General features: G+C 33.1%; 1 protein-coding gene across 3 annotated transcripts; it reads right to left on the bottom strand.

The window, feature by feature from the left end:
* Positions 1-78,253: 78,253 nt before the first annotated feature.
* Positions 78,254-479,588, bottom strand: LOC118190875 (voltage-dependent T-type calcium channel subunit alpha-1H-like). 3 transcript variants are annotated; one of them, XM_085815548.1, is made up of 33 exons: positions 479,344-479,588; positions 396,756-396,853; positions 389,430-389,601; positions 380,514-380,799; positions 352,268-352,360; positions 328,397-328,593; positions 326,358-326,785; positions 323,703-323,927; positions 261,137-261,423; positions 249,939-250,090; positions 245,823-246,008; positions 235,216-235,333; positions 223,698-223,853; positions 221,100-221,196; positions 215,611-215,822; positions 203,289-203,447; positions 200,897-201,066; positions 200,262-200,676; positions 186,730-186,809; positions 183,829-184,021; positions 180,750-180,934; positions 180,195-180,321; positions 167,139-167,267; positions 166,015-166,104; positions 161,216-161,408; positions 157,565-157,716; positions 134,542-134,651; positions 129,823-129,953; positions 128,674-128,823; positions 127,700-127,821; positions 106,032-106,280; positions 95,286-95,415; positions 78,254-90,561 (listed from the first exon to the last, which is right to left on the bottom strand). In XM_085815548.1, exons 1-33 carry the CDS (start codon positions 479,568-479,570, stop codon positions 89,585-89,587), a joined length of 6,696 nt encoding a protein of 2,231 aa, XP_085671674.1. In that variant the 5' UTR covers positions 479,571-479,588; the 3' UTR covers positions 78,254-89,584. The 3 variants fall into 3 exon arrangements, with proteins under 3 accessions (XP_085671674.1, XP_085671672.1, XP_085671671.1); XM_085815546.1 differs by having other exon boundaries at positions 161,201-161,408; positions 479,344-479,584; XM_085815545.1 differs by lacking the exon at positions 235,216-235,333 and adding an exon at positions 227,639-227,795 and having other exon boundaries at positions 479,344-479,584.
* Between the last annotated feature and the right edge of the window lie 3,260 nt (positions 479,589-482,848).

Raw genomic sequence — 482,848 nt, 5'->3', positions numbered from 1 at the left:
GTGGTATATAAAGAATTTCTTCAAATTTTGTACATGCTAAACAGATCTCCTTTTGTGATCTAGTTTTGGCTAGCCTGTATCAAATAATATAACAAAACAGTTTGCATCACACAGGCAATCAGTCTCTTCAAAATTTGTTGCACTATGCATGAACTATCTTCTCTGTAAATACTTCTGTTTGATAGTTCATAACGTAGAGTAAACTTGGAAAGATTTGTTATGTACTGCTAAGTAACTTTTGCTGTATTTAATATTACTATTACATTAGTGTTTATAGAGTATAAACTCTGAAGGCAAATATGATACCTCGTGTTTTAAAGAAATTATTCTGTACTTTGCTATTAACGCAATTGGTACAGTCTATAAACAAGCTATTCTTTTTTTCTAAAATTACAATTTTCAGTTTGTAGGGTTTATATTTATTTTAACTACCATTTATTTTAAGTTTAAACTATCTTTCCTGTCAAGCCTTACTTTCTCCTGGAACTGCCAATGACAGAGTATGTAAATTTTAGTAGAACGCGCAAAGTATTCAAAATAGTCAGCGGAAGTATTCTGAGTTAAATAGAAGGGAAACGAGTTCGAAAGTGTGCTTTCTTGCTTCACGAGCGTGGAGGTGGCTAGTTAGAATTTGAAAAACCACGCGTTTCGGCCTGTGTGCTTGCCTCGGTAGATAGTTAAATCTTTCAACGTAATATTCAGAAGTTTGCTGAATTGTCAGCGGTATTTTAGAACGCGGTTAGGTTAGTTACGTTTAGAGAGCCGCGTAGCTAGTCAATTGTTATTATTCATATTTAGTTTCTTATTTTTATTTTACCGCCGGGTCGGCGTAGTTTGTGAGCGTCAAGAGCACGCATCTGTAATTTGTAAAGTTTAATAAAAAGGGATTTAAACCCTTCTCAAGACTTTGTATACTTTCCAGTTCATAGCAGTCACCACTATTGTTGCGTGCAGGTTGGAGGGGCGCAACATTACATTGGCGCCCGAACACTTGTCGAACTGAAATGGCCGATAATTGGATTGAAGCTGCTGGACAACAACAAGAAATGGCAAGCCAATTGGAAGGATTTGGATACCTGGTCCAGACGATGAGAGTGTCAATCAAGCCAAACGTCTATTTCGACGGAAAAAATTCGGTGGCGATATTTCTAGAAGGCCTCGAAAATCACTTCCAGCTCCACCCTGTGCCTGAAAGACAAAAAGTTGCCATCGCCACATCTGCACTAAGAGAACAGGCCTCGCTATGGTGGAAGAATATAGGCAAATTTTTATTAGGGGAATTCGGAGGCCAGACATATATATTTGAAAATTTCAAAAAATCGTTATTAAAGGCCTTCCCCATAGTGAAAGACCGAGCAAGGCTAGAAGCCGAACTATATAGTTTTTATCAACGGGATATAGAAGAGTTGACGGACTTTATTCTGCGAAAAATTAAGCTGACGGATATGCTGTATGGGAAGAAACCCAACGCGGAGATTATTGAAATAATATTACCAAGATTGCTACCTGCTGCTCAAGCTTACTTCGAAATTAGAAACCCAAGTACATTGCAGGAGTTCTTCGAATTGGCAGTCAAGTTCCAAAATCGCAGAATAGCGGAAAAAGCTAGAGGGGCATCGTATTCTCAAAGTATCCGAAGGCAATCTTCAAATGAGCAGACCAGAAATGCAAACCGCTCTTATGGGGGAAAGAGCTATCAAGCTAACTCATCGAAGCTCGAAGGTCAAGGCCCACAAAGAAAATTTAAAAACAACCGTCCGCGTACTCAGAAGGCAGAAGTTGAAAGCTTTAAACGAGTAGAGGGGCCTGTGAAAGTGAGGGTCCAGACCCCGGAAGTTTTGAAAAAACCCTCAAGAAGATACTTAAATACGGTCATCGTAAGAAACTCACAATTACCAATTATACAAGTCTTGGTTGGCGATGTACCAGTAGAAGCCCTCATCGATACAGGAGCAGAAGGTAATTTTATGAGTGATATTTTTTTAAGAAGAATTTTAATAGGTTTCGATTATGTAAAAATAAAAACACAGAAATCATAGCAGCGCAAGGTCAAACTTGTCATTGTATTGGAAAACTATCTTTAAAAATACAAGTTCAAAACGAAAGCTTTAAATTATTAATTTTTGTAGTAAAAATTTGCAGTCCACTTATTTTAGGTATGGAGTTTTTAAAAGCCGCGGAGGCCAAACTCAATTTTCAGGAAAGTTCTATTGTGCTGGAGATGGATCGGAGGGTGGTGGAGCCAGTGGAACAACTTCAAGTCGACCTTAGCCATTTGAATGACCATCCAGCAAGCCATCCAGCAAAGCAAGTGGTGAGTACTTTTTCGAATTTCTTTTCAGAAGGCCTGGTAACTGTCAAATTGTTACGCATGATATACAGTTAACTGCCGACAAACCCTGCAGGACTAAACCTTACCGCTATGATAAACAGAAAGAGCAAATCATAGAAGAACATATTCAGGAAATTTTAAAGAACCAAATAATAACGCGCATAAATAGTGAGTACCCGAGCCCAGTCGTACTATGTAGGAAAAAGAAAGAGTTTCCTCCTTCAGATAAAAGGGCTTGGAGGTTTGCTTTCGATTACAGAAAACTTAATAGTGTTACTAAATTCCCAGTTTACCCTTTGCCGGTTATAGAGAAAATTATTAGAAAGATTAATTCTACAAGATACATGACTACGTTGGACTTAACGTGTGGCTACTAACAAATAGCTATGAGACCCGAAGACACATAAAATCGCGTTTATAACAAAATCGGGCACTTATACATTTTTACGCATGCCCTTTGGGTTGTGTGGGGCCCCGTCAACATTCCAGAGAGCTATGGACATTGTTCTAAAGCCTGTCCTAGGAAAATCGACTTTAATCTATCTAGATGATATAATTATAACGAGTAGTACGTTGGAACAACATATTAAAGACCTAGAAGAAGTTTTTAAATTATTAAAAGAGGCCGGTCTTACAATTAACGCCTCAAAATGCAAGTTCGCAACTTAAGAATTTAAATATCTGGGTTATAAAGTTTTGCAAAAGTGTATAGAAACTCAAGATTCAAAAATAAAAGCTATTAAGAATTTCCCACCTCCCAAGACCGCCAAAAAACATTCTTCTTTCCTTGGGTTATGTTCTTATTATCAGTCATTCATAAAAGATTTTGCTAATATTGTTGAACCCTTGTTAGTAATTAAAAGAAAGAAAAGTAAATTCACGTGGACAGCAGAAGCAAATACCGCATTTGAAAGGTTAAAAGAAGCGCTCATCAATGGCCCTGTTTTGAAATTCCCGGAGGGGGACGAAAACCTGAAAATTGCAGCAGAATGCGTAGGACTATGCTGTAGGTGCTGTTCTCATGCAAAATGGCCATCCTTTGGTATATTTTAGTAAAACGTTAAACCCTACACAAAGGAATTATACAGCTACAGAGAGAGAAACATTAGCCGTATTAATGGCTGTACACAAATTTCGAGTTTATTTCGGCAAAGCGGCAGTAACAATCTTTTTGGATCATCCAGCTGTTGGTAGACTTTACTCGGGAAAAAACCTAACGCCCTGGTTAATAAGATGGGCTTTAAAATTTCAAGAATATAATCTCATAATTAAATATAAACCGGGTAAGGATAAAAATGTAGTTGACGCACTCTCGTATAAAACTGGACGATGAAGGTAATGAACTCAAATGCGCTGTGTTGACTTCAAAAATTTTAGATTCTAGAGAAACAATTATTGCTGAATTGAAAGCTGATCCTGAATTTGGAAGTATGCATATTTGAAAGACCCCGAAAGCTTTGAGCACACAGATATCGATGCGATAAGAAATAGAGCAGAAAACTATGAAATAATAGATAATTTATTATTTTATACGAAAACAACAAACTAAAATCTCGAGTACAAACCAGTCATCCCAGCCTCGCTTCGATTAAGCATTTTGAAGGAATTACACAACGCGAAAACAGCGGGTCATTTAGGGGTCAGAAAGACTTTAAAAATGGTACGCGAGGCGGTATATTTCCCGCAATCATACAAAATAGTTACTGCGTATGTCAGGTAAGGCAATCAATGTCAATTAATAAATGATATTAATTACAGCCCGGCCGGGTACTTAAATAGCATTCGCGCTACATTTCCGAATGAAATTTTAGGCATAGATCTTCTTGGTCCTTTCCACTAGAGTGAGTTAAATAAAAATTGTTTTCTTTTAGTAATTGTAGATCATTTTTCAAAATGGACAGAAATTGTTCCACTTAAACGCCCGTCAGCCAAAACAGTCGCAGATGCATTCTTACACAGATACATTTTAAAATACGGTGCACCGATGAAAGTCATTAGCGATAACGGTAAACAATTTGTTAGCCAAATATTTGAAAATATTTGCACTGGACTTGGCATACGCCATATCAAAATGGTTCCGTATAGACCACAGGCAAACATAGCAGAAGGAGTTAATAAAAATATTGTAAAAATAATTCGAAGTTATGTTAGCACACATCACAAGCGCTGGGATGGCTATATAAATAAGTTAGCTTATGCTTTAAGAACGGCAAATCACGATACTACGGGAAAAACTCCAGCAGAATTATTTTTAGCGACGGAAGTTAATTACGCCATTAGATAAATTATTCTTTGTGCAACAAAGAGAGCAAGAATTTAAACAAAAAGATGTGCAAAAACTCATTGACCAGGCGGTTAAAAGCTCGGATACGGCAAGAAATAGACAAAAATTATACTATGATAGAAAACGCCGTGAAGCAGATTTTAAAGTTGGGGATAAAGTGTTGAAGCGGAAATTTTCTTTATCAAGTGCCCCAGACAATTTTACTGCAAAGTTAGCTCCAAAATTTGAAGGCCCCCTATGTAATTCAGGAAATCAAGGGAGTCGTATTGTACCTTAAGAACGAGACAGGGGAAATTTGTAAAGCAAGTCCCGACCAGGTGAAAAAATATTATAATCAAAATGATTTTGAAATCCTTAAAAGTTTCTTGCAGGACTCAAGCGTAAAAGAAGTGGAAGGTCCAGAAGTAACGTCACCCGCTCCACCACCCAAGAAGCAGAGAACTGAAGAGAAACCTAGCCCTGCTACAAGTCATGCGACGGTACCGAAAAGAAGAAATGAAAACGTTCAGACTCCAGCATTTAAGAAATACAAGAAAGCAACGCAGCCGCGTGAAGAAGCTTTGGTAAAGAGGAAAGACCACTTACAACGTATCGCAGTAGAAATTCTGCATCGAGGAGAACGCTTTCAGGGCCAGAGTGTCAGGTGCAAACAAGGCCGCCGTTCCCAAGAACGAAAAGACAGCAGGAGGAACGAAAAGACCAGCACCAACAGAAGAAATTCAAGCATGATTCCATACCGGAGGACGGAGGATTAGGTTAGTTACGTTTAGAGAGCCTCGTAGCTAGTCAATTGTTATTATTCATATTTAGTTTCTTATTTTTATTTTACCGCCGGGTCGGCGTAGTTTGTGAGCGTCAAGAGCACGCATCTGTAATTTCTAAAGTTGAATAAAATGGGATTTAAACCCTTCTCAAGACTTTGTATACTTTGCAGTTCATAGCAGTCACCACTATTGTTGCGTGCAGGTTGGAGGCGCGCAACATTACAAGTTTTTAAATTATTGAATATAGTTTTGTTTGGATCATAATTATAATTACAAATTAACACTGCATTATTTAGATTATAACAAAGGACTGAATAGCTATTTGCCTAAGAGGAAGAATGCCTTTGTGGAATACTTTTGTGGAATACTCGCTTCCATGTTACACATGGAAAAAACCACAAAACTCTCATACAACCAATCCATTTACTGGGATTTTAAGCTGGGTTTAACTAACAACACTCCTCAGTTTTACAAATTGCCTATTGTGAACCATTTTCATTGCAGGAAAATATTGTTAATACACATTAAATATGGGTCCCACCAGTCACTGAGAAGTTATGACCCTTTGAACACTGGTAGTTCAACCCAGGTTTGAACACACTCAAATGATCTAGCTGCATAGTTGTTTTACTCCATGTGTAACATGAATATGAGCTAGTTTCCCTTAGAAAGTTTTCCACAAAGGTATCCCTGTCCTTAGGCATGTAGCCCTTGTGTACTTGTGCCATATTAAAATAACCTAACCTTAAATTTGAATGCAGTTTTCACAGTTATGGTAAATCATACATTTTAAGGTATTTTTTAAAAATTTCCTGAACTATAGAGAAAATTACTCATTATCTATAATATGTGTTATTGATCGTTTCGTATTCCATACCCTGTAAGTTCATTAGGCCTTTAACTGTAATAACTCATTTGCATCATTGGAGAGAAACATTATATCTATTGCAACGATTCATCCACTAGCACTTGTTTTTCTATATTCTCCTTTTCCTATATAACACACATATGCACATATACGTCTAAGTTTTTGTGCTTTTGTTCTCACCATATACATCTATTTTCAGGTAAGGAAACATCTGAGAATATTATAAACTTGCTATTAAAATTCTAAAAACAAAAAGAAGAAAGAGGTGCATGATATCTTTAAAGCAAGTCACATTACAGTCTATGCATGCAGAATGCTAAATATGAGATTTTGCCGAAAACAACCAAAACTGCACTATGCTGTCCACCACTAGGCTAAAACATTAAAATTCCCATTGGAGGGATCATAATCTGCAGTCATACTACTGAAAAACCATCTGGGAGAATGCTATACATATGCCTGGGTTGAACAATAAATATTTTTTGGTGACATCATGAGTTGCCACGTTAATGCGACATGGTGCGTTGCTTCATCAATATATTCTCATGGCTTATGGGTGGACGTGTACGAAAAAAAATCAACTGGCAAAATATTAGGTACTGTTCTATTATCGGGACTGGATTAACAAATGTATGCATGTACACATATATGCGTATGTGTATACACATACATTTGTACTTACATATATGAACACATACATCCATATATACATGCATACATATCTACATTTCTGAATTAGGTTCTGATAAAAGAACAGTGCCAAATATTATACAGAAATAGATAAATTATGTGTTTAATAGACAATACAGTGGCTATTAAAATAACACCCTTATCAACCAGTTAAATATCCATTACATACTTCAACACAGCCTTAGAAACTTCCTGTGAGGAGACATCAGTAAATTTTCAAGTCCAAGTGAGTTTTATGAAATTATCTAAAACATATGTAATACAGAGTAATGACACATTTCTATATTTTAAAAAGAAATTAAAAGACATACATAATTGGAGGACATCAAAATCAAAACATATTGATATGGCAACGAAATGAACTGAACCTTAGTTTTAAAAATGTTACAATACGTCTTTAGTACTGCCGCTTCCATTTTTTTTAAACATCAAGCTGGCATCAGAACTATTGTCAACTTCATGTCTCATGTACACTTTGTTACTGCCCTACTTCCTCAATTGCTTTTAATATGGCATAAGAAGCATTCCAAGGTCTCAAAGATTTTTGCTATATTAACTCTGCAAAGTAAGATTCATGATGATAGTGAAACGTGCCTCTTCAATTTTTATTCCACCACTTAGTGAAGCTCCACAGTCTTTCTATATTTTATATATGAGCAGTTGTTGTTAGATCAAGAAAATGAAATTTATTGTCCGCAGAAAAATATCAGAAATCTTTTATATTCTCACCAGAAGTTTGAATAAATGTCACTCCCTCTTGTAGATGGGGGTTGACAACTTTTGCCATGAATGTGGATGGCTCTCTATTTAGCAACTGAGCGAGAAAGAATTTTTCAGTTTTTTGGCATAACTTGTCATTTATACAGCACTATAGAAGAATCATTGCAGTTTTGGTTTTTTGCTGTATGAACAGATTTTCTGCTATGTTCAAAATTTTTTCAGGGTCACCTATTCACATATTTGGTTGGTGGATCATATGCAGAGAATACATCTCTCTCGTAAAAATGTTTCAGTGAATAGTCACATTTTTCTAGTGTTTCTTTCATTTTATGCTGTTAAAACAGTATTTTGAAACCACTAAACCAGCTGTTAAAACATATACTTTCTATCATAAGCAAATTTTCAAGCTGCACCTCTAAATGCTTTCACTGATGTGAAATTTTATTGAATGTCCATTTTTGCATATTTGAATGTGATGTAAAATATTTGCATTTCTTGAAAGAAAGATATAGCAAGAATCTTCCTCACTTCTCAGTAAATTAAGAATTTTAAGATTAAAATATAAATAAAATTCATTAACATATAGAATAGTGAGAGCTCTTCTTGTGATGAGAGAATTCTGAGTGATTATGAATTATTAACATTTGTATGGGAAGAAATACGATCACATGGTCTTCTCGAAGCTCTTCTCATTATAAGCAAACTGTAAATCATCATTGTTGATGCTGCCAGATGTTTCAGAATAGTTTACATTGGCGATTCATCAAAAATCTTGACAACTTTAAAAAACAGGATCCATAATAATAAGGAAGAAAGAATATCACATCCTTATGAAAGCTTGGTTTAATTTATTTGATTATAGCACATAAGGGCTATCAACCTAAAACGATGGATGTCTTTGTGAAGGACTTTCTGGGGAAAACTGGCTTGTATCTACACTAGAAAAGCCTGGAATCCATCTTTGAAGTCATTTTTAAGCCTTAAATTGATATTAGCTTTCTATGAAAATACATTGACAGCTTCACAAGGGCTTATTCATATTAAAATTTGAGTGTATTTCACAGGATAAAAATTTGATATTTAAATTTAGTGTGGGTGCAATATATTTTTCAAAACTATTCAGAACAAACTTATATACACATTAAAAATTCTAAACATGCAAAAACTAAAAAAAAATCTTCCAGTAGATCTTTTGTTTAAATAAATTACATTATAGTTTTTCCATCCAAAGATTATGTAAATAATTTATATTTAAACCAGATTCCTTTCAGATATACATTAAAATAATACAAGTTGTCACATTTTTTACAAAATGTTCCTAATTTTAAATTAATTAATTATTCATTTGAATAATATATAGAGAAACAAATATTAATTTTTTTAATAGAATGATGAAATTAAAGCACAAAACACTAATTATTAGATGAAATGTGTTGCAAATATTAACAGAATGAATTAAAAACTGAAATCTCATATGTTTCTCAGTGATACAAAATAAACACAAGAGTACATTGGAAAGCTATACACGTTAAAATGTTAATATTTGGCATGTATTTAGTTAACATCTGTATTATTTTCAGAAAAATTTTCTCTGCTTCTGAAATTCATAATGCACAAGCACGTTTCAATTTATGCGCAGAAAATTTTGAGCGCCCCGTATCTTTGATGTGACATCATCTTTCACGTAGTTCGGATGTCACGTGACCTCCCTGCGCGTTTGGGAATTTAGCGCTGACCATTCTCCAACTGCCACTTCATGGCCGCAATCAGCTCGACGTGTTTTGTCTCCCGTCAGTAGTGCAGCAGGGGGCGCATAATATTAGCTTTAAGCGGGTAATCCAAAGTAAAGACGCAATTAAATTGCAAAGACAGATAACGCAATAGTATCACTCGCATGAAAAGTCCCAACTCGTCTTGATACCTTGCACTGCAGAAAAATGTTTTCTGATAAGCGGCGCCATCTATCGTATTTAAAAATCATTACTAATTTATTTCGTACTAGGAAGCAGCAAAAAATTTATATTTTCGTTCCTTCGTACAGCTTCACAATCAAAAGTGCCAGTTTTAGTTCTTATTGAACCCTTCAGGAGCAGGAGCAGCACGCGGAGAACGAACAGCACAGCCACCCCTCAAATCAAACTCCACCACCGGCAGCATACAAGGAGGCAGCATATAAGCATTCTGTACCGCGCCACGCGCATAGGGTAAAATCCGTACTTGTGATTGGACATATTTTCCGATGACATCATTTTCTTTTGGCGTAATGACCTTTAGGCGGGATTTTTACAGTCTTGTTTTCGTTGAATGACGCGCATGAGTGATGCGGAGGTGTGAAATTATCATTTATATTCATTGAATGATAATGTCAGACGAAAAAATTGTCACGCAGCCTTCTGCAAATGGCATCCTCTTTATGGAAAAATAAAATTATAAAATCTAACAAAGATGCCGTTAATATCAAATGCAATCTTAAATGTAGATTATATAAATAACTGAGTTCATAAATTTAGTGTCCACCCCTCCCGAAAAAAAATTAGATTACACGACGATCTCGACTCAACTGTAAAGGCATATATTATTATTGAAATTTTGTTGCATTTTGTTTGCATTTCATATTGCAAAAAATATTTCCTTTGCAACTATATATGTTATTTCCATGTTAATGTCCATGTCTTTCACACTTTATTCTGTTGCCTTAAATGAAAGAAAAATGTGCATTCAGTATATTGGCTGAATACACATGTATAAGGAAAGAAACTTCCTTTTCTGATAAATACGATTTTTATACAAAGGTATAAAAGAATTTACGCATTAAAAAATGGGCAATATTCATAAAGTTCATATTCGTGGGAAATATTCAATTTATGCATACGTACTTTTGTTTCTGTGTTCCAAATCTATATTAGTCTAACTTCAAAAATAAATTTTACTTTTTCAAACTGACTACCAATATCGTGAATTTACTGTTAACTCCCAACGTTTTTGCCGTTTGCGAAAACTGACTTGTCTCATGCTTTTGGAGACTGCATCTACAAAGAATCTATATTTAATGAGCATGAAATAATGAATTAATAATCACAAAACTTTTAATACGAAAGCTTTTGAATTAAGAATATTTTTATTTAAAACCTCTGCATTTAATAGTGTGATAAGGTTACATAAAAGAAGAAGAGACTGAAGATTTATATGGACAAGGATGTCTCGTGAGCATAAGCTGAAAATTATTATTTTTAACTTACAAACACGTTTTCAATAGTTGTTAAAATAGTATTTATTAAAATAATTAAATCGTTGGCAATGTTAAAAACGCAAGCTCGAGAGCCACGAATTGCTCTCGCACGTAAAATGTATAGAATTTGATTTGCAATGTATAGAATTTGCAATATATTAAATGTATAGAAAGAGGTTGCATTGTCCCAAATTGTACGAAAGCAAGTAGTCTTTTCTTCCGTAGAAAAAGTACAAGGGTACCCAAACAGCACGGCGACGTCGTTGTGACATTGCAAACGTGGCACATTGTGATGATCTTAATGTCGCAGTAACGTTGTAGGAATGGCTTAATGTCCGCTTTTTTGCGATACTGATGTGGAGTCACACTGGGACTTTGATGTGAAGTCACATTGTGACACTTTTGTAAAGTCGCACTGTGACATTGATGCATAGTCACGCTGCGACGTTGTTGTGAAGTTACACTGTGATATTCTTGTGAAGTCACACTGCGACATTCATGTATCGACTCACTGCTACTTTATAATAATTTGAAATTTTCTCATCGGACTAAGGTTGTATCTCACCTTATGACTAAGGTTATATAACTGTAATACATTTATTTTTATTACATATCTGTATAAACCATAGTGAACAGAAAATGCAGAACGTATTATATATGAGGCAAAACTGATCATATAGTCATTTTCTAACTGCATTACATTGCAAATACTTTTGAGTATTAGCTGTCCAGAAGCTACATAATTTTGCTTTTGTTTCTTAGAATTTAATATTTAGAGACACTTCAGATTTTTCCAAAATTTCTAAATTGTATTAAAATGAGTTCTTATTATAGCTTATTAAAAACTTAACCATATTTCTTAATTTAACACATTCCCCCCCCTCTTTCAAAATAGAAATATTTCAAAAAAAAAAAAAAAAAAAAAAGAAAACTCTTCGGCTTGAAAATATTTATAATATCTGTATTTCTCAAAATAATAATTATATTTCTTAATTTCATACCTTTCCCCCCTCTTTCTAAGCAGAAATATTTAAAAAAAATTCTATTTAGCTTGGAATATTTTGTTAAATGTTAAGCTTTTACCATTGTTATCTCTTCTTCATTTCTCTCTTCCTTAATTGATTTTCTTGCAGAAAAAGAGCTAAATTATTTTGATAATTGGATGAAAGAAAAACCGTTTTAGTACTACATTTCTAGGACATTTACCTATTTGAATATTTTGTTATATAAAGAAATGTTTCGTTTTGAATTAAAAGCTCTTGTAAATCAACACAATCATACCTTCCAAATTTGTTAACTATATAAGGTATTTCTCCCGCTTTCTTAGCGTGCCTTGTGGTGTAGTGGCTCTGCACGCTGAGCCGGTATTCCAGAGATTCGTGGTTCGATTCCCGACGAAGGCGGTAGCTAATTTTTTATTTCTCCTGCTTCCAAAAAATACCTAATATCTCTACAGTGGCGCCCGAACCAAAAAGGTGTTAGATGAGGATACTCAGAACTCAGGATTTGGCGATTGGTCCCCTAAAAAACACAGTCGCTCTTTAAAAAGGGGAGTATATAAGGTATTTCTCCCGCTTTCCTAGCCTGCCTTCGTGATGTAGTGGTCAGTACACTGAGCCGGTATTTCAGAGGCACCTGGTTCGATTGCCGGCGAAGGCGGTTGCTAATTTTTCATCTCTCTTGCTTTCAAAAAAATATCTAATGTCTCTACAACTACAACCTTAGTTTTCAAATTAGCGATTTGCTGCTTCTCTGTAATGCTGAACGAATAGTTATGAGTACACAAATTAATAGATCCAAAAACATGGTTCTGGAAACTAATTACAGAAAACTATACTTATATTTACTCATATTAGTTATACGAAACGGGCGTTCTCTTTCACAGTTATCTCTTCATTGACAAATTACAATTTAATGAGATTTTTAAGCTATAAATTAAAATAACTCTCTTATACTGCACAGCTTCAATCTATTTAAATAATTGTATTACGGTAAAAATAAAAAATATCGTATAATTTGTTTCATTTGATGATAAATGTGAATCACTTCTTTAAATATTTCTGCATTTCCTAAGCGAATTTTTCTGTTCTCTTAACAATTACAGATTAAATTTAATACAGTACTTATTATGCAAAAGCATAACAAATTTGCATAAATTAATAATTATAGTTCATAAAACAATCCTTGTTGCCATAGGTGAATTACGGAAAATCTGTATTACTCACTTTCTGAGAATATACATCTTCTTTATATAAGCGCCTAAAGTGTGTGTTGCCGATAGTTTATTGTTGCCATTCGGAAAAATGAGCGCGGAATGGTGTAACATGCGAAATGGTGTCGTTTCCGCAGTTTTTAATAATATCTCGGCCGATTAAATTCGTACGAAGATGAGAACGGTATGAATGGATTCGGAGAATTTTTTGGAATCCGTAGATACGCGTCTCGAATTTCAACTCGGCGCCGTTCCGTAGATATTCGAGAAAAAAGAATTTGGTACGTAGCCAAATCCCTCTAATAGGGAAAACCCAGAGTGAGAAAGTGGAAAATGTAGGGAAAACATAGGGGAAAATTAGTTTTTTAATTAATATATCGGCTAATTAAAGTCCCACGAAGATGCGAATGGAAAAAATGGCGTGGCACGGACCTGCGGAATCCAAAGGTGTGGTTCGCTAAGCCCGGGAACCAGCCGTTTCGGAAAAGAAGATGTTACTTCACCCCATATATATATGCGGCTTAAGTGTCTGTTTGTCGCCGATAGTTTATTGGTTGTTTGCGTAACTGTAATAGCCAATGGAGTGAAGTTGCAACGGCGAAGGGTTGCCGTTTTAATTGAGACGTAGACAATTTCCTGTAAAACTTGCCTTTGCTATGACCATCAATAAGTCTCAGGGCCAAACGCTTAAGCGTGTTGGCATTTTTTACCTGAGCCTGCATTTGGACACGGCCAACATTATGTTGCCTTTTCAAGAGTTCGCGAAAGAACAGACGTAAAATTAAAAATAATGGATGGTCCTCTGCAAGGCGAGCTTAAAAATGATGGAAAGATCTACACTAGAAATGTTGTGTACAAAGAGATCTTTGACATGTGAATTAACATTTTATTATTTAAATCACCTTTATTTATTGAGCTAGCGGTGGCTCTTGAGAAATGTACCGCCAGTGGTTTCCTTCATTGCACTCTACGTTAAACAATTAAGCAAGGGGGGAAACCCCGTGGGGCAGTAAGCAAAGGGGTGTCCTCGCCGCCTGCCCTGGGTAATTCAGTTTAAATTAGCAGACAACTTTGCGCAAATCATTTTAATTACAATTTATAATATCTAGAACAGCGGTCATTTCGTATGACCGCCGGGCTTCCTAGTTATACTATAACTGTTATGACATACTGTTTGCCAAAAGAGCATTCTCCTATTATTCGTAAAAAGCTAAAAATAATTAATTTCTATTTTTAAATGAATGAAGTTTTCTGTGATTTTGTTTCAGAGATGTGGCAACAAGCGATTATTAGTCCTAAGGGGCTGAAAATGATCTCTAAAAATTTTTCGAATTCTGGATTGAATTTTTTATTAGTCCAAAGAGGCTTTGTCCCTGAAGGACTATTGTTTTCGTTTTGCGATTTTGTGTTAAAAACTGTAAAAGGCTGTATCACTTTTGAAATCATTGCCACCAAATACTATCGTCCTGTATTATATTTAAAGAAATTAAATAATGAGGAATCTGCATAACTGTATGTATGTTTCTCGCATTATGATAAAACAACGGTACCCAGAGCCATCCAATTTTGAATGACGTAATCCTACTGTGAATATGGGCATCTGAAAGCCCAAATTTGAAATTTGATTTATTATCGATTTGATTTTATATTTTGTAAAAATGTAACGAAATTTTTTATTAGCAAACTCAACGATTTCAAAGCGAGCAATGGCAACACTCTCTATGGGGAAAAAATGTTTTTATCTCCAGCGCACGGAACTGCGTATCGGAAATTCTAAAGTCATGCTTATTTTAAAATTATTTTCGATATTGCTGTTGAACTGAATAGCTCTAGATTGTGGTAAATAGTAATTTCGTTTTTTTTTTTTTCCCTTCCCCTCAAATAACGTTTAGCGTTAAATCTGGTTTATTAGTGGAGTGTACTGAGGAGTTTTTACTTGAAAATTTGAGTTGATAGTCCCTGTGTTAAGGTTGATGTGTGTGTTTGTGCTTATTGTGTTCTAATTGTCAATTCAGCTAGTTATGTTTTTTCAAAAAGTAAGACGAGCCTGAAGTCGCTTAAGTCATTAAAAAAAGACGAGTGTCAACTCGTCTTTTTTTAATGACGTGGCTCGTGGCGGAGGAGTTAGAATTAATAATACCGGGCGGGGCGAAAATAGTTACTTTGAAAACTTTATAGAAAGTTCAGAAGTTTATGCAAATGATGCTGAATTTGTGCAAAATGTTATTGATAATAATCCTAGAGAAAAACAAATGCAAAGTGACAAACAAAAATCGAAAAACGAAATTAGATTAGAGTTAGGAAGTTTCTCAGTTAGAGGAGGAATTAGCTTTAACTAAAACCAGGAAAAACTTGCTACAAAATCCAAACGTTGAGACGTACACCTCAAATCGAAATATGGAAAATTTAATTAAACGTGTAGAAACATTAACAATTTCGGTACCTACTAAAGCAGAATGGGCTGAAATGCGATTTAGCCCACTGCTTGGCGATTGTTTTTCAATGGGCAATAAACACGTCAACATGACTAACCCGATATTTTGAAGCTGTGTTGTTATTCTGTTGCCACTAAATGTTATCGCCCTGTGTTATATTTAAAGAAATTAAATATGGAAAAATCTGCATAAATGTTTCTCGCATTGTGATAAAACAACGGTACCTAGAGCCATCAATCAAATTTTGAATATTGTACGTTCCCAACCTAATATGAGCATCTGGAAGCCCAAACTTGGAATTTTTTTTCATTATCTGATTCATATTTTGTAAAATTTGAACGAATTTTTGATTAACAAGCTTTGATTAACAAAAGATTTCAAAACGAGCAACGGCAACACAATACGGGGGGGGGGTCATGTTTATGTGCAGAGCGCAAAACTGTGTATCGGAAATTTAAAACTATGCTCATTTTAAAATTATTTTGCGATATTGCTGTTGAACTGAAATTTATGGCTTAAGTGTAAAGTACATGATATTTGATAAAGAAAGCTAATACACAAAACGTTAAAAAAAAGTCCTTTTGGGCGTAATGCAAAATCTGAAAGCTTTCAATTTTTTTTTTTTTTTTTTTGAAATTTTTACTTGTTAATTTGAGCAGTTAATTCTGTTGCGGTTTAAATGTTCTTAAGTGGTGGTTCTTTTTTTAATCGAGTGTTTCCCCCCCCCTTGTGGGTTTTTGCCATTTTTCTGGATATATTACGGAAACGGAGTATAAAACGTCAGTAAATTTATTTAAAGATGAGGGGGGATCCCAAAGGGTTTCCCCCTGAGATAAATTCAACACACACACACACACACACATATATATATACATATATAAAACCCCTCAAAAAGACTTTACATTTTTCCTGAAAAGGGTAAGTGAAAACATTTTTCTTGTATGCTTCGTTTTAAAAAGTTGCTTATTTTTAACATTTTGTATTTCTTTTTGGCTTAATCATAGAAGATTTCAAAAGCTGAGTTTGTGCAATTCTCTGATGTTTTTTAAGTGAAAATAGATCGATATGTACATGGGCAAAGCCAATGCAGTGCGCAATGCCGAGGTTGTGCGCGATGTCGAATTTGTGCAATTCTATGATTTTTTTTAAGTGAAAACAGATCGATGAGTACATGGACAAAGGCAACACAGTGCGCAGTGCTGAGGATGTGCGCAATGCCAAGTTTATGCAATTCTCTGATTTTTTTAGTGAAAATAGATGGATCTGTACATCGATACCAAATTTTTGCAATTCTTTGAAGGTTTTCGAGCGAATACAGATCGTTGTGCACATGGACAAAGCGAGGCTGTGTGTTATACCGAGCTGTAATGTAACGTATTTTATATGCAATGTTTAACGTGTCGTTTGTGTATTTTAAATTTGCATTGTTATTTTAATTGCAAGTTATACTTTAGACATCTCTTTTTATTGTATTTTTAATTGTTTAGTTTTGATATGTTGATAATACTTTCCGAAAAATATCGATAATCCGACGATCTACTCAATAGTAGCAAAACTGTTAACTTTGACCTTATAAATATAACTTATCCTTTTTTTAATTTTAATACATAGTATTTGCTATCGCAATTGCACTTGATAATATGAGTTCATTGATAATATGTGTGTGTGAGAGTGAAGCATCGTTTAGTGTTCCAAATTTGTAATGTTTATTTTCTTTCATTGTGAGAAATTAGATTTTTTTTATTTGTAGAATGTGTAGAATTCTAGTATGACTATGGAATATGACGTGATTTAAGAATTTAAGAAACAGTGATTTGAAATCTGTGTATGATGTTGATCTGCAATAAAAATATTTTTTAGTTTTTTATTAATGTAAAGTTTAAAATGTTTAGAAAATAATGAAGATTGTCTACTTACTAGTACTTAAGGGATTGTGTCGTTACTTAGCAACAAGGTAATTTGTAAAAATGATAAATTAAAATGTTCGATAATATGAATTTAAATTTGTTGGCAACTACTCCTGTAAAAGAAAAAGAAAACAATAGTTATTGATTCGAGCATATTGGCAACAGAGAGAAACCAGACGAAAACCGTAGAACTATCATTTTTTTTAGAACTTGAACTCGATTTTTGGTAGTTTTTGAATCGGCTGTAATCGGATATTGTTCTTTAAATGATTATCCTTTTAAACTAAAAATGTAAATAATATTATGTCATTATAAAACAAAACAAACAAAAAAAAAAAAATCAAAATCATGTGTATGATTTATTTTACGTTATGAATCATTCACAAAAGAAGACATTAGTATTTTTCTAGTAGCTATCCGGAATATAATCCAGCATCAAAAAATCATCAAAGGGGTAAGTCTTGAAATTTATTAAGCCCTTATATTAATAGATTTAACACAAATTAGAGTATATACTATTTTATTTAAAAGACACGCAGTAATTTGCAACATTCTGATATAATTGCCGCAATAAATTTAATAATAAAAATCCTTTTTAATTTGTATAAATTCTTAAATTTATAATAATAATTAAAATAATAAATAATCTTTAAAGCTTAAAAATCTTTGAAAATATGGAAGCTGTATGAAATACAAATATGAGAGACTGCGACGTTGTTTACCGTTTTAATAACTAGTACAATTCACTTACTGCATTATTATAACTTAAAATATAAAGAATTTAGTACTATTCCGTTTTTGAGGGCCATAAAAGAATTGCAGCATGTATGCGCGAAAGCGCCAAATCTAGCAAACGCGCCCATTTAAACAGCGCGCCAAATCTAGCGCACGCGATGATTTCAGATTGTGTAAGTTTATACAGTTAGTTCTATATCTCTTAAGACGCCATTGAAATACTAGTTTAATTTTTAAATCCCTTTTTGATACCCTATGGATTTAACAATTTGGGAACTGCCAATGACGAAAAGTCGGCAATAGAATTTTGGGTAAAGTGCAGAATCACTCACTGCTTGACGCGTTTTTAAGAATTGCACATACTCGGTATCCATGTGCACATCGACCTATTATCACTTAAAAAAAAAAAAAAAAATCCTAGAATTGCACAAAAATGGCACTGCGCACACCCTTAACTTTATCTATGTACACATCGACCGATTTTCACTTAAAAAGTAAAAGAAAATTGACAAAAATCCAATTGTTTTTACCCTTGTAAAAAGCGGCAAACAAATAAGTGAGCGATTCTGCACTTTACTGAGAATATTTTCAAAGAAAAGGCATAATTTAATATAGAAAATTACGTTTGAACAACCAACGACATGAAATTATGCTTTAGCAATAAGTCGGTAGCGAAATAACGATGCAGGCATCCATTCAGTTATGTTTAGCAATTTTTATATAAATTATAATAATGATCTGAAATAGTTATTTACTCTTATGCTTCCATTCAGTCATGTTTAGCCTTTTTCATATGCGCATAAGAAAAAACGTTCGCTCGCCTGTACCCAACACCAAAGCTGAATGTAAAAGTAGCTTTGCCCAACACACCCCTCCTGCGAGCGAACGTTTTTTCTTATGCGCATGCGTATGATGGCGCAGCTGTCTCTTCTACCGACACATCCGTCATTCGAGCTTCGAGCGTAGGGAAATACTGACGTGTTATTTGCTGTGTGATGCTTAATATGATTTCCTGTGTGATATTTTTATTCATTATTCATGTAAATAAAGTGTGTTGTCCTACGATGGCTTCTTTACTCTAAATATCGGCCTCTGAACAACAAATGGTAGCAGAGCGTGGTTTTTGATCTAATTCGTTTCCCTTTCTTTCTAATTCTTCAATATCCCAAATTTCTAAGGTTTTATTTTTTTTCCCATATATTTACTACCCTTTAAAGATTCGTTAAATTTAACTGATCGTTCTTCAATTATTTTGTTACTTGCTATATCCTAAATACGATATCCTTTTCTTTCTCTAGTATATCCTAACATTATCCCTCTTTTCCCTGGTATGTCAAATTTGTTTCGCATTACTTTCGGAATGTGAAAGTATGCCACACATCCAAACCTTTTTAGATAGTTTAATTTGGGTTTTTTACCAGTCCAAATTTCTAAAGGAATTTTTTCTTTTCCTTTCCGGGGTGTTAAATTTGATACTTGAGTACTAAAATTAATTGCTTCTGCCCAGAATTTTACCGGAAGCTCACTCTCATGTAGTAATGTCCTAGCTCTTTCTAAAAGAACTCTGTTTGCTCGTTCAGCTTTTCCATTACTTTCACTGTTACATGGAATTGTTTTTTCATGAAAAATACCTGAATTAGCAAGATAATTATCTAATTGTTGATTTACGAATTCTAAACCATTGTCTGTTCTCAAACGTTTAATTCTTTTACCAGTTAAATTTTCATACTCAGCTTTAAATTTATAAAATGCGTCAAACACTTCACTTTTACTTTTAAGAAAATAAGTAAAACACATTCCAGAAAAATCATCCACTAAGATCATAAAGTATTTAGACCCACCAATTGATTCAGTTTGAACAGGGCCACATAGATCCGAATGAATTAATTCTAAAATTTCTGAACTCTGATTAATGTCAATATTTGGATGACTTTTTCTAGTTATTTTACTTATGTCACAAGTTTCACACTTAAAATCACTTACATCATTAATATCAATGTATTCTTTCATTTTAAGCATATATTTTGGATTTAAATGGCACAATCTACTATGCCAAAGTTCATAATTATTACCAGTACAATCATTAGCAATGCAAGATTCAGAATTATAATATGGTTCTAAATTAACTTCAAGCCTACCGTTATTCTTAAATGCTTTAAAAAGTAATTCATTACACCTACTAAAAACTAATACAGAATTATTCCTTGATTCAATTTTACATCCTTTATCCATTAAGGCAGTGAGTGACAATAAGTTATTTCTTAAATCAGGAATATAACTAACATTACTAATAGTTAAATTAATAAAACTAGAATTCTTTGTATTTATAGCTTTTGCTTTAACAGTACCAATACCTTCTGAATATATTTTTGAGTGTTTACCTGCCTGGTAAATTTCCCTCACCTCTGGTGTAATATTCTGAAACTAAAAGAAGTCTTTTGCCATGTGTCCGGTTGCACCACTATCCAGCAACCAAATTTTATCACATTCATCATTTTTTCCACGCGTAAGTTGAAGAGCAAAATCATTTTCTCTTTCATCAGAACGAGATGAAACGTTCACACTTGTAGGTTGTAACTTCATTCTTTCCTTGTTACCTTTGGATAACTCACTTTTTGGATTCTTGTTTGTGTAATAGCAGTCCTTCGCGATGTGACCAGGCCGTCGGCAAATGTAACAAATTCTTGGCTTATAGTTTTTATTCCTCCTTGATATGAACGCCCCTGCGTTGTTTCCATCAGGTCGTTTCCCATTCGTTGAATTGTGAACGGACTCTTCCTCACGGAGTATCTCGAGTACTTCATCAATTGTTTTTTCACTCTGAGTTTTTACAATTTCCCTAATTCGAGAGAATTTCCCACGAAGTCCACGGACTGTGTAAAACACCAGTTCCCGAGGAGATACATCTAGTCCTAGCGATTGACACTTAGTTGCTATTCCTCTCGCTCTAGCGATATAATCATTAGCCGACTCATGCAACTTCATTTCTAAATTTTTTAACTCATTACCAGCATCTATTTTTCGATCTTCGGCTTGTCCCGTAAATGTTGACTTTATTTTTTCCCAAAGAATTTTTGCATTCTCTTCTGTGGAGAACTGAAGTGCCTGTTGATCTGATAATGAAAGTTTTATATATGCTACGGCGTCAGCGTTTTTCTCATTCCTCAATCTTTCATCTTTCTCGTCTAAATTTTCTGGTTTTACTGTTGAGATTACCGAGTCAAGTCTTTTCAGTGATAAGGCAGCTTTAATTTTCAATGCCCATATAAAATATTTCTCTCCAGTTAATTCGGGAACGTTCCACTTCTCCATTTTTGGCTTCCACTAAGACAGTTTCGGTTTCGACTTGGTCTCTTATATCCAATTCTTCTTGACAAACCCACGGAGCTGCTACCATTTGTTGTTCAGAGGCCGATATTTAGAGTAAAGAAGCCATCGTAGGACAACACACTTTATTTACATGAATAATGAATAAAAATATCACACAGGAAATCATATTAAGCATCACACAGCAAATAACACATCAGTATCTCCCTACGCTCGAAGCTCGAATGACAGATGTGTCGGTAGAAGAGACAGCTGCGCCATCATACGCATGCGCATAAGAAAAAACGTTCGCTCGCCTCTACCCAACAAATAGTTTGGCGATTTTTTACGGCCTTCGAAACCGAATATTACCAAGAATTTATTATACTTATTTTTATATCTATAGAGAATACCATGGACCTAATAAGAAATAGACTAACCCAAACGGGTTTTCTTCCTCGTCTGAGGCGTTGCCGGCTGATCACATCCGGAGGAGGTAGGGACGACATGCAGAAATTTAACATTGGTTGCCTATTGCAGCGTGTATAATGGTCAAGAAAAAGCTGTCTGTAGCGCCTCATTTCACAAATTAGAATTTCTACATATTTTTAATTTTGAAATTGAGATTGATTTTTAAAAATTTAGCATATTTATCAAGCATCATTAACGTTCCAAATAATCATAAAGCTATTGCATGCTTTCAGGACTGGATATTTTTTTAGCTTTTCCTACGCTGTAAGGAAATTTATAACTACTTCTTTTAGAAAATAATATTTTAAATCTGAACTAACAGAAAATTTCAAACATGCAATTTTCTCTTGCAATTTTTAAGGTTTTTTTGGTGTAAATAAGTAAAAAATACTAAAATATTTAAAAACGAATTTTGGAAAGGTTTGTTTAAAATTCCCAATTGTGCTACTTTTTTAAAATTATAGTTGAGTATTATAGCACAATTTCTATAAAGAAATTTTATTTCAATTATATTTCATAATACATCATAGTGATAAACACTTTTGACTCCTTAAAAAGTTTTATACATTTAATTCTAATATTAAAATTGGATTTAACAGTAATAATTAATTTTGCTTGCATTTTATAGTGATTATTTTTTTTAAATTTATTTTTAGTTCAGCGTAAGATTTTTTTTTTATTTACTGTTAATTTAATTTATTAGCCCAAAGTGGCGGTAGCCTAGAAAGGCGTTAGTTTCGAAGCGGCATTTTGCGCTATTTTACTATAAATGTCCGTGTCTCTTTGCAAATTGTTGTTACCATATATTATCTCCCTGTATTATATGTAAAGAAATTAAATAATGAAGAATCTGCATGACTACATGTATGTTTCTCGCACTGTGACAAAAACAACGGTATCTAGAGCCATCAAATTTTGAATAATCTCCACCCGAAGATGGGCATCTGGACGGCCGAATTTCGAATTTGTTTTAATCTTTTTCATATTTTGTAAAACTTTAAGGAATTTTTGATTAACAAACTCAACGAGTTCAGAGCGAGCACTGTACGGAAAATAACAGTTTTATCTCCAGTGCGGAAATTCTAAAGATATGCTGCTTTCAAATGTATGTGGTTTACGGGCGAAGAACATGATATTCAATGAATATAGGTAACACACAAAACTTTAAAAAAAAGGTCCTTTTGCGCTTGGTCCTTCTGAGTGCTTCCAGATTTTATTTTATCTTTTTTTTTCTTTCATTACGCTCAGAAAAATTTAATGCTCGGAATTTTATGAATTATTAAAATAACTAATTCACTTTAATGTTAATAATTTAATGGTCATATAACCAAATAAATATGATCGTTTTGTAATGTTATTATAGGTTGGATAATCACTGCCTGAAAATAATCATTAAATTAAAAAAAAATTATCAGATCTTGTTCAATTTTACCTTATTTATTTCAATGCATCGCGTACTATCAATCTTATTTAATTTTAATTTATTTTTACGCAAAATTAAGTTCATAAATTTTGTGCTTAGAGTTTTTACCGTTTTACCAAAGTAAAGACGTTTGTACAAAAACTAAGCGTGAAAAAAATGCGCGAAATGCAGTAAAAAGTGCTTTAATGAGATATATTAAATCCTATTTGGAAAAAACTGTGGATTTCATAATCTCATCACTATATAACGTATCACATTTAATAATTAAAAAGAGTTATGTGATACAAACGCCGTAAAGTAAACCAGGTCGTCCCTACTCTTTCTTGCCCACATGTCGGTGACGCGTGTCCCGCCCACTGGGTTAGTCTACCTCTTATAAGGTCCATGGAGAATACATTGTGACGTCACAATGTCACAATTTCAGTCCCACCAATTTATGGACGTCGCTTAGCTCCGCCTTCGCAACTTTCGTTCCCCCCCAATCCATGGAGGTAGGAAGTAAGATGGAGTCGCCCTAAACAAGTTTCTCCCCTGTACTCTGCTCTGAAGCACCGGCGATCCCTACGTGGTGACCAAAACATTGGGTCATTTACCATTGAGTTCTATGGGATTTGACGCGTTCGGATGTAAATATTTTGTAATTACGTCGTAAATATACATATAAATGTATATATTTTCTTTTTCTACAACACTTCAGAGTCCTAAGTATGTGAAAACTTTTAAATCGAAAAATGTAAGTCAATTTATAATTAATGCTCTATTCGGTTCATTTTAAATTAGAGAATTATTAGGAAGTATTTCGATAATTCCTAATAATTAAGTAAGTGTTAAATAGTACTTGACTTTCTCTGAACATTTCTGAAAGGGAATAAAATAAGTTTTTTTTAAGTATTATTTAAAACTTGTAACTGAGTTATTATAAAATGTAAGGGGAATAATTCTTTTAATTATACTTATCAGATTTTTTTTTACCCTTCATTTCAATAATACATATTCCAAAACTCTTTATTACGTTCTTAAGTGCGCATCTCATAGCATTTGCTTTACAATACCTTTTAACAGATTGCTTTCCAATACGAACAATTCTTGCTTAAATAGTTTTATAATGTATTTATCAACAGGATTTCAATTTATGTTTACAATTCAATGTTAATGTTATTATATATTTAGATAACATTTATAATCATTATAAATTAGATACATTTAATAATTAGATTTCTTAACAGTACTTTCACAGTTGTTTATAAGTGAATAAATTCTTCATTTCAAATGCATTTATAAATAATTTAATGAATATTTAAGTATTTTGTCAAAGGCAGATACATGCTTTTTGCAAGCACATGCATAAATACCCATACATATTTCCTATTTTTCATTTCCGGCATGTGCAAATCTTTAATTTCTGTGCATTCACTATATTTTTCGTGTAAAGTAATTTACACTAATTTAGCATACACCCGAAAGTTTTACATAAAAAATATATATGAATATAATTTGAATGAAAATTATAAGTATTATTTTTAATACCCACTCAAAGGTCAGTTTTCTTCAAAATTCCTCCACGATGGCCTCTCTTCTTTAGGCAGATAGCCCTTGCATGCGTTACTCTATTTAATAAAAACTTAATCTGACCTATGTGCCTAATTACAAATATTTTAACATACATAATTTTATATTTATAAAACGTGTAAGCCCAAAGTGATTATTTTTCAGATATATAAAATTTAAACGATGGGTTTAAAATGAGCAGCAGTAAAGCCTCTCCTTTAGAAAATTTTAAAAGGTACATGTTACAATAATATATGGATGTGAAAAAAATTTGTTTTATTTAAAACATTTTGACTTTTGGAAAATAAAATAAAAGTAGCGAATACTCTATCAAGGGTATCGAAAGACGTATACAATTTTAAATGTACCGTAAGGTATTTTTCATTCTTTAAGCATAACATTTTTCTTAAAATCTATATTTTTGTAATGCAACAGCTTATAATTTTATAAAACAAATTCATAATCAAAATCGCTGTTGTTAGTTATCAAAAAATAACCAAGATGTGATTTTTGCGTAAATGTCACTAAACTATACAAATTGCTATTATCCACCACACTATGAATGTTTCTTTCATGCGAAACTGTCCCTTTTTCGATTTCTATGGAACTGTCGTGTGTCGAAATACTATCAGAATCTTGTCAAGCGAGCTTCTGAATGTAAACAAAGAACACCCCATCTGGTGACCCAAGCTTCAAAGCAGTGCTTCACTTTTAGCGCGGGTTGGCCCCTCCTCCCTTTCCTACCTCCCTGCCCCAATCAGTTGAAAGGACAAAACAAGTCCCTGAAGATTTAAAAGAAGAAATCCTTATTAAATATTTTGGGAGAGAAGGTTACTAATTTAATGGTATATGTGAAGGAAGAAGATATTAATAATTACGATAAACTTAAGTCTATAATATTAAAGGAATTTCACCAAATCATTTTCGTTCTACGCAAAAATTGTCATCTGAGAACTTTGAACAGTTCGTATCAAGGTTAAGTGCAAATTTTGAATATTGTTGTCAGTTGAGAAATTTAATAGATTTTAAATCGTTATGTGATCTTAACGGTTTCGGATAAAATATTCAGTGAACTTGATCGTGAATTAAAGACCCATATAGCAGTATTAAGTTCATAAATTTTTTGCGTAGAGTTTTTACCGTTTTACCAAAGTAAAAATTTTTGACCAAGAATTACGCGTGAAAAAAATGCGCGAAGTGCAGTAAAAAGTGCTTTAATGAGATATATTAAATCCTATTTGAAAAAAAACTGTGACTTTCATAATCTCATCACTATACAACGTATCACATTTAATAATTAAAAGCATTTATGTGATAGAAACCCCATAGGTTTCAGTGTTAAAATAAACCACATCATCCCTACTCTTTCTTCCGGACATGTCGGTGACGGGCGCCCCGCCTACTGGATTAGTCTATCTCTTATAAGGTCCATGTCAGAGAGCTGATTACATCACGCATAGAATTAAAATTATTTAAATAATCATACATAATAAAATCATTTTTAAAAAAATGCAAAATTAAATTGTATTTTAATATATAACAGCCATAAATAATGTTTAAAACATTAGATTAAATTTATAAATATTAAAACCAATTACTTTTAAAGTAAGGTTAATTCATTGATTACATCACCCACAACATAAAATTATATAAAATATAAACAATAAAATTTTTATTTCAAATAAAAATGCAAAATTAAATTGATTTTTAATATTTAGAAGCCATAAATAATAATTAAAACACGGAATTTATGCATAATAAAACGCATTATTTAAAAAATAAGATGACAACAAAGTATCGGTTACCATAAATAACTTGTCCAGCAATGGGTTTACCATTAAGTCATATCGCTCCCAAAAAAAAAAAAAAAAATTCCAAAATCCGTGTAACCGTCTACCAAAGTAATTTTAAACGGCTCTCAGTAAATGAGCGAGTTGAGATAATTAAACAAAATAATCTTTGGTTCAAATGCTTTTCGTCAGGGTGTAATGCAAAAAAGTTTAGAGCCATAAATTGTTTCTGTGGGAAAGCTTATCACGCTATGATTTATTTCCCTAAGCAAAATAGCTCTTTCGAGAACAGAGAATGCTGACGCCGTACAAACTCAATATGCAATTCTACAGTCAAGCCCAATACATAAATCATCTGTGCTGTTAACTCGCTTGCAGTGCATAGCTCGTTAATAAAATAAAATTCAATAAAATGACGCGCATTTTATGCGATAGTGGCTCCGAAAGAAGTTGGTGTACAAAGTCTCTTGCAAATTGCTTAAAATTAAAATTAATTAGAAAAGAAAGGTCGTCAGTTTTTTCCTTTGGTTCAGCAAAGCCTGCCGGGAAATTATATGAAGTAGTAGCATTAAAATTATCTAGTAGATGTAACCCTAATCAGTGTATTCAAATTGAAGTACTAGTGGCTGATACTATTACAGCGGCATCTGCTTCTGTCCTAAATGACGAAATGCAAAATATGTTATGCGGTCCCGCGGATTAGTCTTAGCCGACTGTTGCGACAGTAATATAAAGATTTAGATATTAATTGGTGCAGATGAGTTTTGGCAGGTTATTGAAGCCTCTTCTTTCGAGAAAAATAAACCAAGAAATTACTTGATTTTTGGGTTTGCTTTACAGAGAAGTCAAGATACGAGCCAAATGTTAAGACTGCGGTTTCAACAAATTTTTGTGTAGTCGCTTCAGATGTTCAGGTATTGTGAGAGCTCGATGCTTTAGGAATTAAAGAAAAAGAAGAATTAAATGTAGTTTATAAAGCTTTTATAGATGAATTTGAGAAAAATTTAAAATTCGTGTATGAGATATATGGAACTGATTTATTATGGAAGTTTAGCTACGATGAATTAGGAAATAATTATTTTTTAGCTAAAAAGTGGTTGGATGAGTTAGAAAGGGATTTTTCTAAAAATGATTGGGTTGCTAATGAGTATAGGGAAATAATAAATAACCAAAAACAAAATGGAGTTGTTGGGGAATGTGAAAGGGATGAGCATGAGTATTTTATGTCTCATAGATCAGTTGTTAGGGAAGATGTTATGTTATCTTATATTATGTAGAAGTGAGGGGGCCATCTAATATTTACCCTAAATAAGTAGGTATTAGCCCCACACACTAACTAGAAAACAACATTCTGGCATCATTCCTCGAGTCGTGATGGAAATTGTGATTCCAGTAAGCACTACAAATATTGCAACCGGCAGCAGCATCAACGGTACTCCTACCTTTCAGCGTTAAATTAACTCAAGAAAAAGGGATTAAATTACATGATATACATTGCGATATACATAGTTGTGCAGGTGCATATTTGAAGATGTTATCTATTGTAGTGGGTACAGGCAACATGTTTCAGGACATTGTATGTTGCATTAGAAACAGGCGTAATGTTCCAACGTTACAAATCATTTTTGTAAACATGATCTGTTTACTATCAGAATTAATTAAGAACTATAAAATTGTTTACAAAGCTTACATTTAAGAACTGTTTTAAAGTTGTGCTGAAACTTTAACAGCTCAATTATGACGATTCATTATGTGCTGTAAAGTATGTTTTTGTGTTAATTGATTTTCAAAAATTACATTATTGTCTAGCAGTACATTGTTATTTGAATGTAAAAATTGATCATGACATTATAAATTGTGGTGGCTAGAAGCAACTTATTTCTAGTATCTAGATCGGTGTCCGCCGATAACATCGCGGCAAAAACATCGCGGACGAGAACGTCGCGGAGAAAACAACGCAAGGCGAAAACGTCGTGCTACAAAACATCGTGGGAGAAAACATCGCAGTTCTAAAACATCGTGGTACAAAACATCGTCGTCGAAAATAAAGCGGTCCAAAAACTTCGCAGTTTAAAAACATCGTCGTTGAAAATATCGTGGTAAAAAATAAAGTATCTACAAATCATCGCATGACGATAACATCGCAGACATGCTTTTTTCAGGCTTTAATAACTGTAAATGGATATTCCCATAATGATTTGTGAGCGCAAGATGTAAAGAAGGATAATTTTTACTTTCATATCTTTTATTAAATATTAAATTTTTGCTGAGAAAATAAGAAGAAAACTTAAGCATAGAAAATTAATGCAACTTATAGCACTTAATAGAATTTTAAATCGACATAGTTAAGTAACAAAGACCATTAATAAATCATTTTTTATAAAGATTTTACAGGTAATTTTTCATAAAAAGTATAATCTATTAAGTTGCATTTAATTTTCTATGCTTAAGTTTCCTTCTTATATTTTCAGCAAAAATTTATTAGTTAATAAAAAAAAATGTGAAAGTTAAAATTATCCTTCCTTACATCACTTGCGCTCACAAATCATTATGGGAATATACATTTACAGTTATTAAAGCCTGAAAAAAGCATGTCTGCAATGTTATCGTCATGCGATGATTTGTAGATACTTTATTTTTTACCACGATATTTTCGACGGCGATGTTTTTAAACTGCGAAGTTTTTGAACCGCTTTATTTTCGACGACGATGTTTTGTACCGCGATGTTTTAGAACTGCGATGTTTTCTCTTTGCGATGTTTTCTCCCACGATGTTTTGTAGCACGACGTTTTCGCCTTGCTTTGTTTTCTCCGCGACGTTTGCGTCCGCGATGTTTTTGCCGCGATGTTTTCGGCTGTAACCATCTAGATCATGCCTACAATCATGACTTGTTTACATCATTTGTTTTACAAATAGCTGTTAGAATTAGAAAAGAACATAAAGTAATAAAAAAAGACATAAATAAATAAGTCTGAAAACAAAAGGAAAAATAGCTTCATCTGCATACTTATGCGTACTACGTACTTTTAGATATATTTGCATACATATGCTGATACATTGCCAATATATTTTTGTCAGTTCATTGTATGCAATTACGTGTGTTTTTAAATTAATTAGTGTACATGAATTACATTCTATGATACATTACATTGTTGATACTTTTACCAACTCAATGCTGGCTATTTATTATATGTGTTCACTTATCAGGATTGGATTGGATTATTAAATTATGGCAAAGCACACGAGGGCTATCTGCCTAAAGGGAGGGATGCCTTCGTGGAGGACTTTCTAAGGAAACTGGCTCGTATACACGTTACACATGGGGAAAACCACGAAAATGCCCATGCAGCCAGCCCGTTCGCGGGATTCGAACCTCGGACCGAACTACAAGAGTTCAGCGACTTTACCGCTCGGTCACTGGTGGGCACCTCACTTATCAGGTAATGTGACCTTATGGTACATAGAAATGTAGGGGGTCATCTATTATTTATCCGAAGTAAACAGGTAGAAGCCCCTTACTCTACTTGTGAGTGACCTATTTTGTGCTTCATATGGTTTTCGATGCTTATTTCTTTCCTATAAAGCGTACATTATATCTGCCCGCGTACATTATATCTGCATTTAATTGCTTTATTTTGCTATTGCTGGAGCATTTCTTTGAAGCTTAAATTACACTACATAGCTCTTGACTTCTACCAGCCAAAAAGTTAATAACCTTTGTAATTTTATTCCTCAAGTGCTTGTTCTTAACTGCATATATTAGAAATGGGAATAAATCCTCTTCTGAATTTGGCTTCTTTAGATGAAGGGAATCTGTAAATGGGCAGGAAAATAGATAATGTTCGGTGTGACCCTTTGCACCACATACACAGGAGTCTGATGAAGAGAGATTTCTTGCATAGATGTACGTGGGAAAGGGACCGAGCCCCGTGATAAACCACGTGATATGTCTGGAGAGATGGATTGGAGGAGAGTCAACTTTAGGGAAGAGGTTGTAAACTCTTCTCCCTGTATTTGCAGCGTCCCACCATTGTTGACATAAGTCTTTAGTTGTGATCTGGTGTTTTAGTCTGAGGTGAGAAGCTGGCCAGGGGATACTTATTTTCATGGCATTGATTCCCTGTGCTGCCTCCTTGGCTAATATGTCAGCCTCTTTGTTTCCCTTATGACCAACATGGCCATTGATCCAGATTATAAAGAAATGCTGGCTTTGGGCATTGGAGGACTTTCTAAGAATTTCCTGAGCTAATGGTGATCTATTATTTGTGTTCGCGAGTGCATGCATTGCCGAGAGACAATCTGTATAGATGTAAGTCCTTGGAAAATGATGATGTGTGCTTACGTTGATTGCCTGCAAAATCGCAAACATTTCCGACTGATAAACGCTATTCTCTTTGTCAAGTTGGAACTTAAGTCTTTTGTGTCATGGTCACTGAGATATATTTTTATAGCACATCCTTTTCTGTTGTTTATGCCAGAACCATCAGTGTAGATCTTCGGAAATAATGCTTGGTATCTATTCTGCCTTATGCATAGGGTGATATTATTTCGGCTAGCTGGGTATCTTTCATATGGATAGGTAGCTGGCAGCTACCTATCTATACCATATCATTTACCATATACCATCTCATTTTAATTTTGCAGTCTTTTCTTAGCTGAAGAACTGAAGCCTTTGCATGTTCCTGCTCTGTAACAAAGAACAAGGGCATGATGCTGTTGAGCTGAAACAGTGCAGCATTTGAGGTTGTTCTGTAAGCTCGGGAATAATTTAAAAGAAAGGATGGATTGGAGTTGTTTTTGTCTTCTCACCGTCATTGGTGACGCCCATATCGCTGCACCATACAGTGATATCTTTTCTATATTAGTGTTATGCAATAGCTTTTGTATTTGGGGCTTTAAGTCCTATCCGACACCTTGCATTCTTTTCAGGTTGTTAGCTATACTGAGCGCCGCCTGAGATAATCACTCACCTGCCTTTGTTGTAAAAGTCTTACAGTGTTAATAGTCATCCTAGCAGAAGGGAAAATTTCCTCCGTGTAAAAATATACATATAAATATTACATGGGCATACAAGGCCTGTGTATAAGCATGGATATGTTGATTACAATCATTGTCTTGTACAAGTTACATATGATAGATACATAAAATCATGACAGCTATGTGTACATTTAAACATCATATGAATTCATATTTACAATACTTTTACTGAGATAATCAAATTAAACTTGTAATTCATTTACACATTGACTGGATTTTCAATATCATTTAAACTGCTTTACAATATTATTTTTATCAAGTACATACAAACTGGATGCTTACATTACAATAGTTTTGCTCTTACAGTCCTGTTATTATTCTACGAGGTGAGCTAGTTTCCTAGTGTTGATATTCAGTTGTTGTAGCATTTTGAATTGCTATTAAAATTATGCTGCGAAGATACAAATCTCAAGAGAGGGGGAGAATTTCTTAGTATCTTGCTGAGCAAAGCCTGATTACCTCCTCTATTTTAGTTTTCGTCTGATTGTTGCCGCGGGTATTCTCCGTCCATTGCAGCCAGTAGCTTGGACACCCTGCAGATACTGATTTATCGCATACAATATACATGCAATACACGCCGCCAAATGAGAAGGCATTTGCTATTTATACAGATGGCTCAAAGACGGAGAAAGGCACAGCCTTCTGTGTACTCCAAGAAGGAGAAGTGGTTAAAACTTGGGAAAGACGACTGGCAGACAAAAATACCGTCTTTCAGGCAGAGCTTCTTGCATTAAAAGCAGCCATCAATTTGGCAAAATATCAATTAGGATTAAAGGTCAACATATATAGCGACTCTGCCTCAAGTTTGGAGTCCATCCGAGGGCACAAGACAAGGAGTCCTTTGGTGCAAGATATTCAGAAAATTCTTCTAAGTATCCCACAAGATGACAGACCTATCCTGATCTGCGTTCCAGCTCATTTGGGTATTACTGGCAACGAAGCGGCGGACTTGCTTGCGAAATCTGCTGCCAATGACTCCAGTAGATTGGAAAACGCAGTAAGTGTTCCGCAGTCCTATTTAAAAAATAACGCTCAATAGTCTTTTACAAGAATGGCAGAAAGCACAGGGAGAAGAACCTACAAGTTCTTTCCAAAAGTCACGTTCTCAGTTAATACATACAGCGGAGCACAAACTCAATTCTACACTGGCCATGGTCTCTTCCCACATTATCTTAAGAGATTCGGCATACGAGCATCAGATTTTTGTGAATGTGGTGCTGTAGATGATGCAGATCACTTCCTCTTCAACTGCCCACAAACCGATAAACTGCATTTAAAAATGCCAAGCAGTGTTAGCTATATTGAAGGTTTTCTTCTTAATTTGCTGTAGGTGCTCGATGAAGTTAAGTTTATTATCTATTGTAATTCCAAGATATCTTAAGGATTTGACTATTTTCATTTTGTTGTTGTAAATGTGGAATTTCGGGAATCTAATTATTTTTTGAGAAGGATTATGAAGTATCATGGCTTGAGATTTTTCCTGTGATATGATTAGTTTTTGGTGCTTGCAAAGTTCATTGAATTTTTCCAGAGTGGTATTAATATTGGCCTCCAGTACTTGTCTAGAGCTTCCACTGATTACAAATGCTGCATCATCAGCAAATGCAATGCAGTTTGTGTGGTCTGGCCATTGATGTTGTACTATTTTGTTAAATGCTAAATTAAAGAAATCAGCGCTAAGACAAGAACCTTGCGGACAGCCTCTTTTTTGGTTTCTCTCAATGGTTCTGCTGTTGGTTATTATTATGCTCTTTCTGTTGGATAAAGAGTTCTGGAATACTTTAAATAGGTTGTTCGGGCATTTGATTTCTTTAAGTGTGCCTAATACCTCATCTTATTAACCTGGGCGTTAGGGTTTTTCCCGAGTAAAGTCTACCAACAGCCGCATTATCCGAAAAGACTGTTACTGGCGCTTTGCCGAAATAAACTCGAAATTTGTGTACAGCCATTAATACGGCTAATGTTTCTCTCACTGTAGCTGTATAATTCCTTTGCGTAGGGTTCAAAGTTTTACTAAAAAATGCCAAAGGCTCATTTTGCATGCAAAATGCTCATTTTGCATGAGAACAGCACCTACAGCATAGTCCGACGCATCTGCTTCAATTTCTAAGTTTTCGTCCCCCTCTGGGAATTTCAAAACAGGGGCATTGATTAGCGCTTCTTTGAACCTTTCAAATGCAGTATTTGCTTCTGTTGTCCACGTGAATTTTCTTTTCTTTCTTTTAATTACTAACAAGGTTTCAACAATATTAGCAAAATCTTTTATGAACGACCGATAATAAGAACATAACCCAAGGAAAGAAGAAAGTTTCTTGGCGGTGTAGGGAGGTGGGAAATTCTTGATGGCTTTTATTTTTGAATCCTGAGTTTCTATACCCTTTTGCGAAATTTTATAACCCAGATATTTAAGTTCTTTAGTTGCGAACTTGCATTTTGATGCATTAATTGTAAGACCGGCCTCTTTTAATAATTTAAAAACTTCTTCTAAGTCTTTAATATGTTGTTCCAACGTACTACTCGTTATAATTATATCATCTAGATAGATTAAAGTCGATTTTCCTAGGACAGGCTTTAGAACAATGTCCATAGCTCTCTGGAATGTTGACGGGGCCCCACACAACCCAAAGGGCATGCGTAAAAATGTATAAGTGCCCGATTTTGTTATAAACGCGATTTTATGTGTCTTCGGGTCTCATAGCTATTTGTTAGTAGCCACACGTTAAGTCCAACGTAGTCATGTATCTTGTAGAATTAATCTTTCTAATAATTTTCTCTATAACCGGCAAAGGGTAAACTGGGAATTTAGTAACACTATTAAGTTTTCTGTAATCGAAAGCAAACCTCCAAGCCCTTTTATCTGAAGGAGGAAACTCTTTCTTTTTCCTACATAGTACGACTGGGCTCGGGTACTCACTATTTATGCGCGTTATTATTTGGTTCTTTAAAATTTCCTGAATGTGTTCTTCGATGATTTGCTCTTTCTGTTTATCATAGCGGTAAGGTTTAGTCCTGCAGGGTTTGTCGGCAGTTAACTGTATATCATGCGTAACAATTTGACAGTTACCAGGCCTTCTGAAAAGAAATTCGAAAAAGTACTCACCACTTGCTTTGCTGGATGGCTTGCTGGATGGTCATTCAAATGGCTAAGGTCGACTTGAAGTTGTTCCACTGGCTCCACCACCCTCCGATCCATCTCCAGCACAATAGAACTTTCCTGAAAATTGAGTTTGGCCTCCGCGGCTTTTAAAAACTCCATACCTAAAATAAGTGGACTTTGCAAATTTTTTCCTACAAAAATTAATAATTTAAAGCTTTCGTTTTGAACTTGTATTTTTGAAGATAGTTTTCCAATACAATGACAAGTTTGACCTTGCGCTGCTATGATTTCTGTGTTTTTATTTTAAAATAATCGTAACTTATTAAAATTCTTCTTAAAAAAAGTATCACTCATAAAATTACCTTCTGCTCCTCTATCGATGAGGGCTTCTACTGGTACATCGCCAACCAGGACTTGTATAATTGGTAATTGTGAGTTTTTTACGACGACCGTATTTAAGTATCTTCTTGAGGGCTTTTTTGAAACTTTCGGGGTCTGGACCCTCGCTTTTACAGGCCCCTCTACTCGTTTAAAGCTTTCATTTCAACTTCTGCCTTCTGGGTACGCGGACGGTTGTTTTCAAATTTCCTTTTTGGGCCTTGACCTTCGAGCTTCGATGAGTTAGCTTGATAGTTCTTTCCCCCATAAGAGCGATTTGCGTTTCTGGTCTGCTCATTTGAAGATTGCCTTCGGAGACCTTGAGAATACGATGCCCCTCTAGCTTTTTCCGCTATTCTACGATTTTGGAACTTGACCGCCAACTCGAAGAATTCCTGCAATGTGCTTGGGTTTCGAATTTCGAAGTAATCTTGAACAGCAGGTGGCAATCTTGGTAAGATTATTTCAATAATCTCCGCGTCGGGTTTCTTCCCATACTGCATATCCGTCAGTTTAATTTTTCGCAGATTAAAGTCCGTCAACTCTTCTATATTCCGTTGATAAAAACTATATAGTTCGGCTTCTAGCTTTGCTCGGTCTTTCACTATGGGAAAGGCCTTTAATAATGAATTTTTGAAATTTTCAAAGGTATATGTTTGGCCTCCGAATTCCCCTAATAAAAATTTACCTATATTCTTCCACCACAGTGAGGCCTGTGTTCTTAGTGCAGATGTGGCAATGGCAACTTTTTGTCTTTCAGGCACAGGGTTGAGCTGGAAATGGTTTTCGAGACCTTCTAAGAATATTGCCACCGAATTTTTTCTGTCGAAATTGACGTTTGGCTTGATTGATGCTCTCATCGTCTGGAACAAGTATCCAAATCCTTCCAGTTGGCTTGCCATTTCTTGTTGTTGGACTTGTCCAGAAGCTTCCATCCAGTTTTCACCCATTTCAGTTCGACAAGTGTTCGGGAGCCAATGGGGTGTTGCGCGGCCCCCACCTACACGCAACAATAGTAGTGACTGCTATGAACTGGAAAACACACAAAATTCTTAAGAAGGGTTTAACTCCCTTTTTATTCTACTTTAGAAGTTACAGATGCGTGCACTTGACGCTCACAAACTACGCCGACCCGGCGGTAAAATAAAAATAAGAAACTAAAAATGAATAATAACAAGTTACTACCTACGAGGCTCTCTAAACGTAACTAACCTAACCGCGTTCTAAAATACAGCTGATATTTCAGCAAACTTTCTGAATATTAAGTTGAAAGATTTAACTATATGCCGAGGCAAGCACACAGGCCGAAACGCGCGGTTCTTCAAATTCTACCTAGCCACCTTCACGCTCGTGAAGCATGAAAGCACACCTACGAACTCGTTTCTCTTCTATTTAACTCAAAATACTTCCGCTGACAATTTGAATACTTGCGTGTTCTACTAAAATTTACATACTCTGGCATTAGCAATTCCAGGGTAAAGTAAGGCTTGACAGGAAAGATAGTTTAAACTTAAAATAAATGTTAGTTAAAATAAATATAAACCCTACAAGCGCTTTGTTGTTATACTTACTGTCTGTGCGACAAATGCATATGATATTAATTTGTGGTCTGAAATTACTTCATCTTGCATGACCGGCCAGTTCATGATCCTGTGGGCCAAAGCATTATTTGCAAGCTTCAGGGGGGTTACCCTTTTCCAGAACTAGTTTGGAATGTCGGGTGGGGCAGAATCTTCATTTATTAATGCTAGATTGTAACTATTAATAAAATCTTAAACTTCTATTTCCCTTTGGTCAGTACGAGTGTATTCCCATATTTGGTTATGGGAATTAAAATCTCCTCCAATGATGTGGAGGGAACCGGGGGTCTGTTGATGATGTTACCTACTTGGTTAAAGTTTGTAGATAGTTCCTCTGCTGGAGAACTATAGAAAGAGGTGATGAGCAGTTTTTCCTTTGAAGTGTTTAAGGCTATTGTTACTAAATCTTTAGAGGCAAATATTGTTGATGGGGACCAATTCTTATTGTAGCATAAGAGCTGGTCTTATTGAATTTTCTTTTTCGTCTTGGTGTTGGATTAAATTCTAGCTTGACGGAATAGCGACAACTTTACCTCTTCCGCAGTAAGGCTCTTGAACGAGCACTATATCATAATGGTGTTCTGCCAAGAAAAGTTCGAGTTTTGCAGATGATGCTTGAGCTCTTTGGAAATTAATTTGAAGAACCTTGATTTTAGGTGCATTGTTTCGCTTTACTGAATGTGGTTGAAGGGAGAAGAGTCATTGTTTTGCTTACTCGCTACTTTTTGCTTCCTTAGTTTGATGTACCGTAGTCCGTTCTTTCCTTGATCTTTTTATTTCACGATATCGTCACGATTTCTTTGATCTTTTTATTTCACGTTCCGTTCATCGGGTAGGTCGACGCGAATGCAGCATGATTTATATTAAAAACGCTGTCATTCACATATTGAAAAGTTTGCAGTTAATGCAAGTTGGAAACTCTGCAATTCTTAATATTATGCTGTCGCCCACAGAAGGCACAGTACTGTCTGTGTGGGCAGTCTCGTGCAGTGTGGTTGAAGTCTTGACATGTAAAGCACCTTTTAACGGCAAAATATTCAGTGATTCGGTGCTCTCTCCAACCACTGAAGATTTGTTTTCTTTCCATCATTAACTTGAATGTTAATGGGGAGCATTCAATGATCCATTTTATCGCATTGTTTCGTTTAACGTTTAATTTAAATACTACTTTAAAGTCATTGTTTGTTATGGGAAAATTGTTATAATAATATGCATTTTCTCTGCGGTTGTCCGGTAAGGGATGTTACTAAATGCACACTTTGGTGTTCTTCTCTGGAGAATTTTCGTATTAAATTTTTCGTGGGTGTCTTGAATTTTGTCTAGAGACTCATATTTCTTCTAGTTTCTTCAAGCTATTCCTCGGATTCAAAAGTATTGGCAATTTCTTCGAGTTGTTCTTCGTTTTCGATATTTGCGATTTGTTCGCTATGCAAAAAAGACGATGCTATGTCTCTTTTTGCTTAAACATGGCTTCATAAGGACTTTGGCGTATTCCTTCGTGGTATGGCAAATTGAACAAAGGGTAAACCTTCTGTCCATTTATTTGTATCGTTATCGCTCATCCATGCAGTTGTATAACCTGCTAAAAATGCCCCATAGAAACCATTAAAACTTTTTATGGGTTTCTATTGACTTTTAGTGGTTTCTGTTGGTCTTTGTGGGTTTTTCTTACTGGTTTCAAAATGACCCATAGAAACCAGTAAAACTTTCTACTGGTACCTATAGAATTTTTGATGCTCTCTACTGACTTTTATTGGTTTCTATAGATCTCTGTGGGTTTTTCTAACTGGTATCAATTGACACCCAATCAATGTCAGAACTTTCTACTGGTTTGTATTGATTTATATTGACTTTTACTAGTTTTCTAACTGGTATCAATATAATAATAAATTTTCTGTTGGTTTATGCTATTTTTCTATCTGACGTTAACAGACTTTTGTAAACAATAAAATTAACGGCATGAAAATATTATCTCTTTAAGACCATCAGAGTAACCTGGAAACGCAGGCGGTCGTTTTAAGAGAGGATTTTACTAAATATGCTTATTTATTTGATTAAAATTTTTTTTTCGAAAACAATAACAGTAATCATATACACCACACACAACGAGGTCTCTCTAAGGCTGCTATCACACGTCGGTTTGTTTCGAAAGAACAACTGTTTGGAAAAATTTTTCTGCTTTGTCACAACAGCCAATCACCACAGCTCGCTTTGGGGTTAACACAGGGAAAACTGGATCTTCATTACAAACAAGCTAACAGCATTCGGCGCTGATAGCTGATTGGTTGAAAACGAACAACTTGCAACTTTTTTCGAAAGGAAGGAAAAAGTCGCACGTCTTTCTTTCAATAGTAAAGCAGGCAGGAAAATTGTCCGAAACAGTTGTTCGTGTGAAACAAACGCCGTGTGATGTGGGCCTAAGGCCACCAGCCGCTAATAAAAATTCATCTTTGCAAGGGTCGCCTTAGAGAGGTGATGCTCAATACCAACATATATTCACGTTCTCAGAAATACGTTTAACTTTTAGAGGTGGTCGTCTTAGGGAGATTGCATCTACGAAATGAATCTCTCTAAGACGACCAGCCACACTTGCAGAATTTTCTTTGTGAATGGTTGCCTTACAGAGGGAATATTCAATATCAAAATATACTTATGTTTTCAGAAATACTGGTTTCTTTCAGAGGCGGTCGTCTTAAGGAGGTGGTTTTTGCTACGAGTTAGTTCTCTGAATACACACACATAAGCACTTTCATTTCTGATGTTACAAATAAACACCGGTATCAACCAACATCTCTTTAACGCGACCAAGTTCATTCACAATCGCCAAACTTTTCTCCGTGTTGACGCTGACGTGAGGAAAAATATTCCCCTTCCTCCCCCACTCTCAGAAGTTTCCCAAACAAGCAATATGGCGCCGTTTTAGTTGATGTTGTGCGATGGTGGTGTTATTTTCTTCGTGGATGTAGTAATGCAATATACAATTTACTATGATTTAACTGTATTACAAATTTTACTATGTTTTACTGTTTAGAAATTAGTAATAAATAATAATAAAATACCAGCAGTGACTATGAATATAAAAGCAAATACCACTGAAGCCATGCACGTGTAATCGTGTCTAATGTTTGAGAGAATTTGGCTGATGGCTGACTAGTTGTGAAATCGAGTTTCTGCGCGTGAAATTGATTTTCCATCTTTACCTTCATCCTGAAAAGCAATGTGCTTAAAGACTAAAAAGTGATAATTTCAGATATAATAATTTGGTTCAGTGTGTTTAGATCAGATGCAGAAATATAGTTTTTGCATTCTACTGAAACTGTATTTTGAAAAATTTGGTTTTTTTTTTTTATTTTATTTTTTTTTTTTTAATTTTTTTATTACAGTTTAGAAACACTTTTTAAAGCTTGCTCATGTAGATGCTTTATCATTTGAATATTATGAACTAATAAATTTGAGCATACCTTACTTAAAAATGATCTTGCATGATTCAATTTTCAATTTTTCGACTAATGTGATATGGCCGAGTAAAAAGAATGTTCTTTTATGTCTTAAGAATGTACTATATTTCGCGAGAAAAAAAGGTAAGTTTTATTAATGAAGTAAACATTGAAATATTTAATGTGTTTATTAAGGAATCTTTCCTCCACTACTAAAATTATGTGAAAATTTAGATGATCATAGTAGCTTACATTGTTTTTTCTTTTTGGTCTATTTTTCTTTAAAAGTATGAGACTAGAACCACATTTTTACATTAAATATTTTGTTAAAACACATATAATCATTTTTATGCATACTTTAATTTTCATTATTATTAGTTTGATGAAGAAAATTGTAAATGTGTTTTTCATAAATTGCTTTTGAAATAGAAATAGATTTATGAATAAGATTTATGTAATATTAAATGTACTAGTCTTGGGAATATAGAAAGTGAATTATTTATGTGAAAAAAATTACATTAAGTGAAACCTCATATAGTGGTTATTTTCTTAAATGACCACCTCTGATAATGGCAAATTTGTCAGAAACATAATTAAATAGCAGTACTTAAAAATCACTCATAGTTTTGTTAGGCTACAGGAAACTGGCATTATCTGGAATTGTGGAGTTGATTGTTTTAGGAAATTTTCACTGTATAATCAATGGATATAGGTGTAGTAATTTTTACGTGGGTATGAATTTTGCAAAAGTAATTGAAAGCTTTTACAAGACAATTAAAAACAAAGCTCTTCGGATCATGAGTCTTGTAAGGGCAATGTTTCAGCATTGCTTTCAAATATAGTTAGAGTAATATTTAAACATTATTTTCTTTCGTTAGTTATACTGCGGAAATGGTAGTTACAATTTTCTGCACTAAATTTATTTGTTTGTATAGATATTAACGTAAATAAAACTTTTTGTAAACAAATGTAACTATATGTGCTATATCCGCTTCATTGCAATGACAGTAATTTTAACTGCATTTGTATAAGGCTGTACAGAAGATTTATTTACAAGTATATTGCGAATTACTGCACTATATAAATTTCATTTGGCAATGTAAATACAGAAAATGCTCAGCATGAGGCATTTTTATATTATATAATTTACAGTCAAAAACAATAGTTACCTTTTCAGTACTTTAAATTTTACTATTTAGAATTTTTATGGTTCAAAATAATATTTGTATACACTTTCTAAAGTATTCTTTCTACAATAGAAATCTAAATAACTTATACCTAAAACACTGACTCAGATTTATTCCAATAATGCATTGCTTTAATTAAATTTATGTTCCTTTGAGATGATATATGAAAAACCTTTTGTAGTAATAAATTATTAATATATATAGATAAATGGTATTTTTATATATTTTTTTCGGGTAAAGTGCAGAATCGTCCACTTATTTATTTGGCGCTTTTTACAAGAGTAAAAAGAATTGGAATTTGTCAATTTTCTTTTGACTTTTTAAGTGAAAATAGGCCGATGTGTACATGAATAAAGTCAAAGGAGTGCGCAATGCCATTTTTGTGCAATTCTGGAGTGTTTTTTTAAGTGAAAATAGGTCGATGTGTACATGGATACCGAGTATGTGCAATTCTTAAAAAAGCGCCAAGCAGTGGGTGATTTTACACTTTCCCGATTTTTCTATAGGAATTTTGTTTCATTAAATTAGTTATTTAATAAAAAGATACTTATAATGATGTGTATATGAGTATAGTCATACTTATTCACATAGATGGAATTTTTACAGTACGAAAGTTAATTTTCTTTACATCAAGAACTACATATAGTATAAATACCCAATTATGTTATCAATTTTATTTATAGAAAATCTATGGAAGATTATATAGCACTAAAAGTGAGATACGGAATAAAATATTATACGCTATGAGATATTTTCTTAAATTCCCGAACTGTGCGTCGAATATTGGTATTTGTTGAGATTTGTAAATTTTTTAAAGTTCGTTTTGTAACAATATAATTTATTGTATTTTGGTTATTATTAAGTTTATTATATTTTATCTTCATGTTTCATTTATCTTCTGAGAGATGCAGGTAACATTCAAAGTATTGTAATAAGGTGTCGACACAGTGTTTGTATATTATTATTTCTTCACTACATTATATTCTAGGATTCATCCTTTCTTCCACGCAAAACATCTATGTGTATGTGTGTCATAATAAGCTGCAGGGTGTTACTATCAGTGGTAAGCGAGCTTTAAGGGGATAGAAAGTATGCTAAATTTGAACTCTATATTAAGTTTCTAATTTGCAAGTCCCTTATTCTTTTGCTTGCTTGTTAATAGTGTTTCTCTTCCTGAAAATTAGGCTTTCTTCTAGTTTTGTTTTTAAATTTGGTTTAGTGCATTGTAGGTAACTTAAAATTTAAGCAGATGCTAGAAAGTACCATCCCTTGCCAATACATTTCGCATTAGGTATCAAATTGTTAAACAAACTGATGTGATTAAATACCATTGTTTAATTTCCCAATTAAGGAACTGAAATGCAAATATATGCAGTGAGATACAGTACTATATGTATATATTTATAATCAAATCAATAATATATATCCACAGTCAAAGTAATGATTCGCAACCATCAAATGATATGTATATATATGTAATAGATTCTGTAGTCGAATACAAGCAGCTGAATCCGTAATGAACAGCAAGAATTTTGATGGCTTTGAGATGTTGTTACTCCAATCTACAATGAATAAGAAATTTGGCAGTCGAGGTAGATTTAATTCAACTTTTCTTTCAGCAAATATGTTGCAGCCACAAGCAAGTTGGTACATTATTTATGCCTATTCCAAAAATTTACATTTTTGATAAATGTGTAGTAAGAAACAAGGAGCAGACAGACTGCAATCCAGCTAGGCCAAAGCATAGAAAGCAAATGCGTTATGTTAAAGGGTAAAATCTTAATTCAGACCGAGTTAAATTTGGTTCTCGATGCATTTTTATTTTATAATTAATACTGCTGTAAAATTACTATTGGCTGTTTTAGTTCCTTTTAAAATATCAAATTATTTAAGAGTCATATGACAAGAATTAATCTCGAAATGATGCAGTGCAGAGAGATTACTATTTTTAGAATAGAGAAGGAAAATTAATTTTACGCAGCTAATTCAATATTTTTAATATTCTTTATTTTTCTTATATATATATATATATATATATATATATGTACATATATCATTCGATGGTTGTGAATCATGACTTTGATTAATATCTTTCTATTAATTTTATTTTCAAAATTATATAAAGGGAGTTTAAAATTTTGTAAAGAGAATTTATACAAATATTTTGCAATATGTTTATAGATATTGACGTGCATTGAGAAGGACAGGGGCTTGTAGGTTTCTGGATATTTTTAAAATTTTATTTATTCGCATTGAATTTTATTTAAAATTACTCTACATGTTTTCTCTGCCATTTAGTTCTGTACATTTCATCAGTGCTAATTATGTACTTCTGCTGGTTTATGTTTTTATGGAAATTTGATCTACAGTTCTATTTTTGTGTATTATTTTTATAGGGATTCTGTATATGGATACCCGTTCTATGTACGATTCTATCTATGGTTACTCCACTATGATATAATTCTATTGCTTTTGTTTATGGGTTTTTGTGTATTATTTAGTGCAGCGAATTTCCAAGAGGTACCTTTATTGGTCTGTGGATTTTTGTGTAGTGGTTTTTACAGAATTTGGCCTATGGGTGCCTTGCTTTTGTCTACCGGATTTTTACGAGGCATAGACCTACGGAATATCCATTTTTTAATAGAGATTTGGTGAATGGATATGCATAAAGTTCTGATTTCTGGCTATGGGTTTTTAGTGGGATTTCGTTTATAGTGTCTACAGTTCTACAGAGATTTGGCCTACTCGTATCTGTACAGTCCTACGGGTTTCTGTTTACAGGTTTTTTACGGATATTTGGTCCACGGGTACCCTTACAGCTGTGCAGGTTTCTTTCTATGGGTTTTTATGGGTATTTGGCCTACGGGTACCCGCACAGCTGTACGGGTCTCTTTCTATGGGTTTTTACGGGTATTTGGCCTACGGGTACCCGCACAGCTGTACGGGTTTCTTTCTATGGGTTTTTACGGGGATTCGGCCTACGGGTACCCGTACAGTTGTAGGAGTTCCTGTCAGAGGGTTTTTACGGGGATTTGGCCTACGGGTACCCGAAGAGCTATATGGGTACTCGTAGGCCAATTCCCCCATGAAAACATTTATGGGTTTCTACGGAGTATTTTTAGCAGGGTATTCTGTATATTCTGATTGGCCCTTTCAACTGAGCCTTGTGTTTGATTGTGACGAGGCTTTCCATGAACTATCTTAACATCTTGCCACATAGCGCATATTTCGGATATGACTTGATTACAGAATTTTCTACTGTATATTCGTTCCTGGTTTTAATGGTACAATTAACTTCTCTTCATCATTCATTTTTAAAACTTCAAAACGTTTTAATCGTCTGTAATCCAAAGACCTGTTGTACTTAGTTTTAGAAGAAACCACTTCAGAAAGTATTTTAGAGTACTTCTTTTGAGAAAAATAAAAAATAAAATTGTCTTTTCATTTACCCGCAACAGGGGCGTAGCTAGAGGAGGGCAAGGGGGGCATCTGTCCCCGGGCGCGAAATCCAAGGGGCGCCAAACTGATGTTACGACATTTTAGAATTAAATGTTTTCCATCCTTGGCAACCAGTAGGGGGGCGCGAAATCTTCAGTTGTCCCTGGGAGCTGAAAACCCTAGCTACGACTCTGACCCGCAATGAATGCATTTACTTTTTAAGAAAAAGATCACGCTTCACTGCAGTATCCATTCAGTATAAATTAGGATATCAGAAAAAAAATAAGAAAACCTTGCTTATACCATCAAACCTTGCATAAGACTGACAAAGTTGACTGGCTCCCACCAGAACACAAAGGATTTGGCGGGAAACAGCCAGTCGCCTCTTTGTCTACTCTCTTTTCGACCTACACCAGAGTATATCTGTGATTGTCGACATACACCGATGAGGGTTTGAATGTACAAGAAAGTAATGCAATATTCGATCTTTCACTGACGTATTTGGTGAATGTTGACATTCTCAGGTGAAAGTCGACATTCTACAATTTTGGTCTTTCACGGTAACAGAAACTTTTTCCTTAGTATATTTTTAATAGAAAAAATAGGTTATATGATTTCTTTAAGGCAAAATATAGTTTTTACTTCCTTGTACGAATTAAAAAGGAAGTATTATAATTGCGAAAAGTTTCACGCAACATATTTCAACGAAAAGATCCATTTTGACCGCTATAGAATGCAATTTAACGATGTTTTTGCGTGACATTTGTACGTAAGGACAGAATAAAAGCTTCTTCTCCTCCAAAATAATTATAAAACTGCTTTAAAATAAATTCTGAAGAGAATTTTTCGTGGTGTCTGTACGTACGTATTTCGCATAACTCAAAAACGAGTAGTCTCAGAACGTTGAAATTTTGTATATATTTTTGTATATCTGCTATAACATGCAGATGTGCACCTCATATTTTGGTTGTAATCGGCCGCACCAAACGCATATAAATATATTTATATATATATCCACTTTGTTACCCGGCTCAGTGATCTCAGTTTCTTTACTCTTATATGTTTGTAAATTGTGCATTTTTTGCTTTAAAATGACTGAATTATATTGTTCTTATCTTCCGGTTAAGGTTTTTATGACTTTACAAAATCTGCAAAGCAATATTTGTCGAATTATCAACAATTTAAAAGTTGTTTAAGTGCAGTTAAGCCTAATTTTTAAATGACATGGCGGAAATGTTTGTTTGCATTTGAAAGAGCAGAATAGTAGATTTGTTGCCAATCTAGAGAAACTAAGCTTCGCAACAACAAAGACGCCTTCATTTATTATTGAGAATTAAATCATGCTTAAAATCCTTTCTGAAAATTTTTCAAGGAAATAAGTGTTTAAGATTTATTTCTTAATTTTTAATATAGATATTTTGAGTTTTTATGTATGTTTACCTTGTCGCGAAGTGAGAACTGAATTAATTGAATGAGAAATACTGAATCGTTTGTGAAAAATTGTTTCTTTTTTGTTTTGTTTGCTTAATTTCTTTTATACATCGTTCTAGATTTTTTATATTATTTGAATAGAACATGTGGCAACGATTAGATAATTCTTCAAATGATATAAATTTTGTGCATTCTGTGTTATAATATATATATATATATATATACATATATATATATATATATATTAGCAAAACTTGAAGTTTTCATGAAAGCCTTCAAACTCTTTACTAACCTTGATTATGAATTTAAGTTCAAATCAAAATATTAATACTGTGATTGCAGCCAACGCTGACGCCGGCTTTTTGAAAGTTTGCTATTTCAATGCTAGAGGCATTAAAAATCAACTCCACGAAATCGGAGATTTTTTAGATAAAAATCAGATTAACACAATGCTAATTAACGAGACCCACCTTAAAGGCAATGAAAAAATTAAACTTCCAGGCTTCTCCATTGCCAGAAATGACAGAAAGCATAACAGAAATGGAGAAACCGCGATTTTTATCAATAAAATCATATAAAACACTCTGTTATGCACCTCCCAGCAAATAGCCTCATTGAAAATACTGCCATGCTTGTTTATAGTACTACGAATGAAGTGTATCTGTTTATTGCTGTGTACCTCCCTCCGAATAGAATTCTTCTAAATTCCGATCTTGACATACTTTCTTCTACAAATTATCCCACGATAATTGCGGGAGATTTAAACTCAAAATACCATAGTTGGAATACTAGGACGGACAATGCAAATGGCCGGATTCTGAACAACTATTTGCCGAATAATGCTATTTGCTGAACTGATTGCTAAGTAATGATATTAGGCTTGTTGTCTCTCACACTCCTACCCGCTTGCATCATAACGACACAGGTGAAATTCTGGATATTGTGCTACTGAAAAATATAAGTACTACTCCTCTGCTGGAAGTCCATGAAGATTTGATATCTGACCATTTCCCGATAAGCTTTGATTTTTAAGGAATTTACCCGCCCCTAAAGAAAATTTCTTACAAAGTTAACTGGAGCAAATTCACTGACCAGCTTAAAAGACTATCCCTGTAATTGTAGTTTTAATCACTGTGGTGATATTGAAAATCAAGTCTACTTACTTACGAATAAAATGCAAATTGCTATTAAGAATGCCTCTTCTCCTAGAAATTCTGTAAACCATCTTGCACTTCCGACTAGAATAAAAGAGTTAATTAAAAGAAGAAATCTAGCCAGAAAACAATGGCAGTTATCCCGAAATTCTCAAGACAGAAGACACTTAAATTACCCAAATAGGAACATTAAAAATGATATCCAAGAGTTCGGCTCTGATAAATGGTATTTCTTACTTGAAAATATGAACTCACAACCGAACTCTGTTTGGAGGATTGCCCGGTCTCTAAGAACAAGCAGGACCAATTCTGTCTCTCCTATTAATCACATAGGTGTCACGCACCACTCAGAAGCTGAGGTTGCACACTTAATGGCTGAAGAGCTAGGAAAAGTTTTCAAGTCACACCCTGAAGAAAAAACTGAGCTTGAAGAAGAAATTCAGTACTCGGTTCAATCTCTGAAAGGCAGCACCCCCTTTAATTTTATTGAATTTACCTCTCCCAGAGCATTAAGGCAAATTATTAAACAACTTAAAGTTCGAAAAGCAAAAGGCTTTGATGAAATTAGTAACGATGCTCTCAAAGCTCTTCCTAGAAAATGCATTGTTCTGCTCACAAAAATTTTTAATGCTTGCATAAAATTGAGATATTTTCCGCAACAAAGGAAACACAGTATAATTATCACCATCCCCAAACCGGAAAAAGATCCTAAATTAGTCACCAGCTACCGTCCTATTAGCCTGCTCCCTGCTTTGGGGAAAGATTTTGACAGAATTCTCAAAATAAGACTGACAAATCACCTTGAAAGGCTTGATCTCATCGATAGCTCACAATGCGGCTTTAGAAGTGGACATTCAACCACTCATCAAGTTCTGAACTTTGTTGAATATGTTGCAAATACTTTTCAGAAAACGAAAGCAGTCGCTGCGTGCTTTCTCGAGTTCGAAAAAGCTTTCGATCGAGTGTTGCACGCAGGACTAATCCACAAACGTAGCAACTTTCTGCTTCCAGTCAGTTTCATCCAGCTCCTTATTTCATATCTTAAACGCAGGACCTTTCAAGTCAAGTGTGAAGATGCTATTTCTCGCAAGAACATAATTTATAGTGGAGTCCCACAAGGAGCGGTTCTCGTCTCCTATCTTTTCAACATCTATATTAACGACTTGCTAAGCCCTTTTGACTGTAAAATTTTGAAATATGCAGACGACACGGTCGTCCTCACGGATTCACTCAGCCCATTACTCGCCATGGACAAATTGCAGTTAAAAGTTAACATCGTTAATAAATGGTGTGAGAATTGAATGATAAATTTAAACTCAAGCAAATGCTGTGTTGTTCGTTTTAGACGATACAGAAAAAGTGTAATTATCAATAATGAGATCGAAATTAAGAATGAAGTTGTTCCGCGTGAAAGCTCTTACAAATATTTAGGAGTTACTATTGATAACCGGCTCACCTTCGCCTATCATGTGAAAGCAGTGGCAGATAATACAAATGTGGCTTTTTGTGTACTTTATAACCTAAGAGGTAAGAACTCGAAATTATCACTCAAAATCAAAAGAACTCTCTATATCACCTTAATAAGGCCTACCATGATTTATGCCGTGCCGGCTTGGGCAACGGCCAATAAAACAGAGCGCGCTAAACTTGATATTGTTGGTATGCAAATGGTGATGGACTGTCGCCAATAGCGCGATAAACTGTATGAACTAGAAAAACCCTGCAAAAGTGTGTGTGTGATTATGGCAAAGCCTCGAGGGCTATCTACCTAAGAGGAGGGATGCCTTCGTGGAGGACTTTCTAAGGGAAACTGGCTCGTATACACGTTACACATGGGGAAAACCACGAAAACGCCCATGCAGCAAGCCCGTTCGCGGGATTCGAACCTCGGACCGAACTACCAGTGTTCAGCGACTTTACCGCTCGGCCGCTGGTGGGCACCCTGCAAAAGAGTTATTTGTGTAACACAGTTGTTCTTTACACTTACTTTTCTCACTCCTTCAGGAAAGGACAGTAATATGACACTCTCTATCCTTTTTTCAATGTATATATTGGAATACTAACGAATCTTAATCTATTTTCATGTATTAATAAAGAATGTGTTTTGTGATCTTACAATTTCCGTCTACAACCTGTTATGGATTACAAGTTAATTAGGTATGATTCCGCTTGAAACTGCACTGGATACAAGGTAAGAAGAATAATTTTGCTCTCTATTTTTTTTAGAAATTTCGAGGCTATAAAAATATTTTACAACAAAACATTATGACACTAATGAAAAGATCATAGCTTAATTAAATAGTAATAAATTTTCGGTAATAATTTTCGACGATACAAAAATGTTGAAATGAAGTCAAATGCAGATTGCAAAACTGAATTCCAGCAATTACTCAACATGGAAATTAAAAATGCAAATGCTACTAATAAAGGAGGATCTTTCGATGTAATCGAAGATGTACCTCTAAGCCCCATTACAGAACAATGGAGTAAACGGGATCGGCAATGTCGCGCGATGATATATTTATTTATCGAAGACAGCCAAATAATTCACATTAAACATGAAACTACTGCTAAAGCCACCTGGGAAAAACTCAGGCAGGTACATGAAAGGTCTAATCTTTCAAGTAAACTATTTCTTTTGAGAAAGCTTTACAGTTTGAAACTTGAAGAAGACGGAAATATGCAAACACATATAAATATATTATTGGAGTTAGTCGGCAAACTCAAATCAATAGGTGAGAACGTGAAAGACGAACACGTTTCGGCACTTTTGCTTTGTTAAATGCCTAGTTCTTACAATACGCTCATTACGGCTCTTGAAGTGAGAGCAGAATCGTAACTGAATCCAGAATTCTTAAAAGGGAAATTAGTTAACGAATTTAACAAGAGAGTTGAAAATAATGTATCAAATTCAAAGGCATTTAAAGCTTCATTTCAAAACAAGACAAAGAGAGAAAAGTTTTTCTCATATTGTCATAAAAATAACCATTTTAGATCAGAGTGTTATCATCTAAAATCGAGACAACCGCGCCAAAACTCGAAGGAAATATACGCGGATTCTAAAACATACTAAGCAAAGAGTGCTTGTAACCTCGCAATGAATCAACAAGAAACAAAAATTAAAACACCGGAAATCGAATCCAGATGTGACAGCGTCGCTCTGTCTGCTAACTACACCGTACATCAATCATCCGAGAGTTTTATTTTTGATAGCGGAGCGAGTAATCACCTAGTAAATAAGAAATATTTCATGGACTTTCAACCCATAAATCCATCAGATATTATAACTGCAAATGGGCAATGTATTAAATCAACGGCTATAGGAACTGTCCGTTTTAAAACATTAAATGCTAAATAGAAAATAACTGAAGTTCTTTTATCGGAAGTTTTATACGCTCCTGAATTAGAAACGAATTTAATCTCAATTAAGAAAATAACGGAAAAAGGACTTTCGGTTCTGTTTGAAGAAAATAAATGTATGATCGCGAAAGGAGATCAGATTATTCTAGAATGTCATGCAACTAATAATCTTTACCAAATTAAATCAATCGACAGAAATAATGAACCATCAGCTCATGTAGCATTTTAGTGCATAAATGAGAACTGCGTTCAACTTTGGCATAGACGCCTTGGTCACAGAAACGATGACGCAATCAAGCAAATTGTAAACAAAGAACTCGCTGAAGAAATTAAACTAGATAATTGTAAACATGATGCCAAATGCATTCAGTGCATAAAATGTAAACTAACTGATTTCCCGTATCCCAAAGAATCGAAATTCAGAGCATCTAAACCACTAGAACTTGTTCACACTGATGTTTTAGGACCAGTAAAAACACCGTCTGTCAGTGGATACCTGTACTTTAACTTTTATTGATGATTACAAGCAGGTTCACAATGATTTACCTTATAAAAAAGAAAAATGAAGTAATTTCTAAACTAAAACAATTTATTGCTTTTACAAACAATAAATACGGGAAAAAGGTAAAAATGCTAAGAAGCGATAACGGTGTGAGTACACAAGTAAGGAACTTGAAGAATATGTTATAAAACATCGTATAAATCCGTCAATACAGCTTACTGTACCGTATTGTCCGGCACAAAATGGAGTCAGTGAACGCAAAAATATGTCTTTGATGGAGATGACAAGATGTCTTTTAGCTAACTCAGGCCATTTTCACAGATGGCCGAAGCAGTGCTGACTGCGAATTATTTACAGAATCGTATGCCTACAAAACCAAATGAAAAAACGCCATACGAATTATGGAATAACAAGAAACCCAACCTCTGTCATTTGAGGACTTTCGGGTGCAAGGCTTTTGCCTACTTCCATAAATCTAAAAGAGGTAAACTTGATGATACTGCTATAGAAGGAATATTCGTCGGCTACGACAGCAGAACTTTAGTCTCTGGAGACAAAATCATAATAAGTCGATCTGTACGATTTATTGAAGACACTGGAACTGACGAGTCTGTAAGCATCTCTTTAAACCAGGATGAAGAAAATCCTAAGGAATAAAGCTCAGAATGGGAAGAAATAAAAACTGAAGAACCCGAAGAGGAAGAAATATCAGACCATGAAGAAGAACCTTTGGAAGTCAGGGAGATCGAACAGAGTCACAAAAGGTAAACCTCCTGATCGCTACGGATTCCATGTCAAATATCCAACCTCCTCCGAACCCGAAACTTGGAAGGAAATTCAAAGTTTGGAAGAAAATGAAAAAAGAAAATGGCTAACAGCTGTTCAAGAAGAAATTAATTCATTAGAAGAAAACAACACTTAGGAAATAGTTGATTTACCAGAAGGAAGAAAACCAATAGCATGCAAATGGTCTTTCAAGACAAAGCTCAATGCAGAAGGAAAAATTGAAAGATACAAAGCCAGATTAGTCGCAAAAGGATTTAGCCAGAAGTTTGGATCTGACTATGATGAAACCTTTGCTCATGTAGTAACATACACAACGCTACGAGCCTTCCTATGTGCAGCTTCGTATAAGAACATGTCTGTCAGACATATCGATGTCAAAATAGCTTTTCTTTATGGAGAACTAGTAGAAGAAATTTACATGACTGAACCCAAAGGATACTCAAAAGCTGGAAATGAAAATAAAGTTTGCAAGCTGAAGAAATCTATATATGGTTTAAAACAAGCCGCTAGAGCTTGGAATTTAAATATTGGAAAAATACTTCTGAACATGTCATTTAATGATTAATAATAAGTAAAGCAGACCCATGCTTGTTTTACAAAAACATTAATGGAAAATTTAGGTATATAATATTATATGTAGATGATATGCTTGTAGGAAGTGAAAGAGAAGAAGATGTAATGGAAGCAATCCAACAACTAAATGCTAAATTGGAAATCAAAAACCTAGGAGAAGTCACCTACTATCTCGGCATAAACATCGAAAGATTTAAAGATGGAACCTTTGCCATAAACCAAAAGAATAAAATCGAAGAAATAGTTCAAAAGTTTGGACTTCAGAACGAAAAACCAACATATACGCCAATGGAAACAAATTACTGCAAACTAGAAGCTGAAGATGATCTTCTAGACGATAATACAGAATATAGACAAGAAATAGGTGCATTATTATATATTGCAACAATAAGCAGACCAGATATAGCATGAGCATGTGCTGTCAATCTATTGAATAGGAAAAAAAAAAAAAAAAAAAAAAAAAAAAAAAAAAAAAAAAAAACCTCGGAACATAGATTGGAATGCTGTCAAGAAAGTTATTCGATACTTATATACAACTAAACATTTTAAGTTGGTCTTTAAAAAATTCAAGAACCTATACTAACTGCATATTCAGATGCAGATTGGGCAAATGGCAGAACAACAAGAAAATCCATTAGCGGATACATATTCAAACTAGGAAATAACTGCATTTCATGGAGAGCAAACATCAAAACTGCATTGCACTATCTTCAACTGAAGCAGCTAATACAGCACAAGAAGCACAGTGGCTGATAAATTTGCTTAAAGATCTAGGATTAAAACAAAATCTGCCGATTACTCTCTGTGAAGATAACAAATGATGTATCAAACTATCACAAACGGAGAAAAATAGCTCCAGAAAAAACATATAGACGTCAAATTTCACTACTTGCGTGAACTTCAACAAAACGGGATCCTAAGCCTAGACTACTGTAGAAGCTCCAACATGATTTGCGGATCTACTCACCAAACCACTAGGCAAACCTGTGTCCGAAAAACTTCGAGAATCGCTGCAAATGGCGATCCTGCCCATCAAGTAGGGGTGTTGGTATGTAAATAGTGATGGACTGTCGCCAATAGCGAGATAAACTGTATAAACTGGAAAATCCCTGCAAAAGAGTTAATTGTGTAACACACTTGTCCTTTACACTTACTTTTCTCACTCCTTCAGAAAAAGACATAACTCCTTTTTTTTTTCAATGTATATGTTGGAATACTAATGAATCTTAATCTATTTTCATGTATTAATAAAGAATGTGTTTTGTGATCTTACAATTTCCGTCTACGACCTGTTTTGGATTACAAGTTAAGTTGGTATGATCGCGTTTGAAACTGCGCTGGATACAAGGTAAGAAGAATCATTTTGCTGCCTCCAGAATAAAACTCTACGTTCCATAGTGAAAGCTCCCTGGTATGTGAGAAATGCGGATATTCAGCACGACCTTAACTTAAAAGCCATGCACGAACAGATATTAATCTCGTCTCATAATTTCTTCGAAAATTTAAGTAATTCAGGATACGCCTCCCTCCGAAGTTTGTGTGGCTACGATCCTACAATTGAAAACGTGGTAAAAAGACCCCGCACAATACACAATGACGCATCTTGGTAACTGTAAATATGTAAATAATTCATTTTTCTTCATATTTAATCAACTATTTTGTATTCATGACTGTAAACTTTGTGTAATTCCAAGATCTGAAGTGGAAAATGTGCTACTTTTTTCGTTGACACGCCCACATGGGCGTATCTGCGAATAAAGTTTTAACGTGTCTTCATGTGATATGTGACTTTTGAGTAATTGCAAATTCTACAAAATTTTATGGCCGTTGTGGTTTTGACCAAAAACAACTGTGTGTGAATGCAAATTCTACTAATTTTTATGAACTTTGTGTTTTGGACCAAAGTCTGATTGAACTTTGAGTTTCGGCATGCTAAGGACAATACTGATTAATTGAACGCAGACTTAAACTGCTTTCTTATCCTGTGACAAAGTGCTCTCAATTCAGAATGCTTCTTCTTAAATAACTCTGAATTAATATCTAGCAGAGACTGAATGCGACCTTTTTTAAAGGATTGCTTTACAACTTAAGATCTATGGAAACTTTTGCTTCCCCACGACCAGATTACTCCAAACCTTAGAGTTTTTGAATGCGTTCTACGCCTCTGGAATATCTCTACGATGTACTATTGATATATCTATCGAATCAATCATGATCCGATAGATATATCAATAGTACATCTTCGTTTTGATACAAACGTGAAAGGCCTAAGGTATACTTGATCTGTTGGTGATAACTCACAGTAGTTGGTACCAAATGCGAGTGAAGGTAAAAGTTATAATATATTATTGCTTTTCTTTGGAGTATGCCTTCCGGTATTTCGTCGAAGCTGCTGCTCTGGATTTTTGTAAGATTTTTGCTTTTTGATTTTCTCGTTATTCTTTACCTCGGTGAAATATGAGTGAGTGTCAGCCATTAACAAACTTAGATAATGAAATCTCAGCCGCCGAACAAGCCTTTGGTAGGATTAATATACACAGAGAGCTAATCTCCCATCCAATGTTAACTCTTACACAACCCTAAAAAAGCAAGCTATTGCTGATCTCCTTAAATTCAACTCAGTTGAAAAAAAAACTAGCGATGATCTCAAACGTATAGCGGAATTTGAACGCATCATTCAGGATTACGGCGCAATCTTAAATTTGGCCGTCATGCATAAAAATCAAGCATACAGTTCCATCACGGAAAATAATAACGAAAGCGATGCTATGTTATAGGCAAAAGCATCTAATCAAACACAGAAAAGCGATGCAAATAATATCGAGCGTCTGACTATATCTAAGAATAAAAAAAAGAAAATTACTACTGACAGCGACGGGTTTAACGCCCCCCCCCGTATCACGCATAAACGAACGCATTCAAATTCATCGGAAGCTGAACTACCCGTACAGAAATATAAGTTCAGTGACCTACACGACGATGACAGCATGGAGCAGGAATCGAACTCAGAGTCCGCAGGATTTACTCTCGTCAAAAAACGCACTGGACATATTCTCCCAATTGTTCTCTCAGATTTTACAGCCAACTGGGATACGTTAAAAGAAGAAATCGAAAATTTAGGAGTAATAAAGTCAAAGGCAATCTCACAGGAGATACACTCAACATCAAAGTCTGGGATAAAGATGACTATCGCGCAATCACGGCGTTTCTGGCCAAACGAGGTGTGCATTTCCACACATACAAAATTAATTCCGAAAAAAAACAAATCAAAGTAATAAATAAGAAGCTGCCTAGAAACTCAAACATGGAAATAAGTCACAAAGAATTCACTGAACACGGAATTCCTGTAGAAAAGATACGTCAGCTCGAAAGATTCCGAGTATGAAAAATTGTTAAACTATCTATATTCTTAGTCTAGGTCAAAAGAAACGAAAAGGGTAAACAATTCTACCAAATAAAGCAACTTCGTGGATTAGACGTCATAGTTCGTGCTTACAAATCCAGACCTGGCCCTGTGCAGTGCCACAGGTGCCAGCGATACGGACACACTCGAGATCTATGTCATTACAAAGCTAGGTGTCTTAAATGCGCCGAACCGCACGAAACTTACACTTGTAAGAAGAACAAGGACGAACTACCAGCGCTCTGCGTTCTGTGCGGCGATTGCCACTCGAGCAACTCGAAGGAGTAAATACCATCCGGATAACCTACCCAAAAGAGTCTTCAATAAGAGCAATCAAAACGAGAAAAAGCAGGAACAGGAACAATTTCAATTAAATAAAGAAGATTTTCCTACCCTCCCTGGAGCCACAGAAAACGAAAATACTAAAAATCAACCGAGCTGGACAACCGAAAAGGAAAACAAAAATAAACAAGAAAGCGAAACCAGAGAAGTTTCATTTTTTGAGTGGATAAAAAATCCAACTCCTAAAAGCGAAAGAATTCCTTACAGAATTTTAAAAAGCAAAAAATATCATGGGTAAACTCGAGGTCGGAATATTTTACTTCTTCAGACTATGACTTTTAGACCTCATAGCAATATAAACGTGATTATTCCTTTTTTAAAATTTTCTATTTCAATGCGAACGGTGTCATAAAACAATATCAAGAAATTAAAATTTACCTGGAAGAGTACAACATTGATATCATGATGATAGGTGAGACTCACCTTAAAGCTTGCGATAAATTTAAAATTAACGGCTATAATATTATAAGGAAAGACAGAACCGAAGTAGATCGGGTGGTACTGCAATTATCATTAAAAATCACTTACAGCATACTGAATATGATCTTCCTCACAGTAGTCTGCTCGAATTTACTTCAGCTATCATTTATACTACTTTAAATGAAGCCTACCTATTTATTTATATTTATAATCCTCCTAATAATTTGATGAGTAATAATGACCTGGATATCTTAACCTCCACCAGCTTCCCGACTATCATCGCAGGGTACTTGAACGCAAAGCACAGGGCCTGGAATTCTACACTGTAAAAAATTTGGTTTGAGGTTTCACAAAATTATGGTACCTAAAAAGTTGCAACCAAAAGATGGTAAAATGTTGTTCCATAATTTGGTGCCTTGAGTGAACCATTGTTTCGTCATATGTTGAACCATGAATTGGCATCCATGATTAGAGAATGTTGAACCGTGAAGTAGGAATACGTTGAACCATGATTTAGAAATACCGTAGACCGTTAATTATGTTTACAGTTAATTGTAACTATTTTTAACTATTAATTATAAGGCAAAGGAAATTATTTCAGAGCACAGGCATAAAATTTCACACTAGCCATTTTCTGCTGATTCTTCTGGTACTTTTTTATTCCATTATTGCTATGGAAATGCTTAATAATAATTATTGTTATAAATTATCAATTATTATATATTCTATTATACAATTAATAACTATAGCAATCGACTGTTACTTTTTTCCATATGACAAACAGCATGCAAATTAGACTATCAACAAAAGTTTAGAAAATTTTTTTTTTTAGATTCATGTTTTATTGTTTTTAATTTTGCAAATATAAAGAAGTTTTCAGAAGCAAAATCGCAGGTTGCAATTGAATATCAGTTCCATTTTATTTATCGCATCAACACAATTTTTTAATATTTGGCATAAAATTGTTTAATCCTTAAATCACATAAAAAATGTTCAACTTGTTTTCCATGGTAAATTGATTCGACTAAAGCCTGCTTCCAGTAGGTACGAAGAGAGGAAAGTCAATAATATTTGTTAAATGTAACAATATTTATTTTGGGATGTTTCTCTCGAATGATTTTCAGATTTCAAATTTTGCAGATTATGCTTAAGATCTTTCTTCAATGGAATTAACTCTTACTGCAGAATAATATAAGATATATCGCAAATCAGTGGTGATATCATTGTATATCCCCTATGAAGACATACAGTTCTTTTCAATAACAGACAATAGTATTTGTGTATCGCCCTATTCTGTATAAATCCTTTCTTACTATCTGATATAGCTTTATATCAATAAAAAATTATCAATTTTATTATTACATTTTTTTGTAGTAAGATTTGAATATGCCTATCTATAGAAATAATGTGCAATAGAAATAATTAAACTGCTAGAGATTCTGACAAATATTAATTGGAAAATTCTTTTAGTCCAGACCTTAAGAACTTCATTTATAGTACAGGTCAAAATGTATTTTCATACCTATGACTCAAAGTAAATTTTTCAAGGATTCAAATGATATTTTTTATTTAAAAGCAGGTTTCATTCTCATAGAGATTAAACGTATCTCTCCATAATATAAATATTAAAATATAAGAAAATTAAAAAAATACTAAAAAAAATATTGCAAACCATTAGGGAAGAACATACTGAAATAATGCACAGCTGTTACACAAGAATATTAATAAATCAAGAAATATTTTATATTGATTGCTGCATATATATATATACATATAAAAACATAATTATATATTATATTGCTTAACTTAAATTTAATTTACCTACATAAAGCCGTTCTGCATATCAACTGTTGATACATATTTTAGTAAATAATTTTCCGAATTAACTATCACAACTGTAGCATTTAATATATTTCAGTTTTTGTAATTCAAAATAAATATATTACTCTTATTGCACATGTATTAAAACGGAGATGAAAAATTCATTATGAAATCAAAACTTGATAAAAGTAGGCTTGAAATTAAAAGTTTTTAATTTTGCACAGAAAATCTGTAAAAACATAAAAACAAAATATTCTACTTTAATGCCATCTTATGATGAAGATTCCTAACTTTACAAGGTATTTTACTACTGATGTAAAAAAATAATTTTGTAAAAATGAGTACAAGATATTTCTTTTGGCTAGCTTATATTCATAGTGTAGTAATAACATAACAGTAACGCAACAGCCGAAGTAAAATCTTTTGAGACACAAAGATTCATTTTCTGCAACTATACAGAAGTAAGAGGAAGAAGCAGTATGTCCAACTGAAAAACGTTTAGGTGGAACTGACTGTAACGTTTTTTCAGCATCAGCAGGAACCTTAAAAAACATAATTGGGGGAGAACAAATTCAATAACATGCATAATAATGGGCTTTTTAATAACAAAAATTTTATTGCCAGAATAAGTTATATAACATTCACACAAGATGAAGTGCCTCTGCACATCAAAAATCTTGTCCTGCATCTTCTATAATCGACTCATGAGAATGTCCACGTCCTGAATTGCTGTAATATGCACGAATAGCCAACAAGGTCTCTAAATGTTATACCTTATGACTTTTGACTACGGCTATTTTAAACCGCAGGTATAAAGAGGTGAGCTGATATTACTGACCCTGCTGAAACAATTTTTTCCCATCATGCGACATGGAATTATAGCTGAACTTCCTTCCATGAACTTCCTTCCCTTTACTGGTATGACAACCACCATACTTATCATATGTAATCTTAGTGGCAGTATGAACTGTACTGCGTCACTAGACGAATTAATATAACTGACATGTCAGTCACTGACTACATGCCAGTGACATATGTAACTATTGTGGCAATAAAATCTGGAAGTAAAACAGCAATCAAGCTCTATATGAGCAGTCTATAAAATATTATAATAACCAAGAAGAATTCAAGTTATCCTGGTTCAAAAAACACTAATTCAAATCACACATCAAGGTAAATGAACATTAGGATAAAATCTGGAAGTAAAACAGCAATCAAGCTCTATATGAGCAGTCTATAAAATATTATAATAACCAAGAAGAATTCAAGTTATCCTGGTTCAAAAAACACTAATTCAAATCACACATCAAAGTAAATGAACATTACGAATCAGGTTTCAAAACTGCCATGTTTATTCACGTCTCACACACATTCAACTGGCTCTGCCAGATCCAAGAACAAGAAGTATAACATCATGAAAGATTTACGCCCTCTTTGGTGATTAAAATATATTTCCACATGAAATGTCTTACACACTGGGCCTGGCTGAACTGTAATTCAGAATAATCAAGATTATCAGTGTTAGATGAACATTTTCAAGAATTATTTTCTAGAATCATTATGCATTTCAATATAAATTCAAGTTTTTGCAATCAAGAAATGTCACATAAATATCAAGAACATGTAAAATGTACCATATGTTTCAAGAATATCAAGTAAAGTTTCATTCATCAAGAATTATTCTCATAATATTCCTGTTCAAGCATCAGGATTTAAATCAAGAAGTTATATAACTCAAGATAATATTAAACAAATGACATTTCAAAATCAAGGTTATCATAATTCAACTAAAATACTAGAATTATTACAGGAAACCTGTCTTTTTTTCAGAATTAAATTTAAATTTTAAATACACTTATACATTTCTACAACCTTAAAATTTTCTAATATATACATTTCTTTAAATATTAAATATACAGTATTTTAAATAGCAATTCAATAAAATAGATACAACATTAGTAGCATTACGATTACATTTTCAATAAGAAATATACTATCACACAATATTAATACTCTTAGTACTCTAACTTTAGATAGAGGTAATGGCGCTATGACTTGTCGCATCGATCGGGAGTTATAACGCTGACACGGTACACAGTTTCTTATAACACGTTTCCCATTTTGTCTGGATCTAATCATCCAGTATTTTTCACGGAAGAACATGAGAGCACTAGCTCCACCTGTATGAAGAACTCGTTCATATGCATCACTTACTAGAAGATCTATAAAATGAGTTTTTGAAGGAATAATTATAGGATGCTTTTCATGAAAACTTAAAGTTGATTTTTGTAGTCTTCCCCCTACTAACAAAACTCTTTTCTAACTTAGAAAGGGATTTAGCTCATAAATGTTTGAGTTTTTTGAAATCAACTGTCCAGACTTTAAACTATTAATTTCATCAGAAAAATGTTCATATTGAACTTCTTTTATCAAATATAATTCTGCGGCAAAGAGTTCTTCTGCAATCAAGGGTCCTGTTTTCTTGTCAGTTTTATTTTTCAGCTTGTGAATAAATGTAAATATCCATGCAGTCGCTCTAATTAATTTACTATAATTTTCAAGATTTAACAGATAATTAGATTTTTCTGCAATAGATGGTAGTATTGTGGTATTATTTATACATTTTTTCCGCTCTAATTCAGCATTAGAAAACTCCGTTGTCGCAATAAATTTACTAGGCCAAGCACTCACTGATTCAACTAACCAGTCTGGCCCAGACTGTCATAATCTTGAAGACAACAAATATTCGGCTGAACATCCTCGAGATAAAATGTCCGCTGGATTGGACTTCCCATTACAATGTCTCCAGTTATTTGGGCAAACAGTGCAAGTTTGTAAGTATACATCGATTGTATTTCAGATACTCGATTTTTTACAAACATTTTCCATCGTTTAGGAACACTATGAATCCGCTGAACCACTGTCATACTATCAGACCACAGATAGATGTTTTCTTAATGAAATGAAAACAGCTCTGTTAAGTTTTTAGCAAGTCTTGCCGATGTTAATGCTCCTAGCAACTCTAACCTTGGAAGTGTGAGTTTTTGTTTTATTGGTGCAATTCTAGATTTTGCCATAATGAATGCTACCTGCCCTTCTTCAACTGATCTAAAATATGCAACTGAACCGTACGCTTTAATAGATGCATCACAAAATAAATAAAGTTCGATGTCTTTATTTTGATGCAATTTGCCGGGGAAATATTCTCGAGAAATTTCAAATTTCTTTCACTTTTCGATTTCACCGCTCCACTCGGACCACAACTGCTTACAATCAGTTGGAACTTCGTCGTAAAATTCTAAACCCAACTGCCAAAGGTTTTATATTATCAATTTTGCACGTAATACAAATGGCGCAAAGAAACCTACTGGATCGAAAATAGTAGCAGTCACCTTTAATATATTTCTTTTTGTGGTTTTTCTACAACTACTTAATGTTTCTCACAAGTTGTCTATGTTCAAGGAAATTACATCTTTACTCGTACACCAGTTAAGCCCTAATACTTTTAAAAAACTATTTAGTTCATTTTCTGACTTAATTATTCCACAATCATCCCAAAGGCTTTTGAGTTTCTCTGAATTTGTATTAAATTGACGCAAATTCATTCCGGCATCTTTAAACACGCAATAGGCTCCAGTACTTAACTTAAAAGCCTGTTCCACAGAATCTGCACTATAGAAAACATCATCTACGTAGATCGAAGAGTTCAACATCTCAAAAATATCTGGATTTTCTAACTCTATTTTCTTTATATGCCTTCTTATAGTGCACACCAGAATGAAAGGGCTACATGATACACCGAAAGGAACGCGAGTCATTCTATAATGTTTCAAATTGTAATTATTATCAAAGTATAAAAACCGTAATACATCTCTATCAATTTCAGAGATTCCAATTTGGAGAAAGGCCTTTTCAATGTCTGCTGAGAACGCATGTTTGTATTGTCTGAACCGCAATATCAAGTCCAAAACAGAAGGATTCAATTTTGGGCCAGGCATCAAACAATTGTTTAGAGATACCCCATTACACTTCGAAGATGCGTCAAACACGATACGGACTTTAGTTTTTGATACATTTTTAATTACCACTGGAGAATGTGGCATATAATACATTTTATTAGTGTCACGACTTTCAATTTCGCACTCTTCAACTATTTCATTTTTTAACTGCTCGTTTATTATGCTATCATAATTCGCCCTAAGCCAATGATCATTTTTTAGTTTACTAACCAAAAATACTAGACGTCGCTTGGCATTTTCTAAATTATTACTCAAGTTTTCATGATGTGATTTCCATAACAAACGAGCTACATATCTACCATTAGTGAAATGCAATTCGTTTTCAAATTTCTCAATGACTGATTTATCGTCAGGATTCTCGTTCTCCTCTAAACCCAAATGGTCCAGAGTCCAAATCCTTCGCAAACAGTCATTAACTGAATTATTATCTTCCTTCAAGCAATGAGAAGTACCAGTTGTAAAAATACAGGCACTAGACTGATCACCTTCCAAAGATCCAACCAAGGACCAACGAAATATAGAAGATACCGCAAATAATTTATTACTTACTCTTTTCGCCTGTTTGCACTTCCCAACATGAATCAGATCCTAACAATATCTTTATTTCAGCTGCTTCACCATTATCGGATAATTTTAGATTTTCTGATTTTAATATTTCTAAAATGTTTTTGGAGGGAATTTTTATGATCGCTCGAGAAATTGTATCTGTAACAAGAGCTTCAACAGTGATTGAGTCATTAGGGCAATGTATACTTTTCAGGGTAATTTGAACAACACTATATTTCATTAATCTATCCTGGATGTACCCAAATGAATAAATATATATAACTTTTATTTCCTTAAAGTCCTTAATTTTAGTTCTTCATAAATGACCTTTGTGATCCACCATCAATTAAGATTTTTACTATTTGGCTTCTAGTATTATCTCTATCGGAAGCGTAAACAGTGCAAGTTTGTAAGTATACATCTTTATCAGCAGTTTCAGAAACAGTCCTAGAGTTAAACAACAGGGATTCAACTACATTCTGCTTAGAATCTGATACTGTTATTACTTTCTGTTTAACATCTGAAACTGCTTCCACTTCAGGAACAATATTTTTACAAAATAGCTTATTATGATTTAAACCATTACACAACTCACAAGGCTGAAGTTTCATTTTACATCTGGAAGATACATGACATCTCTTAAAACATCTGTAACAACGTCCATAGTATTTTAATATCGCTCTTTTTTGCTCATTTGTTTTGTTTTCTCACATTTTCCTACATCATGTGTATTTTGATTACAATAGAAACAATTATTATTTTAGAAATAGCTTGTCTCATAATTTTTCTAGTAGCTTTCAATTTAATAATATCGTCTGCCATAATAACAATAAAAGTAATTTTATTCTCTTACCTGGTGCAGGCTTCAAATGGTATAATCCTAATTTAGGAACTCACTTTCCTGGTGAAGCACATTCACAAGTATTCTGAACGTTAATCCTGCCACGTTCAGTGCAAAGGAATAAATTTTCACTAACACGAAAAACACCGCATTCTGAATAATAAAAAAAAAATTCTTCGTGGACAACTGTTGGGCGCCAAAAAATATAAAATATTATAATAACCGTCAAGAATTCAAGTTATCCTGGTTCAGAAAACACTAATTCAAATCACACATAACATCAAGGTAAATGAACATTACGAACCAGGTTTCAAAACTGCCATGTTTATTCACGTCTCACACACATTCAACTGGCTCTGCCAGATCCAAGAACAAGAAGTATAACATCATGAAAGATTTACGCCTTTCTTTGGCGATTAAAATATATTTCCACATAAAATTTCTTACACAGTCTGCTAATGTGTTGGAGACCAAAAAATACTCCTGTTGAATAGCTCCAGTTTTAGCGTTTCATATGTTAAGAAAAATATTTCATCCATCCTCAGCTTACTGTTAGAAAACAATGCATATCGAATTGACTTTAAGATCCACATTCCTGCCGTAACTTTCCTACATACCCGCATAAAACCATTTTGCTTTTTAATTTTAAATTTCATTTTAGAATTACACTTCACGCATGCAAATTCCCTCTTTATTAAACCTGCTTCTTTTGGCATAAATGTAAAAGGAACAGCCTATTCACTACACTAGGCTTTCCTAACATCATCCTTCCATTTGAAAACAAACTTTAAATTCCCCATTAACACTCCTGAAACTTCTCAATAATGCTTAAAACAGACGGCACGATAATCAGAAAATATAATGAACAGGGCTAATTTTCCATAAGCGGGGTAAGTTGGCGCCAAACTATTTTCGTTTTCGATGTCAGACTTCATTTCGCAATTGCCAATTGTAAAAAGAAACGGCGATGTAAAATTTAACATCGCCAAACGAAAATGACGCAAAATGCAACACAAGCATATCCTTACTAACAACTATCTTCACAGAACATTTTGGACTCTTCACCTGAGTTTCAATTGAAGGAAATAAACCAACTGCTGAAATAAATTGTATAACACTTTCCTCGGACTCCAAAATTGTTAACCAAGAAAATATATTCAAATTCAGTAACAATGGATGCATCAACTCACTAAAATATACCACAAGTTAATATCGTCCGTGGAATTCAACACATTGAACTACTTTCGCTCAACAATCGCGCCAAATAACACCTGCCAAGTTTCGCACTCTCCCCTCGCTTATGGAAGATTAACCGAACTCTGAAGAGAATAAAATAAAAAAAACTTTAAAGAGAACAAGTAAACATCCAGTCATGCATACACATAAATTAGTACTGTATTTATAACAATAAAGTAAATAAATTGTACTAATATTATTTGCACAGTATAAGTGATGCTCGAAATCGTTAGTCTAGCTACTAATACATCATCTCATTATTTCAAAAATAATTTTCTTAACCAGCAGAAAACAATTATTAAAAAAAAATTATGTTTGAGTTATAAGGAATGTAGAGTCTGCAGGTCTCTACTGAATTTTTGGTTTAAGTCTGAATAAGAAACGAATATAGGTATTATATGCAAAATATGCTGAAGCGGGAATCTAAATATAGCCTCCGGTTGCATACATTAGGAAAAAAATCCCAAGGTTCTTCTTATAGAAATACAAATATTTACAATTGCAAAACTATACATTATGTTATGAACAATTTACTTGTCATAAGAATATGTGAGAATCTCTTTTCAGTGCTTTACTCGGAGCCATTTCTTACATACTAGCTACGAAAAATAAACTACTATAAATATACGTAGCTATGAATAAACTAAAAATATGTGTACATAAATCAATGCGTAGATGCGAATAAATTTAAAAAATACATACATAAATCAAAACATAGTAGTGAATACTCTAAAAATATACATACCTTGTAATTTTCAATTCCACGTACGTATATTCAACCACCACAAGCGTTTTTAAAGATGGTTGCCAGAAAATGGTGAAAACTTAAACTGTTCTTGCAGTTTCACTATTCATCGGTGCTGTTAAAACACAAGTGAACCATGTTTTGGTTCATCCTCGAATGTTTTAGCATTAAATGGTGCAACATTGTACTGAAATGTTTTACAGTGTAGGAGATCTAACAGCAATGGAAACATTTTACATAACTATTTAATTAACAAAGACCTCAATTTTGCTGCTCCCGCTTCTCCAACAAGATTTGGTGCTAACGGAAACGGCGAAGTTTTGGACATTGTACTTCTTAAAAATATTCCTCATACCGTTAGAAGTAATAACGGACTTAAATTCTGAATCATCTTCCAGTGAACTTCGACTTTTATGGCTTTTAACCTCCGTTAAAAAACATGGAACTAAGATAAATTCCACCCAATTCTCTGACACTATGAAATTGTTGAAATAATTATAATCATTGCGGTGATATCGAAGATGAAATTTATAAATTCACCACTAAAATGAAAGATACAATTAATAATGCGACTTATCCCTGCAAAAGCACTAATTTTCTCTCCCTTCCTAAATATATAAAAGATATTATTGCAGAGAAGAACAGAAAACACAAGGAATGGCAGCGGTCTGAAGACCCTCGTTCCAAAAGGCACATCAACTTTTTAAACAGGAAAATCAAGCATGAAATTATGAAATTCAGAAACAAAAAAGGGGACTTTCTCCTATCAAACCTGGATCTCAAGATCAAGCAGTATGGAAAATTGCTAAATCTCTAAGAAATGGACAAAATCAAACTCATGCAATTCATCACATGCGAATCTCTTATCAATCTGAGGACGAGATTGCTAATATAATGGCTAATGAATTAGAGAAAAATCTTTCAGCTTCACCCACCTGAGAATAACTCCCAAGAAGAAATTAATTTTACCATTGACAGTATTAACAATTATCCTATTACGAATTTCATTCCCTTTACTTCACCAATAGAAGTAAGAGAAATTATTCACAAACTCAAGACAAGGAAAGCCAAAGGCTATGATCAAATTAGCAATGAAGCACTTAAAGCCCTTCCTAGACGTTGTATTACTAATACAGTCAACATTTTAAATGCCTGCATCCAAAATAATTATTTCACTCATCAATGGAAACACTCAGTAATTGTCAATATCTTAAAACCAAAGAAAGATCCTAAACTCGTCACTTCTTACAGACCTATCAGTTCTTTACCTTCATTAGGAAAAATATTTGAGAAAATCCTCTGCTCAAGGTTCACTAACCATCTCGAAAGACTCAATTTAATAGATGAACTGTAATTCGGCTTCCGCAGTGGACACTGCACGACTCATCAATTTCTGAATTAGGTGGAATTTGTTTCGCAAGCCTTTAGTAAGACAAACGGGGTGGCTGCATGCTACCTCGACTTCGAAAAGGCCTTTGATAGAGAGTGGCATGCAGGCCTCCTGCATAAATTGAATAATTTTATGCTTCCAAAGAGTTTCGTAAAACACATTAGCTCCTATCTGAAAAACAGGACTTTTCAAGTTCGTTGTGGTGACGCCTTATCTGTCAGAAAAACAATTCATAGCGGGGTTCCGCAAGGGTCCGTTCTTTCCCCCCGGCTCTGTAATGTTTATATTTCCTGCACCCATTCAACACGAAAATATTCAAATACGCTGACGACACTGTAGTACTAACTGAATCCAGAAATCCCAAGCTCGCTGTAAGTAATTTACTACAAATGCATCACAATATGATCAATCACTGGTGGAAGACTTGGAAAATTAAGCTCAACGCCTCTAAATGTTGTATTGTGCTCTATCGGAGATACGAAACAAGATTAAGAGTCAACACTGATATCTACTTAGATAGAACTCTAATCCCTGTAGCTAATTCCTATAAATATTTAGGTGTTTACATAGATAAGTCTCTCAACTTCAAAGATCATATTTCTTACATCTTAGACAAAGCAAATGCAGCCTACATAGCAATTTATCCTATTATCAGCAAAAAATCAAAGCTCAGTCTAAAAATAAAGAAAATGCTTTACATATCTCTAATTCGACCGATCATGCTATATGCAGTGCCGGCCTGGGCAATCGCCAATAAAACTGAGCACACAAAACTGGATATACTTCAAAATAAAATTCTACGTAGCATTGTGAATGCACCTTGGTACGTGAGAAACTCTATAATTCATAACGACCTGGATATTCCATCTGTGCATAACTTTATACCCATGACAGCTCACAACTTCTTCGAGAAGATGAAAAATAATCAATATAACGCAATTAAACAAATGTTGAATTATGATCCAACCACTGAATACACTGTCAAATGCCTAAGAACAATCCATCACAATTCGTCATGGTGGTAACTTGTAAATTTTAATTATAAAATTTACTTGAATTCTGAAATTGGACTCGTATCCTATTATTTATGTTGCATCTTATGTTAATCAAGAAACTTTTTTTTATTCAAGATTTTTATGTTACTATCTCATTTTTTAATTATTTTGTATGAATTTTTACTTTATCGTATGATTCTACGAACTTTTGAACTTTTTACGGCCTATCTAGCTACTGCATACTTCTGAAGGACTTTGAACTCTTATGCCATTCACAGTTTCAAACTGTCTTCGCGCTATTTTCATGATGTCTCACTAGTGCTTATCCTGCACTATATTGCACTGACCATTTGCATCTGCTATATAACTCACTGCATCTGCCTGCATGCTTCAAGTTAATGCCATTGCTTACCACTGCACAATTTTTATCATGAACGCCTACTTTCGTAAGTATTAAGATATGCCTGCTCACGCAGCTGAATTTTCTCCCCCTGCCGGTGTTAGTACTTCCCTAGTACCATTTATTTGGAAATATCTTTGCCTAGTGCACTTTAATGCGATCTACTGGCGAAAACTCTTTAGTAGTTAATAACCAGAAAAAAGTAAGTCATAAACAGTAAGAGTTACAATATGAATGAAATATAACGCTGTTAAGTGAACCTAGCGCCAGAGTATCGCTATGGTAAACAAATATAGTGAATTTTAAAGAGTGAATTTATTCTGTTGCATCTTATGCGCTATCAACGAAGTAGATTTAATTCAATCGAATAAGTTTAAATGAAATGCAAGAAAAAATGCGTATAATTTAATGTTCCGTACAAGGAAGTCATGTGGTGTACACATCAGATTTTTTTATTTACTTTTGGCACAGTAAGTATGAAAACATGTTTGTGTAAGGTGACCAGACGTCCTGATTTAGGCGGGACAGCCTTAACGTCAATTAACTCGAACTGGGCGCTACGGCGCATTGGTGACGCCTCGCTGATGCTTTCTTCGGATAAAGCTATGCACTCAGAAACGCGGGCGGCGACTACGTTGGTGGCTAAGACAAAGGACCAGCTGCGCATGCGCGAAATATCTGTCGGCAAAGCTCCAAGCCGGCTTCGAAGTTCGAAGAACAGGTTTATCAAGAGTCCATATAACGAACATCTTTTTAAATTTCTTTAAACTTTAAAGGAAAAGAAAATATTTTTTGTCGCGCAAGTAAATTAATTAATGGATTAGTTATTTTGAGGGGAAAAATGTGCAAAAATCCGATTTTAAGTTATCACAATAAGTCAACGAAACGTTTTGTCAAAGAACGTTTCTTCTTAACAATTTCCTGTACACATCGCGAAGTGTATCGAATTTTGTGACAGTGTCTACAGACGCGTCGAACCGTAAGGATATCAAGCTATTTCCTGTGACAGTGAGATATTTTGTGCCACTGTGAGGTGTGAAAGTTAAAATCCTGGACATGCAATCTCTTTCTGGAGAAACAGCACAGACGATTTGCAATTTTCTTGTAAATGCATTACAACGGCATGGTCTGACAGAAAAGGTTGTTGGCTTCTGCGCAGAGAACGTTAACACGAATTTCGGGGGATTAAAAAGAAGAGGTAGAAACAACGTTTTTGCAATATTATAAGATGCCCTTGGGAGGAAACTGCTAGGTATTGGTTGTGTTGCTCATATCGTCCACAACACAATCCAAACAGCAGGAGATTGCTGCAAATTGACGTGGAAGCAGTTATTATGAACATTTATTATTATTTCTATATCTACACTGTTAGTGTTGAGTCATTCTAAGAATTTTGCTACTTTGCCTGTGTAGAGTACCAGCGCATTTTAGGATATGGGAAAACTAGATGGTTATCACTATGCCTGCAGTAGAGAGAGTTTTAAAATTGTTTCCTGCACTGGAATCCTATTTCTTGTTGGAAGGGAGGTGCCCCACCCTAATCCGCAACTTTTTTGAGAATCCCTGTGCTGAATTGTGGCTCTGTTTCGTACATAATATCGCTGCGGTGTTTCAAGCGGCAATTCTGCAGATAGAACAGAATGTAACAGCACTGGAAGTACCTTCTGAGCTGGATGATTTAATACCTAAATACACTGAGAAAAGCGCAAAAAACTTTTTGCCTAATGAAGAACGTGTGCTTATTACCCAATTAGAATAGTAAGGATTGGCGAGACAAAGTGACATTATAAGAACAATTGTAAATTTTAACGACAACTGTACTGGATATCTGAAAGAGAGGGTTGAACAATTCGAAGATCTAAATGCATTTAAAGGATAAAAACGTGCCATGTGCGCAAATCCAGAAAATTGTGAAGTTTTTGTTGTGTCTTCCAGGGATAAACGCTGCCAGTGAGTTTTTTTGTCTTTGAATATCATATGGACAACTGAAAAGACACAGTTAAAGTGGAAACATTACAAGCAATGTTAATGGTGAAGTGACAATTTTGAGTTTGACAGTTCCTGTAGTTCCTATTATTAAGTCTAAGAAAGACTTCTACAAGAGCCAAAACTTCTTAGAAGCATTCATTCGTCAGTGAAATAAGTCTACGAAGCACTACACATGATGATCCTTCTAGGTCAGCGGCTAATCAAGAAGGCCCATCGTCCACGTCGAATTAATACCTTAGCGGCGTCATGTGCTGGATGGACACATTCAAGCAATAAGGTAGGTAGAAAGTTACAAACTTTTATTTTCTGACTGCTTTTTTTAAATTCTTTGTTCGCTCTTACTCTTACTGAAAGCGCATCTGAGTTGTCTCAGTCCGTGATTGTTGATTCAGTCCGAAATAGGGATAAATTCTATTTTTTCTGTCAATGGTACTGTTTAACACACAATGCTAATTCGGAAATGATTGGTAATTCTGTACAGGACAATGCGACTTCACTAAAAATTTTGCACTCCGTATTTTCACCTTCAGAGGGGGCTTCTGCCCTTTCCCACTCTCCTCTCCCACCACCCAAGCTTGAAGCCCTGCGTCCTGATTTGCCCTCCGGAAAATCTGGTCACCTTACGTTTGTGCTTTTCATTTTAGAATCTAGGCAATTAAAACTGAATTTCAGTTATTTGCTTTATTTTAATTGGAAATTGACTGTATTTATGAAAATAAAAGTAATCACACTACTTAATATTGTAGGAATAAATTTACAACTTTTGTTAAAATTAAAAAATAACGAAAATATGTAACTCCTCCTTTTACATTAAAAGAAATATTTGTTTGTCGTACAGTAAAAGACAACGCAATTATACGGAGTTTTCAGATCCTTCGATTGACTCTCCAGCAATTGGCTTTCTGCTATAAACTAATTTCCGAAGAAATCTGTTTCTTTTAATTCGGCAAAAAACTGATGTTTGTCCCAATGAAAAGAATTCCACGAAATTATATTTTATCTTAAAATCAGTTTTCGTTTTCCTCGATGGTGGTAAAGACTTCACTTTAATGAATTAATGTTTTATAATATAATATGCAAATTTCTAAGTTATCACAGTGAGATTTTAAAATATCTTTATGAAAGTTTCCTTTCTTAATTTTTCTAAGCTGTTTAAATACGACTGCAGAAATTAATTTCTTTTCAATGTTTATTTCTGCAAGCGATGCATTAAAGCAAAACTAGATGTGATTAGGATGGATAATTAAATAAGACGTAATTAGAGGGTTAGATGTAATTTTTAAATTTCTAATAACAAAAGAAGGTATCTTGTTTGCAGAAGTGAAAAACATTAAAGTATAATTAAGTATAATGAAGTATAATTAATATAATTGAAAGTATAATTTAAAATAAAATTATACTTTCGAATAAAGTTTATTGGTGTGACTTAAATATTTATTTATATATATAGTAATTTTCATTAAATTGTTGAGTTTTCTGCAGTAGGTTAAATTCTCTTAAAATACAGTCTGAAATTCCGTTTCTTTATAAAATGAAGTAGTTTGTACTTTTGGAAACAAATTAATATTAATTTAAACTCTTTTTCACAAGTGAGATTTTAACTTCTTTCATATATAAGTAACGATGAAATGTAATTTCCTTAATTTTATCCTTATTTTTATTACTGTGTTATCGTTTAAATAACTTATGCATCTATTTGAAAAATTAATACGGTAATTATATTCTCTTAATATCTCAAGTAAGAAATATTTTTACATAATCGGTTTTTATGTTTTTCTTAATATGTTAAGTGAGTATGAGCTAGTTTCCCTTAAAACGTCCTCCACAAAGGCATCCCTTCTCTTAGGTAGGCAGCTCTTGTGTGTTTTGCCATATTCAAATAATGTAACCTTAATTTCAAATAATGTAACCCTTTTATGCGTAGTAAAGTTTTTTTATTTTTAAAATTGCGTACGTGAAATTTTTGAAAAGTTCGTAATTTTCAGAAAATTTTATCTCAAATAATATCAGGCATGTCAATAAAGTGTTTTAAATATCAAGAATAAGAGGAAAAAAAGTCTGTTTCACGACAAAAAGCTGACAAGGTAATTTTTCTTGAACACAAAGTTTCTTAAAATTCTTCAATTTTTCTTCAAATTCAAATGCGGGGCCACTAAAATGCCTTTAGCGGGCCACTCGTGGCCCGCGGTCCACGGGTTGAAGACCCCGTATTTTAGACCATAGTTGATAGTCTTTGTTTTAATGAAAATACTTGAATAGTTGATAGTCTTTGCCAGGGCAAATGACTAATTTCTATCACCGTCTTCATTGTTGCACGAATTCTAGGATGCACGAAGTTACGCGTGAAGAAATATTCCTTCGCAGAAATCTTTAGGAATGTATTGTCGGTTAAAATTAGTGGAGGTATCTCAGTATTTTTTTATTACTCTTCGGTACAGGAATTTGTACTATATTGAACCTGCAATCTGATTTAAGAATTTTGAGATCTTCATCCTCCTGGCAATTTGGAATAATGTATAATCAGGTGGAGCTGGAGTAGCGAAAGTTTGAATTCTCGATAGTGTATCCGTTACAATGTTTTCTTCTCCAAAAATGTACCATATGTCTGCAATGAATTCAGCAATGTAGTTCAGTTGCCGGACTTGTCTTTGAAAGGGTTTATCTAAATTTTGCTGGAAGGCAAATGTATTTTAGGATAACCGATAGGTTTATAATTAGTGGAGATAGTAAATGATCGTCCTTCTAAAATGTGTTTATAGAGATTTACGGCTAGTCACACTGCAAGGCGTTCTCGATCATAAGAAGTGTAGTTTCTCTACGTTGATGATAGAGATCGAGAGAAAGAGTTTAGCGGTTGTTTTTCACCATTATAGAGTTGATGGATCAGGACGCCTGCGGCAGAATCAGATCCATATATTATTATAATGTTTTAAGTCCTCTGATTAGAATGAACTAACACTGCCGAGTTGCACGATACTCTTTTGACATTAGTAAAAGCGTTCTGCGTATCTTCGATCCAAATTGTAAAAGTTTTTTGTTATTTTTCTTTACTCTGTTAAGCAAGATTGCCAATTGTTGTTCCAGTTTGTCACAGTTTGATAGGAAGCGATGGTAAAAGTTCACCATTCTGCAAAATATGCGCAAACTTGTGAAAGCTTAGTATAGTTTGTTATTGTTTGTTTTGTTGGATATAGTTTGTTTCCGTGGAATAGGCTTAATTTTTTCCGATGATATTTCATAACCTAAGAATTCAATTTCGACTAGAACAAATTTTCATTTTGCAACGTTTATGCTGAGCCAATAATTATTGAGTCTTTGAAAAATCAAATTCAAGGTGTTTTTTGTATGTTTCAGTGTCTAGAGAGGCAATAGGAATATCGTCGAGAAGGCAAAATACAAATTCTTAGGTTGCCAAGCACTGTGTTCATAAACTTTTGGAAAGTTTGTGCAGCGTTACGTGGACTAAATGTCATATAAGAAAATTCAAAAAGTCCGAAAGGTGTCGGAATATTAGCTTCGTGAACAGGAATCTGTTGGTAGGTCGTTATTAAATGTATGGTTGAAAAAAATCTTTTACATTAAATGGTGGTAGTGCTATATTAAGTGGGTAACTAATGTTTATATTAAGTGCGCGCAGTCAGCACATGGCCTCCAGTGGCCAGATGTTTTTAAATGAGATGCAGTGGACTTGACCAGCTGGTTTTTGACGGTCTGAAGAGACGTTCTTGAACATATAATTGAATTCATTTTTCCTAGCAATCAACCTTGAGAAAGTCTTCTGACTTTAGAGAATATGGGTTTCTTTTGGTTTCGATGAAATGCAGCACATCATGTTCTTTAATTTTGGCACTTTTAAAGTTGGATTTAAGTAAGTTAGGAGATTTATTTAAACTCGCTCTATATTGGATTTGGAACAATGATTTTTAGGAGTAACACCATTGTTACTAAACGTACCTTTAGTCATCAGTGAGGTGCCACCGTCGATGAATCTCCTATTTTTACTGTCTACTAATAAGTTAAAATGGAAAAGAAAGTCTATTCCAATGATAGGTTTATTGACATTTGCAATAACAAAATGCAAGCTGAAAGATCTGCGCAGCCCCAAATATAGTTCCAACAATTTTTGACCATACATTTTGATTGCTGTAACGTCAGCTGCAAATAGTTCAAGCTCAGACGCAGTTTTTTTTCTGATGGCGATGGTGGGATAACCGATATTTCTGCGCAAGTGTCAATTAAAAAATGGGCTGCTGTTCCGTTCTCACAGATACACTCTTTTGAATAAAAAAAAAAAAAAAAAAAAAATAGAAGTACCAAGAAGGATTTTTGCGATCGTGACGAAATTTGGTATGCAAAAACATCTTAATCGAACATGCAAATGATTGAAGTTTCAAGGCAAATAAACAGAAATTGCGATCATAGCGCGCATTTCTAGTGGAATTCTTTCTTTGGAAGGCCAAGGAGCATTAATGCGAGGCAAGATAGGATGATTGTTAGCCAGGCCCGAACCGCCCCAACGGTATCATTGTCGACTATTCAGCGCACTACAGCCACGTCTATACCTCCCGTGGTACCGTCCACCATCTCACGACGCTTGTCTGAGGCGGGGTTACGTTCACAGAGGCTTTTAAGACGTTTACCTTTGACCCCACAACATCGGCGGAGTCGTCTGGAGTGTTGTCGCAGCCGATCACCATTGTTGCCATCAGACTGGCATTGTATATTGTTCAGCAATGAATTCCGTTTCATTCTTGAAGCAGATGACTACCGTGTTCGTGTCTGGAGAGAACGGGGCTAGCGGTCCCAATCAGCCTTTATTTTACAAAGGCTTACAGCCATAACCCCTGATGTGATGGCATGGAGCGCTATTTCTTGGGACAGCAGGTCATCTTTAGTCATCCTCCGTACATCTTTAACAGCTCAACGACATGGTGATACCATCCTGCGCCCGGTTGCATTACCCTTCATGGCACGTCATCGTGGTGCCATTTTCCAACAAAATAATGCCAGGCCATATACCCCTGGCATATCTCTGGACTGTTTCTGTGCGGTTGATGCTCTTACTTAGCAAGCAAGGTCACTAGACCTTTCACCAATCGAGCATGTCTGGGGCATGGTAGGCCTCCAGATTCGGGCACCACAAAATATCGCAGATCTGGAGCGATAACTGATGAATGCCTAACAGAATGCGTCGCAGGATGACATTAGGAACCTCTACCACTCCTTGCCTCGACGAATTCAAGCATGCGTTGCCGCCAGGGGCGGTTCGACCAATTACTAATTTGAACACTCAATGGGTGATTGTGAGCCGTGAACAGGTACTCTGACCTTGATTTTTTAATCATTTTATTATGTGTGTACGAGCTATACACATATTCAATTTCATCGAAAACAATCATTTCCTTTATGGTGCTTCGATTTTTTTTTCAAAAATGTGTATATAGACGACTCAGCTCGCTCCTTCACTTTCGGTTGTTACTGAAAGTCAAGGATTCAGTTTTCCTATTTCGAACCTGATATTTGCATGGCTGTGTGCACTTGTAAGCTCTTTCGCCAAAGCGTTGCTGAAAATTTGGGTTGTTTGTTTGGGTCGCTGTTATTTTTGGAACGATTTCTTAGAATTCGATCTGTATCTTCGTTTTTGTGGACTATAATCTTTACGTCTGCTCATTTCTGCTATTTGGAGTGTTAAGTTTGATACTTGTAAATGTTGAGCGATATTAGATGATGGAGAAACAATGCGAGCTACCTGAGGTGGATTGGGATTTAATTCCCATATGTCGTTTTTCCGATTGGTTAGTCTTAGCAGTTTCCTGATTAGCGCATTGGGTCAGTTTCATGTCAATAATTTGAATGAGTTTTTGAGATCGTATAGCTAAATTTTCAGGTATGTGAGGATCATTATTCCTAAAAGGATTAATAATATTGAAGAAAAATCCATTTTTAATTTGATGGAGTTCTTCTAAAACAACAGAATCGTATTTAGCTTCAAATAACTCAAGATTTTGTCTAAAAATATCAATCCTAGCTTTCTGATCCAAGATCTTTACCGTATCCATCATCAAAGAAAGCAAAAAGAAGAGAAAACAATATTTACTTTAGCGACACCAAAGCTATGAAGCCTTGCCAGTATCAGAAAACGTAATTCTTTGCATCATCAAAACAGAAAATCTTTAGGATGAACCTCGGAGTTCATGCGAAAAACACACTAAGCCTAATTTGGCCTAGCTACACGCAACACGAAAACGTTATTTTTTCAGTTTCACTCATCAAAAATATAAAGTCGCACCAGATGGAATATCACGTAAATTGCACTTAACATATAATACTTAATTACAATTTAAATAAACTTAGAAACACAAAATAAAAGCATAAATTGAAGAGCTCAGCAACTTCTATACCAAGGTCTATAGTAGGTCGTCTGCGCCGATACACAGTATAGCGCGTTGGAGATAATTTTTTTCCCATACAGTGTTGCCATTGCTCTCTTTGAAATCGATGAATTTCTTAATCAAGAACTCATAAATGCTATACAAAATATGAAATAGATAATAAAACAAACTCCAAATTTGGACTTACAGATGCCCATATTCGGGTGGAGACGAAGGTTATTCAAGATTTGATGGTTCTAGGTACCGTTGTTTTATCACAATGCGAGAAACATACATACATACATTTATGCAGATTCTTCATTATTTCTTAAAATATAATACAGGGCGATAATATTTGGTGGCATCAATTTGAAAAGTGATTCAGACTTTTAAAGTTTTTGACGCAAAATGCCAAAATGAAATTAATAGCCCTTCTGGGCTAACGCCCTTTGTACTAAAAATTAAAAAAAAAATGCCTTGGACAAGAGGAAAAAAATAGAAAGATTATACCTAATAAAACATAATCCAAAATTTCACATTACAGACTTATTGTAACAAAACATTAGATTTTGTTTGCGAATGATGAACCGAAAGTGTTACTTTACTTAACACTCATTGCTATTTAAAACAAGATTTAGAAGAAAGGTTATGTCCTGGTCCCATCAGATTTTTTTAATATTTATAATTAAAAAGAGATGTTGTATACTTGTATACTTGTATTAATGCGATATTTTTTATTGTAATGTATTTTATGTTCCGTTAATGATTATTTTGTCATATCTGTAACATATTATTTAAGGCACTGAGAAATTTATGGTATGGAAATAATCCATAATCGTGATACGATTGAAAGCAGCATGAAAACAAAAAAAAGGTATTTAAAGTGATTTAAGAATAAAAGAAAAATTTGAAAATAATATAATTTTATATGTGTATTTTGATATTTCAATTTATATTTTGTGAATTTTCTGTTTAAACTAGATTTATTTAAATATGAATTTCCTTAGAATGCTTAGTCGTTTTTAAAAATCAAATAAAAACAAATACACTAAACCGAAAGTGGTAATGATAAATTTTATTATAAATTTGAAGCTGTTGGTTTTTTGTAACAACAGCGTGCAGTCTTCATTCTTAGGCGGAAGAAACAGTCATTTTAAATTTTAGAATAATGTACCTAATATACATATGCCACAGAATGTTTGGAATACAGCTGTATAATATTCAAAAGCTGAAACCAACACTTTCCTAATGATGTTTGTGTTCGGTATCTAATCACTAAAACAGGAAGTGATTTCAATCTGGCAAGGTCGGATTCAGCTGATTCTCACAGTAAGAAGCTAATAGAAAACTTCTCATTTAGGTGAACGTAACTCTAAAAATTTTAAGCAAATGCAAATTTAAACTTGTTTTAACAATAGTACGCTCAGAAAAGGAACAGAAGCCATTATGGAGAAAAACGTGCTTTTGATAGCACTGCTACGAAAGAATTTAAACAAATTTCATCAATAATTGTTTTTAATCCCGTCCTCATAAGATAGGGATAAAATTAGTGGCATTAGTAGCTAATAGAAAAATAGCGATTTTACACTACTATTGCCAGAAAAAAAGACAATCTTGGAATGCTTTAAATGTAAAGATTATTTCATTAACGTATAAATAACTAAGCTTATAAAGACAATGCGAAGTGATTGTCAGAACCACAAAATATGGTCATTAGTTCAAGTATATAACGAATCCGACCTTGTTAAATACAGTTACATACAATTTGCTAAGTTCCTGTTTTCAGATTCAAAGATTAGCATGCAGAACTTAGAAACTTTGTGCAAGCCACATAAATAATTTATATATACATGATTGTTATCACAGTGAGTATTACTCTTTTCCTGAGCAACAAGTGAGCAACTTCCTCAAATAATCATTAAGGACGACGACAACAAAAAGTGACTGCTTCATTTTTATTCTTAAAAATGTCAAATTTTAATAAATTCCTTATTTCACGAATTATTTTATAAATTCCTGATGCACATATCTCGCTGGTGAGGTTTAAAATCTGACATACCATGTCACAAAATTCACCAAATCAAATTTCAACACTAATATATTTATCTCAACTTTCATATAAACAAGTACTTTATTACTATCTTGTGGACCCTCATTTTTATGTCAAAAAGTAATTTTAAAGGACAGTAGAGTTTACGAATCTAACTAATTATGATAGAAAAATAAAAGTATCTTAGATACATATACGCAATTTAGCGGCTAGCAAAAATATGAGTAATACACTTCACATATATTAGGTCCACCAGCGGCCGAGCGGTAAAGTCGCTGAATACTGGTAGTTCGGTCCGAGGTTCGAATCCCGCGAACGGGCCGGCTGCATGGGTGTTTTCGTGGTTTTCCCCATGTGTAACGTGTATACGAGCCAGTTTCCCTTAGAAAGTCCTCCACGAAGGCATCCCTTCCCTTAGGCAGATAGCCCTAGTGTGCTTTGCCATAATTAAATACACACACACATACACGCTTCACATATATTAATGAAAGTGAACCGCAATAATCAATTTCGCTCTTTTTTGCGCTGCAAGAAAAATTAGCTAATTCCTTTTATTTACATATTTTCTTAATCACCTAGATTTCAAAGCATAATATTCTTCTTAAATATACAATAATATCTCTGAAATTTACAGTATATAATGTATATTACCTTCTCGAAAGTAATTTCTAGGATAAAATCAGTAACTGTACAAACATAAACAACATATATCACTAGCAGGTTGTTTTTAATCTCCAGGTAAGGCATTACTGGCAATTGTATTTGGTACATTTCTTCAGGATTTTCAAACCTAGAATATAACTAAGATGATTTCCGTGACATGGAACATCAAAGAAAACCCTTTCATAACTAGAAATCTATAATTTCTAAGCTAATTTCTATGGCAGATAATTTGGTGTTCTATTAATCATAGCTTATACTTCCTTATAAAGTTTATATACATGCTATAAAACTAATATTAGATGTTTATCCCGAAAAATACACTTTTAGTATTTTAAGCGTGGTTGTTCGCAGGTTAATCTCATGACTGAATACGTCGATTGGGCTAAAAAAACTATCAAATTCTCGATTCTTCCCGATAGCTAATAAATGCCATTTATTGTTATTACATCAGACGAGAGATATGTGCATCGCTATCTATCAGAACATGCTTTTCCGGATTCGAGTAGGATTTTCAAGTTTCAAAAGGACCTCGCTGCCTCTGCATCGAGAAGAAATTAGTAATAGTTTATACATTGTTTTTCATAAACGAAAAAAAAAAAAAATTGTGGAAAATTTTATCTGGACGTACGACAACTAACCAAAATATTTTAAACGTATACGTAAAATAAGAATACTTAAAATTTTGTATTTGTAAGTAGAAATAACATTTAATTTTTGTATTTAGGATCAAGAACTGGTAAAAAGTGACAGCTTACTGGGCTATTTTATTTCAGATTAAAAAATTTCCTTTAAATGAAACTGCACTAAAAACTGAAAAATGTACAGAAAAAGACGTTTACTATCGGTAGGTTTTGCGTACTAACATAATAACTAATTTATTTTTTTGTATAGTTGCTATAAAAAAGAACATTTCAATTAAAACAACTTGGCAAAGTATTTTGTTGTAAACTTATCCTGAAATGAATTCAAAGCTTTTCTACTGACTTAAGATCATTGCGCATTTTAATATATAGTGATTCTCTTTTCTCGCTACAATTACTACAGAAAATTAGTGTGTCAGAGAAACTTGCTGCAGAAATTCAGGGAATTATTAAAACCTTGCAATATCTTGATATTGACATTAATACTTATGTTCGTGAACTCTAGAAATTTTGGAAACAAGATGGCTAATGCTCTAGCAAAATCAGCATGAAACTTCAGGCTGACTTCAATCTGAGTGCTCCAGTTTCTTACTGGAAGCGCTTTTATAGAAAAGACGCTATCTGTATTAGGAACAAAGGATATCTTGTCTCACCAAAAGCACAATGGGCAAAATAGTTTAGCCCTACAGTTTTTCACAGAATGAAAGCTGATAAATTTTCAACAGATTTTAAATTAACTCAAATTTTGTCAGGATACGGCAAGTTTAAAAGTTATTTCAGCTTGCATCTATTTCGGCTTGCATAAAATCTTTCGTGCAATCGTGAAGATTTTAATCATATTCTTCTAAGGTGTGCGTGTCATTTCTAGCAAAGGAAGATATTTTAGGCCACTTTTAAAGGGCCTGTACCTATCTTGGTCACCAATATTTTCGCATTTTCTAAAATAATTCATTGCTGAGTTATTATACATTTGTTTATTTATTTTGTAAATGCTATAATTTGTCTCTGGTATACTTTGTGAAAAACGAGGAGGTATAATTAAAAACAATGTGTCAGTTATGTGTCAAGTCACTTGTTATTCAAGCTTTACTATATATTTGTCACAGCAAAGCGCTATATATTTGTTATACAACATTTTTGTATTTGAAATTCATCAAAATGATACAGTTACATCGCGTCAACAATACATTTCGTATACATATGCCAGTAAATTTTTCAAATTAACAGCAATTTAAAATTGCATACTATCAGTGAAATACTATAGTTTGTTATGCAGTCACTTTTTGATGTAGGGAGGGCACTAGGAAGGAAATAAAAGTGTTAAAAGAAGCATAAAAATCATCATGATTCAATTTAGAAATTTTCATTTGGCCTGTATATGATAAAATTTTAAATATTTGTTATCATTAAAACATGAATTGAAATGCTAATCCAAGGCTTTTTACTGCAGCAGCAATTTGGCAAATATCATCAGTTACATTTTATATAGCAAAGAACGGTTTTTAAAAAGTGCAATAAAATTTGACACTTACAGACTTTGCCCAATTGCCGGAAACATATTTGCAATGAAACCGAATAGCCACAGGTTTAACTAAAACAAATTTTTAAAAAAAGTTTCAAAGTTGGCCATTATACATACTGCATATTAAACAAAATGCCAGAAACACATGGCATTAACGGGTTGAAGAACAGCTACAGAATGCCAGATGTTTCTGATTGTATAAAGCTTTTACTCAGAGTAGGATAATGTAAAAAGGAAATATAAACAGAAAATATTTTATTTTAGGTCACACTTAATAAAACAACATTTTTTAGAAGTCGTTTAGAAATAATAATCACAAAAATTAATATGATTACTTAACTTCCAACTGTTTGCGGCTGTTGCAAATAAAGTTCTTATAAATCGAGAGATGTGATTACGCAAATTGTCCCTTTCAAGATGAGGTCAGGGAGACCAGAAATGTCCTCAAATATAAAACCCGATCGACGCATTTGGTCAAGAGATTAACCTATGAGTAAATACCACTTCTTAATAAGATTCTTTACAAATAGTCCGATTGTCTTGATGACTATTCTAAATCGATGTGAAGGCAGTGATTTACCTAATAAAAAAATTCCTACTCACTAAATTTCTGTGATCTTCACAAGAGTAAAAGGGACAATTTCCAATCACATTTTATCTATAATTTGAAAAGGCAGAATAGGCAATATTTTACTCTATAAAATTGAGGTGAAAGATAGTTATAATTATAATAATCTTTACAAATGTAAACATTTTTAAAACTATTTTACATATTTATCGTAAACGTTGGAAGGGATATCTCAAAGTATACACATATACTCTATAAATTATATAAAAGATAAAGACCAAACATACGATGCTCTTTACAAGTGTTATAGAGAAAATAAAATGGAGTTTGAATAAAATTACATCACTATCAAATATGCTCAGTTTTAAGAAATTTCATAGAAAATTTGCAATAAATTTATGTAAAGATCAAACACATACTTAGTTAAAAAGAAGTTTTAAAGAATAAAATTACAGGCCTTATATTAGTTAAATTTTCTGAAAATATTACTTTTCTAAGAATTAGACAGGAGAACAGACCCTTTTAATTTAAGGATAGTAAATGTTTAATACTAAAAAATTATGAAATAAGTAATCAATAAGATCATAAGATGATAATATTTTTTAGGTCAACTAACGAGGAATGAAAAAGATAGACGAGAGATTTCAATGTAATCATAGTAGTTTGATTCAGATTTTATTTTAAAACGAACTACTCGGCGACATAAGTTTTGAATAATACATTCGCAGAAAGGTGATTTTCAAGAAGGAAATATATTTTAAGATAAGGTATCAAAATCATCTGCAATTCAGTAATACACTAGCAGAAATATTATTTCTGTGACAAGAAATTACGTACAGAATAATTTCCAGCATAAACAACAGAAAACATACTTTTTTGATAATGCACTTCAATTCACGTTTTCGAAGAGTTTTTTATAAAATACCAGAAAGAGAGGAAAATATGCAGTTTGAAATAAAATAATTCAAAATTTCTTTGTTTTCTTTTTTATCCATTGCAGTCTAATAATTTATTTGAATATGTGCCAAATTTTTCTAGAATAAAAGGGGTGCTGAATTTTCCATTTGAAATTAGATAAATATTAAAATATTGTATTTCGTTGAAAAGTAAGTAACAATTTTAAATTATATTGCTCAATATTTCTGCATTTTGTAGAATTTTCGTCTGTCTTTTTTACTGTTATTAGTTTTGGCCTGATATATATTTTTCTCTATCACGTGTTATCTTTTCCCAATTAACATTTCTATCTTTTTATGCAAAATTAAAAAATAGTTTTTTTATTCATAGTTGACTACAGTGACATTAAAAAGCACTGCTAACAGTAATTCTGCTTAAATTTTGTCCTAGTCAAATTTGAACTCAGCTCCATACTTAGTTAAAGAAAAAAGCTGTATTTCGTGCTAAACTGCACTGGATCAGTGTTGCTGTCGTATAATGGATATTGATTAACCTACAGTTCAAGAGCCATGCTAGAAAAAGTTTGTAGCATTTCGCTACATACTTGAAAACTAATGCAATGAAATCGCAACAAAGGAAAAACAGAAAGCTTGTGACGAAACTTTGAATGCTCCTTTGCATTTAAATTTGGACACGAAGCGAGAAGAAACGAAGACAGCATGAAGTTTATCATACTGAATGATTATTTAGATTAAAGAAAAGGCAAAGTGTTTTTATTTGCCTTACAAGTAGTAAGATATAATCAGTTAAATCATTCTGAAAAGTACTATTTCTTACCAATTTCATGCATTGTATCTTATAAAATAATATAAGGATATAAAAACAGGAAATATTTTTAAAATTATATCTTTATATCTTATATTGATAATTAAAACAATTTATCTTTAATAACAGGAAAGAAATATCTAATCGTAGTGTGACATCTGTATTTAGATCTAGGTACTTACATAGTAACGCAACTACCTTGGCAAAATTTAGCGATTTTTTGAGGACGAAGAGGTAAAAGCTACTTTTCGGATGCAAGTTGGTGGGTTTCACTCATTTAAAAAAAAACAAATACCCTAATTATCGATATTTATAGTAAGTCGGTAAACATTATCAATATATGAAAAGAAAACATACTTCAGCAGTTTATATTACAAATTTGAATTATTAAACAACGATTACATAATATATTAAAAATAAAACACTTACATTCTTCTTCAAATCTTTCTGTAATTTTTTTGCATTATTATTCTTCCGAAGTACACAGCGGTCTTTTTTTGCTTAAGAAAATATTAAGAGAATTGCGGAGACTCGGCTTCGTCCAATTCTCGGCATAAGCGACTATCTAGGAAACACATTTCCTCGTTATTCCCTACAGAAAATTTTCAGTAAAATTGTGTATCCGTGCAGAAAAGTTTTCGCAGTTTCCAACATTGTTGGCAAATTACACAAGCTCATATTTTAAAAATAAGGTAAAAATATGAACATGGTTGACGGAAGAATGGTTATGCGCATGGGGTCAAGAGTTTGGCACATTCTGAAAATCTGGCGACTTCTACTGAAGTGGCTCCGTTAATACGTAAGTATCCAGATCTATTCCATACAAAGCTGTCTTTCTGAGAGAAAGCATGAAGATACAAACCTTGTAGTTCAGCAATGAATTTAGCTAAATTGCTTAATTGCTAAATTGAAATTCTTCTTCGTTTAACATAGCAGTCTTCACTGCACAAAATTTTATCCTTCATTCATTTTAAAAGGAATTAAATAAAAAAGTTCCAAGATTGCACATAAGAGGTGAAATATATGAGATTTAAAAAATCTCAGTTACATATTTTCCGTTATATTAGATATTAAAATGAAAGAACGTATTTGCTCTAGAGATCAGAAAAGTAATTGTCGATGCAAACTACGTGAACACAGTTGGAAGAGGAGATATGAAAAGATTAAGAAATAGCACATAATGTTTTCTTGCTTTCTTGCTGGCAAGAATATATTTACAAAGGCATAGTAGTAAATGTGATACAAATATATGAAATTTCACGTTACCATTTAAGATTGAAAATTTATTCCCTGCATTCTCAGTTTCATGAGATTTGATGATACTAGCACTGCAAGGCATTGAAAACGAAACTAACAGAACTCTGAAATGCTGAAAACGCTACTGATTTTGATTACACTTTAAATTTAACGAGAGGATGAAAAAATGAAAATATTATAAAAACTTGTTTAATAACCCCCAGGAAAATTCATGATATAAATAGACAATGAACTACGATTAAGAGGAAAAATTTCGAACCTTAATGCAAAATCATTTCTTACATATTAACGAATATACTGTAATTAATAATTTAAAGAAATATAACAGATCTGTCTCTTTAAAATAAAGTAACTCTTGTTAGAACCATGCAGATTATTATTCTGTACTAAAAGTGTGTAATTTATGGCAATGGAAGCATCTTTTATTGACTACAATTATGCAAAAATGCTTATAAAAATATTCGATTATGTACATTATAAATTTTATGGATTAGGCATATAGTAGAACGTCGGTTATTTAAACTCCAGTTATCCGAACACTGCAGTTTCAAGGTCAGATTACAAACAGAAACGATTTATACAACATTTGTAATAATGGGATCAAGAATGCAAGGTAAATGGGCCCACCAGCGGCCGAGCGGTAAAGTCGCTGAACACTGGTAGTTCGGTCCGAGGTTCGAATCCCGCGAACGGGCTGGCTGCATGGGCGCTTTCGTGGCTTTCCCCATGTGTAACGTGTATACGAGCCAGTTTCCCTTAGAAAGTCCTCCACGAAGGCATCCCTTTCCTTAGGCAGATAGCCCTCGAGGCTTTGCCATATAATCACACACACACGCAAGGTAAATGATATGAAGATGACAGGAAGAGTTGTAAATTATAAGGAAAATAAAATTAATGAGCGATTAATATCGAGGTTAATGATCTCGGGCATCAAATTTTAAATCCTGATGAGATCATATCTATTTACGATTAATAAATAAAGAAATAATAATAATAACAATAATTATAAAAATAACAATAAGTAAAGCATTAAACTGCAATAAAGCATTTATTATGCTAAATAATTCTGTCCATCATGTTTGAAGTCTTTATATGTTAGAAAGAGTTATGAAATGGTTGGAACGGCAGGAACGTTGTAATTCAATTTTGTATTAATGCGCAAAAGAAATTCGTGATATGGCCACATATAAAAAAGAAGAAAGAAACACAAAAAATAACGTGAAGTATTTTAATTAATCATTGAAAAATATAACTACTTAAGCCTCTACTTTTGTAAAAATACTTACCATATATTTTTAAGAGATGGTAGGTGGCAAATATTGTTGTTACTGATCAGCGTGCCCTTTGAGACTGCGTTATACCGGAACGAAATAAATGTCGCACTGGCAGCAAAAATATGAGAAAAACTGCGTATCCGAAACTGAGACGGTCGTGAGCGTCTCAGAGTGCCGACATCCTATTGCATTATGGATTAATTCAGTTAAAATATTATAAAATATATCATCCACGCACACTTTTAATTCGTTAGTTTGCTAAATAATACATAGTTTTAATTTAAACGAAAATTAAAGAACTTACTGCACATCAAATGGCAGTACTGCTCAGAATTAAAAATTTGTCAAGCTGTGGGGATGACTAATAGAGATTTTAAGCCACAGAGAAGATAAATGTCCTGGAGTCGTAACATAATGGAACGTTAAAACAAAAAGTACAGGCGTTTCTGATCACTTTGTATGCCACATATTATCTAATCAATCTCTCAAACAGTTTACCTACTTTCTTCGTAAAATTGATGAACAAGAAATTAATAGTGAGAACGTGATAGAGAAATAGAACTGAATTTTCAAATTAGTTCCAAAATTGTATAACAGCATAATACAAAATCCATTTAACTATTTTTAAATTTTGCAGGCCATCATATGCGTATGGGCGTATCATATGATTAAAAAGTCAAGAGAATTTTTATCCTACCTCATTTTAACAGAAAACCAGGTTTTCCACAATTTTTTATCAGCTATAAATATTACCATAATTAATATTCATGCAGTGCCAATTTATTTCATATAAAACAGCTACGCAAAGAAATGTACCTAATATGGAATAAGCAAGTCAACAGAATGTTTTCAAGAATCTATTTAAAAGACATATTAGCCATTAGCTGTCTTTATAATTACTAAAAGTTTTCATGTTATTGATTCTCAGACACTTTATTTTCGCATTTTAATTTGGATTTCTGAATATAAATGAAATTCTACTAAATTGCTTAGTGAACAATTCTAATAAAAGGTTTTCCAAGCGAAAAAAATTTTTCATAAGTGAAACATCGGGAAGATTAGGTATTTATCGTCTAGTATTAACACAATTATGTTATTAAGCTGATCAACAAATTAAGGTAAAATTATTAATGTAATCACTGAGGCTAAGAACTGTGTATTTTGAATTAAATTCATCAAAACATAGCTAATAGTACTAATTAATTATTTGATTAAAGTAACTCAAATTAATACAACGCTAAACTTCTTTTCATAGTTCAGAAAATAGAACCTGAATCAAGACTCGTTTAGTACAAATATTAGTGTTTTGAAATATTTTGAAATGCAGAAAAGAGTTTTAGTAATTTAATGAAACAGTATAAATTAAATTTCAAAGTATGCTCGTCCTGTTTCTTTAAAACGAATGATGCATTTAATATAATTCTGTGAATTAGTGACTTATGAGCAGAAAGAAATTTGCCTTATCTACTCATCATTTTTTTTTTTCAGGTAAAATGTAATTATATATGTTCTACCTACCTGAAAGAGAGGGAAATCTTAATTTGTACACCCAGAATATGAAACAGCAACTTGAAAGCTATACATACTATTTTTATTGAACATATTTTCTTTATATGAATACGATTAAGAAACTAGAATTTGAAGATACGGGAAAGCAGATGCGACTGCGTTAAATTGAACATTCTTAATAGGAGAAGAGTGTAAATAATTCTATGATTGCTGTGCCATACTCTGGATAAGAAAATGTTTTATTTCCTTCCCTTTGAGATACATAGATTATATAAAAAACATTTGTCCATTTCAGTCAGATCCTATTTTGAAGATCGTTACGACACAGCTGTCACACAATTGCAACAGTTGAAATGTATTAATGATTTTTCTAGAAAAAAAAGTTCTATTTGGTGCTTTTCTACTTACATTATTTACAGTGAAAAACATGTATAAATACAACATCACATAGAAAAGATGCATCATCTTCAACATCATTTTGTACATTTTTGAAAAACATTTTAATTAATTTTATTTTTGCTAAGACCTGTAGCAGACCCGCAGTTATATTTTTGATTTCAGGAATGCATTATTCATTTTCAAACCTAAATTTTGAAAGGTAAAGAGACATAATTCTATAGGAATGGATAATTCTATTATCAAAAATTTCTAATTACTGTTTTAAAAAATGTAATATATGTATAATTAATTATATGTGCAAAATACATTATATTCAATTTTTATGCAAAATAATTGATATTTGATTTTTATAACTTAATGCAGAAAACACTAAATTAAAAAAAAATATTTCGATATATATTTTGCATCATGAAAATTTGACGTCTAATTTGCCTTGAAATCAGTTTTATTAATAAAACAGGATATTTTTTAAGGTAACCTTCCTCCTCAACTATCTCATCATTTGAATCTAGTTTCTAAGAAACTCTTATAATAATGCATTAAAGAACTAGTTCGTTGATTTAGGCTTTGTTCGTTGAGAAGTTATTTGCTCTAATATAAAGAAGTTAAAAAGAAGAAAAGTGGTAAAAGTGATAAAGTCAATACAAATCTACAGTATCTGATAAAAATACTGTGATGACCTAAATGACATTCTGTTATTCAAAACACAATTAAAAATTATCTGAATTTTCCCCCTAAACTATTAAGATTGCAAAATTATAACTACGGGTCTTTGCTTCACATTCGTTAGCACTGGTCTGGAGGTTTTGTTATACAGTGACCAATATTATCGTCTCCTGTCACAGGCATACCGCTACACCGTCTTGTTCCAATGATAAGAACAGCTTTTTGATCATTGGGATCAACAACAAGAACGTCTTCCATTTCTTCCTCTTCCTCTACCTCATCCAGTCCAAGCATTCTCAAGGAAGAGGACTGAGATACGGATATGCATTGACTGGAAGATGATGGCTGTTGGATATTTGTGGACTCAGGTTCTTGTCCTCCTCCGTCTTCCGGAGCGGCTTCTGCACCGGAAAGCGTTCCGGATATAGTAGTAGATGAAAAATCATCTGAAGCCGTCCAAGAAACAGTATCTAATCCCGGTTGGGATCGCAATTCAGGGTAATTCCTTAGCAGTCCATTTGTAGATGTAGCTGATTCTTCTTCCTCTACATACCATAAAAGGCCGTTATCTTCTTCAACACCTTCTTTCTCTTCATCCTCATCTGATAATAATACATCACAGATAGATAACTCATCCTCTAAAGGACTAGTTACTTCTTGTATGACAATACTAGCACACGCTTGATTTTCATCATCATCATCATCATCCACAGGAATAACAGTTGTAGATGGTGCACTTGCATCATCACTAGATTCGGCACTTATCATTCTGATGGGTGGACCAACATATTTAGATTTAACCACCTGCTGTCCTGTTGTTTTTTTGCCTTTCATAGGTGAGCGATATGAGCCTCCATCAGACAAACCAGAACTACATAAACTGATTACACTGCCAACAAGAGGTGTTGGGCTGAGCTGCGACACAGAAGGTTTGTCTTCCGAATCTCCAGCCTCTAGTGTGTGACGTCTGCCTCTGTTGTCACTTGTTGAAGCAACAGGCCAAGATAACGTGGGAGAAGTTCCGTTGTCCTCATGAATTGATATGGTTGCTAATGGACTATACTGAGCACTGGAAGTTCGATCTAGGAAACTAGTATCTGCAAAAACATAAAAAGCATTAATTTAATAATCAGTGATCAGTTTTTAAATTTTTAATAGCTTCAGATATTTATAATGATATTAAAATTGAATTGCTCAGTAAATGCTGAAAAACTGAAAAGCAATTAAACAATCGTTACTTAAACGGCTATGTAGTTTAATGTTTTTACAACAAACATATGCAATTAGACTTCTTTTTTAAGTTTACCCAGAAGGACTCTACTCAGAACCTAGGGAGGGGGAACGATGTTCATCTTCATGATGTAAAACATGCCTTGTAATTTTGATTGAAGTTGGTATTCTCGTACAAAGCTTCGCAAATTCAGTTCAGCACTTCTATTAGAAATTGGGGCTGAAAATTACGTAAGATATTCAAGTCTTATTGTGAAATCTACTACAGAAGAACTTTATTACTGTTCTTCTAGTGTATGACAGAGATTTACTGCCCAATAATAAAAGATAATAATAATAATAATAATAATACAGTAAGCCGCTCATTTACATAATACATGACTTACGTAAATTCTCAGTTATGTAAGCAAGTAAATGAATATTTTAGTGTCTTTTCAAAGTTCACTTAAGCAATTTGTTTTTGAACTCGATTTACTCAAAATATTTTTTTAAAATTTGCCTATTATTCGCAATTTTTTGAATTTTTAAAAATTTTTGATGCTATAATTTTGCATTTTTGGCGATGCTTGCTTCGGCTTTTAGAAGTTGGAATGATAAAGACACATATTACTTTGATTGATTTTCTCAGACTGTTTTTAAATTTTAAACTTTAATTTGCGTTCTTTGTCGATTAAGAAACAAACTGTTTTATTTATTAATTTCTTTTTTTCCTCAATCCTCTGCTGATGATGCAACGAAAGATATAAGCTTCATTTTCATTTTTGTCTTCTTCATACTCCCCTTCCCAGTTTTTGTGGTTGGCCACTGTGCCTCTCTGTTTTTTATTTTTGCATGTGGTTTATTCCAAATTGAGTATGGGGTGAATTTTAAACATATTTTTTCGTTTTTTCTTTTTCATTGTATGTATATATACACAGATATATATGTGTGTGTGTAAAATAAAAAATAGATAAAAATAAAATATTTGCAATAGTCTTTTAACTCACCCTTTTAATCTGAATAGTTCCTTTCTGTCTTTAAAATAGCAGCAACTTAGAATCAATCGATCTAAATGATGTCATTTCAAACTTAATCTCTCTCAGATTATTCTTGCATAATTGTAAGGACGCATGCTCTTACTTTTCAGCTAATAAAAACCTTAACGTTTTCAATCTAAAGCTTCAACAGCCAATCTTAAGAAAGTGAAACTATAAAAAACCCTTATTTGGAAACTACGCATTTTCTTTCCTATCTCCTGATAGTATACTGTCCTCTACTGTTTAACATCATGTAGTAAATATATAAAAATATATTAAAGAATAAATTGGCCTTTAGAGCCAATTTATTTATGTCTGCATCAACAATATGATTTCAGCAATAAAAGAATTTCTTAACTGGCCTAGATTACAAGTATCTCTGTTTTCAACATCTAATATTACATGAGTCGCTAGATGTCGATGCATAAATATAATAGAAACTGTCAAAGGCCGGTTGAACATATCTTTTATTGCTGACAAATGGAGCCACAGTTTAACTCGCTGTTCTTTAAAAGTTTTCACTTCGTTTCGACTAGTTGTTTGTTTCAGATCGCAAAATTTAAAATCATTATTAGTTATGCAAAAATTAACTGAGAAGGATTAATTTTAATTGACGCAGTATATATCGGTTTAGTATAAGCAGCTACTGATTTTAAGACAGAAAGGAGAAATAACCAAATTAGAAAGGACTGTTAAGGAACTATCTCAAATAGTTAGTATTTTAACTTATCTATTTTTTATAAATGCATATATACATTAAACGAAAGGAAAAAAGTCTTGCTGACGCTTTGCATGGGAAGCTTCATTATGTCGCTTAAAAAACACTACCATATTTATTTGAGCAAGTTTCTGAGTTTGATAATTGTAGCTTACAGAGACTGATGATAACCTTTTTCAGAAGTCGGCGCTAGTGTTAGATGAAATCAAGCCAAGTGTTGCAAATTTGAAACTGATGGATGCAGGAGAGTTGGACAGACTGACTGGAAAGATTGCACTGGCCTTGTCACACCTAACGCGAGGAAGGCATATTATGCGAATGGTGATGACAAATCACACAGCAACACCAATAATTCGAGCACAAGAATTAGGATCTGTTCCACAACAAGCTATGTCAGTCGATGTTCCTTAGACAACAGGGAAATCTTTGCAAGTCGTCCATTCGCTGCGATTACCATTGAATTTACACGGCTTGAGTATACAGCTGTATACGATTTTATCAAGATCGCATTAGATTTCTCAGTATTTAGTTGTCACTGCCGCCCAGCTGGGAGTGTGATTAGTGACTCCGTAACAAAAGGCCCGGGTTGGATTCCCGGAGAAGGCATGGATGTTTCTGTGCGGCATGGGGGCACTCTAAATATACGGCAAGTCGAAAGTCCTCTCCAGAGGTTGTGGTAGAGGAAGAGGGGTGAGAGACCTCTGAACTAGTCCGCCTGGCGTGCTCTCCATCAAAATTGGGGGCGGAACTGAGCAAAGTCGTACTGTCATCTGTATGGTGTTCAAGGCTCTTGCCAACGACAGGCGCAATCTTACATTCCTTGCCACGATGAATTTCACGGGCTTGTTCCGATGTTACTGTCAGACAAGTGAGATACGGCACAACAACAACAGTAGCTACTACCTCACCATCTGCACATACTCTGCTTTTAGTCTGCCAGACATCATGGATCACCGAAGCAGAAATATCCTCATAAGAATGATCCAAAACAACTCATTGGTATGTCTATCAGTCTTAGGCAGAAACTGCAGCGGGTTTCAACTCATACAGTAATCAATGGTAATATCAAGCTCAGAATGACAAATTTTAATATATATCAGGCATTGTAACTAACCAAAAGCACTTTTCTTTCAAAATTGCACTTATTTGTGCTTTGCGTGATGGCTGATTGATTGATATATTGAATACCTTACTATACAAGCTTGCATAATTTGTTAAGCTATTAAAAAAAGACATTAATGACAAAAATACATAGCGGAATACTGATAATTACAGATTTCGAATTTCAGTGTTTCACGTCTTTTCTCAATGTTACGAAATTTATTAAACATTTCATACATGTTGAAGATATGTAGCATACTGATGGCAATGGTAGGCATGTGTGAAGCTCAAAATACGAGTAGTAAAAGTCAGCAAACGAATAGAAGAGCAAACAATTATATTAGATCAACCAGAAAAAAAGGAGATGGAAACAACAACATGGTAATACTGTCAGAAAAAATTTCGATAATTAAAAAGAAAAAAATCAGAAAGTACCGGTTACCGAATGTTTTTCAAATATTTTGCGAGTGCTGGCAAGTTATCAGTTTTCATAAGAATAGAAAATTTAAAACTTTATTGCTTAGCCGAATTATTAGTCAAACAGTATATAAATAAATTGAATGTGTCAATACACAAGCTTCTTACGTATGATAGCGAATCACCGAATCATTACCAATGTATACAAAACAGAAATTCAAAGGTGTTTTAGAGATTAGCCATACGGAATATAAAAACATACGACTGTTTTAATACAGAAAATGAGCTCAAGTGATGCGGTAATTGCAGCTCAAAGAGAGTATTTAGGCAAAATCCCAATCCTTTTCACAAGAAGTTGCCAGGTTCGATATTTTATTATTTTTTAACCGATGGACCCCGTTGACGAGTCACATGATAATCTTTGTTGTGGCGATGAAGAATAACAGTTATTATCACATTAATATCACATCTTGACTTATCAAGGAGTGCCTATTTTTGTTTGATATACTTTTATTATACAATAGATGTTCAAGAAATAAGCATTTTTATTTAAAATATCTTGAAACACATACATGCAATTAAGGAAAATGTTTTTCCATATGCCTTAAAAAGATTTTACCACTGTATATAGCATTTTCGATTTTCACGTACATTGTACAGTAATAAGAGATACTAAAATTATTTAAGATAAAATATTTTTATCATTCTAAATCCTGCATTTTGCCCTGTGTGTTAGCCGTTCTTTCGATATATGGCCCATCAAAAGCACCCGTTTAATGATTGGCAAACAAGTGGTCATTTGCAAGTGGTCACGGCAACACGTGGGAAAAGTGTGGTCTGACACACTCCAAACCCAGATCAAGAACCTCTTTAAATTAATGCTGAAGTATTAACAATTCTTACCATGGCGGCCACAATAAATACTGATTTATATGTGTTCCGCAAGTCAAATGGGGCTGTAATTTTCCTCAAATGATCATCGTACTTTATATTATTTATCTCGTAAATATGGCTTAGATATTCTTGTTTCATTGTGGCGGCAGCGCACATCTCTGAAAAAGTGCAGGGATGCATTTCCGTAGAGTTATAATTACATAAGTTTTAAGAATAATTTTATTTTTATCCCTAACATCGCAGTTTTTTCCTCGGCTCAGTATCTTATGCTTTCTTTATAATTTTGACAAAATTGCAAAAGAAATTAAATTATTATTCAATTTTATATTCATATGCTAGAATATCAGTCAAAATTGGTAAAAATTAACAGTAGTTGCAATAACAGTTTTAAAAACATTTTCGTGCAATTCAATTATGAAAAATAATCAGTCAAAGTAAATATTACTTTTGGCATCTGATTCTTCTGAGAAACGGAAAATGAAGTTTGCAGGAAGTGAAGACATTTTGATTAATTTTCTATGTGCATTTTCTTTTAATTCTTCTTGTTTTCTGGCTTCTCTCCTCCGATCGCGGCCCTGTGGGAAAAGCGAAGGAGTGTTCAACAAAAATTGTATTTATGTCCGAAATTTCGTAGATGTTAAGACTGTAAAAATAAAACATAAGGTAAATAGTCAAGTAATGAAAAACTCTGCATTAAAATAGTTTATTTAAAACAGGAATCTATCCGATTTTATTAAAGTACTCAGTTTATTTTATTAGCCATGAATAAAACCAGTTTGATGAGACATAAAACTATTCATCAGAAAATAAAATTTTAATGATTTATGCTACTTTTTCAAAACTTTTATTAGTATATTTTTTACATTTCATCCATGGAAAGAACATCAAAATAGTGGAGTACAATAAGGAATAATTTATGCTGGTTTAGTAAAATTTGGATGCTATTAAAAAGAGAAAAAAATAATTTTAAATACTGAAGAAACAAGTAGCTAGAATTATAATACACAGTCTTCAGCTCAGCTTTCCATGTTCTAATGAATAAGGAACTTTTATCCATGCATTTGCATTATACATGCATTACATAGTTTTTAACGCATTTATAAAATCCTAGTAGGAAAACGAGTACAAAGAAAAGTTTAAAACAATGAAAAAAATAAATGCTATTAATTGCTTATTTTTGCAATTTCTCATGTTAACTCATAAAATCATGTTAACTCATGTTAATTCATATAACTCATAAAAATGTTTCGAAATTAAGTACGAATTGGTAAAGAATAAGTTATTCTTTTCTGGGTGAATTTTTCCATTACAGAACTCTGGATAAGTTTTTTCTACTTATTAACAAGAAATAAATTAAAAAATTAAAGCGAAAAGCTACTGAAAGCTACGAAAAGATACTGGAACAAACGCTCAGTCAAAAAAAAAAAAAAAAAAAAAAAAAAAAAAAGCGCGATTACCTAAAAAATATTCTTGGTTAAGATTTATAGCAAAAATCATTAATTACATGTGATATTAATAAAGAATGCTACTGAAGATTATTTAATTTATTACAGAAGGAAATTATAAACTATTTATAATTATTGTTACCATTATTTTTAGCACCATTATATTTTAAATATTTCTTATGGCGCAAAAGCCATAAGAAGTAAAATGAGTTTCAAGATAATTAACGGTGGAACACAGAATATTGATTTTTGAGCTCACAAGTAAAGGTATTAATTGATACTGACAAATGTATAGAGTTCTACGAATAATGTTCAAGGTGCAGAAGCGAACAATGGAGAAATTACTCGAAAATGAACTAGAAAATAATGCATAGCGTTCAAAATTCTTGTATCGTTCGGTTTAAATAGCAAAGAAAGTAATGCTGTCAAATATCACATTAGCAATCTTCAAGAAACTATAAGGTTTTTATTTAAATCATTATTATCAGTAAAATCATTTAATTTTCAGTACAAGTTCATTCATAAAAATGAATCTGTAAGATTCCAGTCTATTTAAAATACCAACACTTAAGAATCAGACAGCCTAACTACTTATCTCCCCATCTTCTGAAGATAGTTCTTCTGAAGATACAAACGCAGATAAAAATTTAAAATAAATCTTTTTACTAACCCATCAACTTGACGGTTAGACAAAACTTAGAAATACAACAGATCCTCCACAGCTTGCTGGAAGTTCAGAATAAATATTCAAGTCAAATTAAAGTATTGAATACAAAGAACATGCTTCTACTACGCTTTAACTTGAGCTTTAAGATTTCGCGAAGCAAATTGCGGTTAGCAGAGCTGAAACGCATAAAACATATCAGTATCACCAGAATCTCTTTCTTCTCGAAAAGAAACTCACTCTTCGCTGAAATATATTAACTGAGTTGTATCTTGGTTAGAGTTGACGAAAACAGAAGTGAAAGTATACGCAAAATAATAAGATAACTCTATTAATTAACATAAAAAAACTACAAATTATACTTTTGAATAAGGTGTCATAAATATATTAATAAACATTGCATTCTGGAAATTTTCTGAAGAATTAATTTAGTTTTCTAATAATATGTTTGAATGGAAGGCATGTAGATAATTATCTTAGCTAATTTAATGCTATCCATTTAATAAAGTTATTTTAATAAAAATAAATCATACAAACTGGTATGTGTTTTAAACTAAATTTTTGATAGCACACCTGAATTAAAGACTAGTGAAGCCCTACACTAAAATTTATTTAGGTTGTTTTCACGGCCGGATACGCATATAGATAATGCAAATAAATAAATAAAAAATTTTAAAAAATTCGAAGGGTTCGAAGTTTAATGGTCATGCAAAAGAGCTCTTTTAAAATTTCATATACTTAGTAAGTTATAGATTATCAATAGAAATGGCCCAGGTGGAACAGCGAAACATTTCATAGCATATTAGATGAATATACATTTAGATTTCCGTGGGAACGTTATGCACCTTGTGTATACTTGAAAAATGAAAAAACTATGTAACTTATTCTATAAAAATATTTACTGTTTTTAATTAGTTATATCAATGGATTAAATTCATTTTTATTCAAATGACTAAAATTATAAAGTATAAATTTTATCCTCAATACCCACACTTATTGATTTTAAATAGCTTAGTTTGTTACTCAGTAACAGATAAATAAATTTGAAAGCTAAATACTCTACATTTGGCAGAATGGCAAGAGACGAAGGAAAAGATGAAATCATGTTTCAAAACTAATAGTCCCTTTCGGCTAAAAATAATAATGGTAACGATAATTATAAAATTATTATTAATAATAATGTTAAATGTGCAAATGCATTTCTACCTTGTAACTACTGTAGGAAAATGAACTACGTTAATTCTTTTCAAGTATTTCTCCAAATTTTGTTGCAAAATTTTCATTTTTAGAGTAGTCATATTTAGAAAAACATATTTTGCTGTAAATACTATAATAATAACAATAATATAGCTAAATGTATCATCAGGGTAGTGATATAAAATAAAAGTCGATTACACAATGTTTTGATATAAAATTTAAATTTAGTGCTTCGATAATTTATAAAAGGTGTTATAATATATTTGGGCAGAATTCAGGCTTACTGCTTGTTAAAAAATTTGCGAATGAACTATTTTTACTTTTGCTTTTACAGATAAAATCATATGCGAACTTCCCAGTAAAAATATAAGTAGGAAACTTCTAAACTTATAATTAGCAAAGCATGTAAATATAACAATATTAAAAAAATAACTTTGAACTTGACATTATTTTAAATCAGTGGTTTAATACTTCGAACGCCCTCTTTGTGTTCGTTTCTTTTCAAACCATTAGAAATACTAAAGAATTGTTACTTTGTGACCTTTTCAATCGAAGATAACGTAGAGTTAATGCTATTGAAATATTACTTAAATCGTTTAAAATTTAGGAGTAATATCTTTTAGCGCACATTTGACTCAAAATTCAATCTATAAATATTACTAGCATTTTTCAAGCTATTTTTAGTAGCTTAAACCAGATAATTCCTTTATTTTTTCTAACTGAAAATGTGTGTTAATTATCATTTTAAAATGATATTTTGAATCTCTGAAAATATCACTGTTAATTTTAGCTATTCTATTGTCTGTCATTTCCATGACAGAGGCATAAACGATTTGTAAATATAGTTCAATCAATTAACAGAATCCCTACTTGAAAGAAACTAAGAGAGATCAGGGATTTTTGAATTCTTGGTTCTTAACCATCCCTGAAGGGGAATATTACAGGAAACGAGGATACTTAAAAGAGAATTGATTTTTGGTTATTAGCACGAAAAATCATCGTACAAATGATTTTCGGAATAAATTATTACTGTGGCTAAAGCATTTCGAACATTAGAATGGGTTAAATTGAGGTGTGATGGATAACGGTAGAATTTTAATTAAAAACAGAAGAAGATCACTCTGACATAAATAATTAGAAAAATATCCGTAGTAATATAATATATGAAATACTTAATGGGTGCTGTGTTTATGTATATTTGTGTGGAGCTGTGTAACAGGTGGTAGGAGTTTAACCGTAAAACCGTATATCTTTCAAGGTATATATTTTTGCAAAAATAAGAATATATAGTAATATTTTGTAATAAATGCACATCATGATTTGAGAGGTATTAGCTAAATGCCTGAATGCGGCTACACTGTTCAGATGACAATACTGATTTTAAGCTACCGAAGTGCCCGAGGCTGCCGTAAATGAACTCTCTGTATATCTAATGGCATCAATGGCAATGAATGAGTTAATCGCTTATTCACTTAATTCCATTAAATTTAAAGTGTCTCCTTTCCAGTTTTTTATTGTTAACCAGAATGATGAAAAATACAGTTGTAATGAAGAGGAAAATGTGGCGCAGTTTCTTGACATATTAAGCACTCTCATATATAGTTCACAAATGTACTAGTTCCTTCATTAGTTGGTTAACTAAATTTTAATTCATGTTGAGTATTCGTAATTCTAATCTCAGGACGTAACTGAGTAATTACCGAACAACATGATATTTAGTTTGTCTGAGCATTCTACATGGTTTTCAGGTCACGAAATTTAAAAGAATGAGATGTGCATTATGTAAAGCATGAATAATTAACAAATATTGTTGCGGGCGCACGGATTAGTAATACATTGAATGCACACAGAACCAACCGATTGTAACTTGATAAAATTTATTTTACAAAAAGGAACATTTTACAATTCTGGAACTTTTCTCAAAAATACTATTATAGCTCTTATCGGTATCTCAGAGCACAATCAGTAGTTATACTTTAAACTACTAAGCAAGTTAATTACAATGCAATGCAAAGCCTATCTAAAAAGAAGAGGCTTCTATGGAGATCTCTCAATACTCCGAACAAACGCTGAATTAAACAACTGAGAAACTGATGCTCTTTCCAGTCTTATATAGTTTTTCCCCAGAAATAGAGAAATCTCTTGTACCTTCGACTTCTCGAAGTTACTTGAAGGCACATAATGGCTGGTTACGGTTACAGTTACATATAGGGATTAATTACATTTATTCAAGCACAGTACCAATTATACATTGACCGGACTGAAATGCCACCAAATGATCTACCATTAGAAACACTAAAGAATTGTTACTTTGTGACCTTTTCAATCGAAGATAACGTAGAGTTAATGCTATTGAAATATTACTTAAATCGTTTAAAATTTAGGAGTAATATCTTTTAGCGCACATTTGACTCAAAATTCAATCTATAAATATTACTAGCATTTTTCAAGCTATTTTTAGTAGCTTAAACCAGATAATTCCTTTATTTTTTCTAACTGAAAATGTGTGTTAATTATCATTTTAAAATGATATTTTGAATCTCTGAAAATATCACTGTTAATTTTAGCTATTCTATTGTCTGTCATTTCCATGACAGAGGCATAAACGATTTGTAAATATAGTTCAATCAATTAACAGAATCCCTACTTGAAAGAAACTAAGAGAGATCAGGGATTTTTGAATTCTTAGTTCTTAACCATCCCTGAAGGGGAATATTACAGGAAACGAGGATACTTAAAAGAGAATTGATTTTTGGTTTGGTGACAGCATAAAGTTTGGCGACCTTTGGCGATTTCTCGCAAAATTTGGTGACAAAAATTAGTCGCCAAAGCCCTCACCAATTTAGTCCTTTACTCAGCGTTAAGTAGACTCCCCCCTCTAATTTATTTTTCCGGAATAATATGGCCATCGAAACAGAAGTGTGCAAAATGACCACGTGCCGTGCATACGACGCGCAATATGACCATCAATACAGGATCCAATGTTACCATCGTTCAAAAAGACTTGGCTCAACAACTGGAAGGTCAACTCATCTGGACGCTTCCTTACGTTGCCCTCTGGACTGCGTCCGGTGATAAAATAGACATCGATAGAAATTTGAACATAAACATCCAGTTTGGAAGTGCCGTCTACTATCACACAGCATATGTAGCAAATATTACAGGCCCTTACATACTTGGATCAACGCTTTTTTAAGGAAAGAAAACTTTTTCTAGGACTTTAAGAATAAAGAACCGCATTCTGCCTCTGAGGACATAACCCCGTTCGGAATTAGAGATGAAGCAGCTAAATCCGTTTATCAAATAATAAATAGCTCAAGACAATATCGCAGTACCAGGGAGAAGAGAACTTTTACTACCTGGATCCATAACTGAAAACAAAAGCTTACAGCACGGCATGATGGAATACCCTAAGAATTCTAACACCCCACGAAAAGTACTAGTAGCCTCAGCATTCTTCGACTTATTGAAGACCGCCATTCCAATCAGAGTCGCTAATGAAGTGATGAGGCGAAAGTCATTAGGAAAGGTAAAGCGTTTGCAACATGTACTCTAGTGACCCGCGTTAAACGGCCCAATAGTCCGCCTAACATAGGAGTTACTGTAGAATGCACAATTAAGCGAAAGATGAAGAAGAACACATGAACACATTCACAATGAAGAAAAGAGTGATTCCGAATGCGTCATTCAAGAATTTCAAAATGTTTTCTCCAGCACATCTTCTGACGTAGGTCGAACCTGTTTGGCTCAGCACATACTCGATACGGGATATCAACTACCAATTCGGCAATATCCCAGACGACTACCGATTGCTAAACAGGAGGAGGTACCAAAACTTCTGAAGGACATGCAAGAAAGCAACGTTATCAAGCCATCCGCAAGTCCTCGGGGCCCGTCCTATCGTCCCAGTCCGAAAGAAAAATAGTTCGGTTAGATTTTGCATTGACTATCGCCGGCTGAATGAGGTTACGAAGAAAGACAGCTACCCTCTTCCTAGAATTGATCACATTCTGGACTCTCTTTCTGGAAGCAAGCGGTTTTCAATGCTTCATTTAAAGAGTGGTTATTACCAGGTAGCGATACATTCTGATGACCGAGAAAAGACGGCCGACAAGGAAGTTCAAGGTGATTCTGTTTGGATTACGTAATGCGCCGGTAATCTCCGAGCGCCTTATGGAGACTGCGTTGAGAGGTCTTTCGTATGAAGCGTGTCTGATATACTTGGATGGCATCATCTTCGTTGGAGACACTTTTAAAGAGCATTTAGAAAATGGTTACAGGCGAAAACATTGCGGAGAAAACAACGCAAGGCGAAAACGTCGTGTGCGAAACTTCGTGGGAGAAAATAAAGCAAAGAGAAAACATCGCAGTTCTAAAACATCGTGGGAGAAAATAAAGCAAAGAGAAAACATCGCAGTTCTAAAACATCGTGTACAAAATAACGTGGTCGAAAAAATAGCGGTTAAAAAACTTACAATTAAAAAACATTGTCGTCGAAAATATCGAGGTAAAAAATAAAGTACCTACAAATCATCGCATGACGATAGCATCGCACACATTCGTTTTTCAAATCCCACACTTACATATTATGTAACTGACTTTCGTCATAATTAACAAATCGATATCCAAAAAACTGATTGCACGCTATACATGAAAATGTTAACGACACTTTAAGAATAAACGGAAACAAAACCAAATATAATTTTCACTAATACAATATCAGATAAATAAATGTGAAAGAAAATAATTTGATAATTAACTAAGCGATTTTATACAGGTAACCTCATGCAGTTATTTATCTTCCTTTTTCTAAGCATTTCTAGACTGTATTTTTCATAAAAAAATATCAGTAAAACTTTATAAAAAAGGTTAATTTATTATTGACCTTTGTTAATAAATTATATAAATTTAAAATCCTATTAAGTGCTATAAAGTTGCATTAATTTTCTATTCATTTTCAATTTTTAAATGCTTAAGTTTCCTTATTTTTTCAGCAAAAATTTATTAGTTAATTCAAAAATATGAAATACATAAGTGAAAGAATCCCTCTTTCCTTTTTGCGTTTCCAAATCAGTATGCGAACATGCATTTACAGCTTTTAAAACCTGAGAACATATGTGTGCGATCATGCCATGATTTGCAGTTACTTTTTTTCTTACCACGATATTTTCGAGGCGATATTTTTAAACTGCGGATTTTGAACAGCTTTATTTTCGACCACAATATTTTAGAACTGCAATGTCTTCTCTTTCCTTTATTTTCTCCCATGATGTTTTGTACCTCGACGTTTCCGCCTTCCGTTGTTTTTCCGTGACGTTTTCGTCCGCGATGTTTTATATGTAAAATTAAGTCCTGCCAGATGTAAATTGTTCAGATAGGAAGTGACTCACCTTGTACATGTCATCTCTGCCAAAAGTGCGTGTAGCGAATCAAGAAAAAGTGCCGGCAGTCAGAGACAGCAGACGCCTCCGAAAATGTCCGTGAGGTGAAAAGTTTCCGGTGACTTTGCACCTAATGTGAAGGATTATTCTTCCATTCCTAAAACCATTCACAAACTGACAGAGAGCAAGCAAAAGTTCTTGTGGACAAAAGAATGTGGGAATGTATTTAACAGGACATTTAAATGCAAGAGTTTTTAAAATCTGCGACAATCTTGACGTATCTTCAGCTCCACAAATCATTCATTCTTGATACGGGTGCGAGCAATGAGTGTTTGTACTGTTTTGTTCCAAGAAATACACGGTCAAGAACGTTTCGTAGCATTCTGGAGCAAGTGTCTATCTAAATCGGAGAAGAATTACTGTGTCACTAGAAAAGTGTTGCAGCCACAGTTAAAGCTGTAGAACATTTCCAACATTACCTTTACGGCAGAAAATTCATGCTCCGTATAAGTCATGCATCAATACCTGACTATTAAATTTCAAGAATCCCGAAGGCCATATAGCTAGATGGATACAGAGACTCCAGGACAACGACACAAATATCCGTCATAGGAAATGCCAATGCCCTGCCCAGAAGACCTTGCTCAGAAAGTTGCCGACCTTGCTCCGGAGTCAAAGCAAAATGCGAAGTGGTTAATACGGTCGCACGACCAGGACGACGACCAGGTCAGGAAGATGGTGACATTAGAAATATATCTGACTGATTGAAATCTTCAAATAGAAAACTTATTTGGCAGGACATTTCGATCTATAGTCCTAAGACAAACTCATGCTGGGCTAACTGGGACTCATTCCATATTTCGAAAAGGCATCTTAACCCGAAGTTCGAATCGGATGAAGGCATTCCGATGGCAGTTAGTACTTCAAGATCGCGGATCGCGGCCATTAAAGAATTATATAGCAGTCCAACAGGAGGCCCACTTAGAAAAATGAAGACTTCAACCGAAGAAGCGCATGCCAACGGAAGCTCCAACGTTAAAATGTAGGAGCTCCTTCTGAACGCCGACCTTAGACATCTTGGGAATTCTGCCATGAACTACTGATGGCAACAAATACATCCTTGTTGCCATTAATTACTTCACCAAGTGTTATGAAGCGTATTTTATTCCTGATCAATAGCCTGTCACGGTAGCTGATGTAATCACAGAGAAATGTATTTATAGGTTCATAGTGCCTCTTTAGTTACATTTTGATCAAGGAAGGAATTTTATGTCGTCGGTAATTAAAGAACTGCAAGCAAAAAGGACACCTTTACATCCGCAATCAGACGGTACGATAGAGAGGTTTAATCGAACCATCCTTAAAAACCTCTTGCTGCTGGTTTTCAGAAACCAACAGGACTGAGAGTTACCTCACTGGCTTATCGCAGTGCTGTCCATGAGACTATCGGCTACTTCCCATCCCAGATGCTGTTAAGGTGTCACTTTCGTCCTTTGTGATCTGTTATTTGGTCACCCTCCGGATGTGCCTTCATCGCCTGAGGAATACGCTGAAAGTCTCCAGACACTGCTTGAAGTGGTGCACAAATTTGTTCGAGAGTGAGCTAATTGAGACCAGAAGTTACCTTTGTTTCTTACTGGTCTACCGCAGTACTGTACACGCGACTATCGGCTACTCCCCATCTCAGATGCTCTTCGTGCCTTCTGATCTGTCATTTGGTCGCCTTCGGAATATGTCATCATACGTTCAAGATCTCCAGGCACAGTTTGAAGTGGTGCACAGTTTTGCTTGAGAGCGAATTAACTTGGCGAAGGAGAAGATGAAGACTAGATACAACACTACAGTTTCGAGACATCGATTCAACGGAGGTGACAATATGTGGTTATGGAATCCGATTCGACGGAAAGGACTTTTCCTTAAATAACAATCACATTGGGACGCAGTCCTAAACAGACTGAAAGACTTCACAGTTCGGATTCGTAAGTCATCCAACTCAAAGTCTTTCATTAAACTATGCCGGCCCTTTAAAGTATGATCATAGTACCTAGTCCCCATGGTGAATCTATTGTAACTAAGACAATGGTTCTATTCGAAAACAAATTTGCAAATTTATGCATTTATTTATTTGATTTGTTTTATGTTATTCATTGAAATTATTATTTTAGTACTGCATTTTCTTTAGTCGAAAGTATGGCTTCCTGTCCAGGGACTGTACTGCCCTGAACGTGCAGTCCTTGGGGCAATGATACGAATTTTTGTATATATGTAAATAATTTTAAACACAACTTCACTAAAATTATTTACACATATACAAAAATTCGTAACAATATATTATTTCCACTGAAAACAAAATATTTTAAAAATTCATTTCACTCAAATAAATTGAACTAAAATAATTAATATAAAAATATGAAAAATAAGTAATTTAAATTTTTTAATAATTTTTTCGTTTTGGGGAAATTAACAGATAAGCGGTAAATTATCAAAACTGTTGTTGAATTAACCTTTCTTCGGACGCTGTCGGCAAGCTCAGCAGCCAACTGTCTTTCAATTTCTGCATCTATTTCTATATCGTCGTCCATGTGCTTATGAGACTCCTCGAGGTGCTTCATGAGCACTGCAACGACAACATTAACTAGAACGAACTGGGCCATCAGGACAAACACTACGAAATAAAGGGGAGCTATAATGGGTGAAACGCAGCAGTTGCGGATGCAGTCACTGGAGGGATCACAGTTTTCTCGTAGAGTGTCCTGCAAATAGAAAATAATGTATTAGAAACTTGAAAATAAACTAAATTTATTAACACTTTTTTCACTTATAAAGGAATAGCTATACAGAACAAAGGAAAATCTGGAGAATGCTGTTTCAAGTTTATCACTCATACATAAATTTAAGATATACTGGGTAGGATTACTTAATTTAGGCAGAACACACGAATGCTGTCTGCTTGAATTCCATTCAATTTTGATAGACAGTACGAAATAAAAGGGAGCTGAGAGTCTAGTACCTAGTTGCTAGTTGTTTCAAAAGGACATTCGAATCATCAGGTTTTAACTGCCCCATTTTGAAAAGATAAAATGTTCTTAATATTTAAGTTTGCTAAAAGCCAGATCCACCGGCCTATGCAGTCAACGTCTAACCACATACTGTCCAGGGTGATAAGAAATAAAAAAGAAGAAATGAGCTGCTTCGGTTCTTTTTTTGAAATTTTTCTTTTCCAACTATGATTTGTATTACTAATATAGATAATAAGTTCAGACAAAAAACATATACACGTTACAGAAAGCTGAATACTTTAAAAAGAAATAAAAACAGTGCTCTAAAGCTGTTATTTTTTTATTTGCGTGAAAATAATATAAAATGACCAGAATAGAGCACATAAATGAACTATTTGATGCTTTCGAAAAACCACTGTTTACCAAAGAAAAATTATAATATGCATATTAATATATATTCAAATGCTCTGAAAGTTGAATGTTTTATAAATGTTTATTATATGTTTAATTTTAAAAACTAATTTTTAAAGCTAAAACTTTACTCACAGTTTAAGTACTACATATGTCTATAGCGTATTAAACTGTAGATTTCGATTTAAGTAACAGATTGTGTATAATAATAGGAGCTGTTCGAGGAATAAGCTTGGAAGAATTTCTTCCTTCAATCAAAATAAATTTAAGTGAAAAAAAAAAAACTTTCTGAAAATTTAGTTACCTAATTAGGTACTTTTTCCGCCTACTTAGCATGCCTTCGTGGTGTAATGGTCAGCACTCTTGGCGGGTATTCGAGAGGTTTGAGGTTCGGGTCCCGGCTGAGGCTTACTGCTTCGAAATAACCTAATGTCTCTACAGTGTCCCCCGAAATAAAAGGGGTGGTGGATGATGATGCTGCACCACCAGGATTTGGCGATTGGATCTCCTAATCCCTAATCGCCCTTTAAAAGGGGGAATATATGAGGTACTTATCTCGTCTTCTTATCATGCCTTCGTGGTGTAATGGCCAGCACACTCGGCGCGTATTTTGAGAAGTCCTGGGTGTGAGTCCCGGCGAGTGCAACGCACATTTTTCATGTCTCCTGCATCAAAATAAATCTAATGTCTCTACACTGATCTGAAAGATTAAATTTATGAGTGATTTCATTAGTGATCTTTTCATTTAATTTCGTGTAGTGCTCTATTACTGTATTTATAATTCTGCTTTAATAACTTTAATTAATTAAAGAAAGCCTATAGAATTAATCTAAATGAGCTGCATATCGCACGCTGCATCTGTTCGAATAATGGAAAAAATCTTTTATTTAAAACGCTATCTTTGCTTGCAGTATATATTAAGAAGACAAAGCACCTAAAATAGTTGCTTTGAAAACATTAGGTTCGAAACTGCAAATTTAATTAAGTTCTTAATTCAATATATAAAGCTCCCTAGCTGTGCAACGAGTTTTGCTCCTGCACTAAGCTTATCCTCTTGTTTTAAAATGAAAAACTAATCAAATTAATTTTAATTAACATAGAATGCCCATTTGCTTTTAATGTTTCTGGCGTTATTCAAGCTACTTTTTACGGCAGCCATTTAATCTGTCATTCAAGATTAACGTCTAAAGAAGGGAAAACTGAATTTCAAATGCAAGAACAAAATCAGTGAGTGAATGGGGGAGGGGGAAAGAAGAGAAGAAAAATATTAAAATTTAAAAAATTATTATATACGTATTTATATATATATATAAATCTGAAAGCTTTCGGATTTTACATTACGCCCCAAAGGAAAGTTTTTTTAATGTTTAGTGTGTAACCTTTATTTATTAAATATCATGTTCTTCGTACTTAAGCCATAAAATCGGTTCAACAGCAATACCGCAAAATAATTTTAAAATGAACATATCTTTAGAATTTCCGATATACAGTCTAGCGCGCCGGAAATAAAATTGTTTTTTTTTTTAGTAAGTGTTGCCATTGCTTGCTTTTAAATCGTTGAGTCTGTTAATCAAAAATTCGTTAAAAGTTTTATAAAATATGAAACAGATAATAAAAAAATTCCAAATTTGAGCATCCAGTTGTCCATATTCGGACGGAAACATACATTATTCAAAATTTGATGACTTTCGTTGTTTTATCACAATGCGAGAAACATACATACTGTTACGGTTTTTGTATTTAATTTGCTATTTTTAATAGAATTGCAGATAAATTGTTTCATTTCCCCTGCAATGATGCGTGCGACGTGTTTTAAGAAAAAGCTACATCGATAAAGTAAAAATACAGGAGTACACGCATTTAACATTTAATAAATAGATATCTCGTAATTGTACTCCTTTGCTTTCCGGATAAATCGAGAAAATACCAGAATGTTCTCGCGCATGATTAAGAAGCTTATAAAAGCCGGAATAAAACATCTCATTTCAGTTGTTTATTAGTTGTGTACTTAGTGCTATTATTGATTGTAGTGAATTCGCGGTGAGATCGGACTAGCTTTCTTTTTGTTTTGAATTGAGTTCTATTTATATTTCAGTAGTTCAAAATATAACTAATGTGAAATATTCTGAGATTGTACGAATATCTTTGAGGAAATTTCAGTATTTTGTTTTATTTGTTATCGACTTGTGAATTCAAACCATTATTACGAACCCGTATGCAAGCAACACTTTTTGGTGTCAGGAGTGGGGTACTGCATGCCAGTTACAAGAGCGATGGAACCTTTTGAGCGTATCACCTTTGACATCTTAGGACCTCTGCCGCGAACTGCTGATGACAACAAATACACCCTCGTTGTCCCTGATTAGCTCACCAAGTTGCCTGAAGCATACCTATTCCTGATAAAGAGGCTGTCACAGTAGCAGAGGTAATGATACAGCTTTTCAGTTACTCCGTAACTGAAAAGTCACGGAGTACCTCTTCAGTTACATTCAGGTCAGGGAAGGAATTTTACCTCGGATGTAATCAAAGAACTCTGAATGCTACTCGGCACTGACAAAACCCAAAAGACGCTCTTAATCCCCAGTCGGACGGCATGGTAGTGAAATTGAATCGAACCATCCTTAATCTCATTGGTGGTTTTCAGAAACCAACAGGATTGGGACAAGAAGTTACCAATGTTTTTAATAGCTTACCGCAGTGCTGTCCACGAGACTACCGGCTATTCTCCATCTCAGATGCTCTTCCGTCGTAACCTTCGTCTGTCTTGTGATCTCTTGTTTGGTCGCCCTCTGGATGCATCTTCATCACCTGAGGAAAGCATTCAAGACCTCGAGGCCCAGTTTGAAGTGATGCACAATTTTGCACGGAAGCGAGCCGACTGGGCGACGGAGAAGATGAAGACCCGATACGACATAAGAGCTACTGGGCATCAATTCAACAAAGGAGACAAGGTGTGGTTATGCAATCCGACTGGACGGAAAGGAATCTGTCCTAAACTACAATTACCTTGGGATGGTCCGTACACAGTCCTAAACAGGCTGAACGACGTCGTGTTTCGGATCCGTAAGCCATCGAACTCTAAACCTAAAGTCGTTCCTTATGACAGGTTAGTTGCTTACTATGGCGATAGTACGTAGTGCATATAATTGTAAATAGTATAAGACCATTGTCCTTTTTGTTTCTAAGTTTATATTTGATAGCATTTGATTTGTATTTAGCATCTGATAGTATTTGATTTGTTACTTATTGTAATTATTGTTTATGTTGTTTGTTATAGTAATGTAATTGTTATTGCATTGATGCCTTAGTTGTAAGTTTGGCTTCCTGTCTAGGGATTGAACTGCCCGGGACGCATATAAGCAAAATGTAAACTGCTAGGACAACGGCTTGAGTTTGGCCAATGACAATCCAGATAAGGGTCATCCTTAACTCCGCCCACATGAGTGACGTCACATTTCTGACGTTTGTTTACATTCTGCTGCTCGGCGTTACGAAGTGCGTTCTTTCAATGAAAAACATTTTTAATCTGCAATGTAAATTTGCTCTAGTGATGCTATTTTTTAAATTTTTCTTTAAAGTATTATTTCTTACTGTTTCAGAAGGAATATAAATTTATGTCACAAACTTTATAAAATTTCTTTCTATATGCGTGTGTGTATGTATATACATATATGCGTGCATGTGTATGCACATGCATATGTTTTCAATATATAATCATATATGAATTATATGTATCATTATATGTGTGTGTATGCATATAAATATGAGTATGTGTGTGTATGCATATATTCATTTTTCAGGATGTCAGATTTCTAGCGAATAATCTTTTTCACATCTAGCTAGAAGTTAAAAAAAAAAAGGTTTTTTTTTCTCTTAATGAAAATCTTTTTTTTTTTTTTTTTTTTTTTTTTAAGAGAAAGCTTTTTTCTCTTAATTTTTCACATGTTCACATTTAGTTTTTTTTAAGTAATTAAGATGAATGTATTCATATTTAATATTTCTTCACAACTTGATTTATCACTTAAAAATACATTTATTTAATTTTGGATAACGTGGGATGTGAATTCCAGCACCATTTTTAATAGTAGAATAATTTCTCTAAAGAAGCTTTTGTTTGTTTTTATTTTTTAATTCCTTTAAAAGATAATTATTTCTAATATTATTAAGTAATTTAACTATTACTCTTTACACACATCTTAAATATGTTAATGGAAATTTTCATTCAATAGCTTTATAAATTTATTTTATGCAGTATTTTAATTTAATAAGAACTAGTATTGATAAAGGAATTTCCATTGATTTCCTTATTCATTTAGTTTAAAATTCAGTTTTCAGTTCATGTAATTATTCTCCTTCATGGCCCTCCACGCACAGCCCAAAAGCGGCTGACTGGAACGCTGATAGTTTGATTCCAGGTGGATAGGCTGGCTGCATGAACACTTACCTGGCTTTCTACATGTGTAAACATGGATATGAGTTTTTTTTTTTTTTTTGCTTAGAAAATCCTCCGCAAAGACATCCCTCCCGCATAGACCCTGCATGCTTTCCATAATCAAATAAACCAAATCAAACCAACCCTTCAAGCAAAACAGCTCCTCAATAGAAATTCTTCATATCTGTCAAGCAAATGACATTCACTAATATAATAAATTGTCATCATACCACTAAATCAAACTCGAAAGTTTTATTAATTATGCTTACAGAAACAAAGTACCTAATACCAGATTTTGTTGATTAATTTGCATTTTTAGAAATACTTGAATAAATTTCTTACCTTTAATAAATAGAGCGAACCCTCTCTAAAATGACCACCAGCAGTTCTACAGGGTTTTAATTTTGTGTAGAGCTTGTCATCTTAAAGAGAAGATGTTCAGTACCAGAATTTTTTGTATATTGAGGAGAAGTGTCAGTTTCAGAGGTGATCACAAAGAAGAGGTTTGCATTGTTAAAATGCTAATCTGTTCCTAACTTTTTCACAGGGTTTGGTTTATATGATTATGGTGATGCCTCGAGGGCTACCTGCCTAAGGAGAGGGATGCCTTTGTGGAGGACTTTCTAAGGGAGACTTATTTGTATACACGTTACACATGGGGAAAACCATGAAAACGTCCATGCAGCCAGCCTGTTCGCTGGATTCGAACCTCAGACTGAACTACCAGTGTTCTGCGACTTTACTGCTCGCCGCTGGTGGGCACCTTTTTTGCAGGGAAGAAAGTGTTTTCTAAGTGTAGGACATAACATATCAGTCTAAATGGTCCACATTAAGATTTGATCTAGGAAATGAATAATGTTGAAGCTGAAATTAAAATTATATAAATTTGAATGCCATGCATGTAATGTGAATCTCAAATTTAGTTTCCTGCGATGTGATTTTTCTTTATGTAAAGATCAGGCTCTAGTATATTGATATATATCAATTTTAAATATAGCATGAAGTTTTATATTTGAGTATAATACTGAAAAATGTTAGACATATATATGCGAAAATAAATGTATGTTTTCTTCACATATTATGAAATATTCATTCCTGACTTAAGGGAACATGAAGTTACACGATTTCAAATCCACTAGAAAAATGTATGATAGTCACAAGTTTGACAAAAGATTCTTTGCTCAAATGATAAAAGGCTTTGGGGCTTTGGAGAACATAGATGCTAATTAGAAATGTGTGCTAAATACGAGTCCACTGCCATCGACATAAATGACCTGCATTAATTTTAATACTGTTTAGGTTCTTACGCATTATCCCTTTGACCGGCCAAGTAGCATGATGTAGTGCCAACTATGGATGACTGTGTCCTTTAGTAATTCCATAGAAATGACTGGCGCTTGGGTACCATAGCCCAAATTTCCACAAATGATTGGTGAGATAATACATAAGTATCCTATTTTATATTGACATGAATGAAAACTAAATTTTTTATCATATACCTTTCTACTAAAAAAAATTGTTGGTCCTTAGTTTGGTTTCGTTTATTTAATTACGCAAAGCACTTGCATGCAATCTGCTTAAAAGGAGGTATGCCTTCGTGGAGGACTTTCAAAGAGAAACTGGCTCTTATACATATTACACCTGAGGAAAACCATGAAAGTGCCCATGCAGCCAGCGTATTTTGCAGGATTTGAAACCCGGACTGAATTGCTAGTGTTCAGCGACTTGAATATTGAAACCACTCGGGTGCTGGTGGTCTGGCCATCGGTGCTATTAAACTAAAATTCATCTATATTCATAAATGGCCCATCAGAAAAATGCACGCACTTTAATTAATAAAAGAAAAGTCTTGTGCTTTAGTATTGAACTGAATTATAAGTTAATTAAATCATACATATCAAAGGTTAGCCTAAGTTTCATATAATATTCCTGAATATGTACCTATATAGTTACTTAGATTGCTCAAAGTGTTACAGCGGTAGCCATTAACAGCTAGACACATAGCACAATACTGAGCAGTTATTTGAACAATGTTTAGTCGATGTGTCTGAGGGGACTTCATAATTTTTTGATGAAGGACCTGTAGCCTCACCGATTTACTATACTACACAACATCCCTCCAAATTCATTTTGGTTCACTGTCATGTGTCACATATATGTGAGAGTACCAACATGTTAAGGAAATATCATACTACATATTATAAGGATAATTCAACTTCGAAATCAATATATAGATATCATCTGTTAAAATCTGGCATATCCTGTATGTCAAGTTGTACTTTTCATTAGTCCCACTTTTTAATTAACGTAGAGGTAGTACTGTACAGAATATATATGAAACTGAACTGATAAATTTTCATATCTGTCTCTTTCATTTGTTTGCTTTTCGTATATTTTTTAATAGTTTTATTTTTAATGTTGCTTTACATGATGTCAATTTAAACATAAGAAAGCAGAGAACAAAAGAAATTCACACTGAAACTAAATTTAAAATTAGTCTGAAGATTACTGATGTAAAATAAATAGTGGCTAATTTATCAAAATTACATAAGAAGGCAAATGAATAATTAGCATATTCAGATTTTAATTACAAGTAAAAATTTATATTCCTAACAGTAAAAATGCATATTACAATGTTATTCATTTATTACTCACAACCAACTCAGCAGAACTCGTCAAATTTTTAAAATGTGCCAAACTCTTTAACCATGCTCATTACAATCCTTTAATAGGACAATGTCGCCGTTTTCGTATACATTATTTGGGTTGTATTCCAAGTTTCAACATTTTTTATGAACAAGTTGTGATATATTTTGCCTTAATTTTAAAATATGCGCTTTGGAATTTGCCAACAGTGGAAAAAACTGCGATGAAAATTCTAAGGAATACAAAATTTTGCCAACAAATTTCTAAAAGGAACAAAAAGGAAATATATTTGGTAGATACCCAATGCTGCTGAGCTTTGTGCGATGCCGAGTTTCTGAAATTCTTTAATGTTTTTTCAAGCAAAAATAAATCGCCCATGGAAAAGAATAGGGCAAAAAAATTGCAGAAAGATTTGGAGATGAACGTGTTTTAATTTGAACGTATTATGTAATCCTTATTTAATAATTAAAATTTATATTTCAAATTGCTAAAATTTTCTTTTCATAATTTGATAATGTTAGCCAGCTTACGATAAATATCAATAATTTGGGTATCTGTTGTGAAAACCATCAACTTGCACCCAATGAGTAACTTTTACCTTTTGATGTGTTAAATCCAATTTAAGCCAAGGTGGTTGTGTTAATATGTACCGTTAATTTTACAGGCAGTATATTGTATTCTCTTATATACTGCAATATTTAGTTTGTACTGAAATTATGTAGTGACAATATTTTTACTTAAGATAGAAATTTTTCAATATTATAAGTTTACATTTTGGTTAAATTTTTTTTATGCGATGAAAAGCAGCACGTTAAAACTTTAAAACGAATATTTTGGAGTTCTTAAGTTTTGTAATAGTACTAAGTATTATATTTTAAATTAATCGATGGCTATTCCAGAAATAAATAATTTAATTCTGCATACTGGAAGAACATCATTTCTGACTAACATAAAAATCATTAAAAATACTTAAAACTTTAATGCAATAAAAACAGGTTATCATGAAATGTCTCAGTAAAAGAGAACTTGTGATCATTATGTATTTACAGTCATTCTTATGTAAATAAATGTTACATGATATCTTAGACCTCTGCTTTTCAAACTCTGTCTATTAATCTGCGAATCTGAGTATTTCACTATAATAAATTAATAAGTTTTAATAAATGCATTATAGATGTCAATATGTTTGTTTTCTGTAACATATACTTTGAACATTTTTATTAAATAATTTTTCATCTTCAATTTTTCATCAATAATGTGTGCATATATTTTACTTATGATGAAGAGAAATTAACATTTAAAAAATGAATTATAGGCTGAAAGTATATTGTAAAAGAAGATATCGGAAAAGGAAATTGTTGCAATTCATAGAACTTATAAATGAATAAATGTGATAATTAGTATCATTTTGTTCTTATTTGTTAAGAATGGATATTAAATTAAGGATAATAGAATGGACTTCTAAATGTGAAGCACATGCGAACAATAATATTAATTCACAATATTCTGATATTGATTTTAGTACTTAATGTAAATATAAAGTCTTATTGACAGCTTAGTGGAACTCATATTAAATAGTTACAGTGTGATCTTAAATCCAGTGTATTTATTACAAGATAATGAAATATAGTCTGGATTTTAATTCAAAACTCTTTTCACATACATATCTTTAAAAGCCCAATTTTAACTGGTACTCTTCTGTTATCGGGACAGGATTCAGACATGTAATGTATGTAGCCACGAGTGGTTTTGGTTTCCTTTTAATTTAGTATGGCAAAGCACATTGGTCTATCTGCCTGTGGAAAGGGATGCCTTTGTGGAGGATTTTCTAAAGGAAACTGGCTGGTATACACATTACAAATGGGGAAAAACACGAAAACACCCATGAAGCCTGACAATTTTCCTGGATTCGAACTTAGTGTTCAAAGATTTTAACACTCTGCCTCTGATGGGCCTATGCACATGTGTATAGACACATGTACATGAATACATACATACATTTCTGAATCTGGTCCCCAAAATAGAATAGCACCTTTTAACCTTACAGTGTTTTGATTAATTATTTTATGTACTGTCATCAATAATACATCTTATGAGATACATCAGCAATGCATCTTATTATCATTAATTTCTTACTAACAATTCAATTTCAATTGCTATGAGTTGATTCCTGACTGATACATATCTTATATATATAAATAAGTTGTTTCAATACAAAGATCAAAGTTACATAGCATATTTACAATAATTATTTATTACTCATACATATAATGTATAAAATCAGGCAGTAAATTGTAAAAAATACTTTTAATGAATTTGGAAATAAATGAAGATATAATAATCTGCATCTCATTAGATTTTTTAAATGCAGTCAAAAATACATCCTAATGTAAGAAAATCAATATTAAATACTTATATAATATAATTCTCAAAAAAAAAAAAAAAAATTGTCGGTACAAGACATATTTTATCGAGTCCAATCATCAGTGGAACTCCAGGTAATCAGACTTTAATATGTCAAAATGTAAAACTTTAAATGTTCTTTAAGCTGAATTTTTTTAATCCATTCATTTTTGGCTTATGTAAGTTTTACAGTATTTAACTAGATGTATATTTAACTAGATGAATGTGTATAAACACACATTCAAGCAACTCACTTGAAGGTATGTTTCCTGGAAATAAAAGTATACTTATTGGATTGAATTCAGCGTTACACCTTAGAACAGGTAATGATACCTCATTTTTAGGCATTTTCGATAGTCTTGAAATATCATAACTGGAAACATATCTTACTAAATTCACTTCTTGCTAAATTATATTCAGCATCATTTAGCATTTGCAGTTTTATAGCTAAATTAGATTTCAGTAGGTCTATTACACTAAGCACTTAGTTATTCAGTATTATTTTCTTTACATTTCAGCAAAACAACGAACTTCCTTTTAAGAATGCTTACTGAACAATGAAAATTCCAAATATGATATATGCTTTACCAGAACTATAATGTCTGTTAATAGTGATTTTATTGAATTGAATTTGATAAATAAATAAATCGCCCATGGAAAAGAATAGGGCAAAAAAATTGCAGAAAGATTTGGAGATGAACGTGTTTTAATTTGAACGTATTATGTAATCCTTATTTAATAATTAAAATTTATATTTCAAATTGCTAAAATTTTCTTTTCATAATTTGATAATGTTAGCCAGCTTACGATAAATATCAATAATTTGGGTATCTGTTGTGAAAACCATCAACTTGCACCCAATGAGTAACTTTTACCTTTTGATGTGTTAAATCCAATTTAAGCCAAGGTGGTTGTGTTAATATGTACCGTTAATTTTACAGGCAGTATATTGTATTCTCTTATATACTGCAATATTTAGTTTGTACTGAAATTATGTAGTGACAATATTTTTACTTAAGATAGAAATTTTTCAATATTATAAGTTTACATTTTGGTTAAATTTTTTTTATGCGATGAAAAGCAGCACGTTAAAACTTTAAAACGAATATTTTGGAGTTCTTAAGTTTTGTAATAGTACTAAGTATTATATTTTAAATTAATCGATGGCTATTCCAGAAATAAATAATTTAATTCTGCATACTGGAAGAACATCATTTCTGACTAACATAAAAATCATTAAAAATACTTAAAACTTTAATGCAATAAAAACAGGTTATCATGAAATGTCTCAGTAAAAGAGAACTTGTGATCATTATGTATTTACAGTCATTCTTATGTAAATAAATGTTACATGATATCTTAGACCTCTGCTTTTCAAACTCTGTCTATTAATCTGCGAATCTGAGTATTTCACTATAATAAATTAATAAGTTTTAATAAATGCATTATAGATGTCAATATGTTTGTTTTCTGTAACATATACTTTGAACATTTTTATTAAATAATTTTTCATCTTCAATTTTTCATCAATAATGTGTGCATATATTTTACTTATGATGAAGAGAAATTAACATTTAAAAAATGAATTATAGGCTGAAAGTATATTGTAAAAGAAGATATCGGAAAAGGAAATTGTTGCAATTCATAGAACTTATAAATGAATAAATGTGATAATTAGTATCATTTTGTTCTTATTTGTTAAGAATGGATATTAAATTAAGGATAATAGAATGGACTTCTAAATGTGAAGCACATGCGAACAATAATATTAATTCACAATATTCTGATATTGATTTTAGTACTTAATGTAAATATAAAGTCTTATTGACAGCTTAGTGGAACTCATATTAAATAGTTACAGTGTGATCTTAAATCCAGTGTATTTATTACAAGATAATGAAATATAGTCTGGATTTTAATTCAAAACTCTTTTCACATACATATCTTTAAAAGCCCAATTTTAACTGGTACTCTTCTGTTATCGGGACAGGATTCAGACATGTAATGTATGTAGCCACGAGTGGTTTTGGTTTCCTTTTAATTTAGTATGGCAAAGCACATTGGTCTATCTGCCTGTGGAAAGGGATGCCTTTGTGGAGGATTTTCTAAAGGAAACTGGCTGGTATACACATTACAAATGGGGAAAAACACGAAAACACCCATGAAGCCTGACAATTTTCCTGGATTCGAACTTAGTGTTCAAAGATTTTAACACTCTGCCTCTGATGGGCCTATGCACATGTGTATAGACACATGTACATGAATACATACATACATTTCTGAATCTGGTCCCCAAAATAGAATAGCACCTTTTAACCTTACAGTGTTTTGATTAATTATTTTATGTACTGTCATCAATAATACATCTTATGAGATACATCAGCAATGCATCTTATTATCATTAATTTCTTACTAACAATTCAATTTCAATTGCTATGAGTTGATTCCTGACTGATACATATCTTATATATATAAATAAGTTGTTTCAATACAAAGATCAAAGTTACATAGCATATTTACAATAATTATTTATTACTCATACATATAATGTATAAAATCAGGCAGTAAATTGTAAAAAATACTTTTAATGAATTTGGAAATAAATGAAGATATAATAATCTGCATCTCATTAGATTTTTTAAATGCAGTCAAAAATACATCCTAATGTAAGAAAATCAATATTAAATACTTATATAATATAATTCTCAAAAAAAAAAAAAAAATTGTCGGTACAAGACATATTTTATCGAGTCCAATCATCAGTGGAACTCCAGGTAATCAGACTTTAATATGTCAAAATGTAAAACTTTAAATGTTCTTTAAGCTGAATTTTTTTAATCCATTCATTTTTGGCTTATGTAAGTTTTACAGTATTTAACTAGATGTATATTTAACTAGATGAATGTGTATAAACACACATTCAAGCAACTCACTTGAAGGTATGTTTCCTGGAAATAAAAGTATACTTATTGGATTGAATTCAGCGTTACACCTTAGAACAGGTAATGATACCTCATTTTTAGGCATTTTCGATAGTCTTGAAATATCATAACTGGAAACATATCTTACTAAATTCACTTCTTGCTAAATTATATTCAGCATCATTTAGCATTTGCAGTTTTATAGCTAAATTAGATTTCAGTAGGTCTATTACACTAAGCACTTAGTTATTCAGTATTATTTTCTTTACATTTCAGCAAAACAACGAACTTCCTTTTAAGAATGCTTACTGAACAATGAAAATTCCAAATATGATATATGCTTTACCAGAACTATAATGTCTGTTAATAGTGATTTTATTGAATTGAATTTGATTAATTTGAATTGCTTGAATGTGTGTTTATAGTAAAGAACTATAAGCACACATTCAAGTAATTCACTTGAAGGTGTTTTTCCTGGAAATAAAAGCATACTTATTGGATTCAATTCAGCATTACACCTCATTGTTAAGCATTTTCGATAGTCTTGAAATATCACAACTGGTAACATATCTTACTAAATTCAATTCTTGCTATGTTCAGCATCATTTAGTATTTGCAGTTTAGATTTCAGTAGGTTTATTACACTAAGCACTTACAGTTATTCAGTATTATTTTCTTTGCATTTCAGCAAAACAATTAACTTCCTTTCTAAGAATGCATACTGAGCAATGAAAATTCCAAATATGATATATGCTTTGCCAGAACCATAACCCCGTCAGTTAATAGTGATTTAATCTTCATAGATAAGCATATACAATAGTCTTGAAATATCAGAGCTGGTAGCATATCTTAAATATATTCAGTTCTTATTAAATAACGTGTTCTTCATTTAACTTCAGTAGTTTCACAGCTAAATTACACCTCAATATCTTCATTAGAGTGAACCCACTTTTTCATCTTTATATTCTTTACGTTCTAATAATAAAATGAAGTTTATTTCTAAGAAAGCATATTGAATCCAGTAAAGAAATCAAATCGCAGTTAATAATGCTGTAAATATTCAAATATATATATATATATATATATATATATATATATAAATATATATATATATATATATATATATATATATGAAATGTATTTTAAGGATTTCTTGACACACACTATGTTAATTCATTGCAATGGTAACTGGTGGCATTTTGATTCAAAATATTTACTGCATTAATTACTGACAGAAATTAGCAGAATAATTTGTAAATTACACTTTACATGCATCTTCCAGCCATCAATAACTTCCATCCGACTAGATCTCATTTTCTATTGGAACAGTAGAGTAATCCTTAATATTCCGAAAGTAACATTAAATCGCTATATACGTATATTTACGCATATATATAAACACTTTCATTACGAAAAACTAAATGTACATTCAAAGAACGCACTACGTAACTCCGAAAAGCAGAATGTAAACAAACGTCAGAAATGTGACATCTCTCATGTAGGCGGAGTTAATGGTGACCCTCATCTGGACTGTCATTGGCCAAATTTAAGCCGTTGTCCTAGCTGTGTACATTTTGCTTATATGCGCCCGGAACGTGGAGTCTTTGGGAAGGGGGCAGTGTTACGATTTTTGCATTTAGTCTGCTATTTTTAGTAGAATTGCAGTTAAATTGTTTCATTTCCCCTGCAATGCTACGCGTGACGAGTTTTAAGAGAAAGCTACTCCGAAAAAGTAAAAATACAGGAGCATGCGCATTTAACATTTAATAAATAGATATCTCGTAATTGTATTCTTTTGCTTTCCGGAAAAATCGAGAATGAATGGACCTGAATGTTCTCGTGCATGATTAAAAAGCTTATAAAAGCTGGATTAAAACATTTCAATTCAGTTGTTTACTTAGTGTTGTTATTGATTGTAGCGAATCAGCGGTGAGATCGGATTAGCTTTCTCTGTGTTTGGAATTGAATTCTGTTTATACTTTGGTAGTTCAAAATATAACTTCTGTGAGATATTGCGATATTATACGAATATCTGTGAGGAAATTTCAGCATTTTGTTTTATTTCTTGGGATAAGAATAAATTTTATTAACTTTTTATCGACTTGTGCATTCAGGCCATTAGGAAGTCGTACACATGCAACAATACATTTATGCGGATTCTTCATTATTTAATTTCTCTAAATATAATACAGAGCTCTAATATTTGGTGGCAACAATTTGAAAACTGAATCGACATTTATAGTGAATGAACGCAAAATGCCAAAACGAAATTAATAGTCTTTCTGGGCAAATTGCCCCTTCGAACTTAAAAAAAAAAAAAAAAAAAAAAAAAAAAAATTCCTGGGGGAGGGAAAAGAGATTTGAGCTTTTTTTGCAACCTAAAATTAGCCTGGAATGCATGATTAAAGGAAGCATTATTTATAAAGCATTATTAAGAGAAGACATTAAGATGTTGTATAAGATAGATTTTTTTTTAAAGTTAGATGCATCTATCGGTAGGTCCAAGACCATAAGCAGATCGCCTTTTCAGAGCCTCAGTGCTCACTTTCCTTATTTATATGTGAGTCTATTAGGAAACTAAAGTCGCGAGAAGTTAGGCGAAGATCTGGATGCTCTTGAAATTTGAGTCTCTCAAGCCCTTGATTATGTAGGCCTCAGCTGTTATCCTTGTGTATGGCAAAAAATATCAGAAAAGAATGTAGACCTTGAATACTGCAAAATTGAAACTAAATAGGTATTAAATTTAAGTCGTTCTAAAATTGCGTTTGCCATGATGTGTAAAATAAAAAGATTTCTTATCGTTTACATTGCATTAGCTAAAACCCAATGCAGAAATGTGTTGAGAAATACGAAAACATTAAAGCTCAATTTCAATATAAAATCATTATATAAAGATTTATGTTAATATATAGAAGCTTCGGCTCGCATAATTAAAGTCACTAACATCCAAGTAGGATATCTGTGTTCTGTTATCGTTAAAATTCTGGTACCTTTACGGATTCAGGAATCATATAAAATATTAACAACTGCACATTGTATTCTAATATTTCTCAAGTAATCTTTTGAAATTATACTTTTATATAATTTATAATTCATGCATCACGAAGTGCATCACGAATGCATATTAATAGTCACTGAAAACAAATCAGCTAAATAGATTACTAAAAACAATTGTTAATTCTTTTCGGTTAAGACTCGCTCATTGAATAAGTATCACCTAGAGACACATTAATTTATATTTTCATATTCTATTATAAACATTGACAGCACCTATTAATATTAAGCTCTTGCATGGTGCTTTCCGTATAACTTGTCTAGACACGATCGTAGGCAAACACAACTAAAAAACACAGGGTAAAACCCTACTTCTCTTAAACTCATTAAGTCTGTTTCTTTCTTTCGACTTCACTACTTTTAGGCCCACCAGCGGCCGAGCGGTAAAGTCGTTGAACACTGGTAGTTCGGTCCTAAGTTCTAATCCCGCGAACGGGCCGGCTGCATGGGCGTTTTCGTGGTTTTCCCCATGTGTAACGTGTATACGAGCCAGTTCTCCTTAGAAAGTCCTCAACGAAAGCATCCCTCCCCTTAGACAGATAGCCCTATTGTGCTTTGCCATAATTAAATACACCACCATCACTACTTTTATTTCAGAACATGTAATTCGTGTATGACGTTGAAAACAGAAGTAACATTTTAAAATATACATGCTTAATCACTTGATTAAATACTGCTTTATTGAATACAAATTTGTTCCTTAAACTGTTCTCTCTTTTCATTTCTTCAGCAACATCCAGATTTACATTTCAAGTCCTTGGAAACAAATGTTTTTTAAAATTCTTTAATCTCAAGCAATTAAAAAAACATGTTTTTCAACAAAGCTGCAATTTATCTTTGCTGTACTAGAAATGTTAACTCCAAAGGAATTTAGCACATTATTTAAGTCCCGTATTTTCTGAAATATTATTTTAAAATTATTTAGAAAAAACAAACTTTAATTTGTTAGAAATAACAAATTTTAATTGTATTTATTAATTTTAATCTGTTACTAATAGATATAACTTCCAAATATAAAAGGAAAAATCTGATCTTACTGCATTATTAGGAGATACAAATAACTGACTGTATTTATTTCGAGCGATAATTGTAGGCTTTTCATTTTCCTGCGATTTATTAAAGTTAGTTTTTCTTTTTATTTCTATGAATAAAATTTTGAAATGAATTTTATAGCCTCTTGTATCGGGTCGGTTTTCCTTGAACATTTTCCTACATATGGGATGACTATACAATATTTCTTTAAATCATTTTCTGCGTTAATGCCTCCCTGATTTGCGCTCCCCAGACATTCATGTTGATAAGCAAAACCAACAGTATGAAATATGGTTATCTGTGAAAAGTTCTGAATAAGTGGGGATCATATATGGGATAAAAAAATTTTCCAACAGCAGCATCAGCTCTTAATCATTGGTGAACATGGAGAGGGGCTTTAAAAATACGCAAACGAGGATAAATGCCATATTTTTTGTTTAGCAGAACATCTTTAAGAGGAAGGCAAGTTGAGGAAGACTTAGGAAACGCAGTAATTCTAAAATTACATTTCTTGCCTACGTCAAGAATTGCGTAGAATGTCGAGAAAAAGCATACAGTTAGATGATTCCTGTTCTATACAATGAACTATATGGAAAGACCAACTCATTCTACAGTCTAGAAATCTTTATTTAAACCCTTTTTATCGCCATCAGATCGAGAAAATCTAAATCTATCACTAATATAGTGAATTCAAAAGAGAATTATCCAGTATTTTAAATAATTTGCATTTATAATAACGTATATAGAAATCAGCAATAGAAGGAATGAGATGGCTTCCGAAGGTTAATCGGCCTTCGCAATCAGAAAAGGAGACACTTAAATTTTTTAAATATGTCCTGCGAGTTTTGTATACATTTCGCCAATTTTCATAGGTAGTTTAACCTTTTTCCTATCTAATCTTGTAAGATATCACCGCTTTCCTATCCTCCTCATTTTTATTTTCCTGTCAGAATGTAAAATTCTAGCTAGCGTGATATTCAAATTATATAGAAAAAAGGTAGTATTTAGAGAATAGTTTTGGAGGGTAGAATGTATGTTCTGCCTGCTAAAGGTCACGTTCTCACTATTAGGCTTACTACGCCGATCTTTAGGTCACAGCCAACTTGCGCGTTACTTGTTTAGCCGTTAGGCTAACTTGCGCAGGCTATTCAGAACTTACGTTTTAGAATTTCAAAAAAATGAAAGTAAAAATATTTCATTACTTAAATTTGAAAGACACACTATTCAGCTATTTTGCTACGCAATCTCCTTATAAATTAAGACACTTATCATAATGGTACAGAAGCTTCTTAAAATGTTGCCGCCTGAGACTTCAACCATACACGAATGCATGCATGCAGTTCCTCGTCATTGTCAAAGCGCTGTATTGCAAGCCAGGTGTTCATGCGCGAAAACAAGTGGAAATCGCTAGGAGTAAGGTCTAGACTGTAAGGTGGATAACCAAATAACTCCCATTCGAAACCATCCAAGAGCCGTCGAGTTTGAATGACTGTGTGGGGGCGTGCGTTGTCATGAATGAAAAAAAACCTTGGAACTCAACTTTCCTTGAAGCTTGTTTTGTATCGCTCTACCTACTTTCTTTAATGTTTCATAATATCTCTCCCTATTTATTGTTCCACTATGTTTGAGGTAATCCACCAGAAGCACACCTTCTCTGTCACAGAAAACAGTTACCATGATCTTTCTTGATGACAGTGTTTGCAAACATTTCCTTGGTTTTCTGGGAGAACTTTGTGATCTACTCCGTAGACTGTTGTTTTGTCCCACAAGTGACGAACTTTACCCAAGTCTCGTCTCCTGTTACGACACGATCACGAAGTGATTCATCATGTTTGTGGTGCGCCTCGAGAAATGTCAAAGCTGCTGCCATGCGCTGCTTTTTGTGGTCATCTGACAAGAGTTTCAGTACCCATCTGGCACAAAACTTGTGATAGCCTAGATCTTGCGTCACAACACAAAACAACAAAGTTCATGAAATTTGAGGAAACTCTAGGGAGAGCTCCGAAATTGTGAAGCTGCGATTTTCGCGAATCTTTTTATCGATTTTCTCAACTAGTTCAGCATTAACAATGCTCGGCCGGCCACTTCACGCTTCGATGTGAACATTAGTGCGGCCATTTTTAAACATAATTCACCATTGTTTCACTAAGGCTTCACCCATTACGTCGTTTCCATACACCGTACAAAGTTCCCAATAAATTTCAACTGGCCTAAGTTCTTTTGCGACCAAAAATCTAATCACTGATCGCACCTCACAACTGGCGGGAATTTCTATTGCCGCACAGACTTTAAACGTTCATAGTGAACAAAGCACAGGCAACACTTACCGCCAACGATTACAGCCGATTGCGTAAGGATTCAACTCTGACACCAAGATGGGGATGCTAGCAACATCTCTCGCCACGCAGCAGCGAAACGTTACTGTCTGAATAGCCCTCGTATTATTACGAGGGTCTTGTACTTCGTCAAGTCAAATTCATTATCTGGATTTAAGCCAAAATTGTAGGCTATATTTTGTAAGCACGAGTGTTGCACATTCTGTATCATAAACTGCTTTTATTATTATTGTTTATCCCATAGAACATGGATATACTCAGATATATCGTCAAGAAGGTTTACATTATAAAGCAGTGATATATTTTATTTTTTAAAGAAATTAAATAATGTTCACTAACAATATTGTTGTACTCTTTTCATTCACAAAAAGTCTCATGTAGCCAGCACATGATCTCCCGCCAATTCCATATGAAGGCATGGAACTGGCGGAATAGCAATGAAGTTTTAGTAAACTGTCACTTCCGGTTGGTCATTTGTAAATCAAAATGTAGTTTGTTGACAAATTTTATGGCTCAGTGCTAATTATAAACACGAGTCAGGTTTTATTATTTTGTTCTCCCATACAATAAATAATACATGATCATGTTTACATCCGTTCTCATGCTTTGATTTGAAGATATTGCATCGACCGTAATATATCCTCTGGTTATACATATAGTATCTTGGATTCCCAAATCAATGACAAAATTACAAATTTTTTTTAATGCGGCATAATATTTTAATGCGGCATTCTTGACTCTCTGTCAGTTAAATGTTACCATTCCTTTCTTTAAAATAAAATGAATGCTAAATGTTACCATTAAAGGAGAGTTAAATGAGTTAAATGTTACCATTCATTTCTTTTTCAGTCTTTCCTTAGTTTGTGATATCAATTTTCTTAATAAAATGACCAACTTTTATATTTGTCATTTTAGCTTTTACTAAATATCACTTTTTCCCACTCACGTTAGATAAAATTTAACAAAATCGCAAAGTAAAAGCAGCTCATCTTTAGAATTTCAGAAGTGTGTTAATTGTTGCCATATTTTTTTATTTTAGCAATATTACTTATATTTACTATATTATTGTTTAAAATTACCACAATGCAATAACATTTGGGCACAGCGTCCTTTTATTGAAAAGTAATTCAATACAAAAGGAAACGAATACAAAATTGAGGATTGATGCTAATACATTTAATTGCTTCACAAAGAGAACTCGTCTTCATAATGAGCTTATACTGGTTGCATTTAGCATAATTACAAGAATATGTTTAACGTTTACAAATGTAATATGTTTTTCTCAGTCGCATACCTCTTTTTAACAAATTTGAGAAGTTTTGCATTATTTAATAATGTATATATATTGGCGAAAGTCTGATCAGAGATTTATATGAAGCTCTGGATATTTCTTAAGCTTTTTATTTATTTAAGTATCGCTTCCGGTATATCAATTTTAGCCAAAATTTAATATTTTGTTCCCATTGATAACAAAGTCTTAAAAACTTAAACTAGTACTTTTTGGGTTATATTTTAACACTAGTTTTCATAAAAACTATTATGGGCTTTAAGCAAAGGAACTCATCCGGTGGTCTATTAAAGACTGTTAGGGATTTCATGTAAAATATCAATTCCGGTTGTCCAATTTTATTCAAACTCTAATCAACTCTTTGTAGAAAGCTTAAATATGGAAAACATAAATTTTCGAAGTTTGATATAAAAGTTACTTTCGACGAAACATTCATCACACACATACAGATAGACAAAAAGACGTTATTATAAAAGCAATAAAAACGTGTTGTAAGGACCATAATATATTCACTGTAAGCTCGCTATCAAATTTTTGGACCGAAAACTTTCTCCCTTACCCATGCATAGAAAAAGAAGCCGGAATCAATGAAACAGAATAATATTTAAATATGCTTAGTTTTACGTAAAAATTATATATTAAATCATTACTTTCATAATCCCATTCCAGTTATCTCCAGTGGCGACTCGAAATAATGTGAGGAAAGCCATTCCGAAGTTACGGAAATGAGCATGTTCGCCCAGACCCTGGCATGGATATTCATCAGTACATTCTATAAAGAAAATATCAGAACAAATTTCGTAAGTACATTAGTTTTCCTGATAGATAGAAGTTTCTGGCATAATAAGACTACATTACACGTGAAAAATATTAGTATAAATGAAATTTATATATGTATTATTAAATAGATTTACGAGGAATTTTACAAAAAACCTAGACAGGAGCTTTAAAGCGACTTTTCTATCACCAGACAGAGCGAAAGAAAATCTTTTTACTTTTGATGAAAGAGTTGAATTGAATTTATAAACTCTTTACCTTTTATTCTCTATCCGTTTACTTAAACGTACCGCTTAATTGTATCCAAAGCTGATTATTACCTGCCCATAGATATCACAACATATAAGCAGAGAAAATAACAAATGATTTTGAAAAGTTGTTAAATTTTAATATTAAGAAATCAAATGTTGTCGGTAGATAAGAATCATATATTAGTGTAACTTCTAGAGGATATTCGTCATATTTCTTCTCCGCAAGTTAGCTTTCAGTAAAATAATATTAAGCTAGTATACAGTTAATTTAATTTATAAGGGATTTTTGATTTTTATTTTCTGATTATTATTTTACATCAGATAACATAAATAAAAAATCAGATACTTTCTTATGGTACTTATCAGATGCTTTATGATGGTACATTAAGAATTTAAAATATTAGCATTTAATCTAGTTCATTAATGGAAAGTAATATTACTTATTAGTATCTGTTAGTGTTTTCTAGGGAAAAAGAGTATTTGAAACTTAAGTTTGTATATTAATTTAGATGTTTTCTTTATAAAATGATAATGAAAACCCACTAGTAATTCAGTTAGCATTTAAAGGATACCTCTGGCAAAACATTTCTACTTACCCAGGCGTCCAAACAACTCAACTCCTAAGGCAGCAAATATAAAAAAAAGAAGAAAAAATAACAATCCTAGATTCCCCACTTGTGGCAATGCTTGCATCACAGTATCGAGGAGAGCTCGTATCCCTTTAGCCATTTTGAGCAATTTCAAGACTGAAAGTGAAGAGAAGGAAAGATCATATATTTCATGTTTCTCATGCTGGTTTAAATCAGTTTGTGATACTTTAAAAATGTTTTTTCAAGAACTGAACAGATTGAAAAAATCTATAACAAGTTCAATCTATATTTGAATAACATAGTTCAATCTACACTATCAGAGGGCATTTATTACTTCGTCTTACAGTATTAAAAGACTATAATGAAACTCTCTGCCTTGAACCAGTATGATGCAAATCAGATTTTAGAAATTGTCCTTCAGTTATCACAATTGCATTAAAAATCAAAAGTGAGTAAATTTAAAATGGTTACATTTACGTGTCATTTAGACAAAGATTTACTCCTTCAACTTTATTTCAAATTAAGGTATTCGATTATATAAAACATAATGATAAATACATATTACTTCTAATATATAACTAAGAGTTATAACGATATATAAAACTCAATAACTCTTATTTCGATTTTACACTACAACAGAATATATCACCTTTATTTACACTTTGAAGGACACAGTCTTTTAGGATCAGAAGTCTTCTACCAGAATAATTTTAAAAGAAAACTATAAAAGCGAATCCATTTCATTAGAAATGAAAAAAAAAAAAAAAAAAAAACGTTGAAGTTTGGTAATTTAACTCTCATATCTCTTAAGATTTGTTTTTCTTTTATAGCAGGGGAACTGTAATGGAATTGTTTTCTTTTGTACTTCATTAGAAAATAGATTTATTTTTATTCTTAATGAGCAAAATTACTTTGGAACGCTGCTTATAAGCCTTCATAAAATATTCCTTTTCTGAGTTAGTATCTATTATTTTCTAAATAATTCTGTTATTTCTGATTTGGGAGTTAATATACCATTTCCTGAAGAATAATGCATGGTAAGTTTCTATTGCAGGATTTAGTAAACTTGAAAATGGTTAAAAAAAAAGGAGTAAAATTCTGGTGCTAAAACCAAACGAATATTTGTTACAATTACCCAACTACGAAGCAACTTACCTCTTGCTATTCTTAAAACTCTCATGACACGTATGATTGTCGGATTAATGGGTATCACTTCAGATTCCATTTCTTCCAGAACGATACCAATTACGGAAAGAATAACGATTCCAACATCTAATTGGTTCCATCTTAAAAAATATCCAGTAGATTAGAGGCATGTTAATGATAGAAGGTAAGTAATAAAACAATTTCAAAACTGAAATTTACAAAAATTATATCTTTGTTTTGTGTTTAAGAAAGTTAAATTGCTTAATGCAATATGAGAGATATACAAATAATCTCTCATTGTCAGATGTAAGTATTCTACTAATTTCCTTCTGAAGAATTACTTACTTCTGAAGTGAGGTTGCTTAATCATCTTTTGTCAATTATTAGTATTTAAACTCTGCATTACATCCATTAGAAAAAAACTTAAAAACGAAGTATGATTTCTTTAAATGCTACCTAACTTATTATATTCAATTAGGAAAAACGGCCGAATGTATTTTCAGTGAATAATATTTCTTTCCATAATTAAAAGCCAGGTTTTCATAAATTAATGAGCAGTACTGTTTATCTTAAAAATATATCAGATACACTCTTAAAAATGTAATCAAAGAGTTTGTGGAATTCGGTTCACATAAAAACTTGAAAACACTTTTACTTCTTGAATTAATACTATTATAATCAATGTAAAAGCAATAAATAAATATCGCTAAATTTGACAAGCAAATTACTAATGTCTTGTACTTCTCGCAAGAAAATACTTATTTCTCAATACCCATCAGCTTATAGGCCACAAATGGTAAAAAATTCTAATTTTATTCTATTTAATTAAGAAATTGTTACACGTTTCCTCGGAAATTAAAAAAAATATGCTTATCATTATCAAAATTAATAGAAAATGGTTGTGACACGCTAGTACAAAAGGTTTTTTTTATATAAACCTAGTGTTGAATGTTTCTTATAAATTACTTAAGAATCCAATTTGGTATGGAAGATCTATTTTATAGAATCCATGACTATCGAATTTACACAATAAATAACCAAATAAGAGATCGATTTTTCTGCAGTCATTAATTACTATCTTCTACCTTATTTAAATGTAGCGAAAATAAAACGAAAATTTAAGGAGAAATCAACAAAAAACTGTACGTAGTTTAACATTCTCCTTAATAAATTAAACATTTGCGCGTATTTAACTGTAATGTATATTTAATTATGCTTATTTCACTTCTTTGAAAAGCCTGTTTAAGAGATATTCCGCAGTGAGAGGAAATCCACTGGAATTAGTTTTCTTGTGACATTCGAAGAACCAGCCCAAGAAAATCTGGCATTCCTTAACTTTATGATCAGTTACAGGCTTGTGTTAATTTGCAATACCTGGAATAGCTGCTTTAGAGTCAGAGCAGCCCACAGACTTTGAGGAGGATTATGAAGAATAAGTGTTCTAAACAATATTTACAGCCTTTACTCCGTAGTAAAAATAGTTTTCGGTAATAAGTATTTAAAAATAAGTATTTTATAGAAAATTCTAATTCTAGAGTTTTCATTATTGTTAGCGTAAGATTTGTCAGTGTAATATGTAACCAAGAATCGAGAAGTATTTACTTTTGACATTATCCATTGCCATAGAATAAGGAACACCAGAATATATATTATATTTAGAAACCGACTAAGAAATATTAAAATAGAAAGCAGAATCTTTGATTCTATGATTTAGTGGGAGAGAAAAGTAAGTTGAAATTTTTTCCTTTAAAACTGACTGTACTGCATAAAGTCATCCTTTTTTCCAAAGCCTACACGTCCATTAATATACAAAAATAGACAAAAGGGTGTGTTATAAGTTTAGAATGTAAAAGAGGAAAAGGAGTGTGTAATGTAAAAGAATTGTTCAAGATCTCCTTGAAAAGAAAAAAGTTCCTCGATGGCTTTAAAAAATCACAGAAAAATAGCAAAAGAAGAAGAGTGTTGATTATAATTGACAATGTCGGATGTTTATTATAGTTCACAACATTGCTATTTTTTGAAACAATTCACAATGACGTTATTATTACAGATTACGACAATAATTGACAATATTGATCAACTAAGATAATGCTTTATAATATTGTAACTTAATAGTAAATAGTCCCAAAATTTTTGAAAAATTTCATAAAACACTAAAACTACAAAATAAACCAGAACTCGAAGTGCAGTGACATCAAACTACTTTCTTTCCCACCTCATACTGATATTAGATGGGGACGGAGCCAGTTAAGTGACTGAAAAAAACAAAAAATAGAAAAAGTATTCCTTTAAAGGAATGCACTAGCATTTACTTTCCTATAAAAAGGATTGTATTGGATTATTAGATTATGGCAAAACACTTAATGACCGTTTGCGTACGAGCAAAGATACCTTCCAGAAGAACCTTTTAAGAAAAACTAGCTCGTAATCACATTTCACATGGGAAAAACCACGGAAACTCGCATTCAATCAAACCATTCGTCAGGATTTGAGCCGAGACGGAATTACCAGTATTCAGCGGTTTTACAGTTCCGCTGCTGGTGAGCTGTAAAAGAAAACTTTCACAATTTTTCGCCTGCAAAAATAAGTACTTTTAAGTAACAAGAGCAGTGGTTTAGGGACAGAATTGAATCCTATACCTGTAATAGTAATACTTCTTTCATGTCCCAAATATTCAAAAGCGTCTTTTTATAATATATTTAAAATAAAATAATTCAAAGACCTGCATTTCTTAATAAAGACTAGGCTGTAAACTGTTTTGGGCGCTAGGTAGGAAAACTTGTTGATCATTATTATTACGAAATTAACTGGTTGCTTCAAATAAGTGGCAACAGAGACATGTAGTATGTGACCTTCCGTTTGTAAGATGCAGAATGCTGTAACATTGCCCCTTTCCCCACCCTCCCTGAGTTCAGCTATCGTTTCTGAATGATAAATTGCTGCATATCAATTATAATTTACTGTTCTACGATTCTAGAAAGAAATGTTCCCATGGCTAAATAAATAAATAAATAATAACAATAAAAATATTTGTTAAGCATTTTGGGAAAGAAGAACGGTTATGAGATTTGGTTCATCTGGAAATACCTAAACGAAGTATATTATGGATTTGGGGAATAAATCCATCATCTAATGCAATGTAGAAGACATATTTTACAGCGCCCGTAATTTAGACTTGAGTTTTATTTCATCCACCACTTGACACGAACCTCCCTTTGAGTATGAGTTAAACTGTGTGCCAATTCAATCCATTCTCTAAACTACTTCTAAATTGTTTATTTGTGTTATCACTCAGAGTCTAATTTGTTCGATGAAAATATTTTTGTAGCTTCAAACATTTATCGATAGTCTAATAAATCATAACCCTTTAACCTTTCGACTTGAATCCATCTTTTGTTGCTAAATTATTAACTTCAAAATAACGTCGCATAAAACTTTTAATAAATTTTCTCTTCCATATTTGTGAATATTCATGAGAGTGTTCAAATTTTATATAAGCGTTCGAAAGCTGCCGATTCTGGTATCATAAGATTCTAAAAACTTAAGTACTAGTCCTAATGATCCACAAAGCAAATGGTCAAAAGCACAAGAAAGATAACTAATGAATCAATGTTATCTGATCTTTCTGTCGCACACAAGTGAAAAGAAATCACAATTTACATCAAAAAGACACCAGACGAATTAATGAATAATTTGCTAAGAATCACAGGTAATGCCTTACAATTAAGTAATTACTATATCTCACTCTTTCTTTTAGATTTACTCGCAACAAATTACAGAAGGAAGATTTTGTCGCCAAGAAGAAATCTTTCCCTAATTTCTTCGCAGAGCTTTGGATTTCTGTGATAATTTTACTGAAATTCCCATTGTAAAATCATTTCATTTCTTCTTTATTCTAATTAGGGAATGTAACTTAAATAGTAGCACAGTATAGTAATTGACGAATAAATGTAAAAAATAAAGGAATAAAAAGGTTTGTATTAACCCTTTGATAAATGAAGTAAACTATTACTCAGATGTGATCTGAACACAAAAACACATTACTTGCTATTATACAAAAGAATAAAGAATTCCATGAGTAGAATGAACATCTATACAAGTTTCTTGTATACTGTGTTACTTCATTCTACTAATGAAACCCTTTCTCTTATAACATTTAAAGTATGTTCAATCAGTTTGTCCATTTTAAGCATTTTCATTTGATAATATGTGTTTGACGTTAACAAAACAAAGATATTGTTGCGCGGTTACTGGCTCATAACGCTTTTATAATAACCATGCCAGACGAGCAGGAAGAAACTGAAATTTTATAGAAAATAGCGGGTATTCAAATTAAAGGAACCTCACAAAATAAATATAACTCATACGAGTTTATTTTTAAGAAATATCTTAACGGAAAGAACAAAGATAGGATGAATATCGTCTCCAATAAAATTCGAATATAGAACTGCAAACAGGTGCATTTTGATAGTTTACAAAATATCAGCAGAGTTTCTTCCTATATTTCAGTTCAAAATGAGATATATTTATAATTCAATCGTCCATATATTCAGAATCCTAAGATTTGCAGTGTAATGCAAAACTCTATTACACAAAATGAGCCAAATAAATAAATAACAGAATAAAAACAATGCATAAAATTATAAAAATGCTTAAAAACTAACATTTCACTGGATAAATTTATAAATTTGCAATAGTCTTCCTAAAAGGAACGAAAGCGGGGCTTACCGATCTGAAAGATATCTGCGCAATCCTAAGGCAACAATTTTCATTGCTGCTTCAAGAATGAAGACAGCAGTAAAAAAGTAGTTGAATACCTTCAGCGCATACACAAGCTCCTGCAAAACAAAAAACATGTGATATTCAGTATATTCAAAGGTTCAAAGATTAAATTATCTCTCCTATTAAAATAAAAGTGAAAGATCTTTTTAACATTTATGAAATTTTTTTATTTACTATTTGGATTCGAATTTTTGGTAGACTCGCGTAATATTACAATTATCGTTATTTCATTAAAATTGCACATAAATATAAATTAGTTGAAAAAAGATTTCAAACCTCCAGAATAAAAAAAAAAAGTATTCATGGCTTTTGTTTCCATTATTTGCTTTTCAAGACATCCAAATTTATTGAGTAGTTTATTACGTTCGAGCTACAATAAAGCATTTATCCGAATGCTTTGTGTCATTTGTTCTGAGAGAAAGCTATGGATTAGAAATTAGTTTAGTAAATATGTGAAATACAAAATTTTAAATATTAGATCGTCATATTCCATTACAGGTTTGAGTCTTTGTAATGATGGGCCTGAAATTTACAAATGGATTTATTATTACATATGTAATTTATATTGGTATTTGAGGTTACATTTTACGTTGTGATAAATCCACTCAAACGTTTGCTTCGGAGTGATTAGAAGTTCCTCCACCATGGATTGACACAAGCAGTTTTGAATGATGGAGCAGTCACATTCACTTTAACTATGCTCCGTTGCTAAAGTGAAATGGATACCGTGCTGCAAAAAAATAAAAATACTATATGAAATCTTGATGCTGAAGTGCCAAATGCCTCTTTTTATTCCTTTTAAACAGCCCTGAATTTTTTTTACTTAGATAATCCTTTTGAGAATGTCATGATTCACAACTATATATTTTTCGTATTTGCTTTTAAATACACGAAATGAAAAAATATTATGATGTGCCTTTCAAATGAAAACTCTTTTTTATTTCTTTATTTTAGCTTCAAAGATATTCATTTTGTTTCCAAATGGATTTCATAACCTATATGTAACTATTAACGATATCACTTATTCCTTAAATTATTAATTTCAATATTTCCTTCTTTATTTGGTCTCATATTTGTATTGAATTTTTTTCTTTGTTGCAATTAGCAGCTGAAAAGAGTGAATATTTCATACAAAAAGTGCTTTGTTTCAGATTATTAGAATGTTTAGAAATAAATTTTATTTTGCGAAATTTAGGAAACTTAAAACAATCGAAAGACAATGAATTATGAGCAACAACTTACAATTGATGCTAATTTTAACGAACAGAATAGAAGCTTTTCTAGGAAAAAATTCTCACTTTTGTGAGTACGGGTGGGGCAATCCCGAGGTACCCTAGCCCTTCAGGGGATGGTCTTCTTGGGGAGACGGGGGTCACGATCCTGGAGCCCTAGTGATCTTTCCTCCTTTCTTTTTTTTTATCTCTCCTTATCTGTGCTAATTTCTTTCCTTCTACCCTTGTGGTTTTCCTTTATCGGAGGTTTGAGCTCAAAGTGAAATTCTAATACATCTCTTTGTTTCTAGTTTCTCACAGTGAGAAAACCACTTACGCGTTTGCCGTACGTTGTGACCCGTAAGGCTGGAAAGAAGGGTCCTGGTAGTTGAGGGGCGAGGTACTGAGCGCCGCCTGAGATAACCACTGACCTGACTTTGTTGTAAAAGTCTTACAGTGTTAATAGTCATTCTGCAGAAGGGAATATTTCCTCCGTGTAAAAATATACGTATAAATATTACATGGGCATACAAGGTCTGTGTATAAGCACAGATATGTTGACTACAATCATTGTCTTGTACAAGTTACATATGATAGATACATAAAATCAGGACAGCTATGTGTACATTTAAACATTATATGAATTCATATTTACAATACTTTTACTGAGATAATATAATTAAACTTGTAATTCATTTACACATTGACTGGATCTTCAATATCATTTAAACTGCTTTGCAATATTATTTTTATCAAGTACATACAAATTGGATAATAATATGCTTACATTACAATAGTTTTGCTCTCTTATTATTCTACGGGGTGAGCTATTTTTCTAGTGTTGATTTACAGTTGTTGTTGTATTTTGAATTGCTATTAAAATTATACTGCGAGGATACAATTCTCAAAGAAGGGGGAGAATTTCTTAGTACTTTGCTGAGCACAGCCTGATTACCTCCTCTATTTTAGTTTTCGTCTGCTTGTTGCCGCAGGTATTCTCCGCCTATTGCGGCCAGTATTCACTGCTTGGCATTTTTAAATGCAGTTTATCGGTTTGTGGGCAGTTGAAGAGGAAGCGATCTGCATCACCTACCGCACCACATTCACACAATTCTGATGCTCGTATGCCGAATCTCTTAAGATAATGTGGGAAGGACCATGGCCAGTGTAGAATTGAGTTTGTGCTCCGCTGTATGTATTAACTGAGCACGTGACTTTTGGAAAAAACTTGTAGGTTCTCCTCCCTGTGCTTTCCCTTTCCCATCTTTTCTGCCATTCTTGTAAAAGACAATCGAGCGTTATTTTTTTAAATAGGACTGCGGAACACTTACTGCGTTTTCCAATCTACTGGAGTCATTGGCAGCAGATTTCGCAAGCAAGTCCGCCGCTTCGTTGCCAGTAATACCCACATGAGCTGGAACCCAGATCAGGATAGGTATGTTATCTGGTGGGATACTTAGAAGAATTTTCTGAATATCTTGCACTAAAGGACGCCTTGTCTTGTGCCCTCGGATGGACTCCAAACTTGAGGCAGAGTCGCTATATATGTTGACCTTTAGTCCTAATTGATATTATGCCAAATTGATGGCTGCTTTTAATCCAAGAAGCTCTGCCTGAAAGACGGTATTTTTGTCTGCAGTCGTCTTTCCCAAGTTTTAACCGTTTCTCCTTCTTGGAGTACACAGTAGGCGCAGCCTGTGCCTTTCTCCGTCTTTGTGCCATCTGTATAAATAGCAAATGCCTTCTCATTTGGCGGCGTGTATTGCATGTATATTGTGTGCGATAAATCAGTATCTGCAGGGTGTCCAAGCATGATCGGCTTGCGCTTCTCATAGTCTGTACGGTAGAATGTCGTTTTCCACGTTACGTTATTTTCTAGGCGCAATGTCCATACTAATAGTGATTCTCTCTCCACTAGAAGGTCCAGTGGAGGGATACCCGCTAGTACTTGCAGTGCCGCAGTTGGGGATGTTCTATAACCTTTGCATATGATCAAAAATTGCATTCTTTGTATGGTGAAAAGCTTCCTTCCCCATATGGCAGCCCCATATGATATGATCTTTTCTGAGATTGTTCTGTACCAGCTTTTGAGCATAGTGATTGGAGTGCCCCTATGAGGTCCTGATGTTCTAACCAAGTTGATTTATTTTCTGTTTAAGCTCTTTAATATGTAGTACCCAGGAAAGCCTATTGTTAAATATAATACCTAGATATTTAAGGTCAGTGACCTTTTTATAGAGACTCCATTTAGCTTAATGTTGGGAATCCTATTTCGCTCTCCATGCCTACATATAAACAGTTGTCTAGTTTTATCTGCTGAGCTATTTAATTTGTGCTGATTTGCCCAGCTTGCAAAAGTATTGATTGCGTTTTGTGCCTTTAACCTAATGTCCGTGCTACCAGAAATGACCAATAAAAAGTCGTCTGCGTACGCCTGGATACCCACTCCTTGCTGTTGGTCATAGAGCGCAAAAGCTGTGTTCCTTACAAGATTCCAAAGTGTAGGTCCCAAGCAGGAACCCTGGGGTTCCTTCTTGGGAACTCCAGGGTTCCTCTTTAGGGAACATCTTTCCAACTTGAGTTTGAGTGCATAATTGTCCGTTGTAACCTGTATCCAACGATCCTGCAAGTAGCTGCGTATAAGATTCAGGATTTCCTTTGGGCATTTGATGATGTCTAGGCATTCGACTATGTCTAGCCACCACAACGAGTCGAATGTCCCTTTGATGTCCAACGAAATACCCAGTGTGTCCAAATTGATGTCTTTGTTCTGCTCTATGTTATCTAGCAGTTGTTTTAAGGCATTGTCTGTGGACCTTCCTGCGCAGAAGCCATATTGTTTTTCGTTTATAGTCTTGTTCCTGCACATGTGGAAATTAAGGCGTTGCAGAATTACTTTTTCTAAAATCTTACTGATTGAATGGGGCGAGGTACTGTCCCGAACACAGTGCTTTGGCTTCGGATTGAAACGGGAGGCACTTAGTTGTCCCCGCTAGTGTCAATCGGCTGGTCGCTTGTCCTCAAGGACGTGGCTTGGGGATAAGCTTTCGGGAGAGCTGACTTTGGGGGCTTCATAATGTGTATAGGTTTGGCTAGCCCTAACGCAGGAATCTGTGTTCCCTTATTGGGCTTCGTGGTGGACGGGGCTGTCGGACTCGAATCTTTTCTCTTTCAAATATGGCTCAATCAAATTTAAGCACTTCAGATGAACATAATTATGCATTTAAAAAGAGAAAACTAGTGAAAATGCTAATGTTAGTTTACCTAATAGTCAACCTCGTTTTATAGTCATAAACAACTCTACTGGACAGCTTAAAAATATATCACCATTTCTGAATCAAAAATACATATAGTCATATGCAGGACAACCAAAAAACGTAAAACCACTGCGTTCTGGAGACCTTTTAATTGAAACTGCTTCTTCCAATCTACAGCTCTTCTTTGCTTAAACCAAACTTGGGAGTGTGGAAGTCTGTGCCTCAGCGCATAAGACACTGAATCACTGCCAAGGAGTGATTTCAAAGAGTGATCTTCTTTCCGTCTCGGATAAAGAATTTGTCTCTAAACTCCCGCATCAGAATGTGTGTGCTGCTAAGCGAATCAAGATGCGTAAAAAAGATCAGCTGATTGAAAAAGGACGTCATCCTGACCTTTAAGACTCCTGATTTGCCAAAGAATATAAAGGCCGGTTACTTATGGTGTCCTGTAAGACCTTATATTCCAAACCCAATGCGATGTTACCAGTGCCAGCGTTTTGGCCATTCGGAGTTTTCCTGTCGTGGTCGTCCTACATGTGCTCGATGTTCTGTAGAGGGCGACGACAGTGAAAACTGCATTTCTGAGCCACTGTGTGTTAAGTGCAAGGGAAACCACACCGAAATTTCTAGATCCTGCGAAAAGTGGAAAGCTGAGAAGCAAGTTCAGGTTGTCAAGGTAACGCAAAATATTACTTATCCAGAAGCTAGAAAAATAGTGTCAAGCATGCAGCTGGAACGAAATATGTCATACGCCAAAGCTGTTAAAAGCACTAAATCAATAGGCACCCAACAGATATGACTATGCAGAAACAAGCTCCCCTGGTAGAGACACCAAAATTATGATAATTCTTAAGAACATAAAAGATACTAAAGAAACAATAAATACGAAAACATCACAAAAATCTGAAAATAAACCAAATACAAAACCAACAAACCAGAGCATCATCTCTACTGAAAACTTAAGCTCTGAAGGCATAGATTTCGAGATGCACGTGGAGGGCGGAATGGAAATTCCAAGACATCTTCTCCCACGTCTGACAAAAAAAGCAACACAGACGAAATAAGCAGTCATAATGGCCACCATTATCTCTTGGAACTGTCATGGCTTCAAAAAAATTTTCATATACAAGAACTAATTAGCCCACATCATCCTATCTGCTTTGCAGCTCAGAAAACCTTTGTGAAACCTGAACAACTGCTGAAGCTTCAGAAATATTGTTTTGTCAGAAAAGATCAGCCAGTTAATGAACGTGTTAGCGGAGGCATAGGTCTACTCACCTCGCTTGATTATCCTTCAAGCATTCTCTCTCTTTCAACTTCCCTCCAAGATGTTGCTATGCAGGGTAGTACACGAAGGTTAATTTCAGTGTGTTCGATATACCTGCCTTCCAGAGAACACATTCAGCAGCAGGACTTAAATAATTTAATTGATGAGCGAACTGTTCCTTTCATTCTTATTGAAGATTTCAACGGTCACAATCCTCTTTGGGGAAGTAAAGACAGAAACCCACGTGGTAGGCAAATTGAAAAAATGATCAATGACAATTCTCTTTGTCTCCTTAATAACGGAGAGCATACATACTTCCAACAGCCTACGAGGACCTTTCACAGCATTGACCTCGCTATTTGTTCAACATCTCTGCTTCCATTTTGCAAGTTTAATGTCAGAAATGATCTACACGACAGTGACCATTTTCCAATTTTTATAACCTTTGCAGATAAAGAGGTAAACCCTATATCTAGACCTGCACGCTTCATTCTGGAGAAAGCGAAATGGGATCGTTTTCCTTTTGAGCTCTCAGATGAAATGGTGAGGGACTTACCTATAGATAATGCAATGGAAACTGTTACCGAGGTCATTATTCAGTCAGAAAAAGGCTCTATTCCTGTATCTTCAACGAGATTACAAAAATATGCCAAACCACGGTGAAACCGACAGGGCCAAGAGACACTAAGACTGCAAAGAAGAGCTTGGGGAAAGTTTTGCCGGTATCCTACATTGTCCAATCTAATAGCTTTCAAAAAAGCCAAAGCAAATGCAAGAAGAGTTAAAAGGCAATGCCAGAGGGATTCTTGGATATCCTATGTGTCAACAATCACATCCTATACATCAAATAAACGAGTGTGGGACAGAGTAAGGAAAGCAACCGGAATGTACAATAACCACTCACTTTACATTTTGGAAAAACGATGGCAGAGTGATAAGCAACATAGAAAAAATTGCAAATACAATTGGTGAGAGTTTTCCTGCAGTCTCTGGCAGCAACAGGTATCCACGAGCATTTCTTTCTATCAAGCTACGCTCCGAGAAACTTCCAATTGTGTTCAATTCTCCCAAATCCAAGTCATACTCGTACAATTGGATTTTACTATGTTTGAGCTAAAAAGAGCCCTCATGAAAACACACAGGTCTAGTCCAGGTCCTGATGCAATTACTTATGACATGATAAAGCATCTTTCCTATAATTCATTGAATGTCCATCTTGGTCTGTTCAATAGAGTGTGGAAAGAGAACATCATCCCCAGTACATGGAAGAAGGCTATCATTATACCTATTGCTAAGCCAGGTAAGGATCCAAGAAATCCCTCACACTACCGGCCGATCGCACTTACAAGTTGCATTTGCAAATTATTTGAGAAAATGGTAAATTACCGCCTTGTCTACTATCTGGAGAAAAATAGTATAATCTCCGCCTATCAGCGTGGTTTCCGAAAGGACAGGTCAACAGCATTTGCGAAGCCTTTGTAAAAAAAATCCACTCAGTTTCAATATTTTTTTATATGGAGAAGGCATATTGGCAGGACCTAGAGATATGGAATTCTTCGGGATCTCTATGATTGTGGCTTGCGTGGTAACATGCCAATTTTCATATTTAATTTTTTGAAGGCTGGAACTTTCCAAGTGAGACATGCTTCTGTGTTGCTCAAGGTCTTTTACCTGGAAGAAGGAGCTCCTAAAGGTAGTGTTTTAAGTGGAACATTATTTAGCTTAAAAATAAATTCTGTTTTAAAAGAACTTCCCCTTTTGTTTCTGGTACATTGTATGTCGATGACCTCCAAATAAGTTGTCAAGGAGCGGACATGAGGCATATAGAGAGACAGTTGCAGATTGCAATTAATAGAATCATGAGCTGGTCAAATCAACATGGATTCACTTTCTCAAACCAGAAGAACGTTTGCGTACATTTCTGCAGAAAGCGGAATGTGCATCCTGAGCCTGAACTGTATATTGATGGGTCATTGATTCCTGTTCATTCAGAAGTAAAATTCCTAGGAATGGTATTCAATCGTAAACTGATCTTTATCCCCCATGTACTATATTTGAGGAATAAATGCTTTAAAGCATTAAATCTTCTTAAAGTCTTGGCAAATACCTCTTGAGGTGCAGATCGTTGCGCTATGCTAGATATTTACAGGAGTCTCATCCGTACTAAATTGGACTACGGCTCAGTGGTTTACTGCTCAGCACGACCTTCTGTGTTATTGAAACTAGATCCTATTCATCACCAGGCTTTAAGGACATGATCTCCTTTAGAAAGTCTGTTTGTGGACAATTTTGAACCATGCCTCCGTCTAAGGCGCGATAATTGTCTCTGTCATTATTTCAATATACAATCATATTCAGGACATCCTGCTGAGATCACTTTGCAAAATCACATGTTTGATCGCCTATTTGAAGCACGGTCATCCTGCGAGCCTTATTTTTTCATAAGAGTCCGATCACTCATTGATGAGTATGGGTTATCCGATATAAATGCTCAATCTGTAAAGCACTTTGATATCCCGCCTTGGAAGAATTCACAAATACAACTCCTTAATGTTTTTCACCAATTCAGGAAAGTAAATACTAACGATATCATCTACAATCAGCTTTTCCTTGAGCACAGGCAAAAATACAACAGTTATACCGCGAATGTACACAGACAGTTCAAAAGCAGCCAATCATGTCGGAGCTTCCCTTGTGATAGGAAATTACACGGAGGGTAGATTCTTGCATAAGGCTTGCTCAATGCTAACCTTCAAATTAACATCCTTGTATTATTCTCTATTTTATATATCTACCTGCGGCAGAAAAAGTTAAATGCGTTAAACACAGTTCATTATCTACACTGACTCTTATAGTGCGCTAAAAGCCTTAGAATCATATTCAGACACCCACAACCCAATAACTGTGGACGTTCTTAAGCTAAACTTAAACTTGTGCAGGCGAGGATATCAGATTTTGTACTGTTGGGTACCCGGACACATGGGGATAAAAGGAAACGAGCTGGTCGACATCGCAGCTAAATCCGCTCTTGATATGTGCAGCCAGCTTGTTTCATTTAGTGACATGTGCAAAGTTATCAAGAGGAAAGTGCTAGTGGCAACAGCTATGGAATCTCAGTCCAACAAAGCTATAAAACCTCTGGTTGAATATTGGAATGAAACTAGAAGCCGGAGGGAGGGGGTTCTTTCAACACGTTGTAAGGATTATGTTAATTTTATTAACAGCTAAATTTTGAGTTAAACTTCATTTCCTATCGCTTCTTAATTTCAACTTACCACTTCCGGCCAGAACGAGTTTTAGAATCACGTCTGAATGCTAATGAGGAAGAGCGGTATTTAACCCCGAAGTTCTACTGTCTTAGTGAGGGAGATACCAGATACTGGCTGCACGCGTCCGCCTTTTTAGGCTACTCTCTCGTAAGCTATTATTACGTTCGGCCGTACTTTAGGCCCTTGATAGCTTCGCAGTCAGTGAGCATTAAGGGGCCAACTCTGTTAGAATTTTGATAGCTTCGGCTATATTTTAGTTAAGATTAGTTTAGTTTGATTCTCAGTCTTTTAAGTTCAAGCCCAAGTGTCGGCTTTATTGTACAACTCCAAGACGGAGTTCTGTTACACTTGGTTGGAATAATAACGGGTTATTTCACCCTTCTATCTTGTTGTTTCCTGTCACACAAACTCAAGCGATTATTCGCTTATCAATTCTTAAGATTCTTTCAACGGTAACTTAGAATTACACAGTGGAGAATCCTACAACGTCTTAGAATAGGTCACTGTCGAGTTGCACATCCTTATCTCCTATTTGCTGAAAGTGAACTTACTTGCTCAAAGTGCAAAGCTGTTTTATCAGTTGGTTATATTTTAGTAGACTACCCCTATTTTAAGGAACTTCGTTTTAAATACTTTAATAGCTATGATGTACTTCTTCACCGTTTGATCGGGAAAGAGGTGAATGCTAACATAAAAAGAGATTGGATTTTATCATTTAATTTGATCTACTTTGCACTTTTTATAAATGTTCCAAATATTTTAATGTGTATTTTTACCTTATGCGTTTTACTCTTTATGCTTCCATTTGCATTTGGAGTTTCATTTTGTTGATTAGTCACTTATGTCATCATCACAAATATATTTTAATACTGGTTTTATCTTTCATCTGTATATATTCAATATTTTATCATTCGTCTGGTGCATGATAGATTATGTGCCATGAAACTCATAAACTCACAAACTTCTCATTTCGTTTTTGACGGACAGCTTATCCACAGGCTAAGCAATCATTAGTTTAATCACCAACAAAGTTCAGTTCAGTGACAATGAGGGGGGACAACTGGCCTTTACCATTGATTAACAGGTATTGTCCCACAACCATCTTAACTAGATTTATTTTAATTAAAAATAATAATAACTAAATTATTGAAATTTTCATAGTACAATAGATAAATTATATGTATTAACTTTAAAACATATTTACATGAAAAAATGATTAAACATGTAATTTAAAATAAAATGCAATGGCATTAAAAATGAAGTTGTTGAAATGAAGTCCACAGTTCATTGAGTGCTTAGAGTTCGATCACAAATTCATAAAAAGGATCATACAAAAAATTACGTCTTTAATTAAATGTTTACACCTTACGTTCATAGAATAAAGTTACTGAGTGTAGGCTTAGAAATAAAATAATGAAGTTTTAAAAGAAGAAGTAAATATGTTACTACTGTATTTAGAATTTTAAATGAGATGGCAAATATCTTTCCCCTGTGCACAGAGTAGTTTCATAGTTTTAGAAATTTTAAGAAAAAGATGATTTTGCATAAAAGGAATCTATCTTTATCTATCTATCTAATGAGATTAGCTGCAGAAATTTAATATGGTATTGTTTTGTCAAGAGACATTCCACTATATAATGATGTGAAGATCCTATTATCTATAGAAACAAGGATAAGTATTAATAAATCCATGTTTACAGTAAAATGTTGCAAAGGGACCATGTCCAGTTAAGTATCATGATGACTGCGGAATCAAAATTTTGCGATTTAGATAGATTCGATTAAGATTTTGATAGATAACTAAAAGTGCAGATGTCATGTTCATAAAAATTCTACTCTTATCACTTTTTTAGTGAGACTGTCAAGAGGCATTTTTTAAGATATTATTTTGTAGAGACATTACGTTATTTCGATGCTGGAGACGTGAAAAATGAGCAGTGCCAGCGCCGAGACTCGAACCTGGACCTCTCGAATACGAGCTACCGTTACACCACGAAGACATGCAGAAAGGAGGGAGAAAATACCTTATATACTCCCCTTTTTAAAGGCGACCGGGGCTTAGGAGACCCAGTCGCCAAATCCTGCTGGTGAAGAATCATCATCCACCACCAGTCAAGTGTTACACCACGAAGACATGCAGAAAATACCTTATAATATAGGCCAAGAAATGACAACATATTACGAATTATAATTTTGAGTGGTCTCTCTTGATAACTGATCTACGAACTTATTGCCAAAGCATGAATGTTTACCCAACAAATATTGATGCGAATATTTTTGTTGCTTCGTAACAAATGCTGAATCTTGTGAAATAATGATGATAACTGGGAATAATTTTAAATTGTAAAAAGTACTGACATACTATCAGTATAGGTATTTAAATGAGCAATACTGTTGTTTACACTATATTCAATTGTTTTAACAATTGCTAATGCTTTTCCTTAGAATATGCTGTTTATATTGTTAAGATTTCCTTTCAACTGATATTTAACAAAATCATCCTCCAGTAGAACAAATATATATCCCATATTATCAACAATTCTAGAGCCATCGGTGGAGATTCATGGCATTCTATTGCGGTATAAATGTTTAGGTTGTGTCCCTATATTATTGCTGTTACTGAATATGCTTTCAGATATTCTCTTATGTGCCATGTTTCGGATGAATGTTAACTGAAGTTATGACATTTTCATAATAAAGAGGGTTTAAAATACATCTTCGACAAAGCTTTCTTGCCTTTTGAGTTATAATACAGTTATGAGAATGCCGTCATGCTATATTCAGATATGCAATGGAAGTAGACCTGCAAGTACATTAGCTGCAAGCAGTTGATATAGTACAGTAAGTCTTGGTAAGAATTTCTAATATCCTTTACCTTAATCAGAGAAAACGTTATCACTAGTGAAAATTATAATTTGAGTTCCAAATGATATTGTAGTGATTGTTAGCTATTTGATTAAACGTCTAATTCTTAATTTTTTAAAAACTTTTTAAATTCTATACATAAGATTTACATAATTTTCAAAAGATTTATATAATTTCATTTTTATAAAATTTATATCCTTAAGTTTGTTTTAAAATATTTTAATAATTTAAACGGGATATGCAAAATAATACAAATGCTAAAAAATGAGAATTGTGTTTTTAATATCGAGCAGGAGCTCCTGAGGCAATCTAAAATTGCTTGCAATAATTTTGGAATGAAGGCACCTAAGTTCTGAATGGCGGTAATAGGTATTTTATACCATTCCCTTCTATCACAAATTGCTACAGTTTTGTAAGAGATGGTGTGAAAGTATAACGGGATCAACCTCTGTTTTCCTGCATAGATTGTAGTGGTTCGATAATATTTAAATATGGTGATTGCGTGGGTCAGGGAAGACGTGCAACTTCATGTTCATGTTATCCAAACTAAGATTGAACAATTTAACTTTAGTGAATGGAGGCATCATCAGGTTGAAACACGCAGCTACCCGTAACAACAACAACAGCAAAAAAGGTCTGCGACACTGGATTGACATGGTTGTTTAAAATGTTTATGCAGTCAACGATATATATTTTTTCTTATAAAGGGATAATTGTATCTGCTACTAACTGCTTTATACACTGCGTATGAAAACAAATATCAACTGCATGTCCAGGTCTGTCAAATCTTCAATAACTGAATGCAAATTCACATCTGCTTCAGCAATCCAAAAATGTTAGTAGTATTTAAATATTAGTGTAATAATATGATAACCATTGTGTATAAATAATATGAATATTAATGTAATCCCATGTAAGCATTCAGTGTATATCATGTCCATATGAACAAATTGTATAGATTATTATCTATATAATCCATATTCAGAATCATAAAATATCCAACTGTAGACAACTGTAGGTACGTAACTGTAAACAACAAATGCTTAATCTGAATCATGTAATATGTAAATATTTCAACGATACCGTAGGGTCATACATAAGACCGAACAACCGATGACACCGTCAACGGTGGCAGAGCTTGCGATGTCGATTACACCAGACAACACTTATACCTCAGCACTATGGGTCTCAGGAAAGCATTGCTAATCTGAATAGTTAGCCTAAAGGGCATTTACCCACCTCAAGGTAAAAAATAAGTGGCCTCTGCATTTAGACTTTACCTAACCCAGTCTAACTCCTTTATATCTCTTAAAGCATAAATGAATAACCACCGCATTTTACTGTAGGTGATAGGCAATACTGCCCCTCAGGGAAAAATAATGGGAAGAATGTAAAGACATTTAAAAAAAGTATTTGTTTCCATTAGTCAACATTCGATATTTTACACTCCTGAAATTACTGTAGTCCCTATTTTTATTTGAGAAGCACAATGATTCGAGATTGAACTGTTCTCCAAAATTTATGCGGTTTCCTTCCCATGGCATGTTTCATTTGCACTCTACACATGCATATCAAGCTCAGATTTTTTTTTTTTAACAGTAGTTTTCCTATTCGACGTTACAGTCCTGTACATCGTCCTTCAGGCTCTGTTAATAAGCTTCGTTTCTTCCCACAACTGTGATTCACGAATGATATTTTGCCGAGAATATGTTATGTATTATTTTACAGTGCATAGTGAATGTATTAATTTTAAGTGAATAGTGAATTTATAACGTTGATATTTAAGAATTAATTTTTAATCTGCTATTGTTTGAACTTATTTCTTCGTTGAATACGGTGAAGCTCTTATTAAGCTAGAGGAAAAATTTGATACAGCTAAAAGGCGAATTTTTTCCGTTCCCACTAGGCTACCCATGGTCGGCAGACTGTTACGCTCCCGCCCTCCTTTCTTTTAAACTGAACATGTGGTTTGTCTTTTGGAGGAGAAAAATATTTCGGCTTTTCGGAAGAGGAGGATTTTCTGATATGTTTATTACCTATGGGCGTCGCAACTTTGACTGAATTACGGTTGAAAAGTTTCCTTGGTCTTTACGTAGGTACGGGTATGCCACTTTTAAAAGGGGAAATTAGGTTTTCTTGGAAATTTCGAGGTTAATTATTGCCCATGTTCTTGTTTAGCTTGGTCCAGTGGTTGAAGTTATGCAGTTTGTGGACATTCGTCTAAACTGGACTTCCTAATGTGCCGTCATCGGGAAAGGCCGATTTTGTGATAGGACTGCTACTTCTCAGAATACTGTGCGCAAACTATGAGGGAAGAGAGGACGCCAACATGGCGGATTGTGATGGTGACGTGTTCTATGCAGCTCTGGACAGTGTGCTTCAAAAGGTGGAATCAGCCATCGTATCGAAATGCAATATGAATCCGCAGATTCGTGATGATGCGAAGAAGGCTTTGGGTGAGATTAAAAGTTTGATTACTAGGTATGTTGAGCATGTTAAATCTGTAAATTTTCGTGAAGCTTGTAAAGAAAGCTTATTGAATTCAGTCTTGCAAACGAAATCGTATGCTAATGCTGTGGCGCCATCTGTTGGGACAAATCATACTGATTCAGATTGCTGTGTTTTTGTGAGTGCCCAAAACTGTACATCTGATGAAGTAAAAAAGCTCCTTAAAGCTGAAATCAACCCTCGGAAACATAAATTTGGAATTAGCAATATTCGAACAGTTCATAACAATAAAGTAATGGTGAAATGTGCTTCGGGATATGATAAAGAAAAACTGTTTACTGCTTTGCAGGAAGACTCATCTATTTTGAATCCCTCTATTCCAAGACGAAAATATCCTACAGTTTTACTTAAGAATGTGCCAAACAGCATTAGTAATGATGAACTGTTAAAAATTATTGAAGAACAAAATCCTGAAATTGAGTGAAGAGATTTGGAAAGACGTTAAAGTTCGCTTTTCTTTAAAAAAGTTTCAACGTGAGAGAAGCGTGGTTATTGAGGTGCATCCTTCTGTGCGCAAGCGTATTTTAAATTTTGGGCGTATTAAAGTGATGTGGAATATGTGTAAAGCTGAAGATTTTGTTGTTTTAAATAGATGTTTTAAATGTTTAGGCTACCACAGAAGTCTTGATTGCAGAAATTCCTTGGCTTGTTATTGCTGCTCTGGTGAGAATAGGAGTTCAGAATGTGATAAAAAAGAAGTGCAAGTGTGTATTAATTGCATAAGATTTAATAAAAAGACGAAAAATGCAACTATGAAAGTTGATGTAAATCATAAGCCGTTTTCTGGAACTTGCCCCAGCCATACATTTATGATGAATCTTGCAGCTTCAAAAATTTATTATGGGTAAGTCCGACAATTTGTCTGTTTCTTTTGTACAAATAAATTTGCACAAATCAAAACTTGCTACTCAGCAACTTATTTTATATATGGGGGCAAATGACACTGATGTCGCACTGATTCAGGAGCCGCACTTTTATGAAGGTGTTCTTCCTGGCTTTCCAATAAAATATAAAGTTTACTATGATTCCGAAGCAGAAGTTGTCAAGTCTGCTGTTATTGTTTGCAACCAGAATCTTTCTCCTTTTTTGGACTTAAATCATACAGTTTTTAATACTGTTGTTTTAGATATAAAAATCAATGGATCTGACTTGACTATTTGTTCCGCTTATTTCGAGCCCCAAACTAATATTGACATAGAACTATTAAAAATTTCACAAATTTTAACGATGAAGAAACCATGCAATTTTTTATGTGGTATAGATTCGAATAGCAAATCAGCGATTTGGCATAGTCCTATTACTGATGCTAGAGGAACGAAACTTAGTGATTTTATTAGTGCGAATCATTTGTTTCTACTTAATGAAAATCGCGGACCTACTTTCTGTTCCACGCAAGGCTCGAGTTATATTGACCTTACGCTTTGTAGCTTAGGACTGCTGCCATACGTTCAAGGTTGGGATATCTCTGAGGAAGATTCTCTTTCTGACCATAAAATGATTATCTTTGAACTTTTTTTATGCCGTCCGATTATATCTTCTAATTTGTGTACTTTTAATTTAAAAAGAGCGAACTGGTTTTTATTTACTGAACTTTGCAAGAGAGAATTGTGTAACTTGAATATCCTTCTTAACAGTTGCTCTGATTGTATTGCATTAGAAAATGTTGTAAAGAGACTTTCTACCGTTGTTTTTAATTGTGCTTTACTTTCAATTCCGATGAAGAAAAGTAAGAAGAATGGGGTCCCTTGGTGGTCTAAGGAAATTAATTGTTATAGAAAGCATGTAAATGCTGCTAGGCGTAGATTCCAGAGAGAAAGAAACTGTCTTCTTAAAAATATTTATAAAATTAAATATTTCGAATTGCGGCATAAGTACAAGGCTAAATTGGCTAATGCTAAGCTTGAGTCGTGGAGAAATTTTCTCTCAACTATTACTGTTCACAATGTCTGGAAATCTATATATAAGTATGGGGTTAAGACCAATTTTGCGAAAAGGATTGAGATTTCGGGAATCAAACTCCCGGATGGCAGTGTTACTTCGAGTTTGAGTGATACAATTGTTGCTATAATGACAAAGAATTTCCCAGGAGATAATGCGCGTGATGATAGAAATTCTCATAGAACTATGCGCACTGAGTCTGATGGACCTTATATTTCTTTTATGGACTGTCCGTTCTCTACTTCAGAAGTTAACAGTGTTATTAAAAATCTCAAGAAGACAAATCACCTGGGCTTGACTCTCTTTCTAATGAAATGGTACAGCACTTTCATGCGGTGGATAGCACATTTCTACACAGACTTTTCAACCTTTGTTTACAATTAGCAGTTTTTCCAGCACAATGGAAGAGAGCTCGGGTTGTTTTGATTCCTAAAACGTTAGATACAAGAAACCTTTATCTTGATAATATTAGATGCATTAGTTTTTTGCCTACTTTGGGAAAATGTCTTGAAACTCTCTTCATTAACAGAATAAATTGGTATTTGAGACAAAAATGCTTTTATAATGATTCTCAGTTCGGATTTACTCCTCGGAAGTCCGCTGAAAACGCCATTATTCTCCTTTGTAATATCTTGCAGTGTGCAAAGAAAATGAAGTACACTACACTTCTTATTTTCCTGGATTTCAAAGGAGCTTTTGATAATGCTTGGTGGCCATCTATCTTAAAAATTTTAAAAGATGCTGGTATACCACATAATATCTATAACCTTCTTAAACGCTTCTTGAACGAGAGGACTGCTGAGCTTCAGCTTGAGAACGAAGATAAGGTTTATTCTCTAGAAAAAGGCTGTTCTCAAGGCTCTGTATCCGGACCTACTCTTTGGAACATAATCATAAATGATCTTTTAAGTCATCTCGACGGTTGTTTAAAAATTGCGTTTGCAGACGACTTACTATTAATTTTCCAAGGAAGGATTTTGAATAACATTCTTTTGAGAGCACAAGAAGTTCTAGATTTTGTCTCCAGTTGGGCGATTTCTCATAAACTCACTTTCAATCCTTCAAAAAGTAAAGCTATGCTTGTTCCCAGTACGTTTGATGAACAAAATATTGCTTCTTTGATGCTCGATAATTCTCCGTTGGAATTTGTAGAAAATTTTAAATATCTTGGTCTCATTCTTGACCAAAAATTAACATGGAAAAAGCACATTGAATTCCTTTCTGCTAAATGTGAAAAAATTATTAATGGCTTTCACCGAATTGCCAAAAATACTTTTGGAGTAAGCTACGATGTTAAGAAACTCATGTATAAGCAGTGTATTGTACCTTTCATTTAATACGGCTGTCGTGCTTGGGGACATGTTCTTGCCAAGGAGGTTAACAAAAGAAATTTAAGAAAGATTCGACGGAGAATTCTTCTTCGTATTATTAGTGGTTATAGAACCTTAAGCTATGAGGCTACTTTTGTTGATACTTGCAGGAGTTCCGCCTATTGATTTTGAAATTGCATATAAGAATAATATTTTTGAGTCATTGGCAACTCATGCTTCGGAAGACTGTATTAAAGGAATTGTCCTCTTCACTGATCTTCCTCATCCCGCTTCTTTAGAACCCATAAATTTCTGCGATTATAAAGAGAGGGCTAAAATAAGTTTTCATATGGTTTTCTTTACAGATGGCAGCAAGATGAACAACAAGGTTGGCTTTGCATTTCTTCTTTTTGAAGGCCATTCCGAAGTTTGTTTTCTTAGACACCGTATACGGAATGAATGTACAGTTTTTCAAGCAGAACTTTTGTGCATTTATCTTGCCGTCAAATGGATCCTGGATCATGGGACAACATCCTCAAAGTACCTTATTTGTTCCGATTCTCTTTCTTCTCTTCAACTTTTGAACAGTATTACCAGCTGCGATAAATTAGTTATCGAGACCCTAGTAAGTTCCCTAGTAAGCTGCGATAAATTAGTTAATAATAATAAGACCCTAGTAAGCTGCGATAAATTAGTTATCGAGACCCTGTTAGTTCACTTAGAATTAGAGGTATTGATATCTGCTTTGCTTATGTGCGTGCTCATCATGGTTTCTACGGAAATGAAAGAGCTGATTTCTTAGCTAAAGATGCCTTAAATTTACCTATTGATATCAACATTAGCATTCCAAAGAGTTATTGGAAGTCCTTTCATTATAAAAAGCTTTTAGCTATGTGGAATGAGGAATACATTTCCTCTTGTAATGCTGAAGTCACCAAAAAGTTCCTTCCTTCTATTTACCATAGACTGAATTCCGAGTATTTCCTCTCGTTAAATTTTAAAGTGTCTCAGTTTTTATCTGGTCACGGTAAATTTGAAAGTTATCTGTTTCGTTTTAATCTACGATCAAACAATTTATGTGAATGTTCAAAAAGAGTTCCTCAGGATGTGGAACATTTGATTTTCTCGTGCCCTACATTTGATGGCCCTAGATTATGCTTACAGAACGATTTGAAAATGTTCGGAGTGACTTCGCTAGTGAACTTATCTGTTTTCGTGAAGTCCAGACTGCTGTTCTCTGCTTTTGTTCGCTTTATTTATGCATGTAATTTTTAATGTTTATTTATACATGTAACCTTTAATGTTCTAGTTAACTTACTTCTGTAAGCCCCGTGTTGTACATATGTGGTGCACGGGGAATCTGTATGTTCTCAAAGGGAAAAAAAAAACTATGAGGGAAAAAAATGGGAGAAGATAACATCGTAGAGGCAGTCATCAGAAGTTGGTTTTTTTGACAACGATGAGGATTGCGACCGTTTATAGTATTCGACATATGTAAAGAAATTGTCAGGCAGCTCTCCGGAGCCCCTCAGATTGATGAGCATTCGTCAACCGTGAATGTATTTTTCCGTTTTTGTTACTTAATTAATAACTCAGAAAGTGAATTTTAAAAATGTTTAATTAGTAGGAGTTTGGAAGGTTAATTTCTAAGTCATGAGCGGTTGATTTAATGGTAGATAAAATTTGAAATGTTAATGGTTTTCTTATTAATTAAATTCAGCTGTACTCAAAACGTATTCATATAAAAGCATACACAAAATAGAAATTAAGTGCGTAATACAAACTACACATTTTATTTATAGTGGTCTACCAGTCGCGAGGTCACGGCACCAGTTGTTACGTTAAAATAATTGTTTAGTATAAACTATTTGAAACTCTCTGACTGATTTATTTTCCTTATCTCTCCTCTATCCCGTGGCGGGGAAAAAAAAATAGATTTTAAATTACGTCCAAAGGGGCGATTTTTAACATTTCGTCTGTTACCTTTATTTATTAAATATCACGTTCTTCGCACTTAAACCATAAAATTCAGTTCAAGAGCAATATCGCAAAATAGTTTTAAATTGAACATATCTTTAGAATTTCCGATTCGCAGTCTCACGCGCTGGAGATAAAAATGTTTTTTCTGTACAACGTTGCCATGGCTCGCTTTGAAATCCTTGAGTTTGTTAATCAAAAATTTGCTAAAAATTTATAAAATATAAAATCGATAATAAAAACAAATTCCAAATTTCAAATTTGGCTTCCAGATGCCCATATTCGTAGAAGGATTACGTCATTCTAAATTCGATGGCTCTACGTACCGCTGTTTTATCACAATGCGAGAAATAGACATACATATATGCAGATTTTTCATTATTTAATTTTTTCAAATATAATGCAGGACTCTAGCATTTGGTGGGAACAGTTTGAAAAGTAAAACGGACATTTATAGTGAACCAACGCAAAATCGCAAAAAGAAAACAATAGTTTTTCAAGGACAAAACCCTTTTGGACTAAAAAAAAAAAAAAAAAAAAAAAAAAAAAAAACCCTCTCAAAATATATCTAAATTTCTAGAGACTGATGATTGTAAAACTAAGACTTACATAATAATCAACATAATTACATAAATTATCAACTTTAGTGAAATAAATGATATCATTTCAAATCTCAACCTCTTTAGTTAGTAATGAAAAGAAGTATCCTCCCTGTTGTTTTGGTGTAACAAAAATCAAAATGATTATTTATCCAACACAAATGCAAAATGTCAAAATGCATTTCAGTATCACTTCATCGAAAATGCTATCTCTCACTAAACTAAAGCTAATTCCACTGACTTTCCTGAAAACACATATTAGTACCACAACTATTAAGCACTTCAAACAGCCACTAACGTCTTTTCATTTAAATATAAACGCAGAAAACCCCGAAACACCAGGGAAAGATACATCCCCACAACTAAGAATCAAAGCACTGGTTCAATTAAAATAATAATCCGATCGTTTAAAAAAAATAATAATCCGATCGTTTAAAAAAGTTTAAAAAAAATTAAATTTAGTTTCCAACTATTGCTACACAGGTTCGAATTGAAATAAATAAGCATGTTTTCCGTAAGGATCACATGGATGACTGCATAGACCACCATATAAAACTCATAAAACATATAATATTAAATCATTAAAATATTTATTAAATTTTCTAGAATATTATAATTTTAGACAGTTGGCCAGATTACCTCTACAAAAAACATTATCTAAAAATTACTCATAATTTTACATTTGACATTCTTAACAACGATCAGTATTGTACCCAAATTATTCGTAATGAACTTTACCGTAATTGTATAATTATCACTGAACAAAACTCAATTTGGTTTCAGCAATTTCTCATATTTTAATACTTTTCAAATCCAACCAAAATCACAATGAAACCACCTTACAATTACTACATTCTTTAAAATAGTTACTCATGAATTTAAACTCACATTTAAAGCTAATTTTGAAGAACATACAAATATCCTTCACCAATAAACCAGCAATAATTTCATCTTCTGACACTGACTAATTAATTAAATTTCTTGATATAATATTCTATAGACATTAAATCAGTGACAATTCCTTTTAAGAAACATTAAGATTTTTTATTAAATTAATTTAACTCATCTCAATTAAACATTTAAAAAGAATCACTGTCTCAATTATTAATTAAGTAGCCAGAAACATTTTAAATTTTTAGCTATCATTAAATCGACTGCTCATGACATGGAAATTAACCTTTCAAACTCCTACTAATTAAACACTAAAAATTCACTTTTTCAATTATTAATTAATTAACGAGTAACAGGCAAAAACGGAAAAATACACTCACGGTTGGAGAATGTTCTTCAGTTTGGAGCTCGGGGGAGATGCCTGATAATTTGTTTATATACGTCGAATATTTATAAAGGGCCGAAGTCTTCATCGTTATCAACAACCCAAAGTCTGATGACTACCTCCACCATGTTAGCTTCTCCCTTGTTTTTGTCCTCATAGTTTGCGCACAGTACTCTGTCTAAGAAAAAATCAGCCTTGCCCGATGATGGCACATTAGGAAGTCCAGTTTAGACGAATGTCCGCAAACTTCAACCACTACACCAACGATCTTTTATTCCCAATGAGGATAACAGCAGGCAATAGACAACTGGAGATGACAACCCACCCGTTTATAAAGTTTTCTCTGAAATCTGGAGACGCAGCAGGAACACCCTGAATTATTTTCCAACAACAACAACAAAACAAAACAAAACAAAAAAAAAAAAAAAAAAAAAAACAGCGAAGGAATTAAAAGAAACAAAAATCTCCGAGAAGCTTGTCAGGAAAACTCAAGATCTAGTTCAGGTCTTCCATCACAATCTCCGATAAATGTCACAATGAGAGTCCCCAGCACACTCGGTCCGGTCCCCGCAACTCGCAAACCACGGGGAGGCGGTAAATTACATCCGCTTTGTTCATTTTACATTTCTTTGGTAAAATCAGCTAAGAATTCCTAAAAATCCGGAAAAATCTTCTCCTGCTTCTTGTGCAACAACTTTGAAACTCAGCAACGTTAAAACGCGGACGCTTTTAAAAATCACTATTGGCTCAAAATAGTTAGAAAATTATATGTACTCAATCCAACCCAAAACTTGAACTCTCTCTAACTAACTGGAATAAGGGCTATAATTAACCTCCAAATTTCCAGAAAACCTAACCTCCCCTTTTAAAGTTGCCGCGGAAACATCAAGAAAGTTTTCAGCCGTAATTCTATAAGGTATTTCTCCTGTCTTCTTAGCATGCCTTCGCAGTGTAGTGGTCAGCACACTCGGCGCGTATTTGAGAGGCTCGTGGTTCGAGTACCGGGAAAGACGTTGCTCGTTTTTCATCTTTCCGGCTAAAAATACCTTATGTCTCTACAGTGGCGCCCGAACAAAAAGTATGGTGGATGATGATTATCCCCACCAGGATTTGGCGAGTGGTCCTTCTAATCCCCAGTCGCCCTTTGGAAGGGGGGTATATAAGGTATTTCTTCCGCCTTCGTAGTGTAGTAGTCAGCCCTCTCGGCGCGTATTCGAGAGGCCCATGGTTCGAGTCTCAACGAAAGCGTTGCTCATTTTTCATCTTTCCAGCTTCCAAAAGAATTAATGTCTCTACAATTCAATGAAAGTTGCGATGGTCGTAAGTAATAAACCTATTACAAAATTCTCTTCAGAAAAGCCGACGCATTTTTTTTTGCTTCGAATTAAATAATAGAGCACAATGAATAGAATTACGTAGAAGAATGGAAAAAAGCACAATAATAACAACAACAACAACAACAACAAAAAGTGTTTTAGTAGATCTCCATTACCATTGGCATCATGTAGAATTCCGTCGCCATGGTAACAACGTTGAGTCCAATAACAGCAGCAATTGCCAGATCAAAATATTTACTAGTGATGATGTTATGAGTGAGAAGACGTGGTTTCGAATAATTAATGTAGTATGGAGGTTCTCTCATTTCTGAAGAAAAGAAAATGAAGTCATATTAGCCTTCTACAATGAGGAGTAAAGAAGAAAAGGGAAAACGAAATGATATTAACCGGCTACAATTAAACGCAAACAGAAAAGAATACAGCAAGACAAATATAAATAAAACTATACTACATGTAAGTATACAGAAATTTATGTAACATATCAGTACAGAATTAAAATAGTATTTTCTATGTGAAACTTGCTCTCCGTGCATTATCTACTTATTTAACACGTATTTTATCCTCCCACAATTTTTCTCATCATTGCTAAGATGCAGACTAAGATAGATCTTTTAAAATCATTCATACGATTTCTCTTTTAGGAATCTACTTGTATATAATTAAACGACTTCATTTCTACTAAATTTATGTTGCACTTTTGAAGATTATTTTTTCTTTATATTAATGGAAAGTAAGAATTTTTTTGAGAAAAAACAGGTAACGTGGACCGCATTTTGTTTAAATAATTGGCGAAACATTAATTATTTTTTAGAAATTTAAGAATATGAATTTTTTAAAATTCAGTAGTAATATTTCATAATTAGGAAAAATAGATGCTATTTTTTGAGAGTTGAACTTTGAAATTTCAGCATTATTAACTTTAATGTCTAGTGGTAAACGAAAAACAACATACTATTACAAAAATGAACTTTGAAAATTAGGAAAAAATAGACTTTAAATTAATGGTAATAATATTTTATGCAGTAATCATTTTTAATTACTGAGTAGAAATAATTTTTTGATTCAAAACTGTACAAATGTGTGTAATATTAAATATATCACAAAACTTATTTTTAGCTAAGAATACATAAAGAAATATATCAAAAATGCAATTTGGACCTGAGTAGATTTAAATACTATATGATTTTTAATTGTATATACATAACATATATATCGATTAACATTCACTTAAACATTCACTTTAACCGCATGCTAAATATCTGCAAAATACAAGACAAAATAAGCAAGCATCTTTTATTTATGCTATCATGCTAACTATCACTGTACACAGTAACACAACAAGTCACATGACAGCACATCACTCACTGCTTGACACACACACATACTGAGACTGGCTTTTTACTTAACTGAAAATATCTCTGAAAGAGGGCTAAAGCCTTCCACTCCTAAAGGATGTGAAGACTCTACAGAAGGGTAATTAAATAAAAGAATAAATGGACTACTGACAAGGCTGAAATAGAGAATATGATTATAGTTCATGAAGTACAAAAATGGTTCAAGAGTTAAACAACAGAGGTGTAACATTGTACTAGAAATGCTACAGTTTAAATTTCCCTTCCCAGAAAAGAAAAAGAAATACTTTTTTAAAAAACTCGCACAATTTGTTAAATCTTAATTAATGTCCTCAGACACAATTAATGAAAGACATAAGGAAATCTATTTTCGAAGGTATCGTTCTTTAAATCATAAATGTTTGTGTAATTGTATAAATAACTATTTTAACACTAGGCTTCAAACTGTAATCTGATTTTATGCATAAAAGATCCAAATTTGACCAAAAAAATTCTCTATTTCTTACTATCGCGAACGTTCTCCTACCTCTGTGATTGTCTGTAACTTTAACGGGCTCTTAAGTTTGGGTTTCGAATTGTAGAACTTTTGAATGCGTAGTATATTTTGTGAAACACTATAAAATGAGCTTATAACTTAAATGCTTTATTACATGTTTTCAAAATATTAGATTACTGTTATGAATTCTGATGAATTTTAGGTTTAAGCAAAGAAGATATTCGTCGTTTGCGGACTCATTTATAGAAATGGTAGAAGAAGTTTGTTTTCAATAATAATATAAATAATACAAAATCGGATTTCAAATGACTGAAATCTGGAAATTTTTGCAACACTACATTTGAAACAAATACATAATTAAAATGCATTCTTGGGCCTCATATGTATGCTTTATGGGCTATCATAAAGCATTAGAAAAGTTTCAAATATTAATGTTCACTTCCTCTTAAACGTTAAGTACTTTAATACTTTTATTTAAAGTTTTATAAATATTGCATAACAGTAGTTTGGCAAAGCAGAATTTAATCTGTCACATATCAGATCACATAATTTTCCAGTATTCGGCAAAAACTATCCTATCAACATTTTATACCACATCTTAAGATTGTTACATATTATTACTTTTACTAAGATTAGTTTTACTAAGAGTTCTGCAATAATTATTTACAGACCGTGACAAATAACTAAATTCAACTAAATTCAGTTAAGAAAGTCTTAAACTCGTTTTAATGAACTTAAACATTCTGTTACTTGAATTACTGTAGTATAGCTTTAAGAGAATAATCTAACCTCATTCCTCTTAAAGCCAGTATTGAGTTGACGATTTCGCAGATTTCCGAAGTTGGATTATTTAAAATAATTTTATTGCTTATATTTGTAAAATATTTCTTCCAGAGCTATTACCATAGCTAAGAATAATGACCGTTTATTTTTTTCACGAAATGTGAGTGACATTTCAATTGGAAAAACTTAAAACAATGGATTTTACGAGTTATAAATATTTTAAGCTGGTGTGGTTGCATCTGTTAAAATGAACTGTGTCGAGTTTAGACATGTAGATGATATTTATGATTCGCATTCTTGAAACAGTTCATTAATACAATATTCAAATTAATAATATATACGTCATTATAATATTATGCAGATAAAACAAAAGAAAAGAAAATTTTTATGAGTTTGAAGTATTCTTAAATAATAAAGAAAATGAAGATCTCTCTAACAACTGCCAGTGACTCTAAGAATTGCGTTTGGTATCTAAAATAACGACAATTATAAGACCATTCAAAATCGTTAGTTTAGCATTTTCTCTTGCAGATGCTACCTTTGTAGTAAAATGAGTGCAATATAGGAATCGTGGACTAAGTGCAGTTCTTGCAACATGCATATCCGCCACCACCATATTCGAAACTAATATTATAATCTTTCGTGTGCATAGAAACAGGATTTCAGAAGATTCAGTGCTAAAACAATTGGCAAAGGTATTTGATATTTAACGAAAACATGCTATTTTATGTGTTATTTCAACATTGTTAAACATTTAATTATCTGGTTACACTCCACAGTAATTCGACTAATTAAAAAAGTTTCTGATTTTTTAAAAGCTTGTTAATAAATATATGACACAGGTAATAATCTATTTTGCAAATGGTTGCATTTGATAGCAAACTTATAAATTAGGACTTTTATGGCTTACCTTATAGTCTGTGAAACATACTTTCAGCTCTGGATGAAGCTGGTGCTCAAATACACAGATAAATGTTTTTAATTATTTTTTAAATGATTTTTACATCTAATCTAAGGCTTTTGTAAAACTTAAATAAGCGAATAACCAATTATTTTAATTAGATGTCAAAAGCCTGTTTGGCTCCTTCCATTGTGGAAAAAAACGTACGAATTCATCAGCCTTGCCAAAAGAAAGCCAGACTCAGAAACAAATTACGAACCCGCTTCCTTCATACTTCGTCTTTTCCTTTCCAGTTTCTTGGCTCGTTTGGCCGCGCGGAGAGCTTTTTCCTCTTTTTCCTGCTCTTCGCGACATCGGTGGAAGTTCTCCACCACCACCCCAACGAACATGTTAAGCACGAAAAATGCCACCAGCAAAAGGAAAGAAATGAAGTACAGAAGGCGCCATTCGTTGTAGTTCTCAATTGGCTGCAAGCAAGTTAGAGAAAGGGAAGTAAATTAGTCAGAATTACAATGATAAAATATTACTGGACTAATGAGTTAAAGAACAAGATCGAGAAAAAAGTATGGTAATGTTCAAAAGTTAAGAAATAAAAGCACTCCTGAAAAATAAACTCCTGACGATGAAAATTTAAAAAAAAAAGTACTGAGTTTTTTTAATAACAAATAGAAATAACAAATTTATAAGATATTCATAAAAACATTTATTGTTTTTATGAATATCTTAGAAATGTTAAAATTCATTAGACTTTACATAATAAACCTTACCAACTTATGTTATTGAATTTTGTAAAAAATATAAGGGCAGCGCAAAAATTAAGAGTACTCACGGGTCAATGAGAGCTCTCATGGGTATAATAATCGTCCTGTTTTTCAAATTTCTTATCTTTGTTGGAGGGAAAGACTTCAACATTTGAACACTGCATTGGTGGTAGATAGCAAAAGTGTTAATATCAGTATAAGATGATTGCGCTAACGGCAACGTTGAAACACGAAGTGTGATAACGTTTCTGCATCTAAAGCGAACTTCATCAGCAGAAATGTTTTGTTAACTTGTTGAAATGTATGCTGTTAATATTATACAACAAATTTAGTTTTGCTGCGCTGATTTCGAAAAAGGAGAATATATGTCATAGATGACATGATTTGGTCGGCCGAGCTTGCTCACCTGAAATGACGATGTTTCTTTTTTAGAAAATGATTCAAGAAGATCATTGTATTTGTCTCAGTAATATTGCTAAGGAACTGAACACCTCAAAGGGACATTCAGGATATAATGGATTACCGGAAGACGTGTTCATACTGCGGGTCTAAACAGTTGAAAGAAGATTATAAAGCCGGGAGGATGGGATTTTTCTTAAGTCTTTATATAGTAGTTCAATGAAAATTGCAACGAAATAAGTATTGTCGCCTCCTTCTAAGAAATTTCAAACATTTCCATCCACAAAGAAAGTTTACGCAACGGTCTTTTGAGATCACCATTGCCTACTGCTGGTTCGTTTTCTCATTAGCGAATAGACAGTGAACACTGTCAGGGGTTGTACCACACAAGAGCGGATGCGAGTATAAATTTGCAGAAAACGATAAGCACTTCATTCCAAAGGCGTTTTGTTGCTGCTTGAGAAAGTTTTATGGATGATTAATTTCAGAGCTTCATCTGCGAGGTACTAGATCATACTCTCTGCAGTCCGAATTTCTCACCCAGTCATCTCTTCGAACATTTAACAAAGCACTTGTTTGGTAAGCGATTGAAAATCATTTCGTAAGTTCAGCAAGCTGTTATAACAGGGTTTTAGGCGCTATACAGACAGTTTATCAACTTTACAGGCACTCTTGTGCCCGGACCAAACAAATGAATAGATATATAAGACTTTATTTTGAACTCCTGGCGAGGCATGTGATTAATCTGAATTACATAAAGGCACATGCGAGTTTTAGTGGAAATGAGAGGGCGGGCGCATTGGCCAAAGAGGCTATTATACAAAATGACAGTGAAATCTTTGAGCTGCAGGGTCGATGAGGAGGCCGTGAACCTTATTAAGAGTTATACCTATAAATTAGGATAGAAAATGGGAAATGTCTGACAAAAATCAAAACTATATGAGACTGGTGACAATAAAAAAGAGCAAACATATAGTGAAATAGATTTAAATAAAATTTAAAAAGATAATGGGCATTTTCTTATATACTTTAAAAGATTTAACCTTCAACACTCCGACTTCTGCTGCAGCTTCAATAAATGTAAAGCTTGTCCATTTCAATGAATGCAATAGAGGTGCTTAATACTTCGTGGAGACCTCTCCACTTTTAAAAGCTATTAGGAAAGATTTTATCATCAATGAAACTTTCAACGTGAAATGTAATTTGAATTCTACTTTAGTGTGTGTGTTACGTTTGTACCTATAACTGGGACAGCCTAAATAAGCCATAGGGCCACCTTGTAGTCAGGTGGGCGGATTGCTCTTCCCAATAGGAGTTATATTATTTTTTAAATTTTCGTAGCATATAAAGAAAGAGGAACCCTTATAGCATTACTTGAACACAGCATTTATGAAAAGAAAGTTTGAAAACGTGTCATGGTAAGGAAGAAAATTTGGAAATCCTAAAGTAATACGTTATTTCCAAAATTAATTTTCAGAAAATGTCATATGGAAGTAGGTAGCAAATAGTATAAGGCTGTGATAAAATTAAACAAGAAATAATTGTAAATTGGGTAACCCTGTAATCTGCAATCTACCGCTTATAGATAGTTACTTATATTTTAGATGGTGGCAATAAACTTGGTTGTATTTTAATAATTCAATTTTCCTACCATTTTATTACACTTTCGAATTTCAAGATATCGTTTTAGTGGCGATATCTAAGAAATAAATAACTAACTATAAGTGGTAGATCGCATACAATGTGATTACCATAAATTAGTTTTTCAAGAGATTCCCAAAGGAATGACCAGTAATAATAAAATTTGCCTTGAATAACAAATATTTTCTAAACTTCCATTGCTTGAATGAGGAATTAGTGTTTTTCGGAAGCAGGAAACTTGAAAAATCAATTATGTCCTGGCTGAGATTCGAACTACAGTCTTCTAATTGCAAGTGGATGTGCTAACCACATACCACACGAACACACATAGGCAGGTAATGTGACTAGAGAGAAGCACAAAAGCCAGCCAACAAAATCCAGCTTGTGATGAGTCATCGGTTACCATATTTTTCGTTTGGATCATACCGGTAGAGACTGTTAGGTTTTTTTGGATGCAGAAAATGTTAAAAAATCAACTACGTCCTCGTTAAGTTTCAAACCACGGATATATTAGTTGTTAGATGAGCATGATAAACACTCACGTACACGCGAGAGAGCGCATGAGAGATGCCGTAATTCTTTACAAATTTATTAATTAAAAAAAATAATCCAGCTAATATAGAATAATTAACAGAATGTAGCTTAATTTAATGGAAACAATGAACAATATTTTTGTATGCGTTTCACTTTTTAAATAATCATCATATGTTCTTCTATTCAGTAAAATCAGCTTTGGTATATTCGTCGTCATTAGATATATGATTTCGTTTCATTACTTTGTTATGAAAAGACATTTAAGAATATAAATAGCTGCAACGCTGATATTTAACAAATAATACTGAAAACACCGCATGGAAGCACATTTTCAAACAGTAAATATTTGTTACAGTCTTGTCGCTGGACAGAAACATTACAAGATTATTTCAATACAGGATTATTAAGGAATGATCTCGACTTAGTATATTTCCCTAAAAAAAACAAATGAATGTTAAATTTTGAAAGAAACGTTAAAAATACTGTAGAGTCGATAAACGATTCATTGATTTTTGCAGACGCTATTTTTTTCCTCTCGAAGGAAAAGGTGTCATGAAATTTTAAGCTAAGCATTTCACATGTAAGAAGAAAATATAAATTTACATACAATTAACATATAAATACAGCATATAAACAGTAATAAACAGATAAAATAACAAACGCTTTTAAGGTGCATTTGGATACTTCTGTTCCTTAAAAATAAAGAGTTACGAAAGACAAAAGACTTCTAGGATAAAATTTTTAACATAAATGTGAATGCAGGTCCCAGATGAGGAGTGATTCACTGTTCAATTAAAAATTGTTCAGAGCAACTACTCGAATCTAGAAGCTAATACATCACGAATTATGTCGATAAAACAAATCATAATAACTGCTCCTTTACTTATTTTCAACGTGTGTCTAAATATACATATAGATTACACATAAACAACACACAAATATGCTTGGTATAAGAAGCATGGTACGCAGTATAATTAATTAACACAACACAGCTGTAACTAATCAAACAATAGCTTTACTCAAACCCAGTATACTATTTAGAAAACGTTAAAACTAAACTAGTAGTTAAGTAGATCTTAAATATAAGACAACAAGCAGTGAAATGAAATGTATTCAAGAATTCTTTTCTAAGCTGGAAAAGCAGTGAGTTCAGTTTCCTTAGCGGAAGTCCGCTTGATGGTGCTTAATGATATTAAATAGCCTTCATTACTATGGTAATATAAAAGTGTACAAGCAAAATTTAATGTTTAATTTTTTACCTTACAATAGTATTTAAAATATGCACGATGGTGTCAAAAATGATGAATATTAATTAATTATCAACAATTTTATTATGATGTTTCTAAGAATAAATGCAGTTTAGAAGGTATGCATACATTATAATAAACAATATTATTCACTTGTAAAAATAGCACAAATTTCATGTCGGAAAACAAAATGAAAAGTTTTGCGTAGCAAAAGGTCATTAGAACAAAGAATATTTAATATAATATTAAACAGCTTGAATAACTACTGAAGTATCCATCAACTAGAAGACAACCTATAAGTCTTGTAAATAATCGTTATATTTCACTAAAACACATTTAGAGATAGAAGAACAATTTCAATATAAAATTACAGCTAAATATGTAATTCCTTTAAAATATATTCACACCTGTTATTCTAAAATAAACAAAATTGAAAAATTAATGCGCAGGTGATTATATATGTATTATAATTCTTAATAAAATGCACACACCTGTTGATCAACGCCAACTGCATCTAAACCAGTATACATGATATTCACCCAACCATCTTTCGATGAAAGCACGAACAGTGCCATCAAAGCCTGAAGAAAAAAATAATCTTAATTACATTTTGGTAATTTTCAAGTAGATGAACTAAATCTATAATTTTCCTCTTTCATACGCAGGCACACTCATTGAACTTTGACAAGCTTAGTTAAAAATGATTATTCTTAAAAAAAGTTTTACATTTGGACTAGTAAATGAAACTGTTATTTGATCAATGCCTCAAAACTATATAAGTATTAAAAGTTTTCAATATTAGGGCTTCAATTTATAAAATATTTCTAGGGAATTAACAGAGATGCTTTTTGATTAAAATCTTAACAGCTTGGAAATAAAAACAGAGATGAAAAAACATATTTTGTTACATACAAAAGTTAATACGCATTCAAGGTTATTTTTCATGTTTGTTTTTGTTGATTAAAACATTTACGTAAGTGTGCGATATCAGTTTTTGTATATCTTCGCGACAAAACCTACACCAGGCCATCAGACCAGTCTATCATATTAAATTTAAGTCCATCAATCGCCACAGACTTCTTGATTTAAAGTTCATCAATCGCCGAAGAGTTCTTGATTTCTTTAGTCACGACTTACTCATCAAAGTTTCACCTTTCTTGAGACTCAAGGTTTCATGATAATTTAGTTCTATTAAATTCTAATGAAGCCAAGAATCCACTATCACTTATTCAGTCAAGAATCAATATCACTCATGCAATATTTTAATCAGGAATTGCTCGCTGCGTTTTGACATTCAATTTAAAGAAATCCAATAACAGAGTTAATTAAACATTATGTAAGAGCATGGATTTCATTAGATTTCTTTACATAACGTTATAAGAAATTGTCTGGGTGGATTGAAGAACTACTAGGAGCTACTAATTTATTATGTATCTATTGCATAATTAAAGCTTTCCCTTCAATGCTGTTTTTATTTACAACCTCTTTGGAGAGTAGTTAAAAAAACCGCCCTACCATTTTCTGCATCATTTGAGTATTATCTGTAATTGTCTAGTGTGGTTTACGGATACTGTTAGAAAATTTGAATTTGGGAGGTGAAAATAAAATTCCTTACTTGTCCCAGGTTATCAAAGTTGTAGCGTTGATTTACCCATTGGTTTCGCTCATCCGATTCGCAGTCTGTTCTGTTCTTTACATGTCTTACATCAGGCCCTTCACAATAGTATAAGCTGCCTTTAAACAACTGCAAGGTATAATAAATTTAGTCGGAAAACAGAAACTGAAAATAAACATCCTTAAAAATTATCAGAATATTTTGTAAGCAGAAAAACTAAATTACAATAAATATGTTCCACTTCTTATAAAAGTACTGAGACATTTACGTTTATGTTTTATTAAAGATATGTTATTTAATTTACATCTTTCTTCTCAGCCTCATTTCGCCACAAGGCTCACACATTACAGAATTTGCGCACAATTTGAGCTTTGAAGTAGGTTCCTTATAAAAGTAGAATTGCGCATAGCTGTATGTGACAGCTTTAGTCTGCTTACTGACGCTGCTTTGCCGTGTAAAGTTTCGCTCTCTGCTGGCAGTTCTGACGCTGATCTTGAATTAAATACACTGCTCAAAACAATTATTACGATTTTAGATAAAAGTGTGGGTGAAGAAATGTTTTAGTGATTGATATATGATGCATAGATTTTGTAAGATATGAGAAAAGAAACAGAAACAACGAACAAGGAACAATTAAATTTTATTGATGATATTTGTTAGTCAACAAAAAATGCAAAAGTTGTGCATAATATGCAAACAAAAAATTGTAATATCTCGGATAAAAATGAATTTCAATAACAGATATTGTTTCCCTTGATCGAAAGAGGTATCGTTTGCTGACTTTCTTCCACTCCTATAGAAGAAAGCTTGTTTCTGAGGGTGATGATAAACTATTAGCAACCCTTCTCCTTAGAATGTCTCAAACATGTTCTGTTGGGTTCATATCAGGGAAACATGCTGGCCAATCCATTCGACGGATTCCTTCGTCGAAAAGGAAATCAGTCTCCAGAGCGGATCACGATGTGGCCTGGTGTTATCATTCATGAGAATTAATTAATCTTCGATTGCTGAAATGTAAAGGACCACAACGGCCTGAGAATCGCATCCCTATACCGCTGATCCGTTAGTGCTCCATTTCTGATAATATGAAGGTCGGTGCAGCCATTGATAAAAATAGCAGCCTAGACCAGCACACCGCTTCCGCCAAATCGGACACTTTCATGCACAAATGCAGAAGTACTCCGTATACTAGGTTCTCTCCAGATGAGAATCCGCCTATTGTAGGGTTGTACACTAAAGCGAGACCCGTCTGTGAAGAGCACCTAGCTCCACTTATCTCATTCCTATCTGAGATGCTCATGTGTTCACTGTCTGCGGACAGCACAATGGCACTGTGTCAGTGAAACATTGCCATAAGTCTGCGAGCATACAATGGAGTCGATGTCGAATAGTCTGAGTAGAAACTCTGGTACCAGTGGCCCTCTGAAGGTGCTAGAAAGTAGAGTACATAATGCGGTTTCTTCTAGCCATTAGTGTTAAATACCGATCCTCATTATGTGTTGTTGCAAGAGTACGATCTTGCCTGAAACATTTCCAGTTTCCCAAAACTGATTCCATAGTCTGCAAAAGACAACTTTGAGAAACTTCTAACGCTTTCTTCATAAGGAATTGCGTTTGACCCGATTCTAAGTGACCTATTCAGCTTAGTCTTCTTGCTGGAACATCGTATTCATCGTTACAAAACATTCAACGCATGTGAATTGCTTTTAATCTCTTTCTACAGAAGGAATGCTGCATGTTCCTTTTCCCTCGTTATCTAAAACGCTTAGTTTTCAGAGTCACAGACAAAATTTGAATACTTTGTGAATTTTATAATTTTCTTTTTTAACCTATTCCATCTAATTTTTGTTGAAAAAAATGTCTATTGTATGGCTATTTCATATCGAACTCACAATATTCCCTAATTGTGTTGAGCAGTTTGGTATGGTGCGTGGATGGATATGGGTTGGTAAGTTGTGCATTGGAATTCTGTCGCGATCTAGGCAAAGCGCTAGCCTTTGATAAAATTAAATTAAATTGTTTTAATTTATGAGAAATTCAAGGAAGCTTGTCTTTAATGCCAGGTTCAGGTGACTACTAAATTTGAGTTGTAAAATTTTAGTTTAACCTTCATAAATGGTTAGGTAGAATAAATTTAAAGTTTTCTTATTTTTTCGTCTTTGGTTTTTAGTGTTAATTATAGTAATGATAATTCACCCCACTGAATCTACCCAGCACCTCAACTTGATTGTAAAATAAGCTAACATAGTTGAACACAAGTTAGGTATTAGAACTGGCATCTATGTGAAACATTTTAAAAAAAATCTTCGAAAGGTTTTGCAAAAAAATTTCGTTTTGTGTAAATTTAATTTGGTGGTAGAGAAAGGTACGGAAGTGATAAGTAACGGCACAAAGACCAGGTGAGGCTGCCCTGTTAGATAAAATTATACTTCAGGCAGGGAAAGAACGTCTTAGAAGGATTTGACTGTTAACAGATGCTTTCTGGCCGATAGTCAAACATAATGTTGTATTTGGGGGAACATGGTAGGTATTGCAGTTTTTTGAAGCAAGATGTGAAGGAGTTGTAGAAGGTAGTTGTAGTCCCATCAGTTTTAAAGGATCAAGCTTTGCAGTGGTATAAATCTATTGTAAAAGCGCTTTTAGGCCTAGTTATGCACCGAGTTGCTCGTACAAAGCTTTCAAACAAGTTATTTTAAAAGCATTTGAACCAGTGAAAAAAAAAGTTAAGCTGGAAGCAGTTGTATAGTCGATTTCAAAGAGAGGATGAAGAATAAATGTATACTAAGAAAAAGGGAATTTCTTAAATAATTATAAGGACATGAGCAGGAGAATACGGTTTCGAAAACAGTGGTTCCGTGATTGCTACCAAAAGTGCAGGATTTTGTAGAACTAAGAGCCCCCAAGCATTAAATTACTTAGTTCAATTGGCAACTAAGTGAAGAAGTAAGCGTATAAAGACAGAATACCAGTAGACACGAACTGGGTTTGGTACAAATACAGGATATAGGGCCTGCGAGCAAGGCTAAAGATTTCTGTCTAGGTATAGAAATAGTGAAGTTCTCCAAGAGGGTGAAAGGAAATCGCAAAGGCAAGAATTCGGAGAAAAAGATAATGCTGAGAGGAAGGGCCAGAATGAGAATTTAAATTAGAAAGGAGCGCAAGAAAGGGAGATCAGAGATTCATCTGCATCCCATATTAATAAAAATTCTTCTAAGACAACGCTATTGTAGTTAACAATGTCGAGTTGCCTCAATTACAGTCAGATTTTTGTTTTCAAATAATTCCGTAATAGATTATTTGAAGTGCAAGGAAGTGAAATATTATCTGAACAAGGTGGGCAATGTTTGGTACCAGGTAGCATTACGTTTAGTGTAAAAGTTAAAAATTAAAAGCAAAAAATGGTGTTTATTATATATAGATGTTATTTTAGGGATGGATTCCCTGCAAAAAAAGTAAATCACAAATTAGCTTTAAAAAGAAGAAAAATATTAACAATAGATTAAATAGAAAGAGCGCCTAAAATTAAGTTGAAACATCTTGCAGAGAAAGACAAGAAGGAAATATGGAAGTCATAGTAGAATTTTCGGAATATTTTAGAGATAAACCTGGACTAACTCATGTAGTAAACCACGAAACTGACATAAGACAAACTCTCTTTGCGGATCAAAACCTTAAAAACGTGTTAGAAAATAAAGTAATAAATCTAATAGTGGCCTTGATCATGCTCCTGTTTTAAATCTGCCAGCTTCAGAAAAGACCTTACAAATTTAAATGGATGACACTGACTTTTCAACAGAAGCACTTTTGGTACAAAATGGGCACAGAGCGTATTTTAACAGAACTATGAGCCTGGTGGAAGGAAATTATTCCGAGACTATATTTTCTTCCTGATTTCTGCATGCCTTCGGGGTGTAACAATAGCTCACTCGGCGCGTATTCTGGAGGTCCAGGTTCGAGTCCCGGCGAGGGCATTGCACATTTTTCACATCTCCTGCTTCAAAAAATCCTAATATCTCTACAGTGGCACTCGAACTAAAAGATGGATGATGATTCTTCACCGCCAGAATTTGGCGATTGGGACCACTTATCCCCAGTCGCCCTTTAAAAGGTGAAGTAATATAAGGTATTTTCTCCCTCTTCTGCATGCCTTTGTGGTGCACACTTGGCGCGTATTTGAGAGGTCCAGGTACGATTCTCGGCGAGGGGATTGCTCATTTTTCTCGTCTCCAGCATCAAACTATTTCTACAACTAAACGGGAAGTACTTGCATGGTTTTGTGCAGTGAAGAAAACCCCTAAATTTTGTTTCGGAGAAACAGGTTGAAATATTCAAGGATTATGCGGTGCTAACAGAAGTTGAAAATGCAAAAATGTAACGACATAACGATTAGTTAGATCTTAAAACTTCAGGAATACATTTTAAAATATTCGAACATTTCTCTGAGAGGGAAAATAAAGAAACGGATGCATTATCAAGAATTAAATTTAAGGAAAATGAAGTTAGCAAAACGCAATAAATTAACATATGTCATTTTTAATTCAATAGAAACTCTAGTTAAGAAACTAAGCGGAACTCAGAACTCTCACAAATTTATGCATATCTCACTCTTTAGATAACGCTCATCTTAACTTACTTCATTTTTCATTTAACTGATGTAGAAGTAATTGTAATTTCATTACAATGGTACTCAACAAACAAAACGCTTTGATCCTCATTAACACACTCAGACATCATCACTACCAGGTCTACGTGGTCAAGGCAGTACCGCTACAGTTGCAACAATCCGAGGAGCCCAAGAGCCTCCGCAATGAGGTACGTAGCTACGAAGCGAGAATACAGCCATGTCAAAAACAGGAATCATCGGCAGAACGAATTCAAAGATACCTGAAATTTACAAGCAACAAAGTTCTGAGATTGGTAGGAACAACGAATGACAGATCAGAGCCCCTTTAATTTGGCTTATTTGATTACAGCAAAGCACGCAAGGGCTATCTGCTTAAAGGGAGAGATGTCTTCGTGGAGGACTTTTTAAAGGACACTTTCTAAAATACCCGTTACACAAGGAAAGTACGAAAATGCCTATGCAGCCAACTCGTTTGACGGGATTCGAGCCCCTGACCTAACTACCAGTGTTCAGCGACTTTACTGCTCACGCTGAAAGGCTACAGAGTAGAATGAGAAAAACAAAATAAGTTATTTTTTTTTCTTTTCAGGTTTGAATGCCGTTCCAAGATGAAGGCAGGTAATACACGTGCGTTGTAGAAAATCTTTAAGTAATGCAACTAGCTCAAATTAAATATAAAACTCCGCCTATAATTCTGGCAAGATTTCAAATATATTTCTAAATTGAAATGTACATTGAAATATTAATTTTGAAAAACAATTTCATAAAATTTTTGTAAGCTGTTATGTATGTTGAAATGTTAAATCTCGGTGCAGATTTAAAAATAAAACTCACATTCTTAATTTCAATTTCTGTAAATACGAAATAAGTAATGAAGAAAATAAAGTAAATCTTCGGCCAAGTATACCTAAGTAAAATGTGAAATTTTAGACATTTGTGTAGATTTTGTAGTACTAAGGTGTTGTGGAGAAGATATAGTACTAATATCACATGCAGATTGGTTTTAAGTGAGAGTTTTGGCACTGAAGCTGCTTTGCCATGTAAAGTTTCACTCTCTGCTGGCTAATCCTATGCTAATTTTGAATTAATAGTGTAGTGCAAACATCGATTTGGGTTAGTAAGTTCATACATTTGAATTTTTTTCGCGGTTTAGACGCAGCTTATAACCTCTGGTAAGATTAGAGTAGCAATATTAAGTAAGCGTATATTTAAGTCAGGTCGAGGTGGCTGGTAAATTGGTATTTTACATTTATAGTTTAACCCTCAGAAGTAGTCAGGTGGATTAAATTTAAAGTTACGCTATTTCCGTATCTCTTTTTTTTTAGAGTAAGAAATTCTAGTGGTGATGATTCACCCCACAGAATCTAAGCAGAACCTTAATTTGATTAAAATGAGTTAGCTAACTTAAGTTGAACTCAAGTTAGGTCTTACAGTACTTTTACAAGAAAATAATTACATTATGTTACAAAGTATTAAATCCAAATCTTTAAAATTAGCGTTGGATAATTTAAAATTTAAATTAAACGCGGCAGGAAGTTTTTATTCAAAATTCAAAATCTGGTTGATAAATTTATGGCTTGTGGATTAAATAATATTTTTGCGTCAGGTAAACTTTACTGTGAAGCTTATGTTCTAAAGTGCCTTTGTCATCATATCCAGATTATGCATATTACATCAACAGTGTGCTAATGCAGCTATACTAAAATAAAAATAGCAGCAACACATCGATAATTCTGAAGATACTTTATTAGCTTTGGTACAAATACCTACCATCCACTCAAACTAATTGCCTACCACGTATATAACTTTCTGCCAAATTACTGGAAGGTATCGTACATATTCAATACGCCCACTTGTGATTGCCACCATCGCAGATAATTCTTGACAATGCTCGCAATATGACATCGGGCAATGCGATACTCTACAATCATTCGCTTGCTATAATGCGAGTGCTGTTAATCTACAGCGGATCTACGGCGGTGACTGCGACAATAAGTTACGTTAATGGAACATCCAACCATACTGATATAATTTGGCGTGTCTATGATCTCTTCGCCAAAATGAAAGAATCACTGCAAGGGATCCATTATAACAACAGAGAGGAGGTTATGTGTACTTTAGCAGTTATGTGCTACTTCTGCTAAGGCTCTCTGCGCCCGTTCTGTTGATGCCGTACACGTGATGCTTCTGTTGACGTGGACTTTTTAAGATACACTCATGTCCATAAATTACGGCTAATGCAAAATCAGGCAAAGGAAGAGTTAGAAGCAAAACAAATTTGACTTATTTGTAAAGCTTACTTATTAAACAAAAGGTAATGAGCAAAAAAAGATCCTATATGTTTGATATTATTAAAAAAATTAGCGATTTTTTCTCCCTGGAGCAAATTACACACACACACACACACACACACAAAAAAAAAAAAAAAAAAAAAAAACAACTATTTACAAAAAACCAATATTACATGGTTGGTATGATTATGAATACAATTTATGTCTCCTAGACGATGCAATACAGTCCGTACAACGCCTAGGCATGCTGAGTATCAAATTATCGATCTGATCTTGGGGGATATTACACAACTCAAAAAGCAATGCTCTCCGAAGTTTCGGTAGACATGTAGGAGGAGGTTGACGGACTGCAACCATGGACCTTATAAGAAATAGACTAACCCAATTGCGTTTTCTCCCTTGTCTGGCGCGTTCCCGGCTGTCACCTTGATCACATCCGGAAGAGTAGGGACGACTTCCAGAAATTAGCAATGGTTGGCTATTGCTGCGCGTACAATTGTCACGAAAAAGCTGGTGGTAGTGCCTCATTTCGCAAGTAAGAATTTTTAAATATTTTTATTTTTGACACTTAGATTACTTTTTAAATACTTAGCATGTTTTTCAAGCATAATTAACGTTCTAAATAATTATAAAGCTGTTGCATGCTTTCAGGCTTGTATATATTTTTAGCTTTTCCTATGATGTAAGCGAATTTGTAACTTCTTCTTTTAGAAAATAATATTTTAAATCTGAACTAACAGAAAAATTCAAAGAAGTAATTTTCTCTTACAGTTACTAAAACTATAACTAATACTAAACTATAGCTAAATACTAAAATGCCTAAAAATGAATTTTTGAAAGTTTTTCTTTAAAATTTATAATTTTTTGCTGCTTTTTTAAATTATAGGTAAATTTTAATTCCTAGCATTATAACTAATCAAAAATAAGAATATTTAGGAACGAAAAGTATACATCTTATATAGCTGGTTTTGTTGTTAAAAGCTTAGCTTATAAAGTAAAATGTAATATCTGTTTCTCAGCTTTAGTTTCAACAGAACCATGTGATGGTTTGCTAGGTTTCAAATATTATAAATCTGGATGTAAAGGTTTGACTTCACCTTCCAGTGACGTCCGAATGATCTGCAAAAATACAGAAATAATTTTTAGGCAGACTGAAAAGGAGTTTAAATTGAATAAAAAAATATTATAAATTTCCTGACTCTAAAAGTCTTAAAAAACGTAGGAACACATATATTTCCTTCTCTTCAAGACCATATTTATGATGATGAGCCAGATAAAAAACACCTGATTAAATTAATTAAAGCAGTGATGTTTCAATATTTAAAAATAAGAGTGCATCATGCAGTTGCATGTTACAATGCATCTAAACAAAGAGAAAATATTCGAAGCAGATTTACTAAATTAATTTTATTTAAGCATCAATAAACCATATTATCTGTTTCTCTTCCTCTCTCTCTCTCTAAATATATATATGTAGGTGTGTGTATTTACATTAATAGATAAATAGATATAATCTTGTTTTCACAAATATTTGAAATAAAAAGTGAAGTAAGCGAATTTTTCAATGCATGCAACAAATATCCTAAATTGTTTACTTTCATACATATGTATTTATGGATGTATAGTCATTCTGTTTAAAGTATTTACAGGCATATAAAATTACAACGTTACTTTAGGCGCATTAATAAAAATTTAAGATTGGACATATAATATCTTGTATTTTATAGTAATTATTTTTTAAAAATTTTATTTCTAGTTCCGCATAAGACTTTTTTTTTTAATTTTTCATTACACTCAGAAAAGTTTATGCTCCGAATTTTATGAGTTATTAATATTGTCATAAATGATCATCTTTTAATACCATAATAATTTTGAAAACAGAAAAAATAAATAAAACAATCCTTGGTTTCTATAAACATTTGAAACGATAAATATTTGCTACTACTGCCTGAAAATGTTCATAAAATTTAAAAAAATTACCAAATCTTGTTTAATTTTACCTTATTTGTTTCATAGCATCATGTACTATCAATCTTACTTAATTTTACTTTATTTGTAGGCAAAAGTAAATTCATAAATTTTTTGTTTAGAGTTTTTACCGTTTTATCAAAGTAATGATGTTTAGACAAGAATTACGCTTATGCTCAAAATGCAGTAAAAAAAATACTCAAAATGCACTAAAAAGTGGTTTCATGAGATACATAAAATTTTATTAGCAAAAACTGTGATTTTTAATATCTCATCATTTATACAACGTATCACATTTAATAATTAAAAAGAATTATGTGATACAAACGCCATATGTTTCAATCTTACGATAAACTAAATCGTCCCTACTCTCTCTTCCCGACATGTGTGTGACGCACGCCCCGCCCACTAAGTTAGTCTATTTCTTATAAGGTCCATGACTGCAACTCATCGGTCAAGCATGTCCTACACGTGCTCTACTGGATTCAAGTCCGGTGAGAATGCTGGCCAGTCCATACGGGTGATATCCTCCGATTGAAGGCATTCGCTTATGATGTTTGCACGATGAGGACGGGCGTTGTCATCCATAAACACAGATTGTGCGCCCATGGCGCCCCGAAACAAACGTACATGTTGTTTCAGAATGACGTCCTGATAGATTTGGCTTGTCATGGTTAAAATTTGAAGATGCAGGTCTGTTCTGGAACCCAGAATAATGCCACCCCAAACAAGCACTCCTGTACCACCGTAACGGTGTCGTTCAATGATGTTTTCTTGGTGGTAACGGGTACCTGGAGCTCTCCATATGAAAGTCCGGCGAGAATCAGACTGCAAGCTAAACCTGGACTCGTCAGAAAACATCACACAAGCCCACTGTTGCTGTGTCCACAATGCATGCTCTCTACTCCAGGTTAACCGCAGGCGACAGTGAGTTGCAGTAAGTGGAACGCATCTGAAGGTCTACGAGCATACAGACCAATCTGCCCTAAGCGTCTGTACACGGTCTGCCTTGAAATTCTCGTACCAGTGGCTGAAGAGAGCTGACGAGACAGGTCTGAGGCTGTGCTCCGCCTGTTTCTTTTGGCAGTAGCTGCCAAACACCGGTCCTCATTCGGCGTTGTAACTCTGGGGCGACCTCTGGTGTAACGTCTACTCACATTACCATCATCTTGGAATCGTTGCCAAAGCCTGGAGATGACACTCTGGGCAATTCCAAGTTCGTCTGATACTTCCAGTTGGGTACGCCCACATTCCAGACGGCCGATAATTCTAACAAGTAAAAAATTTTCCAAATGCGTCCTTTGTGTCATAACTATTCGGTTATTGCACTGAAATGCTTATAAAGCGCCTGCGAACAATTTTACTTCTTTGCCTGTATTCTTTATATATCACTCTCTTACACTCTCGTCATTGTGACGTACCATCGGTGACATCTGGTTACTTCCTGAAATTTCCATATAATTCTTGAAGATGTGTATAGTGATTTTACAGGTGATATATTTATTTTAGAGTTCGATTTCCGCGTGACTCCGAATTATCCTTAATTTATGGACATGAGTGTAAATTGGCTCATATACACGTTACACATGGAGAAAACCACGAAAACGCGCCAAGGAGAGGGAGAATCCTTGATTTTATGAAAGTTTTAAGAGCAACCACACGAGAGTTAGGACCTGACCAAAAGTGCAAACGCATTCAATGTTTTTTTTTTTTTTTTTTTTTTTTTTTTTTTTGCTTTGTGACATAGTGAAAAACAACGAATTCTCAAAGCTTTTAATGAAATTAAAAATTACAAAACTCAAAATCTAATTTAACCGGTTTTATAACGCTTTTGCCTGTGATGCGCCGACGTTCTCGTTTGGGCATTGTGGGATCTTCACAAAATGCGTCTTACTCATATCAAGCTTGTTGTTTCGAAGACGTACAATGTTATCATGTCCAAGTCTACACAAAAGCCTTTGCTTCATTACACAGCATTACAAAAACCTTAAATAAAAAAATTAAAAGAATATTTTGCCATTGAGAGTAAAGCAACGAGAGATCTCAGAGGGCAACATGCAGATCCTGAGGAAAATATTCGTCAAAGTTTATCAGCTTTCCCATGGGGAGAAAAAAAAAATCTCATTTTTTCTTAAAAAACAGTATATATACCTGCCGGAAAACGTAAACTTTACATAATTACACTAATTTACAAAACGAACAAGCCAATATCGTATGATAAATTTATTCTAACTTCAATTCAGACATTTTTAATTCTAACTTCAACATCGGATTCAGTTACCCAAGAAAGGACACTTGTGGTAGCTTTAAGGCAGAGACTGATATGCTTGCTATTAGTTTGAAAACTTGCTGAAGGACACGCAAAAGCAAAACTGATTCAAGATCTAAAAGTAAAATGACGGAAAAAAACTTCATTTTAAGAAGAGACAATTACGACAGCGAAAAACATTTGCGTTTCCATCATTAACAGAAGACACTGGGGGAAAAGAATTTGAGAAAAAAATTAACTTTTCCCCTATTTTATGTACTTTTTTTGTTTATAATACAAATTTCCTTAAATGAAGGTTGAAAGTTTATTACAAATTTTTTGTATGATTTTATAAGAATATTTTCTTTATCACAATTGTTACACAAACTAAAATTTCATTTTCTCCAAAATTCCTGTGAATATGCATAAATGGTTTTCCTCTGTGGGTCTTCAATCAAATTTCTTTCTTTAATTGGTTTAGCATGATACTTCTTGGGGGTGCGGTAGGGGAATGTTTTGTTTTTCTTGACAATATTCACATAGATTTAAACATATCATAAAAATTTATATTGAAATTTTTTTATGGTTTGCTTAAGCTCGTTCATCACGTTGATAGCCTTCCGTCTTTGATTGCAATATGGATTCCAAGAATGTTTGCAGTTTGAAATTTCTTAAAAGGAATAATTTTTTTTTCACTTTTAAATGGATTATACCCCGTTATCAGCTGTCATTTTCGTTCGATCTTCCAGCTTCTGTTTTAGATCTTCTTGCACTGAGCGGCCTTATGCAGGGCATTATATGTGCATAACGAGTGTCTTTATGGTCCATTTATTATGTTATATCAACCTATTTCATTTAAATGCGTTCATCAGTTCTGGAGATAATCTATGAAATAGGTAAATATTCCGAATTTTGAACACCATTTTACTTACTGTCATACGTATGCACAACAGAGAGTCTCGAACTGAACATATTACAAATTATTACAGTTATCGTTCGTAGATGCAAATTACTATTAATCCCCGGTTCATGTGATGAATTCTTATAAGGCATTCACTTTAACCTTCTTACTCTTAAAATATCCGATTGATCATTTGAAATGTAAGATTTACTCTCTTTTTAATTTTCTGGATTTGTTTGCTGTGGTCTTATCTTAACATTTTACCGCAGCTTTAGTACAATTGCGCATGTTAACTTAGGACATACAGCTTGCCAGTATTTTTTAGAAAGGAACAGATGAATTGTTGATATTACATACAATTGCATATTTTGTAGGGATTTATATATTTAAAATAACCAATTTTATTTAAGTTGCTATTCTTTCCTATAAGCCTTCATTCTCCTAATGGTCAGTGCCAGAATATTTAAATTTGGTAGCGCACGTGACGGAATGCAAATTCTACTTTGCAGAGAGAGTTTGAAAATCGAGTTGCGATAACAAAGAGGAGAGTTAGGCTACAGCCGCCATCTCTGCTGTTTAAAACGTTTGCTTACCGCTGGTTCACGTAGCTTAATTTCATTTACTTGCTGCCACTAGTTTCGAAAGGGGTTTAAAAAACGGGATCTATCTGAGCCCTGTAATTTAGTTCTATCACTTGTTAATATCTTCAAACTTTTAGTTTCGTTATCTGATTTTCAGCTACCGCCCAAGCAAAGGCATAGTTTGTTAGCGTCGAGTTGACGCATTGTAAATTTTAGGTAATAAAGGGTACTTTTAACCTTTTCTTGTGCCGTTACTACTATCTCAGTTTTCACACAGAAGTGAACCTGCTAAACTCTACAACTTATACCACATTGAGAATATGCATAGTCATACAGTATGTCATATATTGTGTAAATGACATAAAAATTAATAGAGCTAAAATACTCTGAATTTTACTTTCACATGTTGTTACTAGTGTTACTGAAGTTGAAATAAAAATTACCTGAACGCCCAAAATGCCAAAGATGATAAAGAATGTACAGCAAATGAGAACGATGTTTCCGATGGGTCGAAGCGAGGATAACAAAGTCTGGACTACAAGTTTTAGTCCAGGAGCTCTGTTGATGACTCTGGAAATAAAAAAAAGGTTATTCATAGTTAAAAAGCATACATGAATCAGAATTAGAACATATAGATTTTTAAGTATTATATTGATGCATTATATTCTCATCTTACTGGTAATGGTAAGTCTGAGAACTAGATAGTATTTGTTAAGTTTTAAGAAATTCGAAAGATATAGATTTACAATATGATATATAATGATTATTATGCCGTAACATAGAAAACTGAGAAAAGGAAAAAGTTAAAAATATGCTAAGGTTTTACTGCAACAGCTACATTTTACAGTGTAAGATGAAAGGTATGATGCAGTATCCATTTGCATGGATATTGCATAATTTAGGAAAAATATCGAAGCATTCCTTCGTGCAATCTTTTTAAAATTTCGTTGCTAATACATTTTAATTCATCTTTGAAGAAGGGGAAAAAAGAGACTTACCTGAGCGGCCTCAATGAGCGCAGAAGACGGAAAACCCTCAAAATACCAAATATCCGAGGGCTACCGTCAGCGATGAAAGAGAGACAGAAATCAACCAGGGAAATGATCACCAGAGATCCGTCCATTACATTCCATCCACTCTTGAAGTACGCTCGGTCTCCGTACCACAGACCCTTCGCAATCACCTAACAGATCAATTACTGTATCAGTACAGATGTATTAATACGCAAAACTTTAAATTCTTTTTCTTCTTTTAATTACTTATTTTCGTTTTAAACGACGACAAAAAAACTCAAGAATTTTAACTATCAAAAAGCTCTTAATTCATTCAGAATGGCATATACAGTAAACAACTAATATAAAATTATAAAAATAATACACTTAAATATTTTTCTGCCTTTCCTCGATATATTTTCCGAAAAAGAAAGTTAGATACTAAATACAATATGGCTACTCTACACTGGTGTGCAAAAATTAAGGACGAGACGGTTTTTTCAATATAACTTTGTACAAAAGCTTTCCAAATCAACACATTTAATACCGTAAGATCCCCAATACGTAAGGACATGAGTAATGTAAGCAACACTTACTAAAAGAGAAATCAGAGCGATAAAAAGAAGCTTTATTAAAAACGACCCATGGAGCGTAATGCGACTGAAGGCCGAAACATCCCTGTGATGGGTGTCCAGCAAGAAACATCCGGTCTTTAATAGGGGATATGATCTCCCCTGACTGCTAGGCAGATTTCACAGCGTCTGCCCATGCTGAGAATGAGGGTGTCAATGAGTTGTTGAGGCATTGCTGCCCATTCGTCTTGCAGCGCCAATCGAAGCTCCGGAGTCGTTACTGGTGGTAAGGTACGAGCTGCCAAGCGTCTGCCTAGAAAATCCCATACATGCTCGATGGGATTGAGATCCGGAGATCGTGCCGGCCAATCCATACGTTCAATATCCTCACTCTCTAAGAGCTGTTCGGCAGCTACTGTGCGATGACATGGTGCATTGTCGTCCATGAAAAGGAACTGCGGACCCATAGCACCTCTAAAAAGACGCACATATGGAAGAAGAATCTCGTTACAATAACGGGTCCCGTTGACTGAACCTGCCTCGAAGATGTGAAGGTCTGTACGACTACCAAGCATGATGCCTCCTCAAACGAGAACACCGCCACCTCCATACCTGTCCCTTTCAACGATGTTCGAGGAATGATTGCGGCTTTCCCGCTCTCTCCAGATGAGTATGCGATGAGAATCGCTACTCAGACTGAATCTGCTCTCATCTGTAAAGAGTGCTCGTTCCCATTCATTGTCTCTCCAATTCCGGTGTTCCCGGCACCACAGAGAACGCCTTCTCCGATGGGCAGGCGTTAGAGGTACACACCGTACAGGGCGTCGTGCAAACAGACCACCACCGTGCAGTCTTCTGGCCACGGTAAAACGCGATATCGGTCGTCCAGTCGCCTGTGCCGTGTGTCTAGCGATTTCTCCCGCTGTCTGCCGCCTGTTTCTTCTGGCCTGTAAGGCAATATAGCGGTCATCTGCGGGTGTGGTTCCTCGTGGACGACCACTACTAAACCCCCGGATAGCTGTTCCTGTAGTTTGAAATTGTCTCCAAAGTCGTGAAACGATGCTGTGAGCAATTCCGAACTCTGCAGCCACATTTGTCACACTGCGGCCTTCCTCCAACTTCCCAATGATTCGACCTCGGGTAAAAGCATCCAGATGTCGTCTAACAGATTGATTATTCGCCATTTCTCGCTGAGGCAGCAACTCGATTATAATTTGCAATCTCTTTGCCAGAAATACTGATCTTACACCGACAACATGCTTTATACTACTCAGACACTCCCCCATTACGTCTACCTGCATATCTGCGCATGTGCTACCGTACATCACCTTACTTAATCTCCTGATTGGTCTTTCTGTCCGCTCTGCCTCTTCGTTCAGCTGATATGCTAATTTTTCGACTTCGTCCTTAATTTTTGCACACCAGTGTATATTGGAGAAGATGTTTGTGCTTCAGAATTCGGCGAGGTGGAATTCTTCACCAATGTTTCAGTGCAATCTTCAATCACGCTGAGAAAATCACGCATAAAGCAGTAACTATACCTGAGATCGTGCACAAAATTTAAAAGAACGTACTGTTTAAGCAAACCCATAATTTCAGTGTGATCAGCACCATTCTTGGCTATTCTGCTTTTATAATAGTGTGAAACTTCCTAACATTATTTTACGATTTTTCCATCTCTTTTTTAGACGTAGATTGTGTTGAAAACTACATCCATCAGAATATTATAGACTACATAGTTTAGAGATTCTAAACGTTAGCAACAATAATTTAAATAACATACATAAATTTACACGAATAGTGTTTCGAAGGTTAAATAGAATCTCATTGTTCAGCTGCAGAACTGAAAATGACTACAGAGAAATGTATTTACCGGATAATAACGGACAAAAAATTCGAGAAGCTTCCAGCTAGAGGACGGCAAAAACAAAGCTCCTTGTTCCGTCTAACAAGCAAACAAACAAACAAACAAACAAACAAACAAACAAAAAAAAAAAAAAAAAAAAAAAAAAAAAAAACTAAACTAAACGAAAAACAAAAAGAAAATAATTCCTTGAAAAACTAAGGTAAAAAAAGATTAGAACAGGGATTATTAACCAGATTATTAAGATTGATTATTATTATATCAAGGTGAACTATATATTACACCAGATTTTTAGATAGTATCAGACTATTAAAATTCATTGGAATTATTCAACATTTTCACTTCTGAAGATGAAGAATGAAGTTCTATTTAACGTTTGAAACTGTAATTTTGCAAATACATGCACGCTACGCCGAATTTTATTGCTTACTTTTAGTATCCTTATTCTTCGGCCTTTTTTTTAATAGGGGGTAACAATATAGACTACAGTCGTTCTCAGGAGAGAACTAATGCCTGTGTACAAGTGCGGCTTATAAAATTAATCTAATGAAATCCAATTATATTGCTGATTCGAGATATAATTATGAAACTATGTGATTTGAAAATAGTATAGCATTAGAAAGAACATATAATGTAATATTTACAGTACCTTAATAAACATCTCAATGGCAAAGACGACAGTGAACATGTAATTTGCTGCTGTTAAGATATTTCTTTCCAAACTGCCTGGTGGTATCGTTGGTCTCTCCATAGCGAGAGTGATGCAATTTAAGGATATGAAAAATAGAACTCCATAATCGAAACCTTTCTTGGAGGCGAATGTATTACATATCTGACGAAACCTATGGAAGAAAATAGGAAAAATATGAATGGGAAGTAAACTTCCTCTTTATTTTCAGTTTTGGGAGAAATTACTCACAGAAACAGACATTTCTTAACGATAGTCGTTACATTTACCTATAAGAATAAAGAAATTAAGTATTCATAGTTTTATTCATAGTTACTGGCAAAGTATGCCAGTTTATCGTCCTGCGTAGATACGTCAAGATTGATTTTGCCCAGCATTGCATGATTCATCTACTAACAGAATAATAATTACTGTCTTCTGAACTTTTAGTCATATACTCATGAGTCAATAATTAGTCTTTTATTTCCATATATGCTGTAATAGAATGAACTGTATAACTGCTATTAAGAAAACGTTTTGAGCACTGTCCTGTGGAACAACAATAAGTGCAATGCAGTTGTTATTAGGGCTTACAGCTAAGACTGGCCTTAAGAGTTTTGCCATGCTATGCAAAAGCATATTTTGCCGCCTTCTTTCTAATTAACTATGCAATAATAGCACAGTCAAGGTCAATTCTACTTTCTTTCAGATTAGCTACTTTGCACAAATGCCACATGTTTTACCGACAGTTGGTTCTGCTTACTGTAGTTCCAGACAATAAGATTTCAATATTCTACCGTGCTTATATTACATTGAATAATTACAGCCATCCATTTAGTACTTGCATTGAGACCAGTGATCACAGGCATCTGTTAAACCTTCGGAATTATCTCCGCAATCTATACACGTCGTTTGAGATATAGCCATTCTACAGTTTTGGCCATTCAAGTTTCCCCGTCGTAAGCCAACGAACAACAGTCTGAACACTGTCCATTAGAATCTTATTCTGATGTCATAATCATTTTGTTAAAATAGTTGTGAGCATTTTACTACCACATTCTGTTATATTCTACTCCGTGAAAATTTTATTTTATATTGCTAACAGACTATGCTAAAAATGACTTTTAACATACATTTTGAACTAAAGCATTGTTAATTTAAATTTTAATATATTATAATTTAAATTTTAATCTTTCCAAATTTTAATTTAAAACAAATTTTAAAGCATAACATCATAATTTGAGTTTTATGACAAATTTAATTTATGTCAATCTTAATTTCCAGTATTTAATATATATGTCAGAATTTAATCTCCTATCATTTAATGATTCCGCTGAATTTCAAAATATCTAAATCAAGCTATAACGATTAATACAAGTCCAACTTCAAAAACAATAACATCGAATTTCAAAACATTTAGCATTTTTTACTTAAAGGAACTTTATGTTGTGTGGTGGAAGAAGAATTCAAGATCAGACTGAAGAGAAATAGTTAATGAACACAAGTATAACGTGTAACCCACGAACTATTTTCAAGCATTTTCCGGAGATCAAAACAATTGTAAATAATATTATCTGCTATAAATGAATATTTATTTCAATCGTTCGATAAAAATATCAATATTTACTTCAGTAAAAGTTTATGACTTAAGATTTGAAACTTAGTTAAAGTAAGGAATGGATACCTTTATTACTACATCTGCTAAGCGTTTTTGGATTACCGGTAGAAGTAATGTTTAACAAGTCTCCATTTTCTTCATATCTTTCAAGGCCATTTCGATCTCAGCTTTCTAATGGCATGACGATAAACCATTAACATTAATAGTTCCCCCCTACGTTCTATAAGTGAGCAAAAAGAAAGCATAGCTTTTTTACAAGCTTTTCTGTATGTATGCAACATATTCAGGCAGTTTAAGATATCTTACCAAAAATATGGATACTAAGACAGATAGTATTTACATATTCCAGCATAATAAATACACATATATATTTGAATGCACTACATTGCTTAGATTATGAGATGTCTGAATATTGTGCACATAAGCACAAATGCATTTTCAGTGCCGACGATAATAGACAAGTTATTCTACAGGTTTTGATCAAATCAGAACTAAGGTTTTATTCCGAAGTTAAAAAAAATAAGGGAAGGGGAGGCAACGAAGCTCTGAAATTCTATAACCGAATTTTACCTGGCGTTACTTCACGGCGAAGTTAGAGTTTTCAAAATTTAAGGTATTAAGTTTATTCTACTGTTTAGTAGTGAGGTTATTACGTGGAAAAAAATTAAGTGCTCTATTCTAGAAAATAAAAATAAGAGTTATGACATATTGTATCCGTTGCACTTTCACTATAATATGCTATACTAAACATAAAATAATTTGGTTATGTTGCGGAAAAACTTGAAAATGGTAAAGATCTTAATTTCTGTATTCAGATAGGCTGTATAAGATTTTAATATCACTTGTAAGTATCATAAGAGAAGTGAAATATATGAAACACAACTGTACGATGTGCCGCCATCATTTTAACAGAAAATTAAGCATTCTACATCTCCTCATATGTCAAGAGCAACATAGGATGATTAACAACATAGGATGAGTAATTGCATTCAGTTTTATACGACAGGCTGTTCCACCCGAAATATAGAAAACAAATTTCCTTCCAGCACTGAGCACATCCCTGTAAATATATTGTTTCGAATTTTGTACACAGATAGATGACTTAAGTGCAATTATATGTGAAATTTTTGTATTTTTATGTATATGTAACATGAAAATTTAGAGAAGCGAAGCTGGCCGGAATAGTAAGAATGAAATTTGACTCTTTTAAAGAATTGTAGGCTGTACATTCTAGATTAAAGGGAAAAGGGTTTTTAAATACTTACTTATTAGATGGGGGAAATAAGAATATTGAGTAATTTTCTCTCTTCTTAATCCAGCCCGTAGGTTCCACGATCCAGCATAGCTGCGGAAAAAAATAAAATATTTTGAGCAAAAACATATCTAACTACTTTGTTTAATCCTGATAATTTAAGTTCAACTTTGCGCAGCAAATTTAAAAACGTAAAATTGTTTTCCTCATTTAATAATATTCATAATAAAACCTTTAAATAATGAAACTTGTGTAAAACTGGTTTCGTGTTTACCTGTTTGAAATTATTTTCACAATTAACATGGAAAAATTCATCAACAATGAATAGCTACTGAAGATCAGAACAGTCAGCTTATATCACGCCGATGCAATTTACGTAGACCATGGTGGTTCTATGGTTATAAAGAATAAATATGCTTTAACCTTCCAGCACGCGCGCTTCGTATTTTTTACGACATCCGTTATTTTACCGTTTTGAAACGAAAAACGACAGAAATGAGTAAATATTCATAATAAATTTATTAAGAAAAAAATATTAAGCTTATTATTGCAAAATACAAATGATATCACATTCAAATATAAGTAAATTGTTTTTAAGTTCTTATGTTAGTGAGATGGAAATGCAATGATGTATTTTATTATAGAAAATTTTATATTTATTATTTAATAATTATATTTTAAAATCGAAGCTAATTTTAATATTCATCAAAGACAAGTATAGAGAATAAAAAAGGAAAACACTTTGGCAGGAAAAAAAAAGTAAGTTTAGCTTTGCTTACTTCTGCAAGGAAATGTACTTTTTACTGATTACAAAAACACAATTTTAACTAACATTAATGTTTTTCTTAATTTCTAAAAAATAGAAATAAAAGAAAAATAAGAAAAGAAAATCGCTATTTTTCTCCCATCCAAAGGTTTCCTTGTCTTCCTTTTCTTCATAAGATAATTCTTGAAGAATCCGAGCAAAATCAGCTGGTTGCACATTTTTTTTTTTTTTCCTCCATGAAAACTGATATAAAATTTACAGAGGCAAATGTATCCAATTAAAACAATACACTTCAATTAATAACACAAAATTACAAAATATTTGAGCAAAAATGTTTTCCGAATTTTAGAACACGACCACGCGCGTGTCGTAACATTTACCTAAAAGCTGCCACGTAGCACAAAAGCCAAGTTAAAAAGAAAAAAGTCAAATAACTTCCTATTGGCATATTCTACGATGTGGGGAAGGGTAGAAAGGAGGAATAGAAATGACATTCAGACGGCTCAGCTTCGATATGCGAAAAATGTGCATTAAAAACTGAATTTGTCGTAAATTTCGCACATACGCGCGTGCTGGAAGGTTAACCCAGAATTTGGAATTACGGTCTAAGACAGGGGTTCTCAACCTGTGGTAACCTTGCGTATTACTGTTGGTACGCAAGAGAAAAATAGATGGTACGCAAAGAAGCAAAGTATTTTTAACTATTAAATTCAAAAATTAAAACTCCACATCCTGATTGCGTTATTTCTCTAATACTCGTATATTTATGCGATCTGAGCTTTGTTCAAGAGTGGTGGTGGTAGTAGTATATTGTAGTGGTGGTACTAAAGGTTTACAATTTTTGTTTAGATGGTACGCGTTAGTCAAAAGGTTGAAAACCGCTGCTCTAAGGCGTTAAATGTAAAATCAATTCTGGCGAGGTGCTCCGCCGATGTAGCGAAGAAATGGATGAGTTTGTGCAAAAAGAATTGACTCTGAATAAAGAACGAAGAGAACAAGCAACATCCAGTATTACTACGTTTTATTTGGCTTCTGTCCAGTTAGGGCAAAGTTACAGATAAAATGATGAAAAAATAGTTTGTACTTCTTTTTTTCTAAATACGCAATGCAAAACAATATGTTTCAATGGGGGGCTAAGCATAACTAGGAAGTTAGATGACTTATTAATAAATATAAGAAAACAAAGTAGACTGCTATGATTTACTTGATTTCGAAAGTGCTTTGAGCAGTGTATGTTAGCCTATTGCCCTACATGAACTTAAGTGTCAAAGAAATAGTTTTTGTTTATAAACAGTTTTCTTAAAACACGTCAAATAATTCTTACATTCAAAATCATATCGTAAGGGTTACCCTCAAGGTTTACAGTTCAAAGCCGATCTTATGGAACATTGTTGCAACTCAACTCTTGCTGAGATCCGATGGCTGAGTGACGTCATCTCGAAGTATGAACTCTCGCTTAGAGATTGCACGAGAACTCGGAACGGAGAAGTCGCACGCTGCGTCGTGCCAGATATAAACACTTTTCGTTATGTAAATATTCTGTAACCCGTTGCGTCTTCATTAAATATGTTTGTGTAAAGAAAGTATTTATCATTTATGGATTATTCCCTTCAAGATTTTGCAGATAGAGATGCACAGACGAGAATTCAACCAGTGGCCCTGGCAGAACCCATTGGGACAAGGTAAGCAGTTTCGTTTTACCTTGATTAATTAGTTAGAAGTAACGATAACGATAAGGAAAATAAATAACAATATTGTGGCGCCCAATGTGGGGCCACTAGGTAGAATTTGAACTGAAATTTTAATAGATTTTGCTTTAAGCAAAAACATGGATTTAGAAAAATTAAAAAAGAAACGATCTGCTATAAGAGCAGTAGTTACGAGACTGATAAATAAGATAGAAACAGAAATTGCTAATGAGGGGGATAAAAATGTAATTGAAGAAACGGTTGCTCAGTTAATTAAAGAAGAAGAACTAATCTTAGCGGATAATGGTATTGAAACTTTAATTGATGTAACAAATTTAGAAGATGAAATAATGTCTAGAGAAGAGTATAAAAGTAAAATTATTGTTTGGAAATTACGCGCGAAAAGATATTTACACACTAATCAACATAGCGCTAATTCTACTTCATGTGGAACTATCACTGAATCGCAAAACAAAATTAAACTCCCACTGGAAACGTTTTCGGGAAAGGATGTGTGCAGTTGGCCCGGGTTTTGGGCACGATTTGAGACAGCTGTACACGAAAACGAAAGTCTACATGCAGTAGATAAATTTAACTATTTAAAGTCAATTCTTACTTCCGATGCAGAAACTGCAATACAAGGGTTGACATTAACAGCGGAGAATTACTAGAAGGCTGTGAAAATATTAAAAGATCGCTTCGGACGCAAAGAACTAATAATAGATACTCACGTCAACAATTTATTAACTCTTGACTCCGGTTAAAAGGTCTTGCGATGTGACAGGACTTCGAAAATTATATGATCGTTGTGAAGTAAAAATTAGAGGATTAGAATCGTGTAATAATTTACCGGATTCGTACAGTACCTTATTGTATCCGATATTAATAAAGGTGATTCCGAATGATTTAGCACTAGAATTTAATAGGAAATATGAAGATGAAAACCAGACAAAAATCACAAATTTGCTAAATTTTTTAAGAAAAGAAATAGAAAGTCGAGAACGTACAGGATTTTTAGTTAAGCCAACAGATTCTGAAGTCACTGAAAGGAAATCCCATTTTGAAAATAAGCGGCAGTTTCGAGAACGTTTTCGAGACATTCCTTCAGCGGCCGCGTTAAAGACATCACTGTCTAATAGTAGTTGTTTATTCTGTTCTGAAAATCATACGTCAGAATCATGTCAAAAGACTGTGCCAGAAAAAAAGGAAACGTTAAAGCGAAGGGGAATCGGTTTCATGCGTCTCAAAAGCTTTCATTTAGCCAGGAACTGCAAATCGAAACTAACTTGTGGTATTTGCGATCGACGAAATCATACATTCATACATTCTGACGAAAGAACGCATCAGAAAAGAGGCCCGTCCAAAGGGCAGTAGTCTCCTCTGTTTCCGATTGCGAAACAGTAAATAACTCATTTCTTCTGACAGTACGGGCTGAAATTGTAAACACAGGCAATTGGCGCCAGCAAAGTGTTCGCTTGTTGTTTGATTTAGGATCGCAGCGAATATATATTAGGGAGGACATCTGTAAGAAATTAAAATATCCGGTTATTGGAGAAGAAAAAATAAAAATATTCTCTTTCGGTTGCACGACTTCTGAAGCGCAGAATGTTAAAAAAAAAAAAAAAAACAGGCTCATTTTGCGTAATTCGAAGTATCGATATGAAATCAAAAGAGAAGCTTTAATTATTCCTGTCATTAATGGATCACATATTCATTCCCCTAGAAATGAAATAGTTAATCTTATTAAAAAACAGGGCATACAACTTTCCGATGAATGGGGACAAGGGAATAAACCGCCAAAAATTTCTTTACTGATAGGAGCGGATTTTTATTGGAAAATAGTTACGGGTAAGGTTCACAGACTGTCCAATTCCTTAGTAGCGGTTGAAACAAAATTGGGTTGGACCATTAGGGGAACAGAAAGGGCTACGGAATTTCACCAACTAATGTGAATACGATGAAGGTTGTGGTTCATAATAATAAAGATACACAGAACGAATCACTGTCTAGTTTGCTGGGAGCTCGATTCTATGAGGATAAATTATGATTCAGATAAGGAACTCGAATTAGAAGATAATTTAGTTTTCGATAATTTCAAAAGATCTGTGAAATTTGAAAACAATCGTTATATTGTTCGCCTTCCCTGGAATCATTGCTAAAATTAGATTTAAGAGTTTAAGTCGTAGATTTCAGAATAATCAACAGTTCTATTACAGATATCGCGAAGTAATTAAGTACTTAAAAGAAGGAATCGCCGAAGGGACTAACATTGGAATCGGACCAAAAACGTATTTTATGCCACATCAAGCCTTTGTAAGAGAAAAGAAGGAAAGTGCAAAACTCCGTGTGGTTTTTGACGCTTCGTCAGATGCGGAGAATCGTTTGTCATTAAATGACTGTTTACATTCAGATACGAAGATGTGTCCAGACATCCTGGAATTGCTCCTTAAGTTCCGTCAAAATGGAATTGCGTTTACAGCTGACATCGAACAAGCATTTTTGCAGATTTCTCTTGCTGATGAAGACAGAAACGCAGTCAAGTTTCTATGGAACGATGGTGAATTAAATGGAACCAAAACAAAGGCTCTTCGTATGATAAGGGAAATTTTTGGAGCAACATCTAGTCCGTTTCTTCTCAGAGCAACTCTTAATGTACACGCTGACAAATACAGGTCGCAGTATCCGAACGTATTTTCCATGCTAACTGAAAATATGTATGTTGACGACTTAATCGCTAGAGCAGATGAAGAATCAGAAGCATTCGATGAATCGGAACATATTAAACGCATACTGAAAGAAGGTGGATTTAACACGCGGAAGTGGAAAACAAATGAAACGAATTTAAAAGGTATGGAATGAAGAAGACTTTTCACAAGATTCGATTTAAACTAAAGTATTGGGATATATATGGAATAGGTCAAATGATACATATTTGATAGAAATTGAAGATTTGGTAAAAGATGCCAAAAGAATAGATAACATACACACTAAAAGGGAAGAATATATTATAAAAGAGCAAACTTCTTTACACATGTGCTGCACAGTATAAAAATAATGTAAGGATAATGGTTCAAATTCAGAGAATGGGCCGCTTGGGAATAACAAGATGTTTTAATGAAGATGTTTTAGGACAATTTCTAAAGCTGCTCTAATTTGTATTTAGTGGTTGTGAACTAACTTACAAACCTTTGGTGGGACAAAAGGAAAAGTTATTATTTGATTTAAGAAATTGTAATGGTTTAGTAGATGACCTTGAAATACAAGTGAATGGCAATTATGTATAAATTCTTCTTTTAAAGGATGAGCCTTTTTAGAATTTTCTGGAGATCAAACAAGTGTAATCCATCGATACAGACTTACTATAATGCGTTAGCATTCCAAGCTGAAATGTATTACTAATAATGCGTTAGTATTACTAATAAAAGCTCCAATGTATTACTAATAATGCGTTAGCATTCCAAGCTGAGGTTTTAGCTACAAAGAAAACTTTGGAATGACTGGCTTCTAAGTCTACATCTGAAGAAGTAAATGTTTTCTCGGATAGTGAAAATGACCTGCAAGTGGTTATGTCCGAAAACAGTTATACTAATTTAGCTAGTGATACAAATAACTTGTTGTTGAAAATACGTTTGAATGAAATACAAAATTTTATTGGATTCGTGGACATACTGTGATTCATGGTAATAAGCTTTCTGATTTACAAGCTAAACTCGCTATTGAACCAGATAGTGAGGATTTTGATTTATCAGCTCCTTATGAAAGTTTTAAAGGGACTGTTATATGCAGAGGACTGTTATATTTGGAAAGAACTACGAATATGTGAAGAGAAAGTTCTACGTACTTTTCGATTTTCGAAAATGTTGATAAAAAGAGATGTACTGGACATGGTTACTTCAATGAAATTTCTGCAAAACATACACATGTTTCTGCTTATTATAACCGCTTTGAAATTAAAAAATAAGTTGCCAGTTTGTGAATATAAATGCTGATGTTGAACATGGGATTTTATATGAAAGTCAAAGGAATAGATAGATTAAATTTCTTCCAGCTCATGAGAAAAATTGGAATTAACATAAGACATAAATAAACTTCTTCAAAATGAAGTAACAAAATTGGGTTTGGTCCGAATTATAAAGGAAATGTCAAGAGATGAAAGTGCTAAACATTTATTATGTAAATGAATTTATTATTATTATAGAAATAGCTTACTATAAATTAGTAAGATTAATCAATCTGGAGACATATTTATATAAAAAGAACTGTTGTTAATTTTCAATTTTATGGTCTTTTTTAATTGAAATATTTGTTATTTTTGTTGTGCATAGAGATTGTATTATGATATAAGTAGTTCCTTGTAGAATTATTGCTGTTTTGTTTATATAAGTATTATTAAGTGTATTAATATAGGTTGTATTACATACTTTAATTTTTAAGTTCTTATAATCGAAATATTTGTTATTTATATTATTTATGCACCCTGTATTCTAAATTAAGTAGTTCTATGTAGAATTATTGTTGTTTTGCTTAAGTAACTATGATTAATTAACGTAATACAAATTGTATTATACTGTGTGCATCAAATTATACACACTTTGAACTCTCATAGAAAACTTATATTCCAACTTCCAAGGTTAATTTTTTTGGAATGGTAAAGTTGTAAGGTTTATTCTAAGTTGTTAACAGCTATCATTTTGGTTAAGTCTACTTTCCTATCGCTTCTAATTTCAGCTTACAAATTTCCTGCTAGAGTGTGTTTTTAGAATCGCGGTTAAATGCAAATGAAGGAAGAGCAGTACTTAAGTGGAAATTTCACTGACTTCGTGACAGAGCCAGAGATTCTGAGTAGCGCAGGTTCGCCTTTTGGCTACACTCTAAGCAAGCGGTTCTCAACTGGTGGTGCGCGTACCATTGGTGGTACGCAAGAGAAAAATAGGTGGTACGCAAAAGAACAAAGTATTTTTAACTATTCCATTCAAAAATTAAATACTCCAACATTCTGTTAAAGTTTTTTTCTCTAACATTCATAAATTTATGTGATCTGAGCTTTGTTCAAGAACTTTAGCAAAATACTTTCACAAATATACTTTTAGCCATAGATGTAACAAAATTTTCATAAAGGATGTTTTTAAAAGGCGTAATAGAAATGGATGTTGTATTTAATAGGAAATTAAAATAAGTTCCTGTAAAAAGATAATAGTATCCCATTAATTAAGATATAATAACACGCCGAACAAATATTAATTTAGAAGTCAAACAGCAAAAATCAGCATTATTTCAAATTTTCACAGTACTGTGAAAAGTACTAATCGATTTATTAGAATGTTTAAACTTTATTTTGCCGCCATTTTCGCTCTTATATTGCTCTATTTTCAATTAGAAGAATTTTTTCCGTCGATTTGTTGTCTCTAACAGTATGTATTTTGACCTCTTGTTGGTTTGTATGCCTTACTTTTCTACGCGATTCGAGACTATCGTCGTTTGTTTTTGAAGAACTTGTAATATATTGTGCATTAAAATATTTGTGAAAGAATAATAAAACAAACTTAGATTTTAAAAATCGAAAAATGGCTAGGATTGACTAAGTGGAAAAGTGATGATTGACAGGCGATGATTTACATAAAATTGTTTATTTAGTGAATTATGCTTGGTAAGACTTAGCATATTTAGCTGATATTTATGGAAACTTAAATGAGATAAATTTAGGATTACACGAAAAAAGTTTTAATTTGTTTACCGTTAGAAAATAAATGCAATTATGAAAAGTACTCGAGCTAATAATCAAAGATTGGATAATAATATTTTAAGCTTTCCTCCACATTTAGAAAGTTTTCTAACGGAAAATAATTTGAAAATAAAAGAAGAATTAGCGTCTGACATTAAAAACCATTATTTTCATTGGTAAATAATCTTGAATACTTTTTTTCCAGAGGATTACAAAAAGAAAAATTGGATTAGAAATCCATTTTGTTCAAACGTACCTGAAATTTTCTCTCGTGAGGAAAAAGAACAATTGATAGAAATTTCCTCAGATGAAATTCTAACTGAAGATTTCAAAAACACTTGCAAACTTTGGCTGAATCGAAAAAAAGAATTTAAAGGCATTTCATATAAAGCTATTAAATTTTTATTGCCTTTTTGCACAACCTATTTGTGTAAGCAAGGATTTTCTTTCATGTCATATTTAAAAAATAAATACAGAACAAAATTAAAAGTGGATCTTAATTTACGGCTAAAGCTAAGTGAAATAAGACCAGACATAAAGAAATTGATCTCTCTTAAACAGGCCCGAATTTCGCAGTAAATTTTAGAATTAAAGTATTATAACTTAAATTAAAATCTTAAAAATAATTAAAGTGGTAACCAATTTTTAAATCTAATATTTTTTATGAATGCATTTTTAATGCAAATAGCCAATAGGCTGTGAAAATGGCAAAATATATATTTTTTTAAATATTTCTATTGAGAAATTTGAAAATAATCATTGGAAAATATTGGTGGTACTAATGATTTTCAATTTTCGTTTAGATGGTACGCATTAGTTGAAAGGCTGAGAACCGCTGCTCTAAGCTATTACTACATTCGGACGTATTTCAGGCCCTTGATAGCTTCGCCATTTAGTTAACATTTAGGGGCCAACTCCTATAGAATTTCGATAGCTTCGACTATATCTTTTTAGTCAAGTTTTATTTCTTAGTATTCTTGAGTTCAAGCCCAAGTAGAGGCTTTTCTGTACGTCCTGACAAAAGGCCATCTGTAAAACTTTATCTTGAACAATAAAGGGTAATTAACCCTTTCAAAGTTTACGTGTGTCGCCTGAACTAAAGCGATTATTCGTTTACTAGTTCTCAAGGTTCTGCACACGTAGCTGTATATTCTAGGTTGGAACCTTATAAGGTTACACTCCAATTTGAAAAATACGTGTACTTTCTGATCATACTGAATGTTCTAAATGGTGTGTAAAGTAAATGTTCAAACACTAATCTTCACCATCCATACATTTATGAGTACGAGTCACGACTAATTCTGTACTTTGCACCAAAGTGTTCAATAAGATTTCTGTGCACATCGCTTAAATCTCATCCCAACGTGTGTCAAGGTTACGTGGTTTACGACACTAGGCCTCATTTTTTACTGTGCCACATAAAAAAATTGAACGGCGTTCGAGTTCAATTTTATGAATGGGTTTAGGAGATGGTTACATGTGAACGGAATTTATGGATAACATTGTTTCGTCGGATGAAGCGCAATTTAAACTTAAAGGGATTGTCAATAGGCATAATTATGTGTACTGGATTGAAGATAATCCTCACATTATGTTAAAAATGCAGTGCATTTACCTGGTGCAAAAGTATAGTGTGATTTGTCTCCTACGGTAATCAATGGCGAACCTTTCCGTTTTGAAGGTTATGTAATTGAAACGAAGTACCTAACAATGCTTGCTAATTCCATTTTTCCTGATATTCTGTAAAGTACGGTAAAGCCATGTTTTATTACCAACAAAATGGCGTCTCTTCGCACTATCGTAGGAATGTGCGAGAATACCTGGATCAAAATGTACCAGGCCAGTGGATAAGACGCAAGGGACCAATCAAGTTTTCTGCGCGCTCTCCAGACCTTACGCCGCTCGATTATTTTATGCGGCATAGTCAAAGATAAAGTGTACCATACACTGACTACCAATAAGTATTTGGACTCCTATGCAAATGACGATATCTGCGGTCCTAAGGTACGTCACGGACTACGCCGGTGTATATCGTGTAGGAAACAGCATCGGCTTTAGTCGCATGCAAGATGCCTCGCAGTTCGGAGCTCTCTGATTTCGAGAAAGGTATAATTATCGGGTATCACAAATGTGGCCGATCCTTAAAGGAATATCTAGCCATCTGAAGTACCCAAAATCGACAGTGGCCTATGTGATTAAGAAGTGGAAGGTGAGCGGTGATTGTCGGAATGTGCCCCAAGTCGGCAGACCAACGAAACTGTTAGATAGAGACCGACGAGTGCTGTCCAGAGAAATTCGAAAGAACTTCACCCAACCGATGGCCCTCATCCGCGAGGTGTATTAACAGGCATCCGAGAGTATTGCTTCAATGAATACCATCCGAAAGGAAGCACATCTGCTTGGTTTTCATTGTCGTGCTGCTGCCCATAAGCCTTTGATCACAAAGTCCAATCGCGCTGCTCGGTTAATGTGGTGCAAAGGACATCGAAATTGGACTGTAGATCAGTGGAAACGGGTTCTTTGGAGTGACGAATCAAGGTTCACCCTTTACCGTTCGGATGTCAGGGTCTGGGTCTGGCGTCTACCTGGAGAACGTCTCCTGTCAAAATGCATTGTGCCAACAATCAAGTTCGGCGGAGGTGGAATTATGGTCTGGAGGTGTTTCTCCTGGTATGGGCTGGGACCCTTGGTCTCCATTCATGGTAAGCTCAACTCCGATGCCTACTGCACTATTTTGGATGACAATGCGCTTCCTACGTTGTGGCAGTTTTACGGGTTGGACCCCTGTTACTTTCAGGGCGATAATGCCAGTTGTCATGTTTCGACGTTAACCAAGTCTTGGCATGGTGCCAATGGAGTTGATCGAATAGACTGGCCTGCCCAGAGTCCAGACCTGAACCCTATGGAGAACATTCTGGGACGATTTGCATCGCCGAATTCAGGGGTGCACTACCCGTGAAAAATCGGTGAAGGAACTTCTATGTCTTCTCCAAGCCGAGTGGAAGAAAATACCACTAGCTGTCTTACAAAGACTTATGGAAAGTATGCCCCGGAGGGTCCACGCTGTAATTACCTCTCGTGGAGGCTCTACCAACTATTGATTTTGAATAAAGTTAGTTTTTCTTTTCTATCACAGGTGTCCAAATACTTATTCGTAGTCAGTGTAGTAGACCACTTAACCATGACACACTTTGGGATGAGATTCAAGTGACAAAAATTCCATTGGACACTTTGGTGTGAAGTATGGCATCAGTCGTGACTCGTACTCAGAAATGTAATGATGCTGAAGATCACCATTTTGAAAATTTATTTAAACACCATTTGAAACATTCAGTTTGGCCAGAGAGTATATTTACTTTTCATATTGGACTTTAGCTCTACTTTTCCCAGAAATTTAACCTTGTCGGTTGGAAACTAAATTTTCTATGACAGTTCAAACTGTGTATAGATGTTTTGACGCACCTTAGTATATTATTTTATGTATGATGTGTTAATTATTCTAATTTCTACCGTTGAGTTATACAATTTATTAAATAAATATATTTGTTGGTGGCCCCAGAGGATCTTCCAAATTGAGGCCGTGTCTTAGAATGGTGTTTAAGGATTAAAATATGTAAGTATGGTTAGGCAGGATTAATTATCAGCCTTACCAGAAGATATTTTTCAGATAGATTTCGGAATCAAGTTTTCAGGAAACTTCTTCGCACAATTACAGAAAAACTATTGCAGAAATACTATTAGCAAATTTAGTACTGTAAAATTATACTATGGTTATAAATTGATTTCATTCTGTGATCTTGAGGAACGTTATATATTTCACACAATACATCTTATAAGTTTTAATTCTTGGAGGTACACAAAAGGAAATGTGAATGTATAAGGCATTTCTCCCAACTTCTTGGCATGCCTTCGTGGTGTGGTGGTGTGCACGCTGGGCGCGTAATAGAGGTCCGCGGTTCGATTCCCGGCGAGGCTTTGCTAACTTTTCATCTCTCCTGCTTCCAAAATACCCAATGTCTCTACAGTGGCGCCCGAACTAAGAGGCTGGGGGATGATGATTATCCACACCAAGGATTTGGCGACTGGGTCCCCTAAAAACCCCAGTCGCCCTTTAAAAGGGGGATTATATAAGGTGTTTCTCCCACGTACTTGGCATGCCTTCGTGGTGTGGTGGTCTACACGCTGGGCGCGTATTCCAGAGGTCCGTGGTTTGATTCCCGGTGAAGGCGTTGCTAATTTTTCATCTCTCTTGCTTCCAAAATACCTAATGTCTCTAAAAATGAAGAATAAAAACAAACAAAAACTTTATCGCGTAACGTTTAGAAATACCTGCTAACTGCTAATACTTTTAATCTGATTTCCAAAGCTTACATAAGATTCTAGATATTACTTTCGATTAGACGCCAAAGCAAGATACGGGATTTTACATGATTTTTACATTTACTTTGCAGCATTATGCAGTTTATTTAATGCACCTCTAACAGTTGGTTTTCATTATTTTATTATGCTATGAAAAATTTTTCGACTTGTGAAGTGTACTCTCCCATTTAAAAGGCGACTAGAGATTAGGGGACCCAGTGGTCAAATCCTGGTGCTGAATTATTGTCTACCGTCTTTTAGTTCGGACGACACTTGTAGAATCATTTAGAATGTTTTTTTCGATGTCAGGAAACTGAAAATGTCCCCAACTGCCCTTCCAGTTACACAATGAATGCATGCAGAAAGCGAGGAGAAAATACTTTATACGGTAACTGTTAAGAATGGGAGGGCAGCTGCATCAAGAAACCAGCGAAACAGCGATAGCTTACTAAGAAAGAATTGATCAAAGAAGAAAAGTAGATTTACATTACTGTCACAGAATGTTGAAGAAAAACTGAATAGAAATTAATACAGAAGCAAATAATGTTTGAAATCCTAAAAGGATTTCGACAATTCTTCTCTTCTTCTGAAGTATAATTGCAAGACTGGAGGAGAAAGTAAAGGAAAATCATTAAATAATATGAAAAATATATATATAAAGTTTAATGAATGATAGATTTTTCTAGTGATTTTATTTGGAGTCAAGTTACTTTACTCTGCATAAATTGATGAACTTCCACATATGTATAGATTATATCATTGTGATTATGATTATAAATAAATTTCTTTTAGTAAAAAAAAAAAAAAGGAATTTTTTCCTTATAATTTATCTTATTATTTTGACTTTTAAATGTATTTAAATGTGTATGCAGTCCATACGTTCTAAGATATAACCACAAGAAATAAAGCGGAAAATTAACATATGTGCACAAAGTCGCGCTCTGTGGCGGAGCACTGAGCTTAAGCAACATCGCTTGGCACACAAAGCAATGTCAAACAGAATATCTTACCTTTTCAGTGATTTCACACTTGTCATTTTTGCAGTCAGGGGGTGGTACAATGTCTTCCTCCAAAGCTACAAAGCCAGCGTCACCCAGATTATCTTTAGCTGATGTGCCACTCATGGAGTTCTGGCGACTGGGAAATAAGCTCACGCTTGTCAGAGAACTCTGGCGACTTAGGGGCGGATAAAGATGACCACTGTTTAAGGAATTGTGCCTACTACAAGTTGGGCGAGTTTCTGTGGAATCCCTTCGAACGGCTATGCTGCCTTCGATGGGAACAGAGTCTTGACTTCTTAAAGAATACTGCGGACTGATGTCCTTTTCAGTCAAATGGACTTCAGTGTCCTTTAAGATCACAGTGTTCCCCTCTTTCAGAAGTGGCACACCTCCATTGCAATGACGATGATTAAGGACATGTACCCTAAATGGAGAAATGATAGCAATCAGGATAGCTAAAATTCAAGATATATAAACCTTAGAACAAAAAGTTTGTATCACTTTATGTTTTTGTTTATGAGGCTACAACTTTTTACGCTGCAAGAATGTTATTGAACAATTAAAATGTAAATATATTGAAAAACAACAGTTAAAGAAAGACATTTATCTTATCTAAAGTGCACACAATGATCTTTAATACCTACCGAGTGGAATTTTTAGTTTCATTTAAGCTCTTTAAGGCGCCCGGACACTGAAGTTCTTCTTCGAAAATAGTATCTGCTTCTTCACAGTCTTTCAACTTTAATATTGAGTAATCTCCTTCTGTAAATTCTTCTCCATTTTCCTCCTCGCACGGCATCCGAGCGACTGCGTGCTGGAAATATGTTAAACAAGGCAAGATTAGATTTATCTTTGTTGAACAACCTCTTATTAAAATATAAAGTAAAACGTTTTGTTATCATGGTTAATATAACTAGTATTAAATTGTGTTTTCATGCAAAATACGCTATAGAACTGTCATTATGCATCAACTATTACGTTAAATCTCAAAAGGGACAATTCTAAATTATTAATTGTAAATCAAAAATAATTTTTAAAGTTTCATATCGTAAAATGTTAAACCACAGGCTCTGATATTTTCTATTCATTTTGGCACCATCACTCAATAAGCATCTATTCTTGAAAACATTGCATTTGTAACTAGTATTTCGGAACAGTTTATACGGCTGTAGTACATTACGGCAATTGTCAAATATTTGTATGCATACATATGTGACTTTACACGATTAATTACAAGTATCTTTCAGAAATCTGAAATTGGAAGTTGACAGGAATCACGTAATAAAAGTACTTTTAAAACCAATTTTGGTGCCATATCTGATAAAGTTGCCTAATTTCGCCAAAGAGACTGATTACCTACAGATTTAATTTATATTTATGCATGATCTCACAAGCTCTCTCATAAAATTAGGCAATAAATAAGAAGGAATTAGGATATATTAGACTTTTAAATTATTTACAAACGACATTAAGATAAAAGTAATATCTATCAAAGAGATAAACCAATCACATTCTCTCATTTCATCAATCTTTGATCAAGTACCATTCCATACATCTTGAAAACGTATAATAAATCGCTTTTATTTGTAATAAAATACTATAATTAACGAAATTAGTAAAAACTGGTGGTTTTCATTTCGGATATCATATAGCTGTTGTTCAATATTATTTCTACCGTTATTATTTTGAAATTAAAGATGATCAGATTTCGAAATCTCTTGCATCCATCATTTAAGTATGAATCAAACCTAGGAGACTATATCTGAGCGCAAAATCTGTGTATAGTTTTAGTAAAATGAAACCTGACAAACTAATATTATGAAGGACAAACTGTTATTCGATTTACTGTAACAAATATTAACTGTTGCTAACAAAACATTCCCAGTGTATTTATTCAGGAGTTACTATGAAACATCTTCATAATTAAATTTCTTCATCGTGAAACTAATTTACACATTTTCCTGGAGAAGTTGTATAAATAAAAAAAAACTAGTTAGCAGCTTAAAGTAAAACTCAAATAATTATGTATGGAAGATTACTGCAGGTTTACTGTTATTTGTAAAGATCAATAAATCATATTTTTTTTTTAGTCATCGCACAATTTTTCAGACTATAATGGGACTGGAGTAATTTGGAGTTTTTCTATGTATTGAAGAGGCGCTCATAAGACCTAAAAAGCTCATTTTTAATTTGTATGAAAATTAAGTTCTCTTTGGAGACTAGATTTTAGAAAATGTACAATAGCTTTGTGGCAGGTTCTATACATTTACATATACAAGCTACATTTCAAATACAAAAAAAATCAGCTTATTTTTCTACTGTTTGGAATATTGGGAAAGAAATATCAGCAGATGAAATATATACACTTTTCTCCAAACGTTTTGCATGATGCTGAAAAAATAGGATACCAATAGTCAATCAGTTCATGCTATTCTCTCAAATGTAGCCATGTTTTTGTTTTATTATGTGAAAATGTATTGTTAAATTAATTTAGCTGCTAAATAGTTGTTATAGTTCGCACTTTTCCCATGGCGATAAAAGCGTTTATTTGCAGTTTAAGTAATGAATTTCACTTTGCGGCTTGAACATTCCCCTTTTCTCTTAGAGAAAGAAGAAATTCCTGTGTAGTCTTACATACATATTATAGGTATTTACATACATATTGTTACAGATACGCAAACAATAATAAGGCGAAACGCGTGCTATGGAGAAAGAACAAAAGATCATTGAACAAATATATTCAACAAATGTTTTCCATGTGACTGCTGTTATGTCATATCTTTCGCAATTATGAAACACATATGGGACTCACAACATATAAGAAAACCAAACTATAGTCATTAAATATGGTCATTGTATAGCAATGCATAAAGCGTTATGCATATAAATTAGATAATTATGTTACATTACAGGTCGCAGATATTTTAGAAGTAACTTTACGCCATCACGTTTTATGTGCTGTGGCAGAAAACGCTGTGAGGAATATAATGCCTAATATCTCCATGAGCATGTTTTGCATAGGAATGGATACATTACCTTCACGGCTAAATTAATGTCGAAAGCTTCTTCTCTGTTTGGTAAGGGGGATGTAGGAACTGTATAATTTGGCACATACATAAGTAAATCACTTCCAACGCTTGTTCTCTGACTACGGGACAGAGACTGGCTACTTGAGTCTTGGGTAGTCATCGCAGTCTGAAAGTAGAAAATGGAGTTATGTTTTTGCTCACCAAAATACGCAAGAAGAAAGAAGAACACATAAAATGAGTACTCTATTATATTCCAATTTCTAAACTCAGAGTAATTTGTTTTATTTAAAAATTTTTATAAATTCAAAAGCATTAGCAGAACTGAATCAATTAAAATTTCTTTTATTAATCGTCATCATAATAATATTAATTAAATAGTTTTGCGTTAAGTTTCCATAAATGCGCTTATTGTATAAAATGTTCATGGAAAAATATCAATTTTGGTGGTGTACACTGAAGTAAATTACAATGAAATTAATGGGTGTTATGAATCTGCGTCTGAAATGAATAGAAGCGATAGAAAAACAAGTAATCAAACAATTGTATTTTGTTATTTTTCGTGGTGGATATATTCATTTCAGAAAATGCTTTGAACCATAATGAGTCATGAATATTTTATGCAACGCATGAGATATGCAGAGTGTTTCAGAAAATCGGTTAGAAACTTTCAGGAGAGACAGAGTACACCTAAACGATTCAAAATCACATATTAATGCATGGTCAGAAATGCTTTCCTAGAGCGGAAATGACAACACAAAACGCAAAAATAGAAGGACACGAACAGGATAAGAAAACATGTTTATTATGCTTATTACAAGAGAAAGCAAGGAAAACGAACAAAACAGAAAACGATTATCATCAAAGAAAGTGTTCGAAATTACGGTCCCGGACCGTGATGCCGCTCTCACACATCCGGTGCAGGGAAGATTTGGTGTTCTAGAAAATATCGGGCGTGCCTTGGACTTCCCCAGCAGTGCCGCGATGCGTGCAACAAGTTCCTTAGCACTATTAATGGAGGTTTCGTATACCAGTGCTTTAACGTACTTCCCCAGAGGAAGTAGTCAATGTAAGGGAGGTCTGGGGATTTTACTGGCCAATTCACCGGACCACCCTGCAGATCCCACGTTGAAGATGCGTTTCGAAAGTAATTTTCGACACTTTCTTTGATAACGACTGTCTGTTTTTATTCTTATTTCTTGGTTTACGCTGCACTAAGCGTAATAAACATATATTCTCACCCTGTTCGTGTCCTTCCTTCGTTGTGTTTTGTGTCGTGATTTGCATTGCTATATGTTGTTCCATCGTCTAATTGCACTCTATCTCTCATGTAAAATTTTGTAACCGATTTGCTAAAACACCCTGTAGATGAGATATAGATGTAACTATTTCGTTTGCTCTGTAAGGATCCTAAGTTTTACTAAAGTTTATTTTATTTTAAATCTTTACTATCACTTCTTATTTTCTACTTCCGGCCAGGATTAAAAGCTTTAACCTATTTATGCAAATTTGTCTTGCTAACGCCAAGTACTAAGTTGTGGCTTTTTGCCAAGCAAGAGAGAGGAAGGAGTTATTAGAAGCAGGCCGCTTGCCATAGTAGTTTTTACTCGGTTGCTGGTTGCCTGCACTAAGCGTAATAAACATATATTCTCACCCTGTTCGTGTCCTTCCTTCGTTGTGTTTTGTGTCGTGATTTGCATTGCTATATGTTGTTCCATCGTCTAATTGCACTCTATCTCTCATGTAAAATTTTGTAACCGATTTGCTAAAACACCCTGTAGATGAGATATAGATGTAACTATTTCGTTTGCTCTGTAAGGATCCTAAGTTTTACTAAAGTTTATTTTATTTTAAATCTTTACTATCACTTCTTATTTTCTACTTCCGGCCAGGATTAAAAGCTTTAACCTATTTATGCAAATTTGTCTTGCTAACGCCAAGTACTTAAGTTGTGGCTTTTTGCCAAGCAAGAGAGAGGAAGGAGTTATTAGAAGCAGGCCGCTTGCCATAGTAGTTTTTACTCGGTTGCTGGTTGCCTTCAAGGCCAGAGGTTTAGTCCTCTTGATAATTTCAAACGTATCGTAGTTTTAGCAGCTCTCTGTACTACATACGGATTTTGTTAAATAACGGCCAATCTTGAAGTTAGGCACTTGTATATTAATCCAAAGTTAGTTTTAGTTAGAGTTTTAGTTAGTAGTTTTATATTCTTACGTTCAGACCACAAGTGGTTGGTCTCTGTATTCCGAAGTTCCGGAAATCTCTGTAAAGATAGAAAAAATAAAGGGTTTCGTATACTCTTCCTGTGTGTATTGTCTACTTCACAATTTATTGAACATAGCTTGAGTAAGCTCCCTGTTCCGAGTCAGGACAGTTCATGTTTCCAAAGCAAATAAAGAGGAGTAAACGTCCTGATAGCTCTGCTATCTCTTTATAAAGATACGTTTTAAATAAGCAAATTGTTACATGCAGCAAATACTGTTAAATTTCGGTGAACAAATTGCTCCCAGAAGGCAGTTTAGATGCCATTAGCATATTATACGTAGAAAATTCCTTACTCTGAATGAAATAACAGTGGTGAATTATAAGAAATTATTCATTTACAGATACAAACTGAAGTTACATAAATTTCATTATCTCAGTAGAACCAAGATATTATCCAATGAATAATTCTACAAGTAAAAAATGAATTAAATTAAAAATGCACAAACATACCTATACAGATAAATATAACATTGGCACCGGTCATATGTTTAACAATGGAGGTGAAATAAGACCCACATTCCCTTTTAAATTTACAAAAGTCTTTGAAAATATTTTGAAAAAAAAAAAAAAAAAAAAAAAAACTTCCCAGAACCCTGTTTCTGAGGAGTAATAAGTTTTTAGTCAATTAAGTATTTATACTATCGGGTAATGAAACGCAATTGAAATTTTATAAATTAAATTTTTAGTAATAAATGATAGCTGTAGAAAAAGCGTATGCAGTTCATTGTGATAATAAACAGAGATCTAATAGATCTTTTTAACATAAATTGTTGCTAAATAAAGTTTTAACTCTCTCTGGCTATTAAAAAATTTCTGTGAACACTCCTTATTTAATTTTACTCTTGCATTCTCAGCTTAAAAAGTTATACTTGATCTGGATATGTTATTTTAGTCCTAACTGACGTAAAGCAGATTACCGCTCTTCCTGAGAATAATGTCAAAGTATAGAGAAGGTTAAAATAATTTTTTTATTTTAACATAATTTAGAAGATAAGTGCACGATCTTGCACTACCGTGACCACAGTTTGTGGGGATGCAAATAAATGGAGTTGTTCAATTTAAATCAAACATTGATACATCAAGGACTACACAATAAAATACTACTAGAAGCTGGCTAACTCTTTCTGTCAGAGCGTTAGAATTAAGAGTCAGCAGCAAGAACACAAAGCCAGCTGTAAAGCAGTTGTAAACAATAATTACAACTGCTTTACAGCTGGCAGGTACGTAACCAAGCAGCAAGACTCTCTGTCTTGCTGCCAGAAACACTCTTTGTCTCAAATTGAAAACCCCCAGTTTAAACTAATTTGCATCCTGACTAGGAATAAGGAAAGGAGAAGTTATAGTAAAGAATGAAATTATAAATAACCAGCCATCTGGTAGAGAAAATAGTTAAGAAGCAAATATATAACATTTTATACGTTTCAACTTGTCATTTACAATGGCATCACCTTTTTAACTTTTAATTCCTTTCAAACTCAGTTTCTCCCCCCTGCTCCCAATCAGTATAAAGCAAGCAAATGCATGTGAAAAATTTTTCCACAACTAAATTCTAATCAAATTACTACATAATAATAACGTAGATATACTAGACCTCAACAACATTTTATTTCAAGACTTTACCTAACGTTACAAGCTTAATTTTCAAAAAATTTTATAGTTTTGGTTTGAGTGCTTAGCTTAAATTCACTACGCTAGCTTTTATAGCAGCATATATCTTATACTATAGGACACATGACATTTTCATCAATTTGTTGATTTTTAGTCAACATCTTGATGAAAATGCCTATAGTATATGACGTAAGCTTTTACATTACAAATATTTTAGGCCTTATTTAAACACAAAAAAGTTGACACTAAATTTAAGTTCGTTTTAATATAAAAAGCATAAAAAAGGTACAAAAAGTTTAAAATAATTATAAAACAAAAGATTCTTTAATTATTTTTTATACTAAAAAATAAAAAATCAAATGACACTAAAAATATCAAAATATTACATGTTTGTAAAGAATTTGGAACTCTAAAAATAGCGAAATATTATATATTTTGTAGAGAATACATGAAGGTAAATGCCCTTAAAAATTTAAGATATTAGTTAAATTTCATAACACCCTGCTAGGAGGGGCATAAATTAATCACAAGAATCTTAAGTGAAATTCCTAAACTTTTTCAAATCCTACAAATATTCTCCGTTTATCATTGTAGTTGAATATGTAATTTCGTTTATTAATTTTCTTGATTGCATTATCAGAAAGTTTTCCATGATGTTTTTTAAAAAATAATCTCTTTCTCCATCATTTACTTCGATTTTTATAATATATGTACCACTAAATTTAGTTTAAAATTTCTCAGTAAGATCCGATTATATCTCAGGCTCTATATCTTACAATTTTAGAGTTTTAGGATAATATATGTGACTACTGATTCCTTCCATTTATTGGTAAACTTTTTTTTTTGAAGACTTTTTACTCAGTCCATCTATAAAACCAGAATTCGGAGGGAATATTACTATATCTAATAAAATAATCTAAAATGTGATTATTATCCAATAAGTTACGTTCCCATCCTTCATAACCTTTAATATTTTCAAATTTAATTGTAAATAAAAACAAATAATTGCTATTTAAATTATTTATTTTATATTTTACTATACGATTTTTATAATTTACAGATTTTTCTAAATATTCAATATTATATTTTGTAAGTAAATTATCGATTATGATTGTTAGTTCCATTTATTAGTAAACATTTTTTTAAATTCCTACTATTAGCTCACACTCTCCCTAAATCTTGTTCAAATTTTCAGTCGTTAATAAAAAACTTTTTATTCATCCGCTCAAGTTCAGATACATTTTTATAAACTTGCAATGGATGATACTTGATGTTAATACAGTTTTTTCACATATTAAAGTCAATTCCTTTTTTATTCCCGTTTATCGGAACTAAAGATATGACGTTTTAAAAACAAATAAAATACAAATAAAAATTTTCTTCGTTAACCTAAGTAGAATTGAGTTAAATTTTTTTTTATATGACTTGTTTAAGATATGCACATATGTGAGATCATAATACAGTACAAATTCTCTCTCATAATGTATTTTAATGAAAGCTTCCATCACTTGGTTACATAAGTTTGGATTGCATCAATCTACTATACCTTCATGTTTATTTAAAACGTTTTATCAGATCTTGATGTTTAATTATTTCATCCCAACCTACTACGTCTTTCAGTTCTTCAATAGTATCTTGTATAGACATTATTTATTTTTTGAAAGCAGGAGAGATGAAAAATGAGCAACGCCTTCGCCGGGAATCGAACCACGGGCCTCTCAAATACGCGCCGAGCGTGCTGACCACTACACTACGAAGGCATGCTATGGCTGGAGAAAATCCATCAAAAATTAAAATTTAGGCTCAGCAGGGACCGTATGGTGCTGTCTTGTTCGTTCCGTTGGTTGTGGTGGAATTATATATAGTCAGATATTCATGGTTGTCCGGGGCGAAACACAACCGTTGACGGAGTTGGCGAATTCAACGAGCCTTTAAACTGCTTGAGGTTTCTAGTACACCTAGAGCCTCAAAACTGCATATTCATATCCTTCCTTGGTTTTCCTCTGGTGACGCCTAAAGCCGACATCTGTATACCATAACGTAGTGTTAGCAGGCCGGATTGGTTGCCCGGTCTGTCTGAAAGTGCTTAAGTTCTGCTGTCCGGGATTGGTGGTCCCTCTTGATGGCAGATGTTTTTACCATATCTGTGGAATATGGGTGGAAGAACAGAAATGTGGAATATGGGTTGCTGAGTATTTCTGTCGACGCAGATTAGTCTTAGCTCGTCGGCTAAACCGATAGATTAGCGGCCTCTTGGATCGCCTCTAAGGGGTTGGGGCTTTTAACTGTGCTAAGGCAGCCTCAAGCTTGTAGGGTCTGAGCGCCCCTTCCTCCTAGTATACTGTCTTATTTGACAGAAAACTATAACCAGGGCAGGAGTTCGTCTCTGATGTTCTCTTCTGTTTTATTTGAACGTGAAAATACTTGATGCCGATGTAAGGGTAGACGTATTCGACAAATTGCTTAGTCCTTATTTTATGTCTGCTGTTGCAATCGTAGTAATTTGTTGACACATTTATCTTTTTTTGTGATTGCTTGTTATTATTATTTCTCTACATAGAAAAGATGTGCAATTACATATTATGTTAAACTTAAATTAACTTTTTAATTCGGAAAAGCGACGATTTGAACATAATTACTCTAAAATTGTTTACCTCTCATGTTTGAACCATTGTTGTAGTCTTCGCCGCGTAAATTACTAATATCTAAACCATTTTTCTCTAAAGTCTTTATGAATGTTGTTCGTCCTCCCCCGGTCGTATCTGTTGTAATAAAAAATACTAAAACCCTTTCTTCAATACTCATGTCTGTATTTTCTCTATTAAGGTACCTTATGAAAATTGATATCTGCTCTTGATGGCTGGCATCAGGGGTGCAATCAGTTTAAATAGAAAAATACTTTGCCTGTTTGGCCTTATTTAAATTAATCTACTTTATATTATCCCTTAATAAGCTAATTGTTTTATTTTGAATTTTTATCTCCAAGGTAATGAAGCGTATTTTTTTAAGTTTGAATTTTATTAATATGTAGAGACATGATAGGGTTAAATATTGCGATAATTTCTATATACTTTAGAAAATTATTATTTCTTTCGAATAATTTGTTTCTGGAACCTCGGAAGGCTAAGTTTTGTTTAGCTAAACACTGAATGGCATAGGTAAATCTTTCAATAACATCGCGCCACTGCTTAGTCTTTTTTTTTTTAAATAAAATTTGAAATTCCGAATTAACAGGTTTATTCTTTCGTAATCGGTCTAAGAAGTCGGATTAACTTTTTTGTTGTTTGACAAGATTCGACAAAAGTACAACTAAAAAAATTTACGTCTATTTTTGTCTTTTGGGAAACTGAAATTCGAAACCAGGTTTTGATAATATCCAAGACAATTTTCTATTAAGGCTTGAACTTGGGATGGGAATTCATGGGCTTGGGTATAATCCATTAATCTGACATCATCAGGCACAGGCAAATGCGTATCTACTGCAGAAATTGTAGGTTTCAACAGTATTTCTTCTGTTTTTTCCGACCAGCTGCATTGAAGTTAAATGTAATTCCCGGGTGAAAACACTTTCTAAACTCTTTCTGATTATTAGGCTGTTTTGGTAATTTCAGTGGTAGCTGAGATGTTGATTAATAATTAGTGCTAGTAGCGTTCGCTTAAATATTCTTTGGGTTTTGGAAAAACTTGAGTAATTTTAAAGTTCTGGCTTAAGTTTTCCTCTCACCTTCTTTTTCTTCATACATTCTGATACTCAAACAGTTTTCTCCTGATTTTCTTCCGACATCCAGGGAAAAAAGAAAACAGAAAAAGTGGAAGTAAAAATAAAAGTAGAAAATAACTATTATAAGAACTATTGCGTAAAACACTTCTTCCTTAAAAACACTCGGAAAGTCACTGTTTGAAATATTTTACCTTACTTCTGAAAAAATAGTATATCTTAAACCATTGCTTGGAAAATAATATGAATTATTAGAACAATACCAAATAACTCAAAGAGGTGGTAGTACTTTTTTGTTTATTAAAGCAAATGAATTAAATTCAAATTATGTATTAGATATCAGCCCTAGAGCATTTTTTGTGCCCTGTTGTAACCACAGTTTGATCCTTGTCGTAAACTACACTGCGAACAGCAATTTATTCAGTGAAACTTTATTAGATATGTATATTAATTTTTTTTTAATTTTAAGATAATAAATAGTGTTCAACAATATATTTGGTATCCAATACGTTTAGAGTATTATTTCGCTTTGCTTGCAGTGTTACTTTTTTATAACATGTTGTTGTTGACTAATGCTCACTTGTCTGACCCAAGCCCCCGAAATTTCTCGTAGCGAGGGGCGCAAGATACGCCTGTCGTTGGCAACAGCCTTGAGCACCTTACAGGTGACAATGCGAATTAGCTCTGTTTTGCCCCCTATTTTGATTGAGAGCGCCCTGGGGGAAGACGGGTTCGAGCGTTTCTCACCCTTCTTCTCCACCAACCTTTCGAGGACTTTCCCCTCGCATATTTGGAGTGCCCCCATGCTGCACGCACACTATACATTTACAAACATCCATGTCATCTCTGGGATTCAAACCCGAGCCCTTCGGCACGGCAGTATGTCAGTTCGGTGGTAGATAAATGTATGTATAATTCTTCAATAACTATGTTTGAGTGTGGTTTTTAACAAAGCACAAAATGTTTGCACATTTAGGCAAAAGACAAAATGTAATTTTCTTGGTTTTTCATATTAATATGTTAACAATGCTTCATTTTAAATGTAAACCATAAGAGATGTCCCTTTAATATCGTCACTACATAAAGGCGATCGCTAGACATTTGTACGAGGGCGCCGATTAGGCTTAGCTCGGGCCTGCTTGTCACAGTTGTCATGTGTAGTTCAGGCTTATCAGCAACTGCGTTTCTCTCGCTGGCGTCATTAAACTTATCAGTTGAAATATTAGAAGCTGTTGATTTTGTTCTAAAAATAGATGAGAGAAAAGAAGAATATAGATGTAGTGGACTGCCGTAGTCGTGCCGATGGAAATAAGAATTATTGTATTATCCGTAGCTTGAGGTGCATTTCCTTTACACATGTTACTGTAGATCGAGGCATAGATGACATCCTTTTATCGTTTGTTCAACAATAAACTTTATTAAGTAAACAATTCTTGTTTATTATATATTACAGGTACAGTCATGAATAGGTAATTCCGGCATTGTATCCGCCGGATGAAAAAACAATCTCTGCATAAAAAAAAAAAAAAAAAAAAAAAAAAAAAGGCGATGGCCCTTCAGCCACAAAAAATTCGGACCGTCCCGTCTGACATCCAGGGTCCAAAAGTCCCCTTTACCCCACTGGCCTCCTCGTTCCTCTTCTCTAATTTTTTTTTTTTTTTTTTTTTTTTTTTTTTTATTACTTCCATCCAACAAACCACCTGGCGTTAGCCAGTGATCGTCACATCGGACTCATTATTTTTTCCGGCCAGGCTTTTCCTTCTCCTGCGGCTATGGGCATTACAATAGACATCGTTTAAAATTTTATAAAGAACTTAATTCATTTAAAGCCAAAGAAATTTCTGAAGAAGAATTATATAAAAGAGAAAAAAGATTTCATAAAAAATTTAAAATTTAATGCTGTTGCAATTGAATGTTAGAAATACCATCCTTAAGTCATAAAATTTTCATCCTAAATAAGTGGTTTGTAAAAAAAAATATATTTTTAAAGAAATGAATGGATAAAGTTTAATAGTCTTAAAAAAGGCGCAATACTGTAGGATGGTTGCAAGAAAAAATAAATCCTCCGGAAATGGATCCAGGATGTCATCAGTATTGCGGGCCTTTAACAAAACTAGAAAAAAGATTAGATCCTGAAGTAAATAGAGACGATAAAGCTTGTAAACAACATGATATAAAATATAGTAAAATAAAAGATACAAAATTAAGTCATATAGCAGACCAAGAATTGCTAGATGATTTAGATGCGATCGAAAATCCAAGTATAGAAGAAGGAATAGGCAGAATTATTATTAAACCTTTTATAAAAACTAAAAAGAATGTTAGTATACTAATGTTGATTCACTGTCTCTCATGTAATACGAAAACAGAAGCTAAACATTATCATGAAAAAGTTTCAAAAAATGAAAAAATAATGGGAAAAAGAAATTGTGCCGAATGTGGAAGTAAAACGAGTACTTTTTTAAGGGTACAACCAAAGAATCTAGCAGAAAGACTTTCACCTTTAGATAGAGGAGAGTAGCTGGACATTAAGAAATAATCTTAAAAAAGAATACAGATTTTACTTAATTTTATGGGAGAAAAAGAAATACTTTAAATGAAGCAACAGAAGAATTTACTGAAAATTATAATTTAAAAAGTAAACTGTAAAATAATAGTTTCAAAAAATTTAGCAAAAAGCCTTCTTCCGATGGTGGGCTTAACTTTAACTATATATATATACATACCTTTAGAGCTAATTTTTCCCCACCGCCAGGGATTTAATCTTGGGACCCCTAAGTCTTTATTTCCATCGATTCAGATCAATTCTTGGCTTACCTGGAGGAAGACAGAACTGATGATCTCGTCGATATTTGATGTTTACGATGCTTTTAATCACTGTACACTTTGGGAATCTTAGATTCTCAGCTTAGCTTTTAGTGTACGATTCCTTCCAGTCCAAAGCCGACGGCTAGACTTTCGTTTTTCACCAACTTATTCATTTTCAACTGCACAATAGCTCCCTAAAAATATATTTTGTTTTCTCAGACTTTAAAAAATATATCCCCAAAATTATAAGAGCCTCTCGACTTTTCAAAACAAAGAAAACCACCTTCTGGTGCTCATTTTTCACCTGGACATTTAAAGTCACTTTCCCTACGCATTCGCACTGTTTGCCTTGGGCAGCGATAACTCTCGTTACTTCGAACTGTATTTTTTTTCGGCCGCTACATAATAGGGTTACACTTGGTCTATCAATATTATTTTGCTCCAATAAGTCTAACATACGAAGCGAATATTATCGCCATGTCAAATTAAAGCTGTGTCTCAGAAAACTGATCTTGAGAAGGTTAAAATAACCTTTCTATTTAAACAGAATTTCGAACACAAGTGCAACATCTTTTGTTACAATGACCGCAACTCATGGCGACACAAATAAAGCGAATAGTCCAATTTAAATCAAACTTTGAATACTGGTAAAAAATTAAATACTACTAGAAGTTGACTCACGAATTCTACCGGAACGTCAGAACTAAGTGTTGGCAGCGAGATTGCAGAGTCAACTAATTACAAATATGAGATCTGTCAGGAAATTAATCATTTGGAATGCACGCGATGCCACAAAAACTCTCTGAGTCAAATAAAAAAAATCTCATTTTAAACAGTCACTACTGATTTGCATTCTGGTGAAATATATGGGAAGGAGAAGTTATACTAAAGACTGAAATTATAAATAACTGTCTATAAACATAAAATTCCCTGCAAATTTGTAGTCAAGATCTGCCAGATAATCGATTTAAATCTCTAAAGAAAAAAAAAAAAAAAAAAAAAGATTTCACATCAATATTCTTTATTAGCGTGTAATAAAAGCATTAGCAGAAGCCGCTAGCTTAAACAGAATTAGAAAATCAAACAAAACTGCGATTTTAAGACAGCGAAAGTTTAGACCATTCTTGTTGATAGCTGAAAACGATCTTTGCGGCTGATAATTATAACCCACTGCGATCTTTCTTAAAAGATATAGAAGTACTTCTCTAGTAGATTAGATTAAAGTGTGGTTTATATTGACTGCTCTTTAGCAGAACTTGAAAAATGACCCCCAGATAAGGACAATAACTTGAAAAGTATATTGAGGTTACATATATTGAGGTTCTGTTACTGGTATTTTATGTATTATGCTACTGAGCTCTAATTAGTCCATCAATTTGAAATGAACTGAATATGGATTCATATGACAAATCTTCTGACAAACAGTTTGTATCTTTGTTACGTATAATACAACGTAACAAGTAGTGGATAACTGATGTTAAATAAAGTTCAACAACATTCATTCAATATACATTTTGCATAGTTTAAGAATCGTACAAGCATTTATGGATCGATTCTCAAGTAAAATACGATTTTTCGTCCCCTCATATCTTATATGCATAAAATATTCGAGTCTGATAAAAATTTTCATTGCCTAATTTATTATTAATCTAAATTCAAATTTGTTCTAATTTCAATATTTCTTCTAAATTTTCATCGCTGTATTTAAAAAATTAAGTCATCGCTTAAACTTTGCTATCAAAATCATTAGTCAAAAAGTTGCTCAAAATTTGTTTATTTATTTTATCTAAAATTAATTGCTGAGCAAAAATAATGAATAAAAAGGGGAAACTACTGCAATTACTTTCACGTAACTATTCACTAATCCATCTACGAATTACGTAATAAATGAAGCTTAACATTAGCTTTTGGAAAATACATGCAAGAACGAACTTACCGAGGTTTTATCTATAGATTCGAAAGACTGCCCTGGGACGCTGAAAGCCATTAGCGGAGTCAATCTGTCCTTAAGATCCCTCATTAAGGGCTCTAGAGTGTTGTTGGGAGAACCCTGAGGGGTAGCTGCCGTGTGCGTTATGATGGGGGGAGAACGCACAGCTTCTTGACCGTGATTTGGCCCGTTCTCTGGTGAGTATCTCGAATGACGGCCTAAGCAAAGAACAAATTATGTTATTTTTGTAGCAAAAGTAATGGTTTCTGAAAGAGAAGTCATTAATAACTTTTCATTCTCAGGAAAATACCATGCATGATGTAACATACAGAGAAACGCAATATTCGATGGGGAAGATCCAATACTTTGCTGATTTAAAGGTGGATTAATATGCTCTAAAGTGGGTAAAATGTTTTTCTGTTCTCGGGGAAGACATTTTAAGTAGCAGTCTTCTGTTTACATATGGGCTAACAGTGAATCAAATTCTTCAGCAAAAAATGGCAGCACGTAAGATTTCATACCCTTTTGCCATATACTTGGAATAAATGCGCTATAACTTAAAGATTTAAGGCTTTGATTGAAAGAAATGAGACAATTTAAATGCAGAATATTAATATTAATAGTTTTATATTTATATTCTATTTTAATGAAAAAATAATAAAAATGCTTCCATTTCAGAAAGGGATGAATGTTTGTTAACTTTGAATGTTTCTGCTCTCACAACATATCTCATAACTCTTAATTTTACAAACATTTATTTCGATGTCAGAAATTGATCATCATATATAGATGAATAAAATTATAAATTGAATTTTAACTTTTTATTGTTCAATGATTAAAGACTTTTAATGCTCCTGTGATTTGTTTCTCGCATCGGGGTATAGTCCTTAGAGGGGCATGAAATCTACTATCACATAACATGGATTCTCGACCACAGAGACCTTTCAACCATTTGATGAAATTACCAATCGTAGGCTTTGATGTTTTACAAATCAAGTGTCAATATGAACTGAAAAATGTGCTTGCACTCTGCGTCCCAGCGTACTCAATCCACTTCAGCATGGCAAATTTAAAGCAAGTAAGTCTTACATAGCACATACAAATCAGTTGTTGAAACAATCACTCGAACTGCAGAATTGGATGCTCCCCCCCCCCCGAAAAAAAAAATTGGTGCTCTTAACTTATTGGCACACATTTATTGTAACAACAGTCTTACAAATTTGATGAATCTAACTAACTAACTATATATATATATATATATATATATTAAGCAATTTAAAACCACTCCGGGCTCAACTGTCGACGTGTCAGTTCTATAACTCTCAACATTACGGCACAATAAGGTCCACTGCCACCATAAAATACATTGATTGAAATGCGTTCAAAACCATTTAACAAATGATTGTGACAAGGACAAAAGCATACCGGACAAGTCATTCTTTATGGAACGGACCATATGACATCTTATAGCTGATCTCTTATCTTAGGGTCCACGGTACCAACAAGTTTACGAAAAGAACATCAGAGATCATCAAAGACGGAAACCCCACTAAAACACAGATCAGCAATTTCCAGCTCTACACGGCACTCAAACGGCCGACACCACTGGCAAACTCCAGCAGTCAATCAGCAGAGAGCAGGCTTCAACCTTCCTTCTGGAAATCCATTCCTTCATTGACTGCCTCAAAAATATGCGGATCAAAAGTAAATTTTTCGTATATAGATTTAAACATAGTAACTTACTCATGGTAAAAACAAATAAAAATGAATAACAATTGAAGCACTCTTACAACTGACATTCTCGATGCCATCACAGAAAAGAACAGAATCGCTAATTAGCTGTGGGGCAAAACGAAAACTTTACCTCACATTTAAAAGACCAATTCTGAGGTAGTGCTTGAAATTCCTTCGGATTTGTAAAAATTATATTACTTCAAGATACTTGCATTATTTCTGTTTTTGAATCGTGGTCACAAGGTGGTTATCGAAAACGAAAACCGTGGTTATCGAAAACGAAAAGAAACAAATGTACCGACCTGGTTTCGTCTATGCAGAGAAAGTTTCAGCAAGGGGTTTATGATTGTAGCAAGATTTTTCACAATGATAAATTAAAATAAGAAGAGTGGAAAAAATGATAAAATCAACCCAACGTGCTACCAAGAGAAAGTTTTACACCCGATACTTATAGAAGAAATTCTATTTCTTCATCCTAATGACTTTCAGATAGTAAAATTTCAGCAAAACAAAGCAAAAAGTCCTACTCTGAAATGCGCTACTGTTTTCTTCGAAGCTGATACAAGTGCTGCAGATATGCTTTTTCAGCGTCTTCTTACAAAGTCCTCTCATATTTCATATAGGGACTACTGCGCCTCTGGTGTCTAGAAATGAGCTCTTTCCAAGAGCAAACCCACCATGATTGGTGGAGTCTGGAAAGTGGTGAAGAGGATTGGAAATCAATACCCTGGAAATTTTACAGAAAGTCCCTCTATTATGGAAATCATGACGAAGATGTATAGTCCAGAAAAAAGGCTATTAGATCAAACATTAAAAAAATATTCTTTACATTTTCAACATTAACTTAACGGCCCTGAAATTGTTCTAGAATTGCGCAAACTCCCTCTGTATAAATTTAACAAAAAAATAAATATTTGATTCAATTTTATGAGTAGCTGTTAAACATTTTGAAGTTTTAAAATCCTAAATGACACATTAATAAATAGTTTTTATAGGTTGGAGGGCAATAAAAATAACTGAAAGTTTTAAGAAAATTAGATCTTTTGCTATAAATGCTTTTGCTATAGATGAAGCGAGAATTACTTTCCTCTTCTTATATACTTATACTGTAAGGACTTATCATCTTATTCTAACCAATTATTTTTAGTTTATTTTTCCGTTCCCTCCTGATTTCAGTTTCCTGCCGGAATGTAAATTTTGTAATGAAGTAGATGCAAATCTAAACATATTTCAGAAACAGTATTTACGCTGCGTTTTATTAATTCGAAAAGAGTAGTAGCGGACTTAGTTCCGATGGTTATGCTGCGTGTTTGAAATTAGCTCTCTAGTCGGTGTTAGACACCTTTCAGTTTATAATGATATTTCTAGGCTCGGCTTTGCTGTGAGGAGCCGTATTAGCATTTGGTTAAGCTAAGGAGCCAGTAGTTAGATATCTCAATTTATTAGTGATTTGTTACATTCTTATTTTCTGTTAAATTTACGTTAGCCACAGGTGGTGTTGATTTGTGAGCACAAAGTGCGTGCATCTGTTTTAATTTAATTTAAATAAGAACGTTATTTAAAACCTTCTTCTGTAGTATTTATTCTTCAAGACATAGCGAGAATTCGCTACTTCGTCTTCTAGGTAGAGTGTATAGTATATGCTACGAAAGAGAACCCTGAGTCTGTAGATATTTGTTGTAATTCAATGAAAATGAGACCATCCGGAAATCATTCTCCGTATCTAATAAAGGAAGTTATTGTAAGACTGCATATGTCTTTCAATAAAATACTATTGGTTTCCACCACAAATGTTTGTGGCCACATATCTGTTATATTATATAGATACAAATTATTTAAAATACTCATTAGAGTGTAAGTAAAGTATCACAATCGTTCATAAAAATTCTGTGGATAGTTTACTATGAGGGTTTAACGCCATAAAGAATTCTCGATCAAATAAATGATAATTATTAAAGTTCAGATAATGGACCATCTTTAGAAAATTTAATGAATTAATTTTTAACTGGTTTCTGTTTCGATAAAGATATTCTTCTAGAGATGAATATGAAGTTCATATGAGCATCTATCATTCCTACATATTTGCAGAACTTTTTTTTGTTTTATATAAATTAAGTTAAAAATATTTTCTAAACCCGATGCATATGTATATAGCATTCATAATTCTTCATATGAAAATTTTACCGGAATGTAATCAGATATATGCTTTCCTATAAAATAACAACTTTTTCATATAAAATAACCACTTTTTCCTATAAAATAACAGCTTCGCCTATAAAATAACAATTTTGTTTTAAGCAACTTCAGTCCTGTTGAACATTTCAAGTTTTTTTTTTCCAAACGGTGCACTCAAATCCATACAAAAAGTTTAAAATCTTTAGAAAGAAAACAACAATAAAAATGTTACACTATGATTTGAAAAGGATTCAGATAATGTTGATGAAAAATATTTTAGTTAGGAATTAAAAATAGTTCGAAATTCTGAAATATTCTGGGTATTTGAAACTTTTTGTTTTGAAACAATAGTTTACGAAAATATTTCTAATGTGGTTTCTATAAGAAAGTGGTATTTACCACGAAGTCATGATAATGTAAAGGGGTCATCACAACCTTTGCATTGCAATAAGAACCAAACTTCTCACTCCCGAAAATGTTCTACCTTCCGAAAGGAAAAGGGAGGGATAAATGCTGCCTACACATGAAAATAATATTCTCAAAATTGTATTAGAGATACTGTGTATCTAATAATTGAATGTATTATGTTATCCAATAATAAACTTAATGTACCTTACAATTATAATTATGTAAATATGACTTGTATAAATATATTGATATTAATAATACTATATGTATATATTTAATAACAATATAATTTTTTGAACTAAGTCTTTGATCAATATGAATGCAATAGTTTGAGGAAGATAAATTATTCCCTTGGATTTTTAGAAATTTAGGTTTTATTCAGACACAAAGTTATGTAGTAGATGAATTAAATTTTTTCAAGGTAAAATCAGTAGTTTTCAAAATGCTAATAAATGAAGGAAATTTTATTTGATCATATTTTACAATTCGTCAAATATGTATACTGGATATATATATGTAATAAAAACAAAGTCAGAAGTAATGACCAGGAGGAATTTTGGTGGCGTAAAAGTGTTGATCAATAATGAATAGAAAATTAGAGATGAAGGCAGATTAAATTTTAATTTTTTATTTCAGCAAACATGTTGCGGCCACAATCAAGTTGGCACATTAATCGTGTCTATATCGGGAATTTTTACATTTGAGATAAATCTGCAGTAAGAAATAAGGAGCAGACAGTAGCAGTCCAGCCAGGCCAAAGCGTATAAAGCAAGTGCAACAATGTTCAGGATGAAATCTTAAGACAAACTGAGTTAGTTTTGGCTACAAATGCATTTTGATTGGATAGTTAATATTGCTGTAAAATTACTATTGGCTGCCTGAGTTTTAGTTCCATTTCATCACCAGGAATTATGTAAGACTAATATGACATGGATTAATCTAGAAATGACGCAGTGCAGAGAGAGGCTACTATTTTTAGAATTACGAAGGGAAATTTACATTGCTAATTTAATCTTTTACATATTCTTTATTTTTCTTACATATATGTATATGGTAATATGTATATGATATGCATATAAACATGTATACTGGATATGTATACTCATATGAGGAAAAGTAATTCGACAAGTAAGTGTATGTATATTACAAAGCGGGAAAAATCTAAAGTTTTAGCATACCATGCCGAGATGATTCTTTTCTGGGGGATTTCGTCTTTTTGACCTGCTTATGCTCTTCTTCATGATCAATAGATTCGTCACTCCTTTTCCTTTCATCCTGAAAAACAATTTGATAACAACGAAAGTGAAAATCGAAACCAGATTAAACAAATAATGCTTTCATCCATTGATATAAAATCAGGACAAAGAATGAATTCTTAGATTTATAATTTTCCTTTAATATTATTAGTAAATCATTTGTTAAGATTAATGAGGAAGTTTAATCATATTGTAAGTGCATATAACCTATTACTAGATTAAGGAAAAAAATGAAAGCGTTTCAGACTCACAGAAATAAATATTTTAGGAGTACCCGAAACGCATAATCGAAAGTGATTGCATTAAAATGCCATTAATGTTAAATAAAAACATAACTAATATCCCATAATAGATGTGAATAGTAGACGTAATAAATATCCCATCATAGACTTAGATATGCGGTAGACACTTGGAAGATATTTGTTTAATTTTTGTTTAGAACTGATTTGCGCGATGAAACAATACAAAACAGCTGCGCGATGAAACAATACAAAATATACTACTTTTCGGTGTAGATAAAAATAGATAATAAAATAAGATTGGCGTACAAGCATAAGGCGATCACAAACAAAGGAATTTCGAAAATTCTAATAACAAATGTTAGAATATATTAATATTCTAAATTAAATTAATATTTACACTTGTTATGAAGACAATTTTTGAAGAACAGGCGAAAAGACAGTTCAAAGCTTGATACTATATTATCAGAATGTCATTGCTTTACTATAGAAATGGTATTCAATCTTTTATAGTATTCTGTTCCTTCCTCGTTTATCCACGTGCATACAATTATATTTATACAATGCCTCCTTAAATTTTTCTATTCACGAGGTACACTTCAAAGAATTTGTAAATTTTCAAACTGAACGCTTAAGTGACTTAATTAAGCTTTATTATTAAGTTTATTATATGTAATAAATATGTTTTCAATATGTTTAATAAGAATAAATAATGAAAATGTTTTATTTACTTTATATGATGCATATGTTTGACGTTTGCAGTTCTTTCGTGTCACGAGAACTCAGCCACGCCATAATCGGTCTCACCGTAACTTTTTTGATATATTTTGAATCTGCTAATTTGAAGATGAAATACCCATTTCTGAATCTATGGAATTTTGCTCCTGAAACGAATCGCTTAATTACGAGCCTTTGCACTCGAAAAACCTCGGTTCGCAAACTTATGTGTCCGACCAACTTGTTTTTAATGTTCCACTCTCTTGTGATGCAAAAAGATATATAATTATCATCTGAAATGTATTTGTAATGATTTTCGTTATTTTTTTATGCTTCTGCTGAAAAATTCTTCCCTTTCGCCTCTGATTTTCATATCAATGGATTTATCAGATACCTACGTTTAAAAGCTCATATTTGTTTTCTCTCTCTACATTTGATGCAACATAGTGCTTCTGTAATCCTAATGTAATGCTCAATTTAATGATCCAATACGATGGGGTTATAATATAATGAGGTAATAACATACATTATTTTTATTGCTTATTAAATTATTAATTTAAGTTAACATAAAAAATAACACTTTTTCGGACTTACAACTAATATTAACAAATCTGCGAGTTTTTTATTATCTTAATGAACATACACCATTTGGAAGTTTTATAAGTAAAACTTCCAAATTTAAAATTTCCAAATTTCCTTTTTGTTAAAAAATATGAATAATCCTAAGCGTTATATCATTTCAGGAATTGATATGGCGAATTCTAAACGCAATTTGGGGTTTAATTTCTTGTTTATTTAATTTTTGTTTGAAAGAAATTTTTTCTAACTATACTGGCTTCCAAAGTTAAAGTAGAGACAGTAAAATCATCCAAAATGGGAATGTAAAGCTCTGATTAGCATCAAATTGCATATGAAAGTATCAAATGTGTTTATACGTGAGAGAAAAGTATTATTATGCACAAAGATGAAAAAGTAAACTATCTAGTATCTAGTTCTTTGAATATCAGCATTGGTTCATAATCCCTTCTATTCACGGAAATATTTGGCCTGACTTGAATTGCCGATTTGCCTTAGCCTTATTGCTCGGGTGAAGACGAAACACCCTCGTATTTATTTATTAATTATTGTTCATTGAACGGGAGTTGGTTTGTTCCCCTTGAGAAGTCAACTAATTTCCGATCAATGACAATGATTACATGCATTTAATTTAATTCTTGCCTTTAATTTATTTCTTTTACAATTAAAATTTTGTTATTCATGATTTAATTCCAGTTCCCGTTAAAACATTTTTAACATTTTACTTTCCAGTTTCTTCAAAACATCTTTCAAAATATAACTTACTAATATGGATTTACTCTTTTAAGATAATCCTACTAAAATTTAACTTAAGAGATAATATAATCAATTAATCAATATTTTTTTAGTAAATATATTATATATATATATATATAGATAGATAGATAGATATCGATATGAATATAGATAGATAAAGAGACACACAAACTTACTTAAGAAATAAACAGTAAGAACATGAAATATTGTTCTTCTTATAAGATTTACTCACCTCTGCAGAGAAGCCTTCCACTAGGATAGCAACCAGTAGATTGAAAAGAACGTAGTTTCCGAATGTCATGAGCGCTACGAAGTACAAAGCAGCCCAGTGAGACGTCCTTTCCATTCCGTTGAATAAGACAATATTCCAGTCTTCTTGAGTTAAGATCTATACAAAATTATTTGATTTATTCTTAAAATATCGCAATGCAAAATAACGAATTTGTAATAAAAGTTCTGTAACTTAACAGACAACTACTATAAGTTTTCTAAAATGATTTTATCAAAAGAAGACTATTTTGAATGCAGTAAACTATGAAGCATTATTTGGAATAGATTTACACTTTCCTTAGAATTCAAAACATAAAATTTTAGTTTGAAGCTTATGCGACAGAAGCTTCTAACTTAAAGCATAAAAATTTAGATCTCCTTGTGCGATTAAGTCTATATATTTCAATTATATCAATTTCAATCATATTATGCTCCGTTTCAAAAAATGAATACCATTATATATTTTAATTCTGTACGATTTACTTATTGCTCTCAGGATCCGTTTAAAGAAATTCATAAAATGAATTTTCCACAAGTTAAAATTTCAAAATAATAACTAACGTTTTGATAAAAGAAATCATGTCTAGAATCATTATCTATAGCGTCTGCAATTCACCATATAAGGCATATTACGTTACCCTAGTTTTAATTGAAAGCGCTTCAAGGAAAGATTATGCGAATGAATTATTCTCAATCCAGTTACAATTCAAGCCACAGGAGATCCAGATTACATATGTGATGTGATCTGGATATAAAGTAAAGATCCAACTATAATCAAGTTCATCTAACTGCTATCGAGTTAATGAGAAAGCGGCAGTAAATGTATAATGGAACACAGCTAATCCAGTGGCAACCAAGCTTATGAGATTGGGAAGAAGAGGAAACCCAGAGAATTAAACAAATTCTTGAAATTAAGTTTCTAGTAAGATTAATCCGTAGTAAATCAAAATTGTTCCAAAGATTAAAGTATTCAAGGTAAAATAGAATTCAAGTAATTTATCAGAAGATAGGAAAAGTGATTTCAAGGTCCAGTATCTTCAGTACGTTACATTAATGTTACTTAATGGTAATTAGAAAATGGGAAAGGATTTCAAGAAATTTTTCTGGACGCAATCCATTAAATCATTGTAAATAACAGACAAGATGAAAAATCGGTTTATGAACTCAGCTTTGATACTAGAACGATATTTACAAATCTTACAGCTCCAGATTTTATATTCACAGCGTTTCTTCATATTCTACCAAAAGTCGAAATTGAAGCATGTAGCTTAAAGAGCATTAAAATATTTTCTATAAATTTTATGAAGAGGTACTATAAAAATTCAAAATTCTTCTCTTGATTAATGTAATACCTAATTTCAGTTTCTTCACTATTCAGACTAAAGACATATATTTGATTTCACTATTACAATTTTGAGGATCTTCCTTATTTGGAAATTTTCTACACATGAACCTGTTATGAGGATTAACTCACTTTGCAAATTTTCGATCTGTTATAGTTAATTGGTTTGAAAGGAAGTTGATAAACGGAAAGGCGTTTCAATAGTTGACGTTCTTAACTAAAATTAACAATATTTTATTATTCTTGTAGTTTCAGTTTCATATTTCTACCGTCTGGTTTCTCATTCTCACCTATCTAATTTTAAATCTTTATTTACCAATTAAATAACAGTTGCTAATTTTCTTATTCTCTCAGCAAACTGGAGTTCATTTATTTCAAGAGGAAACAGTAACATTTGTCAGATAATTTTGTCAGATAAAAAACATGGATAGATAAATGGAGGAAAAGCAAACTCGTTTATTTCTAGTAGATCAACTCATAGATCAAATTTCTCAGAACTAAGCAAATATTTTTTACAAAAATGTTATAGAAAATATTTGATATATCTGCTTTTAAATTAGCAAAGTTTAGAAAATATAAACCTGAAGACATATGAGTATTAAAGTGTCGAAACGCTGCATTGTAATCAACAGATCTAAACAAACCAAATGGAAGTTCTGGAAATGATAAGGATGAAATGAGGTGAAAGGAAATACAGATTTTAAATTAAAAGAGTATATTAAATAAAATCTTCAATGAATGCAATTATTTAAAATTACACCAGCAATAATTCATATGTATAGAAGGATAAGGATTTTTGAATTACAAATATTTCGTGAGATTCCGTCTGAAATATTATTCTTTGTACGCCTCAAAAAAGAACTTTTGTTAAATAAGAACAGAAACAAAATTACTAAGATCATTTAGGGCTCAAATGGAACATGATGAAAGCTCAGAATCTTTCAGTATACAAGCTAGAGATAAAATAGAGTTATAAAAGATTAAGATAAATACTTTTTATTCAATACATTGACTTATATTTTGAGGAAGACAAAACAATGAAATTAAAGTTCAGATTTAATGATATTTAATAGAACCGAGGAAATTTTAATAAACTATGTGGATAAATTTCCTTATCTTTACACTTGTGGATGAAAAAAAATTGCCATGCTCTTATATAAAGATAAGTGATATAATGTGTTTAAAATATCTCAAATTAAATGTGTAATTTTCCTGCAAGTTGCTTAGTGTTGTCCTGTTTTTGAATATTCAATGATTTTTCTGTGAGTGGTTTACTGCATTCAAATTTATCTTTATTACTTAGTCCCATATTACGTTTTTCGCCTGCGCATCTTTTAAACCCTTTTTAAAAGTTGCGCATTTTACATTTTTAATTAAATCACACGTTTGATATTTTAGTTTAATTTACAAAGTATGAAAGTCCTCCCTGTTGTCCGAAATGTCAGAGTTATCATTTTATCATATGGTAGCCATACTAAAAAATTTGATATATTAAAATATAATTTTAAATAAATATGAAATACATGAGCTTGTAACGAATGAAGAAAATATTTATTTTTAAATCTGGCAAGTGTTGACATTATTTAAATCGTCTCTTGTATCCCCTTTTATAATTTTTGTTGCATATTTAATGCAAATACCTGAATTGAAATGGGGTTGTAAAAACGTAACGCTTTAATCTTTCAATGTTAAAATATTGACAATAAATTATCATTGTATATATTAGAGCGCAATAACTAAGTAAAGAAATATTCGCATTACAGTTGATTTAATTTTAAATTTGATAAAAAAACTTTTCATAATACATTAAAAACGTTTTCACCTTTATAAAAAATAGTCTATAATTTAACAACACATACGAAAATTTCAATATAAATTAATGAGACGTAACTTTTCAATATTATGCATCGTAGTTTTTTATAAATGAACTATGAATATAATTTACATGTCTTAACTTTTTATCAATATTTCAACATTTTTCTAAATTTTATAAAACAAGAAAACTGGGCACAGGAATTTGAAATAGTCAAATAAAAGCAATTATTACAGATGGCTACATTAAGTTCAGATAATACGTTTTTATGGTAAATGATAAAATCGCTACGCGTTACATGATTAAATTTGATAAATGGCTAACTCTGTCATTATCGCAAGCTGATCGTTTCGAAGAGCAGATCCCGAGTGGGGTATGAGCTTTTGATATTTACAGTTTTATGCTGCGATTTCACCACAGCTAGCAGATATAAGAAATCTGAAAGATATTTATGTATCGCCAAATAACAAAATAAATACACATGGTACGTGGACGGGATTGAGAATTTTACAAAAGATGTCCTATATTTATCAAAAAAGAATGATAATTATTTCTTATATTCGTATGTGTGTCTTCAGGAACAGGTTGATATTAAACTCTGTAAAGTAAGTATTTATGCTTAGATGTACGTATAAATATGCGTTTATGATAAAGTCCTTCATGAGCAGTAACAAAGACCATTATATATACATACAAAACATGCCATTTGCATATTAGAAAAAAATCAGCTGCTTCTTCTTAATCTTACCTGAAACACTGTAACCGTCGCCCAGAGAAAATTGTCGAAATTCATTCTGTCGCAATGGCAGTAGGCATCTGGCTTCTGCAATTCCTCACATGTGCACATACCGCGACCATCTCCCCGTCTGCAAAATCTACCTCCGAACAAATGCATGCCCAAGAGGCTACGGTAGAGGTAAAATGCTTGCATCATTAAAATGTCGCCTCTTGCAGCAGCAGTACCATTCACTGAAATGCTGCCATAATTTTCAGTACTAAAACCATTGACAGGGCGTTTGTAAAATCAGGTGGTAACTATTTTTAATATGTTACAGTCATATCGTTAGTAATTCCTTATTACAATGCGAAAAATCGAATTCTCGTACTGGATGATATAATTTAATGTTGCGGCTAGAATATCTCACGATCATACCACCGAATGTATAAACGCCATGTTTATTTATTTGTCTTCTTCGCGGACAGATTATCGATTCATCCAACAGACAGTTGTTGATTTGGGGATTAAGCCATTGAAATACATCACAGTTTAGGGCACAATTTGAGGCTTTCAGAATAGGCGTCCTGCAGTGTGTGATAAAAGGGCGAGATATCAAATTTATTACGTAATAGATAATTGCAGCAGAGCATTTATGCTGAAAGCCTCAATGAACATCAAACTAATCCTCTATCTTTTGTTCTTAAGAAGATGAAACCATCGCATAAAAGCAGAGACATTTAGTTTAGTCTATGTATGTAATTCAATGTAACATAATGCTGGATTTCAGTACAGTAATTTTTGATAACTTTGACTTTTTCTGTTTTGTTTCAAAAGAAACAAATACGTTCTACCGGAAAACAAAGACTATTTTACAGAAGAAATTAAAACAAGTAGTGGTGTGGCATTGTATTTTTAATATGTGCTTTTAGGAAGTAAATGCTTCTGATTTGTCCAAAAATATTTTTGATTTTTGTTTGTTTTTCAGGATATTCTGTTTCCAATTCATATTTTCAAAATTTGTTTTTCCGCCTTATATAGGCATTATTTTTTCCAAATAGTAAACTTGAATTTTACACATATCTAGTAATTTCATAAGTAAATAATTATTGCAAAGTAGCTTATTTTCTAATTAATTGAAAATTTTAGTATACTATAAAAACTTTACCCATTTTTGTCTTTCATCTTTTGCTTTGTTTTCTTTTTTAACAGCAATATGTAATTTTTTTTGGGCTTTTTGTAAATTCTGAACTTTTTTCATGTTGCAGTGTAAATTTTAAACAACTTTCATGTACACAATTTAGGCACAACTAATGAGAGGATAAAATTTATATTCCTTGATGGCAGAATTGGGGAAGTGAGCAAATTATGTCGGCGTTTTCAAGGAATTTAACAATAGATTAAAGTAAGTAAAAATTTCAAATTTTGATGTCAATAGAGATCTTTTTTATTTGAATTAAAAATAATTTTATTCATCTCAAGTCATTAAAAATTAGCGCAATCCTTCGAAGAATTTTACTACATAAATTTCAGAAAAAAGATAAGAACCGCTATAAATGAAGCATTTATATTCCAACCGTGGATGAACTATTTCACAGGGAATGAAACTAATTAGACTAAAGACATTAAAAATACAAAAGTTAAAAAAAAGTTCGCAAAGTATATAATAAAAGTTAAGCTATTTAAGATTGAAGCCAGGGAATAAACATTTAAAATTAAAATGTTGTAGAAAACTTTTATACGATAAAATGTACATCGTTTAAATGTATCTGTTGAACATTATTTGACAAACGTTACAGGAGTCCTTTCTTTCTCGTTGACTAGGTTTTTAATATCTTTAACTTCAAAATACTTATGTCTCGAAGAAATAGGAAGATATGATGTTAAGAATAGATATTTATTATTGTGATGAATTATCTAGTGCTGCTGGGAATAAAAATACATATCTTCTGCTACTGACACTCGAAGGATTTAAATCTACTCAATGGTTATCCTCAAAAATTCTCGGAGAAACCGGTGAGTGAAATTAAAGGTGCTAGATAAACATTAAGGATTTGGTTACATTGATATTTTCTTCCGAACATAAAATGTATTCTTTTCTTGAAAATAGCTTAACATGTAAATAGTTGCGAAAAATTCGAAACTCTTTAGTTACTGTACTAACAATTTAAGAACTAATTCCACTACATAAATGTGGAAAACAACTTATAACTGTTGTTTTACATCTGCCTTGTGTATTCTTTTTCAATATCGTTTTATAAAGTTGCAAGACCCTGGTTCCATTTTATGTCCGTTAGGTAAATGTGAATAATTTTTAAGTGATAAAAACTAGATATAAAGTGATCAAACCTACAGAAAGAGAGAGAGAGAGTGCAAGGGTATGGCTGATTTCAGAAGTTGTAAAAAGAATCCCCCGGAGAGTCTAATAAAGAAAATACTGAGAATTGTTTTTTAAATTTGAAATATAAAATTTTAAACGAAATGGGGCAGGTAGAAGCACAGACATGCTGCTACCTTTTGGCTCTCGACAGTCCTTTACTCCATATACTTGAATAACTTCATTGTTCAATTTTCATGGATTAAAATGCTTATGTATAGAAATAATTGTATAAAAAAGAATGAAGCAGAGATAAAAGTTTTTAAAATATATTCTGATTTAAAAAAATAGTACTTTGGTTGCTTGATACTATGTGATATTCATATTTAATGGCTGACTATTGGAAGAAATGTAGTGCTTTATAATGCTATAATTAGACATGAGAGTTCATACATATCCATCGTTAGCTTAATAATATTCACAAATGACTTTGTCCATTTAGATAAAGTAATATATTTTACATGTTTGTTTTTTCTTCTTTTTTGTATCACAGAAAGTTAGATTGAATTATTTATTATAAGGCATGTTGCTAAGTAAAGATATATCGATTACTGTATTGGTCTTGGTAGGTACGGTATTGCATTTCTCACTGTTTCGGATATATTGACATAGAAACTAAATTCAGTCATACAGTCACATTTGTACATTAAATTAATTTGAAAATAAGCGTTGAGTAGCTTGACATAGAAATTAAGAAAGGATAAAAGGAAGAAAATTCATTTAAGGTTATAAAAAGAATTAAGAAAACTAAAACAATAGAATACATCAGTAAAATCTTCGATCAGCTAAAATTATTTCAAAATGCTTCAAGCAATTATCTCGAATCATTTAAAAATTTAGTGCTTACTTAAAAAGTTGTAAAAATAAAATAATAATGCAAAGCAGGTTTGAGAATTACTATAGAGTACAAAATGCGTACGTTATAAAAGAAACACTATCAAATGAAATCTTAGCAAAATGATTACATTTATCTAGCATCGCTAGAAATATCAGGAAACAAGAAATATTTAATACTAAATGAATAAGAATTCCTATATTTATTGAAACTTTAATATATGATTTATCTAAGAAGGATTTTTGAATGTGTATTTTTATAAAGTGTCAGTGTAAAAGTATATAGTAGTCCTTTTGAAAACTTTTCACATTTTGTTATACAAAGAAATATAAGTAATAAAATATGCACCAGCTATGTGATGACTGAATGGTGATATTCTTTATATGCAATTAACAGATATTCTTTGATTAGCCTGTTTTAAAGTGATTTATAAAGAGGCCCGGTGGCGCGGTGGCTACCGCATCGCGCAGCAGCACCCCAGGTCCGGGGTTCGATCCCCGAACTGGGCAAGGTCGACTCAGTCTTTCTAGGTATCCTGCGACCAAAATGACCACTTGTTCAGCGCATATGCTTACGCACTCCTGGGTCCACGGTCAAGAAAGCAGATTTCGGGGCACTGCTGGCCTTGGCCCACTAGGGCTGATTGCCCACTAGGGATGTTGCGCCACTGAGTTTAGTTTAGATTTATAAAGAATGTTTGAACATTATTTTTGTTCAGCTAAAACTTTTGAGATATTCTGGAAAAGGTCAGGAGACAAAGGAAGGGGTGAATATATTTCATAAGTTATTATATTTATTTTGCACACATGTAAAAATTTTTAAATATTATATCCTGTTTTATACAAGGAACGAAAAGTAATGTCACAACCCCATGCTGCCACCAGAGGTCATAATTATCGGAATTCTTTTTCTTTCCAGTCAAAAATGTTTTAAAAAAGGTATTAAATGTTTTATTCTTATGCTTGGACATAAGTAAAGATATATCGATTACTGTATTGGCCTTAGTAGGTACGGTACTGCATTTCTCAGTGTTTTAGATATATTGACATAGAAACTAAATTAATATTACCTTAATAAAAATTAAGGTACTTCAACTAAATTAATATTATTTATATAATTTACCTTTCAGGAAAAATCTTCGACTTCCAAAGAACTAATGCAAATACCTTTTATCGAAATTATTTTTTAAACCCTGAACGACGTTTGTTACTTTAAAAAGCGGAAGGCGCCAGTTTGTGGACATAATCCTTAACATTTCATATAGACTTAATGTACACTGGTGTGCAAAAATTAAGGACGAGACGGTTTTTTCAATATAACTTTGTACAAAAGCTTTCCAAATCAACACATTTAATACCATAAGATCCCCAATACGTAAGGACATGAGTAATGTAAGCAACACTTACTAAAAGAGAAATCAGAGGGATAAAAAGAAGCTTTATTGAAAAAATAGCATGGAGCGCAATGCGACTGAAGGCCGAAACATCCCTGTGATGGGTGTCCAGCAAGAAACATCCGGTCTTTAATAGGAGATATGATCTCCCCTGACTGCTAGGCAGGTTTCACAGCGTCTGCCCATGCTGAGAATGAGGGTGTCAATGAGTTGTTGAGGCATTGCTGCCCATTCGTCTTGCAGCGCCAATCGAAGCTCCGGAATCGTTACTGGTGGTAAGGTACGAGCTGCCAAGCATCTGCCTAGAAAATCCCATACATGCTCGATGGGAGTGAGATCCGGAGATCGTGTCGGCCAATCCATACGTTCAATATCCTCACTCTCTAAGAGCTGTTCGGCAGCTACCGTGCGATGACATGGTGCATTGTCGTCCATGAAAAGGAAATGCGGACCCAGAGCGCCTCTAAAAAGACGCACATATGGAAGAAGAATCTCGTTACAATAACGGGTCCCGTTGACTGAACCTGCGTCGAAGATGTGAAGGTCTGTACGACTACCAAGCATGATGCCTCCTCAAACGAGAACACAGCCACCTCCATACCTGTCCCTTTCAATGATGTTCGAGGGATGATTGCGGCTTCCTCGCTCTCTCCAGATGAGTATGCAATGAGAATCGCTACTCAGACTGAATCTGCTCTCATCTGTAAAGAGTACTCGTCCCCATTCATTGTCTCTCCAATTCCGGTGTTCCCGGCACCACAGAGAACGCCTTCTGCGATGGGCAGGCGTTAGAGGTACACACCGTACAGGGCGTCTTGCAAACAGACCACCACCGTGCAGTCTTCTGGCCACGGTAAAACGCGATATCGGTCGTCCAGTCGCCTGTGTCGCGTGTCTAGCGTTTTCTCCCGCTGTCTGCCGCCTGTTTCTTCTGGCCTGTAAGGCAATATAGCGGTCATCTGCGGGTGTGGTTCCTCGTGGACGACCACTATTAAACCCCCGGATAGCTGTTCCTGTAGTTTGAAATTGTCTCCAAAGTCGTGAAACAATGCTGTGAGCAATTCCGAACTCTGCAGCCACACTTGTCACATTGCGGCCTTCCTCACTCTTCCCAATGATTCGACCTCAGGTAAAAGCATCCAGATGTCGTCTAACAGATTGATTATTCGCTATTTTTCGCTGAGGCAGCAACTCGGTGTGATTTTAACTGCTATACGGCGAGCAAACTCTTTGCCAGAAATACTGATCTTACACCGACAACATGCTTTATACTACTCAGACACTCCCCCATTACGTCTACCTGCATATCTGGGCATGTGCTACCGTACATCACCTTACTTAATCTCCTGATTGGTCTTTCTGTACGCTCTGCCTCTTCGTTCAGCTGATATGCTAGTTTTTCGACTTCGTCCTTAATTTTTGCACACCAGTGTATTTTGATAATCCTTATTTAAACCTTTATATTAAGAATACATAAGAATTTTTATTTAATGAAATTTCAAATGCAATTTAAGAAATGTTGATCTGATTGGGAAACATGTTTGTAATTTATATCCCGAAAGATAAATTCTGTTAATAAAAAAATTTGCAGTAAAGCTTTTGTTACAATATAAATCTTCCGAAATTACTTTGCACTAAATAAATACACATAAATAATAAAAAGAAATTAATGAAAACAAAATTAAATTTGAAAAGGTAAAAAGTAAACATATCAGAAAATTTCCTTTCCATTAACTCAAATGTAACAGAAATGAAACCAGACTTTTCCTCTTCTCTCCAGATGAGATCCAAGTGGAAGCTTTCTATTCAATATAGAAGAAATAATAAGAAAAAATATTTTGCTTTTTGTTTTCAAGCCATAAAAGGTTTCAAATCTAAGTTCGCTGCCAGTTCATAAAATATTTTACGTTTACCAAATTAGTAGTTTTTAATTCTTTTTTTCAAATAAGACGTTTTTGAAATGGAGGATTTTTGGACAGTATGTATGAATCGATAATTCTTATGAATGTTTTTTGTAAACAACGATGTAGGTATCTGCTGCGCGAAATGCTTCAATGGTAGTAGAGAAAGAGGAAGCATTATATAGATAAAAATGCACTTTTGACTTGTGCAGAATATGAGCGCTGTGAGCGTAGAAAGTACAAGCAGCGAAGGGATAAGCAAGATGGCGAAAAGTTATCGAACACAACTATATGTCTTGTGCTGAGCTTTAATGAGAAATCAAAGAAATAAAGGGTTGCAAAAGGATACAATTTTAACGGGACTACTAAAATTCTAGCTAAAGACAACATCAATGGTTTAATATGTGCAGTTCCAAAAACCGGCTGCTTTATATTTAATTTCATTTAATATTTGAATCGAATTTTGTCTCTGAGTAGTTCGACGAAAAATTTGTTTTTCAAAAAGCAGTACCTAAAGTTTCAAAAATTATACCAAAAACCAAAATCTCAAAAACATCTTTCTTTCCCTCATTTCAACACAAAAAGTAATAAAAAACTTAAAATATAATCAAAACAAACAAAACCAAAAAAAAAAAAAAAAATTGACGAAACAAAGAACACAAAACATAAATATAATTGACTCTCTTAAAAAACTGAAAGTATTTTGGTCATTTATTGCATAGCCTGAAGCAAAATTTAAACTAATCAAATTGATTCCTATGTCTATTAATAGTATTTAATCTATAGGTTTTGATTTGCATTCTATGGATGTTGATGCGCCTTTCAACTGCAGTAAAGTGTCCAGTTTAATGTTTTGCATTAGTGAAAAAGCAAAGCTAGTTTTCTTATACTAATTTACATTAGGAATAAAGGTCTAAGTTACTAAGCTTCTATCCTGCTATGGGGTTCAGATATTTGAATAATATTGCTAATCGGAGGAAAGTTCCAGTCCAAAATTTCATTGGTATTAAAAAAATCATTTTCGAAGAGAATAAGAGCGAGGTTTCATCCATGAGAAGAAAGCTCAAGATAGAGGAGAGAGGCAGAAATTTTTAGGACGAGTACCTGAAACACTGTGACTATGGCCCAAAGCAATGAGTCAAAATTCTTCCGGTCACAGTCACTGTTGCTATCTTCTGACTTTTCGCAGAACTTACATCCGAAAAGGTTCATGCCGAGAATACTGAAAGTAAGCGGAAAAGGCAAACTTCCTGTTAGGTACAATCAGGATTTCAGGCAAGCAGTATAACATTCTGGATGGAATAATAAGGCGATTCTTCACCCACTGAACCATACTCTTATTTGTATGTTTGGCAATGCATTTATGGATCATTAACTGAGAATGATTTGTTCAGAACAGGGACGGGATGGAGTAGATGCTTGAAATTACAGGTCTAATTTATTTTCAGTTTCGCACATTTGTGCAATTTTTATTTTAATTAGCAGATAATTACTGTATTACATAGGATTACTCAATAGGCTGGAATCAAGGAAGTTCCTTGTTATAATGTGTTACATTATGATCTCATTTCACGACAATATACGTTTCGAGTATGACTTGCTTGAAATAGTTTTGAATAATATATAGATATTTTACTTTGACTAAAAGCTTTTTTTTTTCTGAATTTCTGTATATTAAAATTCCCTTGACATGCTAAACTCATTTATATTTAATATCAGGATTTTATTTTATGGTTTAAAGACTGCTTTATTGTCATATTGACAAATCAGAATGCTTTAGATGAATCAAAATTATATACAAGTTATGATTAATTTTACTTAGTAGTAAAAGTCATAAAAATATCTTTATTAGTTTATTAAGTGTCTTATGATAAAAAATATGTTTTAGTTTAAATCTTTCATTTATTAGTATTAATTTTTTTATTTTGTATTTTCTTCATTTATTACTATTATAAAAGTATTTGCATTTTTATTTTTAGTATTTACTTTAATATCTTCAGTTTACCACACAGAAAAGTCTACGGTAGCTTTCTGTTATACCACGTGACGACAATAGTTTAGCAGAAATTGCGCTTACAGACACGTAGTTCGATAAAAATATTTTGGAAGAACATTATTTATTTATCAGAATATTATTTATTTATCAGACTTATATTTATTAAGCATATTTTCCATATTATTTGACAGACCAGAAATGTATTCCGAATTTTTTAAAGAAATGTGCTAGAGCTTTGTCGAGCAAATTTTGAACTTCACGTAGATTTTTTATATATCTGTACCAAGTTATATCATTCTTAAAATTAAATCATTACCGTGAACTCTTATTAATGAACTCTCTTTTATTGCAGCATAAGGAATGTAATTTTCACATGCAGCTGCACTAAGTAATTGGTAGTTCATTGGTAACTGTAAATTTTGGTCTTTTTCTTTGATACCAATAATTTCTGGGAATGATAATATGTCCTTATTATTCCACCATAAATTTAAGACGAACAGAATAAGTATAAGAGTAACACAAACTCTTTTAACCTCAACAACGATTGAAAACGAAAATAAAAAAAGGAAACAGACAGTGTCAAAGAATAGAAACGGAAAATAATGTAGTTACACAAAAAAGAATGCTGCACAAAATACGATGAAAACATATGATAATCATCCAAAAGAGGAAAGGGAAACAAAAAAGTTATCACTTAGTCGGGAAAAAAGTATTTCCAAATTTCAAAAATTTATATTAGGTAATCGTTACTATAATAAAGAGATGTAAATGCGAATTGATTATTTTCGTAGACATGTTTATTACTGAAAAATAGTGCAAAAATAGTGAATTTGATTTGTAAAGAAAAGTGAAACAAAACATGCACATTTCCACATGCGGCTTTAAGTATTGATAGTAGAAACATAGTAACTCGTCATGCCAGAAAAAATGAACCGATATACGGAGAAAGGCGAACTACTAGGTGAGTGAAAAGCTACTAGAGGGAGATTTGGCATTTGTGAATAATAAGCAGATGCAGTGCATAAGCTTCCTCTTCCCGAGCAGAAAATTATGACACACCAGTGAAGATTCATTGATAATAAATTCTACAAATCATAAATATAGACACTAAATATATATAATTAATCTCACAAAATAGTACTATGGATGCATAACTAACTTCCGAATTGTGAATGCATTCCAAAATAAACACTTTCTATAAAAACATCTTTACATAACGGTACAAATATTTGAATGCAGTGAATCTGCTCTAAAGTGTGGTACTATGAATACTGATTTTAGAATGCTGTAAAAAATTTCAAACAAGTCCCTTATATCAATTTATAATATAATTCTAAATAATAGAATGCTTTAGATAACGTATTTAATACAATGCAGCATATTACACATCAGGTTGTAGCACAAGTAACATCAGTTCTTTATACCGGAGTTTAAAAAATCATGATCCGGCACATGGAGGGCGGTTTCATAAGAAGTTTGGAGTTTTTTCCATGAGTAACATAAATACAGGTCAGTTTCCATTAAAAGCTCCTCCCCAAAGATCTCTTTTCTCTTAACCAAATAGTTCTTATGAGCTTCACTAAAATCCAAATAACGTATTCTAAGCCAACTCGAAGAAAGCACTTTTGGAGTCGCTCCCCTTCTTCAAACTGGTGATTTAATTGTAATCAGACTGATGACAGTTCAGTAAAAGAATGATTTATACTGACCAGGTAGTAAAGCAGACTAGGTAGCCTAGAGCCACGTTTTGCATTTCCCAGTCTTATTATTTATCCGATGATGATTACGATTCAGAGTTCTCAGCCACTTGAACGAAAAAGTTGCCCAGAAGAATGTGAAGCAAGAAATCAAGCTCTAAGGCTTTCATAAAGGAATGGTTTGATAATCCTGATACTCCCTACTTTTTTTCCGTAATGATTTTGTTCATTATGATGGATGAATCAGTGCAAAATGATAATAGAGGGTATATGTTGTGTCCAAAATAAATAAATAAAAACTTTCAACAAAGATAACTAAAGACGTTTCTTAAAGAAAAAAAAAAAAACACCTTTGACGCGCACGCCTTAAATCAATACACGAGTTGGCGATATATATGCTACAAATGAATAATTGCGAATTATTATATGCAAGAGGTAAGTTGACGTTATTCACTGCGCCTGAGCTTTAGCAGAAAAATAATGTATTCAAACTTATTACAGATACAAGTTAAGCATTTGTACCAATTTTAATTTAACACTATAGCTTATGCATAAAATCTTGTCTCTTGAACAAATTTCCCTATAATTGCGAAACAGTGTCCATTTTTTAATGTTTATAGTAACAGAGCCTTACATAGTATCACAGAGAAATTAATATTCTTTAAACATTTTCGTTTTACAGATGTAATATTTAAAAGCTGGAAACATGGATTTGAGACCTTTGATTAATATTTTACAAACATTAGATACTTTCGTACTAGCAAAACTATCTTTGCACAATTTGATGATTTATTTTAACTAGAACAAAAGGATGACTTAAAAGTTCAAAATATATTTATTACCAAATATATATACTATTACATGCACGTTTTACTTTTTAATTAGATATTTATCCCGAAAATCGATCAATAAACAATAGTGTTTTTGTTTCTTTTATTCTTGCAGAAATTTCGTGGCGAATTATTACAATTTGGAACAATTCTTCTCCTTAGCAATATTTGTGGCAAAATGCTATATTCTTGTAGAAAGTTTACTATAATTTATTCCACCAAACGAAAATCCTACCAGTGCATTTTTAAAATCGAGTTTAAGACAAAAAAAATGTCAGGATCTGATTTTAAAAATACTTTAAATTTGAATACAACAAAATATAGCGATAGCAGATTTTTTGGCACGCAACTTGCATTCATCCCGCTCTCCCCCCAAAACAAAGCCATAAAAATATGACGTTGCTAAATTGAAAAATTGTGATGCATGTCGTTGCTGGAAGAACTCCTATTATGCTCATGGCTGACAGAATTTGGCGCATTATCAATATTTGATGACTTCTACTTAGGTGGTTGCAATAATATGTTAGTATTCTTTGTTAAACTAGCTGTTTATAGAGACATACTTTTGGATGTTTTTTCTGACTTTCAAAGACATAAGAGAATAAGAACGCTATTTGATAAAGCTTCTAACGGTGGAAGCTACAACAAAATTTCTGTACCTATTGAGACTGAACTAAAGTCAAATAAATTGTTATACCGTATTGTCATTATGTTGGTAAAGAAAAGACAATATGCATGTGCATTGTCTTCTAGAAAAACGAAACGTATAATTTGCATAATTAGGGTCATTTTGTGATATGGAAAATTTAATCGAATTCATGCGATAAAATATCTTCTTAAATTTTATTGATTACCTATTTAGCCTGTGGCCACCACCAAACATTTTGAGAAATAATAAGCTTGCAGTAAGCTATTTGGTAAGTGATCTGTTTCCGTGCAACCTCACTAATTTTTGTCTCAATTCTTGTTCTGTTTTTATATTATTTCATTCTCATCTATCTATGTCGTGTATAAATTCTTGGAATAATTTAAGTCTTACTGAATGTTATCCCCTTTTACCAATTCAGGTGCAGAGCAGAATGCTATTAAAAACAACTCAGTGTAATTACAAACGATTGCTGTTATCGGATTGTATTTAAAAACTGGCACTTACGTATTACTCCGTCCACTTTGAAAGGTAGCTACAATCGAACCATGAAAGTTGGCGCAGATTCTACGAATGATTCGCCAATCGTTCGCGCGGAATCCTGAAAACGCAGTTCTATCTGCAAATCTTAGAATAAATAATAGATTCGTCATTCTCTCTGCACAATCCACTAAATCGCCACTGCTGTCGAAGTGTTCCAGCCGCTTCGCTTTTGCGCTTCGTAAAAAGACTTTCTACTATCGAATTTCTACTATTTTACTAGGCCATCCGATTCTACCGCAAGCTCTATATAGAACGTTATGAGTACGAACTTCCCATAGGTGATTGTTCGAATCTATCGCTATTTTGTTGATCATATACAGCTTTTCTCAACAGATGTTAATTCAACAGATGTTAATTCTCTTGAGATGTAAATGTTAAAAATTCTTCCACAAAGTCCTCCCTCCCATTCGGCAAATATTCCTCGAGCAGTTTGCCTTAATTAAATAAACCAACCAATTCAACCAACTAGCTATAAGTGAAGTTAAATGTATTACAAATGTGATTCTCTAGGCTTCGAGCTCCTTTTTTCCAGAAAGAAGAAAAAATAACATTTCATAAAAACAAAAGATGCCTTATCGAGAATAAATCGGGGTTACATAGAATAGTGAATAGAAAGTGCAAATGTAATAATTTGTGATTATCCATAATTGGCATCTTTTTCGCAATATGCAGATACTGAGGAAGTTTCTTCTAGATTTGATACTTGCAGATAATTTTGTTTTATTAACTGAAATCGACACTGAGAACACGATCTTGGAATTTTTAAGTATCATTTTGCACAAGAATTGAACTAATGAATATCAAGACTTAAAACATACGCAGATTTGATCTTTAAAATAAGCAACCGTTTATTTAAAAGCATACCGCCATTATTTTGATTGACAAAGGTGAATTATAATTAAATATAAAACTATAGCCCCAACTGAACGATCTTAATAAAACGTAAAATGCAGTTTACTTAAAATCCCATAATTCCATTTGGGAAATGAGAAGTTGCCCTAGTATTCATTAATCGACAAGGCAAACTATTGGGAAGACTACTCGAATTTGGTTTTACACAGAAGTGATTAAAAATAGGACATTATATTTCTATTATTGATTGTACGCCTCAGGTAAATTGGCATGCATTTTCTGCAATCCAGATTTATATCAAAATGCCTGTTACATATTTGAACGGATTTTAATTTAATATATAACTTGTGTACGGCATCTTGTTCGTCAAACAAATTTCTCGACTCTTGCAAAATCGTTAAGAAGTAGTTCGATTTCTAACTGAATTTCTTTCAGCTGAATAATCTTTCAAGCCATCTTTGCAGTATTTGTAAGCCGTATTGATTTTCAACAGACAAGTTGTCCAAAATATGAGGAAGATGCAGTTTGAAATTCACTACTTTTAAATCAAATAAAAATTACACATGAAGAATATAAAATTTTAATAAATACTATAGTTTAGTTCTTTCTGTTTGCACTCAGTTTAATGCATCATCTAACTAATTAATATTATCAATTAAAGTAATAAATTTTATGCTCATTTAATATTAAATATGATAAACTACGTTTAGTACCAAAAGTTTTAAAGGGCAAAAATACATACAGTTAGCTTTTTGCTCATTGTTTTCTTTAACGATTCCCTTCGAACAGAACCTGCTCAGACCAGAGGTTTATGCACGTTTTATAGCCAGTGGCGTACACTGGTGTGCAAAAATTAAGGACGAAGTCGAAAAATTAGCATATCAGCTGAACGAAGAGGCAGAGCGGACAGAAAGACCAATCAGGAGATTAAGTAAGGTGATGTACGGTAGCACATGCGCAGATATGCAGGTAGACGTAATGGGGGAGTGTCTGAGTAGTATAAAGCATGTTGTCGGTGTAAGATCAGTATTTCTGGCAAAGAGATTGCAAATTATAATCGAGTTGCTGCCTCAGCGAGAAATGGCGAATTATCAATCTGTTAGACGACATCTGGATGCTTTTACCCGAGGTCGAATCATTGGGAAGTTGGAGGAAGGGCGCACTGTGACAAGTGTGGCTGCAGAGTTCAGAATTGCTCACAGCATCGTTTCACGACTTTGGAGACAATTTCAAACTACAGGAACAGCTATCCGGGGGTTTAGTAGTGGTCGTCCACGAGGAACCACACCCGCTGATGACCGGTATATTGCCTTACAGGCCAGAAGAAACAGGCGGCAGACAGAGGGAGAAATCACTAGACACACGGCACAGGCGACTGGACGACCGATATCGCGTTTTACCGTGGCCAGAAGACTGCACGGTGGTGGTCTGTTTGCACGACGCCCTGTACGGTGTGTACCTCTAACGCCTGCCCATCGGAGAAGGCGTTCTCTGTGGTGCCGGGAACACCGGAATTGGAGAGACAATGAATGGGAACGAGCACTCTTTACAGATGAGAGCAGATTCAGTCTGAGTAGCGATTCTCATCGCATACTCATCTGGAGAGAGCGGGAAAGCCGCAATCATTCCTCGAACATCGTTGAAAGGGACAGGTATGGAGGTGGCGGTGTTCTCGTTTGAGGAGGCATCATGCTTGGTAGTCGTACAGACCTTCACATCTTCGACGCAGGTTCAGTCAACGGGACCCGTTATTGTAACGAGATTCTTCTTCCATATGTGCGTCTTTTTAGAGGCGCTATGGGTCCGCAGCTCCTTTTCATGGACGACAATGCACCATGTCATCGCACAGTAGCTGCCGAACAGCTCTTAGAGAGTGAGGATATTGAACGTATGGATTGGCCGGCACGATCTCCGGATCTCAATCCCATCGAGCATGTATGGGATTTTCTAGGCAGACGCTTGGCAGCTCGTACCTTACCACCAGTAACGACTCCGGAGCTTCGATTGGCGCTGCAAGACGAATGGGCAGCAATGCCTCAACCACCCATTGACACCCTCATTCTCAGCATGGGCAGACGCTGTGAAACCTGCCTAGCAGTCAGGGGAGATCATATGCCCTATTAAAGACCGGATGTTTCTTGCTGGACACCCATCACAGGGATGTTTCGGCCTTCAGTCGCATTGCGCTCCATGCTACTTTTTCATAAAGCTTCTTTTTATCCCTCTGAATTCTCTTTTAGTAAGTGTTGCTTACATTACTCATGTCCTTACGCATTGGGGATCTTACTGTATTAAATGTGTTGATTTGGAAAGCTTTTGTACAAAGTTATATTGAAAAAACCGTCTCGTCCTTAATTTTTGCACACCAGTGTATATTAAAACTAGGATGAAATCTTAGCAGTTATTCAGGGAAAGATTCTCGCCGCTATCCTATTCATTGTGAAATGATTAGCCGCCCATTACAATTTGAACATCGACGTTAGCCGAGTTCCGTTAGCGTAGGTAGCTTTTTGCTATTCGAACCAAATGTGTTGTAACTTCGAGTAAGGTTTTGTGGAAATTTTAATTCAGCCAATCCATTGTAGCTTAGCAATGAGTTGCTGTTGACAAGGTGATGAAATATTTATTTTGTACTATTTTTAGTTCTAAAATCACGAGCAGTGGAAAAGGAAAGTTTTGAGTTAGATTTTAATTTTTAAATTTTATCTTCTGTTCATATTAAGCATTGAGAAAGTTAATAACCCACTAACCATTAATGCTTAATTTAAATTATTAAAGTTAGCCGTTAGGTTTCATAACAAACAGTTTTAGTTAAGTTAGAGGCATTTGAATGCTATGAGTCACTGTTATTTATCAAAGCTTCCACAGTCCGTTAAAAAAAATACTTTTTGCTTAATGATTTTTAAGATATAATTATTTGTGCATTTATTGAAAATTTATTAATCAGCTTTATTAATTTATTACGTTAAATATAAATGGAAAAAAAGGTCAAAAATGTTTTTTGGAAATTTACCTCCCTTTTAACCTTTTATTTAACTAAAATGTTTTACTTCACTTCTTACTGGTGTCAAATAAATATAACACATCTTAAACTACTGATGTTTGCAGGAGATGCCATTAACACTTAAGTAATGTAATAATTGGACAAACTAATTACTGAATTATATAAGCTTACTGTCAACTGATTTAGTTAATCTAATTACCGCATTATTAGTTACAATGCAGAAATCAAGTGCTGACCCTTTTCGGTGGTTATTTGATTTCAAAATTACAATTCGTTTCTTATCTTTTCAAGTTTGTTGATGATATTATATACAACAACTGCTGTAAATCTATTCGACTATCAACCACTGCATACCATAGTTCTTCAAGTATTACGAATGGTTACTGTTTTCATAGTTACGTTATCCATTTCCTAATTTTCCCATTTTATGTCTTGAATCAAAAATAATCCACCGGAATAAGATTAAAGAACTGGATCTTATGAGCAAATTTATATTTTTCTGCCATGTAGATGGATTATACGAAAATATTTGTTACCAAAACCTTTTATAGCTATTACAGTTTATAGAGCAAGGAAACAGATGAAATTGAGCCATGACGTTTCTGATAGCAAATTCGATGCGCTATCATTTACAGCACTAGAGCACGCTGTAAGGAAGACAAAAATTTCTTGTAATTTTTCCCCTGTTGCCCTTTAATAATTATATTTAAAGGGCAACTGGGGAGGGAAAAGACAGAGTCGTCAAATACAGGTTAACAAATTATTGCTGGCCACATTTTCATTCGGGCTCTTCTGCAGATATATCAAGTATTTATTCGGATAAAAATAAAGGCCACAAGATATAAGCTATTTTCACTCCAGAAAAATGAGTATCTTCTGGTTAGCCTTACGTGTTACCAGTTATATCATGGGAGGTAAAAGTGGGGAAAGCGAAGTTCCTTAACTTACTTTTTATACTAATTTTATATTCTTTAGTTATTTTTTACTACATAATTTTCAACCATGATTTATTCATATAATTTGGAAAACCCACAAAATCTCTGCGATGTTACAATGAGGGATCACGTTCATCATTATTAATGTCAAACATAAACTGAATTTTCGATTTTAATACAAAATTCCAATTACGTAAAGTACAACAGCTAGCTTTGATCAGTATTTTCAGAAACCATGTTAACTTGTGGTACAACCTGATGCAAAATATTTATCTAAAAATACAATAATTATACGTGCAAGTTCAATGACTAATGCTACACTGGCATTTTATAGTAATAATAGTAAGGTTATACATAAACAGCATACACACACAAAAAAAGCATGAATAGTAAAATTACATTTCATGATAGAAACTCTTATTTTAACAATAGAAAATTAATTATGTACTAAATTATTGCAGAATATATACAATTCGCTTAAATCATTCATTAGCCTTATCAAAATCAAATCGAAATGAGATTTGTAAGAAGACTGTATCAAAATAAAATAAAAGAAAAATATTTAAATCAGAGTGCTTTTTTATCTTCTTTCAAACACAGGTAAGCAGTGTTTTCATGTCTAAGGCTTGCCGATATTGTAAACTTGGTTTCTTTGTTATGATGATCCAATGGCTCAATTTAGTGCGATGTACATGTCATTAATTTCCGAACTTCTTCCAGTCTCTAATTAACTCGGGAGAAATATTAAACGTACACTGAACAAAACAAAACAAAACGAATATAAACTGGAAATCGATTCAAAACTCGAAGAACTGCTTTTTGTTTTTATTGAACAGAAGAAATAATAGGAGTCAGTAATATCGTCATACCTGATGTTCCCAGGAAGGAGAAAATAAACGTTGTTTCTGTTTGTATTAGTATAGACTAAATAACTCTACAAGTTCAAACTTGGTTTTTCTACTGAACAATACTTTTTGTTTCAAATTCAAATGTCGTTTATTTTTTTAAAAATGTGTTTTCTTCTCTCACAAATTACCTTTTTCGTCTTTACAACTTAAAATCTGAACATACATATTTCATAAATAAGTGTATAAAGCATTTAAAAATATCATACATATAATTCAGGGATAAAGATTTTTGAAAACTATGAACTACAAAAGTTGTGTTCAATCAGTGATGGCTCAGAAGAGCTGAATCATTGTATTTACCTGAAAATGAATATGAAGAGTATAAGCAGGGCGAAAAAAACTGCCACGTTGTCGACGGTCCTCAGCATGATGACTAACTGCCGCCGAAGAGCAGGCAAGAAGCGAACTAGCTTCAATATCCTTAAAAGGCGGAATGTCCGGAGCACAGATAAACCACTCCCGCTGCTCTGACACAGTTCCACTATGCTGTAGATTAGGAAAAAATGACAAATATTTTATGTTATAACTAACAAAATAACACTGGAATTAAACATCGTATCAAATTATTCCACAAAATCCTCTCAGAACGAGCATAATTTCTTGACATAAAATTATAAGTTTTATAAAAAGAGACAATATATAAAGATAGTATGTTACAGTTCTTAATAAAATTAAAGAATAAATTACAGCAAAAAGGATTGTGCCGATTTTCCTTTCCTGTGAGTTTTTCATCGTGATAGTTTCCGTCCAATCGAGAAAATCATGAAAATTTTTAATTATGTGGATATTAGGCTTAAATAGGTGTGATTCTTAATTACCACTTATGATTATTGACGATTGTTCGCTGACTTGCTGTTCTTCTCTATTTGTGAGCTTATAAGGTATTTCTCCCACTTTCCTAGCGTCTTTCGTGGTGTAGTGGTTCTGCACACTGGGCCGGTATTCCAGAGGTCCATGGTTCGATTCCCGGCGAAGACGGTTGTTAATTTTTCATCTTTTCTGCTTCCAATTAACCTAATTTGTCCTACAAGTGGCGCCCGAACTAAAAGGGTTATGGATGATGATTCTTCGCACCCAGGCTTTGGCGACTAGGTCCCCTAAAACCCTAGTTGCCCTTTAAAAAGGGGAGTATATAAGGTATTTCTCCCACCTTCCTAGCGTCCTTCGTGGTGTAGTGGTTCTGCACGCTGAGCCGGTATTCCAGAGGTCCGTGGTTCGATTCCCGGCGAAGGTGGTTGTTATTTTTCATCTTGTCTGTTTTCAAAAAGATACCTAATGACTCTACAAGCTTCTCTCTGCTCTGTCTGTCTGCTTTGTTGCTGACAAGTTTTAAGAATTTCGTAACTAATATTTTAATTTGACTTGCAGTATTTAAAAACAGGTTATTTTCGTATGTTATTTCATCTAATGAAAATTGAAATTTTATAATCGGATACCTTATAGTAATAGAGCTGTATATTCCTCAGACAAGCGGTATCTTTCGTTTTTCGCTCTGATTATTTTAATTTGCTGATAATAATTATCTTAAGTATCCAAAGGGCAAATTTTTTAGGCGTTTTTCAGGCTTTAATAATTGTAAATGGATATTCGCATAATGATTTGTGAGCGCAAGATGGAAAGAAGGGTAATTTTTTTTCAAATTTTTTGCTAACTAATAAATTAAAAAAAAAAAAAAAAAAAAAAAAAAAAAACAAGAAATTTAAACAGAAAAGAAATAATTTTTCTGTATCAGAATATCAGATTAGAAAAATTACCAGTAAAACTTTATAAAAAACTAGTTTATTAATGCCATAGGAGTAGTAGTTAACTACTTTAAAATTCTGTTAAGTGCTAGAAGTTGCATTAATTTTCTATGCTTTAGTTTCCATTTTACATTTCCATCAAATATTTATGAATTAAAAATATGAAAGTAAAAATTATTCCTCTTTCAAACTTGCGCTCACAATACATTATGCGAGTACCCTTTCACAATTATTAAAGCCTGAAAAACGCATGTCTGCGATGTTGTCGTCATGCGATGATACTTTATTTTTTACGACTATATTTTCGACGACGATGTTTTTAATCTGCAAAGTTTTTGAATCTTTTTATTTTCGACGACGATATTTTGTACCACGACGATGTTTTAGAACTGCGATGTTTTCTCTTTCCTTTTATTTTCTTCCACGATGTTTTGTGCCACGTCGTTTTCGCCTTGAGTTGTTTCGTCGGCGATGTTTTCGACGGACACGAAAATGCGGAATAGAAATTTTGAAACTTATCAGGGTTTTCATACACTTGTTTCTTACCTTCCTTACAACAATAACAGAAAAAAGCCAATTTAGCAGTTTCTATTAAAACATCTTAATTTTATATGATGCATTACTATATACAGGGTGTTTCTTTTTTAAATGGAACTACTCAGAGCACATTTTTCTGTCGGTACAGCGGCTGTTGCACCATCCGTTTACAGAAGGAAAAAGGACATCAGGCGCCTTTTTCGACTTGCATGGCCTCCTCGCTTTCTAGATCTAACCTCATGTGATTTTTTCCTATGGGGTTATTAGAAGTTCAAGGTCAATCTTGTTGGGGTCCCGACATAGACGACCTTAAAGGACAACATATCACGGGCTGGGCTGAGCATTCTTGGTGCTATATTATAAAGTATTTTCTCCCTGTTCTGAATGCCTTAGTGGCGTAACGGTTAGCACATTTGGCGCGTATTCGAGAAGTCCAAGTTCGAGTCCTGGCGAGGCCATTGCACATTTTTCACGTTTCCTACTTTGAAATAACCTGATGACTCTAGAATGTTACGTTCATCATCGAGAATGTTTCTTGCAGGATATCATGCATGACCCAATAGAAGGATGTACCTTCGCCGAGGAAGGGCTTTTATTGAATAAAGTGCTAGGTGCACTTAAATATCATCTTTGTAAATCTTCGGGCAGTTCATTTGCTGCATTAAAGTGGTGTTGCACTGAAATTTCTTCCTTGTTATTGATTTGTCTTCTTCTCAACTGTGTAGATTAGAAGAGCATCACATTTTTCCCTATCAGCAACTTACTGTACTATTTTTTTCACATGTTATCATTAGCTCTCTACCAAATAAATCGAGCTATAGATCAATCTGAGTAGCGTCAGTTTAATAAAAAACACCCTATGTATAAATAAAGCACCCTGTTTATGTATATATACAGGGTAGTTCAAAACTATATGTCAAAAATGTAAAGGCAGGTAGACGGGACCTGAATAAGCAGATTTCGTATAGGAATGTGTGTGCGGTAATGCAGCATTAAAGCGCTAGTACGCAAAGAAGTAAGAATCACAGGAAAGTGAAAAGACAAGTAAAGACAAAACAAAAAATATTATTAACAGTTTACAATAGGTGCTTGAAAGAGCGGCCACCAACAGCCATACAAGGTTCACAGTGGCTGTGATTGGCTCAGCGTACATAGAATAGACGTTAGGCATGTCGAGCACATATCCCCAGCAGCAACAGGCAGGCGGGCAACAAGACCTTCTCTGCAGATGTGACGGGACCCATTCCAAAAGAAGAAATCGAAGCAGGTCAAGTCAGGAGAACGCGGGGACCAGGAAACTGGCGCGCCCCGTCTTATCCAATGCTGGCCGTTGACAGCGTTCAGGTGATTCCTAACTTTCCGACTGAAGTGAGCTACAGCTCCTTCGTGCTAGAACCACATTTGTCTGAAAAGAACTGTAGGAATATCGACCAAAAGATCAGGTAAGACATTTCTCAAGATTCTCTCCCTGTACATCCTTTAAGTAGCTAATGCATTTCCTTGTGCAATTCCCATACATGAAATGCATGTCGGCATTCAGCTAGCGCAGCGCTTTTATATACCGTACTCATTAGCGCTCTCTATCGGCTCAACACGGCATTACCGCATACAAAATCTATAAAATCTATGAAAAATCACACCTATACAAAATCTGCTTATTTAGATCCCCTCTACCTGTTTTTACATTTTGACTTATGGTTTTGAACTACCCTGTATATAAAACTTTATTTCGACTTATCACTTAGCTGAATAAGATTTTCTTGATCTAATTAATTCTTATATTATGGAGCTGAAGAGCATTTATTTTGATATGAAACTATATTTCAATTTTACAATTCTTTTAAGCTCTCTTATCCAAATTTTAGTTTTTAATGAGCCTTCTTATCTATACATTAGCTTAATAATAATAGTATAATGCTTTACATTTCCGTGCACAAGTCTGTGTGCATAATTGTTTCCATAATTTACGTGCAATAATTATTTTTCATAATCTACAGTATTCGAATTACTAAGACTTGTAATATTATTCACATATACATTTGATTTAAAAGGAACACTAGAGAGAACGCTAGCTAGAGAAAATGTCCATATTTTACTAAATGTGGTAATGAGTTGTATTATCTTTTCTCAAACATACCTGAGTATCACAATAACACCATCGAATACGTTGTAGCCACTGCTGATGTAACCATACAGCCCTTCAGCAAGTATCTTGAGGCACATTTCAAAACCGAAAATTCCAGTAAACACCAAGTTACTCACTTCTACGATGAAGGTGAGTTCTTCTGGCTGGAAAATGAAAACGGTAAATTACACAAAAGTTATATATACATAATTAAGCACAAAAAGCACAAGCCCATATCATCTTTTATATTTTAATGCAATCTCTATAAGTATAGTTATTTGCGAGTGCATTTATGACTGAATAATATGAAAACTATCTGCAAAGAGCTATTGCTGCCTTAAACGTGTATACTTATTTATTTACATATATAAGTAATCCAATAATAAATATACTTATTATTATATATATATAAATATATACATATACTGTTATTACTATATATATATATATATTTGTATACTCAAGTCGGAGCAGATTATACCTTGAGTTTTGGAAATTTTCATTTATGCAAAAATTATCTTTGAGGTTCCCTATTTGCTTTACTTTTAGTTAAATTTCTTATAGAATAACTTAATTTATAATATTAATAAATATGAAATAATTTAATTTGGAACTTCATTACTTTGCTTTGCAACATTTATTTAGAATTTTGCTATTTCTTAACTTGAATAATTATAATAAAATTTTGGTACTATTGTTTGTGGACCGTAAAAAACTGCAGCGAAAATGTTTGGGCAAAAGTGCCAAATCTAACAAATGCGCACGTTTAACAGCGCACCAAATCTAGCGTACGCGCTGATTTCAAATTGCGTAAGTTTAGATAGTTCTATATTTCTTAAGACGCCATTAAAATACTAGTTTAGATTTTAAATCCTTTTTTGATTTTAAATACTTTTTTGATATCCTATGGATTTAACAACTTTTGAATTGCTTTAAGAACGCGTTTTTAAGAATTGCGCATACTCGGTATCCACCTACACATCAACCTATTTTCACTTACAAAAATATCCCAGAATTGCACAAAAATGGCACTGCGCACACCCTTGACTTCATCTATGTACACATCGACCAATTTTCACTTAAAAAGTAAAAAAAAAATTGACAAAAATCCAATTGTTTTTTCCTTTGTAAAATGCGCCAAACAAATAAGTGGACGATTCTGCACTTTACCGAGAATTTTGTCAAAGAAAAGTCATCATTCATTATAGAAAATTATGTTTGAAAAACCAACGAGATGATATTATGGTTTAGCGATAACTCGGTAGCGAAATAGCGATGCAGGAATCCGTTCAGTCATGCTTAGCCTTTTTTATATAAATTATAATAATAAAAAAGTATTATATGAAATCAACCTTTCATCCAAATTAAAACAATAATCTTTAACTATAGTTATTTACTATTATACTTCCTTTCTTGCGTTAGGGTTGTCGTAATTATTTTTGGCAGCACTGGCATCAACAATAGTTTGGCGAATTTTTATGGTCCTCAAAACCGAAAAATACCAAAATTTTTAATTTATAAAATTAGTTTTATTTTGTCCAATATTTTTTCTGGTTTCTAATTTCGAGTATTTTAATTTTATAATTGTTCAGTTTTTGTACATTGTGATTTGCTTAATGTCACGTCGGAGCAAATTATATCATGAACTCATGCCGAAATGTTTAAAATTTTGATAAAATTCCTTTATAATATTATAAGGTATTTCACAGGTTCGTGGTTCGATTCCCGGCGAAGGCGTTTGCTCTTTTTTCATCTTGCCTGCTTCCAAAAATATCCTAATGTCTCTACAATATTAGATAAATGTTAACGGTCTTGAATTTTTATTTAAAATTACTTTAAATGTAGTTGTTATTTGCACTTTATAATTTATTTCATGATTTTGTTTTGAAAATCATTCAGATATACTTCAGAATCGAGGCTCTGTTGAAAGTTTTTCGGCCGCTCGTTGAAAGAGCCTAATGAAATTTCAACTATTTGTTATATAATTTTATTTTGATTTCGTTTCACTATTGATTTATATTCTACTTGTTAGCTAAAATACTAGCGTTTTTGATTTAATCATTATCTCTTGGTTAGCAGTAATATCTAGTAAGAAGTTGTAGAGACATTAGGTTATTTCGGAGCATGAGACGTGAAAAATGAGTAGTGCCCTCGCCGGGAATCGAACCACAGACCTCTTGAATATGCGTCGAGCTTGCTGACCACTACACCACGAAGGCATGCTGAAAAGGCGGGAGAAATAACTTATATACTCCCCCTTTTCAAAGGGCGACTAGGGTTTTAGGGGATCCAATTGCCAAATCTTGGTGGTGAAGAATCATGATTAATCGCCTTTTAGTTCGGGCGCCACTGTAGAGACATTAAGTTATTTTGAAGCAAGAGGTGTGAAAAATAAGCAATGCCCTGGCTAGGAATCGAACAACGGACCTCTCGAATACGTGTCGAGCGTGCTGACCGCTACACTACGAAGGCATGCTAAGAAGGCGGGAGAAATATCTTATAAAGTAATAATATTTGTACACATATACAACATTACTGATGATTTTAATGCATATGCAATAATATGGGGTGAATTTTAAACGTATTATTTATTTTAACTGATTTTACATTATTACCACCATTTGTTGCTGCTTTCAGCGCGCAGCTGAATTAGGTTTTGAACTGTTTTTTACTTTCATTTATTACTTCCATTCCACATATGCAGTTATATATCATATATGTGAGACATAAATATACAAAGTGCTTAGGAAAGTCCCTTTACCCTGAAAATTCTTGCGAATGGAGAGAGCTACAGATATGAGAGTGAGGTAACGGTATAGTAAAACGACTGCTCCCGACCTAATGCAAACGACAGCAGCGCCCCCTAGTAGCTAAATTTGGAAGATAGGCATGGCAAATCGGAACTGAAAAAATCTGATGTGCACGTTACATGATTTCCTTCTACGGAATATTAAATTATAAACATTTTTCCTGCATTTCATTTAAACTTATTGAATTGAATTAAATCTATTTTGTAGATAGCGCATAAACCATAATATAATAAATGGAGTCTTTAAAATTCACTATATTTATTTACCATATCGACACTCTGGTGCTAGGTTCACTTAAAAGCGTTACATCTCCTTCATTTTACAACTCAGAATGCACAAAAATTACATCATCTGAAGAAATATCTAATCGTTGCCACATGTTTTATTCAAATATTATAATAAATATTATAATAAAAGAAATTAAACAAATAAAAAAAGAAGCAGTTTTTCTCAGACGATTTACCTAATGCGCATGCACTACTCGTCAACATTCTCCTCTGTCCCAGACAGATTGGCGACAACATTTGCTGCTAATACGAAACACTTATTTTCTCGAATTTCATTACAGATATATTTCTCATTCAATTAATTCATTTCTCACTTTGAGGCAAGGCAAAAATACATAATAACTCAAAATATCTTCATTAAAAATTGAAAGATATGGAAAAATATAAGACAACAAATACAGTTAAAACAATTTTTACAATTAAAATTAGAGTTTCTACGCAAAAACAAGCCATTCCGCCAGCAGGCAAAAAGGCAGATTTTTCGGTGCACAAAACTAGAAGTTTCCTTTTGGTTCCACTCGGCAAAAAGACACTGAAGGTGCAACAACATTTAATTCACTGTTTTGCTAAGTTTCAATTGTAAACAAATATGGCTGTTATGGTAAGAAAAACTAGACTTGCCGCACTTAAACTACTTTTAAATGGTTGATAATTCTACAACTATTGCGTATACATTAACTAAAGGCATAAAAACCTTAACCGGAAGATAAGAACAACATTAAATCAATCATTTTTAAAGCAAAATATGCGCAATTTATCAAATAAGAGTTAAAAAAAACTGAGGTGACGGAGCCGAGTAACATATATATATATATTTGGTGCGGCCGATTGCAACCAAAAAGGCAGATGCAAATTTACATGCTATAGCAGTTAAACATACAAAATTTGAACTTTCTAAGGCTACTCGTGTTTGAGTTATGCGAGATACATAGATACATACATACATACGTACGTACAGACGCCACGAAAATATCTCTTCTGAATCAATTTTAAATGAGTTTTATAATTCGTTTAGGGGGAAAAGAGTTCTTTATTATGTCCTTACATACAGATGTCACGCAAAAACATCTCTCCGTTTGCAAGAATTTTCAGGTTAAAGGGACTTTCCTATGAACCCTGTATATGTAAGATGTAAAATGTGAAATAAAGTAAGTGAAGTTTGATAATAATGCTTTTTATTTCTTATTTTAATTTGATAACATCTCCTTTCTGTCCTAAAATTTACTACTGTTTATATTATCTCAAAATTAATCCGCATCATGCCATTTTAAGTAAGCATAGCAATGCGGATATTATTTTTACAATCAGATTAAAGAAATTTTCGACTATTTTCACACTTGCTTTTTGTGCACTTACTTTCACGCTTTCATCTTGATCTGCTAGCGTGTATCATTCATTCTGTTTTCGTCCATAGTGTAAAGATGTGAATAGCTGTGTGAATTTGTGGTATGCATTTTGCACCCATAATGATAATATGATATACCCATAAAGAAGAATATGTGTCCTTATCAAGAAATAAAATTATATGTTGAATCTATGGCGACTCTGAAAGTTTTCCTTCTATGCATCTATGGCGCTACCATCTTGCCAGATTAATACAAGGAGACATCATTCTATCTATGTCGAATAAAGAATCATCAAGCTGTTTACAGAGTTATTATTATATATATAATAATATATTATTATATATATAATAATAATGATAATAATTCTGCATATAAATGTATATATATATTTTAATAAATTAAGACTGTTACAATAAATTTTTTACTTTAATTAAAATCATATTTAAAAATTCTTTTCAAAATTAAAATTAATTCTATTTGATACTTGCACTTGATATACATATGCTCTCAGAATTTAAATGATATTGTAGATTAGTTCGCAGCAATAATTAATCATTAATTTGTAATTCAATTTCATTAAAAATTTAATTAACTTTAAATCGACTTTTTACGAATAGAGAATGTTTGTTAAATTTAAATATATATATATATACACATTATATACATAAGTGTACCTATACATTTACACCACGTATCATATTTCAGAAAGTTTTGCAATATAAAAAAATAAAAAAGACCGTTACAGATGCTTAAAACCAACTAAACATCTGTAACGGTCTTCATAAATATTTCCTGCTAAAAATAATGATTTACAGGATTGCATTTTGTATTTACTAAAATAGCTACTTGCACGGCCAACTGCCTAAAATAATTAATATAAAAAAGAAAACATATGTAACAATTTTAACGAATCCAGCTAGTGAAATTTGAAAAAAGGATTTAATAGCTTTTGTTATAAATCAAAAGGATTGTTTTTTTATTACATTAATTTAATGAGTTCTTCCAATTCAACGACTGTAGACTTTAAATGCAAAAGAAATTATATAATAAGCTTTAACGATTACTACAGTTCACTTCATACCTCTCTTTTTAATAATAAAGAAATAACAAATAATGAAGCATCTGTATGTATGTATGCTCTTCGGATTATGAAAAAACGGCAGACACCAAGGGTTGAGCACACGTGATCTCTTACACGAACACAAAGCTCGAATTTTGAACTCCGAATTTGTTTTTTATTTATTTCATATTCCGCACGAATTTAATGGCTTTATAAACAAACTCGACGATAAAAATAATGTGGATCGACAAAAGGATATTTATGTTTACATTTAATAAAAAAGTGTTGCCACTTGGAATATGCTAAGCTATTTATGTTTCAAATTTAATCAGAAAACTCAGAGATTTAAAAGAAATGCGTTATTACAGCCAAAAATAAAATATTCTAATCTTGCAAAGCCAGTCATTTGTCATTAGGCAAAGCGTAAGATATTTAATTTTTCTTTTAAATTTAACGTCTACTAATAGTCTACTAATAGTACTTTATGAATTTCAAGATTATTTTCCGCCTCCCGTTTTGCCTCGTAACCATTGGAAGAACGACAGCTTCAATATACGGTATGAGTCCCTAAGTTTTTTCCCTCCTCTCCGTTTAGTGTGTTTCACTTCATGAAAAACGTGTGGATGAAAGCTGACATGAAATACAATCTCAGGTGAGGTGGAGAAAATAAATGGTAATGATGACTCGCATTACGATCGCAAATGGAAAGGCTCGCAACGGCCTTGAAGTGCCCATGTTATAGTAACAGACTGTAGCAAACCAAGTGATGTAAAAACAATAGATACATTTCTTATCCCTATTATTATTAATTACTAACTGAAACCATGAAATTAGAGTAACAGAGCTCAACAATATCATCATATGTTTTCGTTTTTTATGATAACTGTTTTAGGCAAGCGCAAACGGATAATTTTTTTAATATAAAAACTATTTTTAATTATGTCCAGAAAAGAATGGAAATGAAGCAAAAGTTTTTATAAGATTTCTTTTTCCTGAGCATGAAATCATCTCATTGTTTAAAAATTAAATACGGAGAATGAAATATGGTTCGGCTTTTTTTTTTTTTTTTTAGATCTTTTCAACTATACTTATATTACTTTCGTTCTGCTATTTTACTTTTTAATCATCTGATTGGTTTTATCCAGTCATGGGATTTTTGTCACTCCGCACATATTAGCTGATAATTTAAGATATTTTATCAAATTGCATAAAATATGAATAAAATTTAAAAAATTCAAAATTTGGGCTTTTCGGACAGAGGAATATGTATGTTCAAAGTGTGATGGCTCTAGGTGCCGCCTTTTTTTTTACAATGCTAGGAACATTGCATACATACATATTCTTCATTACTTAATTATTTATTATATTATTCATTATTTATTACATATTCTTCATTTATTTTTACAGAGATGAAAGTAAAGCATATTAATGCGCTTAAGTAAATAGCATTCTTAAATACTAATATATTAGAAACGTTTCGGCCTCGATTTAAGATGGAACGAAAAGGGATTTGAAACATCGATTGCATTTGTGCAGTCAGAGGTTTCAAAAATCTCTGCAAATGTCAGTAAATTTGAGTAAGCCTGTGGAATCTACGTAATTAGATTCAGAAGATGCTCAGAATTGATTTTCAGCAGTTTAACTTCAAGCAATAGCTGTGAGGTTTGCTAATAAAATCCAAAGCTGTTAAAAGCTTCATTCAGAATTAACTACTATAACTCTGAAATGTCATATTACGACTGATTTTATAAAAACATGCGTATTACCATAAATTAAATCGGTTTCATAGCGTTATTAATTGTGAAGATATTTTCAAATGAAACCGCAGATAAATTATCTTTTGAATCTCTCGAATTCAATTAAAAATGCATTTCAAAACTTTTAATTGAGTTCAAAAGATTGAATTCAATTAAAATTGTTTCTATTTAAAATCTTGAGAATTTTTCTTTCCTGACTAATTCGTAATCCTTAATTGAACGCATGATGGTTATTTCGGCCTCAATGATAAGCCCCTTAAAGATGGCCTGTGGTGGTAAACCTCAGTTGCCCTCCCCCATATGACTGCACAACAGCTTGTAGAGATTTCGGAGTCCACGCATTATTTTTATGAAAGGCCCCCTTCACGCATTTGGCATGGTAGCGAAGCTGCAGCAAAAAGGCAATCAATTTGCAGACATCAGAATACAGTAGCGACTGATTCTCCACTGTTTACTTTAGCATCGAAGTTTCACTAGATCTCGCGTTCACGAAAGTAAAACGATGCTTATATACCAAAGTGAATATGGATGAAGAAGAACGAATTACTTAAGCTTCAGCCGAAATAAAAATACAGTTGCGTGTACGCATGTTGAGAGATCCGCTGAGAAATTTGTTTCATTTCTTATTCAGGTGTTCCTTAATTATGGTAAATGCCAAACAACACCAATAACATACACGTTTTTTTTTAAGCCTGAAATTTTTGAAAATTTGTGGTATAATCTAAACGAATAAAAAATATTAAAAAAATCAAAATAAACAATAACAAAATAATCTATATAAAACACAGCTTCTGTTTCAGTATCTAAAAGAAATTTAATATATGTGGATGTCATAAGAACAGTATTTCCAGACACTACTAAAATATTCATATTCTCTTTCTTTTAAAACCTGTCCATTTATATCGAAAACGAGTATTAGCAATGATTAGATAAAAACTACCTTAATCTACCAAAAGAGAAATTACGAGGTTTCAGTTGCCAAAATAACTGCGATTTTTTTTTGGAATGGGGTTGCTAAGAGTCTAAGCTCATACACGGAGAAATGAAATCAGTGTCCAAATAGCTTGACATGAATTGTCATTCAAAGGTTTCCTAGGCCTTTATGTTGTACTTCAAAGAATCTGCTCTGACGCTTCGGCTTTTCGACAACAGACAAAAGACTTCCAAAGAATGCATCAACTAATCTCATGCTTTTTGAGGAACGAAAAGGACAATGAAAATCGATTATTCAACTAGAAGCTTGAGGAAGATGTTGAATTCAAATTCTTTGTTTCTGAATACCTTTTGTTTCAGACTGAAAAACCCAGAAGGAGTAAATAGATGCTAATTAATGCATTTGTACTTAGAAACAAAAGACCACCTACCTTGCATTGCTTCGCACTGTTTTGTGATAACCATTAACGAATTCAGATTTTAATCTTGTCCACTTTTTCTTTTATTTGTAATAAACAAACGAATTCTAAACGAATTCTTTTTAATAGATAATTTATTGCAATGAATGTCATCCAAGCATAATACTATTATTTAAGCAGAGTTTTTAATTTTATTGAGAATCTATGTCAATTACTGCAAGGAATTGAGGAACCATAAGTAGAATTTGTGCCCTTAATATGTAAATAAGCCTTAAAAAAGTTCAAAAAATTTTAAATCTTCTTTTTTATACAGCTAATTTAAAATTACACGATGCAAAATTAAAAAAATCATAAATTAATTTAATATTAAATATCTATTAAAACATATGTGAACTGCAACTCATATTTTATCGTTTAACATCTTACGAGGTTTCCTTTAGATAGATATTTATCGCGTTCCTTGCTTTAAAAGATTAAGCAACAACGAACAGACGACCGAGGTAAAAAATTTACAAATAAAATCTTATGGCAGATTTTAATGACCAACAATTTTTATGGTTAAGAGGAAATTTTAAAACTTTTAACTGGTACAAAAATGCCTGGCCCTGACCTTATAAAATAGCTTATAAGACATTATTTCCAATAATTTAGCATACAATACTTAAAATATAAAATACAGCATCTGCACTGCAAATAAATTTATTTATATGCAGAAAAAGTTATCAGAATTATATTTTCAAATTCCTCGCGGATACTTGTGCTGCAAATAAATCTCAGACGACAGTTATCGAAAGACATTGAAGCACGAAAAGCTAAAATAACGTTATTTTTTTTTTATTCTTTCCGTTTTTAAGAGATTTAAAATTGGAAATTCCTTTTGAGACACCATAGAATATTTTGATATTTTCCAAAGTAGATGGTTTAGATTTAATGATGGCAAACACGCAACGGCTATCTGCCTAAGGAAAAGATGCCTTCGTAGAGAACTTTCCAAGGAAATATGGTTCGCACACACGTTACACACGAGGAAAGCCATGAAAACACTCATGCAGCCATCCCGTTCGCCTGGAATCGCTCCTAAGCCCGAACTACCAGTGTTCAGTGACTTTATCGCTCGGCTCCTGGTGAACTCCCAAAGTAAATGCTATTGCTGAATCTAGTCATTGCATTCGGAATTCTGTTACGGAAGAAATTTTGCTGCTTAAGGTTTTATGAAGATATTCATTAAGGGAACTAAAAAATTCGCTAAATGATTAAATTCCTGAAAAATAAAGCTAATCGCACAAAAGCGAAGAGACTGTACTGTTGTTCTTGTGTTGAAATAGTACACAATCAATTTTGAAATTTAATTTTCATTTTGCCACACCTTTTGTAATTTTCAGCCTGTTTGGCAGTATTTTTGGACGAAATTTGGTTATTTTTCAGAAAACTGTGTTACAGAATAAAATTGTTATCTAGCTTTCTGCTTTTTATAATTTGTACTTTCTTTTTGATATCAAATGCAGAAACTCCCTTAACAGTCTAAAATGCACTCTTCTAGGCTTAACTCTTTTTTACTTCTCGAATAAGGGGCATTTCAATTTATGCATTCACATACTTGAATACTTGCTATTATTCCTGACGGGTCAAAATAGTTATACATAGTTAAAATAAAATCCCTTTGGATTGAAAATGTTTCTTTCGTTGTTAAATCATTTATCTGTATACCTAATATCATCATTCCGTTAAATATATTTTGATACTTACCAATCTAGTTTTATTCATTATACTGATTTTATACTACCGAATAATTTCGCGAATATAGACACTCGTTAGCTAACCATAGATTAAAATTTTAAAAATTTAGCTGAAAATGCTCAAATGCGAAAGCAACTATTACACGAGAAACATATATATCAGAAATCAAAGTAAAATGAGATTTGCAAAGACAAATGCTTCCTCACGAGGGGAAGTTTAAGAAGTGCTTTCAAACAGCGCAGTGTTTCTAATATGATCAGTATTAAGGAATACACCGTGAAATAATAAACCCGACTGATTTCGAGATATTGGTATTTACTTCAAATTATTTAAAGTAATTAGCTTCAAATTATTAAGTAATTAGCTTTGCAGATAGAATAGTACCAAAAGAAAATAACTTGAAATGTCGTTTTAAATAGATTTACTAGCATCAAGGAATTTATGTTCTTAAAGTGTAAGATAATGATAACTTTTTGGTTGTTTATGCGAAACAATAGTTTGACCAAAATCAGTTTTTATATGTAACATGTATACATGCTAATTCAGAAGTCAAACAACAAAAATCAGCGTTATACCTACAAAATACATGCATTGTGCATCTTGCATCGTACGTCGCCTTACGAAAGCACAAAACATTAAACATATCATGAAGCCTACAGTCAATAATAATAGTTTTGTGGTTACTTTTTAGGACCAGAGAATACGAAATTATTAGCCATATGCAACTCATGATATTAACAGTCAGCTATCAGTTGATTTACAATACAAATTATGCTTTAATTAAATCAAGAAATTAAACAAGGATGGCTTCAATATGTAGTTTCTGTATATGGACGAGAATAGAGAAAAGATTCGTTTTACCTGGTTGTGGTATTCGATGCCCATGCTGAGAGTGTTGACAAGAATGGCTGTCAAAATTCCTCTCTGGAAATAACGATGATCAACGAGTTGTTTTAATTTGGCTTGCTTCGGCCTCCACCATCGGCAGCAAAGGGAAGACCGATACCTTTCGATGAATGAGAAATCATCAAGATCACTGTCCGAGGCATCCTCGTTACTCCAGTCTTCTGGTCCGTCTGACCGCAGTGACGAGAACTCGTGCTCCGGGTAGCAGAAGATGAGAGTCGGTGCTGACATGTGCTTCTCCCCTGAAATTACGCGAAAATAAGATGTTTGTCAAACATCAATAAATCACGTAATAAGGATTTAGACATGATGAATATTAACTGTATAAAATATCTTACTTATGGAGAAGGTTGAAACTTCAGAAGCACAGAAATAAATAAAATTGAAATTTTAATTACGCAAAAAGTGAGCAAGTAATGGGCTTTTTTTCAGCTGGACCTATCGGTTTAGCTTAAAAAGTCTGTTAACGTTTTCTAAACCAGAAACAAGAAAAATTGTGTATGCAGTGGACGAGATTCCGATCTTGGATTTTCCGTCACCGAATAGGAGTATTAATTATTTGTCCCACGAGAGCTTGCATAGGGAATGCGATAATTCCTTATACTATTATCCACTCACTTAAAGGGCAGCTGGAGAGAGGCATGGGACCAGTCTTCCAAATCCAGAAGGAGATTTATTATAATCTGCCATATTCTAGTTCGAGTGCCATTGTCGAGACAAAGTTCTTTCAGAACAAAAATTGTGATAAAGCAAACATGGCCTTACCAGGATTCAAGCTGAGGATTTTCCGACTTTCAAGTGAACATGCTAATCTCATATACCATGACAACACACAGGAAGAGATGTGATAATTTCTCATTGGTTACGAGCACAGTGTATTTACAAATTAACTAAAGTAAATTAAGAAATAATAGTTGCATTTGCTGAAGACTTCTTTATGTGATTGAGGAAATTCCTATGAAATTAAAATTGCTTCGTTTTCACATGGAAGACAGGAGGGTTTTCAGTATATTAAGAACTATATTCGAATCTTAGTTCAGATAAAAATTTTACCAGAGAGCTCACAAATAATAGCTTTAAAATCGAAAACAATCTATTTGGGAATTGGCAGCATAGAAAAGGGAAAAGAATGTCTTGTCTTGAAAGAAATGCTAACTGATTTCTAAATCATATCCCAAATCAGCTAATTGATTCCTAGATGATGTTGAATAACTCATTTCAATGTACATTCAGCAATAACCTACTTCCAAATAACTCATTCGAGAGAGAATTTATCTGCGAAACATGAGAGGCAATTTTGTGACGCAGATAGTTTAATTTCTATATAATTTCCGTTACACAAAAGTCTATTATTTTATTACACAGAAATTAATTTTTAAAACTGCTATTCATTTATACAAGATTGTTTCAGATAAATCAGGTAGAGGTTTTTTGCTTTAAACTGTCATTTAGCAATCTAACTTCAGCGAAGGTTAATAAATAAGTCTGTTTGTTTAAATTTCATGAAAGGGAATGTTAATAATTCTTATTAAGAAACGTAGAGAGAAAAAAAAATAATTGTGAATAAAGCAGCGGTTCTCAACCTTTTTACTAACGCGTAACATATTAACAAAAATTGAAAAACTTTAGTACCACTATTACATTTTACAATGATTATTTTTCAATTTCTCAACAGATATATTAAACAAATATTTTACAATTTGTACAACCTATAATTCTGTCTGTGTTAAATATACAGACGAGAACAATATTAGATTGAAAATTGATTATTATTTTAATTATCAAAATTTAAGTTATAATACTTTAATTCTAAAATTTAGTGCGAAATTCGGGCCTGTTCTTTATGACTGGCCTTATTTCACTTAGTTTTTAACCGTAAATAAAGATCCACTTTTAATTTTGTTCTGTACTTATTTTTCAACTATAACGTGGAAGAAAAATCTTTGTTCACACAAATAGGTTTCGCAGAAAGGCCATAAAAATTTAATAGCTATATTTGAAATGTCTTTAATTTCTTTTTTCGGTTCAGCCGAACGTTAATAAGGGTGTTATTTTTGAAATTTTCAGTTAGTATTCGATCATAGGAAATTTCTGTCAATTGTTTATTTTCTTCACAAGATAAAATTTCAGGTACTTTTGAACAAAATTGATTTCTAATCCAATTTTCGCTTTCATAATCCTCGGGAAAATACATGTTGAATTATTTATCAATGAAAAACAATGATTTTTAATGTCGGATGCTAATTCTCCTTTCATTTTCAAATTACTTTCGGTTAAAAGACCTTTCTAAAAGGGGTAAAGAACTTAAAATGTTATAATGCAATTTATTGATTATTAGCTCAAATTTTTTAACCTCGCATTTATTTTATCTTTAATGGTAAACAAATTATCACTTTGTCCTTGTAATCCCTAATTTAATTCATTCAACGTTTCAAGAATATGAGCTAAATATGCTAAATGCGCCTGTGGACCTTACTTCGGAATGTAACAAAAGCGTTTCATGTTCACTGCCCATCTCTTGACATAAAATCGTAAATGTTCTTGAATTTAAAACACGGCTCTCAATAAAATTAACAATTTTCACAGCTTGATTCAAAAGGATGCTCATGTTTTGGAGATAATTTTGGCTACTAAATCTTTACGATGAATGAAGCAGTGAGTAAATTTAGTTTCAGGTGCGACTTTCTTTTATTTGAGAATTAACACCGGAATCTTCCTGTCAAAGCACGAGCTCCTTCATTGCATACGGAAATGCATTTATTCCAAGGAATATCATTCTCAGACATAAAAGTGACAATTGCTTTGAAAATTTCGCTTTCAATTGCTGTATCATGAAGAGATTCACAATATAAAGAGCCTTTAGCAATTCGTTTTTCTTCTTCAAAACGTATGTAAACTAATAATTGAACTAAGTTCGTTTTATCTAATTGCAATACGAAATACTCACTGTGTTTTATCTTTTGAATAAGTGCCTCTTTTATGGAATTTGCCATTTCAAGAATTCTTTGACTTAAGTGTATCATTTGATAATGGAATATTATTAAGTTCATTAGCCACTTTTTTGTTGAATAATGTTAAAACGACATCTTTAGCTGCTGGTAATATAGGGTTTTCTCCAATAGTGTGAGCCTGCCTAGCCTTGGCAATTCTTAGGCTTATTAAGTAACTAGCTTCCAAAGCTTCTTCACTTGAAATAACAAAAACCATTCGTTATTTGTTTACTATTTTTGAACGCCGATGATTTCCTTTTAAAATATTCTTCAAATTTATCCTTTAAATTAGCATGCTTAGATTCGGGATATCTTTTAAGAAACGATGGTTCCATACTTTGATTGAATAATAGTTCAACCGAAACAACACATTGAAGTTTGAAGGTCCATTTTATCTTCATTCCAAGTAAACCCAAATGATAACTAGCTTTCATTGTATTTTCTATAAACAATTTTTCTTTTCTTTTCAATATTTAGTGCTAGTAGATTGTCCTGGATCCATCACATGTGAATCATCACTTTTCCGCTTAGTCAATCCTAGCCATTTTTCTATTATAGAAATGTAGGTTTGCTTTATTATTTTTTCACAAATATTTAAATGCACAATATATTACGAGTTCTTCAAAAGCAAACGACGATATTCTCGAATCGCGTAGAAAAATAAGGAATACAAAGTAACAAGAAGACAAAATACCTGCTGTTAGACAGCACGTCGACGTAAAAAAATATTCTAATTGAGAATAGAGCAATATGAGCCCGGAAATAAAGCGCCATAAAGTGCAGACATGCTAATAAATCGATCAACTCTAATATAATTAACGAGATACTATTATCTTTTTATAGGAATTTATTTTTATTTTCTATTAATTAAAACATCCATTTCTATCACTCCTTAAAAACATCATTTATGACAAATTTTGTTATGTCTACGACTAAAAGAACATTTGTGAAAATAAAAACGGGTTATTTTCCCAAGGTCTATGAGCGGTTTTTGGCGCTGAACATAGCTCAGATCACATAAGTCTACTAGTGTTAGAGATAACACTTTAACAGCGCTGGGGTATTTAATTTTTGAATTTAATAGTTAAAAAGACTTTGTTTCTTTGCGTACTACCTATTTTTCTCTTGCGTACCATCAGTTGAGAATCGCTGGGATAAAAGATTGTTTTGCCTTCAAGTGTCCATAGCGTAAGAAAGAAGTACTTCCCGTCGCTCTAATGAGCGAAATAGTTTTAGAGCATTGGGATCTCAGTGCAAAGGAAAGTATATTATTTCGAACGAAAATCTTCCTTTGCGCGTGATTGTTAAAATAGATAGAGTAATCTATAATACCTAAGTCTAAAATCAGGGACAGTTAAAATATATAGAAAGGGGAGTCTTAGTTGAAGGTTAGATATGCGGAGGCTTTGAAAAAGTTTCCTTGTTTAAACATCGTGTCACTTTATTTTTTTTAATTGCCGTTGGAATGATAAGAAAATAAAATGCAGACAGATTATCTGAAAAGCCTATTACTTATAAAGGGACGCGTCGACTAATATCTTGAGTCTCCTGCTGCGAAGGAGAGTCTAAAAATATGTTTTTTACTTTTTCTAAGTACAACGATGGAAGGTATGGTGCACAATCGTAATTCTTGTATTCTGGTAACTGGGTTGAAGAAAAGTGACATGGCATACACGCACCAATGTAAGATGATAAAGGCGTGATTGCGTCAGAAGTTAGTTTTAATTAGTAATTAGATGAAGGATTCAATCGGAAAAACATTGATGGAAAACGAGGAAAGATTGTGAAAAGAAAATAAAAGGAAACAGCAGAAGAAATACAATAAAAAGATTAATTGAGCGCAGGACTATTATTCTAAGGAGTCTTGACGCGGCGAAGAAAAGACCATGATGTGATGGGTGATAAAATACCAATTATATTACCATTTGAATGATGATCAGGATAAATTCCAGACTTAAAAGACTTAGAGCGTTTCGACTTTGACAGTTTGAGGAGGCCAGCAACAAGTATGGGCAGCCCAGTTGGAAAAAGGTGAGAACGCTGCACACTGTGTAGTGGATTTCTTGCTGAGCTGGTTCCGGAGGCGGGTGCACTATAATCCCTGATGTATGTTGCGCTAGAATAGTAATGTGACGAAGTAAAACCTGTAAATCCATAAGCGAAGTTCTGGTACTTTGTCCATTTTTTCCCATCTCTGTGACAATTTGCGTGTAATGTTCCAATGTAAAGCATAGATTGTATGTTAAAATCCTGTACCTCTGTTATAGCCCTGCAGAGATTTATGTTCTCATTCAGAGATTGCTTCCAGAGGGCCCTCTGCGTCTTTACAAGCTGCTGTTTCGTGAGATAAGTTTTCCGATCGCTATCGGGATTGATGATCTTGGTGTTCTTGGATTTTTGGAACCCGCCGGTTAGTGTGGTGTCATATGCTACCAGTCAGGAGTACTTCTTGGAAGGGATCGAAAGCTGAAAACCAAAGATTTTAAACGCAGCTCTACTGTGCCTGTGGATGACTGCCCGCGAATGTACTTCTTACCTCCTTTTAGCACGTAGAAATGATTTTGTAATTTTTTAAGATGAAATTACTTTAATTCTAAACTCGGTGAAGTTTTTTTCTATGCCTGTCATGGATTTGAGTAATAAATTACGCATAATTAATGTATCGTATTTCGAATTTAATATCCTTCCAATGATTTTATAATTATATTTATTTCTCTATTTTAAAATAATATAAAAATGTAAGGAAATATTAGAAAGGAAATCGCCTTTTCTTTCAACACTCCAAAATGAGCAAGGCGTTAGGATTAATTTTGAAAGCAAATCAATGAAAGTTTCGGCAAACAAAAAGTAATCCAAGAAAAGAAAGTTAGGATTTGCAAGTCAGGAATATTTGTGAATTTTTGATAGGTAAAGCTGCAACACCCGAAAATTAGTTGAGGAGTCAATTTTTTCTGGTACAGTTATAGTAGTTTGATGTATAATAATAGTAGCTTGCTGTGTTCACAGTAAATGTTTACTCTTTTTGTATGCTTAAAGGTTTGTGGCGCAAAGAATAAGAAAAGAAGTAATTTGTTTGTCTGTTATAAGTAGATTTTACTTTTTGTAAACTGAATCTCTTTTAAGTGGAAACACAACTGTGTTATACAAAATATAGTAGTACGTTTTCATTGATGATGTTTTCATTGCATTAAAGAACCTTGGATCACGAAAAAAAAAAAAAAAAAAAAAAAAAAACGGTTCCCGAACAGATTTTGCAAACGAAAACATGTTTTGGATAACGAATGAGGTTTTGACATACGAACAAATAAGCCGGAAACAAAAAATATTTCATAATGTAGTTAATGCAGTGGAGAAAGAATTTTCAGATAAAGATGAAAAAGAGGATGTTCCTAGTAGTTTGATCCACGAAATTTCTGCAAAATGGAGTAAGGTGTAAATGTTTATTGAATATTATCACCCTGTTAAAGTAGTAGAAAGCTATAGCATAAACATTTGCAACAATCTGACAATGCCATGTAAGAACGTTTTAAAGTGTAGACAGGAAGAAGTCACAGTGGACAAGTGTTTAACGGGACAAAGGCATTCTCAAGTAAAGGCGAGCTGTGTTAAGAGAAAGAAAAATGAAAAAGAGCACAAAATGACATCAGCTTGCCGATATTTTTTACGAAATAGGATTTCCTTTTCAGACAGTAGCATTTATCATCTTTGGCTTCTTCATCGTTTTCTACTTACACTGTCAGCGTTTCGTAGAGATACGGTAAAATTTAATTGAAGTATTCGTTTTTTTTCCTAACTTTATTATGTTAAATATTGTGCATGCACTTCATTTTTAAAATCCATTGGTTTGCATTACGAACACTGATTGCTTAGAAATACCCCTTTAATCATTTGGGATCCGGGAATAGATTAATTCATTTTGCATTAATTCCAATGGGGAAACTGTCTCGGTTCACGAATATTTTAAGTTACGAACTAGCTTCAAGTGCTTTACATTTTGAAAATACTTGTTAAATTTAAATTTTAATCAATTCCTTTGTTCTGGGGTAACAGAGTTAATTTTCTTTTCATATTCACTGTCTACTACTACATTCATCGTTAAGCAACGACATGAAATGAGATAGAAAAATTTGTCACATTTTGCTTTCATACCGCTAGATGGCATTACTATCTAAAAGTCACTGTAATACTTCAAATGGATTTGCTACCACGTTCATCATTTAAACGCTGAGATTTTAAAATTCTTTTTCAGCTGATTGATCTGAGTGTTAAAAATGCCAATCAATTATTATATGTTTTAAGAGACTTTTTATCTTTTTTAACGGGAATACGTTTTAAATATTTGCTCACGTAATTAAAAACAATTGATGATGAAATTCTAAAGATTAAATTTTTAAAGATTTTCTGCTTGCTATTTTTAGAATCAAATCTGAGTTTAAAAATAAAATCTTTGTTGCATTTTATTATTTTAAAAAATATGCTAATTCCCTGATCATTTTTGTTTTCCACACGCTTCACTTATCAATAAAACGAAGAAAAAATCAAGTTATGAATAAAGTATAAAAATCGCTAAGGAAAAATTTGAATGCCAAATTAATGATCTCTAATTAAAATAGAATTTATTGGATTATTGTTTTTAATTAAGGTGGTAAGAAAAGTCTGGGCTCTATTTACTTTAATTTGTTTAATAACTAGTGACGTACTACTGTTTTAGGAAGGCAACCTCAAAAAAGAGTTTTTATTTTTTGACCCTGAAACCATCATGTAAGCAAAAACAATGAGACAAAAACTATAATAAAATATGCATTTTTAAAATAGGAGGTTTTTTTGTTTAATTGTCCAATGCTAGTACATTTAACAACATTATGTTATTACATTAAATACAACAGATTCTTTTATCTAGAAACAAACTTTAGGTGTCAGTCACTATAATTTCAATTCAAAATCATGAACCACGACCACAAGATAAGCAAACGTAATCAGTTAATACTCTTCTTTTGCAGCAATTAACATCAATGTGCCATTCTGCTGTCTTTTACGAAAAAAAAAAAAAAAAAAAAAAAATGCTGTTGACGAAATTCCACTGCTAATTATGACACCTGGTTGTATGCAACGAGTAAGTATACTTCGAAGATATTCAAATTTATACATGTTCTTATATGATTAAATTTGAAACACAAATATCTTAAACTGTATTTGTCTTCTAAACCACTGCGTTTGTTAATCAAAATTTAATTAAGTTAGCACAAAAATAAATAAAAATCAAATTAAAAATATAAAATTAAATCTTCGAGGTTCTCGAGTGGAGGGCTAAGTAAGCTGTCTGAAAAGTTTCCGGCTTAACAGAGAAAAAAAATGTTTTTTCTCCAAAATTACCTTTATTTTTCGACTTAGACTCCTATGCATTTCTTCCAGCGATCCTCAATCCATTTAACCCTCCCAAATAATATGTTGAATCTATCTCTGTAATGTCTCCTCATTTGACAAAAAGCTTTGTCCTCCAAGTGCTTCTTTTAGCATAGGGAACAAAATAAAGTCACTTGGTGCTGGTTCTGGCGAATAGGGCGGGTATTCAAGTAGTTCGAATAATAATTCATCGATTTTCGTTATTGCAACCACTGAGGTGTGAGATGGAGTACTGTCTTGGTGAAACAAAATTTATATCTTTTGCAAATGTGGCCGTTTTTCCGTAATATTTGACTTCAGCCTGTCAATTAACGTTGCATAATATGCTCCGGTAATGGTTTTCCGTTTTCAAGATAATCTATTGAGATAATCTCAGGACTGTCCTAGAAAACCCTTGCCATCACTTCCCCAGCAAGAAACAGTGTTAGCCGTTTCTGGAGCCGATTCTCCCCTTACAGTCCACTATTTTGACTGTATTTTTGTTTATTAAAGAAATTAAAAAAATAAAACAATAAAGAAACAGTTTTTCACAGACGATTCAGTATTTCTCATTCAATTAATTCAGTTCTCACTTCGCGACAAGGCAAAAATACATAAAAACTCAAAATATTTATATTAAAAATTACGAAGTAAATCTTAAAAACTTATTTCCTCGAATGCATTCCAGAATGGATTAAACATGATTTAACTCGCAATAATAAAAGAAGCCGTTATCTTTGTTGTTGCGAAGCTTAGTTTCTTTAGATTGGCAACAAATCCCTTATTCTGAAAAGTTTCAAATGTAAATAAACACGGCCACCATCGCAAAATAATTAGGCTTAGTCGCACTTAAACAACTTTTAAATTGTTGATAACTCTAAAAATATTGCATGCAGATTTACTAAAGGCATAAAAACCTGAACCGAAAGATAAGAACAATATAATTCAATCATTTTTAAAGCAAAAAATGCACAATTTACAAACATATAAGAGTAAAGAAACTGAGATCACTGAGCCGGGTAACAGAGTGGAAATATATATATAAATATATTTATATACGTTTGGTGCGGCCGATTGCAACCAAAATACGAGGGGCACATCTACATGTTATAGCAGTCCTATACACAGAATTTGAACATTTTGAGGCTACTCGTTTTTGAGTTATGTGAGATACGTACGTACGTACAGACGCCGCGAAAAACTTTTTCAGAATTCATTTTAAGGCAGTTTTATATTTTTTTTTTGGAGGAAAAGAGTCTTTTATTCTGTCTTTATGTACAGATATCACGCAAAAACATCGTTAAAATGCATTCGACAGCGGTCAAAATGGATATTTTCGTTGAAATATGCTGCCTGAAACCTCTCGCGATTACAGTACTTCCTTTTTACATCCTACAAGAAAGTAAAAAAACAAAAGCATATAATGATTGTACTGAGTCCAGATCCTATGATTTCCTACACAGTTTAATAATTTTAATAACAAACCAAAAATATTGCTTTTTATTACATTAATTTAACCAATTGTTTCAGTTAAACAATTCTTAAATATACTAATTTATAATATTCTAATAATAACTTTCAATTATTATTAGACTTAAGAGGCAATATAAATTATACAATAAGCTTTAGTAAATACGAGAACTCATAGTATAATTTCTTCAATAAAACAATTACTTTTTTTAATGCTTTGAAAATTTTAAAGGTTTTAAAGCACTTTATTTTTCATCACTTAAAAGCATCTTTTGCTTAACAATTAAATACAAAGAATAAAAAAATAGCAGAGTATATATTGCTTTCAAATCCCCTCATGCCCATGTATATTATATTTGGAATATTAGATTTTTAGTATATATTGGCAATACTGATGTTCTCTTAAATAACGATTGTCATTTTTGGTTAGTTTTTATTGTATCGATGACAGGAGACACAAAAAGTGCTCTGTAACAGTTCACCACATATATTATTTCTATAGCAAAATTCCTTTTTTTTTACCCGCTCTACCCATGCTACAAAATTTGATGAAACTTTCTAAAAAAAATTGGAAAGATCAAGAAAGAAGCTTAACGATAATATCGTAAAAGGCAAGATAGAATGAGGGTAATAAACATAAGACTGAAAAATTTTCTTACAAACCATTAACATGAATTCAACTAGAAAAGAAAGTAGAATCACATAAGTTTTTAAATTGTAACACAACACTTCAAAGAAAGGTGTTCTTTAGAAAATGCACAACTTTGTATCAAAAATGTCTTACATAAATTTTAAAATGTTCATAAAATTATTAATTATATACATTATGAATCAAATGCATTTTTATTTAAATTAATCAAGTTAAAAAGTAAAAAGAATATATTACTAAGGACTGCATTTACTGTTTTTAAATCGCTTAGTTTCTTAATCAGTAACAGACAGGTGAAAAGGTAAATAGCTTTGCCGAATGGGAAACGCACTGGAGCGCAACAAAATGCTTTTAAATAACCGAGTTATTTTGATTAAATCTGAAGAATGACACTTGCCGAATGGCAACACACTGCCACGTGGAACACAAGCATTTTTATTTCGAGCACTGGCAACGCATTTAAATCGCTGAGTTTGAAATGCATTAAATTCGTACAAAAGATGAAATAAGTAAATAAATTACTTAATTTTAAAATTCGAAGTTCAAACGTTGGACTTCTATGTGCAAATTATAGCCTGGAGTATAATGTGCTGTATACAAGCATACAGATTCTGCATTATTCAATAATAGAGATTTAATTGAATATGCTTTTATTTATTAAACCGGAGTTCTTGCTTGAAAAAGGGACAAGGGGTATGTGGCTAGAATTAAACTTGCATGCATAATTGCAGAAAAGAATGCGCATTGATAAACGAATATTTATGTAAGTTTAAAAGTTGAAGAAACGTACACGAGTATTTAATAGCGAACTTAAAACACAATTTTATCCATTTCGGACAATAAATTATGGATGTAAAAACAACAAACAACATTAAATGTACAAAATGCATTTCACTCAGAAAATAAACATGTACCATCTAATAGAGATTTATTGTATATTATTATTTAGATGTGTAAATAAACATACTCACATCATGAACATTTTGTGCATATATTTATTTACGTCGTGACATTAATATAAATAAGTGCAAAATTATAAGTGTAACGTACGTATATAAAATCATTTGTGGTGATTTTCGTCTTTACGTTTCCTTTCTAAATCAAAATTTAAATTTTGAGCGTGGAAAGTTTTCAACTTGCATAAATAAGAATTCTTTTCAAGTTAATGGATCATGTTATACTAAGCATCTAATTTGAGATCGAAATCCTCATACTGAAACATAGAAGAAATTTTAAGTTTTTGTTAGGCGCATTATTCGAGGGCAACGTTGTTTTTAAATTATTTAAATCGATACCTTTGTAATATCCAAAACCGAGTTATATCTAATAACATTTTAACAGGAAAGCACTGCATTAGTAAGTATTATCAATATATAGCAAGCTTTAAATATTGTATATTAATTTATATTAAAAATATTTCTCATAGAATACAGACTAATTATACAGTTATATAAAAGGCGTTTGATTCCAAAATATGCTATTTCCCTGCAGTAACGAACAGATTTAATATTTAAAACTCTGAAATTCATGTTTACATGAACGCCAGGTAATTAAATAACAAGTGATACCGCAAAACATGTGTTACACGTAGGATATACTAAAAAGTAAACTCATAAAGTACAGAACTTCTCCAAACAGCTAATGCAAACAGCAATCACTACATAAAGCTAAAACGATCAGCATTAAAAAGTTTTTGATAGTTTTTCTCAGAATATAAAAGAAGGAGAACAGCTAAAGGTTTTCCTAATTGGATTTTACATCATACTCTTCTTTCGATTCTGCAACATCGAATCAAGAAACTGTGAAAAAGTCAATCAAGAAACTGAGAAAATCTCATGTAAAACTAGGATGTTATGCATCCGAGAAAGCAGGTCAACTAAGTTTCGAAAGGACATAAAACCTGGATCTTTAACAGGATTCTGTTTTCATAAATATCTTTACGTTATCACTCGAAAAAACTGAAGCGGTTGTGAATTTCTGTATTACCTTTGAGTGTTTTAACATAATTATTATTTTTTGGAGAAGGCGGAAGAGGCAAAGCTAGAAATTATACTAAAGTACATTATTTCCAGAAGTGTGAAAAACATTTTAATGATATTTTCAAGACAACGTAAAACTTTAGATTATATAATGCTTGATTTAGTACCTGAGTGAATAATATATAGCATTTAAGGATACGGCCAATTATTTTATGTATTCTAGGTGTGTGATGCAGATTAGTAATATTATTGATATTATTTAGTTGCACATACTCTTGATAGGTTCTATAATTATTTTATGTTTAAATTTAGGAATCCCTTAAAGTCAAACATAAAACAATTATAATCCGCCGAACTGCGTTCGCCTAATCCGGCAGATGTCATTGTAAGAGAGCGCAGTTAGAGGGCGCAAACTGAGACGTCAGAGAGAAAAGACTGTCTAAATACTGTATATGTTAGATTTGGAGTGAATAACGACAACACTTGATGAAGTATCGAAACACACTTTATTTACCAATATTAATCAGATAGCTAAGAAATCACTTTTACAGTCGTCGAACTGTTATAAACACGCTGACACGTTCAGCGACACAGCCTTCACACTGTCAGGCAATAACGGTGTAGACAGCTTCACTGCAAAGCACCCGAGTACAGCTCCCAACTCTGCTTGGTCGTTCTCCGAACTCCACGTACTCTCGAGACTCTCACCGCGATGCACTCGACGATACACAAGAGTATAGCTCTCGACTCAGCACATTCTAAGACAAAACTCGACGATGCACTAAAAGACTCTCTCAATGCACTCGACGACCAGCTCGGCGCTAGACATCGAGACACTCGCTCAATGACTGACTATCAGCTCGCTAGACGAGGCACACATACTAACTGACTGCGGACTAGCAGGGTTTATATAGCTTTCGGCTTGTGTTCGAGAACATTCTGGGCTAAACTGGTAAGAATTCGTCCCAGAAGGTTTTCCATCCGTCCACGGTATTTAGCCAATTTTGTCGCCAAATGTCACCAAATGGGCGATTTTTTGCCAAATGGGGAAACCCTGCCTTATCTTGCCATTTTATAGCAACCCTAAACTGCTTTGCGGGGAAGCCATCTTACCGCGCCTGTACATTTCGTAACACTGCCCCCTCCCAAGGACTGCACGTCCCGGGCAGTGCAATCCTTGGTCAGAAGCATAATTCGATACAAACAAAAGGAAAGAGAACAAACCAATAACATAACTAAAGAAACAAACTTTTACACTACATACAAACTTTACACAGAAACTAGGTAAGAAAACTCATGCACAAGAGTTATGGGTACCCCTAAGAATGAGAAGCACTAAGTACTATGGCCATAGTATGAGGCTAATCTGTCATAATGAAAGACCTTGGGTTTTGAATTGGGGGATTTACGGATCCGTATCACAACGTCGTTCAGTCTGTTGAAGACTGCATAGGGACCCTCCCAATGCGACTGCAGTTTGGGAGAAGCGCCCTTACGACGACTTGGATTCCACAGTCAAACCTTGCCGTTTTCCTGGAATTGATGTTCGGTGGCTCTTGCATCGTATCTCTTCTTCATCCTGTCCGTCGAGATGTTGATCCGCTCTCGAGAAAACCTGTGTACTGTTTCCAACCGGGCCTGGAGGTCTTGCACGTACTCCTCAGGCGAGGAATGTATATCCGGAGGGCGGCCAAAGAGCAGGTCACTTGGCAGACGAAGATCGCGACCGAAGAACATCTGTGATGGTGAATTGCCGATGTTTTCGTGGACGGCACTGCAGTAAGGGGCAGCTCGCGATCCCAGTCTTCTTGATTTTTGGAAACCATGAGCGAGAGGTAGTTCAGGATTGTACGGTTAAATCTGTTCACCATGCCATCAGACTGCGGATGCAACGGGGTCGTCTGCGTTTTCTTGATTTCCAACAAGTCGCCGAGTCCGTTGAACACAGGCGAAGTGAAGTTCCTGCCTTGGTCGAAATGAATCTGGAGGGGTCCCAAATCTGGACACCCAATTATGTAACAGAATTTCAGCTGTCGTGACAACCTCTTGATCTGGAACTGGGTAAGCTTCGGGCCACTTCGCAAAGTAATCCATGACAACGAGGATGTATTTGTTGCCATCCGTGGTCCGAGGAAAAGGTCGAGGGCAATTCGCTCGAAAGGCGCTCCTACATTGCATCGCTGCAGCCTTCCTCGGCTACGTCCCTTCGGTCCTTTCCTGGCTGCGCAAGCATCACAAGATCGGCACCACTTCTCAAAATCGTTTCTCGCCGAACTCCAGAAGAAGTGCTTTCGGACCTTGTTTAGTGTCTTCATACAGCCGAAATGCCCTCCTGTTGAGCTGCTGTGTATTTCCTTCAGAACATCAGGTATTCGGTTTTGAGGAAGCAGCAGCTGCCATCTCTTATTAGTTCCATCGTCGCTTTCCCATAGTCGATATAAGACATCATTTCGTAAGTGGAGTGAATCCCAGAAAGCCCAGTAACTTTTAGTTGCAGAACTGAAAATGGAAATGCCCTGCCATTTGGGTTTTGTACTGGATGATTCCTTCAGTTCTATTATAGGCCTATTGTCAGGATCCGCTGATTGGCCTTCTCTAACTTTTTCATCACTCCACGGATCTAGATCAGTTGATGTTGAAGATGTTACTTGGCGGATACTGGGATTCGCCAACTCGTACTTAGCCTCGGTTCTTGAACAATGGCTGCAGTGTGCAGGACAAGGCTTCCTGGATAAAGCATACGCATTTCCGTGGGAGAAGCTTTTACGATGTTTTATCTTTTACGATGTTTTAGCTATCTTTATTTATAAGTCATATTCCTGCAGTCTTTGAATCTATCTAGTTATTTGTCCTTCGGGATTTTTGAAATTCAGTAGCCAGATTAGAGAAGCATGGTCGGTACGATTTTCTGCCATAGAGATAATGATGTAAATGTTCTATGGCCTTTACGATAGCAAGCAATTCTTTACGGGTGACGCAATAATTCCTTTCCGGTTTGGACAAGCATTTATTCCAATAGGCTATTACTCACTCTTGACCATTAATCATTTGAGAAAGGATAGGTCCCACACTTTCGTTGCTTGTATCTGTCTCTAATATAAATTGTTTGTCGGTCTGGGGATACGCGAGCAAGGGCGTACATGTTAATGCCGCCTTCCAACTGATTAAAGGACTTCTCGCACTCCTCAGTCCACACGAATTTTTGTTTACTTTCTGTAAATTTATGCAGAGGCCTTGCGTTGTTAAAAAACCCCTTCATGAATCTTCTGTAATACGTACAGAGTCTTAGGAAGCTCCGTGGTTTATGAATATCCACAGGACGTTCCCAGTCCTTAACTGCCGACACCTTTTCTGGATCTGTGCGGACACCTTCGGCAGAAATGACGTGCCCGAGATAGGTAACTTCACTGCAGAACAACTTGCATTTCGGAGGACTCAGTTTAGGTTGGCATCTCTCAAAGAATCGCCAAAGGGAGGTTTTGGGTTAGGTCGGAAAAGTTTCAGCTCTCAAAATCTTAAGTTCCCATTTAGTTACGTCATCAGCGTAATGCAAGCTATGTATCATAGATCGATCTAGGAATGGTACAGTCCAGGAAAGTTATTATAATTTTTAGAATACAGAGAGGAACTATTAAAATTAAAAATGAAGAATTAAACGCCTATTGTTGAATTATAAAGCTGATTTACGTACTTTTATCTTACACACATATTAATAAAACAAAAGTAATAATTTCGTGTGCTATTATGATTCGACCAAGAGAGAACATATACTTCTAACAGAACGAAATCCTCTTTAGCGAACATACACGGGTTCGTCACTACGTGAGTGTAACATAAATGGGAGTGTATTGATTTCTTAATCGTGAACACGGAGATTTAGAATCTGTCCATTAAATGGCGAGTGCTCAAGAAAGTGGGGGTAACTTTAAAGGAGCTTGGACTGCATAATAACATTTTGTGTGAAAGAAATGCTTGAATGCACCATCATTGAACTGGATCGTATACACGTTACACACGGTGAGAACCACGAAAACGCCCATGCAGCCAGCCCGTTCGTGAGATTCGAACCTCGGACCGAACTGCTAGTGTTCAGCGATTTTACTGCTCGGCCGATGGTAGGCCGCGATATTCTAGGATATGATTGTCAAGAAGCTTTATTTACTACGGAAGGAAATAATATCGAAAGAAATCAGTACCTTACCTTGGTTTGCTGTGTTTGTTGCTCTTGTGTAGAAGGGCTTATATATTTGTGCATACTGATTTTTGGTGTCTAAAAGTGCTGTATTTGGAATCTACAGGCCTTTCGGTTTGTGAAGATGTCTTGCTTTTGAAGATTCGAGGATTATGGACCGAGTTACAAGCATTTTAGGATTCATGCGTGTTTAGGGGCTCATTTGCATATGACTTTGAAGTTTTGGCCTGTATTCTTTTACATCGACTTGGTGAAGTACTTTTGTTTTGATATTTAGTTTCTATACATCTTTTGCTATCTGTATGGTGAATTTGATTCAATTTCATGGCCAATTTTTAAGGTTATTTGTATTTGAAAATTTGATACTAGGTTTTGTTTACGTTTGAATCTTTGTGATTTTGCACCGCTGGCATGTCAACTTTTAGCCAACTGGAAAATATTGAAAATTCGGATTTTTAAATGTTATGGGCAGGAGAAACTTATATATAAGTTGGTGCATTCATTATATATGTTTTTCAGCCCGTTGGATAATTTTTGGATTTTTCGCATGTAAGATTGATTTTATATTTTACTATGAATGCTTTTGAGATTTGAGGTGTTTTTAAGTATTTTTGATTATTTTAATTTGTAAATCTCAATATTTTCAGCTTTTAAAACGTTTTTAGTTTTATTTACTTCTGATATTTATAAAATTGGATTGTTCGGATGCTAAAGCTGGATGGATTTAATTGTGCTGTAAAAACATTTTTGATGCGTTTTGCAATCATCTTAATTTTGTAGAATGTATATGTTTTTGTGTGTGTTTCTGTTTATGTGATACAAACCACTCTGTATTTTACTGAATTTTATTGTACATATGAGAGTTCTTGTCATTTTATCTAGCTTTAAATTGTAATTATTGTAAATCTTACATTTGTATATATGTTTTTATTCTGAAAATTTTAATACGGCCCCGTCGCAGTTATATTAGTGAATAATAGTGTGAACTTTTCGTGATTTTTGTGATGAGTCAACTGAAGAGTAAAAAGGAGAGTAAACTTGTGGAAGCTGAGGGAGAGACTTTTGAGAGTTCGGATGAAATAAAAGAAATTATGGACTGTGGTAATGATAGACTTAAAGATGAAGGAAAAATTGAGAGTGTACTCGTTGCTGTTAGATCATTATATGATTTTGTAGACAAGTTAAAAGCTAGACGAGTCTCACGGGAAATTACCAATGGTCTAGCTAGATGTATAGATAGAGTTTTGGATTTGCTTGTCTCACAGAATTTAAAGACTATTGAAGAGGACATGGTGCAATCAAGAACCAATATTTTATTTGATATTAAACAGGATATAGATGAAATTAAGGTTATTTTGCAGAAAGATCGAGATACATGTGAAATGAAAGATAGAAAGAATAAAGTATTGGATGTAAATGATTGGAGAGAAAATGAATTAATAGTTAAACCAGCTGCGAATGGCGTTGATGTATACGAGGAGTTAATTGCTAACGTTAGACCAGAGGATGTTGATATAAAAATAATGAGCTCCCATACGAGAAAGAATGGTGATTTGGTGATGAGGTTTAAAGATAGCAGAGAAGTAGACACGGTACAGAATGTTATTGAATCCAGGGAAAATTTAAGGGATAAACTTTATAGAAGGAAGAAAAGGTTTATAGAACCGAAGATTATTGTATATGGCGTATGCAATTTAATAGATGATAAGGAGATTATGGATAAAATGAAGGAGGAGTGCGTTTGTGATGGAAGTTGTGTTCGTCCTCTCTTTAGACAAAAATGTAAAGAGTCCGACGAGATTTCTCATCGAGTTTTCCTTGTAGACCCTCGATGTCAAGGTGTTGTCCTGGAAGACTGCAGAGTTTGTATAGGTTGGAAAGCATATTCGGCTAAGCTCTATCTTAATCCGAAGAGGTGTCTGCGTTGCTTTCGATTCGGACATACTACCAAAAATTGTAAAAATGAAATTGTATGTTTTAGATGTTCTGAACCACATGAAGTTAAAAAATGTAAAATGGATGTAGAGATTTGTGTAAACTGTAAGAACTCTAACTCGAAATATGGTACTCATTTGGATGTTCATCACCATGTTTTATCACGAGATTGTGAACTATACAAACGTGAAGTTAGATTTATTTCAGAACATATGCGTTTAGTGGAATGATTTGTTTTAGGTTTTAAGGGTTAGAACTGCGATTGGGCTGTTTTATTATATTTTATACTGATCATTATCTTATGGTTTATAATTTTTTTGTTTTTTATTATTAGCTATTGTACTGTATCCTTGATTATGATAGTGCTAAATATAAACTTGAATCACTGTGCGGTGGTAGCTTGCCAGTTGGCTGCTGTTGAGGATATTTTGGAACAGAAGTTTGACTTGATAACTGTCCAGGAGCTCTATGATGTAAATACAGAAATCCTATATTTAAAAAAGGGTTGGAGAGCGGTGCATGATGTAAGGGGAAGATCTGCCATAATTGTTACCAAAGAAGAGATTGAATTTATTATAGATTATAAAACAAATGAGATAGTAGCCATCTCCTTGAGAATGGAGAACTTTACGATGGGTATTGTGTCGGTATACTTCTCCCCTGCGGAAAACTTGAATTTACATTTAACAAGACTTAAAGACGTTTTGAACATGTATACATTTTATTTTATTGCTGGAGATTTTAATTCGAAACATTTTAATTGGGGTTCTAGGACTGTGGATGATAGGGGTGTTTTAACCATGGATTTTTTAATACAGAATAATATTATTCTATATAATCAATCAGACTCATTACCAACTTTTGTTTCCGCAGTAGGGGAAGGTTGGACAGACTTGATTCTCAGTTCTGCCTCTCTCTCCCCGTTTCTTATTGAACTCAAGATACATGAAGAGGAGAGTCTTAGCGACCATAGATATGTTGCTGTTGATATTGAAGATGTTCAACCTGTGAGAAATGAGAGTGCTGTTTTTACAAAAAAATCTTGTTAGAATAAATAAATTTTGTAAAAAACTTAAACTGGATATGGAATTAATGACGGATAGACTGAGATCAATAGATGAAAATAATTTGGAGAATTTTGTGGATGACTTTGAAAGGTTGATTGTCCAGAGGGCTAAGAGGTTATACGTGGAAATAAGGTCAAGAAAAACTATTGGTGGAATACGAGTTTGCAAAAAATGAAGCGACAGACGAGAGCATTGAAAAAGAGTTTTCAGTTCAGAGATATCGATGAAGAAACAAGAAATAAGAGAAAAGTTTTATATAAAAGAGAGATGGCACTTTATAGAAAGCAGATTAAGAAGAGTAAATATGAGATTAAAATCAAACATTTTTTGGAAAATAAGGTATATCATGACTGTTACTTTCGTTTTGCCCAGGGAAAGCGTCGGCTACCACAGATAATAAGTAGAGTCCGGGAGGGTGAACATAAGGAATACACTGAGGTAATTGAGGAATATTTTAATAAAAATTTTGACTGTGGTGAGTTTGAGGATGGTTTTATTGAACATTAATTGTTAAAATTTTCAAATGTGCTGATGATCTGCCTTTTACTTCTAATGAGATCGGATATGTAATTAATAAACTAAGAAATAAAAGTGCTCCTGGACTGGACAACATTTCTGCAGTGGTTTTGAAGTGCCTTTATAAGTATTACGAAGAAATTTTTGCTTTATGATATAATACATGTTTCCGCTTGTTGGTTTTCCCGAGGGCGTGGAAAATATCAAGAATTATATTTATACCGAAAAATGAACATGCGGTTAGACCAATTTGCTCGTTAAAATTTTTTAGTAAGGTCCTGAATAGACTTCTCACCAATAGATTGTATCATTTTTTCTACAGAGAAAATTTTATTTCGGATAGACAGTTTGGCTTTGTCGCAGGCAGATCAACCAACGATGCTTTGTATAAATTGATCAATATTATTTCTGAGAAAAAAAAAGAGATTATCATGTAACTGTTGTCTCATTTGATATTTCAAAGGCCTTTGATTCCATTATATGGTCATCGCTGCTCTCCACCCTCGTGAATTTTAAGATTCCTTGCAATATATTAAAAATGTTTTGTAGCTACTTTCACAATAGGAAGGTTGTTTATTCATATGGTGGGGATTCTGAAGTGGTTAAATCAGTTTATAGTTTTTGCCCACAGGGATCCTCGAGTGTTCCGCTGCTCTGGGGTGCAATAATTTACAACTTGCTGAATACGAGTCTTCCCGAGGGTGTTGAAATCATCTGTTATGCAGATGACATACTTTGTGTGGTTTACGATGTGTCTCTTGAAAAATTAGAAAAAAGATTTATATTGCTGTGTGATGTCCTTGAGAGATGGGCTATAACAGAAAGACTCATCTTCAACTTAAAAAAGACATCTTTTTTGTTTTTCCCAAATGGGGAAAAAAGACTAACCTCCCAGATTACGATTCCAGGGAACATTATTAAAAAGAGTCGAACAACTCATATACTTGGGAGTCATTATAGATGATAAACTGAATTTCGAGTCACACTTCAAGGAAATTCAAAGGAGAACAGATTCAATACACTTATTTTATAAGAGAAATTTTCCAGCGGGTGGCATCGACCTTAAGAGAGATATTATTAGAACTATTTATAGAGTAGTTGTTGTTCCTATTGTGTTATACGGAATTGGTTGTTGGAGCTCCAGAGCGGCGGAGTTGTTGAGAATCAGGAATAAGTTATTGACGATTCAGCGGCCCTGGCTGCTGTCACTAGCTAGGTGTTTTAGGACAACTCCAACTGAAACTGCCTGTGTATTGGCCGGCACGCCGTCCCTCTCAATTTTTTATTTCTTTTATGATACATTTTTGTTATCTACATGCAAGATAGATTTTATGTATTATGGTGATTATTTAGCTTATTATACTGCATTTTATAATGTTAATCCTTACTGCATACACCCAGCCAAGAGAATGTGCATTAATTATGAAATGAATTTTGATTGTTTTGGTGAACTTGATATTTTCACTGATGGTGTTCTAGGTTTGGGGAAAGTGTTGGCCTATCTTTTGTTGTTTACTATTATGGTATAGAAATTGATTATTCAAAGATAAAGTTAGAAAAATTTAAATTCTGTGTTTCAGACTTAACTTGCTGCTATTTATTTTGCTATGAAATGGATTAAGAAAACCTATCTAAGAGTTATAGTATTGTAGTTTATAGTGATTGTTTATCTGGATTACAGGCTTTGAAAAGCTACGATTGTAATAACTCTTTAGTTATGAATATTAAGTATTTATATAAAGAAATTGAAGGTTTGCATGATATTAAATTTAGATGGGTTAAGTCACATGTGGGTATTGAAGGTAACGAGAGGGCCGACGTGTTGGCCAAAAAGGCGACTTTGGATGTTTTCGGGGAGTGTTCCGTTGTCCAGCCTTCAAGAAAAATGGTTATTACTAGAATCAAACAGTATTATATTGATTTGTGGTATGATAACTGGAATAATTCGAATAGAAGAAAAAAATATGCCTATTATTTAAAACCTATGTTTAATAAAAGTATTTCCTGTCATTTGGATTTTAATCAAATTGTTACTGGACATGGGCGCTTCCCGGTGTATCTTAAAAGATTTGGCATCCAAGAGAATGAATATTGTCATAATCGTGGAGTTGTCGGATCGGTAAGGCACTATGTGGAAGAATGTACACTTACTTATGACATACGAAAAAAAATATAATTTTATTAATATTTTTACAGGTGCTGAAAAAGAATTTAAATTTGCAAGGGAACTTATGTGTTTTCTAAATAATATTCGCTCTGATGTTGGTATTTTTATTTGATAAAAGTTTGTTTTTAAATTTTGTGTTACAATAATTTTAGATTGAGATATTGGTGTTTACATGGAATTTTAACATAATTTTATTCAGTGCGTTATGTGGTGTATTTTATGCTTTTATATAATTATGTATTTTATATGTGTTTTATGTAATATGTAATTTCATGTATAATTATGTATGTTTATATGTATTTTATGGTTTTTGCTTGACGCAGCCCTTGTTTGTCATAAAATCTTGTCAATTAGGTGGATGGGGCTGCGCCCTATTTGTACCTTATAATCATATCCGCCGTAATTGTTGCACCAATATCTTCAGCACAAATCCAGTAGCATATGTTTGATATCGTTTTCTCTGAGGCTGTATTAGATGGTGCCAAGTGCATCTTCATGCCGAAACAATATATGGTAGGATTCTAACCTTCTGAATGCAAAGTTTTGAATGTTAAGGATGATTTATGGTTGCAGACTGTGTAATATTTTCTGTTTCTATTTTCTGCATGTGGCAACAGGACTAGTGTTTGATAGAATATTGTATTTGTGACAGCCATGTTGAATTGCTGGCTTATTTTGGATCACTTATTTCGCATCACTATTTCATATGTAGGACTTGTGTAGCTAAATAAAAGCGAAGGAAATACAGGTCATGTGTTGTGTGAGTTATTCAATGACCCAGCCGAAGTGAAACATGCAAAGTGGCATCTCACCATTTGTAGAAAAATAATAAAAAAAATAATAAAAAATGAATTTAATTTCATATGTTCTAAACAGTTTACTTAATAAGGTATTTTCTCTCTCCTTTCCGCATTTCCGCATGCCTTCGTGGTGTAATTGAAAGCGTATTCTACGCGTATTATAGAGATCCAGCGTTCGAGTACCGGCGAGGGCATTACACATTTTTCAGGTCTCCAGCATAAAAGAAAAAAAGACAAATGACTCTGGAGTGATCCCGATCTAAAAGGCGGTGGACGATAATTCGTCACCATCAGGATTTGGTGATTCAGTCCCCTCATCCCAGTCGCTTTTTAAAAGATGGAGTATGTAAGGTATTTTATCCCTCCTTTCCACATGCTTTCGTGGCGTAATGGGAAGCATAACGCGTATTCGAGAGTTCGAGTCTGCTTGCATTGAGGATTTCTTCAGCATCAAAATATCTCACCGATTCTACAGTGATGCCCTAACTAAAAGGTGGTAGATGATAATTCGTCACCAACAATATTTGCCGATCGGGTCCTCTAATCCCCAGTTGCCTTTTAAAAGGGGAACTCTATAATGCATTTTCTCTCTTCTTTTCGCATGCCTTCGTAGTGTAACTCAAAGTACGCTCGACGCCTATTCGAGAGGTCCAGGGTTCGAGTCTCGGTGAGGGAATTACTTATTTTTCAAGTCTCCTGCTTCAAAAACCTTAATGACTCTACAGCGTTATCAGTGGCGTTTATTGTGTTGAAGACATGGACTTTTTCAGTCCACTATTTTTTTTTAACTTATAAAGTTAATGTATCTCACAACTAAAATGAATAAAAATAATTTTTAAATTTGGTGCTTTTTCTTCAGAATCCTGCAGTCATCCATTCGTATAAAGCAATCCATAGTTAGATCCCTCTCGTTGTATTATTCTTAACGTGTTATTGGAAAATTTATTTAAGCAGCACATAATCAAATTTTGTTTTCAAGTAGATTCTTAGATCGTATGTTCAGGAGCTCACATCTTTTCCTTTTCATGTGATTGTAATACCTTCAAAAGATGTTTCTTATTTTTTCAAATTTATCTAAATATGTTTTCCTGTTGATAAGAGTCAAACTGCTTTACGTAAAAGTATTTACGTAAAGCAGTTTACGTAAATGTACTACTTTACGTAAATGTAAATAATTTCCATTATTTTGACATACGTACATCTTAATTCTTGTTAATGGTTCATGGAAAGTTTAATGTTGTCTCTGTAAATTTGTAAATACTGTTAAGCAGAACGTAGAACTTGTTCATCTTCGTGTAGCAAGTAATATCTCTTATTAATTTATTTCGATATACAGTAAGAGGATGAAGAATTTTCAGTTAATGTTTGAGCGGAATTAGGGAACGTAAGTTTCGTTTGATTCTCACAGATATTAGAGAACGTTCCTCAAAAACTATTTGAAAAGAAGTGAAGCTAATGAAACAATAAACTGAATATCCCTCAATTAATTTTGAATGATAGTACCTCGAATTCATAACTACTTCTGCATTCGGTGAGATCGTCAGTATTTCTCTGTTGCTTGGATTTTGCTGAATCATTTTCTTTATCTACATTATTGTTGACTTCCATAGATATTTCTTTAAAATCTTCATATTTTTAAAAGTTTTGTGGAATTTGTCGACTTTTATAGTGCAATGCGAAATCCTCATCATTTGAATACCAAAGAAACCCCAAAGAATACATGCCATGCAAAAATTCAAATATTTTGAATAAACTAACAATAAAGAAATTTGTTTTCATTTCAAAAAACGAATAAAGCCATATACAGTATTTCTTTTCTTATTTGTCCAATCATGAAGCTTATTTTCTATAGACGAAACCAATTCTATGAGATGGTCTCAGTAATATTTGACAGTATACACAAATCTTTGATATAAGATACACAGATCTTTAATGTCTCTTTAGTTTTTTATCTTTAATCTTTTTAATTAGTCTTTAATATATTTATCCCAATATTTTAATTCACAAAACTTTCAGTTAATGTTTGAGCGTATCTAATATATCTAATCCGAATATGACATTTTGTTAGTGCCACTCCTGAAAATATTTTTCATGACATTTTTCAAAGCATTCATTTTAACAACGGAGAGAGAGGAAAAGATGGTATTTCAAACAATGCGATTAAAATTATTTGCCTACCTTTTGTATTTGGTACATGCAGACAAAATTAAATTTAGTCTATAACAGAGAAGAAAAGCTTCAATGAGCTGAGCTTTTCGCACTAAAATCTGACGATCAGACACATGTTCAGACATTACAGATGCGACAGTAAATGTTTGCGCAATTTCCGAGCACATTGATTTTTTTCTAACTTTACTCAAGTGCTAAAACAGACCATCTGCACTCATATCAGAGAAATGCAAAATTGTTCTTGATGGTTTCCTTCAGTACTAACTTACTTAATATTATCTATAATTTTACTAACTACTGCATCCATAAGATTATATTGTATTGCAGCTGATGAACCTTTAAAACACGACTCGTTTATAAATGATTAGCTAAAGCTGGATCATAAATAGCTAAAACTAACAACAGCATTAAAATCGAGCCTATGCCGATTTTCAAACTCTTTATGCCCTATCTCTATCAGAATATGTTTAGTTTCTAAGAATGAAACTACATCAATCGATTCTTTAAAAATAATTCCACATTTTAACTGTTTCATTGTGAAAACAATATCTATTATTTCTTCTGCATATTTAAAAAACGATCTGGATTTCAAATATTTGCAAAGCAGAAAAGCTTTTATGCAATCAATAGATTTCTGATGTTTGTCATAAGCAGTAATTAAATAATTAGTTTAGAAGTGTTATTCAAAATTCTTGTTTTAGTTTAAAAAAGCAAGCACGACCACCAGTGTAGTTTACTTATCTCATTCGATTCGATTTACCTTAACTCTTAATCTTAGAAACATATACTAAAAATACATGATACGTAATCGATTATTCTCCTTGAGATTACAATGTGCAAAATCTCAGCTTTATGAAGGTAAGAAAATGAAAGTTTTTTAAAACATTTTTAATAACATCGTTTATTTCAAATAAAATTCAGAAAATTAAAATGTTATGCAAATACCATAAAACTAAAACAAATTTATATACATACGCGGGAGGGCGGAGAGGAAAGCATTTTAAAAATTAAATGAAAGAGTGAAATAGGGATGACTTCTTTTTAAAACACGCCGCCTATAATAAATGGATTAACAGATTTTTCCAACTTTTTCGCCATTTCTGTCTTGCGTTGTAAAAAGCGAAAGCCAGAGAACTTGCCTATAAGAACAAGCTGCCTATACATCAACAGTTTTCTTGCATATTTAATGCATAGTTATTTTGTGATATCAGTTAAATCCTCGTATGTTAAATTACGTGAGTATAAATTTTGTTATCAGTTACTTGTTAAAAGAAATAATTAAATCTTAATAAAATTTTATTATAAATTTTTATTTGAAAATTATGTATCCCTTTGATCAAAGTATCATTATCAGTATTTAATGCAAAACAAATATTGTTTGAACAATAAGAGTGAAAGTATGTAGAAACTGTGCGGTTTACAAAGACCTTAGCACTACTCATTTATCTTATAATGTGAAGTATATGCTGAATAATGTGTCCGAATATAATGCTTAGAAATTCTTAAATTTACCTAATTAGTATATGATAAAGAAATATAGGTTATATACTTTAAACTCTTTGTATCTGATGAATTAACCGTGTTAAAAATGTGCTTGCGATTAAATAAAGCTGCAAAATTAGGAAAGTTCAGTATTTATTGGTTGAGCAAAATGTACCGTTACAAAGCATCAAAGGAGTGGTAACAGAATTTAAAATTTAAGTATCAATTATTCTTGAAGAAAAATAGTCAATCTAAAGTTTTAGACAAACATAAATTCCAATAACCATAACTAAAAATGGCTGAAACCAACATAAAAATCTTTCGGAATCTGTCAAAAAATTTAATATTTCGCACATGGGGATTAATGAATCCATCAACCATTGAGAAAAATTCATTGCATCAAAAAAAAAAACGTTAAAACTTCTAAAATACATTAAAAAGGTGTTTCCGAAATTTTGTCAAAAGCCTGTGAAGAAACTTTCACATAGGTAAAAATTTTCGTTACAGATATCAAGACTATTTATTCCACGTTGTGAATTTCGTTAACAGCAGAGACAACGAACTGTATGCTAAGGGCGTTCAAATTATAACAAAGAATATAGAATTCAAATATAATAAAAAATATGTAAACGAAACTCCAGGAAAGTACAGTGTTCGCAACTACGATTAAGCTTCTTGTTTTATAAAAAGAAGAGAAAATAGATACCGCATATATAGGTAAATATTCACAGAAATTTATTATAGCAAAAACACAAGTACGATGTTATAATCTTTAAACCGAGTATGAAAAACGATCGACTCTTGAAGAAGCACAGAATTCTACTCGTATTATGGCTAAGCAAAATATTTACTCGTTTATCACAAATGATTCGCTTTGGGTATTTACACTATTAACAGTAAACAAAATTATAAACTACACATCACTCAACCCACGCGACTGAGGAAGTAAAGAGCCCATCCGCAGAGGAATTAGGCAATAATTAAAGGAAATGTATTTGCACCTATACAAGTGTAATAAACGAGGTCTCTGAGAAGCCCCCAAAAGATAGAGAATAATATACTGATAATGTTTAATTATGTAAGAATAACTTCAGGATGTTGAATTTTATCCACAGTATACGGTAATTTGTTTGCTAAGTTTTTATGATTTCAAACGTAATATATATTCTCGAATGCATGATTATAATCGAGTAAAAAAAAAAAAAAAAAAAAAAACAGGGAAAACATGTCCCCCCTATAAATACTTTCATTTTAAACCTGCCTTCCATGTTTTAGATTATAGTGACTTGGTTATATAATAATATTTTAATACTTTCCATCAAAGCAAATTTCTTCTTTAAAGATAAAATAAATTGTAACATCAAATAACATTTTATCAGGGTCAATGTTCCTTCTAATCTTCTTCGGGAACATGCAAGGACCTGACTCAGAACAGAGAGCTTACTAAAGCTATGTTCAAAACTGTGAGAAGTAAACAGGATACACAAGAAGAGTATACAAGCCCCTTCATTTTTCTCTATTTACAATGACTTCCATACTTCGGAATACACCGACCCGCTACTTGGGGTCAAAACGTAAAAGTATAAAAATAAAACTAAACTCTAATTTAACTTTAGAATAATAAACGCGGAAGATTGGCCTTATAATAACAGGAAGCCTATGTAGTACAGAGAACTGTGAACACTACAATACGTTTAAATTTATCAAGAGGATTAAAACCTCTGGCCTGGAAGGCAACAAGCAACTGCGTAACTTCTAAGGTAAGCGGCCTGCTTCGACTCACTGCTTCCTCTCTCTCGCTTGGCAAAAAGCCACAACTTAAATACTTGGCGTTTGCCAGACAAACTTTGCATAAAAACCTTAACGCTTATAATTCTGGCCGGAAGTAGAAAATAAGAAGTGATAGTAAAGATTTAAAATAAAATAAACGTTAGTAAAACTTAAGATCCTTACATACTTCCCGCCAGAGTTAATTAGTTTGAAACTGAGGTCTAAAACGACCTTGTTGAAAACTTTTAGCTCTAGAATCTAACGCGAGGCCAATCTTTTACAAATATTTTTCGCTAGAAACTAGAAATTTAAAAGAAAGAAATTTGTTTTTACAATAGCAGCTCCCAGGATACTGTTAAATTCTGCCGTGAGAGGATTTAAAGTTCAAACACACACACAAAAAAAAAAATACTTGAGTGAACATCTTGAAGAGGAGGACTAGTATCTTATCAAGCGTTGATGTCGGCCGGGCTCATCTTGACACTGGTTCTAAAAGGATCGGCGCCCATTCCCACTGGAGAACAGAAACAGGAGCACTGCTGCCCAGGACGGCTATCCGCTTGGTCCTGAAAGTCCTATGTCAACACGCAGGTAACTCGTTCAAATTTCGCCTCTTTACCAGCACGCCGCAAGGAAGAGGGTTTTCAACTTCAGGCCAGAAACGTTTTTTTTCTAGGCAATTACGGCTCGCCTGTTCTTACTCATCCCAAGAGCAAGCTTCACGAGTAACGTCCCAAGTAAGTTCCACCCGCCAGTCAGTAAGTGAGTCCTACTCGAATTTCCTTCAAGCCAGTTTTCAAGAGCAACGTCCACAAGTCCAGCAAGCCCGAAAATCAGCGAGTCCAAGAGTAAGTGAGTCTCGCCTCTTAACCAAACGCGGCCGGGGAGCATATTTGCCGCTCCCCGCCGGAAAACATCTCTCTTCGTAATTACATTTTGTCCAGCAAGCCCGTAAGTCCAGCAAGCCCGAAAATCAGCGAGTCAGTGAGAGAGTCAGCCAAAAAGTGAATCCAACTCGAATTTTCCTTCGTCTCCTTCACAACCCGGGCTCCCACTATGGCTTCACTTATCGCCCCCTTAATTATGGCAAAATCTTCGTTTTCAACTCCAGAATGCGGAAATAAGGGTGATCGCGCATGCGCGCCTTTCTTCACTTAGCCAACAACCGGACCCTCAATCGCCAAACCTGAATGACTTACATTGAAAGACAAGTAGCAACCTTTGACCTTTTTGGTCACGTACTTTCCCCTCTTAAGGTCAACTAACAATGAAAATTCTTTCTCGAACATTCTAAAGGTAAAAGCGCGCGAAATCATGACTTGGCGAAAATTGCCTCCCTTTCCCTGCTTCTTTCACAATGAATAAAAGTTTGTACAAGATTTGCAAATAAAAGAAAATAAATAATATTCATTTAAACTAAATAATATTTCCAGAAGCATCTGTTTTTCCCCAAAATTAAAGCCTTAAAATAAATAATTCATAATCAAATAAAAATTAAGATTTCCATAAATCATAAAATCATTCACGTAATTTTTTATAACGCTATCAGATAATTTCTCTACATAACATTCCTTTCCCCTAAGGAATTAAATTTTGGTTTACCAAAATTTAGCAGACAGACACTTCTTGAAATACCATGACTCATACTGTGCAATAAGGCTAAAGGATAACATAATGTAACAATATTTCACACGACTCCTTGGTACAGTGACGTAACTGACACATTAAATTTAAAGTCCAAAATGTGCAAGTAAAACAACAAAATTAATCAAAGCAATTACTAATTAAAATACTCAAGGAAGATCATTAAAAAACAATTAATCAAAACATCAATTAAATCACTTAATTAATTAAACCTAGAAATACTCAGAACACATACAGAAATAAAAATAAAAATAAGGCGTTAATCACAAACAAAATATGTCTAAGATCAATCAATAATGGCAAAAAGAATTTCTCTTTTTTTTTTCAGTTCATTACATCACACTAGTGTTGCAGTCTCTGTGTGGCCACATTCCTGAACGTTTATTTATCTATTCATTCTTTTTCAGTCCATTAATGTAAACAATTTCACCTGAGGTTGAACACATTCTACTATTGTGACAATTTCTGCTGAGCAGAATCATGGAGTACATTAAATGAGTACGGAGTTGTCAATGCAATCGAGGGAAAACCCTGTAGTTAGAAAATCATTGTGTTAGCAACTCCCCCCTGCAGCCTTCAACGCGAGAAAATGAAAGCAACCAACCCCGGAATGTGAACTCAGCACCACAATACTCCTTAGTAGAGGAACTTGACCTTAAAAGAAACCAGATTTCACCCTCCTACGTCTCACCTTCGACCAAGGAAGAACAATCACTCTTTCAAAGTTGAAGAAGACCTTTATCTTTCAATGTTTCCCTTACGATAGACAAGCCACTGAATGTGTTCGGATACTCACACCCGAAGAAAGAAATAATCTAATCCAATTGTTCACACCAAAAAAAATGAAATAAATAAAAATAAGATAATCAACGCGCCGCAGATACATAAAATACATTCCTGAGAAAATAACACACTAATAATTCAAACAATTCCAGATAAAATATGTCACATGAACGTATTCAAATAAGGAGTAAAGACCCCCTTAAGTACTACGAAATTGAATAACTTCCAGGAATGAATCCCAAACAATCACGTCTAAGAACAGAAGCGGCCTGATCAGGGCCAAGCATTAGAAAAGAAAAGAACGTTACAACACAAGGAACCTCGGAATCAGCCGAAAATACCCCACACAAAAATATCAGAAAGAAGGAAAACGTGATTGTCCAAAAATTCAATTCAACCAAAATCAATTCCGAAAATAGCATCCAGAATACGCTGTGCATATACCAATTAGAATTTTATCCAAAACACACAAACATAATACTAATACAACCCAATGCATGTACAAAATAACGTTTGGCCAAAAATTTACAAATACTACCAAGATACACATATACACCAAAAATGAAAATACAATTAAACTGTAAAAATTTTCGTACATAATTCAAATGAGCAATGAGATCACCGATACTTAAAAAAAAATTTTAAACTGCAATACCTAAACAAATACACAAAGAGTCATTACGTTAAACCATATCAAGTCAAAAATATTTCCCTGTAATTCAAATCAAGCCAAAAAAAAAAAAAAAAAAAAAATCAACCAGCAAGAGTGAAGTGTCGCTAAAAAAAATTTTCTAACCTTAAAGTAAACACTAGTGAGTAACAACACCACATTTAAGTCCCCTTAGAAAGACAACACCAAAAAAAAAAAAAAAAAAAAAAAATTCAGTAATTCTAAAAATCCATTAGGTCCACAAAAAAAAAAAATTCAACTAGTCAAAGAAATCAATCAAAGCTGGACTGAAGCACGTTACTAGAACACTAAATAAAAGATCACAAATAAAAAAAGTGTTCAAAACAAACCCCCCAATTTTAGGCAAAAACTGAGATCTATTCTGCATCAGACTCTTCCAAAACGTTGTATAGTAACCTAAGTAGCAGCCTTCAGCAACACCTCCACCCAAACAAAAGAAACAAAGTAACTCTTTACCGCGTCCATGTAAGCTGAGAAAAGCGCTGTATTATAAATGACAGACCCAGACTTTACGTATCAAGCAAACCCCCAGACACGTTGAAAGAGAACATAATATCTCTTATCTCGGAAAGAAAAGTGCGCTGACTGAAACGTTACAATCCTGAACCAACACAATGAAAAAGATACAACAATAGCTTTCTCAGATAACAAGTTCCTGTTTGCCCCGGTGTAAGAGGTCAAGTGCCACCATGAAGTGCAAGTATTTACAAGAAAACGAGCTTTCAGGACATTACAACTTCACGCAAGACCTAACTGCAAGCAACAAATACAAAGTTCTCAAAAGTGCTACAAAAAAAAAAGTACTCATAACTCAAAAATCTCTAAATATCTCACAAATCAATTCTACAACTCAAATTCTACCATTTTCCTATAACCACAGAAATCTCAATTCTTCCACAGAAACTAAACATCAGAGAACTTACATTTTACGGACCTTGGCAGAAACCACCAAAACAAAACAAAAACCTGATACAACTATCTTGATACTACATTTCAAATACAAAACTTAAGCCAAAACAAGAATTAACCCCAAATTCAGCACCGAGTCCAACCAAGAAAGAAAATTCAATAACTCAAATCAAATCTATTACGATTCACTAGCAAATTCAAGACAAACTACTTGTAATCAACAGAAAATTCCCACTTGTGAGTACAGAGCAAAAGTAACCAATCTTCTCAAACTTATTTCAAACATTTTCACAAAACAAATTCTCGTTGTCACCAAAATTCTCATTAAAATTCACTTTCTACAATTCACAAGACTAACTCAATTTCTACTGTTTAAACAATTCTCACCTGACAACTTTTCACAAACTTAAAACTCAGAAGATAACTAATCTCAATTACTCTGACCCATTAAACTAATTAGAACTTCACTCAAGCTGAAAAATTCAATCCAAAAGAAAAATTAAATATGCAAACATCACTATTGCTGATCTCAGGCAAAAATTCAAATCTAACCCATGTTAATTTTAAAACAGAATTATGCAATTGAAAAATAACCTTCAATTTTTACTCATTCATTTGTATCATTATGCCTTAAGAACTTATAAAATTAATTGCTCAATACTAAATTAAAGATTTCTAACACATTACATAATATACTGGAATCATATCAAAACATTGTAAATCAAAAAGCAATAATATACTACGCTAGATAATCATGAAAACATTACATACATTTCACAAAATATTATTCAATTAAGTCAAAAAATCAAAATTTCTCTAACGTTACCCCTCACAATTACACATTTCACAAGATTCTAGGTTAAATAAGTAGCAAAAACACACACAAAAAAAATTTCTAGCTACGCATAGCTATGGCTTGTCTCATTCAGTAAAATAATTAGAGTCTTTAATCTCTTTCTCTTAGAAGTGCTCAAAAAAATGAGTCCAGTTTTTACCGACAAGCACTCGAAACTTGTTACAAGGATATACAAATAGCATAGGATTATCGTGAAATAATTCATTTTCCATCTTGTATCAGAAATCAGAAATCAAAAATATACATCCAGAAAACACTCAAGGATTTTCAACAGTACAAATGTACAGTACCTATTCTGCTACATTCTATATATATATTTTTCCTAATTTTAAAGTTCAATTCTGTTTGCCTAACGTTAAAGTCCAAAATTCCTGAAATTCACACATATTTTCAAACTTTATCACTCTCGTATTAACAAATAAGCAAACACAAATCAAAAACTCTAATTAATCCTAGCACATAAAATTTAACTCCTTCCTTAAAAAGTAAATTACACAAAATAGGTAAATTCAAAATCCAAATTCAATTCTCGATCCGATCCCCCACTAAGCAGAGGTCACGGCACCAATGTTAAATTCTGCGTGAGAGGATTTAAAGTTCAAAAAAAAAATACTTAACTTGAGTGGACATCTTGAAGAGGAGGACTAGTATCTTATCAAGCGTTGATGTCGGCCGGGCTCATCTTGACACTGGTTCTAAAAGGGTCGGCGCCCATTCCCACTGGAGAACAGAAACAGGAGCACTGCTGCCCAGGACGGCTATCCGCTTGGTCCTGAAAGTCCTATGTCAACACGCAGGTAACTCGTTCAAATTTCGCCTCTTTACCAGCACGCCGCAAGGAAGAGGGTTTTCAACTTCAGGCCAGAAACGTTTTTTTTTCTAGGCAATTACGGCTCGCCTGTTCTTACTCATCCCAAGAGCAAGCTTCACGAGTAACGTCCCAAGTAAGTTCCACCCGCCAGTCAGTAAGTGAGTCCTACTCGAATTTCCTTCAAGCCAGTTTTCAAGAGCAACGTCCACAAGTCCAGCAAGCCCGAAAATCAGCGAGTCCAAGAGTAAGTGAGTCTCGCCTCTTAACCAAACGCGGCCGGGGAGCATATTTGCCGCTCCCCGCCGGAAAACATCTCTCTTCGTAATTACATTTTGTCCAGCAAGCCCGTAAGTCCAGCAAGCCCGAAAATCAGCGAGTCAGTGAGAGAGTCAGCCAAAAAGTGAATCCAACTCGAATTTTCCTTCGTCTCCTTCACAACCCGGGCTCCCACTATGGCTTCACTTATCGCCCCCTTAATTATGGCAAAATCTTCGTTTTCAACTCCAGAATGCGGAAATAAGGGTGATCGCGCATGCGCCCTTTCTTCACTTAGCCAACAACCGGACCCTCAATCGCCAAACCTGAATGACTTACATTGAAAGACAAGTAGCAACCTTTGACCTTTTTGGTCACGTACTTTCCCCTCTTAAGGTCAACTAACAATGAAAATTCTTTCTCGAACATTCTAAGGGTAAAAGCGCGCGAAATCATGACTTGGCGAAAATTGCCTCCCTTTCCCTGCTTCTTTCACAATGAATAAAAGTTTGTACAAGATTTGCAAATAAAAGAAAATAAATAATATTCATTTAAACTAAATAATATTTCCAGAAGCATCTGTTTTTCCCCAAAATTAAAGCCTTAAAATAAATAATTCATAATCAAATATAAATTAAGATTTCCATAAATCATAAAATCATTCACCTAATTTTTTATAACGCTATCAGATAATTTCTCTACATAACATTCCTTTCCCCTAAGGAAATAAATTTTGGTTTACCAAAATTTAGCAGACAGACACTTCTTGAAATACCATGACTCATACTGTGCAATAAGGCTAAAGGATAACATAATGTAACAATATTTCACACGACTCCTTGGTACAGTGACGTAACTGACACATTAAATTTAAAGTCCAAAATGTGCAAGTAAAACAACAAAATTAATCAAAGCAATTACTAATTAAAATACTCAAGGAAGATCATTAAAAAACAATTAATCAAAACATCAATTAAATCACTTAATTAATTAAACCTAGAAATACTCAGAACACATACAGAAATAAAAATAAAAATAAGGCGTTAATCACAAACAAAATATGTCTAAGATCAATCAATAATGGCAAAAAGAATTTCTCTTTTTTTTTTTCAGTTCATTACATCACACTAGTGTTGCAGTCTCTGTGTGGCCACATTCCTGAACGTTTATTTATCTATTCATTCTTTTTCAGTCCATTAATGTAAACAATTTCACCTGAGGTCGAACACATTCTACTATTGTGACAATTTCTGCTGAGCACAATCATGGAGTACATTAAATGAGTACGGAGTTGTCAATGCAATCGAGGGAAAACCCTGTAGTTAGAAAATCATTGTGTTAGCAACTCCCCCCTGCAGCCTTCAACGCGAGAAAATGAAAGCAACCAACCCCGGAATGTGAACTCAGCACCACAATACTCCTTAGTAGAGGAACTTGACCTTAAAAGAAACCAGATTTCACCCTCCTACGTCTCACCTTCGACCAAGGAAGAACAATCACTCTTTCAAAGTTGAAGAAGACCTTTATCTTTCAATGTTTCCCTTACGATAGACAAGCCACTGAATGTGTTCGGATACTCACACCCGAAGAAAGAAATAATCTAATCCAATTGTTCACACCAAAAAAAAAAAAAAATGAAATAAATAAAAATAAGATAATCAACGCGCCGCAGATACATAAAATACATTCCTGAGAAAATAACACACTAATAATTCAAACAATTCCAGATAAAATATGTCACATGAACGTATTCAAATAAGGAGTAAAGACCCCCTTAAGTACTACGAAATTGAATAACTTCCAGGAATGAATCCCAAACAATCACGTCTAAGAACAGAAGCGGCCTGATCAGGGCCAAGCATTAGAAAAGAAAAGAACGTTACAACACAAGGAACCTCGGAATCAGCCGAAAATACCCCACACAAAAATATCAGAAAGAAGGAAAACGTGATTGTCCAAAAATTCAATTCAACCAAAATCAATTCCGAAAATAGCATCCAGAATACGCTGTGCAAATACCAATTAGAATTTTATCCAAAACACACAAACATAATACTAGTACAACCCAATGCATGTACAAAATAACGTTTGGCCAAAAATTTACAAATACTACCAAGATACACATATACACCAAAAATGAAAATACAATTAAACTGTAAAAATTTTCGTACATAATTCAAATGAGCAATGAGATCACCGATACTTAAAAAAAAATTTTAAACTGCAATACCTAAACAAATACACAAAGAGTCATTACGTTAAACCATATCAAGTCAAAAATATTTCCCTGTAATTCAAATCAAGCCAAAAAAAAAAAAATCAACCAGCAAGAGTGAAGTGTCGCTAAAAAAAATTTTCTAACCTTAAAGTAAACACTAGTGAGTAACAACACCACATTTAAGTCCCCTTAGAAAGACAACACCAAAAAAAAAAAAAAAATTCAGTAATTCTAAAAATCCATTAGGTCCACAAAAAAAAAATTCAACTAGTCAAAGAAATCAATCAAAGCTGGACTGAAGCACGTTACTAGAACACTAAATAAAAGATCACAAATCAAAAAAGTGTTCAAAACAAACCCCCCAATTTTAGGCAAAAACTGAGATCTATTCTGCATCAGACTCTTCCAAAACGTTGTATAGTATCCTAAGTAGCAGCCTTCAGCAACACCTCCACCCAAACAAAAGAAACAAAGTAACTCTTTACTGCGTCCATGTAAGCTGAGAAAAGCGCTGTATTATAAATGACAGACCCAGACTTTACGTATCAAGCAAACCCCCAGACACGTTGAAAGAGAACATAAGATCTCTTATCTCGGAAAGAAAAGTGCGCTGACTGAAACGTTACAATCCTGAACCAACACAATGAAAAAGATACAACAATAGCTTTCTCAGATAACAAGTTCCTGTTTGCCCCGGTGTAAGAGGTCAAGTGCCACCATGAAGTGCAAGTATTTACAAGAAAACGAGCTTTCAGGACATTACAACTTCACGCAAGACCTAACTGCAAGCAACAAATGCAAAGTTCTCAAAAGTGCTACAAAAAAAAAAAGTACTCATAACTCAAAAATCTCTAAATATCTCACAAATCAATTCTACAACTCAAATTCTACCATTTTCCTATAACCACAGAAATCTCAATTCTTCCACAGAAACTAAACATCAGAGAACTTACATTTTACGGACCTTGGCAGAAACCACCAAAACAAAACAAAAACCTGATACAACTATCTTGATACTACATTTCAAATACAAAACTTAAGCCAAAACAAGAATTAACCCCAAATTCAGCACCGAGTCCAACCAAGAAAGAAAATTCAATAACTCAAATCAAATCTATTACGATTCACTAGCAAATTCAAGACAAACTACTTGTAATCAACAGAAAATTCCCACTTGTGAGTACAGAGCAAAAGTAACCAATCTTCTCAAACTTATTTCAAACATTTTCACAAAACAAATTCTCGTTGTCACCAAAATTCTCATTAAAATTCACTTTCTACAATTCACAAGACTAACTCAATTTCTACTGTTTAAACAATTCTCACCTGACAACTTTTCACAAACTTAAAACTCAGAAGATAACTAATCTCAATTACTCTGACCCATTAAACTAATTAGAACTTCACTCAAGCTGAAAAATTCAATCCAAAAGAAAAATTAAATATGCAAACATCACTATTGCTGATCTCAGGCAAAAATTCAAATCTAACCCATGTTAATTTTAAAACAGAATTATGCAATTGAAAAATAACCTTCAATTTTTACTCATTCATTTGTATCATTATGCCTTAAGAACTTATAAAATTAATTGCTCAATACTAAATTAAAGATTTCTAACACATTACATAATATACTGGAATCATATCAAAACATTGTAAATCAAAAAGCAATAATATACTACGCTAGATAATCATGAAAACATTACATACATTTCACAAAATATTATTCAATTAAGTCAAAAAATCAAAATTTCTCTAACGTTACCCCTCACAATTACACATTTCACAAGATTCTAGGTTAAATAAGTAGCAAAAACACACACAAAAAAAATTTCTAGCTACGCATAGCTATGGCTTGTCTCATTCAGTAAAATAATTAGAGTCTTTAATCTCTTTCTCTTAGAAGTGCTCAAAAAAATGAGTCCAGTTTTTACCGACAAGCACTCGAAACTTGTTACAAGGATATACAAATAGCATAGGATTATCGTGAAATAATTCATTTTCCATCTTGTATCAGAAATCAGAAATCAAAAATATACATCCAGAAAACACTCAAGGATTTTCAACAGTACAAATGTACAGTACCTATTCTGCTACATTCTATATATATATTTTTCCTAATTTTAAAGTTCAATTCTGTTTGCCTAACGTTAAAGTCCAAAATTCCTGAAATTCACACATATTTTCAAACTTTATCACTCTCGTATTAACAAATAAGCAAACACAAATCAAAAACTCTAATTAATCCTAGCACATAAAATTTAACTCCTTCCTTAAAAAGTAAATTACACAAAATAGGTAAATTCAAAATCCAAATTCAATTCTCGATCCGATCCCCCACTAAGCAGAGGTCACGGCACCAATGTTAAATTCTGCGTGAGAGGATTTAAAGTTCAAAAAAAAAATACTTAACTTGAGTGGACATCTTGAAGAGGAGGACTAGTATCTTATCAAGCGTTGATGTCGGCCGGGCTCATCTTGACACTGGTTCTAAAAGGGTCGGCGCCCATTCCCACTGGAGAACAGAAACAGGAGCACTGCTGGCCAGGACGGCTATCCGCTTGGTCCTGAAAGTCCTATGTCAACACGCAGGTAACTCGTTCAAATTTCGCCTCTTTACCAGCACGCCGCAAGGAAGAGGGTTTTCAACTTCAGGCCAGAAACGTTTTTTTTTCTAGGCAATTACGGCTCGCCTGTTCTTACTCATCCCAAGAGCAAGCTTCACGAGTAACGTCCCAAGTAAGTTCCACCCGCCAGTCAGTAAGTGAGTCCTACTCGAATTTCTTTCAAGCCAGTTTTCAAGAGCAACGTCCACAAGTCCAGCAAGCCCGAAAATCAGCGAGTCCAAGAGTAAGTGAGTCTCGCCTCTTAACCAAACGCGGCCGGGGAGCATATTTGCCGCTCCCCGCCGGAAAACATCTCTCTTCGTAATTACATTTTGTCCAGCAAGCCCGTAAGTCCAGCAAGCCCGAAAATCAGCGAGTCAGTGAGAGAGTCAGCCAAAAAGTGAATCCAACTCGAATTTTCCTTCGTCTCCTTCACAACCCGGGCTCCCACTATGGCTTCACTTATCGCCCCCTTAATTATGGCAAAATCTTCGTTTTCAACTCCAGAATGCGGAAATAAGGGTGATCGCGCATGCGCCCTTTCTTCACTTAGCCAACAACCGGACCCTCAATCGCCAAACCTGAATGACTTACATTGAAAGACAAGTAGCAACCTTTGACCTTTTTGGTCACGTACTTTCCCCTCTTAAGGTCAACTAACAATGAAAATTCTTTCTCGAACATTCTAAAGGTAAAAGCGCGCGAAATCATGACTTGGCGAAAATTGCCTCCCTTTCCCTGCTTCTTTCACAATGAATAAAAGTTTGTACAAGATTTGCAAATAAAAGAAAATAAATAATATTCATTTAAACTAAATAATATTTCCAGAAGCATCTGTTTTTCCCCAAAATTAAAGCCTTAAAATAAATAATTCATAATCAAATAAAAATTAAGATTTCCATAAATCATAAAATCATTCACCTAATTTTTTATAACGCTATCAGATAATTTCTCTACATAACATTCCTTTCCCCTAAGGAATTAAATTTTGGTTTACCAAAATTTAGCAGACAGACACTTCTTGAAATACCATGACTCATACTGTGCAATAAGGCTAAAGGATAACATAATGTAACAATATTTCACACGACTCCTTGGTACAGTGACGTAACTGACACATTAAATTTAAAGTCCAAAATGTGCAAGTAAAATATGTCACATGAACGTATTCAAATAAGGAGTAAAGACCCCCTTAAGTACTACGAAATTGAATAACTTCCAGGAATGAATCCCAAACAATCACGTCTAAGAACAGAAGCGGCCTGATCAGGGCCAAGCATTAGAAAAGAAAAGAACGTTACAACACAAGGAACCTCGGAATCAGCCGAAAATACCCCACACAAAAATATCAGAAAGAAGGAAAACGTGATTGTCCAAAAATTCAATTCAACCAAAATCAATTCCGAAAATAGCATCCAGAATACGCTGTGCAAATACCAAATAGAATTTTATCCAAAACACACAAACATAATACTAGTACAACCCAATGCATGTACAAAATAACGTTTGGCCAAAAATTTACAAATACTACCAAGATACACATATACACCAAAAATGAAAATACAATTAAACTGTAAAAATTTTCGTACATAATTCAAATGAGCAATGAGATCACCGATACTTAAAAAAAATTTTAAACTGCAATACCTAAACAAATACACAAAGAGTCATTACGTTAAACCATATCAAGTCAAAAATATTTCCCTGTAATTCAAATCAAGCCAAAAAAAAAAAAAAATCAACCAGCAAGAGTGAAGTGTCGCTAAAAAAAATTTTCTAACCTTAAAGTAAACACTAGTGAGTAACAACACCACATTTAAGTCCCCTTAGAAAGACAACACCAAAAAAAAAAAAAATTCAGTAATTCTAAAAATCCATTAGGTCCACAAAAAAAAAATTCAACTAGTCAAAGAAATCAATCAAAGCTGGACTGAAGCACGTTACTAGAACACTAAATAAAAGATCACAAATCAAAAAAGTGTTCAAAACAAACCCCCCAATTTTAGGCAAAAACTGAGATCTATTCTGCATCAGACTCTTCCAAAACGTTGTATAGTATCCTAAGTAGCAGCCTTCAGCAACACCTCCACCCAAACAAAAGAAACAAAGTAACTCTTTACTGCGTCCATGTAAGCTGAGAAAAGCGCTGTATTATAAATGACAGACCCAGACTTTACGTATCAAGCAAACCCCCAGACACGTTGAAAGAGAACATAAGATCTCTTATCTCGGAAAGAAAAGTGCGCTGACTGAAACGTTACAATCCTGAACCAACACAATGAAAAAGATACAACAATAGCTTTCTCAGATAACAAGTTCCTGTTTGCCCCGGTGTAAGAGGTCAAGTGCCACCATGAAGTGCAAGTATTTACAAGAAAACGAGCTTTCAGGACATTACAACTTCACGCAAGACCTAACTGCAAGCAACAAATGCAAAGTTCTCAAAAGTGCTACAAAAAAAAAAGTACTCATAACTCAAAAATCTCTAAATATCTCACAAATCAATTCTACAACTCAAATTCTACCATTTTCCTATAACCACAGAAATCTCAATTCTTCCACAGAAACTAAACATCAGAGAACTTACATTTTACGGACCTTGGCAGAAACCACCAAAACAAAACAAAAACCTGATACAACTATCTTGATACTACATTTCAAATACAAAACTTAAGCCAAAACAAGAATTAACCCCAAATTCAGCACCGAGTCCAACCAAGAAAGAAAATTCAATAACTCAAATCAAATCTATTACGATTCACTAGCAAATTCAAGACAAACTACTTGTAATCAACAGAAAATTCCCACTTGTGAGTACAGAGCAAAAGTAACCAATCTTCTCAAACTTATTTCAAACATTTTCACAAAACAAATTCTCGTTGTCACCAAAATTCTCATTAAAATTCACTTTCTACAATTCACAAGACTAACTCAATTTCTACTGTTTAAACAATTCTCACCTGACAACTTTTCACAAACTTAAAACTCAGAAGATAACTAATCTCAATTACTCTGACCCATTAAACTAATTAGAACTTCACTCAAGCTGAAAAATTCAATCCAAAAGAAAAATTAAATATGCAAACATCACTATTGCTGATCTCAGGCAAAAATTCAAATCTAACCCATGTTAATTTTAAAACAGAATTATGCAATTGAAAAATAACCTTCAATTTTTACTCATTCATTTGTATCATTATGCCTTAAGAACTTATAAAATTAATTGCTCAATACTAAATTAAAGATTTCTAACACATTACATAATATACTGGAATCATATCAAAACATTGTAAATCAAAAAGCAATAATATACTACGCTAGATAATCATGAAAACATTACATACATTTCACAAAATATTATTCAATTAAGTCAAAAAATCAAAATTTCTCTAACGTTACCCCTCACAATTACACATTTCACAAGATTCTAGGTTAAATAAGTAGCAAAAACACACACAAAAAAAATTTCTAGCTACGCATAGCTATGGCTTGTCTCATTCAGTAAAATAATTAGAGTCTTTAATCTCTTTCTCTTAGAAGTGCTCAAAAAAATGAGTCCAGTTTTTACCGACAAGCACTCGAAACTTGTTACAAGGATATACAAATAGCATAGGATTATCGTGAAATAATTCATTTTCCATCTTGTATCAGAAATCAGAAATCAAAAATATACATCCAGAAAACACTCAAGGATTTTCAACAGTACAAATGTACAGTACCTATTCTGCTACATTCTATATATATATTTTTCCTAATTTTAAAGTTCAATTCTGTTTGCCTAACGTTAAAGTCCAAAATTCCTGAAATTCACACATATTTTCAAACTTTATCACTCTCGTATTAACAAATAAGCAAACACAAATCAAAAACTCTAATTAATCCTAGCACATAAAATTTAACTCCTTCCTTAAAAAGTAAATTACACAAAATAGGTAAATTCAAAATCCAAATTCAATTCTCGATCCGATCCCCCACTAAGCAGAGGTCACGGCACCAATGTTAAATTCTGCGTGAGAGGATTTAAAGTTCAAAAAAAAAATACTTAACTTGAGTGGACATCTTGAAGAGGAGGACTAGTATCTTATCAAGCGTTGATGTCGGCCGGGCTCATCTTGACACTGGTTCTAAAAGGGTCGGCGCCCATTCCCACTGGAGAACAGAAACAGGAGCACTGCTGGCCAGGACGGCTATCCGCTTGGTCCTGAAAGTCCTATGTCAACACGCAGGTAACTCGTTCAAATTTCGCCTCTTTACCAGCACGCCGCAAGGAAGAGGGTTTTCAACTTCAGGCCAGAAACGTTTTTTTTTCTAGGCAATTACGGCTCGCCTGTTCTTACTCATCCCAAGAGCAAGCTTCACGAGTAACGTCCCAAGTAAGTTCCACCCGCCAGTCAGTAAGTGAGTCCTACTCGAATTTCTTTCAAGCCAGTTTTCAAGAGCAACGTCCACAAGTCCAGCAAGCCCGAAAATCAGCGAGTCCAAGAGTAAGTGAGTCTCGCCTCTTAACCAAACGCGGCCGGGGAGCATATTTGCCGCTCCCCGCCGGAAAACATCTCTCTTCGTAATTACATTTTGTCCAGCAAGCCCGTAAGTCCAGCAAGCCCGAAAATCAGCGAGTCAGTGAGAGAGTCAGCCAAAAAGTGAATCCAACTCGAATTTTCCTTCGTCTCCTTCACAACCCGGGCTCCCACTATGGCTTCACTTATCGCCCCCTTAATTATGGCAAAATCTTCGTTTTCAACTCCAGAATGCGGAAATAAGGGTGATCGCGCATGCGCCCTTTCTTCACTTAGCCAACAACCGGACCCTCAATCGCCAAACCTGAATGACTTACATTGAAAGACAAGTAGCAACCTTTGACCTTTTTGGTCACGTACTTTCCCCTCTTAAGGTCAACTAACAATGAAAATTCTTTCTCGAACATTCTAAAGGTAAAAGCGCGCGAAATCATGACTTGGCGAAAATTGCCTCCCTTTCCCTGCTTCTTTCACAATGAATAAAAGTTTGTACAAGATTTGCAAATAAAAGAAAATAAATAATATTCATTTAAACTAAATAATATTTCCAGAAGCATCTGTTTTTCCCCAAAATTAAAGCCTTAAAATAAATAATTCATAATCAAATAAAAATTAAGATTTCCATAAATCATAAAATCATTCACCTAATTTTTTATAACGCTATCAGATAATTTCTCTACATAACATTCCTTTCCCCTAAGGAATTAAATTTTGGTTTACCAAAATTTAGCAGACAGACACTTCTTGAAATACCATGACTCATACTGTGCAATAAGGCTAAAGGATAACATAATGTAACAATATTTCACACGACTCCTTGGTACAGTGACGTAACTGACACATTAAATTTAAAGTCCAAAATGTGCAAGTAAAATATGTCACATGAACGTATTCAAATAAGGAGTAAAGACCCCCTTAAGTACTACGAAATTGAATAACTTCCAGGAATGAATCCCAAACAATCACGTCTAAGAACAGAAGCGGCCTGATCAGGGCCAAGCATTAGAAAAGAAAAGAACGTTACAACACAAGGAACCTCGGAATCAGCCGAAAATACCCCACACAAAAATATCAGAAAGAAGGAAAACGTGATTGTCCAAAAATTCAATTCAACCAAAATCAATTCCGAAAATAGCATCCAGAATACGCTGTGCAAATACCAAATAGAATTTTATCCAAAACACACAAACATAATACTAGTACAACCCAATGCATGTACAAAATAACGTTTGGCCAAAAATTTACAAATACTACCAAGATACACATATACACCAAAAATGAAAATACAATTAAACTGTAAAAATTTTCGTACATAATTCAAATGAGCAATGAGATCACCGATACTTAAAAAAAATTTTAAACTGCAATACCTAAACAAATACACAAAGAGTCATTACGTTAAACCATATCAAGTCAAAAATATTTCCCTGTAATTCAAATCAAGCCAAAAAAAAAAAAAAATCAACCAGCAAGAGTGAAGTGTCGCTAAAAAAAATTTTCTAACCTTAAAGTAAACACTAGTGAGTAACAACACCACATTTAAGTCCCCTTAGAAAGACAACACCAAAAAAAAAAAAAAAAAAAAAAAAATTCAGTAATTCTAAAAATCCATTAGGTCCACAAAAAAAAAAAATTCAACTAGTCAAAGAAATCAATCAAAGCTGGACTGAAGCACGTTACTGGAACACTAAATAAAAGATCACAAATAAAAAAAGTGTTCAAAACAAACCCCCCAATTTTAGGCAAAAACTGAGATCTATTCTGCATCAGACTCTTCCAAAACGTTGTATAGTAACCTAAGTAGCAGCCTTCAGCAACACCTCCACCCAAACAAAAGAAACAAAGTAACTCTTTACCGCGTCCATGTAAGCTGAGAAAAGCGCTGTATTATAAATGACAGACCCAGACTTTACGTATCAAGCAAACCCCCAGACACGTTGAAAGAGAACATAATATCTCTTATCTCGGAAAGAAAAGTGCGCTGACTGAAACGTTACAATCCTGAACCAACACAATGAAAAAGATACAACAATAGCTTTCTCAGATAACAAGTTCCTGTTTGCCCCGGTGTAAGAGGTCAAGTGCCACCATGAAGTGCAAGTATTTACAAGAAAACGAGCTTTCAGGACATTACAACTTCACGCAAGACCTAACTGCAAGCAACAAATGCAAAGTTCTCAAAAGTGCTACAAAAAAAAAGTACTCATAACTCAAAAATCTCTAAATATCTCACAAATCAATTCTACAACTCAAATTCTACCATTTTCCTATAACCACAGAAATCTCAATTCTTCCACAGAAACTAAACATCAGAGAACTTACATTTTACGGACCTTGGCAGAAACCACCAAAACAAAACAAAAACCTGATACAACTATCTTGATACTACATTTCAAATACAAAACTTAAGCCAAAACAAGAATTAACCCCAAATTCAGCACCGAGTCCAACCAAGAAAGAAAATTCAATAACTCAAATCAAATCTATTACGATTCACTAGCAAATTCAAGACAAACTACTTGTAATCAACAGAAAATTCCCACTTGTGAGTACAGAGCAAAAGTAACCAATCTTCTCAAACTTATTTCAAACATTTTCACAAAACAAATTCTCGTTGTCACCAAAATTCTCATTAAAATTCACTTTCTACAATTCACAAGACTAACTCAATTTCTACTGTTTAAACAATTCTCACCTGACAACTTTTCACAAACTTAAAACTCAGAAGATAACTAATCTCAATTACTCTGACCCATTAAACTAATTAGAACTTCACTCAAGCTGAAAAATTCAATCCAAAAGAAAAATTAAATATGCAAACATCACTATTGCTGATCTCAGGCAAAAATTCAAATCTAACCCATGTTAATTTTAAAACAGAATTATGCAATTGAAAAATAACCTTCAATTTTTACTCATTCATTTGTATCATTATGCCTTAAGAACTTATAAAATTAATTGCTCAATACTAAATTAAAGATTTCTAACACATTACATAATATACTGGAATCATATCAAAACATTGTAAATCAAAAAGCAATAATATACTACGCTAGATAATCATGAAAACATTACATACATTTCACAAAATATTATTCAATTAAGTCAAAAAATCAAAATTTCTCTAACGTTACCCCTCACAATTACACATTTCACAAGATTCTAGGTTAAATAAGTAGCAAAAACACACACAAAAAAAATTTCTAGCTACGCATAGCTATGGCTTGTCTCATTCAGTAAAATAATTAGAGTCTTTAATCTCTTTCTCTTAGAAGTGCTCAAAAAAATGAGTCCAGTTTTTACCGACAAGCACTCGAAACTTGTTACAAGGATATACAAATAGCATAGGATTATCGTGAAATAATTCATTTTCCATCTTGTATCAGAAATCAGAAATCAAAAATATACATCCAGAAAACACTCAAGGATTTTCAACAGTACAAATGTACAGTACCTATTCTGCTACATTCTATATATATATTTTTCCTAATTTTAAAGTTCAATTCTGTTTGCCTAACGTTAAAGTCCAAAATTCCTGAAATTCACACATATTTTCAAACTTTATCACTCTCGTATTAACAAATAAGCAAACACAAATCAAAAACTCTAATTAATCCTAGCACATAAAATTTAACTCCTTCCTTAAAAAGTAAATTACACAAAATAGGTAAATTCAAAATCCAAATTCAATTCTCGATCCGATCCCCCACTAAGCAGAGGTCACGGCACCAATGTTAAATTCTGCGTGAGAGGATTTAAAGTTCAAAAAAAAAATACTTAACTTGAGTGGACATCTTGAAGAGGAGGACTAGTATCTTATCAAGCGTTGATGTCGGCCGGGCTCATCTTGACACTGGTTCTAAAAGGGTCGGCGCCCATTCCCACTGGAGAACAGAAACAGGAGCACTGCTGGCCAGGACGGCTATCCGCTTGGTCCTGAAAGTCCTATGTCAACACGCAGGTAACTCGTTCAAATTTCGCCTCTTTACCAGCACGCCGCAAGGAAGAGGGTTTTCAACTTCAGGCCAGAAACGTTTTTTTTTCTAGGCAATTACGGCTCGCCTGTTCTTACTCATCCCAAGAGCAAGCTTCACGAGTAACGTCCCAAGTAAGTTCCACCCGCCAGTCAGTAAGTGAGTCCTACTCGAATTTCTTTCAAGCCAGTTTTCAAGAGCAACGTCCACAAGTCCAGCAAGCCCGAAAATCAGCGAGTCCAAGAGTAAGTGAGTCTCGCCTCTTAACCAAACGCGGCCGGGGAGCATATTTGCCGCTCCCCGCCGGAAAACATCTCTCTTCGTAATTACATTTTGTCCAGCAAGCCCGTAAGTCCAGCAAGCCCGAAAATCAGCGAGTCAGTGAGAGAGTCAGCCAAAAAGTGAATCCAACTCGAATTTTCCTTCGTCTCCTTCACAACCCGGGCTCCCACTATGGCTTCACTTATCGCCCCCTTAATTATGGCAAAATCTTCGTTTTCAACTCCAGAATGCGGAAATAAGGGTGATCGCGCATGCGCCCTTTCTTCACTTAGCCAACAACCGGACCCTCAATCGCCAAACCTGAATGACTTACATTGAAAGACAAGTAGCAACCTTTGACCTTTTTGGTCACGTACTTTCCCCTCTTAAGGTCAACTAACAATGAAAATTCTTTCTCGAACATTCTAAAGGTAAAAGCGCGCGAAATCATGACTTGGCGAAAATTGCCTCCCTTTCCCTGCTTCTTTCACAATGAATAAAAGTTTGTACAAGATTTGCAAATAAAAGAAAATAAATAATATTCATTTAAACTAAATAATATTTCCAGAAGCATCTGTTTTTCCCCAAAATTAAAGCCTTAAAATAAATAATTCATAATCAAATAAAAATTAAGATTTCCGTAAATCATAAAATCATTCACCTAATTTTTTATAACGCTATCAGATAATTTCTCTACATAACAATACACACTTTTTTTTCATCTGTACTGCATCTAAACAGGAGCTTTTATTCAATTCTGGTTCCTTCCAGAGATCTGGAAGGAAAACTAGTTTAATGAAATGTTACACAATGAAATGGCAAGTAACATGTATAATTATATTTCACTTAACATTCTTATTTCATTCATGACTATTTTAATTATCTCTCCCCGTGCTCTCTGACATGTGTTGTAAAAGAGCACCAAACACGAATGTGTTTCTGTCTACGTGTTCCACACTTCCTCCTACAATCAAAACACTAACGTGTTAAAATTCAACATAACAAGACCTCTTAACACACCCTAATTTCAACTCTAAACCCTGAGGTACTATTCTAAAAGTGGCTAACTCTAAAGTGTAGCGTCAGAGAGCCTAACTACATCATTCAACCTTTAACACATATTCGCCATGCTTTAGTCTTTTTACAATCACACGAATAAAAAAAAATTTAATATTCACTTTTACCATATCACGGTATTTCTTAACATTTAAAATAACAGTTCACATTGTATATAAGAACATATCATCATGCCGTTAATTTTACACATTTGAAAACATACATTAGTAGTACATTGTTAACTTCTATTCTTTTCAAAGCAAGTGCCAATTCTTTCTACATTGAAATACTACATTTCAAAATGTCTTTCAGACTAAAACTTCTTTCTTGCTAGCATGTTTTAAATAAAATTTATACAACAACTTTTTACAATATTTAAGTCTTTACACAACGCTATTATACATCAACTTTAGTTTTACGCGCGAGTAATTGAAAAACATAATACCCAAAATCGGTAACAACTCATTTCTCGCCCTTTTGGCGATAAAGGTAGACCTCGCATGAGGTAAAAACTTCTTGAAATCTGCCACTTGCAGTAAGAATGAAAGATTAACTTAAGTTTGCAAAGTAACATAAAATTTTACTTATCTTTGTGATATTCGGACATCATTTTCTGGGCCCAGTCTTTAAAGGTATTGCAGATAGTAGTTTGATTTATCCTCCTTCTTGTACGGGCTCGCCCTTCAGTGCCTTCCTCTGGAAGCTCCCTTTTTTCACCAGTTCGGTCACCCTTGAATACCTTCTTTTTCTCCTCTGCTTGTGGTCTTGGCCGTTTGATGGCAGCTGGTCTTGGCGGAACCAGGAAACTTCTGTCGTGTTCCTGCTTGGACCTCGTTGCTTGCCGTTCAAATTTTCCTTGTAACTTTCCCTCCGCCGCTGATGGCCCTTCCGCAGTTCGGCTACATTTACTGCGGAGAGTCCTGTCGGATGAGTAGATCTTCCGTTTTAGAGCCGGGTTATAGTTGCCGTCATTTCTCCTGGTTCTCTTCACATACGTCGTCCTTCTCCCTTCTTCATTCTGGGGATGTTCGTGAACTCTCTTTTCTGGACGGTGGAACGGCTACTTTTTCTTGCTCCCTTCAATTTTTCCGCGGGGAAATTTTCTTTTCACTTGCTCCTGCCTCTTACTGGCTTGCCCTTGTACTTGTCGTTTTTCCACCTCTGGAGCTTGTGCCTGCGGTGTCTGCCGTGCCGGATCCTGCAAAAGATCTGAAAATATTTGCATTTTATTACGATCGAAGTAGGGTTTGATTTGATCAATGTTTGCGGAGCAGGTTTCACCATTTCTGGCTTTTAACACTACTACAGCGTGAGTTATTTTTTCTATACCATATGGTCCTTCAAATCGTGGAAAAAATTTGGCAGTCTTATCTTGTGGTGATGAAGAAAGTGAATGCTTAATGTTTAAAACTTCATCCCCTACTTTATAAGTTACTCCCCGTCGTTTCAAATCATAATAGAGCTTCTGTTTTCTTTGTGCTACTTCCGTATTCTTCTTTGCTTCCTTAATTAGTTTTTCTATATCACCCATTTTAAATTCTGGGGCTCTTTGCTGCACATAAAATAACTTATCTAACGGCGTTATAATCTTTCTGCCTAGAAATAACTCAGCAGGAGTTTTGCCCGTTGTATCATGTTTTGCGGTCCTAAGGGCGAAAGCAAATTCATTGACATAGTTATCCCAGCTTTTATGAAAATTTTTAACATAACTACGGATAATTTTCACTATATTTCTATTGACCCGTTCCTCTATATTTGATTGCGGCCGATACGGGACCATTTTTAAATGACGTATGCCCAGTTTTTGGCACATGTCTTCAAATACATTACTTACAAATTGAGGACCATTATCCGATATAACTTTTAGGGGCGCCCCGTATTTTAAAATATACTTATTTAAATTAGAATCAGTAACTAATTTCGCGGAGGCTCGTTTTAAGGGAACAATTTCGGTCCATTTACTAAAATGATCAACCATAACAAGGAGATAGCGACTTTTATTTAACTGACTTTTTGGGAAAGGACCCAATAAATCGATGCCAATTATTTCATTTGGAAATTCGGATTTAATACTATTTAGAAACCCGGCCGGGCGGAAATTAATATAATTAACGGCTTGACATGTTGGGCAGGACTGGACATACGCCCTTGTTAACTTTTGCAGTTCAGGAAAGTAGACTGCCTCGCGTACGCGTTGGATAGTTTTTCGAATACCAGCATGAGAAGCTAAAGGGCTGTCATGGAGCTCCTGCAGGATATTTAATCTAAGACTAGCTGGGATAACAGGTCGAAATTCGTTGTTGGAATTCGTAGTTTTTGTATAAAATAATAGACCATCTGTTAGTTCGTAATGGGACGCCCTATTTCTTATCGCCACAATATCTTGGTGGCTAAAATTTTCAGGATCCTTCAAATACTCATAAATTCTTCCAAACTCAGGATCCTTACCCAGTTCGGTTATTACAGTTTCTCGGGAATTTATTGTACATGCTGTAAGCATTGCCACCTTTACGGTATTACCTTGTTCGTCTATTTTAATTCTTGATAGGGCATCTGCTACGATATTTTCCTTTCCGGGGGTATGCTTGATTACCAGATTATATGCTTGCAGCTTGAGTGCCCATCTTATTAACCTTGGGGATAAATTTTCCCCTGAGTACAATCTAGTTACCGCCGCATGATCAGAGTACACTGTTATCGGCGCCTTTCCAAAATAGACTCGGAACTTTTGCACTGCTAACAGAACTGCAAGTGCCTCTCTCTCGGTCGCGGAATAGTTTCTTTGTGTTTGATTTAAAGTTCGGCTGAAAAATGCCACGGGCTGCTGATTTTGCGAAAGTACCGCTCCTACCGCATAATCCGAAGCATCCGCTGAAATTTCTAAATTCTCATCCTTTTCAGGAAATTTCAACACAGGGGCTTGCGTTAATACTTGTTTTAATTTTTCGAAAGCACTATTGGCTTCGGCCGTCCACGAGAATCTTGCCTTTTTCCTTTTTAATTTTAACAATGGTTCAGCAATAGCTGCAAAATTTTTTATAAAGGACCTATAATATGAACAAAGTCCTAGAAAAGAAGAGAGCTTCTTTGCCGTGTTTGGAGTCGGATACTTTTGTACAGCGATTATTTTTGATTCATCTGTCTCGATCCCTTTTTGCGATATTTTGTAACCTAAATATTTTAATTCAGGGGCTGCAAATTTGCATTTTTCGACATTAACTTTTAGACCGGCCTCATTTAATAAAGAAAACACCTGTCTTAAATCTTGTACATGTTGGTCTAGATTATCACTAGTAATAATGATATCGTCTAAATAGATAAATGTGGACTTTCCGAGAACAGGTCTTAACACAATGTCCATGCATCGCTGAAATGTTGCTGGGGCGCCTGAAAGGCCAAACGGCATTCGCAAAAATGCATAAGTGCCAGACTTGGTTATAAAAGCAGTCTTAGGCACGTCCTCAGGCCTGATCCCTATTTGAAAATAACCATTCGTTAAGTCTAAAGTCGTCATAAATTTGGTTGATTTTATGTTCCTTAAAATTTCTTCTATAATCGGTAACGGATATACCGGATATTTCGTTATGGAATTTAATTTACGGTAATCAATAGCGAATCTCCACCTTTTTGGATGCTCCAAAGGATAATCATTATTTTTCTTACATAAAACCACCGGACTAGCATAACTACTTGAGATAGGCGTTACGATCTTTTTACGTAGCATATCGGTAATATGCCATTCTATAATTTTTTCCTTATTCTTATCATACCAGTATGGTTTTTGACGTACCGGCAATGCATCTCCGGTGTCAATACTATGGTTAGTAACCTGGGTAAATCCTGGAATATCACTAAATAAGGAAGCAAATTCACTTACCACTTGTCGGATTCTATCTTGCTCGTCATTAGGCAGGTGGTCAAGATTTAACCTTGGCGGTTCAACCTTTTCTACACGCACTGGTTTCATCGTCAGCTTAAGGGATGCTTGATTAAAATCCAGTGTTGCTTGTGCGTCTGAAAGAAAATCTATCCCTAAGATTATATGTGCTTGCAGATTCTTTACTATAAAAAACATCACCTTTACTTGTTCGTCCTTGATACGGACATATAGCGGTAGTTTACCTATACACTTACATAGTTCTCCTTGCGCCGCTAACACTGTCGTATTATCCGAATTATATATGCGGTATTTCCGAAAATACTTCCTAAAAAAATCTTCTGCCACACAGGAACACTGCGCGCCTGTATCCAGGAGTGCGGTGGCTGGGAAATTATTCACCAACACTTCAATCTTCGGAAGAGTCAAATTTTTCACCATTACTGTATTTAACTTGAAGGAAGAGGGGTTTTCGTGGCCTTCGGATTTCCGCACCCTCTCGTCAGCAGAAATCCGCTTTAGTTTAAATTATTTTTCATTTCCGTGTTTTCCTTCTTTCTCCACTGGCCTTGAGACTTTTTTCCTGGGTTGCTATTGAACTGTCGACGTTCGCCGGCTGTTTTTGAATGCTCGGATTTCCTTGCCCACTGATTCGCTTTGCTTCCGTAGCCGTGTGCTTGAGTTTGCTGTAGTCTTGGCGTACCAAATTGGTTTCGCTGTTGATATTGGCGTCTTCTTTCGATGTCCGCCGTTCTTCTACTTTCAAACTGGATTGCTAGCTCAAATAACTTTTCCAGTGTAGTCGGATTTCTTAATTCAATAAAGTCTTGCACTTGGGGCAGTAACCTCGGCAAAATCACTTGAATTATTTCAGGATCCGGACGGTTTCCATACAAAAGTTTGAAGACGTGAATTTTTCTTAAAATAAAGCTTGAGAGGTTTTCGATTCTTTGTTGATATATACTAAAAAGTTCCGTTTCTAATTTCGCACGATCCCTTACAACAGGGAAGGCTTTTAGTAGGGCAGTCTTGAAATTTTCGTAAGTATAGGTGGGACTTCCTGCTTGACCCAAGAGACCTCTGCCTATACATTTGAACCAGTTAAGCGCTTGGCCCCTCAAAGCGCTGGTAGCTAAGGTAATTTTTTGAAACTCGTGCACGGGGTAGAGCATGAAGTGGTCATCCAATGTTTCCAAAAAACTGGTTACCGGTGAGTTTTCATAAAATGTTGCTTCTGGTTTCATCGAAGCGCGCATGGTCTGGACGATGTAACCAAATCCTTCCAGGGCGGCAGCTGGCATTTCTGGATTCTGAGCCGTTTCTGCAGGCAGCACAGGTTCTTCTTGAAACTCGGCCATGGTTATTCTTCTTCGTTGGGCGCCACCATCAGGGTCAATGTTCCTTCTAACCTTCTTCGGGAACATGCAAGGACCTGACTCAGAACAGAGAGCTTACTAAAGCTATGTTCAAAACTGTGGGAAGTAAACAGGATACACAAGAAGGGTATACAAGACGCTTTATTTTTCTCTATTTACAATGACTTCCGTACTTCGGAATACACCGACCCGCTACTTGGGGTCAAAACGAAAAAGTATAAAAATAAAACTAAACTCTAATTTAACTTTAGAATAATAAACGTGGAAGATTGGCCTTATAATAACAGGAAGCGTATGTAGTACAGAGAACTGTGAACACTACAATACGTTTAAATTTATCAAGAGGATTAAAACCTCTGGCCTGGAAGGCAACAAGCAACTGCGTAACTTCTAAGGTAAGCGGCCTGCTTCGACTCACTGCTTCCTCTCTCTCGCTTGGCAAAAAGCCACAACTTAAATACTTGGCGTTTGCCAGACAAACTTTGCATAAAAACCTTAACGCTTATAATTCTGGCCGGAAGTAGAAAATAAGAAGTGATAGTAAAGATTTAAAATAAAATAAACGTTAGTAAAACTTAAGATCCTTACAATTTGACCATTTTCATTGGCGCTGTAGGCATATCTTTACCAATGAAATTCCCAAATTTTGACCAAATATGATCAATATATTCATTAGTCGTTGCTGGATTTGCAAATCGAGATTATTCATCCCCTTTTGCTTTAACTTTTGCTTTGACTTTTTTGCTTCATCCCCTGTTGCTTTTGCTTTTTGCAAGTTACTTCGATTTTTAAATCGATGCACCGAACCATTTAAAATGTCGAGCCTAAATGGTTTAGTAAATGTTTCCATTTTAATCCTCAGTATTAGAAATGGTTGTTCAAAATCCAGTACTTCTTTATGTATTGAAATATCGAACTAAAGCTTTATTGATATTTGTAAGCTCATATTTCTAAATTATTCTTGTTTTGGTTATATAGCTTCTCAGTACTGATATTTTATTATTTTGTAACGGCATAAAATGTAAATAATTAGATTGAAAGTAACTCACAAATGTTTTAATAATTATAAGCGTTTACTTTGCATATTATTGTATTATTGTTTTCGCAACAATTTTTTATCTTTGGAATCCATTTTTGTTTTTAAAAATAGATAGATGAGTTCTGACTGCTTCTGTGTTGGTGAATAAAATTATATTTAGTGTTGCTATGTTAATCTTTTTATTTTTTGTAGTTCAGTCAAACATTCTTGGAATAGTAAGATTATGTATGCATCTTATTACGTTGTATCAACTGAGAATTCATAAAGGTGTACTTATTATAATTTCATTGTGATAAACACAGCTGAAAGAGAGAAACTGAAAACGCAATATACACTCCAATGTTTTTAATCTGCTTTCTCTTATAAGATTTATTTCAAAACTTTCGGGAATACAGAAGGTACATACATATATTATAACAGCTATTAAATTGCGATTTAGGATTCTACGAAAAGGACTGTATATAAACTGTTAGGATGCCATGAGAGTGTTTGGGTGATGTAGTTAGTAGAAGACTAAACCATAGGGAAACTGATAAGCAGGCGATGTCCAGAGATAAGTATTTAAATTATTCAGTGGTTCATTATTACGAACGCAGGAGGTCATAAAGTAATAACTTCCTTTCGTAATATTCTTTAAAAATAAGCACATAAACGACAACAGGTGCAAATTAACATCTGTGCAGCGTTTTGTTAAATGCATTACTTACAAACTTGCTACAGAGAAATACGACAACACAAGCTTAAAGTCAGTTTTATATGATTAAAAAAATGTGTTTAAAAATATTATCTATAATTTTTTGAAATTTTAAGCTTTTAAATTTCAAAAGCCTAAAATTTATCTATATGTAAATTAGAATGACCTGCATATGAGTACTATATATAAAAGCCACTCAAAGATGCATGCTGGAGCTGAGTGCAGCACAGTATTTAATTTTGTTTACATATAGGAAAATATTGGAAAATTTCTGGAATAATAAACATAAGTTATTCCAAAAGAGCAATAATTTCAAATTATCCTTACTAGCAGTGCTGATGGCAGAATAAAACGTAAAGCAAAGGGATTTTAGACCTATAAAAACAATATTAAAAATGCCATTTATTATTATTTTTTGAAAAATTTTTAAATAAATGCTAAACATTAAGATTAAAATTGAAATGATTCAAAAATAATTATTCCATACTTAAAATAAACAATACAAAACTTACATTCTAAATCTTAACTGAGTACTGATCAGTCGGAAGACAGATTGTTACATATCTTTTATTCCTGCTGAGCATTTGTCCTATTTATTGATTAGACTGAACAACACTGAAATCGAAAACCAAATCTTATTACTCGATAGCCCAAAATACTTTTGATATGGAAGGATAAATGTTTGCCTTCGGATTTCTAGACGATCAATCAAATCGTTTTTATTTGTTTCAGGAGGGAAAAGTTAAGATTTCTTTTTATTTTATAAAATCCGATGCATTATAAAGTGCACGTATAGTTTGAGGATACTTGTTGTTCTTATTTCTTTCTGAATGTTTATCAGAAATTACTTTTGTCTACTAAGAGTTTTGCTTTCATTTGCAAACGATTATTGCTATTTCTATGGGGTGGTTTTGCTGCGTAAGCCAGATTTGTTCTATCTGTTTACACCATTCAATTCTTTCCAGTTCTCTTTTACCTTTCCCTTAATAAACAAATAAACATTGAAAAGTTTTCAGTTCATTTTCAAGCTAATGTTATAAATAAAAAAAATAATTGTGATCTGAATATAAAAAAGAAAAAATAATAATAAAAAATCTGAAAGCTTTCAGATTTTACATTAATAATTTATATTTATATGCCCAAAGGGGCGTTTTTCTAACGTTTTGTGTGTTACCTTTATTTATTAAATATCATGTTCTTCGCACTTAAGCCATAAAAGCCAATTCAACAGCAATAGCGCAAAAGAATTTTAAATGAGCATATCTTTATACTTTCCGATACACAGTCTGTCACGCTGGAGATCAAAATGTTTCTTTTTTTTTTTTTTTTCAATACTGTGTTGCCATTGCTCGCTTTGAAATCGTTGAGCTTGTTATTCAAATATTCGTTAAAGTATTACAAAATATGAGATAAACAATAAAACAAATTCCAAATTTGAGCTTCCAGGATGGAAACATTCGTTATTAAAACTTTTATGGCTCTAGGTACCGTTTTTTATCACAATGCGAGAAACATACATACATACATTTATGCAGGTTCTTCATTATTTAACCTTTTTAAATGTAATACAGGGCTGTAATACTTGGAGGCAACAGTTTGAAAAGCGAATCAACGCAGAAAGTGAATCAACGCAAAATGCCAAAACGAAATTAATAGCCCCTCTGGACTAACGCCCTTTGGGCTAATTAGTTCGTAACTAATAATTTCATTTTATTCCACTTCAAAACTTTTTGGTAATGCTTTATTATTTATAACAATTATTTACATAAAAATACATTGTTTTCCTGCTCACAGTTCAGTAATACACGTAGTTTCTTTTCTCATTGACTAATATCATTATATTTATATCTCTAGCAAATATTTCTTATTTATATTGAATAAATTAAGTTCAATCAGTGAGAAAAGAAAACTAAAATATGAACATAAAAAAAAGAAAAATGAAAAAAGTAGATATTTTATGTAAGTAAATAATCGATCCAAGTAAGAAAGCATTAAGAAAAATTTTAAACTGATATAAAATAGTTCTTATTTAAGAATAAATATTATTTAGTCTTCATTCATTACCGTGTTTTCTGTTGTGTGCTCATTGTGTTTCGTTCTTTTATTGCTTCATCTTCATTCATGTTCTTCGCCGTTTCGTTTAAAATGACTAAAACGAATGAAGACTAAATGTGTATTCACTATGTTTCGTTCTCTTATTATTTCATCTTCATCAGTTAAAAAACGTTACGTTAATAGAAATAAAAATCTGAATCTGTTTTACAGTTTTTAAATCTAAATGCAGTATATTGTAATAGGGCTCGTTAGAAACCTCTTAATTACTTTTAACAGTTGCTTTTTATATTGCTGTAAGAAAAATAATTGAACGGAAGAAAAGAAAAAAATTAAAGGAATATGAATCGCTATGCCATAACTAAACAAACTGCAAGAACATTTAATGTTGGAAAACCATTTAGTATGAAACAGTATTCTGTAATAAGGCATGACAGCACAAGGAACAATTGTATTCATTACAATAATGCTGAAAATGTCGTTAATACCAATCAGATATATTGTAAATTTAGTGTATTTTGAATGATAGCAATTATATCTCTTATTAAAACCTTAAATAAAATTTTAAATTTTAAGAGCATTGCTTTTAAATTGTCCTATTTGTTAAGCATTTATAGAGTGATTAATTCTAAAAGGGCATTAAAGATCTTATGGTTTACCAAACGTCAACAGTATGGAATATGTATATTTCAAGGTCACTGGTAAGATATTAAAGATTTCAAGTTTCGACAATGGCAACACTTGGCCAATTTGCGTGGATGGCTAATGCATAGTAGCATTAGTCTAATGTAATGGTCTAAATTATTGGAAATATTTCTTTAAAGATGATTCTATTGTCAAAACTATGTTATGTCAGGCTAAAAGAATAAAAGAAAAGAAAGGTCAATAATATAAAGACACAACGTTTTAGACTGTCATTATTTTGGAATGTACAAAACGTTTTAAGGAAAGCAATCTTCTTTCAAACTCTCAGTTAAATTCCCTTGTGAAACTAACGATGTTAATTATGTAATTTAATTATGATGCTTCCCACATCTCTTTAGCTACATAATTTAATATATATGATTTCAGTAAGAACTTGGAACAAACAAATATTTTTTTCAAGCCAGGAAACATAAGTTCATCAGCAGAATTATTATTACATTTGTATTATTTGTAATTTCTTTAATTACAAGCAGATGCATCTCACACATTTTTTATTTTTCTTCCTTGAAATTATTAGATCTTACCGTCAACAATTTCTTCGAAAACTATAGAAGAAATGCATAATACATATTTTAATATCAATTATTCAAGTTTAATTCTATCACAGACATTTTCAGCCATTTGAATATATATATTAGTGAAATCGTCATTTGTATTAAGTATATTTGAAAAATAAAGGGAAGTAATAATTATCCTTAATTTTACTGAAACACTCTAGCTGAGTAAGCCTACATGAAGTTTCTTTTAACTTTTCTTTCGGAATTATTCTTTAATATATAAATTCTGTTCTCTCACACTTGTGTCTAATATCATTCTGAATACCGACAGATACTTAAATTTGTTATTTAATTTGCGAAAGATTTAGTTACTGCCTGCTAATCTTACCTTACAAATATCACATAAAAATTACGAGCAGATCTAGATTTGACCGTTATTTTGTATATATATTTATATATTGGTTTCATTTTCTCAGAACTGATTCTTGGCATAGATCATGTAAATTGTCTTGAAAAAGGTAGAGAATATATTATAAATTTCATTGAAATTTTAATTTTACACTCTTTTTCTCAAGTTTCATATAAGGATATAATAATATAATACATACATTTCATTTAAATCCACGCAATAATTTAATATTTGGGTCGTCATCTTTTGAACTAGAAAATAAATATTTGAGTTTACTACAAAACATAAAGATAATGATTATTTATTTTCCCTATTTTTCTTTCTGGGGAAGAAAAGTTGTTTCTTTCTTACTTTTGTATACACGAAACGTGAAAGATTACGCGTATCAGAAATACTATATCTTGCAAATCCTGAAATTATTAGGAAATGAATTCCTCAGATTATTAGGAAGAGTATAAAATATAATGTTTTTAATAATCTCCAAGGTACTATGATGCATAATATGATTTCTAATTTTATATCAGCCTCGAGAATGAGCTAGATGTAGCGATGTAGAGAAAGATGCTTACCGAAAATTGCAAATTTTTTATGAACCATGAATATATAAACCGCCATGAACATATATACTATTCCATTATCAAATAATGATTCATTTTCTAATAAATATGAGAAATAAGAAGAAAAAAACGAAAACATTTTCATAATAAAAAAGATAAAATGGTTCACCTGAAGACTGAGAAATTTGTCAATTCGCTGCCAAAGTTTGAATTCTACCAAATTATCAGTTCTTTGGTTTTACCGTCTTTATGACTGGGTTGTGCATTCCTTATCAGAGTCATAATCGCATTTAATTTGCAAAGGCTAATCGTAGGATAATTTACTTCGTATTCAGGAAAATTTTTATTATTGAAGTAAGGAAATTAACACGTCTCTTATCCTACTGTAGCATACATGCTGAAAGACAGATGTTTCACAAGCACTTTTTGTACTCTATCGAGAAAATCTTCGAGTCTAGTAAAAATTCACGAAAACCTCGTGAATATCAATATTCAGAGTTTTAGATATTTGGGCATAAATAGGGAGCACCTTTGCAGAAGCAGTAATAACTACTGTAGTACTAACGAACTGTAGTAGTACTTACGAATGTACGTGAACTAATATTTGGATAAAACGAAGATTTGGAGTATATGCAATCAGCCTCAATATCATAAGCCAATTTAAACCCCACGTTATCTCTTAAGACGTCATGTATAATGCCCTCTTTTACTACGAAATAAATTTTTTCACTTAAAATGGAAACTTTTAAAACATGACATCTAAACATTCGCTTTCTCTGTGATATTCTCTTTCTGTCTCTCTCCTTCTCTTTCTCTATACATATATATGTTACTGCGAATGTTACAGAGTTTGACTTCTTTTGGGAGCATAAAATATATCAAACTCTTAACAGACGTAGAACAAATTATTGCGGGGTCGAAAGTCACAACAGACACTTGAAAAATTTTAAAACAATCCTTTTACTTAAACATGAACTTTGAACGTAAGCACGCCTTGTGCTTTATAAAGCAACCACCAACTGTGGTGATGAAACATAAGTAACAGTCAAATTCAAATTATCTAGAAATAATTTGAATAATTATTAAAATTAAAGCGTAGGCTGGTAGTCAAAGACTACATAGTTATATTTAAATCGAAATTGGCTCAAATGCTAACCAGTGTAAATATTTAAATGTCGGCAGCAATTTACGTAAAGCCGAATAATTACAAATTTATCAAGAATAGCAGAACTAATAAAACGTGGCCTGGAGAGTCAAAAACACTTTGTTGCTTACAATCCCAAAACCTCAGTTTAACTAAATCATTTACATACCTCTAGTTCATTTATATTTTACATCGATACGGGAATGGAAAGGAGAAGTTAAAGGGTGAAAGTAAAAGCTGAAATTTTAAACAACTGGTTAATTTAAATAATAACCTTATAAAGTGAATACATTTTGGAATTTCTTCTTTGTCGAATTAACTGTAACAGTCAATTCTGAGTTAAGTGCGAATTAAAATAAAAATTAAAATAAACGCATTATAAAATTTTAGAAAGAATTATAGTTAATGGAAAATATTGATATTTAGGAGAAATGCATACTTAATCTCTCATTCTTAAACAGAGAGTCTTACTCATTAGCTCAGAAAAACATTTTCTTGCATTTCGATACGTTGAAAGCCTGTTATGATATTTACATTCGAAAAAATGGTGTACGCTTTTATCATGTCATTTGAACATAATTTGATGTACTCAATGCATTTCGATGTAAAGGTACAATGATAAGCATATGTTCGATATAGATGTGTGCTGTAAATAGCGTATAAAATCTGCCTATTTCTGAATAGATAAAAATATCTAATGAACTAAATCTTTGTTACTCGTAGGTTTCAATAGAAACATGAATGACAGATCATGAGTCCCATCCACACAGGGAAAATAAATATAACTTTAAATATTGCAAACGTCCAAATAGATTAAAATTATATATATGAGTAACACAGCTGGTGCTTCTGGCTCTAACAAGAACAGAGCAAGGATCCCCATCCATAAGCTCCTTCTTCGTATATCAAATTAATATACTATAATAAATTTTCTTGAACTGTTTTTGGCCAGATCGTCCCAGAATTTCTGAGAACCAACTCTTTTCTACGTTCCAATGCTGTATGAACAATTATCTACTCACCTCTCCTTGTACCGGCGCAGAGCCTGTGTACAGCGAAATTGCTCGCACAGCTGGCAGCGAAGGCTACGCCCTGTGTGCCACTAAGGGCGAGGAGTTGAGTGCATGTCAGTGGGCGCGTACGTCTGGAACTTCCGCTAGATATCCTTCTCCTCCTGGGTTCGATGGAAATGGGCACATGTGGAGACATCGAGGGTTCTTTCGTCATGTCTTGAGGCAACGTCGACACTAAAAAATCAAATTAAAAAAAAAAAAAAAAAAAAAAAAAGACATGAAGCTTGAAGCTAAAATTGCCAGCTGAATTCTACATGTCTGTAATCATATATAAAATCTTTTATGGGTATTAACGTTAGAAGCATGCTTATGTAGATTTAATGCAAAACGCTTTTAACACACCGAACTAAACGTACACACATAATTAGGAAAAAAAAAATGTCAGAGTTTTTTTTATGAAACATCGTATATGTCCACTATGTTCCCGAAAGATGGGTGCAAAACTGTCTATTTGGTATTATAAAGAACTTACGTGAATTATAATTAAGAGGAAATACAACACATGTGTTACAATTACCATTTACAGCATCTACCTAGCATTTACTTTGCCGTGATAAACACAAATAGGAGAACCATAAAATCAAGTGCCGCTCTTTCAAAAAGTAAATAAGATATTACCGAAAATTGAGTAAATAGAGAATTATTCAAATATTAAACTTTCTGCAGATGTTATGAATGGAAGGTATTCTAAATATATTTTTAATGAAGAATTTCGTTATATATATATATGTATGGTGAGATTTTCCTTTTCTTTTATTCGAAAAAATTTCTAAGAGAACATATAAAATATATACTTATTCATATCATGCTAAAAATGGGAAGGCCAGTTTTTTGTAATGGCAACTGAAACTACTTTGAAGCTTAGCTATTATAAATTTCTAGATAATGGCATTTAAGCTTGATATAGTTTCATTTACTATGTTGTTATTTTAACTGTCTTTGGCTTTTATAATATGAGTAGATATTGAATATTGTAGCAGTCCCATATACCAAAATTTTCTCTGAAATATTGAAATTGAAAAACGGGTGATCTTATTATTTTTTTAGAAAACTTTAACTCAGTCCTGTACTTATAATTCTTCTCTGTTGATTATATATATATATATATATATAATAGATTCTGTAATACATTATGTTCTGTAATACATTATGTTGAATCCATAATGAACAGCCAAAATTTTGATGGCTTAGAGATGTTGACCAACTAGGCCAAAACGTAGAAAGCAAGTGCGTTATCTTCAGGGTGCAATCGTAATTCAGACAGAGTTAGTTTTGGTTCTCAATGTATTTTGATTGGATAATGAATACTGCTGTAAAATTACTATTGGCTGTTTGAGTTTTAGCCCATATATCAGAATTATGTAAGAGTCTTATGACATGGATTAATCTCGAAATGACGCAGTGCAGAGAGATTACCATTTTTAGCATAGAGAAGAAAAATTAATTTACGCTGCTAATTTAATCTTTTACATATTTTTTATTTTTCTTTCATATCCCTCTTTCAAAAAGAAAAAGGCGTAGCGACAGAGAAGCCTGTTTAAAGAAAAAGCGTTAAAGGAGTAGCAAATGAAGAAAAGCGTAAATCATAAAATTTTGGTCAACAATAATGAAATAAATAACTCCCATAATAATTTTTGAATATCAATTTTTAAAATAAATATAATTTTTTAGTCTTATTAAATTTTTAGCATTTCAGTCCAAAAGTCTTTTTGTTTTCCATTATTTCAGTCCAAAAGTCTTTTTGTTTTAGAGTCCACATAATTAGATTTTTTCAGAGAAGGCTTTGCACAGCTTTACATACAATATCACAGTTGTAAAAGTTTTCCACACACTACTTAGTTTGATAAATCACAACAAATTTCAAAATATTCAAAACATAATTAATTTTCATTATTATAACTTATATTTTAACATCATAAAATTGTATAATTAGTATTACTAAAATTATGACTTTTACTGTTATAATTAGATTTCTAATTTTTACATTTTACACAAAACTAGAAGACCCCTTTACAGAGTCTATAGGAATCGAACCTTTGCGGGGAAACCCAATGGATTTCAAATATATATGAAAAAAAATAAGGAATATGCAAAGATTAAATTAGTAGCGTAAATTAATTTCCCTTCTCTGTTTTAAAAATAGTAATCTTTTTGCACTGCGTCATTTCGAGATTAATCCATGTTATATATTGAGAACCAAAACTAACTTATTCTGAATTAAGATTTCACCCTGAAGATAACGCACTTACTTTCTACGCTTTGACCTAGCTGGACTGCAGTCTGTCTGCTTCTTTCATATTGCAAATTTATCAAATAAATAATTAAATAAAAGAAAAGAAAATAAATAAATAAATAAACTTTTGGAATAGGCATAAGTAATGTGCCAACTTGTTGGCGGCCGTAACACATTTGCTGAAATAAAAGTTGAATTAAATCTACCTCGACTGCCAAATTTCTTATTCATTGTGGATTGGAGTTTCAACATCTCTAAGCCATCAAAATTTTAGTTGTTCATTATGGATTCAACCGCCTGCGTTCTACGACAAAATTGATTACATATATACATGTATCAGGTTGGACATCTTCGCTAAAAATAAAGCTTACCAGAATCTCCATAGAAAATGTTTTCACTTCCGCTGCATGAGGGTTGGTCCCTGACGCTGGCAGTCGTCGGTACATCGAGGTTCGGCCTTCGAGGCGAACACATGAGATCGATGTCCGAAATCTCCGGACTCGCGCATGGAGCTTGAGGGCTCTCCGCGAACGGAACTTGTAGCACGGCCATTTCAGGCATCGGGTGCACGTGGGTCGGCGTCTTCCGGGATCCATGGTTCCCGTTCAGGGACGGCACGGAAGACCTTCGTTGTTTCGAAGACCGCCTTCCCGACGATGCAAACGAGCCGGAGTGCTGTTGTTGTTGCGATGAGGATCTTCTCGTTCTCCTCAAAGATATACTAGTTCGGCCGTACTCCTCTTTACGACGCTTTTTTCGGAAGTGCTTGTACCAAAGCAGGAGTCTCCTCCTTCCGCACCTGTAAAGATAATTTATATGATGAGATTTCAAGGAATTTCCTTGCGCCAGATTTCTCTTTCAGAGAGGTAGACACAGATATTGTTTTCAACAAATGGATTTGTTTTGACAGTAAATAAAAGAAATATTAAAAGATGAATTTAAGTGAACGGAATGCGATCATCCTTACTTACGTCATTCCTATGCATATATGAAAAAACTAGTTATGAGAGTTAAAAAAATATTTTTCATTTTTAATACATTTAACTAAATCCATGTATTTAAAAAATGTTTATATCTATATCTATATGTGTTACAAATTTTAGTCCATCGAAGGGTCAATAACGCGAAAGAAAATTAATGCCTTTCAGCTTACTGCGTAAGGAACATTCAGTCTAAGTTCTTGCTATCTTGCTTTCAAGGATTTTGGATCTCTCTTATGATATAAAATTGCATTATATATGTTTTTAAAATTTCTCTTCAACAGTTTTGATTCAAAAATTAATCATTTTTGTATTCTTCGATTAATTTTATAGAAAATGTAAAAAATTTATAAATTAAGATTTTAAAGAACTTCATTTAGAACATTATTCGCTCTTTCCGATGATGCAAAAATCATAAATGTTAATAATAAAGCAAAAATGTAGGCAAAAATATCCTCGAAATTTTGAATCCCTTAACAATAAATCAAAAACACTATATGGAATTTTGAAAAATTCTCTGTGAAATGTTATGCACTAATCGCAAATGTATATGTGTGAAAACAAAAACTTGTAAACGGATTTTATAGAACTATGAAAAATTTTTAATTAAATCACCAAAACAGAGCTTATGTGTTACTCTTAAAATGAAACAAGTACAAGGACAAAATTAGAATGTATGGCACGAACAACAAATTAACTAAAAATTAAGTTACGAATACCTGAAATATCGATTCAAGTTCAAGGTAATTTAATCTTGAATATTGAAATGAACGATGAATTAAATGTAATTAATTACATTGAGTAAGAGGCATAAAATTAAATTAGCATAGTTCCCTTGATTATTAATTGCGTTTATTGAAACTACCTAAATAGTCTGTTTTTTAATGAAAACAGTATTTTAATGAAAATCTAATACCTTCAGATTTTTGGCGCTTTAAACTTTTAAGGGTGTTTAAGTGTATGTTAAAACACCACAAACAGTCTAAAAATTTCAGATCTAGAGTTTCTAGATTAATTAACAGCATACGTTTACTAGGTACTAGTCAGGAAATAAAATTAAAAAAAAAAAAAAAAAACTGTAGCCGAACATGGGCAATTAATTCTTTTAATATTTAACAGACAAGAGTTACAACTATTTTCTTAATCCAAAATGAGATCACATCTTACTAATATAACGAATTATTATCGTTACGACTCTAAGTGGAATTTTTACACTCGTTTCTTTTTTTGAACTACCGTTTGAAGCAGAAATTTAAAATTACCGAATAAAATTCTTGTTTTAAATTTCCTTTTTTTTTCTGTGAGCGGATATCAGAGAATAATATAAAGTACTTTAAAGTAAAACTCAAAAGCTAAACGTTAATAAGAAAAAAGAAAACAAATTGCAGTGTGATAAAATATGTGCATGAAAAACTTGAAAATTTTTTCACCTGGTTAAATGGGCAATGTACTTGACAATCTCATTATAACAACCGGTAGGTTCGGAAAAAGAGTTGCTGGCTAAGCTGCTGCTGGAGTTCATTGTCGATCGTTCCAAGCGCATGCGTTCCATCTCGCGTTTCTTTGTCTCCGAAAACTGAGTGGCAATGACAACGAGGCACAGGTTGATCATGAAAAAAGAACCGATCTGGGAAAGACAAATTTTTTAGTTGGACTAACACTTCTTTTACTGAACTAGTATAAAATGTATACTTATAATAGGAGCCTAATTCCGAACAGGGAAAATGATATCTCTTAATATGTAGATCAAATGAGATTGGTACTGATACAAATAAAAAAAATATGATGTGTACACCACATGACTTCCTTGTAAGAAATTTTAAAGTATACGCATTTTTTCCTGCATTTGATTTAAACTTACTTCATCGAAGTTCATTAGAGATAAATTTCTCATTCAATTAATTCAGTTCTTACTTCGCGGCAAGGCAAAAATGCATAACAACCTCAAAATATCTATATTAAAAATTGAAAGATATAGAAAAACATAAAACAGCAAATACATTTAAAACAATTAAAAAAAATTTACAGTTTCAATTACAGTTTCTACGTATAAACAATGCCGCCAGCGGGCAAGAAGGCAGATTTTTCAGTGCACAAAACTGAAAGTTTGCTTTCGATCTCACTCGGGAAGAAGCCACTGAAGGCGTAGAAACTGACTTAATTTGCTGTAGAAGCTATGCTGAGTCAATAAATGGGACAATTTAATAACTTAATGATAATTCATGAATGGCTTAAGCATAATTTAATTTGTAATAATTAAAGAAGACGTTCCTTTGTCGTTGCGAAGCTTAGTTTCTCTAGATTGGCAACAAGTCCAGTATTTTGCTAGATTTAAATGTAAACAAATATGGCGCTAGGGTAAAAAATTAGGCTTAGCCGCACTTAAACAACTTTTAAATTGTTGATAATTCTACTGTAATAACGTGCGGGTGAACTAAAGGGTAAATATAAAATAACATGCGGGTTAACATAAAAACCTTAAACGGAAGATAAGAACAACATAATTCAATCTTTTTAAAGCAAAAATTGCAAAATTTATAAACATAGAAGAATAAAGAAACTGAGCTCACTGAGCCGAGTAATAAAGTGGATATAAGTAAGGTATAACAAAATATGATAGCTGACTTCAAAAAATACGTAGTGTATTCGGAAACTAAGTACCGTTTCATTCTAGCGCCGTCGCAGCGCTGTGGTAGGCGTCTCGCGCATGCGCACTAGTCTTTCTTGTTCACTGACATTCAATTGACGCCATTTTGGTTGCTCTATGTTGTGTTTTCAGTTTGCTGTGCACATTCAAAATGTTTAAGACAATTAGTTCTCCTGCTGACTGTGAGATTCGTGCCGTGATTAAATTTTTGAACGCGAGGAATGTTAAACCAGCCGAAATTTATCGTCAAGTGACAGGAGACAAGAGACCACTGGGTGAGCAGCTGTGCGGCCATGAAGACTTTCAGCTTTATTGCTCACTCAGTGGGACCACGTTTATTTAAAATTTTATTACAATAATATTACAATAATATATTTTATATTACAATAATTCATAAATAGTTCACTGTTCATTATAGTGCACAGTTCATAAGTCTGTTAAAGTTAATTTATCTGTTGAAGTTAATAATTAGTCTGAAGTAAGTTCTGATAAAGCTCTGAGAAATTTTATAGTTAGTGTGAAGTAAGTTTCATATTTGTTGATTGAAGTTGGGCTGTCTTGAAGTGATGCTAATTATGCCGAAAAAATGCTGATGTATCGTCAAGTGACAGAAGTTTACGGTGAATACGCGATAAGTGATGGAATGGTGAGAAAGTGAGTAAGAATGTTTAATGCAGGTCGAACAAATGTCCACGCCTTGGCTCGGAGTGGTCGGCCTTCTGTTGTCACCGATGATTTGGTAAGAAAAGTTGATGAAGCAATTCATGAGAACAGACGCTTCACAATGACAACTCTTTCAGAGGCATTTCCACAAATTTCACGTACTGTTTTGTGTCTGACCGCTTGAATTATCGCAAACTGTGTTCCCGATGGGTTCCAAAAAATGCTCACTGATGTTCACAAAACAAAGCGACTTGGTAGTGCCCTGACATTTCTCACGCGGTACAGCGATGAGGGAGAAAACTTTTTAAACCAAATTGTGACAGGTGATGGAACTTGGGTGTGTCATTTCACACCAGAATCGAAGCAACAATCGATGGAGTGGAGACACACTCATTCTCCGAAAAAACAAAAGTTCAAAGTGACAATGTCATCACAAAAAGTCATGTGCACTGTCTTCTGGGATAGGAAAGGCGTTTTGCTTACTGAATTTCTTCCCAGAGGTGAAACCATTAATACGGCACGATATTGTGAGACTTTAACAAAACTAAGGCGTGCCATTCAAAACAAACGAAGAGGAATGCTCAGTAAAGGAATTGTGTTGCTCCATGACAATGCTCGGCCCCATATTGCTGGTGACACTCAATCGTTAATTCGACAGTTTCATTGGGAGCAGTTCGATCACCCGCCGTACAGCCCGGACTTGGCGCCGTCCGACTATCACTTGTTCCTGCTCATGAAGCGCGAGCTTGGTGGCAAGCGCTTTGGATCTGACGATGACAGGAAAAATGCTGTGGAGTCGTGGTTATCGAAACTGGGGGGGGGGGTTCTTTGACGATGGTATACAAAAACTGGTCACCCGCCATGACAAATGTTTGATCATTGGCGGAAACTATGTTGAAAAATAGTTTAAGACATGTATTTTCATGTAAAAATAACATTGGATTCGAAAAAATTGTCTTACTATTTTTTTTTTTTTTTTTCAAAACGGTACTTAGTTTCCGAATACGCCTCGTAATTGGTGACCTCAAAATTAACGTTTCTAGATTTGGTGCTCTTCCCCTAAATTCATCTGTTCTTCCATATTCTATCATTTGAAATTACATAACCCTGCTTGAAAAGGGTAACTAAAACTGATATTGATCAATCATAGCTTAGAATACTTTCTGCACCTACGTAGTATAAATACGGCTTTGCGAGGAACTACGTCCTTTTTTTCTTCCTGACTTTTGTTATGCAAATAACTCTGTGCTGCTTATGCTCTCCTGCCTGAAATGACGTAGTTTCCATCTATCTGTGCATATAAAGAGTTAATGTATTCAAATAGGATCTTCAAAATTTGAAGGTTATTGATTCTTTTCGTAATCTTTGAAGATTATTTTCAAAATGAAAATGAATAATCTAAATTATGGGAATTGAAGTCACATCAATCAATCAATATATAGGATTTTTCAATTAGATTCAATTTCTCCAACAGTTTACTTGTGAGCCAGGAAATAGAAAGCAAATTAAAAAACGAACTTTAGAAATACTGAGAACAGAAAAGTAGATATGTACGAAAGTGTCCTAGGAATAATTCACCTCAATCCATAATGGAACATTAAGGGATAGTCGCCTGAATAAATAAATCTAACATCTTTAAATGGTGGCTCTGAAGCATTTAAAATTAATGCGATATCGCTTTTGACTTACTGAATGTAATTTGCAGACTTAATTGTCTATTTTATTTCAAGTTGTGCACTGCGCATTGAAAAATATTTCTTTGTAATTCTTATGATTAATCTAATTAAAAAGAAAATTCTACAACCAGTTATAGAGAATTAAGAGTTATTTTACTGCATAATCAAGAGTTTTTTTTTTTTAAGTTTCGACAAGTTATCTTCCTTACTGCGATCCGCTTACACAAGCGCAAATTGAAATACAACAGATTTATTTGTCCGCTTCTGCTGAAGTATAGATAAAGCGAGAAATTGCAAACTAAAATGGCGATTAGGTATTAACAACAAGGCGTAATATTTTATGCGACGTGCCATAAAATTTGCAATCATCAAAATCAAAAGATGTGAAACAAAGCATCTACGTAGTTTTATTCTTAGCAAATTAATGCAAGCACAGACAATCCTTGAGTGGCAATGGGAATCGATCCGGCCTTCCACTAATTTCTTCCAAACATATAGCCGCTAGCTCTTAACAGCATGTGTACTCGTTACTCCATAAGAAGCTAATTTCAATTAATCTTCTTCAATTTGTACACTGCTTCGCACATACTTTAATTTACATGATCTTCTGGTTTGAGCGAATATTTGTGACGTGAATCAGAGGGAAGATAAAACAGTTTCTAAATTAAATTTAACTATTAGTAAAACACAAATAATTGTTACAACTTAAATTTATATTCCTATATTATATTTAATAATATTAGGCCTACTAGCCGCCGAGCAGTAAAAGCCGCTGAACACTGGTATTTCGGCCAGCAGTTTGAGTATCGGCGAAACGGCTGGCTGCATGGGCGTTTTCATTGTTTTCCCTATGTGTAACAGTAGCCCACCAGCGGCTGAGCGGTAAAGTCGCTGAACACTGCTAGTTCGATCCGAGGTTCGAATCCCGCGAACGGGCTGGCTGCATGAACGTTTTTGTGGTTTTCCCCATGTGTAACGTGTATACGAGCCAGTTTCCCTTCGTAAATCCTCGACGAAGGCATCTCTCCCCTTAGGCAGATAGCCCTAGCGTTGCTTTGCCATAATTAAATAAACCAAAACCAAACCCTATATGTAACATAGATACGAGCCAGTTTTCTTTAAAATGTTTTCCTCAAGACATCCTTCCCTTTCCGTGTAGTGCCTTAAGGCGGAACACTTAATAAATAAATAAAGATGAAAGAATATAAATTCCAATATTAAAAAAAATTAAATATAACATTAAAGTTAAGAATATTTAGTGCTAAGAAAAAAATATTTGTTACTAATCATTATCAGCATGATGATATCAATGTTTAAATTACATCCTTAATAATTAAGTTTGATATTAAAATTTATTTCATCACGATCTTTTATTAACTTTACCTTTAATGTATAACTGCAATAACACAAGTCTACAAAAAAATTCATAAAAAGTTGTTTTAGCTTTGTTTAGTTTTTATGCTGATTTCGAGTGACACTGGTTTTTCTTTATCACGTAAGGTTTGTCTTCAACTAAGTAAGACTTTTAAGAAAAATTAACAAAAACATAATTTTTTATGCATGTTTGTTTTATTTTTAGTCAACAACTATTAGTCAACAACGCAAAAATACATGAAAATTTACTAAAACTAGCATTGAAGTTACAAAGATCTAGAAGTCTTTTTTGAAACGTTGCCTCTTTCCGTCAAAATTTTTTTTGGTACTTTTCCTATTGAGAAACTTGAGAACTTTGTTTTCTTAACATCCAACAGTAGTCTGCCAGTATGTTAACGTTCCATCATCCTTGAGATCTTCATCGCATTTTTTTTTTCATGTCTTGATGAAAATGTTCTCGTTGCTCCTTATTCATAGCTCCAAGATTTTCAGAAAACTATTCAAGGTGTGAATGAAGCAAATGAGCTTTTACGTTCATATTGCAACCCAACTGTTTGTAGTTCTCCAATAAATCAGAATCATAGGTCTTGGGTTTTGGATTACGTCAAATTAAAAATACTTCCAGGCTTCAATTTCCGTACTTTCTTTTCTTTTTCTTTTTTTGGACTCAAAGGTTTCATCCCTCAAAAAGTTTCTTTCAGGCCCAACTAATAAACCCTCTTTAAGCTTTGCCTCAGAAAAGCCCGGAAACTATTCACAAAGATACCTAAATAATTCTACTTCATTAAGCATTGCTTTGACAAATTGTTTCATGAGACCCAACTTGATGTGAAGTGTTGGAAGTAAGATCTTTATTAGGAAAAACTAAACTCTTTTTCTAAACTCCAAAAATAAGGGCTTTTCTTATTGGCCGTTTTCTTTAATATAATATTGTTTAAAATCACGATTACTCCATTAACAAAGGAAGTATAGGGACTTCGTGTAGCCACTCTGCTGCCATAGTAACATAAAAATAAATCACCGCAAATCGTCCACTAATGATCAGAGTAATGAAGCTTGAAGACCGACTCAAGGTTTTCATAGCATTGTTCCAAATGATATGAATGTCCAACAAGTACAGAAGCACATTGGTTGCCATTATGAAGAAAAACAGATTTCAGATTCCTTTTAGATGAATATCAATGAAGAATCTTCTAGTTTGTATTCAATATTGAAGTTTCTCATTGCTCCAGGAATATTTTGACAAAAATTTAGGTTACCGTCTAGAGCATGAAAGGTACAAATTCATATTCTCTATACCTATGTACTATGAAATTGATGTACCAGGAGCCAACAGCCCCTTTTTCTTTAATGTTGACCGTAAAAACCTCTGCCGAATCATTTGGAAGGCTTAGGTCTCTTATTAAATCATTTAATTCAGACTGAGTAAAACGTTTAGGCTCATTACTGCTTGGATCATACAGTCCTCTTTGCCATTATTCCCGCTGCCATGTGACAATAGGTCTGTGTCGTCTAAAATATTGTCCAGTGCATCTGGAGTGGTAAATCAAAAATCAAGACCCTAAAGAACAGGGCAAATAACTGAAGGTTTGTTGGGACATAAAATCCCCTTTTTTAACTGAAACCTTGTACACATCAAGATTTCAGTTCTTATCCAAATCATAGGCATTTCAAAACGAAATGATTTCTTCTTAGCTTGAAACCATTGTCTTAATTATTCGATACATGTGGAGCGCACTTTATGAGGAGCCCAAGGAGTCATAATCACCTAATTATATGCGAAAATAAGCAAAGTAAACTCTTTTTACGAAGTTTATGTATTGCTTTTTAACTTTTGAAAGTCCACAAATGTTACAGAAACAATCTGAAGAATTAACACATTCTCTAGAAGCCATTTGTTTTCAAATAAAAACTGAGAAGCGTCACTTAATAAAACAAGTAAGTTTGTAAAGCATATTGGTTGGATTTACAATACAGCATGACAGAAGTCCTTGCCTAGTATGAACCAGATTTTACCAGGTCTTAACTACTGCCTGTTCAACAAAAAAAAAAAAAAAAAAAAAGGCAAAATCATTTTGCCATCCTAAACTTACATTGGTAATTTTGGTACATTAATTTATGAGGTTAAAGATTAATGAATTTTATATTATATATATTATGAATGCTAAAAATATAGTTTATATCTATGTCAGAAAGCTTTAAAAGTGGAAACTCAATGCGTGATTTCTAGATAAAGTAAGAGTGATGAACTGTTTTCATAATTATTTCCGTAATCAATACAGAAATATAATAGTGATCACTGAGAAAATTTGAAACAATTTCTTCAGCGCAAATCTGTGCAATCTGCTTGTCTTAATTCATTTGCGCTCATCTTTGCTAACTTCACGGTGAAGGAAATCTCTCTTTTATATTGTAAGGATCTTAAGTTTTACTAACGTTTATTTTATTTTAAATCTTTACTATCACTTCTTATTTTCTACTTCCGGCCAGAATTATAAGCGTGAAGGAGTTTATGCAAAGTTGTCTGGCGAACGCCAAGTATTTAAGTGTGGCCTTTTTGCCAAGCAGAAGAGAGGAAGCCGTGAGTTCGAAGCAGGCCACTTACCTTAGAAGTTACGCAGTTGCTACTTTGCCTTCCAGGCCAGAGGTTTTAATCCTCTTGATAAATTAAACGTATTGTAGTGTTCACAGTCTCTGTGCTACATACGCTTCCTGTTATTATAAGGCCAATCTTATTCTAAAGTTAAATTAGAGTTTAGTTTTATTTTGATATCTTTTAAGTTAGACCCCGAGTGGAGGGTCATTGTATTCCGAAGTACGGAAGTCATTGTATATAAAGAAAAAATAAAGGGTTTTGTATACCCTTCGTCTGTATCCTGTCTACTTACTACAATTAGTGAACATAGCTTTAGTAAGCTCTCTGTTCTAGTCAGGTCATTGTATGTTTCCGAAGAAGGTTAGAAGAAACATTGAACCTGATAGTGGCGCCCGACGAAGAATAACCATGGCCGAGTTTCAAGAAGAACCTGTGCTGCCTGCAGAAACAGCTCAGAATCCAGAAATGCCAGCTGCCGCCCTGGAAGGATTTGGGTACATTGTCCAGACCATGCGCGCTTCGATGAAACCAGAAGCAACGTTTAATGGAAACTCACAGGTAACCAGTTTTTTGAAAAAATTGGATGACCACTTCATGCTCTACCCCGTGCACGAGTTTCAAAAAGTTACCTTAGCTACCAGCGCTTTGAGGGGCCAAGCGCTTAACTGGTTCAAATGTATCGGCAGAAGTCTCTTGGGTCAAGCAGGAAGTCCCACCTATACCTACGAAAATTTCAAGACTGCCCTACTAAAAGCCTTCCCTTTTGTAAGGGATCGTGCGAAATTAGAAACAGAACTTTTCAGTATATATCAACAAAGAATGGAAAACCTCTCGAGCTTTATTTTAAGAAAAATTCACGTTTTCAAGCTCTTGTATGGAAACCGTCCGGATCCTGAAATAATTCAAGTGATTTTGCCGAGGTTACTACCCCAAGTGCAAGACTTTATTGAATTACGAAATCCGACTACACTGGAAAAGTTATTTGAGCTAGCAATCCAGTTTGAAAGTAGAAGAACGGCGGACGTCGAAAGAAGACGCCAATATCAACAGCGAAACCAATTTGGTACGCCAAGACTACAGCAAACTCAAGCACATGGCTACGGAGAAAAAGCGAATCAGTGGGCAAGGAAACCCGAGCATTCAAAAAGAGCCGGCGAACGTCGACAGTTCAATAGCAACCCAGGAAAAAAGTCTCAAGGCCAGTGGAGAAAGAAGGAAAGCACCGAAAGGAAAAATAATTTAAACTAAAACGGATTTCTGCTGACGAGAGGGTGCGGAAATCCGAAGGCCACGAAAACCCCTCTTCCTACAAGTTAAATACAGTAATGGTGAAAAATTTAACTCTTCCGAAGATTGAAGTCTTGGTAAATAATATCCCGGCCACCGCACTCCTGGATACCGGCGCGCAGTGTTCCTGTGTGGCAGAAGTCTTTTTTAGAAAGTATTTTCGCAAATACCGCATATATAATGCGGATAATACAACAGTATTAGCGGCGCAAGGAGAACAATGTAAGTGCGTAGGTAAAGTACCTTTGTACATCCGTATCAAGGACGAACAAGTAAAGGTGATGTTTTTTATAGTAAAGAATTTGCAAGCACACTTAATACTAGGAATAGACTTTCTTTCAGACGCACAAGCTACACTGGATTTTAATGAAGCGTCTCTTAAGCTGACGATGAAACCAGTGCGTGTAGAAAAGGTTGAACCGCCAAGGTTAAATCTTGACCACCTGCCTAATGACGAGCAAGATAGAATCCGACAAGTGGTAAGTGAATTTGCTTCCTTATTTAGTGATATTCCAGGATTTACCCAGGTTACTAACCATAGTATTGACACCGGAGATGCATTGCCGGTACGTCAAAAACCATACTGGTATGATAAGAATAAGGAAAAAATTATAGAATGGCATATTACCGATATGCTACGTAAAAAGATCGTAACGCCTATCTCAAGTAGTTATGCTAGTCCGGTGGTTTTATGTAAGAAAAATAATGATTATCCTTTGGAGCATCCAAAAAGGTGGAGATTCGCTATTGATTACCGTAAATTAAATTCCATAACGAAATATCCGGTATATCCGTTACCGATTATAGAAGAAATTTTAAGGAACATAAAATCAACCAAATTTATGACGACTTTAGACTTAACGAATGGTTATTTTCAAATAGGGATCAGGCCTGAGGACGTGCCTAAGACTGCTTTTATAACCAAGTCTGGCACTTATGCATTTTTGCGAATGCCGTTTGGCCTTTCAGGCGCCCCAGCAACATTTCAGCGATGCATGGACATTGTGTTAAGACCTGTTCTCGGAAAGTCCACATTTATCTATTTAGACGATATCATTATTACTAGTGATAATCTAGACCAACATGTACAAGATTTAAGACAGGTGTTTTCTTTATTAAATGAGGCCGGTCTAAAATTAATGTCGAAAAATGCAAATTTGCAGCCCCTGAATTAAAATATTTAGGTTACAAAATATCGCAAAAAGGGATCGAGACAGATGAATCAAAAATAATCGCTGTACAAAAGTATCCGACTCCAAACACGGCAAAGAAGCTCTCTTCTTTTCTAGGACTTTGTTCATATTATAGGTCCTTTATAAAAGATTTTGCGGCTATCGCTGAGCCATTGTTAAAATTAAAAAGGAAAAAGGCAAGATTCTCGTGGACGGCCGAAGCCAGTAGTGCTTTCGAAAAATTAAAACAAGCATTAACGCAAGCCCCTGTGTTGAAATTTCCTGAAAAGGATGAAAATTTAGAAATTTCAGCGGATGCTTCGGATTATGCGGTAGGAGCGGTACTTTCGCAAAAGCAGCAGCCAGTGGCATTTTTTAGCCGAACTTTAAATCAAACACAAAGAAACTATTCCGCGACCGAGAGAGAGGCACTTGCAGTTCTGTTAGCAGTGCAAAAGTTCCGAGTCTATTTTGGAAAGGCGCCGATAACAGTATATTCTGATCATGCGGCGGTAACTAGATTGTACTCTGGGAAAAATTTATCCCCAAGGTTAATAAGATGGGCACTCAAGCTGTAAGAATATAATCTGGTAATCAAGCATACCCCCGGAAAGGAAAATATCGTAGCAGATGCCTTATCACGAATTAAATTAGACGAACAGGATAATACCGTAAAAGTTGCAATGCTGACAGCGTGTACAATAAATTCCCGAGAAACTGTAATAACCGAACTGGGTAAGGATCCTGAGTTTGGAAGTATTTATGAGTATTTGAAGGAACCTGAAAATTTTAGCCACCAAGATATTGTGGCGATAAGAAATAGGGCGGCCCATTACGAACTAATAGATGGTCTATTATTTTATACAAAAACTACGAATTCCAACAACGAATTTCGACCTGTTATCCCAGCTAGTCTTAGATTAAATATCCTGCAAGAGCTCCATGACAGCCCTTTAGCTTCTCATGGTGGTATTCGAAAAACTACTCAACGCGTACGCAAGGCAGTCTACTTTCCTGAACTGCAAAAGTTAACAAGGGCGTATGTCCAGTCCTGCCCAACATGTCAAGCCGTTAATTATATTAATTTCCGCCCGGCCGGGTTTCTAAATAGTATTAAATCCGAATTTCCAAATGAAATAATCGGCATCGATTTATTGGGCCCTTTCCCAAAGAGTGAGTTAAACAAAAGTCGCTATCTCCTTGTTATAGTTGATCATTTTAGTAAATGGACCGAAATTGTTCCCTTAAAACGAGCCTCCGCGAAATTAGTTACCGATTCTATTTTAAATAAATATATTTTAAAATACGGGGCGCCCCTAAAAGTTATATCGGATAATGGTCCTCAATTTGTAAGTAATATATTTGAAGACATGTGCCAAAAACTGGGCATACGTCATTTAAAAATGGTCCCGTATCGGCCGCAATCAAATATAGCGGAACGGGTCAACAGAAATATAGTGAAAATTATCCGTAGTTATGTTAAAAATTTTCATAAAAGCTGGGATAACTATGTCAATGAATTTGCTTTCGCCCTTAGGACCGCAAAACATGATACAACGGGCAAAACTCCTGCTGAGTTATTTCTAGGCAGAAAGGTTATAACACCGTTAGATAAACTATTTTATGTGCAACAAAGAGCCCCAGAATTTAAAATGGTTGATATAGAAAAACTAATAAAAGAAGCAAAAAAGAATACGGAAGTAGCTCAAAGAAAACAAAAATTGTATTATGACTTGAAACGACGGGGAGTAACTTATAAAGTAGGGGATGAAGTACTAAAAATTAAGCATTCACTTTCTTCAGCACCAGAAGATAAAACTGCCAAATTTTTTCCACGCTTTGAAGGACCATATGTTATAGAAAAAATAACTCACGCTGTTGTAGTGTTAAAGGCAAGAAATGGTGAAACCTGTTCCGCAAACATTGATCAAATCAAGCCCTACTTCGATCGTAATAAAATGCAAATCTTTTCAGATCTTTTGCAGGATCCGGTACGGCAGACACCGCAGGCACAAGCTCCAGAGGTGGAAAAACGACAAGTACAAGGGCAAGCCAGTAAGAGGCAGGAGCAAGTGAAAAGAAAATTTCCCCGCGGAAAAATTGAAGGGAGCAAGAAAAAGAAGCCGTTCCACCGTCCAAAAAACAGAGTTCACGAACACCCCCAGAATGAAGAAGGGAGAAGGACGACGTATGTGGAAAAGACCGGGAGAAAGGACGGCAACTATAACCCGGCTGTGAAACGGAAGATTGACTCATCCGACAGAACTCTCCGCAGCAAAAGTCGCCGAACTGCGGAAGGGCCATCAGCGGCGGAGGAAAAAGTACAAGAAAAATTTGAACGGCCAACAACGAGGTCCAAGCAGGATCACGACAGAAGTTTCCCGGTTCCACCAAGACCAGCTGCCTTCAAACGGCCAAGACCACAAGCAGAGCACAAAAGGAAGATGTTCAAGGGTGGCCGTAGTGGTGAAAAACGGAAGCTTCCAGAGGAAAGCACTGAAGGGCGAGCCCGTACAAGAAGGAGGATCAACCAAGCTACGGTCTGCAGCACCTTTAAAGACTGGGCCCAGAAAAGGATGTCTGAATATTACAAAGATAAGTAAAATTTTATGTTACTTTACAAACTTAAGTTAATCTTTCATTCTTACTGCAAGTGGCAGATTTCAAGAAGTTTTACCTCATGCGAGGTCTACCTTTATCGCCAAAAGGGCGAGAAATGAGTTGTGACCGATTTTCTTATTATGTTTTTCAATTACTCGCGCGTAAAACTAAAGTTGATTTAAATATTGTAAAAAGTTATTGTATAAATTTTATTTAAAACATTCTAACAAGAAAGAAGTTTTAGTCTGAAAGACTTTTTGAAATGTAGTATTATTTCAATGCAGAAAGAATTGGCACTTGCTTTGAAAAGAATAGAAGTTAACAATGTACTACTAATGTATGTTTTCAAATGTGTAAAATTAACGGCATCTTGATATGTTCTTGTATACATGTGAACTGTTATTTTGAATGTTTAGAAATACCGTGATATGGTAAAAGTGAAAGTAATGTTAAAAATTTGTTATTCGTGTGACTGTAAAGATTAAATCATGGTGAATATGTGTTAAAGGTTGAATGATGTAGTTAGGCTCTCTGACGCTACACTTTAGAGTTAGCCACTATCAGAATAGTACCTCAGGGTCTAGAGTTGAAATTAGGGTGTGTTAAGAGGTCTCGTATGTTGAATTTTAACACGTTAGTGTTTTGATTGTAGGAGGAAGTGTTGAACACATGGACAGAAACACATTCGTGTTTGGTGTTTTTACAACACATGTCAGAGAGCACGGGGAGAGATAATTAAAATAGTCATGAATGAAATAAGAATGTTAAGAAAAGTATATTCTATATGTTATTTGCAATGTCATTCTGTAACATTTCATTAAACTAGTTTTCCTTCCAGATCTCTGGAAGGAACCAGAATTGAATAAAGCTCCTGTTTAGATGCAGTACAGATGAAAAAGAAAAAAGATTGTTGTATATTCCGGGAGCTGCTATTGTAACAAATTTCTTTCTTTTAAAATTTTCTAGTTTCTAGCTAAGTTATGATTGTAAAAGGTTGGCCTCGCGTTAGTTTCTAGAGCTAAAAGTTTTCAACAAGGTCGTTTTAGACCTCAGTTTCAAACTAATTAACTCTGGCGGGAAGTATGTAAGGATCTTAAGTTTTACTAACGTTTATTTTATTTTAAATCTTTACTATCACTTCTTATTTTCTACTTCCGGCCAGAATTATAAGCGTGAAGGAGTTTATGCAAAGTTGTCTGGCGAACGCCAAGTATTTAAGTGTGGCCTTTTTGCCAAGCAGAAGAGAGGAAGCCGTGAGTTCGAAGCAGGCCACTTACCTTAGAAGTTACGCAGTTGCTACTTTGCCTTCCAGGCCAGAGGTTTTAATCCTCTTGATAAATTAAACGTATTGTAGTGTTCACAGTCTCTGTGCTACATACGCTTCCTGTTATTATAAGGCCAATCTTATTCTAAAGTTAAATTAGAGTTTAGTTTTATTTTGATATCTTTTAAGTTAGACCCCGAGTGGAGGGTCATTGTATTCCGAAGTACGGAAGTCATTGTATATAAAGAAAAAATAAAGGGTTTTGTATACCCTTCGTCTGTATCCTGTCTACTTACTACAATTAGTGAACATAGCTTTAGTAAGCTCTCTGTTCTAGTCAGGTCATTGTATGTTTCCGAAGAAAGTTAGAAGAAACATTGAACCTGATAATATCAAGAAATTTATATCAAGAAATACTATTGAACTTTTTTCTAAAAATTGTTGTCATGCATAGCTAAATTTCAGGTGTTTTTAGATTTTAAATTGAGTCAAACTTTTCAAAGGACATTACTTTTGCAATATGCATTCATTAGCTGTATTGCATATTTCAACTTCACTAGATTTCAAATTTAATTCAGGAATGCATTCATTAGCTAGAACTGAAAATTAATTAAAACTTATATATATTTCTTGATCAATATTGACTTCAGAAACATCATGCAAATTTATGCATAAGAAGTTTGGCTGAATGTTAAACAATCGAACAAACTAACAAAAATTATGTTTTCAGCAGTAATTTTTTCCATAATGCTTACTGAAAATTTGGTAGGAAAGTAAACAGTGGCCGAATTATTAACTGATAAATACTGAGAATTTCGACTCGTATTCGATCCCAAGCGAACGTGGTGGGTGCATGGGTGATTGATTATCTCCATGTGTAATGTGAATAAATGCCAATTACCATATAACAACCTCTAAGAAGGCATCCCTGGTCACCGTTGTCATATTTAAACTACCTTACGAAAAACAAATTGTTTCCTTTAAAAAAAAGTAATTACAGTTCTTTTTCGAAAATTATGGTAGAAAAATATGCTATATACATTTTAAATAAAATTCTTAAAACGCTTAAAAGAGAATTTAGAATAAATAATAATGATAATAATAATGATGATGATGATAAAATAATTACTCAGATATCTTCAGTAGTGCAAACAAGTGAAAATGTTTATTGAGAGAGGTTACAATTTTATTTATTTAGAAACACAAATCCTTAGTTATTTTCTGGACAGAAGATATAATAAAACTCACTTTTACTGTTAGAAAAAAGATGCATAGTTGAAGAAAAAATAGAAACAAAATCAGTTAGAAAAAATGTAGTGTATTGCATATAATCTAATACATTGCATATATTCTAAATATTTTACAATAAAAAAATTGACTTGAAACTTAATTTAATTTCTTAAACACTTATTATTAATTACTGAATTTAGGTCATAGAAAAGTATTGGGAAACGTTAAGCATCGATTTTTATCTCTTCGGATAATTAACCCTTTTTTTAGATTACGTAAGTATAATTACTTCGAACTACTCTGCAGATTTGAATGAAAATTTTATATATAAGCGGCTTAAGTGTTTGTCGCCGATAGTTTATTGGTTGCTTGCGTAACTATAAATTGTGTTATTCCCCATGCAGTGCAGCGCGTGACGAATATTATCAGAAAGCTAAGCCGGAAAAATTAAAAATACATGAGCACGTGCATTTAACATTTAATAAATAAATTTGACATCTATATATAATAGATTTCGGAAATATGCAACCGGCAAAAACCGGCAACGATGAAAAACAAAATAAATAAATAAATAAATATCTGTATTATATACGGCTTAAGTGACTGTTTGTCGCCGATAGTTTATTAGTTGCTTTCGTAACTGTACTAGCCAATGGGGTGAAGTTGGCACGGCACAGGGTTGCCGTTTCAATTGAGACGAAGACAATTTCCTGTAAAACTTGCCTTTGCTATGACCATCAATATGTCTCAGGGCCAAACGCTTAAGCGTGTTGGCATTTTTTTACCTGAGCCTGCATTTGGGCACGGTCAACTTTATGTCGCCTTTTTAAGAGTTCGTGAAAGAACGGACGTAAAATTAAAAGTAATTGATGGTCTTCTGCAAGTCGACCTTAAAAATGATGGAAAGATCTACACAAGAAACGTTGTGTACAAAGAGAATCTTTGACATGTGAATTAACATTTTATTATTTAAATCGCCTTTATTTATTGAGGTAACGGTGGCTCTTAAGAAATGTACCGCCAGTGGTTTCCTTCATTGCATTCTACTTTAAGCAATTAAGCAAGTAGAAGGGAGAAACCTCGTGGGGCAGTAAGCAAAGGGGCGTCCTCGCCGCCTGCCCTGGGTAATTCAGTTTGAATTAGCAGACACCTTTGCACAAATCATTACAATTTATAATATCTAGAACAGCAGTCATTTCGTATGACCGCTGGCTTCCTAGTATCATATAACTATCGAACTATCGAAGTAAAAGCATATACGTTTACTTTTAAAACTACTAAAACGTGCAAAAGGATGTAAATAAAATAAATCATTGTTGTACTGAAATTTTGGCAGCGTTCAGAAACACACTTTCAAGTATAGTCTACGTGGAAGTCCAATTACGAGATTCATGTCTCGTAATCGGACTTCCACGTTCAATTTAATTCCTTAAATTTACAAATATTATTCCTTAATAGATGTTTCTCATCTCTTCTGCTGTTGGGATGAATGCATGCAACTAAAAAAAGAAACTTTAAGTTTCGCGTTTTGAGAGTTTGCCACGTGAAAAACAATTAATATGTTGATAAAGATAATCAGTTAATGTTAGACCCAATGATATAAAGGAAACTCGGTACTTTGACCTTTATCGTCCTCCAGACATGCTTATGACATTTCCTGTAGTTAAATTTACGGATGTCCTGACTCGGGAAACCGGGAGAGATAGTCCAGTCATTAATCTGGTCAAGTCTTAATATTTATTATAGCAGACAACTCTCGTTTCCTCGGCTTTGTTATAAAACAAAGCAAGCTGAAGAATTCAGATTATTTTACGTTCTATTAGCCTGTTTGGAATAATTACCCACCGGCTGTTAATTTATTTCTTTTAGATTAATTAATATTATGTTTATAACTGTCTTTTGTTTAATATCACTCAAGATAAAGTTTGTAATTAATATCACTAGTCTGATCTTCAGTTTGATTGTCATTAAATAACGATAATTAATGGGTTTATGATTGATTTGGTGTTTAAAATATATCCCTAATAGTGTGAAAGCAGTTAAGTTAATTTAAATTGCAACACAGCGAGGAATTAATTAAATTTAATCTAGGACATAAAGCTAGATTAGCCACTCAGAGTCATAGCCGACAAAGTAAAATTTATATGCCGAACTGTTTTTTTGAAACTATGCCGCGAAAAGCATGGAAATATTTAGAGAGTCTCACACAAGTGAAAAATTTCAACTTTATAACAAGAAAAATTAAGCTTTTCTTTAGAATAAAAATGAATGCATTAAAGTTTTGAGACCACCATTTAATACATGCTCTTTTCAATAGACGGTAAGTATGTCACAGCAATTTTATTAATTAAGACGTAAACTAAAACCCAAAGATGTTAGCATAAAGTCAGCTACAAATTTCGTTTTTATTATAATAGGATAAAAGTGTTGACAAGCTGGACGTTATTGAAATGCACACAACGTTATCAAAAAACATCTTACAGGAAAACATTATTTAAATTTGCTAATAGGTAATTATTAAAGTTAAGATAGAGATATTCGAAATGTGCTAGCCTTCAAATTTGTCATACATTATGCTTAAAAAATTTAATATTCTGTGCTCTTGGTTTTTGATTCCTAATATCTGTTTTCACTTGGAATGAAGCTGTCAGGTATCTTTTGTTAATTAACAGTCATTATGATTTGAGTCTTTACTGTAATTGCTCTTTTCCGAATTCATCTTGCGTATTTAAGCAGAAGGTTTTGAATCTTTAGATTACAGATTCTGGCAACCTCGCTTGCTGTTAGTATTACCGCCAGCTGTGCTTAACAGTTATATTCCGGTTTTAGCATCTCGTTCTCCGATGTTTTAAAATACACGCTAGTACATATGAACTAGCTTACATTAGCCTATCCCATGTGTAGTCTTACACTGAGTTATCAACGTTTAATTGTTACGATAATTTAAATATCCACAAGTAGTGGAAGTTTCATCTGCAGCACAAATTGTGCCTATTTTATTACTTTAAGACTAAAAGAAAAGGTTATTTTAACATTCTTTAGTATTTTGTGAGTTGTTTAAGACTTAGCGATGACTCACGGTTTGTGTACTAGGGGTCTGCAGGTTTTTAACCTAGCTTCCAGTTGCAGCAAAAACCTTACAAGGTGACTTAATATTTGGGTAAAATAGTACGTATACCGAGTAAAATTATTTTTAATGCAAAGGAACAGCATTGTATAGACACAGAAATATTAATGATAGCTATGTATTTTTGGAAAGTGCCATCTGCATGTAAGGATTCGGCATTTAGCATAACCCATTTTCAGTGTAGAAATCCACGTTAATAGTAATAAATACATCTAGCCATGGTTCGCTAAGTCCATAATTTTTATTCATAAAAACATGCATCCTTTCTTCAATACTCTGTCATCGAGGTAAAGCATTGCATTCATATTCCCGGTATGCTTGCCATAATATGACGCAGGGTGCTTACTGGTAGTCTTCTAAAGAATTACATTCTTAAAGCTTTTAACGTCAGGTAGAGTGTAAGTAAAAAACTGAACTTCAAAATTACGCAATATAAGTCTGCTGCTTTCTCCAGAAGATCTCCCTTTCGGTTTGATGCATATCAGTGGCAACTATTCAGTTCTAACCTATTTAATTTCTTGGACTTTAATGCAAGAGATAATTTTTATGGGATGTTTGAAAGTATAAGTTTTCATAAACACCATACCTGGCACTAACAGACATAAAAATGCAATTCCTCAGAAGACTGCATGTTACGAACAGCAATACCATCGTGTTAGGGCAAGCGTATCTAAGACATAACAGCAATGCTTAATTGTCCTAAACAATAGGCATCTTCAAGACTTTGCTTTTTTTTGTGCATTCAAAATACGCATTGAAATTGTATTTATTGTTATGTACAATAAGTGTGCTCTCTTACTTAATGTGTTACGTTAATTTCCGGACCTACAGATCTCAAGGATATATGATACCTTACAATAACAAGCAGTAATGACAACGGCTAGAAACCAAGTTTTTTAATATAAATATTATCTTGACCAGTTTGTTTAGTAAAATTATGTTGTTTAACAACTAAATATCACAAATACTATTCTGGCTTTCAATCTCTGTTCATAACCGCAGTCTGCTTCACAAAGAATGAAGTTTGAAATCTGAGTATTAAGTTTTCGTTGTTTCTTCGTCTATTCGCAAGAGAAGGACTTTTTCTATGTTTTATTATTTCTCATTCATGCATGAGAAGTGTCCTTTAAGTCCATCATCTCACGGAATGTTAGGAAACTAATTCAAAATAATCTTCTTTCTATCCTGCAAAGATCTAGTCTATGTCACCTCTTCAGTAACATGTATTCGCGACGTTGAAATACGTCTGGCATCATCTGTGACTGATACTTCCAGTTTCTTGTAGGAAATTTGGCATAAATTAAGACTTTCAAGTAACAGTGCAGAAAAAATTAAGAAATACCAGGTCTGGGCTTGCTAAGGGCTAATTAGTTCTTCCACGTTAACTTACTGAGTGTTCTGAAAATTGATAATTAACGTATATGGCAGTCATTTAGTTATATTTTTGAAAAAGTTAATTGTTTGTTATAATTTTGAAAAATCACTTTAATTAAGAATTAGTTATTTAATTAAGATTTAGTTAATTAAGAATTAGTTAGTTTCAAGAATTAGTTATTCATTAAATATTATGAGCTCTTAAACAAAATTCTGTAGTTAGTTTCATGTCTGCGCTGTATGTCTATAATCATCCTAAATTCTTTCTTACAATGAGTTAAATATGTTGTTAAACTAAACAATTAAACATCTGCTTTTCAAATTAACAATAAAATCAAATCAATAAGCTATCATACTTTTATTAATTTTTTTATTATATTAAATCCAACATAGGAAATGTATAGCAGATGAACTATTTTGTAAAACGTCGTATCATACAATATAGAAAAGAATAACCGTTTTCTCGATAACCAAGAATCCAATTTCCTGCGCTCGCTAATCCAGAAAGCAAGATACAAAATAAGAATGAGATAAGTTAACAAAAAGATAAAAATAAAAATGGCAGAAAGGTTAACTGTGTATTTGGTATTGCAAACAAGTTATCAAACATTTTATGTAGCAGAGCTGAATTTATGATTTGAATTTTAGAAAATATCCCTGGTATATAACAAAAGTTGTAAACCTTCTCTCTCTCTCTCTATATATATATAATACGAAAGGTATTAATTAGCCTCTTTCAGATTTAGTAGAAATATTCTTTTATGTATTCGTATTCATAGAAAAAATGGTTCGTATCTTGTTTGTAAGAGTATGATATTTCTCTCGCAAAAGAAAATAAGGTACAGTATAACAGCTGAAGGAAGAAAACGTTTGCAATAGTTACGCAAGTATGGCTGAAAAACTGAACCATTAAAGCCAGAAAACAACTAAGCAAATAAAAAGTAAAGGAGCATTTTTCTTCATAAAAGAGCCATTTTTTTCTTCTTTTTGAAGGGTATGACTTTTTCCTCTTGAGAAATCAGCTGTGTCATATATTTTTCAGAGGAAAGATGAACAATCTTACTTGGCTGTTGAAATATATTTCAGGTTAAACAACCAGCACTGTTAGCACATATAAGACGGTCAAGTTCATATCGCAGTAAGAAACAGGAAAACAAATATCCATAATTTCAATTTTTAACTGTTTAAATTGAACTGTTTAACTCTTTAAGTTTAAATTGAAACTGAAATAATTAAATTGTATAGTTGTCTTCATTTAAAACTTTCTTGTGCATTTCCCAACGAATATCGCACTAACATTCCTCAAATTTCTCCGAAGGTGGATACACCATTTAATCGTGGATATTGATAGTTACAGTAGATAAATAATCATTTTGATTAATTATTTAACTGCGGTACACGAGTTAGTTTTAAAAATAACAGCACATGCAAATAAATGAGGCAAAAGTATTAAATTGGATGCACTTCAGCTTATAGAATTAATTGATTCGAAATGAGTTCAGAGTAATAATATCTAACAACAGATTTTTTTCAAATATTCGGTCTTTTCCACTTTAAAAATGACTTTTTGGAGCTAATCATTTATTTATTTATATTTATAATTTTATAACCATTGCATAATTTACTTTAATAAATACAAATTTATGTTCAGATATTAATTATTATATTTCGAAATGAAAACACATTTCCAGCAAATGAATAGGAAAGGTGAGCGTATGCTTTATATTTTACGAACTGCGATAAAATTTACAAATTCTAATAACTTATCATTTGGATATAAAGGTCGAACTAAACTATCTAAAATCGTTTAATATGATAGTTCAGTAACATTTTGATCTGGTTATCGTTTTTCCATTGGATCTATCTTCCATTTGTTGAAGACATTTAATGTGTTTTCAGAGCATTGTGAGATGTTCCGCTGTATTTCGTGATATATAAACGATTGTAATATACTATTACAGAATAAAATAATAACTTATTCCTTTTTTCCGTTAAAAAGGCTTAATTATAAATTTTTACTTAAATTGCCGTCTTTATAAAAGGTAAAGAATCTGTAATGATATCTGTAAGGTTGTTAGCATTGTTTGAAGACAAATTATTGATTCAACATAAAAGAAAGAAACTTATTACTTTTTATTTTGATAATCGACACAGCGAGGAAGAAATGTAGTTTTAGAACAAACGTGAGGTAACGTAAATTAAATTTTACGACATTGCGAAAAATTAGAGAGAGATTTAGCACATTTGTTGATAAACTCCACCTGAGTAGCGTTGTATTCTAATAGACTAGCCAATAGCTTGTCCAACAGTGTTTATAAATACTATGTGATCTGCGAAATGTAGCCAGGAGCGCTTGTTAACAGTGTTCTTTTATAAGGAACTGGACTTTTAGGTAAGTCGACTGCTATTCGAAAAATGAGAAACTTTCTTAAGGATGCTCCAGCATACGAAGTTATATTACCGCATATACTCGCGTATAAGTCGATACCGCGTATAAGTCGACCCCCCACTTCGACATAAAAAATTCATAGAAAATAAGAAACCCGCGTATAAGTCGACCCCCCACTTTCGAAATCGATCGAGAAACTTCGAAAAAAAAATTTTAAGTACTACATTTATTCAAAATCCTGAGAAAAAAAGTAAATATACGATAAAAAATACCTTGGTAAATAAACAAAATCAAAATCCTTCAACGTCTGATTGATTCATGGTCAGATTCGCCAAACATTTCATAGAACTCTTCTGTCGTCATTGGCTCGTCATTATACATATTTTCAGTCTCGAACTCTGTATTGTTATAATCACTACTACAGCCTTCGTCGTCATTTTCACTTTCAAAAACAGCATCATCTTCCGTGCCGTCTAGTTCATTGCTAATACAACATTTTTTAAATGATTTTATAATCATTCAGAGGGTAGTTCGCAGGCATTCGCATTTTTCAGGGGCAAAAACATAAAAATTTCCAAAAGTGTCCACAGTTTTTGCCACCACTGTAGTTCGTCACATAACTTAAGTCATGAAATTACTTCAAGTAAGTGACTTATTTGATAAGTCGTCCAATTCGAGTGCGGGAATAAAACCACTGCATTATACAAAGAAATTTTTGAACTTCCGATTCTTTTAATTTTTTATGGCCCCGCGTATAAGTCGACCCCCCACTTTGAAGTCTTTTTTTTGTCCAAAATATCTCGACTTATACGCGGGTATATACGGTATTTAAGAAGTCAGTACGCATTTCTTTGGGTTTTGTTAAATTCCACTTATGTTCTTTAATGTGTAGGGAATCTTATGTTAATTAATCAGTTATTTATAACTTCAATTTTTACTCTAAATTCTCACTTTCTTAGTTATCACCAGAGTACAGATGAGTTACGAATATTTAAACTGAGGTTTTGGGTTTTGAGACAGAGCGTGTTTCTGGTACATCGTGCACGCTACATAGTTAGTTTTCTACCAGCATTGATAGTTGAAATTATTCGGCGTTACGTGCTCTCGCTGCTGACGCTATAATTCTGACGTTCTGGTAGAATTAGTAAGACATTTTAAATTGAAAAGTATTCAAATGATAGCGGATATCTGAAATGAGAATTTTACATTTACTTGGGAAAAATACTCCTTATTACGATAGCGATGTAGATGTGTGATCGGAAAGCAAGAATTAAAATTAAAGGTGTGATAAACAAACAAACTGTGAGACTGTTTTTGTGATTATGTAAATTGTAAAATATGTTTCAGATAATGTGTTTAAACACAATTATTCAAAAATCTACTTTAGAATGCACGTGCTTCCGACCCATTTTGAAGACAACAACTGAAAGTTATATATATATTTCTGTACGAATTTTGAATTTTTTTATAATACATTTATTTACTGATATTTTGTCCTTTGAGAGTTATTATAGCATTTCGTGGAAACTGAGTTCATATTGTTAAATTAGATACTGAAATCTGAAAAATTTGCGTTAGCACTGAAAATTTGCGTTTAAAGTTTTAAATAAAAAGTGAGGAAATTACTTGGGCATTTATTTCTTATAAGAGGATTTTTTTATGTACTTTGAACTAAATGTATGATAATTAAGTTCTAAAATTATTGTCTGAAATGCCTTTAAGGATACTATTAAAGCATGTTTTTGTAATATTCATAAATTAGAATCGAATACTGAAATATATGTCGAAATCAAATACGATTTTCCTCCAGTTATTTGAGTGAAAACACAGCTAAGTATTTTGATAAATTTGTGAGAGAAGAATGCAAAGAACTATAGAACAGAGATATCAAAAATACTTACCACTATAAGAAGCACAAAATAAACCCAATCCCAAAACGAATGAGCATCTTGTACGTAGTACATAATATCTGACCAGCCTTCTAAGCTGATCACCTAAATGAAAAAAAGAAAAAAAATGTATTATCATAAAGTACAATAAATATTTCAATTTTAAATTCATAATAATGAAACCATGCTCTAAACGGGATGCAGAAGAGAGAAAAAATGTGGTTGCATGAATAAATTGCATTCTCTGAAATAGCAATAAAACATTATGTACGAAGAATAATCAAAATATTGCAAACACAATAGCTAATGAAATAGAAGTAAGTGGTGATATATTTTTGGTATTATTTCATTTAAATCTCGTTTGCCTAAATTTAAAAATGATTTTATTAAAAAGAGGGTGTAATAAAGTATTCTTCTTGTTTCCTTTAGTATGCTTATTTCAATGAATCGAAATAAAACGACTATTTTTATCAGCAATAAGAATAAGTTAAACTTTCTTGTTCCTTTATACGCAGCAGTTTCCGTGAGAAGTATTTGAAAAATCTAGAGTTCAAGTGTAAAATAGCCCCATTGTTTATTGGAATTAAATATAAGATTTACATTTCATTGAATAATTTTCATTTTTGAAAGAAGAGAAGCGAATTAGCATATTAGTTTGCATACGTTTAATTCATTTAATTTTGCAATCTCGTTCTCATGTTGAGAAAAATATATTAGATTAATCATGCATATGATCTATCGTCGCTCGTAGGCAGCTTTAGAAATGATCAAACTAAAATTTCTTGAAATATTTTGAAGATCAATACAAATTTGATGATGTCTACGACAAATTGTGAAATTTTTAGAATTTTTTGAAAGCTATGTAGCTTTGCGAAAGGGAATCTATGGATTAGCAGGTACAGAACTACGAGGCAGGTCTAGAGATCCATTTTTCTTTGCCCATGAGAAAAAGATATTTATGTACACATTACTGTCACTGATGACGGTCAATCTAAGAGGTTAGGTTATTTGAATATGGCAAAGTGTACGAAGGCTACCTTTCTAAGGGAAGGGATGCTTTCGTCGAGGATTTTCTATGGGAAATTGAATATTATTCACGTTACACGTGGAGAAAACTGGGAAAACCAACTATACACGTGTTCATTCGCCTGGGATGGAACATATGTCGACTTTTAGCATTCAGAGTGAATGAAATCAGAGCTTCTGCTCATTAATTTGACAGCTTGGTACTTTTGTCATCAGTTTCGAAATCAATGTACGAATGTTCTTGCCCTCGGTAATCTTTGCATTTATGACCCCATTCCATTTTTTGGAGCTTTGGATTATATCTTCAGTAACACTGAAGTATTGCTTATTTTGATTTTAAATCAAGCTTATGAAGTAGCTCGATTCATAATAATGATCACATAATTTTCTTGCGATAAGCTGGTTTATTCATGAGAATAACCACTGCTCCTACCAGGTGACAATTCGCAGAATTCAATTATAATTTGGTAAAAATGAATATCTTTACATCACTGTTCCTTTGTTTTAGAGATAAATCATATTTCAGTATGAACATTCGTGGATTTCCTGCTAAGATAAAATCAATAAAATCTCTTACGAGTTTTAAGATAGTGTTAAATTCATATTAATTTCACCGTGAAAAGAGTTTAAAATTAATAATATGAATCATAATGGGATATATAAATTATAAATAGCTTTTTTACGTTTAAAAATTCGTAAAGAATAATGAAAATTTCGCAAGTTGCCTTTCCCTCAAAACCGTATATTTGCGAAACATCGTTTTAGGCAAAGAAAAGAGAATCTAGCGTTTTACTCGTGCTACGTATAATATAGATTCAGGAATCCAGCACGATACAATACTACAAAATACACTATTAAAATACATTCTAATTAAGTAAATTATTAAGGGCAATAAATGCCTAGCTAACTCATTTATTTTTCAGAAAGTTACTGGAAGATAAATGTGAGATCAAACAAAAACGTGAAAAACTGCAGATCACCATATTATTATTTTTTTATTACTGATTTGATTTTTTACATAATTATTAACTCACTAATAATACTAATTATTTTATTCGACTGTTAATTAATTATAAATAATTATAATTAATTAACAGTCGATAACAAGATAAATTAATTAAACAAGATAACGGTTATTCATATAGAGTACTGAATGATTACTTATATATATTGGAAAAATATTATTATGTATTTTCTCCTAAAATTGAAAACGTTATACATATATATTGTCGTAAATTTCTGTAAATAGTTAAATTAATTTGTATGTTTACATCATCTTTCCTTTATTTCATTTTATCTCTAACCAAGCTACCGTATTCTATAATTATAGCTTAGCTGCAGTGTATTTCCTTCATAAATGTTTTTCGGATAACGCTTCTAAATTACTCATTTTTAAACTTCATTTTAAAATAATGTGCGTTTAAAAATGAAATATTTACGACAGATCTAAGCCTTCATATATGAAATGCATTAGGGAAATGTCTAACTGTTAGAAATTTCAACTGAGTTATTGAAAAAAAAAATTTGGGGGGGATCAAAATGTCCGATTAAAATACTGAAAATATACTTTAGTTAATAGAATTTTGGTGAAGCTAGTATTTAAAAAATTACTAAGTGTATGCATTTAATAGAATAAATTTTTTCAAGTTATGACACCAACTATTATTTTGGTAACATTCAATGAGCTATTGGAGTACTAATATTTTTTCTCAAACTCCCCGGAACTCGAAAAATTGCATTCAGTATTGGAAAAGTTCTATTAACATTTAAAAATTTTCAAAATAACCTTACAGTTACACATAATAACATTTAAATAAATAGACTGCATTTTAATTATTGCTGTTATGGAATAACCTTAGTGCGTTTTGCTTCAAGCGGGTTTTCTTCTTTTTCTTGTTTAAGCAGTTAAAAGAAGTTGAGAAATTACGCTTTGGTTAAGCAAATTTCATTTATTTACAATTTCTAAAATAAGTTTATGGTCAATAAATAACAAAATATGTATTTATATGATGTAAGAAGGAAGGAATAATATATATATATAAATATCCTACATTTGTAAAATGCGATTGTATACTGAATAGAGCGATGAGAAATGTTGTCTGAATATTGATTTTTCTTTTATACACTTAAATACCCTTTTCCTCTAAATAAGACTTTTTTATTGCGATTGAATCCATTTTATTACAGGTATTTGGATACCCGATAGATTTGTAAAGCTTATTTCAGATATCTAAAGCAACACAAATACTATTTATCATAATTAGCTTGAAATACAGGATGGGTCAGAAAAATCCATGTATTAAAAATATATACACTTTTCTAATAATATATCTTAAAATATATCTTTTCTTACAATATATCTGTGTATTGGCTTTGAAATTAAATTGTCTTTATTCTAATATGGTGTTTTTCAACATATACCGGTACTCATGATTGTAATGATACTCATGATTGTAATGATTGTATGTTACGTATAACAGATGATAGTGAGCCAAAATGGCTTTACATGACCTTGAAGGACGGTTGTGTAGCGCAGAAAATCGGTTATGCTCAAGAAAATTCAACGAGAAATTACAGCGTCATGTGCAAGAATCCCCGGGGTGACACTGCCAAACGTTGTTCAAGCAACCGCTCGCTATTGTGCTGTGCGTTTTAGCACTGATGACTACCACTCCAATACTTTGAGCACACTAAGTAACTGCACAGGTACGGGTGTAGGAATATTGTGTTAAACCTAACCTAACCTATGATATGTATCAGTATAAACACTTATAATTAGGTTCGGTACTAACACATTACGAAGAAGTTTTTTCCGTTAAATTGTGAATATATCTTTCTGACGGATCCCTTATTCCTCTTGCTGGTCTACTCAATAAAGGGCCCTAATTATCGGTTGCACAATACTTACGAATCATGATTTAATGCGTATAGTTAGAATTTCTTTTTTCTAAACATAGGCGATCCATGCCATTTCAAAGAAAGGCACACCGAAGATCATCTCTGAGATTACCATTCATCACACACTTATATACACTCATGTCCATAAATTAAGGATAATGCAAAATCAAGCAAAGGAAGAGTTAGAAGCAAAACAAATTTGACTTATTTGTAAAGCTTATTTATTAAACAAAAGGTAAAGAGCAAGAAAAGATGCTATATGTTTGATATTATTAAAAAAATTGCGATTTTTTCTCCCTGGAGCAAATTACAAAAAAAAAAAAAAAAAAAAAAACTATTTACAAAAAAACAATATTACATGGTTCGTATGATTATGAATACAATGTATGTCTCCTAGACGATGCAATACAGTCCGTACAACGCCTAGGCATGCTGAGTATCAAATTATCGATCTGATCTTGGGGGATATTACACCACTCAAAAAGCAATGCTCTCCGAAGTTCCGGTAGACATGTAGGAGGAGGTTGACGGGCTGCAACTCGTCAGCCAAGCATGTCCCACACGTGCTCTACTGGATTCAAGTCCGGTGAGAATGCTGGCCAGTCCATACGGGTGATATCCTCCGATTGAAGGCATTCGCTTACGCTGTTTGCACGGTGAGGACGGGCGTTGTCATCCATAAACACAAATTGTGCGCCCATGGCGCCCCGAAACAAACGTACATGTTGTTCCAGAATGACGTCCCGATAGATTTGGCACGTATTCTGCAGGAAGCAGCAATACAATCCGTCAAGGTTTTGAAAAAACCTTTTATCCTATTTGATGAACTTTTCACACCATTGCACTATGAACAACCCTCACAACATTTGGATGTGCATCCAGTCCTTCAAGGAACAGGACTTCGGATTTTCCTTAAGGACGTAACACTGCCACCTATCCCAAGCATTCAATATTACACTGATGGATCTAAAATAGATCAACAGACAGGCTGTGCCCTTGTAGCCTTTCATAATGGTCAGTCAATTTATCAGTGGCTGGGTCATCTCCATGGAAATAATAGTGTATTTCAAGCGGAGGCCCTAGCCATCCTCAAAGCAGTTCAACACTGTAAAACAAGTGGTGCTATGGAGGCAATAATTATCACTGATAGTCTTTCGTCGCTTCAAGCGATTCAAAACCCCAGACATTCTTCTTCGCTTATCTCGGACATCCAATGTGAACTTCGTAATCAAGTGGGATATAACATCACGCTAGCTTGGACTAAGGGCCATGCTGGGGATCACGGTAATACTTTGGCAGATAAGTTAGCCAAATCAGCTGCCGAAAATACCGATGCCGAGGCTGAAGAAGTGATTCTTAAGTGGCCAACATCTCACTTAAAACGAGCTCTTCTTTTAAAAGTTATATCCCAATGGCAACTAGAATGGGATACTGATGAAACTGGTCGACGAACGTACAATCATATTACGTATGTGGATCAATGTCGTCAGATAACAAATCATCAACTAGTAAGATATATCTCGGTGCATGGTCCATTTCCAAGCTACTTTTACAAGCATGGAATTGCAAATAGTGAATATTGTGTCTGCGGAACTCTAGGCATACCTGAACATTATATTACTACATGCCCGTTAACGGAGGAATTTCACATTCCTTTCCCTGTGGATAATCAACTAGCATTTAGTAAATTTTTAATTAAGCAGAAGTACCTTATCAGAAAACTCTAAAAAATTATGGACATTCTCCACAGTTATGGATCTGATCTATGTCAGGTTGTCTAATGTTAATGGTTTTTTTCCTGTTTTCATAATACAACTGTATTCTTGTACACTCCAGTTGCATTCTTGTCTGTTTACATAGTGTTTTCATAATACAATTGTATTTTTGTACACTCCAGTTGCATTCTTGTCTATTTACATATTATAACTATATTCTTTCTTTTTAATAGTCCCAGTATTGTTACAAATATTATTAAAAATTGTATTGTATTTTAAATGCACTATAAGATATTGCACAATAAGTATTATACTCGCAACCTCAAACTATACATATGGTATTACTATCTTACTGAATTACAAGCTACATATTAAGTATTCTAATCTGGTTATATATCAAAAATATTGTATCGGGCATTGTAATAACTATTGTATCAAACTATTAGCATTGTATCATATTTCATTATAATTACAACATACAATATTTGCACTCTAAGTACTGCATTATATTCTAACTAGTCTATTAACTTAATTTACTTATTATTTTAATTCTTGCATTAATTATTGTATTAAGTTGGTAGTTATGTAATATTATGTTGAGTTACAAGCTCTACCCTAAGAATATGTGATGCAACATATTGAAATTATGAACATCGTATCGCTATGTATGCTTTAGTATGGAATTGTAAATTAAATTCTTTGCAATACAGAAACTGGATGATTAGCATAACGTTATAAGTAGTCTTGATTCAACTTGGCGTTAACTATTTTATTGAATTACATGCAGAATTTTAGACTTTAGATTTCAGATTTAGTTTATTGATTATATTGAATTATATGTCGTGTTTTGCATATTGCACAGAATTATTAATATTGAATTGATCATAAGTATTTTTATACATTATATTGGTATAACTATATTGTTGCATTGTATCGCATATTGCACAGAATTAATAATATTGAATTGATCATAGGTATTTTTATACATTGCATTTGTATATATATACTGTTGCAAAATACGTCTTTTTATCCTCAGTATTGTACTGAAGTGTTGCTTTTGTGTATTGTATACAAAGTATTGCATTTAATTCGCTTTAGTTATTAAGAACATTGTCTTATAGGCATCATACTATTAAGAATATATATATTGTACTTCTTTTTATACCCTGAGATACGTATTGAATTAAATATTGTATTAATTATTTTACTGAACTAGCAATTGTGTTAAAATACTGTATGAAAGTTAAAGTAGTATTTTGGTCTCTTTTTGCTTTAAATATTCCATTAAATTATAAATAGTATCATAGACGTAGCTTATCGATTTTATACTGTATCATATGTCTTGTATTGCATATTCCATAGAATTATTACCAATTACTTGACAATATGTATTTTTCTACATTGCATTTGTCTATATACTGTCACATACTCTATTTATTTACTCTTAGTATTGTATTGTACCTATTGTTGTGTCTTGTATGCTAACCCTGTAAGCATGTTAATTTACCTATTGTATCACATATCTTACGTATTTGCAGTACATTATATTATATCGTATAACCGTATTGTATAATATATATATTAAATTGTGAGCTATGTATGGATGTGTATCATCTTATATGAAATTGCAATGTTGTGAGCATCGTATACATAATAAAATTGCACTATAAGTCCCCTGCTATACAGGAAATGTGTAGTTGGTATCGTAATATAAATAATTTTGCATTAACTTTTGTAATTGAATGATATAGCATCCATTATCTTACGTATTAGTTGTAAATCATATTGTACTGTATAATGTATTATATAATATATACATTAAATTGTGACCATAGTATAGATATGTATCATCTTGTATAAAATTGAATTATAAGTTCCCTGCAATACAGTACTGTGTAATATATATTAAATTGTGAGCATCGTATAGATATGCGTCGTATAAAATTGCACTAATATAGGAAATATACAGTTGGTATAGTAATATAAATAGTGTTTTATTAACTTTGCATTAACTATTGTATTGAACAATATGGCTTATTGATCTTATATTGAATTATCTATCTTGTCTTGCATCTCGTACAGAATCATTAGTATCGTTTTACCTTGTATTAGTATATATCTGTATATGTGTATGTATGTATATATGTGTGTATGCGTGTATATATAGTTGTATAATGTATCCTCTTTACCTTGCATTGGTATTTATATAGTTGCATAATGTATTTATGTATTGTATCCTTGCTTTGTACACTAACTATTGTATTGAACTTACCATCAGTATTAAGATCATTACATCATCGATATCATGCTATCAGCATTATTATCAGCCTAGTATGTAGCAGCAGTAGCAGTTTTGTAATATTTAGCATTGTATCAGTTTGTAGTACTGTTTGTAAGTATTCTAGTAGTAGTTTTGTAGTATTGTAGTATGTAGCAGTAGTAGTTTTGTAATGGTGTTTACTCCTTTGGTTTTCTATTGTTATCGCTATCTGTATGTGTTTTGTTCTAATTATGTCTATATGATTCTAGTATTTATTCAAAACTGGCACTTGCACCTTTGTAATCTTATGCTTTGTCAAAACTTCAAATGTACCCTTTATTTATCTATTTATTTATTTTTTTTTTGAGCCTATGTCTGGCCATGTATTTGTTGAACTTTGACTCAATAAATACTAGGCCCGGGCGGTTGGTGTGAACATGCTTCTGGGGGCTTCTTTGGTCTTTTGGACTGCCACCTGGATGGCCTGGTCGCTGGGTTTCGGTGTATGGTGCGAGGCGCCTGTGTGGTCCATCTGGCTCAAGATAGAGGTGGACGTGTTGCATATGCCAATTAACCATTACGGTAAAGGGATGGTGCACACGTCCCCCGTCAACTATCAACTATCAACTACTCCAGGCTAACCGAAGGCGACAGTGAGTTGCAGTAAGTGGAACGCATCTGACAGGTCTACGAGCATATAGACCAATCTGTCCTAAGCGTCTGTACACGGTCTGCCTTGAATTGCCGTACCAGTGGCTGAAGAGAGCTGACGAGACAGGTCTGAGGCTGTGCTCCGCCTGTTTGTTTTGGCAGTAACTGCCAAATACCGGTCCTCATTCGGCGTGGTAACTCTGGGGCGACCTGTGCTGTAACGTCTACTCACATTACCATCATCTTGGAATCGCTGCCAAAGCCTGGAAATGACACTCTGGGCAATTCCAAGTTCGTCTGATACTTCCAGTTGGGTACGTCTACATTCCAGACGGCCGATAATTCTACCACGTAAAAAATCATCCAAATGCGTCCTTTGTGTCATAACTATTCGGTTATTGCACTGAAATGCTTATTTAGCGCTTACACTGTAAAAAAAAACCTCGAAGTTTACAGACAAAAGTCTTGTATAGTTACAGAAATGCGAACAATTACGAAGGAAATACCTGTAACGAACACAGAACCAAAGGAAACTGTAAACTCTACAGTTTTTCAAGAAGTTTTGCTTGGATTTTGTCCGTAGCGTGTGATCACGTGGCTTAAAACGGCTGAGAGAGAAGAACCAATCAGGAAGAAGGTGGAAAAACAGCGTCTTAGCGGGAGAGTTCAACGATAGTCGCCATGTTAGCCATTATTTTTGCTATGGTCGAGGTAAGTTCGAAATAGTGTTTGACGTGTATTTTACTAATTTTATGTAATGTATTTGTTATGTTCTTTACACTATCTATAATTAAATTCTTTTAATGTTTAGCTTATAATTCTAATGCTCCTAAATAAACCTGTGTTGAATTATTGTTAGAGTTCAAATCACAGAGCTTATGTTCCATTTAGTAAAATAACAACTTTTATTCGTTACATCTCCAGGTGTCTGCAGTTAAACTGCTCATATTTATAAACAGAAACAAATTTGTTAATATGTTAGTTTAAAAACAAATAAGGTTAATATTAATGTTCTATCTATAGTCTAATAATTCTCATGTTAAATATTTATGTATCTTTTAAAACATATCGCGTTAGAATATTCATATTTTTCATTTTGTTGACAGTTGTAACATTATTATTCCATACATGTTATCATTAATCCCAGCGTGAACTGCTTTAGAATATTTTTCAGAGCATTATTACACTATGTATGTTATTATTAATCTCAACGAAAAAGAAAAAATAAATGTAATATATTTAAAAAATTCGACAAAATAACTTAACATACATTAAAAATGGAATATCATTTCATTAATACATGCGATAAGTTCGCCTTAAAAGATTATATAGTCGGATAGCAATTACATATTTGTAAAAGTATTCAATGTATATTATTTTTTGTGTTAAAGATAGTTTTAATCCAGGACAGTCTTTACCAACTTATAAAGCATCTATTAAGTTACATTATAACCAACATTTACAAAAGGCAATCGAAATGCCGTGACTTTGACATATTTTTAGCTATGATGTAACATACTAGGAACATTAAAGAAAAAAAATTCTATTTTTTCCTTTATGCTTGTTGAAAAGTAAAATATTAATAAAATGGTACAACATTCATTCTAGTACTTACAATGTAAATTTACATATAAATTTACTATAAATTTTCTATAAATTTTGGTGCAAAGTTCATTATAAAATGCATTTGCTAATATTTAATAGTTATAGCATTCAATATCAAATCATGGAAATATTAGTAATGATACGTCAGTTGCATATATTAATTTCAATACTCAGCTCAATGCCAAATTTCTTCTATATCTGAGATAACATGTATTTTTTGAAAATAATTATTTTGTGTCATCTTTTCATTTAAAAATCTCTTTCAGATATATTTTAATGTGAATTATTTTCAAAATTATCCTCATTAGAATGAATGTTGTTCTCTTTATTATGTTTGAAACTGCCGTTACGCTAAAAAATATATTCAGAAAACTATTTATTGCTGAATGTTTAAAATAAGTTCTACTGCTCCTTTTTGACAAAGAGTATCCATTTGAATTGCAGTTGGTTTTAATTAATCGTTGGTTGTATTTTTAAGAACTACTTGATAAAATTCAACAAATTAGTTCAATCTATGAGTTCATCTGAAAAACCTAAAATTTTTATTCCAATTCTGTCATGTGTATATATTTCAAGAATGAAAAAGAATTACAAATTCACTATCCAACAATACTGAGTAATATGTTGTTGATATAGCCAAACTTAAAATGACCCATTTTAAAACCAGATTAAATAAATCATCGCGTATTTTCGGTCATCGAATTTCTTTGGCGTTAAAAGTGTCATAGATTTAGTAAATCCAAGGGTCAAGGTAAGCTCAAATATTTTTTTTCATAGTTCATATTTGCTAAGTTATAAATTTTGCTGATGCAAAAGTTATGTAACTTATGCAAACATATGCTTAGAGTATTTGAACTAGTGTTGAAAAATCACTGGAATTTAAAATGTAATTGACAGTGTGCCTTAAAGCTTTTTTTGGTAAAAGCATATTTATGGGTGCCCCTTGGCAAAATTTGGCGATTTTTGGCAGTACATGGATACCGAGTTTGTGCAATTCTTTGACCATGTTATTTTGGCTTGTGTAGCGACAATTTGTGTGCCAAAACCGCCGCTACACGAAGACAGATTGCACATACTCGGTATCCATGTACACATCGACCTATTTTCACTTAAAAAAAAAATCTGTGAATTGTACAAACTTGGCATCGCGCACTCCCTTGACTTTATCCATGTACACATCGACCTATTTTCACTTAAGAAAACATCAGAGAATTGCACAAACTTGCGCTCCCTTGATAATACAGGGAGCACCCTTCAATATACTCTAACTGCTGTTTTTCATAAATTAAAACATTTTAGGCATTTAAGATATCTTCCTGTAAGTTACAACTAAATGAATGACTCTTAATCATAAAAATTTCAAATTTTTATGCTTAAGAGTAGAAGGAGTTATACACTTTTTAAATAACAGTGTCAGAAAAATATACTTTTTAAAATATGTAAACCATTGTTTGAAGTATAGAAAAACCTTCCTTAGCAACTATACCTCTTTAAGTGATTATGTCAAGTATTCTGGTGATACAAACATTGATATTAATTATCACTGAGAATCATGCTTTGTGAAGTAACCACCTCCATTAAATATCAAAATTGTACAAAATTATGGAAAAGTTATAGAGTGGTTTTACTGTATACTTAAAGTATATCATATCACTGTTAGATATTGATGATGTAAAAGATATTATCTAATCATAAATATTTCAAGCATTAAATAGCTTAGTGTAAGTCAATAAGTTTTCAGATTCTGACTTTGTACCCTGTCTTTCACTATGTAATATTTTTCTAGCAACTGTGTTAAGTACCAGTAAGTAAGTTTGTCTTAAAACCACTTAATGTAATCAGGTATCATCTGTTCTGTCTGTAAAACTTAATCGTAATAAGTGAACAAATGAATATCTGTAAAACTAAAGATGACACTCTATGTAAAAAATACAAGTATTAAAATGTCTATGAGAGGAACATTTAAAATATTAAATCCACGATCAATTTTTGCGACATCTAAGATAGAAAATACCCAAACTGACTAGTTAATTCAGAGGATGAATGCATGTAACATCATTGTTCATGTGTTTGTTAATTGTGTAAGTATTGAAGTTCATGCATTAATTGTTGATAACTATATTATTGGCCTTATATATATATACTTGCATTTCAAAATTTTGTATATTTTGCCAGTGAGCTAAGTATTAAATGCTGTTACGTATAAGTTCATATTATGTGGAAAAGTAGTTTTTTTTTAGTAGTAACACTTTCTGAGAATTTTTTAATGTTGATCATCAAGCTTAAAGCATATGGCTGAAATTACCAGTATTAACCATAATTTAATTATTCTCCTGTTTCAGCGTTTCTTAAACTTTTTTCGAATAGAGATTATGTGAATTATCATAATTTGTGAATCACCTTGCTGCTGTTCCCTTCGAAAGCAATTTTTAGCATATATTACTATTAGTACACTTATATTTTAATATATAATTAAAATCCGTTATATTTCATAATTAAGTCCATTGAAGAAAAGTTATATTTCTAATATTTCAAAATTATTAATGAGAAGGATGATTTGTAATTCTTGCATGGCTCTTCTATATTTGGATATATGATGGTAAGACCACAGTCTTAGTGGATATATGATAGTATATTTGGATATATGGTGGTAAGTACCACAGTTATAGTGCTTTAAATCCATCTTTTACTGCTAAGACTGAGTGGGAAGTCTGTAAGTAGGGTAACCAATAATAAATTTCATAAAATGTCTATCTTACGAGAAAAGGTGATAGATGATTGTCATATGTAACTTTTTAAACTCTGAGATTTTTCAACTAAATTTTTTTGTCTCCTTTGGAAACTTCGGAGGACCATGAGGGCAAGCTGTATGATCCACAGATTGAGAAGTGCTACCTTAATACATTTCAATTTCTAGAGAAATTAATCTTAAAAAAAATCTGATCATTATTAAAACTACTTTACAGATTTATTTTATATTACAAATAAATATAGTAAATATCTAATAAACCTCAAATTATTTTCTGCAAAATGAATTATTTAAATTTGTACTGTTTTTGCTTCAAAAATGGATGATACATGCAATTTATGATTTCATGAAAGGACCAAAAGGAATCTTGTTTGCAATTTAATTATTTAATTTAAAAAAAGATTTAAATCATTTGGAATATGTGTAAGTGCATGCAATTATTATGAAGAGATTCTAAATTAATGTCACATAACAAATTTAGAATATGTTATGTACTTCTAACGAATGTGATTTTTCTTTATTTAGGAGCCATGCTTTGAATCCTAAGAAGAGGACTGCACCTTCACAACTAGTTAATTAAAAATAACAATAATATAAATTTTACCTATTTTTTATTTTATTTTCCTTTTGGATAGTTTTCAAATAAAAATAAACCTATTTTTGTTTCTATATTCTGTGTGTTGGAATAAAGAGTCGAAATCCATTGCAATATCCAATATTTTCAAAATATGATATTTTTTGAAATAAAATATATGATTATGGAATATTACGTTAAAATGAAATGGTTCCTTATGTAACCCGTATGTTACACTAAAAGGCTTCATCGAATACTTGTAAAGTAATGAGCAAATACTAAGTTAATATCTTGTGTGAATGAATACTATCTTACAGAATTTTTTATTCCATAAAAATCTATCTAAAAATATAATTTTGTTGAATGAAGATTTAAACATTTTTCCTGAAGATTTAAAAAGTCGTTTGAAATAATGATAACAAAAACATTAATCTGAACCATTTAATAAATGAATAGAAAATTTTGAGAACAATTAAATCATCCACAGGAATTTTGAAATAATCATCGTATTTTTGACATCAGTTAAAGAAAGAAAATCTGAGTCATTTTGATTATAGTGATAAATTAGTTCCATTAATAGTAGGATAGAAAATTAAAATTTTAAGGAGCCATTATGCATTATCAATTTTTCATTAAAAACTTTTTAGTTTATTACTACTATCATATCAATTATTAATGCTGAATTCTTTATCTTCAGTTTTTACATTCTTTTCTTAATTTTCTGGGCATAGCAGAGAAAAATATAATTATAGGATCAAGGCATTTCCAAATACATTATATTTTCTTCCTTAAATTTTTAAGATCATTCTATATTCATCATGTATTATAGACACAGTATCAGGGGATTCTGTTCAATTTTTCAGTTAGAATTTGGGACGAAGTTGTGAAGTCATACCTACATTAAATGCTTGAATTGATTATTTGAAATATGACAAAGCAAGAGAGGGCCATCTGTCCAAGGAAAGGAATATTTTAAGGAAAACTTCATGTTACACAAACATTTACACAGGCAGCCCATTCTCTAGGATTTAAATCTAGAGCCAAATGCTAGTGTTCAGCTTACTGTCTGGCTGCCTGTAGGCAATAAATGTTTTAGTAGAAGGAATACTTGAAAAATTAAATTTAGGACTAACTAATTCTTCAATTTTGTATTCAATGAGAAGAATGTAATTTATTAATAAAGTTTTAAATCTGGGAAAATACCTGTACAACTGTCCGATTAATTAATCTATTATTTCAATTAATGGTCAGTAGCAGAAGAGATTAAAAAGCATTTATGCCTAAAAGAATTATATGTTGTAATTAAAATGAATAATGCAATTAAGCATGAAAATAGTTTTGGATAACTTGTGATAACTGAATTTAAGTTCATTGTTGAGTTACATAAGTAATTTTTTTTAGAATTTGAAAAAATATTTAGAATTGTTTATTGAAACAATTTCATTAAAATATTTTTTTACTGTAATCATATCCAATTTCAGTCTCTTTAGATTACACTGTTGGGTATAAGGAGAATGATTTGGTTTAGTTTACTTAAGTATGGCAAAACACACTAGGACTATCTGCCTAAGTGGAGAAATGCCTTTGTGGAGGACTTTCGAAGGGAAACTGACTTATATACATGTTACACATGGAGAAAACCATGAAAATACCCATACAACCAGCCCATTCGCGGGATTTGAACCTCGGACCGAACTACCAGTGTTCAGCGGGGGAATTCTAGAACATTATTAATTTATTGCCAAAAAACCATTAAGTCTAATACACAAGTTTTTTTCCAGCTATTTCGTGATGCATATGTAACTTTGAGATGTCTTAAAATTCAATAAAGGAAAGTAATGCAGATGTAAGAAAAACATAAAATTTGAGCTTCTTTTTAACATTGGAAATATTTTGAAAGAAAATGTTGTATATCTTTTAGAAAATCTAAGGTATTTTTCCTTAAAAAAAAAAACGCAATATTTAAAGTTACATAACTTCCCTTTCCCCACAAATAAATAAATGCAGCATATTTTGTTACAAGCAGTAGCTGTAGACATTTCACATAAAACATATGTTCTACATGTGTAATTATTTATAGTAATATTACAATCAAAATATTTAATATTTAGGAATACATCATTTTTGTATTTTGTATAAGACAAATATGTTCTATATGCATAATTATTTGGAAGAACTTTTAAGTAAATTATCTGCAACTTTTACATATATATCCTTTAAAATTTCACATGAAAATACATGTTCTTACATAATCACTTGCAATAACCTTACAAGCAGAACACTAGTAATCTACAAATATTCCCTTTAGTAATTCACATTCAAAAATTGCGATCTACTTACACTATTATTTCCTGTAATCTTTACAGATGTTTACATTGGTAAATCACATATGAAAAACATGTTATACTTACACGATAATTTCCTGTAACATTACAGACCAAAGATCTGTAACCTTTACAGGCATATGCTTCGGTAATCAACATACAAAAACTTTGTTATGCCTACAGAATAACTTCCTGTAACATGTCAAACATCTGTAACCATTACAGGTATAATCTCTGTAAAGTTACTAAGAAAATTCCTGTTTTGATTACTCAAATAATCCATGGCATCCCAGTTTCCACGACTTTTCTTAGTAACTTTACAGATTTTTTTTTACAGTGTACGAACAATTTTACTTCTTTGCCTGTATTCCTTATATATCACTCACTCTCTTACACTCTCGTCATTGTGACGTACCATCGGTGTCATCTGGTTACTTCCTGAAATTTGCATATGATTCTTGAAGATGTGTGTAGTGATTTTACAGGTGATATATTTATTTTAGAGTTCGGTTTCCGCGTGACTCCGAATTATCCTTAATTTATGGACATGAGTGTAGTAGCAGATATTTGGAAAGAGAAAAGCAATATTACCGAATTCTTTACAATAAAACCTATATGTGGTCTTATGTCTGCTAGGCAGTCAAACTGACCCTATTTCCAATAGTACAATAAAACCTACGAAATGTTTTAGTATATAAAATTAGGCTAAGGAACAAGTTTGTGTTTAGCGTAGATTTTAACAGAGACTCTATGGAGGGCAAATAGGTACAGGTTCTTTTTTTATCAGGAGCAAAGACATTTTGCAACGAAGTTAGTGGTATCGATAACTGGTAACGATATGCCGTGATGCTGCGAATTTCGCAATGTGTCCGCCTCAAAAAAAATGTTTCTCTAAAGGTACTTCATGTAAAAATACATCATGTGAGATTCCCAGAAGAAAAAAAAAATTAACAAATAAGAACATTTAACAAGAGAAGTCACAGCCATATTTATATCAAAAGCAAAGTGAATGAAAAGGTAGCGCCATCTGTTCACAGAAATAGTAATAATATGAAAAGTTAAGTTAATAGGATTTAAAAAATATTAAGGAGGACTGGATTGGAATTAAAGTCATTAATGAAACAAGATAAATTTTTATTAATCTGAAAAGCTTCAAGGAAATTCGATTTACCAAGTGAAGAAACTGAAGAAATTTTTTGGATAGTTTTTGCAGACCCAAAATCACAATTATAATTAAATTTCCAATTATGATTAGCTACTGAAGATTTGTTTATTTCTTATTTTAGGGCATCAGATTCTTGCTTCTTGATATGAAAATTTAACTTTCTTTTAGTATGGTTGATGTATCTCAAACCACATTGATAATATAAGCTATAAATTCCCTAAATCTGGGTGAATATTAAAAAAAAAATCCAAAAATTTTCTTTAAGTTTTTCACATTCACAAAACTTTATCTTGTTTAATTAATGACTTTAAGAAAGTTTTCATACTTCAAGAAAATAATATAAGACTTCAAGTACATTTTTGGATTATTTTTAATATTCCCCCAGATTTAGGGAATTTATATAGCTTACTCATAATTAGAAATTTAATCACAATTTTGACTTTGGGTCTTCAAAAATTGTCCAAAAACCTTCTTAAGTTAGTGAATTGGATTTCCTTGAAGATTTTCAGATTCATACGACTAAAAAATGAAGACACTTGTGATTAACTTAAAGTTGGCAGGAAGAATAAATAATTTATTCAGAAAATCATAAAGATTGCAGAAAATGCAAGATGAAAACCACTGACGACTTTGACTTGCACTTAGTATCATAGGCTTAAACTTGGCAGGAAGAATAAATAATTTCTTCAGAAAATCATAGAGATTGCAGAAAATGCAAGATGAAAACCACTGAGGACTTTTACTTAGTATCATAGGCATAATTGCTGGAAGAGAATTTTGAATTTCTGCTTCCTTTGTAAGATGAATTCTCCATTGGACTTCCACTTCCATCATCTCATTTCCCACTGATCTGACGAGCTTTCATGAGAAGTACTCAAGCAGCATTATTTTACGAAGCCAGATATTTCGTTGTGGCGACTGACGGAAAGATAGCTGGAGAGAAAGATTTAGGCAGATAGCTGAAGAGATAAATTTTAGAATTTCTTTGTTCCTGATGAAGAGAGACCTGTGTTCGCCTTCGAAATCGACAGATTCTTGTTTAAAATTTGCACAAAACACATGGTTGTTGGTTTCCTTAATTGTACGTTTAACTTTGACGTGTTGTTCTTCTTTTGATTTTTAAAATATTTTAAACGGTAAAATATAGAAATAAAAGTAGAAGCAGTTGTAAGCTACTAACACAGCTCATTTTGGAAATTTTATATGTTATGACAATGGTAAGAAATAACGGTACATTTTTAAAAACCTTTTGCCTAAATGTAATCAAATATAGAAATACATAAAAATGAATTAAGTGATTTAGTTAATTTTAGATATTTATTTTGAATCTTTTAAGTAGTTGTGTTTCTTGCACTAATAACTAAGAAATTAGTTAAATGATTATAGCAAGTGAACTAAAGCCTAAGAGGAGGGATTTAGAACAGGAAAGAAAAACTGACTCGTATTTAAGTTAGCTCCGGAAAAACTACGCAACCAGCCCGTTCGAAGAGATCTGTACTGGGCTCAACCATCAGGATTGAGCAGCCTTATACATTTAACTACTACTGGGCCAGTTTTAAAAATGAACTAAGTATAATAGTTTCACGTATACCAGTTTAGTACGTTTTTAAGGGCAAATATCTCAAGCATATCTTTGCTTTTATTGCGAAAGGTTGCACATAAACAAAGTAAAGCATCTAGAAGGGGGTGGAGAGTTTGTATGTGTTTCAACAACATGAGACAAAATTGCGCGTAATCATAATTTCTGATGTTTTCTCTCAACGCAACGTTAATCAGATCCATTAGCAGTTTCTTTGTTTCATAATGTTTAACAAACTTAAAATAGTAATAACAACGACGCTATAACATTTAGCATCCCTGAATAAACAAAGTGCTTTTCATCAAGTGTACTTGCCTTTGACAATTATAATATGCCATCAGAGAAGCTGAATAAAATAATGTTATAGAATGTATATTTGCATTGTTTTACAGTTAATTGGAAAATACCTCAAACTTCACACGTTCTTTTATTAGAATTTCGTCATTTTATTTTCTTTCATTCAGGTTTTCTTTTGTTAGAAATGAAGAGATAAAAACTTCATTGTATTACTCGTTGCAGTTTAAAGCCATCGGTTTTATATCAGAAGTTCTTATTTAAAGAAAATAAGGGAATTTAGAAAGAAATATCCAATTTTAAATTATTACATTTTAAAAATAATAATTCAAATATATAATGATAAGTAATTAATGATTGCAAAGCAAAAATGAGTAAATTTTGTACTAACTTAGTATCATCAAAGAATTCAGATAAGCTTGCTTTAGTTGCACATTTAATGTGAAGGCAATAAGAAAATTCATGCCAAGCATACTTTAAGCGGATTGAATGATAACTGCTTTTGAAGAGAGCATATACGTTTTTAAGTTCATTGAGACGTATGGGCTTAGAGTGTCAGAAATACTTTAAACTTTCGTACACCCGCATAGCAATGAGTCATAGGAGAGATAAGGATAATATCTCCAGATTTAAAAAGTAAACTATAGCAGAATAGCAACGAAATTCAGCTTACTATCAGATTTATGAAATGCTAATAATTCAGTTTACTAACAGTTTTATGAATGAAACACCTCAGGTTTACTAATAGTAAAACTGACGTGTTTCAATTACTTGTTTCTGCTTTATCACTAAGCCTCACAAAAGAACAAAAAGAATATACGTAAATCATTAAGGGTAAAGTCCTTGTGTTATGTTATCTATTCCTATCCGATTAAAATAAAAATAAAAAAAACCTAATCCACTAAGTTTGATTGACAACGTGTAAACGACAAAACACAAAAATCTTTTGCCCAATATCCAGGCAGTATTGAGCCGAAAATATGCATAATTTATTCAGGAAATAAGCGTATAATACATACGTAAATTTATATGTTTGTTTTCCGAGCCGTGTTTCTTACAACACTACATTTTCATTTTTTCTTAAAATGAACAATTAACTAGCTTTCTTTGTTATTATGTATTAAAACTTCGAAAATTTCCCTCACATTCATATAATGCTTTATATAATTAATTTTTAAAGCTATCAAAATTGGAAAAAGTTTGTCTCTTATAAAAATACTCTACATTAATGAAATATTTAGACGAATGATAAAAAATTAAGAAATAAATGTAAGATTATAATTCTAAAATTATAAATATTCTATCATTTAGTCATTATCTGGGCTTCGATATATGAAAACGTAATAATATAATTATATAAAATAAAAACAATTTTCTCTTTAATGCATTACATAAGAACATAATATTAATATTTCATGCTAATACAAAAAACTATCAGAGGTCAGGGTATTAAGTTAGGTAAAGAGCTATTAGGAAAAACTCGCTTAGTTTACGGCATAAAAGCATTTTAAATTCCCAGAATAATAATAATAAGAAGAAAGATAATAAACGGTTTATGAAGTTTGTCTTCTAATTCCAATCATAATGAAAACGATTATGCTTGTAGCTCATGTAAAACATATATATAGATATGTATGCGATTAAAAACAGAAAAAGGAATCGTCGTAATTGAGCTGCTAAAAACAGAACAGAACCTTCTTTTGTTTTGCCTTCGTGCAAATTTAGAACATTTAGAATGGAGGCGATTTGAAAGTATCGATGAAGGTTTGAAGTAAAATGAAAAAGGGTCGATAACTAATATAATGAGGTAGAGTAGCAAAGTTTAGTCATTGCAATTCTATAAAATCCCCTTCTATAAAGTTTTCTCTTTTTAAAAAAGACAATGCAGTTTTCAAGTATCAGTTGTAAAATGGTGCAAATACAAACTAAATATAAAATAGCAAAATGGTATTCGTTTTTATCAGTTGTGCAAACTAATATTGAATGAAAGAAAATAATTTTGAAATTCCAACGGAAACTGTAAGTAGTTTTTCCTTTATGTAGTAACAACATAGCTATGATTTAGAATTTTGAAGCGCATTTATTTCTATTGATTTTTGACCTTTTTCTGGGCTCTATGTGGCTTTCAAGAGGGAACGTATTTCCGGCAAAGAACGTATGTTTCCATGAATATAAATCAAGATTCTTGTTGGTTTTAAGAGCATCGAAAATTTCCATCTTTCATGAAATATTTGAAAGAGGGAATATTATGCAGTAATAGAGAATGCTCCTAAGAGCTAGACATGGATTCTTGTAATGTTACTGTATGCATTTGCGGTGAATATCTGTTGCTATAAAAATCTCTGCGCAGGTATTTTATGGCATCATTTTCTTAATGTTAAACATTTCAAAGGAACTGATTTCACAATAAAAAAAACTTGGAAAGATGGCCTTTATAAAAAATGCAAGAATTTTACCTTGGATTGATGAATCAAAAATTACTATCAACTGAATTTTATATCTAATGTATTATTTTTCATTAGCGTAACCATAATCATTAAGCTCTAAATATACCTTTCACTATTCATTATATTCAGCGTTTAATACTCGTATTTTATAAGCTTCAGACTACAAATAATAAATAGAGTACCATTGATTAAAAATATACATGTAGTTATTTTCTAGCAAAATATTTTAATAATTCTATACAAAATTTTCGTTTGAGAGCTTGTAATGCAAGATGTAATAGAAATTTAAAAAATATAAAATAAAAAATAAAGCGGTACTATTTTTAAATGTAATTCAAATTAAATGATAAAAATTTAGAATTACAAGATTATTTTTCGTCTGTATTCTCTGAAATAAATTCCAGAATTAACACTTGCACCATCGTAACGTTAGCTGCAAATTTAGCTGACATTTTAGAGTTGATAATATCAAGTAAAGCACTTTTTCGTTTGAACAGTGATCATCAAAGAATTCATCACCACAGCTGATAAGTGTTTGTTTCAAATGTGCTCTTGTGAAAAAGTCGAAGATACGTGTAGAATATGATGCCTTGTGTAAAGATTCAATTTTAAGCATAGTCGAACATGGTAATTCTATGGAGATGTGATTTGGCAGTTGCCATGCTGGTCTTTCTCTAACATTTTGTCAACGTAGACAAACTATAGCAAAGCAGCTTAACCTGACTTCGCTCTAATAAACATTGTATTGTCAATGAATAAATCGGCAGTCAAATATTGCATGGTAATGGATACCACGACTTTTATTCGGCACCATGACGAACTGTTTGGCTATTAGTTAGAAAAGTGATAATCTGAGGCGTAAAGTCAGATAATGTTAGAAGAAACTTTTAAAAAATTTTTTATATGTGCCTTAAAAATCTTAACAGGCTCATCTAAAGAGAACTAAAGCTAGATCCACTAAGTTGATTTAAAGTAACTTCAAATATTTAAAAATTTCTAGAATATTCTGAGAACTCCTGGAATATCCATAAAATTTAGCTATATCACATTGCAGTTAATATCAAACTATGACCCGGCGAATGGACTGCCTCCATGGGTGTTTTCGTGGTTTTTCCCATGTGCAACGTGTATACAAACCAGTTTCCCTTAGAATGTCCTCCACGAAGATAACCTTTCCCTTAGGTAGAGATCCTTCGAGTACATTGCCATAATCAAATAAATCAAATCCAACCCAACAGTGACTACAGAAATGTATTTCACTGCTATCATATTCGTTCTTGGATGAAAATCTAATACTTCTTTTTAATCACGTATTAAAAAATCTGTGTGTGTGACTTCCTTGTACGGAATATTAAATTATACGCATTTTTGCTGCATTTCATTTAAACTTAATTCCTCCAATTTCATTACAGCTATATTTCTCATTCAATTAATTCAGTTCTCACTTCGCGACAAAGCAAAAATACATAAAATCTCAAAATATCTTTATTAAAAATTGAAAAATATTTTAAAAAAACTGAAAGTTTTCAGAGTTTATATTACGCCCAAAGGAGTTTTAGTTTAACGTTTTGTGCGTTACCTTTATTTATTAAATATAATGTTCTTCCCGCTTAAACCATAAAATTCAATTCGACGGCAATATTACAAAAAAATAATATTATATCATACTAAACGATAAACGCGAGTCTCGCATAAAGACAATGCCGTCCAAGTTTTTCTTATTTTTATTCACAAGTCATACATAAACATATTAGACACTCGTGTTAGGTGGGCTGAAAGAAACCTCCAATTCTTACCAGACGATCGCCAGAGATCGCATGATCATTTTATTTTCAAACATTTCAGCAGTGAATCGAGGCAAAATGCCAAAACGAAATTAATAGCCCTTCTGGACAAACTACCTCTTTGGGTTAACGCAAAAAACAAGCAATTCGGCCAGAAAGAAATTCGGCGTGAAAGAAGGCAGATTTTTCGGAGCACAAAACTAAAAGTTTATTTTGGTCCCACTCGGTAAAAAGACACTGAAGGTACATCACTATTTTGCTAAGGTACAAATGTAAACAAATAGGGCTGCTATGGTAAAATAATTATGCTTAGCCACACTTAAACAACTTCTAAATTATTGATAATTCTACATTGCACGCAGATTAACTAGAGGCACAAAAACCTTAACTGGAAAATAAGAACAACATTATTCAATCATTTTTAAAGGAAAAATGCACAATTTACCAACATCTAAGAATAAAAATAGTAAGTTTACGGAGCAAAGTAACAGAGTGTGTATATATATGTATATATTTATATAGGTTTGGTGCCGCCGATTGCAACCAGAAATGGAGGTGCACAAGTGCATGTTATAGTAGTCCTATATACAAAATTTCAACTTTCTGAGGCTACTCGTTTTTGAGTTATGCGAGATAAATACACACATACGGACGCTACAAAAAAATCTCTTTTGAATCCCTTTTAAGTCAGTTTTATATTTCGTTTGGGGAAAAAGAGATCTTTATTCTGTCCTTACGTACAGATGGCACGCAAAAACATCGTTAAATTGCATTTAATAACCGTCAAAATGGATTTTTTAGTTGAAATATGATTCCCGGAATATTTCGTGATTACAATACTTCCTTTACTTCGTACAAGGAAGTAAAATCAGTCTTCTAATCAATGAAGTAAACAGAAGGTATATATTTTCAATCAGATGTTAAAAACAATCTCTTAATCAGCGAAATGAATAGAAGGTATACACGTTTATTTAATCCTATGAGTTATATTTTAGAAGTCCTTCTTCTTAAAGCTATGAATATCTATGAATGTTTGGAAATATTATTACTGTAGCAGTAGAGAAAAGTTACCAAAAATATATTTAAAATTACTTTTATTTTTGTATTTCCGTTAAATGATCTCTTAAGGTGGTTAATTATTTCTAGCTTCTAAGCACTGCCAGATTTTAGTGCAATTATTTAGGTTTAAAACTATTATTTAAATCACATACGTACGGATGGTACGGATTCATAAATCATTCATGTTGCGGGACTGCAACTATGCAGATGGTTTTATACGTAAGGCAACAAGAAGTCATTTCAGAGGCACTCCACAATATTTCCATGCCTGATTATCTTAAACCTGAAATCGTTGACAAGAAGCTTCGTACTGCGCCAGCTGATATGGTGGGACATCGCTTTAGAACTACACAGAAAGCAGATGAATTAGCGGTAAGTCAATGAAATTAGGTAATATAGTTCGAAATAGCTCCAAATAACTTCTTCTGATTAAGATTACATAGCAAAACATACGTTTTACACCTTTCGAGTGCTCCAAATCCCGCATCAATTGTTAAGGCACCACCCAGCTGTTACGATGAAACTTTTGTTGCCATGATCGGTTTGTAAGTGCCCAACAGGGCCAGTTGTATCAGTTTAACAGCACTCCGCGGTCAAGTTTTGCATTGTCCATCTATATAGCGTTTAGACAATAAATCACGCTATATATCCAGTATGTTCAGCATGAAGTTATAGCATAAGTATCATCGTTGATAATCTTTTCACAATATGGGTTGTTTCACAAAATAGATTAGCTTGTTATTCTTGGAAAATTTGCCATATACCACCTATTAAAGCAACTCATCATACTGATGTTTGTCATATTGCAGAGTGGGTGGGCTAAAGTATAGGACAAGACGTCCACTGGTAGCACTAGCATATCTGCAAATATCGACCTACCTGAATGGAGACGCCTTGTAACGCTTGCTGGATTCCTAAGTAAGCGAGCGACATTGATGGTAGCAGCTGTAAGATGAAAGCGACCTAGGAAACACCAGAGCTCTTGCTCGAGAACCGCCTTCCCGATACATCATGCAGTACTGATCTCTGGAATAACTAGCGATCCTTAGACTCGAAGATACAATTCACGCATTCGCATATCTTCCCTAACCGTATTGCAAACTTCTCAATGAGGCAACACATAATAATTCTATCTGCTTTCTAGCATCCAAACAATTACACATTCACCACTGATTTTGAAGAAAATTTCCTTTAAAGATTTTACACTTTGCAAAGACATTTAACGTTATAAGGCCTTTACTCTCTTCTTTCTGCCTGCCTTTGTTGTGAATATACTCCACGCGTATTCGAGAAGTTCAGGGTTTGAAATCCCGGTAAGGGCATTGCACATTTTTCACGTCTCCTGCTTAAAAAAAAAAAAAAAAAAAAAAAAAAAAAAAAAAAAAAAAACCTAATGACTCTACAACTGGTGCCCGAACTAAAACGGGGGCGACGCTAATTCGTCACCATCAATATTTGGCGATTGGCTCGTCTAATCCCCAGTTGTCTTTAAAAGGGGGAATATATAAAGTATTTCCTCCTTCTTTTCTACATGCCTTCGTCACGTTATTGGAAGCATACGCGACGTATTCGAGAGGTCCAGGGTTTGCCGGGGCAAGGGCTTTGCACATTTTTCACATCGCCTGCTTCAGAAAAACCTAATTATTCTACAACGTATATTTATTTCGGTGATCGGACACCACAGAATATGAATTTTAAGACTTATCTTGAAGCTATGGTAATGCATCATTTTACACTAAATTTCACATACATTTTACACTCATATGAAACAAGATTCACATGTAACATTCCACAATTATGCTTACATTCAGTATTTCCGATACAGTCCTGCAGTCGGTCTCGTATGATATAGCATAATAGTTTACAGGCAGGCACACATAATTTTCACAATTACAACTTTCTGCGTTCCAGAATTATTTTGGCGTTTAAGGACTTTAGTATACACCCTATATATAAAACAGAAGTTTTATTCTAACTAGGTATTATTGGGTCATTCAGACATGAAAAATTGTTAAAATTTACTTTATAAGCGATTAAAATCAATTTATAAATATTCAGGCGTTGGTCATTGCTCTTAGAAGTTGTTCTGTTGTGATAATCGAATGTATTAATGATATGAGCACTTATTAATACATTTTGTTGTTGTTACATACAATCACTTGTCTGACGTAGTCAGCCCAAGTCCACGAAATTCTCATGGCAAGCAGCGCAAGAATACACCTATCGTTGGCAACAGCCTTGAGCACCTTACAAGTGAGAGTGCGATTTAGCTCAGTTCCGCCCCCAATTTTTGATGGAGAGCATCCTGGGTGGACGGGTTCGAGGGTCTCCCACCCCACTCCCCTTCCACCAAACCACACGAGAGGACTTTAGAGTGCCGCCATGCCGCACCGACACCATACATTTACTAACATTAATGCCTCCTCCGGGCCCTTCGGCATGGCAGTCAGAGACGTTAACCACTATACCGGTTGGGCGGCAATACACTTTATAATTTTTCAATAATATCTCATCATGAAAGTACTTTGCAACGTTTTAACAGTATCCCATTATAAGGTGCACAGTAGAAATGCGCTTGTAGCTCACATTCTGAGTTTCATATTCTAATCTATTTATTCATTTCGCATTTTTTTATCCTAATTTAAAAATATTACAAATACGTTTGTGACAAAAGACTAAGCATTGATTAGGACTAATCATCACAAGTATGCTTAATAATTAACATAAACTAAAATAGTAAGTAAGAGTTTAATAATTAACATAAACTCATATACTAAACTGAACTAAAACAGGGCAAAGCTGATTAGTCACCATCATCACATTTTTATATACTGTAACATGTTTTATAATGTATGCGATTTCATATTTTTTTACACGTTATGCTTCCAAAATTGTGTAACATTTAGACTTTCGTTGCATGAATAAAAAACGAAACAACAATGTTAATTTTTAATGGCAATACATAAATGAACGAGTATGAGAATCGGAATCTGAGAACACGAAGGCTTCAAACTATTTCCTCTAAAATTTCCAGATAGACAAACCGAGTGAGGTGATAATATGGAAAACTTTTAGATTTACAGTTAACGGTGTGGTGTGTAGTGGCGTATTTAATTATGGCAAAGCACACTAGGGCTATCTGCCTAAGGGAGCGATGCCTTCGTGGAAGACTTTCTAAGGGAAACTGGCTCGTATACACGTTACACATGGGGAAAACCACGAAAACACCCATGCAGCCAGCCCGTTCGCGGGATTCGAACCTCGGACCGAACTACCAGTGTTACAGTTAACGAATCATAAAATTAATAGTTATGTAACGATGCTGATTACATAACTGCACACATACATTTCACATTGGAGTCTTAATCATATTTATTCTAGATAAGGGCACGTGAATTACAATAATACTAATCCTGTGAGTTTTATAACTAGTGCCTGAAATACTTTTAGTTATAATGTTTTTTAAAATTTGTACTACACTTTTAGCTTAAAAATATTAGAAAATTCTTTTTTGATATTTTTAAATTATTATATGTATTACTAACATTTAATTCATAGCTAATGTTCTAAGAGATATTTCTGACAGTAGAATTATAAATGAATGATTTGGGGAAAGATTATTTTGATTAATATTAAGGATAGATACTAAAATTACAGGAAGAAGCAGTTAAACTTCCCTTTTCTGCTGTGGTGAAATCTTTGTGTTTTGATGCATATATTATTATGTTGTTTCTTTTAATAGAAAATTGTTACGCTTACGCGAATCATAAAATTAATTTATGTAACGATGCTATTTACATGAACTGCAAGCATACATTTCACATAAACTTCAAAATGCTTCAGAATATGCTATTCAGAATGCTAAAATGCATTGAATTGAAATGAAATAACATAAGTCATAAATTATGTCCTTTTAATTTTCAAATTTGTACTATTTTAATTATCATTTACTACATGTTTTTTCATTGACGCTTAGAAAAGCTTTAGAATTTTTTTTTTTTTTTTTGTATTTTTGCTATTGTAAAGTAGAAATTATTGACATTATATCAGGTTTTTCAAATATAGTATAAGCTGTTTGTTTATTCTTTTTAACCAAGATTACTGAATCAGTTTTTAATGTATACTTACTAAAAATATGGCCACCCAAGCCAATCCGATGTTATCGAACGAGATGGCCCCTTTGAATGGATTTCTGTTCCCTGCGCGGCAGAGAACATAATATTTGTTCCAGTTGACGCACGAGGTCTCGGTGGGGGCGTTGCTACTAAAGGGCACAGCAGAACCGTTGCACGTCTTACCCATATAAGTGTACGGAGGAAGGTCGACGCATTTGTGCATCCCACTGTCTTTGTCCAAGCTGCAGATGTATTCCGACTCGTCATCATCCGGGTCGTGGTAAAAAGGCGAAACGTTCCTGAAAGGAAAGAAGGTAAACGCATAACAGACAAAATAAGGACAGAAACCTTTTTCAGTTGCATCGAAATTATATGTAGGTTTCCCCCACCCGCTAGGGGACTCACGATTCCTCTATACTCTTGTTGACATTTTATACCAGAGATTTCAGACATTTTCTGAATATTTTCTGGGAATATAAATCTGCATTAAATTTACTTTTGGATACCATGAAATTGTAATAATCTATAAAGAAGCAGAATGAGGTAAAAAAATCCTATTTTGTATATTAGAAAGTGAAGGAAAGCTAGCTTTAATGCAAAAAGGAGTGATCTCTTTACAGAGTAGGAATAAATATCCTCATATATCCGTATAAGTATCCATATAACCAGGCTCTTCGAGTGTTTTAATATATGCACGTTAAATACAAGGTTGTTATTGCGATTTTGACTGTCACATTGGCGTGTTTCTCTTCTATTCTTGAGTGAAAGAAGTTCTGATAACAGTATAGTGTCAGAAAAATTGCGCTAAAATAAAATATTATTTATATGTGTTGGCAAGGGAGAAGAAGATTATAGAAGAAATTTGTATTTTATGCCTAGTACAATACTTTTAAGAAACCTTTCTTGTTTCGTGTAGCTCTAAATTAAAAACGTAGTATCTAAAAAAAAAAGGATTCATTTTTTAGACACATCATTCACAGATATGTCAGCATACTGGTTTTGGGGAAGGAATACGAGATATGTAAATAAAGTAATGAGACAATTTTTTTAAATATTTTTGTATTAAATTAAAATTACAGTCTCATATCGCCTTCTTCAAAGTAATCATCTTGGAAAGACACAGCGTTGGAAAGCATTTTTTCATCCTTCATTGTAGTACTGGAATTCGTATACAGGAATTGCCTTTGGCTAATCGGTTACTATCATTTTAATATTTTCAAATGTGCCGAAATGATATGTTTTGGGATGGTTTTCAGTTTTGGTATAAAAGTCTTATATTACGTTCATGTGATTTAAGTCCTTAGTTAAGTCACATGGACTTAAAGCGGGAGGATAAGAGAGACGCTTTTACTTGCCCATAACTCATTAATTGAAAATGCAGTGCACTGTCATGATAAAGCACCCTATTGATCTTGATACTTATTCTCACACGTATGACACTTTTTTGAAATCTTTTAAAAACTTCTTGGCAAAATGTTGGTTCACCATATGGACCTGGAGATACCAATTCTTTGTAGACGAAAAGTCATCGAAAAGAAATCAGCATGCTTTATCTTCAACTTACTCATTCTTCCTTGGGGGGGTCTAGGTGAGTTAAGTGTGCCATTCCCGGCCATAACACTTTGTTTCTGAGTCGTAATCGAACACTCAGGACTCGTCACTAGTAATGACATGTTCCAGGAAATTAGGATAATTTTCAGCTCGTTCCAAAAAATAAAGACACTTGTCCGTCTTCTTGTTGTTTTGTTCCTCCGAAAGGGTTTTTCGAAACAACTTCACGCAATTTCATCATCTCCCATTTATCTGTCAAAATCTGACGAATGGCGGTCTGATTCAACTCTTCTCCAGTCAAACTGACCGTTCAAGAGACGATCAAAAGGCACAAGATCCCAAATTATGTCAATTATGTCACCAGTTCTTGAATTTGCTGGCCTTCTCTCTTTACGTTTCGTCTTTAATAAGATTCCCTTCCTTCTGAAACACCATAAAACCACCTGAAAATTTAGGCCGTTGACAAAACATTATTTTCACAGACTTGCTGGAACAGGCAAAATCGGTGTAAGCAAAATCTGATAGCACAGTATTGTTCGAAATTTATGTCAAGAACGCATTAGAAAAAAATATATATATATAAATTTTTCCAATGCTTTAAGAACGCATTAGAAAAAAAAAAGTTTACGAAAAAAATTTATATGAACAACTATGTGACTCTTCGCAACTCAAACTCGTACTGGCAACATATGTTCATTCACCCTTCCAGCCAAAGGGAAACGCCTACGTGTTGCCAGATCGAAGGTTAAGCTTCCAGTATCAGTACTGCCATTACACTTCTCATATAAGGTAACCTTAGTGATCTGTCTAATGTCTATCCTAACATTTTTTGTGAAGAAAGAATTATCACAAGAAGTTATTTTACGAGCGCAAGAAAAATGGTAAATGAACTATGCATTGTGGGAAGAAAACATTCCCAATCAAGACGGGAAAACGGGCTGGAAAACCAGTAGTTCACTGGAAGTTGCATAATATGAAAATAAGATATGCTTTTGTACCCACAGTAAACACAGTATACTTATGCTTTTGTGATTACATAAGCGGCAATATTTATTTTAAACAATACAGTTGAAATAATTATTAAAAAACTGCTGCCGAATGTCTATGATTCCTGCCAATTTTGAAGAAAATATCTCAAAGTTGCACTAGGTATGTACACAGGAATTTCTCCGGTTTTGTACCCAACACAGCGCAAGAGTATTTGATGCCTATAGGCAAAGAAAACTTAGGCTCTGCCTCTCTAAATTATCTGTAATACATACATCTCTCTAAGACAACCAACTATGAACTTTCGACTTCTGTGAAGGTAGTCACTTACGCTACTTTCGATGATTTTAGTTACCATTAATTTATTGTTTTCAAAACTCCTGGTTACTTCCTATGGCTCACGATTACTACATTCCATGAAATCTCCATGAAATGTTTTAGTATAAATTTAAGCTACTCAAACAATATTTATTAAACATTAAATTACAGAGTATTTAGCTGAACTTTAAGAGTTGAATAGAGGGAACTATCTACATTATTTGTAATAAAAAAAAACGTAACTCCACACTTTGGCAACACTACGCGATCTCTTATATTCACTTTATGTGGAAACTAGCCATAAATTGTATAAGGTAACGCATTATCGGTTCTTTCACTTATCGCGTTTTACATACTTCTTATTTTTCAAGAGGATTATGGGATTTTCTTGGGGAAATAAGTACTATATGCTATCTAACATAGGCCGAATAATATGCAAAATGCCCGCACTTGGGAATGCGCATTGAAAATTTTGAATAAAATGTGAAGGTGTTATATAGGTGCGCAAACTGTATATTTAACTCGCATTATTTTAAGACAACACCCCCATAAAACAGCAAAATCAATAACTACATTGATTTCTTCTAAATATCATTTACTGTATTTTTTATTTTATAAGGGTACTTCTTCAAAACTATTCTATCATGTTTATAGCTTCAATTTTTATTTCAAAAAATGATTGAAAAATTGCTCTCGTATTTTGACAGAACGAATAAAAGAAAGTGCTATATAAAGGACTTTATTTCGTCTGAAAATATGAATATTTTGTGAAAAACAGTAAATTTGCAGGCTCTCTGACGTTTTTGACATTTTCATGCTCTCTGACGTTTTTGACATTAATATTTTGCTGGCAAAGATTGTTAAAAGGTGTACCAAATTATTTCACATAAAATGGAGCAAGTGCTATTTTTTATACGATAGACAGATGAGTCACTTCCTATTGTCAAATTTAAGTAGGAACGTTGGATCATCAAATAGAATGAAACGAATCATTAATTCCGTGGAAGAGAAATCTTTCTTAACGGATGTCTTCGCATCAATTAATAGTTCCAGAAGCACCATGCAATGAAGCATTATTTAATCATTAACCAGCTGGAAAGCATATATTTATTCGAAAAACAATTAACGGTTAGTTTTTCGGAAGAGGGTTTTGATGAAATCATTGAATAATATTAAAGATTAGACTTAAAACTTTATTCGAAAGCGATTAACGATAAAGTATTGCTTCATACTTAAAAATAAAAATCAAATATTTTTTTAGAAAGATGTATTGAAATTTCAAAGATTGTATGAAATATACAGGGTGATGAAAAGATTGCACACATGAATGAATGAATTATTTAATTTAAAAATTGAAACGCTTTAACGCATATATTAATGGAAAATTGTTTCAATGGATAGCGTTGTATAGTGTTAAAAGTAATACCAGGCGGAATGCCTATTTATGACTCAACATTACTTTTCAGTGCATAAATTTGATTATGGTGCAATATTTCTTTATTTAATAATCCTTTATACAACACGAAGAGATGGCACTCCTGACATCTTGATTATTCAAGAATACAATTCTGATTTTTACGTTCTAAGACAGCAATTAAAACGAAAGCATCAAACCTGATAATTTTACAGGTGTTTATTTAATAACTCTCATTATTATATGCTGCATTATCTAAGTGTAAATAAAGTGTACATATTTTATTATTATTATTATTATTTATTTATTACGTGCTCCGCCCTTAGGCACTACACGGAAAGGGAGGGATGCCCCGTGGAGGTCTTTTTAAGGGAAACTGGCTCGTATCCACGTTACACATAGGGAAAACCACGAAAACGCCCATGCAGCCAGCCCGTTCGCCGGGACTCGAACCCCGGAACGAACTACCAGTGTTCAGCGGCTTTTACCGCTCGGCCGCTGGTGGGTCAAGTGTACATATTTGTGTGTGAAATTCGCTTATCTCTGAATAAATTAAAGAAATTTATTTTTATTTTGAAGAAACTTAGAATAGCTTTACCCGCGCGTACATGATAGTGGTGAAAATGATTCATTCTTTCTTAACATCTTAAAAATTGTCACTGTTTGCATGTTTCATAATGAACGTACAATGAGAAAATAGCTCAAATCTTCATAGCACTATTAAATAGCAAGCGACTCTTTTATTGGACTTTCACAATTATTTTGTATTTAGATGACATAATTATGAATAACAGACTCACAAATAAGAAATTTTCGTCTAGGCATAAAGATTAAAATAAACATGGCTAGAAGGAGACATGCCTAGAATAAGAGAATCAGATGCCAAAAGAAATTTCAGAAATCCATCAGCTAAACTATCAAACAATAGTGTAAAATTCTGCTGAAAAAGTTCAGAGAATTTCGTGTACTACTCTTCTATATTATTGTTTATTTAATAGATTGTTCAACTGTTTGGTATTCGAAGAATCATTGTCCCATAGCACATAGAGTAGTATTGCAAAATAATTTTCATTACAGAACTAAATGAATTTTAAATTCATACCCTGATTTATTTAAAAATCAACATGTAACTTTACGCTTTTAAATTTGGTGGAATATATATTGGCACTGTTTAAAACCTATAGTTAGTTTTTTCATTACAAAATACAAATCGTTATTATTATTTGCATTACCATAATAATAAAGACAGGAAAAGAAATGTAAATAAAAAAAGGCTAGATTTTTGTTTTAAACAAATACTATTCCGCACACAACATTTATGTTAAACTGAAGACCAGTTAATATAAATACTGGTCTTCAATTTAACATAAATGTTGTGTGTAGTTTAATATACGTGTATGAATGTATGTAATACTCTTTATTTAATATCCTTTATACAAAACGATGAGATTTTTTATTGAAAGAAAAACTAACGCTTTTATGATAGTGATCAACCGCTTTGAAGCACAAGCATGTTCATGAGGAAAGAAGGCCTTGGAAATACAGTCGCTCTTTTCTGTTATTACAGAATTTTTTTACACTCCAATATAACTTCTTTCTTTTACTCGACGTTAATTTTCATTTATACTCACAGTAAAACGAATTTTAGTTAGCTACCTTTATGATTTTAACTTATTTCCTTCTTTGGAAATTCTTGTTAATTTATACATTGATAGACAGAACAGCATTACAATTTAATGTCTATAGCTAATATATTATGCAGAAATATTAACATACAAATTTTTACATAGAGCTCAAATGATTACATATTACTCAAATACTGAAATATAATTAAAACATATCTAATTTATAATCATTGATAAATTTTAATATAAATCTGTTATTTAAAATACGAGAGTGTTGAAATTGCTTTAACACAGTATTATTTCCTAGATGCATTATTTTTTTATATTAATATTATTTTCTTTCATAGTATATTTATTCAAGGGCATTTAAAGCAGTTTATTAATAAATATATTTTCTTTTAATTAAAATCCTAGATCTAAAATAATTTTAATATCAATATTTGTCTTGACATTAATCTTCAAGAGCGATGTGCAAATAAACTCTCTGTGAGACATTGATTAAAAGCGTTTCAAATGTTTTTAACAGTGAGATTTGTTTAGAAGGAAAAACATAAACTGTTAAAATTTGAATGTAATGGCCTTAAACAAATATTTAAAGTTGGGAAATTTTGAACCTCATTTATTTTTAAGAGTGCTAAATTGTAAACATTTAATACATGTATGAAATATTAAACCACTAAGAATGTCTTATTAAGTCTTGGTTAAAATCATTAACGTAGTTATTCAATCTCAGTAAAAATGTGTTTCAAATATATTAAATATTCAAATGATGTATCATTGTTAAATATTTAATAATCCATGAATTTTTAAGATGAATACATCAAAGAAAAATAGAGGATCTTTAGAATAAACAGTTGCAGATTTTATTGCGAAGAGATTATAACTTTTTGATAAAAGTATGGAGTTCAAATGAAATAAGCCTCACTTTTGTATAATTAAGTTAATAAATTTAACTAAATTTTCGTATACTGAGAAAATTAGTTAATTAATGGATAATGGGTAAACACTGTAGCTTTATTTGTTTAAAAGAAAGGAGACATTCATTAAAAGTTTTTTTAAGATGACCACAAAAAAAGCAAAAGCCTGTTTAGCCTCAGAGAAATGATGTGGAACTAAACTGCCAGTGCTAATCAAGCTTAGTTTCTTACAGATTGTCATGACACAGAGACTGACTTTCACTGCTTTTATATTTAATCAATGTCTAAATATTCATTTCTTCTTTTACGTCAGCATTTCAGAAGACGTATTTAATTTGGGGATGATTTTGTTACAAGAGTAATGTAATTATGTTTAAGTCGTGAGTTTTTAAAGCATTAATTTTAATGTTGCTCTGTAGCGTTGTGACCACGGGTAGCTGGAAAGTTGTTAAACAAAACTGATAAAATTTAAACCAGACAAACTTTAACATTTAACAAAAGGAATTTAATTAAACACAAACGCTACATAAAGAAAGTTACATGACAAAACTAACAAGAAGTAACACAAAGAAATATTACTCGAAAGAAAATAAAAAGTACATATTTATAGTCCTCTGCCGAAACACGAACTAACTAGTTCGGGCGTAGGTGTTTTTGAATAGCGTCCGATAAGGTGGCGCTGCAGTACATGGGGCTGTTTGCTAACGTTCGTGACAACTCTAAATATTATACTTTCCATTTAGGGTTCCTCAGTTGTGCGATTTATTTTTTCCCTATATTTTGCAATTTTCAGACATTCTGAAAAGGTAAAATAATTTCAGAAAATCAAATTTTTGAATTTAAATATACATTTATTTATACATCACTCTAGAAGGTGAAAGCAGGTCCAGACATCCGGGCGGCTTGCATAGACTAATCGGGTATCGGAAATATTTAAAGCTACACTCCGAAATCAAGACAGTACATGGCCATACAAGGGCAAAGTATCACATTTTTCTGCATGCGTAATTAATTTTTAAAACAATGTGTCCTATCAAACAAAACAAAACAAAACAAAAAAAAAAAAAAAAATGGTGGAAAAATATGTGGTTAAATTTAAAATTTCTTTTGCCACATACCAACTTGAACTCATGTTCTTTCATATGAAATTTTAATGCTCTTCAATTAAGGGAGCATTAAAATTTAATATCAAAGAAGGGAATCCCATGTTCATAATAAAGAAATAAACAAATCTTCGATGGCTAATCATAGTTGGTCATTTAACCAGTTTTCATTTTGATTCTGTGAAACGTACTTACAAATTTTATTTCTTCAGTGGTGAATAGGATTTTTCGGTTTTAGATTTCATAACAATTTGTTTAGTTAATAACATTAATTCCAACCCAACGCTTTCAAATTTCTTATAGGTTAGCTTTTTCATGTTTCACTATAATGTTTGTCAACAGATGGCACCACTTTCATTTTCTCTTTGTTAAGCCCAGAACTTTTCCTTTATGTTTAAATTTATAAATATAAAAATATCGATTAATTGGTTTGCGCTCGCATTAGTATACACTTATAATAAAGAAATTTCATTCCATTTTCAGAACGTCTGAATTTATCTTAATTCATATTCTTTCTTCCAAGTTGAATTCATCAGCAGAAAATTTGTATACCGATATCGGAACGACTGGGTTAAGTGAGTCCTAATCATATACTAGTGTAGTTTTATTTCAAGAAATGCATATAATATATATATATATATATATATATATATGTATGTGTGTGTATATATATGTGTGTGTGCGTGTGTGCGTGTGTGTTTGTGTTTATATATATAATTAGCTGTTCTTAAGTATATATAAAACTGGACGGATTAACTCTTCTTAAGTAGCATCATTAAAACTTGTCTAGGAAAATTTAAGCATTGATAATTCGTTTCTGCGTTGGAAAAATATAAACATCCGCCATTTCTTAATGTATTTTGGCAATGTCCTCAATTTAATAATAAATATTGTACTTCAGGCGTTTCTACTGAAGTCAGTTGATTGTTTTCGCATTGTGATAACTGCAAGTGTTGAGTTTTGTTTTACACAATTTAAAGCTAATTAATAGAATACCAAAAAAGCAATACTTACTCCGGGTAGGAAACGTTTTTAGGAAGTTCTATATAGCACCGTTGTCGTAGCAGGCCGGCCCATAGCTGTACCCCCACTATGCCGAAAATGAAGAACACAAAAAAGCACAAGAGTAGAACGTTCCCCAGCATTGGAAGTGTATCGAGAAGCAGCATCACTAAAATTCTCATGCCTATGGAAGAAAAAGAAAGCAGCTAAGCTTGCATGCAAATTTTACTTATCTTAATTTTTTGCTATATATGTGATGACTAATTTATTTGAAATTAAAGGATTTTTTTTTTTTTTTTTTTTGTAATTAAGACAAGGTGTGAAACCTAAAAATATTTTACTTGGAGTGGTTATAAAAACTCTTCACTTGCAAGGAGAATATAATTTATTCAAGGGGTATATATATATATAACTGATGTTTTCTTTAACCTGAATTTTCATTATGCTGTCTTACTATCGAAAGCGCGATCCTCTTTGGTGCTTTGCCAGAGCACTTGTATTCGTCCAACAGACGTGTTAAATTGCATTTTTATGGAATTACCAGGGCAAAACAAATGTTAAAAGCAGTTTTAAGCAGCTTTTGCTTCTATTCTTCAAGTTTTGCATATCTCTTGATCGTATACTTCAAGAGAAATGCAAAATTTAAAGATCGTATGAGCGATCCTTCGAGATTTATATATCTCTTGATTGTGATTTATATCAGTTCTACGAGTTTTGCATATCCCTTGATCGTTATCCGATGTCCAGTTTCCTAATTGTGACAGCTATTTTTTCAATAAATCATGTCCGTTTCGTAAATATTATAGGTCTGAATTGTACTGACGTATTTGCGCTTTTTGCGCTCTGATAGTATTGCGAATCTTTATTTTAACTTAAAAGGTAATAAGAAACTATAATGAAAAATACCTTTTAATTTTCTAAATTATTAATTTTCATTTAAAGATTCAAATAAATAAACTGATGAATTTTTTTAAGTGATAAAATTAATTGTTTCTTAATAATAAGTCGTTCTTAAGGATATTTATGTCAATATCTTCCAAATGTTATAAAAATTTCAATATGTTAATATCTTTCAAACTGTTATTTTGGACTTAATCATTCTGAATGTAACAGACTGTAGATAAAATAAGAGCCGAAGGCTGTTGTAGAAAATCTGTGAGATAGACAACAAAGCCAAATGTCAGAAAAGCTGCTACGAAAGAAGACGTTGCATACGAGGAAAATGCATGCAGAAAGAGGATTTCAGTACCTCAGGATTTCAGCACCAGTCGCTATGGCAGTCAGGGTGACAAACCACTACACCGGCTGGGCGGCATCTTCGAAACATAACGGAGACAGATTTCTAGATGAATATCTAAATTCCTGAATTCTAGAATTTTAGATGTGATCTTATAATTTCGCGAATATCAGTATGCATTCACGTGACATAACGTGATGACTGAAATACTTCAGTATAAATGGTAGTACAGAAAATACAACACTGAAATCAATAGAAGGGTGATATTAATGTCGAACGTGAGTAAGAACGTGAAGCGCGAATCAAATTTTGGTATATAAATTTTGAGATATATATTTTTTATGATCGTGCCAATCAGATTTGATATAGATGTTTTATGATCGTGATATGAATAAAAGTTTAGATTTAACTAAAATCTTCGACTGAATCGATCCCGTCTAACAAGTAAGGCAAGAGAAGTTTAAATAATTATGTTTATTTGGATGATGAAATGATAAATTCAAAGTGAACTTCACTTTGGTTGCATCATTTACGGTATTACGTTTGGTTGCATAATTTATGGTGTCGAAATCCGGAAAAGGCTTTTATGTTAAGTAAACAGATAAGTAAATAGATAGTAAACTGAATAAATTAGATTAGCCAACTAAATAATTTAAAATGTTAAAATGAATATCGACACTTTGAGAAGGATTGGATGCCCTATCAAACGAGCGGTAAGGGAAACTATGAAACTGTTAGAAAGCAAAATAAACAAAAACGAAATATTAGTTAATTTAATTGATAAACCTTTAACGAAACTTTTAGATAAGGAAATGAATTATCTTGACTAAGAGATTCTGAAACTGTACAAAACTAAAGAAACAGGATAGGACATTGAGAAACAAGGAGAGTACAATGGCATTATTATTACAGTCCGCGGGTGCGAATAGAATCCTTAAAACGAAAGAAAGCGAAACTAAAAAAATTGAAAGCACGAATGTTGCACAAACTTAAAGTGAAGAACAAAATACAGTAACCCCTAATCGCGACAGATGCTCCAGTATGATGGAAATATATTAAAGCTGTAATGAATTTAATTCTAAATTTGAAGTAGCTATACCTTAGAAAAATGCGATGTGTTAGTCCTCTCTTTCTAAAGGTACATTTATAAATAGTGTAAGGGAAAAAAAATCTTGTGGAGTTTGCAAACGAGGGAATAGTAAATTGATCTGCAATAAATCCATCGTTCTTCTTTCCTCTGGAGTCTGGTCAGAACGGCTGTTGAAACTAAAAGATGATTTGATTTCGGCAGGGTGTAGGAATGAAAATCATTGCGAAATTCTACTTGAAACAACTTCAGTTATAATGATAGTTCTCAAAGCAAAGAAATCATAATTTTGTTAGATAATGCATCAGAAAGATCTTCTTGGAAAACGAATTAGCTGTAGTTAAGAAAATGCTCATCATTATTTAAGGACATCTAGCAGTTTATACTTCAAATTCAAGAGTACCAGTACAGAAAACGTATGACATAGTGCAATGTACTCTCTCAATTCAAGTGATCCTGAACAGAAAACCACAACTGAGTCTCTTCTAACTGAATTTATATTGACAGAGATTTACATTCACATTTCTGCTTACAGTTTAAAATACCACATAATGAATTGATGCAGGTGTTTTAAAAAAAAGAACATTCAAATTTAAGTAACTCCTTCAGAATTGGATTGTGTTGTCTTATTGGAAAACCCCTATCTTTTGAATATCCATTCGGGGGAACAGGAACAATGGAACAAACGTCAGTTTTTTAAGAGAGACCTGGTTCGGAATGGTTGTTTAGGGTAGAATTTTTTTCCGGGATTTAAATTCTAAACAAAATGTTTCAGCTATGAAAACTGAATGTTGCATAGCATTAAATAAAAATGCAGTTTTGGCAATTACAATCAATGAGAATAAATGGTGCGTATAATGGTAGTAAGAAATTTAATGAGGGGATTTATTTCTCAATTCAAAAGTAATTTCAAATTTAAAAATGAAATGTATACAAATAACTATTCTAGGAATAAAAGCCAGATGAATTTACTGACAATTTCACGGTAAAAAAATGAAGATTTCATAACTTGAGCGTAAAAATGGGGGGGGGAGTTTGAATGCGTAATGAATATAAGAACATTGTTGCGGAGTACTTAAATCTGAGTACTGTTGAAGAGTGCTGTTCCTGCTTTGAAAGAAATTCTTATATTATATGCCTCATTCAACCGTTGTAAGAACAGAGAGAGATACCGCAAAAATTAGACTAGTATTTCAATGCGTCGTCAAAAGTGGGTTTTTTTTTTTTTTTTTTTTTTTTTTTTTTTTTTAAATGGTAGGGCACTTTATTCAATAGTCATTAGCCTTGCGCTACTACAACGGCCGGAAGTGGTGGCCATATCATTATGGAAGCACCTAATAGATGGCCACCATTGCCGCCTATGAATGGATGGAGAGTTACAGCCATGTCTTCTCCGGGATTCGAGCCCGGGCTCGTCGCTATGGCAGTCAGGGTGACAAACCACTATACCGGCTGCGCGGCATCGTCGAAAGGTAACGGGCACAGATTTCTAGATGAATATCTAAATTCCTGGACCAACGTCGAATTCTAGAATTTTAGATGTGATCTTACAATTTCACGAATATCAGTATGCATTCGTCAATGATATTCAAAGAGCATTTTTGACAATGCTGAAGAGACTAGAGTCTTTGTTTCCAGACGAAAAATATTTTAGAGTTTAAAAATTTTTGCGGGTAACTCAAGTGTCCTTTGGAGTGTCTTCAAGCACGTTTATCCTTCTGTGATTATTAAATACCACATTCGAAAAAATAAATATGAGCAACGAGAAACTTTTAAAATGCTTAACTCGGCACTTTATGTGATTGAAATTTTCTACGGTACGAATAAAATAGATAAAACTTTAAAATGTAATCAGAACACTGCAGAAATTCTTGAAGACGCGAACATGAATTTAAGAAAGTTTTGAACGAATTCGAATGAGCTGAAAATTTTGGCGCGAACGAGGTATGTCTTAAATGAAAGACGCTAAAGAATGTTCTTTGAAAGTGTTAGGAATAATATCGAACACCGAAGAAGAGACGTTTACATTAGATATGAAACAGAACACTTTCTTGCTATGACCGATGATTTAAAAAATTCAAAACTTAGCTTACTTCAAGCTTCATGGAAAATATTTGACCCAGCTGGATTTTATTCACCATTTATTGTTCTCATAAAATTATAACTGCAAGAAACATAGAGAAATGGATTAGGATGGGACGACGAATTATCAACTGGATGAAGTAAAAATGGGAAAACTGGAACTCTCAGATCCATCTCTTGAAAGACTTCACGATCGAAAGAAAATATTTTTCCTTTCCTTTTAAACTAGCGAAAGAATTAGAACTGCATACATTTTCCGACACTAGACGTACAGCGTTCGGAGTAGTAGCGTGTTTTCGTTACGTGTTACGAGACGATTGTATTTATGTGAGTTTCATAACTGCGATATATAGAATTGCAGCACTTGAAAGGTTGATAATACCATGACTTGAACTAATGGAAATTGCCATTGCTTCTAGAATTTTATAATATTTGAAACACAAATTCATTTCTTAGTTTCTAAAGCGTATTTATGGAGTGATTTCTTAATCACTCTTCAATGGATTCAATGGAAGACTTCAAAAAAATATAAAAAAATAAAAATAAAAAAAGCTTTTGAATCGAACCGAAGAATATCCAAACTCTAATTCAGAACTCATGCTGCTGAATGGAATCATTATAAAGGGAAGGACGATCCCACAGATTACATACCTCGAGGAGCGACCTCTAAAAAGATTTTCCGATGTGGCTGCAAGGTTTAAATGGCTTCATTTGCTGAAGAAAGAGTGGCAAAAAAAGCCTAATAAAGAAAGATCTTCAAGTATGTCCTACGAAAAAGAACTAAGCTGGATGAAATATTACTTTTGAGTACGAAGTTTTAATATGACATCTTTACTGGATTTGAAAAGGTATACTAGTATTTAAATAAGTATAGTAGTATTTGAATAAGTATAGTATTTACTGGATTTGAATAAGTATGAAGAAATGATATCGTATTACCAATTAGAAAATTTAGAAATAAATTCGATTCCATAGGCAAATTTAAAAATAAAACTAAACGATGTAAACGAATTAAGTGATGAAGAACTTCCTGGTGCCGAAATGGTGCTGTTAAGATTACTATCCTTCCTGATGCTGTTAAGACTACTATCGTCATCTCATAAGGTAGTTCATGTAACTTTACTAAACTAATGGCTTACTTTAGCAGCTACAGTTATTATATTTTATAAATTATTTAAATGATTTTGGACTTAAATGAGTGTCTTATAAGGCATTTGTCCCGCCTTCCTAGCGTGCCTTCGTGCTGTAGTAGTTCTGCAAGCTGGGCCGGTATTCCAGAGGTCCGTGGTTCGATTCCCGGCGAAGGCGATTGCTGACTTTTCATCTTGCCTGCTTTCAAAAAATAAATAATGTCTCTACAGTCTTATATAGTAATTAAAGAAACATTGTTTGTGATTTAGCGCATCAGCACTTTCTTGAGCAGATTTTTGTCAAAATATAGACCGTCAACAAGTAAAAGACCTGAAAAAATGTAAGCTCAAACTATTCAATTTTTCAGTCAAATTCTGTAACAAAAGAACTGTATTATGAATTCTTAAATAAGGTACTTGATAAAATTTAATTCTTTGTTTAAACAAAACAGTTGATTTCTTTTTTTACTATAATGTGATTCTTAGCTAAATTTGGTAATCTGAGCTTGGTAAAACCTTAATTACAATATATGTACATTACATATAATATACGCAAGTCAAGTCATTACAAACAAAATCTAAGGAAAGCAAGCTAAATTTATTTGTACTGAAAATACTTCTTATACTGCCTGGCATGCTGTATTTGGTACACGGTTCCAAATTTGTTATTTCTTTTGTAATGCTGTCTTAAGTTTTGTTACGCAAGTCTGAAATCACTGGTCGCTACAAATTGTTAAATATCGATTAATTATGAGCTGAAACTTCCATGGAAATTTTCAGTGTCAGAATATTTTAGAGTTATTTGACCATGCACGTATGACGCGTTAACAATTTATTAAGTACTATATTTTAAAAATTTGCAAATACTTGAAAAATTCATAAAAAACAGTAGCTATTAGGAATCAGGTTTGCATGAAGATGAATCCTAACGAGGGAAATTTGTATTAGTAACAGTTGAATATTTATAGGACAACATCTCACCAATGGAGAGTGCTCAATGATTCGAAAGCTATAGCGGTTTAAACTATTTATTGTGGTACAAGGTACCTATTATCCTTTCCGTGAGGGCTGATGCATAGATAAAACACATGCTACAACCAAAAATTAATCTCAGTTGTCCTCAGGAAAATCTTTTGTAAATAAAAGTAATCATTCGGTATATTTCCTAAAGAAACTAAATAATAAACATTAATCGCATTTTATTTTCATTCTGTGGGGGATCACTGACGTCAGTGCGGTACAACATCTTCTACCGATAGGAATTGGGATTAAATAAATGAAATACAAATTATGATTCGCAGGCTTTTTTGTAAATCATATTCATTTAGACAATTAGATTTATTTCCATATAATTTAAAATCTTCATTAACTTCTGGTGTGGTGTGGTGTATTTAATTATGGCAAAGCACACTAGGACTATCTGCCTAAGGGGAGGGATGCCTTTCGTGGAGGACTTTCTAAGGGAAACTGGCTCGTATACACGTTACACATGAGGAAAACCACGAAAACGCCCATGCAGCCAGCCCGTTCGCGGGATTCGAACCTCGGACCGAACTACCAGTGTTCAGCGTCTTTACCGCTCGGCCGCCGGTGAGCCATTAACTTCTGGAGTATACCCAAATATCGGTATATATATATACACTCCAGAAGAAGATACAGATAGATACTGATTCCATGAAAGATACTGATTCCTGAAGATACTGATTCCATGAAATAAAACTTACTACATTAATTAGCCTTACTTAAACATTAATGATAGTATGCACAAAATTAATGCGAGGAGATGGAAAGAAATCACTTACTTGGTATTCTATTGATTGCCCTGAGCGGTCTAAGAACTCGGATTGTCCTAATCGCAGAAAGATTAATATTCCCAACATCAAGGCAGTATTCTAAAGCTCTGAAAAGTACCAAAACATTGTGTGTTAAAATAAGAAAAGTATATAAAGGAACATATAAGATAACACATAAATAGTTTGATAAAAACTGCAAAATAATCTTTCGTGTTATTTCAAAACTGGACAACTAATTCAACCGTGAAGTTGAAATTTCGGTTGAATGCAAAAAAGCAAAAATCTACTCACACTCACCTGCAGCTGAATTGGGAAGCACATGTTTATATTTTCCAATTTGCCCTGATGAAAAGTCAACCTTATGTCATTATTTATAATGTCATTATTTATAATTTTATGTCTAAAGGTTTTATTGTTGTTTACAATATTTATACTGGCTGTATACTCAAAATGCTTCCTTGTAATCTTTGGTACGCAATCGTATGCAAATTATAGATATTTTATATTTCTAGGAATTAAGATTTTTTTTTTTTTTTTTGATTTTCGTCAGTATTACAATGCATTCTTTTCAGTACATTCTCCATTTTATTATATGCACTCATTCAAACGAAAAACTAATTTTTTTTTTTGTCTTCAAAGAATGTTTTCGATGTCTCTTCAGTCTGTCTATATATGATATGGTAAAACTTTCAAATCGAACAACCTACAAAGGCTTTTTCAAATGTCGGAGTAGATGCAGGAACAGAAATATGGAAACAAAATACTCCTCGCAGACTTTGAACAATTTCTGAAGTGTTATCGCCTCTTTCTACGAAAAGAAAATGATTGATCTTCGTATTTTCTGTAGTTGCAAAAACAGTTCTATAAAATGCACCTCTATCAATACAATAACTGAATCGGACTAAACAAAATGTTGTACAGGATAGCGACATAAACATGTTAAGACCTTTCTTTGGCCGATAGAGTTGGCTGTATGATCGAAGAAAAAAATTGGATCTCTATTTCTAGAACTTTAAAAATATCTTACATACGTTTCCTCAGTAATGTTGTTAATAAACTTTATAATGAGATGTTAAGAATATTTCACTTCCTGTTTTTCAGCTAAGACACTAAGAAAATCAACAAAATAAATTATATTTTAGACTATCTCCGATTAAATAGTGCCAAGGCAAATTCGAATAATTTAAATCCAGCTATCACTTTGGATGTCATGTTTAGCAAAGCCAAATTTAATTTTACCGAAGCGAGTGTTACAAATTATCGGCTAAATCATTCAACGGATTGCTCTACTTTTACTAGTTTATCATAATATTAGGAAATATGAAGTTTTTCTAATTTTAATGATGCATATCAGTTAGTTTAATTTAAATACCGTTTTATGCTGTAACTAAAACATAAATGTTGCTTCTTGTAAGTGACACAACATGTTTACTGACTTACGCACTAGCATTTCATTAAAGGAATAGTTTAGCTTATAGTGTAAGAACTATAAGATTGCACAGTCCATTTTATTTCAGAATAAAAAAATAATACTTGTATTTTATAGCGGTCTAACAAAAAAGATCAAGTATTATTTCGCCGAGAAAAAGTTCTTCCATTTCTTGCAAGTTATAAACTTTCTATTCACGAAATCGTAAAACTTGAAAATATCCATACCTCTGCAGTACTTTTCGAAACGTTTATAAGTTATAAAACTGCTTTCAACTAAAAATATGTATTTAAAACATGAACTAGAGCTCTATATTTTCTCTCCTAAATCTTAAATAATTAGAGCAGTTCTTTTCGAAGTTTTAACATATTGCTGTTTCCTGGTTTAGAAATATAATTTATAGTGTGAGATATAAAAATGCATTGAAAATATAATTACAAAAAATGCACATCTCATTTAATGATGATTATGGTAAAAATTTATATTTAATATTGAACAATATATGTTTACATATTATATATATTTATATATTATTAAAATGAATATTACTTATAATATGTATATATATATATATATGTAATGATATTTTCAAATGAATTGATTAAATTAAATTCTAATCATATTCTTTAATGATGTGTTGGCGATTCTCTACCTAAATCGCATCCCTGTTCCTAAATTTTGGCGAAATCATTTCTTTATTATCAATTATATTAACCTGTTGGCGCCCGCCAAATCGCCAAACTCAAAAATCTGTCATATTACATAAAGTCCTTATGAACATTCCTGATGAGAAGATAGCGTCACCTAGTGATTTCAATTAATATCGCTGATTGGATGATATATATATATATATATATATATATATATATATATATATATATATATTAACTATAATATATTTGTATATTATTAAAATGAATTATTCAAAAGTCGAAAATATGATAAACTACATTCTTAATGTTATAATTTTCAAACCCAGAAATTACGGAATTAGTGTTTTAAATTGAAATATTTCCTTTACAGAAGCATTTAATAATGAAAAATATGTATCAACTAAGTTTAATAATAATAAATATTTGTCATCAGTCATAATGTAACCTTATTTTATGATTCTTATAAAACTGTACGTAAATGATTAATTTACAATACATAAAAATATGATAAAGCTTCTATTCGAATAATTTTTGAGCTCTTTACAAGTATTTCACTGTTGTCTTCCTTTTCAATATTACTTGTTATCTTGAGATGAGTGCATTACAACTGGACTTTGGAAATCATTGATTATTTTCCTTTAAGGAATATTGTTATAGTTTTGGATGACATTTACAGTTTTTTCTCTTCTTTGTAAAGCATTTGAAACCGAATCGTCAAATATTTATATCTGGTTATATAAAGAAGGATTAGAATATGGAACATAAATCTAGTATCAATGATGATTTTTTTTTTTTTTTTTTTTTTTTTTTTTGTGTGTATGTGTGTGTGTGTGTGAAATAATCTGTAGCTATTGAAAAAGGAAACATTGTGCAAAATATATAGCGCTATTACTTTTTGCGCTTCTAAGCAGGAATTCGAAAGGATATTTAATGATTTCTTGTTTTTCCAAATCCCGTGAAAAATTTGTCAAGAAATTAAGAAAACTGTGTTCTGAATCCGGAAATACCCAAATATGAAATATATATACTATTCGCAATTATTTTCTCAAATGAAACTCTAAGATTAGTTATAAATATAACCTGAATCAAATACTATATTTGCTGCAAATACTAATGCTATATTAAATACAGCTCACATTGCTACGCTGCTCTTTCTAAATGTGGAGCAAATTTTTTTCATGATCATTTAAGAAACGGAAAAGAATGGGAATACACTAAAGTGAATGACAGCTGGTTAGAAATATTAAATAATGACAAACATGTATCAATCGAGTTTAGTAATAGGTAGTTCTAATTTCTGAATGCACAACAGAGCATTCAAAAATTAGATATGCATTTAAATGTTATTGATTTATTTAAATTTATAGTAAAAATATATTTAAAGAAACCAATGTAACGGTTTCCAGAATCGCAGAAAACACTATGCATTCAAAGCAAATGCCAAAATGCAGTTCGTTCTAACTGGATCACACTCATTAAAGTATTATATGTTATCAATTTTGAATAAATAAAGGTAGTAATCGTTACAATGTTAATATTTTTAGAAAAAACTTCAATTCAAATAAAAATCTATATAAAATGGTAATCTGCTTGTTAGCAGTTACTTGTAACACTTGTTAGCAGTTGCTTGTAACTTAACTGTTACTTTTTAGCAGTTACTTGTAACTGCTTGTTAGCAGTTACACTCATTAAAGTATTATATGTATTATAGTATTATAGTATCTATTTAAAAATAAATTAAAGTATTATAGTATCTATTTAAAGGAACTGCTTGTTAGCAGTTACAGTAATATCCACTAGCGATCTACGGAAGTTAAATTTAAGTCATTTCGAAAATATACAAAAATTCTCGAGAAATACGATTTCTTGTTTCCTTCCTATGGGTTTTTTATGGGGAGATTGTAAACATCAATTATACAACTCGTGCGATAACAAATTGTTATTGAGCATTCTGAGTCAATTCTTAAAATGATTTTTACGTATAGTTAAAATGGCCAAGCTGTCAATTTGGATGCCGAAAAATATTTTAATTTGGTTTTCGAATAAAGTTGTTTCTTTCACTAAGCTTCTGTAAACATCTACATAACATAAAATGCAATTTTCTGGGCTAATTTTACTCGTGATCAAGCTAAATAGCTTTACGACCTAATTCTGAGCTTCAAAGTACCCTCTTATTATAGAAATTCAGACATTTGTTACCGAGTTCTGCAAAAACTTTACTCCTTAATTTTATTGCATACAACTATTTAAAGGAACCGTTCATCACAGAGCATTGGAAAATATACAAATTTTAGGAAGGTCTGATATTCAGGAATAAACCATTAAATTAGACATCTGTGTTTTCAGATAAAAATATAGTAAGAGAAATTTCTAAAATTTTACTTCCGTTTTGAGTTCATGACATGTATGTTTATATGACAAAGCACTGCTTTTTTTTTTTTTTGGCATTCTACCAATGCGAACTCCCTAAAAATTAAGGATGAAATTTGCATCTGTAATGGCCAAGAATTTTTCTTGAAATAAAATACGATAATAATCAGAAGAATCATATCAATGTTAAAAGTCCTACTACAAGATATATTTTAGCTGTCGTAAATAATTGACAAGTAAATGAGTACACGAATAAAACAAACTATTCATAAGATTTCTATTTTCATTTTAGCAACCAATGGTAACATTCGATACTTGGTAAAAATTAGTTAATTTTTAAAAATGGATAATAAGATCAACATGGATAGAAAGATTGAAATTATTTGTGTTTCTCGGCTAATTCTAATGAACTTATTCATAATTCAGTTTTCTGTATAAAAGCAGCTTCGTTGTACTTTACAGAATGAACATATATGTTTAAATTTAAATTTCATTTAGTGATTTAATTTGATTTAGTTTAATAAACTACGCACATGATAAAAATCTTCCGAAAATATTCATTAAAAAATGTAAATAAATTTAATAAATGGCATTTTAATTCGCAGTTTTTAGTGCAGTGAAGTAATTTTATTTTAAAAGATTTATAATTTTTACTTAAAGACAAATTTTCCAAAAGAAATAAATCATTTCTGTACAGAAAAACCCATACAGCATAAAACTGGCGCTTTCTTCATATCACAGATTTTCATTTTCTTAAGTTTCATTTTAATATGCCCTACTTGGAAGCAAAATCCGCTGAGAATAGGAAATTCATAATTGCGATATCTTTTACTCTCTTTTTCATTTTCAAATTCTTATTGAAAATTCTTCCAAGAACTGCAGACGGCTGTTGGAAAGCAATCTTCATGTGGCATAGCTCTTTCTAATCAACAAAACATATGCCTTTCTTTGAAATGGTAAAAACTGCACAACAAAACCAAAATAGAGGCATTTTAAATCGATTCCTCGTCTCTTTTCTTCTTTTTTATCTCCGCTCTCTTTGCTTCTTCTCACTCCTGTTTTTCGCAATTTCAGTCTCGATACAAGGAATGCCTTAAAGTCACGACAGTCGTCCACCCTCGACTTCCTTTTACTCCGGCTCCACTTTTACCCGATTTCTTGCCCCCCCCCCCATAATCTCTTTCCCTTTCCGCGCTCGGGACGTGATTTCGGCTGATTTTCTTGTTCTCCAGAAAGAGATCTGCAATTCACTGGATAGAATTTTTTTTTTAAACTCCCCATTCCTTCGTTCCCTTTTATTACGGAGTAAAAAAGCGTGGTGGAATCCTTTTAACAACTGTTTGAAATATTTGCACAATGCTCCGATCTCAGTTATATTTCCGTTCTGCTGTCAGAGCATTCATATTCCAGAATTTTGAGTATGTGGGTCAGAAAAACATACATTGTGATGGAACTATAAATTATTTACTGTATAGTTTAGCATTCAGTGCATTCGAGGCGTAATTATACTGTACAGAAATTGCTAAATGTTCTGTTGTTTTTCGAAATGAAAATATTTTTCAGTAATATTGCTTAAGAAAAATCCTGATATTATATAATATCGGTTGCAAAGTCTAGTAAAAAGCTAAAGTTAAATATATATATTTAAATATTGAGCATTGTAACGAGGGAGTACAAATATAATTTTTTTTTTTTTTTTTTTTTTTTTTTTTTTTTTTGTTTAGACCAGTAATGGCGAACCTATGCCCCACGGGCCATACACTGACCCATAGAAGTTTTTAACTGACTTACGATTGCTAGCCATCCACTTGTTTGAAAACGTGAGTTTATTTAGATTGTTTTAATATAAGTGGATAATTTTCATTATATACACTATACCTAAAGTTTAAAGAATTTAAAAGTTATAATTATCTTTTATATTTAGAGCCAAATAAGCCAAATTAATCAAAATTTTAGGAAAAATTCCAAATATTACAAAGACTGGAAATTATTCTCAGATACATAACTTTATAAGAAATTTCAGAAAATCTTGACTTAAAATCTTTTGATCAGTATAAGTATTTTATATGAACCAAAAATTCGAGATTTAAGTCTCAGATCGGAACAAAAGTAAGAAGAGTATAAGAGTAATGCAGTGTACATCAAAATTATAAGTTATTATGAAAAATACGTGTTCATAACTTAATGTTTTCAACCAACGACAAATGGCATAATTATTTATGTCAATGATCTGAAATTCAAAGCAAAACTGGGCTCCTGAGAATAAGTTAGAGTATGAAATGTGTAGATTAGATGAGGTTACATACTGCATAATGAATGTGCGTTAAAATTCGGGAGTTTAGTGTTGTTTAAAGTTAATGTGGTTCTTAAGAATGATCAGTAATCATTAGTTATCACTCAAACTATCATTTAAGAGAAGGGAATAAGTGACTTTGAAGTAATAGAATCGATGGGGGTACACCAATGAAGGCTGACTAAGACCTAAATATCTAGCAAAGTGTCATATCAAGAACTCTTAATCTTAAGCACCCAGTCAGTTAGTAAACAGGTTGGATTTTATGTTAATTAACCAATTATTATGATTTTAAAGGTGACTATGACTTCTTTCCATAGCCCTCACGAAAAATCAAATTAGTTGGTACGTAATTTAAGCCAAGGGTTTGAATATCTTACAGCTTCTGGCAATTTCGCTTGCAGTTACGTATTATCTCCAACTCTGACAAAATTTAATGAGCTTTAGCCATTTTGCTAACCGACTTTGAAAGCGAGCCATTAATTACTTGAGCCGCTTAAGTACACTATTTTGTGTGTAGTCGCAGACCATGTTACATGAACTCAACTCTTCATCTTATACTATTTTAAATATTTTGAAAGTAACGGAGTTATATTCTGTGGCATAAATTATGCCTTCTGTTAATTTAAAGAGTTCAATAAAAATGCTATTTTAACCTTTGTAGAACTCGTAGTCTTTAGATTAGAGAGATAACTCGTTTGTCAGTCTATTAGGATCGAAAGTGATCTAAGTTTCTTTACAGATCTAAGTTTCTTCTACAGAGGAAACTTACAAATAGCCCGGCCGAAAGCTGCCAACATAATATCTGTATCCTAAGAGTATTTTCTGTCATTGTCGACTAGAAGGAACTTGAAGTAATCATTCAGGTTTCATAAGAACTCTATTTAGTTTAGTTTGATTAATTTGATCCCTGCAAATCACTTGAGGGCTACCTCATAAGAACTCTACTGCTGCGTGAAGAATTTACAATATTGGGCTGTACGCGTGAAAACAAATAGTTTGCCTCTAACTTACTTGATCTTTTACAGAAGCTGTTCAAAGGTGCAGCCAGTGGACAACAAATGTCTAAATTAAATGGTGTGTTTAAATTATGAAGCTTCAAAATTAATATCTTTATTCAATCTAGATAGCATAATGAATCAAGGAACATCAATTGAACTTAATTTAAATTTACATATTTGTTCATGTTAATTCGTTAAATCTTCAACAATGGCTATTTTATTTCATTATAACTAGCTAAAACAGTTGCAGAATTCATCTTTCTCATATACAATATTCGTATTTAGCAAAATATACAGTAAATTTAGGACGTTTCTTAATTCTAGCATGGAAATATTATAAAATTAGAGGATAGTTTTTTTTTTTTTTTTTTTTTTTTTTTTTTAATCCACGATGCGCATAAAATTTCTTTCCACCTATCAGCTTTTGTTTAGAACAGTTTCTTATTCCTCGGAAGATCAGAAAATGCCATAATGTAATAACTATGACAGTGATAGATGGTGTCTGTAAGCGACCACTTGAAGATGTTAGCAACAGAAAAAAGATCAGATTGCAACCTGTAAATCAGACTTCTCAGAATACCTATGTACGAAACGATTTTCTAAGTACTGAAATTATAATACTTCGATATCTAAACGTCGAGTACCAAAAGTCATTGTGAATGTAAATAATGAAGCAAATAAAACTTTACAAGAAACAGGTTAACAGAGTATTAAAGAAAACCCCGTCGGAATGAAGACTTTAAATAAGTACTAATCTATACTATTAAAATTCTTATATTAAAATTTGATTTAGCGTATAGTAATATTCACTATTTGAATAGCTTAACACCAAAAATATCATAAATTAATGGGTGCTCATAGCTCTTCGTCTTATTTAGGTATATGACTAACTGCATATCGTTAATTGCAAGTACTTATTCCTCGTAATAAGAATGTAAAGTAATAAGTAATTGCCAGCTGTATAAATTATTTTATGTCTTATTAATGATATGCTACCACGCTTACTTTCGCTCGTAGAAGTATGGAGAATAATGGACAGTGCCAAAACTATTTATGTTAATAAAGTTATGGCAAGACAGTTTTATGCAATATTTTTTATAGTAAAGATGCTTCAATGCAGTCAATGATTTATTGACATTTTGTACACAGCCAACGTTAAAAAAAGGTGGTTACAGTCTTTATTTCCTTATATATAGATCCTTTATATACACTTCCAAATGTAATGCTTTTTAAAACAAGGACTTTTTATTAAAACAGTTTTTATTAAGACAGAATTTTTATTTTATATTTTGCGCTTAAATAGACTGTATATATCTTTTGATTAAGCAGGCTAGAAATTGGCTTAAATATCAATGAAGATATCACGCTAATCTTCATTAAGGTATCAGCCAATATTCGACCCTAAGAACCACAGGCTCATTTTTAGTTGAAACGTCATAACTTCAGAGCTCAAAATATGGAACAAAATTGTTTAATTGCTTGGAAAACAGAGGCTGAAAGCGGATTAAATTCAACAGAGCTTCAAACTACAAACTAACGAAACTTGTTAGTGGCACCATTTCCTTTTTTTATACATTCACCAAATGAAGACACGAAGGAAACTTTGGAACATTAGAAAATCCTTCATGTGGTTGGTTCTAAAGTTATTAAAACCAACACGTTCCCAAATTTGGCGAAAGATTCTTAAATGTAGTCGGTAAGGTCTAGTAGACTTTTTCTGACTATATTTCAAATTCATCTTCTGTAATTTATCTAGTTTAAACTTATATTTATGCAGTATTGTTTATACTGCAAAATAATAAACCAATTAACACATGAAAATACAACTATTGCTCGGAGATTAAAAATAATACGCAATGTGAAGAAAAACTAATACATGGAATTACTATAAAACAAGGCACAAAACAGCATACAATGAATAAGTAAATAGTATGCAGTAATAAAAGGGAGGTTAAAAAAGCAATGTACAACAAAATAACAATAAATTTAACCAAAAAAGAAAAAAGAGACAGGCAAACATAAAATTGTAATAACACATAATACACTTAGAATAAAATTTTCAATTAGTAAAATATTCATTACACGTTAAGAAGTTATCAACAAACTATCGTTTAAGTCCAAATCAATGATATCCAAAAGCAAATTTACTAAATTGGAAAATTTTTATACCTTCTATCACCGATGTAATGCAAATGCGCTGACAGCAAGTTTAGAGAACAGTTATGAAAAACCAAGGTTTTTAAGCGAATAATATTTGATTTAAGGTGACTACACATAAACAGTTAAATTTTTATATTTACTTAACTGTTGCATCACTTAATTACATAACTGTTAGATTTCATTGTTACATAACTTCTGAAAAAACTGTTTTCATAACATTAGGTTTCTTGTTTTAAGAAAAGTACAAAGTTTGGGTGCATTATGCTAATAAAGATTTGCAACTACCTTTTTCGACCACACAGTGCAAAAGATCAGGTTCTGGATTTCACTTTATATCGAATGGCCATACTTATATTTCGGGAAGTTTAAAATTTGTTTTGTCTTCAGAATCGTGGTCAGTATGAAAATTCTTGATGGATGGTATATTAACTTAACATAATTACCAGCATTGTAATGATTTTTGGAACTTGAATTGTATGAACTCAAACAACTATAAACTCGCGTTATTATACCTTATTGTTAAATTAATATAACAGTTATTTAATTAAATATCAAAATGCAAACGAAACAGCTTAGCGTCAGATATTGTGTTCGACCATTTAAAGATCTTGAAAGCAACCGGATGTCAGAGTATGACACTATAAGCCACCAAACACCCCATTTAATTCTTATCTAACCCACATTTAAAAGTGGTAATAATCCAGTTGGATCTGAAGCTCCCGAGTCAGTCTGTAAATGACAGTTAAAGGCAAATTATTTTACCCGAGTTGCTAATTAAGCATCATTAACCACCGCAGATCTCTAGTTGCATGCACCAAGCTCAGGCTTGGTTGTAATTCATGCGAAAGGGTTTAGATTGCGTCTTTCCAAAATGTTTATGTACCCGGTGGGAGCTGATTACCCGACTCGCATTGCGTACGGAAAATAACGACAGTTCATTTTGGTTTTCCTCTAAGATTTATCGGAATGAAAATGTTTTTTTTCTCAAAATGTTAACGAAGCGTATAATTACTCCAGGTTAATAATTTATGACTGGCCATTTCAATTGCGATTTTGCTGATGACCTAGTTAAGGGACATAAAATGCTAGCAGAAAAAGATACATTTCTGATTACCAGTAAGCATAAAGACAAGAACGTTTCTAACACTGCGATTACTAAATAGAATCCGCAAGGTTCAAAATTTCCTCGTACCGATTTTTATCACCTGATTATGCTAAAAGGACATTTACATTTCATGCAGCGATAAGTCTTCTCAGAGGCAAATAATAATAGAAAAAAATGCGCCTTTATTTAGAATAATTTCTTCAAGATGAACTTTCTAAAGAAATTGTTGAGTTTTCAAAAGATGCCTGTTTTATATTTTTAAACTTTCTGTGAGGAAGTTTAAATCGCAGAATTCACAAAAGTATTAATTGAAGATATTTTTGCTGTCTCCCTAATTGGTTTAATAGTTTGCAAAAGCTCCCTGCATGCCAATGAGTACAGAAGGATTCGGTTCGAATCCAGTTAAAGCCTGTATTTATAGCTATGGTATTTTTACGAAATAAAGGCAAGTAAAATCTGTCTACCCGAGTATTAGAAGAAACGTTCGTGGCAAGGAAAAGGGAGCACAAAACTTTCAGATTTTATAATCCGGGAAATTCCTATCAAAATTGGGATACAACTATGCAGATGTTCTCTGTACTCTGCTATAGTTAAATGACACAATTCAATTCGTTTAAGCCTTTCTAGAAAATGCTTATATTATAACTCTAACACAAGACAGAACGTTTAAAAATATCCCGAAAACAGTTTTTATTCATAAATAAAAATTGCAAATTATAATGGTTTATCCAAATAAGCTTCCCTCATTAGCTAAAATTACACCCAAAAATCTATCTTTGAGAAATTTATATCAAATAATGTTGCTAGTACACACAAATCATTAGCAAAACTTCTTAGCATTATAGAACACACATTTTCTATATAATGTTTTGGAAAAGTAAATCATTATGTTTACGTAAAATCATAAATGTAAAGTAACTAATCGCAGAGAAGTTCCCAGTATATCTCTCAGCCATGAAACCTTATCTTTATAACGTAAATAATTCACTTAATATTTGTTGCAGAAAATTAAACTTAAAGCACAGGGATACTAGCAAGTTAATTACTGCAAGCTACAACACTGTCGTGAGTTCCACACACATCTCAAACTGTGTTTGTTGCTATACAAAATTTAATAAGTCTCCTTTCGCGTGAAACTGTTTTGCATTAAATAAGCCCATCCTATCCTCAGCACAAAGAATTTATGGCAGCGCAAACTATTTTTCATCTCGAAATTTCTGACATCTGTGTGGTACAACACAAAGCTCCGTATGGATGGAAAAAGCTGGTACTTAATTCCTAGAAGGAAATAAATGAAGCTGTTTCTCTAATGCCTGTCGGGTAAATATACAAATTCGTATAAAATTAATTTAAAAGAGGATGCTAATTTTAATTTTATAAGAGATACATATTTGGCATATATAATGTCAAGAAATTATTAATTAGTGATGTTAAGTATTCTAAACTTCTTTCATGCTCTCCTTTAAGAACGTGAAGGATTCGAGAAAAGAATAAAGTAATAAACAATACAAAAAACAAAATCCAAACGCAAAAACGTAAAACAAATTTGCGAAGACGAATCAGTGCAGAAATATAATTGACAGCGAAAACATGGAGAAATTGTGCGAGTGAGCAAAATGTAAAGTAAGCTAATAAAAATTCAAGTAATTTCTTTCATTTTAAATGCATAAGAAAAATTTAATTTTGAGAGTTCGCTATTCTTATTCTTTTCTTTAATTAAATGCAACATATGAGGGTTAGCTGATAATTTTTGAATCATTTAACATAAATTATATACCTTTTTTCATTTACTATATATAGATTAAATTTTTAACGTAAAATGTTAGAACGTGTAATAGAAACGCATTTTAAAACTGCAAATAAAAATGTCACATGTTCAGTTGATATTTTACAGTTTAGGATTAATCTGAAACATTAGAAAATATTAGAAAACCGAATTATTTAAATACAAACGTTGAAACAAATGTGACAGAGGAGCATACAGGAGAACTAAATAATAAAGCAAGAAAAAATAAGCCGCATAACATCAATCAATTTGAGGGACAATAGTTTCATTCCTGAGAGTAAAAAATGACGAAGAAGCATGTGCTTGTATAAGAAGAGCAGGAAAATCTTTGAGAATGTTTCAGCTAAATGAGATAAAACGAAAATTCTGAAGCATTTGTTGACTGAAATGTAAACCAAAGCAACTAAGAAACAAATATGTGATAAAAAAATGCTGGCAATAAAGATTTTTTTCATGTTAAACGCTTCCAGAAAATCTAATTCTCTAACAGAAAACATTTTTTGAATGATTGTGGATACAGAGAATGAGAAAATATGATTTTCTGACCAGCAATTACAGACAATGAAGTATTTTTCTAGGGATACGTATCCGTCTCGTTAGTGTAAAATTACAAGGTTACATTGTTTGAAAAATTTATATCCAATCACATTATCAAAGAATACTCTAGATATTCCAGAAGTTCACATGTGAAATGAGATCTTTACTCACATTATGCCAAATTCCATCACTTATTATTAATTGCCTTAGCATGTAAAACTATTTGTTCTAGGAGCTTCATAATAAAGATAAAATGAGTGCGAAGTCATGAAAACGAAGGAAGTAGGTTCTCTTAACAGGGATGAATTATTTGAATAAAGTTTGTAAAAGCAAGCTGAACGGGTAAAATATTTAAAAAAATGTAAAGTGTAGTAAGATATTCAATGTATGCCTCCAAAATATTTCAGTTTATGATTTCAGAACTATCATAAAATGGTAAAATTTGAGTTGGACGTTATTCAAAAGAAAAATCACCATATTATTATTAAAAGGAAGAACTGAAGTAAAAATATTGAATTTTCATGGAATTTGTTTCCATTGCTAGTAGATATTTTAAGCTATCAAATTTGAGGGTTGTAAAGTTCGTTTAATAACTGTTTCTGTTTTTTTTTTTTAAGAATCTCAAAAACGTGGGTGCAAATATTCGTTTCCGTAGCCATAGTCTGAATATTATATACCAGTGTTATACAGAAATACCTTCAGAAGACGTAAGCAATCACACGAAAACTTTGCTAGTGTTATGAAAGGCCCAGCTGCGGTAAGATAGCTTTCCTGCAAAGTTAGGTTAGGGAGTTAGGGTTGCAGAAAGTGGCAAGGAAATGCCCATTCGGTGACAGAATTGGGGATATGCCATAGTCGGAGCGAGTACATTCTAGAACGAATTCTTACCGGTTTTCCGGAGAATGTTCCCGAACGCAGTTCAAAAGCTATAACTATCTTGTCTATACGCAGAGTATCGTAAGTTTATCGTTAAAAGTATCTTGAATGTGTTGAGTTCGGTATACTCAAAGCAAAACAGTTCAGTTTTGCTTTGAGTTCAGAGATTATTATGAAAGCAATTGATAGAGTCGGAAGCTGTACTTTAGTGCTTTGCCTTGAAGCTGTCTTCACCGTTATAGCCTGATAGCGTGAAGGTTATGTTGCTGAGTGTTTCAGCGTGTTTATCGTAATTTTTCTATGACCGTAACGCGTTTTTGGAGCTGTTCTGTGTAATTTTGGCGAGCAAATTGTGTGTGGATTCTTCATCAAATGTTGTTATCAATCCTCGAAATCCACGAACCCGTAGAACGATCGAACGAACGAACCCACGAACTTCTTATTCTTCGAGCACAGTAACATGGCGGCCCACCAGCGGCCGAGCGGTAAAGTCGCTGAACACTGGTAGTTCGGTCCGAGGTTCGAATCCCGCGAACGGGCTGGCTGCATGGGTGTTTTAGTGGTTTTCCCCCATGTGTAACATGTATACGAGCCAGTTTCCCTTAGAAAGTCCTCCACGAAGGCATCCCTCCCCATAGACAGATAGCCCTAGTGTGCTTTGCCATAATGAAATACACCACACCACCACCACCACAGTAACATGGCACAGCAGGTTCTATAAAGGTGTAGTTTGAAAACGAATGGCCTTGATTGACTGTAGACAAATGCGCACAGATTATGCAAAGCAATAAGTAAAATCAATAATATTTTAAAGGAAACTTTAGGATTCAAAACTGTTACTAATACTGGTTATGTCAGCGATTTAGTATATTTTTATATTCAAAATTTGCCCAAATACAGCCGATGCTCATTATATCGACAAATGATAGAGTTATTACGAATATTTTTGTTTACCTTCATCATTTAAAGTACATATTTTTAATTTGATCGGAATTATTTTGCTTGATGATTTTATCAGTATGTGAAATCAGTTAGTTATCAAGATATAATAGTAGTATTTATAAACATACATTTGGTGAATAAAATCCTAAAATAATAATCTCTTGCTCATAAATAAAATTTTGATTTTATGTTTTAGAATAAATCCGAAGAATAATATATTCAGTATCAATAATACCTGAGGTGTTGAATAAATTAGAATTAAATTAAGCAGAATTAAATTACAAAACCAAATAGGTTCGTTAACTCCTGACAAGTGACTGCCATTAGAATAGCTGAATTAATTAAACCTGGTTAGATTATTTGCGTGAGTGACAGTCAGGGAGTTGTTAAATACAATCCTTTAGAGAATAAATCTGATAGAGGAAATTCGAATCTCGAGTATAAGAAAACAAAACGCAAGCATAATATTGACAAAATATGAGAACTGAAACCTGCTTCTCAATTTTCACGTCTTTAACTGTAAAATCGAGATCGCTATCATTGGAAACTAAGAAACGTGACTACAAATGCAAGTGCATTATCATTTCACTTTCCTGTGAATTTCTAGATAGATGAATTAATCATAAGTAAGAAATGAGATTCTCAATAAATAAATCTAATGCATGAGTTATTTCAAATTACTGTTGAATATATAAGCTTTCACCTTTTATGATCACGATATTTCGCTTTGTCTTGTCATTTCAGACAAGTGCAGTAATGCATTACCCATTCATTGAAGCTTTTGCATAACTTGCATTTTTAGGCTAAAATTTATTTCATTCTTCTGCGATGATACATAGTATCGGAATGTGAAATTTATAAAGGAAATCCATCTATTGCATGGTTTTATTTAAGCTGATTTCTTTGTCCGTCTGGTTCAAATCTTGAAATCAATTTTTGACTCACTCCTATAGAGCCTGTTTTTACATTGAACTGTTCGCCCCAGAAACTTGGTTTTTTACATTCGCAGTGTGAAGTATCGTTAAATTTTCTAACCGGCTGTTTAAAGTTAAGCATATTTCCTTTCAATTCTAAATTCGTTGCCCTGCCAGAATGCAAATTTTCAGCACGTGCGGTATTCAAATTAGTTAGGAAGAAGGAAGTATTTAAAGGAAGGTTTTGGAAGGTGAAATCAGAGCATGTTCTGCTGCTTAAAGGCCACATTGCTAACTTTCATTCTCCAGTCATTAGAATTCTGTGGCGTTGAGTTATTCTTGCATTAGGCTTGTTTATGCCGACTTTCGAGTCAGAACCAGCTGGCGCGATAGTTAACTTGTGAAGCCGTTAGGCTATACTTAACTTCATGAATTTTTAAGTTATTCATTAGCTTTTGAGTTGAAATTTAGTAAGCACGAGTTGGTGCTGACTGTAAACTTAATAAAAGGTTCTTACACTCTTCTTCTGACTTTAAAGGACTTAGTGATCATTCACCAAACAATTCTGAACGTCGAGTACATTTTATGATAGCAAAGTAAATAAGACATTACAACAGGAAATTCTTGAAAATAAAAGTTGCATCTCCAATTTAGTTTCCAGTTTTTGGTGACTTTTCCAAAATTGATTAGTCTTTTACATTTATTACATGCGTAGTTATTGTGCGTATTACTTCATTTTCTTCTCTTTACATGTGCAATGAAACCTCATAAAACAGTATCTTGAGAAAGCTATTTTTATTTGCTGCAAACTGACTTATATAAGTGCAATTTTAACTATGTCAGCTTTTATTGCTGTTATTAAGACAACTGAATGATGAGAATGCTGTTATGCTGTTATGTACTGTTAAAGATTTTCTTAAGGTATTTGATTTAGATCCTTATAATGCTATGTTATACAATTTATGTTAAAATAAAGATGGTTAATTTGAATCTTTTTAAATATAGTGAATAATCAAAAGAAAATATTAAAATAATTTATTCTCAATATTTGTAGTCTTGTGCATTTTATCCACCTACTTGAGCATCAAATTTAACTATCAATTTGAACCTAGATTTGTAATTTTACAAATTATCTAATGAACAACCAGGGCATCAGATTAATAATTGGTTTTTCATGACTTGTAATTTTATTTTAATAATTAACGATTAAAAATTTTTACGGTAAAAATTTCATTTTTTCTTAGTCTTTATTGAAACGATCGATGGCAGGAGACCAAATCCTTCGGTAAAACTTCAGTAAAAATGTTGCGAGCTCTGTTTTTACTCACTTTTAGGTTGATTTATTTGCTTTTTCCTTTTATATATATATAACAAGCGTTTAATTGACTTTTGACCCACATTTACTAAGCTGATTTTTTTTATATTAACGCTCAGTTTTGATTAAAAAAATGCTATATTTCATAGCTATTTCGTTAAAATCTTAAACAGATTTTTTTATTACATTTGTAAGGGAAATTGTACAGATTTTCCGCTTATATTCCTAATTAGCAATATAATAAATATCTGCAGAATTCGGCCTCTATATTCTTGAATTATTGGATATATTGAAGTTTATAGATCTTTAATAAAATGTAGACATTTTGTTTTCAAAACTGACAGATTTTTGGAACATTAAGCTTTGATATTGTAATGTTGGCATTAATTTGATATTACTAAAATTAACTCTTCTCCCCTGTTTAAGATAATATTGATCAAATTAAAATACTTAACTAATGCTTCTACATTTTATTTTACTATATCATGTCGTAGTTTAATTGCCCTAAAATCGTACTTTTTTTCCTATCAGAACTACATGGCATTGTCTTTAAATCATTCGACTCTGAAGGGAAAATGCCGCCAGATTCATCTTTACTTGTTGATTAAAAAGAATAATTTTTGTACATTGAGAAGAACTGATTGACTTTATTTAAATTTTTTTCCTTCAATGGGCTAATCGTATAAATAAATAATGTATAAATTTTTTCAAATTAAAAAGTTTTTAGCAAAGTGTACTGAGATTGAAAATTATGTTTTTAGTTATCTCAAAATATTTTACCATAAATGAATAAAAACAGATTCGCAGTAAAAGCATTGTATTAGAAAATAAATAGAACTTTTAGAATAATGGAATTGAATAACATAAGCAACAAGAGGACTGCAAAGTTTTAAATTATTATTTTATATTATTTAAATTTTTGTCTGAAAGGTTTAGTTTAAAAATTCGACGCTGACAGCAGATCCATGACATAATTTTAGTCACAGATGACCAAGAATGTTCCAATAACTAAAAGCGTCGTTTTTCGTGAACTTTGTTTTAAAAAATGTAACTTCAAAAAAGCTCTCCATGCATTTCTTTAATGAATAATATCGTTGACTTTAATAAAATAAAGTCAACGATATTATTCAATCAAAAATATTGCGATGAGATGTAAAATTCGGACGAATTTTATTAAAAAAAAGTAAGAGCTAAAGAAACTTTCAAAGTCATAATCTTCAAGTGTACGATTTAAAATAAGTTTCAATGATAGCTTTCGCATGTTTTTAATGATCTAAAAGTCAGGTTCTGTTTTGTTTGCGTGAAAGAAGATGAAAAGGCAAAGTTGAAAACAAAAATATTCATTCAAATTGCTTTTTGACGATAATTAATTCTGTTAATGATAAATATGAGTTTAGTGCACTTTTTATAAAGTTACATAAATCGACGGAAATTTAAAAAAAAATTAAAATAATTTTTCTATAAAAATAGCTTAGTTTTTTAATGATAGTTTTTCTTCCGAGGAATTCAGTAGGAACATAATTATAAATTCGTCTCAATAATAATTTCATAAAAATCTTTTTCGGAAACATTAAAATATTTATTTGGTTTATTTATGGAAAAAATAATAAAGATATACTTAAATATATTAATATTTGAATAAAGTTATCTAGAATTATAAAATATTTGTATTTATTGTTCTTATACTTATTAGTGGCATTTTAAGAATGTTTAAGGGGAATGCAGTTTCATTTAAAGAAAGAGTTAATAGAAAATCGCACAGTCTGTAACCTTTGATGACACATTAATACAGTCCAACGGCAGTTTCATTGGTACCCAATTTAACAATTTTCTTGATTTAGAATATATTCAACGATTCGCAGTGAAACCTGTTAGAAACAACTTTCCGAAACATGTAAAATATTTAAACTTTTTGTAATCGTATTTATCCTAATTGAATTTAAGATGATTTCGCGATCTGACCCCGTTTTAAAGTTATTTTTTATATTATCCTATTTTACAGTCTTTTTAAAATCGTTAAATCAGAAATAGATTATCCAGTGACTGAATAGTGAGTTTTGAATTATTAAATTTTGAGGGCTTTTTTATGTGTAAATAGACACTAAACATAAGTAAATAATTTTGTCAGATTCTTTTCTTCTGAACAGTGTGAAAATGGGTTGTTAATTGTTTTGTAGTATTTGTTGGACGAAGCAAAATAACCCAAAACTAATTTCGTATTACTCTTAAGGAAATGAATGGCAACGCTTTTATGAAACGCGTCGACATCAGTTTATTTGCAAATGATCACTTTTTAAGAGAGCACAGAATTCTTTTACAGCAGAATTTATAATGTTTTATTGCGATGTTTATGAAATTTTAAGGTTTTATTGTGTAAAATACCTGAATGTTTCTAATTCAAATTAAGATTATTTTTATAGACTAATTAGAATTAGTCCATTCCAAAACAATATGGCCTGGCATATGAAACACATCCCCCCAGACAGGAATTCAATATGCAAATAATTTATTTTGCGAGATGATGTGAATAATTTTATTCATTTCTCAGTCTCAGCTCAAAATGCCTAAACACTATAAGAAATGTCAGAGAACGTTAGAAACACTGCCAATGCAAATTTACTACTCTATTTATTTATAAAACTATTTACAGGTACTATGTATATTTTTAGCCTCGTAGTTTGTGAATTCAGTTTAGACTGACGGTTTTCCAGTTCAATCTTCGTTTTTCACTGCAGAGGAAAAAATTTCTTTTCTGGTTATTTGGGAGGTTCAGATTTCAAGATGCTATCTAAAGGAATTTTATTCTACCTTTTCTTCGGGATGATCCTAAAATAGTGCATTGTGATACTATTTTCATCTCAAAAACCTACGTACGGGACATCATCTAATGGGTTGTTGAAAAAAATGATGGATATTAAGGACGACAGAAAAAAGATAATAAAAACATGACGAATATCTATTTATTTAAAATAATACCCAGCAAAATTAATGCATATTTGTCAACGGGTAGCAAAAGCATTTATATCACATTGGTAAAAAATTAATGCTTCTGGAAGTGATGAAGTCGTTCATTCCCAGATACATTAACGCATAGTTAGTAAAGCATTTCTAAGCAAAACAAATGGCTCAAGCATGGAAAAATGGTCATCTATTGCGAAAATGTGAGACGAGTTTGGAGAATGAGGCAAAATTTCATTTCATACCAAAAACTGTTAATTTGTTGTACGATTACCAATGCCATATGTGGTAGGACGTTTCGCGAAGCAATTCGACTCCATGCAATTTGCCAAAGGCAAAATTTATCAGAAATTTGCTGAATAGCTTCGGAACATTCAGCTCCACTTGTCGATTCATCTTCTGGAAGGAAAGAGTACTGAATAACACCAGAAGAAGACTACCATTCAGTAAATAGTATCTTCTTTTGATGCAGAAGTATGTTTGGAGTTCTTCCTGGAACGTCTTTCATTCTCAAACATTCCAATAGAACACATAAGATTGTCTTCAAACATCTCATCCATAACCTTAGCATCCTCTTTACTTCTAAGAATAGCATCCATAGCATCATCTTTACTTTTTAAAAGAAATAAGAAATTTTTTTCAAAAGTCATGTTTTACTTTCATCAAAGAGTTTGTGAGCCAAACTCTTGCCGAGCTTTCTTACTCTTTCCTATGATTATCTTTGGTTAGGTGTGAAACAGTTTAAGAAAGTACATACCATAGTGTATGAGTGATCTCTCGTACATCATTGTAGTATATCCCGTACATGATCTTTTAATTAATTTGAATTAGAGACGGAAGGACGATATAGAAAGTGTTTGTTTTCCAGTCTCAAATCTCCTGAATGAAGTTTGGCAAGCCAACGGCAAGGGGATCTCTCACTATTTATTCCTCGACCAAATGATTTACTGATGTTTTCCTGAAGACCTTGTAAAATTTTCTAATTTGAATTTCTAAAGTTATAGCATTCTTAATTGATTGGATTTCATGACAGACTTAATGCCAGGTATATTAAATGCTTAATGCTCACTGAACGGAACTAAGACTGCTGTTGCATCACACACGTGCGACGTTATCTCATGGCATCAACATTTTAACGAACTTCTGGGCTTTCTACCGCAGCCAGAAGAAACCTTTCATCTGTCAATGGCCATTTTATTTGCGACTAACCAGTACTTCAATATGTTTTTTTATGGTTGCATTATCACTGAGTTCATTGCAATATATTTTTCCTCCAGAAGAAAGTTTCCTTTCATGCTCTTCACTCGTTACGTTTTTTTAAGCATTGATATATTTTATATTTACGGCGCTGCCTAACTAGAAAGTAATAGAAATTTAGCTCTACGTTTGAGTTGTTAATAATGTATGAAGACATTAGGAGTATAATTCGTAATGCTGGACATTTTTCGATGAACTTGCGCGTTCGTTATATTTAATGTTCGCTGTAAAAATCTTTGCGGAAGTGAAGTACCGCTGTATCATTGCTTTGAAAAACTGTGACTTATCATATCTTTATGAGAGATGAATTAATGTTAAAGATTAACCGTAAATTACGGATCAGCTCATATGTAATGGCTATACGTCTGCGTTTATTGGTGTGACAATTTGAATTAATTTAATTTCTACTATTTTATTCACATAACAAGGGAAATTTTGTAATCATTTTCCAGTAAATGAAAATAATAAAAGAGATTAAGCGTTTTAAGAGATTATCTCACAAAAAATATTCGATCACTCACAAATGAGTACAAATTTAGCAGTTAATCAGTCTAAAATAGCTACTTGTTTTTGTCTGTATATCCCACAAATATTATTTGTCTGAGGGAAAAAGATGAAAAATCAACCATTCATTGCTGGTAATAGAATTATGGATTTTAAGTTGCCAGCTGAATGGGCTAACTGCTACACCACAAGAGCATGAATGAGGGAATGTGATAATTCCTTGCATTATACTTCACTTTCAAGGCGACTGGGAAGATATACGAGAGCCAGTCGACTAAATGTGAGTGGTGATTAATTATCATTCACCACATTTGTAGTTCAGAATCCACAGAAAATGCTATTAAGCTGCTTTTGGTTCAGGAGATATGTAAAATCAACACTGTCTTCACCATAATTCGTATGATGAATCTTCCAGTTTCTCGATGGGTGTTCTAACCATCAGAAGAACATCATAAGAACATAAGCAAGAGAAACAAGCTTCAAAAGAGACTGAACGCTCTGGGGATACAAGCTGGTTTCAAGCTTCCTTCGCTTTGCAGATAATACCTGAATGGGATTGTTTATATTTACGCCTCAAGGGTATTTTAATATAACGCAAATGGAGCTGATATTTCAAACCAGCTGCTATATAATTTTTAGATGCTTCCTTGTCCGAGAAATAAAACTGCAGAGGAAGGGAAAGGATTCCCGTTTCCCTCGATTTCCAGCACAGCTGCCATGAATGTCATCTATCTGAAGGAAATGAAGCTGAGGTTCAAGTAATAACTGTTCCCTCTGGTCACGAAGAACTGATGGAAAGAATGAATTTTTCCATTCGACTAGAGCTTATTACTTTGGCCACATTGACGGCTTTTCGCCATAAAATATCTTTGTGACATTGTGAAATTCTGTTAATTTTAACGCATTTAAAAATTTCCCAATCGAATTCAGTTTTGATAATCAGTATTCCGGTTACGCGAAAGCTCGGTGATCAAGTTTAAAATCCAGAGAAATTTGCCATTCACAATTTATGAATATAGACTGACCCATTCCATCACATGCCAGCACAAAACGTTTCGAGCCAAAATCCACTCATGACTTTTTCTGCATCTGATTGTTCAAAATTCGCCAGCAAATGTTTACTTTTAAAACGGACTATATAATAAATAGTATGTTGAGAATGGAGTATGCAATCATGCTAACAAGTTCTTGCGACATAATACCGACATCAAAATAATTAACACGCTATTCACTTTTCAGATTCTAAAACTTTAACATCTTATCCCATCTTGAATGAATGGTTTCCTTTCTTTACTCTTAACATTTTTCGCTTGCGATGAAAAACATATAATCTATTAAAAAGAAATATGTTCTGACTTAGAGGAATTTTATATCATTAAAATATCCTTAAAAAACAACGAGCATAATTTGCCCAATTTTTGAAAAGAAGGAAAAAAATCATGTAAGTGTTATCATTCGTTAAAGGTCCTATCTTAAAGTATTATGTTCAGGATACCATGACATTTTCCTATGCTTTTATCTCGAATATTCCCAATCCAGAAGATCAGAAAATATTTTTGATTTTCTTTCAACCAAGCAGAAGCAAGAATTTTAGATCAGCATCTAAAAACTCGAGAAATTTTCGTCAAAGTGGATATGAGCTCAGTCAAGCCTTGAACTCTTGTTATTCTTCTCTTATAAAAAACGTTGAGCTGAAACTTCCAATATGATTCTTCCAGAAACCAATTTTACGGTATTCAAAGCAATAAGGCGGGAATTGTGTAGGATTTTCCTCCGTCATCATTTTTTTAAGCCGCATTTATTTACAGACTGAACTTAAATCCATCCTTCAGCATTAAAATCCTTTTCTTGTGAGACAGCGAATCATTATTTTTGTTTTTCCTTCATAGACAACTACTGATTTGATCCGTCATGAAAATGTTAGAAACAGTTTGCATTGATATACAATATTGAAAATTTCTGAGTTAAAGAGGTTCATTCTTTTAGCTTCAAAATCTATAAGGAAATAATTTCACCCTTTATAAAGTCCAGCCTTTTCTTAATTTATCAGTTTTACCTAAAATTTAGTCAATTGGCTATACGTTTTTGTTACTTGGCAATTTAACATTCATATCGCAGTTTTTAAAAATTATGATAAAATAAATTAAAAGCTAAACCTAAGAAAATTATTTACTTTCCTACTCACATTTCCGTACTCCCTCTACTGCTCACAGAAATACAGAAAATAAAGTATGTATTACAAAGAATTTGATGCAATTTACGGAGCTGAGAACTGAAGAATAAGGTTAAGTTGCAGTAATACAAAGTACTTATATCAAGCAATAGAAGTCAAAGGAATGTTTACTAATTAATCTCGGCTGCTAGTGATTTTTCAATTATTAATTGAAAAAACTATTCTTTCTATCCTATAATCGTAATGCTGTCTGAGAATAAATCCGACTAAGCTAATGGCAGTTACATTAATAGTACATACATATTATGTATTTGTTTTTGAAAATTGTTTTTCAATTTAGAACCAAAATATAAGACACGTTTAGATATTTTATAATTAATTTATAAATTTAAATGTCATCATAAAGCTGTTAGACTATGGGGAAACGAAAGAACAACAGACTTGTACTACATGTTCTTATCTTAGTATAATAGTCATTAGTTTATATATTCACTTACTACTTACAAGTATGGTGGCACTGCACACGACAGACATTGTTTCTTTATATTTACATCCAGCAATAGAGGTTAAGTTCTGTAGTCAGAAATTTTCAAAAATAAGGGCATTCGCTTCTAGCTAAACTTGCAAATTTTGAGAGATGAATATTAGTTTTTATTCTTGTCGACATAGGATCCTGCGTTTAAGAAGGCATCCTTTGTGCTTTCTTAAAAACGTTTGCATAAAATGTTGCGGTTTAAATCAACCTCTTCAAGACATGTTTAAATTGAAATGAGCAATAAAATAAACATAACTTGAACGATAATTAGTTAAATTAAAATCTTGCATCTTTAATTACCTTGAGTTTATATATTATTGGTTAAAAGTGAAATTTAGCTCTTTTTAAAAGAATGTTTCCATTTCTTTATTATTTGCAATATTTTTCCGTTGATGCTATTTTTTACAACTCAGGCTCAGACAATCATAGGAGCTTATCATTGGAAGAACTGGTAAGCAGTGGTAGTTCAAATCCTCGGCAAATGGGCTGACCGAATAAGCGTTTTAAAGTTTTTTTCCTAAGCTAACGAGAATTTAGTTAGTTCCCTAACAGAACATTACTCCCTTTACGCAGAGAGCTCTAGCATGCTTTATTGCAAATCCAGTGAAGTAGGAATTACCCTTGAGGCGTCATCTAGCAATAAAAAATGAAAGCGTATTTTATACGAGACAGTACTGAATTGTGGAATATTTATTATATTAACCGACTTTATTAAAATCATACTGAGCGCTAAATGCGTTACAGATTTTTTGTGAGCAAGTGATATTGCTACATGAGTAGAGATTTTTTAGAAAGATATTTTAAAAAAGACGCAGACTTTTCTAAATTCCTGAGAATGCTGATTTTCTTCCCTCTCTCTTTAAAGATTATTTTCTGAAAAGCACTCTTTTATAAACATTTTCTCCATTTTCCAACATTAAATTTTTAGTGTTTGGTTCTAGTATGATAGTATATCTTCGAGTAACTACTATTATTAATAATTAAAAATACAATCTCAATGACATTGCAAATAATAGCCATAATAAATATTTTTTTAACAGAAAACAAAACACATTCGTAAACTAACAATGAAAATTTTGATGACTGTCGATTTTCGTAAGCGCTGTAGCCAGTCGAGTAAAGGAAGAAACTCATATTTTCACTAACTCAGCAACAATAGAAACTAGAATATTTTTATTTTTTAAAACCTAATTCCAACCTCAAATTTGCTGTTTTATTTCCATTAAGAAATCCGAGATTTTAAAAGTTTACATTTTTTGTGAGATTAGGAGGCGGGGGACTATTGAATAGAAAATGGCTTTGAGATTTTGATACTTGTTTTAGGGTGAATTTTATTCTTCATTAAATTTTTCTTCCTTTGTAGAGACATTAGGTATTTTTTTTTTTTTTTTTTTTGAAAGCAGGAGAAATGAAACATTTGCAAAGCCTTCGCCGGGAATCGAACCTCGGACCTCTGGAATACGCGCCCAAGTTGCAGACCACCACATCATGAAGGCATGCGGAGAAGACGGGAGAAATACCTTAAACCTTAACCGTTTATTTACGTGACTTACTTAATAGGTTTTTATATGATTAAGTTTTTTATCTTCTAGTTGTAATGATAAAGAATAATAGCTTAAATATACTATTTTTCATTTCTTCTGGAGAATGAATTGCATGCATCTGAAATATGCAATTGTTAATTTCTTTAAAATTAGACAATAGACATTTTTTGACAAAAAAACAATCTCAAGAAACAAATATATTTTGTACCATTTATCGAGAAAACACCATTTAACGAATCATTAGCAAAATAAACTATATCATTTAGAGAACTAAATAAATAACAAAAACGCATTTTTTCTTGCATTTAATTTAATTTATTGGATTGAATTAAAGCTACTTCGTCGAGAGCGCCTGAACCACAATAGAATAAATGCCCTCTTTAAAATTCACTATATTTGTTTACCGTAGCGACACTCTGGCACTAGGTTCACTTAACAGCGTAATATTTCGTTCATGTTATAACTCAGAATGCACAAAATTTATACCATTTAAAGAATTATTTAATCGTCGCCACATGTTCAATTCAAATACTATAATCAATATAAAACGATGTATAAAAGATATTAAGCAAACAAAACAAAAAAGAAACAGTTTTTCACAGACGATTCACTTTTTCTCATTCAATTTGCTTTTTTTGATATTTGATTTTATTGTGGTTGAGCCACAATATTTGCACAAAATACACAATATTTTGATGACATCATTAGATTACAAGCGTACAAAGTTGGTTGTAGCACAGCTCAATTCAATATTGGAGTATGCGGTTGTGTAAGCGACATGCTGATTTTGTTTGTACAAAAATAGTACAAAATGCTGAAAAATAAAGGTGCACCAAGAAAACAACGCAAAAGAAAAGCATAACAATTAAAGAAAGATTTATTGAAAGACGATAATGAAGAACGTTTAGCTGTAAAACGAAAAGAACGCACCAAGTGATGTTGTGAAAATAAAATTGACTGAAGTTCTTAGTTTTCAAATAAATCAAGGTGTATCAACTTTTTCAACTGTTGCCAGTAATAAATTGTCAAGCTTGCGTGTACGTTTAACCAGATTATATAGGAGAGATTCTTCAACGGTGTCTGTCAAATAAAAATTTATCACTATTATACACAATATTTTATCAAAAACTTCAGCGATAATGAATTTGGAATCTTTGCAATACATGTAACAGATTACTGTTTATGAAAATGTTTAATGTAACAGATTACTGTTTATGAAAAATGAAATTCAGATCTCCCTTCTCGCCAAGGCAAAAATATATAAAAACTCAAAATATCTATATTAAAAATTACGAAGTAAATCTTAAACACTGATTTTATTGAATAAATTTCAGAATGGATTAAACATGATTTAATTCTCAGTAATAAAAGAAGGCGTTATTTTTGTTGTTGCGAAGCTTAGTCTCTCTAGATTGGCAACAAATCTACTATTCTGCTGTTTCAAATGTAAACAAATGAGTCCGCCATGTTATTTAAAAATTAGGTTTAACTGCACTTAAATAGTTTTTAAATTGTTGATAATTGTACAAATATTGCTTGCAGATTTACTAAAGGCACAAAAACCTGAACCGAAAAATAAGAACAATATAATTCAATCATTTTTAAAGCAAAAAATGCACAATTTACAAACATATAAGAGTAAAGAAACTGAGATCACTGAGCCGGGTAACAGAGTGGAAATATATATATAAATATATTTATATACGTTTGGTGCGGCCGATGGCAACCAAAATACGAGGTGCACATCTACATGTTATAGCAGTCCTACATACAAAATTTCAACGTTCTGAGGCACTCGTTTTTGAGTTATGCAAGATACGTACGTACATACGTACGGACGCCACGAAAAATTCTTTTCAGAATTAATTTTAAAGCAGTTTTATAATGTGTTTGGAGGAAAAGAGTTTTTTTTTCTGTCCTTTCGTACAAATGTCACGCAAAAACATCGTTAAATTGCATTCGATAGCGGTCAAAATGGATGTTTTCGTTGAAATATACTGCCTGAAAATTTTCGCGATTACAATACTTGCTTTTTACTTAGTGCAAGGAAGTAAAAAAGGAATTAATATCAGCCACTCTTGAAATGTGTACAATAATTCTATGCAACGTTAGTTTATGACTGAATTTTGCCTTGTTTTAAATTTCATATAGACGTGCTTTTCTCCAGGATCAGTTAGCTGGGAAATGCTTATAGTGAACTTCTGCATAAGTTTAGAAGGACTGTTGTTGATAGGTTATTCTAGATTGGAAAAGTGTAGGATAGCTATCTGCCTGACTTAAAGGATGCCTGAGGGAAAGACTTTCTTAAGGAGCACTGATTTGTATTCTTGTTACGCATGATGAAAACCACGAAAACCATAACCACTTGAATACTAGTGAACCCCGAATACTGTTGAGAAAAACTTCATAAATTGTAATTGTCTGGCATTTATAAAACAGAGTTATTTTGAAACTTAATTGAAGAGCTATGATATAGGCTAAAATAGGGTGAATAATATTACTATAACTAAAATATATTTGAATTTCCAATTATTAAACTTAATCAATTTTGCATTCAAGCTGCTATGAAAAGCTCAATGGATATCTTCTAATTTTACTCCATATGTTAAGTGCACCGTTTTAAACAATGTTTTCCGAAATTGATTAAAAATGTGGCCTTGAAATTTTAATTACAGAAGGCCAACTATTTCGACCGAGCCTGTAATCGTTTCGCAACTCCGTTAAACTGACGTTAATATAAAGTTGGAGCCTCCTGGTCGTATGAAGGCGATAGAATTACTCTAGATTACGACTTTAGTTGTAACTTTTAATGGATGCTGTTTAATTGCGTGTGAGTTAAAACCTTTAAAAATCCTCGTCAAGCTAAATATTGAAACGTCTCTGCTTTTATCGAGCAAACAGCACGAAACAACCGAAGAGAAAATAATGGTCAAAAGTAAAATTCTTGTAGTGTTCATAGTTATTTTATCAGATCATAAAATCTGTCATATCCTTTATGTGAGGTTTAAATGTAGATATGATTTGCACAAATGTATCGCTGGCTTACACAATAATTTTAAAGTAGGACTATATTATTCTAACGTTAGTTAGTAGGACTACGGTAAAGTAGAATACGTATGACTTAGAGACAGAATATCAGAGGCAAAACCATTTTAAGAAAACGCAAAACATACCTTAGCAGGACGCTTATATCTCAATAACCCCCAAAGATATAGTTTTCGTCTATGGCATATTTGATAGCTAAAGGAGACCATTACAAAACACACACACAAAAAGTGAAAATTAGAATTGTGATTGAGTCACAATAAAATCTCACAAAAATACACAATATTTTGATGACATCATTAGATTACAAGCGTACATGGTTGGTTGTAGCACAGTTCAATAATTCTATATTGGAGTATGCGGTTGTGTAAGCGACATGCTGATTTTGTTAGTACAAAAATAAGTACAAAATGCTGAAAAATAAAGGTGCACCAAGAAAACAACGCAAAAGAAAAGCATAACAAGTAAAGAAAGATTTATTGAAAGACGATAATGAAGAACGTTTAGCTGTAAAACGAAAAGAACGCACCAAGTGATGTTGTGAAAATAAAATCGACTAAAGTTGTTAGTTTTCAAACAATTAACTGTTGCCAGTAATAAGCTGTCAAGCTTGCGAGTACATTTAACCAGATTATATTGGAGAGATTCTTCAACGGCGTCTGTCAAATAAAAATTTATCACTAGTATACACAATATTTTATCAAAACCTTCAACGATAATGAATTTGGACATCTTTGCAATACATGTAACAGATTACTGTTTATGAAAAACGTTAACATCGGTCTGTAAAAATGAAACACCAAGTACTTTAAGTAATTCATACGTAGATCTTGCTTTTAATAGGAACATCAGGTAATGAACTAATGAATTATGTTTGCTATTTTTTGTATCATAGAAATACAAATATACGAATTGTACATAAAGTTGAAACTGCTCTACGTTGTATTCAGGGAATAATGCTAGAAATAAATAATTAAAACATTACTATTAGTTTCACGTTTTCCCCAAATTTCCCTAATCATTTTTTCTTTTAAATAAAAAAAAACATGTAAAATAAACAAAACAAAACAAACAAAAAAAAAAAAAAAAAAAAAAAGAAACACTTTATCAATAAAATAAAAATTAACAAACATTAAAAATCATAGGAATCAGTCCTACGAAGGGAAAGCTTTGTTACAGGCTTTACCCTCTTAAACATGAATGCAATGCTATATTTAAAAGGTTTTAAAAATATGGTTAAGTATTTTATGAGAATAACTTCACCCTCCCCGTAAAAAGATTTAAAAAAGGGGATGAGGAGAAAGAAAAAAAGAAATCCTAAGAGCATCTTAGGTACACTATAAATCTCTGCAGGAAACTCCCTAATTTATGTATTTCGAAACATGCTTTATTAATTGCACTTATGACAAAGATAATATTATTGAAAATTACATACTATATTGTTTTTAAACTCTTCCATTGTTTTACGGGTAATGCACTATGATATAGTAACCACAGATTTACCACAGTAACACCTTGGAGAAGTCCACTGTTAATCTAGCAGCAGTTATAAAAAAAGGAAAGAGGAAAAATTCATATTTTAATTAAACGAAAATTAATGGTAATAATTTACCTGTACTTTTAAGTTCTTCAACACAGAGAATAAGATAATTTTGTAATGTAAATTAAATGAGCATTAAAAAACTGTAAATAATGAAAAGAAATGAAGAAATTAATGTAATAGAATGAGGAAACTTAAGCTTGAAATGGTAAATGAATAAAATAAAAAATGAATAAATAAATTTTGAACAACGTAATTCACGTAAAACAGTGAGATTCTGCAATCCATATAACTAAACTAACTATCGATGTGCATAAAAAACGTCCCAAATACTGTGCATCATCTACTGTCATTCTACGCATTATTTTCTTTTGTATTTATTGCCCAGCTTTATCTTGAGCTGACAGACTGTTATCGCAATAGTAGTGCAATACAATGAAAGTTAAGTTTGTTTATTACAAGTTGCCATTATGCAATAGTACTACAATACAAAAAAAGTTAAGTTTGTTTATAACAAGTTGCAAAGTTATAGGTTGGAAAAAATTGTTTCATGCTAGATGGCGAGGCAAATAAATAGCTTAGAGCAGCCTGATATAAAAATTATTTAGTTTCTATCTTCTTCGAAAATTAAAAAAACTTTAGAAAAGCCCTTCTGAGAGAGTTTTAGGCTGGTTTAAATATCTACTATCGTTTGAATCTAAAGTCAGGATAAACTATGAATTTGAATTGCAAAGGCGAAATTTCAAGTAAATTCTCCTTCCAATTCAAATTAACATTTTACGATGTTAAGCACTTTTGCAGTTTTATATTCTAGACTATTTTATAGTTATTTTTACATATTTATTTAATCTGTATTTTATGGTTTTATTTTATTTTCTGTTCAACCTGAAGTCTTTGATTTGGCATACTCCGTTTTTAAAATTCCTTTTACTCATTTTGCATTAGATGTGCTGTCTATTAAATAAAATTTATTTGAATTTGAGTATTATGTTTCTGTTTGATTTGTTTGAACTTGGCAACTAAGGATGAAGTGAAAGTAATATTTAAACAAGAATTATAATAATTCTTTAACCTTTATTAAAAAGTTACCCATCACAGTAGCCGAATGGGTAAGACTGCTGAACAAGTAGTTCGACCCATATTCAAATTCCAAACGAGGGCGTTTTGTCGATATACTTAGGTATAATGCAAATATGAGTCAATTTGTTTTTAGAAAACTTTACAGAAAATCGTCCTTCCCCTTAATGAAATACTCCTAGTTCCGTTATGAAATAAATTCTAAAAGTATTATGAAAAAGAAAAATGTGTTTCACAAGAAATCTAGTCTAATCTAGTCATAAAGTTCTACTGACTAGAAAAGATGTGCACAAATTTATTCTAAAAATGGATCTAACTTAAATCAGATCTAGAAAGAATACAGAATACAGAATATATTTCATAACAGTGGTTAACTTTTTTCATTTTATGTTACACTATACGGTTAGCAAGCTAAATCGTATTCGCAATTTTTATAACCAATAAATTTTATTTTAAAACGGGTCACTGGAATTGCACGAATTTCTTCGGGTAATTTTTCAGTTACTGTATAATGTCACAGAACTTATTCCTCAAATAGACCCGTAACAAAAAATAATAATAATAATAATAATAATAATAATAATAATAAAAATAAAAAATAAAAAATAATTGTAGATATTAATCATTTACGTCACTGCTATGTTTTTAAATCCTACTTACCAAGCAAGTATTTCTGGGAACACTGTTAATTTCACCTTGAGTCCTGACTATGGAACTGGGTGTTTTTATGTTTTCATGCATTCTTCCATTTTCGTAAAAAAAGTAAAAGCCATATTTTACTTGAAAATATTCTACGAAGACATTCATTCCCTCGAACAACTAGCTTCCGAATATGTTACCACAATAAATTAATCAGTCTGACCTAAACATTTTTATTATTTGCTGCAACTGATTGAAAGAGTCCCTATTTAATTAATAAATGGAGAAAATATTTTGAAGTTCTTATGACTTGAAATTTATCAATTAATTTTCCTATCCATTTTAACCCATGATAAAACGCTCGCCCGCCTTGTCGTCCTTGCTGCTAATTTGCAGCGATTCGCAGATTGTATTATCTTGAATATGAATGGATCTATCGCATTCAGAATGTCTTGGCTTTTGGTGGGGCCATCCGTAAAATAAAATTTAATCTCAACGGTTTGTTATCATCAAACAGTTGAATTTATCTAACAGGTTTAAAGCATTATTGAAGATAACTCCAGCATGTGAATGATGCCCATTAGTTTCAGCTAACAATTTCAAGTAAGTCGATGAAACAAGTGCACTGGCAAAGTTTAGTCGGATCGATGGAGTGGCCAGGAAAAGAGCATGCCTATAATAACACGACTTTAAATATTCTTACGCAACTTAAACGACCAAAATATGGCTGGTATTGAATTCTCAAGTAATATTTAGAATTCTAATTGTCCAAATTTAACACTATTGGGATCAAAAGCAGCCACCTTTTCCACAGTGCCAAGAACTAGCAAAAGGCTGTGGTAGCATGAATGAAAATCAATGGATTTAAATACAACAGGCGTTTTTAAAGCCTCATTGAAGCCCTTATTGGGGACTGAAAGAGGCTTCATCGAATGCTTTTTTTCGCATATCTTTAAAATATTACGTGCGAAATTCTATTGAAATATATCATTTTTTTTTGTTATGAACAACTTTATTTTACTAAAATTATGATTTTTTTTCTGTAATGACTAATGCACGCTTTTTTTTTTTATTAAAAGAAACACAAGTTCCCCATGTACCACATAGTATCACATGGGACTTACAGAAGTAAGTATGAAACACAATACAAAATAAACAGAAGAGAAAACTGAAATAAAATTAAGGATGATTACAAAGTTTTACAATGAATTGACAAAAGTGTTAAAAGCACTTCTCTCGGAAATAAATTGGTAAAACTCTGGAGGCCAGTTAATATTAGAATTTTTCAGTCCCAGTTTCAAGACTTTTCTTTCGCTCTCATATTTAGGACATAGAAGAAGCACATGTTCAACATTCTCCTCGCCGCCAAGGCCACAGTCACAGACAAACTCAGGACTCAATTTAAATCTGTTCAAATAACTTTTAAAATTCCCATGTCCAGTAAGAAACTGGGTTAATTTGTAATTTGTGAAGAAATGATGACATGACAATCTCATTTTAATAGAAGGGAAGAATCTCCTAGTTAAATTCCCTTTATTTGAATTAATGAATTCGTGATTCCACATCTCCACAATGCTTTCATACATGACCTTCTTATAAAAGGAATTAGGGATATTGACAAAAGTGTCAATTTCCCGCTTAGTCGCTGTCTTAGCAAGGAAATCGGCTCGTTCGTTCCCAACAACACCTGTATGACCACCAACAAATGGAAATGAAACCGAAATATTTTTATCCTTTAGATTTTTCAGTTCTTTTTGAATCTCAATAATGATATTATTAGAAGAAGAAATACTTTTAAAGATCTCCAAGGATGAAAGGGAATCAGTACAATCACACTGTTTTGTTTAGAGACCCATTTGACGGCGAAGTTTAAGCACAAAAGTTCAGCTATGGAAACAGTACATTCATCTCTGATTCTAAATTGAAAGTGCTCAAATTCAAGACCATTTTTGAAGACAACAAATGCGAGACCAACCTTGCCATCAATTTTGCTGCCATCAGTATAGCAAGTTACAGGCGAATCATCTACGATTTTATTGCTAAACTGAATAAAATTAATAGCATTTCTTTCTGAAGGATGAGGGAGATCAGATAGAGGTAAAATACAATCATACTGAGAGACAGTAGAAGCAGAAATATTTTCCTTATAAGCAATAGAGTGAAGAATGGCAATGTCAATTGGAGGAAAGCTAGAAATTGCATAAACAGACTCATAGCTTACGGTACGATATCCACATATGACCCGCAGAAGTATCCGCCTTTGAACACGTCGTAAATATCTATAATTTATCTCCTTCTTGAGCGATATACCCCAGACTCTAGAACCATACATAATAAAGGGTGCAATTCCTTGTTTATAAATGAGCGAATGAACGTTGTAATTAATACTGTATGTGTTGCGTGCAATACGACTTAATCCACGCTGTAATTTATCACATTTCTCTGATACTTAAGTTAAGTGTTGTTTCCAAGAAAATTTACAGTCAAGAAAAACCCCAAGATATTTCATTTGCTTTACCACAGTCAAAGGGGTGCCATCGAGAGATAACTGAAATGCATCATAACAGATGTTTCGCTTTTCAATAATCATAACCCTGGTTTTATCAGTATTAAAATCTAATTTAAAACCTTTTGACTAGTTGGAGGCGACATTTAAAGTCTCTTGTGCCTGTAAAAAAGTAGCAGAAAGGTCCCTACTCTGGAAGCAAAACAAAACATCATCCGCAAAGGCTATAGTATCACAACAAGGAAGATTTTGCAGTTTTAATAGGAGATCATTTATAATAATATTCCAAAACGTAGGTCCTGAAACAGAGCACTGAAGGCAACCCCTTTCAAGGTGACGAATTCCAGAAGCCGAGCCCAATTGCAACGCTTTGTGATGAGATTTCTTGCAACTTGATTTTCTTTCACCCTTTTTATTGAAATCCATTAACTGTGTAAAAGTGTTATGCATAATTTTCTTTTCCGTTTTTGTAACAACTGGCATTATCTATTATTGGTTGGTATTCTTGCATTTCATTATGTGTACTTACATTGCATAGTATTTGCGATAAATTACTGAAGGAGGCATTTTAATACCAATGATAATCGCACAAAAAAGATACATAAAAAGTGAATATGTCTTACTGAAGATTAACGGGAGACTATTATGATCTTGCATGAACCCTAACTACCTTTTCGTAAAGGCAAAATACGCACCCGATAATCCAAATTACAGGTTATTGCACTCAAGCAAACAAAATGGTAATAAAAATGTTCTAAATGTTGGAAAATGTTTTTTCTTTCAAAAATTTACATCGAACTATTAAAAACAAATGTACGTCAAACTTATAAATAAAGTATTCTTTGTTTACTCATTTAATGAGCAAAACTCTTTTCAAGATCATTCGTACAAAAAGCACAGATTTAAAATGCCTAATAATTTCTCAAAGAATCAAAGTTGAGTAAAACGACATCAAAATTGGAAATAGCACTGTTTAGGCAAAACTGTTCCGTTAAAAACATCTTCAGTTATTTGTCCTGTGATTTATAGCAATTTAATAGCATGCTGAGAACATTATTGGAAAGGAAAAAAGTGGCGCGAATATAAATATCTGCTCCCAAGGCGTTCTTCGGGAGCCATATTGTCGACAAAACGCGGATAAATTGGGAAAAAAAATTGTTTTACAAATGTTCTGCATTCTTAAACAGATGTTTAAGATGTATTAAGGTTATTTATTATACACATTTTACAGATAATGTGCACCAGCGGTTGCAAATATCCCTGAAGCACGAAAAATTATGAAGCTGCCTTTTATTTCGGAAAATGAGCTTTTTTGGCGAAAAGCCAGTTTCTGAAGTTTCTGTAAGAAGGTAAAATGTCTTTATAATGCATGCATTTATTTACATGGATTGTAGCGTTTTATATTAAAATCACTTAATAGAGGTAATAACGTTCGAAGGTAAGTATGTAGCCACAAGTTGATTAAAAACACTTTTTTCTTGAACAAATATTGAAGAATAGAGGTAAGAGAGTATTACTTTACAGGCAGGTGGATATTAAACTAAAAATGCTTTTTAGTTTGTGATCAGGATAGACCATAAGAATAAACCAGAGGGATTGATTTAGTTTTTATGAATTAAATATCATGATCTTGGCAGGAAAAAAAAATATTCCCTAAAAGAATATCGACATATTTTAAATGCGAAATCGAATTCAAATATATGCTGAATAAACATTATTTAGAATAAGCTGTATTATTGTAAACATTATTTAGAAAAAACTGCGAAATTATAAATATTAGATGCAACATAAAGTCGGCATTTTTTCAGCCAAAGAATGCTTGAATAACGAATTTGATTGTAAATTAATGCATAGGGAACAACACTTGTTGTGAAATTAATCAACAGAATGGAAGAAGGGAGCCTAAAGTATCACAGGGATGGCTAAACCGTGGCGCATTGTATGACTGCAAGGGGCACGTCAGTAGTTCTCAGTGAGCCATCGTGATGTCGAGTTTTGAAGCAGAGTGTCTTTAAGAGCGCTTAACGTGTATGTTTTTAAATTTTATGTGATACAATGTACGTTAACTATGATCTATTTGTTCTTTTTTCACCATTTTTTAGAGTTTTCTACTTTTTAATGTTTTTTCTTTTAAATTTCTTTTATCCATTACAGTGCAAAATAAAATGACCAAAAGAAGCGCATAGAGAAATATTAGGCGTGAATTTAATGAACAATGGGAAAATGAGTCATTATTTGCAGCAAATTCATCAGGAAAACGTTTTGTATTGTTTGTGAAAAACGTTTTTCACACAATAGAAGATATTATCTTAATAAATACTATGAAACACAGCATCAGATTTACATAGAAGAAAAAATGAAGTTTTTTGAGTCTGAGTTGCAAAAAAAAATATGCGACTAAGAAAAAGGAAGAAATCAGAAGACAAAATATATTTGCTAAAATAAGTTGTGAGGACTTAAAAATGACAAACATGTCATATGAATTGTTTTAGCATTGGCTTTAGTAGACGCTTTAGCATTAGCGAAAATTAGTGGTAATCTAGCGGGGCGGAGGTTGCCAGATATTAAGAAGCCCCATTTTAAAGCACTACAGATTTCTCAATGAATGGTGGCAGTAATGGATATTTATCATGGGATATATCAATGGATTTCCTTGCAATATGACCATTGATACAAGAGCCAGGTGTTACCATCATCCGGAAATTTTAGCTCAACAATTCGAATGTAAACTCATCTGGATACCGCCCATCGTTACCCTTCAGACTGTGTCCAAGAATAAGATCGACATCGACGGAAAATTAAACGTTAACACCACGTCTGGAAGTGCCTCTTACCATCATACAGCATATGTAGCAATGTGAAAACACAGAATTCTCACAGTGAACACGGTGGCTGTATCGATTCTTAAATCGTTATCGCGCCCTGCCACGTGCATCGCAGTGGATAAAAACTGGAAGGACTGGTTTTGTCTTTCTCTCTTTCTACCTGTCGTCGTGTTAACGAGTGTGTGGGCCTTCGGGCCACACACACACACAGCTCTCGCCATCGTCCACGGTACTCGATCTGATGTCCATTTTCATAAGATCGAGGAGAAAATATGTTCTTGTACGAAGAATATAAGAATTCAGGTAAACTTTACTGAATGGGCTGCGAGGTAAAAATTGTTCCTGTGCTGTGACTCAACGTGTATAATCCTGACAATTGGATGTTTCGAAGTGACGACCATGTGCGCCAATTTCAAGCCTATCTGCCAGAAATTTGATCTTTTCTATCACGAGTAATTGCACTGCATATTAATTAAGCTTCTTGCAAGAAGCTGATAAGTAATGTGCCTTTGATGCAGCAAGATTAGGAATTGCAATATGCCGTAAAAATGAACGCTGTGAGAGTCCCGTAGGACTAACGAGTAGCACATGCCGCAGGGCATTCATGAATGTGTTTTTTTTTCTTCTTATAACGTATCGAATATAGGCTAATCAAGAAAAGTGTGTTTTTGTGATTTATATAGGCTAATCAAGAAAAGTGTGTTTTTGTGATTTATCTAGGTTAATCAAGAGGTGTGTTTTTGTGTTTTAATAAATGTATATTTAAAAGAGAGATACTGACTCATGCATGCCTTATTGGGTAAGTCATTTTATTCTTATTATTAACATTCATGCAATGTACTAACCACTAAATTTTTAGTTTAACTTTTACGTCGAATTAATTCGCATTTGATACTCTTAGTATATTTACTTTTATACCTTCACGGCCAGCAACACCACATTTATGGTGCCGTGACCAAGATAATAATAATAAAGGCACCACAAGCAAGTATTACCGACCCTTGCATTCTCGGATTAGAATTTCTACGGAAATATAATTTTTCCTTGGACTTTAAAAATAATGAACTACATTCTGCGTCTGAGGACGTAACCCTATTCTTAATTAATTGTGAAGGAGTTAAATTTGTCCACAAAATCATAGCTCAAGACACTATCACAGTACGAGCAAGAACATAATTTTTACTTTCTGGATCCATAGCCGAAAACAGAAATTTCCGTTATTATGTATGTATCCAAGAATTATAACACCCGCGAGAAGTATTAGTAGCCTCGACACTCGTCGACTTATCGAGAACCTTTTTCCCGGTTAGAGTTGCCAAAACCATTGCTGGCTTGGCGATACCTTGGCAAATTAGCGAGATAGCCATTTACTCAATGCGAAATAGACTTGCCTCTGTATTCTTATTTTTACGGCAGAGCGTCGTTTCTGTCAGGCCTTTTTCCCTTTCTTCTTCTTCTTCTTCTTCTTTTTTTTTTTTTTTGAAATATAATGGAATATTTATTCAATGAAATTCTGCATAAACATTAATTACAAAAGATTGCGATACATAAGTACACTTCTTGGGAACTTCTCACAGATCTGTTAAAGAATGAAGTTCATTAATTCATTCTAAGAGCAGAGTTAAACCCTGCTGATGTTAGAGAAGCTACACTCATGTCCATAAATTAAGGATAATTCGGAAACACGCGGAAATCGAACTCTAAAATAAATATATCACCTGTAAAATCACTACACACATCTTCAAGAATCATATGCAAATTTCAGGAAGTAACCAGATGACACCGATGGTACGTCACAATGACGAGAGTGTAAGAGAGTAATATATAAGGAATACAGGCAAAGAAGTAAAATTGTTCGCAGGCGCTTTATAAGCATTTCAGTGCAATAACTGAATAGTTATGACACAAAGGACGCATTTGGATGATTTTTTACGTGGTAGAATTATCGGCGGTCTGGAATGTGGGCGTATCCAACTGGAAGTATCAGACGAACTTGGAATTGCCCAGAGTGTCATCTCCAGGCTTTGGCAACGATTCAAGATGATGGTAATGTAAGCAGACATTACAGCACAGATCGCCCCAGAGTTACAACGCCGAATGAGGACCGGTATTTGGCAGTTACTGCCAAAAGAAACAGGCGGAGCACAGCCTCAGACCTGTCTCGTCAGCTCTCTTCAGCCACTGGTACGACAATTTCAAGTCAGACCGTGTACAGACGCTTAGAGCAGATTGGTCTATATACTCGTAGACCTACCAGATGCGTTACACGTACTGCAACTCACTGTCGCCTGCGGTTAACCTGGAGTAGAGAGCATGCATTGTGGACGGACACCGCAACAGTGGGCTTGTGTGATGTTTTCCGACGAGTCCAGGTTTAGCTTGCAGTCTGATTCTCGCCGGACTTTCATATGGAGAGCTCCAGGTACCCGTTACCACCAAGAAAACATCATTGAACGACACCGTTACGGTGGTGCAGGAGTGCTCGTTTGGGGTGGAACAATTCTGGGTTCCAGAACTGACCTGCATTTCAAATTGGAACCATGACAAGCCAAATCTATGGGGACGTCATTCTGGAACAACATGTACGTTTGTTTCGGGGCGCCATGGGCACACAATTTGTGTTTATAGATGACAACGCCCGTCCTCATCGTGCAAACATCGTAAGCGAATGCTTTCAATCTGAGGATATCACCCGTATGGACTGGCCAGCATTCTCACCGGACTTGAATCCAGTAGAGCACGTGTAGGATATGCTTGGCCGACGAGTTGCAGCCCGCCAACCTCCTCCTACATGTCTACCGGAATTTCAGAGAGCATTGCTTTTTGAGTGGTGTGATATCCCCCAAGATCTGATCGATAATTTGATACTCAGCATACCTAGGCGTTGTACGGACTGTATTGCATCGTCTGGGAGACATACAATGTATTAACAATCATACCAACCATGTAATATTGGTTTTTTGTAAATAGGGTTTTTTTTTTTTTTTTTTTTTTTTTTTTGTAATTTGCTCCAGGGAGAAAAAATTGCTAATTTTTTTAATAATATCAAACATATAGCATCATTTTTTGCTCTTTACTTTTTGTTTAATAAATAAGCTTTACAAATAAGTCAAATTTGTTTTCTTCTAACTCTTCCTTTGCCTGATTTTGCATTATCCTTAATTTATGAACATGAGTGTAGTTTATTCTGTAACACAGTTTAGGAGTATTATGTATTGATTATCACTTATCACGTCCTTGATCTTTCTGCTCAGGTGCTAGTTTTATCATACGAAGAATTGTGATTGCTGCTTCAGTTGTAAATTTAAAAGACTTGATTTTGGAGACTGCAGGTTCAAGGATACCAGCTTTTTTTGTTCTGCGTGCATTCAATTTATTGCGAAGACGGGGCAATAATTACTTTACTAAAGTCCAGCATTTCTCAAACAATGTTCGTTCACAGAGCTCCGGAGATATGGACAGATGGTTAAGGGTTTTGCCAGAAGATGATCAAAAAAATAATTCTACCAAGGATCTATTATACGTAATTGTGTGTGCATTTCTGTTTTACCCGATCAGAGCCAGATTTAGAATTGATAAGGTCCTCAACTATTTGAGAAACGGAGCGCTTTATAAGACTGTTATAATATATTTTAATAGCATTTATACTATACTTTAATTTTTTGAGGGGCCCCCAAGAAAGTGGGAGCTCTATGCTATAGCTTCTGTAGCCTTATACATAAATCCGGCCTTGTACCCGATGCCGACAAATTATTGTTAGGTAATAAATTTTCCCTTCCATGAGAGTTTAATAGAAGACTCTGCTTATTCATGATGCGTTCTTGAATTTATCTGCGTTCTTAAAAATATCGTAATTTTGTTTTCATTACAGACAAAAACAGAACCAAATAAAGTGGATTTACACAACTGCAAGTTTCTTTTTGTCAACAATAATAATGAAAGTTAAATTTGTAAATTTCAGATTAATAGTCGAACAGTTCTAAACTGTTGACAGATCGGAGAACAAAGTCTCTTAGTGTCTTGTCAAAGCAATTTTCTGAGGAAACTTTGCTTCTGTTATGAATTTTATGTAATTGAATACGGTGCTCCTTCTTTCTGATTAGTTGAGAAACACAGAGTCAAACAGAAAATTTCGTCTTAAAAATTTGCGGGTAGGGCAGGTTTCTAATTTCTGTTCGCACTAGTTAGAGAAGAAAGTAAGAAAGTGTTTCTAGAAAAAGCTGTGTATCGTGCTTTCGTATTCGTAGATGTGATACGAGCTTAACAGCTTAGCTTACCATTAAATTTCCAGACTGTTGAGCAAAATGTTTAAAAATTAACAAAATATAAAAATAATCACAAAAGAAAACTGGTATTGATATGCAGATCTCAATTTAACGCATAAAACAATTTTAAGCTTTAATACGTAGGCGTATAAATTAAAAATGATTCACCCCCTCCCGTGATAGCTATAGAACGCAAAACCTAACGTTTCTAATGAGGTATTCAAAATAGCAAAGCTAAACGGAGAAGAAATTTTGGTATGATATTATTTCATCATAAATGAACTCCTGACACTTATTTATTTATTTAATGAAAAAAATACTTAATTATTCAGGACTTGCATTAAATATTCTCATTAAGCAGCAATAATATCTATCGTATTTATTCGCGTATCCTCTCCCGTATATTTTTTACCACAAGGTTCTGAAAATGTTTGAAATCTTCACATTATTTTCTCCTTCTTCAAGAAGTTCAGGAAACTAGCTTCCCTAAAGTTAAAATGGATTTTCGTGCACGTACTGATTGTTTTTGTCTTACTAATTGAACAGCTCGAATTTACCTACATGGACTCTGACTGATTAAGAAACAATAGTGAAAACGTCAGGAAAATGGGTGATTTTAATGTTCTTGATCTCTGCACATGGGAGAACAAACTGGATTTTGACAATGGTGACGATGACTTGCAAGCTGTAACAGACTACATAGACAACACTTCCAGCAGCATTAAATTAAGAGTGGATTAATTGTTGGACAACAATAACAATGAGCAAGATTCAAGATACAGGAAAGCAGAAATAAAGATATCTTATTAAATTGTGCAATGCTAATATTTTTATGTATTCTTACTAGAATTTAGATTTTTTTTAAATCTATAATATTGAGACAGTTGTTTGCTTTGTTCTTACTGTAACTGCACCTTTTCAGAAATTAAATTGTTCGCATAATTTTCCCCTCTCGATTCTCGGACGATAAAAGTAGTACAAAATGGAGAAAAATACGCGAGTAAATACGGTAGCTGATAGAGAAGAGATTTTTAAAAACTGAAAATACTTAACACATTGAAGAAGTTTCCTTCAGGGCGTCTAAAGTTAGCCTGCAGAAGAAAATAAATGAATTAAACATATATGCATAACACCTTATCCGCCGATGCTTCTGAGAAACAGTTTATGAAATTTATCTGCAGTGAAATTTACATGAATGTCTTTAGGATGTTTTCTGAATCTATTCAACTCTTGACAAAGTACACGGGGGTCACCTGCATAGGAGAAAGGATGCCTTTGTACGGAAGTTTTGAGGAAATCTAGTTTATATTCATATTTAACATACGATAAACACCCAAGAAAACAGCTGAACCTTTGTAATTCGAGATCAAAGTTGACCAGAACTATTTCATGGTCTCGGCTACTTGATCACTTGCAGATATTTCTTGATGAATAGCCATTTAGGCATTGTAGCATTTGGCATGTGAATATATATAGTTTATTTGAAATTTGGATATGTATAGTAACTGAGTTAAATAACTGTATTTAAAATATAGAGAATTTTGTAAGCACCTAATTAATCGAAAAGAATAAATAATTTGCCTTTATTCAGTATCTTCTCTCAAATTGATGGAGATGCGGCATTCACTAAGTTCAGACGCATTTATCTAAATAGTTATAATTATCTAATAGCTAATTTATTGTTTCAATTACATACACTATAATTTAATATATGAAAAATGCTGTATGGATAGCCATTTTATTGCACATTTTGAGCATTTTTAATAAGGATTCTTATCTGAGTATTTTTTATTGAGCGTCTTGTATAATTAGGAATGAGTCAAGACAGTTGTCATTTCTAATAGAAATTCTATTATTAGTCTATATTACTATATACTAATTATAATTCTTTATCATTAGTATATTACTATATACTAATTATAATTCATTATCATTAGTCTAATTTCAATTCAAACTGATTATAGCACACACACGAAGTTTTCATGAAATGCCTCTATCATAATAACCTTTTAATAATATAGGAAATAACTTATGATCTTATAATGACTGATCTTAAAAACTTTTATAATATCTTTAAAAGGTTAAGTACCTTTAAAATGCCAAAATATACCGGTTTAACACGCTTTAAAGCTCAATATCTCTAGCCAAAATGATTTATGATCATGAAATTTTGTATACTTATTTCGATTTCCTTGATGCTGTATACTCTACTGATATTTCATGTTCCAGATGTTAAAATATTTTAAATAAAATAAAAATAAAACACTTTTTCCATCTTTGCAAAAAATTCTAATATGTACTGCGCGCAGCACTATGGAAAAACTAATCCCTATTTTAACTTTTTGTTTTCAAATTAAAGAAGTAACGTGTAATTAATTACATGTGATTAAAATGACCTGACTAAAAAACAACTTAATTATATTTACTTAAAAAGTACTTTTGTTTTTGAAAACTCAAAATCGATTAATTTGTAACATAAAATTAAACGTAATTTCTAAAGTTTTCTTTCAAGAAGCTTAACAGTAGTTTATTTTATGCATTTTTTTTAAGATTTATATAATCATTCAAAATATTTAGAAATTGTAATTAGTAGTTTCTGAGAAATCCAGCACGCATGCAAAAACATTTTACTTCTGACACATCGTAGCTTAAGAATATTATTATCCTCAGATTCTAGAAATTCACATTATTATATTAATAAAGAATTATAAAACTTTATTAATATTATTTTATTAAACTTCTTTATTAATATTATTAATAAATTAATATTAATAATATTAATAAAGAATTATAAAACATATCAATAAATTTTTGAGAATGCATAATTATTATTTAAACTGTAATCATTATAATTTTAATTGAGACAACCGAAAGTAAGAAGTTCAAGTTTTCACATCATTCCAAATTTAATTACAGTTCTTTATTATAATATGTAAGTATTTTAGAAGAAAAATAACTGGCTATTTTATGCACACATAGAATTTACATAATTAACCAAACTTCTTGAAATGCCGAACAGACGCTCAGAGAAAACATGCACGTAAGCAATATAATAAAATTTTTTACGAAACTTCAGCTCAAAAAATTGTGAGCATATCATTTTCTTACATAAATCTGCTAAAAGGTTAGCTTTTCTAGATTTCGTAAACATGTATTCGGATAAAATTATATATAGAAATATTAAGTGTACAGTTCAGTAAAATTTTAATTTCAAGTTCTTGAACATTCAAGTTCTTCAAATAAACGATACAAAGTACAAGTTAATAAATCTTTGCTTTCTTCTCCGACAAGAAATAAAATTTTAAAAAAAGGTTGGCCCAATACCTTCTAAAGGGAAACGTTGAAGTAAAGAAGAAGCCGAAATGCAAGTGTAAATAGATATTCTGACTGTTTAAAGTGCTGAAACTTAGAATATCTTGCATGACGTTAATTTTAGACTGAATTTTCGTATGGATTTCGTTTTAAAATACATGCAAAAACATACTTTTACTACAAAAGCATAAAAAAATTCGATTTTGGAATTTATTTAAAGGTATCTGATCCCCTAAGTAGTATGATGAAACGTGTGCGAAACGAAAAAACGAAAAAAATTCTATTTTTTTCGAACGCTTTTTAACTGTAGAATTAGTTATACATATAAAAATATGTAGAATGAGAAATAAAGAAGCTTTAAAGATATACGCGGTGTCCGGCTCCACAAACATGATTAAATACGATGTTCAGGGAGTATTTAAATATATAACATGAAAATTAATATGTTTGAAGGTTGTATCTTATCAAAAAGTTGTCATTACTCTAAATATATATATTTATTTCCTAAACTCTTAAAATGAAATAAAAATTAACACAAAGTTTGTGAAATGATAAAATCTGAATTTAAAGATAGGATAAGCTCTTTCGCAAATTGAGTTAGCGACTTAAGAAAAAACGCATTTTGTACAACCTTTTTAAGTATAATTAATTAGAAAAAAGACTAAGCGGAAGGTATTTTATCAAAGAAATCTTATTTGAAATTCTCTTAATAAACACATGACCTTTTTTGTTAAAAGGATTTAATGCCGCAGGTGCACTTTTCCCGCAAAACAATGATAGTAATAAAAATAAGGAATGTTATCAGTAAGTCATGCAACTCAGAGTAATTAGTCTTATTCATATTTTTATCAGAGAAAGTTCACTTAATAGCTAGAATAAGGGAAGAGAAAATTAAGCAAAATTACTGTACGATGACGTAGACGATAAAGAATCTAAGTGAGCTCAGTATTTGGGGGTTTCAGTCAAAATTAATTAATTCGTAAATTCATCACTTGGTATCGTTCAGAATAAATCTCAATTTCAATAAGACGTACAAAGAATATTTGAGAAGCAATTTTAAATCTATTTCGCACAACCATAATATAGCATATAGTTTAATGTTAGAAATTCATTATGTCAATTTAATACTGACGCATATGCTAAATAATTTTTTGTAAAGCTTTCCTGAACTACAGTATATTTGTTTATTTTATGCAGTTACTATTAAGAATGCATTTGCTTTATATGTTAATGGTTATCAGGTAATCATTTATGTATCAATGTATCGATACGTACATGATTACCATATATGTATCGATAATCATTTATATACGTAAGATACAATGATTTTTCCATTTTCTGTCAGAACTGGTTTTACTTTTGTAAGTTATGTTAATTAGCCAGTTATTTTTATTTTATCTTTACTATAACTTTGTCCTTCCGTATTTCTCAAATTAGCTTGCATGTTTTATTCACTCGAAATTGTTTTTGCGTTACTGAATTATAATGACTCATGGTTGAAAGGTTGGACTTCATGGTTGGAACTTATCCCAAAGAATATTTTTCACACCAGTCGCTAGTCTTTGTCTCTACAGTAATGAAAACAATAAGCATTATTGCTGACCATTTCCGTTATCAGATTTCCAACTTAAAATAAAAACCATTATCTGGCTAAACCACATAGGAGCTTAGTCATAGTTTTTTAACATTCTTTGGAACAAGAAATGCCATGAGAGGAAAGAAAATTAAAGTTGAAAATTTTCGCAATACCAGAGAAATGTTATAGGAAAGTAAAAGCTTGAGGAAGCAATAGCGCTGTACATTTAACACAGAAACAACTCCAATAATCACAATAAATAACAAAATCTACTTAACGAATTAAAATAATAATAAAAGAAGGAGCATCCGGAACTTCGCAACTAATTAAGTTCAACAAATGTGCAAGGGTTGGTAGTATTGATTCGTTTCGAAAGACCGCAAGTAACCTCTTTCAGTAGGCAAAATATTTAAAACTAACACCGAAACAATTCCAAAAATTACCTGATGCAAAAATGCAACCAATTCAAACAAGGAAAAAATATTCTCGCACAGAATATTATCAAAAGGGCCATTGCGTTCTTACTTAAATAGCATCTTGTCTATGATAATGCCTTAGAATATTTTAGATACCTTGTTTAAAATCTATTCTAGTTTTAAAAGATGATTTATTTCAAATGTTTTATAATTCAGATGTTAACTACTGTTAGAAAAGTTCATAGTTACCCTGTTTAGAAAGCTAAAAAATCTTAAGATGACCATTATTTTCGCTTTTGACGTCATATTTCAAATTAAATATATAGTGTTAGGTTTCCTGGTAGTAATATTCTAAGAAATAATGTGAATAAGACGATATTTTAAGAAACTGTACTATAATAGGAATGGCTTCATTAAGAATAAGATTATATATTTTGAAAGATGCATTCTTTTTTTAAGAGCATGAAAAGACTAACATTTGTTTCTTATTAGACGTTTATCTAAAATTTAATTATTTCGTAATAAATCTAAGTTTGTAAAAATCTTGACTGCTTTTATTATTAAACAGGTATAAAACTGTGCAATCTAGATATTAAAATATGTTCCTTAATGTGGCTGGTATTATTTTTAAAAGTATTTTAACAATAATCACGTTCAAGTAATCGACAATATGACATAAAAACTTGAGGTTTTTAATTCGTTACCTTTGATTTTAATTTCGTAGAAGCAAGCATTTTCACTAGGAATCCTATTAAGACAGGTTCATAATATCGTTTGTAAAAATATCTTACTACTGCATCTCCAAATTGTGCATGAACAATTTAAATGCAGTACTAAATAATGCTGCACTTTACTGTATTATCACAATTTCAAAATTAAATTGTTACTTACAGTTAAAATGTCTTAATACGAACCTACAAAGAAATGAAGAAAATCCACTAATAAAATTCAAATTTAGTGCAGGTTTAAACTAATTTTATTTAAAATTAGAACATAAAGAAAAGTAAATATTAATAAACTAATTATTAATGGAAGAAAATCTAATTGTTAAGTGTTTTAAATTGTCAAATATATCAATAAGTCATTTCCTTGCATTAATAAGATATTTGAATATTAATATTCTCCGAAAACTTACTAAATTGAGGAGCAATCTGATACGCAGCATACAAGCACCATGTTTTTGTTTTCACATGCCGTTGAGATAATATATTTCTGTACTTGCTTTTTATTGTTTTAAACTGTGAAGAAGCTTTCTCACACAGGCAAATTGACCCAAAACGGGCTTTCACTCAAGAATCAGGTAAGAGCTTTCGGTTTTATTTGAACCAATTTTTCAATTGAATATTTTGTTTTAATTATTCCAGTTTTCATTCCATAAATATCTAATACCTTGCAATGTATCACGTTTTGATTAATTGCAATTTATGTAAAACTTGTAATGGCACTCAATGAAATTTTTTATTAAAGAAGATTAAAAAAATGTTCACTTATTCAATACTGTATTCGAAATTTTTTAAAAATGAGTTAATATTAATATGACAATATGCGCGTACATACTGTCATATTAATATTAACTCATTTTAAAAAAATTATCTTACAGAGAGATATATATTATTTGCTAAAAAGTCAATAGCAATTCAAATTGAAAACCTTTCTATGGTTCTGATTATAATAAACATATAACATTACTTGCTTTTAAATTTCAGCTATGGCCATGAGGTTCTATATGGTCCCAATATCTTCCGTTTTGAAATATATTTTTCCCTCTGTCTTCCTTAATATAACTATGTAAACAATAAAAAAAAAAGAAATTACGAAGATGTTACTTTATTTTCACATAAAAGAACGGGCTAAAAAGTTTCTACAATGATTCTTATTCTTTTCTCTGACGTAAAAAATACAGATGACTGAACGTATATAACTCTCAAGCTTAAAGGTTTTGCTAAATAACTTTAGTTAGCTGTTTGTTATTTAAGTTTATTAAATCAAGACAGCAGGTTATTATCTAGCAACTAAATAAAATTTGTGAAACTAAATTAATAATCAATTACAGTACACTCCCGATTATCCGCGGAATTGGGTGGCACGGCCACCGCGGATAACAAAAGTCGCGGATGATCCGAAAAAAGATAAAAACGGGTAGAGCAAAAGAGAAAACAGTCATTCCAACTTTGAAAAATCGTTTTATGTACAATTAAACGTAAAATAAACAGCACGAAATGCTTAACTAACGCTTAATATTTTAGTATATCACTCAAAACTAACCTAAAATGCATTTTGTTAATGAAAACAGAAAAGTGCTTTGTATTACGAGAGACGTCAAGGGTACAGAAAAATTAATACATATGTACTGTTTTAATACTGTAATGTATTATTTAATTACAAAAGCATAACTGTAAAACTACACCTTTTTGAAGAAATCAGTCATTTGTGTTTGCTTCTTGCTTTGGAAGCATTTTCTCTTGATCCGAGATTGCATTTTTCGTAGCATAAGTTTCTCGGCCAACTCCGCGTCGTCTTGTTCTTCCAAATAGTTCAGCAGTCCGTCGACTTGTTGCAAAGCCGCTTTGTGAGTCTTCCACATCTGCACAGTGGGCTCTTCTTCGTTGTCCTTCATTCTCGGTCTCTCCCCTTGCTTTCTTCACAATTTCGTCATATGTCAAGCGTGCGAAGTCAGGTTCGTTGACGTCACACTCCAACCACTCGTTAATGTTTTCAGCATCGACGTTCTCATCACCTGGAACTGTTTTCACCATATCGGCAAGAGTTGCCGTGGGCGTGTCTACATCTTCATTCTCTTCTTCACAACTCAAAGGGGTTAGGTTGTTGTTGGCTTCAACATTAGGCATGAGTTTTCTCCATGATTTTATGAGGGTTGACGGTTTCACTGAGTCTCATGCAGATGCAATATCGTAGATGCTGTCCAAAACTCTTTCAAAAAATTTTTGTTTCCAAAACTCTTTCAGATCATAACCTTCTTCAATTTTGGTCATTAGCAGCTTGGTTCGGTATGTTCTCTTCATTGTTGCAATGACTCCTTGGTCCATGGGTTGGATTAGCGCAGTAACGTTTGGGTGGAGAAACTTTGCAAAAATTTGTCCATCAGAAGACTTTAGCACACTTGGTGCTGGGTGAGAAGGTGCATTGTCGATCAATAGCACAGCTTTTTCAGGCAGGGTTTTCGATTTAAAATGTTTACGCACTTGAAAAACAAAGATTTTTTTGAACCATTCTTGAAAAATGTTTCGGTTTATCCATCCTTCTTCTTCTTCATCTTTTTTTTTTTTTTTTGGTTAAAGTAATCAATGGGCAAATTTTCTATCCTTGTGCCTTTGAAAGATCTCGGTTTTTTTTTTACTTTTCAATGACAACAAGCTACCGGTGGACAAGTTTTTGTCCACCGGTAGTGTTACTGCAAGACATAATAGTGATTCTTTCCTTGCTGCTTTTATGACTCGCCGCTTTACTTTCACTTTCAAATGCTAAAGTGCGAGTGGGACGACTTTCCACAAAAGTCCCGATTTATCGGCATTCTAAATTTGTTCAAAAGAGAGCTCTTCTTTTAAAACAAATTCTTCAAATTCATGGTGGAAATCGTCAGCTGCTTGTTGGTCACCACTAAGTTTCTCCCCATGAAGTCCAATTTCTGGACTCCCATGTCGCTGCTTAAAACGAGTCAACGAGCCAGAAGACGCATCAAAATTTCCTTTCAGGCCTAACAACTCAAAAAAGGTTTTTGCCTTCGCCGCAGTGACAGGACCATTTACAGGAGTACCCTCTTTCCGAACTTGAGCTAACTTCCGAACTTGAACTCTGTTAGTGCCGTGTCTAGCTCATCAAAGGTAGAATCCTTCATAGTTTTTCGCGTTTTCATTGCGGAACCACTGTCCGACATTGATGCAAAGTTCACCAATTTGTCTTTTTGCTTTAGAATGTCACATACTGTTGTTTCAGCGATACCGTAATCCAATTCCATCTGCTGCCTTGTAGCGCCATTTGCTACTTTGGAAATTAATTCTAGATTTTGCGCAATCGTCAACACAACCTTCTTTCGTTTTCCTGACATTTTAAATTGGTAACGAAAAACACAAAACCAAAAAGCACAAGCACTGAACACAATAAAAGATAAAAAATTAACTCCGACCGGTTCGCAAACACTATCCGGCTTAAACTAACAATGGCGAGTGGGAGGAAGTGGACGTGTCAGTAAGATTAAGACGAGAGAGGGCGGTGGAGCGGGCACTACAAGGGTGGGTAAGAAATCACTTACTCATCAGAGGGGAAGGTTTCGAGAAGGTCTGGAATATTTTTGCTATAAATAAGCACGATGTTAGCAAATTTAACGTTCCGCTCAGTTTTGTGAACATTTCTATTTTCTTTGCTTTACGCTTGTAAAAAAAAAACAAATTGCGCTGCAGGCGCGCATAATCCGCCCCGCGGATAATCGGGAGTCTACTGTAAATTTATTTATGAAACCACATGGATTAAGGGATTGGATTGGATTGGATTACTCATTTATGGCAAAGCACACGAGGGCTATCTGCCTAAAGGGAGGGATGCCTTTCGTGGAGGACTTACTAAAAGAAACTGGTACGTATACACTTTACACATGGGGAAAACCACGAAAAAACGCTCATGCAGCCAGCCCGTTCGCAGGATTCGAACCTCGGACCGAACTACCAGTTTTCAGCGTCTTTATCGTCGGCCGCTGGTGGGCCCATGGATTAAAGGAAATGAAAGAAACTACAAGATAACTGAGTGACTCAAATTAATAGAACTCAACAGCTACTCTTTGAATTCAACAGCTACTCTTTGAACTCAACAGCTACTCATAATTTCCCGTAACGCAATATTCTAGCACATTAAATTAACCCGATGTGAAAATAACATCTTATATTACTATTCACCCGACCCCAAAATTACTACTGTAAGTACAGAACTTATGACATATTAGTTATAAAGTATTGTAAGAGTAAAGGAAGAATATAGTCAACTGTAATATTCCATATCAAAGCCGGATAAATTACACACATAATCATCAATTATATATTGCAGCATTTTACTCAAGTAATTATTGTGGCTGATCTATAAAACTTGGCTTTATGGTCAATACCAGCGACCTAAATTGCTGTGTAAAACTTACACTGAAATAAAACTTACAAAACAACAAAAATTATCTAATATTTGTAAAGTATCTACGCTACTTGAATTGTTATAACAGGCTTACTGCTTTTATAGTCTACAATGGTTAATAAAGATTATATCTTATTAATAAAGATCTGAAATCTTAAATTAATTCTTAATTGTTATTTCCATGAGTTATTAGGCAAAATCTGAAAATCATTGGAAAAATTCTTCACGAAGAACCTCCTTAACTTCAGCTAACAGTCAATGGCAGTATAGGTTATAGTTGCGGACTTTCACTTACGCGTAACTTAAACTTCAAATTTAACATTTGAACACTCAAGAAAATTGATTTTTATTTCTAAAGTATTCGAAAAGAGATAACCTCGTTCATAAACATGCTGATAATTTGGTAAAAAAGTATAAATTTCATTTTTAATTTTTATAAATATTTTTAAAATTTACCAATAAAACGGAATTTAAAACAAGTAATCGTATTTGATGTTTATACCTTAGATTTTCTATTTTTTACCGTAGCAGATGGATTTTATAGAGATATTTCATCTTTTGTCAACTAATTTTTCCTCACGTCAGAAATGCTCTCATGTATCTTGATTTAATTGATTACTTGGCATTTAAACTTTCTGCTAGTTAATTAGGTGATTAAGATGGATGATCAGGATTCACAGAAAAAAGGTTATTTATAGCATAGGTGTCTTTTATTCCCCAAGATGCATCTACTTGAACCTTCAACAATAAAAATTATATAAATATGGTAGCTTTTTCAGTTCCATTTATAGTAATGTATCGATGTACAGATAAACAATTATTTTCATGCGAAGATGAACTTAAGAAATTTATTGACTTTTACATATAATACATTTTAAAGATTTTTATAATAGCTATTAAAGATAACAAGAGAAAAGGGGACATTTAAAAACCTGATAAATTTTAGAAAGATTGTATTACTTTAAAATGTTTTATTGAAAAATAATATTTAAATATACTGCAGCAGAAGTTGCGAAAATCATCATTCTAAGCTACATATATCATTTGTTTTGGCCGATGCACTAAAATCTTTAGAAACTTGTGCTTAGGCCGTGCGTTATAAATAAAGTAATACTAAGAAAATCAAGGTAAATGCATTATTATGACTGAAGGGAAAATCGTAACTGATACGCAAACGTAATCCGTAGGAAAAATATATCTTAAACATTAAGCATATATATTTTGAATTAGATCGAAGACAATTATCAAAAGAATCCGCTTATCGAAGATAATTACACTGGTGTGCAAAACTTAAGCAACAGGTGTTCTTTTTGTCATAACTCCACGAGAAATCTTCAGAGAGACATGAAATTCAGAAATGTGAGACAGCAGTTTGTATTTAAACGATGACGAAACCATGGGTGCACAAAAATGAATACAATGCAAATAGTATGGAATCAAACAAAAAAAAGGCTTTCTTGAACTCATAATATCGTTACGCTTGACTGTCTGTACAAAAGGAAGAACAACAAGCAGATATTCCTTAGCATGGGATATGCCCTCTCATTACTGCAATGGCTGCTTAGCACTGTCTCTCCATACTCAGCACCAGGCTGTCCAACAGATCTTGAGGTAAAAGTGTCCATTCCTCAAACACCATCTGTTTCAGTTGTTAGGTGTTCTCGGAGAATGTAATCTTGCCGCAAGCCATCTCCCCAAAGCATCCCACACATGTTCTATTGGATTTAAATTAGGGAAGTACGCTGGCCAATACTTTCGAGTGATATCTTCACTTTTCGGTAGCTTCTGAATAGCAGGAGTCCGGTGTAGCCGTGCATTGTCATCCATAAAATCGGTCTGCTCCAATGGCACCACAGAACAGACGCGTATGGGGAAGGATCACCTCCTGACAATAGCGATCTCCGGTTACAGAAACTCTGTCGTAAATAGGGAGCTCTGTGCGTACGTTCAGCATAATGCCTGCCCAGACAAATTCTCCAGGATAACCGTAACCGTGATGTTACTGGAATGAAACTATCCTGGGAACCTGGAATGAAACCATTACTGGGATGAAACCGACCTCTCTCCAAATCAGCTGGCGTTGAGACTCGCTTGTGGCACTCATCCATAAAGAGGATACTGCTCCATTGATGAGATGCGCAGTTTTCGTGTTCCTTGCACCATTCTAAACGGTGTCGTCGATGGCCAACTTTCAAAGGGACGCAGTATAAAGGATGTCAGGTGATAACATAGCTTTGTGAAGACGTCTAGACACAATAAACCGTGACACTTCTCGCCCCGTTGCTGTATACAGTTGTTGAGCTATGACGCTTGCTGACTGGTTTCGGGATCTTTTTACCTGCAGCACGATATATCGGTCATCCACTGCAGTTGTTTTCCTGAGACGGCCACCACCAACCTTTCTAACAGCTGCACTTATGGTTTGGAAGATTTTTCAAGCGGACGAAACGACACTTTTGTTCATCCCGAACTCTTCGGCTACATTGGTCACACTACGCCCCTCCTGCAGGTTTCCATCATTTTTCCAGGTGTGAAGTCATCCAGGTGATTTCCTCTTTTCATGAAAGAACTCACATGTACTTGCAGTGAATGTCTTTAATTGCGTCTACTTCCATCCTTTTATTGTAAACTTCAGTTGAGCCTGCCGACCGCACGTGTTTTGCATACGCTCACGTCGCCTGTGACGTTTTGTTCCTGACATTTGCATACGTATGAACTTTCTACTGAATTGCGTGTTCATTGTACTCATCGCAAGAACTTCTTTTCTGCAATTTCATAGCTATTTGATTAAAATTTATATTGTTGCTTACGTTTTGCCCACCAGCGTATTAAAAAAATGGGAACTACGGCAACAAGTGATAACATAGCATTTTAGAGCTCATGAGGACCTAAGCTCCAGAGTTGGCAACTTTGACGGTGTTTTTTGGCGGTGCTTTTAAAAAAGCATTTATAAACTATTGAATATTGTAGACATTGGCTTGTTGTTTGACCTTAAATCAACAACAAAAAATAAAAATAAGAAAAACAATGGTCCAACTTATGGTCGGAAATAGATTTTTTCTCTACATACATTAGAAATATTTTTCCTTATCGTGTAATGAAAAAATAGTTAAAATTAAAAAAGACTGCCTTAACATAAGTGTTTAATCAACAATATTTTATCTTTCTCTTTAGATACAATTACAAGAAAATATATGTTAAAAAATTGATAAACGAGTTGTTAGCAATCTTTCTTTTGGTATAGTAATTAAACATAAATTAACGTAAATTTACCACTTTATATAATTAAACATAAATTTACCACTGTGATAACATGGTTACAATGTCTAATCTTTTCTCACCGATCATAGCTAAAACTGGTCTGTTTATTCATATAATTATTACGTAATCAATTTATATGTATTATTGTTTCAAATTAAAAATATTATTACAAATTCGGAGCACGTCTATCAGAATATTTCCTAATGCAGTATGAAAGGAATTTAGCTTAAGAGCAGTGATGTCTACAAATGAAAAATTACATCTAAGGATGCTATAATTATTATTCCAATTTGAGCATAGTAATGTTACTAATAATATAACACAGTCGTATTTGAAAGTTGGACTTTACTGATTTTATTATGATAAATAAACTTTAAAAATCACGCCATTGCTAGGTCACATAAAAGTAAGTACTATATTTACGTAGAAACTTGATGTTTTATTTCACCTGAAATTCTACTAATTCTGAAACTTGTGTATATATCTCAATGACGTTGATCCAATTTCTAGCAGCGTCATAAAAGGTGTCATTGTTTTATGCCAAGCATTTTGCATTTCTTTCTCCTTTTTTGTATTATCGTTGTAGTTTTCATAAGTCAGCACTGCGTGAATAATATTTAAAATATGAGGAAAAAATTAAATTTTAATTAAAGTAATTAAAGCAGCTAATATTTAAAAAGCAAGGAAAATCAGAACTGACGCCTTTTAAAGGGGCGTGTTAAAACCCTAATATACAAGCTGAGCTGGCTGGCATTAAGACCTCTTTCCCAGCATAACCGTACATTATTTGAAAAAAAAAAGCTATGCTTTGAAACAATTATAATAAGTTAATTAATAAATATATTACGAGTTAAGACATAAGTGAACAAATGACATTAAAATTTAGCAGTAGGTTAAATGCATATTGAATTTGGCAATAACTACATTTTTAATTAGCTTCTTCTGAATACTAGCACACGAGTGCACGAAAAATAATCACCAAAAGCACTTTGAAATTAAGGACCTATTAACATGCTTTTATTCATATTCCAAGTGGGAAAATGAACTGCATATCAGAGCTGTGTCTATCATATTTATTTTATTCATTAATGTGTTTGTGCAGAAATACGCCCCACTCTCACATCTATAAATAACAAGCCAAATTTAGTGGTCATATATTTTAAAACTCTATTGTGGTCAATAAGTATCAGAAAGGACTCATTTAAAATATGAGCTTCAAGAAATAACTTATATGTTTTTGAGAAACTCTTACGATTTTCGCCACCATTTGGAACAATTCATATTGAATTTCCATTCGTCATTTTCAGATGAAATCCCCTTTAATGAATCTAAGGAATTTGTGCTTTGGAGATTTCTTAGAGTAATAACTGAGTAAATAGCAATTTAGTTTTTGTTCCGCAATAAAATATCTCCTACAAAGCGTTTGGAATGTTGCAGGAAGCTTTTAAGGATAACGCTTTATCGAAAACAAATGTTTTTGAGTCGTATAAGGTTTTTAAGAAATACGGAGAAGGAAGGTATCAAAAATGACTTGCTCTGTGGTAGATTATACACTTCAATTATTGAGCAACATGTCGATCAAGTTACATAGATATGGTGATTAGTATGATTTAATGCGAAATATTATTGAATAAATTCATGTATCATTTGTATCATGTTAAAAATTTTGAAAATTTATTTGGGGACTATTGCGCAAAATTTCCGGAATTGTTCTAAAAACGTTTTTTTTTTCCTGAAAACAATAACTTATTCCAAGTGATCTAGGAAATATTTTCTTAAAACTAGTCCTTCTTATAACGCATTGTTACCTGCAATGAAACATATATTTAAATTTCTGATATGGTAGCGGCTCAATAATCAAATATACATAATGCTCGAAAACAAGATAAGACCATATAAGACTCTGTCGAAAATTAAGGTAATGTTGATTTTTTTTATTCTCGTGGCATTATGGCACCATGGCATTATGCATTACGAATTTCTACCAACTGACTAAACTATCAGCAAAGAATATAATTTGAGCTTTTTCCGGGGTCTAGGTGAAGGAATTTGTAGAAAACTCCTTGAATGGCGGCGAGGTATCTCTTAGATGTTATCAAGGTAATGCATCAGTTATCATACCCCTTATTATCCGTAAATTTGCAGCAAAAAGTTATCAAAAAATCTCTTTATGGCACCATGTGGCTTTCACGTATTTCTAGCCGCTTTGCAGTCAGCATCTGACTTTACCAATTGAGTAAAAAGAAGTTCGCTGCGAATTCTGCATGGTTTACCGAAAACAAATTGTTTCGAGAACAAGTCCGTTTTCGGGATTAGTTTGTGTTTCAAGATTAGGACATAAACATTGACATGATTACACTGCAGTCAGAGGGTATTTCTTTTAGGGGGTATAATAAAATTGACCAATAAATCGATATCTAGCTTTTTTTATAATACTAGTATATTCGTTGCATTTTAATGATAGTAGTATATTTGTGCTTTAATATATGGGTCGTACAGACACTATGCGAAGGGAAAACATGTAAAATAAACACAAGGGGACGTGAGCTACTCAGAATGTATATATGAAGCATGCAAGCGAAAGGTATACGTCAGCGCCCTTCGTCATAGAGAGCGTGGACAGCAATGATGGAAGGTGATTATCACGGTCAGCGTTGGACAGCATGTGTTATATTAAAAAAGTTTCGTGAGAGGATCGTATAAACACACAAAAAAAAAAAAAAAAAAAAAAAAAAAATATACACTTATCTGGTGTAGACATCTTGACCAATGTTATATCTTAAATTCCTATAACGTTAAATGTTAAATATGAAACTACTTGCCGTTAAAGGTAGTGACCGTATAGTGAAACGCGTACAGCATTTTTGCGTTGTGAAAAAAATGCATTCCGGGACCGCGCCGTGAGAGGATCGAAAACATAAAACATATACAAGATATAAAGGAAAAGTTCATATTAAATATATAAAGAAAACATACTGTAAGAGGTTCCAGATTACATATCAGTTTATTCAATTACAACACAATAAGAAAAATCTTAACCTCATCTGAGAATCTGTTCATTTAAATTCATAAAAAAACTTAAGGTTTGTCTGGTGATTTAAAAGAAAGGAAAGGGAACAATTTATGGCCTTAGAGTTAAATTTTAGATTCGACGTTGTTTTTTTTACTGCTAAGGACGTTTTTGAAAAAACTAGCCTAAAGTTCCAACACACCAAAAAAAATAATACTTATCTTGAGTGGACATCTTGAAGTGGAGGAGAGCTCATATCTTAGCTCTATCCTTACGTCACTTGGCAAATCCGCAAGCCAGAAACTCGAACGGCACGACAATAAATTACATCAGCTATACCGTCAAATCTTACGCCTGCTACTGGTTTCCATAGAAGAAAATTATTCCCACTGGAAGCAAGAGAACAGCTTACACCGCACGGCTGTCTGCCTAGACTCTCAGCTCCACCAAGGAAAACGTAGACAATTAAGCTAGGCATTTTAGAGAACGGCTAACGTAGGCTTCCAGTTGTCTAAGGTGACATAATTCCTTCTGTTTTCAAGCCGGAGTTCAGAGGACATCGTCCTGACTTTTGCCGATACAGATAGAGACCCAAGTCTCTGTTAATTTTTTTGTTATTCGCTCAACAGTTTTTTTTTCTTCGCATTTTTGAGAAAACCCGCGGCCGGGGAGCATAATTGCCGCTCCCCGCCGGAAGCACAGCTCGATGCCGACTAAATCTTTTCCTTTCTCCTTCGCAACACCCACAAGTTTTTTCTCAGTCTCCGTCAACAAGTCCGTCAAGCCCGAAAGTCAGCGAATCCAAGCAGTGAGTGCCTAAGCGAGTCCAGAGTAAGTGTGTAAGAGAGTCTCGCCTCTTAACCAAACGCGGCCGGGGAGCATATTTGCCGCTCCCCGCCGGAAAACATCCCGCTTCGTAATTACATTTTGTCCAGCAAGCCCGAAAATCAGCGAGTCAGTCAGAGAGTCAGCCAAAAAATAAGTGTGTCCAACTCAAATTTCCTTCTTGTCCTTCACCAAACGGGCTCCCACTATGGCTTCACTTATCGCCCCCTTAATTATGGCAAAATCTTCGTTTTCAACTCCAGAATGCGGAAATAAGGGTGATCGCGCATGCGCGCCCTTCTTCACTTAGCCAACAACCGGACCCTCAATCGCCAAAACCTGAATGACTTACATTGAAAGACAAGTAGCAACCTTTGACCTTTCCGTCACGTACTTTCCTCTCTTAAGGTCAACTAACAATGAAAATTCTTTCTCGAACATTCTAAAGTGCGCGAAATCATGACTTGGCGAAAATTGCCTCCCTTTCCCTGCTTCTTTCACAATGAATAAAAGTTTGTACAAGATTTACAAATAGAGGAAAATAAATAATACTCTTTTAAACTAAATAATATTCCCAGAAGCATCTGTCTTTCCCCAAAAATTAAAGCGTTAAATTAAATAATTCAGAATCAAAATAAAATTTAAATTTCCATAAATCATAAAATCATTCACCTAATTTTTTTATAACGCTATCAGATAATTTCTCTACATAACATTCCTTTCCCCTAAGGAATTAAATTTTGGTTTACCAAAATTTAGCAGACAGACACTTCTTGAAATACCATGACTCATACTGTGCAATAAGGCTAAAGGATAACATAATGTAACAATATTTCACACGACTCCTTGGTACAGTGACGTAACTGACACATTAAATTTCAAGTCCAAAATGTGCAAGTAAAACAACAAGATTAATCAAAGCAATTACTAATTAAAATACTCAAGGAAGATCATCAAAAATAATTAATCAAAACATCAATTAAATCACTTAATTAAACCTAGAAATACTCAGAACACATACAAAAATAAAAATAAAAATAAGGCGCTAATCACAAACAAAATATGTCTAAGATCAATCAATAAGATAATTAACGCGCCGCAGATACATAAAATACATTCCTGAGAAAATAAACACACTAATAATTCAAACAATTCCAAATAAAATATGTCACATGAACGTATTCAAATAAGGAGTTATAACGTTGAGCGCCTCTAACTAGCACGCAACCAAGAGGTGACTGTGAAAGCTTGTATAAACCACAGAGTCTTATAAAGGGTTTAAGTCCCTTTTTATTCAACGTACTAATTTACAATTGCGTTCTCTTGACGCTTACAAACGGTGCCAACTCGGCAGTCAAAATAAAAATAAAAACCTGAAAAGAAATTAAAGACAATATTCTAACTACGAGGCTCTCTCAAATAACTAACTCACCGCGTTTTACAATACGGCTGCTAATTCAGCAGACTTGAAGCTCACTGGAACAATTGCAACTACTTCCCGCCAAGCACATAGGCCGCAACGCGGGGTTTTTCAAATCTCTATAACTACCTCCGCGCTCGCTAAGTAAGAATAACTCTCTCTCACCGAACTTGTTTCCTTCTATTTAAATCATACTACTTCCGCTGATAATTTGAATGCTTGCGCGTTCTACTCAAATTTACATATTCTGGCATTGGCAGTTCCAGGGGAAAGTAAGGATTGACAGGAAAGATAATTTAAACTTAAAATAAATGTTAGTTAAAATAAATATAAACCCTACATTTGCCGCTGCCAGAATTTGGAAAACTTGGAAGCAGGTCCTACAAACGACCTGTTGTAAGTTTATCTAATTCTGAACTAACTGGCGAAAGCCTCGTTTACACAAAAATAATCTTATGTAACAATTAAAATTCTGTTACTCTTTACAAAGGTTTCTTCTTACAGCAACTTTTCCTGGACTTCATCAATCAATCTTGGTCTTTCCTTCCAGCATCTGGAAGGAATAAGTATCAGTATCTTTCTACATACATTATAATTTACACTTTCTTGACACAATAAATTTTTGTTTTTAACGTTTCGTTTTTCTTAGTTATTGCTTACTTCACATTCATTCAATTTTTCAAGCATTAATTTAACTTTACCCTGGCTCTCCACCGTGTGTGGTGTCAAACGGGAATATTCGTGCTTTAGTCTTACAACACTTCCCCTAACCACCATGATTTGTTAGAATTCAACAACCAAATAGACACACCTTACTCGACATTCTACAACTCAATGAGCTACTTTAATATTCTTAAAAATTCAAATGTAGGTGGAGAACCCTACAAAACACATTCATTCTAACTTCCCCCTCATTCATCTTTTAAACATGCAGGCTTTCGCTCTAAAGCATGACTTTACAGTTTAATACTTAAATTTTGACTTCATTGCTTTTAAGCATTCACTTTTAGCATCTACAATTTTATGCCCTTAGACTAAATTCTACTTTTACATAACATGCAAGTATTTACATACATTTACAAAAGTTTAATACATATGCTTTTTACAATTTACCATAAAATGAATAAGAGAAAATAAATTTTTACTTTACTCATTCTTCGCCAAGCTGGCGGCACTGAAACTAAAATTCTTATTAGTACATACAAGAATACGAAGTTATTTTTATCTCCGGCCAAATTTTGGCTTTAACATAACAGAATTAGTCTTTCGACCAACAGAAAATGCTTGTTTTTAGCTTTTACACTTAAAGAAAATAATACTTTTGCCTTAGCTACATAAAGTAAAACAAAACTAAGTCTCAACCGAGACATATTGACTTTCGTCAAAACATAGAACTTCGTACTTATGCATAACATTTCGGAACAAAAGAGAAAAATATTTATAGAAGGTTTTAACTTATCTTTGAGTTTTCGATGCTTGAAACTCCGTCATCCGTTTTTGACAAAATTGATCCCAAGTTAGAGGTGTCATGGATGTCAATCTTCTCCTTGTTGATCTCCAATTGTCGTCCCCGTTGATCTTTCTTTTGCGTCCTCTACATGCTGGCCTCTTGACGGAGTAATCGTCTGGTTGTTGGCTTTTGCGTTTCTGCCTGGGACGGCTGGTCTTGACGTCCTCCGGTCTGGAGTCCTTGAATTTCTTCTGTTCCTCGTACTTCTGTGCTTCCTGTTGGCGTTTCAGTTTCCGGAACGGCGGCCTTGCTGGCACCTGACTCTGTGGCCGTGTGCGCGTTCTTCTTGATGTGTAATTCCTCCTGCCATCCTTTGTAGGTGGTGTTTTTCTTTTTACCACGGTTTCTTTACCCGGTTCATCTGTACTTTTGTTTTTCTTAAACGCCGGAGTTTGATAATCATTTTTTCTTTTTGATACCGACGTCCGGGTTGTAGAAGTGCTAGGTCTCTCTTCAGTTCTCCGTTTCTTGGGTGGTGGAATAGTTGTTGCAGTCTCTGGCCCTTCTATTTCGTTTAGACTTGAGTCCTGCAAGAAACTTTTAAGGATTTCAAAATCATTGGGATTATAGTATTTTTTCACCTGGTCGGGACTTGCTTTACAGATTTCCCCTCTCTCGTTTTTAAGATATAAAACTACTCCTTTGATTTCCTGAATTACATAGGGGCCTTCAAACTTTGGAGCTAGCTTTGCCATAAAATTGTCTGGGGCACTTGATAAAGAAAATTTCCGTTTCAATACTTTATCACCAACTTTAAAATCTGCTTCACGGCGTTTTTTATCGTAATAAATTTTCTGCCTATTTCTTGCCGTATCCGAGGTTTTAAGCGCCTGATCAATTAGTTTTTGCACGTCCTTTTGTTTGAATTCCTGCTCTCTTTGTTGCACAAAGAATAATTTATCTAAAGGCGTAATTAACTTTCTGCCTAAAAATAATTCTGCTGGAGTTTTTCCCGTAGTATCATGATGTGCCGTTCTTAAAACATAAGCTAATTCATTTATGTAGCCATCCCAGCGCTTGTGATGTGTGCTAACGTAACTGCGAATTATTTTTACAATGTTTTTATTAACTCTTTCTGCTATGTTAGCCTGTGGTCTATACGGAACCATTTTGATATGGCGTATATCAAGTCCATTGCATATGTTTTCAAATATTTGACTAATGAATTGTTTTCCGTTATCGCTAATGACTTTTATCGGTGCACCGTATTTTAAAATGTATCTGTGTAAGAATGCATCTGCGACTGTTTTGGCTGACGCGCGTTTAAGTGGAACAATTTCTATCCATTTTGAAAAATGATCTACTATTACTAAAAGAAAACGATTTTTATTTAACTCGCTCTGGGGGAAGGGACCAAGGAGATCTATGCCTAAAATTTCATTCGGAAATGTAGCGCGAATGCTATTTAAGTACCCGGCCGGGCTGTAATTAATATCATTTATTAACTGACATTGATTGCAGGACCTGACATACGCCGTTACTATTTTGTATAATTGCGGGAAATATACCGCCTCGCGTACCCTTTTTAAAGTCTTTCTGGCCCCGAGGTGGCCCGCTGTTTTTTTTTCGTGCAACTCCCTCAAAATGCTTAATCGAAGCGAGGCTGGGATGACTGGCTTATACTCAAGATTTTCGTTCGTTGTTTTCGTATAGAATAATAAATTATCTATTATTTCATAGTTTTTTGCTCTATTTCTTATCGCATCGATATCTGTATGCTCAAAGCCTTCGGGGTCTTTCAAATAAGCATAGATATTTCCAAATTCAGGATCAGCTTTCAGTTCAGTAATAACAGTATCTCTAGAATCTAAAATTTTTGAAGTCAACACAGCGCATTTAAGTTCATTACCTTCATGGTCCAGTTTTATACGAGAAAGTGCGTCAGCTACATTGTTTTCCTTACCCGGTTTATATTTTATTGTGATATTATATTCTTGGAGTTTTAAAGCCCATCTTATTAACCTGGGCGTTAGGTTTTTTCCCGAGTAAAGTCTACCAACAGCCGCATGATCCGAAAAGACAGTTACTGGCGATTTGCCGAAATAAACTCGAAATTTGTGTACAGCCATTAATACGGCTAATGTTTCTCTTTCTGTAGCTGTATAATTCCTTTGTGTTTGATTCAATGTTTTACTAAAAAATGCCAGCGGATGGTTATTTTGCATAAGAACCGCACCCACCGCATAGTCTGATGCATCTGCCGCAATTTCCAGGTTTTCGTCCCCCTCAGGAATTTTAAAACAGGGGCATTAATAAGCGCTTCTTTTAATCTTTCAAAAGCCGTGTTAGCTTCCGCTGTCCACGTAAATTTACTCTTTTTTCTTTTGATTACTAAGAGTGGTTCAACAATATTAGCGAAATCTTTTATGAAAGATCGATAGTAAGAACATAGTCCAAGGAAAGACGAAAGTTTCTTGGCGGTGTTTGGCGGTGGGAAATTCTTAATAGCTTTTATTTTTGAATCTTGCGTTTCTATACCCTTTTGCGAAATTTTATAACCGAGATATTTAAGTTCTTTAGTTGCGAACTTGCATTTTGAGGCGTTAATTGTAAGACCGGCCTCTTTTAATAATTTAAAAACTTGTTCGAGATCACTAATGTGTTGTTCCAACGTACTACTCGTTATAATTATATCATCTAGATAAATTAAAGTTGATTTTCCTAGGACAGGCTTTAGAACAATGTCCATAGCTCTCTGGAATGTTGACGGGGCCCCACACAACCCAAAAGGCATGCGTAAAAATGCATAAGTGCCCGATTTTGTTATAAACGCGGTTTTATGTATATCTTCGGGTCTCATAGCTATTTGATAGTAGCCAGACGTTAAGTCCAAAGTAGACATATATCTCGTCGATTTGATCTGTCTAATGATCTCGTCTATAACCGGCAAAGGGTAAACTGGGAATTTAGTTATGCTATTTAGTTTTCTATAATCGATAGCAAACCTCCAAGCCCTTTTATCCGAAGGAGGAAACTCGTTCTTTTTCCTACATAGTACGACTGGACTCGCGTATTCACTATTTATGGGCGTTATTATTTTATTCTTTAACATCTCCTGAATATGTTCTTCGATGATTACGTCTTTTTGTTTGTCATAGCGGTAAGGTTTAGTCCTACAAGGTTTTTCGGCATTTAATTGAATCTTGTGAGTTACAATCTGACAGTTTCCCGGCTTTTCTGAAAACAAATGAGAAAAATTACTCACCACTTGCTGTATTGCTTTACTTTCCTGGTCATTCAAATGGCTAAGGTCCAATTCAGGTGTCTCCACCGGTTCCACCACCCTCTGGTCCATCTCCAGCACCACGGAACTATCTTGAAAATTTAATTTGGCCCTCGCGGCCCTTAAAAAGTCCATACCTAAAATAAGAGAGTGTTGGAGGTGTTTCACCACAAAAATTAATACTTTGAGATTTTCCTCTTTTACCTGTACGTTTAATGCTACTTTCCCGATGCAGTGACATGTTTTTCCTTGCGCCGCTATAATTTCCGTATTTCTGGTTTTAAAGAGTCGTATCCTATAAAAATTCTTTTTGAAGAACTTTTCACTCATGAAATTGCCTTCTGCCCCTGTATCGATGAGGGCTTCTACTGGTACATCGCCAACCAGGACTTGTATAATTGGTAGCTGTGAGTTTTTTACGATGACTGTATTTAGATGTCTATTTGAGGGTTTTTCTAAAACTTCCGGGGTCTGGACCCTCCCTTTCACAGGCCCCTCTAGTCGTTTAAAGCTTTCCTTTCAATCTGTGTCTTCTGGGTACGCGGATGCTTATTTTCAAATTTTCTTTTTGGGCCTTGCCCTTCAAGTTTCGATGCGTTAGCTTGATAGTTCTTTCCCCCATATGAGCGATTTCCATTTCTTGTTTCCTCCTTCCTTCTGGTACTTTGAGAATATGTTTCCCCTCTCGCTCTTTCCGCGATTCTGCGATTTTGAAACTTCACCGCCAATTCGAAAAGTTCCTGCAATGTGGTTGGGTTTCTAATTTCAAAGTAGTCTTGGACAGCGGGTAACAATCTTGGTAATATTATTTCAATAATCTCCGCATCGGGTTTTTTCCCATACAACATATCCGTTAGCTTGATTTTTCGTAAAACAAAGTCCGTCAATTGTGCTGTATCCCGTTGATAGAAACTATATAGCTCGGCTTCCAGCCGTGCGCGATCTTTCACTATGGGGAAGGCCTTTTTTTTTGATAACGATTTTTTGAAATTTTCAAAAGTATACGTCGGGCTTCCAAATTCACCTAGAAGAAATTTGCCTATATTTTTCCACCATAGCGCGGCCTGTCCTCTTAGTGCTGATGTGGCGATAGCAACTTTTTGTCTTTCGGGCACAGGATAGAGCTGAAAGTGGTTTTCTATACCTTCTAAAAATACGGACACCGAATTTTTTCCGTCGAAATAGACGTTTGGCTTGATTGATGCTCTCAAAGTCTGGACCAGGTATCCAAATCCTTCTAACTGCGTTGTCATTTCTTGGTGTTGTCCAGCGGCTTCCATCCAGTTTTCGGCCATTTCAGTTCGATAAGTGTTCGGGCGCCAATATAACGTTGCGCGCCTCTAACTAGCACGCAACCAAGAGGTGACTGTGAAAGCTTGTATAAACCACAGTCTTATAAAGGGTTTAAGTCCCTTTTTATTCAACGTACTAATTTACAATTGCGTTCTCTTGACGCTTACAAACGGTGCCAACTCGGCAGTCAAAATAAAAATAAAAACCTGAAAAGAAATTAAAGACAATATTCTAACTACGAGGCTCTCTCAAATAACTAACTCACCGCGTTTTACAATACGGCTGCTAATTCAGCAGACTTGAAGCTCACTGGAACAATTGCAACTACTTCCCGCCAAGCACATAGGCCGCAACGCGGGGTTTTTCAAATCTCTATAACTACCTCCGCGCTCGCTAAGTAAGAATAACTCTCTCTCACCGAACTTGTTTCCTTCTATTTAAATCATACTACTTCCGCTGATAATTTGAATGCTTGCGCGTTCTACTCAAATTTACATATTCTGGCATTGGCAGTTCCAGGGGAAAGTAAGGATTGACAGGAAAGATAGTTTAAACTTAAAATAAATGTTAGTTAAAATAAATATAAACCCTACAGAGTAAAGACCCCTAAGTACTACGAAATTGAATAACTTCTAAGATTGAATCCCAAACAGTCACGTCTAAGAACAGAAGCGGCCTGATCAGGGCCAAGCATTAGAAAAGAAAAGAACGTTACAACACAAGGAACCTCGGAACCAGCAGAAAATACCCCACACAAAGATCAGAAAGAAGGAAAACGTGATTGTCCAAAAATTCAATCCAACCAAAATCAATTCCGAGAATGAACATAACGAATACGCTGTGCAAATACCAATTAGAATTTTATCCAAAACACACAAAAATAATAGTAATAATACAACCTAATGTATATACAAAATGACGTTTGGCCAATAATTACAAACAGATACTACCAAGATACACATATAGACATAAAATGAAAATACAATTAAACTGTAAAAATTTCGTACATAATTCAAATGAGCAATGAGATCAGCGATACTTAAAAAAAAATTTAAACTGCAATACCTAAACAAATACACAAATAGTCATTATGTTAAACCATATCAAGTCAAAAAATATTTCACTGTAATTCAAATCAAGCCAAAAAAAAAAAAAAATCAACCAGCAAGAGTGAAGTGTCACTAAAAAAAAATTCAAACTTCAAGATAAACACTAGTGAGTAACAACACCATATTTAAGTCCCCTTATTAAGACAACAAAAATTTCAGTAATTCTAAAAAACCCTTAAGTCCACAAAAAAAAATTTCAACTAGTCAAAGAAATCAATCAAAGCTGGACTGAAGCACGTTATTAGAACACTAAATAACATATCACAAATCAACAAAGTGTTCAAAACAACCCCCGAATTTAGGCAAAAACTGAGATCTATTCTGCATCAGACTTTTTCAAAACGTTGTATAGTAACCTAAGTAGCAGCCTTCAGCAACACCTCCACCCAAACAAAAGAAACAAAGTAACTCTTTACCGCGTCCATGTAAGCTGAGAAAAGCGCTGTATTATGAATGACAGACTCAAACTTTACGTATCAAGCAAACCTCCAGACACGTTGAAAGAGAACATAAGATCTCTTATCTCGGAAAGAAAAGTGCGCTGACTGAAACGTTGCAATCCTGAACCAACACAATGAAAAAGATACAACAATAGATTTCTCAGATAACAAGTTCCTGTTTGCTCCCGGTGTAAGAGGTCAAGTGCAACCATGAAGTGCAAGTATTTACAAGAAAACGAGCTTTCAGGACATTACAACTTCACGCAAGACCTAACTGCAAGCAACAAATGCAAAGTTCTCAAAAGTGCTAAACTAAAAAAAATACTCATAACTCATAATTCAAAAAATCCCTAAAAATCACACAAATGAAATCCATAACTCAAATTCTTCTATTTTCCTAAGACCACAGAAATCTCAATTCTTCCACAGAAACTAAACATCAGAGAACTTACATTTTACGGACCTTGGCAGAAACCACCAGAAAACAACACACAAACTTGATACAACTATCTTGATACTAATAAGTCAAACCAAAACAAGAATTGACCCCAAATTCCGCAACAAGTCCAACCAAGAAAGAAAATTCAATAACTCAGATCAAATCTATTACGATTCACTAGCAAATTCAAGACAAACTACTTGTAATCAACAGAAAATTCCCACACATGAGTACAGAGCATAAGTAACTAATCTTCTCAAACTTATTTCAAACATTTTCACAAAACAAATTCCCGTTGTCACAAAATTCTCATTAAAATTCACTTTCTACAATTCACAAGACTAACTCTATTTCTACTGTTTAAACAATTCTCACATGACAACTCTTCACAAACTTAAACTCAGAAGATAACTAATCTCAATTACTCTGACTCATTAAACTAATTAGAACTTCACTCAAGCTGAAGAATTCAATCCAAAAAAAAAAAAAAATTAAATATGCAAACATCACTATTGCTGATCTCAGGCAAAAATCCAAATCTAACCCATGTTAATTTTAAAACAGAATTTTGCAATTGAAAAACAATCTTTTCTAACTCATTCATTTGTATCATTATGCCTTAAGAACTTATAAAATTCATTGCTCAATACTAAATTAAATTACTAACAATTACACAATATACTGGGATCATATCAAAACATTGTAAATCAAAAAGCAATAATATACTACGCTAGAGAATCATGAAAACATTACATACATTTCACAAAATATTATTCAATCAATTAAAAAAAAATCAGAATTTCTCTAACGTTAACCCCTCACAATTACACATTTCACAAGATTCTAGGTTAAATAATTAGCAAAAACACACAGACAAAAAAAAAAAAAAAAAAATGTCTAGCTACGCATAGCTATGGCTTGTCTCATTCAGTAAAATGAGTCTTTAATCTCTTTCTCTTAGAAGTGCTCAAAAATTGAGTCCAGTTTTTAAAGACAAGCACTCGAAACTTTATACAAGGATACACAAATAGCATAGGATTATCGTGAAATAATTCATTTTCCATCTTGTATCAGAAATCAGAAATCAAAAGTATACATCCAGAAAACACTCAAGGATTTTCTACAGTAAAAATATACAGTATCTATTCTCCTACATTAAAAATATATATTTTTCCTAACTTTAAAGTTCAATTCTGTGTGCCTAACGTTAAAGTCCAAAATTCCTGAAATTCACACACATTTTCAAACTTTATCACTCTCGTATTAACAAATAAGCAAACACAAATCAAAAAACTCTAATTAATCCTAGCACCTAAAATTTAACACCTTCTTAAAACAGTAAGTTATACGAAATAAATAAATTCACAAAATCAGTTACTGATTCGATCCTTCACTAAGCAGAGGTCACGGCACCAATGTTATGTTAAAAAGTTTCGTGAGAGGATCGTATAAACACAAAAAAAAAATATACACTTATCTGGTGTAGACATCTTGACCAATGTTATATCTTAAATTCCTATAACGTTAAATGTTAAATATGAAACTACTTGCCGTTAAAGGTAGTGACCGTATAGTGAAACGCGTACAGCATTTTTGCGTTGTGAAAAAAATGCATTCCGGGACCGCGCCGTGAGAGGATCGAAAACATAAAACATATACAAGATATAAAGGAAAAGTTCATATTAAATATATAAAGAAAACATACTGTAAGAGGTTCCAGATTACATATCAGTTTATTCAATTACAACACAATAAGAAAAATCTTAACCTCATCTGAGAGTCTGTTCATTTAAATTCATAAAAAAACTTAAGGTTTGTCTGGTGATTTAAAAGAAAGGAAAGGGAACAATTTATGGCCTTAGAGTTAAATTTTAGATTCGACGTTGTTTTTTTTTTACTGCTAAGGACGTTTTTGAAAAAACTAGCCTAAAGTTCCAACACACCAAAAAAAATAATACTTATCTTGAGTGGACATCTTGAAGTGGAGGAGAGCTCATATCTTAGCTCTATCCTTACGTCACTTGGCAAATCCGCAAGCCAGAAACTCGAACGGCACGACAATAAATTACATCAGCTATACCGTCAAATCTTACGCCTGCTACTGGTTTCCATAGAAGAAAATTATTCCCACTGGAAGCAAGAGAACAGCTTACACCGCACGGCTGTCTGCCTAGACTCTCAGCTCCACCAAGGAAAACGTAGACAATTAAGCTAGGCATTTTAGAGAACGGCTAACGCAGGCTTCCAGTTGTCTAAGGTGACATAATTCCTTCTGTTTTCAAGCCGGAGTTCAGAGGACATCGTCCTGACTTTTGCCGATACAGATAGAGACCCAAGTCTCTGTTAATTTTTTTGTTATTCGCTCAACAGTTTTTTTTTCTTCGCATTTTTGAGAAAACCCGCGGCCGGGGAGCATAATTGCCGCTCCCCGCCGGAAGCACTGCTCGATGCCGACTAAATCTTTTCCTTTCTCCTTCGCAATACCCACAAGTTTTTTCTCAGTCTCCGTCAACAAGTCCGTCAAGCCCGAAAGTCAGCGAATCCAAGCAGTGAGTGCCTAAGCGAGTCCAGAGTAAGTGTGTAAGAGAGTCTCGCCTCTTAACCAAACGCGGCCGGGGAGCATATTTGCCGCTCCCCGCCGGAAAACATCCCGCTTCGTAATTACATTTTGTCCAGCAAGCCCGAAAATCAGCGAGTCAGTCAGAGAGTCAGCCAAAAAATAAGTGTGTCCAACTCAAATTTCCTTCTTGTCCTTCACCAAACGGGCTCCCACTATGGCTTCACTTATCGCCCCCTTAATTATGGCAAAATCTTCGTTTTCAACTCCAGAATGCGGAAATAAGGGTGATCGCGCATGCGCGCCCTTCTTCACTTAGCCAAAAACCGGACCCTCAATCGCCAAAACCTGAATGACTTACATTGAAAGACAAGTAGCAACCTTTGACCTTTCCGTCACGTACTTTCCTCTCTTAAGGTCAACTAACCATGAAAATTCTTTCTCGAACATTCTAAAGCGCGCGAAATCATGACTTGACGAAAATTGCCTCCCTTTCCCTACTTCTTTCACAATGAATAAAAGTTTGTACAAGATTTACAAATAGAGGAAAATAAATAATACTCTTTTAAACTAAATAATATTCCCAGAAGCATCTGTCTTTCCCCAAAAATTAAAGCGTTAAATTAAATAATTCAGAATCAAAATAAAATTTAAATTTCCATAAATCATAAAATCATTCACCTAATTTTTTTATAACGCTATCAGATAATTTCTCTACATAACACATGGTTCCTATGGAAGGAAGGGTTACATGTTAGTGAGATCCATGGTGTCGGTGTGCGGAAACAAAGCACCCTCAAGGGGTACCGTATCCCGTTGGTTGGCCAAATTCAGAGTGCAGTGGAGACCGCAGCCAAAGGTGTCAACGCGGGACGACCAGCAACATCGCATACAGCAGCAAATGTAGCAGCCGTGTCGAATTTGATCATGGCGAACAAGCGTATCATGCAGGAAAAGATAAGTCTTGCGCAAGGAACATTGCAAGCGATTGATTGTGCATGGTGATTTGGAGATGACAAATGTATGTGTAAAGTAGGTGGACCTCGGACCTCGAATCAAGACTTCAGACTACGCCTTGCTTTACAAGATGAAGGGCACAGTCAGGGGCCAACATGTTGAATCTTCTGCAGAATTGTGTGCAATTGTCCCTAGGTGGTGCACCAACACCCCACAGACTGGTTTACCAAAGCCCTTTGAGACCTCCCAGCCAAATGGCAGAAGTGTATTGACATGGGCGGGGATTATTTCTAACTGGTGGGCCATCAGTTTTTTGTTAATAAATTGTATTCCGCTCTGTGGCAGCATTGGTGTCATTCATTTCTGTACGATCTGAATATATACATTTGAATTCAGAAAAATTCCTGAGGCCATGTAAGTAAATAAAAATATGTATAAAATATTTAAAAATAATAATTCTCTGTTAAGAAAAAAAAAAAAAAAAAAAACACGCAGCATTGAAAGTGACTTTTGGCAATCGAATATTGGTTTCCACCAAATCCGGCAAAGATTTATATTTCAATGAAGAAAACTAAAAATTTATTTTCGTTCACATTTGAAAGTAACATATAGTCTAAAGAAGGAAGAAATAAATCAATGCCCAGTTAGGAGTGATATTTTTAACTTATCATACTAGCCGCGAAATTTTGAATTTAAAAAGTACGTTCTACAGAGAACAGAACCCAAACCAAAATTATAAGCAAACCAACAACAGGCAGTTAGAGGCAGAAACAACAGTTAGTAATATTTACTTTTTTAAAGTGTTAAAATTTTTATGTGTTTTAAATGTAACATTGGACTTTTCTAAATGCAATCAACCTTTATTTCTTTTCCGTTCCTTGAAAGATATTTACACACAATGGTGTATTTATGGTGTATTTAATTATGGCAAAGCACACTAGGGCTATCTGCCTAAGAGGAGGGATGCCTTTCGTGGAGGACTTTCTAAGGGAAACTGGTTCGTATACACGTTACACATGGGGAAAACCACGAAAACGCCCATGCAGCCAGCCCGTTCGCGGGATTCGAACCTCGGACCGAACTACCAGTGTTCAGCGACTTTACCGCTCGGCCGCTGGTGGGCTATTTACACACAAACTAAATATTTAGAATCAACGAACAGACATTGCTATTAATTTGAAACATCTTAAATTTACGAATCTCCATGTTATGTATTTTAAATTGTACAGAGAAGTGTATACAAATAAAATTTGGATTTAAATTCTGGAATATTCTTTAGGAAAGAATCTCTTAGATCAAGGGTTCTTAACCGGTGGTACGCAAGAGAAAAATAGGTGGTACGCAAAGAAGCAAAGCATTTTGAACTATTAAATTTAAAAATTAAAACCCCAGTTTTTAAAAAATCTGAATCAGAAGATTGAGTTTTTTCTCTAACACTCGTAAATTTATGCGATCTGAGCTTTGTTCAAGAGTGATGGTGGTAGTAGTACTTTATAGTGGTGGTACTAAAGGATTTAAGTTTTTGTCTAGGTTAGGTTAGGTTATTTAATTACGGCAAAGCCTCGAGGGCTCTCTGCCTAAGGGGAGGGATGCCTTCGTGGAGGACTTTCTAAGGGAAACTGGCTCGTATACACTTTACACATGGGGAAAACCACGAAAACACCCATGCAGCAAGCCCGTTCGCGGGATTCAAACCTCGGACCGAACTACCAGTGTTCAGCGACTTTACCGCTCGGCCGCTGGTGGGCAGTTTTTGTCCAGATGGTACGCGTTTGTCAAAAGGTTGAGAACCGCTGCCTTAGATTATAATTTATCGTTTTCTTTTTAGTTTAGATATTAGCTTAATTGTAATATTCTAATTAGAAATGTTTTGTGCGGCTTAAATTCATCATAAGATGAGATTCCTAATTTTGATTGATCTGGCTTTCCACGGTTTAGATTTATTGATGTTAATAAGAGTTTTCAGTTTTCACAACAAATAGTCTTACAATAAATAAAATTCTCTCATCTAAATAACAAAATTAATTTCGCCACATTTATATATTTCTCCTTCATATTTCTCTTTCTTTTTAATATTGAAGACAAGAAAGATAATAAGATCCAAATAACTTATGATCAGGTGGTAAAAGTATAAATTTCTTGGTATCAAATTTTTCGAAATTATGTTATAAAGCAGCAGCTTGCAGTGACACTCACTGCAAATTTATGTTTCCAGCAAAGAGATTTTTATTTTGGTTGAGGAACGGACAAAAGGAATAAGGAAGCGATAGGAACTAGTAAAGTGGGAATTGAATTCCGAAGTAGGAACTGAATTAATTGAATGAGAAATACACCTCTAACGAAATTCGATGAAATAAGTTTAAATGAAATGCAGAAAAAAATGCATATTATTTAATATTGTGTACACGAACGTCATGTGGTATACACATCATATTTTCTTGTAGCAAAGCAAAGTCGTCTAAAAAATGTGCTAACAGCGTCTGTTTTTATAAAGGAAATGTAGATATAAGAAATATCAGTTACTAATGCTTTCTTTTGTTCTTGAATTATTCGAAATATTATATTTAAATATAAATTAATAACTAAAAAATAAAATTTAAGATTTTTATGCATATTTTCCTGTTACAGACGTAAATATTGCAAATGGAAACGTCGCGGAAACAAAAATGCGAGCGTAAAACTGAGTTGTACAGAAAATCGTGGGAACTATAAAAGCAAGTAGAAAATATCGGAACCATGAAACATCGTTGTAGGAAATAAAGCGGCTGAAATATTTTGAAATTTTAGAACATCGTAGTAAGAAATAAAGCACCTATAAATCATCCCATGATGATAATATCGCAGACACGTGTTTTCAGATATTAAAAGTTTTAGATGGTTCATATAATGATTAGCAAAGGCAAGATGTGAGGAATACTTTTATCTTTGAATTTTATGTTTTTGAATTAACTAACGCAATTTTCTTGACCAAGAAAAAAAGGAAATTTATGCATTCAAAATCTGAAAATGAGTAGGAATTGTGGTAATGTTTTTATAGTCCACAATCTACGCTTTTAGTTAGCTATTTAGTTTTAGATGACGGCATTAAACTAGCTGTTGTTTCTTTTACCCTTCATTTTATCGCATGTTCTGATTAAAAAACAGCATTTTATTGGTACTATCTAAGAAATGAATAACTAATTAAAATCAATATATCACATACTACATCATTACCGAAATTGTTGTTACATGTAACAGTAAATAGAATTTTAAACTTATGTAGTTAACTATTTTAAACTTACGTAGTTAACTATTATAGTAGTTAACCATTTTAAACTTATATAGTTAACTATTAAGCCATTTATAAATCTTTTTATGAATTCTCCTTACAACTTTTTATAAGCACTTTTTCAAGAAAAATATGTTATAAAAAGATTATAAAAGTGAAACGACTTTTAATAATTAATCACGTAAGTTTAAAATTCTATTAATTGCTACATAAAGCTTTAACTTCTACATATTTCGAGATTTTTAATGCTTCAGTTAGCTTCTTACTTTTTCAGTAAACATTTGCAAAGTAATTCAAAAATATGAAATATAGAGAAAATACTCCTCATGTCTTCATGCTATTACAAATCGTTATGCAAACACACATTTTACATTTTAAAGTCTAAAACATGTCTACGATATTATAATCATGCGATAATTTTTAAGTGTGTTTTTTTTATACGAAGATGTTCTAACTCTGCGATATTTTTGAACCGCTGTGCAATAATTTCTCTTTGCCTTCATTCTCTTAATATTGTACGTTTAAGGCAGTTGAATTATCGCGCTAAATCCGATTTTAGCAGCTCTTGTGAAATACTGCTGCAATGGGCTATTACGTGAATAATTTAGGCTTGGAGTCTCCAAAGAAACGGAAGCAGCTTTTATTTTTCCCAAGATTTCTATACGAGTTCTCTGAAACTTAACCCTTTGACTACGAATTAAAAAAATTACCCCATTTTCTGTAAAGCGGACAAAATATTTCATAAATAAAGTAAATTTAGCATTTATGATTTTTTTGATAAACGGTTCTACTAGGCTAGGACATATATGTACCAGCCGTAGCTAATGGTGGGATACATACGTCCCATACGTAGCGATCCACTTACTATAAGCACACCTATTATTCTGGAAAACTTTATTATATGATATAGATTTTACATCGTATCGTACAAGGTAAAGCATTCTTTGCTTAACCCAACGTTACACATCGGCTCACTCATACTAGTTTATTTCTCCATGTTCAATTATGTAGAACGAGTACAGCGGCGTCTTGGTTTTCCAACTATTGGAAGATGACTCTCAACATTCAGGAGATTCTAACTACTTTTTAACCCAGCAGTAGTATAAAAATGATGGTTCTGCGACACGCGGTGTGCGGTGTGGGCGTGGTCAATGACGTCACACAGAGGGCGGGGCCAAAGGCAACGTCATCACACTAGGAGGCGTGGTTACAAGTGGAGTTGAGGTGTTGGTAGACTGCTGATTGAGTTGTAGACCTCCTGCTTTTCATTTAAAGTTAGTTTTTTAAAAATTGGCAACAGGAAATATTTTCTGCATTTTAATTTTGATGAAATGGCGATGCTGTCCTCTCTTGACGAAAAAGTGAATTATATGTTTTAGAAATATATTTTTAAGTCTGGTGTTAAATTATTCAATGCGCGACTCTGAAAACAATGTAAAAGAAACAAATATAAAAAAGACTTTCCTTTAATGATAGTTCATCATGTCATGAAAATGAAACTACAAGATAATTTGTTTTTATTACTCAATTTTATTCTGATACTTTTATCCTTTCTAGTTTTCCATGAAACTTTAACTTATTTCTTAGGTTTTCTGTTCATAATAACATATTCATTTACTGTCATATTTTTTTAATACTTAACGTTTCTAATTTGTAATATTTTATTTAATTTCCACATACTATTTTTTTTCATACCTTTCATAAATTTCAGCATACCCTGATTGTTAACTTATATGTTATATTTCACAAACGTTCCTGCACATGCTGTTTATTTGTTACACTACTTAATTTTAGATGCAATTTCACACTTTTTTTAACGTGATAATGTTCAATATATTCTGAATTTTAACTTCATTTACTTTTTTTAAACCATTCTAGTATTCTATACACACTTTAACTTAGTGGTTTGAAATTCTATTCAAAAAGAAACATTTATTTTTCGTGATCTTAATTCTTTTACTAAATTTTCTACAGAATTTCTAATTTCTTTCACATGTTCAACAATATCTTCCTTACATTACCGAATATTTTTTTTTAAAAACTTAAGTCTATAACTCTTAATTGCTTTTTTTTACGTTCACGATTTCCCTTCTGTGTTTATATTTCTTAATTCTAGTTTAACTTATTTATTATAATGTTTTTATTTCCGTCTCATCACTTGTAATTCCAACATTTTATTTCTTTTTATTCATTTTAACGATATGAATTGTTTTCATTTACTCCATATTCAAACATTTCCTTACAATTTTTAAAATACTTGTTCTATTCTCCGATCATAATAGATCATCTACAGGTTTTACTCAGAAATTTCCATTCACAACTTTACAGTTTAATACCATTTATATCTAAATGTATTTCTTTCTCATATAGTTTTAAGGTCTTCAAAGTGTCGAACATTATGTTCAGTTCTAAATCTCGATTACCTTTAAGTGTATTGATAATTTTCATTTCTAATTTTACAACCACATTCAGTGTTCCATCGACACATACCAAAATATTTCTTAAATCTTCCGATATTTAGTCTATGTCCTGTTTCAGTACTTCAAATGAATTTACACTGCTCACACTATTATTTTTTCATGTTTTAGAGACACTGACTATACTAATTTTTCTATTTTTCCTACACTAATTGCATCTATGTCAGCACTCATGATAAACTATTTTTGTTTGATTGTTTTGCATCACATGCATAAAGAAATTCTTAAAACCAACTTTTTCAATATCGAACTCAAATTACTGTTTTCCAGATGGGAATTACCAGTATTCTTTGGTTTTACTCTGTTACATCTTTTTAAATTTTAACATCTTACTTTTAATTCTAACATACATCTTACTTTTAATTCTAACATACATCTTACTTTTAATTCTAACATCATCATCTCTTCGTTTTTTCTTTTAATGATAGCCTTACCTTATTTGTTCAAATTAATTCTTTCATTCACCTTCTTTACTACCTTTCAGTACCTTCATAATTCACTATGCAAACGCAATGTCTTTCACTGACATTCTGTTTAATAATACTACAAATTTCCTTAATTGACAAAAAGCGAATTATTTCTCATTTCAAAATAGAACTACTATATTTTTGCACAAACATTACCTTCATCAATTCAAGACACCCCTTAACCTGTAACTGACGTAGCGATAGGAAGGGAGACTCTTATCATATGCTCTTTCGACATTTGAGGTTTTTAGAACTTCTTTGGCAAGTATATCAATACCATCAGAAAATATACTTAACATTTTTACCCAGTTTAAAGGCAACATACTGTTATAAGAATGGTTTTAGTTAAATTTATAAGACAAATAAACACATTTTGTGCTAAATAAGCATAAACATTTAGATTCAGAATATTTCTTTTTAATCCGATGTAAGACTTGAATTTCATTCATGATACGGATTGTCTCTTGATTTTTTTGTTTACCTTACACTAATAGAACATTTTTATTTTACAAGTTCAGCTTTTAACGAAATAGAAATAAAAACTACGATTCACCTGCTGTTTTTAAGAAAAGGAACTTTGATATATTTCTGGAAATGTAAATGCTTTTAGAGTTTTCTTTCAATAACGTTGATCTTCATTACTTCACTAACTTCAATAATTCTCTTATTAGCTAATATGAATGAAAGATTGTCAAAAATGCGACACAGTATAACTCTTACGAACACACGTACCTTTACCAGCATACAGATATTACCGATTGAAATGAAGAAAGATACAGATATTTTACTCCAATCTACATTAAATTAAAAAAAAATATTTAAACTTTCATACATTCCAAAGGACAAACGAAAACTCAATAGATATTATCATGTTTGTATATATGAGATAAAAGTGTTATGAATGATATTTAAAGTAATGCTTAGAACTTCATAAAAGTGAACATTCACTATGTTAATACACATATCATCAGTTATTTATATTAATCAATGTAATATTAATCATTACAGGTACTATATGCATATAGCATATATATTTAAAATTTAATTGTCTTACAATTGAATAATTTACTATTCGGGAGAAAGAAGTTCATATCTTGCACTATTTAATTCACATGGAACAAATTTTCCCATCAACCACATTGAACCATGTTTATTAAATTCGCCAAAGCTCTTTTATTTCTGCATTTTCACACTCACGACACATTTTAAATGTAACTATTGATTACCATTTCAAATACCGATATCATAACTCAGTGTAACACTACACCATAACTCATTTTTTTCTCTACTAACTACAATTTTATATATTCAAGACGTACATCTAAGACATGATCATTTTCTATGTTCTAGAAAATCGATTCAACTGCGAACATACTATTAAGACTTGCGATTTTAGAAGACTTGCATGTATTAACGATGTCAACGTTTCTTCGTTTTTGTAAGATTCGCATCAAACCATGTCGCATTCGAATGTGGTGTAAGAGATCACTTTTTCTTTTAAACACTTGTAAACAATGGATGCAATTTATAAGAAGAGAAGTATCATGCTGTTTCAAAACATCATCATCAGCATATTTCTGTTTCTTTTGACACCGGAAAAATTAAAAAAAAAAAGGTTCGTGAGATTTTCTTCAAATTCTGTTTTACTTGAAAAAATGTCCGAACATTCAATACGATGTAAAGTTTCATATTGTTTTAAATTCTTATGCTCACTAAATATTTTTTATCATGATTTACTCTTAAAAGTAACTTTATAAGTTTTCATATCCTTTTTACATGAAAAGAACTTGTGATTATTCACTACAAAATTCTAAGACGAGAAGCTTCGCGACTTTTCAAACTGTAAACATAAATTTCTTAGGACATACACTACATCTGATGTTTCTTTCATTAGATTTCAAATATCTCTTCAGATTACTCGCATTCAAGAAACCTTACAAATATATCACATAAGTAAAACTTCAGCGAATAAATCGCTTCATAAACTCTTAAATCTTCAACACGAGTGAATCACGTGAAGCATATACTGCAATGTAAACATATAATACTTAAACAAATTGTTATAAAAAATAAAAATACATTCATTTCACCAAGAAGCTTTTCTATTTAAATACATTTATTTATTTCCAAAGAAAAAGTTTCTGTATTATACATAAAATATACTTAAAATTTTCTTTCATTAGTTAATATCAAATTAACAGCAATATCCATTTACTGACATTTGATTTACATGTTTGCTTTAAAATTAAAACTAAAATTTCAATATATTTCTATTAAAAAAAACATAAGGAAAAAAAATAGTTATAACATCCACCAAAGACAGAAATTTAAATAGAATAGCTATACTTATATTGAAATATCATTAATTATACTTTGTTTTTCAGAATTTTTTGTTTTTTGTATTCTTTTATGATATTTATTGCTCATTTCACTGTTTTTAAAATATTGAAAAGTTTTGAGTGATATTTTTAGGAAACAAAGTTCTTAACCTTCTTCATACCATTTGAGTTCTTAAGATTATGCAAAGGGAAGTTGGTTAAGTTATTTATTAGGATAATTAATATGTGTATTATAGGATATTGCTTATTTCATTGTAATTTGTTATACGTAATAACTTTTTTTATGAAGTTGTTCTGCCGAGTAAAATTCTACGCAGTTTTTAAATTTAACGTTTGCTGTTTCCTTCAGCCATTTTCCCGGTACATTTAAAAGCCAGATGAAGGCTGGCAGCGAAGCTGCTAGTACGCTAATAAAATACCATTACTGTTTACCGAAAGCATTCGGTGGTACCAATTTACTTGGAGAAATGAGGATGTCATGAAAAGCATCGCCATATTTTGTGCATGTGTGAAATCGATATGAGGTAAAAGATCTTCTCTATACTGATGTTAGACAAAATATCGAGATATAAAATGCACGATTTACATAGTCATTCGATTTCATAGGCAAATATCAAAATTAACAGTTTTTATAAATATTTTTTATCTGTATTCTTTTTTCTTCATTATATGGGAATCAGTAAACCGTCCACATATTAAGAAATATCTTGTTATAAAACATGTGCTAAAAACACCCGGAGCTATATTTTAAACACCATAGAAATATGATGACGAGCCCTAATGAGAATGAGATCTACGTAAATTGAGAGTATACTAGCGAATGAGATTAGCAACACTATTTGCTTGAATGTTTATTCATTCAAGCAAAAATAGTGCCTGGTACTGTATATATGTCTTCCTTTCGAGCATTTTGCAATCTAACGAGTTCTTTCAGCTATATATTTTCACAAATGATCTAAATTTTTTTAAAAAATCAGAAAAAGAACTGTACTTTTCTTTAGGGAATGATAGTTAAAATTATAAATTTTAAAACTGATTCAGAAGAAGAGAAGAGAAAATACTGGTAATAAAACGACTCTGTGAAATTTAAGGCATTTTAACAACATGTTTAACATTCACAAAAGGAACAAGAAATATCTGACATTAACATAAAATTTCAAAATATATATACATCAATTTTGTTCCCAAACGAAATTTCTTACCTACGTTTTTAAACAGTTTCAACAGGGCTGTATGTTTGACTTGTTGTGGAATGAGATTTTAAAAGCAAGAAAGAAAATTTTTTAAAAAAGGGAAAAGAAAAGTAAGTTACTTACCCAGCGAAGACTATGAAGCAATCCAGCCTGTTCCAGGAGTCGCTCATGTAAGCTCCCTTGCCCGTGATGCCCATGGCGATGGTCTTAATCATCATCTCGATGGCGAAAAAGGCGAATATGAAGTCGTCGAAGATCTGCAACAACCGACATCGACCTGACGTGCATATCTCATCAGCACACGGTTGGTACATGCCCAAAGTAATGCAGTTGAACAGGATCGCCATCATGCTCACTCTTTCGAACCACGTGAGATCATGAGAGTTAAGGCAAAATGACTGACATTTATGAATTACAATAATGCATATACTACAGAAAATTTGAATTTATATAGCAAGCAAAAAATATCATTTACCAAATGTGTCAGAGATTAAATTTAGGTACTACGAATGATGTTTAATCTTGTACTTAAGAATCAAAAGAATCATTTTAAGTCTTTTATAATCATTTATATACAATGACATGTCCCTCAATACGATTCTGAACTGATAAGTAAATCTAAACAATATTTTCTTTTCTTTTGTTTGCATTATTTGAGAAAGTTCAGGATTAAAGATAACGTAAATGAATCTGAAATAAATTAATTGAAACATAGAGAAACTAGTGATTGATGAATACAGAATGGTAGTTATAAATTATCCATTTCAGTGAAATAAACCCGATTGTTTAAACAACGCTTAGTTTAAAAATGCCCAATCCACAATAAATATATATTATTGTGGATTGGGCATTTATATATATACACAATAAATAAATATATAAATATTATAAATCCACAGTCGATAACAGGTATTTTTAAAGATTAGGATGATTGCGAAGAAGAGATTATGCAATGTTTATCGACACTTAAGTTTAAGTGTTATTTTTCCTAAATGACTAAATCAGCGTTTATCAAAGTGTGGGTTGCGACCCGGCACCGGTTCGCAGAAAATTCAGCTCGGTCGTGGTAAAAATTATAAAATCACAAAAAAATCTATAACATTTTGCTTTAAATTTAATATTTTTCGAGTACTGCAAGTGGCAACCCTTTACCACCGTTTCCTCCCGGACCGTTTAAATTCGGAAGCTCAGATTGGCTGATTTCGATTCGTCATTCAGTGCCTTCTCCGGTATATGCGCCCTAAACTCACGTACATCAAAACAAGGTTGTGTTTGAATTTTTGTTACTTATTTTATTTGACAATAAGTATTATTACTTATTATTAATAGCAACTTCATATTGGTAAGTAATAAAAATACTTTTTCTTATAAATTATTAATAAACAAATTCTTTTTATTAAAGCTTTCAACCTTTTTTAAATTGGATACATGGTTAATCAAGAAAACCACAGATTTAAATGATGATGATCAAACAAGCACGAGCGAAGCTGAACATCATGATCGTGAAGAAACTGTGCCTGAAGCACCTAAAGCAGATATACAGCGCCCAAAATAACAAGCGTAAAATAACAAGCTACTTGGACTCGCGACTATTGTGACGAATATTTACGCTTTGGGTTCATTGCCGGCAGCAGTCAAAATAATTTGCCGCTATGTGTTATTTGCAATGAGCAACTTTCAAATGAAAATATGAAACCATCAAAGTTAAAACGGCATTTAAACACACTGCATTCTGAGTACTCTGATAAGCCAATTAACTTTTTTACTGATAAGAAAAATGAATTGATAGCTGCTCAAAAAAAATATGAAAAAATACACTCTTACCTTACCAGTCAAATAAAAATCTCACTTTGACATCTTTTGAAATTTCCAAATTAATAACTGAAACTGGGTATCCTCATAGTGCTGGAGAAAAATAAAATAAAAATTGAGTTTAAATTCGAAAGGCTTTGGTTTAAATATTTTCAAAGTATCGGAAAAAGTCGCTGCAATAATTTAAAAAAAATGACTCTGTGAAACAACGATTTTCAAAGGAAATTTTAAATCTTTTGAAACATTACATAAATCCATTGAAACCCATTCAAACTACGACGAAGAAGATTTACATCTTGAAACATTATCATTTTCAATTCAAGAACATCTTTCGGAGCTAATAAATAGTTTTAAAGACTAGTTTTCCGGATATTCCTTCAAATAATATGTGGATTAAAGATCCTTTTTCTGTCTATGTTGAAAAGGAAGAAATGCTTAATCTTAGTGAACAAGAAGTTGATCATTTAGTAGAAATTTCATGAGACACCGATCTTAAAAAAATGTTTGAAACTGTACAACTAATTAATTTTTGGTTGCGCTGTCAAAAGGAATATCCAAGCGAAAGCGAAAAAGAGATACAATTTTTAATGCCTTTTGTCAACTCTTATACGATTGAAACTGCGTTCTCAGCCTTGGTGTACTTCAAAAATAAGTATCGAAACAGATTGGATGTCATTACTATGTGATGAAAAACAACATCATTCTTCGCACTAAGGTCAAAATATGTAAAACAAAATTTATTTACTTTAAGTTTTAACTGAAGATAATGGATTGTCTTTAATTATGTTTTGTTATATAATTATTTTACAATATTTGTGTATGAAATAAACAAAGAAATAACTTAAATTTTATTTTTTATTAAAAAATAAATATGTATGTCTTTGTATTAAAAAATAAAATTTGTTTTGTAAATAAATGTTTTTTTATAAGGTGGGTCGCAAAAAAATTTAAAATCTCGTATCGGGCCGCGGTGAAGAAAGTTTGGGGAACGCTGAACTAAATGTTTTGAAATACTTCGTTTGACATACTGTTCTTATATGAAAAAAAAAAAATAAAAAATAAAATGCACATGATTTACATTTAATTAAGAATAGATATTAAAGACTAAATATTTTACAATGTATGTCTTTGTATTTTAAGGTAATAAATGATAAATAGTTTAGCTGTGTATAATTTAGCACTCATTAGAAATGTTGTTTTTGTTTAAGTATTTTCCCCAATATTTTCAGATTACATGGCTAAGTTGCACGTTATTAAACTTTGGGAAATTTTCCAAATTTTCCCGATTTATTTATTGAAGGAAAACCCTACGAATGGATGCAGCTGTATAATCCAAACCCTCATCGTTAGTAGGGAATCGCATTAGTTATAATTATAAGGTTAAACTTTCCACTAGCTCAGAAATACACTATTTGAACAATAAAAATTGCAAAGTAGGGAAAAAAGTTAATAAATAATAAAAAAGCGAAATAAAATTTCACTGTGAATAAATGCAGGTTTACACATTTTCTATTATGTAAATAATAATTAAAAGTAACTAGATTTATTCTGAACCTGCCTGACGTATTACAGAATATTTTCTCAAATAAATATTCAGAAGCATGTACTATGAAATAGATTAACCCTGGAAGACATAATTATAAGACATTAAGTATACACTCAACACAGCAACTTTTACGATAGCTCTCATTTACAGTTACAGTTAAGTTAGAGTTTTTGAAACGTTAAAGCTCTTTATAATCAGTTGAATACAGAGAGTATTTAAGCACTATCTCTATACTATAGTTAAGTTGTAACTCAGTTTAACTTAATTGCC

This window comes from Stegodyphus dumicola, chromosome 4, assembly GCF_044657685.1.
Source record: "Stegodyphus dumicola isolate Sdum_Otavi_A_Nest chromosome 4, ASM4465768v1".
NCBI lineage: Eukaryota > Metazoa > Arthropoda > Arachnida > Araneae > Eresidae > Stegodyphus > Stegodyphus dumicola.
The sequence above is the reverse complement of the archived record's forward strand: the minus strand, read 5'-3'. Positions and strand labels throughout refer to the sequence as shown.

What these genes read in the sequence shown, in the direction of transcription:
- LOC118190875 (XM_085815545.1), bottom strand. Translation starts at nt 479,570, where the DNA reads ATGATGGCGATCCTGTTCAACTGCATTACTTTGGGCATGTACCAACCG. An exon ending in CATTTTCTATGGAGATTCTG is followed by an intron (nt 323,928 to 326,357) that starts GTAAGCTTTATT and finishes TTGATTTTTTAG; the next exon opens with TGTCGACGTTGCCTCAAGAC. An exon ending in AGAAGAATCAGATGCCAAAA is followed by an intron (nt 90,562 to 95,285) that starts GTAATATTTACT and finishes ATGTTTTTGCAG; the next exon opens with ATACTAGTTTCCTAGATCGA.